The 576,716-nt window shown below is 43.6% G+C and overlaps 2 protein-coding genes across 9 annotated transcripts; both read right to left on the reverse strand.

Moving 5' to 3' along the window:
* Positions 1-701: 701 nt before the first annotated feature.
* On the reverse strand, positions 702-40,246 carry C8B (complement C8 beta chain). Its single transcript, XM_042993848.1, has 12 exons — positions 40,086-40,246; positions 38,119-38,275; positions 28,156-28,297; positions 26,365-26,506; positions 23,652-23,784; positions 21,098-21,295; positions 17,280-17,520; positions 15,283-15,411; positions 12,433-12,596; positions 5,508-5,661; positions 3,379-3,447; positions 702-1,025 (listed from the first exon to the last, which is right to left on the reverse strand). The coding sequence occupies exons 1-12, from the start codon at positions 40,244-40,246 to the stop codon at positions 874-876; spliced, it is 1,842 nt and encodes a 613-aa protein (XP_042849782.1). The 3' UTR covers positions 702-873.
* A 30,358-nt stretch (positions 40,247-70,604) lies between these two features.
* On the reverse strand, positions 70,605-476,774 carry DAB1 (DAB adaptor protein 1). Of its 8 annotated transcripts, none has more exons than XM_042997375.1 (17): positions 476,647-476,774; positions 350,615-350,817; positions 214,105-214,244; positions 205,420-205,518; positions 137,448-137,579; positions 136,722-136,841; positions 136,206-136,244; positions 134,587-134,652; positions 127,708-127,761; positions 102,592-102,642; positions 102,453-102,500; positions 97,695-97,757; positions 95,104-95,212; positions 86,957-87,505; positions 83,030-83,157; positions 82,587-82,697; positions 70,605-71,816 (listed from the first exon to the last, which is right to left on the reverse strand). In XM_042997375.1, exons 2-16 carry the CDS (start codon positions 350,679-350,681, stop codon positions 82,602-82,604), a joined length of 1,761 nt encoding a protein of 586 aa, XP_042853309.1. In that variant the 5' UTR covers positions 350,682-350,817; positions 476,647-476,774; the 3' UTR covers positions 70,605-71,816; positions 82,587-82,601. The 8 variants fall into 8 exon arrangements, with proteins under 8 accessions (XP_042853309.1, XP_042853307.1, XP_042853308.1 ...); XM_042997373.1 differs by having other exon boundaries at positions 127,702-127,761; XM_042997374.1 differs by lacking the exon at positions 476,647-476,774 and adding an exon at positions 411,394-411,467 and having other exon boundaries at positions 127,702-127,761.
* Positions 476,775-576,716: the final 99,942 nt, after the last annotated feature.

Below are 576,716 nucleotides of genomic sequence, written 5' to 3' on the forward strand. Positions count from 1 at the left end.
TCTGACATGCACAGCCTTGCCTCTCCTTTGCTCAGCATCAAAGGGAGCTGAGGAACCAGGATCCACTCTCCGCGGGATGCAGGGGGTGGAGACTCAATAACACAGGCACGCACACGTGCGCACACACACACACATCCCACTTTCTCCTACATTTAATTTCGGAAAAAAATTCATCGTCAAGAAATGCCCATGTATGGAGAGGAAGGGAGCATTACAGTTAAGAGTCTAAACCTCTGGAGCCCAAGTGCCCGGGTTTGTAGCCCAGCTTTGCCACTTCCTAACTGTGCAACCCCGGACAAGCCACTTAACTGTTCTAAGCTTCAGTTCTGCAGCTGCTGAATAGGGCTAACACGGCATCCACCTCATAGGGCTGTCATGAGGATGGAATGAATTAACACACTGAGCACCGAGGCTGGCACAGTAATCATTCGATACATATTCACTGCTATTGTCACTGAATAAGACCATGCAGTCCTCAAGGGAGGAAAAACTTAATAGCTAGTCACTGATTCATCATTGGGTACCTACTATGTGCCCCTCACACAGTGGGACTTCAGTGTGAACAACTGCTAACACAGTTTCTGGCTGATAATACACGTGACTGGGATAAAATTATACAGACGAGCAAAGGGAGGGTTACCGAGATTCTTAAGCCCTTAAGCAACGTGTAGTTGACGTTGAGCTATTTGTTCAAATCAACGTGCGTTTTGCAAATAACATCTTTATTTCAAACGCTCTGAGTGGCACGGCCCTCTACCCTTGGGATGGCCCCAGCTGGGAGCTGGTATGAGGTAACCTGGCCTGAGTTCCTAAGGGCTCAGAGCTCTCGAAGTGTGCAGCCCACAGTAGTAGGTGCTAGAAGCTTTTCCTTCCTTAACAGTTAAGTGTTTCTGAAGCAGGGCCCACGCAGGGGCTGCCTCCATTCTGAGGAGGTGGATGGTTACACTGCCTTTGTCTTGTTTTCTGTCCTCCAGAACACGGAGACCAGTCTGACCAGCAATTCCATTTCCCATCAATGGGGACATCTGTAAGGAAGAAGGTCATCAAACGTTAATCAACCCTTGTTACACCCTAGTGCCCTCTGGGGTTGGGGGTGGGGTGTATAAGCCAAAAGGCTTGGTGAGTGTGCTCAGATCTCCTCTCTCCAGTCAGCTGTCCTTTTTGCAAACCGTGGTACTCGCCATATTCCCTTCTACCACAGAGCTTTTGTAGATGCTGTTTCCCTGGCCCAGTATACTCTTCCCTCCTCTGTTTATCTGGTTAATCCTATTCGCCCACCGGATCTCAGTTGAAGGATTATCTCTGCGGGGAAACCTTCTCTGACCTCTAACTCCCCACCAATCCATCATATTTTAAGCTCTTGGAGCATTTTATAGCAGTGACAATTACAGCTTTAAATGTATTTCTGGGACAATTCAAATGACGTCGGTCTTTCTCTCTAAAGAGTAATCTCCACGATGACAGGATCTATATATGATTTGCTCGCCACTGAACCCTAGCACCTAAGCTGGCACCCAGGGGGTCTTTAGTAAACATTCTTTGGATGAATGCACGAGTGCTTCCCAGCTGGGTCACCTCCCAGGTATAGGATGCTGCTAGTTTACTTGTTGTCAAAGTACGAAGCAGGAACTCTGTTATACACCGTAAGCACTGCGTGTTATATGAAATAATAACAAATAATGCACTCTCCCCTCCCTGACATTTGCCTTTCCCATGAGGATTCTGTGGTTGTTGATGAGACTGACAAGTAACCGATTCCATCCACCCTGATACATCAGGTGTCTGGTCGAGCCTCTGATGGGCAGTATAGTTCTGCATACGTCACCTAGTATCTCTGGGCCTGCCCCACTGGTGAAACGAGAAGGCTACAGCAGGAGATGTCCAGTGTCTCCTCCAACCAGGAGAAATCCTGTGGTTGTGCGATTACACACTCACTGGGCACAGGACCGTGTGGGCTTGTGCTGGTGGTGGGAGGTGAGCATTTCACTGGGGAGGAGAATGGATAGTGCAAGATCCACTGAGCCCTAACCTGGGCTCCTACACTTAACTGTGTGACCTCTGGTCAAGTTAGTGACTCACCGAACCTTAGTGTCTTCATCAATAAAATGAGGATATTGATGGTACCTACTTTGCCATGTTGTTGTGAGGATAAAAAGATTTAGTGTTATGTAAAATGCACTTGATTTTGCTCTAAAACAAATTAACCAACACTTATTTTGCTCTTACATGTGTTAGGCATTATTCCAAGCGCTTTGAGGTTTCATGAGAAACTCAAGACAGCTCTAGGAGGTAGTTAATACCACCAGCTCCATTTTACAGATGAGGAGACTGAGGCACAAAGAGGTCAAGTAAATTGCTCAAGGTCACAGTTACTGATGAAACTCAAGCACAAGCTGAGTCCAAGCACTCATCTAGGTGCCTGATACGTACGTAGCACAGTGCCTCATTGTTTTTCTGTTTGTTTTTTATTTTTATTCTTTTGGGCGGGGGAAGGAGGGAGGGGAGGGAGAGAGAGAGAGAGAGAGAGAGAGAGAGAGAGAGAGAGAGGGAGATGCAGAAACTGAAGCAGGCTCCAGGCTCTGAGCTGTCAGCACAGAGCCCAACGCAGGGCTCAAACCCACAAACTGTGAGATCATGACCTGAGCTGAAGTCGGATGCTTAACCGACTGAGCCACCCCAGGTGCCCCATGCCATTTCCTTTTTTAATGATATCATCCAAAAGCCACAGAGAGGAAAGGAAAGGGAAGGAGGAGTCAGGGTGGGGGCATATTCAGAACTCTTAATAATAAACTGGCCAAAGAATTTGAGGGCTGGAAAGGATCCCAATGATAGTCTAGTCTTTCCTTTGTTAATTCAGGCCAGAGCACTGAGCACCAACTAGGCTGGGCCATGGGGACTCAGAAACAAATGGCACATGATCTCTGCTCACACACACTGGGGAGAAAGACACACACAACCCAAAACATAATGTGCTAAGAGCTATATTAGGTATATGTTCAAAGTGCTACAGGAACACAAAGGAAGAGTTAACTAAATTTACTCTGGGGTGGAGGCTTAGAACTTTTACAGAAGAAGGGGCATCCCTGCTGGATTTTGAGGACTGAATAAAAGTTCAGTTAAAAAAAAAAAGGAAAGAAAAAAGGTAAGCATTCCAGAAGGATTCAAAGAAATGACTTGCAAATGCCGTGCATTAACAGTCCTATAACATGAAGCATTCTCAGGTGTGAAAATAATGAAAGATAAAGTCAGGAGCCAGGATGGATCTCAAATTTCATAGCACCCGGCCCCCAACCCAGCATCCCCTGTGCTCTTGCCCTTTTCAATTATTCTCTAGAACTGCCTAGATTTCCCTTTTCCAACCGACTCAAGATTCCTTACTTTTCTCAGAGGTGACCTCGCAGGCTGGGCCCTGGAATCCAACAGGACAGATGCACTCACAGCGGGATTCTGAAAAGACAATGCAGACAGAGTGTGAAACAGAATTCCTGGAGTTCAGCCCTCCACATCACTTTGCCATTAGGTTAAAATAGGGGAAACATTTAGTTGAAGGGTTTAAGATAAGAAGGTTCCATGCTAAGAATACCTACTCCTTCCCTGAGGGTCTTTTGCTCCTGAAGGGTGGTTACTGCCTGTCACGGGGAACCATACGGAGTTGCTGAGGGGAATTACTCGTGAGCTCATGTTTGACCCAGCGGTGTGAGTTTCCAGTGTTGGAAGCTACATTGGTGGTCGTGGAAGCCAATGGTCACTGGTGCTCAATTTCACCCCGAGCCACTAATTGTCCAGCCTCTGCTCGAACACTCCAGTGATTGGGAACTCACTGTCCTCAGATGTCTCGTCCCACCTTTGGCCAATTCTGGCCCTTTGGAAGTTATTCCTTAAGTTGCTCTGTAACATGTCACCTTGGAGTGACATCTGGATCACACAGAGTCCCTTCACAGGATTATCCTTTAGAAGTCAGGCCCATGAACAACCCTGTCTCTGGCTTCGTATTCTCTCTCACACTAGTGCACATCCTTAGGTGGGTTCCAGTTTCTAGGTCCAAATTTCACATGAAGGCAAGGGGAATTCAGCAACCCTGGATCACGACGTTGAGCTGATGGGAAGATCCCATTTCTTGCTGACTTCCTCCCCACTTCGATGTCTCTGTCCTGACAGCAGAACTTTCCAGCCTTAGGCTTTCACTTATGTCTCCGTTGCTCCCATCCACCCTGTCCAAGAAGCTAGACACATACTCCCCAACCTCAGTTGGAACAGGTCTTCTCCTGTCTCTGCCCGGTTGAGCTGGCTCTGTCCACAGAGGTTCTGCCCTAACTCCAGCTGGCTCCCTCCCTGGGTGCAGATCTGCTGGACCCAACTGCACCTGACACCCTCTTTTGGCTTCATGCTGGACTGGACTCTTCCTTGGCCATCATGACAGGAACACAAGATCCCAGACCTCAGCCAACCCCAAATTTGCCCTGCTGATTGCAGTGGCCCCAGATATGGCCCTTGAAGTTAGGAATCAAGTTCAAGGGGCCCATCCTTGCTGCTGCTCCCCCATCCCCCCGTCTTCTCACCATGCGTTGGTCAGGATGTGCACAGCCTAGGCCTGCTACTTCAGTTGCGTGATGTTGCCAGCTGCCATGTCCATTGTGGCTGGAACCAAGGCATTCCGGCGGCCAGGGTAGATGACCTAGTTGTCTACACTCTGACTTCTTGGGAAACAGGCTAACACTTGTCCTACTGGTCAGTACACTTCAGCGGGAAAGTCCAGCTTTCCCACTGGTTTGTAAACTGATGGAATCATGGATCCTGTCTGCCAGCGGATTAAGCTGTGGATCAGCTTCGCAGCCCTGATGCCATAGTGCAATCATCTGGTAGGCTTTTTCAAAGGCCGATCCCCAGTGATTCACTTTAACTAGTTCGGGCTGAGACCCAGGGCTTTGTGTTTATGCAAAGCACCCTGGGTGATTCTCACATGCAGCTCGGGCTGAGATCTGCCTTAGAGGAACATCGTGCTATTTGCCCATGAGCTGCACCTGAGTAGGGGCGGGGATGGGAGGGCGGGGGGGGGGGGGGGGGGGGGGGGCCTCTGTCCAATCCCACCTCATTGTGCTCCAAGGAGGCGGAGACTTCAGCAGTTGTGAGCCACACCCTGGCTGCAGATTAGATCTACCTGGAGAGGGTTTACCCTTCCTGATGAGGAGCTTTCTCCAGATTCTTACACAAGGATCCAGGTGGGGGCCCGAGCATCAGTAGCTCTCGGTCTCTTGAATGCCTGTTCAACATGGAGAAGCTCAGTTTACGAGGCTCCAAATGGCCAGGGGGCTCTTTTTGTCCCCCTGAGAAAGCAAAGAGGACTTCATGACAGACCCTGGGGCCTCAGGAAGAGGACCAGGGATTGATCTAGAACTCTTCTTGAGATAGTCTGGAGGGCATATGGATTTGATGATGTGTTCTGGCCACAGCACCAGCCCCTCCAGATAATGTCTTTCACAGGGACACCAGCTGCCTGGAAAGGGTACCTTTCAGGACAGGAACTCCATTCCCTTGGCAAGGAGCACAGTGGCAAGAGCTGACTTCCTTCTGAAACTCCTCCAGGGCCCGCTTCATGTTTTGCCTTACTGTGCTGGAGTAGGCGAAGTCTGTGGCCGTCACCAGTTCATACAGAGGCTCTGCCTGGGGAGAGGAAAGGGATGTATTTCAACAGAAAATATTCACCAAATAGAAGGATAACGCAGGGTCCACAGGAATGAGCAAGGGGTCGGTGCACGGAGACGGGTGGATTCATCTGAAACCGGATGGATGCCCCATCCTCTGTTTGAACCATCCTATCCAATATCCACAGATAAACTCAACTGAGATCAGGTCAGCTCTTACTGAATACCTCCTAAGTGCCAGGCATGAAGCATGAGTAATGAGTAAGATAAAATCCACACTCTCAAGAAACTCGGAATCCAGAGATAGAGACACGGTAACAGATTCTTACAGCACAGCAGGTCCGGAAACAGTGGAAACGTGGAATGCGGGCAGAGGAGAAGCTGGTTAACCTGCCTGTGGTTGGGGAGAGGAGGTGACTTTCAAGCAGCTCTTTGAAACTGTTCTAGAAGTTTCGTCCCAACATGGCTCCCCCGTCCCAACTTGGCAAGAAGCATTCACGTCATGCAAGAACCACCATCACGAAGCCTTTCCCCAGCTCCCAAGTTCACAGAATGTCTTCCCACTATGAAGTGCTCAGAATACTGTCCAGTGCTCATCTGATACAAAGTCTCTTTACCCAATACAAATTCCATCTCTTTGCTCCTTTGTGGTCATTCATTATTATTATTATTATTATTATTATTATTATTTTATGTATTGAAATCTCTTTTCCTTCTTGAATTAAGAAGGTAAGTTGCTGGAGATCAGGACTATATACTGCTCAGCTCTGGGGTCTAGAGTCTAGGGTCTAGCCCCAAGCTTAGTGAGAACAGCTAATAAAAGTGGATGGTCAATGAAAGGGGGTGGGAGGCTTCATCAGGGCAAAGGCAGCTGGCTGGGAGGAGAGGGGCGGAAAACAGAAACCTAGCCACAGAGAGCGAGCCGCTGGTCACCAGCGAACCTGGCAGCGTGCGACCAGAGGAAGCCACAGATGGCTGTGGGCTAGGAAAAGCCTGGGAAGAAGTGCAAAGAGGTAGTTAAAAATGTTTGGAGCCTCTGGGTCCTACTTTCAGCTCCAGGGCCAGGTTCCTCTCCAGATTTTGTCTCTGTTCCTGCCCTAATCCAGCTCTGGAGAGTTTAGGGTCTAAATGCAGGCAATCATACCTAATAGAAGCCTCCAGTGGGAAGAAAATTGCTTCCATTTCTTAATGCGTCCGATGCTGACCTTCGCTCCAGTGGGCAAAGCAAGGCCCCTCGGTGGTCCCATTGTCTCACCGTTTTGTGGTCAATGAATTGATCCAGAGGCGGTTTGCAGAAGCGTCCAGCCTGCTGGCCGCACGTGGGGGAGGGAAGGGGGGGTTGGCTGTGTACCAGTATGAGCTCCTCCAACAATCCGTATTCCCTGTCAGAGCACCTTGTAAGGCTGCCTTTAACCCCCCAGGCCTTCTCCTACCAGCACGGAGATGAGCTCCAGGACAGAGAGCAAGTCAGTGGCAGAACCCGAATAAACCTCCTCCATGTGTTGTGTGCCAGAAGCTTTGCTGACGGTTCACAAACGTGAGCCCACTCCGTCCTCACAAGGTAGCAATTATCAGCCCCGTTTTCAGATGAGGTTAAGTGACCTGAACAAAGTCAAAGAGCTCATTAAATAGTATTTCCAGGACTCTAACCCAAAGCTTTTGTTTTTCTTACGAGCTCGTGATAATTATTGATAAAAATGGCTTCATTATTCCCATTTTCCAATTCCTATACCAGCGTTCCCCAAATTTTGCAGACTGGGGTTTGCCTTGGAACTGAGCAGCAACTCGTAGGACTCTATAGCTCCCTTTTAATTCTAAGTTAATATGGCATGATTGTCCCTTCTTTCGTTCCCTGGCCGTTCTTCTTTGGTTCGTTTCTCTCTTTTCTCCTCTTCTTCCTTTCTCCCCCATCTCTCTTCCTTATTTCTTCCCCCAAAACACAGTCCTAACTACTCATATTGACCACTGGGTCCTACACACACTTGCCCTTGTGAACATTTTATTTATCATATTGCTGCAGAGAGATGGTCCTCGCTATTTATTAAACTCCATGCCCTTCCTTGTGACGGACCCTGGTGATCACCATTCTTAATGATAACGAAAAATTACTGGAATGGTAGCAGTAATCCGGTGCTGAACTAAATACATACATTATCTAATTTAATCTTTACAACAATCCTATTGAGGCAGACAGTCTTCTGTATCCCCATTTTACAGATAGATGAAAAAGCTGTGGCACAGAAAAGTTAAAAAGATGGACCAGAGTCACACAGTCAGTAAGTGGCAGAAAAGGATTCGAACGGTTAGCATTGCGGTTTGTGTCCTTTCAGTGAATATTTTTGGATAGTTAAATGGACAGGTATTTACACCAAAGCAGTGGCATGAGAAAAGTGCAGTTTATTTTCCACTCGCCTCACTTAATAGCATATGATAGGCATTTCCCCATGCTGCTCAATATTCTTTGATACAAATATTTTCCTAGGTATAGATGGTTATATAAAGTGTTGTTTCAATTTATATTCTCATCTCATTTTATGAAAGTGCCCATCTCATTTCTCTCAACGATATCGAGTATTATATTTTTTTTTTTTGAGAGAGAGAGAGAAAGAGAGAGAGAGAGGGAGAGAACCTCAAACAGACTCCACTCCCAGCACAGAGCCCTACACATGGCTTGATCGCATGACCTGGGAATCATGACCTGAGTTGGATGCTCAACCGACTGAGCCACCCAGGCGCCCTGTTGAATATTATAGATTTTTAATCATTGTCAATTTGATAGGTAAAAAAATATCATGTTGTTACTTTTTCATTTCTTATTCCTAGGAAAGTTAAACATTTTGCATATTTATTCGTCATCTTAGTGCTAAGAGTTGTCTATTTCCTTTGAAATGTGTCTTTCTTAGAAATTGTATCATTCTTTATACATTTAGGATTTTGTTTGTGGCAAAATTATCTTGTGGGTGTGTTACCTGTCATTTAATTACATTCATGGTTTCCTTATTTGACATCCAGAATTTATTTTGGGGGGTGAGCTCCAATGGCTTGAGTCTGACATTATCTTACCAGGCAATGTTACCACAACATCTGTATTTTAACCCTTCTCTTGGTCAGAGTAATTTGCCGTTAGAGAATCTTTGAGTACAGTGATTTAGAAAGGTACGGTGGTCACACCTTCAGAAAGGTGTGATTATCACTGCTTACCAAGTGATCAGCTGCTTTTCTTTCTGGATCCATAGCAGGGCTGCAATTCCCTGACATTCTAAAGGGCAGATTTGCAACATGACTTGTTTTGAGCAGTGGAAAGAGAGCAGAGGGGGCGTCCTTTCCAGGGTGAAGCCTTCAGGACAGAGTGAAGGGACATATCCCCTTCCCTGACCAATGCAGCGGTGATCTTCGGAGCATATGACCACATCAAGCCTCTGTGGCCTGGATCCCTGAGTGGCAATGTGAAAAGCCCCCTCCCCAATATACTTTGGGCATGTTGTGTGATTGAGAAATAAACTTGTGTTGTACTCAGTCCCTAAGATTTGGGAAATTTTTTCACTGCAGCATAGCCAATGCCTTCCTGACCTCTGTGGGAACACCATTCACAACCATATCTTTTCCTTCTACTCTGGGCAATGCCTGAGCTCTATACAGTAGCTTCTCCATCAGCTTGGACCTCAGATGACAACCTAGCCACCCTGGCTACTTATAGAAATGCTCACGAGTGGTTGAGTTTGTGACTAGGTTTGCCAGTCCAACACAGAATCTCCCCAGTTACAGCTGAATTTCAGATAAACAACAAATAATTTGGTCATACCAGTATGTCCCATGCAATATTTGGGGTATGCTTATATTAGGAAATTATCCATTATTTGTCTGAAATCCAAATTTAACTAGACGTGCTATATTTTCCATTTGCCAAATCTGGCAATTTTTATGTGACTCCTTTAATAATGCAAAGTGTCTTTGGGATTTTTTTTATCCATTAACGACCCTAGCTTCTCCTTCAAGACATTGTCACTACACTGCCTTCAGGCACTTCATGTTGCAAAGAATTCTAAGACCAGAACCACCTTTATTTTTTTTAGAATAGGTTTGTTTCTAGAAGTTAAAAAAAAAATCACATCATAGGATGTGTTTCTGTATTGTTTTGCTCTCAGTACTTTTGCCCACTTTTCAATGAGTTCTGCATTTTGTGTCATCAGCTCAGGGACATTTCCCTTATTATGTCCGTGATGAATGCCGTCTTCAAATTTAATCTTGTCTCTTTCTCAGGAAGAAGTCCTTGAGTTTCAGATTTCTCCTTCTGTACTCTCTTCCATCATATTTCTTTTACGTCATTGTTTTAATCTCTTTGTCTTTCGCTGCTACATTATGAGAACGTTTTTATGGCGCCTTCCCACATCACTGACTCAATTTTCTGCAGTGTCAATTCTGTTCTTTACAGTTTCCACTGTAGGCTTTCATCTGCTATTGTGCCTTTGGTTCCGTGTAGTCAGCCACTTCCTTTTGCATCTGATGAGTGTCTAATATCTCAGCATCTCTTTTTTCTTTCCTGAATTCCTCATTTGCTTAAAGCTTACGATAAAAAGGCAAATGCATTCCAAAATTTACTTCTATTTTTCCACTTTTAGATGTAGGCTTGTCTTCTGAATCTTGAAGGTAATTTCAATCTTTTGCGTTTGGAGTTCTCTTTCTGTGTCCACGGCTATTTGTTAACTCTGGGCAGAGCTGTTTCTCTGTGTCGAAAGTCTATCAGTAAACAGTGCGAGGGGGCTCTTCGGTGTTCTTCTTCCCCGCCCACCTGGCTCCTACGCCAATCGTGTTTCAGGTCTTGATCCTCAAGAATGCTTTATGCATGCGACCCCTAGCCAACACTCTGTCTAGGAATTGCCTGTCTAGTGGCTTCTGCCATCCTGGAAAACAATCGCCGCGCTAACTACCTGGCGGGCTGACTCTGCAGAGAAGAATTATTGTGAGATAATGTGGAGGCATCTGCAGTTTTCTCTTGCTGGAAAGAGTGCATGGAAGAGTGGGATGTCCAGAACATCCATTTCCAACTCACGGCAGGGACTTACAAAAGGTAGGGCTTAAAAGTCTTCAGTAACCTCACCTCCCCAACTCCTGAAAACATCTCTGCTTCCTTCACCTTTTCCCCCTTTCAGCCCACACACCTGACAGTGTGATACTTTCTACTGCATCACACACATGCTGGGCCTCTGTGCCTTTGGTAAAGTGCTGCATGCCTAAGACCGTGTTCAGGCCTGAGATGCTTAGCATGCTGGCCTGCCCTACCTGTCTTCCTCTCTTCCTTCCTCTCTCTGTCTTTTTCACACACACACACACACACACACACACACACACACACACCAGATCACATCACATGCCTGACACTTGACATTCCCAGTGCCCGCTCTGGCACATCCAACCCATTCAGGTAGGTGACCAGGGAAAACTCCATTAATTCTCGGTTTTGGGGAAAAAAAAAATTCAGGTAAGTTGTAAGTGACAAGTAAAGACCAGGGATCTATTTTCCCCTGAGCTCTGTTCACTCCTATGCCCATCCGTGATACCAAGCAATGTCACCACACCATCAGCCAACCCCAGAGTTCTCTGGAGCTGCCTACAACCTACAGCTGACTTTATTCTCCTTGATGCTTGTCAGCAGCTGTACCCTAAGTGTCACTACTGAAAACAGCAGAGGACAGGATTTGAATGGCAGCCTTCTGTTCTGCAGAAACTATGCATTTGACATACAAATTAAGACACTGGGCAACTGCCAGGATTGGGAGCTGCAGAGCATCACGTGAAGAGCTTCGGTCCCTCGTCACCCCTCCTTGGCGGCAAGACTAAGTCCCGGGGGTGGGGTGGAGTGGGTGCCAAACAACCAGTGAGTGTACAGACAACAGCAAGGAGAGGATGGCCTGAGATGGAGCACAGACCCCGTGCAGAAGTCCCCACAGGCAAGGACCTACTACTGCTGATGTGTATGACAGTCCTGTTCTAGCAAACGTCCTCTTAGTTTAAGGTTGCAAAACTGCTCTTGTGTGGGTGACAGTTGGTTGGGATCATTAGTTTTTATTCACCAAACCCACAGGAAAGTCTGGAGGGGAGGGAAGAGGTCAAAGTCTCGGGCCCAGACCTAACAGAGACTCTTGAGCAGCCACAGATGGATGCTCCCTCTGTGACCTCGATTTTCATCAGCCACAAAACGGAGGTAAGCACACGCAATTTGAGGATTAGATGCAATAACATGCCCAAAGACCCTGGCAGAGTGTCAAGAATATAGTAGGTGCTCAAAACGTCACTGATCACCATGAAGTATTACCCTGTCTTGTACGACCGTCATGGCTGCCCGGGTCCTACCGGTTAGCACAGAGTGTATGTTTCACACTTGCATCTTTCTGCCTCTCCTCCAGCGGCTTAGTTCCTCTCACTCTGCAGGAACTTAGCAACTATTTGTTGGTTGAATGAATGTTAAAATAGGCAAATAGTGCCTGGAGAGAATCTCTGACCAAATGGAAACAGTATCAATTTAAGAAGGCTGGAACTAGAAGCTGATGGTTGATTTCCTTTAGCAACTTGGGGGCCTGAGTGGGAGGGAGTCAGGGGTCTCTAGCTGGTGCCCAACAGTTATTTTGTAATCGGTCCACTCCAGATACATTATCTACTATAATGTGTGTGCCTTGAGATTAGGGTGTGGGTCTTCTTGAGCTCTGTATCCCCCAGCCTGGCTCCTAGTAGCCCCTCATAAGCTGTTTACTAAATAGAGGAAAGGGTGGAGAGAGCAGCTCCCCAGATATACCTTAATTTTGATGATGTCTGGGTTGTACTGCACGGCGTCTCCCCACTCCTGCATCAGGTCCGCGGTCGGCAGCTCCTTATACGCCAGGGCGGTGATGTGCTCACTTGCCCCTCCTCGCACAAGGACCACCAAGTCATCCACCATGGTGTCTCTCTTGTTTCTGTCTGGAATCGACACAGAGACCTGGCATGTCAGGGGATCCACTTCGGCACCCTGGAATTTGCTGCAACCCAACCTAGTTACCATGATATTCACTAAGCTCATCCTGGAGGTGCCAGTAGACAAGAAGCAATCCCACCAGCAAAGAAGTCACGACGCAAAGGGCAAAAGGCAACTCACCCAATCAAATAGGACACAAGTTGGGGGCAGGATAAGGAGGGGACATCTATAAATGCCAGTCACTGAGTCTATGGAAGATAGATACCTGATGGATATTCATATATATGGAGAGATTGATAGGTCATAGATACGTAAATAGGTTGATAGGGAGATAGGTTATGGATCATTAATGTGTCAGCCAGTAATCAAAGTGTTGTATTAACTCACTTAATCTTCACAATGAAATAGGAACTATATAATCCTCATTTTGCAGATAAGAAATCTCAGGCACTAGGGGTGAAAAGGTTTATCCAGGTAGCCTTGCTGAAGCTCTAAGCTACATCTCTTCTTTGTATGGGATAACAGAGGTGGGAAAATTTGTAAAAGCTGGGCTTTGTGTGTGATAGATATCCACTAAAGAGCGTCTACTATAACATGATTATTATTTTGATCTATGTAGAGTTTCCCAGAAAGCCCTCCATCATATCAATGAGTCCTTCCCATTCTAATTTGTCCATTTACCCCATGCCAAAAGAACTGTGTCAAGTGACCACTTAGCTTTGACCCCGCAACCCTGTGCACCATAGAAAGGAGTCTTGTATACTGCTGGTAGGGGGACAGCGGTACAACCGTTTTAGAAAACAGCTTTGCATTCACTAGTCCAGAAAAAGTACACAGTCTACAACCCACCAATTCTACTCCTGGGTGCATTCCTTGCAAAATACTTGCATGCGTGTGCCAGACAAGCACAGAAGAATGCTCTAGCAGCAGCGACTGCACTTGCGTGAAACGGGAAATAACTCAAATTCCACAGTGGAATGGACAAAATATTATATTCATACATTAAAATACTAGGCAGCAATGGCAACTAGCTGTAGTTATACACACATGACAGTGAACGAAAACACCACCACCACCCAGAACTGAAAAGAGTATATTCCATCCATATAAAGTTCAAAAACAAGCAACACTGAGCCGTGTTGGTTAGTGATCTGCATGGTGGTAAAACTATTAAGAAAGGAAGGATGTGTTTAACACAGAAGCGAGGATGGTGTTATCTCCAAAAGGGAGGGAGGAGTTGGCAAGTGATGAGGGTCCTGCCCAATATCCCATCTAGTGACCTGTGCAAGGGATCACTTTACAAATCTCCTTTATTTCCTTTTTATTTTTTTAAGTTTATTTATTTTTGTGAGAGAGAAAGAGAGAGCGAAAGTGAGAGAATGTACACATGGGAGAGGAGCAGAGAGAGAGGGAGAGAGAGAGTCCCATGCAGGTTCTGTGCTGTCAATGCAGAGCCCAATGTGGGGCTCGATCCCACAAACCATGAGATCGTGACCTGAGTCCAAATCAAGAGTCGGACGTTAACCAACTGAGCCACCAAGGTGCTCCCTATGAGTCTTCTTTAAAGAGTACCTAGGGGCACCGGGGTGGTTCAGTCGGTTAAGCGTCCGACTTCAGCTCAGGTCATGATATCACAGTTGGTGAGTTCGAGCCCCGCGTCAGGCTCTGTGCTGACAGCTCGAAGCCTGGAGCCTGCTTCAGATTCTGTGTCTGCCCCTCTCTGTGCCTCTCCCCTGCTCATGCTCTGTCTCTCTCAATAATAAACTTAAAAAACAAAATTAAAGAGCACCTGTGTTCTGTGCATGTCTCCCTTATGGGACTTATCTTCCAACCCAGCCCCACCAAAATGAGCAAATAAACAGTATCAATCACACATCAGTCAAAAGTGCAAGGGATGGTTCTAGACCAGCAGTTCATTATGGTCATTGTTTTATTTTGTTTTCCTTCAGGTGTTGGAACTCTTTCTCCACGTACGATCCCCAGTGCAAGCTTAGTAAAGTGGAGCCGGTGGGGACTGCTCTTTGAGGTGCAGCAGAGGCCGGGGCCCGGGGCCCTGCTGATTGGTCTCTCTTTCCTACTCTACTTGCTGGGTTGATTCTCAGCTCCCTGGAATGACCTCCAGGTTCCCTGCTCCCGGACACTTGGCTTTGATACCTGCCCCCTCCAGTCTGGTCTCCCCTGCCCTGCGGACTCTGCTACATGATTTATGGCTTTGCCTGCTTCTCCAGTCTCTACCCCGCCCATTGTCTCAGAAGGACCAGCCTCTCACCTGCCTCCCCCGCCTTCTCCACCGGCCTCCAGCCAGGCCAGCTCCTGGCCCCCAGAGTAAATTTCCATCGTCATTTTTTTCCTGCCTTAAAAACAACCTTGCCGCTTTACTCCCTGAGTGACAATTCCAACGTGCCCTCCTTTAGGAAGCCGGTCCTGATTCTCCAAACTGGGTTTGGTGCCATTGCTCCTTTAATTGTTTGCCTACTTCATGTGAGTGCCACGAGGGTGGGAACACAATTTCATTCACTTTTGTATGGCCAGCACATAGTGGGAGCTAGGTAAGTTTTTATTGAGTGAATTATGATTTTAATTGAAATTCCTTAGAATATCCAGTCTTTAGCCTGAAGAAAGATTCGGTTTGGGGGGATGCTAAGAAGGGAAAGATAATGAGCACAGATTTCACATGCCCCTGCCACTTACCTTTTATTTCCCTCAGAATACCCTGGCATGTGCCCACGGACACACCCAGACTGACGTAGACCTCCTCGATGGCAGCACCGATTTTGAAATCATTCTTGGCACAGGCTTGGACGTCCTTAAGGGAGTAATCTGAAGGAAGCAAGAAAAGAGGCCCATGACCTAAAGGTAATTCACCCTGTCACCTTTTCCTGTCATCGATTCCACAAGCCTTGCTCTTCCTGGATGTCATGTCGCGTGACTCAGGTTCAAATCAACGGGTGGCCAGCCTGATGACCAACAACGCAGGCAGCCATGACATCAGGGGGGAGGCCTCATGAGAGGGCGACAGAACCTTCCCCTTTCAGGGTCCTCAAAGGCTCTGAGGGTCTTTGCTGCCCTCTCGAGAGTGGAAGTGCTCAGAGTTGTTTTCTGAGCCTCTAGGGGTCGATCCAGTAAGTACAGTTTGCTGTAGTGTGTCCTCCTTCCCCTGACCCACTCTTCTTTAATCTTTGCTGGAGTAGAGAGGGCAAGTTCATTAATTAATTGAGGTGATATATTTAAAGTGTCTGGTCTAGGACCTAGCAAAGAGAAGGGGCCGATTTCTCTTATTTCTTCTTCATTTTTGCCTCATTCCCCACTTGTTTCTCCCTAATTCTCCCCAAGGCAAGCTCTCCTCCTAGGCTTGCTCAAACTTGGATGTGACTTGGTCAGCACCTTCCGCGGTACATTGAGGCCAGGCAAGGAGAGGAGAGCAGTCCTGACTATGGAGTTCTCCAGTGGTGTTAAGTGTATATCCGTTTTCCCTCCAAGCATGTTCCTGGAAATATGAATTTCGTGATAACATCTCTTGTAATTTTTGCAATAGTAAGTATTATAAGAAAAGGTGCTTCCGTGGTCAAGTAAGTGTGACCAGCGTTGTATCAGAGGAGGTGGACAGGTCATTTTATGGCAGTAGCCTCGTGGGGTGCTAAAAGTGGGATCCATTATATGTTTCCCCAGTTTGTTTGATAACAGAATCCTTTTGCAGGAAGCAGTTTGAGGAAATAAGAAAAGTGCTCTGGAAACCAGTGGTATGGAGGAAGGTATCCTTGGCCTTAGTGAGAATGAAGCCACACCGGCATAAATTTATACACATTACAGACCACGTATCCTCTTGCAAGTGCAGTGGCCTTATAACCAAGCCCTGGGTCCTCCACTGTGAACGGTGTGGCCCAGGGCAGGTCACCTAACGTGGCAAGTGCCAGAACCCTGGACTGGGAAGCAGGAATCACACCTTAGGCCTGCAGATGGTTACAAGTGGTAAGTCCTGTAATTACATCCACAGGGAGAAGAGATTGCCAAGGGGCATCGGGAGTTGGATGTTGGTTAGGTGGCTGTGGTAACAATCTGCGATCCTGCTACTTAAAATGGGGTTTACGGATCAGCAGCAATGACGTCATGTCAAAGCTTGTGCAGAATCTTGGGTTTCGCCTCAAAGTTACTGAGGGGACTTGCTAATCAACGAGAAGGAAAAAAATATAGTCAAGGTTGACTCCTAGGTTCTTGGCTTGAGCCACTGGTTGGATGGTGAAACCATTCTGAGATGTGGATGACTGTGGAGGACACAAATTTGGGAAAGGAAAGCAAAAGCTGACTTTCGGGACATGGTAAGGTTGTGATGTTTGTTGGGCATCCAAACGGTGATGTCAAGGGGACATTCTGATGAGAGCTCTTGGGTGCTGGGAAGAGATCCAGGGGGAAACATACACTGGGAGTTCTCCACATATCGAAGACATTTAAAGCCATGAGACTGGATGCTGTTGTCTAGAGGAAATAGTTGTAGAAAAGAGGACTGCCCAGACAGAGGGCTGGGCGGAGGAGGACCCACTAACAGGTCACAAAAAGGAGAGATCTGCAAATGACACTACAGCCAGGGAGGGAGAAGGGAACTAGGAGCAAAGCCCGTAACTCTCCTCCCACCACCTCACAGAGCTCGTGTGTGCCCCGGCAGGAGAGCCAGAGTCCCCTGGGCAGCGTACCTGCTCTCTCCATGGCCTCTTTGTTCATAATGAGTGTGTATTCGTAAATGCCCCCCAGCACGGCCTCTGTGATGTAGTGGGTCCCGAAATCACGGAAGAGATCTCTGTACTCCCCGTAACTGTACTCCAGGGGCAGCAGCTTGACTCTCTGAAGGAGTTCGTAATGGAGCATGAGGCTTCTGGGCTTCAGCTTGTAACGTGCTACTTCAAGGTCAGAGCGCGCGTGCAGAAATGTGCTTTTCTAAATGAAATACCAACATGGGAAAAGCAGACCTTTAAAGTTAGGAATCTGGAACAAGAGGATGAACTTTACAAATACCATCCGATGTTCCTGGCCTGGGGTCGTCACTCTTATGATTCCTTTAGGATACTTGGGGGAAGACGGTCTCTTTGACAAGCTTTCATTTCTCATAAATATTCCGATGTCCTTTCAGCTTGGGAGAGTTTGCTCTTAACTCACCTCCTTATGGCGGCAAAGAAGGAACGAGAAGGGTAGGTGGCCAGGAGCAGAGATGGCAGGGAGCAGCAGGAGCACTCTGGGACCACTCTGGTGGGATACAGGGTCTGCCTGCCTGCAAAGGCAGCCTCTTTGTTTGGGCTTTTTAAATTCCAAAGAAAGGCCGCTCAAGAAAGAGTGAAAGTGATGCCTTAGGAAGGCTAGGCATTACAGTGCATGGCAAGAGTCAGCCAGCTACAAGCCTGCACGCCACATCAGGTGCCTGGTGTTATAAATAGAGCTTTTTTTTAGGAGGCAGCCACGCCCTGTCATTTGTGCGCTGTCCATAGCTGCTGTCACCCTACCACAGCAAAGCTGAGTAGCTGTGACAGAGACCCTATGGTCCTACAAGGCCTAAAGTACTTACTATCTTGCCATTTACAGAAAAAGTTTGGTGACCCCTGGTGTGGGGGATAGGCTGAGAGATGGCGATGGGAGGTGATGTGCAAACATCCTGATGTGCAAGAATAATCTGAGGTGAGAGTTTCCTATCCTTACTCTCACCTCATTCTAGTTCTGCCCCAAAGACTCATGACTCTCCCTTCCAAGCTAAGCAGTGCTCTGTTCACGACTTTTCTAAATACTGTAAGTTTCTTTTCCTGCTCGGGTTTGGATAAAACCTTCCCGCTCATCTCCCTCTGTTCTCTAGCCTGCCGTCAATGTTCCAATCAGAGCTGGCGTCTTAAAACCCTGATGGTATTACAGACATGCCTTGTTTTATGGCACTTCACGGATACCGTGATTTTTAGAAATTGAACGTTTGTGGCAACCCTACGTTGAGCAAGTCGACTGGCACCATTTTCCAATAGCATTGGCTCACTTTGTGTGCCTGTGCCCCATTCTGGTAATTCTGGCAATACTTCAACTTTTGCATTGCTATTATATTTGTTATGGTGATCAGTGATTATACCCTGCCGAAATCTCACATGATGGTCAGCATTTTTAGTAACAAAGTATTTTTAATTAAGGTATGTACATTGTTATTTTAGACATAATGCTACTGCACGCTTAATAGACTATAGTGTAAACATAACTTTTGTATGCACAGGGAAACCAAAAAATTCATAGGACTCACTTTATTGTGAATTCACTTTATCGTAGTGTTCTTGAGCTAAACCTGCGATATCTCTGAGGGATGCCTCTATCATAATGCCCCTCTGGGCTTAAAACAAAAGCCTGCATTGGCTCTCTATTGTCTCCTGAATAAAATCTATTCCCTTAGAGTGAATATAAGAACTCACGCCCTGTCCCCTGGTAGTGAAGCGTTCCTCCCCATACCTTACCACTTTCTGCCCCCCACACCACACTCCAGCCCTAATCCAACTTCTCACTGTTTGCCAAATCTGTTCTTTTCATAATACAATTTTGCACATGCTGTTCCTTTTGCCTTAAATGCTCTTCTCTCCCTTTTCGGCTCGACACGCGTCTACTAATATTTTAATACTCCTTAGCTGTTGCTGCCTATGTGACACCATCCCTGAATTTCCCAGACACACACACACCATTTTCCAGGACTGCATTGCACTTTGCTTATATTTCCTTTATAGCACAAACCAGGCTGCATTACAACTGATATAAAAAAATTAAGAATTAGTTGACTGCATACACGTTTGCCTCTCCTCCTAGACTGTGAGCTCGAAGGCAAGAATCAGGTTGTATTTGTCTCTGTACCCTAAGCCTACTATAGTGTCCAGAACACTGTAAGCATGCTATCACTGGATATTTGAGTCAGGGAGGCAGGGAGGGAGGGGCTAAGCAGGAGAAAGGGAAGGAGTAAACAGATGGCATTTTCTCTTTTCTTCATTTTCTCCCCAACAAAGTATGATCCTTTTCATTAATACCACCCTTCATCACTGTATTTCAGTCTTAACCACCTACTAGGTGCCATTCTAAGTCTAAAGATGGAAGAAACAGCCTCTGCCTCCAAGTTGCTCAGAGCCTAGAAGGAAAAACCAAGACAGTAACAGACCCATTAGCATTTACTACTCATTTTCTCCTGGTTGGTATTTCAGCAGCAGAGCCCTTTCTGAGCCCCTCACCACTTTCTCCTCCTATGAATCATTAGAGACGACCTGGTCTCCAGGTTCCACTCAGATTAATTTTCTAACACATTTCACCCAGGTTGAAAACGCTTAGTGGCTGGAGAATAAAATGCACCTTCCTTGCTCGGGAACTAAAGGTTCCTCAAGGCTGCCTGTCACCTGCTTCTCCAACATCATATCCCAATACTTCCCAGTCCAATTACTCCTCTTCTACCAACTCACGGGCTTTGACCTTCATCTTACGGGCCAGGGGGAACAGGCGGCATGATTAGATTAGTATCATGGAAACATCTTTCTGGCAGCACATAAATCTCAGGGGCAAGTTGGGAGACAGGAGACCCCTAAGGCGGGGGCCACGCAGGAGGTGCAAGGGTCCGGGCTACTTAAGATGTAATCAGAGTTAGATTAAGAAATATTGGAATGTGACACTGAAGGATCTGGTGGCCAAAAAATGTGGAGATGAGAAGAGAGCGAAACAGGATTCTGAAATGCTTAGGTTGGAAAACCAGAAGGAAACAAATGCTATTTAGCACAGAAAATGTAGGAGGAAGAGCCTGCTTGGAGTGTCAGCGAGGCATCCAGGTAATGATGCCCATAAGAGTGTGCTGTGCAGGACAAAGTGTAACAGAAAGGTCAGAAGCAATAATGAAGGTGTGTGGCTTGCCCTGGTGGCGGGGTGGGGTGGGGGCAGTGGGGGGGGGTGGGGAGGGAGAATGAACAGAGGTCAACTGGGGTAGCTGAAGGGTAAGAAGAGAAGATGGCCACGAATTAAATAAAGAACAGGTGGGGAGGTTAGACCCCAGAAAGGAAAGTGATGAGGAGCAGAAAGCAAGTGGGAGGAACAGGTGCATGATGGTGTGGCCGACTCCAGCAGAGGCCCCAAGCCATCCGACAAGAAGGGTCTTGGGTGACATCCTGGAGGGGGAACTTCAGCTGAATGTTTAGGACAGAAGTTAGATCGCTAGAGGCTGAAACGTCTCCAGAGTGGATATGGCCTGGAAAAGCTACCTGCTCAAGTTTAAGGAAAACCACAAGATAAAGTTCATTGGAAAATGAGAGAATGTAAACATAAAAGAAGAAAATAATGATATGCCACACTGCCCGGTCTTTCTAAAAAGTCAGTTCAAGGAAGACCACCCTGTTTTCTGGTGAACAGATTTTCAGGACCACGGAAATACAGGCTGGTTGCTAGGCCTAGCAGTAGTGGGGAATACAGACACAGCTGGGCATGAAAATCGAAATGGATGCATGGGAACTGAAGGCCAGCAAAGGGTACTTACGGTGTGAGAGAATCGTTTGATTCTGCGAATAAAATGTTTGCCTTTAGCACTCGCGCTGCTAATGCCAACTTCAAATATTCCAGGTATTTTAAAACCAAAGCCGGAACTAGACATGCTTTTTCCTCTCTCCGTGATGCTACGTTCAAAATCTGAGTACGACTCATATTCTGTCAGCACAAATTCATATTTGCCTTGGGTCTAAGGGAAGAAAAAAGAAAAGGTTTCTTACTTGCTTTGACTCACCTCAGTTCCGTACAAGTCAACAGGTACCCACTGAACTCTTAACATGTGCTGGGCTCTCAACTAGAGCCTCTGGATACAGGAACCTCAGAGCCAACTGTGTGCCCAGCCCCAGGGCTCCTAATCCAGTAGGAGAGTCAGACTGTGGGTGATACTCAGAGGTGAGTGCGTGATTTGGGTTTCAACTGGCAGAAATGCAGGAGGGCGTTCTGGACTGGGGACTCGGCTTAGGCAAAGGCACACGGGTGGAAAAGAACAGGATGTACTCTACGAAGTAAAGGGATTCTAGGGTAGCTGAGCACGAAGACGCAACAGTGAGGGGAAGGGACAGGGGTCGTGAGGGAATGTGCTGTCATCAAAACACTGAGGTTTCTGTATTACTTGGTCCGAAATTTGGACTCAATCCAAGATGAGCCAACATGGATGTAGCTGAGCCTCCAGAAGATCATTTTGGGACAGCACGGTGGTTGGACTGGAAGGGCTGAATCTGGAGTCAGAGAGACAGGCTGGTGAGAAGGTTGTAAGGGGAGAGCAGCTGACAGCTGATGAGGTGTGGTCAAAGGCGGCGCAGTGGGGACAAAGTGACAGGGGCAGGGAAGTGCCTCCCGGAGAACTTAGAACTGTTTGCTCAAAAATCAGTTCTCGTTCTGTGCCCAAGGTACTGCCTCGATGTCCTTGGAGGGATCAGTCCCAATGGTCTCTGCCCCCACATATTGGCTTCTGGTTGCCTGCAGTTCCCATAACACTAAGCTGCTGAGGAAGGGAGCTGAGGTGAGTCCGACTGTGGCCTGGGGTAAGGTTGCTTGAGGTGGAACGCACCCCTGCCATTTTCTAGTTGAGCAACCTTCGACAACAGGCTGAACCTCTGTATGCTCAATGTCTTTTTTTTAATTTTTAAAAAAAAATTTTTTTTAACGTTTATTTATTTTTGAGACAGAGAGAGACAGAGCATGAACGGGGGAGGGGCAGAGAGAGAGGGAGACACAGAATCGGAAGCAGGCTCCAGGCTCCGAGCCATCAGCCCAGAGCCCGATGCGGGGCTCAAACTCACGGACTGTGAGATGGTGACCTCAGTCGAAGTCGGACGCTTAACTGACCGAGCCACCCAGGTGCCCCTCTTTTTTTTTTTTTAAGTTTATTTTTATTTATTTTGAGAGAGAGAGAGAGAGAGAGAGAGAGAGAGAGAGAGCAGGGGAGGGGGAGGGAAAGAGGGAGACAAACAGAATCCCAAGTAGGCTCTGTGCCGTCAGCCCAGCACCCGATGCAGGGCTTCAACCCACGAACTGTGAAATTATGACCTGAGCTGAGATCAAGGGTCGACGCTTAATGGACTGAGCCTCCCAGGCCCCCCTGCCTCAGTTTCTTCATGTGTCAAATAGAGACGATGTTTGTCCCTCCCATTGGACTTGTTCTGAGGATTGAGTCTGTATGGATACAACATCACACAGGGCCTGACACAGCACTCCAAAAGCACTGGCTATGCAGAGAGACTTACCATGTATGTCCTGCCAGGTCAGGGGCTATTTTAACTGGGATGGTAACTTAGCTGCTCTGAGATCCTCCCTTGAAGGTACAGGCCCCAGGGGTGCCAGTGGGCACCGCGGGGGAGGTTGTGTTTGTCCATGGCTCATTTATTTTTATTTTTTCTTTTTTAGCCAATACGTACATGTGGAGAGAAGAAGGGGAGGAGGAGGAGGAGGAGGAGGAGGAGAAGGTGGTAACCTAACCCTTGGAACTGCATAATTAATGACAGAGAACAAACTATGGGTTGACAGAGGGAGGTGGGTGGGGGGGATGGGCTAGATGGGTGATGGGTATTGAGTGCATTTGTTGGGATGAGCACTGGGTGTCACATGTAAGTGATGAATCAATGAATTCTACAATATTGCAGTGTATATTAACTAACTAAAATTTAGATTAAAAATAATAAAAAATGTGGGGTGTCTGGGTGGCTCAGCCGGGTAAGCATCTGACTCCGGCTCAGGTCATGATCTCATGGTCCATGGGTTCGAGCCCTACATTGGGCTCTGCGCTGACAGCTCAGAGCCTGGAACCTGCTTTGGATTCTGTGTCTCCTTCTCTCTCTGCCCCTCCCCTGCCTGCTCATGCTCTGTCTCTCTCTCTCTCTTTCTTAAAAATAAATAAACATTAAAAAAATTAAAAAAAAACCAAAAAACTGAAGCTCGAAGAGAAAACAGCAATACATCCAAGCTGATGCAGCGGCTCACAGGGTTGGGCCTCAACTCTGTGCTAGCTGGCTCCTTAGTGTGCGTTCCCCCCGTTGCCCTGCAGTGGCTTCCTGCCTGCCACATACCTGTGGGGTGTAGCTTTCCACATTGTATGGCTTCCTAAATCTCGTGTTCAGTATGTAATGGGGGGAGCATCCACCGGCGTAATACCTGTGATCGAGGACGGGGCCCTCGAAGCTGTTTGTGAACAGATTGATCCTGCAGGGAAGGCATGGACAGGGGGAAGAGGTTAGGGTGATCAGTTTACGTTAGCTCAGCTGGCAGACCCTAATGAGTGGAACCGAAGCTCCTGGGTACAGTGTCCAAGAACCTGAGTATCTGGTCCAAACCAGCTTTTCAGCTTCCTGTGTGGCCCTTCTGGACCACAATCATATACCTAGTCCCAGCCACTGGGAGATGCTTGTTCCTCTTCCAATCCACTCTGCTCCTTCTCTGTTGGGTCAGTGCTGTTCCCTGTACCCAGAATGCCATTCCAGCCACTCACTGTTGTATCTCTTTTTTCCTTATCTTCTTTGTGGGAAGCCTTCACTATCATTTGCCATGCTAAGCTAGAGGCCCTCCTAAGACCCCTTGCTTGCCCCTCAAGTAGCTACTGTTCTCTATTTTCACAGTTACCTTATGAGAATGGTTTAGCAAAATAGATAAGAAAACAGACTCTGGAGTCAGATGCCTGGGGTCAAATCCCTGCTCTGCCATTTACTAGTAATGTGATCTCAGGCAAGCCAGCTTGCCTCTCTGTACCTTGGTCTCTGCATCTGTAAGATGGGGACAAGGAAAATTTATTCTTTTTTTTTTTTTTTTTTTATAAAGTGAAGTGAACCCCTTAACATGGTGTGGTTCTTTTTTTTATTTTTTTTATTTTATTATTATTTTTTTATTTTTGAGACATAGAGAGACAGAGCATGAATAGGGGAGGGGCAGAGAGAGAGGGAGACACAGAATCCGAAACAGGCTCCAGGCTCTGAGCTGTCAGCACAGAGCCCGACGCGGGGCTCGAACTCACGGAGTGTGAGATCATGACCTGAGCCGAAGTCGGACGCTTAACCGACTGAGCCACCCAGGCAACCCCAAGGAAAATTTATTCTTAATTTCTGTATGATCTCCATCACGAGACACCAAATAATTGTCATTTGCTGAGACAGACTATGTCTAGACTATGTCTAGAAACAGAGCAGGGTGTGACTCCACATACGGATCACCTTCTATAGCATCCCCCCGCCCCCCAATCCCTGGGCAGTAGAGATCACTGTGTGTAGTTAGAAGGGATGAAAATCAGTGTGTAGCCTTATTTCTCCCTGCCTCCTAAGGCAGGCTTCCGTTCCTGACCAGCTCTGACGACTACTGAAAGCTCTTTTCTTGTTGAAAGGAGCTCTGTGTTCTCTCAGCCTCTGTGCACTGGCCTCAGTTCTGTTCCTAACAGAATTGTCATAGGCTCTCTTTGCTGTGACAGAGGTCCACGCATCATAAGAACGCCTAAGTGTTTATTTTCTTTAACCAACGCAATGTGGTGCTCACTTTGCGGAGGCGACTCTTCTTATCGATTTACACGTATTGGCTCATGTAATCCTTAAGAAGATTAATCCTTGAGATAGCTATCATGGTGATGATGTCCACTTTACGGAGCAGGGAAGTAAGGCACAGAGGGTAACTGACCTGCCCGAGGTCTCACTGCCAGCCTGCGTCCTTCCCCCACACAAGCTGCCGCCTACTGGCTTGTCCTCAATAATCATATTAGCTTATTTGATCCTCACAGAACTTGAGAGAAAGTTATTATTCACTGCTTGCTACAGATGACAAAACTGAAGCCCCACATAGATACGTGCCTCACCGGAGGTCCCACGACCAGCGAGCTGTCATTCTGTCCCCTCCTACAGGGTCCAGTCTGGCCCTACTGCTGGCTTGCAATGCCTACTCGGTCACCCTCTTAGCCCTGTGACCCCTAGGAACTCTCTTAACTTTTGCAGACCTCAGTTTCCTTATTGAGGAGGCGGGGACTATAATAACCAGCTTATAAAGTGGTGCTGAGAGCAAGTCTTCCTCGCGTGAGAAGTCTCTTTCCTTAATGACAACCTTTGGGGAGCGAGATTTGATTTTTTGTGTGTGTGTTTTTTTTTTTAATTTTTTTTTAACGTTTATTTATTTTTGAGACAGAGAGAGACAGAGCATGAACAGGGGAGGGTCAGAGAGAGGGAGACACAGAATCTGAAGCAGGCTCCAGGCTCTGAGCTGTCAGCACAGAGCCCGACGCGGGGCTCGAACTCACGGACTGTGAGATCATGACCCAGGCTGAAGTTGGACGCATAACCGACCGAGCCACCCAGGCGCCCTCAGAAACCCACTTTTTCACTAACTACTTAGGAGCCTACCCTCTGGGTCAGGCCCTATGCTGGGGCCTAGAGCTAGAGAAGCAGCTAAACCTCCCCCGCAAGTTGTCAGTAGGATTCAGAGGTAATGCACGGAGCACAGTCACACGGCAGGTGCTGAGTAAACATGCACCCCCAGCCCTGGTGTGAGGCCCGTGTGGTCTCCGAGCACAGCTCCGTCTCTGGTGTTCCTGACCCAGCCCTCTGCACGGCCCGTGTCTAGCCACAGGACATGTCCCTGGAGCTCCCCGGAGCTGTGTTCAGAGAGTAGCTACAAGCATCCACTTATATGACGTCTTTTTTTTTGGAAAAGAAGAAAGGAGCCACTGTGTTAATATCAGCTCCCTTCCTCTCCTCCAGAATTTCACTGAATTCTGTGCTGTCCCATCTACACAACAGAAGGACAGTAACTCACCCACTGGCCAGACGGCCAATTGCCCAGTACTGGTCCATTTCATGCTGACATTTTTTATAAATCCTCCTACAGTTGGCTTCATCTGACTGGTCTCCACAGTCGTTGTCCCCGTTGCAGAGAAGCCTGCGGTTTACACACCTCCCTGGAAGGAGAAAGGGTGTTACCCTTAGGCACGTGGCTGCCGAGAGGGAAACGACGGGGATGAGCACCTACTACGTGCCAGATATTTGGCTGGGCCTTTATCTGGTGTAAACACTTTATTCCCCCAAAGAGGCCAGTGTTGTATTTCTGAACCCACTTTGAGGGGAGGTTATTAAGGGTGGGGAAAAGGGAAGTGTCTATGTGGCTGGGGTCGAAGTGGCCAGACCGGAGGCAAATCTATACTTCTCTCCCTGAGGCTGGTGAGGAGAGGTGGGTTTGGTGGGTCCTGTGGGTAGCACTAGCTGTGTGACCTTCCACGGGCTACCTAACCTGCCTCGATCTTCTTGTCTCTAAAACAGGGAAGTCATCTCCCCTTCCCTTCCAGGGCTGTTGGCACTTTTGCTTCCTTTGAATGCTTTCCCCTCTGACTTGACTCCCTTTCTTGTTTGCATATTCTTAGGGGTTAAGCCTATAAGACAGGTGACCCTGTTTCCTTAGAGATGTCTGATCATTTTTAACCAATATCAAAAGCAGAAGAATTCAATTTGGTCTTCAAATGTTTCTTACAAGGCACTTAAACTAAAGCCTGCCTGAATGACCATTATGGTTCTGGTCGGAATCATGGAACACTGGCCATAATGAGTCCATGGACACACTATAAAAGTCTTTCAGATTTATTAGACAGAATTCTTGCATTTGCAATAAGCCCTGGAAATCGCTCTGAAAATCTCTAACCCGTTCTTGAAAAATCCTGAAGCACGCCCGGTCCACATGGGTACAGGGAACGTAGAGAGGTTGCAATTCCCATCTAGATCATCTTGGGTCAAAATACTCTTACGTTTGCTGGGGAAGTGGCGAAATAGAGAGACATGTGCTTGCTTGAATTAACTAGATGTGAGTTGAAAAGACAAGTGTTTACTTAGTTCTGCAGTAGATGAGTATTGTACGCTCCTCCCTTCGTTCCTTTAATCAAAACTTTTTACTGACTCTCATGCATTAGGGGTTCCACTATACTTGGTTATGCAGAAATGCAAACGTCAAGAGCTACTTCTGCAAACATTTTTCAGAGGTAAGTGGTCTAAACACCCGATGGAACGGCTGTAGGCTTTCCATGTTGTCCTCAGCCCCAGGCCTCTGAGAGAGCCAGCAGGGCTCAGAGTCTGCAAAGAGCTTTCATTCCCACTGTGTCACCTGATGCTTCTAGTATGCTTGTAAGGTATTAACGTCACTTCCGATTTTCTGTTAAGAGAACCGACATGCAGAAAGGCTAAGTGACTTCTCCTAGGTCACAAAGTCAAAATAAGACCTGGCTCGAGGTTTCTGATCCCAGCACATGTACGTGTTTTTGTTGTCCTTAATGCCTGTGAATGTGATTTGCATTTCCAAATTTCTAACTGCCGCTTTTCTACTTGGCTGCTGCGTGATCTTGGGCAAGTAACTTCCCCAAGTCTTAATTTGTCAATTTGTAAAATGGGGATAATATTGATGCCTATTTTATAGGGCTGTTTTTGTGAAATAATACACGGGAAGAGAGGACAAGGAGGGCTCCCGGCCTGACCCATGACTCTGACCTTGAGCAGCAGGTAATGGCCAATGCCCCCATCACCCCGTTTGCTAGATATCCCCTCCCACTCCTGCATCCCTTTATACCTGTCTGTGCACACACAAAGCCTTCACATTGCACTTGACTTCTGCATGGTCTGCTGGTAACACAGTCTTCAACTTCCTTGTCAGAGAAGTTACATGGTTCCCCATTGAACTGAGAGGGCCGGAGCAAGTAGGCATGTCTGTACTGTGGCAGAGAGGAGGAAGGTGAACCAAGGGCGGAGCCTCAGGGACCTCGGGAACTGAGGGATATACACTGAAGGGTCCATGTTGCAAGTGCCTGTTTGCTCGACTATTTCAACTAGACTCTGAGCTCTCTGAGGGCAGAGACCTGGCCTTTGATCTCTGCAGCTGCCGCGATCAATAAAGATTTGCTGAATGTGGGAAAAGCTCGGGCTTCAGAGTCAAAAGGTATTAAGTAGACTGATGTGGCCAGTTCAGTAACACAACACCACAATCTCTCAGCTTGATTACTCCAATGGGTTGATTCAATTATTCTCATTTACTCACTATCTTATAAATCAAAAAGCAAGCACATTGGAGACACATCTGACTCTGATACTTTCTAGTTACGTGATGTTGGCAAGTTACTTAACCTCTGTGATCTCAATTTGGTAACCTATGAAATAGGGGTAATGAATTAACCTAAATGTACGGTTATGGAGTTTCAACTATATAGAGGATCTAAATATGAAATCTCATGTTGTCCGGTACCTAGTAGGCACACAATTTCTTGTACTTATTTTTCTTTATTGTTATCACTTTTAAATTCCCGTTGGTTGACATATAGTGGTATTTTTCTTTATTTTTAATCTTTACCAGGCAATATTTCTCTATCTCTAACTTCCTATTCGTTTATTCCAGAAATATTGGATTTCCAAAACACTGAGCCACTCGATGTTGAACAAGGTCGGTATTGATGCTTGCTTGGTTCTTTTGTAATCGAAGTACAGGTGACACAGTGTTACATTAGTTTAGGGTGCACAACACGGTGATTCCACAGCTCTGTACATTATGCTGTGCTCACCGCAAGTGCACCATACTACAAGATGACAATACCATTGACTATATTCCCCAGGCTGTACCTCCATCCCCATGACTTATTCACTCCATAAGGGCTTGCTTGTGTGTTTCTAATCATAATCGTGCCCTCTGGCCTGCCCTCAAGGAGGTCGCTGCAGATGGTGGGGGTGGTGATGGTGAGCGCCAGGCAGGGACAACGCAGTGTGATGGCCGCCATATTGAGGAAGGGCACAGTGCTCTGTGAATTGATAGAGGCCTCACTGATACAAACTTGGGAGCCAGTAAATGACAAGCGAGCTGAGGTTCCAAAGGTGAAACGAGGTGTCAGGCAAACAGGAAGAGGCGGCGTGAGGAGGGCAGAGAAGAGTAATCTGTGGGGAGAAAGTTACTCTACCAAACCTGAGAGACTAGCAAGAGCGTGCCTTGTTCCAGAAAACAAAAAGATGTTGATCTTGGCCAGAGAGAAGAATACAGGAGGGCGGTGGCCAGAGCTGGAGGGAGACATAGCCAGGGGCAAGTAAGGGAGGGCTCCCCAGGTCTCAGGTTAGATTTAGTATTTTACTATGAGGCAATGAGAAACAATTATAGGGGGGAAAGTGATCCCATCTGGGTGGCTTCCAAACACTAGTTGTAGGCAAGAGTTTGGTGCGACAAAATCATACAAGCCAGGGTAGCAGGCCCTTTGCAGAATGACATGTTAACCAACCATAGTTATTATTTGTATGGCATCTGGACACCCCTCCCCACCTCTTCCTGCCAAAAAAAAAAAAAATACAGACAACCATTCACCCATGCTCCTTTGCATGGGACCCCAGAGGGTCTTTTGTCCTGGAAGGCAGAGACTGGCAGGACAGGGATGAGGTCTGCAAAGAAGATTGTTAGAAGACCAGCCCCAGGCACCAAAGACAAAATGGGATTGAGGGGTGTGGAAATGATGGGAGAGAGGCATCTCAAAATTCCGGTTGAAAGGTTTTGATAACCCTGCAGCCAGTGACCCTGCAGAGAGTGATGATGTCCACTGAGGGCCAGTGCGTAACAAACTCTGAGTGAAGAGTGCTGGCTGGCTGGCTGGCTCATGCTGAGTCTTCCTGGTTTATGCTGCAGATGAAACAATTGTACAGATAATTGGATCAATGCTGATAATTTCAGCAATAAAGCTCACTTTGGGAACTGAATGATCCTGCTTGGCTCTCCACAAAGATCCAGTTAACTGTGTAAATGTCCTGGGTCCACTTTTACAGCCTCGTTAGGGTCTTAGCCCGTGGCTGCTTTGATATCCTGAGGAGCTGGGGAAATGGCAACCCTTTTCTTTTTTCTCTCACATCCCTTTTCTTCTCACAGGGTTCTCACACAACCCTTTTCTTTTCTCTTTTCTCTCAGCTCTCTGTTCTCAGAGCTGGGATCCCGTGTCAGCCCTCGTATGACAGGGGAACCTGAAGCACAAATACGGCAGGGACTATGGTGGTTTTTGTTTGTTTATTTGTTCGTTCGTTCGTTTGTTTGTGGGACAACACTAGACAAGAAGCCAGCAGCCCAAATTCAAGGCCTTTATCTGCTGCTAGGTGAACCTGACAAACCGCCTGCTCTGAGTCTCTGTTTACCTATTTGCCTAACAGAAAGTGCAACTGCTCCCTTCCCTTCCTTATGGAGGTGCCAGAAAATATCACACGATCAAACAATACCTATTTATGGCGCTCTTGTTATGTTCCAGAAATTGGCCTACATTGTAGGTACAGAATTGAATAAACCTTCAACAACTTACCACTTGATGGAAAGGTAAGTAATTAAGGAAAAATGACAGGAAGGACAGGGAGCTATTACAGGTGTTGGAAGGTTGGCTATCTAATAGCACATAGGGCTGAGAAGTCAACGAAGGGCTCCAAAGAGGTAGCCTGTAGGCAGAGTTTCAAATAATGAGTAGGTGTTCGCCAGCAATGCAAGTGGGAAAGGTCACTCCAGCCTCAGAAAGCAGCATGAATAAAGCAGAGAGAGAGTGTGAAATGGTCAGAGAGAGACAAGTGTTCTGTGGGCCAGAGTGGGGGATGCCTTATGGAGATGTCGGCCAGGTCAACGTCATGGGGGCCTTGAAGACTGTGAGTCTGGATCTGATCTCAAGAGCCATGTGTAGACTTTGAACGGGTTTCAGGCTGGGAAAAGACAGGCCACGCTTGCATTTTCAATAGCTCCCCTGGTTGTACCATGAAGATGGACTGAAAGAGCAAGTTTGGAAGCAGGAAGTCTGATTAGGAAGCTATTAACCTGAGCAAGGATAAGTATGCTAGGCAAGTAGCTGGAAGGTTGAAGAAAGGATCTACTACGTGGAAACACTGAGGAACAGACTTCATCAAGTGAGCCAATGTTCAATGAGATCCTACTATGTGCCAGGCACTGTCAGCAGTGCCTTCACCACTCTTGCTGAGAGTTAGGGCTTCTGGAAGCTTAGAGCTCCCCCAAGGCCAGAGTACTTACCCTTTTCTTCTGACAGGGATCACACGTGGTCCAGGAGGACCAGCTGGAAAGTTCACAATCAATAGGCATCAGTGAGACATCCACATTCCGTGTGTGTCTGCTCTTGGCGAGGCTCTCATTGACTGCACTTGACTCAAGAGACTGTGGCCTTTCACCTCTAAATGGCCATCATGAGAGAACAGAATCAAGTGTCAAAAAAGAATTAAGTATGCATGCAACCACCTACCCATCCGTTCAATATATATATATATATATATATATATATATATATATATATATATATATATATATATTTGCTCATTTGCGTGAGGCTATTAGTTTATCATTCAAGTATAGGTTAATTCATCCGGCAAACAGTTATCGAACACCCATAAGTGCCTTCCATTTTGGCCAGCTATCGTCGAAAGAGTACCGAACTCAAGAGCAGAAGACAGTCCATCGGCACCTGGGGGATCTGACTTGCCTTTTCGACCTGTGTGAGTTCCGCTTTTCTCATCCATGTAATGGGAGAATCATGCCTCCCTCCCAAGGCTATTCCTGGGATTCACTGAGAAAGTACACGTGAGAGTACTTTATAAACGCTAAACTGCTACAGATAAGCAGGGAATATAACCACAGCTAGATGTACGACTTGAAGCAATTCCTTCCTCACCGGGGGCCTCTGTGTTATGCCCAGGGAAAGGAGAGGTTTGGACTAGATGGTCTTTAAGGCACTCTCCCATGTTAAGAGTCCATGAAACATTTGCTGAGAACGAACAACATTCAGGGTACTGTGCTACAGGGGATACAGGGAAATATAAAACATAGGTTCTGCCTTCTGGAGCTCACGTTTATCTTAGAACAGGAGAAGAGAAACATGTCTCATATCTTAGCTCTTTGGGACTCATCCACTAGGCAAGGTTTGTAAGCACGCAGGCTCCAGGGCCAGAGTTTGCCTTAGGACGTCACTGTAGTGTGGAGGCTGGGCCAGGGTGAGGAGAGCCTGGAGGTGGGACAAGCAGGCAGGAGCCTCATGCAGTAGCATCAATGAGTGATGTGAACTTGAACCATGGCAATGTCTAGGGGAGAACACATGGCGGGGGGCGGGGGGCAGGTATACGAGATGTTGCTCCAGTGGAACGGATAGAAAATGAGAAGAAGAGGTTAGACAGGAAGGGGTTCAGGTTGATGCTTAGTTCTAGTTTGCGTGTGTGCGTGAGTGGGGGACACAGGAGAAAAAGAGCTTGTTGGAGAGGATGTGGGCGGGCATGCTGAGTCCCAGGAGCTCACAGAACACCTATGTAGAGGATTCAGCAACTAGTCCTAAGTGGGTTTGGTACTCCGAAGAGAGATTTTCGCTAGAGATACGGAGCTGATCCTGAGAAGCTATGGGAAAGCATAAGACTGTTATTGAGAGGAGAAGCAGGCCAGACAGAAGTCCTTGAGGGACAGCAACACCACCAGCAGTCCAAGAGAGAATGGTGCCCTGCCAGTCCAGAGCAGACAGAGCATATAAGGGGATGTAGGTGAGGGCAGGGCGGGTGGGTGGAAGGGGCAGACAGTGTCACATCTATAGAGCTGTCAAACAACATGAACTATGTGTAGAAAGTAAGGTGACGCTTTTTGTGGAGTTCCTGGCATTCGGTGGGATATTCAGTAAAAGAGTGGATAAACAAACGTGGTATTGAATCTGTCTAGGCCTCCAGTTAACTCCGTGTGTAACATGACAGGTGAGGGGGGTGGGAGGGAGGGGAGAGTGGGTGATGGGTATTGAAGAGGGCATCTTTTGGGATGAGCACTGGGTGTTGTATGGAAACCAATTTGACAATAAATTTCATATATTAAAAAAATAAATAATAAATAAATTTAAAAAAATCAAAAAACAAAACAAAACAAACAAACAAAAAAAACCATGACGGGTGCATTTAGATTTTACCCTTCCTCCACCGGTGAGAACATAATCTTGCAACCTGTGTTCCTTTTCAAGGCAAAAGAGATGAGAAAGAAAAACAAAGATTTTCTGAGCACCCAGGACATGTCAAGCTCCGTGTGAGGTGTTTTACCTGGGCCATCTCCTTGAATCCTCACGGCAATGCGAGAGGACAGTGCCACTTGGGCAGATGAGGGAAATGACTGAAAGTCACGTAGCTGGTATGCAGTGGTCCTGGGGGTCTGAGCTGAGGTCTGTTGGACTCTAATGCCTCTTTATCCATTTCCCCCATGCTGCCTGGAAGGGTGCCAGGAACAGCATCCACTCTACCAGTGCCCTCTGTCTCTATGCAAGGTCTCTTTCATCTCTGTGTCCAAGATTGAGTCATTAGGGAGAGCATCACACAGTTTCCACTGTCTCAAATACATAGTACATCACTCCAGACAAGGGCATTAACAATACATTCTCACTTGGCAAAAGTCCTAAAAAGAGGATAATATTAACTACAGTGAAATCCATCTCCAAAACCGCCCCAGAGACCAGCAAAAATCAATTGCCTAGTAAAGTTGGATCTTTAAGGAAAGGTCAAAGACTCTCCTGGAAACCACAGGTGGATACTTTTAAAATGGTTACTTGAGGCAGGATGCTGCACCCCAGGAGCGGGGCTCAGAATGTGTTCTTATATCTACTAATTTGCTGGGGTTTGACAAAACAATATTGTCTGTGATTCGGCTTCTCCTAAGTATATATTTGACAGCTCGGCAGGGTACCGTCTTCCTGTTTCAACTAAGAAACGGTTACATTGTGTTTTTAGCAACCATCAAGGCAATTCTGGGCACAGTTGAGACTGAGTGGATGGGTAATGTACATGCACTGTATTAAGAGTCACAATTATTTTCTTCTCTTAGATTTGAAAGCCTGTTAATAGGCGAGATGATCGTTTACAGAAGGAACTTGGTAAAAAGTAGTTATAGCCACCAGGTCTCTCATTTTTGCACCCCATTTTCATTATGGAGGTGGCAGTATAATGAAGTAATCAGCTGAATAAATAGTATGTTTGTAAATTACATCAGTTAGGATGTGTGTGGTTTATTAGTACTACAAAATGCAAATTGGAAAGAAAGGCTGGCATTAAATTGCATCTTTAAATCCTGGCCTCTGTGTAGGGATACAGCACATTCATTTCATGCCCACGGATTTTTACGGAAACAGACCAGATGGACCTTTTGACCAACTGAAATGACTCTGTCATTCAAAATCCTCTCTATGTTTTTAAACATGCCCGGAGAAGTACAGAAAGTAAAATAATAAACACTCATGTAGTCATAACCCATGATTGGCAATTATTAACATTTTGGTATATTTCCTTCAATTTTTTTTAATAGAAAATAACCCTATACATTACACATCTGCATTGGATACCAGCCCCAGATACATTTCCCTCTCCTCCTTCTCAGAGGGAACTATTGTCGGGGATTTACATGTATCCCTTGAGCCCTTTAAATATTTTTACATATTATATACGCACAACATATAACATTGTATCTGTGTGCTTTACTCATACTATACATATTATTGTGCAACTTGCTTTTGTCAATCAATGCTCTACTTCTGAGCCCTCTCCATGTTGATTCATAAAGAGATCTAGTTCATTTCTTTACCTCTGATGTCCCATCAGAGGACATAAGTTTCATTCAATGTTTTCTTTTTCTTTTTGAAAGACATTTATATTTTCCCAATGTTTTGCCATTGCAAAGAACGCTACAATAAATATGCTTCTACAAGTCCTTGTAACATATCCCTCTACATAAGGAATGGCAAGGATGTGCCTTTCCTTGAGGTGTACAGAATGCAATTGCCAACATCAGGATATATTTCACTGGGTTCCTGTCTCCTACTCTCTTTCTAACAGGAGTTTCTGATCAAAATAAAGATGGATCCATCGAGGAAGGCAGGATTAGGTCAGCAGTAAATTGCAAGCCATCAACTTATAGAGATGGGGTGTGTCAATATATTTTGGCTTTCTGTAGAAATGCCCTGACACAACAACTCTCTGTCACACACAATTTGTTAGGCAGCTACATTCCCTTTGCAAATAGCATCCTTCCTCTTTGCTGGAAGAGGCAGCTTCTGGGTGGCAGATTTTCAATTTCTCCTCTCTCTGTCATTTGCTGTTGTAGACATGAAATTTAAAGCAACATCTCAAGGCAACAAATGTGTGGCCCAGAGATAGAGAAATGACATGGGGGCCCAGCACGTCAGATACACAATGCAGCTGGAGAGGGGATAATGCATTTGAGAGGTAGGATAGTACAGGGATACAAAGGAGCTCCGGAACCAGAAACAAAACAAAACAAAACAAAACAAAACAAAACAAAACAAAACAAAACAAAACAAAAAACAATTGGATTTGAATCCATATTCTGTTACATAGTAAGTGAGTAGCTTTGTGACATTTACCTTATCTACCAATCTTAGTTTCCCTCTCTGTAACACCGTAAGCAATAAAACTTACCTCCAATAGCTGTGAGGGCTTAGAGCTAATGCATCCAAGTGGCTGGCACAGAGCAGCGATAAATAAACAATAGGTCTTAGGACGATGTGATTATTTCATCTGACATGATTATAAGAACTAAACAAAAACCTTTCTTGGGAGCTAACATGAGGGAGGTCTCAGTTTCTCCTGTGCCAGAACTGAAGGCTGTTCATCCACTTCAAGTATGGAACTCAAATACCTGCTGTGTTCAGGACCGCCCACTGGAACTCACGGGTAGAGGCCAGAACACCAAACCTGGTGGGGGTTTGAGACTGACAACATGAGTGAGTCTCTTCTCCTCTCTGAGGACCCTTTTGCTTTTCTAACATAGTGTGAATAAGAGATAATATCCATCTCATGGCATGGCTGGAGGATTAAACAAGACACTCTACTTATCTACCACGCCTACCTCCACTTCCCATGTCGGAGTGAACTTCCGAATATATAAATATGATCGTGCTGCTCCTTGGCTTAGAACCCTGCAATGGCTCCCCATTGCTAGAGGGTAAGGTTCAAGGTCCTTAGCTCCCACCCTAGTACTCCTCCACTCCACCCACTCTGATCCTGCTGACTCCCACTTGATCTCGTCTTTGCTAGTGCCTCGCCTTGGCCCGTGCTCGAGGCCTCCTGAGATAGACTTGAAGCTTCAGGAACAAGCCAGGCTTCTCGTATTTCCATGCCTTTGTCTATGATGCTTCCTTTGCCTTGAACACTCCCCACCCCCTGGGCCATTTGGCGAACATCTATTCTTATATAAAGATTCAGCTCAAATACCATCCTTTTCAAGAAGACTTTCCAGACTTACTGAATGCCCAGTAGAGCTGGTCACTCCCTCTCTTGCTTCTCACCTGTCCCTGTATCATCTCTTGCAACTGTACCTAGAGTGTGTGCCCACATGGTGGCTTTTTCCATGAGAACACAAGCTCTCTGTGTCTTACCCATCTCTGTATCCTTAGAGCCTGACAAGGGGTCTTGCAAAGGGGTCACTCCTATTTGCAGGGGGTCGGGTTGCTATGAGCCCCTTCAACCTCCATTCCAGACACATATCCCTGGGTCTTTAACCCTTCTCTGTGTATACATAGTACATGCATATAAGGCAGGCCTTGGCAGCTTGGTTCTTCGTGGGGCCAAGTTGAGATTCTTGATAATCATAATAGCTATTATTTGTTGAGTGCCCAATGGGTAGTGAACCTCTCCGTTCTGGTCTTAGGGGTGGTGCCCAGTGGCAGCTGAGTGGTGGGAAGAGGTGAGACCGGGGGTTGTGTCCAATGGGCACTGGTACTCCTCACATTAAGTGGGAGGTTGTGCTCAGACAGCATTTATGGAATCAACAAAAGGAATGGCACAAACAGCCCTTCTTCCCACAGGGAAGGCCTGCTCACAAGGAGGCCTGGGATACCTGAGCATTTCAGCATCATGGAAGGGCTTCTCACGTACCAGGAGGATCTCCTAATTGCCAAGTCACTGGCACATCTTTCACTGGAGCCCACGTTTGAGCTTTCACTAAGATATTTTCTTTAGCCTGCCTTGTATCCTATTAACAATACCAAAAATAATGAAGTAAATCAGTTAGAACTTAACTGCTGGGAACATACAGGAGTGTGTGTGTGTGTGTGTGTGTGTGTGTGTGAGAGAGAGAGAGAGAGAGAGAGACAGAGAGAGAGAGAGAGAGAACCTGAGAACCCACAGAATTTGGGTTGATGAGCAGGTAGAGTGGGTCCCACTCAGACATTAAAGTCACTGATGTGAATTGGCTCTTTTTTCCATACATGACAGGCCTTCTTTTGCGCAAAGAAGCTTTGTTCAGAACACAGAACAAGTATCCTATTCTCAGCGTGACAAAATACATTTAAACATGTCAGTTTCTCAGGGGAACTTGTGTTGAAGTCAGACGCTTGGTTCCATAATAATCTGAAGACAGTTGTTGATATTATTTTATCAAATGCATGCAAATTGCTCGAGGAGATGCTCCTTATTCAATAGATGCACGACAAAGAGGCGGTCAGCATTTTGTGGCTTTGTACTCCCTGTCACATTATTGACTGGCGAATCACTTGTCACCATCACTTACCTGGAGCCGGGCAAACTGAGGCAGCCGAGGGCAGCAGAGAGAAGAATCAGTTCTGATAGTGTCCTCCAAGCCCACGGCACCGATATCTTCATTGTCTCTACGTGATGGAGCTTCAGCTGAGGCTCCGAGGTCCATGAAAAGTCTGCACAGGGAGCTTCTGTCCCCACAGAGCAAACAGTTCAGCAAAGTAAACAGAAAGCCAGTGGTGCCTGGAAACCCCTTAGACTTTGCACGGACAGAACCGTGCCTATGACCCCAGACACCAATGAGAACAGTGGAAAACTGTGCAGCACATGACACAGACTATCTGGGGAAGCAGCCGAGAGGACAGGCTGTCAGTGGGGACTGTGGGCTCTAGGTCCAGACTGCCTGGGTTCAAATCCTTTCTCTGCTTTGTCACCTTTGGCAAGTCACTTTACCTCTAGGCCTCGGTTTCCTCGCTTGCAAGGTGGTGAGGTTTACAGAAAGTAACCTAAGTAAGGCGACGAGGACAGGCCCATGGGAAACACTCGCACGTGGGAGCTATTACTACGAAGTGGAAGGCAGCGTGGGAAGTCAAACCAAGCTTTGCGTTTTGCCTCTTTCTAGCCGTGTGACTTTGAGCAAGTCAATGAGGGGCCGCTGAGCTCTAGAACCTGTCTACCCGAGTTAGAATTCTCTTGGTATGTTTCACTAGTTGTGTGACCTGTGGCAAATCATTAACCTCTGGGAGCCTCTTTCCTCATCTATAAAACGAGAATAATAGTGCCCAACTCACAAGGCTGATGTGAAGACCAAATCAACTGAAATATTTAAAACACTTTGAAGGGTGCCTGGCACGTTCTACGTGCCCTCTCTGTAAGTGACCTGCTATCTTTTATTGACTTTCTCTGATTCTGTTCCCTCGTCCACGAAATTTGGAGAGTTAGGCTTACCCGTCACTCAGGGTTGGGAGAGTCACTGGGCTACTAACTGTGAAAGTGCTTCATAAATAGGCATCGTAAAAGCAATAACTGTAGGGGCACCTGAGTGGCTCCATTGGTTAAGCATCCCACTCTTGATTTCGGCTCAGGTCATGATCTCACAGTTTGTGGGATTGAGACGTCGGGCTCTGTGCTGACAGTGAGGAGCCTGCTTGGGATTCTCTCTCTCTCTCTCTCTCTTTGCCCCTCTCCTGCCTGTGTGCTCTCTTTCTCTCTCAAAACAAACAAATACACTTAAAAAAAATAACTGTGAAAGAGTAATTATCCAAATCTGTGTTGTTTGTTATTATGTAACTTACATGGAACTTCACCACGGTTTGGGGAAAAACAGAGAGCTTTCCTGACCTTGCCGGAAAGTGTACTAGGTGATTGGTAGTGGTAGATTGAACATGCGTCTCCCATATTTGCTAGTGACCCTACAAAACCCCACGTGGTAGCAACCTGAAAAGAGTTCAGTCAACACCATTGCCTTCCACCTACCATGTCTCCCACATTGCAGGTCAGAGGGACTCTCTCTTTCCTCTAGGGGTGAACACAGCAAAGGCAGGTGCCACTCATGTATGGTGAATAAACTTGAGTCTGGAAGAGGGATTTTCCTTCGACTTTTCATTATTCCGAGTAGCACGCCCATTGCTGTGCCATTTTGATGTGGCGTCCCCCTTAAATGGGATTAAAGGAAAATGTCACATGAGACTCTCTTGCAAGGGCGTAATCCAAGCAAATGTTCAACTCATTACGTCTAGAAATGATTCCCAGAGGACCCGTGACTGGGTGTCGGATGGACGTGTTCACATTTTCAGTTCCGGCTGACACAGTGTCAGCCCCACTTCTCAGCTGGAGACGGCACGTGCCGTCCCTGTGGTGGGGGGCACTGGCGTGGGGTTGGAGGAAGCATAGCACAGACTCAAAGGCAATGTGCAAGTGGCCAAGGATCCCAAACACACCTCTCTGCAAACCACCACTGACTCCTCAGAATCAACAAATTAAAGTCCAAACTGCACTAACCTTGCATTTATGAAACCAACCTGCAGGGCATTAAGGGCTGTATAAACATGGCGGAAGACGGTCCTGTTGCTGTTAATGCTGCAGGTGTAGACGAGGGGACCCGGGGTGGGGGGAGGCAGCAGGCAGCTTGGCGATGCGTTGGGAGGAAGACTGCATAGCATTTCCTTAAACAAGCGACCTCATTTCTCTGTTTTCTATTTTGAAAAATGGAGACAACAACTCATCAAGGTTATTCTGGGGAGTGGATATAGAACACATTAAGCCCTTAACCTAGCTCCCCTCGTAGGGTGGAGTACTCTTGAGTGTCAGCCGGCACCCCATCCTGCCACATGTGCCAGAGGGGCCGGGCTAGGGCTGGGAAGGCAGATAAGCAAGAGCGGCAAGGGGATGGATGGAAGGCCATGGAGGGCAGCCATCCCTTCGCGTTAATTGGGCCCAGAACACAGAACACAAACTCTGCTGTCAGACCATCCTGTGTGCATCCCAGTTATCATTATCCCAAGCACAAGGCACTATCTCACTGCTGTCCCAAAGGATGCAGCGACCTGAACTTTGCCACAATTGATTGTGGTAGTTAATCATTTGTAAACAAGCAGAAAATTGCATTTCAAGAAAGATCCATGTTCTCTCGCGCGCCTGCGTGCGTTTAAGAGAAGCCACATCCTTGCAAGACAAGCCTCCCCTTCCACCTCCTCAACCCGATGGACTCATGGAGGACCCTGCAATTTTTAGCGGCCAGTTACATGAATGACTCAGGTGCTCTCTCGCCAGATTTTTTGCGCATGCTGTTCTCTCTACCCAGAATATGTGCCACTTGGTTAAACAGAATTCGTTGTTTGCGTTTCATACTAACGTTACCTTCCCAAATGACTCTCCTGGGGTCCTTTGCCCCCTGGTGGCTTACAGTGCTGCTCACCTGAGGTTATGCCAGGAGGATGGCAGCCTCAGGCAGCAGTGATAAAACAGATTTTTCGTGGGGAGTTCTTAGCAATTTAACAGGCTTTCCCATATGTCATCTTGTTTGATCTTGACGATAAGCTAATAACTGTCATTCTCCATGCCTCTGACATGGGCTTCCATAACTGAGTCCACGAGGAAACCTATGATCAGGTATGGATTTTATGTTGTTATTTTTTTGTTTTTTCCCTGACTCCCAAAGTCTTCTGTTTGTAATTCCAAGGCTTTACCCTCCTTTTAGAAGGTCCAGGATGGATTCAGGTATAGCACAATTATCACACCTCACCACTCTCTGGCCATAGCTCTCTTCTCTAAGAGTAGGTTTTAGAAAATGATCATATGTCTCCAGGCCTTTAAATTGTACAAAGAAACTCATAACTGTACGCCTATGGATCCACCAAGAGTTCATTGTTTTTTTCAGCCTTTGATAACTAATTTTCTATCCTCCATTTCCATAATTAATCCCACACATTTTAGGTTTTGTTATGGCAATCAATACTCTCCCCCTGGTACCTATTTTTGTATTAGTTAGCTTTTGCTGCATAACAAAAATTCCTAAACTTAGTAGTCATTTACTAACTCAAAATTCTTTGGGTTATCAAATAGGTCTGGGCTAAGCTGGGTCATTCTGCTGGTCTTGCTGGGTTCACTCATGCAACCTCAGCCAGCTGGTGGGTTGGGAGGGGGCTGGCTGATACAGCATTGCCTTGTCTACTTGAGGATTCATTCTGTCTGTCTATCAGTGCTGACTGTTGACTGAAGCGATGGGGTCAGTGGGCCACAGTTCTCCAAACAGACTCAGTCTTCTTCAAGGTGATTTCATGGCTCCAAAGAACAGCAAGAAAGGACAGGCTCCAAGGCAGAAGTGCCTTTTAAGCCTCTGCTTGAATCATGTTTCTTAATGTCCCACTGGCCAAAGCAATGGCCAAACCCACACTCAAGAGACAGAGACACAAATCATACCTACCGATAGAAGGAACAGCAGAGTCCCTTTGCAAAGGGGTGTGCGAATAAGGTTGCAAGGAATTTGTGGGTATTTTGGGATTTACCACAGATATGCGCCACTTTCACAAAAGCAGTTAAAGCTCAGTGTGCCTCCTTCATTTCTCTCTTCTCCCGTCCTTGTGATTTCGTAGTGTGTGTTGAGATAATAGTGGCTTATGGTCGATAGAGCCTATAGCTCTGACTTGCTGGATGGAGAACAGGCCCTGCTGGGGCTCCTGGGTGGCTCAGTCTGTTAAGTGTCTGACTCTTGATTTTGGCTCACGTCATGATCTCATGGTTCATGAGATCGTGTCCCATATTGGGCTCTGTGCTGACAGCATGGGGCCTGCTTGGGATTCTCTCTCTCCCTCTCTCTCTGCCCTTCCCCTGCTCATACTCTCTCTCTCGCTCTCTCTCTCAAAATAAATTTAAAAATTCTTTAAAAAAAGAGCCCCTGTGGACTCACAGAGAACTTCATATGACTAAGAATTAAACTTTTGTTATGTCATTGAGATTTTGTGGTTTATATGTTACTGCAGCAATAGCTACTCTATTCTGACTAGTTATATTCTAATGTTTCACACAAAATTTGTTGTGTATGTACATGTTTCTGGGGAAAAAGCCCATATTTCCCCTCAGATTAAAAAATATCTGTGATTCAAAAGAAGTAAAAACAAAACGAAATAGAAAAAATTCCCTCAGGAGATGTAACTTTTTCAGCTCACAGAATTCTGGGTTTTTCACTTTGAAGGTGGTGTGGAGTAGTTGGAAGTGTCTGAGGCATCAGACAGACCTAGATTAGCATTTCATTTCTCCCATTTATTAGTTTATATCCTGGACAAATCCCTTAAGCCCTCCAAGCAGTAGTTTCCCTGGTTTAAAATGCAGGCTTGTTGAAATAATGCTTCAATAATCATTTATTGCAAGCCTACTACATGTCAGGCACAATGCTAGGTGCCGGAGTATAAAGATGAATGTGTAATAAACCTTCCACATAAGAGCGGACAATCTGGTGAGATAAACAGACACTATAATACATCATGGCAGTACAGTGTGGTGAGTGCAGTGATGGAGCCTTCAGAGCACAATCTGGGCACAGCCAAATGTGTGTGTGCATGTAAGTGTTTACATGTGTGCATGCACATGTCAGAGTGTGCACAAGTATGTGTGTGTACAGTGTGTGCACAAGTGTGTGTATGTGTGTATGCACACGTGTGTGCATGCAAGCACAAGAGGGTGCACACTGTTGTGTTGCACACACGTGTGTGCACAAGTGTATGCGTGAGTGTGCACGCACATGAGTATTGTGTGTGTGTGTAGGTGCACAGTTGTGTGCAGCTGCGAGTGTGCACACATGCGTGTGTGCATAGTGTGTGCACAAGTGTATGCGTACGTGTGCACGCACATGAGTATTGTGTGTGTGCGTGTAGGTGCACAGTTGTGTGCAGCTGCGAGTGTGCACACATGCGTGTGTGTGCATAGCACGTGCACAAGTGTATGCGTGAGTGTGCACGCATGACTATTGTGTGTGTGCGTGTATGTGCACAGTTGTGTGCAGCTGCAAGTGTGCACACATGCGTGTGTGTGTGCATAGTGTGTGCACAAGTGTATGTGTGAGTGTGCATGCACATGAGTATTGTGTGTGTGCGTGTAGGTGCACAGTTGTGTGCAGCTGCGAGTGTGCACACATGCGTGTGTGTGTGCATAGTGTGTGCACAAGTGTATGTGTGAGTGTGCATGCACATGAGTATTGTGTGTGCGTGTATGTGCACAGTTGTGTGCAGCTGCGAGTGTGCACACATGCGTGTGTGTGCATAGTGTGTGCACAAGTGTGCATGTGTGACTGCATACGCACAAGCATGTGCACACAAGCACAAGAGAGTGTGCGTGTGAGCATTCTGTGTTGCACATGCGTGAGTGTGCACAAGTGTGTATGTGTGAGTGTGCGTGCATGAGTACTGCATGTGTGTGTATGTGCACAAGTGTGTGCAAAGTGTGAGTTTGTGCACACACATGTGTCTGTGCACATGCGTGTGAGTGTGCACACAGGTGTGTGTGTGCATGTGTGTGTGTGATAATTGGGAAAGGTTTCTCAGAAGTGATGCTTGAGCTGGCCCCTCAGGGGTGAGGAGGAGTCAAGAAACCAAAGGACCAAAGGGAGAGCACGTGCTATCACTGGGAGAGGGCAGCAAATTCAAGATACAAGGGTGGGACCCCGCACAGAAGTTGGGGAATCGAAAGCCATTTGGTATTTCAGGGGCACAGAGTTCAGCATGAGTAGTGGGAAGAAATGGCACTGGAGGCAGGCAGGAGTCATATCATGAAGGGCCTGGTGGGCAGTGCTAATGATCGGGACTTGTGTCCTAAGTGCAAGGGGACCTACTGAAGGCTTTGGAGGGGAAGGGAGAGGACAGCTTTCTCTGTGGGAGAGACTACTCTTGCTGCAGTGTAGAGGATGGACCGGCGGGAGGGAAATTGGAGCAGAGAGTCTGGCCGGGGGTGTGTTCCAACAGTCCACTGAGAGATACAGACGCCCGAAGCAGGGTGGTGGTAACAGAGAGGAGGCATGGACACAATGTGTGCATTCTGTTGTGGAGAGAAGTAAATAGCACACTATTTACTTTTAAGTTTTAAGTTGATTTATTTTGAGAGAGAGAGAAAGCACAGGTGGGGGTAGGAACAGAGAGAGAGGGACAGAGAAAGAATCCCAAGCAGGCTCCGCGCTGTCATCGCAGAGCCCAGTGCAGGGCTCCAACTCACGGACTGTGAGATCATGACCTGAGCTGAAATCAAGAGTCGGACACTTAACCAAATGAGCCACCCGGGCGCCCAATAACACACTATTTGTAAAGGACTTTGTAAACCATGCTGCTGGGCACAAGGTGGGGTCATTATGATGGAGATTATGGTTCTGTGTTAAGGAAGGTATGTTAAGTCCCCTGGGCTGAGCTTGTCAGCTGCCCAGAGCGCCCTGGCTCCGCTCGGCATCCATTTCCTTCTTTATCACTCATGGTCCTGTGGATTCAAGGGCGCACGCTTGGCTACCATCAGGTGAGTTCCTTGTCTTCCAGGCTCACCTTCCCTGGACCCTGGGGATGGGCGAAGGAAGACTTTATCTTCTCCTACTGTCCCAGAGTCTTAATCAGTGTCTGATGTCCAGGGTTTTCCCTGAGGCCCTGGAGGCCTGATTTAAAAGACCCTTGGCAGACATCTGTGGGAAGTGCATCCCTGGAGGAGGTTACGCTCCCTGGAGCTCCTTCCCCACGGCAGGGTAGGAGCCCCACCAAGGTTCAAAGGTGGACCAGAAAGAAGTGCAGCTGGGCTGAGTGGGCAGTGAGGTCTCTGGAGGACTGCCTGGGGACAAACCACCCGAAGGAGAAAAGGAGATGGCTCTATTTCCAACTAGAAGAATAAGGAAAGGGAAAAAAAGCTAGCTAGCAAAATGAAGAGTCTCATCCTTTTGTGGCAAAGAGACCAGCTGTTCACGGATCCCTGTGCCCTCCACGGAGCACCCAGCTACGCTGCACTTCCCAGCACCTTTGTGACCCTGCTTGGCTCTGTGACTAAAGGCACATGGAATACAGGCGTGCCCTTACACCGTCCCACGTGCAATCTGACCCGCTCTCCTGCCCCGCATCTGCCTGCTGAATATGACCTTGGAAGCCACTGTTGAAGAGGGCTGCACAGCGGGCAGCCTGGGCTCCCGTGTGACCACATGGAGCAGAATCTTCCACACTCCCTGCTGATTACACTAAGCCTCAGTGAGAAGGAAACTTCTCTTGGGTTCCAGCTGCTGAGATTCCAGTGTCTTCCTGTTACCGTACATAGGAAGTATACCAAGAACATCTGGGCAACACTAATGATGAAGGCCAGTGCTACAAAGAGCAGGTAGGCAGATGTGGCCCGCGGCGTGCTCCAAGGTGATGGTCGGCCAGTGTGCCGAGAGGAGAAGTGACTTTGCGGGTTTTGCCTCCATTATTTGGGACGCAATCGCCAAATACAACCAGGAGACCGGGGGGAGAGCCCTTTAGGAACAACTTGATTTGGTTCTAGCGATTTAGGGCCGAGAGCGGGCATGTTGCTCGGCTCCTGGTCATTGACCAGAGTGCTGATCAGAGAGGACCCGGCAGTGTGTGTGAGGAGAAGAGGCAAAGAAGAAACGCTAGAAGACGGGTGGGCCATGGCAGTGAGGAAAATTATGCCTTTAGGGGAGTCCCCAGTTTGGGAACACTTTCAGATGGGGACCATGAAGCAACAGCGTGTTGAGGACTCACAGGTGGACAAGGAAGATGACTTCTAGGCCAGTCAGTGATTCCCAGGGTCTGTGCATAATTACCTGTTTAATAATGGAGCATAGTACATCATATTTTTTCTTTCTTTCTTTTTACTTTTTTTTTTTTGAGGGGGCGGGGCAAGGGGAGGGAGAGAGAGAGAGAGAGAGAGAGAGAGAGAGAGAGAGAGAGAATGTTAACGCCACGCTCAGCGCAGAGCCTGAGGTGGAGCTCGATCCCACGACCCTGGCATCGTGACCCGAGTTGAAATCAAGAGTCGGATGTTTAACCAACTGAGCCACCCAGGTGCCCCCATTGTATTTTCTCTTAGACTCTTTTGAGTTCCCACAGTCTTAGGATATTTTACTGACCTCACGATGCTCATTATCATCACTGGCACAGGCAAGGAAACATCTGGAGTTCAACTCAGAGCGGCTCGTTTTTATAAATGTTTTTACATTAAAGTACAGGCAATTCCTCAGAAATAAAAATGTTGAGTATTCCTTTTCTATGTCAGATATTTCTAGGAACACTAGAAATGTGTGAGGAGGGGAAATGGGATTCCACCTGGCAATGTGCCAGGAAATGAATTACCTGGGGGACTTTTAACAACTTGATGGATTATGTAGTTGCATTGATATTGTGGATTAACTGTGGCAAACAGGAAATCTAAGCCACCCTGCTCATCTGTTCATTCACTCGCACTGGATCACATGTAGACTCCTCACCCTGCTACATAAGTGATTTCTAAATCTGTCTGCTTCAGCTACCCTGAACTTCACAGCAATTCATTTATTCAAATATATATATATGTATTTTTTTTTCTTTTTTTTCAATGCCTAGTGTGCTAGCGTGGGAGACACAGCAAGCAGTAAATACAACTCTTGGCTCCCTGTCCATGTGGAGCTTCCGGTTTCCCAGAGGAAATAAACACAAGGAATCAATTACACTTCTGTCTACCATGATGATTTGAGTACCTTTAAGTAGTAAAAGCATATAATATTCTGAGGTCATTGGGGGTTGGCTGGGGGCGGGGAAATTCCCCTGCACTTGAAAGCCCCAAACCAGGGGCGCCTGGGTGGCTCAGTCAGTTAAGCATCTGACTCTTGATTTCGGCTCAGGTCATGGTTTCACGGTTTGTGAGTTTGAGCCCCACACCGGGCTCTGGGGGTGGTGGACAGGGTGGAGCCTGCTTGGGATTCTTTCTCTCCCTCTCTTTCTGCTCCTTTCCTGCTTGTGTGTGCATGCTCGCTCTCTCTCTCTCTCTCAAGGATAAATAAATAAAACTTAAAAAGAAGTAAAAAAAAAAAAAAAAAGCAAAAGAAAAGAACGTCCCAAATCAAAGGGTGAAGCGACTGAACTGTCAGACGTTTGAGTTGCTAATGCGATACCGATGCCATGCAGTATCACACAGCATTTCTGCTATCTGGTGTTGCCACAAAGAACCACCCCAACACTAGTGGCTTAAAACATCAATTATGTTACCATTACTCACAATTCTGCAGGTCAAGAATTTGAAGGGACGCAATAAGAATGGCCGAGATGACCACTCAGATGTTCGTTGACTCAGCTGAAGAGCTGGACAACTTGGGGGGTGGCTGGGACCCTGTGACTGCCACCTTGGTGCTCCGCAGGGCCTCTTCCTTTCCAGGTGGTCACTCCACAAGGCCTCTCCACAGGGTGGCTGCACTTCTTACATGGCAGCTCAGGGCTCCCAAGAGCACAAAAGCAGAAGCCTCCAGAACTTCTTCAGGCTCTAGCCTGGAGCTGGAGGGAGTGTGCTGCTTCTACCACATACTACCGGTTGAAGTGAGCCACAGGGCCAGCCCAGAATATCACTGTAGTACTACCCACAGGGAAGCACCATCTCCAGCCTCATTTGGGATCAAGCCTCAAGACTTACAATGGACTTTGAGAAGCGGCAGGTGCAAAGGCCAAGATATTCCTTCAAAGGGTTTAAAGACCCCGATACGTGGAAATGATGCAATTTTGAGAAAGGGCATGAGAGAGAAGAACAGGGACATTCAGAAGTGGATCCACAGATTGCAAACAAAACAAGGCAGGAGACCTGGTCCTACCTGGACAGAGACTATCCCCTTGGCCGAGGAAGATGTCAACTCTGACATCAGAACCCCAGCCTAGCATTCCCATAGTTTGCTCTACATATTTCTGCTTAACTGTGTGGTAGACAAAAAAATATGACACTAGGCTCAGCTTCTATACATGTTAAGAGAGCAGGCTCTACAGTCAGAATGTCTGATTATGATGTCTGCCTCTTCTACGTGCTAGAAAAGTGGCCTTACTTCGGGTCAAGTTACTTAACTTTTCTGTTCAGGATTGCCAAGGTACTTAGCACAGCACTGCATATGCACCAGGATTTTGAAAATGTTAACTATTAATAACGTTAATGCTCTTGCTCATATTGTTAATTTCATAATTTCCCATTTACACATCTTTCCAGCTTGATATTTGGCTTGGGTACGGGCTACCGTATCTGCCTACTGATGTGAGCATTTTGGCAGCCAGAGGGGCAAAAAGAGAATAATAGCCCTCTTTCCAGGAGGGACCATTAATATCTGTCAATGTGCATCCAGTATACAACCGTGTGGCCTTTGCTGGAGAGGAAAACCCTGGCCTCCTGAGCTTGGCTTGCTGCACAGGGTTGATAAACAGCAGCGTCGATGTCAAGGCTGAATCACCTGGGTATCTAAGTCATACTGACTGATCAACCCACGAAGAAACATTTTTTATGTTGTTTGATGTCCAAACTGGATATTTTAGGAGTCCCACGTGAACGCAGATAGACAGTTTTGATTTTTATTCAAGGTATTACTTTGCAAGTTTCTAGGTTTCCTGAGTGCATTAGTCTCTGAGTTCTGGAGCCATGTTTGAATAAGTTTATCTGCTGAGGTGTGCAATTGCTCCAGGATCTCTTTATCCCGGTCGATGATGTCACAATCTCTGCATGTGAGCCGGGTCTGGGGGCATTTCCTGTCTCCCGCGAGGGACGTCAGTAGGGCAGGGGGATGGGAGACTCTGCAGTACCTCTGCCTGGCGCAAAAGGAAGGGGCAGGTCTCTGCCTGGTGCAAAAGGAAGGGGCGGGCCTAGTCTATTCGGGCTGCTCTACGCTGATACTACAGCCTGAGGTCAAGTGGTAGCAGATTCAGGGGCTGATGAGGGCCCCCTTCCTGGATCCCAGACTGCCATATTCCAGCTTCACGGTCCCCGCATGGTGGAAAGACAAGGAAACCCTCTGGGATCTCTTTTACAAGGGCACTAATCTCATTCCTGAAGGCTCCACCCTCGTGACCTAACCCCCCTCCGCCCCCCAGAGGCTCCAGCTCCAAATACCATCACACTGAGGATTAGCTTTTGGCATACGACTTTTTGGGGGTGGGGGGCACAAACATTCTGCCTGTGGCAGTGGGATCCTGAGCTTACAAGCTATGCCCCTCACCTTCAGTTTTCCTGTCTGGAATATGGGGCTAATCGCATTTACCTCATAGGGCTTTTATGAGGGTTAATGAGTTAAGATTGCAGAAAATATTTGGAACAATTCATGGCACATGGGGAGTAGCTTTTATAGACATTAGTCACTATTATCAATCAGTTTCTTTACCAAGTATGGGGGTTTATTCCAGGCCTCACACCTCCCCCTTTCTGGACCCTGACTCTGACTCCAAGGACTTCCCTGGAGAAGTGTGAAAGGGACAGGGTGGTGGCCTTTTTCAGGATGTAGAGTTCCACTTGATCCCTAGAGGCTGGCTGCAGTTTTGAGACTCTTCTATGAGGCAGAATGGAGTAGGAGGGAAAGTCCTGGGATTCCCACTAGAGGATGGGGCTCAGGACTCATTCCTGCTACGTGCATGCCACTTTTGTGTGTCCTTTCTGAGTCTCAGGTCCTCACCTGCAGAATACGTACACATGTCCTATGCACAGGGCACCTGGGCTTTTCAGATCCAGGCAGACTCGCTGAGGTGGGGCAAGCCGAGGTACCTGGCATTCAAGTCAGAGTCCCCTGGATTCCCTTAGAAACCTGAAGGTAGGTGATGCCTGGAGCCCAGCTACTAGAAACAGGGCACAAACTCTTAAAGAGGCTGGCCCCAGTTGTCTTGGGTTCAGATGCTTGCAGAGTGAGTGGCTGGAGTATCTTATACCACAGCCTACGTTCTCAGAGGCTGGGAGGGCAGCCTTTGATGGGCTCTGAGGGACACTAACCCGCCCCCTGAGTCTTCCCTGTCCTTCCCACGTAGACCTTGCCGGTAGAGTTTCTTTCCAAGCCCACGAGAACCTTCCCAGGTCTCTCCAGCGTCCTCTGATCCTCTGCTCTTTTTGGTATCTGCTCCTGTTACTTCCATGTTGTCCCTTTGGTAGGAGGGTAGTTCTGCCCGATGTTTGAAGCCCCATCACAGCCCTTGCTTCTGTTTTGTTTTTTTTTTTAATTTTTTAAAACATTTATTTATTTTTGAGACAGAGACAGACAGAGCATGAATGGGGGAGGGTCAGAGAGAGGGAGACACAGAATCTGAAACAGGCTCCAGGTTCTGAGCGGTCAGCACAGAGCCCGACGCGGGGCTCAAACTCACGGACCGCGAGATCACGACCTGAGCCGAAGTCGGACGCTTAACCGACTGAGCCACCCAGGCGGCCCCCTCGCTTCTGTTTTGAGGATCTGTCCTTTTGAGAGGCAATGCCAAAGAGTGGGCAGAGGGTGGGCATCGGAGGAACAGCGGTCTGAGCTTGAACCTCACTTCTATCCCTTACTGACTGTGGGCATGCTTCTTTGTGTCTTTGACCCTCTCCATTATAAAGCAGCGAGGACAAGTACAGCGGTTGCCAGGATTAGAGGCAATACGCGTCAACTTCTGCACAGTGCTCTACACGCGGCAGACATTCGGTACCCTGGAACTATTACTGTCTCACCCTCCACAATGCCTGTAGCTTGTCCATGGCCGGGCCGTGGGAGGGCACTCACACAGATGTGGAATCATCAAACCATGTAAGTTAATCAATAGGTCATTCGATCTTAGGGTACCCCAGGGCCAGGCTTCAATCTGCCCTGAGTCAAATCTCAAACTTTTGTCAGGAAGCCTGACCAGAACACTCACCAGAACCGTGTCTTCTCCTGACATCTCGAGGCATCCCTTTCCGGCTGGGCAGGAAGAAGAAACCCTCTGAGGAGAACCCACTCACTGCTTTGAGTTTCCAGCCATGGCTCCCAATCCCACAGGTGTCCGGGAAGAGAGTCGGCATCCTATAAATGCTGAAGAAGAATGACAGTGATCATGACCAACAAAGCGTAAGGATAATCACAGCAGGTTTCAAAAACTAGGCTTCGTGTTGACTACAAAAAGGTATAATCGCACGGGGCCCCCACAGTGCTTCTGAGGCTATCATTGTTTTTCAAGCAGCTCTGACCCAATTGCAGAAACATTGGTGCTGCAGAACTCTGGCAGAAGGAAAAGCACCCCTCTCCCGAACCCCCTCTCTGCTCCCCCAAGTCCCCTCACTGCTCCACCTTCTCGAAATCCAGTCTCCGGTTGCCAGGAGGGCGCTAGAGTGAGGGAGGCAGCGGCTGAGTCCCGGCCAAGGCTGCCTTGCCAGGTTTCTTGTCAATACCTGTTGACATTTCTCTGAGTAATCGGTCCAGGCGCCTCAGGTATATTTCTTCCTATCACTGGATGGATTACGGGGGCTCTATTGATTTTGTGGTTTCATGTGTGAAAGATCTAATCTTAATCCTCCGTTGTTCATTTTCCTTAACCTTTTAATAACATGATAGGGAGGCAACCCATCAGAATGGAAATTGTTTCTTAGGCATGTTGTCATAAATACATGCCAGGGACTGTTTTATTGTATAGGAGAAGCCATATTTTTTGGAAATAATAATAATGATAAAATTTGTATGGTGTATTGCAGTTTACAAAGCACTTTCCCATATCAACTCATTTAATTCCAACAGCAACCCTGATAGGCAGGAGTTATTTTATTTACTTTGATTTATTTATTCTGTGAGTCTTTCCACAACATGAATTTTTATTATTACCCACTGTGTCACAGATGAGGAACCTGTATCGCTCAAGGTCACACAACTCTTAAAAATAAGGTGTGGAGTCGGGGTGAGCTGTACTTAAATCCTGAAGTGGTCAAGTTGCCGCTGTGTAACCTTGGCTGAGGGGTGTATGCACCCCACGGTCCTTTTCTTTACAAACAAAACAGATGATGCAACCTTCCTGAGATTTTGTAAGGATTAAAGATGAAGTGGGTAAACCCCCTGAACTGTGCCTGGCACCAAGGAAAGGTTTAACAAATGTTAGCTATTATAATTAATAATAATCTTAGTTATATGATAAAGGGAGGATTTACGCCAAGGGCTTTATGCCAAACCCTAGTTCTCCTCTGCTGGTGGGAAAATTAGGGTCTGCCTTTTCTTTCCCTTTCTCTTGTTTCTTTCTCTAAAGTTTAAAATCCCAGGGAATGACACATAAACCAAGGCTGTTCAGGTGAACACTGGGAAGTCTCTTTTAAGGCTGAGAGTAAAGAGTGAGAGCCTCATGATAGCAGCACTCTTGAGTCTTTCTAGAGCAGGATTCCAGCCAGGGGTGTGGAAACTGGCACACGGTGGTACAGTTCCAGACCCTGGAGGCATCCTGCCCATACCTGTGTCCTGCTGATGAAAGGCCAATGGGTTGGCATGCAGATGTTCTCACTGTAGCTTGGAAAAGTTACCCGGGTAATTGCCTTGAGAGCAGAAAGCCGAGGGACTGAGACTTTATTTCCAGCCATGCCACTCACTAGCTCTGAGGCCATGAGAGAGTAATCTCCTTTACCTGGGCCTCAGCTTTCTGATTTTTAAAATGAGAGCATTCAGGGAAGTCTAGGTGGCTCAGATGGTTAAGCACTGGACTCGATTTCGGCTCAGGTCATGGTCTCACAGTTTGTGAGTTCGAGCCCCACATCAGGCTCTGTGCTAACAGTGCAGAACCTGCTTGGGATTCTCTGTCTCTCCCTCTCTCTTTGCCCATCTCCCCCTTGCACTCTCTCTAAATACATACATACGTACATAAACAAACTTAAAATTTAAAAGACATAAAATGAGAATGTTCACCTATAATTTGTGTTCCCCAGCCCAAATATAGCTAGAAACTAAAAAACAAAAACAAAAACAAAAACAAAGACAAAAAAACCACTTTAAATTCCATACCCCATTTCCAGTCTCAGAAACGAGAGTGGGGAAGAAGGAAACAGCAGGAGGACGCATAGAAGAAATGCTCATGTTAGGAAATCTTAGTTTGGATGATTCTGAAGTTTCTTCTGGAACTTACATTCTATAGCTGTAGCACTCCAGAGCTGAAACGCACTGCCATGCTGTCTCACAGCTTTTTGTATTCGCTCTGAAGCTTACTCAACAACGGGGGTCAGAAACAGATGTATCCCCAGCCTCAAAGTGCATTTCCTTTCCCCTGCCCTCCTCCCATCTCCCCTTCTCTCCTCTCCTCTCCCTTCCTTTCCTTTCCTTTCTTTCTGTGAGAAAGGCATTATCTTCTGGGTCAAATCCTGGGTCTCCAGTGATAAATCCTACGTTTCCTGACTTGTAGTACTTGGTACATGTCATTCCTGGACTTTCTGCTCAGTTCTTCATTCTCTGTCTGGGGAACTTATGTTCATTTCTGCATGATCCACCTCAAATGTCACCTCCTTTGCAAAGCCTTCCCTGACTATCCCAAGAAAAGAAACCACTTCCTGTTCTGGACCCACAGCACTATCTCTACGACAGAATTTGTGACACCGAATTATAATTCCTTGGCTACCTGTTCCCTCATCTTCCTCCACCTGTGCACACTTCCTTTTTTTTTTTTTTAATGCTTATTTTTGAGACAGAGAGAGACAGAGCATGAATGGGGGAGGGCCAGAGAGAGAGGGAGACACAGAATCTGAAGCAGGCTCCAGGCTCTGAGCTGTCAGTGCAGAGCCCGATGCGGGGCTGGAACTCACAGACTGTGAGATCATGACCTGAGCCGAAGTCGGACACCTAACCGACTGAGCCACCCAGGCGCCCCAGTAGGCACCCTTTCAAGGGGAGGGCTGTGTTATTCATTTGATATCCTGAACACCTGTAGAGAAGTCCTATTTGGATACCGCCTTGTTAGTAAGAATGGTAGTAATCCTGTTAAAACAGCCTTTATTAGTCACTGATTTACTTATTCATAGACTCATATTATTTTACAGTATAGGAAAGACATTACATTTATCATCCAGCCTCTTCACTTAAGTTAGAAACTGGAGCTCAGAGAGGTAAAGTAATTTACCCAAGGCTACCCAGCAATGCAGACCCACTCAACTCCAGGACTCCTACCTTGGTCCTGTGCTTTTCTCTCAGTCCTAGTTGTTCAGTAAGGCCTTGCTCCTCGCCGACTATGTGCTGGGCACTGTGCTTTACGCAGGGAAATGGGATTAGCATGCCATGGTTCCCGCTCTACAGGGGTTTACAGTCCGAGTAGGAAAGCAAAGACATTTATCCACATCATCTAAACCACCCATGAGAACATAAGCCCCAGTGATTCACTAGGGTACCAACCATCTCCTGAGAACGGGTCACAGATGCCAACTAATGTTCCTTCAGGAACACTGCTCTGTTCTCACTTGCGTTGAGCTGCCTTATGCCCCTGATTCTGAAACCTACGCCTTGTACTCTGGCTTTGACAGCTGTTTCTGTCCACATTCTGCCCTCTGCTCACCCCTGTTTTGGAGTCTGTCTGACTCTTCCTCCTGGCATTTTGTGCCCAGGCTTTCTGTTTTTTTTTTCCTTTTTTAATGTTTATTTATTTATTTGAGAGAGAGAGAGAGAGAGAGAGAGAGAGAGAGAGAGAGAGAGGGAAAGATGGAGACACAGAATCCCAGGAAGGCTCTGCACTGACGCAAGTTCAAACTCACGAACTGGGAGATCACGATGTGAGCTGAAACCCAGAGTTGGATGCTTAACTGCCCGAACCGCCAAGGCGCCCCTGTCCTCAGGCTTTCTTGTGTGATCTTGAGGCTCTTCTCAATCTGTCTCTTGCTTTCTTGATAGAGACTCCCTACTCTAGTTTCCAGGCCCACAAATCCCCGCTGCCACACTCCTCACTATTCGTTGGGTTAGTGCTAGCATCCATAATGAAATTAACTTGAATCTGGCCCAATTACAGAGATATTTCTATTGGCCCCTTTCTTGGGGCCTCTGGCAATGCTAGCTTTCTTTTAGTGGAGAACAAATCTGCTAAAGCACATTTTTCTTGAGTTGATGGTTTCCAGTGCAGCACTTGGGTTTGCAAATTATTGCACCGTTTGCAAAATGCAATCCTTGCTCTACCGAAAATGTCATCAGTATAGAGCATGGATGGCTTTGTAGAATATTATTTTTGGGGTAAGCTTATGCGGAGCTTGATAAAAACCTGTTCCTCATGATCCATAAGCCAGATGTTTCCATTGAGATAACATGGCATTGTTAGTGGTGAGTCTCACACATTAATGTAACAGATAATTATCTTTCCATCCTCTGCTCAAGTAAACAGGGAAAGAACTAGAGACAGGTATCATAGCCAACTGTGGCCTAGGAGCCTCCTGAAAGTCAGGTGGGTCCCAAGTGGAAAGGGGAGGACAGTCACCCCACTTTCACTTTCTCCAGGAAGCAGAGAGTAGAGAAGGAGCAAGATTTGGAGTCTGTGGGTCAGTGTTCAAATTCTGGCTGCCCTATTTATCTGGAGAGTGTGTTTCCTGCCCCTGAATTTCAGTTTCTTCTTCATAAAATGCTAGTGAGAATACTTATCTCATAGGGCTGTGTGACAACAAAGCAAACATGCGGATAGGCTAACCCCCACCGCAAACACCAGCATCTATGAAAAGGACCTGGTCATAGGAGAAGTGGAGAAGGGGGGCCTGGGGAAAAGGGAGGAGCTCGAAGGGCCTGGTGGCCAAGGTCAAATAACCATGTCTAGGGGGAGTGGGCAACTGGGTGTGCCCTAGCTCAGTAATGAGTCAGAGGGAGATTTCTGGGAGACTGAGGAGAGACTTGAAGTAGGCCTCCATCCTGATAGGATGGAATCCAGAATCTCAGGGGGGAATCAGAGGCCTGGCTCAGGTAAGCATGTCAGAACCCCAAGCAGGCCTGCTGGCACTCTGGCAGGACCCCAGTCTCCTTGCAGCACTGGGATAGCCACCAAATACTGGAACTAAAACCCGAATACTGGGATTGGGTGCTCCCTGCCAGGATCTAACCAGAAAGGGGCTGAGGAGATCCATTCTGACTGGGACAGCAAAGCCAGCTTGGAACCCCGCTTGCGGGTGGGCACGTGACTGCTAAAGAACTGCCTCTGTGGTCAGACCTGGCTCAGGGCCGAACAGGGTGGTGCTGACTTTGAGGAGGCTTCCGGGACCTCTGGAGGAGACTCAGCAACCACTCAGGGTGTAGCTTCATGATGAAATTCTAGAAACCTTGCCACTCATTGTAAGTTTAAGCCTTCCTTGTCTGTTTGAAAGCCCCGGGGGGGAAATATTTGAGTCATCCAGACTTAATTCTACAGGTAACATGGAACCATGGAAGCTCTTAGAGGAATGGAGTAAGTGCAGAGTTGTGTTGGGTATTTATCAGACATTGTTTAAAAGGAAAGTCAAGGTGACCACTTAGAAGGCTTAACCTGCAGTAGCAGTGGAATGGAGAAGAAGGGACATACGTGCTCAAGGTGGAATTGTCAAAATTGTCTTGTAAAGGCTGGGGAAGGGGGGTTGGACGACGCATCATGTGGCACTTCTTCCCTTGCCCCTCGAGTCAGGTACTCGACGGCAGAAAGGCCGGGATACTACACCCACCTTACTCTTCCCTGCAATGGAGAAGCCCACTGGGGTTGGAAGAAAGGGTGAGACACTCTAGCCATGTGGGGTGGCTCAGGCAGAGCCTTGGAAGGGAGGGAAGGAGAAGTCCCACCAGCTCATTCCAGAGCTGAATTTTAAGCCACTTGTCTGTCGGGTCTCTGCTTCCCATTGGAAGGGTGGGCTGGGTGACCACTCCTGCTTCCAAAAGAGGATTTTAATGGAGCATAAAGAGCACCAGCAGCTACGTAGGCCTGCCAGAGAAAATCTGCCTCAGCTCCTCACTGGCCGTGGACCTCCAACACGTCATTAATACTTAAGAGACACGTTGGGGCGCCTGGGTGGCGCAGTTGGTTAAGCGTCCGACTTCAGCCAGGTCACGATCTTGCGGTCTGTGAGTTCGAGCCCCGCGTCAGGCTCTGGGCTGATGGCTCGGAGCCTGGAGCCTGTTTCCGATTCTGTGTCTCCCTCTCTCTCTGCCCCTCCCCCATTCATGCTCTGTCTCTCTCTGTCCCAAAAATAAATAAAAAACGTTGAAAAAAAAATTTAAAAAAAAATAAAAAAAAAGAGACACGAATGCAGAGTTTACATATGCTAGGCACTTTATGAATGCTGGCTCACTTATTCCTCATTACAAAGATATTCTCATCTGTGTTTTACAGATGAGCCTATGGTAGCTCAGAGAAGTTAACTCACCCAATGTCACAGAGCCAGGAGGTGACAGAACTGAGCAGCTGGGATTTGAACTGCACACTGAAGACTTGTGCACTTTACTGTAGGGACACTGTGCCTCCGCTTTAGAGACACGCACGTACGTACACATTTATCTATATCGATCTACGTGTACATGAAGGGTGATATTCCAAATCCATGGTTCAGTGAAGACAAACAACTTACATGCCCAGCATACTATTTATGTATTAAAAAAGCAAACACCAAGAGATAAAACTATGTATTCTTGTAGTAAACCTTTGTGAGTGTCAATACCTAGAAGACTCTAGGAGAGTAGCCTGAATGCCTCATTGGTTTTCTCTAGGAAAGGAACAAGGACGGAAGGGCATGGTCAAGAGTTAGTTTTCTCTGTAATATTAAAGTTGTCATATTAACACTGTATTTATAATTGCTGTGGTATTGCTATTTATAAGTGCTATGCTATAGCTTAGCTATACAAGCTGTGCTTATAAATAGCAAATATAAATATAGCAAATGTATTTATAATTGCTGTAGCATAGCAAGATGATCCAAAAACGAATGGCAAAACGGGGTAGCAGAGATATCAGAGTTAGAAGCAAGCTTAGGAAAGCTTTATATTTATATATTTTACCTTTTATATTTTATCCCCCCCCCCGTGTTTTTAATTTTTATATTTGCTAACATAAGAAGTATACGCTAAATAAAGAAAGTGTCGTTAGAAATTGTGAATCATGAATTATGGGTTTCATAGACTGACTTAGATGGTTTCCCTTGATCATGGCTTTTTGAGGCAAGGGGAGGCGGGTGGTGATGGTATTGCCATAGCCGTGAGAAGAAAGGCAGATTGCGGCTGCTTGGGAACAGGAACCCGTGGGCCCTCTTTCAACTCCCCAGCTGCTGCCATCTCTAAAACGTCTTTGGTGTTCCCCAGAGAAACGTCGTGCCCGCTGAGCCAGCATGCACTGGCTGTGCAAGATGCACCGCGGCCCAGGCCTCCCCACGCTGTTCCCACCTTTTCCAAGAATGCATGCGGGGCAGGGTGCCGGGTCTTTCCTAAGGCCTCTGTGAACCTGTTTGGAGGATGATAGTGACTCATTCAAAATGGGTCCAAAGACTGGCTTCCTTTGAGAAGGGGATCAAGAGATCTCTAGCGACTGCTTCACCAGGGTCGTTTGAAGCATAGAGGGAAACACTACTTACGTGTTTGAGCCCGTTGTGTTCATTCCAAACCCTCTTCTCTCTCTCCGTCATCCAACATCACCAAATCACCTCTGGAAGGTTCAGTGGGCACTGTACTGATGCTCAGTGTGGAGTCAACCTGGTGTAAGTAAGAACCCAGGTTCTGGAGTCAGACCGTGGTGTCAATCTCGGCCCTTCCAGCAGCTGCTTCTGTGACCTGGGTGCTTTCTAAACCTAGTGTCATAGTTTGCAAAATGGGAACAGTAACAGTTTGAGCCTCACAGAACTGTAGTGAGGATGATGAATTGCAATGATTTAAGTAAAGCATTTCACACAGTATCTGGCCACAAATGAAAAACTCAACAAATATTATCTATTATGATGCTATCTGCATTGGACATATGTGTCTAATAGCTCCTTGTTTCCTAAAATAAAGTTTATTTCTTTATGCCTAAAAAGGTAATAGATATTAGGGTGCTTGGGTGGCTCAGTTGGTTAAGCATCCAACTTCGGCTCGGGTCATGACTCACAGTTCGTGGGTTTGAGCCCTATGTTGGGTTCTGTGCTGACAGCTCAGAGCTTGGAGCCTGCTTTGGATTCTGTGACTCCCACTCTCTCTGCCCCTCCCCTGCTTGTGCTCTCTCTCTTTCTCTTTTTCAAAAATAAATAAATATGAAATAGTCAATAGATATTCATCATAGGGAAAATTTAAAACAAAATAACATTCAGCACAAAGAATAAAATGGAAGTCATATGTAATCCTATTCCCTGGGTTTTGGTAGGTTTTTTGTATGAATGTATGTGAATGCATATATTTATATAACCAAATTAGAATCATAATGTATAGATGACTTTACATTCTGCTATACTGAATTGTTAATAAAAACGTGGCATGGAGATAGGGCTCCCGGGCAGCTCAGTCAGTTAGGCTAGTGTCCAACACTTGATTTCCCCTCAGGTCATGATCTCACAGTTCACGAGTTTAAGCCCTGTGTAGGGCTCCATGCTGACAGTGAGGATCCTGCTTGGGATTCTCTCTCTCTCTCTCTCTCTCTCTCTCTCTCTCTCTCCCTTACCTGCTCATGCGTGCTCTCTCTCTTTCTGTAAATAAATAAATAACTTGAAAAAAAAAAGTGGCATAGGAAACCCTGGGATAAAATACAGGTTCTACAACATTATTTAAAAAATTTTTTTCTTTTTAACGTTTATTTATTTTTGAGAGACAGAGAGAGACAGAGTGTGGGCAGGGGAGGGGCAGAGAGAGAGAGAGAAAGACACAGAATCTGAAGAGGCTCCAGGCTCTGAGCCGTCAGCACAGAGCCCGACGTGGGGCTCGAACTCATAAGCCGCGAGATCATGACCTGAGCCGAAGTTGGACGCTCAACCGACTGAGCCACCCAGGCACCCCTACAACATTATTTTAATGATTGCATAGTTCACATTCATAAATCTTACTTATTGGCAAAGATAAATATGAGAAATATGGCCCCTGTCTTCAAGGAGCTTATCATTGGGCATTTGGGAACAGCATCCCATTCTATAGATATAACATTTAGACATTCTCATAGCACTGGTAATTTAGACTTCCAGTATTTCTCTATTATACGTTATATAAGTGAAGGGCCTATTAATATCTATTTGTTCACTACTATGGGAATTTTCATCTTATGAATTCCAGTTTTAGGCATGGAATTACCATGTTGAACATTATGCACCTTTTTAAAGAGATTTTGATTTAAAAATATCTTTGAATCAAATACTCCAAGTATTTGAGGGTGCCCGCATCCTCATATCCTTACCAACCTGGGGATAAATACATTTTTGTCACTGCTAATTTGAGAGACAAAAATTATCTTGTTTTCATGCGAATTTATTACACAAATGTATGTATTTAAAAAATATGTTTGGCCACTAGCAATATTGCAAATATAAAGTGTGCAGCAACATTTCAAAAAGTGCAATTAGGTTTAGATGAGAAGTTTGTTTTCTCACCCCATTCCCTCCCCACCCCCCCCCGCCCCCCCGCCCCGGGTTAGCATGTGCCTAACACCGATGGATGGGGGCAAAGACTTTGCTTCCTCAGCATATAGAACAATGCCTGGCACATAGCAGGTACTCAATACATATTTATTAAATGAATGGGAAGTTTCCTGAATTCCATAATAAACATTTTCTATGGATACATAAGCACCTAGATGCATACTTTTTATATTATTAATAGAAATGGGAACTTACCTGGGGTGCCTGGGTGGCTCAGTTGGTTGAGCATCTGACTTCAGCTCAGGTATGATCTCGCTGGTCCCAATTTCAACTCCCACGTTGGGCTCTGTGCTGACAGCTCAGAGCCTGAGGCCTGTTTCAGATTCTGTGTCTTCCTCTCTCTTTTTCACTGCCCCTCCCCTGTGCACACTCTCTCTCTGTCTCTCTCTCTCAAAAGAGAGAGGTGCCCATTAAAGGGGCACCTGGGTGGCTCAGTCGGTTAACCAGCTGACTTCAGCTCAGGTCATGATCTTACGGTTTGTGAGTTTGAGCCCCACATTGGGCTCTGTGCTGACAGCTTGGAGCCTGGAGCCTGTTTCAGATTCTGTGTCTCCCTCTCTCTCTGTTCCTTCCCCACTCGCACTCTGTCTCTCTCTCAAAATAAATAAAGATGAAAAAAAATAAAAAAAAAACATTAAAAAAAACCCCAGGAACTTACCAAAACCAGTCTTTTTATGTACCTTTGATATTTTTTAATTTAAATTATTTAGACTTGTTCCATTTTTTTTTTAAAAATGCCACATAATATCATCATTTAGTTAACAGACTCCCTATTGATGAAACATTGTTACTTTCTGTATGGAGCTATTATTTATGAAGCACTTTGTATTTCTCTTTTAGGAATTGTTCATATTGTTTACTAATGTTTCTATAAACTTTGTCTATAAGCTTTTAGGAGCTCTCTGTATATTCAGGATAGTAAAGCTCTATTTATAAGGTATGCTATACACATTTTCCTAATTTTCTAAGGCCTTATAATGTTCTTTGTAGCATTTTTTATGTAAATAGAGCTTTTCATGAAATTAAATCTATCCAAATTTTTAGAAATATGTATTTTCTGTATATTTATGGGGGGGGCTTTTTACACCTACATAAACATTCATTAATATTTTCCCCTTAAATACACTTTCATGTCTATTTGATATTTCATTTATGTGGAATTTAATTAACAATATGGTGTGAGGTAGGAATCTTTTTCTAGCAGTTTTTATTACCCCCGTTCATTTATTTGAAAAGTCTTTAGCTCCACTGATCCAAATACTTTCAATTACACATTAATTAATTATACTTTAATTTCTTGGGCTTCTGTGTCTTACATTCCGTTTCATTGATCATTCTATTTTTTTGGCCCTTTAACAATAATTTAAAATTATTTTGTCTTTATATTTTGAGATCTTTTTGATAGTATGAGTTTCTTTCCATTAAATTAACTTTTTTTGGAATATTCTCACTAGCTTTTCTCTTTCAGAGACACATTAGAATATGACTGAACATGAATATGTGATTGGAGATATAGAATCGAGATTATGTTTGGAATTGCAGTGTTGTAAATTACAGATCTTCCCTCATTTATACGTACTGATAAACCCATTTTTTAAAAAAGTATTTTTTAAAAAATGTTTATTTTTGACAGAGAGAGAGAGACAGAGCATGATCAGGGGAGGGGCAGAGAGAAAGGGAGACACAGAATCTGAAGCAGGCTCCAGGCTCTGAGCTGTCAGCACAGAGCCCGATGCGGGGCTCGAACTCACGGACCATAAGATCATGATCTGAGCTGAAGTTGGACGCTCAACCGACTGAGCCACCCAGGCGCCCCCTCCCAATAAACACATTTTAAGTTGAAAATATCATAAGTGAAAAATGCACGTAATACATATAATCTGCGGAACATCATAGCTTCGTCTAGCGTACCTTAAATGTGCTCAAACACTCACAGCAGCTGGCAACTGGAGAAATCATCTACCATAAAGCCTATTCTATAATAAAATGTTCAAAATCTCATGTAATTTATTACATATGCTGGACACGAACAACAGGATGGTTGTACGTGTATTGGTTGTCAACCCTGGTGACTGTATGGCTGAGCTGCCCAACATCACGGGAGAGCATCTTACAACCTATCGCCAGCCCAGGAAAAGATCAAACCTCCAACTACAGTTTCTAACGAATGCGTACTGCTTTCTCGCCATGGTAAGCTTGAACAATCATAGGTCGACCCGTCAGAAATCAGGCACCATCTGTAATCAGGGAGAAGTGACATTTTTATAATGTTGAACCTTCTTTCCTCAGTTTGTTTAGTTACTTTGTGCCCGCTGACATTTTGTCGTTTTTAAAAATCCAGACCTTATATCTTCAGTATTAAACTTATTCTTGGGTAATGGAATCTATTTATACCATGAAGTGTTCTAAAAGGCCATTTCTAGCAATATAGAAAATATTGATTTTTATATGCTTACTTTTAAACTAACCCTCTTAATTCTATTAGTTTCTTATCGTTTCTGATATTTCTCATTAGAAAGTATAATCTGCAAACACTGATAATTTCCTCATTTTTAATACTTGATTTCCTTTTCTTATATTAACGCATGCACTGATTGAGGTGATAGAAGCTGACAGTTTGACCTCCCTTTGATTTTAATGGGAATGACTACAGATTTCGCCGTTACATTTCATATTGGTTGTTGGTTTGATGTAGATGTTCTTTATCATGTGAAGGGAATTCTTTAATTCTAGTTCCCAATGGCAGAGGATAATGAATTTTATCAGATGCCTTTTTGGCATCCACTAAGATGAGACAGGCTCTTTTGACCTATTAATTGCATTCCAAGAATCAACTTTATTTAGTCATGGTTTACAGCTGGGTTTAACTTGCTAATCTTTAATTTAGGAATTTCTGATTATTCATTAGAAAGATTAGGCTATAATTTACCCTACTTTTTGATGTTTTGTTATTCTAGCTTTGAAATATGAATTGAGAAGCTGCTTTTTTCCCCCCTGTGTTATTCAACAGCTTAAATAGTGAGTCATTTTCTCCCTTCACTTGCAGTCACTCCAGGCACCCCATGCTCACTGGCCCTGCTAGTTCTTTTTGTTTGTTTGTTTATTCTGAGAGAGTGAGAGCAAGAGCGAGAGCAAGAGAGAGGGAGAGAGGGAGAGCGAATGTGAGCAGGGGATGGGCAGAGGGAGAAGAGATGGAGAGAATCCCAAGCAGGCTTCACCCTCTGAGCACAGAGCCCTATGGGGGGCTCAACCCCACGAACTGTGAGGTCATGACCTGAGCTGAAATCAAGAGTTGGATGCTTAACTGACCGACCCACCCAGGTGCCCGGCCCTGCCGGTTCTTCTAAAACTTTCCATCCGCTGCCAATGCCTCTTGATGGACTCCTACTCATTTCCTAGGACACAACACAGCCATCAACACTTTTATACAGACTTGCCCCACCACTCCCTTCATGTTACCAAGTGCCTTTATTCCAGCACTAATCCTACTATAATTTACTCATCTATTAACCTACTTTTCCCATCAGATTTTGAGCTTCTGGAAGCAGGGACAGCCATGGATGCATTTAAAAAAGAAATTTCTGAATCTCCAGGGCTTATCCCAGGACCTGGCACACAGCATGTGCTTAATAACTCCTTGTTACATGAATACACCCATGATACATTTTGCTTCAAATGTTGCCAGTGAAAAAATTTCAAAGAGGTATGTGTATGCTCCTTTGCTTTTCTTTGACAATAAAATAGAGATAATAATCACTCACTGCCATTCTGACACTTAGCAGAGCGCTGTGCTGGGAGAATGGATGTGAAAGAATAAAGGATAAAGTCAAAGAATTAAGTACAAAAATACACAAGAGCTTTCAGACCGTCTTTGATAATAAAAGGTAACGTGCACTGAGCATTTACTATGTTCCAGGTACGGAATTATCAAATTTATTTCTCATAACAGCCCAATGAGGTAGATATTATTGTCTCAATTTTACATGTGAGCGAACCAAATTTTAGAGAGCTTACATGATTTGTCTGAGGTCAAACAACGGGCACGCCTGCAGCCAGAACCTTAATTCAGACTTTCCGAATTCAGGGTCCACTCTGCAGAAGATGCCCTATCTGGACTCATCAGTAAAGACAACGTGCTCCACTTACATGAGAAAAGAGACAAATGATAAGCAAAGGGCGAAGATTTAGTCAAATTCTCCACTTCCTCAGTTTACCTTTGTTTAGTGCACAACAGAGAAAAACAAAAAACAGATTATTGAGAGTATCTACCCGATTGCCTTTGCTATCATTTGCCTCTCTTCTGATGAAAGGGGGCTAGCCATCGAGTAAGGTTCCCTTTACTTTTTAGTTTATGCTACAATGCTGCTTTCTCCCCAAAGGACATACGCTGGACCGTGGGATCATGGACCACCTTTCTTTTTCCCTCTATGAAGGGGACAAGACAGGCAAGAGGAGACAACTTTCCTTAATTATTTAAGTAATTAAGTTCTTGGATTCTTTTTTTTTTTTTAATTTTTTTTTTTTAACGTTTATTTATTTTGGAGACAGAGACAAAGCATGAACGGGGGAGGGTCAGAGAGAGAGGGAGACACAGAATCCGAAACAGGCTCCAGGCTCCGAGCTGTCAGCACAGAGCCCGACGTGGGGCTTGAACTCATGAACCATGAAACCATGACCTGAGCCGAAGTCAGCCGCTCAACCGACTGAGCCACCCAGGCGCCCCAAGTTCCTGGATTCTTAAGCTCATGACGTTGAGCTATAGGTGAGTGACTGTGACCTATAATCTGAAATGAGACAGATTTCAGGGTTCTCCCCACCCCCAAAGCGGAGGCACCGTAGAAGGGCTAAAAGCAGAGCACGGAGAGGACTTTAGCGCTTTACTGTGGACATCTCCAACCTCGCTTGCTTGCTCCCCACTCCAGGCTGCGACCCCAGCGTGAGTGACAGGAGTGGGGAGAGGTGTTCAGGAGATTAAAGGCCCAAGTCACCAGAGGATGCCGTCTCGCAAGAATATTTAGACATTTTCCACTTGGCAGTCATTAATATTCTCCGGCAAACAATAAGCAGAAAACCTGTTCAAAAAGGCTCCCTCTTCAGATCTTGGTACCCTGGAAGATAAAGTGAATGCTAGGGTTTTGTTTTGAAATTAAATATTCATTGGCTTGGGTTACAGCCACTTACAGTTCTTGAGAATAAAACCGAATTTTTCCTTTGTTTGAAAACAACGACAGTCATTTCACTTTTAAGAATCAATTTCCGTACTGCGTCAGTCAGGGTAACGCATGGTGTGATTCTTGTAATAGAACAGTCACTACTTAGAATTGAATACAGAATGGCTCCAAGGATTTCATCGCTGGTGCCTGGGCATTTCGACATCACAGAAATCCTGAAGCCAGAAGCAGCCATGGACTAGAGGAGAGACTTGGGAATTGGATCCTGGGCACCCTTCCAGCCTCTGGGTGAGCTCTTGGCTCTATTAGTCGATAGCCGCTCCATAACATTGCGGACTTTCAGTTTCCTAGACTGTAAAGTGGACCGCATTCTTTCTTCATGCGGGTTGCATAAAGATTTAGAGATAGGAGTTGGAAAATGGGTGACACACAGTAGGAACACAAGAATGGCAGCCATCATTCATATTTTAACATAAATACTGAGAACAAGTCACTAAATGGCTTAAAAGCCATGGAGATCTTTTTTTTTTTTTTTTTTAACCTGTCAGGCACTGTTGCTCGCATTTGCCTTGAATTGAAACACCTTTTAAAAGCTTTCAAAGCTTTGAAGGTTGATTTCAATGAAATCAGTTTTTATTCGAGGCGTTTCTCCTACTGTCATTCTGAGTAAAACAAAAAAACACTTACTGTCAAAACAACAAGGGCTTGCTCTCAAGCACAAAATGAAAGCAGATATATCTGCCTGATTTATTTTGGCATCCGCCTACCAGTTAAATAGGACACCTTTTAATTTGCCACTTCTTTAGGATTCATTTAGATTGGAAAGGTAAAGCACCAGTGCTTGGGTTCAGGTAAACTTGAACTAGTTGGACTAAAAGGTGTATTCTTTACCTCTCAGATATGTACCCTTTCAAAAGGGCCAATTAAAGAAAAAACTGTGTATTTAGCAACATAAGATGGTAACATCTAATGGGGTTTTCTTTTTACTTTAAACTGGAGGAACTTAGAAATCTACCTTATTACCAAAGATCAACTAGAGGTCTGGGAAAGAAAGTCAAAGCTGTCAATGAGTTTATGCAGAACTATTAAAAAAAGTGAATTTTTTTTTTTTTAACAATTAAAAACAACTATGAGTAAAGAGACTCAGAAGTCAAGTCTCAACTCTACCATTTGCTGGCTGGAAGTTATTCAATCTCTCTGTGTCTTTTTTAATCTATAAGTTGGGGAATATATCTACCCATTTGTTAAGGAAATTACCTGGGGCAATGGACAAAAAGCTTATAGCACCTGCTGGGCACATAATTGTGAGCCACAGCTATCATTCACAAGAGCCTGTATAATATTTTCTAGCCATTTGATCCAGGAGTGAGCATTTCTTACTGTATGAAAGTTGTGTCTTCTATATGCCCCAAATTTATTTTGCTGGAATTTCAGCCCATTCCTTCATTGTCTCAGTGTGGCAATAACATCTGTTTAATACTTTCTGTGTAACGAGGTCATACGAGGGCACGTGGGTCTGCAATTATTAACATAACCATTCCTAAACAGAGGTGTTACTTTTTGTCATGTCAATGATCTAACTGCAATCTGTGATCTGGCTGATCAACTAATTTAGATGTAAAATGAAATGAGAATCTCACACATATATACACATACATACATACACACGCATAAACATTGATATGCACACATAAACATTTTCTGTTCTTTAATACACATACAAGTCAAGGTCCAGCTCCAAACCTGAGTTTTGTCTTATGTTGTCTCATGTTTGTTGATGTGGACTGCATGGGGGAATGTGAAGAAAGATAAATGCTTCCTCTTTGGATCTCTTAAAGCAGACGACCTTACACTGAACTACGCAAACTCTTTGAAGGTGTCGATGAACCTTGGTTTTCAAACCGAGAGTTTATCAGGCTTTTTTTTTTTTAAGGGGGAGACACAACTTACAGACCTAGTCGTGGGGTCTTTCCCAATTTTTTGACTACACACTCCTCTCTCTTCGCTGCGACTGCTTCTCCAAGCATACAAGTGCCTGAAGTAAAGTGAGGATGAGCTGATCTAACTCCTCAATGAAGCTTTCCTCCTCTTTCCGCCAGGAAAACAGAGGCCTTTGCCTGGTCAGATGGATGCTTAGATAGAAGCAGTTTTGTCTTCCAATCCTTCGTCTGAGTATCCAGTAGAAACTTGCAGAATAAAACCAGGCTAAGCTGTTGTTCTCAAACATGTTTATTTGTTAACAGTTATACATGGCGTGTTACAGAAATTAATGGAAAATTTCTAAAAATTTCACTGTTGCTGAATGTATTGTACATAAAGTTAAAAATAATGTGTCCATATATGTTAACAAACTGTCATCTGAGGTAAAGTTAAAGTAGGTCTAGAAATGTACTGAAACAGTCACTTTCTCTTTCTCATCTTTATTAAAAAAATATGTGTCAGAACGCAGAAATTGAAATAAACCAAACCCACAGAGTAAACATTTTTTTTTTTTTTAAAAGAAGGTGCCCGGTACATGACAGGATGGGGTTTCAGGAGACACTGGGATGAGGACGAATTATAAAAAAAGTCTCGCGGCATGGAAAGATTGTAGAGCTACGGGGCATGGGGACAGAAGGACAGGTGGCGTTTCCCTGGTTTCAAAATTTAAAGTGACAAATTTAGTGCTAGTGAAGGATGAGGAATTAACAGTTGTACACACGGATTTTCTATCGGTCTAACCGGAACTGGGCAGACTCTCCAGGGCCTTTTGGTTTTGGCTCCTCGGCTCTTATTTGGAAATTCCACTGTATTCTTGGGATAGGATATGGTGGTTCTGAGCTCACCAACCAGTGCTTGTTAAAAAACAGAATTCTGCCAATGACAACGTGGATGGCAGTTTAAAATCTTGACCTTATTTCCCTCACTGCAATGCATCACATGGGCCTCTTTGTTAAGTTCAGAGCCAGTTACACTTTGGGTCACATTCAGTGAATGATGACAGGTCCACTGGGCTGTCACTCCCTGCTATGGAATGAACTCCAGAAGGTGTAACTGAAACAGCAACACTGGCCAGGCTGGCGTTCACTTTGAACGTGTCACAGGCAGCCCAAAGCATCAGTGTAATGGCGTCGTGCTTCAAGGCAAAGTCAAGACAGCCATATTGAGGGAGAAGATATAGCACCACTTGTTAGAATCAGAATCATGGACAACGGAGCAATTGAAGCCATTTCCCCCATGGGAACTGCCTAGTGTATCAAATCCCCAGGAAACAGGATTGAACCGGTTTTAAGACGACTCTCATGGTGATCAGACCTTTCCCATTTTCCCCTTTGTGTGAAAGGATTATTTAATTATAAAATGGACGTGCATTCCTGGAGAAACCATGTGGACCGATAGGTGACAGTTATGGGGGGAGGGGGGTAAACGGCCCTTTTCGCTTTTCTGGTTCTTTGGACCTTCCACATTAGGATGACGTTGACATATATTCTGTACGGACATTTGGTCAGTTTACCTAAGTGGGAAAAAATTACGTTCCAGCCATCTGTCAGTGTCAAATTTGGGCCTCGAGCAGTGACAATTACCTTGATTTTCGATTTTCTCTTTGTGAGCCAAGTATTACCTTCTTTCAAATCACTTTTGTTTCTGTTCATATGAAGAACCAAGATACACAGGTACTGAAGTCAATCATATCAATGCCAATTCTACTTCCCAAGGTTTAAAACCAAGTAATGATAGTTAACCCCAAATCCAGTTAACCGCATGGTCCTCTAAAGTTTTCTCCTTAGTGTTAAACCACTAAATTCAACATACTGGAACATCGGGAAAACACACTTGACCTGTAGCACAATTCTCTGTAGGGCAAAAATAGAGAGATTCTTTATGAAAATCATGTGCTAAATGTATGAACTGAACACTGTACTTTTTGTCTCATCAATGTAAAAAAAGGAAGCTTAAACTCTTCTGTTTCACATACAAACAGTTCAATGATCTCTATGGGGGTCGGTGGGCGTGAAGAGATGGGAGGGAGTTTCAGAATCTAAAGGACAGGCCTTCAAAATGTGAGCATTGTCTTGTGTTCTCCACCGAGGGCGAGTGTTCTTGTGGAAGGGCTGGAGTAGACGGTGGGGTCACGTGCTCCCTTCTTGCTCACTAGCTATGGATTGGCCAACTGCTCTGCCACCTGTCCCTGAACTCCAGCTTTCCCCCATCTGCTCCACATAACATCTGGAGAGGGAGCCCCATCCATCAAGTTTGTCACATCCTGCACTCAATCTGCTACCTTCTCTACAGTGTAATGGCATTATTAAAAAGCATTTTCATTAACATTTATATTTACAAAAAAAAAAAAACTGGCATTTTTTTTTTATTAGAACTCCTTAAAGCCATTTCCCTTAAATATTTAAAGAGTTTAATGGTAAGGTTTTTTTTTTTTTTCAAGTTATAAAATAAAAATCCCATTTGAATTTTCTGATGTACAAAAAGAGATAGCGATGAACAGTTGTGATCCTGGAATCAGTTTGTTATTCCGAATATTCGTGTCACCATTGTTCCATTAGAAAGTCGGTTTTAAGATCCAAAACCGCATAACCAGGATTGTACCAGAATTATTTGGCAAATGACTTTTCTTTGAAAATGGCACGTGGAGAAGACACTTGTCTGCATAGCATCACAGCAGCAAGATATCGGAAAAATAAAAAATATCATTTTATTGTACTTAAGAGTTTAGAGCTTCTTAGAAAACCAGATGCATTTTTTCGTCTTTCTCATCAATGGGATTCCGACGTCCTTTCCTACTCGCAGAATGAAGATTTGAACCGAAAGCCGTCTGTCTTCACCAGAGTGCAGAAGAGCTAAAGGGGTGTTTTGGCAACATTCTTGATCATAATCAACCACTTATCCGTCTTGTGATTTTCAAGTGAATTCCTTTCATATGAGGCTTTTCTTTTCCAGTTAGATTTCCTCACCCATATCTAAAAAAAGTCAGAAGCGATACAAAAATCTTTACACCCATTAATTTTTAAACATGACCAAGGAAAGGGGACAGAATGGCAGACCAGGCCCTGTGGAGTGATGAAAATACATCATCATACGTCAAAAGGCAAAGGGATGACGATACTGTTGTCACAAGGACATCTTGCTCATGTCTAAAAGAAGTCAGTGCCAACCCTGCTGTCACTCTCTGAGGCCTGTAACTCCACATTTGATGTCTTTACAGTGGCCAACAGGTTGAGAAATAAAAAGAGAATTATGATTTTGCGTACTGGGTCATCTTAAACCCATGCTGAGAGAGCTCAGAATATTTGTCAGGTAAGCATTGGCTTGATTTGAGATTTAATGTTGGGTATGATTTTTTATACTTTTGTGTGTTTTTTTTTCCTCTTGTGCTGCCATAGTTATCTGCCATTGTTGCCATGAATTCCTAGTTCCCTCTTCCAAATGAGTTCTGTTGGGCAGTCGTGAATTTCTTCATGGGATGAGGTGAGGTGAAAGAATACAAGAGAGCCTGTCACGATGCCGATTTCCATGCCAGTCTTGAAGCACCTGCCATGAGCCCACATCGATGCTATTTCTTAGGTCTGTTGATCTGTGCATAGAGATGCTCCAGCTCCTATGGACAGAAGGACAAAGTGAGACCTGCTCTTTTCCAGTTAGGATTTCCTGACACAGCTTGGGAAAGAGGGTTTGGGATGAGAACAGAAAGATGACAGTTTATGATGGATGACCTTAGGTACGTTTTGGATTATTTGATCATGACGCATGTCATTTTGGCAACTTTGTTTAATCACTAAGAATAACTACTCACCCAGGTCTGTCCTTGGTTTTCAAGCTGAGACTGGTTCCCCATTAGGGGAAAAGGAAGGTATAGCAGAGAGAGCTGGACGACCTGTGTGAGGTGGGCAAGATACTTATCCTTGCTGAGCCTCACTTTTCCCAACCATTACATAGGAATAATACTGTTTATCCTACAGGGTTCTTGAGAGAATTCGAGATAATCTATATGTAAAGCGTCCAAGCACAGCGCTTGGCAGGAAGAGGTCTTCAGAAAATAACAATCATCAAGAGTCGAGTTGAAAATTTTCCAACATAGTTTTATGAATGTCTACTTGAAACCACTGAAATTCTATTTCAAACTGTCTTTGGTTTCTGCAGGCAGTGAGGACTGAGTACGCTTTTGAGCAGGAAAAACAGCGATTATGCCTTTAGCTCTTAGTGAAGAGCTTCTGGGACTCATTTCCACTAAATCTCCTGCTTCAGGGTTGACCAGTCATCCGCCTGCACCCTGGAACTGGCTGTCCTGAGACACACACAGGGATTTTGACCTGTATGTGACAAAGCAAACCTTCAGTCCAAAGGCATATGGGAAATGGTGTTTAGCCTTGTTGACACTACCTGAGACTTCATGTTGAGACGGCCCGGGGTGCACTGGCCAAGCAGATCAGATCAAGACACTGGTCTTAGGCATATATAGGCCCTTCCTTTACACTTGACCTTTTGCTGTCCACTCTTGGATATTTGCGCCAGAGTTAAAAGGAAACAGTGACATCTTAATTCTGTCATATTTCTATATTAGCCTGCCTGTTGCCATGTGGGTATAGATCCTTTCTATTTGCTTATTTTCTTCAACCATCAGATTGAACTGATATTCTGGGAGCCCTGGCTATGCGTCTGGCACCATGCTAGGTATCTTTAAGTACAGTGTCTTTTTAGCTTATCACAACAGACTTGTAAAGCAGATGTTTTATCTGTTTTGCAAATGGGAAATCATGTACAAAGCAGTGAAGCAATTTTCCATGCTCCTACAGCTAGGGAAGTTTGGAACGTGAGACCTGAAAGTAGGGTCCAGTGCTTTTTCTAGGCTACTACAACAACTGCCGTGGAAAAAAAAAAAAAGAGAGAGAGAGAGAGAGAAAAGACCAGTCCTTCAATCTGTAGTGTTGTAGAGTGCTTCGCGGTTTACAAAGCACCCTCCTGTCTTATTTTATCTGCTTAACTGTCCTGGGAGTGGCTTTTCTTCTTTCCATCTCATTTTGCAGATAAAATCTGAAGGTCATAGAAGTGGCATGATCTCAAGGTCATCGAGCTGTACCTCATGCATTTAATAGATCACATTGCTTGCTTTTATTGTACGGTGGGAATGGACTAGGAGATAATTTTGTCCAGATCCATCATTTTATAGGTGAAGAATGTGAATCCTAGAGAAGGGAGCTTTTGTTTCCCTAGAATCACAAAGTTACTTAGAAACCACATCCTGAACAGAATCCAGGACTCCTGCTGTCAAATCTAAGATGTCTTCTTCTAGACCTCACTACGTCTGTATTCTTCCAGGAAAAAGCATCCGTCTATCCTTTGAGACCCCCTATTCTATAACAGGAGAGAATACCAATTTGTCCCTCCATGCTTCCCACCCATGGGACTTCATACTGCCCTTAGAAACATACAGAGTAAGTGTAATCTTTCTCCCAAATGTCTCATGACAGAAAACAGGGAAGCCCATTATTCCATATCCTACCTCTGGGTTACTGCTTGCTAAGTTCTTCTGCTATTTTACACGTGTGGACCCAGCACAGTAGGTGCTCAATGAATGAATTTGTTGGATTAATGAATGACTATGATACAGCTTCTACTCTCTCCTCTGTGCTGATCACTTTGTCCTAAATACAGTCCAGTTTGGCTTAATTCTCTCAAACTCTCAAACTCTAACCCAGCAAAATGTATAGCAAGAGGATTTGTTATGCACCTCATCTCTTCCCTACCAATGCCTTGAAATGTTTCAAATACCTACTGCAAGGCTAACCATGCAACCTTACCATGTTTGTGTTTTGGGGGTGGGCGGGGTGGAGCAAAGGGAGAAGTAGTGAAGTCAAGTACAAGTTCTGGGGAAAAGACATGTCCCGTCTATGCTGGGCTATAGGATGTATCTTCATCATTCCTGGGTAGAACTTCTCTGCCCACTCTTCTTTTTGGATATCCTAAGAACTCAGGCCGCCTTGATCTCACCCTACAATTTGCTCTATTCTAATTTTGGAAACTAATTTATTCAACAGAGAATGACACCTAAAAACAGAAGAAGACAGCAGGCTCAGACAGGGTAATTAATGCCACACTGCATTAACTTTCTGCAGCTGAGATAAATATTCACCCATCTCCTGCTTGCCGGAATTTAGTTTCAAATACCCATCACAACAGTGGTAAGGACTGCAGTCAACTCTCAATTATCCCCACTAATGAAGGGGAGCAGTGGTGTGGAAAACCCCAAGCAGCAGATAATCCCAAAGTCTGACACTGTGATGCATTATAGGTTTTGGCAATAGCTTTAACTTCCTTGTTACAGAATCTTAGACTGTCAGAGCTGGAGGGGAGTAAGAAATCATTTGATCCAGAAATTTCTGACCTGGCTTCTGGCAAGGTCATGATGGGGTCTTCAGGCTATTTTCAATATTCCAAAAGCCTAAGTGGAATCATACATTAACATAGCACACCATTGATATTTTTTGTTTTCTTTTGGCAGATCTGACCACATCTCTGCCCTCCTTCAAAGGCTCCCCAGTCACCCACAGGGTAGGGTCAAAGCTCCTTAGCTGGGCACACGAGACCCATTTGTCTCTTAGTCCATTAGAGCTAATAAATGCCCCTTCCAGACTGTGAATCAAAACCCAACCTTCAGGTCACGTAAATCATGGTTTTTTTGTTTTTTGTTTTTAAATGTCTTTATGCCTCTGCCAGAATGATCTTTCTGCAATGGATTTGGTCATGCCATTCTCCTGCTCAAAACAATCCTCCTGACTCCTTATTACCCCAAAGAAAATGCAAACCCCTCAGGATGGCACCTTTCCAATATGGCTCCACCTTCTTATCCAGCCTCATCTATTTCCATTCTCCCTCTTATGCCCCACCTTCTGCTCTTCTGGTCACCCTGGTCACATGACAGGATTTTCCCATCTCTGAGACTCTGCTTGGGCAGTTTCTTCTGCCGTTGGGGCCTCTCTTTGTCCTACAATGGGAGTTTCTACTTTCAGACCCAGCTCCAGTAGAAAGACTTTCTGGACTCTGCAGGTGACATGGGCCACTCTGCTCCCACTCAGAATTTGGGCACAGTGGAGCTCACTGTGTAGAACATACTAGAAGATAACATGATGCAGTGCGGACAGAGGTCTATACAGGTCACGGCAGGGGACTAGGACTGCAGGACTCTGTGCGGGTTACTTTACCCCTGATTTCCAGTTTCTTCATTAGTAAAATGAGCCTAGAAATCCTCTCTGTGAGAGGTGCGGTGAGGATCGAAGGAGGAAATATACATTGATTGCCTAGCAGAAAGCCTGACACGTAAGAGATACTCCAAAAAGGTTAGGTCCCTCTTGCCTGGGGATGTGGTTTTATCCCTCCTTTGTAGAAGGTAGTTTTAGGCCTCACAATCACCTGTAGGTGGCTTCTCCTTCAGAGCACATAGGAGCCACTGTAACGGGGCTCTGTTAGGAAATCTAATAATGGCACTGGACTAGCCCAGGGAAATTGTGCAGAAAGAATGTGGGGTTAAATCTATAGAATCTGGGTGCAGGGTCCCGTGGAGAAGACACTTCCACATGTTTGCAGACGATGCCCCGTACGAATTATGTGTTCATGTACAGTAGCCATGGAGAATCACAGAATTAGGGTGATAAGAGCTTATGTTTACAGAAACATATACAGTCTGCAAAGACTTCCTTAGCTCGCAGACACCATCTCACTTGGGCTTCATAGTGAGGCTGTCCCCTGGATATTCCTATCTCTACTCATAGCGAAGAAGCAAGTTTCTCAGACCTTGGGGACTCACCCAAGGTCATTCAGGCAGCACGGGCAGAGCTGGGATAGAACCAGGTTTATTTGTTTGCTTGTTTTTTAGCTTTTTTTTTTTTAAATTGCAATTAAATATGCATAGCAAAGCATTTGCCATTTGAATCATTTTTAAGTGTGCAACTCAGTGGCATTAATTATGCCTGCAGCGGTGTACAACTCTGTCATCACCCCAAACAGACTGCACCTACTAAGCAGTCTCCCATAGCCCCAAGCCCTGGTAACCTCTGATCTGCTCTCCATTTCTGTGAGTTCACCTATTCTCATCTTAAAATCAACTTCACTGAGGTGTAGTTTGTAGACAATGAAATGTTCCTATTTTACGTGTACAGTCGGAGGAGTCCTGAAAAACATATCCACCGGTGTGGCCCTCGTCACCCCGATCAAGCTACAGAACTTCCGCAACCTTCCCTGTGTCCTTTTCAGTCAACGCCTCTCTCCAGTGCCAGCCACCTGCACTGATCTGCTTGTGACCACTATCAACAGATTTGTCTTTTTCTAGAGTTTCATGGAAACGGACTCAAGTATCCTTATGCCCACTGTCCTCTCCAGTACCACGTGCTCCCTCTTGTAGAAGGTCAAAGTAAGAACGGCTCGTGGCCTGACACCTCTCGCCTACAGGGAGAAGCTGAGGCCTCAGGCTTGAGGGTTGTTTTTCCTGAAGTTTCGGAAACAGAGGAGAGCAGCCCAGGGTGCGGTCTCTCATTTCTGTGTCTGCTTCCTCACTTCCCCCAGTTGGCCGCCCCATTTTGGCTTGAGGTTTCCTATCCCGCCTTATGATGAGCCCCTTTCTGAAGCCACCTAAACTATGCTTAGTCCTTTGCACCCATTTAATTTTTATTAAGTTTATTTTCGGAAACCTTTTTTAGCTACGTCTACCAAAGGATACGTCCCTTGAAAAAATTATGGGTGGAGAGAAGACAGGGCATGCTGAGAAAGGTGGTCTTAGAGGAGAGGTCAATGTGCACCATGCAATCAGCTTGCTGAGCAAGCCCGTCTATGTCTGGGGTCAAGCCAGGGGTCGGACCGGAGCCAGACAGGAGCTAAAGCTTGAGCCCCTCAGCACCACCCTGCTGAGGCAATAACCAGCCCCAACACTGGGGCCCAGCTAAGTGGGGTTTTTACATTTCCTGGCTTTGCAAATGAAAAAGGTGGTGGTAGCCAGGGAGTGGAAATGAGGCTGAAATGAATCAAGTCCTATCTGAAGACATGAATAGAATCATTAAAAATGCATGGGTTTTAGAGCCAGAAAGACCCTAGCAATCCTAACTTCCTGTATGAACTTAGGCAAGCATTTTACCTGGGCCTCAGTTTCTTCATCTGTAAAATGGGGCTTGTAACATCTACCTCAAGGGATTGTAACAAGTAACAAATGAGCTCAGATAACATAAAATGTTTTAACAAATGCTGGGAGTCTTTGAACAAAAAGGAAAAAGAAAACCCCACAAAGTTTTCTGATCACTTTCAGGCTGCATGTTTGCCTTTCAGGGTAGAAAAGTCTTTAAAATACAGGATGGATTTAAGACAAATACCTCAGAGATGGACACTGCTGCTCAAATGCACTTGCTCCCTGGGATCTTGAGATGTTGCAACACACTTGGTGAATTCCAGAGATGCAAAATCTGAGTTGGGGGGGGGTTGTCCACAAACATTTTGATCAATTCTACATTTCTCCAACAATGATGGACACAAATTATCTGCTTTGCACACGTACATCATCTTTCTTGCTGTTGTCACAAAGTAGATGAAGACGCAGAGGTTGTTGATACCAATTCTCTGCCATGAGCAGAGGGTCCTGTCCAGAGTAAAGTCCTGGTCATCAGGAGAGGGTACTGGATCTCAGGCCAATAGTCTCTGGGAACCCTAATAAAGTCAGCATATTCAAGGGGCTTCAGTCCTGTCCTTTGTTAGAATAAGGCAGCCTGGGGGAGGGGTGCTGTTAAAGATCTTATGTGAGGAGTGGGTCTTCCATCCCCTGACTGGGTGAGACAGACAAGTTAGAAGGTTCTAGAATGTCAGCTGGAAGGATATGGGAATTGTTTTACAGAAGAGAAGACCAAAGGTCAGAAATGAAGCCATCTACCTCAAGTCACACAGCTGTTAAGTCAAAAAGAAGCTGCTAAAAACCCATGTGGTCCTGGTGGGGTTGAGAGCTCTCGAGCTATATAATGTGGATGTAGGTTCAAATCCTAGCCCCATTATGTGTAAATCTTGTGATTTCAGCAAGCCATTAACCTGTCTACTTGTCTTACTTGTCATATCTGTGAAATGGGAATAATAAAAATACTTAAGAGGGTGACCTTGAGGATTGAATTAGGTGATGTTTCTGGAAGGGTTATAAACACGCTAGTAATTTTGAAATATATTTTATTAGTAGTAGTAAATGAAAGGCACGGTGATTACCTTCTGCAGAGTGATTCTAGAGACAGTGAGTGGGATCTAAATCAGAGGTCGGCAAACCATAGCCCGTTGGCCAATTTTGATGGCTGCCTGTTTTTAATAATTAATTTGATAAAGTATTTTAAATAAAGTATTATTGGCACTCAGCCACATTCGTTCCTTTATGCATTATCCCTTGTTGTTTTCTTTCTCTAACAGTAGAGTGGACTTGTTGTGACAGAGACCTGGCCCACAAAGCATAAATGTTTAATTTTTTTTTAATGTTTGTTTATTTCTGAGACAGAGACAGAGCATGAGTGGAGGAGGGGCAGAGAGAGACAGAGACACAGAATCCAAAGCAGGCTCCAGGCTCTGAGCTGTCAGCACAGAACCCAAGGCGGGGCTCGAACTCACAAATCGTGAGATCATGACCTGAGCCGAAATCGGATGCCTAACCGACTGAGCCACCCAGGCGCCCCAAAGCATAAACGTTTATAGAGTTTGCTGACCTCTGGTCTAAACGATCAACATATTCTACTTGTGCCCATCCCTTCAGTGGCTTGGACCCATATCGAAATCTTGCTGTTTAGTCTGGTTTTCTCTTTTGATCTCCAGATTCTTGAATCCAGCAGCCTCCTGCATCTCTACTTGGCTGTCTCATGGGCATCTCAAGTTCAACTCAAGTTCCAAAGTAAACCCACCCTCTCTCTGCTCAAGCATGCTGTCCTGTCTAGTTCCCCAAATTAGGAATGCGGGGGTTGTCCTTGGTTATGTCCTTGTCCTCACCTCCCACTTCCCTTCAGTCTTAACGGTCTCCTGATTTTGTCTTTTAAATATTTCTGGGCACCCAGCCCACCTCTCTACCCTGGCCGACATGGTCCTCAGAGGGGCCCTTCCCATCTCCTAACTGCATGACTCCAACGCCTTGGGGTTGGACTTGCCTCTGACTGTTATGTCCAAGAGACAGACAGATTATTTTCTGTTTTATATGGTTCTTTGGTTTAAGGCTCTGTTGTTTCATTGTATTTAAAAACAGAATAATAACAATAATTCCAAATACATGTATTCTACTTCCAAAGCTGACAAAGCACTTTCATGGTCATGATTATTGATGCTGGGGCAGCCTGGGGAAGGAGCTGTTATAACTAATTACCCATATTTATCCACGTGAGGGACCAGGATACAAAGGGGTTACGTGCTTGCCTAAGGTCACCAGCTTTGAAACCATAATCCAGACCTAAGTCCCTGACTCTATGCACTTCTTTCTTTCTTCTTACAAAGCTTGTGTTTTTATTTTTTTATTTTTTTAAAAGATTCTTCCACCTAAAGCATCTGAAGTTCAGCTTTCTTTTCCCTTGAACACTAGAAATCCATGAGGTAGTATTTTACATGTCTTGGATTCCCACTATGAAGATCAGTATTAAAAACATGACAACGACTTATTATTTATGGCAATATCTATTGTTACTAAGGGAGACAGACCAAACAATTCCCCATTGTTACAGATGCAACTTCGATTTGACAGCTGGGAAAGTCTGATAGGCAGTTTATTTACTTAGCCATTTAACCAAATAAATGTTTTCATTTTCCTTTCATCTCCTCAAAAGCTAACATTTCGCCCTTAAAACTGCTCCAGAAACACATCAGTGAAGTATAAATTACCTGCCATTCCCACACCAGCCATTACAATATTATTTTGGTTCTTTTTCTTTTTCCCCCCACTGTTGACCCAGTCTTTCAAAGACACGGGATTGTCCCAGACGGGAGGGTAAGGGGAAAAATGAAATAACTGAAGATATTTCCCTTTATTGCTAAAACAGAACTGGTGTTTGAGATTGGTACTGAAGCTTCCACCTGCGAGGGCTGAGTCCGTTTGTTCTCTCTTATTATGGTGTGACGGTGTGATATGGCTTTCACTTGTTAACAGATGTTACCCCCACCTACTAAGAACCGTGTGGGTATTTCTAATCAGAAGCAGCTGGAGATAAAATGCAAGGGTGATAAGAAGGACAAGACTCCTCCTTTCCAACTGTACAAAAACAGAGGGGAAAATAGAGCCACGGATGTAACTTTCTCTTCATAGTGTCCCTTCTCCAAATGTCTGGAAAGGCACTAAGCTGGTGCAGTAAGTAGATTTCTAATTGCGCAGATGAGCGGATGTGACAGGGGCGGAAAGATCACATGCAGCTTGTAATGCTGTTGATGGAGGGGCCCAGAAAGGCTCATGTGGACTTCAACTGTGGGTGTCTTAGGGGATATGTCTGCAAGGCTGGCATCAGCCTCTTGGCTTGGGATTCTCAACAGGCAATTGTGATAATGCCAAGTGGAGTGTTCAAAGGGAGAAAACTGTTTCATTGAAGATTACAGTCCAGCCCTTTTGGGGTTGGGAGCTATTTATTATAATTTATATGTGAATGTAAGCCTGCTTACTTTTTGGAAGTGAGAGGTGGCCTGTGAGCCCCCAGCTGGCATCATTCTGATTATGGGACTAGGGAAGCCAGAGAACTAAGAAATCACATTTTCCCATGGCATGGGGTTCTGGATGGAGCATCAAACATGGAATAGACTGAAGCCCCAAGACACAGTTCAGCTTGTTGGACTGTCTCAAGCTGAGCGGGCTCATAAAGATGAGGGTTTGATACATTGATCTGCAAATGGTGTAAGTCATCTTTGTTTTCTAGAAGAACTTCAATTTTAGGATGATGTTAGCTGTTATACTGACGAATGGCTCTTGTCACCTCTGGTTCATTCATCAAATTTTTCAGAAAGGTTGAGCACGTGAAATAAAACATACACAAGGGGGTAGAAAACCTCTTGGGGAATCTTTCCAAGCCATCCACCCATAATCCTCAGCTCTCCTCTTTCCTGGAACATTGACTTTGCCTTACATTCACCAGCTTCCCAAAGAGCTTTGCAAGGCTGAATTTTTAGACGGGTATTTTGCATGGCATATGTGTTATTATATGCTACTGTACTGGTATAAAATGTAGCAAAATATACAGCATGTTGAGCTCTTTCATCATAAAATCTATTAACAAAATGCACTTCCCAAACACTGTTTTAGCTTTCAATAACTGTCAAAATAACTTACATGCGAACTGAGGATTTTGAGCCTCAGCACCGAGTTATGAATGGTGAAAACTATTTACCATTTTAATGGTGCTGACCACGCTGTTCAGGACTAAGGAAAGGAACTCTGGGTACAGCCTTGCAGTCCTACACATTTGTGGAAAACTAGGCAGGTATCTGAAAATCGAACACATTCGTCAAGGAGCGACCTGAGAAACCACGTCTGGGCAACGAGGTGTACTTCTGTCTCCTGAGAAGGTTTGCTTCGTCAGCTCCTCTTTCTTGGGACCAAATCAGATGTATTGAGATTCAAGTGCCAGAAGCCACTTCTAGTGAATGTAAGGACACTTCTCTCAAAGTAGCTGCTGATGGAATCTGAAGTGGTTCAGCACCAAACCACATGCTGTAGCACAGGTGCAAACAGCAGTGCGTCAAGCAAATGCTACGTGTCTCTGAGCTTCGCATTTTGCCTTTACGTTAGGAAGGGCGAGGGGGTCCCTTGTGGCAACACTAAATGGGCTGCTGTGAGCTTACGTCTATCAGTCTCATTCCAAGGCTTGTTCTTGCTTCTTCGCCTGGCTTCACCGGATGTTTGGTTGGTGACCTCTTTAGGTCTGTGGAGTGAAGGCAGATGCAGGGACACTTTGCTTCAAAGGTTAAAGCATTTGGATCCCACTGCAGTGAGAAATTATCAGGGTGGGCAGGATGCGTCCATCTCAGAATGCTGATGCTTTCAGAAACTGAATCCGTGTTAATATTGACCATGCCTCATTCTATCACCGCCATCCACTCAGAACATATCATTACTAAAAGAATGGGACCGATCCCCACTCCTCACCCTAACCCCTACCTAGCAGTATACGTCAAAGGTCATGCATCCATGAGGAAGAACAAGATGGCAAATAGACACGATGCAGGGAGAAAGGGTGCAAACATCAGGAATACGCTCAGGCAGGGAGAAAGGGTGCAAACATCAGGAATATGCTCAGGCAGGGAGAAAGGGTGCAAACATCAGGGACGTGACTTCAGCAATGGAGAACAAGCAAAACAGAAAGCAGATAGCTTAAGGGTGAAGGAGATAAAAAGAACAGATACCTACCCAGACCTGTGCTATCTAGCTACTGGCCTGTGGACTTATATTATCACCACTGGGCTCCCCACTGGGCTCCCCAAATGGATCACTGTTGGATGAGGCCTGTGATCCATCAGGCTAGAACACAAGAAGATAACACTTTTTTTTTTTCTTTTCAACAACGGAAAGCATTAGACAGCTGGGCACATTTTCATGCACACGTATAATCAGTTATTTTCAAGGAGGCAGCACCTGCGGTTAGTGGGTACCACACCCACAAACTCGAGGGAAGGACTTCATGAAAGGAACATGGCTTTCAGCTGCTCATTTGAACGTGAAAGAAAACCCTTCTCGCACCCCGCCTAGAACATGAGAGTCTATGCAGGGCTCCTCGCCCACTGTCCGTTTCAGATACAGAGGTCTTAATCTTAAGGAACAACAAAACCAGAAAGAACAAGGTGGTCACTTACAGCTTCTTGCTCTTCGCTTTTGCTGGGACTTTCAAAGCCCTCCTCGAAGATGTCGTCTGTGGTAGGATCGCTGGCGTGGGATGCAGATGATTTGGACGGAGAGCTCTGTCTAGGGGCTGGGGTTGGAGCTACACAGAGACCATGCACAGAGAGGGAACATCATTAAGTGTCTGGCTGCAACCATTTACATCCCACAGGGGCCTCAGGGATCGGCTTATATTCCAGTCAAATCCAGCACTCTGCTTCCTATCCTAAGTCAGGTCGGTTGAACAAGCGAACATCTCCTCTGTACGTATTTATCCTGGCCCTCTCACACACCTGATGCTCAGGTAGGAGCAGGTGCATATGGGCGGGTCAGGCAGTGGTTCTCAAGGAATGGTTCCTGGCTCAGCAGCAGGAGCATATCTGGGAACTTGCCAGAAATGCACATTCTTAGGCCCCCACCCCAGACCTACTGGTTCTGAACCTACTGGTTCAGAAACTCTGCATTTCTACACACTCCAGGTGATAAGCACCGACCAGATTTTTCTTTCTTCTCTCTTCCTTACCGTCATGCATTTATTTCAATAATAAATAGACTGGAGGATGGTGATGCCCATGTATCGAGTGCCCTCTATGTGTCAGATGTGGCCAGAAACTTCACAGACAGGATCTCTAACCCTCCCAAAGCCTCTTTGAGGTAGGAGTTATCCTGATTTTACGGATAAGGGAAGTGAGTGTGCTAAATTGCTCAAGGCCACACAGTTGGTGAATGGTAGAACCTCGCACGCGGCAGGTATTTGATAAACACGTGTTGCACGAAGATAGCCTCAGTGAGGTGGGGGGATGGATGGAGCTGCTGGCAGGTTGACAACTAGCACTTTACTTCTCACTGCGTAAGGCTCTGCGCTTTCTGTCCCGGCCTTCCCACGTTTTCCTCATCTCACTTGTTCCAGAGGTTCTAACAAATATGCCAGTTGAAGCCATTCTTCTTTCAGCGATTTCTAATTTCGCCTGGAAAACACCAGTCACTGGCTCAGCCCCAAATGAGGAAGTGGTTATGGCTTGATTTAGTAGCTAAATTCCAAATGACACGGATAAGGCCTCCCTACCATAACTGCCCAGAATTTACTAAATCTGGCTGTTTGTCAGATAGTGAGTGATTCTCAAACTTGGTGAGTGCCTTTTGCCTTGATGGATATGTATTTAGAATAATGATGCTCTTTACTTTGTGCCAGCAAGCTGGGCACCGCATTCACGGCATTCTCTAATGTGAATGCTGCAAAGAGCTGTTTAGCTATTGTTCTTTTCTGATGAAGACACTGAAGCTCAGAGAGGTGAAGTGACTTTCTCAGAGTGAAGAGCGCCACGAAACAGGAGTGCTGGGATTCAACATGGGTCGGTCTCTGCTGTGTGGCCAACTGTGTGCTCCATTTCCCTCTTTTTTTAATGTTTGTTCATTTTTGAGAGAGAGAGAGAGAGAGAGACAGAGCGTGAGTGGGGGGCAGGTCAAAGACAGTGGGACACGCAGAATCTGAAGCAGGTTCCAGGCTCTGAGCTGTCAGCACAGAGCCCGACGCGGGGCTCGAACTCACAAACGGCCAGATTATAACCTGAGCTGAAGTCAGACCGTGCGCTCTATCTCTAGTTGTGGTTTACTTTTGGTCCGACTGATCCTCCACTCAAAACATTCTGAAGGTGATGCTTCTGCATAAGAGGATATAAAGACTGGCTTCACTCTTTTCTTTGAAAGAAAACACTTTTTTTTTTTAATTTAAAAGGAAATCTGTTTTGTTTTGTGAGACGATTATGGAGCAAACTAGTTGTAGTGAGTTTAAGTGAGATGAGCGAGCTGGAAACACCCTGATGTGTGATAGCTGTTTAATACATGTTAGTGTAACTGGATTCTGAATTGTGTTTGGAAGTGGCTCATTGCTGACTAAAGGCTGAGAACCCAGGCTGAGCTGCTGTCTGAGAGGTAGACTGCTCCCACTTACCAGATGAAATTGATTGGAAGCATAATCAGGCATTTATTGACATGTCTCAGGCTGCAGAAGGTTTTCTAGAATACCTCTATAATCTACAAGAGTGGTTCTAAATTTGGGGCAATTTAAATCCTGGGGAATGTCTGGCAATATCTCGGGTCATCTTTGACTGTCATGACTAGGGGCAGAGGATGGGTGCTTCTGGAATCTAATGGGTGGAGGGCAAGGGTGTTGCTAAATGTCCTATGAGCACAGCACAGATCCCACATCAACGGATGATTTGGCCCAAAATACCAACAGAGTCAAGGTTGCAGAACCTTGCTCTAAAACACAACAGTAACTGAGCGGCCTGTTTCCTTCATTTCAATCTCTATGACCTTTCGCAAATGTCTCCCACGGGCGAGATGCTATGCTAGCATTATGAGAAGGGTACAAATGATTAGGACACATTTCCTGTCCTCAAAGAATTGAAACTTTCGTTTTATTTGTGGCTGGCACACAAGCCTGTTGAAAGAGAGCGTTTGTCGTCAAGAGAAGCTTATTTATGCATGACTCTCATTCTTTGACCATTTCATTTTTTATTCATTATTCTTCATTGAAACCCTATGAGTTAGAGTTAATAGTGAGGCCCCTGCTATGTAGATCATATGGCCTGAGTGGAAGCGTGTTGTTTATACACGCCGAAGACATTCCTTTTCAGAACAGCCTTCCAAACCTGGCTGAAATGACACTATCTAATTGTGTTAGCATTAGATTTTTTCGACAATTCACGATATTGGCCAAGCAGTGATCCATATCATCTATGACAGTAATGAAAACGCCAAACTCATTGTTCCATGAGACTTTTCTTTTCCCTTATCAATTGTCAAGGCACAGGCTGAATCGGCAGACACCTTTGCGAACGGTGTCGACCAAGCATATCCATGCTCAAGTGTGTCTGGATTCTGATTGGCTACATGGGTATGATTTTCCGGATGCTTGCAGTAGAAAAGTGAGCTGGGACAGAATCACTGAATGCCTGAACTAGGAGGCACATGGCTCATCCAAGCCAACTCGCATATTTTACCCATGATATAGCTGAGGTGAAGAAGAAGAGTCATACGTTTACCCAAAGACACAGCTTGTGGTAGGAGAGCCAAGGTTTGGAACCCTGGTCAGGATTCTGCAGAAAACCACTCACTATGCAACAATAATGGTGATAAAAAGACTTTAAACTCCGTGAGGTATACAAAGCTTCAGTAACTGTACCACTGAATCCTTTTAATATCCCTTAGCCTAAGAGAGATGAGGCAATTGAGGCTCATGGAAATAAAATCACTCGCCCATAGGCACAAAACTACAAAGTGATCAACCTGGTCCTTGGTTCCCAGTCTAGAGGTTTCTGCAAGGCTACCGATTTTTCTCTTTGCCTACCCAAAGCCTTAAGCCCAAATCTGGCTTCTACTATACTAGTTGGACGAGACTTACAGCTGCTCTTTCTCTCCAAGTTTTCTCTTGATCTTAATTTTCTGTTCTAATTTTTTGTCCTTGTCCCCCAAACATCTGCGGTTCCCATTCACCCTGCATTTCCATTTCAGGAATCTGTGTGTCATAAGCAGGGATCATGAGCGAATGGATGTGAACAAATAAAACTTGAGCAGCAGAGTGACATGGTAGAAAAGCGACAGGTTTGTATTCGATGCTCCCCTTCTGCCTACCCTCCTGTTTTTGAACTTCACTATATTGGCCAAAAAGGTCTAACAAAACCTGTAATAAGCACTGTTATGAGTATAAAAGTAATCAAAGCCATTATACGAAGTAGGTATGTATATTATTGTTGGTACCTCGTACCGGGCAGCTATTATTATTGTTAGTAGTGATGTAAACAAGGAAGCCTGCTGCATGGGAACCGAAAGGAGTTCACTGACTCCAGAAGCAAGGCGTTGCTCTCACTGGATTTATGTTTCCAAAGACAGGCACTCACGTGAGTTGGTTGATGGCGTGGTAGAAGTCACGGGGGTCAAATTCAACTGGGAGATGTCAAAGTCGTCACAGTCATCTGTATCCTGTGCCACCCCGACTTTGTTGAAGTAACTGGAGAAGGCCTCTGAGGTACAGGTGAGGGAGGGTTGGTCGGGTTTGCGGGAGGGCACGGGTGGAGGCTGGGCCATCTGGAAATCCTTAAACATCTCTTTCCCCATTTTCTGCCTGGGCTTCTCGGTCTGTGGACTTGACCTGGTGGAGTCACCCGTGGTTGGGACGGTCGCAAGCGGGGTGAGGGGACCTTGGAACATGGCGGCTGGCAAAGGCATAACAGTTTGTGCGGGCATGAAGGCGGCTGGCGGAAACTGCCCGGCCACAGCTGGCCAGGGCTGCTGAGTGGCAGGGAAGAGACCCGGCTGGCCCCATGCGATGGGCTGAGCCCCCGGCATCACCTGAGCGACTGGTGGCTGAGCACCCATGGCGATCTGCTGTTGGACGAGGGGCTGCTGGCCCCAGAAGGATGGGAGGACAGCGCCCATTGCAACATAACCTGGAAGGGGGTAGAAGAATAGTCAGGTACCCTAGGAAAGAACAATCCACGGATTCAAGGGATAAGCAGAAAGATAACTGAACAACCATTAAGTGTCAGGCTATGTGCAAGGGACTGGAGACACAAAGATGAGTGAGACAGAAGCCTCTACTCTCAGGGAGCGTTCTGTCTAGAGCAATGGTCAGGGGAAACTTCTCCGGGGAGGCGATTCATAAGTGGAAATCAGAATGCAGTGAGGGAGCAAGCCGGGCAGACATCTGGGGGATAATGACAATATTGCTAGAATTGCTAAAGATTTCTGACACCAGAGCCTGGAGAGCCGGTGTGTCCCATGGGAAAAGGCAGACAACTGGACATCAGGCACATGTGGGTTTCAATCTTGCCTCCCCTTCTTCCTAGGCCTGGGACATTCTCAATCGCGCCAGTTCTCTAAGCTAAAAGTCAGGCTCCTTGTTGGAAAGCCAGGTAGGAAGATCTTCCTTCCAGGCATCGAAGCCGTGTGCCAAGGGAAGAACCAGAGTGTCAGTTTGCGAGGCATGGGTTAAAATTCAGACAGCCACTTCTTATCTCTGAAATTTAGGGAGTGCTCACAAGCTCTCTAGGGCTCTGTCTCCTTATCTGAAAAGGGGACGTTAAATACCTTCTGTCACACAGGTCTGGTTTACAGATAAATGGAGATGATGTATGTGAGGTGGAGTCCTACACCAGACACAGAGTGAGCATTTGGTAAATGTTAGCAGTTAGTAGTATTTGAATCAGATAAAGCCTTTGAAGTACTCAATTCCTTGCCTGTATACAGCAGCCATGCAGTAAATGGTAGCTACAGGTATTATTACACACGATTTCTGTGTTATGATGATGATGTCAATTTTAGGTGACTGTCTACTCGGGGGCACCTCATACAGTGGCATATGTTGGGTACTGCGAAACTCCAGGGTGTCCACTCACGTAGGTTGCCATGAGAATTGTTGGCCGTACTAAGTCCTTTCAGGTGAGATATAACCATTTTAAAAGCAGCACAACTGATACGTTCACATGAACAAAAATAACATGAATCATTTCCGCTTAGAAATGACTGTAACATTCTAGGTACAGCATTAGATAGATGCTTTACATCTTCATAAAATCCTCGCAGGGGAGGTGTTCTTATTATCTCTATTTTAGGGATAAGGAAATTGGTGCTCAGAGAGGGAAAGTACTGTGTTTGGGGTCACACAGTCAGTGCCAAGTGGGATCAGGATCTGAACTGAGGTCGTCCATCCCCGAAGCTAATGTTCTTCCCTCTGTACCACAGTGCCCCACGCAGACGGCCAAGACCAATTTCTGATCTTCGCACGGTCAGTACACCTGGTACAGTCACCCAGGGTTTCGGCAAAGTGTGGGCAGGCCCAGAGAAACTCCCACGTGCTTCCGGTGGTCCCTGCCCTTCTCAGGGGGCCCAGGGGTCATATGCATGTGCCGCTGAGCCTTGGAGACAGATTCCCCGGCCAGGCGGAGTAGAGGATGGAGACGCCGACTTGGCCTGACTTCTCAAAACCAGCCTTTTCATGGCTGTCAGAAGGAGTTTGCAGGTGTGCAGCAGTGAGGCCAGGAAAGGAGGAGTGGATGCAGGGTATCCTAGCAACTTCCAAAGGGAAGGCAGGCAGGCGCTGTGGTGCTGGTCGGGTCATGGGTGATGTCAATGACCCTGGGGAGCCCAGAGAAATCGCGTGCAGAGGGCGTCACTCACGGTCCACCCTCAGATCCCTTCAATGATGAATAAGGAATGGGGGCGGCATTGAAAGTCTAGCCATTTCCTTGTAAGGTGACAGGAGGTGCCAGAGAGTCAGAGACAGGACACATGGGCTTCTTGCTGATTAATCCAGCAGTGTGCAATGCACTTATGGAGCATCAAGGAGCAACACAGACAATATCCTTATGAGATCCCCTGAGCCCTAGCGCACTGAACTAAGAGGGGTGAAGACACAATGACGTTGACACTCCAAACCTGACAGTCGCTTACGTTGATTTTCACCTCACCTATCACCTAATAAGGCTGTGACTTAAGCCCACCAACAGACTAAGAATTCTGCAAGTGTGTTTCTTACTTTCTGATTTATTTGGTGGGGCCCAGGGGTTCTCAGTTGGAGGGCTACCATCCCTTAGGAGGTGACCAGGATATCTGGGGCGTGTATTTGGGTGTCAGGGCAATTGGCTAGAGGGAGACACTACCCACATTTAAGAGGCGGCGAGCGTGGATATCCTACAATGTCTGAGACCAACGTGTGCAAGTTATACCACAGTGTATCTTACAACTGAGTATGGACTGGACTTTGAATTACGTGGAAAGGCAAAGTTTCATTGCACAGTTTTCTAGGAAGGTCACAACTGTGTACTCTGAGGGCAGACTGTATTTTGTTTTGTTTGAAACACTGTTAAGAGCTGCTCCCCATTTGGGAAAGCTGTGGTCCCGACAGAAACACTTCTCCTGGTGTTTGAGCCAACACCACGTTCATGCATCTGTCTGCACCTGCAGTGCCTCTCTTTATAGGTATGCACACCAGGCCACTTAGTAGGACATCTAGTGTGCTCGGACCTGGGCGTTCTCCGTATTCAGATACGTACCTTTTTATTATAAGTTAGCTTTTGAAAAGTTCCTCCTTATAATGCAGGCATCATATTGACTTTTTAAAAAGCTGTGTAGGTAAGTTATATTATCGATGAATTTCAAGAATTTGAAGGTGACATTACAAATATTTGTCATAAAAAGGGGGCACTGGGTCTGACATGGGGGAGACATGGATCTTTCAACTACCTCAAACTTGCTGCCCATTTATTTTTAAATGTTTATTTATTTTTGAGAGGGAGAGAGAGAGAGAGAGAGACAGAGAGAGAGAGAGAGAGAAGGTGGACAGAGGATCCCAAGTGGTCTCTGCACCAACAGCAGAGAGCCTAACGCGGGGCTCAAACTAACGAACCATGAGACCATGAGCTGAGCCGAAGTCGGACACTTAACGGACTGAGCCACCAGGGCGCCACTTGATGGCCATTTTGATGAAGGGATGGAAGGTTTCAGCCTCCAGCCAGGCTATTTTTTAGTTTGCTTCCGCTCCGCCCCCCTCGTTGCCCCTGGAGGACTGTTCTAAAATGCAAATACAGTGCTTCATTGTCTTGAGTATAAGGTTCAGATGCCTTAGCTTGGCTCAGGAGCCTTTAGGGGTCAGTCCCCTTTCCCACCTCTCCATCCCATTTTCACGGGTACCTTTCCCCACAGCACCTGCAAACAAAACTCCACCTGCTCTCTCTCATCTCTGCTGGTGCTTCTGCCAGGAAAGCCACCCCCTCCTTCACGTGGCTACTCCTTACATGCTCTCTGAGAACCAGTTCAGCATCACCTGTGCTGGGCACTTTCCCTGCTCTGGGGATTCGGCTGGTTCTCCTCCTCTGGGCTTCCGCAGTCCTCAGTGTTCATCTCCGTTATGGCACTTGTCACACTGTGTTGTTATCGCCCAGTTACTCTGTCCTCCCTCATTAGACAAGAAACCACCTGCTGGCAGGAACCCTTTATTTTCTCTCTCCACCTCCTCTGTGTCTACCACAGTTGTGGGCCACATCGATGGCCCCCTAAATGCTGGAGACTGGAGAAAGTCTCTTTATAAAGGTGAATGAGTTACAGTGGAATAAATGCCTCCACTGCATTTTTCCAAGTGTACAATTAAACTCCAAGATCTGTAAGTACTGTGATCTCTAAAGATTCTACTGTCGGTGGCAGGTTTTTCTTTCACTCTGTCTTTTTTTTCCCCCCCACAAGGAACCAACAGATGGGCTGTGCACACTTTTCTGGAGAGAGCTATTAGCATGTCTCCCTGGCTTCATGCCATCTGCTTCAGACCAAAGTACAATATTCAAAAGAAAAAAAAAAAAAGCAGCACGGGGTAATTGGGTATCATGTTTGGGAACTCGCAGGTCTGACTTGCTTCTCCTGGAGGGGGGTGGTCTCTGCAGCCTGGGCTGTCCCCAAATCTGTGAGCTAAGGCTCTCAGGCCACATGGCATTGTGCATGCCCGACGGCACACCTCGGTAGCAGGACTGTGGTAGCAGTGGACCTGGGGAGCCACTTGGTGTGTGCCACGGCAGCCACTTAACTGCTTAGTAACATTTAGTCATTAATGTTCGACAGTGGAGGGAGGAGGGGCCACGGAGCATCTGTTTATGCCACGGAGTGCAGATCAATCATAAATCTCCTTACTGTGAAGTGAAAGGAAACACCTGCATTACTGCCTTCCAGTTAGATTTTTAAGAAGTGTTGAAAATTGCAATTTACAACCAGATGCTTGCACCTGGGGATACCTCATTATTTGGATTAAAAAAAAAAAACAGACTAAAATATGGGAAAAATACAGGAAACGAAGGTACGCCCTGAACATTTATGCAGAACTTGTATGGTGATGCTTATTTACATCAGCACAATCGTTCGTTCATTCATTCATTCGTTCATTCATTCATTCATTCATTCATTCAAAAGTAGCCCTATTGGATGCTAAGCACTATTTCAGTCTCTGGAGATGCAATGAAGAACAAAACAGTTAAAAAAACATCCTTGCCCTCATGGAGCTTACTGATCCTAGCAACAAGCCTCTGGCATAGCTGTTTTCAGTATCTCTTTACCCCGTACACGAGAAACTGCAGCTTGCTGAGGGGAGGGCTTGTGGCAGCTGTCACAGAGCAGGGGGTGGGGGCCAGGGCCAGGGCTCCTAATGGACAGGCTAGCAAACGTGCTGACTGCTTACTCATGTCAACGCTGCCAGGCACTGTTTTCAACGTTCTAGTACATGTATTAACTTGTGCAATCGACCAGCTCTGTAAGGTGGAATTACCGTCCCCATTTTACAGACAGGTTCCCTGAGGCTCAGAAGACATTTAGCTGAGTATTGCACAGCTGGCTAGTGGCAGGGCCTGTATTCAGACACGGTACATTCTCTGAGCCCCCAGGCCAGCTCTGCCACACACAGGAGGCCAAAGACCTAAACTTTATTGCTGGGATGTTTTTCTAAATGTTCCAAAAAGGTAAATGAAAAAATATAGGTTGGACAAGACATTTTCTTCTGCTTTAGACATGAGTAATAATAATAATAATAATAATAATAATAGCAAAAACAGCTGCATTTCCATGTGAAGCATTAGGATGCTAATAAGTTTCAAGGCGCTTAACTTTATTTTCTCACTTAATTCTCAAGATACTGTTGCAAGGCAAGTGTTATTTTCAATTCAGGTATAAAGATGAAGAAACTCTGGCTCTGACACATTAAGTAATTCGCTCAGGAGTCTAACACATAAATAGACGAGCCAAGATTCAAACGCAGCCCATCTATTGTCCTGCATACCATAGTTCATGTCCCCGGCTCCCTACCACTGGCTGGACAATGAGGGACAGGCAGATGGAGACCCAATGTCTGCAGAGATTTTTTCTTTAGGGCGAGTTAAAGGAGGAAAAGGCTGACAGGTAACCACCAACTGAAGTCTATTTTTGTTCCTCAGCATATCTGAAGCAGAAGCAGGCACTTCAAGAAGCAAAAATGTGCTCACTGAAATTAATTTTGCACTTCCATTCTAAAAATTGAAAATTGGAACATAATCTATTAATTTTATATTATTTTATTTTATTTTGTTTTTATTTTAGCAGCTGTAGAAACTGAATCTGGATGTGATGTGGCTTGTCCATAGTTTGCAACACGGCTGGTCAATTAGCAAGTTGAAAACCCAGGTCTTCAAGGCCCTAATGTGACACAGGCTCAGGAGGAGGCCCAGAGCAGTCCTGTGCAAGACCTGGGCAGGTCCTTAGGTGCTTTTACTGAAGCATTAGGGTCGAAAGACGTGTGATTGCATTTTGTCCCACTCTCACTTACACAGAGGGGAATGGAGACTCCTTGACTAGAATACTCTGCACCCTGACATCTTCTTGGCTTCCTCCCTCACCCCTTCTAGTCTGCTCACATCTCACCTTTGCATGAGCCCCACCTGACCATAACCAACCTCCATTTACACCTGCTCTCCACATGCTCCAAAGCTCCCACACTTCACTCAACATTTTCTTCTGCCTGCACCACTTACCGTTTTTGAACATATTACATAAGTTACTTATTTTTATGTTGTTGCCTGTTTCCCCAGTAGAAAGGAAGCTCTCTGGAGGCAGGACCTGTGTCTGGTGCATTCACTGACATACCCCAGGCACCTAGAACAGGGCCCGGCTCATGTCGGCACTCAGTGAATGTTTGTGGAGTGAACATTTCTGCCAGTTTGTTAGTTTGGGGCCTAAAGTTCCCATCACCTGTTCCAGCACATCTTCACGGATCAAACAATGAGGATGAAGCATGGGGATTCTCGACATAGGAAGGCGATACATTTCTTACAGAAAATTGTTACTCTTATTTAAGATAACATATTCTATTACACTATTCCCAAGGAAATTTTAATATCTATTTGAGGTAAGGAACTAGTCATCACCACAGTCCCATTTTAGAGAGGAGTATAAGAGATTTGATTGGGAAGCTGGTCAATTCAATATGTTTCCGGGTTACTTGCATATTCTACATTTTAAGTTAGTACCAATCTCTGTTGCTTCTGAAAATTTCATACAACGACCTCTGGGCTCATGGGGAATAACTGTAACTATTTCATAAGAGACTGTGAATTTTTACTTCACTTTGAGTAGCAGCAAGGTTCACATTCGGTGGCAAGAATTTGCTTCTAACACTATATAATTAAAATTATTTATAGAAAAAAACGCAAGAAGATTTGTATTTGAAAATATTCAGGCTCTATTTGCCATATCTAAGAATGAACTAGAAAGCTGAAGCCACCCAGATGTCAAATATGTAGCTAAAGAAGGAAAAAAAGTCTTTAAGGCTCTCATGTATGTAAAGAGCAGAATATCATCTCTGGCCACATTCAAGTATACTGCCCTGGCTACGTGGAGTGCCTGTTGCCATGGAAACAAATTAAGGTGTCTGAGATCCCACCAGTTCATACCATACCTACAATACTGTTCCTATATATATATATATCTTACCCTGTTGTAAAAGTAGTATATATATTTTAGAGAATGTTTGGAAAACAGAACAAATACTTTCAAAATCACTAAGAGCTCCATCACCGTCCCAATTCACTGTTGGCAGTTTTCTCTGCCCCTCAGTGTCCTGTATACATGGAGAACCTCCTGGTTCTTGAGTCTCTACCAAATGAGGCAGACACCTATCAATCAGATCTCAAGAGGTCTGTGGAGAGCTAATATCCCTCACCTGCCACTTTCCTCTTTCTGGCTGAGATGGATAGGAGGAAATGAACTTGTACTGATTTGCACGGCTCTGTGTGCAGAGGGCTCCCTAGCGCTACATACGTGAATCACCTAGAAGCTTGACCTTTCCAGGTGAATTCATCTACAGCAGACTACAGATTTGTAAACACTCCCTCAGCCCCCACTGGCAGCCTCTCAATGTCACTTAGAGAGACCGGTGGTTCCACAGGTGTTCTGGCATGATCTGGCAGCTGTTCAAGTCAACCCTTTCTCTTTCTTGATGAGTGGAGGCCAAAGGAAAGGAAGCAGGTGGAAGACAGCTTACCTGAGGGTACAGCAGCAGTGCCGAAAGGTACAGAACTAAACATGTCTGCACTCGCCGGGAGTGTCTGAGATGAAGACGGGATAAAGGCATCACCTGGAGTTGCAGGAGTCTGTCAGACAGAGAGAGGCAGAAGGTGCATGAGGCTCCCAGGAACCCTGGTGCAGCGGCCATCAAGGATGGGGAGCAGCAGGTGCAGGAAATAAGGGGCAGGGGATGCTGCAGAAGCAAGCCACGGTCCAAGCCACGTATATGGTATGCAGACCACGAGGTGGTTGTACGTAGCAACCACAGAACAGGAAAAATGATACCTACCTATAGAGCAACTGTGATAATTAAGTGGGACCATGCATTTAAGTCAATGAATGCTGAAGCAATAGCAGGTGATCAGCAAAGAGTGGTCAGTACCATGACCCTTTAGTGTGAGACCCTGCCCCCTGCGGGTATTTTCAGGCCATCACATTACTCCATAGTATCTGGCTTTCATCCTTTAGGGGTGGTCAATTTAAATTGACACGCGTCCACTCAGGACCTACTATGCGTCTCGTTCGGGGCTTGTCACTTAATACACGATAAATAAACAACTTGTCTAAATGAACAATCAAGCTTAGCGACTAGAGCAGAGATCCTTGTGTGCTGGTGCCTTTTCAGAATTCTGCCTGAATCTCCACGTGTAAAGAGAAGTAAACATTTTCAAGAAGATGATAAAAAAAAAAAGAAACAAAAACAAAAGCAAAAAAACAACAAAAAAACCACCACAACAACAATGCCTAAGGAGGTGCAAATGCTCAAGTGCCCAGCCTATGCTGGCATCCGAGAGAGGTCTGGCGCATGAGCTGCTGGCTAAGGTGAGGTGTGCTGAAATAAATCAAGTAAATCAAGTAAATCAAAGGGGTACTGAGGGGTACTGAAAGAAAAGCATCAGCCCTCAGGGTTTTAAAGGTCCATGCCCATTTGCTGCAGCCTTTTGCCTACAAAGTATGCCTATTCCATGCCATGACATCCTTATTTTTCTTTTCCCCTTGGAATAGACTGGGGCAAGCAATTAATCCTGAAACCACAGCAATTAGACAAGGCCATTTTTAGAGCAGCAGCCTGGGGGAGGAATGGCATTGTTCTGAGGATTCTTAAATACCCATTTGTAACGCACTTGGGTTCGGGGCCAGAAACATAGCCATGAGCTGCTGCAGTAAGCACTTTTGAACACAATCAACGCCCTGCTGTTTCCCACACGTGACCCTGGGCGAGTCACATGTCCTTTCTGGGACTCAGTTTGCTCATCTGTAAAATGAAGGGAGGTTAGAAGATCTCTTCAGACCTTTCTGGCTCCACGGCTTGAGTCTCTAAGTGCCCAAGATGCAGCTGTTGCCCCTGGGATGGAGGAGAGGAGCTCCTGGAGACAGGAGCTGCTGTCCCCACTGTCACGGCTGCTCTGGACATCAGGTATCGGGAGCAAGGCAGCTGTGTCTAGAGTCCCAGGCGGCAGCTGTGGGCAGCAGAGTCTCGTGCCATCTGTCCTCAGTCATGAGGGTACATACAGCCTCTTCTCTGAGACACATCTTGCCAATGAACCATAGCACCATCCCTCCGGCTGTACGACTGAGCAGCACCCAGAGGAGCTGCCCCCTCCCAGCGGCTGCTGCTGGTGCAGCTGTGGCCGACTGCCTTCTGCCCACCTCCCACTTCCGGTGAGCGGGCAGGGGAGGCTCTGGAGGGGCCATCTCAGCTCTATTCTTTGCTATGGCCACAGGGTTGCCTTTGAATGCAACCGGTTCTCAAAGCACTGGGATTCCATTTTGCTTAGGTTTTCATTTTCAAATCAGGGTTCCCAGCAGTCTCTGTCCCGTTGTAAGCAGTGACAAGCAATGGGAGACACACCCTGGCTGAAACTAGAGCTGGGACTCCAAAGCTTCATGAGAAGCTCCAGGAAGCAAGAAGGCAGGTGGGAGGTGGAGGGGCGGGGGATGAAAAGAAGAGGCAGAGCCGATAAAGGAAGAGACAGGAAAAGACAGAAAGGGCCAGGGCAGAAGGTGCTTCTTTTACTGGGCTGACCACCGGGCTGTGCGGGCTCTGGGTTGGCGTTGACAAATGCCTCACTGTGTGTGCAGTCCTGTGGCCTTTCTTGCCCGTATTTCAACTAGAGCATGTGCCCCGTGCAGGCAGGGACTCATCCCGCTGACGCTGATGTCTTTCTCCACTGCCCCGCAGGGCAGCAAGTACACGCGGGGGTGGGGGTGGGGGGGTCCTGTAATCGCTGATGCATGGTTTCACTTATTTCTCCAAATAGACGCATGTATCATAATTCCTTTAAAAAGCAGCAGAGGAAATTGAGGTTTAGAAATGCTGGTTTTTCCAAACCACACAGCTAGAAAGAATCAGAGCTGGAACCCACCTGTGGCCCTCTTTTACCCAAAGCTCATATTCTCCTCACCATGCAGCTGAAGGAGGGAAGGGAAGGGAAGGGAAGGGAAGGGAAGGGAAGGGAAGGGAAGGGAAGGGAAGGGAAGGGAAGGGAAGGGAAGGGAAGGGAAGGGAAGGGAAGGGAAGGGAAGGGAAGGGAAGGGACGGAGGGCTGAGCAGCTGTGCATACTTACAGGGGGAGAGGTTATATCAGGAGGGGTGGACATGTCCCCAAAAAGTTCTAGTTGGGTCACAGCCTGAAAAGATAAAAAGAGAATGATGTCACCACAAGGGAAGCCAATGCTGCCGGGCGCTGCTTTAAAATGGTATGACATTTTCCATCGCGGCTATATCAACAGTAAATCCAGCTGGTCATTACAATACCTCATGACCCTAAAGACAATGTCTGGGACGCAGCCAGAATCAATTCCTGCTTCAGGGTATCCGGCAGTTTATCTGGGGCTAGTTAAGGAGATTCAGGCTTAGCACCTCCCATTACCAGTAAATACCACCTCACGCTGACCTCCCATCAAGTGCAATGCTCTCCCTCTTCTCCAGGAGATAAAGGCAAGAAGGCAGTACCCTCAGTGCTTGTCTTTTATGAGTGCACACACGTACAAAGTGCCTTCGATGTGCTAAGGATAGTGAGACATGATTTTGTGACCACTTCTCAGCAAATGTTCCCCCAAACGCTAACCTGAGAGGTACAAATCATCATCCCCATTTTTACTGATGACTCAGCTGAGTCTCACAGAGGTGACCCCGGGGTCACCCAGGGCCAGGACTTGAATTTTCTGCATATAGAGCATGCGGTCAAATGACGGTCCCTGAAAGAGTCAGCCTTTAGGATAAAAAATGTAGTTGGAAGAAAAGAAAACATATCATTTAATACCAGGAAGGGCATCGAAAACAGCCCAGTATATACACTATTAATCATTGCTACCAACTCCATCACTGTAGACACTGTATCATCTATATCCCCATCCATCATACAGGAGTGTCTGAGCAAGGCCAGCCACAGCGGCAGAAGAAACCCTTTAAGATATGCTTGGAAATTAATCTGCATACACTTCCAGCTTCAGAGACCGTAGGGAGTCTGTGGCCAGGAACCACACAGCCTGCCTTAAAGTATATAATCATATGCTTTGTGCAAAACCTGCCCACTGAGGAAAAAACTCTTTTGGCTTCTCTCTGGATTTTAAGTGATAGTGACTGAGGGACCTAAAAACATCACTCAACAGAAAGGACAGGAAGAGTCTGCCTGCCTGCCATGCAGGAAGCCCGCACTTGAATTCTTCTGTAACCAGGCATGGCTAGGTCTCTACACTTAGTACAAAAAAGGATAGTTCTCTCCTACTGACGAGTGAGTGGGCTCTGGGCATTGGGAAAGGCCCCACATCTGGAGGTATATTCACTTCCAACATCTGCAACTCCACAGAGCTGTAGTTCCCTCATCTGGATGGCAGAGATGATAATATCTCCTTTGCGGATTTATTGACAATACTATTGACAAGACTTTGTTTGAAGTCTGTCTAAGCCTGGTTAAAAAGGTACATCGGGGCACCTGGGTGGCTCAGTCGGTTAAGCCGTCTGACTTCAGCTCAGGTCATGATCTTGTGACTCACGGGTTTGAGCCCCACGTCGGGCTTTGTGCTGACAGTTCAGAGCCTGGAGCCTGCTTCCGATTCTGTGTCTCCCTCTCTCTTTCTGTTCCTCCCCCACTCGTGCTCTGTCTCTTCCTCTCTCTCTCAAAAATAAAGATTAAAAAAAAAGGTACAAAAGGCTCTTTTTGCTGAAAGCAGCTTAGATCGGTTAATGTACTTTCAATTCTTCCCTTTAAGCTTTCAGACAGAATAATGGTGCTGGGCACATAGTAGGGCCCTACACACACACTCATCTCCTTCCCAACGACACAGTGCTTTGTCCATACACACTAAACACCTGTTGGGCGCCGGGAGCTGTGAACAGAATGATGAGAAATGCCAAGTCCCAGACTGCAGGGAGTTTGCAGTCTGGTGGGATGTTCCAAGGAAGTAGGTAATTTCAAGGTAATGTGTCAGGGATGGTGACAGGGGTCTCTGTGGGAGAGCAGAGAAAGGGAATCAGCTAGCTTTTGGCAAAGAAGCTTAAGGAGGGCTTTCTAAAGGGAACAGACCCCATCTGAATGAGAAAGGATAATCCAGGCAGGTGAACGTATATGAGCAGAAAAGGAGAGGGGCCTGGGAGGTGAGAGCAGGTGGGCAGCAAAGCAATTTGTACGGAGTGTGAGAACGGAGACCAGCAGGGAAGAGGCCAGCGAAGTGGACAGGACAGGGGTAACGTTGTGGTGGGACCAGACCCGGCCAGACTCTAGACACTTGCTTGTCTTCGGGAAAGAGGCTTTAGCATGTTTACAATATTTTATGTTATTTGGCAAAACTATGCCAATCCTTATGTTCCCTCCCAGATTCATAAAAGAAATACTTGTGTTTAATCAATTCAAATGAAGCTTCTGGGCTTCCTCACAATTGGGGCTCAATGCTTTTAAAATGGCCTACAACTATTTTCAGTGGTAGGAAAATAATAAAATGAAGTTAATAATTAAGTCACACAATTTACATTTCAAATGCGTTTGAACTCGTGGCACACTTTTACTAACATCATAAATATAATTTATTGGCTAATTTTCTCCTTAAGCACAACTTTTAAAATAACCTTCAGTCTTGAGATATAGACTTTCCTCTTGCCAGATGATTTTCACTCAAGGATTAAACGAGAAAAACATGCAGGGGCATAAAACATAGATTGTTATTTCATTCCATTGGATTTGCTGTTTAAATAGAAACTTGAGTTAATTAAATTTTATAGAAAAGGGGGATTCTTATGGCCATAAAATTAAAAATAATTCTAATAACCATATGTGATTGAGATCTGGAATCATATCTATTTTCACCACCACCCCCCCCCCCGCCATGTTAGCCCCAGTCCTTTTTATTTGTAACCTAACAAACCATGTTCCATCTGATAATATTGTTGTAATTAATCATTTTAATGACCTCAAGAGAACTAAAACTAACCATTCACATTTGTAAAACATTTTATAGTTTATAATACATTTTCCAATACATGACCATCATGTTTGACGCTCAGTGAGCCCCATGGTGTTGCACTTTGCACGTAAGCTGAGACCAGGAGATGACACGACTCGTCTGTGATGTGGGAGTTAAAAGAAGCTAGGCTTGACCCACAGGCCACGCAATGCCTCGTTTGTCTGTCACTTGACAAGCCCTAGTTAGGTGGCATCCTAGATAATGGGAGTGTGGCCACAATGTTCTCTAACCAGAAGCTGCGGTTCCTAAAAGGTCTGCTATGATGGACATCCGCCTAAGGGCTCTCAACTGGAAGGCCAGCTCAATATGCCCATTCCCCTTTCCATTACCAGCACTTTAGACATCTTCAGGTAGAGATGTGGCTGTCGACGGTAGATTCTGCGGTCTTCAGGTCCCGGGTATTTTCCAGGGTAAGCAGATTGATACTAGAAGCTGCCAAGCCCAGTGAAGGGGACAGGGATAACTCGGTTGTTGAGGAGGAAGCCCCTCGATATCTCCCGTGGGCCAGCTACTCCACAGCCATTCTTTGATATGGACAAGCAATGGTTTCCGAATAGTATCTAGAGTGCTGTGCCACTGCTGTTTCAAGATGAGTCCCCTGGTCCCTCGTTCAACTAGACGGCTGCAAGCAGACTCCTAGGCCCCTCCTGCAGACAGATTCTGAAAGCGCCATTGATGAAGGCGGAGATGTCCTTGGCTGACCCCCAAAACACATTCTCACAGACACACTCCTTATGTTTTGGCATCAGGAGCTCCTTCATGCAGGAAAAGTTTGGAGCCCCTACTGTTCATCAGCTGCTGTACTGAGAGCAGGGGATATGGGCCTGCTCCCATCCCTACTCTCAGGGGCTGGTGGTTGTATGGAAAGACAAACCTATGGACAAAATCAGGGCGGTGTGATGGAGAGGACAGATACAGGGTCACAAAAGGAGGGGCCATCTCAGGCTCTTTGCACATGCTCTTCCTTTTACCGAGAACATTCAATTCCTTCCCCAATTGCCTTTCCCACCCATCCTTCCGGACACAAATTAGGGGATTCTTCTTTTTCTGGGCAGTGCTTCCTAACTCAGTTTGCACCCCGTCCCACCATCCAGAATGGCTTATGTGACACTCTTAGGTCAGGCAGGGATTCTCAACCTTGGATGTACTTGAGGGAAAATACTGATGCCTGGTTCCTACCTCTAGAGATTCTGAATTAGGTGAAGTACAGCCTTGTAACTGGGACTTTAAACTCTCTCCTGGTGATTCTAAGTGACAGCCATGGTTGAGGACCCCCTGTCCTACAGGCTTCCCAAACACCCTATTCTCAGGGGTGATAATATGCACTGGCCTATGTATCAACCGATCTGAACAAACATCAGCAGCAGACCAGTGCCCCTAGTCCAGGGTGTATCAACTGAACAGCAGCCTCGCCTGGTTTTTATTCAAGTGGGTGCACTTTGCACATCCTGTTTATGTGCCTGACCCCCTGCTATACTACATTGTACTACACTATACCAGGCTAACCTGCCCCGTCTTTCCTATGCTGTGCGGTGTGAGCTCCTTGAGGACAGAGTCTGTGCCCTCCTGCTCTACCGAACCTCTAGCATCTATCAGAGTTCCTGGGACATTCTGGGAGCTTGAAACATATTTGTTGGATGAAAACAAGAACGTGTCAGTTCCTCTGCAACACAAGCTCAGCACGCACACACGTATCAACATACACATGCCATCTGACCTCATCACAGAGCTCACCTGTGAACATTAGACTAGACACCCCCGGAGCACAGCCGGCACCTGCCATTCACGCAGGCTGGATGAGAATATGGAAGGCATGAGAATGGCCAGAACAACCCTCATTTAACAAGAGCCCGGAGGCCTTACCTTTGTTGCCTCTAAAATCTCATCAAAGTCGGTCGGCAGGTTTCTGTTCTGTAACCACAAGGCATGACTTATGAGCATGAAATGAACAATGGGATGATGACGTGGAATGGTTAACCGGGCAGGGCCCTCTCCTTCTTACCGGGGTGGCCGCAGCAAACCGTTCTTCAAAATCCTCGAATGGATGGCCGTTCTGAAAGGGTAAGGGATGATGAATGAGGACGAAGAGCATGACACACAAATGGCATGGATTTATGAATGAGGATGATGGCATCTGCAGTTACACCAGGCAGGAGCTGTGGCCAGTGTACTAGGAAAGCCCTGGACGTGTTCCCAGCAGAAGCGGGTGATACAACACGGGCCTGATTAGGAAACACAGCAAGGGTAAGTTTGTAGGTTTCAAGCCTATCTTCCTGCGATTACAGACATTACCCAGCCAGCCTCCATGGTGGGGGGGGGGGGCAGCAGATAAGAGCACGATGTTTAGGGGCACCTGGGTGGCTCAGTCGGTTGAGCGTCCGACTTCAGCTCAGGTCACGATCTCTCGGTTTGTGAGTTCGAGCCCCGCGTCGGGCTCTGGGCTGATGGCTCAGAGCCTGGAGCCTGCTTCCGATTCTGTGTCTCCCTCTCTCTCTGCCCCTCCCCCATTCATGCTCTGTCTCTCTCTGTCTCAAAAATAAATAAACATTAAAAAAAAATTAAAAAAAAAAAGAGCACGATGTTTACGCTCAACATTTTGGTTTTACAAATTAAAAATACTACCATGTGCTTTAGTCAAACTCTGGAGCAGTCTGTGACCAGCTGGTTTTGTAAGTGCCCTGCTGCATGTTGCCCCTATGCTTGAAATGCTCTTCTTCTCACCTCTGCAAGCTCAAAGCCCAGCTGGAAGGCCACCTCTTCCATGAAGCTTTCCTTGATCCTCTGAGCTGAAAATCATCAGAGGGATGGGACATCCATTGTGTTTCCTGGAGCAGGGACCAAGCTGTATTTATTCCTGAATCCTGGCTGCTCACAGAGGAAGTGGCACATAGCCATGCTCAAGAATACAGGAATGAATGCACGTTGTAGAAGTAGCTGGCAGGTGACCAAATCTAATCGTTTTGTTAATTTTCTCATTTTACTGTTTACGATTATTGAGAATTTGGCTAAACCACCTGATACTGCTGCAATGGCATTCATTTATGTGGCTCAGCTGCAGGGGCCTTGAAGGGACACGAGCCTCTCCCATGAGGCTATGAGGCAGGCTCTAGATAAACACCCTGCAGAGTCACAAATAATTCTAAGCTCCTGGAATGCCTCCCCCAGTAGCCTTGTGGTTGGCAGTCTCTCTGGCTTCCCAGGGCCTTAAGGTCCCTGTAGAGCTTACCAAAACCTTGCTCTTTTTGGTGCAAATGGACCACTCTGGCCTCAGTCCAGGGAACCCAAAACACTTCACTGTGGGTCCTAATAAAGGCACGTGTCTTTGGTCCTGCCCTGCTTTCTCTACCTGCCCCCTGCCTTGACCTTTCCCAAGTGATCTCCCGAGGTGCGCTATGTACCTCCTCCAGGACCTATAGTAATAAACTTCTCTAGTACAATTTCCTTTCAGTCTTTTGTTGTTCTCTCACCGTCTGATACCTTGGTGGTCTGCTAAACAAATATTAATTACCAAAGTCGCAGTGATAATATATATTATAGATAATATACATAACATCTATTATATATATGTTTTTAATCATCATGTTTTGGTCACTATGTACAAGCTAATTACGTTTTGGATGGTATCCAAGTCGTGCAGCATTAATATAAATCTGACAATATTAACACTGAAATGGAGTTATTATGCATGAACAGAAAGAACTGAATCATTTCCCACTTTGGAGGAGAGCTTCCTGTTGGCAATGAAGGAGTGGAGAAACCATCCCCCATAATCATCTCTACCCTGTCTGCAGAAAAGGTGACTGTTAGGTCAGTCAGCCCCATTTACAGAGAAGCAGGGCCAAAGACCCAATGTGGCCGTGCCTACCACAGCCACCACCACTTCTGTCCTCAACCACCTGCTTCCATCAGGCCCTGGCTTGCCAGAGGTCAACGGTAGCAAAGAGGAGAGGAAGGGCAACCACATCAGATAACCACATAAATTATTGTGATGATGATTCTATTTGGCCAGAGGTGGAGAGAGGTAGTGAGACAGTATTAGCCTAAGTGATCCTGTAATCTATGGTGTGGCCTAAAAGGTTAAGGTTATGTCGCTACATCCTTTATAAATTCACACACTTCTAGGGATTTATGGCACAGCCCCTACCATCTAGCTCTGGGTCATAACTTTTAATAAAAACATTTTTTAGTGTCCAAAATCTCATTACATCTGTCCAATATAAAAAAGCAAATGGCTTCAGAGCATGATGGATGAATTAAATAAATTTGAAAAACAGCCTGTTGTAGACTCTCATAAAACCCCCACCATATAATGAAAATGTGTGAGGATAACCAGCACTGGTGTGAGTCCGTCACTTTCCTGGTGACAGAAGAGGTGGCCTTTGGTGAGGTGTGGGACTGCGGTGTGAGGAGGCCATTTCTGTCCATTCAGACGAAGCTCGGTCTGGGCGTGTGAGGTGAGCAAAGGCATCTGTCAGGAGTCACGCAGATGTGGGCTGAACCCTGGCCGTGCCACACGTGGGCTGTGCGATCCTGGACAAACCGGTCAGCCTCAGTTTTCTCGTCTTTAAAGTGCGGATGATAATGCTAACATTGCCTCAGGTTTATCGAGAGGATTACTTGAGATGTGTGTGTGAGGTCTCGTTTGGTGCTTGGCACATGGTAGATGTTCAATAAACAGGAGCCATTCCTAGTATCGTCTCAGCCTGTGTCATTTGGCCCGCTTTTGGGATGCAGAGGCACACATTTTTTAATGTTAGGAAATGACTAGTATATGACATTTGGAAAATGAAAGAGGAAGAAGAAGAAAAATCTTAAGGGAGGTCCCTCTTTAGAAAGTACCCCTGTCTGAGAGCCCAGACCAGATCCCATGTAGAAGGATGCCCCACATGTCCTGGCCCTCGTCCTGATCCCCTCAGTCCATTCTTGACCCTGCCTTCTTCCTTGAATCTCCTTTCTGGCCACAGTCTTGCCTGATCATCCTCCTGTCCTGTCACCACAAGCACCTTCCTGTTGTGATCCTGGCTCAGTCATTCCTTGGACCCCTTTCTTCCCGTCTGGGGCAAGCCTCAGGGATAGTCAGAGCATTACATCCAGCCAGTGGGGAGATCGTGCCATCCATGCACTTCCTGCCCGTTGAGTCTCACGGCCAGGACCTGGGGTCCATTCCCAAGTCCTCCCAACTCACAGCTTGCTTTACCCACAATTACTATTAGAGTTTTCATTCACTCATCTTCAAGTCTTTTCCCCACCTTATAGATTTCTCACACTTATTATGGTGGCAGGCATGCAGCTTTGTATTCTACTTTTCAAGACACAATACCAGCTCACATTTACTCAAACCATCCACTTCCAGTGAGGATGTAACAGAAGAGGCTCTCTTGTGTTGTTTCAAGACAGTTCTAGCCTGAATCTTCATGAAGACATGGAAGTAAAGCCTCCACTGGGAGTCTATCTTCCCAGAGTCTCTGTTGGGAGCAGTGGGGACACTGTTGTCCCATAACTGAGTAGAGTAACTATTAAGACCAGACTCACGTTATTAATCTTACAGCCAACGTGACAGTTGATGAGATGGGACGTGAACACGTCAAAAAGGACGAAAATATATCTACGGCTGCCAAATCAGAACCTCGTGTGGTTCTCACCCCTGGCTGCACAAGGTAATCCTTTAGGGGAGCTTTCTCCAAACTACTGATGATGCCTGAGCCCCGCCATCAAAGATTTGGTTGTAATGGTCTGGGGTGGGACCCCGGCATCAGTCGGTTCTAAGAGATCCCCAGGTGACTCTAACGTGAAGCCAGACTTGGGAATCACTGTGCTGGGGAATGAACTCTCTGTAGGAATAATTAGTGAAAGTCCTACTGGGAAAACTGAACACATCTTGATTGATTATATAATTGATTAATTAATTTCTTTAACAAACACTCACCGGGTACTTTTCACATGCCAAACTCTGGCTAGGCACTGAACATACAGAGACGAATAATACATGGTCCTTGTTCTTCTGAAGCTCTGAGCAGAGCAAGAATATATAATCATTCTAGTTTGGGAGTGGGGTAGGAGTGGGACAGGGAGGGTGCAAGGCATCTAGATCTAAACTCAGAACTCAGGCCAAAGCTGCAAAAGAATGAATTCAATTACCCACTTAGAAAGCTCAAGAGAAATGGATTAACCTAAGTGAGTTGTAACTACACCAAAGTGGCTACTATTAAGGCACCTAGTGATTCCAGGCATTCGAATGCATGTGCCTTTTCCTGGTGAGTGAGCTAACAAGGAAGACACACGCTAATGAAGACGAATTCCTGCTGTGGTATCTAGGGATTTAGCTTTTTGTCACCTTTAGCCAAGAGTAAACAGCTGTTTTCCTACTTCCTGACAGACAGACAGACAGGCAGACAGACAGACAGACACACACACACACACACACACACACACACACACACACACACACCTCTGTTTGGCAAATGAAGAACAAAGTGGGGGTGGGGGTGGAGTTGAGATAGGGAATGGAAAATTTGATGATAATAAATGATTTCTCCCAAGAGCAGCCATGTCCCATAGAACTTTCCGTGTGATGGAAATTTCTATGTCTGCAATATCTAATATGGTAGCCTATAGCTCTATGTTGCTATTGAGCATTTTAAATATGGCTACTGGGACTGATGAACTGAGTCTTAAATTTTATTTATTTTTAATTAATTTCAATATAAATAGCCACATGTAGCTAGTGGCTACTGTATTTACAGTTCGGCTAGCTCTCTCTCTATAAATATACATTATTTATTTAAATTTATTTATTTTTGAGAGAGAAAGTATACAGTACAAACAGGAGAGGGACAGACAGAGAGGGAAAGAGAATCCCAAGCAGGCTCCTCCACATCATTGTAGAGCCCAACTTGGGGCTCGATCCAATGAACCATGAGATCATGACCTGAGCTGAAGCCAAGAGTCAGACATATAACTGACTGAGCCATCCAGGCACCCCAGAGAATATATATTTATAAAAACAACTTCCGGATGACTGAGAACTTTCTAAATCCTGGACATATTGCTTCCTTACACAGTCTCCTCTGTTCTTTTAAAGAATATCCCTACTTTTGTACTAACTGAAAAGATTCTGTTGGAGAACTGAATTCTTTACACAGTCTAGATGGTACCATGAAAACAAATGCATTTTACACAAAACAGCAGCCTTCTTCTGGTGTAAAGGACTTTTTCATTGACTGAGCTAGATATTTGTGGGGCTTTTTAAAGGAAATTAAGATTCATGTTTCAAGAGGAAATTCATGAAGCTTCATTATCATTACAACAGCATGGAGTGCCATTTAATGCCAACATTTTCCAGGCCTACTGAGATTTGGGGCCCAGTGGTCTTCTGGACCCAATGTCTTAATCTAATAGAAGAATCATGCTGCTTTGAGGATATGTTTCTGTAATGACCAAAAAATTGCCTAATTACTCAAAGTTGGAACTCATTTTGGCAGGTAATGGCCCTCCTTTCCACAGCTACCATTTTAGGAGCATCCCAGAGGTTGTCTGGAAGGTTAGAGGGGCAGAGAAATGCTTAGACCTTACGATGAAAGTTACGTCTTCCTGGAAGTGCCTCCCAGCGTAATACATCTGTAAATCCTTGGACAATGAAATATTTATATCTGGCTTCCTAGAAATTAAGTTCGTCTTTGAAACAGCCTTCCCCACCCCCACTTCTTTTTACTGTGGCAAGAACACTTAATGTAAGATCTACCTTCTTAACAAGTTCTAGAGTGTATAATACAGTACTTTTAATTACTGTCACAATGCAGGCTCTAGAACCTAGTCACCTTGCATAACTAGAACTTATACCACTGAATAAGTGGTATAAGTTTCCCCACTTTCCCCTGCCCCCAGCCCCTTGTGACCACCATTCTACCCTCTGCTTCAGTGTGTTTGGCTATTTTATAGATGTCAGATAAGTAGTATCATGCAGCATTTGTCCTTTGTGATTGGCTTATTTCACTTAGCGTAATGTCCTCAAAGTTCAGCCAACCTGCCACATATGGAAGCATGTCCTTCCTTATTAAGGCTGAAAAATATTCCATTGCGTGTTATGTACCATATTGTCTTCATCTGTCTATCCACCCCTCCCTCCCTCCCTCCATCCATCAGTGGACATTCAGTTTGAAATGGACTGACTATGCAAGGAGAAATTCAGGATGGGGACTGGAGGTGAAAGGCGTTTGCTAGTGCTTTATTCAGGTGGCATGAGAAAGGTGGACCTCTTGGAAGGTCAGTGTGCTAAGCTGACCTGACCAGTCTAATGTGCACAAACAGGGGGCAGCTGGGGCTCCAGAATCTGACTCTTGACCGTTAAGCTTCCCAACTTTACCCTAATGTCAAGAAAACCCATTTGCTTGCATTTGAAAGTAAAAGGTACTTCTAGGGTGAAAAGTTTGATGTTTTTAGGCCAGGCAGCGTGGGGGAATGGAAAGAGGGATGTCTGAAACAGCAGCTTTCAGTTCAAACTGCTGCCTCATCGTTGGCATTTCCCTGAAAACATCCTTCCTCACTCCAAGTCTCAGTTTTCTCCTTGAAACATAGGCCAATGTAGGGTTGCTGAGAGGAAACACCAAGAAGGTTGATGTATATGAATAAAATTAGCACAGTAGCTGGCAGAGTAAAATCTCAATGGATGACAAAACTACAGAAAGGGAAGGGATGATTGGAGGGAGGAAGGGAGAAAGAGGCAGAGGGACGAAGAGGAGGGAGAGATGGAAAGAGGGGGGAGGAAGGAAAGGGATGAAGAGAAGGAAGGGAGGGAGGGGGACCAAGGGAGGGAGTAGGGCGGAAGGAAGGAGGGAGGGAAGCAAGCAAGCAAGGGAGGATAGCCATGCGATATTTGCTTGGTAGGTGAGGGTAGACAGGTTCCAGGACATTGCATAGGTTTGGTAATACTGATCCTGGGAAGGGGCAAAGTCACCTCGAGGAGCTGAAGGTGCGACATGGCCTTCCTAGAACAGACAAAGCCCCAGCGGGCTCCTCCTCCGGCAACTTTCCCCCAGTGTTAACACTGGGGAGGCTGGACCATTCCGGGGGTCAGCCCCATCATTCATCCCTCCTACCGCATGCCCTTCTCCTCTCTCCTTCTCCATCTCTATTTCAGGATTCAGTTGGCAACACTACAGTTTCAAGCCCAGATATTCTAAAACAGCCATTATTTTCTTGAGAAAATGCATAAGGATGGGGCTGGTGGCATGAGTTGTAGGCTGAGGGTGGCTTTTACAATAAGATACTCAGAGCTAAGTAAGTTTGATCTCAGTAACAGTGATGATGGGTAGGAGACATGGATTGTGACTCCTACAAAATGGCGGGTGCAGTGTCTGGGGTGCAGTGGTGATGCCAGTGGTGTTTGTCATAGACTCTGATAGGCAGTCACTAAGTCACTCCACATCTATTTGTTGAGCAGCTAGGATAAGTCACAGTCCTTGACCTTATATCATCTGAGGGAGATGAAAAAGAAAACAGACAATTATCAAATGATTGGTGTTATGGTGTAACGTGCAACATGCAAAGCCTTCAGTATATAGCGCTTGGTTCACAGTAACGAACTGATTCGTGCCAGTAACAGCTACCACTGTTGTCTTTATTAGGAAACATATGGCATCCGACCCAATCTTCGGGGGTCGGGGAAACTGGAGGCAGCCGACAGTTTGAGATGGAGGCAGTGGTGGTATTGGGGATGTGACAGTATTAGTGATCATAAAGAGAGAGATGATGGTACAGGAATGTGTCTGGTGATAGCCAAAATGGGGCCAGTGATGGGCATTAGGGAGAAATGCTGAAAACACCATCCTGGCCATTAAGTTTCTGTAAGAGCACTGCGATGACTTCATGCATTTACACTTGTGGAAGCTTCCTGGGCCTGACCCAGGACCTCATCCCAAAGCTCTAATAGTTGACAAGGAGAATTTTAGAATGTGGAGTCCCCTTTCTTGTTTTAGCTCCTTTGTTAGGCTGCAAGATGGCTTTACTACTTGAGCGGCTGTCAGAGTGCAAACACAACTGCGTAGGTAGAGAGGTACAGAGAAAACCAAAAACCGAAGGGGAACAATTTCCCAAAGCTGGTAATTACTTGTTTTTAATGATCTCTTCCTTTATGGCATCTCCTTTTAAGAATCTATTATTCTAGTTCTACATTAGCAAAAACTCAAGGATTTTTCAAAACTCCTAACAAGACTTGGCATCAAAAAGGGAGTGAATTAGAATCACAGTCATGCGAAATTGGCTCCTGTCAGCAGGATGACAGGATCTCAACACGAGAGTGGGGAGGAGGGCAGGGGATCTTCTCCGAGAGTCAGTCATCTCTTTCTTTGCTGGTGTGTGTCTCTTGGAGAGGCTACTCCCAGGATCCAGATGGCACCCAAACCGTAACAAGAAATACTGGATGCAGTTGAAATCAAGCGAGAGTAGCGGAGGCTCAGGCTGAGTGCAGAGCAAATCAGAGGAAATCACAAATGGAGAGATGTCACAGCAGAGGAAAAAATAGTCAGGAGGGCTTTGCCTGCTGCTCTGACAGCCGTTCCGTGCAACATGCTTTTCCTTTTCTTCTCTGGAAGAATGCAGATTTTATGTGCTCAGGCATTCATTTCCTTATTCACGTCTTCATTCCTGGATTCGATCCTCAAGGAATTCATTTAATAATTAATAAACTTCCTGACTGCTCACTATGAGCAAGGCCCAGTGCCAACATTGCAAGGACTGAGATGCTGTCCCTTCTCTGAGCTGTAACAGCCAAGCTACGGAAACTGGAGGCTTCCGATTCAGGCTGGAGCATGAGGAGTGTCACAACAGGGGTACCCCACAATGAGCAATTTCACAGAGGGTGTACCATTTTCACTGCTGCGATGCCATTCACAGGACTGAAGACATGGCAAACGACCAAAACCCGACGTCTATTTTTGGGCGAATGGAATTGGACCTCTTTACTCATCTCTTGAGTTTTCTTCGTTGTAAGATTTGGGAAATATCCATCTCACAAGACTAGGGGAAGATTAGCTGGGGCAAGATTTCAGATAATAGCGTCATTAGCATGGCACCTGACCTCCAAATATGTGTAAGACCTCCAAATATGTGTCTGCGTCTTTGGGTCAAATAGGAAGTCAACAATTCGGTGGAGTATTCTTTAGGAATACGATGATTCGTAGCACCTTTTGGATGGCAGTTTGAATAGATTCAGGAGTTGAAGAACTGCAGAGTAGTTGAATTAGAAGAGATTGAAGGGATCTCTGAGTCAACTTAACACTGTATTTTTTTTTCAGATGAAGAAACTGAGGCTTCCAACTTTTTCAAAATCATGACGTGAATGGCAGAGCTGAGATGAAACCCCAAGTTCTGACTCCTAACCTAGTTCCTTACTACCATAGCACAATTCCACTCCTAGGTGTGCACACTAAGAGAAAACAGTAAATAAATCAGAGCAGAGAAACCTGGCGCACATTTTACAACAAGAAAACTAAGGCCTCAGGGAAAGCCCGGCTTGCTCATATGTAAAACAGCGAGGAAAATGGCTACTTCATAGATCTCCAAAGATCAGGTGAGGCAGTGTTCACCTATAGAATAGACATGGAAGGCAGCCCAAAGGTTTGGAGTCAGGAAATCTCGAAGAGCATTATCCTGCACTATCTGATTGATTGTCCAACATACAAACAGTTTGCAACTTTGTGTCATAATTTCACATGCCCTCCTAACAGGTCTCTCAGTATATTTCTCACCCTCAGGCTCTGGTACAAGCTACTCTCTGCGACTGGCTACCCTTCCCATCCTTGTTCATCAGGAGAACTGTAACACATCCCTAGAGACTTGGGTCTAGTTACCTCTTCCAAACCTTCCTCCAAAGTCCTAAGGATGGTGATTAGATGATCCTCCCCTGGGCATCGTACATGTCAAGCTTCACTGGTTCTCTCTTCGCCACTATAGACTAAGACTTTGTAGAAACTAAGTTCCTTTTATGGGAAACTGTATATTATTCATTTTTGTATTCCTAAGATCTAGATAGCCCAGTGAGTAGCACACAACAGGAAATTATACTGAATTGACAAATAAAAAAAAAAAAACAGAATGAGGGAATGGATGAACTTGTTTATATAAGAGAATAGGAAACTGAACAGAAAGAAACTTGGTTATAGCATGACTTACTAAGCAGAGGGTATGGTAGTCCATATGGTGTTTCCAAATGCTCAGCATGTATGTGTGTGCACATGTATGCACACACACATACACACACTTGCTCGCTCACAAAGACTTGGCATTTACTATTATAAACTCTAGAAAGGATCTCATATTCACTCTGTCACTTGACCCAGTGAGGCTTTGCAGTCAGGGTAAATGGCCTTTGTTCTGATTTCAAAGAAATAGTAAGGAGATGTTCCAGAAAAAGTTATAAAAAAAAGAGATAGGCTATCCTTCTAGCCCTTCTAGAATCTGGATGGCATTTTTATCTGAATTCTTCAAGTCCTCCCCATTAGTGAGATCCATTGGTTCTCACCACTAATTGACCTTGACTAATAATGTCAATCTGTGACATTCCTCACTACTTGAAGTTGAGCCAATATCTGATCTTATCACCCTCCCCCTTAGTTGCTAGAAATTGTATCCCATACTATTTGGCCTCTCAAGCTTAATACGTCCAAAGAACTTTGGATCTTTTCCAACACATTCTTTCCTTGTCTTTTGATGTCTGTAAAGGCCACCAACTCATGCTTAGATGCTTAAGCCCTAACATGTACAAGTTACACTTGACACATCCTCTCCCACACCCGGACACCCAACCATTCACTAAGAAATGCTGTCTCCAGGCTCTGACTGCCTCTCTTCATCTTTTCTGCTGCCTTGTCTTTTGCCTAGGCTTCTGTTTTTACTCTTGCTCCTTAAGTTAATCTCTAATACATCAGTCACGACGGTATTAAAAAATCAGATCAGGCTTACTTCCCTGCCTAAAACGCTCCACTGTCTTCCATTATACTTGGAATAAACCCCAAACTTTGCACCACTGCCTGCAGGACTGTCCACACCTAGTTGCGACCTGTGTTTGAGCTCACCCTCCACTCTCCCCTTTCCCACTGTGCTCTGGCCAACACTGGTCTTCCCTCTGTTCTTCATGGACCGCTGGGACATGCCTTTGCCCGTGCCTTCTCCTGTTCCTGTTTCACTGGCTTCTTCTCATAATACAGATCTCCGCTCAGCTGTCACGTCACTAGGGAGACCTCCTCTGACCATTTCTCCCCAAGTAAAAGAGCAGCCCCACCTCTCACCACGTTATCCTGTTTGGTTTTATGGCTCGCACTCATGCTCTATTAGTATTTTAACTTGTTTGTTGGCAGCCTTCCCCTGTGGGGTGTGAGCTGGGCAAGGGTTGGGACATGGTCTGACTTGTACAGCACGTGTGCCTAGCACAGCGCTCAACACGCGGTGACACGAGACAGTTATCAGTGGAATGGGTGAGGAGTGGATGCCTGAACACAGCAATGCACAAGTGACCAGAGATTGGTTCTAGCAGGTGCCGTCCAGTATTGCAGAAACGATGTGCCGAAAGCAACAGGGCCACTCTGTGCCTACTACTACAGCAAAAAAACCAAAACAACAACAAAAAAACTTCCTGTTTGTTTTCCGGTGCTGGACACCCTATCTCTGAAGACTAGGGAGCTAGGGTAAAATGTGGCATATGTGAGGAGATCCTACAATGATCAGAGACCCTCTTTACCTGCACGTTGGCTATGTTCTAGGAAAGACCTTTTTAATTTAAACTAGTCAAGATACTCTGGATTAGGTCACAACTGGTTGAGATCATTCTTTCTGGTTTGGGTAGATCCATAAAGCCCCCAAATGTACAAGTGGCTCTTGATTCGTCTCTCTCCCACACCCTGACATACAATCATTCATTAAGAAATGATAATTCTACCTCTGGAACGTATCCCAAGCAGTCCATTCTGGTCTGAAGAGGAAGGAAAGGTTTTAATATTAATATTAAGACCTCATCCCTCCTTGGCCAGGCAGGGGTCATGCAGGACAATAATAACAACAGTTAATGTTCAGATGGAGCTTCTTCTGTATGTACAGACACTATTCTAAAGTGCTTTTACTTATTAACTCATTTAATTATTGCAACGGATACAGGTGCTATTGCTATCCTCATTTTCAGAGGAGGAAACTGAGGGACAGAAGGATTAATTAACTTACCCAAGGTCATCCAGCTAGTAAATGGTAGAGCTATAATGTTCACCAAAGTGGGCTAGCTTTGGAGTGTGTGCTCTCAACTACTCCACTATGGTGAGGAGAACAAAGGGTGTCAGACGATCTGTGTTTTAAGACTAGGGAAAGAGGTAAGGGCTCTGGAAGGAGCAACCACAGTTTAGGAGCCCGCCCTGCCACAGTGCACCCCAATCTTTTCTGGAGGACCCTGGTCAGATCACACTGCAAATGTCATCCCTGTAATTCTGACTGGGGTCATAGGGGTAGAACCTTCTAGGTGACTATGGGACGAACAACAGAAAAATAGCCAGAAAGACAAGGCTAGGAGATTGAAAACTATAGGAAAGTGGGAACGAACCAAGAGTATTGGGCTGGCAGCATACAATGGTGGGAAAGAGGAGTAACAGAGACAAGGACAGCTGCCAACATCCTGGGGAGAAGCACGGTGAGGCGCTGACAGAGCCCCGTGAGAGGTGGGAACGAGGGCTGGAGCAGGGAGAACGTGTACCAAGTGAGTCAATGTCATTTTAATAGGAGCCATTCTTTGCATACAAGTCAGAAGCAAGGGATGCTTCCCTCAGAGCCAGACTTTATTTCCCTCTCCCCGTAGCGTCTCCACCTCAGTCTTCTGGTCCATAAAGTGGGGCAAATCATAGATGCTTTGTTCATTAAACCAGATAAACTTAGCGGAGCATCAGACTGCATTGGGGAGCTTTATAAATCTCCCTTTACATACATACACATGCACACGTGAACCATACAAAAGCAGATCTAGGGGGTGGGGCCGAGGAAGCTGCCTTTTTAAAAGCATCACAAATGACTGCTGGGCAATGCAATGTTGGGATTCACTGAACCACATACAGCTGGCCAAACAACGCGTGTACTCCCCAGCCCCCAGTAAGTGCTCAGCTAATGTTCATTTCTTGCCTCCTTTCTAAGTCATTGCAAAATCAGGTTTTGCCATGGCTGGGTACTGTCACCAACATATATTTTTGTATTCTCCATGATCATTCATCTCTTTCTTCTTTTTTGCAACCAGAATTTGCTCATTATTCTTGTGTAACCACTAATAATGGCAGTTAGGGAGAAAGAAAGAGCCTCTGCATGATGATTTATCCAGAAAAGCTGAATTACTGTACCAAGAGAGAATGAGTGTCAGCATCAATGGATATTTATGGGGAAACTGTATATTATAGCTGTGCTCATTAGAGATGCTGTAGTTAAGGTTCTGTGAATGTTAATGGTCTGTATTAGAGGAATAATGATAGACTCACAGCAGCGGCAGTGAACAGATACCCTGGACTACATTTTTTCACCACATAACAGATCTCCAAGTAATCTGATTTATTATGCCCACTGAAGGAGCGAGCATGTACCAGGGCACCTCTGTCTCGTGGGTAGTACTGGGCTTGTTTCCACACAGGGACAAAACTGGTACGGAGTGCCAAGAACAAGATGGACAGATGCTTCCTGCCTTCTGTTTGAAATCTCCTGTGTTGTGGTATTTGAGACAGGGTAGCCCAGTTGGGAAGGACATTCACTGGCTTTGGGTAAGGTGGCCCTACATCCTGGTCCGCTTAAGACAGCTCCTGTTCATGTCTATTGTCCTGATGTCATTGTTAATTGCACACCCCTTTTTTGCATTCCAAAGTGACCCACTTTGGATGATAAACTAGGTCACCCTCATTTTAAGTTCAGAGAGAACTAGCTTAGATTCTTAGGGATGCCTCTTCTAGCTGTGCTAAGTGATTTAACTTCTCTGATCTTTAATAACCTTTACCGTAGAGAAGAGACCTACTTCTTATGGTTGCTTGGGAAAGTCCTGAAGTAGAGCATTAAGTGCCTATCTCGTTAAGTGCCTTGCTTTCTTTGGTAGTTACAAATGTTGGTTATCCCTGCCCTATAGCCATGAAACTCTCCTGTAGGTTCAGCCCTACCCCAGGCTCTCAGGTTACACTTGATCTTGTTGACATTGCTTAGCCATGGAGAATTAAAGGCACTCTAGCCCCCCCCTCTAGATACTGAAGTCACTCCCACCCATAGACCAAAAGCACCTTCGGGGCTAGGCCACATCTTATTCCTTCTCCTATCTCTTGAAGCACTTGGTATAGTCCTATGCCCATATAACAGCTCACGATAATAATTACGGCTAACATTTATTGAGCACTTACTATGTGCCAGGTGCTACTCATATAGAGTTATACATGCATCACCTTATTTAGTCCTCAGGAGAATTCTATGAGGTAGGCACCACAGTCATTACCCACGTTTTATGAGTGAACACACTATCCGAGGTCACGCAGCTGGTAATTGAGGGAAAAAAATTTAAGGCCTACGTAGTCAGGCTGAAAGGGTCACACTTCTGTTTTTTGTTTGTTTGTTTGTTTTTAAATTTTAGGATGAGAGAGAGCAAGGACGTGTGAACAGGGGAGGGGGGAGAGGGAGAGAGAATCCCAAGCAGGCTCCACGAGAGCCCAACGTGGCGCTCAATCCCATGACTGTGAGATCATGACCCGAGCCGAAATCAAGAGTCAGATGCTCAACCAACGGAGTCCCTCAGGTGGTCCAAAAGGCTCAAACTTCTAACTGTGATTCCACGTTGGTGCCAAGTAATCTTCCCCAGATGCTAACTGGTCATTCAGAAGAATCCAAAACATAAAGCACTTTGCTGAGTCATACAGCTAAGAAGTATAAAGCTCTGATTAACTTCAACTTTTTTACAAAATGTTTTTAAAATGTGTTTCTGAGAGACAGAGAGCAAATGGGATGGGCAGAGAGAGAGGGAGACACAGAATCTGAAGCAGGCTCTAGGCTCTGAGCTGTCAGCACAGAGCCCGACGTCAGGCTCAAACTCACGAACTGTGAGATCATGACCTGAGCCAAATTTGGATGCTTAATCGAATGAGCCACCCAGGTGCCCCAAACTTCAAATTTTGTGCCGTTTTACTCCCTCCCAAAGAGCAGGCTCCCAATCTGTGTTTGCAAATTCAATTATAGAAGAACAAAGCTTCTAATGGAAATAATGTGAAGAATCTCTTCATCTCAACACCCCCCTGCTCCCACCCATGGAATTAGCCAGTGGATTCTTTTGACAGTGGTTTTCACACTATCTTCTCTGGATCTCTTCCTTTCCAGAATCTTCTGTGCTTCAGAAAAGGATTCCAGGTGGGTAGGCCTTGAGGCTTCAACCCAGCTTCAACCACAACTCCTATTCCCATCTGTTTATATAAAAGGCTACTGGGCACAGTTCATTGCAATGATGGTGCCAGGATTTCATAAAAAGTTTGGAGACCATTCCTGCAGGAGACCGGTGGCAGGAATTTGAGCACAGCGATGGACTGATCATTGTTTTATCGAGATGTGATTTTTGCCAACACACAACTGAGCAAACAGGACACCAGGCAACTGCTTATGCAAGCGCTTATCCCCTTCCACATTTGCATTTGTAGAAAACAAGTTTCGGGAATGATTTAACAGCGAGCTGTCTACAACTCTGCTTGATTCCTTCCATTCATGACAGCCTGGTTTTTCAAACGGGGAAGAAAGAGCCAGATATCATTCAAAGTGATAATGTGACACTGCCCAAATGTGAGGCATGGACTGAGAACAGAGAGGAGGATGAAAGGGATTACTACTGTCTTTGGCAAGGACCTGAAGAGAGTGGATGGAAAGGCTGATCTACAAACACCCTTAGAACCTGGACACATAAAACAGCACGTATGTAAATGGCAGAGCTATAGGACAGCAGACAGAGCACTCAGTCCCTATTGCCTGCTTACCTGACCTGCCAAAGCTTGCCACTTCAGAAGGAGCTTAGACCTTGTGTTTCTCTTACCCCCTCCCCCCACATCAGCAAGATCTTTCTAGACCTACTACTTTCTAGACCTACTTTCTAGATCTGAATGTCATTCATTCAAATTTACACATTTCCCTCCCTCCCTTCCTCTCCCTGTCTGCAGGGTGTCACCTGCAGCCCAGACCCAAAGTAATCCTACTTGCCTACCCTTTGACCACTTTGCCCTCAGACCCATTCTTGCCCTCCCTCTGCTCTGTGTAGTAGGACAGGGGGGTGACCTTGTAAATTACATTGCCTGAGCTCCCTTGTCAACCCACTTTCACTTCGGTTTGGCCAATGAAAGGGGTAGTTGGATGCTGGATGGTGGAAAGAGGGGAGAAGCACTGAATTTCTCCCTGGCTCTCTTTATGCAGTATTCTGGCAGTGAATCTGGCCGTGAGTCTCCCTCACGGTTCTACTTTCCACCAGACAGCCAGCCTCTCTTGCCAAGGTCCCTGCGCCCTCTGCAGTCACAGTGCCCACTGGCAGCCCTGGTCCCTTTCTTTGTCCTTCCAGTCCTGGGGATGGTAGCAACTTCTGAATATTACTAATTTGGGTTGCTCCACTGTCCTCTGTTTGGCTTGTCAGCTCTTCTAACACCTTTGTAACTAGTTCTCCACATTAAATTCCCTCTATGAAATTACCTCGTGTGGGCACTGTTTTCCTGACTTCATCCTGATAGATACACATGGATAATCCCATTAGCTTCTTAACGGTCTCTCCAATAGCCAAGCCACCTGTCGCAGGCCACCAAAGTGATGCTGAGAATCACAACTCTAATAGTGCCACTCAACACCCAGCAGCACCAGTGGCTTCCCAGCCAATCTGAGTTTCTGAGCATCGCATTCCAGGTCCTTCACTCCGTGGGGATGGCTTCCCTTCGTGCCCTGTCACCTGCTCACACGAAGGCATCCTGCAGTCCCACCACCCCAGACTCTTCATCAGCCCCCGGGATATGGTATGCTTTTCCATAGTTCAGTGCCTTTACACATTCAGTTCCCTCTTCCTGAATCCCGTTCCACTCTTTCTCTGTGCCAAGTTCCTATCATCTTTTAAGACCCTACTTCCTGGGTGAAGACCTCACTGAACTCCCTTGGGCAAAGTTTTCTGCTTCCCGACTATGCTCCCAGAGCATATTGTAGACAGCTCTTATGGCCTAGAGGATTACACGGGTTGCAACCATTTTTACACATCTACCTTCTTGTGATCATTAAAATTCTCAAGCAGCCATCCTTATTCATCTTTATATCCCTAGTGAGTAGGCCACTTTATGGCAGATAGGAGGTCCTTAGTAAATGTTTGTCAAATGGATGGATGGATGAATGAATGAATGAATAGAAGCTGTAAGGGAACTTGAAAACAAGGAGGGCTCTCCAGCAAATGGAGCTGTGGGATCACAGAAGTCATGAAGGTCGGTCACTGCAGGCATGTGGGCCAAAGCCAGAGTCAGACACGTTCATCTGCGCTCATCACAAATGTTCTGGAGGGATCCCTGCATTGGTGAGAAGGCTGACCCAGCAGCTTTTAATGTCCTCACAAATTCTGAGATTCCAGGGATTTAGGATTCTATCTCAGGACAGTTTTGTTAACCACTGCATACCGAAAGCCTGTCTAAGAAAAGCAAGACAGGGCAAGCTTCTATTTCCTTTGTGGAATATGCCGATGCAGATTCCTTTCCCTTAGTTCAGGAAGACCTCCTCTTGTGTGACATCTATGTTAACGGCATTCCGATAATTATAATTTCTCTACAATGTGGTGCTTAATGAGGAAGTGAAACTGACAAATGTTCAGACTAGATTTAATTCAATTATGAAACATCTTGATCCAGATTTCAGACTAAAGGAAAAACCAACTGCTGAATTGTGAATGAAAATTTATTTGCCATGAAAGATGGGGGCTGGTGGGGGTGGTTAGGAACAGTTGTCCAGAGAATTTCTGTAATTCTTCACTTTAATGGATTGACTCTTCCTACATTTGCAGCAGGGAAACTGAATTAAATCTAAGGCAAGGAAAATCAACTGAATACTGATTGTTGGGAAACAGGGGTCTTGCACAGAAACATAGATGTTTGGAGGGTGGGAGGCAGGGGAGGCCAAATGAGCAGCTCTCTGATTTCTGATTCCTTGAGATTTGTTCTTTGGGACTCACAAATATTTTTTTTCAATGTCAGGATACAGAAAGCAGTGCATAGGCAGAGTGAGGGGTCAGGAACGAGTCAGACATGGGTGTGCCTCATGGGACTCCGGCTGAAGGGGGAGAGAGGTGTTCATAGCCACCCCCAGGGGCTAGCCTCAGCGTTGTTAATAAGGACTCAGAAGCAACGAGTAATGGGAGACAGAAACTGGCCTGAGTACTGACTCCAACCAGGGTGAGGAAGAGGAGATGGGGGCTTGGCATTTTCTTGAATCCTAAAGGCAGTGTGTTTTAGTGGAAACTGTGTGAATCAGAACAGCTGAAGGTTCAATTTTGGGCTCTGTCACTTACCAGCTTTGTGACTGTATAGGACCTCTGGAAAGCCTCAGCTTCCTCATATATAAATGACATCTACCTTCCAGGTGTGACTACTGAATGAGATAGGCTAAGACCACAGTCTAGGCTGTCCATGGCACACAGTATCTACTCAGTAAAGTCTACCTGCTTTTTCCCCAGCTAAGTTAGCTCAGACTCTCAGTGTGCAGGGCTGGTGGCCTAGCACTGTAAGGCAAAGAAAGGAAGTGAAGGGAGCCTTGGACTTCACATGCAATCACTGGGGTTTTTACCCGATTCTCCCAGTGTGGCTCTTTTCTAGGATGCACCAGAGAGACGCAGAGCACTGTCATCCAGCTCTGCAGGAGGAAACTAAGGAGGGACCGATTTTCTAAGGACCTACTCTGTGCCCAGGGCTTGCTCAGTGTGGTGCCTTGATTACAGCGCATAGTAAACATGTTTCCATCTGGAGCACCGACCTCACGGGGCAATGCCATAACTTATTGCTGCACGCTTCACCGTGGGCAACTCTAAAGCCAGGGAGAGGATGGTGGAGATAGTAACGGGGCCTCTGGGGTGCCTGGCTTCGCAGCTGAGACACCGGGAACAAGATGGTGAGGTAAACGCTAGATGTTATAAACACGGGGGAAAGTGGAAGAGAGTGGGTGGACGGCTCCAAGGTCCACTAGTGTGGTTACCTTCTCCACATAAGAACCCCTGCAGAACCATTCACCTGCTGCTTGAATACTCCGGGGGCCAGAGACCTCACTACTCTTTGAGAGCTGTCCTTCCCTCTGAAAATCAGCTCAGATGGTTTCAGATTTCTTCCTGACAGTGAGCCCAGATGTGCCCTCTCTTGTCAGAAAACTTGAGCCTTTCTCGTAATCTTAAGATAGTCTATAAAATAACTGGAGGAATGAGTGCACAGCATCCCTTGGTCTTTACGTCCCCAGAGACCATGAAAGCAACCCCTCATCTTCACAGACAATGCTCTCACATTGCTTCATGAGTCTCACAAAAGCCCTGAGATGTTGGCATAGAATGGTCATCATTTCCACTCGAAGAGGAGTCTCAGAAACTTGAAGAGATTGGCAAAGATCACACCCAAAGGGAGGAAAGAATCTCAGGGGAGTCTGATTATTCCTTTCAATATCTGAATCCATGTCTTGTCCCCCAGAACTGAATGTGGAGTCCAGCTGGTCAATTCCACAACCTGTGTCCTTTCTATTTGCCGCTAAGCCAAACCTTTAAGACTCTCTTTCAAAGGCCGAAGAAAGTTCTGCTAGAATCCACCGATGGGTTAGTACTGATAATTATGTCTAGTACATCCACATAAAAGGATTTAAAACCAGGCAGTTATAGGGTGAAGGGTAAAAGATCTTTTTCAGCCATAAGAATATTTTTTTTTAATGTTTATTTATTTATTTTGAGAGAGAGCGAGTGTGACAGAGCTGTCAGCACTGAGCCTGACCCGAGGCTCGATCCCATGAACTGCGAGGTCATGACCTGAGCCAAAATCAAGAGTTGATGCTTAACCAACTGAGCCACCCAGGCGTCCCTCAGCCATAAGACTACTACATGAGGTGGGAAGGAGGGGAGGGGAGAAGACAAGTGCTGGTATTTCTCATGTGACAATGACATAAGGCATGCTGAGGTTTAGGTCTGTTGACCTATGAAGGTTAAGCCTCAACCAAGTTGAGCGTTGTGGGGCGTGACAGGGTCCAAAACAGGCACTTGAGCAAACTGTGAATGTGTGAGTCCACTGGGTCCCCCTGTAGAGCCAGAATCATGTTCAAAGGCTAACGGAGTGCAAAAAGCACTAAATAATGGATGCGGTAATGGGCTACTTAGCTGACGTTTTCCTCTCCACTCAGGGATGTGCCTTCCCGACAGCCCCAAAGAGGCCAGGATATTTGTCTAAAGAACACCAGAAGCATTATCATCTGGCAGAAAGAAAGGCTACCCGTTTCTGAGAAGGAAACTGATGATAAATTCATCAGTTCTGAGTACCACCTAGTAGAGGAAATAAAAACTCAGGAGCCAGAAGGACCTTAATGATATGCCCAGAAGGGGCTGTGCCCGTCCAAGTCCTGCTCATCCTTCAAGGCTTTGCCCAAGTTATACGCTCTTTCCTCCCTGCCTCTCTAGTCAGCTAATATTCCCTATCAGCAAGCATCAATTCTATCAGAGTTTGGAGACCCTGGCATAAAAATAAAGCCTGTGTACAAATCTTCTAGCTGCCTTGACCAGGAAGAGAGGAAATGTATATTTCTGGGAGCGAATGGGATTAATCCTTATCTTGTCTCAGAGTCCTAGGTAAGAGTGGAGGGGAGTGTAGTATGACCCTAAGAACAAATCTGTTACAGGAAGGTAACATTATAGGTCTGGATTAGGACAAGCAAAGCATCCTAACACATTATTTGTGCAAAAGGGAACAAGAAAGGGGCTGGTAGAGCTTGGCTCCCCAAGGTTATGGTACCTGGTGGTATAAACTAGGGTGTGGATGCATGATGTCAGAGAGGAGACTGAAGACAGAGAACTGGCTTTCTGTCTGGACCAACATCCCAACTGATCGAGACAAAACTGTGTCCCATCAGGTGACGCACTGGGGTGGGCAAGACCCAGAAGAAATGCAACGACTTCTCAAACTCCAATACACCAAATGTGACACCTTGATGAGGACACCTCTGGCCATGTAGGGTGACAGTGAGCCACCCTAGTCCAGGGGACTGAGACTCCAGGACAGAGGTTTTAGAGCTGCAATCAAGGATCCCACTGGCTTCAAGGCCTATAAAAATTTACTTGGGCACATGAGACTCCCGCCACCCACGGGGAAAGAGTATACCATCAAAAGCTCAAAGGGAGCAGAAATCCTCAGAGGAGTTACTTTAGAGAGAGTGATGATTAAAAGCGATTCCTGACCTCAAGGTGCTCACAGAGCAGAACAGTAACAGCTCACAGCTGTTGAATCCCTACTCTGCACCAAGCACTGTGTTGATTCATATTCTTCAGCTCACTTAGTCCTTAACACAAAAAACTCTAAGGCAGGTACCATTAACCCTGAAGCCAAGGCCTTTAAGAAACTCAAAGTCCAATGGCTCACATGGATTCATTAAGAAAAGGTAACAGTGCATTGTGATCATTGCACAGAGAAGCACAGAGCTCTCCCGGGGGAGCTGTTTACTCTGGGGTAAAAAAAAGGCTTCCTAGAGGAGGTGTGCAATTACCTAGCATACTTGCAATCCCCGCCTCAGTGTGAACTGTTGGCTGGTGGATTGCTCGTGCCGACAACCGACGGTAATGTTCTCGTTTAATCTAGTCCATATCCCTTGTTAAGGTTTTACATAAATGTCTCCTTTAGTCCTCCAAACAAAGCTACAAGGCAGGCATTCCTTTCTCTTTGCAGGTTACGACACTGGGGTTTAGAGATGGAAAAAGATGCTCAAGGACCCTTAGCGGGTGGCCAGGATGAGAGCATACCCATGTCTGATGCTGAAGATCAGGCCATTTCTTCTGGGGCTGATGTGTGATCTTCCCCAGTGACAGCCCCAAGCTGAGTCTCTTACTGGGCTCTGGGCAGACTGGGCTCTGGACCCGAAGAAGAAGAAACCGGTGGTTCCTAGAGTAACAGGCCACTGGGCAGTTTCCCTTCTTGTGGGAAACTTGTGGAAGCTGTCAAACTGGCTTGAAGCTGCTTAATAGGCACTGACTTGGCTGTCTTTGGTTTATTTGTCTTTCTGGTTAAGGAGCAGGTGGTGAGGTAGCAAACAGCGAGATCACAGCAGAGATTTTCAGGGCACAGAGGTATCCCAGGGACGATGCACTCATCAGGGAGGCAGGTCTACAGGGGCCAGCCTGGAGGACAGGAAGATCCCAGAACAGTGAGGAATGTGGGCTGTGGGATATTTAAAGTACCTCTGGGAAGTTTAGGCAAGTGGGATCAAGTTTCCAATACACATGTTGTTTTCTCCTCAAAATCATTTAGTAAGTTGGGTTTAGTAACTCCTCTGATAGATGAGAGCAGGGAGGTGTAGAGAAACAAGGGAACTTATCAGAAGTCCTACAGGTAGTAAGAACAGGAGTTGAGATACCAAACGCAAGCATCTGCCCCTCCACTAGAGTTGATACGTTTGACTTGCTACCTCTCTCTGGCTTTTAGAAATGTTGAAATCGTTCACAGAAAAGCCCAGATGCTTCTAGGACTCTATGCGAACAGAGGGTTGGAAGCTACTGCTGGCCATTCAGGCAGCCCAGATATTTCTCAAGCAAAACCTGAGCATGTTTACTTAATGCCTATTTCAGAGTCAGATAACCAGGAAATTCCCTTTAAAAGAAAGTGTAAGGATTTTCAATTCTTTCTACAGGCAGAGTCATGTGTATATTTATGAAACACCCCTTGAGCGGCTGTGTCATCCCTGCCTTTCACATGCCAGACCCCGGGCTTGCTTCTGGTAATCCAAGGACCTCAGGAAGTTCCTGGAAGTAAGGAGCCAGGAGAAGAGTTGGGATGCTGTGTGCTACGAGCTGTTAACAGAGGAATGATAGGGAGCGGGGCACAGAGGTAGGGGTGATCTGCTCACACTTAGCAGAAGACCACAAAGTCTCCCTGAGTCCCCATAGCCTGAAGCTAAGCTGGGCTATTAGGGGAGGATGTGGCTCCTTCAGAAGCTTCAGTAGAGCTGGACCAGGGGGAGATAGACCAGAGATCCGGGCTGAGGCTGGCATCTGAGTGCCATGCATGTCAGGCTAAGGAGCTTGGGATTTTTTTTGTTTGGTTGGGTTTTTTTTTTTTTTTTTTTCAGCTATTAAGCATGGAGATGGTGTGGCCAGATTGGTTAATAAATTCACGAAAACCAAGGCGGCAAATGGAGCATGTTTCCTCACGTATCTAAACCTGTTAGGGGCAAGCGAAGCAATTTAGGCACAAATTGAATTGTAGGGAGCTGTGTGATGGCAGCTGAACCAAACGGAAACACGAACGGACCAGTGTCTCCGTGACAAGAAGGCTTGACAAATGCAAAGGCCTCAAGGAGAAAAACGGCTTTTTCTCTGAGCGACACTTCACTTCACGTTCTCAACTACCTTGTAGACTCAAGTTTTTGAGGACCCCATTCAAATATGCTGTCTCATGAAACCTAACATGCGTTGGCTTTTGGGAGCAGGATTTAGGTGGGGTCTGGTGGATGCAGGATATTGGGAAGAGGAATGGATGCTGATAGGAAAAGGAAGAAATTTCACCAGGTGAAAAGAGAACAGGGGCAGAGGAGGGTAAGAATGAGCCAGAAAGACTCTCAACTCAGGACAGAAGGTCAGGTTTGAAAGGGACAACAGGAGCTCCTCTTTCCCCTCTGCCCATTCCACATTTGAATCCTCCTATAGTTTTTCTGACAGGGGGTCTTTTAGGCTCTGCTTGCACCAGCTCCAGTGATGGGGAGCTCACTCCCCTAGGTGCCAGCTGTTCTAACTCTTAACAGCTCTGACCGCTGCTCAGGAAGGTCACTGTCACTTTGGGCTGGCCAAATCAGAACAGTGTAAGCCCTCTTCCAACTGGTAGCCCTGGGGACTCCCATCTCCACATTTATGGTTCCTTTTCTCCAGGCCAAGCATTTCTAGGTCCTTCAGTTGCTGCCCTAGGAATGGGGTTTCAAACTGCCCTATCAATCTGACCTTGAAAAATGCGGGGGTGTCTTTGTGTCTCTCACAGGGTGGGGTCCAGGACCAACAACAACAGCCCAGAGAGTCATCCAGCCTCACAACAGTCCTGTTAGGGTCAGAGCTGGAGTTCCTGGGGGTCTGTTTTCAAAGCCTGTGCTCTTTGTACCCATCACTGAGCTGAATGAGATCAGTGGTGACTAAACATCCTAGTTCTGTTTACACAGGCCGCGGTGAAGTCCGATGTCCCCTTGGGCAAGAGTTCCCCAGTGCTCCTGAATCACGTACAGAGGCTGCCTTCCGCACGCCGACTGGATGGGGGGCCGAAATCTGGGCCTGGCCTAGCACTGGCTTGTGGCAGTGTCACACAGCTTGATATTTTCCATTTCCAGGAGTCCCACCGGCCGATGGGGTCCAGATGTAGTGGACCTGCCGGGTTCTTTGCAAGCCCACTACACGTGGCCTTTTTCTTGGTGGTCTGTCCACTGGCTGGACCCTTATACACTCCAAAGGCCCTGGCCGGCTCTTCTATGATTCCTCTGAGACCTGTCAACCACTTTTAAATCGGATGGGCAACTCTTCCCAGGATCGAGACACTGCCCCCTATTTGATCAGGTATAATTAAGTCTTTGGCCGGAGACTTTTGTCATGGAACAACTCAGACCTTGAGACCCCTGGACATAGTGGTTTGTGCAATTCAACTCACTGCCACGCGAGGAGCCAGACCTCGGTCCAGGTTGGCAACCCTTCCTCAGCCTCACCATTTCCGCCTTATGCCCCCTTCCCTCTGACTCACTGAGGAGTCCGTGCCATGTAGGCCCTGGTAAAGCTAAGTTATAACGCCTATCCAGAAGAGGGGTTCCCTTCCTCAAGCTGTAGACACAGCCTCGTAGGAGTGCAGGTCACAGGAGCCTGGCAGAAGAGAGAAGATTTACTTACACTTACAGGTTGACTTTTTGGCACATCATAAACACCTTCCTTCTTTTGGCTGGTGGGAACCTATGGAAAAATCAAATTCGACACAGTCAAAACACTTTGATACTCCACTTTCAGAGAACAAAGCCATCACACTTCAACTTCAAGCTGGCTTAAGTGTGTGTGAGAATGGCCCCTGAGGCCTGAGAGTCCCAAATCAAAGGGGCTTCTGCTAGTGTAGAAGCAGGAGGCCAGGCTCCTTCCCTGAGGAAAGCTGGATGAGGGAGGAGTGTGTGAGTCACTTAAATGAGTGCAGGGTGTCTCTGCCATCGAGCTTCTCACGGAATCACAGGACAGATGGCTGCAGGGACCTCAGGGGTTATGTGGTGGAAAAAATAATCCTCATTTCGCCAAAGACAGAAATGAGCCTCAGAGAGGTGCTCTGACTTGTCCCAAGTGATTAAAATTAGTTTGCAGCTGAGTTTAAGCTGCGAGTCAGGTTATTTACAATATAGCAAACATCAAGGTCTCAGTATAAAGAACGGCTTCTGCTGGGATCATGGACAAGCCATCTGATATTTACCCAAAGTGTCTTCCAAGAAAAGGGACCGTTAATGGCAGGGAAAGTGCAAGACAAGAGTCGAGAAAATTCCAATTGTTTTTTAATATGTATCTGTATTTTCTTTCCTCCCTCTCTCCTCGTACTCCTCCATCTGGTCTTATCGGGCCACTTGGTAACTGTCACACCCTGAACAGGCCACAGCCCCTCGGAGCATCACGATCCTAAAATGGGTGTTACTGGCTCTGCTTCTGATTTGGGTTACTGTGGGAATCCAACAAGAAAGTAGACAGTAAATACAGACGATTAGGAGCTGTGATAGTGTGAAGTGTTAGAATGAGAGCTTCTTTTACTGCTGACACATCATATAAATAAGGATCAGCACGTATTTTATAATATTAACAACAGTAGATAGGTTGAACGCTTTTCTAATGGGCCAGTCAGGGTGTTACACTGAAACATTCCGGATGGAGAGCAATCATGTGTGCTTCCCAGAAACTAGCACAGTGTAGCTCCTACCCCCATTGGAGGCATCAGCCTGCAGTGGTCTTCTGTCTGCTAATCTGTGTTTCTTTTCACCAGACTGGGAGCTCTTTAAGAGCAGGCACAGTGCCCAACGCTCAGTAGGCATCTGGTAGATGTCTGCTGCGTAAATGTTTCATAAGAAATGTGGGGAACAGTGAAGGAAAAGAAAAAGTGTCTTTTAGGCTTGGACCAGCTAACTATACAATTAACAAGAAGGAAGAATTTGGGCTCATTCCTCGAGACCCTGTGCTATTTCCACACTCATCAACTTAGCTTAAAATCCTTCTAATAATCCTAAGAGCTCGGTGTTAGAATCTTCACTTTAGGTGGTGAAAAACTGAGGCTCAGAGATGTCAGGGAAACTTTTCCAAAGCTTTAAAGCTAGTTAAGCGGTGAGATTCGAACCCAGCTCTTTCTGGCTACCGAACAAAACATTTATTACTAACAGCCCGAACTAACATTGACAGGGCACTTCTTATGTGCCAGCCACTGTTCTGAGTATTTACATGTATTTGCATGCAAGTCAGTCAGGCAAGGATGACAACTGTCACAATGTTGCAGAGGAGGAAAATGAAGCCCAGAGAGCATCCTGCAGGTGAGGGGGGGTGGGGCTAGAGCTGGAGTTCTGGCAGTTCGCGTTTTAACTACTACGCGGTATAGACAGTTGCACCTCACCCCTGGTCCCACCATTCCCTAGCTGTTTTTGATTGCACCCTTTTCTCTGACATCACATTCTACACTTGCAGAAGGTTGTGCACGTTCCTGCAGAAAACGGGAGGTCCATGGCAGAGCACGGACCATGCAGAAAGATGCGCTTCCTGAGCTGCTCTCGCAAACCCTAGTTTGCAGGTAGCCAGTGACGAATGTAATTTCTTTGCTCCTGATAACTCAGCTCCCTCTAAAAGGAATCCTCTAAGAATGCCTACAGAGTCCTTGTTAACAAGGGCCAATAAATTACCAGCCCGCACTTGTATTTTTACTGGCTCACCCTTTCCTGAGCAACACGAACAGCATTTCTGTTCCTCGTAATTCACTGCTCACTATGGGCACTTAGCAAGTTGAACCGCAGCTGACTCTCAATTATCCCTGCAAATGGAGGAGACGCGGCAGGATGGATAAACCCAAACTGTGCATAATTGAAAAAGCTTTGCTACTTGGTTCTCCCATGGGTGACATATCAATCTGCCTGTTTGTCCTTAAAGATTTATGTCGGGCAGGATACGTTTTTGGGAGCCTTGCCTGGCTCTCTACCTGGTCGGAGCCTTCCTCTGGACTCTTGTAAGCTCTGGTACATTCTTCTACTAAAAAATAAAAGTGGCCAAGAACCTACTATGTATCAGGCTTTGTGGTTTGCTGGGGACAGTGATGGCAAACAAGCTGGATAAGGCCCCCGAGTGAATGGAGCTCCTTGTTTTCCTGGGAGGAGTTGAGAAAGTAATTGGGTTACTCACACGAGTGTCAAAAGTGCTTAATCTTATATAGGAGCTATCAACCCACACTGCAGCTGCCTGTGAGCTTGTGCAGCGCAGGGCAGGTATTTTGCTAACCTGTTCCTCATCCCATAAATACTGGTTACACAGGAAATGTTTAAGCACTGAACATTTACCACGTATGTGTTAAGGGCAGAAGTGTTTAAGGGACAAAGACCAGAACGTGCCTCGTGTGCTGGTTCTCACCCCTGCCTGGCTGGTCCACTCTGCCCGCAGACCATTTCAGTAATAGGACGGTGTAGAGTGATGACAGTTCTCAACCAAAAGGAAGCGGGAGATCTGTTTAAAATTTTTTTTAACGTTTATTTATTTTTGAGACAGAGCATGAACAGGGGAGGAGCAGAGAGAGAGGGAGACACAGAATCTGAAACAGGCTCCAGGCTCTGAGCTGTCAGCACAGAGCCTGACGCGGGGCTCGAACTCACGGACCGTGAGATCATGACCTGAGCCGAAGTCGGACGCTTAACCGACCGAGCCACCCAGGCGCCCCAGGAAGCGGGACATGTGGTTCCTAATCCTGGCTCTGCCACAAGCTGTGAGTCCTCAGAGGGCCCCTCTGTCCTCTGAGCCTCCGTTTTCTCATGTAGCTGTGGTGGGCAGGCCAGGGGGTGCCTAGACACGCGTTGAGGGTGGGGACCACGCTGTGGTCTATCACATCCCCGTGTGCCTGGCACACACTAGGTGCTCCGTACACAATTGCTTCTCGAACAAAGGAGTTAACAGATGTCAAACTACTGTAAAAGCTATACATTAAGCACTATATGTACAGAAGACATTTTAGCTCAGTGACATACTAATAGTGTTAGAGAGGCAGTTTCAGGGTTGAGTGACATTGGAGCAGAGAGTTATCATTTTAAAATAACAATACTTGACACATCACGGGCGATTAAAAATGATTTTCAAGCCAAAGGACTCAGAGAATGTCTGTGTGCAAAGCCGCAATCTCGCCCGTGTGTTAACGTTAACGTACTAAAGAATTACCAGGTCTACAGCTGAGGCTCTGGCCTTGGGCACAGCACTCAAACTGGAGGACTTGATTTTCTTCCATTTAAAACGATAGCCATCGTAGCTGTGCTTATCTTACTGAGTTACTGCAAGGGTCAAAATCAGCTGAGGTGTAAAAAACCCTTGTGCTGCAAGGTTCTGTGTTGCTTTAAAAAGATGACTGATAACTTTTCCTGATGCGCGCAAAAAGAAAGACAATTACTGTTGTTAATCCGGTTTGGAAAATGAGACTACTGATCCTCAAAGAGAGGTTCCGTTTACTCAAGAGTCTCTCCCTCTCTCATGCCGGAGTTATAAACAGCAAAGTCAAGTGAGGCTGCAACTTTCCGCTAGGCTCTCTGACAAGACGAGGCGACCAAGTCATGTTCTGCTTTACTTAATATAACATCCTAAGACCTCGTGAACAGCATCTGATACTGACAAAGTTCTCAGGAAGTAGAGGAACTAACATTTACATAGAACCTACTACGTACCAAGAGCTTTACACCTTCACATCACTTCTAGAGGCAGATAATGCAGCATTCCTAATTTTATAGCCTGGGAGATTGGGATACAGAAGTTATGCACTTGATCCAAGGCCACAAAACGGCTAAAGGATCAGGCCCCAGGTCTGTCTGCCTCATTCCTCATTCTGGAAAGCAGGGGATGGGATTAAAATCTGAGACTACCCTGGGCTAAGCTGAAGACTTGGAGATACTGTAGTCTCCTCAGGATGAATAGCTGTGGAATAATCAGAGGCCCTCAAAACACAAAGAAGAGTGCGGCTCCCTAATCACAGCTCCTTAAAAGCTCAGCTTTATCTTTGGGCCCAAGAGCTTATCTTGTGTTGAGCAAATTGAGGCCCAGCTGACTGGCAAAGCAAGAGAGGAGAAGAGAGGGTGATAAAATATTCATTTCCTTAAACGGTACCTTCCTGCTAATGATGGACAGCCGGAAAGATCCGGAGGTCACAACTGTTAAGACAAGTGTGATTTTTAGATAGTGACTTGGAGCCTACGCAGAATCTAATCGTGAAACTCTGCATCAGGATATTCTGGCTGAGAAGAGCCCGGGGATTCATGCATTTACCGGGGTCAGAGAGACTTGGCTGGGAGTGGGAGTTCTGCCTCTTGGAGCTCTGTGACCTTGGGCAAGACATCTTATCTGTGTGAGCCTCAGGGTTCCATCTGTAAGGTGGGAATGAGGGTTCAAGCCACACAATCTTGTTGTGAGAGATAAGATATTGCATGTAAACCCCATTCATGGAGCCCTCAATAAATGTTACCCCCTCCCCTCCCCGCCCCCCCACAATTTCTAAGTCTTGTTGCCCTGTAAAGCAAGCGAACATGTTTCTCTAAAGAATCGCTGTCCTCTGATAGGCACTAGCTGCAAAAAGCAGCAAAGGACCTCGCCTAAGAGACTCTTCAGTCTTAGTCGCTCAGTTTACAGGTGAGTAAACTGAGGCTCAGAGAAGGAAAAGAACTTGAGTTGGTACTTGGACTAGGATTCCGAATCCACACACTGTGTGACTCAGGATGAAGCCTCTTCTCTACATCCTTCACACGAACTTGCTTCATTCTCATGCCAACGTGTGAGTTACAGGGAAACTAGTTCCCTATCTTACCACTGGGGAAACTGAGGCTCATAGAGGGCAAGTGTCTTGCACACTACCACTCAGCCAAAGATAGTTGGTGACACAGCCAGAACTGGAACCCAGTTCTCTGCTCACCTAAACCAGTTCTTCCCACACATAGGATGTCCCACACCCCCAGCCGTCCCCCATGGGGGCCCGCAGGTGCCACTAACTACGGCTCGGCTGGGATTCAGAAACTTTGCACTGAAAAGACTCATTTTGTCTTACAAGGTGCTTTTTCTTCAGGGGATGACTGGTTAATGGTTTCTTTTGGCCTCATATTCAGACACCGCAAGGTTGTAATAATTTAAAATCTGAGGGGGGCCAGGGTGGCTCAGTCGGTTGGGCATCCAACTTCGGCTCAGGCCATGATCTCACGGTTCGTGAGTTCGAGCCCCGCATTGGGCTCTGTGCTGACAGCTCAGAGCTTGGAGCCTGTTTCAGATTCTGTGTCTCCCTCTCTCTCTGCCCCTGCCTGCTCACACTCTGTCTCTGTCTCTCAAGAAGTGAATAAACATTAAAAATCAATCAATCAATCAAAATAAAATCTGAGAACAAAAATGTAAGTTTTCCATTTAAAGACAGAAACTGTGTGAGCGCTGACTTTAAACAAGACTTCAGAGCATAACTTTACACTTGCATCCAATCTAGACCGATCCAGGGGAGAGAAAGATGATTATCACTCCATGGGCCTGGTTTATACTGAGCTACTGGTAGAGCTGATGTTATACTTTGGTCATTTACAATTCTGTGCATTTGACAGAAACTGAAAATCTATTTTACTTTCATTACATAAGTAATGCGTGCCCAAGGCAGAATAGCAGACCACATAACTGAGTGAGTTAAGGAAATTAAAATCACTTATTAAATACATTAAATTTTTTCCCCTTCTTCCATGATGTTTATATTTCAAATTAAGGCTGAGTTTCTAATTAGTGACAAATTGGATGCTGTCATATTTATCTGATGTGTTGCTATGGTGCAGTTTCTCTAACTCTGATGGGCAAGCATGGGGGAGGTCCGGTGAGTTGTGCCTTCACTCACATGGGGTCTGATCGCTGCTCTAAATGGCTGTACAGCCCCCGGGAAGTTACTCAGCTTCTCTGGGCCTCAGTTCCCCCTCATAAAAGTGGGATTAGATACCTACTTTATAGCATGTGCGCGAGAATGGAGTGAGTCAAAATGTGTGTGTGAGGTTTTTCCCAGAAGCAGACACTGAAGAATATTAATTTACCTTCCCTTCAGGAGGGGTGAAACTTGGAGCTGTACTTTCTTTTATTCAATTAATATTTCCAGTGCTGTGTTCCAAAGGTGTTTGCTTTGGAGTTTGTCCTTCATTTTCAGTAGTGCTTTTAAAAGAAATGTGATGAACACATTCTTTTGAGAAGCGAAGGACCCTTCTGTATCATGGACAACAACCCTCCAATGGGTTACTTTACTAAAATGGAATGTCTGATTCTTGAGTCAATTGAACATAGTTAAGATCCATTAACAATTAAAACAACGCACTCAACTGGCCATTAAGCATTTCCACAGCAAGGTGTGAAAACTTCTGGTCAGTTGGTAAACGCCAACCACATGAAGTTGTCTTCCATGAGCCTGAATGACAGAAAGAGCTATGTGACCATGAGAAGGGAGCGCCCTCGGTTCTACAGGCCCTTCAGAGCATTTACTGGCATTTACTGGTGCAATGGTAAGAGAGAGAAGCGATTTTATACCTGATAAATGTTTTCTTCCGTTTCGGGATCACGGATTGGCTCGTGTCCAGCCTCAAACACAATGTACTATTACGGAGCGGCCAGAGAGGAAAGGTCAGAGGGGAAGGAGAGAGAGGAAAAAAAAGGCATTTGGAATTCAGGATACAAATCTCAGTAAGCATTAAAGAAACAGTCACAACAGAAAATACCCTCAAGAGACAAGTGGATTACAGAAACACTACGGGTGCCTTGCACACCTCTGCCTTTTCTTACAAAAACGGCAAGGGTCTGATGGTCAGTGGTACAGGAGTGATTGCATGGGCCCCTGCACATCTTTGGGGAGATGTAACTTCTTCATTCAATGGCATTTTATCTCAGTAAGGTCTGCAAGTGCTTCATTGCTGAGTGGGAATGACATCTCCTGGGAACATCTGGGATCCCAACTTCATAATCTGGGTTACATCTGCTGCCCCCCTTTGCTTCCCCAAAGCTCCTAACTCAGCTTGGAAGTGCTCAGAAACCCCAAACTTCCACATCCCATAAATAGCACCTTATTTTACATTCTTAGTTTTAAATACTGAAACTCAATTTCTTTTCCCCTGTGCACGTTTCAGACTTTAAAGGACTGAGCAATTTCAAATAGGGCGATAGTCTTCATTCCCTGTGAGCCAGTTGGCCAGGGCAGAGCTCACATTCTAGACAAATCCTCGCCCTCAGCATTCTATAGCCAGGGCATGCCGTTAGGCGTATCTTTGGCTTTTTTTTTTTTGTCACATATGCTAGAAACCTTTACTTTGTGTTACTCATATTATATTACTTATTTTATCCATATGGTTTTATTTTTGTCATAGCTGTACCAGCTTTCTGTGTGGAAACAGATATGTGTGACACACACACATATAACTCATAAGTTTCAGGTTTTCTTTTATGTCCTGCAAGTTCATTTTCTCACTCTTTTCTCTCCTTGGGAGTAAGTATGAGTGGGTTGGGGTTGGTGGTGGGAGGTATCCTCTTCCCTTTTCTCTGCATCTGTTTGTACACAGCACACACTTGGATCCAAGAGAAGCCATCTCTCTAGCCACACCTGGGCTGCAAGCTTGAGAGTCCAGGGATAGTTACTACCTGGGCCATCTCTAGGATCTCCCTTACTCTCCTCCCAACAGCCTCTATGGCACGATCCAGACAATCAGAGGGGCCAGAGAGATCTCTCCCCACAGCCTTCCCAAAGCTTACAGACTGCCCTTTGGGCTTGCACTCTAATGTCACCCAAACTCACTCCCCATCCCCAGTTCCTAACTCAGAGAAGCCTCCACACAAACTTGAAATATACAAGAGACTCCTGATAACATCCAGTTCTGAGAATCAAACTTTTACAGATAGTGGAGGGGGCTGGGGCTGGGGCAGGGGCAGGAAGGAGGAAACCTATCTCAAGATCCCATGTTATGGATGCCAGCCAAACTTCTGTTCATTTTTTATGGAAATTCACTCCTGGAGAGGCTCGCAACCCGCACCCTTGGAAATAATCTCGGTCCCTCCTCCAGGCTCTGCCGTCAGGGGATTCTTCAGGGCTCTGACAAAGTGTCTGTAGCACAGGCCTCGCCATTCCTGACCCTAAAACCCCGATGGGTTTCAGAAATTACCTGGTATACAGGATCTTCAACATCCTCTTCCAAAATTGTCTACAGCAGAGAGAGTGAAGGGAGGTTGAAAAGCAGAAGATATAAAGGAAGAGGTGTGAGATTGTGTTCAGAAATCACAGGACAGTACAGAAACCAGCTCTGGGAAGGACAGGCTGCTGGGTCATTTTAGGGAGAAAACACACAGGGAAAAAAAAAAGGAAAAGAAAACTCTTGCAGCCACCCCCACCCCCACGCCCACTATCAACAACAGCAAAAGCAATTGCATTTCTTCTGTTCTCCTGCCCAGAAATCTTCCTCGGGATTCAAGATTTCACTTTCTCTCACATGTTCAGGATTTCAGAGAATAAAAGATCATCTCTAATGGCTTGCTCTCGGTGCCTGAAATTTACACGGGAACCTTTCATCTTTGTTTATTTCTACTTGGCAGCGGGAGGACAGGACCTGACTGTCAGTTTTCACATCTGTTTATTTGAAGTCCTAGTCTTCCCTGGTACTCGGGTAAATTCACAGGTATACCTGATACACAGCTTGTTCACACTGCTTATCCTTTTGTGCCTTTTTTTCCAATTCTTCTCGTTGCTTCAATTCATAAATCAGTTGAAAGAGATCTCTCAAGTCCAGAATAACAGGTTCAGCCTGGAGTAGAAGGTGGGATGAATCACATTAGTAAGGGAATGGTATAAAGGCAGAAGCAGCCCGGCCCACTTTTGCCTTTGCCTGGTACAATCCGCAGCCCTTCCCTTTCCTATTAAACTGAGAGCATTCCGTCTTTAATTAATTCTACCTTGTTTATATTGGTTTAGCAAATTGCATCTAGGCTAAAGTTCATTTCTTCGACTAATTATATTTGCAAATTCATAATAATCATAAGCATAAAAGGCACTGCTTTTATTTATTAGTAATTCTAAATACAATAAAATTAGGGTAGGCCTTATGCAAAACAGCTATTTGTTTTCTCTTATTTTCTTTTTAAATGAGGCTATGAACACAAGGAAACTTATTTGTGTAGTGTGCCTCCATCCAGCTTAATCAGAAAGGAAAATAATTAGTCATTACGAAATACCCATTAGGGAAAAACAAGACCGGATGGGCTGGAGCAAGCTTCCTTGCTCCGAGGCTATCTGAGCATCAGCATCGCTCCGTCTTACATCAGAGGCGGCCTTGAAACACCAACAGTGTGACTGCACGCGCTGTCCCCTAAAGCTACCAGGAAAGGCGCCCTCCTTGGATGGGGATACTCACCGCCTGGGCTGTTTTTATGGCGACAAATCTGTGATTCCCTTCCTTCCCACAAACGTATCCAAAGGCCCGGTGGTCTGTGATGTCCTTTGCAATGTAGGAAATTTCATGAACAGCATGATGATGCTGAAGGGCCTATCAGAGACAAAAGGAAGAACATATTTCACGGGACTTTCCCTTCGAGCTGTTGATCAATAAGAGATGCGTTTCAGCTACGTGTGAACAGGCCCGAAGGGCTTTGGAAAAGCTGTTGGGTCCAGATGGAAGGAAAAAAGAGCTGCGCCTGCCCTTGAGGGGTGGAGGCTTTCCTCCATGGTCTTAGTGCTGTGACCAGGCAGACAAACAGGACTGCTCATATGCTGAATGAGCGTCTGTGGCCGTGGCTTCCATTAAGCTTGCCAGGGCCAGTCAGTCTAGTTCAAGGTGCAGGCTTCTGCTACAGCTCTCTTTGTGACATAGCCACGTTGAAGTTCCGGCTTGATATTTAATGCATTTCCATCCCCAGGGCCTCTGCTTGCTGTGGTGGAAAAGTACAGGGAGTACCGTTCAGTGTCACAGAACTATGCACTTATATGGTTACAACCCTTTTTTGACCGATGGTGACAGAGTGTCTCGGGGAACAAACATCTTCTTCTATCTTGTCCAGAGTCACCATCTGGGCTAGAGGTAGATGCCCTTAGTTCTCAGGCTCTTCCTGGGCTGGTCCCTCTGTTTGCCATGCCCATTCTTCTACCCATTTGCCTGAGTCCTCCTATTCCCTTTCAAAAGAACATTTGAGGGGCGCCTGGATGGCTCCGTTGGTTAAGTGTCCAACTCTTGGTTTTGGCTCAGGTCATGAGGTCACGGTTTTGTGGGTTCGAGCCCCCGGTTGGGATCTGTGCTGCCAGCTTGGGATTTCCTCTCTCTCTCTCTCTTGCTTTCGCTCGCACTCTGCCCCTCCCCCACTCGCACTGTGTCTGTCTCTCTCAAAATAAATAAATAAACGTAAAAAAAAAAAGATATTTGAATAGCACCACCTCTGTGAAATCTTCCCTGAATGAGGCTTGCTTTTCCTCCTCTGCAGAAATAATTCCATAGAACTTCGGTCTCTACTGATACGGCAATTCCTAATGGAGTCCTCACACACAGCCTCCCTGGGTTCTTGCTTTCCAGACCTTCCTACTCTGGTATATTTACCTGGCTCCTTGTCTGTCTTCACAAGATCCATCTTCCTCAACTCTGTCTTCTTAGAACCTTGTGCTATGTTTGACCCATAGTTCCTGAACTCAAGTAAATCAGGACAGTTGATCAGTAATTTGGTAATCTTTTGAAGCTGATCTTCCCACCTTTATTATCTAAGCTTCAACAAATAATGCTTGCCATCCTATTGGTGATGGCCATCTGTAGGACCATTTTCCTATATTAAACCTACTCAAAGCAACACTTAGTACTCTGTGTAAAGGCTTGCGCAGGTAGCTGGGCGTTATATGATGTGCTTAAAGTCCTTATAAGGGGCCTTTTCATTAAATTACATATTAAGAGCCTTGTATTCTGGCCACTTTGTGAGCACAATGCACTCCCTGCACCTCTCTGGACCTTTGCTTCTTCTTCTATCCAATGAGAAGTTTGTACCAGATAAATGGCTCCTAACTCAAAGCCCTGGGTCTACTTGCTTCATTAAAGGTAATAAAAAGAAGTCCTAAGCAGTTTTCAACATTTCAAAAAGCTAAGCAGAAATTTGTAACTACTCTTAATTAAGACTACACATGTGCATGCAAATGAAAATGCCAAGTTCTTTTCGAAATGTATCAGGTTTATGTTGTACTCCTTAGAATCATCTCTGAGGAGATTCTCTTTGGCATTTACTTATGGGTTTGAATAATTCAAGTAGGAAAGTGAATGATTATAAATACCCTTTTTTTTTGGTTGGACAAAATCTTCCCCGTTACCGAGTCCACGGAAGGAGGGAGACATGTAACACAAAGGGAACTTAATCATGAACATGGTAGGAATCACTGGAGTAGATGTTCTGGAAGGTCTGGTCCTATCACCCAAGATCCTTTAGCCATTAGGACCTTGAACCACACAGCCAGTCTCTTAGGTCAGTGGACATCTAGTCTCATGATGGTCATCACCTTAGTTCCGGACTACTGGCCCTGGCCTTCCAAAACACCCATTCCCACACTGCTGCGATCTTTCTAGGTTTCTGACCTCATGAATCATTTCTGCAGTAGAATTTGCTGTTGCACCTTGACCTTCTAGACTCTGTTCACTCACTAACCTCTCTGACTGCTCTTGTGACTCTCCCTTCAGGTCGTGCCTTGCCCAGGTTGTCCACTGACCGCTGCACATCATGCTTGGTGGGTGGTGTCACTGTCTAGTCACCTAACTGGCCACAAGACAACTGTGTAATTCTAGTGAGTTCTGACCCACATAAAGTTGGCGGGGAAGGAAATGTTTGTTAGTGGAAGACCAAGAATCCATTTATTCTTGTTTTATTAAGTGGACATGCTTAGCTAGTGGAGGAAAATTGCTCAAAGAGTGGTAGCTTTTTCATAGTGTTAATGATGTAAAATTGATGAGATTTATATTCACACAACATGGGTGTATTGATTTATAGGCTTTTGTGAACTAGAATGGTATGCAGCAGGGGAAAGTGGAAGACAAAGACATTCTCTTTCTCCCCCTTTCCTCAAAGTATTTCTCTCTCTGCATAACGTGGAGAATGTTATCCACGTTTCCTATTAAATCAAAGTTTGACGACAGTACCTTATTGATTGCCAAGTGGAATATTGCTCTAAAATTAAACTGTGATTAGAAGTCTTCCTGGTGGAATTAGATTTGGAGATGACTGTGCAAGGGTAAAATATCACCTACTATGCAAGACAGCAGATGGAGTTGCTTTAATTTATCTGGGAATCCTCATTAAGTGTTTTAAAATCAAAACATTTTTAACGCCTGATGATACCTAATATTGCCTCGCGAAGTATAGCTCTGTGCGTGCCTGAAGTGCCTAAAGATGTCTGTAACACAATCTTTTCCCATAGTTAATTTTATGTTATGTTAAATAGGATTGCTGTGAAAGTGGCTCATTTATTTGGAAACCAAGCATCATTGAGGGGATAGGTCTCCACTTTCTCCAACCTCAACTGTGCAGATATAGCACAGATAACTTGGAGATACAGACACAATCAGAATCCTGATAATCCCTATGGTCATATTATTGCATTCATCGTGGCAACTGCAAGAATCTTGCAAATACTTGTTCACTGAGGCTCAAAACTGCTCCGTGTCTTCTAGGAGATTTTATGAGCACAGTCAAAGCCAAAGGAACCTTGAACATCCTATTGTTTGGCTGCATTTATGAAAGGACTCAGGGTCACAGAGAGTTCTGTAGGGACCAGTCCTGAATGAAGCCCTCATTCTCCCTATGAAGGATAATGGAGCATTGATAAGAGGAAGCAAGATCCAACAACAAAGCCATGATCCCTGAAAAGCCTGGATGAGGAAGGGGAGAGTTGGCCAAGGAGGCAGAGTTGAAGCTGTTCCAGATTCTTGCAGGTATCTGAGGTCAGAGAGGGTCATAAATCAGAAGGTTTGGAAGAGAGGCTGGTTTGGGATCCTTTGCTAAGGATCTCAAAGAAAAAGGTCAAGACAGCATGTTCTGGAAGCAAGCTCTCATGAGCTTGTGACTATCTGTGATGTTCACTGAGCAGTCAGGCTGGAAAGATGTGGTGAGACCCTTGGCCATGGGAAATAAAGATCATTTCATCCCTGGAGGGTTTCTGTGGGGAGGTCCTGGGCATCGCAAGTTGTTCTGGAGGGCATAGGGAATACTGGGCCAGAGGAGGAGGGAGCGGGGAGGAAAGGGAGAGTCTGGTCTTCCTTCTTCCACATTTCCTTAGGGAAACAGTTTGTCTTAGGAAAACTTAGTCTAGATATTGAGGTACTGCCCCAAATCTAAGCAGGTATTTGCTTTTAAAAGTAGTCTTCAACGACACCCTGTTTCTCTGCTACCACTTTATTCTTCTCCCATTAGGAACCCTCCCTGTCGTATTACGGATGAAAGTTGTTAGTGAAGAATTCTAAGGATAGACCAGAGATTAGACTCCTCAGTCTGGTCTGATCTTCCTCCCATCACTGAACTTCAGGGGAGCCAGGCTACAGATAGTCTGAAGAGGCCATCCCTGCCGCCTTCGGTTCTGTACTTCTGGGCCTGTATGCCACTGTTCACATTTTCCCTGTCGATCACCCTCTTCATCCCCATCACCAATCCTTCAGTGACTCCATGTAACCAAATCATACATATGCTCCCAGGCTAATTCCAACAGCGTGCTCATCCAGGGAACCTTCCCTGACCCCTCCATTTCCCTCCATTTCCCAGTGATAATTCCTGTCCCTAGACCTCAGTGCCTTGTATTTGTTCTTCTGTCTAGGATGCTTCATTTTGTTTCACGTTTACCCATTCATCCACTTCTTCATACCATGTGTATTTACTGAGTACCTGTTATGTTCCAGGTCTCATGCTTAGTCCTACATCCATCTAGATTCTTAAAACATACTCCCTTCCCTGAGGACCGTGCAATCTCATAAAAACATGCAGGATAAGAAACCAATGACCACAATATAACAAGATGAGCTTATAGTAAAGGTGTGCATAAGGTGTTGCATTGGCTCAGGGCAGGGATGGGGAAGGGCGTCAGGAAGACTTGACAAAGCAGCTGGCCTTGAACTGAATCTCAAAGGCTAAGGGCAGTCCCCAGAAAATCATGGGAAAGGGCAGTCTAGGCAGAAAGAACCGAACATTCACAAGAAAAAATATCCACCAGGATTCAGGGGAGTCAACAAACAAAGCAAAACAAAACCAAACCTCTGTGCACCTGTTTTCTCTCTACTTTGGGGTTGTTAGCTTGTTGAGAGAAAGATCCATGTCTAATTCTTCTCAGTCTCCTCCCAGCTCCTAATACTGTTCCTTTTGAACAGTAAGTGCTAAATAACGTTTGATGAGCTACAGAAGGAAGGAAGGAAGAGCCACGCCGTCTGAAGACACGCACTGCATGAGGTAGTTGCTCAATAAATGCTTGATGAATGACTGAATCAGGTTAATTCATGACATTTCACACAAGACTCGTTCTGTGAACAGAAGGTTTCTTATCTGATCATCATTAAATCTTTTTTTTTTTTTTTTCCTTAGCATTTCTATGAGCCATTTACCAATGTTTAAATGAAGTATCAAATTGTTTGGAGGGTTACCATCTGACAGAATAAATTACAGAGGAGACTTAATTTGTAGTACGGTTCAATACAACCAATTAAATACAGTATGGATTGGAAAGTCATCTACTCAGACTTTACCACTAGCTTTTTTTTTTAAAGAATAAATTCTACCCTATTTAGCCTTCATATTATTTGTGTGTATGTGTGTGTGTGTACAGGAGTGTGTGCTTTCTCGAGGCAATATCAGTCACAGGGAAAATACACACCACGCTTCAAGTGAGTTAACAAAAACAAAACAGAAAAGCAGATACGCAGATAGACACAGAATAAAAATAGATACATGAAAAATACACTGCTTCACACCACAGACAATTACAGTAGTTAAAACTTCACAAGACAAAGGCAGGCCCAGGCTCATTATAAAGGCCTTTCTCTTTTCTAACATATTTTTGGATGCGTGTGCTGCATCACAGTGCCAACGAGGCTGGGAAGCAACCTCTGTACCACCCCCAGGTGCCCCATCATGAAATGCTCAGCGGAGCTGGTCAGAGTAAAGTCTTCCTTGAGGTCCCACCCTAAAATCTTCTAGAAGGTTTAATTCAAGGACAAAACCCAATTTCCAAACATTTAGTCTCTAGCTGCAAGGGCACTGTGATAGCAGAGGGAAGAATATGGACTCTGGAGCCAAAGAGAACACAATTCAAATCTAAGCATTATCATTTACCAGACGGGTAGCTTCAGGCACCTCTTTCTAACTTTCTGAGCCTTATTTTCTCTTTTTGTACGACATGCAGAATGATAAAGAACCTGAAAGTTTGTTGGAAATATTAAACTAACTCATATAAAACAGACCAGATATAAATGAAATGTCATTTTTTTCCCCACCAGAATGAAAAAAAAAAAAGAAAAGAAAGAAAAGGAAATACCTAGTGTTGACAGAAGTGTGGTGAAATATACTTTCTTTGGCTACTAGTTTTCTATGTGTTCACTGGGGATAATAATAATAATTCTCTCATGGTCCTGTTAGGAGGATAGATGACTTACAGATAGGTAAAGGGCTTGGAACAGTGTGAAACACGTAGCCGGGGCTGTGTAGATTTTGGCCATTATGGTTACTTTTATTGTTTGTGGGAGTTTGATTTGGTGCAACTTTTCTGGAGGGTAGACTGGCTGTATATTTCAAAGCCTTAAAGACATGTATAAACTTTGACCCATGATTCTTCTTGCAGGGATTCAATTATCTGTAAATAATGTAAGATGTGTGTGGGCAAAAACTCGGACACAAGCTATTCCCCACCGTGCTACAAGAAATAGTGACAAATTAGGAATGTTTGAAAGGTTGAGCACTAACTGGTTGTAGAAATTGCATTGTGATATACGATGAAGGAATACGCGGTAACTGGAAATCATCTGGAGAAATGTTAGGAATTTTCGGCATGGAAACATAGTCACGATATTCTGTTGAATTAGAGAAAACACCTTGCAAAATAGTATGTTCAATATGATCCCGTTTTTGGAAAAAGAGCATGCATACCCATATATATGTATAAAGTGTCTAGAAGTATGTCCAACAAAATCTTAATGAGAGCTCTCTCTTGAGTGGTGGAATTACCAGTGATTTTCAGAATCTGACTTTTCACTTATTTATACTAAGTAAAAAATTATACTTAAGTTAATTACATAAATACTAAGCGTTAAATAAGTATTAGAATATTAATAAGTATACAAGGGCACCTGGGTGGCTCAGTCGGTTGAGCATTTGACTCCCGATTTTGGGTCAGGTCATGATCTCACTGTTTGTGGGATTGAGCCCCATGTCAGGCTCTGCATTGTCAGCATGGAGCCTGCTTGGAATTTTCTCTCTCCCTCTCTCTCTGCTCCTCCCCCACTCTCTCTCAAAATGAATAAATAAGCTTACAAAAATACTGATAAGTATTAAAGAAAGAACATAAGATGCTTCTTTCTTATTTGGATTCAGTGAATAATGTGTGCACTGCCATCTATAGGTTTCTACACTCATCCTGGAGTCCACTCAGCCTCCATCACTCTCCGCCTCCACAACCGCATCTTGTCAAGTGCACCCCCCAATGTCTTTCACTCTCTCCATTTCTCTCCATCTCCACTACCAGACCCAGGTCACAGCTACTGTTTCCAGCCTGGATAAAAGCAGCAACCTCAGTCCCCACCCATCCACTTCTGAGAACCTCTGCTATGATCATCCCACCACAGATGAAGGGATTGAGAGAAAATCTCGGCAACTCTGATCAAGGCTATCTCATAGGTAAAATACATCAAAGACTGCCCAAAGGCTCTTCAGGTAAAGACCAAAATCTTTGCGAGGGCCTCTGTCCACCTCCCCAGGGTGTCTCGCCATGGCTCCCTTGCTTCCTACAACCCTGGCGGCCATTATTCAGACTCTCAGAAGCGCTGCCCTCCCACCTCAGGGTTTTGCACAGGCTACTCTGTCCACCTAGGGCACTCAACTCCTCCTTCTTCAGATCTCAGCAGAGATGCCTGTTCCCCTCTCAAGTCTTCCCTGACTTTCCAGTAGGGACCTGGTTCCCATGCCACACGTCTTCTTAGCTTGCTGGACTTTTCCACGTGGGGCAGCTGTTGAGTTTGTCACTATGGATATGGACACATACACATAATAGCTCCAGGATGGCACCAACAATACCATTTTTTCCTTATCTCATCCTGAGCATCAAATACAGTGCCTGACATAGAGCAAGCAAGCAGTACATATATATTTTTTGTTGTTAAAGTTTACCATTCTAACCATTTTTAAATGTACAGTTTTGTGGCATGAAGTACATTCACACTGGTCTTCAGCCATCACCAGCACCTATCTCTAGACTTTGCCATCTTCTCAAGTTGACAGTCTGTACCATTAAATACTAACCCACTCCTCTCTTCCCCCAGCCCCTGGCAACTACCTTCTCCTTCCCGTCTCTATGAGTTTGTCAGTACATATTCTTAATGAATAACTTGAATGAATCTGTCAGCAGGACTCTGAATCCAAGTCTCTCCTTGAACCCTCCACTCCAACCCACTGCCTCTAGGGATGTCTTCCTCACTAAGACTTTACTTCCTTAGCTGTTAAAATGAGGAGGCTGTATGCAGTGAGTAGTCGGGTCCTGTTTTGCTCCAGACGCTTTTTAAAATTTTATTATTTTTTAATGTTTATTCATCAAAAAAATTTTTTTTAACGTTTTATTTACTTTTGAGAGAGACAGAGACAGAGTGAGAGCGGGTGAGGGGCAGAGAGAGAGGGAGACAAAGAATCCGAAGCAGGATCCAGGCTCCAAGCTGCCAGGACAGAGCCTAATGTGGGGCTCGAACCCACAAACCACAAGATCATGACCTGAGCCAAAGTCAGACGCTTAACCGATGGAGCCACCCAGGTGCCCCAATGTTTATTTATTTTTGAGAGAGAGAGAAAGAGAAAGCATGAGTGAAGGAGGGGCAGAAGAGAGGAAGACACAGAATCTGAAGCAGGCTTCAGGCTCTGAGCTTTCAGCACAGAGCCCGACGTGGGGCTCAAACTCGTGAACTTCAAGATCATGACCTGAGCTGAAGTTGGACGCTTAACCAACTGAGCCACCTAGGTGTCCCTGCTCCAGACACTTCTTCGATTCCTCTTTAAATTTTATAACAACACAGCACCTATAAAAGGCAGCTTCTTCTTAGGTCTCAAAACATGTTATAGACACACAACTCTGCAGTATCTACAATAGGCAAATTATGGAAGCAGCCCAAGTGTCCACTGACTGACTGATGAGTGCATAGAGATGATGTGATATATGTATGTGTGTGTGTATATATGTGTGTATATATACATATATATGGATATGATATGTTATATATATTATTTTTATTTTATTATTTATTATATGATATTATATATCTATAATGGAATATTACTCAGCCATAAAAAAGATGAAATCTTGCCATTTGCACTGACATGAATGGAGCTAAAGAGTATTATGCTAAGCAAAATAAGTCAGAGAAAAACAAATTCTACATGATTTCACTCATATATGGAATTTAAGAAGGAAAACAAATGAGGAAAGGGGGGAAAAGAGAGGGAGAGAGACAGGCATACCAAGAAAGAGACTCTTAACTATAGAGAACAAACTGATGGTTACCAGATGGGCGATGGGTGGGGGTGGGGATGGGTGAAATAGGTGATAGAGATTAAGGAGAGCACTTGTTGTGATGAGCACCGGGTTTTGTATGGAAGTGTTGAATCACTATATTATACACCTGACAATAATACAACATTGTATGCTAACTGGGCTTTAAATAAAAATTAAAAAAAGAACACGCTACACACAAAAGAATTAACACCCAGTAAATACACAGCTCTAGAAAGATGTGAATGAAGTCCTTGCCTAAAAATAGGGAGATGAACTAGTTAACTGAGAGCATTCTAGACCTATGATTTGGACCTAAATTTGTCTAAGAGGCAATGTGGAGCCAGGTGTGCCTAATCAATTAGCAATCACAAAAGTGACAACGAAGCAGGTTTCTGTTCCAAAGACATGAAAACCACCTTAAACAGGAAACTGGCTTCCATGTGAAACACTAGTTTCCTAACACTGGGGTTCCATCAAAGTTCCACATCCCATAACTAAGGACAGTCAGGGTTGGCAGCGGATTAGACTACTGTCCTCTTTCAATTCACATCCGTCCCCCACAGCCCTTTGGTACCAGGCACTCTGGGATGACCAAGGGACACTCTGCACTCTCCAAAGTCATCAATAAGTGCATGTGTGTGGAAGGGAGGGGCTCCTTTTCTGCTAAGCACTCAGAGTAGTTTGCATATTGCGTTGTCCTAGTCTCATTTCCAAAAGGCATGTAGTGTGGTAGAAGGATCTGAATCTCAGCTTTGTGGCCATGGGCAAGTCACCTTATGTCACCAAGCCTCAGTTTTCTTCACCTGTAAAATGGGAATGATGGCTTCCTCATAGGGAGGAAATGAGGAAGATCACATCAAATGCCTAACAGTATATCTGGTAGATGATGGACTCTTAATTCTTCAGCTATTTTCCCCCTGTCAACTGAGTTTAAGATTCTCAATCTACTGGACTACACAGTGTCCAATCACCAAGCATGCTTCCCTCAGGTAAGGACTTCCTTAGAGCTGACAGGATAATAGTCTTTGAGTATACAAAGGCTGGTGAGAACCAGAGTCTACTGGGAAATCAAGTTACCAGAAGAGCAAGAGAAGCTGAGAGTTAGGGAAGAGTCAGTCTCTCCCTCCCTCCCTCCCTCCCTCCCTCCCTCCCTCCCTCTCTCTTTCTCTCTCCCTCCCTCCATTCCCTCCTCTCCTCTCCTCTCCTCTCCTCTCCTCTCCTCTCCTCTCCTCTCCTCTCCTCTCCTTTCCTTTCCTTCCTTCCTGTGAGTGGGGCGTGGGGCAGTGGAAGAGGGAGAACCTTAGGCAGGCTCCATGCACAGCGCAGAGGCTGATGCAGGCTTGATCCCACGACCCTGGGATCTTGACCTGAGCCGAAATCAAGAGTCGAACACTTAACCAAGTGAGCCACCCAGGCGCCCCAGGGAGAGTTTCAAACGTTATGTTGAAGAACCCAGATGGTGCCATCCTGGAAAATTTAACTCTGTAGTTTTCAATTATATAAATCAGTGGATTCCTTTTGTGGTTCAAGACAGTTGGAAGTGGATTTTGTATTACTTGCAAGTAAGATTTCTGAACAATATAGTGATCATCATTATCCCTGTCTCAGGAGGAAGCAAGCTCAGAAAGAAGTGATGTGCCCAAGGAACGGCAGCTGACATGAGCTTTTAGCAAGTCTCATTGACACTCAAGTCTATGCCTGGTTTATGGTTAGTAGTATTTCATCCTGGAACTGCAATTTTGAATTTGCTTTGGGTATATATTAGGATAAAACAAATACATAAGTATAGTGTTATTAGAAAGCAAGATTTTCAGTGCAAGAAAAACGAGATACAAATACGAAAGAAATAAACAGACAATTTTAAGTTTGAATTGGAAATATCACTATGAACTCATGACTTTAAAAGTAGACTCCTACCACCGCTCACGTGAAGGGCCCAGAAGCAATGAAACCCCAGCAGCAATGAACACGCCTAATGTGGCTACTTATTATCTTGCGATCTAGTTATCTATTGATCTCTAACCTAGCTAAAGAGAAAGAGTCAGAGAAAGCAAATATGGCAAAAGGGGGAATGTTCTGTTTGTTGCAACGCTTCCTAACATGCCGGAACCTCCCACTCTCCCTCCCTCTCAGAACAGGAGAAACCAAGGCCCTGGACATTTCAAGAGCTTAATTGAAAGTAGGCTGCAGACAAAAGGCCTTTATCAAGTCAACCTCAGGCAACCGTGGGTCCAAAACATAAGGGGGCCATTTAACTCTCTTAGAAGTGCTCACAGCTAGAGCTCCCAGTCCCTTTGTTCCTTGTTGCCTTCCTACTGCCCGCATAAATGAACATCAGCCGGTACCTCTCTATTTTTAACAACATTTTCAAAAGTTCAGGTTGAATACATATGGGAACAACTTATACTTCTGAAACTCTGCGGAAAAAAATCCCACACTTAGAAGATCCTCTAAATACGCATAGGAATTCAGATTTTATTTTCATTGTATTAAAAAGAGGGGCGCCTGGGTGGCTCAGTCGGTTAAGCGGCTGACTTCGGCTCAGGTCATGATCTCACGGTCCGTGAGTTCGAGCCCCGCGTCGGGCTCTCTGCTGACAGCTCAGAGCCTGAAGCCCATTTCAGATTCTGTGTCTCCCTCTCTCTCTGACCCTCCCCTGCTCATGCTCTGTCTCTCTCTCTCTCTCAAAAATAAATAAACGTTAAAAAAAAAAATTAAAAAAAAAAAAAAAAAAAAAAGAAAAGGTACTACTCTGAGGGCCTCTTCTGTGCTCTGCACCCTGCCAGGCACTCGACACATGCAATCCGCACTGACTCCACTCAACAACCTTCCCTATTGTTTCTTCTCCTTTTACTGCTGAGGCAACTGAGACACAGAGAGGTTGGATAACTCGCCCCAGGTCACACGGCTAAGGTAGACTGACGCTGGATTACGGCTTGTATGCCCCTGCAGCCTCTGTGCACTAAATACAGCTTTGGATGTACTTTAACTGCTTATGTTCTCATTCTCCTAAAATTCTTATTTTTATTTCTGTTTCTTTCTGCATGAAGAGGCCTAATAACCATGGTAGGTGTTTAGTAATATAACCAATGATTTCGACATTTTAGCTTATGGTGTAAAATTATTGTAGCAAGTAGGTAAATGAGTGTGGATGAATGGAAATGAAACAGCATGTTTTGCTACAAGTCACTGCAGAAATGAGGTCATTATATTTAATGGAAAGTTACTTTTTGTGTTGTAACCAGTCTGAAATTAACCTCTGCTTTGGTCACAATGAAATCTTGCACGCCAGACAGAAACTTACAAAAAAGGACGCTTTGACTAAATAAAATGCAGCCAATGGAAAGATCAGGAGGCAGTGAGATGGCTGTATTTCAGGTCCTGGTATCTTCATTTATAAACCGAGATGGGTAACTGGTGGTGGTGGTGGGTAATATGGTTTCTAAGATCTATTTTGCTAAGACACCTGGGTGCCAGGGCAACACATGACTTTGAAAAGCCACAGGTTGGCCTCTGAAATCTAGATCCATTATAGACTATTTGTGTCAACTTGGACAAATCACCTCACTTCTCTGAACCTGGCACTCTCATCTATAACTCCATCAGATTGGGTGAGAGAACTAAAATAGATCATTCTGTTAAAATTCCTAGTATCCTGCCTGGTACCTAGTGATGCTTAAGAAATGGTACTTCCTCTCCAGCTCCAAGATTCTGTCATGTGACTTGTTTGTCATTGTCACATGGTGATTTGTGCCCTCCCAGAGTTCATGTTGAAGTCCTAAACTTTGGGACTTCAGACTGTGAATTTATTTGGAAATAGTGTTGTTAGAAGTGTAATCACTTAAAATTAGGTCATATTAGAATAGGGTGTGCCTCCTATCAAATATGACTGGTGTTGTTATGAAAAGGGGAGATTTGAACACAGACACACATATGGGGGGGGAAGACCCTGAAAACATGAAGGCAGAGATGAGGGTGATGTGTCTAACAGCTAGGGAGCACCAAAGATTGCTAGCAAACCACCAGAAACTGGAAGACGGGCTTGGGACAGACCCTCTGTCACAGTCCTCAGGAGGAAGCCTCCTTGCCAACATCTTGATCTAAGACTTGTAGCCTCTAGAACTATGGGACAATAGATTTCTGGTGCTTAAGCCTCTCAGCTGTAGTAGTTTGTTACGGGGGGGGGGGGGGGGGGGGGAGGGGGGAGTGGCTAGGAAAGTAATACAGCCATTCCTTTAATTTCATGACCACACCCACACTCCTTTGTTTGAGGAGTTCCCCCAAGAGGATACAGTGGTCACACAAAAGAACCTTAGGCATCCAGTCCTAACTGCTCCCTCAATAAGCCTTAATTTTCCCATCTGTAAAATGAGGGGGCAGGCCTGGCTCCTGCTAGCTTTGCTCTGCTTTTCAATCCTGGAGAGCCAACCCTTCGGTTTTCCTATTGCCGCCAGACCTTGCTGCTTAAATGAGAAGCTGAGAGGAGTGCAGTGCTGTGCAATTTACAGCTGCATCTGTCCAATTATTTCCCATTTAGCACTGTGCGGCATTTCCCCAAATACACCGCCAAACCACTGAGGTGGTGGGGCTGAGCTCTATGAGTACCAGGATCAATTGGTTCTCTCACACTAATTGGCCCCATGATTTGTTAGGCTATTGCCTTGGAAAATGAACTGTCAGTAGAAGAAATTAGTATGGAATTGTCCCCTTCATTGGAAAGGCACCAAAGGCCACCCTGTAGCTATCTTCTTCAACTCACCTTAAAATTTTAGAGGGAATATTGACATGAACTAATAAATTTCTAACCCTCGGTTCTGTCATTTGCCTGTTGAGATGAGAAAAGTAAGGCTCAGAGGGATGAAAGAACTTGCCCAATCAATGTTCAATCAATGGTGAAGTTCAGAGCTGGTGCGAGAAGTCGGTGCGATGGCAACATTCATGCCCATTTTACTACATCAGGTTGTCTCCTTAAGAGCTGTGATCATCAGGTTCAGTCCAGCTCTCTGCTCACTTATCCCTCCCCCCACCCCCACCTTCCAGCATGTGTCTGTGTGCCAGACTTGGAGACAGGTGTATGCAAATGAAGACAGGTGTAGGGAGGACCAGCTCAGTCACTCAGTGCTTCCTGCATCAAAACCCACGAGCTGCTGGCCCCGCTCTGACTCATCCCCATGACTCAATTCCAGAACGGGCATTTTCTTTGACCCACAAGTTCTGTGTCAGGTGCTGTGCTGGGTGCTGGGGACACAATGATAGACCTGGCAAGATCCTTGCCCTTGAGGGGCTCACAATCTCTGGGGAGACAGTGAGTCAGGTGCTTCTGTTTAGTGTTTTCAAAGAAAACCATTCCCTTTCTTCCTAATGCATATTAGCACAGTCTGTCATAACCCTGTCACTTGCATGATCACCTGGTTAATGTGTATCTTCTCCATTAGGTTGTGAAGACAATGAAATTAGCCTCTGTATCAGTTCCTGGCTCACATGTGCATCCCCAGCACCCAGCGAAGTGTACGATCCATACTGGGGAATCAGTGATGATCTGCTGAACGAATAAGCCAACACTGTGTCCATACCATTATGAAGGCAAGAACAGGGTAGGAATTAGCCTGAGTTGACTGGTAGGAGCTGACGAGGTAAAAGCTAGTGACTGTGGGGGCAGTTGGGATTGAGATATTCCATCCTGATGGATAACAGAGAGATAGGAAGCTATAAAATATAAGCTATATAAGCTTTGAGTTGATAATCCCAACTGCAATCAGTTTGGGATTATTAGGCCATAAAGTGCTAGGGAAAGAGTGACAGCGTGAGGAGGTAGGCAGGGGTCAGGGGATTGAGGACTTTGAAGGCCACTTTAAAAAAACTGGGGTGCCTAGAATTGTCAGCTCCTTTGTCCTCGACTCTGCTGTTGACGTCAGTGACAGCTGGCTGACCCTTCCAGCTGGTTGTAGATGGAGTCCTCCTTCAGGCTGGAGAAGGATGATGAGATGAGCAGCCTCGCCTAGCTGGCTGCCGTGGGATGGGGGCCACTTCCAGGGCCCTGGCCAGCCGGCAGCTGGGACTGTACGAGCAGAGCAGCAGACTTTCTGCACCGGTCACAGTCAAGCCAAATGTTTGTGAGCCACAGATGGAACCCACCCTCCTCCACCCCCAACCCCTGCTCCCTGGCCCCCAATCCATGACCCACGGAAGTTCACTCAAAATTCCCTGGCACCAGAGGACAGGGATTCTGTCTTCTGAAAAACCAAACGGCCGTGTTGGTGGTAGCAGTGGTGATGGCGATGTGCCTTTATTTACTTAGCTGAGCTGGGAGTTCCGGGGAACAACGGGATGTTTCCTATGTGGTGGCAAATGGCTTTATGTCATCTATGGCAAAGTCTAGGAGTCAACACGGTGTGTGTGCTAGTGTCAGATGGGTCTGGATCATTCCTTGGCTCTGCTTCTGTCTCCTCCTGTATGAATTAAGGAAGTCCTAGTCCCGCATCAGACCTTGGGGGCTCTGTTTGTGAGATGTTCGAGGTGGCCTCAAGACATTTTGAGGGGCTCTGGGGTTGGGTGTTCAGAGGGTGTGGGTGTGAGGTCATCTGTATCTCCCTTCTGTGCACATTTTCTACAGCAATTTCCCAGTGCGATGCAAAGGAGAGATAGGCCAAGACCAAAATGCAGAGGCCTGTCATGGCCTTTTCAGGATTCAACTGAGATTGCAGGGATGTGCCACTGAGGACCCGGCCCCTGGGACTCCTGACAGGGTTTCCTTTCCCAGCTAGATTAGCTACCCATCCCCCTTCTGTCTCCTGAGCCTCTTGTTTGCTGTCCTGTGTGCAGAACACTTGCTATTTCAATTTGCAGTGACCCGTTATCTACACCCCTATCTCTAACTTGTCTGGGTGTCCCTTCATGGGCCTGCATCAGAATGTCAGCGGCTTGCCCACCCAGCAGAGCTGGTGCAGGCATCACAGACACCAGTGGTAGAAAGTGAAATGCCCCACTGACACAGTCCACCTCACCAAACTCCAGCCAGCTTCCCTGACAAAGCCTCTTCTCAACCAAGCTTTAACCTTAGCCTGTAAAGACTTGAACAAACACTAACATACAGGCGTATCTAGCGGACGCTGGTGGGTTCGGTTCCAGACTACTGCCACAAGGCGATTATCACAATAAAGCAAGTCAGATGAATCTCTGATTTCCCAGCACGTAGAAAAGTTATGCTGACACTATCCTGCAGTCTATTAAAGGGTGCAATACCATCATGTCTAAGAAGACAATGCACATATCTTAATTTAAAAAACGCTTTACTGCTAGAAAAATGCTAACCATCATCAGAGCTTTCAGCGATTCCTGATCTTTTGGCTGGCGGAGGGTCCTCACTCGATGTCAGTGGCTGCCGACGGTGAGTGTGGTGGCTGTGGCGGCTTCTTAAAATAAGACAACAACCAAGATTGCTGCATCGATGGACTCTTGCTCTCACGAACAACTTCTCTTTAGCACGTGCGCTGTTTGATAGCATTTTACCAGTGGTAGAGCTTTCGAAACTGGAGTCAGTCCTCTCCAACCCTGCCGCTGCTTTATCAATTAAGTTTATGTGATCATCTGAATCCTTTGTTGTTGTTTCAACAACCTGCACAGCGTCTCCACCAGGCGTAGATTCCACCTCAAGAAACCACCTTCTTTGTTCATCCATAAGAAGCAATCCCTCACGTGCTCAAATTTTATCATGGGATTGCTGCCACTGAGTCCCACCTTCAGGCTCCACCTGTAATTCTAGTTCTCTTGCTGCTTATACCACATCTGTCATTATTTCCTCCACTGAAGTCTTGAATCCCTCAAAGTCATCCATGAGGGTTGGAATCAACTTCTTCTCAACTTCTATTAATGTTGCTATCTTGACCTCTTCCCGTGAATCACAAATGTTCTCAATGGCATCTAGAATGGTGAATCCTCTCTAGAAGGTTTTCAATTTGCTTTTTCCCAGATCCATCAGAAAAATCACTATGGCAGTGATAGCCTTAGGAAATGTGTTTCTTAAATATAAGAAAGTTGAAATGACTCCTTGGTCCACAGGCTGCAGAATGGATACTGTGTTATTCAGCAGGCACGAAAACAACATTCATCTTGTACATCTCCATCAGAGCTCTTGGGTGACCAGGAGCATTGTCAATGAGCAGTGATATTTTGAAAGGAATCTTTTTTATTGAGTAGGCCTCAACAACAGGCTTAACATATTCAGTAAACCATCTTGTAAATAAATGTGCTGTCACCCAGGCTTTGTCGTTCCATTTATAGAGCACAGAAAGTGTAGATTAGGCATCATTCCCAATGGCCCTAAGATCTTCAGGGGTGAAGGAGCACTGGCTTCGACTTAGAGTCACCAGCTGCATTAGCCCCTAACAAGAGTCAGCTTGTGCTTTGGAGCTTTGAAGCCAGGCACTGACTACTCCTCTCTAGCTAGGAAAGTCCTGGATGGCGTCTTCTTCCAATAGAAGGTCTTTCATCTGTACCGAAATCTGTTGCGTAGTATAGCCACCTTCATGAATTCTGAGCCAGATCTCCTGGAGAACCTGCGGCAGCTTCCACAGCAGCACTTGTTGCTTCCCCTTGTAATCTCGTGTTATGGAGATGGCTTCCTTCCTTAAACCTCGTGAATCCACCTCTACTAGCTTCAGACTTTCCTTCTGCAGTTTCTTCACCTCTCTCAGCTTTCCCAAGAAGTGAGGAGAGTTAGAGCCTTGCTCCGGATCAGGCTCTGGCTTAAGAGGATGCTGCGACTGGTCTGACCTTCCATCCGGCCACTCACACTTTCTCCATATCAGCAATGTGGCCGTTTCCCTTTCTTATCCTTTGGGAGCTCATTGGAGTAGCACTTTCAATTTCCTTCAAGAACTTTCCCTTGTACTCAAAAGTTGGCCAAGCGTTCGGTGCAAGAGGCCTAGCTTTCGGCCTCCTCACTAAGCTTCGTCATTTCTGGCTCTTGACCGAAAGGGAGACACGTGCAGCTCTTCCTCTCACCTGAACGCCCAGGGGCCACAGCAGGGTTATTAAAATGGTGGCCTGATCCCAGTATTGCTGTTGTCTCAGGGAATAGGGAGGCCCGAGGAGGGGGGGAGAGAGAAGGGGAAGAGCTGGTTGTGGAGCAGTCGGAACGCACACAACATTTACTAAGTTTACCGTCTTCTATGGGCACAGTTCATGGTGCCCCAAGTAATTACAGTAACATCACAGGTCAGGGACCACAGGTCGCCATGATAAATGTAATAGTAAAAAGTCTGAAATGTTGTGAGAATTACCAAAACGTGACACCGAGACACAAAGTCAGCAAATGCTGTTGGAAAAAAATGGTGCCGCTAGCCTTCCTTGATGCTGGGTTGCCAAAGACCTTCAATTTCTAAAAAACCAAATCCAAAACCAAAACCAAAAAACAAACCCCAAGACAAAGTACCTGCAAAGTGCAATAAAATGATTCACGATAAAATGAGATATGCCTGTAGCTTCTGACAGCTCAGGGCTGCATCCCAAGGATGACCCCGCTTAAAGTCCCTACCTCAGAAAACTCGAGGCTGCCAAAAGCATTTCCTGTTCGTTCCAGCCAGCACCTGAAGATCGGGCCCCTGTCTCCCACTAGGTACAAGAGCGTCAGAGCCCAAACTTGGGTAAAGCACCAGCCTGCAAACCTAGATTTGCTTTACATGCACTAACTGCCCCTCTTTCCATGTTTTGCAATTTTCCCAAATTACTCTGAGCTGACTCTGGGAGACCCCAGCTAGCCCCCCTCCCTTACTCTCCCTTTAAAATGCCCAGTCACTGCTATGTCAGTTGGAATGGAGCTCCTGCTCTACTGTCCATGGTCACTGAATAAAATCTGTTTTCACTACCTGATTGTCCAGAGCTATTTATCTTTGATACCATATAGGTGATCACAATCTCCAACCATAGTATGACGCCTAGGCCCTGGGCTGATAGGATGACGCACACTATCTCATTTATTATGATGCTGGAATTGGAGGCATTCTGGGCAGAGACTGGGGAGCCCCTGTACAGCACAGTGGTTAGGAGCACAGACTCTGGAGTCAGTGGTCAAAGCCTGGCCTCTTCATGCACAACCTATGATGCCTGGGTTAGGCACTTAACATTTTGTGACGTCGCTTTCTTGCCTGTATATGGGGAATGACTGTCTCCGCCTCCCAGAGCTGTTAGAACTCCCTGAATTAACATACATGGCATGCTCAGCTTGATGCCCAGAGCACAGCAAGTGCTTCATAAATGTGACACTGTTACTTCAAAGTCATTCAAAGGGTATCCCATGAGCTGATATCTTCTCTGTTTTTTGCAGAGTGTATGCCCTTGCCTAGCACACATCCTGGTGCACAGACACCATTCATCAAGTTGTTGAGTAAACAACTGAATGCTGGGAATGTGTATCCTTGCTGTTACACACACTCCTGCACGCTCTTCAGTCTGGTCCCAGAAATGCACGGGGGCTGCTGGTCTGTGTCTGTATGACAGCATTTGTGCTGCTCTTGAGCGCATGCGCACACATAGATACCCGCACGGTCTATGCTACGGGGCAGACGTGCGTGAGAACTTGTGATACACAGCGGACATGCCGGGCAGGTCCATGAGCTGACGGGGCCGGCAGACATCCTTGCTGCTCTGGACTCAACTGAGCAGAAGCAAAACTTGGCTGGAGACTCCTACATTTCATTCTCTCTTTGTGTATCAGAATGGAACAAAGTGATAGGAGTTGTCAAGTTTTGAAATGAATAATAAGATGTCTTTGGAGTGAGGCATATGAAAGAGACGAGCTAAAAATACAGCCGCTCCAAGAGCATCTGGGAAGCAGAAGGATTAGCAAGGCGTCTTTAATTGCAGAACAAAGGCCCCTGCTGAAGGGGATGTTTCCCTCCCGGGTTGCACCTGCAAGCAGGTAAGCAACAGGATGAAAATGCAGAGTGTTTATTATGAATGCCCTCTCCCTACTTTAGGAAATTAATTCCCTAAAGCAGGCATCTCGCAATTTTATATCATGTGCATACAATGGGAAACATCAAGGGACTCAGCTAGAGCAGGGAGGGGCGCTGACGCTTTGGATCGTCTCCTGCGAGCCTGATGCTTTTCCTATAGGATCGACTTTAATTCTCATTACAAGCCAATAAGGAAGGCTTTATTCTCATTTATTTGACAAAGGAGGACACTGAGGCACGGAGAGATAAAGTTGCAGGCCTCAGCTCAAAGAGCTAGAAAGAGGAAGTTCTGAGACTGGACCCCCTACTCCCACCCCAAATGTCTAATTCCCAAATCCAGGAGGGTGATAATATACTGCTTCTTATACATTTCTTTCGTGAGCGGTCTTCTATTTGAAGCATGTCTTCTAAAATACTGATTAACTCCCCTTCTTTCCTTCGTTCCTTCCATCCATGTATTCATCTATCCATCCCTTCCTTCCTGCTACCCTGTTTTGATAAAAATCTCCCAATGCTTTCACAGGCCCAAAGCCTATAAAGCAAGCACCTCATTTTATCACTCAAGGCTCTTTGGCATCTAACAGTTAATAGCCACTTCATACTTCGATGTGCAAAGAGCTTTATAGCTTTTAAAGCTCTATCTAATTTATTATCTCATTCATTATCTTGTTTTATTATCCCCATGATAAAATGAGGATGTTACATAACCCAGAGAGGCTAAGTCATCTGCCCAAAGTCACATCCGGTAAGCAGCAGACCTGAAATCGGCACTCTCAAGGACCTTCCAAACTCTAAATGCAGGCTCTTCCTGTATCATGTTGACAGAAGCAGTTAACCTCGAGAGGTTAAGAATACGGACTCTGGAACCAGACTGCCCGGGTTCAAATCTTGGCTCTCCCACTTACTAGCTATGTGACATTGGGTGAATATGTATCCTCTCTGTGCCTCAGTTTCTTCATCTGTAAAATGAGCACCACCATAGTGCCTACATCTCATGGGAGCTGTGATGATTAAGTAGATTATAATATTCAGGACCCCTAAAATCGTGTCTGGCACCTAGTCAACATTGTATAAGTATCGGGTTTTTGTTTATTTGGGTTTTGTTTCCTTTTGAACATATACCTTCTCTTACTGTCGAATGTCCTTCTGTGATTGAGAGGACCTGGCCCAACACGGCCTAGTTAGGAGGTGGAAGGGTTAGGATTTGAAGCCAGGCCTGACTCTTTCAGCTGTGTCAAGAAGGCTTCAATTTACATCCCTTTCCCTCTGTAACATGGGATAGATGCAGAAAAGGACCCAGGCTGATTCTCTCTATCCTGGCCCAGAATAACCAAGTGTGCCTGGGAGAACCACATCGTTATGAGGACATACCCTCAGGGGGATAATGTTAGTATTGCCACTGTATATGTGTATTCGTTCACACCACAAAGTTATTCATTGAATGATTCCTATATGTCAAGCGTTGTACTGCATCGTAGGAGCACAATGCTGACATAGACATGGCCCCCACTCCTCCTGAGCTCAAGGTCTAGTGGGGAGCCCTGCGTGGCAAACATCAGTGTGGTGTTCTAGGTGCCCTGAGAGATAAAGTGCAGGGTGACAGGGGAACCCATGGGAGATGCCTCTGACAGGCACAGGGGTGGGGCTGCATCCTAGGCGCCTGCATTCTGACAATGAAGAGAAGCAATTAGAAATGACACAATTTAGTTCCCCAGCTTTAAAAAAAATAATAAAAATAAGTAACTAATCCTTGCTGGGCCTTTCTTTCCCAGACACAGAACAGAGAAGTTCATTCCTTGTTCAGGAAGGGAGTGACTGGGATGGGGGTAGAGGGACCTTTACTCATGTCATTCGCAGAAGGGAAGCACAGGTCAAAGTCCTCACGAGCTGATGCAAAGAGCCAGGCAGACATGTGCTAACAAGGCAACCCTGCCAGCTCTTAGCTGTGGGCTTGCCAGGCCGGCCCAGAGTCGGGCCTGGGCTCCAGGTCCAGCTTGTTCCTTCTCTGGCGTGTTCCTGAAGCCGCTGGTAAACAGCACAGAAGGCACAAGTGAGCTAGAGGTTCAGGCTGAGGTGGGGGCTCGCCATGGACTCCCTCTTTGTGTCAGGGGTGAACCTGAGATCAAGAGCCCGGGCACCTTGTGCAGTGGAGGGTAATGTTCTCCCGGTCAACAGCCGTGGTCCCTAACTGGCTCTGAGCCTTCTCAGCACCAGAAACAACATATATTACCCCACAAGGCAAAATTTCTATTACTCATGGGGTGCCTGGGTGGCTCAATGTGTTGAGCGTCCAACTCTTGATTTTGGCTCAGGTCATGATCCCAGGGTCGTGGGATCGAGCCCTGTGTCAGGCCCCTTGCTGAGCCTGGAGCCTGCTTCAGATTCTCTCTCTCTTCCTCTGCCCCTGCTTATGTGTGTGCTCTCTTTCTCTTTAATAATTAAGAAATTAATAAAAAAATCTAATGCCCAGAGAACCCAGTTCAGACTAATGCCTGGGATCCAAGTCCTGCCTTGAAATCATTTTGTGCCAGCACTGGAGCAATCTCTACTCACCTGACATGCAGCGTGAGACCGAGCCTCAGTTTCCTCATCTACAAGAGGGGGTTAATATAACACTTTCCTTGCCGGGTGACTTTGAGGATATTGCATATAAAATGGATCTCGCATACAAAACACAATATCAGCCTCATAATAAGCTTCCAATAAATAGTGGTGGCGAGTGAATCCCAGTCTTCAAATAATCAGTATGGTCCTGGGCAGTGACTGCACTTTCAATTTCCTCAGTGTCCTGGTCTGTGAAATGTGGATAATAAATTGCACATCACAAAGTTGTGAGTCGAATATGATGATTTCTTTAGGTACCTAGAAGAGGGCCCAGAATGTCAGGTGGGCTCAAATGCCAAGAACCTTGAAGCTGATACCTTTACAAGTTTTATTTTTCCTTTTATTTCCCCCCTTTTTGAGTGTAGCTTCTTTCCTTCACCTGTTCCTGACCTTTTCCTCCCTTCAGCCGTACTTCCAGAGGCCCTGCTGTCACACGGGCACACAGCAGGACAGCTCTGGCTGTGTCTGTTCTTCCACAGCTACTTTTAAGGGAAGGGACAGAGCCCAGCCTCGGCTTGTGAGCCTTTACAACATTTTCCCATCCACATGAGTCTGAGCAGTTCCAACAGCAGAATCCAAACGTCTTTGTTCTCGCACATGCACACTGGAGATTTGGTTCTCAGATATACCTCCCGGTTGCCTAACATAACCATCAGAGGGCCTGAGGTCAGAGTGGTTACAGGCGGAAGCGGGGGAACTTGGAATCGGCCAGCCCCACCCCCAGGTCACCACTATAAATTCACTGCCGTACGGTAAGCAGGATTTTAGTTTGAGCACTTGCTTACGTCTCCTCAAACGCTTCTGAAGCTGGTCTCAGAGAGCATCTCCTGAAGGGCCTTTCCACTGCCTGTGCTCAGTGCAGGCTTTTGTCCCCAGACCACACCACGATCACTGGATGCTAATTCCCAGGAGGCCAGGCAGGTTGCAGGTCAGGAGATGGGGCTTTACGGATTTGATTTCTGGGAGAGTAGCCTGCCCCTGCTTCTGTGCCACGGAGAAGTCCCTGCCAACCACCCTGGAAGGCGTTGTTGACAGCCTTAGACCTCAATTGCTGGCCCTGAGTGATCTGTGCTCTGTTTCCTCCCTCATCCTAGTTTTCTTCACTTGGGACCAATTGACAGCTTCCTATTAAAAGCCCTTCTTTGCGTACAGATTTCCAAGACTGAACTATGAATTCCTCCATCTACTAAAATTCACACTCTCCTCAGGCTGGGTTGACTCACTTGGCTCTGAGAAAACCCTTGTGCCCATGGATTGAGTTTACCCTGCATGTTTTAGCAAGGCAAGGACACGGGGCAGGATACTGTTCGGAGCGGAGAAAATTCAACGGTAACCTCCAATAGCTCTTCAGAGCGGGCGCGACTCACGGAGACAAGATTCTTTGTCTCTTTAGAGTGCTTTGCTGATTTGTCCCTCTGCCCTTGGTTTATCTGTCCTTGGTTCTATCTACCTACTTATGACAACATGGACCGAAGCCCACGAGGCTGTGGATGCTTTACTGTGGATCAGAAAGACGCAGGAAGTTTTTCAGTCCAGTCCTGCAGGATTGAGTGGGTTGGCATACTTACCACCCATCCTCCTCCTCTACTTTCTACTTGCCTGAATTTGGCAGGAAACTCACCTCCTCTAGTCTCAGCTGCTGTTTTAGAGGTGAGGATTAATGAGCTCGCATATGGAGGGTACCCACCCTAATGGCTGGCACAGGATAGAAGAACTACATATTTCACTACATTCAAGAAAGAGAACATTCTATGTTGTGTGGAAACCTGACTGAGTAAAAGCATGGAGGTAATATGAGGAGAGAACTCTGGGGAGTGAGAGGAGAGAGCATGGCTAATAATAGTGGGAGGTGAGGCAGAACTACCTTGGTTAAAAACAAATGAAAAAGGGCCTCAGTTGCCAGGAAGAGAATTTGGGACTTGGTTTACCAGTGACCATGGTCTCATGTAATGTGTCAAATGAAAGCAAAGCTCTCATAAAAATCATTGCAAATACAGGGAGGAATAATGCCTCCTACCAAAATAAATACAGTTATGATGATGACAATAAAAACACAGATGAACATGATAGTAATCGGACCAGTGACAGCTGATACTGTTGATTGAATGTTGACTCAGTGTTCCTTGTGCCACTCGCCCTGCTGAGAACTTTGATGTATGATGGCATTTCAGTCTCATAACCGGCCTATCAAATGGGTGCTATTATCGTCTCCAGTTAATTCGTGAGCAAACTGAAGTAGAGAGAGGTTGTCCTTTGCCCAAGATCAGGAAGCTGAGAAAGTAGTGGAGCTGGGGTTCATACCCGGAACTTTCTAACCTCAGGTCCTGTGTGTTTCCCAAGTCCACAGAGTCGAACAATATCCTGTTCCAACTTCTTTGCTTCAAAAGCTTACTGTGCATTACTCTTCTCAGAGTATTGCTTTCTGAAACGCCTAAAATCAAAATACGGACGTCCAATAATATATACCTCTACCACAAGGGATATATTTAAACTCCCCATTTTAAGCAAAGGAACTTAAAGAATTAAATCTAGCAATAGAAAAATTGAGTGTCCCAGCAATACTGACATAAAATTAAACCTGTATGTCCCTATTCCACATCCCCATCCACTCTGAGAGCTTCATTTTCCACCATGTCTCCTCAGGGCTTTAAACCCTCCAGTTTAAACCCTGGCACTTAAACACATTTAAACCCTGACAAACTCAGTTTGTGGGTCACCTCCTCACAGAAGCCTTCCCCAACAAACCCAAGCTAAAGTCCCTCCTTTCTTTTTCTTTTTAAACAATGTTTAATGTTTATTCATTTTCGAGAGAGAGAGCGAGAGAGAGAGAGAGAGAGACAGAGCGCGCGTGAGAGAGCACGAGTGGGGGAGGGGCAGAGAGAGAGGGAGACACAGGACTCGAAGCAGGCTCCAGGCTCTGAGCTCTCAGCACAGAATTTTCCTGTCTGTTTCTCCAGCTAGATCCTGGCCCCATAAGGGTAGGGGTGTCAGGGCCTTTTAGTTTTATATCCTTAAACCCAGTCTAGTATCTGGCAATTAATAGGTGTTAAAAAATGTTTGTTGAATATATGGGCCGATGCGTGTATGGATGGATAAATTAATATAAGAAGAGTAAACGGACAATGATTTATTTTTTCAGCTGTGGAAATTAAAATTTATAAACACTGCCTGATATATTGTACCCTCTAAAACCTATGGCCTAATATATTAAAATGGGTTACATTAAACCTTGAAAGCTCAGTGGCTTATTACCACACGGGCTCATCTTTGATTCAAGCTGCATGTCCTGCCTGGGCTGGCAGGGGCTCACTTCCACATCCCAACCCATAGCCTTATGGTTGTCAAGGCAGAAGAAAGAATGGAGGGCTGCATCTGGTGCTTGTGAGCTTGGCCTAGAAGTGACGTCGCTTCAGTTCACAGCCAGATACGGTCACGTGGTTCCTCACTGTCGGGGCTGGACATATGGAGGAACCATGGCTACGAGGTGGGTAGCACATGTCTCTTCCATGCCTGGGGGTCACAGAACAACTAAAGGTCATGAGAACCACCAAGGCTTCCACGTGCTCCAGGTTTTGAGAAACGTCACCAAATGACTTTAAGTTCATCACTGTCTAATTTTTATTTATTTGTCCAAGACATGGTTAACTACCAACTGGAGCTTTTCGTGAATATGTTGTCGAATATGACTTCAAGGAGTTGATGTAACTCCAACCTATAAAAAAAAATTCCATTGGGTTATTCTTTACAACTTTTCTAAAGGTAAATATAGTTTCTTTCAGGCTTTGGGAAATAATGGCTCGCATCTAATTACAGTCTACTTCGTGCCAGTGTGGTTGGTCCTTTATATAATATCTAATCCTTACAGCAACCATGCAGGGTAATGCTACAATTCCAGTTTTTAAAATGAAGAAACTGAGACTCAAGAGGATTAAAATTCTTGACCAAGGTCACATGAATCATAAGGATTCAACTGGAATTGGAACTCAGGTCTCTCGGAAAACAACTCACAGAACCCATTATCATCTAACTGGAGCCCAGTGTGTCTGGAGGACAAGGAAGTGATTTGCTGGGAAAGATTCCTTTACTGTCCCTTTGACCTCTAACATCCTATAAAAACATTTTATAAGCCATAGTGGAAAAAAAAATTCAAACGGCATCTTATAAAAAGACCTCTGATTTATCACGCATAAATTATGGCTTGTTCCTTGTTTAAAGATGTGGGAAGAAAAATGGAGGATTACAAATTAGGGACGGATGTTCTATCACACATTGAGCAATCATGGGGCCCATTCAGAAAACCAGAATAATAATCAACAACAATTGGGGCAATTCTTAGGCTTATATACTAAATATATCTAGTGTTGCCTGCCCTGAGGCTCACATTATTTGAGAAAGAAAGAAAAAAGGACACACTCTAATGCTACCTTATAGATAACTCACATCGTAAAATTAACTTTGGGCTAAACGTTCTTTAACAAGGACAGTAAAATAGATGTGGGTGTTTTCTCCCCTCTGCTATTTCTCAGATGCATGGAGTAGGACAATTATTTTATTTCTCATAGTCTAAGTATCCTCCTCTCTAAAATTAGGTTGAAATTCAGGGTAGCATAATGGTTATAACTGACGACTCTGGGGCCAGACTGCCTTTTAAAAAATGGAGTCATTGGTTCATCCATTTACTCAATTGATAAATATTCATTGAGGACCTCATAAGGGCCAGAAACTGTTGGGTGGATACAAAGATGAATAAAAACAAATGCAGTCCTTGTGCTCACGGTGTCTGTAAGACATATTATTTAATATCTCCAAGCCTTGGTTTCATCATCTGTAAATTGAAGATAAAAGGGCTGTTGTAGGGATTGAAAGAAATGATGCACAGGTCACTTCTTAGCATGATGTCTCAGTAAAACTGAGTGCTCAGTAAGTGTCAGCTGCTATTATTAGTAATAATAGCAGCATAGGGGTAATAGCAATTAGCTCAGTTCTCTAGAACACTATGAGTACTCAATAAATGTTTGCTGAATGATACGTGAATGTTAATATAATGGGTTGTGTACTACAGAGGTAGTTTTTCATAAGAAATCCATCTATCATTTATTATCTACCTATCAACATCTATTTATTCGTCTTTACTAGTTCAGGGGTCTAGAGTAGGTAGAATTTTGGTGGACCCTAAAGATATTTAAGACTTGGCCCTCAGGGTGCCTGGGTGGCTCAGTCAGTTAAGCATCCAACTTCGGCTCAGGTCATGATCTCACGGTTCATGAGTTCGAGCCCTGTGTTGGGTTCTGTGCTGACAGTTCAGAGCCTGGAGCCTGCTTCCAATTCTGTGTCTCCCTCTCTTTCTGCCCCTCCCCCACGTGTGCTCTGTTTGTCTGTCTGTCTCTCTCAAAAATCAACATCAAAAAAAAAAAAAAAAAAAAAAAGACTTGCGCCCTCTTCCAAGCAGGTGGTAGCCTATGGAAAAGGGGTTAAAACAGGCCAAGACAACATAAACTCTGACACAAGTGCATTAGACATGCATAAATTGGCCCATAAATGCTTTCAAAACCTGCTACAGACACTGAGTGAGAAGGAAAGGGTCTTTCCTATAGGGTGGAATGGGTTCCAAAGACATCATGGGGGGTTGGAATGGGATGGGCTTTCAATCCAGTTCGGTATTTCAATCGACGGTAAATCGAAGGCAGATGCAGTTCAAGGTAGAAGAATGGTATGAGCAAAATACATAGACCTGGCACCTGTCTTGGATTCCACAGATTGTTCCCGCTGATAGTGAATGACAGAGTAGGAAAGCCTTTGGGTGCTGGTGAGAGTTTTAAACCAGTCCTTCATAAGCAATAAGAGGTCACCAGTCAAGAGGCAGATTTAGGCTGTGGAGCCAGACCACCTGGGCTCAAATCCCAGCTCCGTCACCATGAGCTATAGGATCTTGGGCATGCTGCTTAACCTTTTTGAACCTAAGTTTCCTCATGAGTGAAATGAAGATGAAAACAGAAGCAACCTCATCAGAGTATCATGAAGGGGAAGTAATCTATGTACTTTGATGATGCCTGCCACAAAAAAGTGCTATATTATTGCTGGTATTGTTGTTATTTTTCAGATGTTAGCACATATCCAAAGACATCCTGCTACTCGACAAAATCAGACACCTAGCGACACTGTTCATTTCTTCTTCTGTTTGTTTAGCACCACTGACTGAGTGCTTTGTCTAGACGATGGGGAACACAAATATAATACACCATGGTCTCCATCCTTAGGTTGCTGAGACACGCAGACAATGATACCAGCCATGGAACAAAGTATAATGGAGGTGCTGTACCGCATGGAATCAAGATGCTGCAGACTACAAGCCAGTCCTCACTGCAGAGGTGTTACAATGGGACAAAAAAACCACTATCTGAAAAATCACCAAAACATGATACATTCAAGGAATACAGTGGCACAGGGGGACGGGTGTGCAATTCTGTCTGGCAGAAGCAGGTGCCTCGTGGAAGAAGATCTGGTTAGATTGGGATCTGCAAGATGGCTAAGAGCTGCCAAGCTGGGCTGGGGAATAGGGTGGGTATGGAGGGTGCCCAGGCACAATCTCTGAGGCCCAGGGAAAGCACAAGTAGGCATGGGCAGAGACATAGCATCTATGGGGCGAGTGTGAGGGTGCGAGGCTAGAGAGAAAAGCATAACAGAGATCATGAACTATAAAATAACATTCAGCCCCTATCATATGCCAGACACGGTTCAAACTTTAATCCTCCTAACGACTCCATGAGGGAGACACCATTAGCTGCACCGTTTCCAGAGGTGGGCACTGTTTACAGGTGCTCAGCGGCAGAGTCACGATTTGAAAACCCTACGCCACGTCTACCCAGGCCAGACTCCATCATCCTCACCCTGGCCAGAGCATAGCGTTTGACTTCACTCAGGGACCTGTGTGCTGCTACCTCATCAGACTCCACACAGTCTGTATCCGAGCAGGATTTGAAACCAACAGTCAATCCTTTTTTGCATCTCTTTTATACACTGACTTGCTAGCAACTGTCCCCCCTCCTTTAGTGATGTAATTACTTTGGTATTTGAAAACCAGTAACAAATTAAGGGAGCTACATAATCAACTGTTACATTAATTAGTCACCCTTTGTTGAAAGGCAAACATCCTGTTAAATGTGTGAGTTAATAATGACTTCTGCATCAATTCTCAGTTTTGCACATTCGCAAAGCCTCAACTTTAGTCCCTGATGTGCAAACCTCTTTGTCTCGCCCGATAGCTATCTGAACCAAGTCCAATCATCTCCGGGCAGCCTCAAGTTCCAACAAAGAAGAGGCCTGGATTCTGGCAGAGCCATTGAAATACACAGAATGCTACAGATTCAGATAAGCAATGCATGCTGTGGATCACAGCCACGCTGTTTATTCACCCATCCAGCCACTCATCCTTCCACCTCTTGCACGTGGATTGGTCACCTACTCTACACCACTCACCGAACAGGGTACTAGGGGTACAGACATGAGAATAAGAGGGAACATTCAATGAGCATTTTCTATGTGCCAGACATCTTTCTACGGTTCCGCTTATTTAATTCCCGTAACAACTCTCAGAGACGGGCAAAGTGAGGCACGGAGAGCTTACTAACTGCTGATGCAAAGCCACCGAGCTAGTATGAGATTTGAACCCAGGCCGTCTGGCTCCAGAGCCAGTTCTTTTCATCGCTATGCCGCACTGCCTACTATTTCAGAGATAAATAAAGAAGGGCCCCTGCTCTCAGTGAGCTCAGCATCTAGCGAGGCAACAGACATGTGATGGATCACATGCCAAAGCAGTGTGTTCTTTGCAGTGACAGAAGCATGCCTACAGAAAACCGTGGCCAGAGGATCTTCCCATCAGGGATGATTCTCTCTCTCTCTCTCTCGCTTCCCCCTACCCCTTTTCTCTTTCCCACTCTCTGCCATTACAGTTGCTACACGCATGGCTAAGAGCAGAACCCAAGCCACATTATGTCAGTAACAAAGCTCAAAGTGTGTTAAGATGGCTTGAGCTAAGCTTCAACTCTTGAGAAGGGCTACAGACACCATCCTGTGGTGATGTTTTAAGAATATTACTCTGAAATAAGCTCCAGTACTGTCTTCATTATATTAATGCACTGTAATGATTCCATTCTGTAAATAGTGTTTGGAATTGACTGACATGATACCAAATTTGCACTTGCATGCATAATGCTAGTATTTTATTATTAAACTGAGCTCACGGATTGAGTGCCAGGATTTAAAACAAACAAAAATCTATAATTACAGCATATGAATTTTTCCAATTGCCACTGCCTGTTCCGCTATTTTCATCGAGAAGGCTTTTATTCTCCTCTTTTCAGAGCCTTCTTGTTTCCAGGGGATGCTGATGACACAAAGTACAGGATATCATGAAGTTGCAAAGTTCAGGGGATTCTTTCTCCTATTTTAAGTGGGGGGAAAAAAACCGGGTTTCATCTCCTGACTAGTTCATTTATTCATGTAAATGGATTTTTAACTACATATTCACGTGTGCTTAAGAGGCCAGAGAATGCCGAGGGCCTGGTGGAAACTGGGTGTCAGCTCAGTACCTTTCTGTCTAGTGCTCCAGGAAGCTCCTAGGAAGCGGCAGAAAAGGACTACGGCCCGGATGGGTGCAAGGCAGCTTTCTCCTCAAAATGGCAGGACCCAAGCAGGGGAGGTGAGGGTCACCACGATTACGACTGGGTCTCAGAAGCCCACGGACCCAAGCCTTTGTGGAGAAAATGGACAAAATAGGGCTATTTTTAGTTCTTCAGGCTCTGCCTAATACTGAATCCCTGGGTGCTAACAGCTGGATGCTAACATTATCTAGTAAATGAGATGAGACGCTAAAAGGGAAGAAGGAGCATCAGCTGGAGGGGGTGGCGGCCATAAGAAGCAAAAAGGAGGGAGGCACAGGAGGGAAGTCCTCACTGTGGTGAGGAGGCTGTACCGAAAGACTGTGTGGTTCCCTAAATCTCCATGTGGAAAGACCTCTCGGGCCCCTGGACCGCACAGGCCGGGTGAGGATCTCACTAATTAGCTGCTCCTCCCATCCCAGGCAAGCTGTTTAACCTCTCTGAGCTCCAGCTTTCTCATTTTAAAAATAGCGTTAATCACATATTTGGGACGCGAGGATTCAAGGAGGTCACCCTTTGCAAATTTCCCAGAACAGAACCCCGGGGCAGAGTAGCTTTGTGTCCTGGAGTTGTGGAGAGAACAGCTGAATCCTGAGACAGAGCAGGGCCAAAGGCCCTGGGGGGGCTTTGTGGGGGGAGGCAGAGGGCTTATGGGCAACTGAAGGAAGGCCAGGCATGCTGGGGAGGACAGGGTGAGCAGAAGAGCAAGAGAAGCCACCAAAAGGCTTTAAGCAGAAGAGAAACTGGCTCTCTGTCTTTATATAGATATGAAAGAGGTTGCTGTGGCTTGATTTTGCAGAATGGATTGAAATGGGTCCAGAGAGGCCAGGTGGGAGGCACCTACAGTAGTCCAGGCGAGATGGAGGGCTGAGATGACAGTGATGGCGGGGGGGAGAGGGAAAGTGATGGATGGGGGGAGCGAAAGTGAGAGACCGACGGGGGCAGACCCGACCACAGGTGTCACAGGTAAATGTGGGGTCAAGTGCCTGGCGTGTGCAAATGGATGAATGGTGGTGCCAGAGGCACTGCCGTGAGGAGAAGTGAATAATGTCCTGAACACACGTTTTAGGGTCTGCAGGCTGGAAATGGTCTGGAAACTAGTACTGATCTGTGATAAGCACGAAAATGGTAGTTTAGAGGCTTCCATGGCAATGTTGATGACGCAACATCCAAAGTGTGTCCAGTGGACCTGTCTTACTGAGCAGGGCAGGGATGAGCTGAGTCCCTGCGGAGCTGACCTGGTGAGTCACGTGTGGCAAAGAGCAGGCACTGCGTCGAAGAACCACGTCTCGGTCCTCGAAGGACTGGAAAAGGAAATAGCTAGTCCTTTACTACAAATAGTTAAAGAGGAACACCACTGTCCTCTATACCTGACGGTTTAAAATTTTTCAAAGAACTTTTTGCTAATTTTAACACTAAAGGGGGTCGACATTAGAACAAGTTGTGCTGGGAACTAGGGCAGGGAAGGCCGTTCTTTGAATGCACACCCTATGGTTGAGGAAAGCTGCGTGTTTCAGGGGAAATGTATGTTTCAGGCATCAGATTTATGGGGAAAGATGGAGTAGGAACAGAGCTAATGAGTTGCCTGTAGCCAGCGCATCTGCAGGATGGGATTGGTGACGACTGCACCCAGACACCCGGACTTCATGGCATTGGGCTGAGACACAAGTTAGGAAAGGGGAGGGGAAGAAGGTTGAGATTCTGAGGTCATGAGCATGTGTTACAGAAAAAGCTGGGAGAGGGCTAGGGGTGTGGGCTGTTGGCGATGGTCCGAACTGTAGTGTGAGTCCTCCCCAGAGGGGTGAGCCAGGATTTGGGAGGCCAGGTCAAAGAGAAAGCTGGTGGTCCACACACCATTCCTAGGTCACGTCACTGCCTGCCCTCACAAACATCTTTCCTTGATACCTGAGCCCATCTCCCGGGGCTGCCTCTAGGTCAAGAACCCTTGCAATAAGCTTCCCCATGGGCACACTTGAAAATGATCACAGCCACGCAGGAACTGACGGGAAACCTCAGGGGACAGCGAGATGTCCATTCAACTCACCAGTTTGGTTCAGGCTACCAACCGATTTGGGGTCTTTGTAGGCAAATCTGGATATTTTGCAAATTCTTTTCCTTCGGCCAGTATACAACCCCCTAATTGATACAAAATACCTTTACGGCTAGAACATCCTGGGAATGGGGGTGGGGTGGTATGGATTAATTGGACCCTGGAGCGAATGTGGAAAAAAAATGCATTTTTCAAAAAGCAAACCTCAAAGAGCCTGGAAAAGAACAAAGCCCTTTCAAGTGCTTCTCGGTGTGTATTTTTTTTTTTCCATCCCCTTGTTGTGTGCTGCTCCAGGGAGAGGTGGGAGCGGCCGCCTTCCCCCTCAGTAGGTGCCTGTCACACTGTGTTATTACAATTCTATATTTCAATTAAAGCAATGTAGCCAATTTAAAACTTCTACCGAGCACCACTTACAATGCAGAGATCTGAGGATTCAACTCACACATTTTAATACCCCACTTTTTTTTCCCTTCTTCTCGTTTTCATGTAAATCAGGTTGAACACTGTCTTTTTCTTCTTCCTTTAATCTAACTCTCAAAATACAACCCCAATTAAACAGTCTGTGCAGGGACGGCCTCCCAAACCCAGCGTGATCTCACTGTGTCACTTTGATTTTCCTTAAAGTTTTTTCTTTCTTTCTTTTCTTTTCTTTTCTTTTCTTTTCTTTCTTTCCCCTTTTCTATTTTCATATCCTAATTTTTAAGAGTGATCTGATTTCCTTCCAGGGCACACGTGGGACTTGAAGCCCAGCAGGGCTCAGGTCCTACTCGTCATGCTCCTGTTTGACTGGCTTGGGGCAGAAGAGCCTGGGTGTGGAGCTGGGACCCTGAAGTGAATCCAGGCTGAGACGCTTCCTAATGTGGGTGAAACTCAGGCAGATCTCTTAACCGCTTTAGCCTCTGTGTCTCTCTCTGCCAAATCCAGGCTGGAAGCTGCGTGCTGGCCTGTCATGTCCTCTGCGGCCCCTAGTAGGCGCTCACTTCCCACTGTAACTCCCCTCCCCTTCTCTCCGGCAATAGTCATTGCATTGGGTTAACCTTTTCTAAAAGAGAAACAAGATCTTAAATGACACCGAGAGCGTCTGCTATTTTACTTGATGTTTGGAAATCTCTCTCCCCGTTCACTTATTTTCCCCCAGTATTCTCTCTTTGTAATGAACGTATGGGGGGAATTTTTAGTTCCTTTAATCTCAACAAGACACAGGCTCATTAAGTCCATCTCTACATGGGGGTTGGGAGGAGCGAGTGTTCTGTTTGCCCAATTTAAACGCTTCATCACAAATTTTAGGTCATTTCCCGAGTTCCACAGGGTGTACGGCTCTTTTATAAGCAACAAGCATAACCCACCTTTGATGTATGTGGGTCTGGATCAGTCCCAAAGCCATCCAGTTGGTGGGGTGGAGCTTCCTCTCTGTTGCTTGTCTAGGGAGGGCCACGAAGGATTAGAGATCACAAAAATTTGAATTTTCGCTTATACTGTATGAGGCCTTCAAAGATATAAAACTGCTTGAGACATACAGAGAAGCTTCCTTTCGACTGGATGGTCAAAAAAGTGGAATACATTTAAAGGTGTAACGTTAATAAAGGAATAAAGAAGTGTGTTCACACACATCCTTCATTTGCTGAGGACCTTCTCTGTGTTAAATTCAGTGGAAACCAAGATGGGTAAGATGCTGTTCTCCTTCTCAAGATGCACAGGTGACAGAGGGACAGAACCAGGCAAATGTGGGCATTCATTATAAAGCAATAAATAAAAACAGACAGAAAGCAGGAGAGAGAACAGAGTCAGAATGATCAATGCGATGAGAGTCTCAGGGGAGCAGGGTTCTACCTACATAGAGGTGGTCAGGCTGTCATGAGGCTGGAAAGGATGTTAGGCATCAACCTCTCTGCGGTCCCTGATTCATAGACAGGGTGATTTTATAGGAAGGGGAGTTGAAAAAATAAGAGAAGCAGTTTTGCAATGTGAAAATTCAATGTATACTGTAGCCACTGCTTTTCCTCACCATTGTGGTCACTGTCATACTTTAAGGAATACATATGTTTTATAAATGCTAGCTAATATTTTGAGGGATTAAAATGTGCTGGACACCCCCACCCTCCCCCAAATATGCCGGGCACTGTGTCTGCTGCTCCACATGTGCTGACTCACTCAACCCTCCTTGCAACGAGCCAAAGAGGAAGACACTTCTTTTTCACATACTCCTAACGGGGAGGGGCAAAAGGACCTGGCACACAGTAGGTGTTCCTCAGGTTTTGTTGAATATGAATACATACGAACAGGAATCCTAGCCCATTAAATGATTTCTAAATACAATCTGCTGTGCTTCTGAAATCAATAGCCCCAGGTGTCATTTAAATGCTCACAAGCTTTCAAATCATGGATGGATCAATGGATATTACCTCCCAGGGAGGTGGAAATTTACTGCTTCCCTCATCAGATGGGCCATGTGGATAGGGCAAGGCCTGGGATTATAAAAGTTACTCTGGGACACATGGAGCATAATTCCAAATGCTGTGTTTAGGCTGACCCCAAGGTTAGTTTGCACACGAACATTTTTACACTCATGAGCTCTCAGTAAGGTGGCCACAGGTGTCCATTCAGTTATCACCTGTTTATAGAGCATCTGTTCTGTCCAAGGGTCTGTGCTCTGCTAGGGATGACAAAAAAATGAGATCAGTCCCTGCCACCATTTCCAAATAAAAACTAGGCTAACCCCTTCAAGAGAAGCGAGTGTTCTAATGGGACAAACTCTTCTAAACTGGGGCTCATCTCGGAGTACTGGAGCTCTGTTACCCTCAGAGCTATCAATAACCTACTTCTCGTAGTGTATACGGCTGTTCTGAAAGGAACCAGATGCCATTCTCAGATCTATCACCAATGAGTTCTGTAACTCTGGGCTTAACTCTTTAGCCCCTGTCAGCCTCTGTTTCCTTCTGTTTTAACTAAGGGAGTCGAATGCATTCACTAACAGCTAAGGTTCCTTCCGGTTCTGAAGTTCTACACCACTGTAATGGTTACATCTCTAGAGAAAAAGATTTCATTTGTTCACTCCAAATGTGTTCCAGGAAGTGGGCAAGGCCATGAGATATGCGGCTTTATGACCTACAGTTCCTGCCCTCCCATCCGAGCCTAATAAAGCAGCATGAACAACTGGCCGTGAAGCATGCGATAACAATGGTGACAACGATCATTTGTGTCTATTGAGTGCTTACTATGAACTAAGGACTTTATGGATACTATTTCCTTGTCACCTCTGAATAACCCTATGCTACAAGCGCTGAAGCTACGCCCACTTAGGGGTGAGGAGGTCTAGGCAGATCGAGCAGTCGCCTCAAATCACACCTTAGAAAGCTGGGACCCCAGGCCTGCCCTGGTCTTGATTATGATGCCATCCACCCCCCGATCCCCAACTCCCCACGGTCTTGATGAAAGAGTGGAAATGTGGGCAACACAGAGAAGATGCGTGGAGTCAGAGAAAAGAAAGGGCCGATACAGGGCATGGGAGGAGGAAGCCTAATCGCTGGGGCTGCAACCCTGGCAGGTTTCAGAGACAAGAGCTGTCTGGCCCAAACTGGAGATGGGTGGGCTTTGGCTGGGGGAGATGGAAAGAAATGGAATTGCGACCAAGAGGGAGGAAAAGCTGACCAATCTGGACCCTGAGTCTCACTGGAGCTGATGACACAGTGTGTCACCTCTATCAGTTTCCACCCATTAGTGCAAGTAGCTGCCGACTCTCATCCACCCTCAAGGCTCTTCCCTCCCGTGTCCCGTGTTCACTCCATGCCTTTTTCTATAGTTAAGTCTTGGCTGAAGTGTCCCCTCCTCAAAGACCTGTCCTGACCCCTCCTATCTAATTCTGCGATCCCTGCCAGTCATTCCCTATCACATTGTTTTGAATTAAAAAAAAAAAAATCACAGTACTTACCACTATCTGAAATTATTTATTTACTGACTTTATTGCCTGACTTTTCCAATAAAATAGAAGGTAATAAGGGTCATGGCCTCATCTGTCTGGTTCACTCAGGGCTTGAATCCTCAGTGCTTGTTGTAGGGGATCGATAAATTGTTGTTGAATACAGATATGACAAAATCATCTCCACCCTGAATTTAGGACGCATTTGTGGTGAGGCTGGGTTAGATGATCAGGAGTCAAAAAACTTAAATTCTGCTCCAGGCTCTGGAATGCTCCACATGTACAACCTCTACCTCTGAAACTTCAGTTTCAGTGTCTGACAAGTAAGGGTAATAATACTCCCGTTAAACACTTAGGGATAAACTCAAACCTTCCAATACATAAAAGTCTGTGATGTCATTACAACATTCTTGCTGTCACGCTTTCTGTTGCCCTAGGGGCTCAAGTAGAAAGTAAGGTTGTCTGTGTAAGTTCAGCATTCCTTCCCACCTGTCTAGAAGTCTGCTTCCAGTCTAGGAGACAAAGCAGACTAGCCTCAGGGAACTGTGTCAGACAGAGGGCCAGAGACATGCTTCTGAGTGAGGGCCGTGGTCACCCCCACTGTGAATCTCCAGGCCAGACCTCCTGAGCCAGTTCACATCCACAAGGCTGCTTACCAAGGTCTCTGTCGTGCTCCATGAAGGTCTTCTGTTAACGTCCAGTGGGTGAATCATTGCCAAGATGGGGTGGTCCAATGGCGGGCTGAGCCAGGTACTAATGTCATCTGCTGCTTGAGAAATACTGTGGGGCTTTCAAAGGGCAATTATGGGGGCGCCTGGGTGGCTCAGTTGGTTGAGCGTTGGGTTTTGGCTCAGGTCATGATTGCAAGGTTCCTGAGTTCGAGCCCCATATCAGGCTCTCTAGCCCACTTCAGATCCTCAGTCTCCCTCTCTCTCTCTGTCCCTCCCCTGCTCACGCTCTCTCTCTTGCAAAAACAAATAAACATCAAAAAAAGGAAAGAGCAATTTTGAATGAAACTACCAAGTTGAGGTAGAGGAAAGGTTGAAAAGGTCTTTTTCAACAAGGTAGCTCATATTTTTTCTCCAATTTCTTATCAGCTCAAGGGCCAGTCAGGCATAGGCTCCTCCTGAATTCCTTTGCACACCGGAGCTCTCGTGCCAGCTGTATGCCAAATGTTTTACAATACACGCCACCCAAAGAAGCCACACGGGATTAGTGTATAAAAGCACACAAACGGTATCAAAAAATTCATTGTTTTGCTCACTCATTCATTCATTCAATTAGCAGACATGAACTCAGCACCAACAATGGTCCAGGTATCGTGCTAGACAACAGGGTTACAAGGATGAAGAAATATGGTTTCAAAGCTTAAGAAAACCACATTCCAGGAAGGACAACAAATACGCAGTTGGTAAATTATAATACATTTGTAAATGGATGCTTGAGACACAGGTGTGAAGCACTAGGGACGTTACAAGATAGAATGACAGCGGTGGCAGATACAGGCATGAAGACTGTGCCACTGTGGGAGCAGGGACGAGGAGGAAGGGAATGGAAAGAGACTCATGGTCCGTCAGGCACGGAATTTGGATGACAGAGTAATTTAGACTGATGGGCTGTCGAGATGACCTGTTTCACAGCCCAGCTCTGTCACTTACTGCCTGGGTGGGGAAGGCGAGTCACTTCACCATTTTTTGGTCTCAGTTTTCACATGTGTCAAGTAAGTGCTAAATAAAAATTGGCCATTATTGCTATGGAGGGCCTACCCCAATAATCCTTTCTAAAAACTCCTCTAAGGTAGGCATTATTATCACCATTTTAAGGTCAGGCAATTGAGAATCAAAGAGTTCAAGTAAGTTGACCAAAATCACCTAATGGCATTTACTGTGTGTGTCTACTACGTGGGCAAATTGTGCTCCATGGTCTCCATGATTTACACCAAATCTGTCCTACCACCTTATGATGTGGCTACAATCATTGACCCTGCTTTTCAAAAATGGGGAAACTGAAGTACCAAGAAGTAACCTTACTTTTTAGGTCAGGGGTCTCGAATCTAGAATAGGGGTCGGAAAACTTTTCCTCTAGGGGGCCAGACAGTTCATATTTTCAGTTTTGTGGGCCACACTGTCTCTGCTCCAACTACGCAGGTCTGTCCTTGCAGTGTGAACACAGCCTGAGACCACAGGTAAACCAATCGGTGGGGTTGCGTGGCAATGAACTTTTCTCTATGGAGAATGAAATGCAAATTTCATATATATTTTTACACATCATGAAATGTTATTTCTTTTATTTTTCCACCATTAAAAAAGTGTAAAAGCTTTTCTCAGCTAGTGTTATACAAAAACAGGCAACGGGTGGGATTCAGCCTACAGGCCACCGTAGTTCGTGGACTCTGGCTCTAGATCTGGGATGTCAGTCTCTTTGGTTTGATTTTAGAGCCTCACCGGTAGGGATATAACACAGACTCAAATCCCAACGTCTTGCATTCTAAAGCACATGCTCGTTCTCATAAATGCTACCACTCGTGACGAGTATTTGAGGAGGAAGGCCAAAGAATTCAGAATGCAAACACTCTTGAGAGTGGATTTCAACTAGAGGCTGGAACACTTCCCTGCTGCTTTGGGTGATGCCTTGGTGTCACGGTAAGGAGTAGTTTCTATGGAAACTGACCGGGTCTCCCTGCCTTGGTGATCCTTGCTTAAATTCCCTTCCCTGACCAAAATATGAATGCAGAGCTGAGGGCCGCTCACTCTGTTCTCAGGTAGCCCCCCAGCCCTTCAGGATTTGGGATTTCAGACACACCGACTTTATAGACAGAATTTGTTAGCAGACCACTACAGACCTACAAGAAGATTGAATACTGTTTATGAAGGTACATCTCTTTTATTAGGCTCAGATTCTCAATGAACGAAAATGGAATGCAGATAATGCTATTTTCTCCTTTGCTGCATCTTCTAGTTCAGTTACTGTAATTAAATAGATTCTTAAGAGGGGGTTGGCAAAGAAACCTCTTTGGGAATGTATTGGAATCAACTGGAAAAGCTTTTGCTCTCTCCTGAAGAAAAGCTCCATTTCTGTTAAAAAAAAAAAAAAAAAAAAAAGAAGGAGGAGGAGGAGGAGGGGGAGGGGGAGGAGGAAGAGGAGGAAAAGAAAAAAAAAAGAAGCAAACCGGGATTGCAGGTCTATAATCAGTTTTCAAATTACAGAAGATGTTGTCCTTTGTTGTGAAATGGGGCTCTGACAAGAAGTCAATCAGGTGTATTTGCTGCATCGATTAGCACTTCAGTAGTGGAGGGAGAGGGTGAGGCTTTACTCAGGGCCAACTCTCCCGGGACTAGATAAGCTCCTACACTCACAGGCATCCACTCCACTCAGATATTTTACTCTGTTTACTCTCCCAAAGCAATCAGAAGGTTCACTGAGGTCCTCCATGTTTGAGAAGAGGCTGAGAGCCCTTCTGTTGGGAGTGAGACTTAATCACAATGAGGTAAGCCAAAGCAGCAAGACTGGGTAGACACAACAGGCGTTCCTCAGTCCAGATCACCTGGGTTCCATTTCAGGCTCTGCCACTTAACTGACCACCATGTTGCTTAACTTTTTTTTTTTTTCCCCATCTATAAAGTGGATATAATAAAAGAAGTATGTGGTAGGGTGATTAACATAATTACATGCGATAAATGCATGGAAAGTACCTAACAAACGATGCACCTGAGTGGCTTGGTTGAGCGTTCAACCTCTCAACTCAGGTCATGATCTCATGGTTTGTGAGTTCAAGCCTCACATCGGGCTCTCTGCTGTTAGCGTGTCAGTGCAGCGCCTGCTTTGGATCTTCTATCCTTCTCTGTCTGCCCCTCCCCCGCTTGCACTCTCCCCCAAATCAGTAAATATTAAAATAATAATAATAATAAAAGAACGTACCTAACAAAGAAACGTGCAAAATGGACAGACAACATCGTCTTCAGCACACGCAGCGGCAGTATCAGCCTGGCCCCATTCTGTAGCTCACCCCCACCTTGCCGGTTCACAGAAGATACTAAGCAGAAACTAACACAGGAGAGAATGCAACTATTGCAACACAGCAATTATCAACAGTAAGCAGAGAAAGGTGCTTGGAGAGTAGGTTGCAGAGCAGACAGATGCAGGGTCCAGTCCTAGCTTAGCTACTTACCAGCTATGCATCCTTGGGCAGTTTAACACCCCTAAGCCTCAGGTTTCTCATGTGTTAAATCATGGGGGATTGGGGATTATAAAGTTCTTAGCATGGAGTTGGCACAGAGCAGGTACTCGGTATGAGGTGGGCATTTTCATCCCAGCTCTCTCTGGCAGAACTTTGTACGATCAAGGAAATGTTCTAGATGTTCACTATCTAATATGGTCGTATACAAGAAACCCTCCTCCTGTAGGTCTCCTTTACTCCCACACTACAAGCCTCACACGCTTCTGACACCAGATGTGTTATTGCGTTACCCACACCAAATGATTCTCTGCGACACCAGCCAGGTGTCTTGGAACTGAACTCAATTCTGACAATATTTACCCGCAGATGGCTCAGTCCCATGAGACTGCCCCCTGACTTCAGATGCCAATAGCAAGTCTAGGTTGTTACCCATGCTTTTGACAACTGGCTAGAATCAGGGTCTCCGTGACACCCTCCTCAGGCTTGATTCATTTGCTAGAGTAGCATACAGAACTCAGGAAAACAGTTTCCTTACTATTTCACTGGTTTATTATAAAAAGTATGTAACTCAGACACACCCGGATGGAAGAGATGCCCAGGGTTAGGAGTGTGGGAAGGGGTGTAGATTCTCATGCCCTCTCTGAGCAAGCCACTCTCTCTAAACCTCCACATGCTCACCAACCTGGAAGTTCTCCACACCCTGTACCTTTTATGGGGGCTTCCTCACATAGGCGTGAGTCATCATTAACTTCATCTCTAGCTCATCTCCCACTGGCAGGAGGGGAATGGGACTGAAAAGTTCCAAGCTCCTAATCATGGTGTGGCCTTTCCAGGGACCAGCCCCCATCCTGAAGCTATTCAGAAGCCCACCAAAAATTGCCTCAATAGTACAAAAGACTCCCCATCATCCAGGAAATGCCAAGGGATTTGGAGCTCTAAGTCAGGAACCAGAGTCAAAGTCAAATATTAGGACAAAAGATGCTCCTAGTGTTCTTAATGCTTAGGAAATTACAAGGGTTTGGGAAGTTTGGTGCCAGGATATGAAGATATATATATATATATATATATATATATATATATATATATAGATAGATATCAATATATATATCCATATATATATGGATATATATATATATATCCCCCTCTTATATATTCATATATATATATGGATATATATATATATCCCCCTCTTATTTCCACATATATATATGGATATATATCTATATCTATATCTATCTATCTATCTATCTATCTATCTATCTATATATATCCCCCTCTTATTTCCCAGGTAGCCACTAGCCACATGTGGTTTTTGAGCACCTGAAAGGTATCTGGTGTGACTGAAGAACTCACTTAAATTTTATTAACTTTATTAATAATTTTATTAAATTTTAACTGGTGCTAGAGGCTACGCTATTGGACAGCACAGTCCTAGAAGGAGGATCTGAAGCTTCTGGGTCTCCAGGAAGGAAAGATAGGACTTTCAGTCGGGCTGGTCATGAAAGGCCACATCGCTAGGGGTCTTCTCTGAGCTGGCCTCTTAAAAGTGAATGGAGTCTGACAGTTGAAAGCATGGCCTTGCTTTGGGTGATAAGGGTGCGGGCATTTACCAAAGGGTTAAGGTGTCTGTAAGGCAGGGATCTGAATTTGGGTTGGGTGGGAGCTTCTCCTTAAAGAGCTTGATGACCAAGTCAATGAGGGGTCCTCAATGGGCCATGGGTAGTGTTAGCAGGAAAAAGGGGACACAAAAACAGTAGTTCCTGCCTCTAGAGCTCAGCTGTTATATGGGGATTCTAGCCCTTCTCCCCCTCACTCGTCCATGATCTCAGGTATCATGAACATGTCAAGGACATGGAAACTACTGTTTCTACCACTCAGCAGGCTATGTGCAAAAACTGTTTAGGGACATGTTCTCATCTTGGAGGGCTGGGCACTTGTACACAGACAGCTCAGATGACAGACCAGGACCCTCGCAGGGTCCTTCAGTCACACTGCATACATCAATGACATTATTCCAATAACTGCCCTCATTTTACAAGTGGCCGAATGGATGCCTGCAGAAGCAAAGGAGACATCCCAGTGTCTTGCTCATTCAACAAGGATAAAGGGAGCCCAAGGATGAAAACGGTTCCTGAGGCCAATATTCTTACTCATAGACTGAAGTGATGGTTACAAAGGGGGTGGGGGGAGGGTAAAAAAAAAAAAAAAAAGGAGAGATTATGGCCCAGTGCCTTTAATACCAGACTTGCCTTGAATCTACTAAGATACCTGTAATCTTTGAAATATACAGCAAGAAGAAGTAATTAGGTAGCTTTTTACAGCTCTCTATAACTGCTATGAATTAAAAGGAACACCATGGAGAGAATTCTTTTTATGTCCTGGCATATATCTTTTGGTACAAAGCAGAACTAGCATTTATCCTGAATAGAGATCTTAGTTACCTCATCCCCAGCACTGTGCAAACATCGTCCAGCAGACAGCAAAATGAGAGGCACAGACAGCCACGGTTCTTGTAATTCGTACCTATGAGGAAAAAGCCCACTGATTCTTGGCTTGGCTTCTGTTTCCTCTCTATTCTCTCTCTCCAAATAAGGAAAGGAATAGGGGGGATCTGTTTGGTTGAGAAAGCTGGAAATTGTGCAGTGAAAAGTAAGGGTTTCTCCATGGGAAAATGGACTCCAGTGTTACAAAGATGCCCTTTGGACTTGCAGGGACAAAGATGAGACCCGACTGGTTGGCCATCCCTGTCATAACATCCTATGTCATAAACATGATGGCTAACATCTGCAGAGTGCTTTCGAGTTCAACTTTTTTTAAGTTTGTTTATTTATTTTGAGAGACAGAGACAGAGACAGAGACAGTGCACATGAGTGGGGAAGGGGCAGAGAGAGAGGGAGGGAGAAATCTCAAGCAGGCTGCGAACTGCCAGTATGGCTCCAACTCAGGAACCATGAGATCATGACCTGAGCTGAAATCACGAGTGAGAAGCTTAACCACCTGAGCCACCCAGGCTCTCAAAGAGTTCAATTTTGAAACCAACACTTTTATTGACGTCATATTGGAGCCTGAGACCACTCTGTGAAACAGGTGTAGAGTCGTAAGATTATTTTGCCAGTTTTACACATGGAAAACATGAGACTCAGAAAGGGTCAGTGCCCAGGATCAGACAGCTGGTCAGTTGTAGAGCTGCACCGTGAATTTCTACCTTTGAATCCTAAATGCCGCTTTCTTTCCACCTGTGCAGCAATTAACATTTTTCCAGGGCGTTCTGCAGTTTTCAAAGCATTCTGACATGCATGGTCTAATTAAGTCCTTTGTGCAGCACAGTATACTTTAGTCCTTACAATTTAAGAACAGTGAGTTCCGGACCCTTTGTATAATCTGCCAAGGTAATACAGCTCACGAGTGGGACCAGGATTGAACTTGTATTTCCTCCCACTGACTCTTTATTGGTCCTGAACACTAGTTTTGTTTCTAAGTTGTTTTATTTGTGTCTTCACACTGAAAATGTGTCTAAAATGTTGTAGTCTGCTCCCTTTCTGGCACAAGTGATAAAAGCCTCATGAAGATGGCAGGATTTTCAAGATGGCGTAGGGGAAGAGGGATGACAGGCCAGCCCTGCCATGTTCTCGGTGCATCTCTCCGTGACCCGCGGCTCTGCTGGCTTGGTGGACCAGAAATCTCGGCTGAGGATGCAGCCTGGCACGACAGGGCAACTGCAGTCCAGTGACTTTCAAGGATACTCAGCCAGTCAGAGAAAGAGCTGGCATTCCTCTTGATACAAGGCATATAAGTAAAGGTGTAGAGGCACAGAGGTAAAGGACTATATCCTGGATCTGACTCCTTCTCTAGCACTTTTTCCAGCTAATGAGATCACCCTGATTGCAAAACAGCTGTAGAAGAAAGACAGATGGTTGTGGTTGAGGTAGGCGGTGGTTAGTCATCAAACAGAGTCTCTGTTAAGAGTGTGGAGCTGCTGTAACAATGCCAACAGATAGGCAAGGGTGAGGAGAAGGGTAGAGATGATACTTCCAAAAAGATTGGAAGTCCGAAGAGGCCACATTAATTCACATTTGGGCAAGACACAACATGTACTCAGGTACTAACAGCTCCCAGTTGAAGGTGAAAGATTCTACCCAGGAAGGTTGCTCCATTACCTCCCTCAGCTTTGGACAGGCTATGAGACTAGTAAGGTTGTAGAAAAGACAAAGCTGCCTCCTTCCGGGCTCCAAGGGCAGAACAAGGACCGATGTGTGATGTTAACATGGAGAACATGCAGTAGACAAGCAGCAAGTGTAGAATGAATTGACTTTGGAATTAAAAAGACCCGGGTCCAAATCTTCCATCAGTCACCTCGGGCAAGTTTCTTTTCTTTTTTCCTTTTTTTTTAATGTTTATTTATTTTTGAGAGAGAGTGTGTGCGTGAGTGGGTGAGAGGCAGAGAGAGAGGGAGACACAATCGGAAGCAGGTTCCTGGCTCTGAGCTGTCAGCACAGATCACGATGCGGGGCTCGAGCCCATGAACCCCGAGATCATGACCTGAGCTGAAGTTGGACACTTAACCGAATGAGCCATCCAGGCGCCCCTTGGGCAAGTTTCTTAATCTCACTGTGCCTGGTTTCCTCGCCTGTGAGATGAAAATGCTAAGGTCAGCTCACGCTCTTGAGCACTTACTGTGTGCCAGGCATCGTTCTAGGCACCTTATGTGTATTACGTCATGTAAATCCTCTCACAGGCCCCGTGATGTCTGTGAGGGTTGTGAATGTTGTTATAATTATTTCCATTTCCAAATGAATAATCTAGAACAACTTGTAGACAAGTTAAATAGCATGGACTAGATAACGCAGCTGGACGTACCTCCCATGTAGTATTGTGTTGAAGGCAAAAGTTAGCACACGTAGGCAGCTGGCGCAAATAGAAGCCCAGTGGCAGACAGCTTCAGCTACTACTGTCACTGATACTATCCTAATGGCCAGCTACAATGCATCTAACGAGGAGGAAGTACTGAGCTTCTCACCTCTTTGAATAAATACGCTGGACGGCTGCTGGTAGAGTATCTGTCATAACCGCATCAACATCTTTCCCAGCCTCTTAGTTTTCTAAAACTATTTACACACAGGGGTGGCCAGCCTCCTCCTAGACTTCTTCCAGCGCCAACACGTGGGCCGACACGTGCTTAATCCAAACAATGCAAGATTTATGGCATTCCTTTATTTGAGTTGATTCCAATGTGTCAGCAGATATGAAATGCAACATAAAATAATTACACTTGAAAGTGAAATGCAGGCCTAAGGATTCTGGTTGGCTATTATTATTATTATTTTTTGAATGCCAGCAGTTTCTGAAAGACTGGATTTATTGAGTGCCATTCCCCGCTCCTCTTGAACACTTAAGAGACCTCGGCATCTAGGAATGCCATTCTGACTACCTTTATTATAGACTACTTTATCAATTACCCTGACAGTTATTCATACTATACATGAATGTACTTTATAGTTGTTACATGTGATCCACAGACAAGGTAATAAAACGCACAATGCATCTTTCTTATCAGTAAATCCTAATGGGTGGTATAAGCCAGGGACTCCTGAAGGGGAGCCTCTTAGAAGTGTGACAGAACCGAAGTAGCTTGAATTTATATATAAACAAATTAATGGAGTCTTTAATGCAGCAGGAGAAGGGGGTTCCCATAAGGAAGATTAGCAATTAGGGCAGGAAGAGGCCCATTAAATCATCTTGTCCATCCCCAATCGTGTGGGCTGTTCCCTCTAGCAAAACCCCCTTCCAGGTTAAATTACCTAAGAGACTGGGATCCCAGTACAGGCCTTGGGAAACGACTGATTGCTCAATCAATCTCCCCACTCCAATTCTTTTGGTTATATGGCAAGAGACTGGAAAAAGTAAAAAGCAAATGAAAAGTGACTGTATGCCAGGGAAGTCTTCTATCAGCCTCTTTTTCTCTCCTCTTCCTTTTCTACTCTTTTCAGTCCTTCTAAAATCATTTTTGATCTAAGACCTGGCATTTCAGGTTCATTTATCTGCATCTACCCTCTCTGGCTCTATCAGCTGTCTGTAGACACTGATGGCAAATAGAGGCTGGCATGAAGGAAGGAATGTTTTTGGACGGGGTTGGTGGCATCTCGGTCTCTGTCCTGACGTAGACATTGACTAGCTGTGTGGTCCTAGGAAGGTTACTGGTCCTCTCACAGTTTTCTTATCTATGAAATCAGGGTGTTAGGGGTGCTTGGGTGGCTCAGTCATTTGAGCATCTGGTTCTTGATTTTGGCTCAGGTCGTGGTCTCGCAGTTTGTCAGATCGAGCCCTACATCGGGCTCTGCGCCGGCATCAAAGAGCCTGCCTGGGATTCTCTCTCTCTGCCTCTCCTCTTCCTCTCTCTCAAAGTAAGTAAATAAACATTTTAAAACTAAATGAAATAAAATCAAATCAGGGTGTTATTAGTTAGATATGGTAAGTGTAGACAACTTCTACATTTATTTATTCGTTCAACTTTTGTGTGTGTGTATGTGAGTACCTACTATCTACTAGGCGTGTGCTTAGTCCTGAGAACACAATGATGAAAACCCATGGTCCCTGTTCTCAGGGGAGCATAAGGTATTGGAAAGTATACTGTCATGAGACACCCACTTCTAACATATTTTTTTATTGGGCTAAAATATACAAAATTAACCATTTTTACGTCTACAGTTCAGTGGCATTAAGAGCATTTATACCATTGTAAAACCATCACCACCAACCATCTCCACAACTTTTCCATCCAACCCAGCTAGAAACTCTGTACTTACTGACATGTGCTCCCCATTCTCCCCTACCCTGGCCCCTGGCAACCACCATGTTACTTTTTGTCTCTATGAATTTGACTACTGTAGGAAGCTCATGTAAGATAATCACACAGTATTTGCCACCAGCATATTTCATTTAGCTTAATATCATCAAGGTTCATCCATGTGGGAGCATGCGTCAGAATTTCCTACCCTTTTAAAGACTGAATAACATTCCATTTTATGGATATATTTTCCATTTTTTGTTTATCCATTAACTCACTGAACACACCTTAATAATGATTATAATTTTCGGGCTAATGCCTGAAAGCGCAGACAAGAAATATCTAATCTAGGTTGGCAGGTTATGGAAGAATCCTTGAGGAAAAGGCACCTGAGCATAGTGGTCTACAGGATAAACTAGAGTCAGCCAAATAAAGGAAGGGGCAAACGGTGAGTGGGCTGTGGGGAGGCAGAAGAAGAAAGTTCTAGGCAGAAAAATATAATAAACCCAAAAACGCTACATGCAAAGGCCAAGAAAGACAGGCACATTTGACTTGACGGTGGCTCCCTGTGGTTGTGGGAGTCGGTGGGACACCAGGCTGAAAGGGGTTTACTCCCCTACAATGGCCGCTTCTATAAGGCTGTTCTCTGCACAGTATCTCTGTATTGTATCTCTATTTCACCAACATCGCCAGTATGGATCGATTAAATATCATCTGCTTGTTTAAGTAGAATGACTCTGTTTGCTTTCCTTTTCAGGGCATTAATACAGAAGCACACATGTATCAACTTGAAGTGAGGCAACCACACCATGACCTTGCTTATCACGCTGTCATATAATGGGTTGTTTCCCCGGCTGCTAAATCATGAGTCCCGTGGAGGAAGGGGGTTTCTCTGATTCATCTTGGTATCCCAGTACCTGGGACACAGTGTGTGTGTGTGGTAAATACTTGATATAAGAATTTAATTTTTACAGATGAGAGTATCGGGAAAAGGAAAACAAATGACTTCTCCAAGGTGCTGATGGAAGCTCTGGTTTTTAAGAATGGAATTTTATACTCTATGGAATAGTTAACTTGAACTCTCCCAATGATATTCACATAGTTCCATAAAAAGAGATAAAATCAAAGACAGATTTGTGCAGAAAGCACTCCGAGGCTAGATAAATGGCCCCAAGAGGTATAAGGCACATTCACTTCTCTAGAAGACCTTATCTTAGTGGCAGGAATATAAGCACTGTGGGCAGAAAACCAAACTGATGAGCACCATGGGGGTACTAGAACCATCCTGAAGGAAGCCAAAAGAAAATCTCATTATTTCAGATCCCACTAATTCTGAGTTTGGACAGACCTAGGCTGCATTCCTTAGCTCCAGAAACCTGTTCTCCATAAATTATACAAAGTTATTGGAATGAAGAACATCAAAGGAGAAGTTCGTTCACTCATAAACGTTTGTTGAATGCCAACTTCATTCTTCCTTTGTAACAAAAATAAGGCATATAATCAAGGAGCACTCATCTGTAAAGAACTTTAACATGCGTTCTCTTTCCCTGAATTATTGCAACAGGCCTCTGAAGAAGGCCAAAGTCATCCCATGTCCATCTCATAACTGAGGACACTCAGGCACAGAGTGGTGAAAGAACTTGTCCAAGGCTGTAGAGCTTCATGTGTAGGGGTGAATATATACATAGATTGTATTCTGCTTGAAAGTCAAAGATGAAAAATCATAAATTCTAATTATCAAGACTGTCAAGTTTTCTCTTCTTGGTGACATTTATGCATACATAGGGAATCAATAATATTGCCCTACACATAGGCCAGAGAAAGTGGAGGACCAAGGGCATAACTGGAGTCCAGATAGTTAGCAGCTTGAGAATTGATAAGCTGAGTCCTATAGGAAATCCAGTTTGAGCCAACTCTCAAGGCCCTATGTTAGCATTCAGATCTGTAGGTACAGACAAAGGAACATTGGTCTCATTAGCATAAAATATGGTCTCTATAATTATACTGTGGCCCTATTATGACTATTCTGAGTGGATAATAAACCTAAGACAGAAGTGTGATATCTACAGCTCAATGTCAAAAAGCTCGGGGCATCTGGGTAGCTCAGTCAGTTGAGCATCCAACTCTTGATTTTGGCTCAGATCATGATCCCAGTTCATGGGATCAAGCCCTGCATCAGGCTCTGTGCTGAATGTAGAGCCTGCTTAACATTCTCTTTCTCCTTCTGCCCCTCACTTGTCTGTGGTGTGCTCTCTCTCAAATAAAAAAACCTTATTTCTAAAAAAAGCATCAAAAAGATTAATATACATTGTTAAAATGTCTATACTACCCAAAGCAATCTACACATTTAATGCAATTCCTATCAAAACACCACCAGCATTTTTCACAGAGCTAGAACAAATAACTGTAAAATTTGTATGGAACCACAAAATCACAATTCTGGATGTCAAGCTATATTATAAAGCTTTAGTCATCAAAACAATATGGTACTGACACAAAAACAGACATAGGGATCAGTGACACAGAATAGAAAATCTAGAAATGGGCCCACAACTATATGGTCAACTCATCTTCAACAAAGCAGTAAAGAATTTCCAATGCAAAAAAGACAGTCTTTCAACAAATGGTTTTGGGAAAACTGGACAGAAGAATGAAATAGGACCACTTTCTTATACCCTATACAAAAATAAATCCAAAATGGATGAAAGACCTAATTGTGAGATAGGAAACTATCAAAATCCTAGAGAAGAACATAGGCAGCAACCTCTCGGACCTTGGCTGTAGCAAGTTCTTACTAGACATGTTGCCAGAGGCAAGGGAAACAAAAGCAAACATGGACTATTGGAACCTCATCAAAATAAAAGCTTCTGCACAGCAAAGAAAAATATCAGCAAAATGAAAAGGCAGCCTATAGAATGGGAAAAGATATTTGCAAATGACATATCAGATAAAGGGTTAGTATCCAAAATCTATAAAGAACTTACCAAACTCAACATCCGAAAAACAAATAATCCAGTCAAGAAGTGGGCAGAAGACATGAATAGACACTTTTGCAAAGAAGACATCCAGATAAGTAACAGACACATGAGAAGATGCTCAACATCACTTATCAGCAGGGAAATACAAATCAAAACCACAATGAGATACTATACCATACCTGTCAGAATGGCTAAAATTAACAACTCAGGAAACAACAGATGTTGGCAACGATGCAGAGAGAGGGGAACTCTCTTGCACTGTTGGTGGGAAAGCAAACTGGCGTAGCCACTCTAGAGAACAGTATGGAGGCTCCTGAAATAATTAAAAACAGAACTACTCTATGATCCAGCAACTGCACTGCTAGGTATTTACCCAAAGAAATATAAAATACAGATTCCAAGGGGAATATGCACCCTGATTATGTTTAGAGCACCACTATCAATAATAGCCAAGTTATGGAGAGAGACCAAATGTCCATTGACTGATGAATGAATAAAGAAGATATGTATGTGTGTGTGTGTGTGTGTGTGTATGTATATATACATATATATACATATACATATATATACATATATACATATATATACATATATACACACACACACACACACACATACATACACACACACAATGCAGTATTACTCAGCCATCAAAAAGAATGAAATCTTGCCATTTGCAATGACATGGGTGGAGCTAGAGTGTATTATGCTAAGTGAAATAAGTCAGAGAAAGACAAATATCATATGATTTTACTCGTATGTGGAATTTCAGAAACAAAACAGATGAACATGGGGGTAGGGGTAGAAAAAGGGAAACAAACCATGAGAAATTCTTAAAGAAAGAGAAGAAAACTGAAGGTTGATGGAGGGAGAAGAGTGGGGGATGGGCTAGATGGGTGATGACTATTACGGAGGGCACTTGTTATCATGAGCACTTGGTGTTATATTTAAGTGATGAATCACTGAACTCTGCCCCCGAAACTAATATTACAGTGTATGTTCACCAACTAAAATATAAATAAATAAAAATTTGGAAGAAAACAAACAAACAAATAAATAAAATTTTAGGGGTGCCTTGGTGGCTCAGTCAGTTAAGTATCTGACTTCAGCTCAGGTCATGATCTCACAGCTTGTGAGTTCCAGCCCTGTGTCAGGCTCTGTGCTGACGCTCAGAGCCTGGAGCCTGCTTCTGATTCTGTGTCTTCCTCTCTCTCTGCACGCCCCCCCACCCGCCCCATTCGTACTCTGCCTCTTTCTCTCCCTCTCAAAAACAAGTAAGCATTAAAAAATAAATAAATAAATAAATAAAATTTTTAAAAAGCTTAAAAGTTTCTATTTTAAAATGAATAGCGGAATGTCTAGGTGGCTCGGTCGGTTAAGTGTTTGATTCTTGGTTTCGGCTCAGGTCATGATCTCACAGTTTCATGAGTTTGAGTCCTTCATCACGCTCTGTGCTGAGTGCACAGAGCCTGCTTGGGATTCTCTCTCTCCCTCTCTCTGCCCCTCCCCGACTCATGCTGTCTTTGTCTCCCTCAAAATAAATAAACTTTAAAAAATAAAATAAATAGTACCATGCTAACAAACAGAGTGAAACAGTATCTGTAGATCTTGTGGTACAACTTTCTAAAACATAACTTGACAAAAAAAAAATCAAACCTTTAAAAATATACGTACCTGTTGAACCAGTAATTCTGGAATTTAACTAAAGGAAATAATCACAGATGTATATAAAGGACATGCCCCAAAAATGCAGGTACTAACAACATGTTGCTTATTAAATTATGTTACACACATATGCTAGAAAGCTTTACAGAGATTGAAGATGTTAGAAAAAATATTTAATGAAAGAAAAGATATAGATAAACACAATAGGAGGTTACAAAGCAGCATGTACAAGGTGATTCTGGATGTGTAAAACGTTCTGTTTGCATCAAGAGGATTGGTAGCATAGACACCAAAATATTGAGTTTGTTTCTTTTATTTTTTAATTTTTTAAAATGTCTGTTTATTTTTGAGAGAGAGAGACACAGAATGTGAGCAGAGGAGGGGCAGAGAGAGAGAGAGGGAGGCACAGAATCCGAAGCAGGCTCCAGGTTCTAAGCTGTCAGCCGTCAGAGCCCAACGGGGCTCAAATCCACTAACTCTGAGATCATGACCTGAGCCGAAATCAGACACTTAACCAACTGAGCCACCCAGGCGCCCCCTAACTGGGTTTGTTTCTAGATGGTGGCATTTCAGATAATTTTTATTTTCTGCTTTATGGCTTTTCTATATTTTGGAAATTTTCTACAATAAATATATGCTGTTTTTGCAAATAGAAAAGGCATTGAATATAAATAAGGATCAGGCTCTGTCAATTCTCACGGTGTGATTTTGTGCACCTGTGCAGGTGGGTGAATGTATCAGAGTGCACGGTCACGGGACAGTGCATCTGCGTACCTCAGAGTCTCAGACACCCGCCTCAGACCCATTTACAGGGAAGATGAACTATCTTCCCTCCCAGAGTGGAGGTTATGACTGTCTTGAGTTTAGACAATTGCTGGTACAATCTTTAGCTTCAAAATTGGGAAATCTATAGTTTCAAAATAGTCTGTGCATCTCTTAGACATCATGAAAAATTCAGATCTCAGTCTCCGGAGGTGCAGGCATTTTGTATTTGAATATTGAGGCCATGCTTCCCTGGTAATTTCTTGCAGATTTGAAAACTCCTGATTTTCTAAATAGTTGAGGAAGTCAAATCCATTCTGGCAGGCAAATCCCTGTGCTACGTGACTGAGGCAGCTGCAGGAGGGTGAGTGCTGGTGTGAGCCCAACAGAATACTGGGCGGAAGCCGCGGTATGGCCGCATGCGTCGTCTGATGTTGGGTCAGCAGACCGTGAGGCCCCGGGCTCAAGTCAAAACTGTGAAGTCACTGGCCTCTGTCCTCAGGGCACAGAGCACCTCTATCCTTCTCTACCTCCAAGGTTCACGGCTCCATCCAGCAGAATAGCGTTAGAAACACCTACAGCTCACAGTGTGAATGTGAGGACTGAAGGAGGCCGTGTGTGTAATTCACTCAGCAAGGCACACACAGCACTCCCTCACCACCTCACAGCTCTGCTAACCTTCTCTCATCCTTTGGAGCAAAACGCACTCGTCCATGTGCCAAGACCCTGGGTGCCCTGCATCAAAATTCCCATGTCTTTGAAGGGGCTCCCTCCCTTTGGGAAATCTCTGCTCTGGCAGAGCAGAGGATGGGTAGAAGAAGGCAATGGTTTCTGTCTCCCAGGAACCTGTAATATTAGTATAGGGGTAAACACACAATAGGTGTTCGATTAATGTTTGTTCCTTTCCTTCCCCCTAATTAGATCTTACCTTCCCCTCAATTTGTATATTTTACTTCTTTTATAGCAGGTTATGCTTTATATCTTATATATAGTGGGGTATTTGATAATGTCCTTGGAAATGTCTATGGCAATAGAAAAAAAGTGACGTATTTTCACACATACGAGCACTGGAAAACAGGGATGGGCAAGATAAAGGCATATGAGGTGCAGGGAAAGATAAAGAAAAATGGGGGGAAACAAAGTACCTAGGCATTAAGGTCATTAATAACACTAGAAGGTGAGATTTAATACCTTGCATGCAACTTTTAACACATTTTATGTGACCTCTTATGCATCTAGAAGTTCAAGAAGCCACAAGAAGGACAGATGTGGCTTGAGTAAAATGGGTTATTTCACTGAAGCCCACCACCAGAGCAGATGGAGATCCCATTTTCAGTCTCGGCAGATTAAGTGCTGATAGAATTTAGATGCCACCCACAACGGCCAAAGGTCTGAGATGGACACAGATAGACAAGGAGGTGAATCAGAGGCTGCTGGACTCAACAATGAGGAATTCAGCGCAATTCTCCAACTATCTACTGGGAGCAGCCATCTACTATGTGCTACAGGCGGGAGATATAAGAACAGCTAAATCACGGGCCCTGACTTCAAATTACTCACAGTCTTACGTTTTCGTTCTTTATTTAATTACCCCCCACTTTTCATATTGGCAAGCAACCAGGGAATGCCAATGCCTAGCATGGTTGTTCCTAACATATAGAAAAGTGGGGAAAGGTACAAGAAAAGAATGACTATAAGATATAAAAATGTGAAGACATTAGATCCATATTATTAATGCTACACACACACACACACACACACACACACACACACACACACGCACACACACACTCAGTAACTATAGCACAAATGATGAAAAATATATCAGAATATCATTGAATACTGAAGGGTTTCGTTCCAGGTAACATCTGACCATCAATGGAAGGCTGTACCACTCACACACCCACTTTCTTATTTTGGGCAACAACCCCGGGGTGGTATTATATATTGTGCTGCACAGGGCACCCTTTACTGACTGAGACATCTTGGCAATTTACTGCACCTTTCCAAAACTCTGTGTCATCTTTTACAAACAAGACATAATACCTCTATTCTGCAGGCTTGTTATCCAGATTGGCTAGTTAATTACTACTTTCATACTCCAGAGGAGAACACTGAGCGGGGAAGAGATTCACTGATTTATCAAAGTATGAAAGGAGATGTATATAAAGCACTTACAATGACATCCCAAACGACAGTGTTATCATTCTTAGCATCACTATTGTAGTTGCTGTTGTTGTTATCATTACAGTTCAACCTGCACTTCTGTAGCCAGGTGACAATTCTGATTCAGGCCTTCTCACAGCAAACCCAGAGTTCTTTCCATGCTGCTGGTCATGTAGCCCACAGGATCTTCTGTGCATGTTTCCCCAGACAGAACGCTCTCCCCTGCAAGGGAGGTTGTGTGGGGCTCCCACCCTGACCTAGTCTCTCACTTCCTAGGACACACATTCCTTTACTGTTCCCAGAACTATGAATGCTGCCCTGCGTGACGCCACCACTGAGAAGTACTCCAGAGAAGCACAAAGAACCATCACATCCGTGCTGAGCCTAATTACAGTATCACCCTTTGAATACAAACGGCTCTGGTAAGGAGTGTCTTTGTAAAACCAGAAGTAACTATTAAATAACCATGGCATAGTCACGGAAATGTGTTTTAAATTAAAATTTAAAAGCAATGCATGTGAGAGAAAAACAATAAACAGGAGACCCCATAGAAAGCAATCAGCCATCTAAATAAAAGTAGAAACACTGAAAAGGACAGCTCTGATTTTTCAAATGTAACGGCCTCTGGAATTTGCATGAGAATTTTCAGAAGTGTCTTTCTCCATTACTCAGCTGACCCTTAAAACTACAGGAAGCTCCCAGAGCACGTTAATATTGGTGATTTACAATGCATGTATGTCACAGGCCCCTTTGCGAGGACAAAGAAAGTGCAGTAGGGAAATGCCCTGACCTTGCTCTACTCTTTCCTTTTCCATAGCACCGACTGCCTTCTAACAGAATATATGATTTACATGTATCTATTGCTTTCTCTCCATCTCCCCACATTAGAACATAAGTTCTACAAGGTAGGGACCTTCCTTTTATTCACCCATATATGCACATCCCTCAGAATACTGCTTGGCACACAGTAGGTACTCAATGAATATTTGCTGGATGAATAAATTGACAAAAACGTAAGAGTAGTCCTGGTTAAGTGACCTAACCTCCCTCAATTCCAGTCACTTCATCTGTAAAATGATAATAAAATAGAACAGATGGACTGTAAGAATTCAATGAGAAAAATATATGGAAGCACTTACCACACTGTCTGGCAATTAGTGCTCAACAAATGGTAGCAATAAGTAATACGATTCCGCAGAGCTGAATATTTATCTTCAAAGTTTGTAACAAACACTTCTGCATCCCATCCCAAAAGTCAGCCATGAAAGAGCAGTGAGGAAGAGCCAGAGATTATCTGCTGTGCTCAACCTGCTCTCCCATAGGGCTCATCATGGCGTCAGAGAGAGTTACAAGACTCCTTAGTAATCATCCGGAACACAGTCAGCAAAGTATGGCTCATGAACTAGAAACTTATTTTGACAAAGTTTTATTGAAACTCAGCCAACCTCATTTGTTTACATATTGTGTGAGGTGGCTTTCACAGTAGGATGGCAAAATTAAATCGTTGGGAGAGCCCATATGGCCCACTATGTTACTATCTGGACCCTTAATTAAAAGTCTGTGGAATGACCATCGGGTAAGGAAAGGGAGTCCCAGAGAGCAAGGAGATGAGCCATACCCAAGGTCACAGTGCATATTTAGGCTCTGCAACTTTGAGACCAGGGGCTCAAATATCCCTTCAGAAGCCCAAATTAGGGCTGATGACCCTTCAGTCACAGGGCCGGTCTGCATGACGACAACCTTCAACATAGTCTGACTTCCCCCACTGGAGAGCAAAGAGAGATCACTTACTTACCAGAGGCCCTAACTACACCCGTGAAGGGGAGAAATACCAACACCAGGAACTGGAAAGAACATGGGCCTTACCACTGTGCCATGCTGGGGTCAGTTCCCAGCTCTGCAATTGGTTTGATATTTGGCCTTGTGCAAGTCCCTGAACTTCTCTGTGCCTCAGTTTTCTCATCCTGGTTAATGAGAACAACGATACTCTTTTAGGTGAGTTCTTAGGGGACTGAAAGAAAGGAGACCGGTCATGCACATGCAGGTAGCACAGAAAATGTCACCTCTTTACCTCCTTAAAGACTAAAATTGATAAAAGGATCCATTAAGGGCAAGATATTACATTTCTGAGTTTACCAAATCTGCTCAAAAACATTGATGGTCTCACTTTCCAGGGTAACAGGGACATCCTTTCTTCCCTGTCGTGAATTATGCCCTGTCGGAATTATCTTACAGGGACAGCTTCCTCACAGTACCAGTTTCTAAAAATACGTTGGTTTTGAGCTATAAATTGATTCTTTATTGTGATAAATTAAAATCCAATATTATCCAACAAGACACTAAACATACAGAGAGCCAATTTTTCCCCTTAGATGTTCAGTCTCTTTGATATTAAAATGGATCTGGGGCTGCTGTCAGGCACGTGGGAGCCTGAACACTGAAGCGAAGGAGCAGAGAACATGGAGACGGTATACACGGGACAGACTGTCAGAGAAAAGAAAGGCAAAGTGAGGAGGCAGAGGGAAGAAAGAGGACATTTCCTACTTCCTGTTTTGTGAGTGTCAGAGAGTGACCCCGGTGAGCCCTGAGGGATGCTCGATCCCAGGTGCCCTGCCTACGATTTGCTGGAAGGTGCCAGGCATCACTTCTCTTTGCATTCTAGGCTTCTTCACTTGTAAATGAGTCGGTTAGTCAATGTACAAGGGACTTTCCACCCATGACATCCTAGGATTGGGTTAACTCTGAACCATGTACATTGGTCTTTCTGTACTCACTGTCTGCATGGTAAAAGGAGCATCTTCAGTATGTAGCATCTTTGTCTCCACAATCTGGCCCAGGTGATCAGCATTTCATTATAAGTTGACTCTCAATTATCACCTTGTTCCTTCCTTCCCTTTTGTCCTACTCCTCCCTGATTGCCTTCCCTCCTTCCTTCAGTGTCCCACTAGCATTTCTGTCACATGCCAGGGCTTATTGCAGACCCTGCAGTTATAACAATGGATGAGACAAGGTACCTCGTGTCGTGGGTAGTGTGACGGGAGCATGATGGTGTGCTATGACAAGGGTGAGCAGAGGATGCTGTAGGAGCATTACAAAAGGATTTCTTAATTCTGCTAAGAGGATATAAGGAGGTCCGTACCAAAGAAGGGGCAATGCGGGTTATAATATAATATTATTTAACATCTAGAGCTTTGTAGGATACCAGGCACTGTCCTAAGTCTTAAGAGATTAAATTAAATCCTCATTTAATCTTGCACCAACCCTAAGATATAGGTACTTTTATCATTCCCATCTTACAGATGAGTGAAAGAGGCACAAGGTCATTAAGAAAAATTGCTTCACAATCACACAACTGGTCAGGAGTAAATCCAAGACAGTCTGGATCTTGAATCCATGTTCTTTCCACTCTGTCCACTCTCTCTTGCCTACACCACACTCGCAAGGAGAGTGGGCTGTGGATTCAGACAGACCCGCTATGAATCCTGCTCAGAGGATGAAATGCATAAAGCACTTAGTTTAAGGAAGGATTTGGCCCAGAGAAAGGTCTTGATCATCCTAGGTGTTGTGCTGTGCTGCTGTTCGTATCACTGTTGACATTATCGGACCCTGAAAAACTTACTATGTGAAGAAGGGCAAAGGACATTATGAGTGGAGGGGTTGCTTTGAGAAAGTCACGAAAGCTGGGCAGCACGTGGTGTGTGCGGGAAACAGCAAGATGGTACCCCCAGCATTCTGCTCATCCATTGATGATACTCCCAGATCTGCCACATACAGCTGGGCAGCTTCCGGGGGAACAAGGCACAGTATAGTCATCAAAAATGAATATACTTATTATAGCAACAGTTTCCCGGCAACTGGCAATGAGTCTTAAATAAAGGCACTTTTTCCTGAATTACACAACGGCATGTTCAGAACTAAGGGTGGCCCGAGAGTCAATGTACCTACTTCTCTGTATATCTAGAGCAGCTTCAGGGACACAGAGTACAGTGAATAATAACTGAGGCTATAATGGGCATGATTCAACCAAAACCCTTTGGTCAGACCTTCCAGGCCTCCCAGTCTAGCCCTTGCTTACCTCGTCCATTTTCTCTCTCGTTGACAGCAATTACACATCCGCAGATCTAGAAAAACTGACATCTCACTCTTCCCCAGGCCTACCCTCTTTCATGACTTTCCTGACACCCAGGCTTAGGAACCACTGCCTATAATTCCCTTGGCCTGGACACTAGTCCTCTAATATCCCCAACTTCAAATCCTGTCCCATTTTTCAAGATTCAGCCCTTTCTTCCTAAATCATTCCATATATATTTTTCAGAGGGAAGAAATCATTTTTCCCTTTAAACTCTCATGGTAATTTTCATCTTTCTCTTATTATATTCATTACTCTTGCTTTGAGCTTTTAGTTATTTATACATGTCTTACCTCCAGGGCCAGAAGTTCCTCAAAGGAAAGGTTTCAGGCTGGTTCATCTCTATCCACCAAGAAGAATTCCCCTTTCACCCAGTAAGCACTTGTGGAATGAATGAATGAATGAATGAATGAATGAATGAATGAGTATATGAACCAATGAAAATGGTGGCATGGTCTAGACAGGGGTTCTTAATCTTGTCTGACAAAACACCTTCTTTTTATAATAAATATTTTGTAATTCTTCCTTTATTACCTGCAAACGATTATATAATCTGTCTACACAAAGTTTAAGCACATCAAAATGTCCTAAATTATAACAAAGAAATTAAAGATGATTTCTAAGAAAAAAAAATGTGAATGTCTACATACAAACGCTCAGTTATAACTATAGTAGAAGAATATAATAACACTGCTGTATGTTTACATTTTCTTATAACGAATAAATTTGGGCTTAAGAAGTGTTCAATTCAGTATTGTTGACATTCGTTTTTTGAAATCTGACATTTTTAAGGAAGGGCCAAATAAGTTGAGCTGTAGTGAACATGACAGGTACACCTGAAACTGGGTTATCAGTGCCATGTCGGTAATTCAGACATGAAGAGCATTAAATGGTATGGTTTTCCAAAACGATGAACAACTCTTGATGGGGTTCCAACGAAACAAAGTACATCTCTCTTGCTGTTTAGTTACATTTCTGGAAAATTCAGTATTTATGGATACGATACAAAAATGCTTTTGCTTTTTTGTAGAGTTAGGTTTTAGATTCATTTAATTATAAATAGGTTTGTTATCTACAGGAATGTATCGTAAGACATTTGCAAGTTGTATAGCACAGGAACACTTTTGTTGTGTGTGACTGGCCTGTCCTCTGTAGAATGTCTAATGTCCTTGGCTTCTAAAAAATTCCTGCATTACTACCTTCTCCCCCAAAAGTCGTAACCGCATAATGCCTACATAAACTGCCGAAACACTCAGTACAGGGAAAGAACCAGTGAAGTGGAGAATCCCTGGAGTAAAAGAAAGAAAACAAGCTCAGGCATTATAAAATGTGAACTTGAATTCAGTTCTAGCTACACATAATGGCCTTGGGCAAGCCACTATCCTACCTGTACCTTAGTAGTCTTATCTGTAAAAGGGGGCAATAAAACCTTCTGGAACTTATGGGTGTCAAATGAGACAGGACACACAAAAGCATGCTGTAAACCATACGGTCCTGCTTACAGGCTAGTTTGTAAGTAGTCTTGTGAGAATTCTGTGTACTGTTCCAGTGGCTCCCAGGGTGACAGGGATGCCCCCACAGACTCCCAGGTCACAGCATCTTATTCTACAGCCCCTTTATCTTCTTCCCGGTCTACCTCCCTAGGACGATTTTCCCCTCCTCTCCTTCAGGGGCTCCCCCCAAACCCTGGCAAAACATCCACTTCAAACTGAAGGAGGATTAGTCCTGATTTTGATGAGATACAAATAAAGTGGCATCTGGTTTTCACTGAAGAAAAAATTATTAAATCAGCCCTAAATTTTAAGCACAACCACTGCATTTAAAACGCCATTTCCCCTATATTATGAGGGACAATATTCAATCCTGGGTCAACTCCACCTCTCCCCTGCTATGCCCTAGTTATCCTTTGTAGATTTGCTGATTCTTAATCACTAAGTCACTTTATTTTTTGGGCAGTATTACTGAGCCCCTACTATGTGGGAGTCATGCTAACTAGGTAGACCACAGTGATGAACAAAAAGATATTGCTTTGTTCATCTGTGTGTTTATACAAGTGCTCAATACTTACTTTCTACAGGGAAGACTGAACACACGTGTCTTTCTCTTTAAGACCTTTGTGCATTTATAAATACTGTTTGGGGTTTTTTGGTCTTAACTTACTCCTCCGCTACCAAGTCAGTGTGTCCTTTCCTGTGAAAAATTCCTAAATATTCTAGGCAAAGCTTGTTCTTAATCTCCCGAGTACCGACTACTGCATTCCCCAATGCGTCTTCGCAATTGTCAGCTCACTTTGTGAGCCTGGCCAAACCAGACTGTGAACACCTCAGGGGCAAGGACCACGTCTCTTTCATCTTTGAATCCCCAGGAAACACAGCATCACGTGCCACAGCATCCGCTCGTGCCTAACCACAGGCCGGTCACACTGCCAACATTCCATCCATAAGACTCTTCCAGCGGTAACTGCACTCCCTGGACCTTCCCTCAGGAAAGGTCATCAGAATGAAAATGAATAATGGTGACAATAAAGCAGAGAGAATACTGGATCGGCTCTAATGTATATAAAAGAATGTCATTTATAAAATTTGATATTGCTACAGTCTGAATGTTCGTGTCCCCTCCCCCAAATTCATGTGTTGAAATTCTAACCCTCAATGTGATGGTGTTAGGACGTAGGACCTTTGGGAGGTGATTAGGCCATGGGAGTGGAGTCTTCAAGAATGATATGAGTGTCCTGGTAATAGAGGCTCTAGAAAGCATCCTGACCTCTTCCACCATGTAAGGACATGCAGCGAAAAGGCCCCATCTCTGAGGAAATGGGCTCTCCCCAGACGCTGAATTTGTTGGGGCTGTCATATTGGGCTCCCAGCCTCCAGAACCATGCAAAATAAATGTTTGCTATTTACAAGCCACCTCCTTTATGGTATTTTTGTTCTAGCAGCCCAGACAAAGGCAGGTATGCTATCATTCGTGCTATCTTACCGGCATCAAGGATTCTGGACCAGACCACCTGGGTTTGAATATCAGCTCTGCTACTTATTTACTGTGTGGCTGAATTTGGAGCTCAGTTTTCTCAACTGGAAAATGGCGATAATAAGGGCACCTACTTCACAGAATTACCGTAATGTACCTCAAATGGCACACGTAACAGCGCCGAATAAGTGTTGGCCAAATCAAATGAACAAGCAAAATTCACACGTGGTTATGGCAACATGATGTTACATCACCTTGAAAAGCTGATGCAGATGACCGCCCTCTCTTTTGAGAAACAGATGTATTGTCGGGGTCCTGCAATATTTATGATTTTTTTATGGCATAAAATTATAATAATTCTATGGAATAAAACTATGGAATCTCTATGGAATCAGGAGAGAGAGTCCATGAGTTTCTCTGGGAAGAAAGACCTGAGGTGGGAAGGTTTGTTCGGAGTCTACAGCCAAGTCAGAGACACTCCCCAAATCTGTTTCCTTATCTGTGAAATGAAGGTCACATCGCTCCTGCCTTCGTATTCACTGGTCTGATTTGAGAACCTAGTAATGCTGACATGAAACCACTTCTACTCCTGATTTGCTACCGTTTCTACTGTTACCAATAACAATGAGTTTATATATGACATTTCCTGCGTTCTCACGGATCCTCTGACACATTATCAATACCTAGAGATCTGAAAATATGAACAGCTTTTCAATATTGATTTATTCCCTGCAACGTGCTAATAATAAAACAGAACATACTCATACACGGATTGGGATCAAGAACCCTTTGGAATTCAAGACAACGTGTAAATTGCCGCAAAGGGTCTCTTTAATTGGGATCAAAACATTTTTGACAGCTTTTGGATTTTAAAATTCTAGCTATTGTCACGTTCTGCAAATGTTTCTTTTTTTGGTTTGAAAAAAAAATGCCGTCAGCTTGAGCAGGAATACTTTAGATATGATAAACAACGAAAATTTGTCATTCCAAATGACAAAAACCCAGTTTTCCATTTCGTTGATATGTAGGACAAAATACTTCACTTAAACTCTTATCCTGCACAATTCAGTTGGTCCCATGCTGGGCAGCAACAGAGGTTTAGTAAACTGTTCCTGCTCATATCTCCAATGGACTTTGAAAAACCTCCATTTATCTGAAGATAAATTACATCAACAGGGATGACTTTAAGGAAGAAACAGAATTCTTTTTTCCTTTTTTCTTTTTTTTCTGAGAGAAGAGAAAGAGCAAGTGCCAGCGGGGAGAGGAGCAGAGGGAGGGGGGAGGGGAGAGGGGGAGAGAATGAGAATGAGAATCTTAATCAGGCTCCGCACTGAACATGGGCTACGGGCCCAAGGGCTTGATCTCAGGACTCTGGGATCATGACCTGAGCTGAATGAAATCAAGAGTCAGAAGCTCAACTGACTGAGCCACCCAAGCGCCCCAAGAAACAGAATTTTGAAACTAGTCTCAGGATTCAACTTAGATGTGACTCTGTTCAATGGTTCATCCTCTGCTTGACAATTTCTCCATCTTATGGTTGTTGCTTGAATATCCCCTAAGGGATGGTGAACTCACCATCTGGACCACCAGTACAGAAGGTGGTCCATCTAACTGACTGGTAGAAAACTCTTCTTTCTCAGAAATCAAAATTGCTTCATTGAAACTTCTATAGATCTTGGTTCTATTTATTGGATCACACAAAACAAGTCAGCTCCTTCTTCTATTACACAGCTCTTTAGAGAGATGAGCACTATTAATATGGGGTGTCCTGATCCCTACTGTCTGTGCTTCAGGCTTTAACATGTTCAGTCCTTTCTACTCGTTTTCCCTAGACTTGTGTGGAGGTTTATTAACAAGTTTGCAGAAGCCAGAGGCTATAGGAGCCTAATGTGAATCAAACAGGACTGGAGTGAAGTAAGCCAGACAGAAAACATTTAGCTCTGCCTTCCCCCTGATTTTCCAATAGGGATCTGACATTTTTCCACAAAGTCAAATGGCTTTGAGCTGAAATAATGATTTCACTGAACATACTCATATAACGATTGGGATCCAGCTGAAGAATCAAAAATAGCATTACAGAGTTTGGTGATCTCTTTCTTTGGGGCCAGTTTAGCCACCCTTGACTGAGGATTTAGATCTAGGTCAAGAATATAAACTACCTCTCCTCACTAGTTAAAATTTGGTGATTGGGATTTTAATGATCTGGGCACAGCTTATGTGATGGTGGGTGATATGATGGAACAGCAATGCCCTAAAATATGGCCCCTGGATGAGATGAATTATCTGATACTCTGCCTCACTCCTGCCCTTTTGGTTATACCAGCTGTCATGGTAGCAGGCAGACGGGATATTGGGAAAAGACTAGAGATGATGACATACTATTAGGACATATAAATCTCATGGTCAGGCTTGACTCACATGACTTGTCTTCCTCCAATAAAGATGCTAAGGGATCAATGACATCTTACAAGTTTCTACAAGCCTGTAGCTCTCTGACTCTTGTGTGTCACCCGGGATCCCATGAGGCTACACCTGTGTTGAGAAGTCTTGGCTCAACATATTTTCTAGTCCTCCAATTGTCTTAGCTGCCCTCTGTCCGGCTTACTTCACTCCACACTTGCCTGCACTCCTTGATTTGCCTATGTCCTTTTTCAAGTGTGAAGTTCAAACCTGAGCACAGGTCTCCAAACTATGGCCTACCCAGGAGAAGGAAAAGCTTCCCTGGTTACAGAAGTCATACTCTTATTAAGGCAGGAGAGGCTTTCATTAGGTTCTTAATCTTGCTGCATTCAAGCTCCTTTACTACCTGTGTTTGTGCCCTCATTCTAAACTCCCTTCTCCCAAGGCATCCCCCAGGTAAGCCCACCTTTCTCTTTAATACAGAGGTCAGCTGCCCTGATATTGACTGGGGCCAACAGGAGGCTAAATCCCACTTCTGCCTCCTATAGGCTGGGTAACTTGGGAAAGTCACTTATTCTGAGAGAGATAACAGGTATAGAGGCTAAGTGAAAAGACTTGTGCGCCAGACTACGTGAGGTCTAATCTTGTCTCCACCAACACTTACTGTCAATAAATTACTCAACACTTTTCTCTCCTCTATATCTTCAAGTACAAAACAGAGAACAATGGGGACTTCGTGAGGATTAAATGAGTTGTTACTTACCAAGGGCTTACAACAATGCCTGGCACATATTATGTGCTTGGTGAAGTAGCTATTATTATTTTCCCATAACACTGCTGTGAGGGCAAACTGAATAATGTATCTCAAGTGACTCATATGAGCTTAGTATACAGTAGGCAACCCAAAGAGGGGACTTAGTATCACTAGTGATTTTTTATACTAAAGATTTGCCATGATAAGCATTTTTCGGGGTACAGTTCAGTGGCATAAAGTACATTCGCACTGTTGTGCGGCCACCCCAGCCATCCGTCACAAGCACCATTTTCTTCTTCCCAAACTGTAACTCTGTACTTGCCAAACCCTGACTCTTCATCGCGTACTGCCCTCCTTGCAGGCCCTAACAACCACCAATCTCCTTTCTGTCTCTATGAATTTCATTTCTCTAGATATGTCGATATAAGTGGTATCCTTGAGAAAATGCCTACTTTCTGCCTCGATGTTTGGCTTAGAATTCAAGACCCCAAGATAAACGCAACATGACCCTGCTATTAATAAGGCTTAATTCCCTTTGTATTATGTCTTCAAATTTCATTCATATACTGGCAGGTGTGAGAACCTGCTTGCTTCTTCCTGCAGGATAGCATTCCATTGGATGCATGCACCACGTTCTATGTCCGTTCATCTGCTCATGGACACTGGGGTGGCTTCTTCCTTTTGGCTGCTGTGAATGATGCTGCTATGAACATGGGTGTACAAATATCTGTCCTACTGCAAATTATTCAGAAGTAACTTGTCTTCAAAACCCATTTTTACTGTTGAATTATCCTCCTCCCACCCTATGGCATCCTAATAGGAGTCAGGACAAAGGGGAGGAAAGGATAACGCAAAATGACTCAGGCACAGTAACGTGGCCAGTCGAGTTTGGTCTATACAAAACTTGAAAATGAACAAGTGAAATGCAAAGGAGGTGATCTATGTAAAGGTGTTTCATAAGCCATAAAGTGCTGAATGAATAAAAGGAAAAAACCACATCACTTAGACTCTTGCCCTCTGGACAAAACAGATCCTAGAACATTTTTGTTTTTCTCTTACCGCCAATGAACAAGGACCACCAACGTCAGGGAAGCCCTGGGGGTGAATGTGGGAGCTGACTGCTGCTGGGGGCTGACGGAAACACACACTGCCTCTTTGGTAGGTTCAACAGACCTATCAGCCCTTACATTTCCTGGTCACGCAGTGACAGATTTGTCTAAGACTGAGAACTCGTTCATTCTTTTTGATTACAGCAATTGCAGGGTGGCACAGGTTATACTCGGGAGAGTCTGGATGCTTTGACCAAGTCAAAAGACACTCACGGGTCTCCCTCTAGGATGCATGTCATTAACGTTGCCAACACACACAGAAATTTAACGTAAACTGTCACATTACCCACCACTCTTCAAAGCCCATCAATCTCCCATTAGACTACCAGGACTGTGTGACACTTTTATCGCAATCACACCGTAAGAAACATTGTGCAGTCAGTCACACTGAGGCCAAGTCAGGGAAGAGCCTCCCTTTGATGGACGATCACAGTTGATCAAGTTTGTCAGTCGCTTTATGTGTTTTTATGCTTGTTTGATATTCTTGCCCACCGAGTAGAGGCTTTTAAGGGCACATCTGTCAATGGATTCAATTTTGCAACGCCACGTGATTCTTTTACTTACCCCTGTCTTCTCATCAAAGATTTTGATACCTCCAAAGGAGATGGTTAAAAAGATTTTCTGTTTGTGTTCTCCTTTGGAACGTGCGCCAGCAACAACGCCCTGGTGAAAGGAAGGACATGGTTTTTACTTGAGTGTTTTCATTTGAAGATTCCCTCTGGTCCCAAAGGCATGTCAGATACCATCAACTGATGCCACCAATCATGCACGCTCCTCTCCCTTCGCCCCTTCCATGCTTCCCTGCCCAATGTGCTTGCCCTTTCTTGATGTTTTATGGTAATACTTACCCTAACATGATATCTAACATTGGATAAACACATACCTGAACACTGCTTCACTTCACTACCCACGATTTATAGGATGCCTGCTTTATGCCTGGATATTTGGCTCAGAATTCAAAACCCCAAGATAAACACAATATGATCCTGCCATTAATAATATTTTGCTGGGCTTCATATTGGATATGGTTTTAATCTTTTAATTTATTTTTCTTAATGTTTATTTATTTTTGAGAGAGACAGAACACATGCTGGGGAGGGGCAGAGAGAGCAGAAGACACAGAATCCATAGCAGGCTTCAGGCTCTGAGCTATCAGCAGAGAGCCCAAAGCGGTGCTTGAATTCACCAACCCCGAGATCATGACCTGAGCTGAAGTTGGACGTTTAACCGACTGAGCCACCCAGGTGCCCCTGGTTTTAATCTTTTAAATAAAGATGAGTCACAGAATATATTCTTAAATATGATTTTATTTTTTTTACTTCTGGGAAAAGTTTTCATAGGAAACAATTTTAGAGATTAGAAAGAAAATACAAGAAAATAAAATCCATTGCCAGACTGCACGTCTCATTTTTGTTTAGAAAAATATGATCATCATAGTTATGTGCTTATGGTTTGCCATTTTAACAACACACATTTTCTTTTTCCTCTACCCTTTTTGGTAGGAAAGAACTGCCAAATGCATTCCATTTATCAATACACCTGTTTTCCCACTTTTCCAAACTTTTGTATGTATATGAGTCAACGAGAAGGTAAATACCACAAAAGGCAGGAGGTTACTCTGCTCACTGCTCTATCCCTGATGCCCAGGATAGTCCCTGGAGGGAAAAGGCATGCCGTAAATTACTGTGAGATGAATGTGCTATCCAGAGTTCTCCCAAAGTGGGTAAGACGCAAGTTAAGAGTGAAGACACTTGCTTTTTAAACTAGCTTCTGTGGTGGCCAGTGACAGGTAAGCAGGGGCTTCATATTAGGGTACAGCTTAGAGGGTAAGTACATTTCAAGGGATTTACACTCAGGGTGGGGGAGTTCCTAGCCCTGCATTAGGTGTTTTGAAGCTTCGAGCCCCTTCATCACTATTAGCTTGCACTGATTGTAAGTTTAAGGCCAACTATCAGCAGTTCTAGTTCTGGGCTTTTAGGAGTAGAAAAGTCTAAATAATAATGATTTCATGTTTCCAGGAGGTAAAAGTCGTTTGTGCTGCAGTCAGAACAGCACGTCCGGAACCTCAGTGAGGGAACCTGTGGCGTTAGTAACAAGGGTGACCACGAGGCACGGCGACCAGGGGTCCCCTTGAGACTGCTCAGTTATCCTCAGTGTGGGCACTGGAAATATTCTGTGCCATCTGAATATCTGGGTTATGCTTCTGGCTTTCTGCAATCTTGGACAAAGTACTTAATTCTCACTTCTACTTCCTCAAGTGTAAACGTTATCCTTGCATGGTTGAGAGAAGTGAAAATTCGTGACAAGTATGTAGCACGGTGCTTGGAATAATGCAGGGAGGTCATGAAAATTTACTTCTTTTTGTAAATGGATGACTGTCCCTCACACTCTGTGGTCCAGTTCCTGTTTGGGGACCTACTAGTAGGAAATTCACCCCCTCCTGAGTCACCTACTTGTTCTCGAGCACCACACACTTGCAGACGTACAGAATGTCATTAAGAGAAAATCTTAATGTTTCCAGCTGACAGATGAGGAAAATGATGGCTGGGAGGCAGGGATGGGCAGTGCTGGGGTGGTATAGGGGGCTGGCAGAGAGCTGGGACTACAACTCAGCTCTCCAGACTAGACTCCTGGTACAGGGAGCACTTGTTCCTCTATGTGGTGTCTTCTTTCTAGCAAGCCACAATCTCTCGCTGTAACCCACCCCAGCGTTGCTCCTTCAGCCCCTCCGGGCTACAGCACATTGACCCAAGATCCCTCCGTCAATGCCTGCCCTTGAAATAGTTAAAGGGAGGGACTCACCCCCAAAGCCAAGTCCTCTGTCTCTATAACTGCCCTGCCTAGTTAGAGGTTTCTAGAGTGCTCATTGTGCAGCTTGCTTTCCTGTGAATTCACTGAGGGATGATTTTAAGGAACATGGGGGATTAGCCAAAGTACATTTTTTAAAAGTTTATTTATTTTGAGACAGAAAGAGAGAGGGAGAGAGAATGAGCAGAGGAGGGGCAGGGAGAGAAGGAGAGAGAGAATCCCAAGCAAGCTCCATGCTGTCAGCACAGAGCCCGATGCAGGGACTGAATGCACAAACCGTGATGAGATCATGACCTGAGCTGATATCAGGACCCAGACACTTAACTGACTGATCCACCCAGGCACCCCCAAAGTATGTTTTTGTAGCCCCAGTGGTAATTCTTATTTCTAATGCCACCGTATCAGAGACACCGTCTCTGAGCTCTGCCCCCTTTGCCAAACTGCATCTAACTCTTTCTCCTTGCTTTGCTCTTCCTCATTGGCCCTTACCGCCATTGACATATTTTTTCATTTGTACCTTTGCCTGATGGAACAAAAGCTCATTTGTGCATGGAACTCTGTTTTATTCATCCTTTGTGCCTTGTATGGAGAATGGAGCCCGGCATCAAGCAGGCACTCAAAAGGAGAAGTGACCCTCACTCGGGAAGTGGGCGAGCCAAATTTGGAACCTAGGGAAACTTCACTTTGAATGCTGTGTTCTTGCCTGGCTTTGGAATAAACTAACTTACGCTGCCACCCCTCTGCAGCTGAACCTCCAACCTCAGATATCCGGACACAGACAAAAGAAAAACAATAAATCGTAAATGGAAGGACTGGAAGGACACCATCAGAGGGGAGGGGAGAGCCCTTCCTTCTTGGTTAACTCCTCTTAGGTGAGAACATCACAGCCCACGGTGGAGAGAGGATAGCACCTTTGATCAAGAGGAATAGCTTCAATGTTTCCATCTCCAAAATAGTCCTATTTAATAGTCCTTAGCTCTCAGAACTACTGTGACATCCAATAGCAATAATTCCTGGCACACAGTAGTGACTATATCATGCCCCCCGCCCTTTGCTTCCTGGTTCCTCACAGCCATCAAAGAACTCCCTAGTAGAACAGAGCTGTAGATTTAAAAAAAAAAAAAAAAAAAAAAAAGGATGGAAAGAGCAAACACACATGTTCCGGAAGCATTTATGCTTGGGGCTGCTGGTGGTAGCTTTACATGACAAATGAAGGAGGGAAGGACTATCCATGCAGTGCTGTCTATGGGGAAATAAAGCTATGATTTTATCAAGCATGTTTTTCCTGTGAGACAGGACCCTGAGTCAAGCTCTGAAAAACCGCACTAAGTCCAAGCAAGTTTGCCAGCAGAGAGCATGCCTCGGGGTCTCATCTCCCGACAAGATTATTCACTGATGGTATGCAGAACCAGCAGAGATCAGGGAGACAGCTCGGACTGGGGGGTCAGAAGATGTGGATGCAGGTGCCGTCTGGGGCACTGTGCCTCCCATTAGCCACCGGACTTAATAAGCTGCTGTTGGAAATCTGGAAAATATAGTCAAGCATTTTCTTGGGTACCTACCATATGTGCTACAAGTTCTCTTACACATCATCTCATTTAGCATACACCATAATCCTGGGAAGTAAAAATTACCTCTCTTATTTTACGTATAAGGAAACATAAGGCCAGGGGGGCTCAAGTGATTGCCTTAAACCTCAAGGAACTAGTAAGACAGAGAAAATTCAAACAGTGATCTGTCAGATTCCAGTGTTGGGGTTCCTTCTGTTAATAATCTTTTTAAAGAGCTTTTTTGGAAAACACAGACACACAAAAAAAGACTATACAACAAAGCACAGATAGGTCAAAAGTGTTCTGCAAGCAACCAGGTGCAGCCACCAGCTCCCAGACTCAATAGTGAAGGGGAACTTCACGTGAAAATAATCACATTTCTTAACTCATGAGGGTGTTAAGATATTGAAAAATAATTTTGCACATAGAGCACTTAGCACGGTGTGCTGCATGTAGGGAGGGCTCAGTAAATAATTATTACTGGCACGACTCCTGCTATTATGAAGCAATAGCATGTGCTAAGGCACCGTGTGACGTGACGACACTGGCATCCCTAAGGGAGTCACGCACAGGTAGCATCTCCATGAAGGAATTCACACACAAAGCGTCAGCCATGCCAGGCAGGATTAACTGCCCTGTCCGGCTCCAGGGTTGCTGTGGGGATAAGATAAGGTGAAGCACAGGAAGGGGCTCTGAGAAACCTCACCCAGCGTGGCGCCTGCACGTAATGGGATGGCTGTGATCTCAACGCATCCTGGAAAGCAGGGAGGAAAATGCAACGGACCTCGGGCACGAATAGCTGAAAACCTGGGATGCTATTTCAGAAAATTCCGTGACTTAAAAAAGCTGGTCTCCAATCTCGGCCTTCCCAGTTATCAGTTATACAAGCCTTGGAAACAATCACCTTAAGTCTCATTTTTCCCAGTGAAGGGGGAGGAGGGTGGCGGGTAGAATTTAAGTATCCTCCTCTGTTCTGCTCTGTGTCCAGAGCCTGGCTCCTATGGACTACATTCCCTGGTCCTCTGGGCTTCCTGAAACTCTGGCTTCCAGCTGGGTTCCACCAATGCAAGACGGGCAGGAGATCAGAGTCTGGATGGAGACAGAGGTCAGGGTATTCCATCCCGCATCCTTTCCTTCCTTGTGCTACATCTCTGGCAGTGACTATACTTTTGCTTGGTGGGGGAGGGGATTTCCCCTTCCATCCTGCTCTCCCTGGGTTTCAGCAGATATATTTCTTCCTAGTATGGAAACAGCTTTGTGCGGTGGCAGGTTTCTGGGAGCTTCACCATCCCTTGTTACCTTACTTAACCTTACCTACCCTTTGTAAGTACCTCTTGCATTAAGTGTCCTCATCTGACCTAGCCAGGGTGGGCTCTGCTTCTTATTAGGACCCCGAGTGACATGTTTAGAGCTCTGTAATTAGCCCTGTAGACAGTGCTTCTGGGAGACTGCATTCCCTTCCGGAGTTTCAACAACCACCGTTTTGCCTGACGTCTCTGAAAGTTGACTACTTTGTAAACCAATGATGTGTGGGTAGTTACTTACTGGTACGGGCTTAAAGTCTCATTGGGGAACCAAGGTAAATTAACTGCAGATACAAAACAGAGTATAATTAAGCACTAAACGACGTCTTATAAAATACGGGGCATCCAGAGATCTAGGTTGAATTCTGGCCTTAACACAGATTAAATGAAGGTTCTGGGGCAAATCCCTTCATATCTATGAACCTCAGATTTCTTATGTGTAAAACAAAGAGACTAATATCTACCTCACAAGATCAAAAGAGAGAATATACGGGGAAATGCTTTTGTTGACTCTAAATTAAAACAGGATGATGGTGGTGTTTTGCTGGAGAACCAGTGATGGCCTACTCAGAGTCGAAATTTGAATTCCCCCTAAAATCTTTATAAGAGAAAACTCCCTAAAGCAAGAAAACGGCACCAGCCTCAAAGAGTCTAGGAAAGGAAAAAAGACTCCCCCATATTGCCTAATGAGAACAAGTGGGTCCTTTTGCAAGGCTAACAGGCATTTTGTACTTCTCTGCCTCTTTTTTCCTGGGCAGTTGGCCAAATGGAGAATCGATCATTTATGTTTCTGTTTCTTAAAGAAAAACCACTGGGAGCTGAAACGTCAGCATTCTTCGTGGCAACTTGCAAACAATGAAACACAATTGTCTAGGAACCAAGAACTCCTCAATAAGTTCAGTGCATCTGACAGGAGCCTGTTATAGCAGGACAAATTCTCAGGGCTTTGGGGACCTCACAGTTATAAGGGGTGACCGATGGGGCACTTCCATGCAGGTAACACACGCACATGCACCAGGTCAGCAGCCATCTCCAGGTCTGGTCCAGCTAGCTTGGCCCAACATTAATCCACACAGAGAACCTTCAGGGAGCACAGGCAGACTCCTGCTCAAAGCCACTTAGACCTCAGTGCTTCCATGAAGGTAGCTGGCCCAGTGAGGCTCTCTGTGACCGATGCCCGGTGAACGGCTATCTACCAGGATGCTGGGAGAAGCAGCATTGGCTCCTCAGCAGACTTACTTGTGGCTCTGGGTAAGAACCAGGTCACTGGAGATTTTCGTCCTGTCCTTTAATTACCATTTGTCAGAAGCAGATCTCCATTTGTCAGTAAGGGGGGGACTTAGCAGAAATGAAGATCCTGGCCTTCATCCCTACCACTGACTAGGGTCTCCCTGGTAAGGAAGGCAGGGCTCTATCGGACATGAGTCTGGAGAGAAGCTGAGGACTCCGGGCTCAGTCGTTTCTGCGCTCTCTCTGTAATCTGCCTGCTGGTAGAGGGGTGGCACTCTAGTGTGACTGCACGTATGAGTCTCAAGGCCTGCTCTAGTGCAGCATGGGGGTTGGTGGGAACAGGAGGACTACAGTTATCCAAATGCTCCACAAACTAAGTGGAACAGTTCATCTCTTTCAAGGAAGTCCACTGTAGCCACGAATCCACACCACATCTGCCATTCGAGGCATTTATCACTCATAAGGCTGCAATTTAGAATTCCTCCTGTCAGACTGCCTGTTTTTTTTTTTTTTTTAATTATTTATTTATTTATTTAAAGGTGGGGTGGTGGTAGAGAGAGGGGTTGAGAAAGAATCCCAAGCAGGCTCCACACTGACAGCCTGGACCCGGATGTGGAGCTCCATCCCATGAACCCGGAGATCATGACCTGGGCAGCAAACAAGAGTCAGATGCTCAACCCACTGAGTCACCCAGGTGCTCCCTCCTGTCAGACTTCTTCATCTACTTATCGACCAGATTTAAGCTAAGCAAAAGAAGAGAGCTCATTATTGGATTGCCCTAACAATCTCATAATGTTGCTTAATTACGAAGAAAAAAAGAAAGAAAAAAGAAAACAGAAACATTAACCTTTCCCAAGGTGAGCATCTGTGAAATCATGATTTGAGTATCTTTTTCTAGGATACCTTATAATAGATATGTAACTATTAAAATAAAGCTTGCTTATGTAACAGCTAGAGAAGAAACTGGTACATATTTTAGAAAATAAGATTTTTAAAAAGGATGATTCCTACAGCCACACTATAGGGGCACTTAGCATCTGTTATACATCTTAAACTGCAGAGAAAAATTGTATAACATAAATAAAAATAATAGCTCTGATTTGTTAAGCAAATAGGAAAGAAAAGGCAATGGAGAGGGTGTTTTACAGATACTGCCCTAGTTTGTACTTTGAGGCACTTGGCCAATCTTGTATATTATTTTTCTTTTCTTCCTTATTTCTTACACTTAAAAAAAATGTATATATATATGTGTGTGTGTGTGTGTGTGTGTGTGTGTGTGTGTGTGTATGTATGTGTGTATATATATATAAAGTTATGTCCTGAGGAACTATTTGAAGATATTTAAAAAATTATAATATAATATTAGATGAGAAAAAAAATGTAAGACTATATAAATAGTAATTCCAATTGTATTACATATTTATAATTCATATAATACACATGAAAATACAAAGACAGATTGTAAGTTACACACTGATTTTCTTTGTGTGGTGGAATTATAGATGTTTTCAATTTTTCTCTTTATACTTGTCTGTATTTTCAAAATATTTTACAATAAACATTTGTGAATTCTACAATCAGGAAAATACTTAAGTTACGTGTACGAGATGCATCAAGTATCTTGCAGACTTCCTGCTAAATCATTTGTTTTTCAAATATTGTAAATCACTTTTTAAAAGAATGAAACATAGACTGTATGAAGACCAGAACATGGGAACAAAAAATGCTTTCTCATATGTTTTAAAGGTCATTTAGTCACATAATTTTCTTATTTTGTGTATTTTTCCCCAATTTCTTTCTTAGATTTCACAATAAAAAAGCCTTCTTTAAAGCATTTATAATCAGAAACCTCTCTATGATATCTCGAAATCTCCAAATCTTATTACATATTACTTTAAAAAATATGTTTCTTTTATGTTTGGCAACATTAATAGAAATTATAAGAATGAGTAAAATTAGCTTTTATCTTAACAGAACATCTTTTACCTATTTATCATACAGTAAAACATTTAAAATGTATTCAAAAATAACAAAGGGTTTAAGATTCATAAAATCTGAGGGACTATAAAATTTGACAATTTAACTTTTATTTTTGCAGGCATTGCACAATGAAGATAAAATTGAATAAAAGGTGATATGCTCAGAAATTACAAAACTGGGCACAGCAAAGAATTGCCAGCAGTCACTCCATAATGATTAAAATCTCTTCCCAATGAATACATGCAGTGATTCATCAGTGAAACAAGTAGTTTACTAATAAACGAATAAGTAAAAAGTTTTACCATAATGATCATAATCACCCCTTCCCTCAGTCCTATTAAACCCGTAATATTGGAAGTAAACTGTTGTTGTGGTACCTTGAGTTTCATCATGGAATCTTGACATAACTTGTCTCCCCGAGCTGCAGAAACCTCATCAATCCCGATCAGTTTGGCCTTGTACCGGACCCCTTCACCTTTAAACCTCTTTATCAAAGTGGCTTCACTGCGATCCTGACCTGAGAACAGAGAAAAGCATGATTCAGGCATGTGAGTATTCAGGTCCCACTGTCTTTAAATATCCACAGGGCCAAGATTCGGTCTCTGGTTTCACTTCTGTTCTGAGAAAGTCAAATCACTGGACCAAGTAGAAAAGAATGGTAGTTCTCCTGGATGCAAAGTCTGGCTCTATCATTTTAAATCCGGAGGCAAATTACTTCTCTCTGAGCCTCTGTTTTCTCAGGCAAGAGGAAAAAAAAAAAAAAAAAAAGAGTTACAAATAACCAACCCCAGTGGGGCATTAAGATAATTAAATCAGACAACATGTGTAAAGCACCCAGTACAGAGTTTGATACACACTAGGTATTCAACAAGTAATAATCACCCACTGAGTTCATGTCTGACATTCTTGTTACAATAGTATTAGCACTGAGCCTCTTTGGCATTTCCAGCATTTAATATGACTTTGGCCAGGGTCCAAGACCCTCTTACACCCCATTCCATGGGCTGTTTTATAGTGAGACTCCAGAGTAATTGCTTTGTATCAAGTAATGACCCAGGGACAATTATCAAAAAAATGGTTTTACAATATCTCTTCTGCTAACTCATGTGTGTGTAGAAATTGGCTACTTGGTATGGTGCGCCCATATCCCGCAACAGCCCTTCTCAATAATTACTAACATAATATTTTGCTAAGACGTGTCAACCAGAAGTTCAAATACATCCATATAAAATAAGGACAGTAAAGTTACTGCTAACTGAGTGCTTCACGGGAGATGTTTTATAAACTTTATGCCCACTCTTCATAAAAACTCAACCATATCCATTTTGTAGACAATGAAGATGAAGGTCATAAAATTCAAGGAGCTTGTGCAAGTTCACATGGTCAGAAAAAAAGATGAATACACCGTAATTAAAATTTCTAATATCATCAAACTTTCATATAACTCATCAGAATATGGGGCATTGCACATATGGTTCTTAAAACCTGGAGCACCCTAGTCTCCTGATATTCATCTCCTGGAACATCATTAACTTGAACTTCCAATACCTCCTCCATCAAGCCTTCCATCATTGGTGAGAAACTTTGAGCTGAGCACATTAGAGCTAACTCAGCCTACTTCTCTCTATGTATATGATGTGCAAACTAAGGCCTTTCCATAATGTGGGGCTGAGAATTATTTCAGCTGAAAATAGAGGGGGGAAGAAAACAACAGCAATGATTAACCACTGCATAATGCTTTTCTACTGAAAGAAATACAACTTGCATTTCATTCATCGATTCAATCATCCCTTACTGAGCATCTCCTCCGTGCCAGACGCTATAAGTCACTGCAACAAATGTATGAGACTAAGTCTGTGCCCCTATAAGCTCAAGAGTTTGGTGACCATAAATAAAAAATGCGTAAATGTGCATTGCGCTGGTTGTGTAAGAAGGTACGGCTTTATTTGGCCATCCTCATTTCAAAGTATGGCTTTCTCACTTGAAAGCCAACTAACCTGTCCGCCGAGCTTCAGTTTCCTCATCTGACGGATGTTGGATAAAATATCCACCGTCAGATTCATTGCGAATAGTAACTTAGAGGAGACAGTATGTGCAAAGCATGGATTCACATGGTGAGTGCTCAGAAAATGGCAGCTGTCACCACTATTACCAGCCCAGTGAATGAAGAAGAGAAGACAGAATGCTGAAGGAAGGAGGGCACAAAGGAATGTCTGCAGAACCAGACCCCTAATTTCCAGCTGGTGCTTTTTCCCCCTGTACTCTTGCTGACTCCTCGTATAGTAAAGCCTTTGAATTATAGTCCACAAAGCAGATATAACATATGCATAATTAGTCATGATCTGTAATTGACGTAAAAATTAAGGCCCAGGGTTCTGTGAGGGCAGATTGTCAGAGATTAAAGCTAAGAACAAAGAGGACATTTTCCATGATAAACCCTGTGCAGACACCTACCCAAACAACAGGGCCATGTACGACAAGTTACCTCTCCTTGCATTATCATGGGGTGTCGGGTAGGAGTGGCCTATGGCTTACTCTGTTTCTTGGGAAGGTTTTCTTACTCTACCACGAATACCATCTCAGCCTTTTCAACCCATGATATTATTTCAGTCACTAATCAAATCCCTTTTACTATGAGGGACTTCTCCAAGCTTTACTTATAATAACCACTCCAGGTAGTATTTATCATGTTCTGTACAAAGCACGTTGTATACACCAACTTGTTTAACCTTAGAAGTAACCCTAGAGGTATGTGCTTTTACCCAGGTTTAGTAAATGAGAATCTAAATGAAACATCTAAGAGGCCAAGTAACTTGTCCAAACTTACTCAGTGGGACCTGAATCCAGATATGTCTGATGCCAAAGCCCAGGCTCATTGTTTGCTTGTGTTCTGTGTTTTTGAAGCCTGTTCTCTTAACCACCATGATTAATCGCTTCTCACTCTACCTTACTTCCCCATCTTTAGGTTATACACAAACTCACCTGGTCCAAATCTGTTGACACCCAACACACTGGTATCATTAAAATTCCACTGGAGAGACAGCTTGAAAATGGAACAGGGGCGCCTGGGTGGCTCAGTCGGTTAAGCGTCCGATTCAGCTCAGGTCACGATCTCGCGGTCCGTGAGATCGAGCCCCGCGTCGGGCTCTGAGCTGATGGCTCGGAGCCTGGAGCCTGCTTCCGATTCTGTGTCTCCCTCTCTCTCTGCCCCTCCCCCGTTCATGCTCTGTCTCTAAAATAAATAAACGTTAAAAAAAAAATGGAACAAATAGCTTCCGGCCTCCACATCATGTCCCGCAAATTGTCCATGAGTCAGATAGAAAGACAGCCTTAAGAAACATTTATCAAAGCACAGAGCTCTACCAAGGAGGGTGCTTCATAAGGAGACAGAGCCAGATCAGGTGAACAAGGGCAGAGATTAATAAGAAAATATTAGGCCATTTAGAGGAAAGTAGGGAGCCCAATTTAGATTAGGACCCAGGGCCAAGCTAATTTGTATGAAGGGCACTTATGCAGTAGATAATCCAGTTTCTCATTAAATGCTCCACCATTAAAAGGGTAATTTTTCATGAGTACATCTTGAGCAAGGTCTCAGTTATATTAGTTAAGAAATAAATAACAGATATCAGAGCCATAAGGCTATTCCATCAGAGGCACATACGATTTGAGAGTGCTAGGGAAAGGGTCAGTCTTCACACATCACAAGTCATCGTGCATCCCCAGACTATTTCGCTGAAAGCACCACTGACCATAGACGTCAGGATGGACAAAAGAAAGGACCTATGTTTAAGCGACATCATCATCGTCACTATCAATTATTGACCATTTACCATACCAGTCGCTGTGCCAAGATTTTACATGCAAACTCTCATTTAACCCTCACACCTGCTCTTTAACTTACAGTCTGTCACCTGCCCTATTTTACAGAAGATAATGTCAATGACCAACACCAACAGCAGAGCCTGAATTTTTTAAATAACAGCTTTATTGAGATATAATTCCCATACCATTCAATTCAATCTCTACAAGAAGGCAACCTCGGCAACCACTCAACTATTTTCAGCCTATATGGACTTGCCTATTTTGGAAGCAAACTGCATTTCATATAGATGGTAGCATACAATGTGTGGTCCTTTGTAACTAGCTTCTTTCTCTTATCATCACATTTTTAAGGTTCTTCCATGTTACAGCATGTGCCTGTACTTCATGTCGTTTTTGGGGGAGGGGGGGCTGAATAATATTCCATTGCATCAAGATACCACATCAGCCAATGGACATTTGGGCTGTTTCCATTTGGAGGCTATTATGAACAACGCTGCTATGACACTGGTGTATCAGTTACTGTGTGGGCATAGTTTTCAATTCGTAGTATTATACCATTTCTCTCCTAGGTATAATACTGGGTCATATGGTAACTCTATGTTTAAAGTTTTAAGAAACTATCAAAGCGTTTTCCCAAAGTGGCTGTACCAGTTTACAATCCCACCTGCAAAGTACGAGGGCTTCCGTTTCTCTACCAGATAGTCTTGCCAATATTTGTGTCTTTTTTGCTTTAGCTGTCCTCGTGGGTGTTCAGTGATATCACAGTTTTCTTTTGCATTCTCCTCAGGACTAATGGCATCGAGCATCTTTTCTTGTGCTCAGTGTCCTTTTGCAAATCTTATCTGGAGAAATGTCTATTCAAATCGGACACGGTCAAATCCGAAAGCCTGAATTTGAACCTGGGTGTTATGAAAAATCTCATGCTTTTAACCATTAGGCTCTTTGGCCTCGGTTGACCTTGCACCATACTCTGTTATAGCCCTTTGACTTTTTACTTTGTGTCACAGCTATTTGTGTAGATTCCTTATGGAGCCTACAGTAAATTGGCAGCTGTCTTACTAAGTACATCCTAAACACACACACCATGCCTGATCTTCTCAGACCTTATCCCTCTTAATCTAGGGCTACTGGAAATACGCATAGTCATCATTCTATAAATGAAGAAACCAAGACCAGAGAGGTAACTAAAATTGCTGCAAGCTGAGCTGGGAATAGAATCTCATCCTGTCCCATTCCAAGACCTGAGATCTTCACTGGCAGGCAATAGGGTTTAATGGCCCAGAACCAGAGCTCTGTATTCAAAGGACTTGCATTCTGGTCCCCGCTCTCCCATCCACTCCCCTAATTGTGATGCGTTGGGCAAGTTCCCTTCCATGTCTGCCACAGTGTCTTTGTCTGTGTAGTGTAAATAATAACCATTGCTCCCATACTGGGTCATTGGGTAGGTCACAGAAACGACACATAGACAGCAATGTAGGACAGTGACTGACAGAGCTCAATCAAAACTGACCACTGTTACCTAGGTGATCATATTTCCAGTTTGTCTGGGGCAGTCCTGTGTACACCTTTTGTCCTGATGCTATTATTCCTATCGTGCTATTACTCTCAAAATTATCCCTGTTTGGACAACAAATTGTGTGGTCATCCTAATTGTATCATCATCATTTGTATAGGACACTGCCCCAGGGCATTCTTTGTGCTAGGCAATGTGCTACCTAGGTATGCAGAAAGAGTCTCCTCTCCCATTTGGGGGATGCCACATTTTAGAAAGGGACACATATGGCTTTACAAAATATGATTGTGAATGTCATAGGGAGCTGAGGGGAAGAGAGATCACTTGTTTGGCGGGGAGGGAATTAGGAACAGCGGCAGAGGTTCCTGTCATTCGAGGAAGGCTTGGTGAGAAAGCAGGGTTCATCAAGCAGATAAGTGAGGGAGAAACTTCCAGAAGAGCAAAAAGCATGTGATATTTGGGGGAAAGTGAGTCACTGGGTTAGTCTAGTCTGAATGTTTCTCAGCCCCGGCTACGTTTTAGAATCACCTTGGGAACTTTTTACAGATTCTGGTTAGAATGGTTTTGGGTGAGCCTGGGCCCATTAATGTGCTCGGGAAGCACTGTGTTAGAGCACAGGCCTCGTGTGATGCAGGCCAAGGCTGTGGGGGCCTATTCCTGGAAGGCCTGAAGCTTTGGACTCTGTTCTCTAGGCCACAGGAGCGCTTCATGACCCTGTCTGTTCTGAGGATTAGATGTAAATAACACTGGGGCAACATTGGGGGAAGTATAAGGCTCTCACGGATTGATGGATTGACCATGCATTCTTTAATTCACTCAGTCAATATATATTAAGTACCTACTATGTGTTCTTTTTTTTTAAAGCTTTTTTATTTATTTTGAGAGCGTGGGGGAGGGGCAAAGAGAGAGGGGGACAGAGGTTCCAAAGCAGGCTCTGTGGTGACAGCAGAGAGCCCAATGAGGGGCTCAAACCCTCGAACCGTGAGATCATGACCTGGGCCAAAGTCAGACGCTCATCCGACTAAGCCATCCAGGCGCCACCCCCCTACCCCCACTATGTGTTCTAAGGTGCTAGAGACACAGCAGTGAACAAAACATAAATACCCCTGCACTCATGGACATACCGCAGACATTTTTAATTCTAATCTAATGGAGAATCACCTGTAAAACAACAACAACGACCACCACTCCTCAAAATCCCAAATCGCAGATTCCCAAATAGCATCTACCGAGACTCTGAGTCTAGTGGGAAGGACCCAGTAGTCTTTGAGGAAGACCTGTCTCCTGTATCTGGATCAACTCTGTCTGCTGGATCCCTTCTTAGAAACAGAAATTCAGAATGGTCATACTGCCTAAACTGATACATCTAGATCAGAGCCAGAGCCAGGATTTAAGAAAAGGTCTGCCTCAGTTCACAGAACCAGGATTTCCAGGGTTACAATTTTTATTTTTAACCACATGTCTCTCTTAGTAAGATATTTTTGAGCCTATAAATAAATTTAAAAAAAGAGGTGTATTTCTGTATAATTTACCTACATGTAGTATAAACATGTACCACTTATAAACTACATATTAATATTATTAGAGCTCATCAGTCTTAAAATGTTTTAGTTTAGAACCAAATATAAATAGATGTCTCATAATTTCCCATATCCCCAGCAGATTATCTTGCATACCCCGGGGGTGTCTGCATCTCATAATGCTTTCTTCCTTGCATATTTCTCTGAGAAGTAACAATTTGAAAAGTCCTCAGGGAGTCACGGCAAGCCTACAATCATAATAAGCCATTTGGGTTTCCAAGAATGGTCCATTTCTAATTTTACAATGGACAACTGGTAACCCTAGGGGGTGATATCCTTCATGGACAGTGGGGGTAGGCAGGGTGCATATCCATTACTCTTAAGCATCTGGAGGCACCCGGGAGACGCCGGAGAGATGCCTCCAGGGTCACCCTCTAGTCCCTGCCCCATGCTGCCTCCAAAGAGATCCAGCCCCAATGCCACCTCATCACCACACTACCAACCCTTGAAATGTCATTGCCTTCAACCTGCCCACAACAGGTGGCCTCCTCTCCTCCCATCTCATTTCTGCTTAATCTCCAGTCCTATGGGCCAGGCTTCGCCATGCCCCTTGCCCATGCTATTTCGTCTTCTCTGACTTGCCTTGTCTACTTGATAAATGTTGCAAGTATACCTTCCAATCAAATACATCGTCTGCTCTGAGGGCTGGCACTTTTTTTTTTTTGAAGAACTCCTCCTTTCCTAACCCCCATACCCCACTGACTAAAATGAACATCTTTAACGTATCTTATAAGGCACCTCTTGAACCCATCAACCTCACTTTGGACCCCTTTCTGCCATTTCTCTCACATTCTGGCCTTTATCCAGATCCTCCAACAGACTTGCTCTGTGCAACCTCATGCTATGCTCTGTAGTTTTGCACCTGCTGTTCTCTGGGCCTGGAAGGCATTTCCCAGCCCTGTCTTTCTTCACCCCCTGCCCCTCCTCTTCCACACCTGAGGTCTCAGCACAGCACCATGTGCCCAGGGGTCCTCTGATCCCAGGGGTCTATCTGCGAGATCCCCTCTGAGAGGCATCCGCAGTATTCTCCTGATAATCCCCTTGCATTCTTGCAACTAATGATCTCATTTGTAATAACCTGTTTAAATCCAGCCTTCTCCTTAGTCTGTAAACTCCAGAAAGTCAGAGATGGAACACAGTGTTCGACTTGTTGACCAAGGTACCAGAGCTCAGCATTTTCCTAACACATAGACACAAACTGTACAATATTCCCTCACAGCATCTGTCACGGCATCTAGAGCACCTCATTGACTTTATCTTCATGCCTCCTTCTCTGCACTTAACTCCACCAGAGCGGCGGCTGGGGTGGATTCATCTGTGGTTTCTGAACCTAGCATGGTACCTGACACAGAGTGGACCCACAGTGCCCAGATCTCCTGAATAATTGAATAAATGAATGAATTTATTTCTTTATTCAAAAGAGGCAAGTAGACTCCTGGAGCCAGAATCACTGTGGGGAAGTGTAAGGGGTCACTAAGCACCCCTTCCATACAGACCCTATTTCAAAACTATTCTGTGAGTGTGATGCACAATCTCCAAGGAATAAAATCCCTAATGGGATAATGTAAATGTCACACCCATAGTTATTTTAACCGTTGCCTTTGCTTTGAGCCATTAAGGAAGAGCGTTTCTCAACCTCATCACAACCTGATCCCCTTATAACCCAGGAAATTCCTCTCCTCAGAATTTAAATCGAGGCAGTCCCCAGGGCACTGAGTAAATTCTGCGGTTTGAACAGCCCTCAAGGATGCCGTCAGGAAGAACACTGAGACCCTGTCTTGGAACAGAAGGCACTGCCAACGTGGAGGTCTCACACTGGGAATGACCTGGCAGAAGCTTCAACTACGAGGCACCTTTGTCAGAAGTCAGGATCCAGAGGAAGCAGGCAATTAGCATTTTTTAGGACAATGAGCCCGACAGCCCACAGAATCCACTAGAGTAATAAACGGTCTCTGTCTCCTGCTCCAGGCTGTTCACTAAAGACTGCTAATGGTCAAATAAAAGATATTTCACAGCCAAGATTATTTTCTCTTTACCTCCCTCCCACCCTCATCACAGATTATAATGAGCACAGCCACAGAAACTCACACAAGAGCCAAGATAAGTGGGTTTTTTTTTCCCTAATGTGGTCAGCCTGGTTGTGAATTCCTTTAGCTTTTGACAGTTACAGTATTTCCCTGTCTAGCAGAGGTCAACTTCAACAAATTTCTTATACTGAGCTGAGTGTTCACTTCTATGTTTAGATACTTATACATCTAAGGAAGTGTCTCAGTCAGCTCTGTAACAAAAATACCACAGATGGGGTGGCTTAAACAACAGTTCTGGGGACTGAAAGTCCAAGATCAAGGGGGTCAGAGTGAGTGTGCTATCTCTCTTCCTTTTACAAGGGCACTAATTCCATTACAGGGGTGACCCTTGTGACTTAATCTAAACCTAATTACCTTCCCAAAGCCCCACCTCCAATACCACCACATGGGGCATTAGGGCTTCAATGTATGAATTTCCTTGGGTGGATGGCTAGGGGGGAGGGTAAGACACCAACATGCAGTCTATAATGAGGGGGCCAGAATTTAGAAGGAGGAGTAAAAAGCTGGATGATACCTGAAGACAAGCCTGTCCAATTTTCATAAACTGTCTTAGTGAATAATCGTAACACCTTGGAGACAAACACTGCAACCCACTGGATGGGAGGAGGCTGGGGCACAGGAAGCGAAGTCACTGGCATAACACCACACTGCCCGTGAGGGGCATGATGTCTAACTCTTGGGAGTCCAGTGGTGTTTTAGTAGCTCTGTAACTTTGTGTATATCTAATACTGGGAAAGTTATTTAACTTTTCTGACTGTTAGCTTCTCCATCTCTAAAACACTGTAGTTATCTGCACTCCTCTCTAGGACAGTTAGAAGGGTTATATGAAATAATACACATTTTCCTCTTTGCACACTCCCTGGCACATCAGTCATTCAGTAAATATTTATTGCCGTCCTCCTCCCCAAAGAATATATTTCACATTAAGCACCGGTGGCCCAAAGCTAACCCTAGCAAAGTCTATGGCAGTAGGAGTGATGCTCCCAGCTGTTTGGAAAATTTTTTTGGTTGCCTGGGAATAAGTGTGCAGTTAGGAACAGGATGTTCCTTCCTGAAGGCAACCACAAAGATCAACTTATGAATTATTAACAAAATACCCAAACTGAGACATCCTCCCTCCTTCTGCATATCTATCTGAATCACCAGGCCATCCATCTTGATGATAAGAAAATTTCAAAGAGTTTTCCCCCCCTCCACCCCACCCCATCTAACATGATTCTATCCACTGCTGAAAGAGCTCTGTTGTCTGTTATGTTGTCCAATTTAAGAACAGATTGTGGGGGGAATTTCCGAGCCCAGCAGCAGAGATAACTTATTTTACTTAGAATTCTATCTTGCAATTATCCAGGTGTTGATTTGCAATGGACAAATAATTATGTATCCTGGCTGCGTAGGAGAGAATGCTGATTTTATGTAATTAACTAGCTGGGTAGTGAGCAGAATAAGGAGAACAACACATTTAGGGGGCTGTTAAAATGTGCTTTTATGAACATGGTTGCTGTCATTATTGCTAAAAGGTAAACTAATTAAGGAGCTAAAATAATATTCAAGCTATTATTCACGCACACATTCCCTTAAAAAGATGTTCTTCATTGGCACTTCTGAAAAGAGCTCTCTATAAAGGGCATCTAGAATCCACCGGCATCTTTCTGTGTAAAGCCAAGTACTAAGATTCCAAAGATTCTAATTCGAAAGGCTGGGAATCTGCATTTTCAAAGACTGGCCTCTGATTCTGAGGCTGTGTCAGATTAGAGACAACTGCAGTATAAAGCAGGGTCCGTCAGTGACTCCGTATAGATGACCTGATCCTTATGCTCTGATGGTGGGTTCTTCTTTCCTTTCATTTGAGGTCTACTAGTACTCATTTCTCTCTCTTTCTTCTTCCTTCCTTCCTTCCTTCCTTCCTTTTCATCCCTCCCTCCCTTCTTTCTCTTTCTTTTCTCTCTCTCCCTCCCTCTCTTTCCCTCCCTTCCTTCTTCCTTCTCTTTCTTTTTCTCTCTTCCTTTTCTTTCTTCCTTCCTTCCATCCCTCTCTCCCTGCCTTCCTTCCTTGCTTTCCTGTTGGAAAAAAGGGAGAAATTTCCTGTTTTTAAGATTGTAAAGATAATCTGTAATCTTCTGTGATTGAGTCCTTCTGAAACCCTCCATGAAGACCAAGAAACTTTGTATATCCTGCTAATTCTGCCTGTCTGGGACTAACCAGTCTGGCTTCTAATCTGCAGCTTTATTTTTACGTGCCTGCTTACTGACAGCCTGAAGATGGCCCGTACCACTGGCCTTTCAGGTGACTTACGGCTAGGCTTCTGTCTTTTTCCTGGTGGCCAAGGGGCAAACTAGTGTGTGTTGCCACTAATATCAGACCAAAGCAGAGAACAGGCTTTAGAGGATTTGTTACGTCCTTCTCTATCACACCTTTATTCCTTACAGCGACTGAGAATGGTACGAGTTATTCGTCCCTTCTTACAGGGGACAATACTGAGGCTGCAAGAGGGTAAAGACGTGCCTAAGACAACAGGGCGAGGAAAAGGGAGAGCCGGGAGTGCCAAAAATAAATCTAGTTAATCAGAAGAAGTTTTAAGGAAGAGATTCTGAAGATTTGGGCTGGCAAGAAGTAGGATCACAGAGGTCAGGGAAGGACACAAGTCTGAGTCCACAGCCACAGTTTTTATTTTTGTTTCTGTCACTTGCAACTGAAAGGGTCCTACCCTGGGTGTGGTGTGCCTTGGATGAAGGCAGAAGCTGAAGTAAAAAATACAACAGGCGTGGGGGCAGGGCAGGGAAATGAAAGAGGGGAAGAACAGTGTCCAGGAGAGACCCGGGTTCTCAGCTGGCTTTGACTTTCAGAAGCCTCTCAGCTGACAGCAAGTTACTTCACCTCTCTGCAAATGAGGATGTTAACACTCATCTTGTAGGATCATTGTAAGAACTAAATGCCATCACATATTTGAAGCATCCAACATGGGTGGGTCGGGCAGCTCCTGGCCAGCATCACGTGATGACAACATTTTCATCCCTTTCCTGTGGACTGCAGTCTACAGGTAGTACGTCTCCCAGATCCAGTTTTAGGTGGTGACATACTGGCTCAGGAAGGCTCTTTGGGTGAGTTGCTCTCAGGGAATTGCCTTCCGCCCAAGAGAGTCACCTCACCCACAGCTGTATTCCCCTCACCTCACTCCCTGGCGTGTTTTGCTTTGTAACGCTCACAAACTTCTGTGACTCTATAGAAGTACGACTTTTAAAAAGCCTGAAAGTTCTTTAGAAGCACTTAAATACAGATTTTAGTATTTCTTTGAGCACCTGAACGGCCTAAAGTTCTGATTTTTATTACTTGATGGTGTCAGAAACGATACTTTCATTTCATCAGGGTGTTGGGGGAGGAAAAAAAATAGTAATTTTCTCTACCTTTATAGGTTCTTGGCTGAGACCTTCCTGGAATAAAAGAGAGATTAGCAGTAGAAAAACAAACACAAGTTTAATAACACGTACACCTCATGTAGTCATGGGAGAGACCCAAAAAACTGAGTAACTCTCACCTCACTCCCCACTGCCCCTGTAGCTCACATCCAGTCAAGGACAGAGTGATCAGATGGGTGGGGGTAAAAGTCCAAGGCCCAAGCCTTGACTTGCCGACTTGCCTCAAGGCCAAAGGACAAAGCAGAGCTGCATGCCTTGGCTGCAGCTGTACCACAGCCTAGCCCCAGGCTCTGCTGAGTCCTGTACCTGTACTCCCCATCGGGGCTGATTCTGGGGGCATTCCCCAATAAGCTTTCTAGAGCAAATCTCAGTCTCTGCCATTGGTTTCCTCGGAACTTCATCAAAGCCCACACAAAATCAATGCATTTGAGAAAGAGCGTTCTGAAAGACGGGGGGTTGGGAGGGTCTTGGCGTGGAGAGGCAAGCCGGCAAGTGCCTGCAGTAGCCCGACAGAAAGAGTAGGAGGGCTCAGGAACCGCACCCAGGGCTCACATTACTAGAAACAGATACTGATGTTCCATGAGACTCAGCCTAATCAAGAAGGTGAATCTAGGGCTAATACCATCTCACCAGATGCATCTCAAAGGCCCTCGGCAAAAGCGTTGAGTGTTTGCCAGCCACTGTTGCACCTGAGTCTGCAGAGGTGAGTGGAGTGGCTGGCCACCCAAGGGCATCCTCACCACCACCGGCACTGGGAGGTACTGAGGGGTTTGCTCTTCTGAAATCCACAACTTGCCCTCCGCCCCTTTGGCAAATGCACCTCATGGCACATACCAGGGAGGTGTTTACAAAGCAGGCATTTACAAAACGCTGGAAGCTGATGACAAGTGAAGACGACTTTGTTATCAAGTGAAAAATAACAGATGCATTTTTAAACCTTTTCTATTTTCATTCTTTAAAACAACTGTTTTTTTCCCTTTCTAATTACAAAGTGACACTTGCTCAAACCTTAAAATCTGGAAAATGCAGGAGAGAAAATAAATGGGAAAGTCACCCATGATGCATTCCAGGGATATCTACGGTTTCATTGGAGTACATACTCTTCAAAACTTTCCTAAGTGTACACGCACACACGAACACATACATTTCTCAAAAAAAAAATGTATTCATGCTGTAAATCTGTAGCTTGCTTCTTTCATTTGGCAGTGCATTATATATTTTCTCCCATATTGATATTTTTTGTAACACGATTCTTAGTGGCTGCATATCTCATCATATGGATGCATCCGTGATTCATCGACTCAATCTCCTATCATCAGACGGTTATGTTTCCAGTTAAAAACAGTGCAAACAAATACGATATTGAGAATTCCTCATAAAGACAGTAGAAAGATGGATTTTCCCTGTGAGAATGCCTCCATGGAGTCTTTCTACACATATCAGAGTGGATGCTTCTTTATGTCCCCCTCCCCTTGTTCCATTCCAGAAAAGTGTGGGCTCGCAACAGACAAATGTGTGGAAACACCTGCAAAATTGACCTCTCCCACTGTCTTTCTTTGGGAGCAACATAGGAGGGCGAAGGAAGGTTGTCTGTATGCTTTGGATTACAAAAGAATCCTTGTAAGCTCTGGACATGGTGCCCACGGAAAGTCAAGCCACCGCGAGCAAAGAAGTGAGAAGCAGGAGAATCGGATTTATTCCGAGGTCACAGGGCGGCAGCACACAGCAGCCGGACCCCGGGGCTGGAGTTCTCACCCAATGTGCGTGAGCACTCATAATACGAAAGCCTGCTCTTGGACCTAGACAGAGGTTAATTAAACCACAGCTGGACAAGGGTTTCTATTTTCACATGCAGCCTGCAATTGGCCAGGAACTTCCTTCTGCAGCAGCTACAACTTTTGTGGGGTCATCTCCATTAGAAAAACACAAGAGGATTTAATTGGGTGCCTCTGCTGCCAACTTGTTTGCAGACTGTTTTTTAAGGGAGATTATTTTGGTCCTGGTATATTCTGGTACAAGCAAGGCTCATGCTTTATCTTCCACCTGCCTTCTGAACAAGAGGGCTGTGTATACTATCGACTGATTAAATTATTTCTTTAGAGCACAAAGAAGTATTTGTGATGAAGACAACAGAGAGGGCAAATCAATTATTTACTGAGAAGGCTGCAGTATAAATTACATTTGATTAAACTCAGAGATAGATCTCAGTGATGGAGGTTTTAAGTGGAATGTGCAGGAACAGACAGTGACTAAGTGCCCCCCGACATCACTAGTAATGAATGCAAGGGCAGGGGCCCAGCCCTGACACCCTTGTGTTTCTAACAGAGTCAGCCTAATATTTGTCCATGCCACAAACACGTGTTGAATGCCTAGGATGTAGCACTGGCCCCAGAGCCAGAGTATAGTCAGGAACAAGAGAGAGAAAACAAAGTCCCTGTTCTCCTAGAGCTTCTGATCGAAAAGGGGAAGGAAGATAATAAGCCAGTAAATAAATTATGAACAAGATGGGTGTAGATAGTGAAAAGTGTTATGAAGATGATAAAACAGTCTGATGAAATGAAGAGTGACGGGAAGGATTCGTGGGCTGGCCCAGGAAGGCATTTCTGTAAGAAATGACATTTGGAAGGAGCTGTGAACAACAAGAAAAGGGCAGTCATGCCAGGAGGGAATGTGTTTGGCCTGTTTACAAAACAGAGAGAAGCCAGTGTGATGGGAGCAGAGCAGTACTAGCGGGAGGAGGTGGGAAGTGGCTGCAAAGAAGAGGGAGTGAGGGCTCCTTCCTGTGCTGCCTTAGAAGGCAGGGCAAGCACTGGGGATCTGGTTCCAGTGCCATCAGAGGCAACTGGGGGCCATCAGGCAGGCTTGTGACTCACCTGTTGTAAAAATTTCTCTGAACGCCCTGCAGCAAAAGGGGGCAGAGTCGAAGCCCGAGTTCCTGTGTGGTCCAGGAGAGAGACGGGATGAGAATGATGGCAGCAGACAGGGAGGAGGGGTGCTGAATCAAGATACACCACGGAGGACTGGCAGATAGGGCTTACTCGTAGACTGTCCATGTAAGAAGCAGGAAAAGGGAGGAAGTAAGCACAACAGCTGAGTTGTGGCATCAGGACCTGAGCGGGAGGCAGTCACCTCCTGATACCAAGTCCTCCTAATCAGTGATGACCACAAAGCCAGTGGAACCTGGTAACTTAACGTTCAAGGCCTTTCAAATCCCAGCTGTGTGCAGGGCGTGTGGGATTTAGGAAATGCGACCTCCCAGTGCCTGCTCCACCACGAGGGCTCCGGTCCCAACTAAGTCACTGTAAATTCCTTATTTACAATACGAAATAGACAAGACCTACCCTGAAGTCTGCAAATGAAATAAGGAAGTGGGAAAGTGAGAGGTGCCCTCTCTGGTGAACAGGTGCCCTACCCAGAGAACTGGTGCTCTTGTAAGTTCCTTTCCCTCCAGTTTAAATTTGGCACCAGAGTTCAGACCGAACTGCTTGAAAAGCCATGGTTTCTTCTCAAGTATGATTTTTCTCATACAAAAGGGGCGCTTTTTTTTTTTTTTTTACTTTTTCATTGGTTCTGTGTTGTTGCTGTCTCATTGAGAGCCAAGACCTTGTCTGATTCATCAAGAGTACACCCCTTTTGAAATGTTTGCCCAGTCTCAGTGATTAAGCCCCAGCTGACTGCCCCTCCCCACATAGCATGTCCTCACAGTGGCTGCATTTACACATTATAACCCCACCCTCAAGGCCTCTTATGGTTAAACTGGATGGGACACTTGGTCCAAGCCAGGTTGGTCAGAGCCTCATTCTTGGGAACTGAAAACTGAAGCACGGGTAGGAGTCAATTTGTCCTTGTGCCCAGAATCATATCATGGGACATCAGAATTCTGGGTAGCCATCTTTCCCTGCCTGAATAAAAAAAAGGCAATCTTATTAAAAAAAAAAAAAAAAAGAAGCAAAGGGAAAAGATATTCTGGAAGAAGTGACCACAGAGAGAAAGTACTCTTGGGGTCCTTACTGATTCCAAATCCCTGGGTCATCTTTCCAGAGACCCAGCTCACACATCCTCTTCCTTAAATTCCATGAGACACCTCTGAGTCCTTACTGATATGTCCCTCTGTTATGTTTAAGTCCATTCAAGTTGACTTCTGTTACTTATAACTAGAAGACTTTCATTAATAATGGGTGTGAATTTCTGTCTATCTGGCTCTTTGCCCACTGCTGGTGGCAGGGACACAGTCACCAAATGGTTGCTGAGGAGAAAAGATGTGAATGGCTGCACCCAGTTTGCTGCCCCAGAAATTCTTGCAGCTCAGTTTTCTCTCCCCAGCTTCCTATCTGCTAATAATGCCACAAAAAAAGAAAGAATTTGGGTTTAGATGGTTTCCCTGCCACTTTTATCACTAAGATCTCAGACCTCAACAGTCTAATTTTTGTAGTTTATCTACTTGAATGGCTTAGCTTTCAATGAATTTAACATATACGAGTGAATTATTTCCTAAACAACTTCTTTTGGTCCCTATTCTGCCAAAAAAAAAAAAAAAAACATAGGCAGGTCTTTTTTGCTCAGATAACAAAAGCATGAATACCTACACAGCCTTGCTGATTTCAACAAAGCACCTCCCTTCCAAAGATCTCAATGCAGTGGCAAGTGTGACCTTAATGCTTCTTAAGGCACTGTGGTAAATTTCCAGGAAAAATATGTGACAAATTTGGACATTCAGAAACAGTAGGATACAACAGATCAATGGAAAACAGAAATAAGTATTAAATCTGTTTCAGTTTAATTCAGTTAACATTTTATGAACATCTTTTATGTAACTGACATTGTGCCAGGACTCCGGGGCCACCATTTATTAAACACCTACTATGTTCCTATTAAACACCTATTAAAAACCTACTATGTTCCAGGTACAGTGATAGACATTTTCACATATATTACTTTTCATTTGGCCCATACACCAGCCCTACATGGGATTTATGACCTCACTTTGTGCAGATGAAGTGAAGAAACCTGCCCAGAGTTCACACAGCCAATAAGAAGATGTGATTCATCCAGGACTCACTCCAGCTCTGTTTGTTTCCACCTCTCTATGTGTCTTCTGCTCTACCTAAGTTGCTCCCCTGATGAGATGAGTAAGATGGAATTTTTCAAGAGGTCCCCAGGCCAGTGGAAGAAACACAGTTTCATAAAAGGGAATTTTTCATAAACAAAGGTGTCATCAATGTCCAAAGACACCTCCAGGAAAGAATTGCACATTCTGATGGATGGGACAGGGGCTGGATGCATGGATGAGGTGGCATTTCGACGGGAGACTAAGTGATGTAAAGGATCCTAGAGCAAATTTTTTACAGGAATCCTGAAAAAATGGAAATATCCATTACTGTACACCTATTCAGTAAGGGCAGAGAAAATGGTGAAAGGCATCATAATTAAGGACCAATTATGCAATGTGTATGCCATTAATGACCCTAAGAGGGAGCTATTATTATTTTTTCAGTTTTAGAGACAAGGAAAGTAATGTTCACAGTGGAAAGGTAACCTCTTCCATGTCACACAATCTTCATTTGCCTGTTGAATATTTCAAATCCAGGACACTCAGTAATGCATTTTCCCTACTAAACCATGTCTTCTGAAGAAGTAAAAAACAAAAAGAAGAAAGAAGAAAGAGCTACAAATTATGGGTGCAATAAATTATAAGGTCATTCTCTACCTGCAAAGAATTTACAATCAAGTCAGGGAAGTAATACATAAACCTCTGAAAACTGAAACAAGAAATCAAGGTAGAAAAACAAGTCAAGAACAATAGAAGTCATGGCCCAGGTCAGCTCAGGAATAACTGGCGTATATATTATACTGAGCAGTGTCCTAGGGGTTTGGAGGAGAGAAACAGGATTTTCAAGCAAGGTCCTTGGAAGGAGTTTTCAGGGAGAGGCGGAGCGGAAGCCTATGTCCATTCCCATGTACAATTAACATGAAGTGGGGGGCACAGAGGACCATCCTCAGCCAGAATTAAAGACAAAATCAAGGTCATTAAAGTTGTTGGAAATGGGCCTTTACTGAATTTTGTATAGTAGTAACTGCTCCCCATTACTAGGCATCCCTCATGAGCAGGAGTGGTACTCAGCACGTTGTAGATGATGCCCTCATACAGAAAAGAACCTGAGATTCAGAGAAGGGCACGAGTTGTCCAAGTCAGATGGCCAGCAAGGCTGGGGGTGGGGGGTCAGCAGATAGATGTGCCTGTCTGACTCCAAAGGCCATGGTCTTTCCACTCCACTCCACTCCACTATCTGTGTGTTCTGGGCTCAGATTTTGAAGGGTGCTGAAAGCAAACCTAGGTTTTCTCTATGGGCGTTAAGGATGTCTCTGTTCAGGGACATCATTATAACATGATCAGAGCCAAGTTATAGAGAAGATGTGCAAGCCTGGTTGAAATAAGGGGATTTGGGGTGGGGAACACCATTATTTTACTCCCTGTTTTCAGGAAAGAAATCAGTGAGGAGTGAAGAATGTCAAAGGCAGCCAGTACACGGACAGTCCCCAGATTGAATAATCTGGTTCCAAATTCACTAAAAAGGAGACAGCCACAGCAAAGGTCACTGAGGAGAGTTAATGACATGATATGCGTTCACGAAGGTGAAGTCAGAAAGAACTTACTGACTCCAATGGGCCTTCTTCCAAGCCCCCTTTCCGTGGCCCCTCCATATAACCGCACATCTCAGTGCCGCCTCCTTCCCGAAGAAGCTCTCCCTCTTATGCTTCCGTGACTCTCTTGGTCTCCTTCTTTCCTGACATGGTAGGAAATCCTCAATGGGGGTATCCTCTAATGTTCTGTCTAAATCCTTTTCTAAATCCTCAATGGGGGTATCCTCTAATGTTCTGTCCATGGTATTCTTTGTTTTCCCCCTTGTCAATCTCACCCTCTCTCATATGACACTCTAATCAACATAGTTAGCTCTCACACCTCTCCCGAGCTCCATGCCCACATTCCCATCTGCCTTATATATGCTGGCACCTAAATTTCTTACAGTGATCAAGCTTTAGCAAGTACGGAAAGGAGATGACCCATTTCTCCTTTACTCAAACTGCCCTTCTCTCTTCGTGCCGGTTCCACTGCCGCCCCTGACGCCATCACGACCCCATGAAGTCTCACCAGGCCAAGCACAAGTGTAGCAGCAATAGCCTACCCGTGCATTATAGCCACATCAGCAGCACCACCCAGCACACTGCACATTTCTATGCAGGTCTGATGCACCAGGTGGGATTCTTGGCCATTGTCAAATCTCGTGTCTAGGAGAGTCCCCAGCACAATGCAGGTAACCTTTGTCAAACAGGTGCACGCCATGGGCCGTCTACCCTTCACCCAGGGGAGAAGCTTTGGAGAGAAGCTTTTGATTTCTCCTCTTTTCGTTACCATGCCTTTTGCACCGATTCTAAGAATTGTAAACAATGTTTCTAAAATGTCCTCACTGTCACCACATTTCTGATCCTCGTACCTTATCTAGATAATTCCATGGTCTACCGATCTACCTGGTGACAATTTCTCCCTATTCCAATTCATTTGTTAGAGAACGACAAGATTTCTCTTCAGACAGTACGTTCTATGGTGTCATTCCATTATTCAAAGTCTTTGGTGGTTCCACTTTTCTCCAAATCAAACCAAACAGTAATTTCTCATCTGTTTATTCAATATTTCATCAAATATATATGGTACACTGACTTGCTAGGCACTGGGGAGTTAGGGGTGAACCTGAAAGACAAATCCCCTGCCCTTGGGAAGATCACAGTCTTTTCGATTGGAAAGAACACCAATTTCTTCTTCCTCACTTCCTTTTGCCCTGACATAAGCTCTCTGCATCAGCCAAGTGAAACCCAGTGAAACCCAGGTCCCAGGATACATCCTACACGCCTGCACATGTGTGTATTTTCTCACAGTGTTTTCTCTGTCGGGAGTCAGAGCCTGTCTGACCTCATCTGCCAGGTCAACTCTGTACCTGTCACCTTTCTGTTCCCAGTTTCTGCCTGCCAGTCCAAAATTTGGGGTCTCACCTCTCAGTTCTCTCTTAAGTGATTAACTTAGATCCTTCCAAAACAATGTTTTCCCCTCCATCCCTCTCCCCTAGTCTATTAATTCCATTCCTGGACAGTACCGAATGTCTCTTTAGCTCACACTGAAACGTTTCTTAAGAAATAAAGATTTTAAAACGTGAAACAGGTACACACACCTTAAACCACGGATATCAACTCATTTACAAACCACAATTTTCTAACACAGCTGAAATCTAGTCACGGAGTCATGTGCCAACCTCACAGGTGTGTGTACCCTGTTAGAAGTTGCAGAGAAACTCTTCAACAAGTTCTTTTTATTATGTTTGCTAATATTTGTGGAGCCCTTAATTATGTGCCCGACTTTGTGTAAATATTTTGCAAGCATTGTCTCACTGATTTCTCACGAAAACCCTCTGACATAGACACGGTCATCCCCAGTTTATAGATGAGGAAACCAAAGCTTACAGAGGTAGAGGGGCTTGACCAAAGTTACACAGATAGCCGGACTTTATGTAAACTCAAGTAATGTGATTTTTAACCACTAGCAATATACTGCCCCCCTTAGGGAGATTACATGCATTAGTATGTAACTAGTGGATATAATATACTTAGCTAAGTGCTGGGCACAGAGTAATCATTCAATAAATGTGACAGATAAGAACTGGAGAGAGGGAAAACAGGCCGACAGATAAACGCACAAGTACAAGGCATATTCACATACACTACTGCACAAACTCCTGGCAAAAAAGAGCTATCACAGGTACTTATTATTACCCTATTTTACAAATAAAGAAACTGAGATTCTGGCAGGTGCAGGGGCTTTGATACATTTTCCCACCTAGTAACTCGGCAGGTGCAGGATTGGAATGTACGTGTTTGAGTCCAGCTCCAGTGCCCTCTGATATGACCCCATTGTCTCTTTCCTCTCCCAAACTTACACACACCTCATCTTCTTTGTATTCTGGCAATGTCTAGGAAAACAAAAGGGATCACTCTATTCCTCAAAAGGCTGGTATAGATGTGAGTTTTAGAGAGTTCATGGGTTGGCTACTTTTGCTCTCAGCCTCTGCATGGAAATCACCCACAGGTGTGAGGCTTTTGATACTTCAAAAATCCCCTCTCTGCTGGAATTTTGCAGCCTGTGGGCGGCTCGCTCTGCGGGGTCCTGGCTCCCTCATTGCTATCTGGAACAGCTTGAAGGAGCTGAGATCCTAGGTTCTCAGATCAAGGCAAAGGGTTCAATATGGATCGGTAGAAATGAAAGGACGATGTTTTGCAATGTGGCTGGAAAACTCTCCTCTGAGTCACTGGACGCAGTGCAGCTGGTTTCCAAAGCCTGACTTTCTTTACACTAAAACCACTAAGAGTAGCGATACTGAAGCTATTGTCCGGCCAGGCAGAGATTTCTCCACAGGACATCAAACAGCAGAGCAGAACCCAATAAGGCCTATGTGAAGGAAATGCCAGTGAAGCGCTGAGACACAACCTTGATCGCGAACCTAGAAGGAGATCCATTTTGAATTTTAAAACGGTTCAATTTCTATGAGTGACTAAGTGAGGTGGTTTGTGCTCACTTAATACAATGCAAATCACTCAGGATGTTTCCCGGGAAGGCCTCCCTCCCTACCTCCTGGTGTCTCCGTGACACCTGCGTGTGTCTTTTCCGGCTACAGGAGAAACAGCAGGCCTTCCCAACTCTCTGAGATGCCTTAAAAGATGTTCTTTCAAAACGACAAGAGTGGCAACATGTTTATATCTGCGGTTCCTTTTCAGGTCGGCCTCATGAGGCAGTTCTGATTGTCAAATCTTCCACAGTGGGATGCGTGTGCAGAAGATTACTGCAGGCACTACCCGGAGGACTGAAACCTACACACTGCGTATCACAGAGGACAAGTATTGTATGTGCTCTCTGGGACATCAGAAATGGACGTGCTGCATACCTAGGCATATGCCACCCCTCCCCCCAGAGGGCCCAGCACCACACTTATTTGATTATATTTAAAGGAGGCCACAGGAGGAGGAAGGACAAGGGAGAAGAAAAGTAAAGTAGCAAAATGGACTGACAGGTGTGCATTGGTTTCCTGGGGTTGTTGGAACAAACACCACACACTGAGTGGCTTTAAACAACAGAAAATTGATAGTTTTTTAAAAAAAATTTTTTTAATGTTTATTTATTTTTGAGGGACAGAGAGAGAGACAGAATGTGAGCAGGGGAGGCGTAGAGAGAGCCAGAATCCGAAGCAGGTTCCAGGCTCTGAGCTGTAAGCATACAGCCTGGTACGGGGCTCGAACCCATGACTCTCAAGATCATGACCCGAGCCTAAGTCGGACGCTTAACCGAATGAGCCACCCAGGCGCCCCATTTTTTAAAAAAATTTTTAATGTGTATTTATTTTTGAGAGAAAGAGACGGAGCATGAGTGGGGGTGGGGCAGAGAGAGGAGACACAGAATCCGAAGCAGGTTCCAGGCTCTGAGCTGTCTGCACAGAGCCCCACATGGGGCTTAAACTCATGAACCTCGAGATCATGAGCTGAGCCGAAGTCGGACGCTTAACTGACTGAGCCACCCAGGGGCCCCAGAAAATTGATAGTCTTAAGAGTTCTGGAAGTTCAAGATCAAGGTGACCGCAGGGTTGGCTCTTTCTGAGGGCTGTGAGAGGGAGTCTGTTCCAGGCCTTCCGCCTGGCTTTTGCTGGCAATCTGTAGTGTTCCTGGGCTTACAGATGTAACATGCAGATCTCTGCCGTCATCCTCAAGTGGCATCCTCCCTGCATGTCTATCTCCGCACTAATTTCCCCTTTTTCTGAGTATCAGTCATGTGGGATCAGGGCCCACCCCAATGATCTCAACATAACTAATTACATCTGCAAGGGTCCTATTTGCGCAGAAGGTCACATTCTGAGGTACCAGGAATTAGGACTTCAATACATCCATTTTCTTCTAGGGGAAGGAGGTGGGAACACAACTGTATCCATAACACAGGTGCTTTATCCGTGTTGCCTCGTTTAGGCTTCACAACAATTCCATGGAGAAAACCCACACATGATGCTTCTCTCTCCACTGATGGGGAAGTGGGGACTCACTAAGGTAAAATGATCTGGCCAGCTTGCACAGCGAGGAGGGAGTTAACATTTGACCGTGAACCCGATGGCCCACTCTGTGCTCTCCGCACTATGTGACCTTCAACTGTGGTAAAACACTCAGTTACCAGGGCTGCCTGTGGACGCTGATGACCCGTCCCAAGTTTCAGTCCTTCATAATGAGACCCTCGTCAGACAGCACAAGGGCATGTCACAGGTACAGTGATCAGAGGCTCACGGCCCTTGCTATCAGCCACTTACCCTTGAAACAGTGTGAACAGGAAGCATGGGGTTATTAAAGCCAGAACCGGCCCGGAAGTGGAGAGAGAGCCTAATTGCCAGAGACAGAAGCAGATGAGAGAGGAGAGCACATTCTGTGGCTCACTCTATGCAGCTTTCTCAAATTAAAAACGGTCTTCCTCTCAACATTTCATAAAGGCCATTTCATTTCTTTGTTACTTGGCCTGGGGCCCCAACAACATTTTACTTTAGATGAGGTCTGGCAAAAGAATTTGATTCTTATTAACAGAGTTGCCAACAATGGGAACAGCATTTTTGTATTCACCAGAAAGGAAAAACTGCAGTAATTTCGGTCTATGCAGGAGACTGTGAGGCTCTTTGCATTTGCAAGTCTAGAATTTCATGGAATTAGATCTAAAAATGAGCACTGCCCTTAAGAAGTTCCTAGAATTGGGGGGATGGGTAAAGTAGGCGATGGGGATTAAGAAGTGCACCTGTTGTGATGAGCACTGGGTGATGCATGCAAGTGTTGAATCACTATATGGTACACCTGAAACTAATGTAAGATGGTTTGTTAACTATACTGGAATTTAACATTAAAAAAAGAAAAGAAAAAGAAGTTCCCAGGAGGAAACTCATGTTTGGTTCCTTTTGCAAGCATCTTCTTGTTTGGTAGCAAATCTCTGCCTAAGAAGTTTGATAAATTGAAGGGGCGCCTGGGTGGCTCAGTAGGTTGGGCGGCTGACTACAGCTCAGGTCATGATCTCACGGTCTGTGAGTTCGAGCTCCGCATCGGACTCTGTGCTGACAGCTCAGAGCCTGGAGCCTGCTTCCGATTCTGTGTCTCCCTCTCTCTCTGCCTCTTCCCTGCTTGCTGTCTTTCTCTCTCTCAAAAATAATAAACATTAAAAAAATTTAAGAAAAAAGAAGTTTGATAAATTGTTTCAGATGGCAGAATGGACTGCCCACCAGTGCTCCCCACTCCCCCAAAATAAGAAGACTCCGGAGAACTGCCTGAGAAAATCCGTCTGACTTAGACTTTTGGCCCCACAATCCCCATCAGGATCCAGTCACTGGTCTATTAGACTTGGTGCCTTTCCATGCACCATCCCTTAGTATCTGTTCTTGGTATCCTGATCCAGACACAGGTGTCCTGCCCTCCCTTAAGAGGTAGCCCATCCCTGTCTGACTGCAGTGAATTAAAACACATTTCCCAAGGCCTACTGGATGCCAAGAAATATACTGGAGACAAAACAGTGTGATTAGGACATGCTCTTTATCTCCAGGGCTCATATTCTAGTAAAAAAAACTAAAGATTTAAACCACTGATAACAATCCAATAAAAATGTATTGGTTGAACTGCTGGGAGTGAGAAAAGATAAAATATTTAAGAAACTATTAAGAAAAATTTAGGCTACAAATTTCTGAGGTCCTACTATGCAGTCGTCACTTTTTTTTTTTTTTTATGCTAGTCACTTTATTTACATGTCTTACTTTATTCACATCTTCAGAACAACTCTGTGGGACCGTATAGGAGAGAATCTGTCAAGCTAGTCAATGTGCTGCCTTGACCCTTCTCACTATCTGATGCTGGCTGCATTCTGAACATTCATGCCGGGTAGGCTACTTGATTTTTTTCTGTTCTGTGCAGTTAAGTTAGAGGATCTCGCGCATTTGTTCCCAAACCTGTTTGTGAGAGTTGTACTTATGATTGAACTTCACAATTATTAAATGTTGCATATATCAGTGAAACAGGAGTACAAAAAGAAAGGGAGTCGCTATGTTTATGAAAATCAAGTTCAATATCTGGAAATAGTCAAAAAGGTCAAGTTGTTAATAGAAAGTGCTACAAAACAAATGAAGTAAAAAAAAGCACATGAACCCAGAAAGGATTCTACATTCTAGTGGCTTTACAACGGTTTTTAAATCCTCATGCCATTTTTACAGACACCAAATCTGAAAATGACAAAAGACACATTTCACAGGGATGAATTTAGTTAGAAGAGTACACAGCATTTGAATGAGCAAAAGTGTACTCCAAGGCTAAGAAGTCCCTATACTGAGATCGAAAGATCAACGGATGTGCATTTACTATATATTTTCAGCTGAAATAAAAATTAAAAGAGGGCATGAATAATTTCTTTTTTTTTTTTAATGATTCCAGGTTTGAAATGATTACTTTTGAATTACCTGACAAACTATAGGTTCCAATCTTCTCTGCTAAGTGCTGTTAGCAGAAGATGTCTCTACTGGGTTAACATACTATTAGCCAAGGAACTCTTGGGGAGTCTTCCTACAAAGTAGGTCAAGTCCTTGCTATATAATTCTGATTATGTCAAGGCACTTATTTATGAGTTTTCTAATTCAACCCACTTCAAATAGATTCATATTTATATCACCACAAAAAATTACATCCAATTTACAATGATAGCCTTTGCATTTAGCTTTTTGGTGAACACTAGAAAATTATTAACCATTTAGACAGCATATCTGCACTGAAATAACAGGTCCCCGGATACTGTAATGAGGGCCCAACCTGGAGAAATTCCAGAATTGCAGTCTTCTGTACAAATTCCAAGCAATGTGAATGCGTGCTCTCTGCTTAGAATTCTTTTAAAGTTTTTTTAAAAATATTTTTTTAATGTTTATTTTTGAGAGACAGAGAGAAACAGAGTGCTAGTGGGGGAGGGGCAGAGAGAGAGGGAGACACAGAATCGGAAGCAGGCTCCAGGCCCCAAGCTGTCAGCACAGAGCCTGATGTGAGGCTCGGACTCACAAACTGCAAAATCATGACCTGGGCCGAAGTCAGATGCTTAACCGAATGAGCCATCCAGGCGCCCCAGAATTCTTTTAAATGCTAGTGGACAAGGGAGCATGCCGAATACTGGACACAGAGTTTAGAACCCAGAAGAATGACAAGGCCAGTAAAGCTTCATTTTCTGGAAAGCCAGATTCCAGGTTGATATTATGCATTGGTTGGATTCTCCTGCTTGAATTTTTCTCTCTGACCGGAAGCATGACACCACGGCAGCTAACACCAACCCAGGCAGATCTGGATTCAGATGCAGACATTGTCACTGTCTAGCTGTATGATTTGGGGCAAGTTACTTAACCTTTCTAAAGCCAAGTTCCCCCATCTGTAATGTAGTTATGGTTGTACGTACTTCATGAGATTGTTGTGAGAGTCAAACAAGAGGGTGTGTGTTACGCTCCTGCTGGAGGTCTGACACTTTAGTATCAGCATTAACCAACGTTGCAGAGTGTCCTGTGTTAAACAAAAATCCCTCCACAATAATCTGAATCTTGTTGTAGAATGTCATACCCTTTTCTGGCAGGTGATACGTAAAATATGTATTTATTGTGACTGTTTGCTCTACTTCGCTAACATAGGGAGGGACTGAGTACAAAGAGATCTAGTCAAATCTGGATCCTTCTGGTTATGGGCAAAGATTTGCAAGAGAGCTCACCGTGCCAGGTAGAGACCTCTGACCTTGAAGATAAGAGACCTCCGGGGAAAACATGCACAAGTAACAAGGTTGTAAGCACAGGATGAAGAAAGTCGGTTTATCTTTCACACATGAACTTTGTCTATAATATTCATTTAGGACTGGGCAGTAGACATCCAGGCCCTGTAGTAATAATAAAAGCTCCCAAAACTCACAAACCAAAGTAGACTTTGCTTTTCTGTGACCACTCAAGAACTCAAGCACAAAATTACGGGAAAGTGCACTGGTAACAATTTATGGAAACTGCTCAGTATCTGTTTCAGAATGAACATTCCACAAAAGGCAGTCGAGGTATTATCATCATTATCTTTATTTTGTTGTAGTTGTGTTTTTTTACTGTTTATTTTCTTATCCTGACCAAACCAAGAATTGTTCCCCCCAAAGCTGTTCACCTCCAAAGCAATAAAATACAAGATATATCAGATGTTAGGGTGTCACCGATTATATGTAAACTCATAATGTAGTTATAAAATAATGTAGTTATCTGGCCTTCCCTGACTGTTCAGTTACAGACTCAGTCCTTTTTATATTTCCTTTGTGTTTTATGTATTTTATGCCTTTATTTTTTAAATCGAGACTATAGCTTCCTCCTTTATAAAATAGGGCTCTATTTGCCTTAGGAAAGTATTATAGGAGTAAACATGATCATGGGTGAAAATGTTGAAAGTCTGAACTACCACGTGTTGATAAAAGCATGGACCAATATGAACTCATCGTCATGGGGACTAGAAATGGAAACAATCACTTTGGGAAAATGTGGCAGTACAGAAGAAAGCTGAAAATAGACATACCCTATTTAAATCTAAACATACACACACTCCCTGACCCCACAGTCCCATTCCACCTAAATGCACACTTAACGTGTATCAGAATACGTGTTTTAAATAAAGCTGGTGATGGAAGCACTGTCCTAAGAGATCCAAACCCAGATGCCATAGAATGGATTGTAAAAACTATGGCATTCTTACTAACGAATACCATACTTCAGCAAAAATAAACCATCTAAAATTATTTTATTATATGCAACAATGTGGATCAATCATAGACTCATTCATTGTGCGCAAGGAGATAAGCACAACAGAATACACACCGCGGGCACATTCTGTATTCTGTGTACACACTGTGTTAGCTCCCAGCCCCCTGCCCACCTCCCGGAGATAAAGGATAGATGAGAACAAGGCATGAAGTAGAACATTTTAAAAGACTTTGTTTAACCAAAAGCAATTAACTCACTTAGGTTGCTTTTAATGGAGGAGAAATGATTTTTTTTTTTTTAATTTGTGGAGGAGAGAGAGGATTTCTTTCAACCTCATTTAGAAATCCTGAAATTCCATATTCAGACACCACACAGCAAACAGGCACCTGGGGTTCGGGGGGATTAGAGGCAAGCCCTAGACACCCTGTTTAACGACGTCCGGCTGCTCTCTGGGCTGTGGCACTCAAAGAGGCCCTGGCTGCTTTCGTTTAAAGGAGATTCTCGCAGAGCCAAGGTGGCTGGTGGATCAAGGCCTAAAGCAGCAATGTGCTAAACATCTCGGTGACTGTGGAAAGCCCAAAGGGCTACATCCTAGCCTTTGTACCTGCGGCTGTTAATGACTTCTAGAGGAGCAGAACTCAGGGAGGGACAACAGTAGGCGAGAAGTCAATTTCATTTCCATTCCCTGCCTGCTGCATTCTTAACACGACCCTGGGAGAATTTATGTCAGATGCAAATTGTGTATTTGTCCCTGATTCAAATGGCACATCTAGTCTCCATTTCAGATTCATTCTTGGGCCCTTAGATGCGTTTAATGAAAAGTGGCTGTATTCACTATGAACCAATTTTCCCCTTGAGTTTTTATTACTGACATCATCAAAATAAATCACCTTGAATCCTCAATCCTATCTGCTTTAAAGGCCGGGGGGAGTGGGGGCTGAAAAACAATGAAATCTCCTTTTTAAAAAAAATGCATACTTGAAACATTTTTGTGTTCTTGAGACATTGATTAGCTATTACATTGACATGGGGTGTGTGTGTGTGTGTGTGTGTGTGTGTGTGTGTGTCTGTGTTTGGTGCGGGGCTGGGTGAGCAGTAGGAGGTTTTGGTTTCTTGTAAGTTTATAGTAATTTGCAGTGGCTTGTTTTTACATGTAGTGAGGAAAAGTACTATTTAAACAAGAAAAGCGTTGGGACAGATGGTGAACACTGACCCTTAGGATATTAATCTGTCAGCCAGAGGATTACAACAGCATGCCAGTCTTCACAAACCAGTTCTGGTGTTTTGGAATTAATCTTTCTTTTTCTGTGTTCATTTCATCCTCGTTGAGAGGGGAAGAAAGGAGAGAAAAAAGGAAACCGTGGCCCTGCAAGAACCCCCTCTTGAGCACATGCTAGTCACCCCCTGCCTCAAGTGTGAATCCCTGTACCAACCTATCCGTCCTCCACTCCTGCTCTTCTACAGACTGGGAGAACAATTTTGTTTGCAAACTTGGCCTGGAAATGGTCAGGCCAGCCTCAGATGCCAGAGCACAGCCGAGGACACCAGGGGACCGGTGCCTCGTCCTCCTGCCCCTAGCTTCCACCTTTCCCTTCTCCCAAACCAGCCCTTCTCACTCCCTTTTCAGGACTAGTTTTAACCCAGACCTGACTTTGGCTAGTAACAATTCTCACACCATCCCCCTGACAGTTCTGATCTCTCCCTAGGTACATACACCCTAAGGGTTAAAACAGCTGTGCTGCTAATGTTACTGGCTCATGTTTTAGTGTGTCAGCAATCCAGGACTTTTTTGTTTTTCGGCTATAATAAGCAGAGGCTTAAAACCAAAAGGCAGGACTCCGAGATTTCAAGGTTTGTGGAAAGTGGGCAAAGAGTTTCTGAAGCAGTTTGGGGGAGGCCCTGAAATCATGCCACATATGACAAGGTATTTTATACTAATTTTGGTCCTGGGAACAATGACAAATGATGTCGCCAAGGTCCCTACATACACTTACAGTGAAATAAGAGTCAGAGGGGTCTCTCTCCGTGTCTTTGTCTCTCTCCCGGGAGTCTTTAACCTTCCAGGCATGATCAGATGTATTCCCACAGAAGAAAAACAAGCTAATGGTGGTTGATCTCTCCATCTGAGGTTCAAAGGCCAGCTCTTGCTCACACCTTCTCTCCCCCACCCCCTCTTCTGCAGCAGAACGAGCCTTTATTTCACTCCTTTGTGAATACCCGGCTGCCCATATTAGTCATGTGGAGGAGACCTTGGTTTTTAGAAGCATATCATTTTCTGGGCCATCTTTTAGGGACTCAGGCCCAGCAAACCTTGGGTCCTTGTTAAAAAGCTTCTTGGGTAATCCTGTGATGGAGACTAGTGTGGGGACCGCCCATACCACTAACCCCATGGGACCTCGTATCGTAGCCATTGTACAAAAAATGGAGGGGCAGTACAACACTGTGGTTCCACGAGCAAAGACTGAAGCTGGACAGCCTGGGTTCAGGTCCTAGCTCTCACACTTACTGGCTGTGTGATTTGGGCAAGTCATGTAATCTCGGTGTCTCTGCTTCCTCAACTATAAAATGGGCATCTGAGTACCTATAACGTGTGCGTTGTGATGAGGAGTAAATGAAACACTGAGGCTCTTCTTACCTGTGGCAAACGCTACCTATCTTAAAGGTCAGCTAATATCCTGTGTGTGGGCATCTCATTTCTCTCCTCTATTCAGAGGTCAAATGTCTAGCCCTATCTCAGGGACGGTTGTCTTTTCAGAGCAGGAAACCCAGTGTCCTGCATAGAGTAGACCCGCAATAAATGTGGCCAGAAAGGGAGGGGACATTCACAAAACACAAAGATGCTGTAGGGAAAGGGACCTAGCGGTGTCACTAAAAATGTCTGGGGCACATCTACATTTGGGCCTTCTTAAAAGCAAGGCTCACCGTACAGATGAGGAAAGTGAGGCCCGGATCAGATGGACCTATGAGCTTCCTTCAAAAACCGAACTTTGAGTTTTCCAAGGATCAGATGCCAGCAGCCTTTCTGCTTTACACAGACCTGATAATCAATGAGACTTCCGAGACTAGCTGATCAATGCACTTCACAACACTAGCATTGAACACTGCTCTTGAAAATGCCCATGACAATCTATTACACAACCTAATTGAGAGAATGGATTAAATGCTTCCTTATCTCTTTACCTAAAAACTGCAAACAGGGAATGGAAATACTGTACAAGGAACGCAAAGTGTGGCCTCCCAAATCAACTGGTTCAGGAAATTTCTGCTGGCTGCGTTACAATGATTTCTCTTAGCGATTTGCTTTAATTGAATATGTGCAATGCTACCTGGAATTAATACAAATACATGTGAGTGCAGCAGTGGGGAAGTCTAGCATGGGCTTTGCATCCAGGCAAATTGGGGTGGAAACGCGGCTAAGCCACTTCCTAGCTGTGGAGTATCAACTATCAACTGAATAGTAGTAACAGCCTTATTAGGGTTATCGTACAAAGTTAGTGCTGCCTTGCTAATCAACACCCCGGTTAATGCTCAAGTACCTGAGGGATTGTAGTGGTAAAGGCTCAAACATCTGTAGCACATCTCATAATAGCTATTGATACTTGATGTGTATTATCAGTTCTCATAACCACTTGAACCATGAAGGAATTAAGATGCCACATCTACAGGTGAAAAAAACCACGGCTCAGCTGGGTGGACTTGGCCAAAGCTGCAGAGCTAATGAGTAGCAGAGGTGGGGGCTGGAAAGCAGAACTCTCTATCCTTACCTTCTGTATCCCAATGCCTCCGTGTGTAGGGGGGTCAGAAGGTACTGTGCTATGCTCTTGGGACACCAGGAGGAGAGATTTAGCCCTGCTCTGGAGGACCCTGCTGCCTAATAGGGAGAAGGGAAGTAAAAAGGCACAGGCAAGAGATGGCAAAATATAAAGGTAAAGTGTATCATGAGTCCCAAGGTGGAGGTGAGTACCAGGCTGCAGCAGCACCAAATTCAGCCTCAAGGTCAGGAAAGGCTTTGGGGGTGGGGAGTAGCTGAGCTGATTCTACAGGACCAGGATCAGTAGAAGTTTTTGGTTGTTTTTTTTTTTTTTTTTTTTTTGTTTTTTCTGAAAAGAATGCAGGGATGAGCACTTAGGAAAGAGACAAAAACCTGAGCCAAAGTCCAGAGATACAAGCAAGCACAGCATATTAGGAGTCTAGCACTATGCTGTGCAATATGGTAGATGCCAGTATGTAGGGCCTTTTATATTTAATTAAAATTAAGTACACTTAAAAAAAAAACGTGGGTCTTCAGTCAACCACACTTCAAGGGCTCAACAAGCATATGTGGCTACTAGCTATGGTACTGAACAGCACAGATACAGAACATTTCCGTCACCCTGCAAAGTTCTGTGGGCTAGCACGGGTGGTATTTTATCTTGGATGATAAAATGCAAACCACTAGAGTAATGGGCTGTTAGAGTAACTAGCACTTACTCCCTGGAGACACAAGGGCCTGGTTCTGAGGAGTCCCAAAGTGATGGGGAGCTGCTCAGGGTTCCAGGTAGATGTGAACCGTCAAGGCTTCAGGAAGGCTGCAGGGTGGGCGTCACATGCCAAGGCAATGGAAGGTTTAGAAACTGTGACACATGCACACAGTTAAACCAGGGCACAAACTTGTACGGGTGGAGAGGTGTGAAAAGTGAACACATACGAGCTGGAGCAAGAGAACTTCTACTGTGCACGAGAGAGGCAAAATCAACTCCCAGGTTATGGGCGGAGAAAATGCTACGATCACCTGGGACTTGCAATGGAGAAAGGAGGAGGTCTAGGCCCCTCCTAGAGGTCTAGGCTACCTCTCGCCTGTGGCACATTCCAAAGGAGACGCCTGCCAGGCAACTGGATGCGGGAATCCCAAGACCATAACCAGTTTCCAATAACTGAGCTACAGACCAGCTCTCCTGGAGCCATGAAACATTCTGTGCACCAATCACTCTATTGTGTAGGGAAAAAAAAGAATAGAAAACTGAGTACCTGATCCCTCTCTTCAGAGATTCTTAATTTCCAGGGGAAAGAGGCGGTGCTCTCATAGCGATGCCAAGATTAGGAACACAGAAGTCAACAAGGGCTAAGGAATGTAGTGAGCATGAGGAAAGGAGAAATAGGGGAGGTTTCATGGAGGAGACATGGCTGGCGTGGTTCTAAAAGGACAGGGGCAGGGATCTATCTAAGGATGGAACAATTTTCCCTGCTTATCTCCACTTTTTCTCACCAGTATTTAAAAAATCAAGACAACTTTTCCAAAAGGAGCTAGGAGTCCACATAAACAGAAGTAAAGACAGTGCCAGTAACCCTGCTTCCCCACATCTAGGGCATCCCCTTTGGTTAACAGGGGTCCTCGGTGCTAGCGAAGACTGTCCCCTCTGATCCAAGACAGGAGAATGTGGGTGAGAGCCCCCTGCGAACCACAGGGAAAAATTATGCTTGTCTGATTCAGGCAGAAGCTTAAAACATGTTTTGGAGAAAAGAGATTCCTTTAATCAGATGAGAAACTAGTTTAGGGGTTACAAGGTATCCATTGACCTCCTCTCATTCATTCTCCCCTCTGCAGCTAGACACATCATCCCGAAACACCCATCTGATCGTGCCACCCCCACCCCCACCCCATCCCTGCTCTCTGCTTTAAATCCATCTATGGTTTCCTAGAGGATAAATCTGCAAATCCTTAGCCTAGCAAACCCTAGGAATTACGGGTTTCATAGTAAAAAATGCAAAGTTACCAAAAATAAGCTAGGCCAGGCTAGTTGATTCCACATGGGGAGGACAATTCCATTTTCCCTCATCGCCACCAGAGGTTCAGTCTTTTTGAAGTCCTCCTGCCCCATAGGACCGCACTTGGGTCCTGTGCTCTATTAGGCTGGTGCTCATCGATGCACATGGTTTTGTCATGTGCTCCCGGTGGCTGGCACCACACCCCAACACGCAAACGCACATGTGCACACACACACACACACACACACACACACCTGTGCACGTTAAAATCCCAGCTTCATGGGCTGTTTGAAAACTACCCACTCAAGGACAGCTCCTCCCCATTTCATCTACTTACACTCTCACCCACTAAGCCTTGAAAATGCGATAATCTACCAACATAGCTGAGCACAAGTAATGTATGAGGCACCAATGGCACAGAGATAGATAAGCAGGCATCAAAACATTTGCAAGCTTACTGGCTCTCCTTCAGAAACTGTCCCAGCATTTGGTCACTTGTGCGGATCCTGACATTGTGATCCTCTTGAGGCCACCAAGCTCTTGCCCACCCCTGGGTCTTTCTTTAATTATACTGTTTCGTTACCCCAAACACTCTTGCCTCTCTCTATGCCAGGCTAACTCCAGTGAAACCTCTAGAACCTGGTTGAGATGGCATTTATTTGAGAAAGTCTTTAGAGACTCAAGGCCCCATCCCCAGCGGAGCTAGAAACCACCTTTGTGGTTCTGGACATTCCCTCTCCTGGCATTATCATGCCATTCTGTAACTTCATCTTGGGGCTACAGCACTGGCTACAAAAGGAGAACGCGGAGAACAGAAAATCTAGAGTCCCAAAGGCCAGTTATGAATTGGCAATGTGCAAAGGACAACAGAGTGTGGAGACTGTTAACATTGACGTGCCCCTGCATGGATACCTGGGCAGAGAGAAGGGAGCTAGTGCACTGCTTCTCAGTGAAAATCTTCAAGTTATATCAGAAGAGCACAGACAGGGGCACCTGGGTGGCTCAGTCGGTTAAGTGCCCAACGTCGGCTCAGGTTATGATCTCGTGGTTCATGGGTTCAAGCCCCGCATCGGGCTCTGTGCTGACAGCTCAGAGCCTGGAGCCTGCTTAGGATTCTGTGTCTCCCTCTCTCTCTGACCCTCCCCCCCAAAAACAAACAAACATTAAAAAAAAAGGAACACAGACAAAGATAAACAAAGGAATCCTAGAGGAGGCAAAGGATGAGAATGAAACAAACCTTTATAAACAACCTCTCACATGAAGGGCCTTTTGTAACATAATCTTGTTTAAATCTTCACAACAGCCTAAGGAAGTAAAAATTATCCTCCCCTTCTTAGCAATGAGTCTCCCTACACTCACCAATATTAACACAGCTAGAAAGTGGTATTCAAGCACTGAACTTAACAATGTTGTCGCCCACATAAGCAATTCCAAAGTCACGATAAAGCAAGGCTTCTGAGTTTTCTCCAGAGTGAGGTAGATTTCTCAGGGCCTCCCAGCTAGGAAATTATCAAGACACAAGCCTGTATTTCAAGAACCCCAAGGTGAGCCCTTTTACTTGTACTGTAAATCCCTAAGCAGACTCCCCAAACAGTAGATTCCAGAAGAAGACACCATGGAGGCTAGAAGATTTTTATCCCGAAAGATCTAGTGTGGAGCTGGGAGCCACAGCTCACAGCCACTGAACAGAGTAACTGGCCCACGGAGGGCACAACTCAGTGACTCTCCATCTTGGGCGCATGGCTGCTCCACCAGGACCAGACCAGGTGAACCCAGGTCTCTGCAGGTGGCGTCCAAGCAATGGCACTTGGGTGTTCTGCCAAAGTTTAGGGAATCACTAGACTAAATCAAGCGGTAGGAATCACTCAGCTAAAACCTCCTCACTAAGCAATCACATTAGAATACAAACTCTCTCTCCTACATATAAGTGTTTCTCTAAAAAGAGCCCCAGCTCTCGAGTACAGGATTAATACGGGAGAATCAAACTCATGAAAACCCACCCAGTGTCCAGCTGGCCAGCACTCTTATGGAAGCAGCGCCCCGTCCTCCAGTGTGAAGTATGCTTATTTATTCTTATTTCTCTGGCAGGTAAGCATTATAGGGATATAAAAGAGTGTATCGTAAAAAAACATTATTCATTAGTAGGCCAATAGATTTCCATGTGAAGCAGATTTTACACATTCCATTTTCCACTGAAACAATGGAATGTTACATGGCTAATAATAAGGCACGGGCCTTGATTAAACACCCAATCCATAATTCAATAAAGAGGTTGTGCTGACATAATCAGCAAAGAGGGACCCTTATGAATATCCAAATAAGCCAAAACCTGAAATGCACGAGTCAGCACTCACCCCACAGAGGCAAATTATTTGTAAACTGTGCAAAACATTTTTCTTCCAGGATCCAACTTCAAGAATTTTATAATTAGCAAAGTTTCTTTAGTGGTGTAAAGACATACTGTAGTCCAAGCAAAGGCCAGGAGTCTTAGGATGATGTGGTGGGAAATTACTCTGTTTCAGTTACAGAAGGAATAATATATGCTCTTTAATGGAATAACAGACCGTCGACTGAAGGAGTCTCGAAAAGTTCTAGAAGCTTAGCTCAAGGCTGCTTGATTTTCATTTTGTATAGGAGTGCCAGATTTTGATAGCTACTGTTACCTCCCAAAAAGGTGTCATCTGAGAGATCCCAGGATGTAAATTTTTCATTTTTTAAGTCAGAGCAGCATAAAAAACTTCATCCTGTACATAAAATTTTAAAACATGCACATTAAATGCAGCACATACTTTTCTGGGACTCCCCAGACCAATGTGTTTGTTTTCCAGAGACATTGTGAATCTTAAAATTGGTTGCTTCTCTTTTTCCTTTGACCACCAAGAAGCTCAGAATCGACTATCACATCAAACAAATGGGACCTTGTTGCATGATTTTATCTGTCATTTATTTCCTTGTTTTCACCTTAGTTATCTAAATAACATTCCTTGTAATGTAGACATCTATATAAACCCCCTCACATCATCTTTGTAACAAGGTAGCATCTAAAAACATAGCATTTAACTTATAAAGCATCAGATTTTGTGCGGCAAGTTGCACATGATTCTGCAAAGTATGTGCACCAAAAACATAAGTGTATTCATGGGCTCCTGGCACAAAAACTGGGACCTTTTTAGGAAATCTGGGCCACATGGCCAGCGCTTAGAGAGTAAACTTCCCTAGGGGGCCACACTACCCTTGGTAATTTGCTATTGTGTCCTTGACATCCCCAAGCCAAGCCTGGGGACTATTATAGAAGCACTTATAAGGAACTTCTGGTAGAGAATAAAACCTTTAATTTCTGATTAAAGTTTCAGTGGGGGGTTGGAGGGTTGCTAGAAGTACAAAACCATTATTTGGAAAGGAAAAAAAGTCCTCTTTGATTAACTCAGGTGCATCAGTGGCTACTTCCAGAAACCAAAACCAAAACCAAAACCACTCACCACACTTACAAAATTGGCTATGTTTATCTCCAAAGAAAAGGAGTCTTCTGATCTCTAAGTCAGAGAGCACCTTGCCTCCTTAGGTTGAGCAAGCATTCCTATACCCTGTGTGCATACATCAATTTGGTCCATGCAATCAATACAGAAGTGGTAAAGAATATTGGCAGGAAAATCAATGCTGATAAGTCTAGGAGCAAACCCTGAGAGAGAAATCAGAGAAATCAGAAGAGGGAGTATGGGGTCCAAAGGCCACAGGCTATGGAGTCATGCCAGCTTATATCCAGATGCCAATTCCTTGACCTACAGCTGTGATTCTGGAGACACGATGCCTCCTTGCTGAGCCCCACTCTGCCCGTTCAGCTGTATGAGCCCTAGCCTACATACCGCCAGTGAGGTCACAGACATGACAAGGCTCTGGAAACAACAAGGTGGTCAGCAAATTTAAGGAACTGCTATGAGTAAAATTTTGTAGAGAAGGAATCCTTCCATGGGCACTTCTTGAGATTGTAGAGGACTTAATAGCCATGTGTTAGAGGCAGGGTAAAACAATTTCTCAAGGACAAGCTATTCAATTCAACTCAGCCAGATTTTACTGAGCACCTACTATATTCTGGACATTCAAAAAGAAGCCGGGGATACAGTGATATACAACATAGACATCCAACAGTGATAACAATATCAACAATTTTAAGCGAATATGCAAAACCCCATGAAAGGGAAAGTCTTGGGTGTCATGGGAACACATCTTACCCTAGCTTGGGAGGTCAGAAAAGACTTTGTAAATGTGTGTGTGTGTGTGTGTGTGTGTGTGTGTGTGTGTGTGTGTGTGAGAGAGAGAGAGAGAGAGAGAGAGAGAGAGAGAGAGAGAGAGATATCTCCAGGGAAATAATCAAAGCTCCAGGGCTTTTATATCACATCAACATTGCTTCTCCTTGCTACTTGCTGGTCTTCGGATTTTATTCAATTTTGGTTCTCTCATTACCAAAAACTGTCCCATCAACTTGAAGAAGAATCCTGGGGCATAGGCCTAGACTTTACTCTTTGCACACTCCCCCCTCATTACTGCTACTTCAATAAAAATAATCAGAGCTAACATTTGTTGAGTCTTTCCTACGTACCATGTACTTTGCTAACCTAGAGCTTACAATTTTTCTCAGTTAATCTTCATAGTGATGGCATAGATGTAGTTACTTATTTTCCTTCGGTTTAGGGATCAAGAAATGGGGAGTCTCACCAAAGTGAAGTAACTTGTTACACCTCCAAGGAGGGGGGAAGGATGGGAAAAACAGAAATTCCAATTGGGGCTGTAAGACTCCACTAGACCCCCATGTCCACTCCACCGCCCTCGCTCTCGCTCGTCTGGAAGGCCACAGTCATCTCCTACTCACCCCTCTTCCTATCTCCTTTCCTACCCTCTGCAACCTACTTTTCTCCCACAAGAAATTTGGAGCTGGTGCCACAGGAGCTTCATCCTCCAAGTGGTTCAACCACAACACATAATAGTTGACATTTGGGAAATCATATAACTGCAGTCCTCTAACAACATTTATCAGAGGAAAACAAGAACACGGTTTCCTTTCAATCAAAGTGATGAAACCTTGGGAGCACAGATCCTTCTCTTCCCCGGGGAATGTAGCAACCTAGTTATCTACTCAAATTATTCTGACCTTCCAAGGCCAAGTCCTGTTAGTCCTTCCTAATCCAAAAATAATTAGTGGATAACAGACCCTGGCTTGTTGAGACAGAGTTATTTGTAAGCAATCTTGTCTGGAGCAAATGATTTTGCAGGAATCACTAACCCTAATAGATTCTCCCAAGCTGTTGCCACCTGCTTTCCTGAGCCCCCTGTCACCTCTGACAGTGAAAGGGCAGGCAGGTCACAGTGTCAGGCCTGGGGACACAAAGTCACCGCCACATTGTCACTGGTGAGGAGAATTAGGCTCACCCACCAACCGTCTGGAGAGAAGACTGGATAGACGGGCAGAAGCATTCCAAGGAGGTAAACGGCAGAGCGATTAAAAAGACAAGGGCACTTATCCAAAACAGGGGTACTTGGCTGGCTCTCAGAAGTGTTTCAACATTCGTTGGCAGAGAATAGCAAAGGGAAAAAAACAAAACAAAACAAATCACCAAAATGGCCTTTGATAGCCTCAAGGATCCTGGAGGATCCTCAGCATTCTACAGCAGCTGATGCTAGAACTGAACTGAATTTAGTGTCCGAAGAGGGAAAAGAGCCCAAAGCATAATGTTCAAATAAATGTCCATCCCTGTTCAATATCTGGAAGCAGGAGCAGACCCCAAAAGGGAGGCCACCTTAGAGCAGTTGTTCTCAAACTTGAGTGGACACGAACAGCACCTGGAAGGCTTGTTAAGAAACGGATCCAGGGGCACCTGGGTGGCTCAGTCGGTTAGGTGTCCGACTTCGGCTCAGGTCACGATCTCACGCTTCGTGAGTTCGAGCCCCGCATCGGGCTCTGTGCTGACTGCTCAGAGCCTGGAGCCTGTTTCAGATTCTGTGTCTCCCTCTCTCTCTGACCCTCCCCCATTCATGCTCTGTTTCTCTCTGTCTCAAAAATAAATAAACGTTAAAAGAAAAAAATTTAAAAAAAAAAAAAAAAAAAAAAGAAACGGATCCAGCGAACTCCTTCCCCAGAGTTCCTGGTTCGGCAGATCTGGCGTAGCGGCCTGAGAATTTGAGTTTCTAACCAATATCCAGATGGGGCTGATCTTGTGGTCCAGGGGCTACATTCTGAGAACCATGACTTCACAGAAGAGAAGGAAAGGCAATGAGGGAAGAAGCCAGCATCGGCTATAACCAATATGTGCCAAGTGCACATATTGCATAAGCATGCCCTCACTCATTTTTTTTTTTTTTGAACAGTTAAGTAATACGTTTTATGTTTTAACTGAAGTATAGTTGACCCCCAGTGTTACATTACTTTCAGGTGTCCGACATGGTCATTCCACAACTGTATGCATTAGACTCTGCTCGTCCCAAGTGCAGCCATCAATCATCTGCCACCACGCAATGCTGTTACAATAGCAGTGACCACACCCCTTACGCTGAATCTTTCATCCCCAGGACTTACTCGTTCCATAACTGGAAGCCTATATCCCCCATTCTCCTTTACCCATTTTTCTCATCTCCCCCTTGCCCATCCCCTTTGGCAACCATCAGTTTGTTCTCTGTATCTGTAGGTCTGTTTCTGCCTTTGTTTATTTTGTTTTCTAAAGTCTGTATATAAGTGGAATCGTATGGTATCTGTCTTTCTCTGATCGACTTATTTCACTCAGACTAATATCCTCTAGGTCCATCCATGTTGTTGCAAATGGCAAGATCTCCTTCTTTTTTGTGGTTGAGTAATATTTCATCACATATATATTTTTTTCATGTTTTGGGGTATATACTCAGGAGAGGAATTACTGGATCATATGGTGTTTCCGTTGGTTTTTTTGTTGTTGTTGCTTTTTTTTTTTTTTTGAGAAACCTCCATACCGTTTTTCACAGTGGATGCATCAGTGTACATTCCTATCAACAGTACACAAAGGTCATTCAATTTTAATAAGCATGAAAGCAAGTTTTATAAACCCCATAATACAGATGAGGAAACTGATGGACACAGGGGTAAAGTGACCTGCTCAAGGTCACCCAGCTAGAAAGGAGCAAAATGCAGATCAGAATCTGGGTCTTCCAGGGCTACCCAGGTGACCCAGTACATTACGCGTCTGACTTCAGCTCAGGTCAATGATCTCACAGTCTGTGAATTCGAGCCCCGCATTGGACTCTGTGCTGACAGCTCAGAGCCTGTAGCCTGCTTTGGATTCTGTGTCTCCCTCTCCCTCTGCCCCTCCCCTACTCACACACATGCTCATGTTCTCTCTCTCAAAAATAAATAAACATTAAAAAAAAAACTAAAAAAAACCAAAAATCTGGGTCTTCCAGACCTTAAAATGGCCCTGTTTGTTCTTAACACAAAACAAAACAAAACAAAACAAAACAGTTCCAGCTCCAGGTGGATCTCAAGAAGACCCATAGTTCCTAAAACTACTGTGCCTTCTGTAAAATGCTACTCAGACCTTTCTCCCAACGGTCAACAATTCAACCCACCCCACAAGTCCTAATTGCCCCAATCCAAAAGACCTGAGATGAAATGCACCAAGAAATGGAGACCCACCACCCAGAGATCACCCCAAAAAGAGGACAGAGAAGCTGAAGCACACATTGAGGGTCTCCAGGGTGGTGTGCTATGTTGCCTACTGAGGGACTCTAATGACTTAATTGTCTATATGCGGATATGGGAATCCTTCAGAAAGGCAAGTTGTTCTGATACAAAGGACTGTGCATCTGACCTAAGGTCTGCGGGCAAGTCCCATAACTTCTCTGAATTTTGGAACTATTCATGTCACCTGAAACTGGAACTGAAAAAATGGAACTATTCGTGTCAGCTATAGGACTTCACCTGACTCACGAGAGCCTCAAGTGAAATAATGCAAGTATGTATCCGTTTGGTGAGTTGATAGCTGCCTTAATGCAAAGTGACAGGAATCACAAGTGATGGGTCACTGTAGGCTAGTGCCAAAGGGGTTGAAGGTGGGTGTTCCTCCTTGAGAACCTGACTCTGGCTTTTCCACTTTGCGATTTTACATTTTGTCAAGTGATTAGCTTCCTGGCCATAGTTTCCTCATGTGAGATATGGAGATGCCCACACCTGTGAGACTTCACAGCATGGTGCAGTGTTCTATCTTGTTGTACCTGTGGCACACTTTCAGATCTTAGAATTTGTAGGGAATGATTGAAGGTATTTAATAATTTGAAATAGAAAAATCAGCAATAATTATGGTCCAATCACCGTATAGTCTATGTTGGGGTCTCATTCGCTAGCCCTTCCTTCACTACTGTCTCATTTCCCGAGGACCGTGCCCCCTTAGCTATTCTTGAACCACAGCTCTAAGGCCCATGTCCTCCCTCCTTGTCGATGCCTTGACCTGAGGCCCCTTTCTTCCCCCTTGCTCATAGAAAGTAAAACGGTGTTTCACAATCACCATTCAATGGGCTCCACTCAAAGTTCTGTGCCACAGACACCTCCATAACAAGGGTTGAAAAATGAATTTTCCATTTTGATCAAAACATTGGCATACAACTTTGAAAGGTTTAGAGTATACCATCGTGCCTGGACCACTGGTGGAGAATAGGTGGAACATGAAACCTGGTGTCCTCACGGGGTAGAGATGCTCAGGTCACTGAGCCCTGGTTTCCTAGTTGGTAATACATGGACGGTAATGCCGAACCCTGCTGATCTCCAGGGTTGTCGTGAGAATCAAAAGATGTGGAATCGAACAGAGGACCATAGTGTGATAACGGCAAACCACTGCAAGACCTAAAACCGTAAATATAATAACTACTCTTGGAATCGCACAAGCAGCGGAGCACGGTAGCTAAGAGGGCATCGATTAAAATACAGGCACTGGACCCACACTCGTAAGTGGAAGATCTGGGATCTGAAGCCACCAGATGTGGGCTTTTGGGCAAGTGATTTAACCTCTCGGGCCTCAGGTGACTCATCTGTGAAGCAGGATATAGGTTGAGTTAAAACAGGGAAAGCATTGGCAACAGTGCCGGACACGGTGAGGGCAAGCTGCTATCGCCATTACCATCCACATCATCCTTACTTCTCTTCCTCACTATAGCACTGTCCTCCTGGGCTCCGTGTCCTCCCCCTGTGGTCTGGCAGGGCCCACACGGGGTGCCTTCCCATCCGTTCTCCTCTGAGGGACACAGCGACAGAGATGATGGGTGGGTGGGGTAGGGTAGACTTCCCTGGATAAAAACTTCACAGTCCCATGATCATCTGCATTTTCAAAAGCACTAACCAGCCAACTAGTCAACCTTTTCTATATGAACTTTAGGAAGATTTCGGAATTTCCTCTTTGAGTATTTATCAATTTTCACAAAGACAGTCATGTAAACAAAAAATACCACAGTGTAGGGTAAAATAATTGTAACTTGAGCCAGACCCAGGTTCAAATCATGCATCCAACAGTTATTACTGATATGATAGGATATGGTCAAGTGACTTAAGCTCTCAGTGCCTCTGTTTCCTCATCTGCAAATGGGTACAATAGTCATTCTTAGTTCACAGGGCTGTTTTGAGGGTCAAATTAGGGTTCATGTAAAGTGCTTAGACCAGCCCCTGGCACACACAAGGATTGCTGGATATTTTACTCTGTAATGTTTTTCCTGATGCTTCAAAGACAGTGACAAAAGGAAAGGCTTTGATGGATGATGCAAGAAGCACGAGCAATCCCACTCTATGATGGCCAGGACGTGCTGTGTCCCTTTAGAAAAAAACCCTTTCTCTCCTTAGGTCTTTGTTAAAAAAAAAAAATCCACTACCATTTTAGGTGTGCCCAATTCTTTCCTGACAGGGCCAGCCCCATGAGCACATCTCTAAGTCTCAGTGCCAGATTCAAATTTTCTTACCATCTGAAACCCAGTGGCCTGTGAGCCAGCGGTAGTTGTGAGCCTGCAGGGAACGCAATTCCACGGGCAATGTGGTGGATGCACATCTCCCAGCCAGTCATCAAGAAACCATGGGACACAGCCACCTCCATTGCTGGCTTTGTAATTAGCATTTAAGATGCGACCAACATAGCACCCTAAGCCTTTGACTGCAGACAGACGGCAGGACGAGAGGCTTGCTGTCATCCAGGTGTCCGTTGGTACATTAATTAGTAACAGTGGGAGGTGTAAATAACTTGTAGGGTCTTAGGTCTTAGTATAATGGGTATAATGGACAGAAAATGACTAATGAATAGACAATGCCTTCCCAAGTCGCACCTTCAATTGGATGTGGGGAGATAATTGACTGTCGCCTGATTTCGGCTTCCCTGTCTCTCTGAATCATGGTGGTGCTACTGTTGACAAACATGGTCATTCTTTCGTCCACTCAACACTGATTCACCAAACATTCACCGAATCTAGTAGAAGCCAGACTATAATCTGTTAGGTCAAAACAGCAACGTAAGGTTCACCATGACCGTCTATCCTCTTTTTCTTGCTCTTACCATTTAGAACACTCCTCAGCTTAGGGTGTCCACTGATACTAAGAGATTGTATGTTTACTCCCAAGGGGACTTTTTCTGCTTTTGTTCCATGCCCACTACTGAACAGCAACACATTAACAATAATAAAGACATCTAGTGTTCATTGAGAACTTCATGTGTGCAAGGCTGAGCCCTGAAATGCACCCTCTTGTTCATGTTTCCCAAGCGTGGGATGGCTTTCTACCACCACATTCCCATTTTGCAGTGAGGAAACTAAGGTGGAAAGCAGTTAAGTAGCTTGTACAAAGTCTCACTGCTGGAGGCACTGCAGTCCGGGACTGAATGCGTTGCTCCCTAAAATCAGAGTCAGACTTTTCACCAGAGCCTGAGCTGCTTCAGCCACTGGCAAAGTGGAAGGAAGTAGACTTTAAGTCAGGATATCTCCTAAATGGGCATGTAGCCTCAGCTTCAGTTTAAATGCCCATGACATGGTAATAAAGGGGTGTTGTTAGGATTTAAAGAGACATATATTTGGAATCCCCAAGAGCCACATGCACGTTTGAGGACTGGTGGTTGTTACCAGAAACAATCCAAGTACACAACTTTGTAGGCGGGCAGTGTGGCTTCAAATTTCTATTAACAGATAATTATGCCAAGTCAAACAAGCCAGACAAAAGAGAGTACGAGTTGTAAGAATTCATCGATAAGAAAAAATGAAAGGTAATCTATAGAGACAGAAAGCAGATAGGTTGTTATCTGAAGACAGGGAGGAAGGCGCAGGAGGGAGGGATGACAAAGGAACAAGGAAACTTAGGGAAGTGATGGGTACTGAATTACCTTGACTGTATTTCAAAATGGATCACACTATATGCTTCCAATATGTACAATTTATTGCAGATCAATTGTATCTCCACAATGCTGTTCTTTAAAAGCGTTTCAGGCACGTGAGTGTCAACTCTCTATTTAAAAAAGGGCCCATTTTATCTGCACTAGCTTAGTGCTCCTATTCTCACAGGGTACCAACCCTGAGCCGGAGCTGAGGGTGCAGAGCTCCCATCTCAGCAAAGCTCTCTTTTGTCTCTCAGTCTGTCATGTGGGAGGAGGAGATGACCATGCGGTGACAATGGGAACAGGTGGGTACTTGGCAAGTCGGGGAGCTTAGCAAACATTTTTTGATCATTTGATGGAGTATCACGCAACATAATGAGGAGAAGCTTTTGTTAACTAAAGGGTTTTTAAGAATTCTCAGTCTAGTCCAACACTGATCTAGACAATTTTGTTTAATTAAGGTAGTTTTTGAACTGTGGGTCAATGGGCATTTTTCAAAGGGTCAACCAAGCCAACTGGCAACGGAGACTCCAGAATACACACTTATCGCAACAAAGGCAATTGTTCAGGTAGATGGGGAATTGAAAATATTTCTGACTTGCAGACACATCATAGCAAGTGAGGAATCAAAAATATCTGATAAATTCCTTTTTGCTTGGGGAAAACACGGCCTTTATGTAGTCTGAAAACTCACTTTTATTTGGTGCTTGAAAGCAAGGAGAAAACATACATGACAATAATTGACATAAGTAATAAGTTACCATTTACTGAGGATTTATCATACACCAGGCACTTCCTAAGCACTTCATGAATACTGGCTAATTTGATCCATACAACAAACCTATTATGTAGACTGCTATCATTATCCACATTTTAGGGATGAGGATACAGAGGCACAAAAAGCTCAGTAGCTTAATTGAAGCCACATGACAAAAAGTAGCATATTTAAAAAATGCTTATTTATGAATTTTGAGAGAGGGAGAAAGATAGAGGGTGAGCAGGAGAAGGAGAGACAGAGAGGGAGAGAGAGAGAACCCCAAGCAGGCTCCACACTGTCAGTATGGAGCCTAATGCAGGGCTCAAACCCACGAACCATGAGATCATGACCTGAGCTGAACAAGAGTCAGATGCTTAACCAAGTGAACCACCCAGATACCCCCCAAAGTAGCATTTTAGCTACTACTAATAACAGCTACTATTTCTTTAGCACTTACTATGTGTTAGACCTTTACCAAGCAGTGTATGTGATTTCTTTAAAAAAAAAAAAAAAACAATGTTAAAACCACACCATGAATGAGGTACAGCTATCCCCATCTTATAAATGCAGAAACTAACGTTTTAAAATATTTATTCATCCAAGATCTTACCCAATTAGTTACTAATAGAGCCAGATTTATCTAATTTCAAATTCACAGACTACTCTTTAAAGCACATGGGTTTACATCCCCTTTGGATATCTTCCTCCTCTCAAGTTAGAAAGTTCCATTACTCAGTTATGGGAGACAGACACACAGACTCCAAAAGGCTGAAGGGAACAAAACACCTGTTTAACTATATTTGTATATCTTAGAGTCAGTTATTTCTAAAACCCAGGGAAGGAATGTACACTTACTCATGGGAAATGCTTTGGAAAGCAATAAAGTAGATTAAATTAAACTATGGTTTGAAGGTGATGATTTAGCAAACTGCAGTGGGTGTTAGTAAAAATGAAATAGAAGATCTCTTTGCATATTATCTCCCCAAAGAGTATCGCGTAAGGAACGTTCTTTGCACAGAAAATAATGAGAATATAGTACATATAATAAACATAAACTACAATAAATGAAAACTTGCTTTTCCCATAAACTCTGTCTGCCAAACCTACACCAATAGGTGGAAAGATATTAAAATATGATTTGGAAGAAATGAGAAGGGATGTAAGCAACTTCTAGCAGGCTTGGGTTCATTAACATATCCCTCCTCCCTTGTATTCCTTCTAGTAAACACTAAACATTCACTAACACCCACCATGTTCCAGCGCAAGGGATGTGGAGCTGAAGGAGAGGTCCTCGCCTCAAGGAATTCATGGTCTAGCAGGGTGAACAGATAAGAGTCCTAAGGCAAGATAACTCAAGAGAGTATAATGAAATCTCTCAAGACCTTCCTACTGTGTTAGAATAAAATCCAAAAATGCTGTGCATGGCCCCTAAGGCTGTCAGTTTAGAGCTGCATCTCCTACTAGCAACACATTAGGGATATTAGCCTTCTGTCCTTCCAGTACCCTATACCCTTTCCCCTTGGCACTCTGTGTTTCCTCTACCTGGAATGCCCTGCCCATCCATACTCGGGCTCAACACACACATACACTTTAAGCATCCCTTTTCCTGGAAGAATGAAGGAAGGGTTCCCAGAGGAAGTGATGTGCCCACTGAAATCTGAATGAGGAGATGAGGTATTTCAAAGTCAAGAGAGAGGAGAGGCAAAGGCAAGACAGAAGATCCAGCGGCAGACATGCTGACCTATGGAAAAGCAGGTGTACTGGAGGAAAACAGTGAAGCACGGGGTGCTGGCGTGTGTGGGGTGTGGGGAAAAGACAAGAGCCTCTGATGGGCCAAGGTCAGTCCCCTGATGGGTTGTGTGTGCTACAGGAGTCCCCAGAAGGGGGCTAAGTAGGGCATTGGTCTAACAGACATTTGTTTTGAAAGAAAAAGTCTCAGGCTGTGTTTGGAGGGGAGACTACAACTGCCTAGATGAGGAGACTGAGACTGGGGAAAGGGAAAGACTTTCTAGGATTACAATTAGTGAGACTGCCCCTGTCCAGAAACTACCACTGTACCGGAGTCCCCATCCACTCCTGGGGGAGGCTTTGGTTAGTGTCCTTGTTACCTTGTTAACAAGTCTCTTCCAAAGCAAAATCGAAAGAAAAGTGGGGCTCTTCCACCTTTTAATAATTTCTTCTCTTGGCAAAGGGAAAATTCTGACTTACAATGTGTTTTAAGAGGGGGATTAACAAATGGGTACCGTTTAGAAAATTCGTATATAGGGTATCCCAGCAAGGAACAGGGCAGCAGGAACTGCCTGGTGCTTGATGCAAGCCACCCGGGGGCTGCTAAGGAGGGGTGCTTTGTCACCTCTTAAAGGCTGGGAAGAAGCTGTCTCCTGATGGCCCAGCAGCCACCATTAATGGAAACAGCAGGGAAACATAACTCCAGACATGCCTGTGGTGAGTAAGGGAGAGAATGACGCGAGCTATGCATGGGCCATTTCTTCACTTCCTGGTGCAATAACAACCCTGATTATGGTGAAATCATGGGTTACTGAAAGAGCAACTATGGATGTTTGCAGAATAAACTGGTTGCTACCAAAGACTCAGAAGTGAGAAAAACAGACATAGGGATTTGGAGACAGAAGTCGAGGCCCAGCTGCAGTTCCGTGACCAGCTCCATGACCTTGAGTCAAACATCTCTCGTCTCTCAGCCCAAGTTTCCATGCCTGTCAAATGAGGAGAATGGGCAGTCTTTCGCAGGATGGCTTTAAAGAACAAGTGACATAAATGCACTTGAAAAATGTCTAGTGCAGGACCAAGCAGTGCTAAGGGGTCCAAATTTGCCCAGGCTGCTATCTAGGGCTCCCCAAGGCTGCTTATGGGGAGTGCAGGGTCTGAAGGGAGGTCTGGCCGAGTAGAGCATCAGGGCTCAAGAATGGAAAACACACAAAAGATTCAGGGGAAGTCCATAATCTGAAGTCCACAAGAGAAGGAAAAGAGAAATGAGGCAAACCCAATTGTGACTTGCCCTCTACAGATTAATTTGTTATTTATTTGTTTGAACAAACATGCATTATGTACCTAGTGTGTGCCATATACTAAAGTCAACTCTGAATTCACAGAAGATTCCAGACTGAGCCTTCTCTCAAAAGGTTCGCCACAGCTATTATCCCAAGGCAAGCACCATGTGGAACGAGAGGAAACAGAAAAGGCTATTAGCCTGAAAAGCTTGGGAGGGGAACTTTAAGATAGCTTCCTCGAGAAACTGATGTCTGTGCTGAGTTTTATAATCTACACAGGAGTCGAGGAGGGCTGGAGAGGTCAGAGGGACAGCAGTGGGCACACTGAGGTCAGTGGAAGTGCTTCCAATAGGACCTGGGAGGCAATGAGTCTGAAGCATCTTCCTGTACGTGAACGTGGACATCTTCCTGTAGACATGAGCAGCCAGTGAAAGGGTTTAAAGCAGGGGAGTAACACGACTGCTTCAACTTACCAGGGAGGTGAGTAACGAGCGGGCATCAGAATGAGAAGCCCAATGTTACATCTTGCTCTCCTCTCAATCCCCATATTAACTGCCTAACTGACCTCCAAATCAGATCAAAGTCTAAAAACTGGGAAAACATGTGAGCACAAACTAAGATTGCAATTCTTCTTAAATTTTTTAGAAGTTTACTTATTTATTTTGGGGGGGGGGCGGGTAAGAGAGCGAGTGAGCACGAGCAGGGGAGGGGGCGAAGGAGAATGTGAGAGAATCCCAAGCAGGCTCTGCACTGTCAGCGCAGAGCCCGACGTGGGGCTGGAACTCACGAACTATGAGATCATGACCTGAGCTGAAACCAACAGTCGGACCCTTAACCGAATGGGCCACCCAGGCACCCCTAAAACTGCAGTTCTAAAACTGGTGGGCATAATAAACTATCACGTCATTTCCTGAGCCAAAACCTTGGGTTCTTGTCCTGTCCCTGCCATTAGTAAGCCGTGTGACCGGGGCAGGTCACCCAAACCTGAGAGCACACCTACAGGTGATTGCCACTGTCATGGCTATTAATTCTAACAGGATCATGTAAATCAAACTGATACTTTATTTAATTGAGGCATTTTTTCATATTAGATCACCAGAATGTCTTTAGGTAAAGAACTCTACCTCTTTCTGAATGTAGTCCCCTAGGGGATCGGACATTACTGGTGACTATGCCTCCCCGCTCTCTCCTTTACTACTTTTAAGTATTTCAGAGCTGTAGTTCTGCCCCCCTCTGTCCTGAGGTCAATCTATTTGCATCAAATAGTGTTGAAGCTGCTGGAAAGTATTTACTCAGCATGTATTTAGTGACCTACTACTATGTATGTACCAGGCATGGCTGTAGGCACAGGGGGTAAAAGTCAACATGGTCTCAGCCCGCAGGTAACAGATAGTTTAGTTTGTGATGGGGAGGAGAGGAAGTAAACAATGATCAATCGCAAACAGAAATAAAAAATCTAGTCTTGGGTGCTATGTGTTATGTAGGGTCTGGAGTCAGGATGCCTGGGTTCAAATCTGAGTCTGCTGCTTTCCTGGTCTAATTTGGGGGAAATGCTTTCTGGACCTCAGTTTTCACACAGGGGTAAGGACTAAATGAGTGTATATATGCAAAGCTTAGGACAGTGCCTGGACCTTAACAAGAACTAAACCAAATGCTAGCTAATTTTTTTATAATTGCATTTGATTAGACCCACCAGTGATTTCACTTATAATTTGGTAAACTAACGCTTGAAGATGATGATCAATAAATAGGCACGATAATAGAATAAAAACAACTCATGTTTATACATCACTTTCCAATTTCCAAAACATCTTCATATATATTCTCATTTGATAATCAAAACAATCTACCTGAATGGGTGGGCAAGGAAAGAAATGTTTCTTAATGTCTTAATTGATCACTGTGTCCTTAGTACTTCGCCTAGGGCCAGGTACACAGCAGGCATGAAATAAATGTTTGCTGAACAAACATGGAGGAGAGAAATGAGGCAGGGTTTACTATGAGACAGCCATTGTGCTAGATGCATGACACACATTTAATTCAGAGAGAGCTTAGGTGGTTCCCTCAAGGCCACACAACTAAGCAAGAACAAGGGCTGGGGTCTTAACCCAGAAGCCACTGCTTCTTCTGCAAAGCCACTGAAAAACTGCAGGGAGACCCCCTTGCTGTCACATTTCTGTAGCTTTGTCAATGAAACCCCCTTCCCGCCTGGCACACCATGGGCATTTATGGTAGGCATGAATAAGCATTCATTCATTCATTGTCAGTCAAAACACACACCATATGTGCCTACCATGCTTTCCTGGAGCCTAGGGGTGTGAGTGTGTCTACTGAATAATGGTTATTTATCAACTTCCAAATCCGTCTAGGAGCCACTCCATTAAGACCCAGTGCACATCATGGCACCACTAAGCAGTTTCTTAGATTCTATAAGCAGGACTATCCCAGATCAGAACCTTTCAGCACTTGTGCATGTCAGCTGGTTGTCACCTTCAACATCCCACATGATCTGGCTCCTGTCTACACCTGCAGACTTGACTTGACTCTAGCCTTCACTCAGTGCCTCAAGGGCGCACAGCTGTCTTCCTGTGGGGTCTTCTCACAAACTCTTTCCTCTCCCAGAACACTCTCCATGCCCTATCTGTGTCCTTCCTTAACCACCTGACTTGAAATCACCCCTCAGGTCTCTACATGTCATTTTCCTGGACTTTTATACCCGCATTAGGACTCTTTCATACACGCTCTGAGAGTGCACACTATATTTCAAAATTCAAGAAAGACGCATGCCAGGACTATTGTGGGAATGGAAATTCAGCATGTACAAAACAGACCAAACTCCCTGCCCTCATGGCAACTTCCCTGGCAGAGAAACCAGCATTTTCTCCTAAAACTATGGTGACTGTAACAAATTATTTGATCATTAGGGGGCTGTCTTTCACGCTCTGTTGCAAGATGCAGGAGAACACGGGCTACCTTTGGGTTCAATGCTGAATCTGCAGAGTCTAGCACGGAGCCTGAGACCTGGCAGATACTCAGCAAGTTAGTTCTATGACAGTTCAGTTGAGAGGCGCTTGGATGGCCCAGTTGGTTAAGCATCCCACTCTTGGTTTCGGCTCCGGTCATAATCTCGTGGCTTTGCGGGTTCGAGCCCTGTTTTGGGCTCTTTGCTGGCAGCAAGGAGCCTGCTTGGGATTCTCTCTCTCTCCCTCCTTCTCTTTCTCTCTCTCTGCCCCTCCCCCACTTGTGGGCACTGTCTCTTTCTCTGAAATAAATAAAAAATGTAAAAAATAAAACTTAAAAAGTTCAGATGAAAGAGAAATGCGTGCATGGATGAATAAATGAATGCAGTTGAAATTTCCAAAGTGTCTTCAACAGACTGATTTCAAAACTAGGTTAAGGAAAAGGAAGGCATTCAAGCCACCACTGTCACAAATTCAAGGAATCCGACATCCTTAAGGAGCCCCTTCAATATCTGATGCGCAGTGAACATATATCTGCCAAGCAGAGGTATTTCAGAACAAGCCGCAAGGTAGTAATTATCTCCCCCAATATTCTTATAAATAGTTTTAGGCAGCCCTCTACCCATCCTGGTTTCATTACTGGGTTTCTGGGCTGAATGTGAAAGGCAGATTTTTTTTTTTTTTTAAGCCTTGGCAATTTGGAGGCTATAGTTGGCTTGTAGGGACTATGCCTGCAGGTGCGGAAAAAATACATTTTGCAAACACAAAAAAATACAAGGGGGTCAGGCGGAATCCTTTGAGAATGTGGCCTTACATCTTTTTATTTTATTTTCCTGAATTTTTGATGAGGACAGATTTTTGTTGGTATGCTGCCCATTTTAATAGCGCATTGGAATTTGGCAGCTCTATGTGGGAACCCATTGAAATGCAAAGAGAGGCCAGGACTGTAAGTAGGATCCCTTTACCTGCAATCACTCTGGAAGAAGAGCAAATGTAAAGTGGAATTAACTAATGAATTCCCAGTTGAATCAAGATTAGAAATTGAAGGGAGGTAGTTTCATTCAATGAAATACGAATTCTGAACAGCAGGCTTCAAAAAGAAAAGGTATAGTAGCTACACCCTTCATTTGGGTAAGCACTTTACAGTTTGGAAAATCTCTCTCTCTCTCTCTCTTTTTTTTTTTTAATATTCATCCATTATTTCATTTCATCCTCACTGAAGCCCTGTGATTAAGTTATCACACGGGTTGGCAGCAATTATCTTTTTTCTGTACAAATCAGATCATGTAATACCACCACATTACTAAGTTCAGAGACACCCTGTTGCTTTCAGGATGAAGTCCAAAGTCCAGGCTCACCATATCTGAAATAATCCACTTTCATGGCTATGTCTTCTGTCATTCATTCACTCCCTGGTACTGAGCATGAAGCACAGCCCTTGCTTACTAAGATCTCCCAAGACAACAAGGGAGGACAGATAGACCATCAATTCAATTGCATCCATATTAGGATGCACGATGGTAGGGGGCCCTGAAGGAAAGGGGGTTTAAGCTGGTATCTGTGTGTTAGGTGGGTGAAATGCAGAGGAGCAGTTTGGGGTGGTAACGCAGGGCTAGATTCAGGCACAGGAAACAGCGGCTACAAAGGAGCACAAGAAAAAGCATCATCCCCCCCAGGGACAGCCGCACAGAATAACCCCCCCACAACTGCTCACGCTTCCAAGATTTGGACAATCGATCAGAAAGATCTCCACCTTCTTTCTCCATGAGATGAGCTGTTATTAACCCTTGAAGTCCCCTCTCACTTATTTCCCTCTCTGCTTTCTCTGCTTCCCCGTGAAGCTTTGCATGTGCATCTATCTGTTCTCATTTGACCCAAGTTCCCTGAAGGCAGGAGAGGTGAAATGCGGAAGCTGAAGCACAAGTGCACGGGGGGCTAGGCTGAGCAGGGACCCACTGCCTGAGACAATGAGCAAGGAGGCCTTGGTGAGGTGGGAATCAGTCACCCATGAAACTGGCTGTCGCCATGCCGCCACGTTAGTGCTCTCAGTGGCACATGTGACAGTGATAATGGCAGCAGACCAACACCTGGGCCAGCCTTCAAGCTACGATGACCAACAACAAAATGACCAATGGGGATCTTCGTACCACCTCCATTTGACAACTAAGAAAGGCCCCCCCCCCCCCCCCCCCCCCCGGTGATTCATCAGTGGCACAGCTCACCCTATTTGGTGGACTTTGCAACTGGATACACTGTCTCTGTTCCAACCCAAACCCATATCTGTGTGTTTTTCATCTCTGACTCTCAACACCTGCTTGTTTGAAGGACATTATATAACCTGTTCTGGTCTGGTCAACTGATATAGACAAAGAGGCATGCCTTGCTAGATTTGGCTTGACTTCATCTTAGAGCAGTGCTTTTAAAAAGATACCAGCAAAATGCTTTTTTTTTTTTTTTTTTTTCCCAAATGGAACAGCACTTGGAAAGACAAAAATCTAAAGAAAAAAAAGAAAGATAAAACACAGTTCTTTTGAAAGAGACGTAGGGGGCACTGGGCACCATTTACCCAAGCTCCTTCTAGACCTCCTGACTCCTGAGGTACCTCCACAGACCTAAGGTTCCATAGAACAAGAAATGAAAACACCAGCCTAAAGAAGCATCTAGTGTTGGTATCAGCTAGTCTACAAGGTTAGCATTTGATACAGTTCTGGAACATTAAGGGGAAAGACCCAGATTTGGAGTCACCAGAGTTTTGATTCCTGACTTGGGCACTTCTTGAATGGCATGATCACAGGGAAGCCTCTCAGCTTCCTAAACCCTCAGCTTCCTTCTGTGGGTGGGAGGGATCAGTAAAGGCTTTGCCGGGATTGTCCTGTGGCTCAGGTAACAGGTAGGTAAAGTATTCCCTGCGATACGCAGGCAGCAAATAAAAGCTGAATTAGCATTTGTGATTAAGGTTGACCGTGCCACTTATTATTTCCATGTGCTTTTTTACCAAAGTAGATTTTCGTTCATTGTGATCAGATATACGCCTAGAAGGCTCTGAAAAAATGGCATTCTTCAATCCCCACCCCCATTAAAATACAAAGGGCAACACTAATTTTAAAGAGCTTTTGATGCAGTGAAAAAAAAAATGATTGAAACAATTCCTTAGATGAGCGTCTCACCTTTCCAAAACAGGGCTGCTTTGTGGGGAATTAAAGCCTACCCATTTGAGGGTGTTAATGGAGTGCCTGAGAAAAGAGGCACCTCTCTGAAGGCATCAGGACCCTTCGGGGGTTCTCTTATTAGTGCAGCGGACCTCAGTTACTGTAAAACACGGGGAGAAAATCCCTGGCACCCAACACAAAAGAGAATTTGTGACACTGTCTAATGAGAAGCAAAGTCCCTCTGAGCCCTAGGGAGCAAAATCTTCCAGAAAATTGGGTTTTCTGGCAGTCTACCTCAATAGCAATTGGCTGGTTCAGCCTGATGTCACTCACTGTACTTTCCAACAATTATTTTTCGTGCACCTTCAATGTGGTGGGCATTGAGCACACAGAAATGGACAAGAGCGGCATGGTCTTAGTCAAGGGGCAAGCAGGGGGTGGGTGGGGTAGGAAGGTTCTCTCCACTGGAGCCCCAAAGCCAGAGTCTTCTAACAGACATCAGCTGCTTTTCTTAGTTGGACACAGAGCTAAGAACAACTGATCAACCCCCCAACTCCCCCACCCCCACCCCCCCAGGAGCCAGGTGTGACCTGGCCTTACAGATGTGAACACTGAGCCTGGAAAGAGGCAATGTCCCTCAGTCAAGGTCACACAGCTACAAAGTAGGTGGCCCGAGACCGCCTGACCTCAAAGCCAATGTGTTTTCACCAGGCTTGCGTCTCCAGCACACTGGTTTAACAAACCTAATTTCGTTAATATGTACAATGTCTCCAAGCACATCCAAACAGTACTGAGCAAATGACTGTTGCAAAGAGAAATTAGTGGCTCTACATTTCGAAACCACATGTCTTTATTGGCACTTCTCTTTCTCTCTCTTAATGCTCGCTCCAATACCAATTCACTTTATCCTTTCCAATGAGCATTTATCCAATTTAAAGTCAATGAAAAATAATGTACATTTTTCAACAAGTTTACATTAAGCACTGCAGAAGTGCTTATGTGCTATTTAGTGCTGATGGCGCTGGAGCATGGAACGCATTTGAATAGGTCTTTAATTGAAGTCCAAAGGGGTTAGCAGGAAGCTGGTTTTGTTCTGTAATTTAGGTAACTAAGAGCTTGTTAGAAAGGCTTTGGGGGAGCGCAGGGAGAGGCAGGAAGAGGCAGGGAGAGGGGAGGAGGGAGAGGGAAGGGAAGAGATGCTTAGCTAAGGGAACCAGAGGTGAAGCTATAGAAGATGCAGTCTGCTGTCACCACCCTTTCTCCTGCCTGGAGGATGATTTAAATGGTGCCTCAGTGTAGCACAGAGCACCAGCAGTCAAAGGCTTTGCGGTCAAAGTCTGGGTCCTATTTCCAGCTCCACGAGCTCCTGACTCAGAGTGCCTCACCGCTAAGATCTGGGACACGGGAACAGTCTGAGATTCTGTGCAAAATGGCAGAGACCCCAACACAACCATGCTTACTTCCACCTCTCCTTTGTATTTTAATATTAAAATTTCAGCACCCAGGGCCATCTCTTCCCATTTGCTCCTCCTCTCACAAAACGAATTGCTGCCACTGTGTGCCAGGCTAAGTGGTGCCCAGTTTGTTCTTTTCCACCAAAAAACCGTGTTGAAGCTCAGGTCTGAGTTTCGCACTGTTGGTCATGCTTCTGAAGCCCAGGCCCTCATGGTTTGTCTGCAGGGCTATGTCCACACACAGCTCAGATCGGAGTCTCAAGCAAGGAGCTCTATCAAGAGGCAGGGAGGAGCAACAGGGAAGGGGTGCCTGGGTGGCTCAGATGGGCGAGCGTCCAACTTCGGCTCAGGTTATGATCTCACCGTTCGTGAGTTTGAGCCCCGCATCAGGCTCTCTGCTGTCGGCACAGAACCCGCTTCAGATCCTCTGTCCACACCGCACCCCCCACCCCCCCATCCTTCTCAACTCTCACTCTCTCTCTAAAAAGTGAATAAAACGTTTAAAAAAAAGAAAGAAGGAAATGTGCAGGTGTTTTTAAGTCAGAAAGACTCTCCTTTGACCCCTCTGAGTTTGTGTGTCAGACACAGGCATTGTAACAAGTAAGTGACATGCTGTGAGATGTCTGACACATAGTGGGAAAGCTAATGAGAGCCACACTTACTTTTATTAACAAATGCTGTTTGCCGCAGATATCTTGGAAATATAGACGATAAAAGTTTGGGCGCTTCAGTTTATGAGTTTCCCCCAAAGGAAAAGCAGGAAAAACGTTTATGTCCATTTATAAACATAATTTGATGCATTATTTTACAGCCTCTCTCTTTCCAATTGGAGCTTAACATGCATTTGTTAAGCATGTTATTTCCTTGGGCAAGGCTTCAAGTCTTGAGATGGACAACGTATTTATGTCTTAAAGGGCCTGAATCTTCAAAAGTTTAATATAACTGGGGTTCAAAACAAGTTGATGGCTGACTTGTCCCGTCAGGTGAAAAGTGTCCACAAAGGTCAAAAACCTTGAAACTGACATAAGACGTTCTTGGAAACGGAGCTAGGAAAATACTTTGTGTCTTACTTTGAGTTGCCCTAAAGGGGGCCCTGAAATAAGAATTCCAGTGCAAGTAAGTGACCAGGGAGATGCAAGAAACACTGTGAGGGGAGTGAGGAGGTGATATAAGAAAGGGGTTAAGCCAAATACCCAAAGTAGAAAAGAGGATAAACACAGAATGACCTCAGAATGATGTGACCCAAAGGGTGAAGGAGCTGGGGTATGTATACACTAACTCCCGGCATCACTGGTCAGCGGCTGCTCCCAAGAGATGTCAACAATCCTGACCAGGAGAATGGCCTTCCTCAGTTATACAAAAGTCCCCGCAGAAATGCAGCTATGGGCAGCTGGCACAGGAATGGCAGAGAACAACGGATATGGTAGGGCCCTGGCAGTCTGTGCCCCTTCCTAAGGAGGCTTCCTGTCTAGATGCCATGGGCCACGCTGTTCCCTTAGCCAGGAACAACAATCATCTTGACGTTCTCACCAGCTTACCCCTTCTTATCCTCTGGCAGCCACCTCCTTAGGCACAGGTTTTCTAACATCGCTTGTTTATGGCATCATACTAACACCATCTGCATCTCCATCACCCCCGTGGTTGAAGCATCTGGAACAGAATCTGGCCCGTGATAAAATAACAAGTCCTCTTACCTGAGTGCTCCTAGATGGCATATACCGTGACAAGTGCTCTCACTGCATTTTCTTTTTCTAGTTTTCACGATATCCCTTTTTATTAATTTTCATCCTCATTTTACAGATGAGGAAACTGAGGCCCAGCGGAATCAAGAGCAAAAGACTGAGAGCTCGAATGTGGCAAGATAGAGATTCAGATCTAGGACTGTTTGATTCTAAAGCCATGTCTTAACCTAGGTGGGACGGTGACACAGACAGCTGGAGGGTTATAGAGGGTGCGTCCAGCAAGAATACAAGGAATTCTGAGTCCACTGTAGGCTCTGGAGACAAATGCAGAGTGTCGCAGGAGCCCTACGGGAAATACAGTTCAACTGCTAGTTCCTCCTTTGCGAAAGTGAGTTCCACGTGGCAGAGCCCTGTGAGACTCCCTCTCCTATGCCCAGCGCATCACACAGCGCCTGGCACACAGTGAGGGTCTCACAGGGGCTAGAACACGCTGAGGACATGACTAGGAGGTAAATGGCAGAATGAACCAAGGGGATGCCCAGGACGGGAGCTCTGAGAGATGGTGATTCCACATGTAAGTAGCATCACTGTACTCAGTGTCTCTGGATTGGGTTTGTACTCTCTGGACCAGCATTTACTGAACATTTTTTTTTTTTAAACAATATTCAGAAAGCTCAACCCAAACCATATGCTGCAAACACACACACTTTTTTCTTTTTCCTCCTGTTTAAACACGGGCTCTCCCTCTGCTGTAAAAACCGTCTAATGAACTGGGGGAAGTTTGTACCTTGCATTAAAACTGGGTATTAGCAGGAGCAGAAGCGTCCCTGACAAGTGTCCCTCCACTGCGGGGTGCGCTTGTTGCCGTCAATAATGCCCTTTGCCTACTCACGAGGGAAGATGGATGCCTGGCGGTCAGCTTTAATTCCACTTCACACCTTTGTTTTGCGAGCTAAGAGGACCACCCTGTAATATAACTCCTATCTCCTGTCACTGAGCTGAACACATCTGACAGCTAACATTTTGCTGCTTTATTTGACCTTAATCTGCTCTTGAACTTTGACTACTGTTATTGGATAACCAGCAACTGCAAAGTAGGAAAAACCAACGTGCGTAATGCTTAGTTCACAACACTGTGGGAGGAACCAATGTGTGCAATGCCTAGATCATGACACTATTGCCCTCTTACTGTTGCTTAATTCAGTGGCTCTCAGTTGTTCCTCTCCTCTGGTTCCCTTTCTCCCCCTACACCCACATCCTCTACCTTCCCCTCACATGTACCAGGTATTCTCTCAGTTTACCTGGCCTAGTGGAATGTAAGCCTAACACAATTTCATAGGAAAAGGTATTTATAGGATTATAGAAAAGCCTCATCGCTTGGACTAAAGAGACCTAAACTGAAATCTCAGGTTAGCTTCTTACAAATGGCATGACCTTAGCCAAATGACTTAACCTCTGAAAGCCTTGGTGTCCTCATTAAGAGAACTGAGATAATAATGTCTAACTTCTAGGATTACTGTGAAGATTAAGTGGAAAGTTAGGAAAAAATATCTGAACCAGTGCTTAACAATTTGACCTATGGTAGCTGCTCTCATTAGCACTAGTATTAATATTAATAAGCATTGTGTTGTAGAATCATTATTGTGTAATTTAAAGACATAACGCTTCCATTAATATTTTAGAGAACAATGCCTATTGCTACAATGTTACAAGATAACCAAAACCGTACTTGAAAAGGACAATAGGATAGGACAGTCAGTTAACATTTTTTCTGCCATAAACCTCTTGAAAATAAACTATTCTACTGGGTAATGATAAAACTCTAAATGATAAGTAAAACATTCCAGCCTATGTACTGTAGATAAAGTGTGTGGGAGCTTGCTTATCCCACTTGTTGAGGGGGGTGGCAAGGAGAATGAGGGATAGTGCATTTGTAGTAACTGTTATAAAAGCCTCATGCCTCCTAGACAGGTCTCACCGGTGATACACCAAAGGCTTCATTTGTCAACTTGCTGTCTCAAAAAATAGTCTGCGTTTTGAGGAACACTATAAGAAAATATACCCAAACACAGGCACACACACACACACACACACACACACACACACACACACTCACATACACACGCGTATAAAAGTTCATTTCAAACCAAACACGCATCACTAAATTTGATGAAAACACCATGAGGTTGCAATCAAATTCATTGGTGTTCAAAAGCAGGGCAAAGCAGAGTGTGAAACTGAATAAAGGAAACCTCATTTTAAAGGCAGCCAGGAGGCCAGAAGGGGGGCGCTCTCGTGCACTACCACTCCCAGACCCAAACAGGAAACCAGGAACTCGAGCTCCCAAAGGGAAGAAACCTACTTTAACACCCCAGCAAGAGGAAGATTTTCTCCTTGCCCAGCAACAGTCCAGCCAATGAGATCGTCACAATTCAGCCAATGAAAAGCCACTATACTTTGGACTTCCAGTTTAGACCAATGGACTTTGTTCATAACAGGCTCTACGGACTCCCCCCTTCCCTCTATAAAAGATCCTCTCTTTTGTTCTCCAGACTTGCCTATGGTCTTACACTAGCTTCTGTGTCTCAAGTTGCAGTTCTCTGTTCTTCCCACATAAGCCCATTGAGCTGATAAAATAACTGGCTAAGTTATTTTTAAGGCTAACGACAGTGTTTACATTTCAACGAGTACCAAGTCTAATTACCAACAAAAAATATTTAAAATATAAAAAAAAATGGGGCCAAATGAAATCGTTTTCACTGTCTGTGCATGTATATGAATACATGAATATACAAACGACACATTTTACTACCAACCCATTAAAGTTAAAACATCAATCTTCATCATATCAATTTCATAATATTAGACGCTGCCATTCTAATCTGGTATTGATAAGAATGAACAAGGCCTGGAATTTTACACCTGGGTGCATTTCATTTTGTTTCTCTTCAGTGACAGAATTCAATATGACACAGCTCAGCATGACAGCATCAGGCTGGGACTGTCACCTTAGGGGCTTATACATCTTTAAAATTCTCACAAAAGTGAAATTGACTGACAGTGAAGCAAAATGATGCTTTTAACTTGAGTTGGGAGATCAGAAAAGTCAATGAAAACATTCGAGTTCGTTTAGGCTCTTCAGTAAGGGATCTTTTGGAGAAAATGCAGCTGGCTTCCAAGTGCTATACTGCTGCCAACTGGTGGGACCCTGTGGACAGTCTTGAGGGAGACCCCCGGACAGAGGCCATGGCATTAAGAGAGGTGGAAGTGACAAGGCAGCTATTGAAAAAGGAAGCTTTTTTCCCTTCTCATTGTATCAGCTAGAACATGAAGTATAGGGAAGAGGGAGAGATGGCATTCAAATCCCTGCCCCCACCTTACAGACGGGTGATCCAAAGATACCACTTAACCACTGGGTGTCTCCACTTAGTTATCTGCAAACTAGGGTTACAGAAGCACTTGCTTCAAAGGGTTCTGGAAACGTCAAATCAAGAATGTTGTATGTGGCCCCCTGACCCCTCCCCTCCCACCCTCCCCGGGCTCTGTTGGTCAGGATGCTCTCCTCCCTGCACCAGCCACTGGCCTGAGGCCCTAAGCAAGCCTGCTTCCAGGTCATGAGGGTCCATCTAGATGCAGGAGTGGACCCTGTTGTGGCGAACCTAGATGGGGTGCATCAGTGGCTCCTAGGGGATGTAATCCAGCACTTTGAAAGGTGGAGCTTCAAGTTGGTGAGAATGAAGGTGGTGCAGGCACCAGAGAGCGTCCATGGTCTGGCCCACGCCTCACGGGCCATGATACAATACAATGGATGAGGCTACTCTCAGCACCCCCTGGGGAGACCACAATGTCCATATCAGTAGGAAATGTCATCCATACCAATGACTCCAAGGAGGGGCCCAGAAAGATATGCAGCAGTGGCTCCAGAGCAATGAATTGGTACACTGGGTAGACGAGGGCCACCACAGCAGCACCTCCCCAGCCTGAGCCCCAGGGCCACCCAGACCAGGTACCTCCGTGGATAAGAGCTTGAGCCTGTGCTCTGCCCATCCATTCCAAATCACCTCCCACCCCGCCTTCTGCCCTATCCTAGCCCAGAGGGGTTTGAGCCAGCAACTTTACCAGCCTTTGAGTATCCTAAGCCAGCAAGAAATCGGACCAAATCCTTCCTGTAGCCAAGTGCCAGACAACCTTTGGGGATGTCTCCCAAAGTATGTAGTGTGGTCTCTCCCAAAGTGGGGGCAGGGACATTTAAATTCACTCTGCTGTGCATGGAGGTGGAGTGCTCACAATGTCTTCGGCCATCTCTGAAGCAGGAATGACTCTTAGGTAAAGCAGCAAGCAGTTCAACAGTAAAAATGAAGCTTACTATCTCAAAAAAAAAAAAGTTGTATGAGAAAAGTAAATTCTAAAGGCTATATAAAATTAAGATTTTTATCACGCAATTATCTATGCAGTTTTTTCTTATTGTGATCAAGACCATTAGTGCAATGAGTCCTCTACCCAGGCTGCCTCAGAGAACAGATACATGAAATAATTTGAAGAGCAAGTAAGATTTGGTGGTTTGCTCCCGAAACTGATGTTCTCTATGTGACAGCACCTTGCCTCTCACCATAAGACCACAGAGCTGGAAAGATGTCTGGTCCAACCTCCTGTTTTACAAATGATCAGATGCTCAGTGAAAGGAACTAAAGGGGTCCAAGTTGTAGACAGGGGCTGAATAATGACAAGAGATGATTATGATATAAAAACTAAGCCATAATTACTGGTAATATTAACATGGACAGACCATGTTGTTACTTACGAGGCACATTCATATGGACTCTATTAGATTTTTATCTTCTGTGAGAGAGAGTATTATTGTCACATCCATTGTAAAGAAGGGGAGGAGCACTGACCTTCCCAAGGTCAAGTAGTTGATCGGTGGCAGAGTTTAGACTCAAGGCTCGATCTGACCTGAATCTCAGATCACCTTCTGCCAGCGTGCGCTGAGCTACAAGGCACAGAAAAGGTAACACTGAGGGCCTGAGAGTCTGGCCAGTGAAGTGTGGCAGGAAGAGGGCTGGGCAGGGAGTTGCCACAACCCGGAGAATGAGAGGGCAGTAGAGGCAAGCGGGTGGGAGATGAGTCAAAGCTCTGAGCTGCCAGGGGCCTAGGACAAACGACTTAGAGCAGCACTGTCCAAAAGAAAGAGAAAGTGGGCTACAGACAGAATTTAAAATTTTCTCATAGCCACATTTAAAAAGGTTAAAAGAAACAGGTGGAGTTTTACTAGTACATTTAATTTAACCTAATGTATCCAAAATATCACCATTTCAACATGTGATCAATTACAAAAATTATCAGTGAGATATCCCCCATTTTTATTGCTGCTGTTCTAAGGTGTCGGTGTGTATTTTACATTGATAGCACATCCCCATTTTGACTAGCCACACACTGGCCGCATGTGGCTAGTGGCCACTGTAATGGTCAGTGTGGATACAGAGGCTGGAATGGGGTCAGGAAGCATAGGGTCTTGACTTCTGGGCTCTAGGTAGATCCAAAACGAGGAGGAATAAGAAAACACTTTTGCTACAATTTACTTGGGTCTATAATTGTACGAAATGCAGGCTCCACCCAGAACTCAAAAGGAAGCCTGTTGCGTTAGTACACCTTCCCCCTCCTTCCCTCCTCCGGGACAGAATAAAAGAGTAAGCAGGAAGCACTCAACCCGTAGAATAAAGCTTAGGTGGCATTACTCTCCAGGCAGGTACGCTCTTTCAGACCCTGTTGCTTCGCTTAACAAAATGAGGTGGTTTGACAAACCCAAAGACCCTTCTGGTATTTTACCATTTTTTTTTCTCTTGCTTATTGTGATGGTCATTTTATGTGTCACCTTGACTGGGCTATGCCCAGATATCTGGTTAAGCATTATTTCTAGATGTGTCTATTAGGATGTTTCTGGAAGAGATTAGCACTGCAGTCAGCAGTGTGAATAAAGCAGAGAGCCCTCCGGAATGCAGGTGAACCTCATCCAGTCTGCTGACAGCCTGAATACAACAAAAGTGTGGACAAAGGAATGCCCTCTCTTTCTCGGACTGTTTGAGCTGGGCACTGGTCTTCTCCAGCCCGTGAACTCAGACTGGTGCTACGGCACCGGCTTTCCTGGGGCCTCCAGCTTGCACACGGCAGATCATGGGACACCTCAGGCTCTATAATCAGATGAACTGGTTCCTTATAAATCACCCTCTCCCTCCCTCTCTCTCTCTCTCTTTCTCTCTCTCTCTCTCTCTCTCTCTCTCTCTCTCTCACACACACACACACACACACACACACACACACACACACACATCTTATTTATGTATATCTGTGATCCACCTTTTCCATAAACATCCACCGTTCACTGAGCGTGTACTATCTAGCAAGCCCTGTGCTAGGCACTGGGGGCTTAGAGACCAGTGACACAGTCCCTGCCCTCAGTAGCTACAATGTAGTGGGGGAAACAGATGTGCAAAAAGGTAACTGTAAAGCAGAGGGCTACAAAGGATAATGTGATCAGGGAGGAGAGAGTGAGAACATTTGACCACCCTTCATTTAGAGGAGGATCAGACAGGGCTTCACAGAGGAGAGATGTTGGTTGTCACGTTGCACTCACTAAGTCATAATTTCTTTTGCCAGTTTTCTTCACCAGTGTAAGCAAGAGCCACCCAGTGTGGCCACGGCGAGTTGATACATTCCACTCCAAAGCAAGGGAAGTGTACGAAGGAGAGAGCTTGATTTCGGTTTCAGCTTGGAAAAACCAAACGAAACAAAGCCCCGTGAAAATGTGAAAATCGCTTTGAGGATTCACGACATTTGCACATCACAGGAAATGCAGGATTTCAGACTGGGAGATGATGAACTAAATAATCACCTGAGTGTCCCTGATGTCTCAGGACCCCATAACAGCCTCCTCCACACACAGATTTGCCCTGCGAGGGTCCATTTACCCCACAGAGACTGTTACATTTGGGTTCTGATCCTGAGCTGCGATCTCACGGCTTCCCACACTGCGATGGAGGCATGATGTTAACTTGATGTGAAAAATGCAGGGAAAAAGCAATGTTTTCCAAATCAGATGGAAAGGAAAGGCAATCAGGGAAGAATCTGCAAGTAGAGGCTTAATAAAAACAAAGAACCATTTGTTCCCCACGAGGACTTGCTAGAACAAACCAACTGTTCCCATATTTGACACTGTACTCAGGGTGTGGGGGGAAAAGGAAACAAAAGCACCCCCAGGAATGGCAGCCTGGGCCTTCGTAGCTTTACTTGAGCACTCTGCACCCTGAATTATGTCCACTGTCAGCTTCCTAAAGCCAGAAACTTTCTGAGGGCACAGTCTTTGAAGTTTGGAAAAATGTCTTTGTGTCGGCCCATGAATTTTGCGTTCAAGCACTCTTTATAGAAATCTATCAAATCCCCATTAATCCAGTGTCTAGTCAGCTCTGACGGTCTCTAATGAGGGTTCTATCACCTTTCTGAGAAGGTCATCCCGCTCCTGATGGAAACACAATGATCACTGAAAGTAAAACACTGCTTCTTTCCTTCTACAGTATTCATCCCCAACCAGACCTGGCAGACACTTGGTTTCTTCTCCACTCTCTTTGTTCTGCTCAAATTCAGACTGGTACTGGGAAATGTCCATGTATTCCAGAAAGTCCCTTTTTGGACAAGGCCAAGCCCAGAATGGCAGCTGTCTGCGAAAGGACAGGTGGGTGAAAGAGTGTGATTTGCAGTCAGCACGTCCACAAGAGGCTCCCAGATCCCTCTGGGGTCTAAAGTGCAGGGCCAAAATGATTAAAAAAACCAGATTAAGTCAGACCAGAGCCGGGTGATGGAAAGGAACTAATCATAATTAATTCCACAAAGAGATGTCCTTGGCACGTTCTCAGCATTTTCCACATTCCCACTGTGGTCTGTTTGCATGGGGAGCTGGGACCCTTGGAGAGGCTAGAGAGGAACGATGACCTTTAAAGACCTAATACATGGGCTTAGGTTTTTTTTTTTTTTTTTAATTTTTTTTTAACGTTTATTTATTTTTGAGACAGAGAGAGACAGAGCATGAACGGGGGAGGGGCAGAGAGAGAGGGAGACACAGAATCGGAAGCAGGCTCCAGGCTCTGGGCCATCAGCCCAGAGCCTGACGCGGGGCTCGAACTCACGGACGGTGAGATCGTGACCTGAGCTGAAGTCGGACGCTTAACTGACTGAGCCACCCAGGCGCCCCTTAGGTTTTATTCCTCCATTTACTAGCTGTGTGACCTGGGGAAGGTTACTTACCCTCTCTGATCCTTTCACATTCTTCACCTATAAAATAGAGTGAATGTTCCTTCTCTGTGGGATTGCTGTATGGATTACATAAATGTTAAGGTCCTCAGCATGGTATCTAGAGCATACCAGGTAGTCAATAAATGTGACACCTTTATACAATTATATAATACTCTAATTCCATTTATATTTATTTACATTACAGCACCATGCCAGTCCCCATAAGGGACACAAAGAGCTATGGGAATGTCCGGATCTCCTAGGACGGCATTATTTTCAAATATTCTCTTTAAAGTAAAACATGTTCTTATTAGAGGGCACACTGCCAATTTGGGCTCTGGATGAGATAGTCACCATGGGTTCAGGCAAGCAAACAAAGTCCCTAGCCTTCAGGAATTTTCAATCTAGTTTGGGGGAAAAGGCATACTCAGAAATACCTGTAATAAAGTGCAAGATAATAAGAAACGGTATATTTATAATCACCCCTTTGATTTATATACCACTTCATAGATGACATTTCCCTGCAAGATAACCTTGTGAAACATTTTACTGTCCTCATTTTTGCATAAGAGTATCCTAGGCAAAGTGATCGTTTCCTTCCTGTTTGCTTCCATAGCCCACATGTTAGCACATTGCATAGTCTGTACTGTGTTCACAATGACTTACAAACGAAGTAAATGAGAGTTGTGAAGAGAGGTGTGAATTACTACGTGGCAAAAGAGGAAGCTTTCTTCACAACGTGGCTCTGGCAGCGATGAAGGGTGCCTGGGCCTCTGCCCCCACTCCCCTCTCAGGGTGACAGTGGCAGAGCATGAGGGCCTTATGGAACCAGTAAGAGAGTCCTGCTCTGGCCTGGAACTCAACAAGGGGGAAAGTAAAACTTTGCATGCTGCGGACAGGCATGGACAGGAAAATTCCTGGCCAGTAAATAAGCTAAGTGAATCATACTCAACTTTCTTTCTTCTATCACACAGACATACGAGGGGGGCCCCTAGGGTGGATAGTGATTGGAAGCTGATACATCAAACAATTTCAGATTTTGGACATTAAAGGATCAGTGAAATTCTGAGAGAGAAATAACTCAACTCTCAAGGACCATGACTGGGTTGCCATTTTTATACTTTACCAATCAACAATATTTTACTTATTTAATTTAATGTTTATTTATTTTTGAGAGAGAGAGAAAGAGACAGAGAGAGAGAAAGAGACAGAGAGAGACACAGAGTGAACAGGGAGGTAGGGGCAGAGAGAGAGGGAGACACAGAATCTGAAGCAGGCTCTAGGCCCTGACTGTCAGCACAGAGGCCAACATGGGGCTCGAGCTCATGAACCACGAGATCATGACCTGAGCCGAAGTCAGACACTTCACCAACTGAGCCACCCAGGCGCCCACAATCAAAAATATTTTTAAGAATGTATCTACTATGATTGTCATTTCATAAAATAAAGGTGCTTCAATACAAAAATATAGAAGGATCATCTCAAAATAAAAGATAGAGCCTTTATATTTAATCAATATGGTTTTATAAACCCCACATTGTTTTTCTGAGTTTTCTCATTTCAGGTTAGATCAGTTCAGATTAGGCAAACAGGTGCTTTCAAATTTCTTTATTTTGGGGGGCGCCTGGGTGTCTCAGTCAGTTAAGCATCTGACTCTTGATATCGGCTCAGGTCATGATCTCACAGACATTGAGTCTGAGCCCCACCTCAGGCTCTGTGCTGACAGTGCACAGCCTGCTTGGGATCCTCTCTCTCTCTCCCCCGCCCCACCCCCGCGCCCCTCTGGTGCTCTCCCTCTCTCTCTCTCTCTCTGCCTCTCCAGCACACTCTCTCAAAAATAAATAAACTTAAAAAACAATTCTTTATTTGGAGTAACACGTACGTGTCTCCAATACCATGTGTGGCTGACCCACCCTAAGGTGACCCCCAGCGAGTCATGCCCTTGTCGAATTTCTTCCTTTTGAGTGCCAGCAGGTCCTGTGATTTGCTTCTAGTCAACAGAATATGGCAGAGGTGAGGGGTTGGCCACCCATGCCCGTGATTACATAACGTCTCTGATTCCATCTTAGCATACTGAAGACATACTCTCCTGCTGGACCCGAGGAAGGAAGCTGCCACGTAGTGAGAGGGCTGCATGGCAGGGGACAGCAGGGACTCCATGTGTTGAGGGCAGCCTGGATGACAGTTGGCAAGACAAGGGGAACCTCAGTCCTCCAACCACAGGAACTACGTTCTGCCACAGTGAGCACCTAAGCTTGGAAGAGGAACTCAAGCTCCAGAAAGGAGCAGAGCTCAGCCACCACCCTGTAGCCTTGTGAGACCCCGAGAAGAGGACTCTGCTCCACTGGCCCAGACTTCTGACCCATGGAAACTGAGAGATAATCAACGTAGCGCTTCAAGGCGCTCCGTTTGTGGTGACTTGTGATGCGGCAATGGCTAAGTAACACACGACACAACGAGATCCCTGACAGAAGATCTCAGACGGCCTAGAATGGCTGTCTGCACATACACGCTAGGAAATAAACAGTCCCGATTGAGCTAGACTGGCCCTGTCCTGATTTAAAGCAGTCAAGAACAGCTCTCTGTTCTTCAGGCCCCCCAAACACTGGAAAGCATGCAGCTGGAGCTCCAACACGGTCACCTTCATAGATCCAAAGGTTCTCTGAGGGGTTACTTCAGGCTGTGGTCACACTGCAGACCCTTCGGAAAAGCCAGGAGGAGCTTTCAAGGATACTAGTGTTTAGCGTCCATAGATGGTGCACCCTGAGCTATAAACCAGACATTCAGTTGCACTGGCCTCCTCCTGAAACCGAAGACAAAAGTTCCCAGCAGAGCAGGGTGGGGTGAGGCCTGAAGTGGGGAGGGGTGATAGCTGTCCCCACCAGGACCGACAACTGCACAACATACAGATTTCACAAAACCTTCCCACCCGTCGTTGCACTGGATCCTTTTAGCGATCCCCTCATACCGGGCATCAGTAGCAGTAATGCATCCACCGGGGAAACTGAAGTTCCAGAATCTTCGAGACTCGCCTAAGGTCACCTGCTCAGTAACCGTAGAGACATTTCTTTTACCCAAAGTGAGTGATGTTATCAGAAAATCCTGATGTTCTGGAATCAGACTATCCAGCACACACAGGGCTGGATTCTACCATTTACGGAAATCCTAACCTCCGTGTCCTGCCCTCCTGAGCTAATAAGGTAAGAACTTTGAGGATGACAGCACAAGGACAGTAATCTGCGCCTTCTGTAGAATCACACCCTCCTTACTTTGGCCTTGAGAAATAGAGACATCATCTGTGGTCGATTTTCCCAGAGAAGGATAAACAAAACGTACACATCTTTCTCTTTCCGGTCTCAAAATGCCCAAGACATCATCTCCTAACCGCAACATTACCCTCGGCTTCATATTTAAAGGACAGAAGTGGTCTCCCCTAAAATGGGCAGTAAACTTCGAATTTTATTTGTTTCACAGATTATTTTTCCTAGCTCCTTCCACATGAATTCCTCTTTATTTTTCTTTGCCCGGAGTGACCGTTTGGGAGAAACAGGCCAGGAACTAGCATTTATTTATTGCCTTCCAAGGGCTAAGCACTGTTAGGCCCTTTACAAATGTTTTCTCATTAATCCTGAAAACAATTCGGTAAGAAAAGTATTATTACTGTTGTTGTTGGTTTTTTTTTCTTTTCTAGCTGAAGAAGGAAAGGGTGAAGGGGTGAGGGGTGAAGGAAGTTGCCTGAGATGACTCAGCAGAGCTGTGAATGAGACCCAAGTACACAGGACTCCTGAGCCTGTCTGTGCTTCGCCCTACTTTTTTTCTTTCCTTCCTCCTCCGTTCCTCTCCTCAAATACATGAACAAATCTCTGCTACTAGGCATAGAAAATTCTGGTCCTGTCCTAAGGAACATCAACGTGGTGAACAATATCAAACTCCCCGGAGTTGTGACAGAGAGAAAGAGGGGCAGCGGAAGCACAGAGAAGGTCACTGATACCGAGCTGTCAAGGCCCACCCGACTGAGCTTAGTCCTCCAAGCAAGTGGGGGACAGTGCGCAGTGAGCTTCAGGTGACACAGTCCAGAAGTAGGTGAGTCGAGTAGGATGGAGGTACGGCCAGCTCAGTGGTCGGCATGCTGGGGGGGCAGAATGTGAATAAAGGACTGGCAGAGGTTCATCTAGAGAGGATGCTACGGAGTCTGGACTTCATCGGCCACAGCACAGGCTCAGTCTGTTCTTCTATAGACTTCCAGAGTGAAGACGTTCCCATAGGCAACCCATTCTCATAGGTGTAAATGTAATTCAGCTCACTGCCCTGCACACTTGCAACTCTATTCCCTGTTTTCCACCCTTAAGAAGTGCAAGAATCAAATATCATGGCAGTTAAGGAGAGGAATAACCCTGTCTCCAGTCTGATTTTTCTTTCAAGGAGCAAGGAATTTACAATGGATCATATTTTATTATTAATAACAATGGCCTGTAACACACTTCACACCTGAGTCTGGGCAGAATTCCCCCAAACCAGATACTTCCTGGGGCTTTAAGGCACCTGCCTGGCTTCCCTGTGGAGCCTTGCAGACTTACTTCCTTCTGAGGCTAAGACCTCAATAATGCTCGTTCGGGAGAAGATTCCCAACAGCCGCCACATGTACAACTCTTCACCTAAGTCCCCTCTGCCACAGAAATCTCTCTCCTGCTTCTGCTGGCAAGAAACTAAAGGCAGGTGCTATTCAGAGTATGATCAGTGCAGCCACTTGTTAGGGAAGCATGAGGGAGAAAGCACCGAGAAGCCAAGGGGAATAAACACCATCCAGGACAGTGCAGGTTTCCAGAAGCACATTCAATGACCACCTCATGAATTAATTTTATGATGAAAAGAGAAAGAAAATAGCTAAGAGAAGAGGTTTCAAAACAGTAAGCGTTACAGAAGAGGGAGTTTTGTGTGGTAACTCAAGGCTTCTGCCCACAATGACAGGATCTGCCAGGACCATGTGGCCCAGGTCCTTCCCCAGAAGGTGGAAATTTGCCTTGCTGGCTTAGAAACTGACAGCAGTTCACTGTGGCTCCATGTCTGTAAGCTCCTCTTTGACCTATGAGGGACCAGACTAGAGTCCTGTCTCTGGTCTGTATGCTCCGCAGAGCTAGGCATTCATTAAGTAGATGGAGGAGATGGCCCATCACGGCATGCACCTCCTCATTAGCAGCGTGGACGGAGGCCAAGCCCATCCCTGGCTGTGCTGCCTCAGCAGGCACTGGGCAGAGGCAGGCAGATGCCGTGGGAACACTTGCGTCGTGGTGGAGCTGTACTAGCCACGTAGAAAGGTCTTCGGTGGATTCTGCAGGGGCGACCCCGCTTAGCAGTCACCATAAGGCTCTGCGGGATGCACTCGCAGCTTCACTCAGTCACTGTGCCCAGTCACACCCCACCAGCCCAGAGGGCAGGGCTGGATTAATCTAGCACCACAGCCCCTGGGGTGGGCGAGCCGTGACCCACAGCCTTCCTCCTTCCCACCACCATGCTCTTTCAGGCTAGGCAGTGCAATACTGTGGAAAGAACTGGCTTTGGAGTCAGAAAAACGTGGGTTCAATCCCTGCCTCCACCCGCTGTTAGTATGCGGCTTTGGTAAGTTACTTCTCTCCGATTCTTGTGATACTACCTTATTCTATGTACTTCCAAAGCTCCCTGCTTTCTGCTTAGAACATTTTACTGTTCTAGCCAGTTTGTAATTATCCCAACTAGACTGAAAGTGCCTTAAAAGGCAGGCACCGCCTCAGGCTTATGCACAGTCTTCTTCCCCACTACCTACTCCAGTGCCTGGTACTAACTGCAATTCAACAAAGTGTTTGGAGACCAACACTGAATCACTACCTCCAAGGATTGCTGTGGAGTGTGGAAAGAACCTGGCCACGGTCTGAGCCCTTAATAAAACTTGCTTCTCTTCCTCTGGCCCGCCCTCGACCCTGATGACCACCTGAGCCCTGCTGGAATTATGGCCATCCTTGATTGCAGCCCACCACATGCAACTGATCAACCCCTCTGTTTGAAGAACAGGGCCAGTCTATTTCCCGCCTTGGGCACTGGTGGAAGGCTTGCTTCAAAAGGGTGAACTACTCTGAGTGAAGACACTGCCAAATAAGCAGTCAGTCCTGCTCCTGTGTCCCACCGAACTCCACCCAGCAGCCAGGGCTGCCCTGGGCATCTGTGCCACCCTGAGTCACATCAGGGTCCACATTTCTCTGGATAGCATCTCCCCTCAGAACAGGTCTGGAGCTCAATGTTTTCCCTGGGGCCTGTTTAACATAATCACTGTGGTGGAAGGAAGGAAGGAAGGAAGGAAGGAAGGAAGGAAGGAAGGAAGGAAGGAAGGAAGGAAGGAAAGAGAGAGAGAGAGAGAGAGGAAGGAAAGAAGGAAAGAAAGAAAAAAGGAAAGAAAGAAAGAAGGAAGGAAGGAAGGAAGGAAGGAAAGAAAGAAAGAAAGAAAGAAAGAAAGAAAGAAAGAAAGAAAGAAAGAAAGATTTATTTGTTTGTTTGTTTGATTTTTATCCCCAGTTCCTGGCCCAGGATTCAAAATCCCTTGGAATTCCCTGAGTGACAAGATTGTTCCATTATGCTGACAAGGTGACTCTTGGGGGGCCTCAAGTTAGCTTAAGATGGGGCTCGTCACCGCAAAGGCAAATCACATGATTAGACGGTTGGAGCTGTCAGCTGCTCCCCTGCCCTCTGGGGAGATGGGGCTCAATATGTAGCCATCGATGTTTTCAATCATGCTTGTATAATGAAACATCAATGACAAACTGAGAAGAATGAGGTTCAGCGAGACTCCTGGTTGATGAACATAGGGATGTACAGGAGGGTGTCCCAACTCCACAGGGAAGGAAGCTCCTGTACCTGCCCCTCGGCCATCTTGCTGCCCAATGTCTCTTCATCTGGCTGTTCATTTGGATGCTTCATAGTAAGACGATAATCACAAGTGTACTGCTTACCTGAGTTCTGTAATGTGTTCTAGCAAAGTATGGAACCTGAGGGGTCATGGGAACCCCTCAGTCTGTATTCAGCCAGGCAGGCATCAGTGAGGACTGCTTGGGGATACCTGGGGTCTAAAGTGGCACAGTCTTGTGGGACTGAGCCCTTTCTTTGTGGTGTCTTTGCTAACTGGATAGTTTGTGTCAGAAGTGAATTGACCCAATTGGTGGTGGAGACTTGGTATTGAAGTATAAACACCAATTCCACCCTTGCCCACCCATCCGCACGCCTCACAACTGGCCCATTCAGTTCTATCCAACAAAGCCTTCTTGGACACCCAGCTGCACCAGAAGTCAGAGGCATGAGGGAATAGCTTTACCAGCCACAGTTTTTGCCCTCGAGGAGCTCATGACCTAGGTTAGAACAGACAACAGACAATTTAAATATAAACGAAGTCACAGGGTTAGGGCAGAAGAGTGTGGAACTGATGGCAAAGACAGGGCTATAGAGCTGCATTCCCAAAGAGCACAGCCACCAAAATGCGCCAAAGACCTTGGTGGACACCTCACTGAAGAAGATATACAGATGGCAAATACGCATCTGAAAAGATGTTCCATGTATGTCGTCAGGGAAATGCAAGTTGAACAACGAGATACTACGACACAACCACTAGACTGCCCCAGACCTGGAACCCTGACAACGTCAAATGCTGGCAAAGACGGGGAACAAGAGGCGCCCTCATTCACTGCTGGTGGGGATGCCAAATGGCACAGCCACTTTGGAAGACAGTTTGAAGGTTTCTCATAAAACAAAACATACTCTTACCATCTGATCATCCAGCCACCTCCCAAACTTTATGTCCACACAAAAACCTACACATGGATGTCTATATCACCTTACTAAAAATTTTCAGAACTGGGAACCAATCAAGATGTCCTTCAGTAGGTGAATAGATGAATAAACTGTGGTACATCCAAGCAATGGAATATTACTCAAAGGAAATGAACCTTAAACGCCTATTACAAAGTGGAGGGAGCCAGTCTGAAAGGTCACAGTGTCTGATTCCAATCATACAACACTCTGGAAAAGGCAAAGCTATGGAGATAATAAAAAGATCAGTGGTTGCCCAGGGCATGTGTGCTGGGGCAGGGGAGAGATGAAAAGGCAGAAGAAAAGATTTTTAGGGAAATGAAAATGCCCCGTGTGATATTATAAAAACGGATATAGAGACACCTGGGTGGCTCAGGTGGACAAGCATACAACTTGACTTCAGCTCAGGTCATGATCCCATGGTTTGTGAGACTGAGCCCTGTGTCAGGCTCTGTGTTGTTAGCACAGAGACTGCTTCGGATTCTCTCTCCCTCTCTCTGCTCCTCTCCCCCTGCTCTCAAAATAAAAATTAAAAACATGGATATATGTCATATATTTGTCCAAACCCACAGAGTGTACAATACCAAGAGTAAACCTTAAGGTAAGCTATGGACATTCGGTGATTATGATGTATAAATATAGGTTTATCTTTGGTAAAAAGGTACCATTTGGATGAGTGACAGTGATAACAGAGGAGGTTACGCATGTGTGAATAAAAGGGGGCACACAGAAAATCTCTGTACCTTTCTCTCAATTTTGTTATGAACCTAAAAGTGCTCCAAAAAAATACAGTCTTTTAAATAAACCCACAGGTAAGTGGCAGCAAATTCCAGAATGTCCAGATGCAAATCAATCTCTCTGAAAATCAAGATTCGTTAACACATTTAAAAGATCAATGTGGAGGAAATGATGGGTGTTTTTGTTTTAGTTTTTCTTTTTTACGAGAGGAATTTTCAGAAGATTCCTAGGTTAAGCTCTACCATACCTTTTCATAAATATAATGTATAAGACTATTTACATGGAATCTAATACTGATCAATTCTTAGTCCTCATCTGACCCTCATATGCCAGTAGCAAGGGGCACTTTTGGTCACTCTCACCCCCCCGGAAACACCTCTTGGCCTCTCACTCTTCTGGATTCTCCACGCTCAGTGGCCACTGCCACCCAGTCTACTTCAGATCTCCCAACCTCTAAATGTTGAGATGCTCCACAGCTCAGGCCTCAAAACTCTCCTCTTCTCCAACCAAACTCCTTACGTAGGTCCTGTCCTCTAGGCTAACAGCTTCTCATGGCATCTCTTTGACAAAGTCTCTCAAATCCCCATCTCCAGCAGATACCTCTCTCCTGGACTCCACATGCTTTTATTTACCTGCCAATCCTCAACTATGCTTGGTATCCACTCTTCATCTCAAACTTAATGTCCACACTAGCATCCCTCCCAGCTTTGCTTCCTTCAGGGAAGGCAAACTGGTACAGCCGCTCTGGAAAACAGTGTGGAGGTTCCTCAAAAAATTAAAAATAGAACTACCCTTCGACCCAACAAGAGCACTGCTAGGAATTTATCCAAAGGATACAGGAGTGCTGGTGCATAGGGGCACTTGCACCTCAATGTTTATAGCAGCACTTTCAACAATAGCCACATCATGGGAAGAGCCCACATGTCCATCAATGGAAGAATGGATAAAGAAGATGTGGTTTATACATACAATGGAACACTACTTGGCAATGAGTTTATATATACAATGGAACACTACCCAGCAATGAGAAAGAATGAAATCCTGCCATTTGCAACAACGTGGATGGAACTGGAGGGTATTCCATCATCCGTCTCTTTAAATGGCAACTCCATCCCCCCAGCTCTCAGCCCCAAACACATGCTCAATTGCTCTTTCTCTCACAGACCAAAGCCAAACTCCTAAGAAACTCTGTAGGCTCTATCTTTAAAATCCATGTAGAATTTGTTTCTCAACCTCTCCACTGCTCCAGCTCTGATCTAGGCTGTATTCATCTCCCACACTGTCTCCTTGTTTCCATGTGTGCTTCCTCATCTCGAATGATTCTCAACTCAGCCACCAGGACAAGCCTCTGAAAAGGCAAACCGATCTTGTTACTCAAGAGTGGTAAAATTATGTCAATGTTTACAAGTGAGCAAACAGGCTTCGAAAGGTTAGGTAAACAGTCGCACCACCAGTAAGTATAGGTGGTAGGACAAGAATGATTTAAACCCAACTGCTGTTAAATCCAAAGCCCATACTGCCAAGAAACCATTCTGTGCTTTAAATGCAAAATACACTGATATCCTAAGCCTTAGTGGAATTGAAATATACCACTTCACACAGACAAGATTTCAAAGTATAATATGAACGCAATCATTTATTCACTCAACAAATACTGTTAGAATGTATTATATGCCTGGCACTAGTCTAGACCCAGTGGGTGGTTCTGCAAAAAATACGAATGAGATGGGGCACCTGGGTGGTTCTGTCAGTTGAACGCCAACTTCAGCTCAGGTCATGATCCCGTGGTTCATGAGTTCCAGCCCCGTGTCGGCCTTTGTGCTGACATCTCAAAGCCTGGAGCCTGCTTCAGATTCTGTCTGTCTCTCTCTGTCTCTACTCCCTCCCCACTCATGCCCTGTCTCTCTCTGGCTCTCAAAAATAAACATTAAAAAAATTTTTTTAAAAACACAAATGAGAATCATCACAGAGCCTGTAGTCTAATGACAGTGACACACAATGAAACAAAACAGAGAAGGGCCAGTGGTAATAAGCTATAAATAGTAATAAAGTTGAGTAAAGAGATAGGGAGCAAGAGAAAACAACTACTAGCAAGAAGCAGAGATGTGGATGTTCTTAATACACTGAAGCATCTACAAGGGGCTAGCTACGCTGAATAATGGAGGGTGAGCGGCAGGAGTAAACATGACATCAAACAGGGAACGGTTAGAAGCATTACTTATTGCCTGCCATGCAACCCGAACTTGTTCCTGAAGCATTGAAGGGAATGCTTCTAACATTTCATCCTACTAACAAAGCATCTGTAATAATGCCTGGCTCATACTGTGTGCTCCTATCTCAGTATCTGGGAGTATAAGATCAGCCCTCTGTTCTTCAAAACAGTCTTCACTGTTCTGGGCCATCTGCATTCTGATACACATTTTAGAATCTGTCAAACTACACACAGATGCACCCACACATGCTAGGATTTTGATCTGGATTGCACTGAATGTATTGTATCACCTGCAAAAACAGTGGCAGTAATATTTATGAAGATACTAAGAAAAGATTTGTATATAGAATACACAAAGAACTACATATCAGTAAGAGAAAGGAAAACCGCTAGAAATAAAAATAGGACAAAGGAGAAGAGCATGTGACCTGGAAGAGAAAACCTGAATAGCCAATAGCCATATGAGAGCAGCCTAACCTGGAATGTATTCAGGCCAATGCAAATTAAAATAAAGATGAGGAACCATCCTATACCCACTAGATTGGCAAAAACTAAAAGTCTAACAGGACTAAATGACTTAATTATTGCTTTTTATATGGAACATAGAGAACGCTCATACCCTGCTGGCGGGTATATAAATTGGAAAACCCCACTTTAAAGTATAATTTGGCAGTATTTACTAAAACTGAAGATGCATATTCAGTAAGATCCAACAATCTGGTCCTGGATATTCTACCTTGCAACAGCCTCTCACATGAGGCCAAAGGGATAGATAAAGGAATGGTTATATAAGCTTTTTCGGTTATGGCCCCATATTGTAAACTACCTAAATGCTCATCATCAGAAGCCTCAGTAAATAAATATTGTTACATTCATTTAAGTACTAAGTATCCATTAAAATGAATACATTAGAGCTACTTATATCAACATGGAAAAATCTCCAAAAAGAAGTTGAGCCAAAAAAGTAGAGAGAGATGTTCATATTCAATGTGAATGCATTTTTGTAAAGTTCCAAAACACCGAGCACCTGAAGAATGTTTTGCTTCAGATGTAGAATATACAGCAAGAGTTTAAAGACCCTCTAAGAAATGTTTAGCAACAAACTCAAAATACCAATTTCCACTTAAGGAAGGATGACATGGGTTTAAGCAGGAGTACCACAGAGGGCGCTGCTGCGGTCTGTAATATTTTAATTCTTTCCTTACAATGTTTGTTTATTTACTTATTGAGAGAGGAGAGAGACAGAGTGTGAGTGGGGGAGGGACAGAGAGAGAGGGAGACACAGAATCCGAAGCTGGCTCCAGGCTCTGAGCTGTCAGCACAGAGCCCAATGCGGGGCTCAAACCCACGAACTGTGAGATCATGACATGAGCCGAAGTCGGACGCCTAACCAAGAGAGCCACCCAGGCACCCCCTGTACTATTCTAATTCTTAAAGAAATAAATATGAAGTTAATAATGCAAACATTTGAAGCTTTGCTGAAACTGAGTAGTGGGTATACTGATGTCTTCTACATTATTCTTTATATTTATCTATATGCCTAAAATACTCATAATTTAAAAAGCAACAACTAAATAAAACATCAGGATAGTTTTGCTGGACTGTAAGTGAGATGTTTTCAATATTTTGGTGGTCATCGGCAGAACTATATGAATCTTCCTGAAGTTAGGCTTCTGCTTCCTTGCATGAGTAAACCACACTGCATTAGGTGAATTTGCCTTTTTTCCACATGGGGTCACTTTAAGTTAAATAGAAATCTTTGTTTTGGCCTCTGTCTGAAATGAGAGATGACTGGGTGCCCCAAACCCATGTCCCTAATCATCAGAAGGGAAATTTAGAAGAGACTGACAACGGTTCGAGCTGTGCATAGCTCCCACCTTCCTTATTTGGTCTTTGTAGTCAAGACTTGTCTACTGAAGCACGTATGTCCCCTTCCTAACACAGGAAAAATGTAGGACTATTACGTAGACTTCTGTATTTTGGTTCTGAACTCAATGAACACCCAAGTAATCTTTCTCATGATTATGGATGATTTCTCCAGCAACCTAAAATTGGGCTCTTTGACTCTCATTCTGACACTATGCATGCTATCTTTTTTATGCAAGCTAACCACTATTCTGAAAATATGCACGCTATGACTTAGAGTCTGCTTTAACCATTTGTTTTGTTTTCAATATTGGAGACTGGAGGGGGGTGGGGATGTTTTCCTAAAGAGGAAAACTATCAACCCTTCTGAAAAAACAAAACAGCTGCTCCAGATGCTAAATGAATTGAATGGCATCAGAGATATCAAGCATACTTATCTAATCTTCAAAGAGAATGTCATCCTGATAAGGAAATGAGATCATTAAAATTAAATAATTATATAGAAGTGAACAAGTATCATTTCCAATATTCTAATTTGGATTTGCAACCAACAAACTCAATCATGCTATTTCTCTTTTCTAGATAAGGAGATTTCTGGAGGCAACATAATATCCTTATACAGGGCATGAGCTGTGAAGCCAGATAGACCAGGTTCAAGTCCAACTTTGCAAATTATTAACTGGTGACCTTGTGGAAGTTACTCAACGTCTCTAAATTCCAGTTTCCTCCTTTGTCAAATAGGGATAATAAAAGTGTTATAGGATAATAAATGTGTGTTACGGGAACCTTTGGAGAATTAACTAAGATGATGAATGGAAGTACTTAGAAAAATGCCTGTCACATAATAAACATGAATTAATAATTATCAGTATTATTCTTAGTTGCCATAAATATTAGCTAGCATTATCATCATCACTTGACACACATAACTGACACGTGTGAGACCTGGATGGTATTTTCAATAGATCCTCAAATCAAAAGTCCGTGATTCCTAGAACTCAAATACAGAATTAAAACTTCCAAAACGAAAGCCCAAATAACAACATACAAAATATTAAAGAATATTCTTCTTCCCCAAATTGGGTTAGCCTAGGCATCTTCAAAATGTTTGAGCAGAAGTAGAATGGATGCCTTCCCTGACTCTCTAAGACAGAGTTGGGCATTTCCTCCTCTGGACACCAATGGTCCATGCTTCTAATACAGATTTAGCCATACCATGTTGTCCTGCATGTTACTGTTCCCTCCATTCAGCTGTGAGCTCCACAGGAGAGGAGACCATCCTTCAGGTCTGTATCCCTACACCAAGCACAGTGCCTACCAAACTGGGTGGTCCATGAATATGTAATGATTGACTAGGAATGAGGAAGGACACAAAACAAGTACTTACTACCTGCTGTGTCCTAGACACAGAGCTAGGCACTCTACTACGTCACTTAATTCAGTCCTCATAATAACACTGTGAAGTAGGCACTATTAGTCACCATGTATTAAAGACGGAGAAACAAAGATTCAGAAAGAAGTCACTCAAGGGTACGAACTAGTAAATAAATGGTGGTGTTAGCTTTCAAATTCATTTTGTTCTAACTTTAAAACCCTTATTCTCTCTACTAATCTTCATCACTCACCTTACAGAATGAATCCTGTTTGGGGAAAATGGAAGCAAAGTGGCACTTTTAGGATGATGTATGGGACCCTAGAAGGGAAATATCTGTTTCTGACCCACCCAGCCCCCTCCCTGATAGTAGATATCAAGCCCTCTACGTCTTTGTTGCTTTTCCTGAGTTTCTCACCCATTGGCTCTGTGCATCATCTACCGAGGCCAGCAGAGGTGCTCTATTTCACTTAAAATGACCTCTCCCGATTTCAACCCTTTAGCAGCCTGAACCTGAGGCATGACAGAAGTCTCTGGACTCTGAGGTCTCAGCATCCTTAGAGGCCACTGCCAACCATGCCCCATCAGGGCATGTAATTCACAGACCGCCTATACCCCAGGTTTTTATACAACATGCAAGACTGATAATGAGATTAATTGTCTAGGGGTATGATACACCCATAAGCAACAAATCCATTATCACTCCCACACCGCCACAGCTGATACACTTTCCAAAGGCAGTGTATCAGCTGCCTTTTTTTCCCCTGTATAAACTCCACTGAAACGGGCATCAAAGACAATAATAAACATGGTGAGGATCTCTTCATTAGCTTCATCAACATTAGTTTATTCATTCAGCCAGTCATTTATTCAACAAATATTTATTATACCACTGCTACCTGCAGAGCTCTGTGCGAGGCAATGGGATACAACAATGATTAAGACAGATGGTTTCCCCACCCCATGAAGCTTATGTTCTTAATATACTGTTTGAGCTCTAAGAGATAAAATGCACCTTAGAGATTACCTAAACACACTCTCCCAGTTTTCGGGAGGAAAGTGAGACCCAGAAGTCAAACAGCCAGCAAATGGCTGTTTCTCTGCCATTCCCAATCAAAATCTCTTTCCAATACACCAGATGGCGCCCATCTGATGAGCAACATGTGAGCTGACATTTATTAGGCGCCATGAAAGCAGGGACATTTCAAATGGCTTGGCATTCAAAGAATGGAGTTTTTTTGTTTTTTTTTTTTTTTTTACTTCTCAATTCCATTGTCAGCAGCTCCACCAGAAGCAGTGGAAAGTAATTTGACAGTGTAGTACAATTGCTTTGGAAAGACAGCAGGAGCCATATAAATTTTTTAGAATGGGACTGTCATTAGCATGACCATGTCCAGTAAAATGTTCAGCAGGCAGCCGACGTTTCTGAGGAATTTCAGTTGCCTTCCTTTGTCTCCTTGAAGGTTTTCATTGCATGATACATCACTAGTGGAATTGTGTGGGCCGACTTGAGAAAGGGGAGCATTTTTAAAAATAAAGCTGAGTAGGAAAAACAGAAACACACTGGCACCCACCCCTGAGACTAAAAAGGAAAACCGTGTGCCAACGCTCAAAGTTGGGATCCTACTTGAGTTATCATGCTCCTTCTCCATGCTGCCTTTTATCCGCTTTTCTCCAGCAGCTCTGCCCACTCAGGAAGGCTCACCCAACTCGGTAACCTGGCTTTGAGTTTCTGCTCCTACTCCTAACAAACTTATTTTAAACCTGCTGCTGTCAGGTGAGTGGCAATGCCTCCTCCGCGGACTAGGAAAAGAAAGAGAAACTGTATACGTGGATGTGAGTGGGGAGGTAGGGCACTGGGGAGCTGATTCATAGCTTTGAGAGCTGTCAGAACAAATGTAGGGTTCACTGCCAGCCGCCAAAATGGGCTGATTTAGGAGAAGGGTGGGATGCATGTTCACCACCAATGACTCCGAGGTCAATGGCACTGCAACAGAAACAGTAAAGGCTCAACAATCCACTAGAAGGATGTGTGTGTGTATATATACATATGCCTTGTCGTAGGTACAAGCCTCATTAAAGAACACCCCTGACTCACCAAGCTCACAGTCTAGTACAGTAACTCTACAGGTGTGTACGTTAAAAGCACCCATTAAAAAAAACTTTTAAATATATAGTCACTCAAGGTCACCCAAAACCTTGAATCATAATCACTTTGATCAGGACACAAGAATCCCTATTTTAGCAAGTTCTGCAGACAGTTCCAGTGTGCATTCTTGCCTAAGAACCATGGTCTATAGTTGAAGAGGGGCAGCCCTTTGTGCCTACCCTCATTCTAATTCTTACCAGTTCCAGGGCCTTGGGCCTGTTTTTTAACCTTTGGAGCCTTAGCGTCCCTGCTTGTAAAATGAGCATAATGAGGCTAAGACAGAACATTTTTTGAGTGCCCCCTAAATGTCAAGAATTGACATTGTGTAAAGTGCTATAGTTATTTCTTGACTTAGTCCAGAAAATAACCTTATCCAGTGGGTGCTATTAACTAAAATAAACTAATATAAAGCATTTGTTATTAGTTTTCAATTGCTGTGCAACAAGGAAGCACAAATTTGGCAGCTTAACACAATGCCTGTTGATTATCTCACGGTTCGGTGGTTACAAGTCCAGGCAGACTTGATGGGGTTCTCTGCTCAGGGTCCCTTCAGGTCAAAATCAAGGTGCTGGCCAGCTACGCAATCATCCGGCGGCTCTGGAGAGAAGACCACTTCTCAGTGCAATTGGCTTGTTGGCATAATTCAGTTTTGTGGTTGCAGCTGCTCGCGTCCCTTCCACGGGGACTCCATCTTTAAGACACAACAGCACCAGGAACCTCCCGTGTGCTTCAAACCTGACTTCCTCTTCCGCCATCAGTCAGGCAAATCTCTCTGCTTTTAAGGGCTGATGTAATCCAATTAAGCCCACCCAGGTGATCTCCCTTCTTAATGTAAACTGGGAGCATAAAATAATGTAATCACCAAAGTGGCATCTCATCATATTCACAGATTTAAGGGATTAGGGCACAACATCTTTGGGGGGCCACTTTGGAAATTCTGCCTGACATAGAGCTATAGTGAACCAAATGAGTAAAAAGAGTGTCAGGGTCTTAGTTGTAATACTGGGTGACACTCCCACTCCGCCATTTATCACCTGTTTGTACCTAGGCAAGTTACTTAACCTCTCTGGGCCTCGCTATCTCATCATAAGTCTAATGGAGGATGTTATTATCTTGTTTACCAGGCAGGAGGATTTACAGAGGTCACACCTGTAAAACTAACCAGGACAATGTGTGACATGTAGTCAGGGCTCAGAAATGGATAGTAGGGTCTGAAAACAAGAGATGCCATTTTGTGGCATCACAAGTGATGCCATCTGCATACATATTGATCACTTCTACACACTGAGGATGTACTGGGGATTAAATATGAAAAAGAACTTAACGGGCCTTGCAGAGATCCTGGCCCAGGATGTACATTAGTTCTGCTCTTCTCCGAGTTTATGGGTTAAATGGTGGGGTGTCATCTCATGTAAACATCACCACGTCCAGGTCAGGAAGATGAGTTATTATTACCCGTGTGTATTACAGGTAAGAAAGTTTCAAGTAATTAATGCAGTGCCCCTAATTAAACGAGAGCTATACCGTCTTAGTCACTAGTTGGGTGATCTCCATCCAAAACTTTGCAGAAACAACTGCCCTGTGCATGGCTGAGTCACGTCTGCTGCATTCACCACCGTAAGCACAATTTAATAGCTTGCATTTTAATCCCCTTAACACTAACCTCACAGAATAGTGTAGACTCATCACAATGCCAGTGTCCCACCTTGCTGCAGTGTGCACAGCCCAGAATTTATAGCCCACTTCATTAGGAGTACACACAGAGCCTGTTAGCAACATCTGTCTAAGTGGAAGCCAGCATGTCTCCTCATCTCCTGACTTGCATTATTCTTAAGATGATTAACTCACACGTGGGTGCTATGCCCTAGTATCGAGGTTAACATCTTGAGTTCAAAGGTATTTGACTCTGGACGCTGAGAAATCACTCAGAATTTTACAGCAAAGAAGAAAGCAGAATTAAACTGGGGATACAAAGGCTTTAACTAAGCTCTTTAATTCTCACTTGGTCTGCAAGGCGGGGGGGTGTTGTCTAGTTTGTCATTCATTCATTCATTCATTCATTCATTCACCTGTTTGCATAGCAATTTATTCATTCATGAGGGCATCCATTCTTTCGATGTATCTTTTTCAGTTTGTTCTTTTATCAAAGCAAGGCATTCAGGGGCGCCTGGGTGGCTCAGGTGGTTGAACGTCTGACTTCAGCTCAGGTGATGATCTCACACATCATGAATTTCAGCCCCACACTGGTCTCGCTGCTGTCAGCTTGGAGATTGCCTTGGATCCTCTGTCCCCCTCTCTCTGTGTCCCTCCCCGATTTCATGCTTTCTCTCTATCTCTCTCTCTCTCTAGAAAATAAATCAAACTAAAAAAAGAGAAGCAGGGCATTCAAAGGTAACCAAGTGAAGTTCTTGTGCTCAAGGAGCTCACAGTCGAGTAGGAGGAGACATGTCAACAGATCAGAAAAGTGCTACAGGAGAGTCCCAGGAGCCTAGGGAAGGAAGGGCCAGCCAGCAGTCACTCAACCAGCACCTTGAAGGATAAGCACACAGAATGTGGACAGGCAGGACTGGCTGAGAAGCAGGCAAACGGCTAGAGGAATAAAACTACCAGGTGTGACTGAAAAATGGTGAATTCAATCCAGATCTTCCTTGTCTTACAGCGGGGTCACATTCTGACAACTCACGGTAAGACCAAAATTTCATAAGGTGAAAATGCATTTAATACACCTAACCTGCCCAACATCATAACTTACCACCTACCTTAAACATGCTCAGAACACTTACCGCAGCCTACACTTGGGTAAAATCATCTACTGCAAAGCCTACTTCATAATAAAAAGTTGAACATCTCATGTAATGTATAGAATAATATACTCAAAGTGAAAAAAAGAGCACTTGCATGGGTACAAAATGGTTGTAAGTGTATCAGTTGTTTACCTTGGTGATTATGTTGCATGGACTGGGGGCCCCCTGTCCCTGCCCAGTGTCACAAGAGAGAATCATACCACGTATCTCTAGTCTAGGAAAACAGTCACAATTCAAAACCCAAAGTAGAGTAGTTTCTACTGAATGTGTGTTACTTTTACACTATTGTACAATCAAAATATCACAAGTCAAACCTCTGTAAGTTGGGGCTGTCCGTGTACCAAGAACACACCTGGGATGCAGGACAGGGATATCCCAGGGAAGAACCAATCACCAGTGTGCTCTTTTCATGTCATGCCAGAGTTTATCTTTGCCTCTTACAGGCACCGGAAGTCAAAGACAGATTTTCGTCTAGAATGGGAAATCTTGGTATCTGAGTAAAAGATACCTCTGTGATCCCAGGGTAGAGGGAGTCAAACTGAAGGGGCAAAGGGCCGGTAGGAGAAAGAGGTCATCGGCTCTGCCAGGCCTGCAGGTCTGCCTGGCGAAAGCACAGGAGCCAGATCCCCAGGGCTGCCCCACAGGGCTCTCTATCTTGGTGAAATATCCTGTGCTAACAGGGTAGCCACTAGCCACATGCAGCTTGGGAGCACTTGGAATGTGGCTGGTACAAGTGAGGAGCTGGATTTTAAATTTAAGCAAATTTAAGTGGCCCACACGTGGCACGTGACAAGAGTTACTGGGAGCACAGAGTTAGAATTTGTTCGGATGATCCCATCTCCATGTTGCCTTTCAGGTGCTCTAGGCTCTGAAACCTTTGGGATGAGAGAGACTGTCTCTCGAGGGGCATTTGTGGGCACTTTATTTACTAACTGTCACTGGATTTGAGTTCTCTGAGGGCATAGACTGTGTCTTTCCTGTGTGAGTACAGCCAATGTGCCGAGCACGGGACTTGACCCAAAGAATGTTTGAGTTGAACCAGACACTGTCCAGATAGTGAAAGGCAACTTTTCCACACGGGGAAACAATTCATCTTCTCTTGCAGCAGCTTTACGATTAAACACAAGCCACTGAGGAGACTTTTTTAATAGCCCAGAGGCAAGCCGGATAGAAAAATAAATTATCCTTGCTACCTTTACCATTCATCCAAATTTCTTTACTTCTTCTATCAGGGGTCTATGGAAAGTAGATTTTCTCCTGCTCTAGAAATGCCTCTCTCATTTTCTACCACTAACTAGCTAAGCAAAGGCACTAAGTATAAATGTTCTAACATCAAAAAAAATTTTTTCTAATATCCCAGACTATAATAAAGACTCTAAGAAAAAAGTTAATAGCTCAAAAACTAGTGTTTGATAGCACTTCCTGGTTCATGGAACATTTGCTCATACACAATGGGCTTGATCCCAACAATAGCCTCATAAGTTTCAAATCATGATTCCCATTTTACAGAAGAGGAAGTAAAGACTCAAAGAGATTGTCCAAATTGTTCAAAGACACAAAGGTTCTAAGAGGTGGAATGAGATTTGAAAACCAGATTTATTCTAAGAAGCCACCTACCATGTGTAAGGAAAATACTTTAGGCCAATGTAAACATGAATTATATGTAGATCTTGAAGAACAGATTCGATTCTGACATAAAAAATTTTAAAAAGAACAAAGCATTTCCGGAAAAGGACATGTTCCACCTGTTCCGTTTTTGGAGGACTATACCTCTTTTTCTTCTTCTTCCTTTTTTTCTATTTATTTACCCAAAAGATTCTTTCATTCTGAAAGAGCCCAGATCAATTAATTAGGTTCCTCTTCAGACAAAAATGCAAACATGCCACTTCACTAATAAATTCTCTGCCTTCTGATTCTCAAAGACTTTTATTGTCTGTCAGGTCATTTGTCACTTAACTAATTAATTCATCCATCCATCCAACCAACAAACTTTTAAGGAGCCCCTGTTGTGAGCCAGCCCCTCCACCAGTAACTCATAGATGAGAAAGAAAACAGCCTTTATCCCTGAGAAGCTTACTCGTCTCTTGACCCTGATTATTTTGAATTGAACCGTTACTCATTTTTAGATTTCATTTGTCTTTGGCAAACTGCGCCCACCCCCCAACCCACAGAAGAAACGTCTTTATACGCAGTGATGACAAACATTTATTAATTGGTGCTAGAGAAGAAAGGAGAACAAATATATTACTATTTGCTGAGCATTTCTTAAATCCCTATATTGTGATAAGACCTGAGACAGGGAAAATGAAAAGGACAAAACAAACAAAAGGAAAAGGCACAATAAGGGGTTGAGAATCTGATCAGGGAGAGAAGACATTATAAAAATAAATTTTAATAAAACAAACAATAATACAGTTGAAAATGTGAACTGGAATCCCACACAACACAAACATTAAATCACAGTTTTATTGCACACATTTACTGATCACCTACGATGTGCCAGGTATTAAGTAAAGTCTTCAGCAGTTTCCATACGTCATCTGACTGTACACACCGATCCTAAAATGCCAGCCTATTTATCCCTACATTATACATGAGGCAAACCAAGCCTCAGAAAACGTGCAGTTGACACAAGTCACAGAATAATGAGATACACAAAAACTCACACTCACACACTTCTGACCTCATGCCCTCTGTTGATTCCACTGGACAGCATTGCCTCCATTGTTAGGGTTTAACAAATGAAAAACAAGAATGATGAACATGGGCTAGAGAGGTGAGGAGGATGGGCTTGGAAAATGAAGGATGGATATGATACTACAAAGGAAATTAAAATTTTAGTCATTAAATTGAGCTTACTATTGCAGATTCAACTTGTGTGATTAAACCACAAGGACCGCTCTTACTATTAATGCTTGGTTAATTATATCAACCTTCCCACTGGGATTTTCTCTTGTTCTAGGAAGGGTCCTATTTAAGATAAATGCAGACCTCTCCCCTTCTTGCATTCCCTGGTAGGATTTTCCCAGCTGTGCACATCTGGGTATATCAAATAATGGACAGCAGTTACATATGCGGGTATCTGCACTGTATATGCTAAGCAAGAAAACTGGGGGTGGAATGCAGAAATGTGGTAGAGATACGTTATTGATCATGGTATCCAAAGCACTTAGCAAGGTTCCTGGCACAGATTAGGTGCTCAATAATGTGTACTGCATTATTGAACGTAGCTGCTTTTATCCGTCTTGTCAACGATCAATCAACACAATCTCTGCCACACAACAGCCAAAAAGGGATACACAAATATTCAGGGTAATTGGGGGAAAGAAGAAGAACAGCAATAAAGAACTGAGAAATACTGTTATGGCCTTGGTCAGTCTGCCCCTTCCTTCTCCAGTCACTCTTTAATTGAGACATACAACCTCTGTATGAAACACCTAGGTTCCAGTGTCTTGAGTCCCAAGTCTATCAACCAGAGCAGAAAATTGATCTTCAGACTCAATAGCAAGTGGGGGTTGGAATTGGTCATGTTTCCACAGACCTAATATCTGTTGGGCTTAGAGCAGGATCTGGACAGTAACTGAGTTACTAGTCTTCCGTGGGCATGGCCAGTGCACAGGACTATACAGCCAAGTTGGTTAGCAGCTGTATAGTCTTCCTCATCTGGAATGGAAATGCCACCCATTTATACAGAGAATTCTTCTGAGTCTAGTCCTTGCCAGATCCTGTCATGGGAATTAAAACCTTACCTTCCCTTCTGTGAGCTCCTGACTGAGTTTTGCCACAGAAAAGATGCCATGGGGCTTGTTCCTCTAAACTGTGGAACATCCCACACCAATGGCTTATACCTTCTGCTGCTAGGCCCCATCTATCATATTAATCCCTTTGCATTTTGATACCTGCTGAAGGAAAGCCCAGTCTTCCAAGAATTGTATGGATACCACCTGTTAATGTCTTCAGTCACAGTCAAATCATTTCCCCTAATTCTTGTATTTCTCAATCTTAAAGTCCTGGAACATCTCATAGAAGAGCCTGCTTGAGTTCTGACAACCATATAGTCTTAGGTTTGAAGGAGCTGGTTTATCTTTTCTAGGTACTAATTATGAAGGATATCACAAGTAAATGGTTACAGATTTATGGACAAAATTGTTAAAGGCAGGAGTTTGGCATATTTTGTAAGCCGAACTCCAAGGTCTTAGAGATAGCAACCTTCAACTTGCCCAGAACTTTTTCTAAAAGTTAAAAGCATCTTTACAGGTTTTTTTCCCCCCTTTGAGGATTCAGAGCATCTTGGTGACAAAGCCATTTTCAGGTGCTTCTCTTCTGCCTTTAATCTTCTAACTCTGGGCCAAAGGGTCATAAAGGATTTTCCTTGGGCACAGACATAAAGAGACAAAGAGACTCTCCTGGAGTGGGAACTACCATGCCCCTTTCGGTGGGGGTGGAGGGGATATATCTCAGAGGGCTACTGGAGGTGTCTGCCTTTCTAAAGGAGGTGTTCATAACATGCACTATCTTGGAACCTATTGGCCCTTGTAATTTCCTTATTCTTCTCAAGGAAAACAAAAACAGGAAGAAAATAAAAAACTGAATGCATACATAATGACAATAGCAAAACACATAACTCCTTGGGTCTACACGTAACCTTTTGCTGGTTGTTTTGTAATTTTTAGATATTTCTCTATATAATTTAGTTTTTTCTCCAGCACATTTAACATTTTTTGAAGTCACTTATTATTAAAAATTATAATACTTACCAAATACTAAAGGCCATAATCTACTGACACTCTTAAAACAACTTTTAATCTGATTTTTATTTATAAAAGAGCCAAAACATCCTCTAAGCATTTCAAAACACGTTTAAACAGTACTATGTTTTTAGACAATCTCATTTGTTCTTCCCCAGAACCACGGTTCTAAGCATAATAAACCAACTGGAAAAATTCCAGGAAGGGCAATTTCAGATGGGTATCCTTGGATCATTATTATTCTGGCAGCAGGATTTGTGTACTTAGTAGACACTCAATAAACACCTGTGGAATTGACTTGAAATGGACTGTTATCAGCTGCTACAGTCCTAATGTGGGTGCTGTGAGGATCCCTTTGATGGAGTTACTGTAGTTTTAAGTGTGAGCCATCACGCCTGCTAATGGCACTAATTATCTGCCAGCTAAATGGAAAAGATAGGATTGACCAGCCATGACAGATCAATACTTACACGTTTATTATTATTTTTATTTTAATCATTCTTAAGGGCTGCCTTACTTGGTATAATTATGAGTGGTCCCTGAAATCACTGTGAATGAACAGAGCAGCTGAGATATAGTTGGAAAAAATCCACAGAGGATTAGTGGTTAATGGTGCATCTCTCCCATGAACTTTCATGCGCACAGTAGCTTTGCCCAACACATTTTGCCCCCAACTCTGTGGCTTTTTTCTTATGACTAAGCTAACCAAATTCTAAATATCCACCAGGCTCCCAAGAACTAGAATCTCAATCTCTCTGTCTTTCTCTGTGTGTGTATAGGGATGTGCATGTTTTGAGGGAAGGGAAGAAGAATGTGGGGAATGGGGAGGAGATAGTCAACCACGTTCAAACCCAAAGCCCTGGCTCCCCCCCAATCGTTGTCCTTGCTCTACTGCTCATAGTGTCTTCTGTTCCTGCATCTATCCATCTCTGATCCTCAGCACTGCCATTTTGCATGTCTGGTTTGAGGGCTGAACCAGGCAGTTTCTGATCCTCTGCAAGGTTTTTTTGTTTTTTTTTTTTTTTTTAGGTATTTATTTTTGAGAAAGAGAGAGAATATGAATGAGTGGGGGAGGGGCACAGAGAAAGGGAGAGAGAGAGTCCCAAGGAGGCTCTGCACTGAGAACAGAGAGCCTGGTTTCAGGCGCAAACTCATGAACCTTGAGATCCTGACCTGAGCCAAAGTGGGATGCTTAACCCACTGAGCCACCCAGGCCCCTCGATGCTCTGCAAGTTTACTCCTTGTTCAGTTTCTGTCATTATTTGGGCCTGTGGAGAGGTCCACTGGGAGAAGATCGATCCTGGCTCTGACTACCAAACAACATAAACTGTGTCGATGGAGGCTTCCCCCATACCATCAAGAAATCCTGAGAACTGGACAGTAGCATGATTTATCAGGGAGGCAAACAAAAAAGACATCAGCTTTGAGAGTGTGCCTTTCTTAAGACACTGAGATCCAGCCCATCCACGTTTTCTGCTATTCTTCACAGTCACCTTGCATGTGGCTTGTTTTTTTTAACCAGTCTTAAACATACTCCATCTTCAGATTCCTTCAGATTCCTCTTTTCCTTCATCTGTGCTGTTTCCTTTACCTGGAATGTTCAGCCTAAGGCTTCTCCAACCTGGGAAAACTTTCCAGTCGCCCAAATCTATTTATTTCCTTTTTGTGAGTCTTCTCTTGGACTGTTCTCCAGCAGTTGGCTCTTCCGTGTCTCAGTCCAACTGCATTTTCAGTCCCATGGCCTTTAAAAACCCTACATTTTAATTACCCATTTTCATGTCTGATTCCCTGACTAGACAACGAGCTTACCAAAGGAAAGGCACCATAATTTTTGTCTAACACCTACCACAATGCTGGGCATATTCAATAGGCACAGTAAATATTATACATCTTTGATTTAAAAAAATGGACCAATGAAAGAAAGATGGATAGATGGGCAAATAAATGACTGAACAATCAGTCTTTGTTCCATGCTTCATAGTTGAGTATTACCACCTAAACTTCTACTGGAAGTCATGCATCACCAAAACTGTGGTAGAGAGAAGGCTAGAGTGAGGATGACAATCTCCAGCTGAAAACTCTGTCTGGAGAAGTATTTGCTGCATGGTTAACTTTTGACCAGTAAAAACACTATTAGTTTCCCTGCAAATTAGGGACACAGCAACTGCGAACCTTCTGTTTACTTTCCACCTATGGCTTCAAATAAACACCATCAAACGTTACCTATAACACTCTAGGTCTCCATTTCTTCCTTTGTAAAATGAGGATGATACGTAACGCTTGAAATTTTGTCTGGAGAACAAAATGCTGTACTTCATGGGGAAGTATAAAGCCAGGGGCTGATCACTTAGTAGTCAATAAATCTGCCTGGTCCTCCTTTCTCTTGTATTACCTTGAGTCTTGAACCTGACCCATTTTCTGTAGCATACTGCTATGGCAGAGAATGCAGGGCACCCCCAAATCCCTAGGTACACAGCCAGACCACACTTCCCAGCCTCTCTTGCAGGTAGGTGTGTTCTACTCAAGCGGAAGTGATGACTGTCACTTTCAAACCTGGCCTATGAAGACCCCTGTGGGTGCTCTTCTCTTCCCTTTGTCTTTTCTAACTGTCTAGAAGGGAGACTAGCCCCAGGACGGTCCCTTAGACCAACTTGCAATAAATGGCAGAGCCTTTCTTAACCTGTGTTCCCAAATGACTGCACAGAAAAGAGATGCTCACGAAGCAGTTCATCTGCCCTGTACTATTACGGGAGTGAGATGTTAACTCCAATTTTTCTTGAGTGATTACATATTTTGCACGAGAGTGGCTGGAATTCCTCTAATACACCCTCCTTTAGGGCAGGATCCACAGCACTGAACACACCACACAGTAAGAAAAGTACCTGGCAAATAGCATATATTCATTAAATACTTCTAAAAGAAAAGAGTGTGTGTGTGTGGGGGGGGGGGGGGTAAGCATGACTATCAGCTAACAAGTGCCAGTGCTGAAGATGTGTCCTTGAATTTGAATTCACGGACTTGCTCAAAAGTGACTATAAAAACAGTGTTCAAAGTATTATAGTTCCTGGCTTTCCTGCCGTGTAACTCTCAGCACATATTGATTTTGAAGCTCAAATCTTTGCAATTCCCTGATAATGCTATTCCTCAGAATAATGAAGCAGGAAGGTCCCCTACGCCCACAGTTGTGCTGCTTGTGTAGAAGCTGTGATTTTCTTTAACTACAGGTATCTGCGCCTGCTCAGGTCCTCATTATAGTGTATGGATGTTATTTAATCTCTGATGAATCTTTCCCTAACACTCTTCCTCCTTTTTAGGAAACCCAGTTGAGTTTCTTACAGATGCTGTATTGGCTTCACTATCATATTTCCCAGGATAATTCTCAGAGTTAACCTACCTGATTTCTGCTGCCCCTCAAACAAGAGAGGTATGGTAAGTTCATGATCCCTAGATGTGGGCACTGCTAAGTCAGACCATCTACAAAGGTTTCAAGTGGGGTTTCAGGCTTAAATCAGTTATTCAATTGTCAAGTGTCTACTGAATGTCTTCGAAGAGCTTTTTGCTGGTGAGGAGTTCATGGTCTGGCTGGGAAAATAAGACAAATAATCAAGGGACCATAATAACCGAACTTTGATGTGGACTTTGGATGTATAGAGAAAAGTGTCCAATCTTCTGCATTATGCCAATTTATTTACTCCATTACTTATTTGTTTATTGAGTGCCATGTCCCAGGTCTTATTCAAGGACATGAGAATATCTCCGTGAAATAAAACAACGTTCCCCACTCTCATGAAGCTCTTAACCAAACAGTTCTACTTATAATTTGATTCAAACACACCATGCCTTTTCCTGACTTTGCACACACATTACCCTTCTACCCAGAATGCCCTAGTGCTCCTTCCACTACTCCCTTCCACCAACTCAACTTTCTGCATCTGACAACTTCTAGTTTCATTCAGAATTCTGCCCAGGCATTTCCTCTTCTATTTGTGCTGCTCTGATAGTCTATGTTTTAGATTGAAACATGCCCTGCATTAATTTTCTCTTTTGTATTTGTCATGTTATAATTAGGAATGTATAGATATTTAGCTTTATTTACCTTTGGGTCTCAGTGCCTGCAATCAGGACTGACACACAATAATTTAGGAAATTTTTGCTGTCCTGAACTCAACTGGAAAGGAAGAAGTCAAAGCTCGATAAAATAAAAGTGCTTACCCAAGACTACAGAACTAGATCCATGTCCTTGTTCAGATGAATCAAATTCATTGCCATGGACCATGTGGTTTGCAAGAGTTTTTCATGGAAGCAAATGTCAGTTCCTCCCTTCAACTGGCAGAATACAGAATACCAATCTATGTTTGGTAGGATAATCATTTATGTCAATAAACTTTCTTTTTTTAAAAAAATTTTAATGTTCATTTATTTTTGAGAAATGGAGAGAGTCAGAGCACAAGTGGGGGAGGGGCAGAGAGACAGGGAGAGACAGAATCTGAAGCAGGCTCCAGGCTCTGAGCTATCAGCACAGAGCCTGACATGGGGCTTGAACCCATGAACCATGAGATCATGACCTGAGCTAAACTCAGATATGTAACCAGTTGAGCCACCCAAGTGCCCCAATAAACTTTCAGTATCTTTTGTATTCAGGCTACAATTATTAAGGAACAAAAATATGTAAAACAAAGGAAGTATCTACGTAAGGACATAATGACCTAGGGGGAGACCAGTAAATGTAGCAAAAACTATAATATTTATCTTCTTCCTTTTACCATATAATAAAATCCTTTAAGGGAAAATTTAAGAGAGTTCTTTTTGAGACTTTCCTGTTGCACAGCACAAAAGGCTGGGTTCCAATACAGTTCATTTAAAACAGACTCATTCCAGCAAATCTTTCCAAGATTTTCCATTTCCTCATATTCTAGAAAGAATCTACAGCTTTTCACAACTTGTATTTGCTCATCATTATAGAATATTGGGCCCATAGCTGAGATACATTCACCAGCCAAGAGCTTTTCACTAATTCATTATTTGGTAAATACACTTACTTAATTTTTTTTGTCCCAGTGAATTTGCTAAGTGCTTTATACTCATAATTTCAGGTAATCCCTTTAAGGAGAATACTTCTATTCCTCATTTTACAGATGAGAAATCTGAGACCCCTGGAGGTGAAGTAACTTGACTGAAGTCATCCAGACAGCATTTTTCAGGTCCAGTATTTAAACTTGGGTCTTTGTGGTTTCAAAGCTCACATTCTTTTTACCGTATCAGAGTCTAGAAGCGGTATGTGTAGTGGTGGTGTATATTTGCGGGGAGCAGGGGTAAGGGGTAACATTAGTTGGCTGGAAAAACAAAATGTGGTATCACTGAATTTACAGAAAAGCCATATATTATTTTAAATGAAGACCATGAGATGTGTAGTTGACCATATGTCACTCTGGGCCACCAAAAATAGCACCCATATCTTAGCAATGTGAATGACTGTCCCTAGAATATGCAAGCTTAAGTAGTCAACTGTCTGTGTAAGCGTGAAATATCTTCTGGAAGTGAAAGGTCTTGCTGCAAGAAGAAAAAGAATGGCTTTGGGGTTGATAGCTTACATGGCCATTCCTGAAAAGCCAGTCACTACAGTGCCTTGATTTCACTGTTGATCAAAAGTGTCCTTAGAAGCTACTGAAATGGTAAGATTTATGGAATATTTTGTGAGGATGTACACAGCTACATCTTCTATCCAGATGGCTCCTTTACACCAAACTTTTAAAACTATCTAGCCTGCCAGAGCTGAATAATTTTGTAAATCAAGTATCTAAAGGTTTAGTGTTTTATAAAGCCACTGACTGACCTCAAGAACACTGAAATGGCCACTAAAAAGTGTAAGCACACTCCTGAGGAGACAAAACAGAGACATCATTAGACAAATGCTTATAACTGCTGCCTCCTTGGTTTTCTCATTAAGGACTTTCAGTTCAGTTTCAACGGAAAGCAAAGAAAAAAAAAATCTTCCCTTTTAACTTGCTTATTGAAATAAATAAAAAAGATCTGTTTTTCTTCTGGCCTCTGAAACCCTTTTCTTCCAAACAAAACCTGCTGAGAGAAGTTTTCTTTCTTTCTTTGGAGACAATGATTTCAGAAATGAAAAATGCTGGAAGTCTACATGATCAGAGGATTTGGGAGGGAAGGGCTGAGGTAGAGGCCTCTAAATGGGAATGGCCTTTGTCCTTGGAGCCCTGCAGCCTGCAGGCTCCATGGAAATCTCCTGGACCACAGGCCCGAGAAGGGATGAACAGTCATTGGGTGAGATGAAAGTGAGGCACACCGGAGCAGACTTGCTTTCCCTTTAAGTCCTTAGGGATAATCACAGCCATTGTTCCCCAGTATCAGAGAGTCCAAGACTTCAAAGAAGGGTTCTCTATAACTTAAAAGCATAGATTTAATAATAGGGGGAAATTCCATTTATACCCAATGTAAAGATACATTCATTTATCCTTCCCTTATACTTAAAAAAACTTTCATCCACCGCTGACTTAATTATTGGTGGCAACCTGGCCCATGGCCCACATTCCCCTACTTGATTCTGTGGCAAGGTGGATAAAATTTCGGCTGAGTAAAACCAGCCCTGCAGTCTAAGTATTGGGTTAAGAACACATGTAGCTCACCATGAAGGACCCTACATGAGGTGAGGGTTCTTATTCCACTTGATTATTATTACTGATAATAACAACAAACCTCATGACGATTTCAAAGATATCTTTAAAACAGTGAAAAAACTGCATTAAGAAACTTTTATTTCCATGAAAATAAGAAGGCAAAACAAATCTAAAAATCATGATGACGATCTTCTTTCAGATGGACTCAGTGAAAGGCTTATGGCTCTATTTTTTCCAAATGTTCATTCATTTATGTACCCGACAAAGAATTAGTGAGTACCTACTAAGTGGCAAATACTGGGTCTCACATAGTGGAAATACATTGTGATGAGCAATGCACCTGTTTTGGTCACTGAAAAGAAGGGCACCCTAACCAGAATGGGGGCTGATATCAGAGGCAAAGGATCAGGGCTGAGAGGCTCTGTGTAAGGCCCCATCAACAAATAGCTGGCTATGAGTGGGGTAGAGTTAAGAAAGAGGTGGAGCGGGTGGTAAGCACATCACTAAGGAGTTTAAAACCATGCTAACCTGAAAGACTGGAAAGCAGGAGAGTGGCAGGACCAGTTTTGGGTTTTAGGCATATGAAATCAGACAGCCAAGGGCCAGGCAGATGGATGGATGGATCAAGTGTGAAGGGAGAAAGAGGCCTGTGGCCCATATGATGGGGACCCAGGTCTCTTTCAAACAATGGGAAGGTGAGAAGCTCTTTCTTCCCTCCCTACTGCTGCTTCTCTTATGAAGAGCAGTGAGTTATTAGATCCTTGAGACTGTGAACAGCTGTGAGGACTGGAGCTCAGCCCATTTGGGGTTCTTCTGCTTCTGGTTCTGCAAGAGGGGAGTGAGCAGACTGGTGTGTCCAGGGCAAGTGCTGTCCTTGCACGTGCTGGGAGAGGCAGCACAGAGGGGACAAGGAGGGAGGGCTCTGTTCTCATCCCTGTAACTGGCTGGGTGACTTTCAGCTCTGCGGACCTCATTTGACCCAAGTAGGACTCCAGGTGTAGACTTAGAGGACAGGTAGGAGGCAGCCTGAGCCACACATTCCAGCCCAGCTGGGCCAGCAACATGAGGATATTTTATCTTTATCTGGTTCCTGTGTCTGGTTTGCAGTTGGCTCAAAATGCAAAGGGAGAGGGCCATGGATAACCAACCTTCCCAGAGATTCCCCAGTATGAGCCCAAATCAAACAAATGGCCTTGGGGATAAGAAGGGGGAGAGAGAGAGAGATACACAAAACAACTGAAACACTTTCAAGTTGAAAAGAGGAAACCCTGTAAGTCAGCACTCTTATTTCTGTATTTCTTGATATTGTTAGTATATGTATTTTTCATATAAATAATTATTCCGTTTCTCTGATGAAAAATAACCGCTTAAAGGGGGGGTACCATGTTTGGATACCCTTAATCAGTGCATTACCTGATAGGACATTTATTAAGGATAAAACATTTCTTTTATCCCAATAGCTGCCTCAGCAGTTGTTAAGATGAGAAGGGGGAGGGGAAAGAAAGCCTTTATCATTTCCTGATCTCTCTAGCAAATTGCCAATTTATGCACAGAATATTACAAATACTACTGAATTATTTGAGCCTGGAATTAATTTAGAGAATCTTCTCCTTCTTTGAGTGCCCAGGGATTTGGCTTATCTTTATTTGCTGAAGGAACCATGCCACTGAAAGCAGTCCCAGGATTATTTCAAGTGAATGGATAATGAAATCGCCCAGCTTTCTAATGGTTTCCAAATTCCATGACTAGCTCAGGATGCTCTTGTGGGTGAGTTCATCAGCCAGGTCCTTTCACTGTGGGTGATGCACACCCAGACTCAGAACAGGAGCTTCTGTGTGGAGTAATTAAAGTCAGTGAGCAAAACCCCAGTGTCACTGGGGGTTACTGAGGCTGCTTTGGAAAATGGAGAGAAGATATTTCATCCTTCAGACAGTATCATTATGGGTAACATACACAAAATAATCAATTACCAAAAGCGGCTATTTTTTAAATAATCCTTCACTAGTGTGAAATCCCTTAATCATGTCAGAAATCATTGCTCTTGCTAGGGCTAAGACTGTGCCAAACAAGGGGAAAGTCTTCTTGGCTTTAAAAGAAGGACAAATTCAGGACGATTAACAAAGAAATCAAATAAACTACTGTTTTACACACAGTTTTCTAGGTAACTAATCTAGGTTAGCTAACCTTCTAAAAACCCTCGACTCACCCAGGCTGGTCAGTTGTGGAGCCAGTAACCACATTGGTTACTTGCTTCCTTTTCCTTTCTTGCTAAGCCATGAATACTTATTGTGGAAAACTTAATGTAAATACAGAAATGAAAACAAAATGTATGCTTAATCTGCAAAGACAGAGATATACACGTTAAATATTTGGAGTATTTCGCTTCCATCATTAATTCTTCAACTCTTATCAAATATACACACACATATAAAACTGAAGACAAAAGCTTTCATTCTGCTTTTTCACTTAGATTGTAAGTATAGCGTCAAGTCCTTAACTATTTAAAAAAAAAACTTGGGGCACCTGGGTGGCTCAGTCGGTTAAGCGTCCGACTTCGGCTCAGGTCACGATCTCGCGGTCCGTGAGTTCGAGCCCCGCGTCGGGCTCTGTGCTGACTGCTCAGAGCCTGGAGCCTGTTTCAGATTCTGTGTCTCCCTCTCTCTCTGACCTCCCCCATTCATGCTCTGTCTCTCTCTGTCTCAAAAATAAATAAACGTTAAAAAAAAATTAAAAAAAAAAAAAACTTATGGCACACAATGTCTATTTCCATAAAATTGGATGCAAAAGACTATTTTGTTTTAGTTTATTTATTTATTTATTTTGAGAGAGACAGAGACATAGAGAGAGAGAGAGAGAGAGAGAGAGAGAGAGAGAGAGAGACAGGGAGAGAGGGAGGGAGGGAGGGAGGGAGGGAGGGAGGGAGGGAGGGAGGGAGAAGGAGAAGGAGGGCAGACAGAGAGGGAGACAGAGAACCCCAAGCAGACTCTGCACTGTCAGTGCAGAGCCTGAAGAAGGACTCAATCTCACCATCATGATCTGAGCTGACATCAAGAATCTGATGCTTAACTGACTTAGCCACCCACTCACGCTGAGACTACTTTACAAAAATTTTTTTAACTTTTTAAATTTATTTTTGAGGGACAGCAAGAGACAGATCATGAGTCGGGGAGGGGCAGAGAGAGAGGGAGACAGAGAATCTGAAGCAGGCCCTAGGCTCTGAGCTGTCAGCACAGAGCCCGACGTGGGGCTCGAACTCATGAACCGTGAGATCATGACCTGAAATGAAGTCAGAAACCCAAACAAGTGAGTCACCAAGACACCCCCTGAGACTACCTTTTTAAAACTATTGACTCCCAACACTCAAAACAGTGCCTGGCAGATAGTAGGTGCTCAGTAAACAAGTGATATATGGATAAATGAAATATAACGAATGAATGAGCAAATGAATAAATGAATGAATGCACGCATGACGAATGAATGAGCAAATGAACAAATGCATGAGTATATGCGTGAATGAGTGCATGAGTGCATGGTTCTTCCCTGAGAAGGTGAATGTTCACCCGGACAATCACTGCGCTTTTCTAAGAAACCAGTATGTCAGCAGCAGGCTCTATTATAATAATTCCTTGAGTTAATAAAGTTTGAGTCAAACTTGGTTATGAACGGTCTTAACTCATCTTATTATATACTTTATATACATAGTCTGTGAAACGCAAACAACACATCTCTTCTAACAAGACAAATAATACCCAGCTCTTCTGGAAAAAAAAAAAAAGTACCAAGTCTTTTTTTTTTTTTAATACATTTATTTATTTTTGATAGACAGAGAGAGAGCACAACTGGGGTAGGGGCAGAGAGAGAAGGACACACAGAATCCGAAGCAGTCTCCAGGCTCCGAACTGTCAGCACAGAGCCCGACACGGGGCCTGAACTCACAAACCGCGAGATCATGACCTGAGCTGAAGTTGGACGCTTAACCGACTGAGCCACCCAGGTGCCCCCCACCCTTTTTTTTTTTAATACATTAAAAAAAGTACCAAGTCTTAAGAGCATTCTGGTCTCTTTTTCAGTTTACCACCTAAATCAGAATATTACCCCTGCATACTCATAAGCCCCTCTCAGAATATTCGCAATAATTCTGTTGAACTGGCATTTCAAGGCATTAAAATATACAGATGTAAATATCTACTGATTAAGAATTAAACCTAAGATATCATAAAACTGCAGTGTTTCAAGGGGCTGCCATTTTCTGGCTATTCAGCTCTTTGGGTGCAATTTTAATACATTTGCCTTAATGTGCAATTTGTGAAATGTATATCTTAAATCAGCAGTGAAATGAAACCAACATCATTAATTCTACAAAAATCAGGGAACTGCCACATGTATTATCCTGCCTTATGCAATGTTACCAGCATGTTACCTCCCATGCTGGATATTACCATCACTCGATATTATCCCTTATTACTTTAAAGGCAATTTTACATTTCACATCCAAATTAATGGCTAATCTCAAGAGACTTATTATGTTTAATTACTTTTTATTCTTGAATCCTCCCTTTCTCCCTGCACATTCTTTCCTTAAATGATGGTCAAAAACTTGTGGTCTAATCAGAGAGCACAAGAGTTGTAAAAATGTGGATGCTGACTACAACAGAGGCAAGATCTCGAACAAATCTCTCTAATTTCAAGAGTAAACTAAAACCTACAAAAAAGTCATATTTGATCAGTTTAAAAACCTGGCAAGCGACAAAGTTTCTAGATCCAGTTCTGTCCTTAACCGGTCATGTCCGTAAGCAAGTTACTCAATCTCTCTGGTCCTCATTTTCCATATTTATCCATCACAGCTTCCCTGTGCCATAGCCAGCACCACACTCCTACACACAAAGGGTCCATCAGGCCCAGACTCTGTCTCTAGTCTTAGCTGGATCTACTTACTTGTACCTATCTAGCACTCAAGTTTCTAGATGTCATTGGTCTTTTCAGATTCTGAAAGACACTTTAGTAGTACCCAGATTCAACTCAGACTTCCTTGACCAGGTGGCCTAATTTCTAAAGCAGCCATTAGTAATCTCTCCCATGCCAGCAGCCACTGTTCCTAGACTGGACCTACTCTGATGGAGGCAGAGTTTATACCACTGAATTCAGAATCTTAGGGCTTGGCATTGAGATGTCCTTAGGGGGGGTGCGTTGGTGGCTCAGTCAGTTGAGTGTCCGACTTTGGCTCAGGTCATGATCTCACGGTTCATGAGTTCAAGCCCCGCATCGGGTTCTGTGCTGGCATCTCAGAGCCTGGAGCCTGCTTCAAATTCTGTGTCTCCCTCTCTCTCCGCCCCTCCCCTACTCACACTTTGTCTCTCTCAAATAAATAAATAAATAAATGTTAAAAAAAAAAAAAAAAGATGTCCTCAGAAACCTAGGATCTGGGCCCTGAAATCTTACCTGAGTTTCCTTCAGTGGCAATCAGACCTGGGATCAAGCATTCCCAGGATGACTTCCTTGCCCCCAAATCCTATTTTCCTAACCTGAGATATCCCCCTCTCTCGGTCACAGTGCTAGCTCTTAGCTTCTGCTGGATTGCCTTTCCTAGAAGCTCAACCTTCTCTAGGGCAGGAGCAAGACTCGAGCCCCTTTTTGGTGGCCACGGTCCTGCCCCCTCCAGACAAATTGCCCAGGCATCATCAACACTCCCAGCTGCCTCCATAATACTGAGTGTTACCTCCATTCTCTGAAACTGTCCCCTCTCAGGTTCTCTGGACTTCAGAGTGCTGAGTAAATACTGCTTGATTCAGAACTTAAAACTATGCCCAGCTTTTTTTTTTTTTAATGTACCTATGGTAAATAGGGTACATGCATTATCTCTTCTCAATAACCCATATAAGGGATGTACTACTATTATTCTACTTTAAAGGTGAAGAAACAGAGGTCAAGATGGATGACCCCAGGTCCCACGGAAGTGAGATTCAGAACCTGGACCTCATCCAAATCTCTTCTGTGCTGGTCAAATTCTCTTTCTAGTTTTACTAGTTTCCTGTGGTTGCTGTAAAAAAACTACATCAAACTTGGTGTCTTAATACAACAGAAATTTAGTGTCTTAGACTTGTGGAAGCTGAAGACTGACTTCAGTTTCACTGGGCCAAAATCAAAGTTATCAGCAAAGCTCTGCTCTCTCCAGAGGCTCTGGAGGGAATCCTGTTCTTGCCTCTTCCAGCTTCTGGTGGCTGCTTGGCTGGTGGCCATATCACTCCCATTTTCTTCTTCTACTATGTCAAATAGCCCTCAGCATTCTTCTTAAAAGGATACTTGTAATGGCATTTAGGCCTCACCTGGATAATCCAGGATAATCTCTGTATCTCAAGATGCTTAATTTAATCTCACCTGCCAAGTCTCATTGAAAACAACATTCACAGGCTCTAAGGATTAGGGTAAGGGATTGGGTGGGGAGGTCATCATCTAGCCTATGACATTAGTAAACAACCCTATTCCAGAAAATATTGACTTTGGGGGAGGGGCATTATGAACATAAAACTCGTACTCCTAAGAGTGAATTTCCTGGGTTTCCAAATAAGTTGCATGCATTTCTCACATCCATGATCTCATAAATTCTTCAATGCAGGAAGAAAGCAGACATCAGTCTGCTCATGTTACAGTAAGGGAAATTGAGGCTCAGGGGGAAACAGATTCTCACCAAGGGGTCACAGGTAAGATGGAAGCAGGAGATGGGGCGCCTGGGTGGCGCAGTCGGTTAAGCGTCCGACTTCAGCCAGGTCACGATCTCGCGGTCCGTGAGTTCGAGCCCCGCGTCGGGCTCTGGGCTGATGGCTCGGAGCCTGGAGCCTGCTTCCGATTCTGTGTCTCCCTCTCTCTCTGCCCCTCCCCCGTTCATGCTCTGTCTCTCTCTGTCCCAAAAATAAATAAAAAACGTTGAAAAAAAAAATTAAAAAAAAAAAAAAAAAAAAAAAGATGGAAGCAGGAGAAACGTGAACCCATAAAGTGACTATGACAGCTTTTCCGCCTGCCCAGTCACCATCCTCTCCAGATCCTCCTCTCCCCACCAACCATTTCCTTTCTCATTTCTAGGAGACAGACATGTCCTCTCTCCTGCATCCAACCACCCAAGGAGTCACGAGAGTATTCTCTGTACTCCACCTCTGTTACCCAGACCTGTGCTGTTTGTCCTTTTAACACACTGAGGTAATGATTTCGATGAGCTTTTCTCCCAAATCACTTTCCTCATCCATAAACTGCATTGCTTTCTCCCCTTGTAATTATTCTACATTTTTGTACTTTGAACTACATTTGCCATCTGCTAGCCCAATTACGCAAATGATCCAAATCCTTTTGAATCTGGTTAAATTGTTCAACTGGATTTGCTCACTCTCCACTTCTAAAATCATCTGTGAACCTGAATGTGACACAGCAAGTCATAAATAGATGGGAGTGGGAAAGTGGGAGGTGTGGTGAGGGTGGGGGAGACATGTCAGAATGGTGTCTGGGAGAGAAAGGGAGGGGCAGGCATGGTGAGGAGGGTGAATTCTGTACAGACTCCCCCAGGAGCCAGAGAGCTAACTGTATCAACCTTGAAATGTGCAGGTTCAGCACCTTTGATGTCTCATTTTCTCATGCTACAAAAAATGAATTCTACTTTCCCACTTCCTTGGAAGATGTTTGTGAGGATTAATGAGAGGGTTTTGATTAAGCACCTTGGAGAGCTACACAACACAGATAATTGACATCTGGATGATGGTACACATTTAGCTGTTGTGTAATAGAAACTGAAGTCAAAACTCTCTGTGCCACCATTCTACCCTTTGGTCTCTGCCTTCCCTGTGGAGGGTGCTCTTTGCATCTGGGCCCCCGTTTGACTTCTTTCAGTTTATGAATCATTCAGCCTACAAAATATATTAAGCACCGACTGGGGAGATAATGAACACAGACCCAGCCCTTGTTATCAGGCAATTCACAGTTTAGACAAGAGGCAGACCAGTAAAGAGGTGATTAAAACACAGTGAAATGAGGACTGCAGGGACGGAACCAGAACACTCTAGAAGAAGAAAGAAGAAAGTTACTAATTTAAACTGGGGCTTGTCCGTCAGGGCATCTGACTCCAGAATGAGTAGCTGGACTAAGTTGGCCTTGAAGGGACAGTACTCTGGGCTGAGCAAATGGCATGTGCACACACCTGAAGGGTGAGAGGGCGGCGTAAAGTTCCGAGAGGTTTGAGGTCCCGCTGGTTTGTGGTGAGCAGAGGCAGAGCAGGGCAACAGCAAGAACCCGCAAAAGGCAAGAGTAAATGGCGCACGTGCAAAGGAACTGTAATTTGTAATTTACTTGGGTCACCATGAAACTAGTGTGCAAAAAGTAATAAGCAGATTATTACTCAGTTTTAAGAGAAAGCTTTCTCTCTGCTAATTGCTGTCAACTATCTCCGAGCCCCCATGATTCTGCTGTAGGAAACAAATGGTTAAAACTACACCAGGACATCCAGCACCATCTTACAGGGCCTTACACATTTCAAGATCATCAGGTTTGGGTTTAGGTGTTTTGGTTGGGGTTGGGCTGGCTTTTTCTTTTTTAAATCTGTCCTCCGTGTCTTTTTATTTGCTAATATACTGAGGAACAAAGGCAGTGATTTAAAAAAAATGCGAGATGTTTGCAAACCTCCAAGTTTGTTGCTGAGTGTCAGGTCAAGACTGAACGCAACCTTAGAAGACTTTCAGAACTCCCCGACACAGACAACAGTGAATCCCAGGGGCACAGAGAGCCCCGCCAAGCAGCAGTCTTGCCAGCCTGCTAGGCTGGGGCAGAGACTCTGGGATGCAGACGAACACCACTCCTTCTCCCACAGACGCTCACTGAGGCCTACTCCCTTCACTGGGAGCCAGACAGTACAGTAAGCAGACCTCACACAGCACTTCATTTATTCTTCCTAATAGCCCTGTGGCAGGGGCTCTTCTGGCACACTCATCTAACAGAGGATGAAACTGAAGCCCACGTTGTTCAATTTAAGCTATTTACCTAAGCCGAGCCTTCTCCCCTCCCCTAGCAAAATGGAGAGCCACAATTCAAACTTAAGCCTTTCTGTATTCAAAGCCTCTAAGCCGGGGCGCTGAAGCATTGAGAACTAGACTGACTTAAGAATCAGTGAAATGGCATACCCCTCAAAGTCCCTGAGACGACACAACACAGAAAAGAGCCTGTAGATGATCCTCTAACCCAATCCCCTCCATGGTTCAGATAAGGCAACCAAAGACACAGGGAAGTACCATCAAAAAGTGCAACTCAAGCTGTCCGTCACTCTTGGTTTTTCTCACATTTGCAGTGATCTCACTGTACATCTGCCACGATCACTCTGTGGTCTGCTCAGTAGATCCTGGCAGTTTTCAGGCCACACCATGCCAGCTCTTTTGGTTACAGGGGGCTGGTTTCTACTCTGGAGGCTGGTAGCATAGTTAAAGGAGCCAGGTCTGGTAACCACCACTCTGGGTTCACACGCTCGCTCTGCCATCTTCTACCTTGTGACCTTAGGCAAGTTATTTACCTCTCTGAGCCACAGTTTTCCTCTCCATGAAATGGGGCCATAATAAAAGCAATCAAAAGCAATTATTATGAGGATTGAGTTACTATGTACAAAGGATCTGGGTCAGTGCCCGATATGTAGTAAGCACTTAATAACTGTAGCTACATTTATGATTACTACTCCTACCCTCCTAATCTGTTCATACACACTAGCAAACTCTGGCCCTCCGGAAGCTTGCTGCAGCCTCCATCTGCCACGCCGGCCTTTGCAAGAAACACAGTCAGCCTAGACTTAATTCTTCATCTTGAAACCCTTGGGGATCTGGCGTATATTTTCTGAAAGTGTGGATAGAGGCACACTCAATGACTAAATGATACTCGCTTTCTAATAAGAGGTGCTAGAGGCTAAAGAGTTCTTTCAAATGTCCCGGAGCCCCTTCCTTTCTTCCCCCATATGAGGTATCACCTTCTAAAATTCTCAACAATTTACTTATTTAACAAATGTGCTATTTATGTCTGCTCTCTGCTTCCGGCGACTGAGCGTAAGCTCCATGAGGGTAGTGGTCCCATCTATTATGGTGGATCCCAACCAGCTGGAACTCACTGAAATGTTAGTCACAGCCAGAATCTGGCCTCCCTGGGGAAGCCATAAAGAAGGAAGAAAATCCAGGTGATGCCTGGATCAGTGGGCACTAGAAAGCACCTGATTGAACACTTGCTGACTAGTGAGTGAGGTGTGAGACATGCCATGTGCCAGCAGGGTGACCTTAGACAAGCCCCTCCCACCTCTGTAAACTCTTTTACCTGGAAAATGGTAGTGTTATCACAGATGGTAATGCAGAACATTAAAAATACTTCTCCAAACTGAAATGTTATTTCATTTATGTATGGAATGATTGGGACACCCAACATTCATTCATTCACTCATTCGTTCGTCGTCACTCATCCATCTAGTTCCTGCACCGAGCAAATGGAAATCAAAGAGGCACAGCCATGATCATGAAGGGGTTTACTGGTTGGGGGAGGAAGAGTAAAGGATTTGGGGGAAAGGGGGTGGTTTTCAGCCAGTAAACAGAAGAAGTAACTGTTAAAACAGATGGGATCCAGGAATGAACGCCAGAGAGGCAAGAAAAGGAGGCAGCTAGAAGGGGTGAGAAGCTATTCAACGTGTCTGTCAGGCAGCTTGTATCTGTCAATACTCATAGCCACCCTTGTCACTGAACATTATTATTCCCATTGCATCAATAACGAAACTGAGGCTCAGACAGCTTAAATGACTTACCCAAGGTCACACAGCTTTATGTGGCAGAACCACATTTGAAGCAAGGCGGTTACACTGGTATCACATCAGATACAATCATCAGCAAAGCAATCCAAGATAAGTTTTGTGTCTCTTACTGAACTCTTAGCAACCTTGGTGCCGCATGATTTAGCACCTCCGGGCCCAGGGCCTGTGTTCCTGCCCCAAATGCTTCTCCCCAGGGCTGGCCACAAGGATGAAAGTTGAACACCCAGCTCAAGGGTTTGCCCACAACTGCAGGCAGGCCACCAAGTAGGGCCGCTGGCATTGCTAATTAGCTGGCAAGTCTCCAGAGGAATTTTCTCTTTTTTTCAACAGTCAGTCCTTTTAGTCACACATCCTTTCAGCTCTAACCCAGAGCTCTTTGTAGGAAAGTCATTTGCATCTCTAAGAGTTTCATTTGCATCCAGTCTGACCACAGGGGCTATGCTTTCCCCTTTGTAAGGTACTGAACCCATAATGTAAAATGTGATCAAGAGGATCCCAGAGCCTCTTCCCGGGGCTGCAGTGGCCAGGAGCACACCATCCTCACACCAGAGTGCTGCTCCCAACCAGAGTGGATGAGGGGCGGTCCCTTAGAAGTACTCTCTGATCCTAGAAATATGGGTACCACCTCCCAGGGGTCTCAGAACATGACAGACTTGAACACGGTGCCCTCACCCAGGCAGCAAGAATCTCACGAGCTCCACACCTGTGCCAGGCCTGGGCGTGTGCTGGGGCGAGGGCTTCTTTTCCTTCAAGGACATCACGGCCTAGGAGCACCTCTCACTGGCATCCATCTGTCAAGAGCACTGTGACCTGGGAAATTAGTGGACCCGTTGAGTCTAAGTTTCATCATCTGTAGAATAGGAAGATAACACTTTTTTCCCTCTCAACTGTTGCAAAGATTAAACGAAATGATTAACATAAAATGCTTTGTGCCATACCTAGTCTGGGCTCATTAACAAGAGCTGCCCAGAGCAGGGACAGCAGGTGGTAATACTAGCAGTGAGGTGGGGGAGGGGTCACAGTGGAAGGGGAGTCTCAGGAGCAAGAGTAGCAGTGGTGGCAGTGTTCTAGTACATGTGGGGACGGTCACAACAGTAGAAGGAATAAGATGCCAGACTTCATTGATGCCGTGAGGGATGGAGAGAAAAATTCTATCTCAGAGGCAAAATACACGGAAAAACGGCATTTCCTTTGGGTTTGGAGAGAAAAGCGACAGAAGGGGAGATGGACTGGGTGCCCTTCAGGGAGAGCCAGCTTTTGTTCGGATAGTTTTTATTACAGTTGTTACCTAAACAGTGGTCTTCACAATGTTTTCAAAAGAAGAAATGGGGGGGCGCCTGGGTGGCGCAGTCGGTTAAGCGTCCGACTTCAGCCAGGTCACGATCTCGCGGTCTGTGAGTTTGAGCCCGGCGTCAGGCTCTGGGCTGATGGCTCAGAGCCTGGAGCCTGTTTCCGATTCTGTGTCTCCCTCTCTCTCTGCCCCTCCCCCGTTCATGCTCTGTCTCTCTCTGTCCCCCCCAAAAAAATAAATAAATAAAATAGTTTAAAAAAAAAAAAAAACAAAAGAAGAAATGGGGACTCACAGTGATTAGGTCACTTACTCAAGATCACAGCTGCTTGATGGTGGGGGGGGGGTGCATTTAAGCTCAGTTGTGCCTCATTCTAAGGTCAAGGTCATTGCCCTACAAGGGGCAAACTGTGGCTTATCAGGAACACTGGTTCCCTGACAGCACCTAAACCCCAACTGATCCTGGCCTGGGAGAAACCCTCTTTTATACAGTACAAAAGAGCTGGGAGCATAGTTTCTGTAGGTATCATGCAGCACTTAGCATTTTGCATTAGACCCAGCCATTCAAATGTCTCCCCTCTCAACCCCCAATCAAACTATGAACTCTTTGAAGGAAACAGCCTCTCCTCTGCTATACCACAGCACCTGTTTCCATAATACCTAAAATAAAACAGGCTTACTTCACTACATATCTATTGTCCACCTACTAAGTGCTTGGAGCTCATGTAGGCGCTTGGGACATTTCAGTGAACAAAACACACAAAAATTCTGGCCTTCGTGGAACATTCCATCAATGGAAGACAAATAATAAACAGGAAACATAATACGTAAGTACATTAAACAGGTTTACTGAATAAGGTAAATGGATGAATGAGTGAATAACAGAAGAGAGGATGGGTACCCGACCTGCCTCTGACCCTTTTAAATGTGAACATGATTATATTTTCAGTCATGAACTCCATGCCGGCATCATAATTTCCATACGCTTGTCTGTGATTTTACCCGATTTCACATCAGTCCTGTGGAGAAGGTAATTATAGAATCATGTGCCCTATTTTGTGGAGAGGGAGATTGAGGGTCAGAGATGCCAAGTGCCTTGAACAAGGTTGGATCTCTAGAAAGTGAGGACCCCAAAGCATGGAACTTAGATATTGAGAATAGGTCTTGTGATTCATCTACACCCCCCCCCCAACCCTGTCCCCACCACCTCCCAGGTGCTCACCTGACTGAATTTCCTGCTATAGAAGGTAAGGCAATGTTCAGCTTTACTCTTGGGCACGTCTCTGATAACCTGATGTTGTAGTCTTAACATGCTTTCTGATCACCTACCCTGTTTCTTCCTAGCGTATGTATAAATATCTCAGTGGGCAGTATCAACAACAGAAATTCAGTAACACCAAATCAATGGCTCATGTATGGATGGTCTCATCCGTTTTCCCCCAACCTCATCTGATCCTCCTGATAACCCATGGAGGTAGGAACAGCTGAGACTGTTGTGACTGATTTCATTTTGCTGATGGGGAAACAGACCCACGCTCTGGGAGATGCGGAGACCGGTCAGAGTTCATGTGGGTGCTGCATGGAAGGGCCATGATAGGATACCATGCTCCTCTCCTACCTTGGTGGGCTCCCCTCCTCCCACAAGCCCCATGCCCAGCCCCCAGACACAGTGGATTTGCTCCAAACATCTCATTCACCTCCCAGTCGCCACTCCCTTCCCGTGAGTCAGCGGCTGCCATCCACGCTCCTCATCTTTATGCGGCTGAGATGTGCAGGATGTGCGTTCTTGTGTGGAAGCCTGTAAAATCTATTTATGGACCTAATTGTCAGTTTTCATGAGTGACAGACATACAGTGCTTTGACTACCCAGCCTAAAGCGTCTGTATCTGACATTTTAAATAGAACCCTCCTTCCCCCTCCCTGTTCTTTTAGGAAGTAATTTGAGATAGCAGGTATTTTTAAATTCATATATCTTTAATTATATCTACACAACTGTCAGAGATTAATGATTTCCTCAATCTGGCTCTCCTTAAAGGAGAATTTGGAACTTACGCAACACTGAAAAGAGCTCCGACGGATACGCCGTCAGTAACAAAGACATTCGCAGGCAAGGCTTTTGGCTTGAGTCAAGTTCGAGTTCTCACTGTAGATTAATTTTGTGCGACGTTTCTATGAATTATGAAAAAGCAGCACTCATGTGGACGGCAAATGTAAAGAGATGTAACCATGTAAACCAATAAAAAAGCATGTGGCAGACGGAGAGCGGGCTCTGTGTGGAAATACTCCCCTGCCCCCAGAGAAATAAGTAACAATAGGTTTCTGGTGGTATCCGTGTCTTTTGACTCCAAAAGAAAATCTCACCCTCCTGTGTAAGCAAACTCAATCTAGAAGCTGGAGGTCAGGGAGGACTTCAGAAAGAATTTTATCCAGCTCTCTTGTTTGATGCCAAAATGTCTACTGTGATAAAACTCAGTTAGCAAAGATCTGCTCAATGTGTTTTGGGTGCCAGGCATCAGGGAGGCCAGGGGCACGTGGTGGGCACAGGCATGTCCCCTAGAATCAAAGGGCTCCTAATGTAGAAGGAATGAAAAAACAAGCCAAGAAGCACCTGCAGACAGTGGAAGAAGAGAACTGAGGGACAAATGCCTACTGTTATCCAAAAGGGGTTGCAGAACACTGGGCACAAGTCTGCCTTCTAACTTGTGTGATGCTGGGCAGCTTAATTTCTCTTTCTTTCCCAGTATAATAGGATTAATAATATTCTCCCTTTGTGGGCAGTAAATGAAATCTGGCTCTTGTTTCCTATGGCCGTCTAATTTCCAGTGCTCCATGAACCCTGTGCTCCAGGATCCCGAATTTCTCACCATTCCTCCAAAACACTATGACTTCTTATGCTTCAGTACATGCAGCCTCTCAGGTGGCACATGCATGCCTTCCTTTTGTTTAATAAACTCCTATTCAACTTGTATGATCTAGCTTGAATGCCACCTCTCCCATGAAGCCACCTCTAATCTCCTGGGTACATTTATCACTCCTCTAACCCCTGGCAAATACATCCGTTGAGGTGCTTATCACACTGGACTAGAGTTTCACTGTTTATCCTCCTATCTAGTTTGTGTCTCAAGAAATATATATATTTTATATCCTCAGGGCCTGGCTAGTGATGGGTCCATAATAGACAGGTGCTCAATGAACTTGTTTAAATCAACAGTGAATGAAGTGATAAATGTTCAAATAAATGATGAGTAATTGAGTAATATGTGTAAATACTTGGTAAGTGTTAATAAAAGAAGCTCCTTTTTAATGAATGCTAACTATGTCCCAGACACATAGTTACGCGCATATAATTTCAATCACTCACAATATCTCCACAAGGTAGACTTGTTCTAGTAAATTTGCGGCCTGGGTTCCAACCAATGAGAACTGTCAGTGACAACACCATCAGCTCTTGAGACACTCTCATGGGCTAAATGGCAGCCCCCAAAAGACACTGTCATGTCCTGGGGCTCCTGGATGGCTCAGTCAGTGAAGCATCTGACTCTGGATTTCAGCTCATGCCATGAACTCACAGTTCATGAGATTGAGCCCTGCATTGGACTCCATGCTGTCCATTCAGGATTCTCTCTCCTCTCTCCTCCTCTCTCTGCCCCTACCCCACTTGGGTGTGCAGAAATGCACGTGCACATTTCTCTCAAAATAAATAAATAAACATTTTTTTTAAAAAAGTTTTAAGATATTGTCATGTCTTAATCTGTGGATCCTGTGAATATGACCTTATTTGGAGGCAAAAATTTGTCGATATAACTAAGTTAAGGATCTTGAGATAAGGAGATCATCCTGGATCATGTAGATGGGTAACTTAATGACAAGTGCCCTTAGAAGAGACACATAGAAGAGAAGGCTATGTGAAGACAGAGCGGAAAGAGGTGTGGTCACAAACCAAAAATCACCAACTGGAAGCCAGCAGAAGCTGAAAGAGGCAAGAAACAGATTCTCCTCTAGAGTTTCCACAGGGAGAGCCACCCTGCTGACACCTTAGTTTTGGACTTTTCTCCTCCAGAACTGTGATAGAGTGAATTTCTGGGGGGGTGGTTTCTGTGTTTTTGTTTTGTTTTGGCCACCATGTTTGTGGTAATTTTTTATAGCAGCCTCAGAAAACTAACTCAGAGAGGTACTTTAATGTCTATTATAAAAATGAGGACAGCGAAGTTGAGAGAGGGAGGGTTTTCTCCAAGGCACAGAGCTACTCATCACCAGAGATGAGATTCAGATCTGAACCTGTCTTATTCCAATGTCTTTGTCATGAATCTCCCATGGGTGGCATCAGAGACGCCTCCCATGGTTCTTTAGCTTGAGCTTCTGACACGTGCAGACGCCAGGCCCTCCTCGTGGAGATCCCCACTCACTGGATCATTGGGAGAGCAATGGCACCTGCGTTTTCTGACAAGCCCCCCCCAAAGTGGTTGTGCTACATGGTACGACTGAGAAATACCAGCACTGAAGGGTGGGGCTTTCACCCTCGTGGTCCCGTAGAAATGCCTACTTGGAAACACACATGATGCAACACAGAAGGGAAAATGGGAAGAATGAGCCAAACCCCAACATGAAAGCTGAGCTCTCGTTCTTTTGCACGGGCACCCCAAGCTCTCCCATGCTGCTGCGCCATAAGGGAGCGGATGGGACTTGGGGAAACAATTAAATAGATGGGTTGGTTCTGAACCAAAGCCATCCCAACTCCCCATAGGTTTTACTAAATCATTTATAATTCCAAGAAGCTGAAGTAAATATTTAATATTTGATTCCTAATCCATAAATATTTACATGTGGAGATTTCCCCATGTTTGACAAGCCCACCAGAGGTTTTACACTTTTAGCAAGTGTGACTAATGAAACCTTTCAATTCCCCTCCCCACAGCAAGCAGCATCTGGCCACTCCTTCAAGAGTTCTGAGGCAGGCAACTGTCTGTGTGCACCTGAGGTGCAGCTAGGAGCACTGAGAGCTATTAAGGGATTCAGCTTTCAACTCCTTTGGGGAAAGAGAAGAAATAGGCACCAAAAAAGGGAGGGGTGACCTGAGGGGGGCAGGGGGCAGACTGTTGCTGCTTCCACTAAGTACCTTGCAAAGATTCCTGTGGTGTCCTCCATTTGTTAACTTTATGGCCATTAACATGTCAAATGGACTTGCACTGGGAAAATATTGATAGAATTACTCTAGAAAATCCAAGAAACTCTCTCTGAATCTTTTCTTAGAAATTCTAGAATTATTGGAATGACAAAGGTAGTCTCTCATTCATCTAATCCATTCACTTGAAATACATGTAATATACTGAAATATATTTATATTTATATATTTATATAATATATAATGAAATATGTTTATTAAGTTTCCTCACTCTATTAAGTGTACGTGGCATGCTGCTAGGAGTTGACAAATACAAAGACCAGCTTCCTTCCTTGAGAGGTTCTTACTCTGTTCCTAAGTGATTTGTAGTAAAAAAAGGTTGCCACTCATTAAATACCTACTATGTGCCTAGCCCTCTGTTACATTCTAAACACATATAACCTCTAACTCCTAAAGTCTTTCCATTATAGGTGAATAAAGAGGCTCTGCAGGTTAAGAAGCTTGTCCAAAGTTATATTTCTCATATATTAGTGGAGCCAGTTTTCAAACAAAAGCTCAGTCAAGGACCAATCAGACAAACTGAGCACTTGCCAGCTATTCAAAGAAGGAATTGAATGTGGGGAACCCTTACAATGGTGTTGGAAGGGTTGAAGAGCCAGGCAAAAAGGAAGTGATCCAAGGATTAGTGAGCACCGGAAGCTGCCACCAGCCCTGGGAATAGACCAACAAGAGGAGAAGGTGCTGTGCCCAGAGCCCAGGAGGCAGGGGCTGTGTAGAGGTGGCTAGAACTATGGCAAGGTTGCCCTGGAGGGCTGCATACAGGAAGACAGGAGCCATCCTGCAGGACCTGGATCCACAGGATACGTGGAGATGGCCAGAGCCACAACCAGAAGCTAAGGGAGGGAGAGAAGGGTCCCAAACGTCCCCCTTTGCCGCACCTTCCCATCTCCCACCAGTACCCACCCCCACAATGGTTGGGCCAAGCCTGAAGTCCGATATGAGGGGAACTTACGTAAGATTATGACTGCAAGGAGCAGCTCCATGGGATACAGAAGCACCCTGCCATGCACATGTGGAGAATGAACCTGACAGCAACAGGCACATGACCAGCCCTGCCTTTCTTCTTAGCCCTTGATCTTGCTGACAGAAAAGCTCTCTACTACTGGAAGAGGCTAGGATCCAGTCTTAGAAGATGCCATCGCTCCCCATGTGACCACAGGCCAGCCACACATAACCGGTGTCTCCACTGCGTAAGAACATCCTAGAGTTGCTATGCCAGTCCCCACCCCCTCAGAGACCTCACTCAAGGGTCCTGCCAGATGGGACCTATAGTGGTGCTTTGTTGACTTCCAGGCCCTGGCGTGCTTCTGCTTACCCTGAACCACCGGGTTGGTTTTCTTTCACTTGACAATCTAGTATATCCACACTTACTCCCATCCTCCCTTTGGAATATTCCTTTCAACCTCTTCCCCTGAGATGCTTGGTGCCCCTGCCCCAGCTGCCTTGCTTAGCTCTTTTCTTTCCAAGGATACTTCCCAGGGGCGGGGGGGGGGGGGGGGGGGGCGCCTTGGAGGATTTCACATGAGGAAGTGCCTGCTGGTGGGGGAGGGGAAGGTTAGGGACGGATTGAGGTTGCTCAGTAATCCTCTCTAAATCACGTATGGCAAGATGTAGCAGACAATCATTTCTTGTGACTGAGACAAGATCAAAGGATTAAGGGGTTTTGGTAAAGAAGGGTTGGCATTTGGTCATCAGAATTATGAAAGTCAGTCTGCTGAAAAGAACAGCGTGCTAGGTGAAAGTCTGATAATATAGCCTAGGATCCCTTTGAAAAGCCTGAGTTCTTTCAAGGTGAAAGGCAAAAGAAGGCCAGAGCACTGTGTCTGTCCACGCAGGCACCTGTCACATGCCGGAGCTACAGACAAGCCCCTCTCTGAGCCTGCCCCCTTCTCCCTGCACACTACCCCAAGAGATGGGTGGCCACCTTCCGAGCCCTTCAAGCTTTCGCCTGATGGGAAGAGCTCACCCACCATTTATGGGGCACTGAGCCCAGGTCAGGCACGTTGCTTTGTTCACCATATCATATTATTCCTCATACAGGAATACAGCATACGAACCATACAGCAGGCAGAAACATTTTCATTTTATAAATGAAGGCACTGAGATGCAGGCATCAAGCACTTTAATTTTTTTTTTAACGTTTTATTTATTTTTGAGACAGAGAGAGACAGAGCATGAACGGGGAAGGGGCAGAGAGAGAGGGAGACACAGAATCAGAAGCAGGCTCCAGGCTCTGAGCCGTCAGCCCAGAGCCCGACGCAGGGCTCGAACTCACGGACCGCGAGATCGTGACCTGAGCTGAAGTCGGACGCTTCAAAGACTGAGCCACCCAGGCGCCCCTCAAGCACTTTATTTAAAGTTACTCCAGGGTCACCTGGGTGGCTCAGTCAGTTAAGCGTCCAGCTCTTGATTTCGGCTCACGTCATAATCTCACGGCTTTGTGGGTTTGAGCCCCGCATCGGGCTCTGCACTATCAGTGTGGAGCCTGACTGGGATTCATTCTCTCTCTCTCTCTCTCTCTCTCTCTCTCTCCCTCTCTCTCTGACCCTCCCCCACTCACACTGCCTCTCTCTCAAAAGAAACTTAAAAAATAGTTACTCCATTAATAATAAAATTATTAATAATTTATTTATTAAATTAATTAAATTATTAATAAATAATAATTAATAAAATTGAGTTTGTTGAGTACTTACTGTGTGCCAGACACTGTGCTAAGTAAGTGCTTTACATTTAAGGCCCAAACCATGGCAAGCACTGGTCTCCTCGATCAAGGATTGAACCCAAGAGTGAGAGAGATGGACACAAACTGCCTATGCTCACAATGTGCAGTAGTGGGAGAAGCGGGATTCACACCCAGGTCTCTCTCCCGCTGGAGCTCTTAATTACTATTCATCATCTGCTCAGTTGCTCACGCAACAAGTATATCCCGGGTACCTACCACATGTCAGGCACTGGTGGAGGTGCGGTCACACTGCCACAGGCACCGCGGGTCCTCGTGGAGCAGACGCCCTGAGCTGGGACACAGCAGGGTGCCGGCAGACAGTTCCTCCTCCAACACTCATTGGGTAACTTTGAGCCACGCACTGCGCTTGGCCCTGTCACACCTGGGCTGTCTTCCCAACTTGCACTGCCTTAGTCTCTGCCCCTCAGCTCTATAGGGCAGGGTCTGGGGTGGTGGGGTGCGGGTATGGCCTCAAACAATGCCTCTGAAGCCTGTCACTCCAAAATCTTTAGGTCAGTCACCCAAAGTGGAGTCAAAGTTGACAAACGAAAGCAAAAATGCCTTGTAAGCCTTTCCCCAGAAAGGTTAAAAGTGACACCATCCAGTTGGTTTAAGCAGCTTAAGAGACGTAGGCCGGAGGGCTGAGTGAACAGGTGCCAACTCAGCTCATTAAGTCCCCAAAGTTTTCATCTTTCCCAGGCTAATTGGCATTAATGCGTGGGGTGCTGGATGGCTATTAAGTGGGTAGCTGCAGCAGGCTCTTTAAGACTCAATACCTAAAGGAGTTTGGGATCAAAGACACAGAGCATGACTGTACATGAAAGGCGGCCGTCTGAGCTCTGCTTCTGTCCCCGTGGATGTTTACTGCACCTTGGGGAGCGGGGGTGAGGGTGGGGCAGGGAGGACGGCTGTTTTTTTGGCAAAGCAACTGCTTCGTGGTGTTATTGGGAAGTAATTCTCATTCTGTGGTACAATTATCTGTCAGTTTCCTGACGATCCTCAGTTCTATAAACCATGTACTGAGTACTTGCTCAGTGGCAGGTACTGAGATACTAGTGGGGTCTGCAAAGACAAACTGGATCCCATCCCTACCTTTGGGAGGCACACTCTGGTGTGATGACAGACTCGGGTTGCAGTAAGTATAGCACATCCTGAGAGCTGCTATAATAGAGGCCAGTGCCCAGAATCAGAAGAGCCCAGGGGAGGGCCTAACTATCCTTGTTCAGCTGGGTCCAGGAAACCTTCCTGCAGGAAGTGACATCTAAGCTCAGTCATTTTGACAGTTGTACCCGTTCAGTCCATGTCTCACTACTTTGCATACTGATCCCCTCCCATCACCCACAGCACTTACTGTCCATTATATGCCCCTAACTCCTGAACAGCCCAGGGGTGACCAATGTTACAGGTGAACTGAGCCTCACAGATTTCACTCTGCCCTGGATCTGGAATGAGGACCCTGTGACTCCGTTTCCCTTGAGATTTTGAGTGGAGAAGCCAGTAAAGCTGGCTATGAGCAAAGTGACCAAGGCAAGCCGTGAATGCAGAGAGAGAACCAAGAAGTAGATCTGGATCTGGGAAAAAGCAAAGTAACTCTGGAGAGATGATGGGGGATACATGACTGCCTGACTTTTCAGTGCTGGGCTCCAGACCCTCAGGATGCCCAGCCTTCCAGACAGCTTCTTTTATGAGCGGGTTCTGTTCCAAACAACAAATGATTCTGGAGGAAGGCCAACGTGAAAGCTGAGCACGAAGCCATAAAGTAGCACGGTGTGCTTGCGAACCAACAAATAACATTGAGCACTAAGTTGTAACCTCCTAGAAGGCAGGAAAGGGGCAGGTGGTGTCTCCCCCTTCCCCCCACCTGCAGCACAGAGCTAGGCAGGGATGGACGTATACATGCAGGCTTGCTCAGCCCAACACCCACAAACCTTACAATTCCAAGAACCGGCCATGACACATGGGACATTGGTTTTCCCATAGTTAGAAGAGCAGCAAGCTAGCACATATATGTGGAACGCTTTGCTGAAGCCCTTACACGGATGATTGCATGTGGTTTGAATTCTCTCCCTAAGAGACATGTTCCAGGGCACCTGGGTGGCTCAGTCGGTTAAGTGACTTTTAATTTCGACTCAGGTTCTGATCTCACACTTTGTGGGATAGAGCCCCACGCTGGGCTCATGCCCACCCCTCCCTTCCTCTCTCCCTCAAAATAAATAAATAAACATTAAAGAGAGAGAGAGAGAGAGAGAGAGAGAGAGAGAGAGAGAGAGAGAGATCCCATCACTCCCATTTTACATGTAAGAAAATGAAGGCTTACAGGACTTAGAAACTGCCCAAGATAACTGCCATTAATAAATGGCAGAGCTGTGAAGGATCAATTTGGAATTCTGAAGGCAGGGACACAATCACTAGGCTATGATGTGAGGAACACTGGCCTCACCAGTTGTTGTGAGGGTTCATGGAATCTACTTAAATAAGTCCCTACGCAGGCTGGCCATCACAAATATGTTCCAGAAATGGGACTCTGTGGCCTTCCTGGCACTGGTGGTGGAGCAGGGGCATGATAGGATGGGCATTCTGCTTTTGCCTGTGACACAAAAAGAGGTGTGGGGAGATCACTTGGTGCAAAGAGGGCCTCTTCCTTCTCAGGCTACCAATCCAACAGCTGCTCTCAATCCCCTTTTTGCAGGCCTTGCAGGCTGCAAAAGGACAAAATGTTCTGGGGACTGCTAGACTAACTGGCCAGAGAATCCAAGGTCCCAACATCAATCAGCACCTCCTTTTAACCAGCATGTGTTCACCCTTGCCTGAGGGGCATATGGTGACACAGAGGGAAGAATCTGAATTATTCCTTGCACCGCATGGCAGAAGACTGAAGAAGTTAGGAGGGTTGAATTATTTAGGTACCTTGGCTATCAGTTTGGTGCAATGGGGGGCCATGAGGATGCGTCTTGCCGACTTGCAGGAAAACAATCCCAACCGCTGCACTCAGAAATCCATTCCACGTCTCCACCAAGACCATGCTTCCCACAGGCTGCTCCAAGCTAATGACTGAGCAAGCATGGATACTCAGGGGCCCCGTCCCAGGAGGCAGGGCCTCCTCTGATGAGTGGCTTTGGCTCAAGGACTCCACAGTGACCATGACCTTGCTGAAATTTGAGATGCTTCCACCTTTCCTTCCTTCCTCCCTTCTCTCCCTCCTTCTCTCCTCCTTCCTTCATACCTTTCTTCCTTCCCTCCCTCCCTCCTTCCCCTCTCCTTCCTTCCCTCTCTCCTTCCTACCTTCAATCTCTCCCTCCTTCTTCTCTCCTTCCTTCCTCCCTTCCCTTCTTCCTTCTTCTCTCCTTCCTTCCTTCCCTCCTTCCCCTCTCCTTCCTTCCTTCAATCTCTCCCTCCTTCCTTCCTCCCTTCCTTCCTTCCCTCCTTCCCCTCTCCTTCCTTCCTTCCTTCAATCTCTCCCTCCTTCCTCCCTCCCTTCCTTCCTTCCCTCCTTCCCCTCTCCTTCCTTCCTTCAATCTCTCCCTCCTTCCTCCCTCCCTTCCATTCCTCCTTCCTTCCCTCCCCCTTCCCCTCTCCTTCCTTCCCTCTCTCCTTCCTACCTTCAATCTCTCCCTCCTTCTTCTCTCCTTCCTTCCTCCCTTCCCTTCTTCCTTCTTCTCTCCTTCCTTCCTTCCCTCCTTCCCCTCTCCTTCCTTCCTTCAATCTCTCCCTCCTTCCTTCCTCCCTTCCTTCCTTCCCTCCTTCCCCTCTCCTTCCTTCCTTCCTTCAATCTCTCCCTCCTTCCTCCCTCCCTTCCATTCCTCCTTCCTTCCCTCCCCCTTCCCCTCTCCTTCCTTCCCTCTCTCCTTCCTACCTTCAATCTCTCCCTCCTTCTTCTCTCCTTCCTTCCTCCCTTCCCTTCTTCCTTCTTCTCTCCTTCCTTCCTTCCCTCCTTCCCCTCTCCTTCCTTCCTTCAATCTCTCCCTCCTTCCTTCCTCCCTTCCTTCCTTCCCTCCTTCCCCTCTCCTTCCTTCCTTCCTTCCTTCAATCTCTCCCTCCTTCCTCCCTCCCTTCCTTCCTTCCCTCCTTCCCCTCTCCTTCCTTCCTTCAATCTCTCCCTCCTTCCTTCCTCCCTTCCTTCCTTCCCTCCTTCCCCTCTCCTTCCTTCCTTCCTTCAATCTCTCCCTCCTTCCTCCCTCCCTTCCATTCCTCCTTCCTTCCCTCCCCCCTTCCCCTCTCCTTCCTTCCCTCTCTCCTTCCTACCTTCAAGCTCTCCCTCCTTCCTCTCTCCCTCTTCCACTGAGGCTCAAACCTTCATTGTGGTCTGACGGCTCCCCTGGCCTCCTCTAGCTCCCTTTCCATGTCTTCTCACAGGCACGATGAAGTCCTTCCATCTCTCCCTGTCCCCACCTTCTACATCAGATTGGAACCCCACCAGCCCTGGCTCCCCCAGCTGCTGCTGGCAGTGGAGTCTGGTGAGTAGAGGCTGAAAGGCAGAACTCCAGGCTCTGTTGTAAAAGGAAACACAGGACACAATGTGGATACAGCGGAACCACGTACTAAACAGGGGCCCTCGAGATGCAAATTTCACACTGTTCATTTTCATCATCAAAGTTACTGGGTACAACAGGCATTTTCTGAATATACCAACCTCTATAGCCGGCTTCAGAAGGATTTTAAAGATGATTTCACCCATCGAGATGGATAATCCTTCAGCTTTGAAATGGAAGATCACAATGCTTTGCCATCTACTCTGATCCCAGAGAAAATGGACCGGTAAAAGAAGATGATTTCAAGGTTTAAAGCCCCCCTTCTAACCCAATCTGCTAAAAATTAAAACTCAGCAAGGCATAGTTAGACAACTTTTCCACCTGTCATTCTTATGAAATAGAGATACTAAGTAGGCCCCAAGTTTTCTTACTGAAAATAAAAATAGACGCTAGTGTGGTAGACAGAGTTCTAAGTCTAAGCAGGAGCTCCATCCCTCACTCAAGATTTGGGCCCTGGGCAAGTCGACTCCTATGAACTTCAGCTTCCTCTTCTAGGAATCAACATATTATTATCTTAAATGAGTTATGGCAAATAAAACACACAGAACAGTGCCTAGTGTATGGTAAGTGCTCAATAAATATTAGCTATCACACCATTCCTAATAATAGTGTCATTATCATTGGTCTATTGTGCAAATTAATTGGGGCAACAATATCTAGCATTTTTCAGGCCTTCGCAGAATGTTAATTTTATTTGAATCTAAACCAGGTGCTTCGATACTTTTTTAAAAAAGTGACTAATGCAAGTTTCCTATTTAAGAGGAGAGGGTAGGGGGAAGGGGGAGGAAGAGAACGAATATGCAAGTAAGGTCTGGGATAGGGTGTTTGTCTTCATTTCCTTTCAAGATCTTTAGTGCAGTTTTTGTTTGATTGCAAGCATTTCTGATCCTTCTGATGGATATGTGTGCTGTGCTCTCAAGAAGATAAAAAGAGAGAGAAAGAGAGTGAGCATAAAGCTATATACACACAAGCAATGATGGATGCCAAGGACAGAAAATTTCCAGCAGACCTGGTCTATAAATTGTCATTTAAATTTGCAATTTAAAAACACTGTCTGACTTTTTGATTTAGCTGACTGTATATGAGAGACAAATAATGGAATCCTAATAAGCAATGTTTAAATGACATCTCCAGTCTCCCAGACAGAGAGGGCGGCAGGAGAATTCTAAGAAGAGAAAATAAATCTACCAAGAATAGGAAAGACGACCAGAACTAAATAGTTGCACTAATCACTTGATGACAGATACCAGGAAAATGTATTTTTGGCTGCTTAAAATTCGAATCCTTACAGACGAAGGATAGGCCATCAGCTGAAAACCCCTAAAGTCATTGTAAGAGGACCAGGCTGAGCTTGGTTTTTACATTTCATCACATTAAAACAGATGAACCAAAAAATCAAGGCACTAGGACAACATATTAAAGTTGATAAAGCTGAGGTTAAAAGATCTGAGCTGCAAACATCGCTCAAGCAAAGAGGCATCCATCAGCAAATCTTAATTCCAAGGCTTTACTGGCGTGGTGTCCCCCACTGGTGACACACCCACAAACAGGGGCCCACCAGAAGGTCTACTTCTCTTTCCACGGCAGGGAAGAAGTTAGCACAATCCCCCAGCCACGAAATGCAGAGGATAAACATTTGCGTCAGTTCAGGGATGAAAACAGAAATGAATCATCAACTACCGAAAGCAGTTCTGTGTGCCACAGCTTAAGTGAGATTTGGCAAATTTAGGAAGGAGCCATTGAAAAATGCAACCATGACAGAAGGTTTTGGAAGGAGGTCTTGCGAATAAAAGCTAAGGAAAAGGAGCCTGTCCAGCTTTTTAAAACGGATAATTCCAAAATTTAGAGTGACATGGGAATGGCTTAAATTGTAAGATTTTACTGAAAAAGTAATGCAGAATCAAACACCCAGGAGGATCACACAAGAATGCACGTGTTTGCATGTTTGTATGCACACACGCATGTGCAGAAAAAAAAAAAAAAAGACTGAAAGAAAATAAGTCTGAATGTTAACTCTTCTCACTCAGAGCCGGGAGTTCAGAATCCTCTATGCAGTGCTTGAAGCAGCCATTGAAATCGACCCGCATTGGCAAATTACACAAAAATCTATTTGCAATCTATAACTTAGAGAGCAGGAGGAGAAGCCACAGTAATCATTACTTTAAAACATCAGAGGAAAACTAATGGAATATAAATTACTGATTCTAGGAAAATGTAGGCCAAAGGCCAAAGAATTACCTGTCTCATCTAGGCTACTCTATTGTTCAGCAAATGCTTAATGAACACATACTATGTGCCTGGTCCTACAAGTAATAGGAAAGAATAAAATGTGCATACAGAGCTTTTACTCTAGAAGTAAGGAGAAGCAAGATTTCCGATCTGCTGGTGTTCCTTTCACTGGAGGACAAGGTAGGATTTATTTTTGACAACTAGGGATTTAAATCTAATGGGTAGACAATGTCTGTAATAACATAAGATCTTTCACAAAGCACCCATTGAACTAAAAAAAAGTAATAAATCGGCACTCCAAGAATCTTTATTTAATTGCACCACCTCTGGGAAGTCCTTGGATAGCTGGTTATCTCTGCTCTGGGATTTCAACTTACTGCAATGAACTATAATTATTTCTCAGTTGCCTGTCTTTTGTACAGATCTTAAGTTCCCTAAGCTCAGACTTGTTTACGATCTTCTGTGGCCAACACTCTGCTTGGTTTTAGCAAACACCCAGAAAAGGAAAGAAGCAATGAAGGAAGGAAAGAGGGAAGGAGGAAAGAAAGGAAGGAACTCAACAATCATTACACAACCTCTAATAAAATTAATTTGTGTTGACAATTCTTGATTTGATTAGCATTTCTTGAACATCTACTTTGTGCTAAAGGCTGCAGTAAGGACTTTCACATATGCATTCACTCGTTTCTATTTCTACCATTTTGAACTCCAACCAGGAGGTTATTTACTAAAAGCCACTTTGGTCTACAAAGCACATAGACTTTGAAATAAAACTGTTCAGCTTTAAATCCACACTCTGCTAGTTTCTAGCTTTGGACAGGCTAGTGAATCTCTAGAACTGTAGGTTTTCACATATGCATGTGAAAATACGGTGAGATTAAATATTTAAAATGCCTGTCTTTTCCTCCTTATGGAAATGGTTTTATTTCCTACAAACGTATATTGCCAAACTCCTACTGTTTAATCATAGCGTTTAGCCTGACCAAAAGCCATTGGGTACTTGGCTAAGATAGCAAGAACAAGTCTTGCAGAGCCTCATGAAGCAAGGGCTAAAAGCGACCTCAGTGAGTTGCACATTTCCCACCTGCTATCAAGCATCAAGCCACCTTTTATAAGCCCGACCGGATTTAGCACTCATGGCTATCCATCACGGCTTCAGTCCAACGTCCAATGTCTTTAGCACATGCTTCCATATCGCTGTTAATAAGGGATACAGGGATGATCATTTTCCCAATGATAGGGGTCCTGATCCTTTTTAGGATCACATAATAAGAACATTTTTCATTGTGGGAGATAATTCCCCTTCCCGTGCACATTTGTCAAAGGCAGTTTCCAACAGTCCCGTACATCATCCTGAAATACATGATAAGATTCAGGTCTGCTATTCATCATCTGCTGGGCTTCTTCCAATGCGAGTTCCTGCATGGCTTTTCTTGCCTCTGGTTTAACAATCGGAATGCAAGTTCTCCCTAGAGCAGCACCGCCAGGCAGGGGAATTGAAAAACTCAAGCGATGACAGCCCCCAATCTGAGGGAAGAGAATCTACAATGATGATATATAAATTCTTTATAAAAGTAAATTGCAAATATTGCTGCCACTTTACAACAGGACAGAGACCCCCAGGAATTGAGCTTTCACTGAAGTTTTATTTGATGGCCACTGCTGGAAAACAGCATAGTACAGCAGAAAGATCCCATGCTTTGGATCCTTCAGAGCTAAGTTTAAAAATTCCTGTTCTTCCATGCACAAGACAGGTGACCTTGAACATATTTTGAGCTTCCATGAGTATGTTTCCTCATCTGCAAAATGGGGGTATTACCAACCTCACAGATTCTCATATGCTCATTGTGTTCTCTGCCTGCATTTAGTAATCGTGCAATTAATGTCGTTTCCCGTTTTTGGCACTGACAACTCTTCAATAAATTCTCCCTGTCCCAGCTTTGAGAGGATATAATGATCCCCAAGACACAGTCCCGGCCATCAAGTCTCTGCTTAAAATACAACCTAGTGAGGAAGGGAGGTGTGTAAGTGCAATCCTACTTGATGCAAGAAAGACATAAAAGCTTTATCTGGATTAAAATTAAAAAAAAAACAAAAAAACAACATGTTGAGAATCATGGGGAAAGGAAGGCTTAATTCCATGGGAAGAAGAAAATATTAAGAAAGAGCCTCATGGAAGCACCATCTGAGCTGGATCTTAGGATCAAGTAGGCCTTGACAGCCAGCTAAGAGATCAGGGCGATTTTTTTCCAGGTTGAGAGAAGAGAAAGAGCCGGAGAAAACCCATGCATGTTCAGGGAGAGCCAAGCAGGTCAACACGCTCAGAAGGTGCCAGGTACATAGGAGGCACACGTGATACTTGCTAAATGGATGAGTTAGGCACAACTGCAGGGCTGTTGAGAGCATACGTTCTAGAGTGGTGGCATTGACTTTGTTTTAGTTCTTTAATTTCTACTTCCTCATCAGTAAACATGGGATTTAAAAAAAAAAAAAAGAGCTTCCTCAAAGGGTTGTCCAAGAGAAAACACACGGAAAGGTTTAAATACACTACCTGACATTTTATAATTGCTGATAAACAGTAGCTACCCTCATCACCAGCATTCTCATGATGATTTCTGATATGGGAATGCCCACTGGGAGGTGAATTGGGCCAATGGTGATACTCATTGCTTCAGGGCATTTGCAAAACTGGACTGCTTGTTCCAAACTATGATCTAGAAATGCATTTTGATGTATTCACAGTTCAAAATCCTCATCTTTACCTTTTTATATCTGGAAAACATAGAATAAATGGCACCCTCTTTAGAAGGGAAATGTTTCCCCATCAATCATGTGGAACCCTTGTATATGGCAACCTCCCCCCTGCCAGAGAAGAGGTGTGAACACCCAGAGTTTCCTCTGCCTTTCCAACTCCCTTTCTATCTCTACCGTCTGCCATGATTCCCTCCTCCTGCTGTGGCCATTTCAACCTAACAGTGCTTCTGCTGGAATCTGTAGGAAGATGTCTTTCAGTGTGAGCATTACTTGGTATTTGGTAAGAAGACACACAATTCAGTAGGGAGCTTCTTAGTCCAGTGGTAAGCACGCGGGCAGGCTCTGAGATCAGAGAGATCTAGATATAAATGGATTCCTTTATTTCCAAGTTTCATGGACTTCAGGCAAGCTATTCGTCTGAGCCTTAGTCGACTCTCCTATAAAATGGGAACACTTGTCTAAAGGTGGTTTTCGAGCTTAAATGAGCCAACATTTCACCTCCACCACACCCTCTCTTTTGCCTTTTTTCTACGTGTGCTCTTTTGATGGACTATGCAGAATCACTCGGTCTTACAACACATGCACTCTGACCATCCTAGACACTTTGCCTCATAGGAAAGGGTGCTGATATCCCAACACACATAGGAACACTGTCTGCTCATTCAGCAAATCATAGTGGATAATAAAACCTCATGCTCTGGGGCATTTGATGATTATCTGCAAAGATAAAGACTTCCAACCCCACAAAGGTGTGTACCCTTACCTGACTCACAGGACTTGGAGGAATAAGAGCTTTGTTCTTCTAAACATCAAAATTCAAGCCCAGCCACTGCCACAGGCAGCACACTGAGCTTAATGAAGCAGTGGCATGAACTAATATGGCAAATCTTATAGCTTTACTACCAATATGGCCCACATCACGCTAAATTACGGCACCAGACGTGATTGGACACACATCACAAAAGAAGAAGCAGTTCACAGAATGGTAGGAATTTTCAAAGCCACATAATAAGAATCTCAAGAGCCAGCATTTAGGGGAGATGTTTGTGTTTTGTAATTTTCTTTCTCCTTGTGCAAATCATTCTCTCCCACACTTTATGATAATCAATTCAACAAACACTTATTGAGTACTTATCATGTTTTGAGTGCTGTGCTAGGAATTCATGGCTAATGGCAGAGCCAGAAAAATAAGCCAAAAATTATAAAGGAAACATGGCAAGTGTCATGTTTCGAATGAGGATAGGGTACTATGGAACCCCCTCACAAATCCAGCTAAATGAGGCTTTCTTAGTCATGAATTCATTCATTCACTCACTTATTCATTCAACCAACATTGTGGCATACCTACATCCTTCAACATTGTACTTAGTGGTAGAAATGAAGTAGGTAACAAGACAGACATGTTGCCATCACAGGACTCCCAGCCTAATGAGTGATACAGAAGACAAAGACAACTAAGCATATACTATGGTGAACAAAATGAGACATTCGAGAGCACACAAAACAGTCATGACCCACAACTGGGGGGCTGTGTGTATGGGTTACAACAGGTCACCGAGGCATTTCTGCAGACAAGAATATCTAACCTGAAACTAAAGAATATGTGGAGTTTGCTCTGAAAAGAATAAAGGAAAACACATTATTTGGAGAAGAAACAGCATTTGCCAAATTCCAAATGTAAAAAAAAAAAAAATCACATGGTATGATCAGGGAACTGAAATTAATTCAGTCACACCACTGAATGGACTACCATTATGGAAGAGCACTGAGAGATGTGACTAGAAAGATAAGGAAGTATCAGACCAGGCAAGGCCTCTTTTATGCTACAAGGAGCGGGGGAGTAGGGGCTCTACCCTGAGGGCACTCAGAGCTGCTCACTGAGGCGTCTGAAGCAGAGGTGAGACCTGATCGCATCTTCACATTAGCGAGTGCTGTCCATAACAGCAGAAGTGGAAAATACTGAAAACCTGAATACCACTTAGGAGGGTGTGAGAACAATCTAGATGGCAGAGAGAGGTAGCCTGCACTGCACTTGGGAGAGGGGCAGCAAGGAGAGACAGAATGAATGGCTTTGGGAGGCATTCAGGAGGTTACAGGGGCTGATGGCAGTGACTAATTCAAAATGTCAAGGATGATGGCGCAATGACGGTTGCTGGGTTTTGAAGGATGACTAGGAGCTGGCCAAGTGAAGAGACAGGGTGAGAAGGATGACCCAGGTAGAAGGAGCAGGAGTCACAGACGTCACAGAAAAGAGTCCTGGGATCTAAGGCTCAGTGTGGCCCAGGGTGGGAGGAGGCAGAGTGACACAGCAGGAGACAGGGAGCAAACAGCAGTGGGCTTGCGTGGTGTGCTGTCCCCTGTGGTACTGGGGTACTCTGTGCTGCTGGGGTTACACAATGCATTCAAGGAGGAAGGAGGTATGAAGAAGGGTTTGAAAAAAGCCTGACTTCTTAGAAGGGAACCAGTTAAAATGAGTCCCTGAACTAAGTCACCAATGAAACCTGAAATGAGTTTGTCTTCAGGGAATGACCACAATGAGTGATGTGTCCTGTAATAAATCCAAGGCCATGTGCTCAAAGAGACTACAGAAGTCTTTCCCCACCACACATCATACAACCTGACAGCCAGTCTTACATAAAGAACTGGACTTCTTGACCCAAAACGGTACTCCCTCCCTCCCTCCCTCCCAACACCTCAGCCCAAGAGCTTTATGGATCAGCCTCAGAGAAATTGACGTCATCTTTTAATTAAATCCTTGATTTTCAATTTCCAAAGCCCGCAAATCACAGGGTCAGTAGAGAACAATTAGCTCACCAAGATCCAAAACACTCTGCCAAGACAGAATGGTGCCGTAAAGTTACATGATGTGGCTAATCTGTTTCCATGCCTTCCCCAACCAAAAAAAGAGTGTAGCCCCTGTCATTTTTTCAGATTCCTCAGCCCTCAGAAATGCTTTGGTGACCTGTTGCAACCCATACACACAGGGCACAGGGCAAACCCAAAGCACGCTTTCAGGGAAGACCTCACAGATACTAATATCCGGCAGCCCTAGCACTTTCTAGCTTATGCAGACAAACCACCTGACTTAGGGCAAGTCTCCTGGCCTCCCTGAACATTATTTTCTTACGTGTTCCATGGGGTGATGTAAGATTTGGGTTCATTAGGGGCAATTTATCTACAATGGCTAGCACGCAGGAAGCACAAAATAAATGACATCTATTAATAAATGTTTGTGGCTTAACAACATGTTCCATTCTCCTTTGTATTTCCTGTTGACTTCTCTGTTATTATTGAAGCCAGCATTCATTTGAATATGGTCCAATTCTTTTTTCTCAGGGATTCCCCCACGAGCCTCTGGAGAAGAGGGTACCTTCTACTTTTCTTTATGTTCTAGAGCACTAGGAGAAGTGCTGCCTCTTGGGGCTGGCAGCAGAACTGGGGGGGGGGGCTGGGAGGAAAGGGAAAGTTTCCTTTTCCTCAGTCTATGCACAGAGAATTGTGGCAGGCAGGGGCTGCAAATCATTCACTTGTGTAATCCTCATTGCAACACTTCAAGATAGGCATCATTATCCCCATTTTATAGAAGAAGTTGAGGCTCAGAAAGATAAAGTAGCTAGAAGCACCTGGGTGGCTCAGTCAATTAAGCATCTGACTTCAGCTCAGGTCATGATCTCCTGGTCCATGGATTCAAGCCCAGCATCAGGCTCTGTGCTAATAGTGTGGAGCCTGGAGCCTGCTTCAGATTCTATGTCTTCCTCTCTCTCTGCCCCTCCCCTGCTAGCTCTTTCTCTCTCTCAAAAATAAGTGAACATTAAAAAAAAAGAAAGAAAGGTAAAGTAGCTAGCCTGAGATACACAAGTCGAAACTGTGTGAAATCTTAAAATCAAACTTACTATCATCTAATTCTAAAGCATGACCTCTTCCAGGAGTCTTCAGTGTAAAGAAGAGGGACCAAACATACCAAGAAGTTAGTCCTAAGAAGGTAAGTTGTCTGCAATCTGAGGAGCTAGAGGAACACCAGCCCGGGGACCCGTTCCTGGGTTCCAGCCCTGACTCTGCTCCTGAGCAACCAAGTGAAAGTCAGCAACTCCTTCCGATGAGAGCTCATCTGTGAGCAAGAGGTTCCGACTAGCCCCCAAATGCTAACTCCTAAAATCCTTTCATGTTCTTCGATTTCTAGAGAACTTTCTCATGTTTCAGTATATAGAGACTTCTAGAATATTGTGGCCTTTGTGTTTATTAAGATGAAAATTCACTTGCTTTTGGTAAGGAAAGGCATGAAAAGAGTTTAGTAAGAAAGAATTTTCTTAATTATGATGAGCACACAATATTTTACTTTTTTCTAAAATTTTTTTAACGTTTATTCATTTTTGAGAGACAGAGTATGAGCAGGGAAGGGGCTGAGAGAGAGGGAGACACAGAATCTGAAGTACGCTCCAGGCTCTGAGCTGTCAGCACAGAGCCTGACGTGGGGCTCGAACTCACAAACTGTGAGATCATGACCTGAGCCGAAGTTGGATGTTCAACCGACTGAGTCACCCAGGCGCCCCGAGCACACAATATTTTAAATAACAAATAGAAATTCAGGTTAAAAACAGAACATACATTTTATGAATAGTTGTAGGCTGAGAATGAATACAAGTAGCCAAGTAGGGAAAAATCTGTCTTTTTAAGGAAGGATGAGACCTCTAAAAACCAGAAGGACCTTCTTGAGGTAGAAGTTCTTTGACTACAGGAACCAGCTGCAGTCAGTCTACTTTCCAGATATTTCTCTCTCCTCACAGAACACAGCACAGGCAGGGTTCACAGCTGGAGCTGGATAAATACTTGTGGACAAAAAACCTAATTAATTAATTACTGCTTCATCTAGGTTTCAGACTTGGTCGAGCAAATATAATTTCACATCCGTTTGGTGCCTGAAGAAACAGAAGCTGGAAAAGTGGAAGTGCCCTGAGGCAGTGGAAGGACCTAGAGCGGCAGGCCTGAGGTACAAGCCCAGGCCCAGTGTCCTGACAGACTGCGGGCAGCTTTGCCACAGGACAAGAGCAGCAGGCAGAGGCGATGAAACAGCAGCTCTGCACTACAGGCTTGATCAAGAGAATTTTTTAAAAAATTAAGTCCTCGGGGTGCCCGGGTGGCTCAGTCGGCTGAGCGTCTGACTTCGGCTCAGGTCACAATCTCGCGGTCTGTGAGTTCAAGCCCCGCATCAGGCTCTGTGCTGACAGCTCAGAGCCTGGAACCTGCTTCAGATTCTGTGTCTCCCTCTCTCTCTGCCCCTCCCCCACTCATACCCTGTGTTTCTCTCTCTCTCAAAAATAAATAAAACATTAAAAAAAAATTAAGTCCTAAGGATCCAATCAGATGATGGATATGATAGCACTTTATAAGCTCCTAATTGGTAAGCCAGGGTTAACAAGATATTTTCTGGAGGTAACTGCGTAGTTGAGGGATTAGACCCTGAGTATGGCATCACTGAAACCATTCCTTAACCAGAATTTTCTAAGAAACCTCCTGAGAGTTCACACTTAGGCATACAGCCATGGTTCAAACTCAGCTTGATGTGGCTCCAAAGCTAAGTTATCTGCCATAGGACAACCAACTTCTCCTAGACTCCTCAGGGCTTTGATTGCTGTGGCCAAATCTTTTGAGGAGGAAATAAGGTAGCATTTTGTTGTTGTTGTTTTGTTAACTAATGGTCCTTGGATTTAATTCTCATATAAATATAAGGAAAGTGAATAAGTTTATTTCCACATGTTTCTAGAGGATCAGAAGACAGTGCTGAACTGTGATCTCAGAAGAAAGAGGGCAGAAAAGCTAACACTGACCAGGCAGCTGCTATGTTGCAGATCCCTAGCTGGACCTTAACCCATGATTATCTCCCTCCCCCTTCAGATGACATGTATTACACACACACACACACACACTCTTAAAAACAGGGTTCAGGGGCGCCTGGGTGGCTCGGTCGGTTAAGCGTCCGACTTCGCTCAGGTCATGATCTCACGGTCCGTGAGTTCGAGCCCCGCGTCCGGCTCTGTGCTGACCGCTCAGAGCCTGGAGCCTGTTTCAGATTCTGTGTCTCCCTCTCTCTCTGCCCCTCCCCTGTTCATGCTCTGTCTCTCTCTGTCTCAAAAATAAATAAATGTTAAAAAAATTAAAAAAAAAAAACAGGGTTCAAAGAGGCTAAATAACGGATCTCTGGTTACGCAGTAGAGAAGGAAAAGAGTCAGAATTTAAAACCAGGTCAGGCTCCAAAGTTAGTGCTCTTCCTACCACACTAAGCTACCAGACAGCGCCTACTGAAAAACTCTAGGCAATGCCCCCAGAAACGTCTTCATGTGCTCATCCTGGGACATATACCTTTACCACAGTCTTCTCCTGGGTGGCCTAATGCTGGGTTTACCCGTAACAAGAAGTGTGTCAACCGTTCTCCCCTTTGATGGCAGGTAACGAACCTGAAAATATACATTCTCGTCCTTCATCAAATTCCACTCCTGGAATAGGCACCGTTTGACAAGCTATATGTGTAGTGACACAATCCAATAAAAATGAAATGAAGAAAACAACTTCATTTCTTACTACTTTCAAGCTTTCCCTTATTTGAATTGTGAATACTCCAGTTACATCTCATAAATGGCCTGTGTAGAAATGCATTTTATGGTGAAATGTGCCCCTTTGTGACTTGTATTGGAAACTATCTGACTTCATTTCAACAGCCTGGGTTAAAGAACCAGGGTGGTAGGTTTGTGAGAAATTCTAAAGGGCCTCTTAACTTTCTTTATGCCACTCTCCCTCATGATAGATAACCCACATGGTCAGGTATTCTTTTTTAGGAAATAAAATATCTGCCCCAGGAACCATCTAAATCTTGCCAAAGGGGGAAAACTCTTCTAGCCTGTAATATCATGTAATAATCTGAGTAATGTCAAATAACACACAAAAAAATAATGTCAAATAACAAAGCAGGATACAAAATTGTATGAATAGTATGATCTCAAACACATATCCTGAAAAGGCAGTCCAGAAGGAATTAATTTAGAATGAGAACAGCAGTTATTTTTGATTAATGGTAATATTCATGCTTACTTTGTTTCTTTTAATTTTCAGTAATAAGCATATGCAGCTTTTCAAAAGTCAAATGAAATTACTAAAAAAAAAGAAAAACATACATTTTTCCAGAAAGAGGCTTAAATATTACTCAGTTTCCTTAGCAACAAAAATCATTGTATGAAATTATAAACTTTAAAATACCAGGCACAAAGATTGTTCAAGAAAAGAAAGTTATATGCCAATCATGCTGATGAAGAGAGATATCAAAGTCCTAAGTTAAATATCAACAAATCAAATCCATATACAGAAAATAATACATCATGAACGAATAGTATTTACCTCTAAAATGAAGATTAGAAAAATCCAATAGTAAAATCTACCACAATATAAATTATGAGGAAAAATATGTAAATCATTTAAATAAATTTAGAAAAAGCATATGATAAAATTCAACCTGCCAATTCAGGATTTATAAAAAAAAAAATACTTCCTAGACAACGATACATGAATGAAAACTAATAAAAAAATCTCTAGTAAGAATTTAAGTATCACACTTACATGAAACTTTAAAGCATTTCTATTAATTGAAGATCAAGTTAAGGATACCTACGATCACTAAATACTGTACTGACTGACCCAGCCAATGCAATAAGACAAGAAAAAGAATAATTACTTAAGGGTTAGAGAGGAAGATAGAAACCTACTTAAAAGGCTGTATGTTGCTTCCATGGAAAATCAAAGAGGAGTTGGAAGAATTAGTTAAAAAGTTTAGTAAACAGTATTATAATCAAGATTCAAGATCAATAAATAAACTGTTAATATTTCCTTTTCAAGTTCTACTTATTTTGATCCAGTCAGCAACATTTGCTTAATGGAATAGTGTTCGACAGTGGAAACTGAAGAAGACAAAATAAATTAATCCTGTTACAGACACATTCTCTCTCTTTTTTAAATGTATGTACGTGCTTTCATGGTGCCTTGACTTAAATAAGTATATCAAGAATGCATAGTGTTCATCACTGTTACATAACTACAAACAATTGTAAAATCTTACTTCAGGACAAATCAGCTATGTACTTTTTAAGGTCCCCTTGTTCTAGAATGGGATAGGAGACAACAATATAATATAGACAATGAAGACGATGAATATGAAGAAGAGGAAAATGAGGGGGAGGGAGTAGAAATGGGAGATGAGAAATAGAGAAAAGAGGGAAATGGATAAAGATGACAGGGAAGAAAGGGGGCAAGAAGAAGTAAGGAGAGAAGGATAAAGGGGAAAGGGAAGGAACAAGAGAAAAGGAAGAGGAAAAAAAAAGTAAAGGTGATTTTTTGATCCTGTAATACACCAAGTACTATACTAAGTATTTAATTCACCTTATTTCAACCATTCTTCATAGTAAGCCTGTGAAGTTTGTAATATTCTATCCTTATTATAGGAGAGAAAACGGAGGCTCAAAGAGATTAAGTAACATTGTAAGGTCATACAGTTAGGAAGTGGCACAGCTAGAATTTGAATCCAAGTCAGCCTGCCCAGACTCCATGGTATTGGCCACTCACTAGCAGATACTCCTTGCATATGTATCATGCTGATTTTAGAACCATGTAAGACATTAAGATGAGGAGGTTCTAAAAAGGTCACCTTCGTGCTCCCATTCCAAATCTTCAACTGAGCCAATGTTCTGGAAACCCAAATCCTTTCCTTAGGATGCCCCTCGTTTTGCATGTTAAGATTAAGAATGAAAAGATATGCAGTAAGATACAATTCTTAATATATTAAGCATTCAAGAGCACAAGTTTCGTGGAAAGGTTAAATCTGAAGCAAAAATATAAGTGTCAGTTTTCACTGAAAAAGCATTTGAGTTCTAGTACGTATCATGGTCTGCAATATTCCCCCCACCCCCTTCCCGTGTAGCAGTTCTCCCAAGACCTGTTTTCTCACCCACTTGCTTTCCTCCTATTATTCTCAGCCCATGATGCATAAAGGTTGACATTAAGTTTTAGAAAATAAAATAGACTACTTCCAAAATATCTGTGTTTCAAGTAAACATCCAAAGCAAAATTTGCAATCCTTCCTGAGGTTTTGGCTGTCCAGGAGCTGCACATGTATTACATTTATGTCCTGTGCTTCCTACAGAGTGTCAGACACGTGTCATCCCAAAACATGACCGGGCCGGCACAGCAGTGTCTCAAAACAAATCACTGCCTATACAAAGCAACTAAGTGCATCCCGGTTGGCAAGTCCGTATTGACAGATTTCAAGACCTGAAAGAGAACTCTATTAATCCTCTTCCATGCAGCTCAGAAAATGGGGGAGAGAAAGAGGTGAAACCACAGGGAACAGGCATGCACACGTGTACACACACACACACACACACACACACACACACACACACACAGCATGAAGTTGCTTACACCTAATTTCAACCAGGAGACAAACACACTGAAAGGCATGGTCATAAAGCCATAGGGCCAAATTCCCCAGAAAACCTGAAAAGTGATAAAATTACTTTATGATCAACCTATGCATGCCAGTCCTCATTAAAAGATACGTATGTGACTCCTCTGGGTCAAGCACTTTCTAAGTGTTGGAGTTAAAGGGTGAATGAGAGGTCCAGTTCTGAAGGAATATATAGTACAACTGAAAAAAACACAGGGCATTTTTAATAAAGTGAGATACTAACAAAGTGCTATTGCCGCAAAAACAAAATAAACCAACCCCATGTGGGGAGTAAGGTAAGTACTAACCTGAAGAATAAGAGGGAACCAGTCTAGGAAAAATTGGACAGCAACATAAGTATTTCAGGCTGGATTAATCATCCAGTGGTTCTCCAAGTCTGGTCTCTAAAGCAACAGCATCAATTGCTGTTGGGGAACTTGTTATAAATAAAGGCTTGGACCCTACCTTAAACCTATTGAACCAAAAGCTCTGGGGATGAGACCGAGCAATCTGTGTTTTAACGAGCCTCCCAGGTGATTCTGGTGCTGCTAGAATTTGAGAACTTTGCAACAGTGAACTACAGTAGACACAATGCTTGGAGGGTAAACACGGTTGGATGGGGGGCAGGGCGCTAGGCAGAGATGTTGCTGGAAGGATGGAGAGAAGGGATATCAAAAAGGTCTTTATATGTTATGAACATAATTTTGGGACTTTACCCAAGCAACAGGGGAAAGCCATTAAATATTATACTACAAGTACAGAAAACAGCAAATTAAGTTGGCAACCATTAAAAACCATATGCCATCATGAAGACAGTACTGTACATCATTCCAGAGACAAGGCACTGCACAGATCAACAGCCAGTTAGGAAGGAACAAATCAACCCTACCTTTCTTTCTGGAGTCTTTCTTGGCGCTGGTTTTCACAGCTACTTGAAGTTCTGTCTCAGTTGACATCCTACTAAATCCTTAGTCCACTTCACACAGATCCCGGGCCTCGGCCAGGCTCATGGAGGATTCCTCTCCAAGAGAATGACTCCTCCCTTCAGAAACAATGCCCCGAGCTGCACATTTCATTCACTCCTTCCACGTGCTACAAATCAAGGAAGAGGACGTTTAGAATCATCACCCTTTTGAGGTTAAACAAAAATTAGTGGGAAGAGGGGAAATGAACAGTTAGATATACAAAAAGAGGAAAATCGTGGTCTCCCTGTGGAAACTGCGCACACAATTTCATCAAGTCATTGGCGGGGTATGCAGCGAAGGGAATGAGAGGTCTATCTGAAAAACTGTCTCTCAAGCTAGATACCTAACTCAAAATAGATCTTTTAAAACTGGATTTTCAAGAAGGACAAAACCCAACTTCTTGTTTTCCATGTTTCTTGCTTTCAAGCACTAGATGCCACCCAGAAAATATAGCAAAGGCACATTTTCTGAGCAACCCCGGGGAGACATTTCCAACAATAGGGCACCCATCCATCAGCCAAGCTTGATCAGAGCCTTGGCAGCTAAAGCAGATCATAGGGAAGTGACCTGTGGTCTGTCCCTCACTGCCAGGCATCAGAGGGGACATGGAGTTGACACACAATTGGGCTCCAAGGGTAAGGTGACAAATGGGGCTGAGAAACTTTCCAGCAAGCCAATTTTTATGTCAGTTTTTTCCTGGGCTGTAAGAGCAGACAAGCATTTAATGTGAGGAGAAAAAGAAAAGAATCAGGCAGCCACACAGTCCCTTCATTCTTTCTTTAATAAATATGCATTGCACACTACTAGGTACTATTAAGTCCTGACACTGTGCTGGGAAGAGATAATAATGATAATAATGATAATACAACCACTTCAATTACAGCTAGTATTTACTATGCACTTACTATACACTATGCCCTTAGCTACTGCTTCACATACATTATCTCATTTGATTTCATTTAAATTGAATGAATGTATTTCCTGTGTCAAGTCAACAGTCTTTCCCAGTGACTATCTATTGGATAGCTATATGTGAGAGTTCAGTTGAAAATAAACATTTCACTAGTTATCCATTTTTAAACAAAATTAAGATAAAGCTACTAGAAATGGATCTTTAAACCATGCAGCCAATTCTTAGCTCATCCCACTTAGCTAGAATGCTTGAATCCAGAAAGGCTGACCCTGAATGCCAGTTTCCGTTCAAAAAGAGTAGTAAAATGAATCTCTTAATCATGACAACTAAAGATGGCTTAACTAGAAGATCTAATATAAAAGTCACATAAAATATGGTACGGTTTATGTCCTCTAGATTCATCCATGTTGTTACAAATTGCAAGAAATGATTATGCTATGTGAAGTAAGTCAGAGAAATACAAATACCATACGATTTCACTGATATCTGGAATTCAACAAAATAAACGAAGGAGAGACAAACAAATACACTTTTATAGACAGAGAATAAACTCGGGGTTGCCAGAGGGGAGGGGGATGGCGGATGGGTAAAATCGGAAAAGAGGATTAAGAACACACTTCTCGTGATGAGCACTGAGTAATGCATAGAGATTGAATCATTATATTGTGCACCTGAAACTAATAGAACACTGTGTGTTAATTATACCTGGATGAAAAAAAAAAAACAACAATGAAATAAGTAAAATTAGAGTAAGGCTCGATAATGGGGAAATTCCCACCTCATCCAAAGATACTTGGTTTGTTTATTTGTTAACAACCTATCTACTTAAAAAAACAAAACAACAACAAAAAAAAAAACACTGGCCCTGACTGAAAGGAGACTGAGGTACAGGATACAAAGCCACAACCAAGGAAAATGGAAAACTGTCTTCCTAGAATGGGGTCCATAAAATCATACACAGAAAATGAGAACTTTTCCTGCTACCTTTGTGCCATCTATGTGGACCACACCACTAGCCCTCACGCCCTTTCTTACCTCTCTCCCGACAAAAGACAATGCTCCAAGGGAGCTGACAGAGCCACAAACCTTCATCACTCATGGACATAATTTGTTTTATTAATAATACTTATCATTTCACTGCAATGAATATCTACTAAGAACGTACCATGGGCCAAGTGCAAATGCTGGCTCATTCGCGTCACAAGACATCAACTGTGCAACCACACTGGCTAAGAGTACAGATTATTTCTGTCCTCAAAGATACTCAGAGGAGAAGAGATGTTAGTCACGTAAGGGACTGTAATACACACAACCAGAACTAAAACAAATACCAGGTGTACTGGAGAACAAAGGAGCAAGCATTCACCTTTTCTTGGAAGGTCAATGAGACCTCTCAGAGGAGGAGCCCTATACTGTGCTGTCTTGAAGAATAATTCTTATATCAAGTGGATAATAAGAGGAAGGACCAAGGGGCACTCAATAAATACATGTATAAAAAATAAATGAATGGTAGTTTCAGGCAAAAGGACCAGCTGTGCGAAGTCAAGGAGACTTGAAATCAACAGCCTAACTGACAAAAGGAGACATAAGTCTAGTAGGGAGGTGGCGTACTTTCACATCTTCCCAATTTTTCCTTGTGCTGTTACTTTTCTAGGGACTCTTTCTTCTCGAGTCTGCGTTGACATTCTATTGACCCCTCAAGGTTCAGTTCAAAGAAGTATCTTAGGCAGAAAGGTTTTCCAATCTCTCGATTACAAAGAATCTCTCCCTACTTATATTATGATCTGCTTTTTGGCAAGCTGCATAGTTTCAGCCACTTACAATCAAGGTCATATTGAGGAAGTTACCAACCCTTCTTGGCCTCAGTTTCTATATGTGTACAATGGGGGTAACAGTATCAACTTCATGGAGTGGCTGCGGAAATTAAGTGTGAACACACACATCACATGTTTGGAAGAGGGTCTGCCACATCTCCTGGAAAACATGTAGTAAATGTGAGGTGCTAATAATTTCCTGTGTTAACTGCTCAAGGTCATTTGGGTGTATGTGACTACAAGTCCATCCTATTATCCTCCCTTGATAGAATAGGAAACTAAGGCAGGTTAAGTCTGCTCTGTAAAGACACTGCAGGACGAGATAGAATCTATCTCTTGTCCATCGTGCTTGTTTTGCACACAGTAGGTATCGAACACATAAATAATAAAAGGAGCTGAAATATATAGATTTTACACAATTCCAAGCATTCTTAAAAGTCCGTATATAAAACTGGTTAGGAACTGGGCCATTCTTTCCCCTTCAACTTTGTATAAAAAGCACAATATAGCACCTCTCCCTATTCTGTGGGAACTTCCAGCACCGCTTGTTCGACAAAACTGTGACTGTGTTCAAGTGTTATAAAGCATTACTTGTGGATTTCTGAAGTACATCCCGTTATCAACAATGAAAGGAAACCAACATCATTTCAAATAAAAACTTAAATACGGAAGCTGCAGCATGGAGAGACCATACCATGGCCCAGACTCTGGCATCCCCTTTAATTTTCCAAAAGCCAGAGGTTTGGAATATGCTGTGAAGTAACTCCAAATTATTTAGGAAATTCATTTCTTTGTAATTAAGGAGATTAAAGTCCCCCAGGGCCAGAAACCACGTGACAACTCAAATCATTTTCCCCCAGTAAAAGCTGAGGGACCCTATCAGTTAAATTCAGGCTCGCCTAGAATTTTGAAATGCTTCAATAATGTTTCTTTGCTCCACACAATCTGCAGTAATTTAATATTCCTGAAGTGTGTCAGGTTTTTTATAATGAGCTCTTCAAATCTAAATGTGAATTATGTAACATTCCACTACAGACGTTCTGTCTAGTGAACTGCTTCTAAATGTAAAATTCCGTGTTCAGTGATCGGTGGGGGGGGGTGGGGTGGATTGCAGTTTGGGGAGGCACGAAAACACCAAACCACAAAGCAGAGAAAACAGAAAGGCCTTTAAAAAACAAAAAACACAAAACACACACAATCAAGCACAAAGGTTTGAGCAGCTACAACAGAGCAACATAGTAAAACACCTCCTATAACACAAACTCGTGCTTTCTCTCCCCCCACCCACCCAGCTCATATGATCCTACAGTAGAATAGCTAACATTTATGAGGGCCCACTATTTGCCGGTACTATGCTATGAACTTCCTTTACTGAATCTTTCAACCACTTGAAGAGTTAGATATTATTTTTTGAAGTTTTTAATGTTTAATTTATTTTTTAGAGAGAGAGAGAGAGAGTAGGGGAAGGACAGAGAGAGAGAGAGAGAGAGAGAGAGAGAGAGAGAGAGAGAGACACAGAATCTGAAGCAGCCTCCAGGCTCTGAGCTGTCAGCACAGAGCCTGATGCAGGGCTCAAACTCACAAACCGTGAGATCGTGCCCTGAGCCAAAGTCGGACACTTACCTGAGCTACCCAGGTGCCCCAAGAGTTAGATATTATTATTAATTTTCATTTAACAAATAAAGAAAAGCAGAAGCCAGTTTAGTAGCTTGTCCATGGTCACATGGCTATTAAGGGGCACAGCACAGGGCAGGGTATAAACTACTCTTTTTCTCCCTTCATTCAGAATACTCCTAGATGCCCATCAGCTGGTGAGAGGATGTAACAAAATGTGGAATATCCATACAAAGGAGTACTAGTTCAGCCATTTAAAGGAATGAGGTACTGATACATACTACAACACAGATGAACCTTGAAAATATCATGCCAAGTAAAAGAAAACACAAAAGTTCACACTGTTTGATTCCATTTATATGAACTATGCAAAATAGATACATCCAGAGATGGAAAGCGGATCTGTGCTTGCCAAGCACTGAGGGAAGCAGGGAAAGAAAAGCACATGCTTTGTGGGCACAGGGTCTCCTTTGGGGGTGATAAGAAGGTTTTGGAACAAGATAGAGGTGGTGGCTGCACAACACCATAAATGTAATAAATACCACTGAATTGTACACATTAAAATGTTTAATTTTATTTTATGTGAATTTCCCCCAAATCAAACAAGACTAAAACAAAATAACCTCCAAGCCAGGTCCCACAACCAGATGGAAGCCTTTGTGATATGCTAAGAACACTGCAAATTTCAGTCTATAAGGATAACCCAGAGGCACCTGGGTGGCTCAGTCAGTTAGGCGTCTGACTTTTGATCTCAGCTCAGGTCACGATCTCACAGTGCGTGAGATCGAGCCCTGAGTCGGGCTCTACGCTGACACTGTGGAGACTGCTTGGGATTCTCGCTCTCTGCCCATTCCCCGCTTGCACCCTCTCTCTCTCAAAATAAATAAATAAACATTAAAAATAAAGATTAAAAAAAAAAAAAGGATATCCCGTAATTAAAACATAGATAAAGAGAGTCTTCCCAGAAGGCAGGTCTCTAGGTTCATGTGGCAGCAATCGCGGGGATTAAAAGCTGCCTGCCACTACCCGCACAGTGATTTTGTGACCTGGGCATTTTAATCAGCTTTATCCAAACTATAAAGCACCCAAAACAGGCCATTTATTAACAAGGTGCAAAAGTTTCCATTGGGACAGATGAGGAGCCTGTTTCCTCATCAGTAAAATGGAAAGACCATCACCAAGTATGTAACATGTGGAAGATCAATGAGCAGTCAGGGCAGTAGGTGGGAAGATCTGGGCAGTCAGGAAAAGAGACATAAATCTGCTTGTCTTCACATAAAGAAACACAGGACCAACAAGGCAGAGCACAGCGACATTGTTTTGTTACGTGGGGAAATCGGGGTGGTGACGAGGTGACTGGGTAGAAAGTTATGGCAGAGGGTGATACCTCTCAGAGTACAGCTTTCTGCATAATCTCCCCATTTGGAAGCTATCGTTCTACATACCTGAAAAAATAAATGAACAGACGTGAGAAGCAGGGGGAAGGCTACGACTGGACGTGGATTGAGACAAATTAATCCAACTGTATCTCACATGAACATCACAAACACAGTCGCTGAAGGGGTGAGAGAAAGAACTAATCCAAATAATTTATGAACACAGAATCTGACGGTTTACATTCAGTCTTGGGCAGGAGTGTAGCAGGAGGAGCTTCAAAAAAAAACCCCGAAGTAGCCTTTTTGTTGTTGTTGTTAGTGTTCTGGGCCAAGCAACTGCAAAACTATTTTAGATGTATTACAGGATTGGACAAAGGGAGAAAGGCTTAGATGTTCTTGGGAGCCAAGTTCTCACTATAAAAGAGAAGACATTAAATTATGGAAAGGGGGAAGCCAGGAAAGAATACTGTAGGGATAGACTGGAAATTGGTGATTTCCAGCAAACTCATGATTTATAAAATACACATGCATCTGTATATGTACGTACGCATACATGCATTTATATAAATATATTTCCCAGCTCTGTCCACTGAACGGGCCTAGAAGCAAAGAGACCCAAGTGACAATGTGGTACGTAATACCTAGATGTTGGTTTACTACCATTCTCCAGTAAAAAGACCCAGGGATTCTTAGAGAAATGGGTGATGGCAGAGCTAGAGTAGGACAGGTGTAAGATGAGCCTGAAATATCTTGTTATTCTATCAAGTAAGGAAGGGCTCAAGAAAAACACAAACAATGGGTATATGTCACGAGGATACAGAAGCCATCTTGGAGGTGCGATCATCGGCCTAATCTGGAATAATTTTAACACCAATGTAATTTAAGGATGGTAATAAATAATACACCACTGGGAAAAAAAACACTCCATGAATCCATAGTGATAACAGATAAAAGGAAGAAGAAAAGCTGTCTTGCTTACAGAAGAACAGGTACTGCCTGGGATATACAGAGGGAGTGTGGAGCATAAAATCAGCATTTTGCAACCATCAGAATAAATCTTAGTTAGGCAAGAATCATCCATAAATGCTAAATCCAGGGAAACTTTTGATGAGAAAACATTTGCAAGCCTTCAAGCATCTTCCCACCTACCGCTTATACTTGTGTGACTGATTATACAATGAGAAATTGAACAACACCTCAATTAGGTTATTAACATTAACATTAACAAACAGGGGCAGATGGAGATCATGTGATGCCCTCACTAGAATACATCACTACCATGTAGTATTCTTGCCAGGAATCCAGTCAGATCATGTATTTAAAAATGAAGGGGGGAGGAGACTGTATCCTTCAAAAATATACTGATAAAAGACAAAGAGAAGCTGGGGAAATATTTTATTTTATTTTATTTTATTTTATTACATTTATTTATTTTGAGAGACAGAGAAACAGAGCACATGTGGGGAGGGACAGAAAGAAGGGAGACAGAATCCAAAGCTTGCTCTAGGCTCTGAGCTGTCAACAGAGAGCCCGATGCGGGGCTCAAACTCACAAACCATGAGATCATGACCTGAGCCAAAAGTCGGACGCTTAACCAACTGAGCCACCCAGGCGCCCCAGGAAATATTTTAAAAGAAACTAAACAGATACAACAACTAAATGTAACACCTGTATAGGATCCTGTACTAGAGCGAAAAGAAATATTACAAAAGGGATTACTAGATCAACAGACACGTTTGAATATAAATGACATATTAAGTAAAAATAGTATATCAATGTTATATTTACTCAATTTGATAATTTTCCTATGGTTATGTAAGGGAATATATGAATTCTTAGGAAAAAGGGCTAAGATATGTGTACCTTGCCTTCAAATGATTCAGGAAAAAAATCACATACATGTATGTATGTACATATGAGCATGTGTGTGTATGTGTATATCCATACACATAGAGAATACACAAATAATAAAACCAATGGGATAAAATATTAGCAGTAAGTGAATCTAAGTAAAGGGTATAGGACAGTTTTTATGTATTTTTTATACCTTTTCCTGTCATTTTGAGATTATTCCTAATTTAAAAAAATTCTAAAAAACCAGCTCAGACCCTGGCCCATAAAGGTGTGCAACAAAGCCAGTTCTGGCCTCTCTTTTAAGTTCAAACGCACTCCAGCTCCCTAGATGGCATGCTTTCCAATTCCCAAGGCTAAGTGAGGTTAAAATTAGTTTATGGCTGTCAGTTCTTATTACAGATTCCAACTTTACCCCGTATCTGCCTGACTTGGCGGAAGCCTCTGGAATGCAGTTGTTTTGAGCGGCTCTTTTTCTTCCCGAGCTCTGGACATCCTCTCTATACTATGCCTCTATGCCATTATGTGGCCACCAAGATTTTTCATCTACCTGCCCCCCAGGTCACTGCAAACTCCTTCATTATGCAGCCGAAGCTAGCCCTTCCCCAATCCTCTCCCTCTCCATCCGTGAGGCTATAGACTTAGCCTGTCAAACCTTTTTCTATTTTTCAAACATGTCAAGGGCTACCTGATCTGATCTAGCCCATTTGGAAAATGCCTAAAGTCTGTTCATTCTGCACATTTGTTCTTTTCAGAGCCAATAAAATAGGAAAGAGTGAGGTTTTGCTGGAAGCCAAAGGCAGTATTTATTTGAAGCTGCTGGACGCATCAGAAGTACAAGTGCTCTAGGAGATTCAACAGAAACCTACTCAAGGAGACCACCTCTGTCACTACTGGAAAAGACCACCATCCCCACAGCACACACAGCTACCACCTGTTCTGACCACAGAGTTCAAGAAAAATAATACTCTGGCTTGAAACTCCGAAGGCCACAAAGTTCATGGATCGACAGCCCGACTGTTGACCCACCAGAGGCTGTTTTGCCCTAACGGTGTGTAAGAGAGGGGAGAAAAATCAGAGGTGGGGGACATCTCTTTATGTCTTCATTATGTTGTCTGGTGATTATGTTTACTCCGCATTGTGAAAAAATAGAAAAGGAAAGGAACCTCAACTTGCAGAAAGCATTCTAGGAAGTCATTCTAACAGAATACAAGTGAATAAATGAGGAAAACTGGAGTGACAGGAAACAAATAATTGGAAATAAAGGCGAGGGTGGAAACAAGGATAGGGCACCAAAAAAAAAAAAAAAAAAAAAGCCGTATAGTTGTAGGAGAGAGGCTATAATGGTGCCTACAAGATTCCTGGAGGCCAAAGCAAAGAGGGAAATGTGATCAGTTATACGTTTCACAAGGTTGATGCTCAAATAAAGCCTGCCCCCCTCCACCACTTTGAAGCAGAACTAGAGAATGAAAAAGACCCATAAGCTTTCATAAAAGCAACACTGCGTGGTGTCACGGACATTAGCATCAGCACTGTCTCTACAAAAACTCTAGCAGGGAATTTTCAATGTAAACTTTTAATTTACACTGAGAACACAATACTAAAGCATAATTTAGCAGTAACAGTTTTAAAGAGGGTGAAAACAATGTGACCCAAGACATGTTAAATTCTCTATGAATAAAGCATGCTTTCTTTTTCTTTTTTTTTTTAATCGAAGAGAAAAATAAGTGGGATTTTGCTATACAGCTATCTGGTGGTTTGACTTTCTAAGGTAAAACCTGGAATTAAAAAGGAGCCTGGGTCACTCAGTCGGTTAAGCACCCAACTTCAGCTCAGGTCATGATCTCACAGTTTGTGGGTTTGAGCCCCACATCAGGCTCTGTACTAACAGTGTAGAGCCTGGAGCCTGCTTCAGACTCTGTGTCTCCCTCTCTCTCTGCTCCTCCCCCACTCGTGCTTATTCGCTCACACTCTCTCTCAAAAATAAGCATTAAAAGAAAATCTGCAATTAAAGAAAAACAATATAAACAGTTTATCAGTTTACTCATCTGTAAAATGGGATGATGCTGGATATCACTTAAAGAATTAGGTGAATGGGAATACATGAAAGCTAAGCAAAAGCTCTTTTGGGAAAATAAAGTGCTATGTTCCAGAAGGCAAACACTGTTATCATTCAGGTATTGGTCAACCTTCAGCAGGGGATAACAGGAGGCACAAAATGTGTTTCTTTAATCAAATTCAAAGCTAACAAATGTCAGAACCAGGTTTCATCAATATTAAAGGAATTTATGTGACAGCAACAAAGCATACTTACAAACATTTCATTTAACTAATGGATCACACAGTTTCATTAAGTATTTATTGCAGCATGAAAATTCATTACAATAAACTCTTAAGAGTATCAGAAAAAAACCAAATGTATAAACCTAAAATGATTCCATTAGTGTTTTTAATACTTGGGGCCCCATGTCTACCCAACCTTCTAAAACTCCCACCTCTGATTCTACACAAAGGTTATCAGTAGGTAAAAAGAACCTAAAGCAGTCAGCTGTCCCAGGGGCTGGGCTAGAATCCCACCTGACTCTACCACTAACTGTCTATATAACCCTAGGCACTTAAGCTACTTGACTATTCTGAGCCTCAATTTCTTCATCTGTAAAATGGGTATCCAGTAGACCCCATAGTGTTCAGGGAATATGCAGCCCAGAGAGTGCTCCAGAAAATCCACGGGAGTGAGAAAAGAAAACTGTACGATGTCTACTCATAACTATTTCTATCTAAAATGGGGGAAACAGTCTATTACTTAAATATGCAGATTGTATGTACTTGCGTGTAAACCGATATGTAAGAATTTATACACTGGTACAGGGTGCAGGCTTCAAAAAGTATTCACCGATGGGTGGTAATGACTGGCAGGTGACAGGGGGCCCCCAGTGGTTTAGCTGGGGTGGCGGGGGTGACTGACACAGTTCAGGTGTTTTCAAGATGATGCTAGCCCAGGAATCATGCCAGGAGTGGAGGCCAGTGACCCTGGAGGCAGGAAAGCAAGCTGGGAAAGCCTGCATCGATGGAGCTGGTACGTTTAAAAGCTTATGCCCTTCACGTTTCCTTCCCAAATATGTTGTAGGCAAATGAATCTTCAGAAAATGAAGTAAAGAAGCAAACATCTTCAGCACACAGCCATTAAATCAGTTTCTATAAATCAAATCAACTCAACACACACTTCCTAAGCACCTACTCTGTGCACTGCAGCCCCAGGGCTAAATGGGGGGGGGGGCAGAGAAACACACCCTTCCGAGGGCAGGGCACCTTCATCATGGGCGTTTCAGCCAGGATGCTGTTCCTTACTTTAGCCCCACCAGCCAAATGGGGAGGGGGACCACACCGTTTCTTCGCTCTTCACAAACTGAATGCTCTCCACTATCATCCCCGTCCCCTCCACTGTGTGTTTGAGTAACATGGAACTATTGCTATTCCCTGGGGTCCTGCAGGAAGAAAAGACAAGTTTTTAATGAGGCCCTCCCAGCCGAGGGGATCTTAAATAAACAAATGCCGCATTCGGCAGCTTCACCTGCTGATTTACCTGAAATATACACTGCCATTGTTTACTCTCTTTTACACAAGCTGCATTTCATTACCTTCAAAGTTGACAGTGGGAAAGACAGCGACACTGGCCAACATCTGTAAGTGGCAACCCGAACGAGCATGCACCAGGTCCCCAAACTGCCTGGCCTGGAGGGTGGTCCTGGGCAGGGCTCACCCAGAAGCTGTGCGCAGTCTGCCGACAGTCAGGATCAAAATGGCTGTTGGTCGGCTCCTCCTGGGACAGCCCTGCCCGTTGGCTGCCAACAGGTGCCCCCTCCTCCCTGCCCAGAGAGCTGAGAGATGGGTGGCACGCTTTCTCCCTTCCCCAACATCCGATTTTAATTCTCCTCTCTCTCTCTCTAACACCTCATTTTTACCACCCTGCTTTTCAATAAAGGGCCCATCATCTTCCTTTGCTTCACTAATGATTTGCTAGTTCAATCTCAATTACCGTAAAATGGGATACACGGATGGCTCAAATTTTCTCCACAAAAGGATCTGCACTTGACTGGAAGCAACCCAATTTCCACAATTATCTCCCTCACAAAAAGCACACACAACAGTGATAACCGTGGGGCTCTGTTTTCCTGAAGCCATAAATAGGAATGGATGTTCTGACAAAGGAGCTCTTTTTTGTTTGTTTCTTGATTTGTGAATGTATTTATTTGAACCTTCTCACAAAAACATAAAAATTCAATCACACTTGGCAAATACTGAGCAAATCACCGACATGGAAAGCTGTTTCCTCTCTGTGCAATTTCCTCCTTACTGTTAAACCCAGTCAACTCCTTGAATCTCAGTTCAAACTCCCTTCCAACGGGTAAGGCTTCCCTGACCACGTGCACCCTTCCCCGTGCACACCAACCTGTAGTGATGACAGAGGCTATAGAGCAGAGGCTCCCAAACTTGGCCGCAAAATGGGATCACCTGAACAGCTGCAAAGACTATGGATGCTTGTCTCCCATCCTGGGATTCTCATGCAATTGGCCTGAGGTGCAACCTGCTCACTGGGAGGCTTAAAATCTCCCCAGATGGCCTGAATATGCAGCAAATTCTGGGAAGCACAAGCGTCTTCAGGGCCAAGAAGGATCCACTCCCTAGTCTCTGCATTTGGGCCCAGTACTGACCCCCCGAGTTTGAATGCATTCACTGCAAAATGAGACGACTCTGAGAAGACATGCCTGACACAGTGAGTATACTACATGACATAATCCACATAAAATGCTTATCACATGATGGTAAGTGTTCTTGGTAGGTGGGGAAAATGCCCCGCCCAAATTTGCACATGCCCTAATCATGAGAATATGAGTTAGGTGATTTAGACAGTAAGAACTTAGGCTTTTGAACAGATGAGGTTTTGATAAGATTTGAGGTTTTGAACTGAGGAGACCCTGAAAACACCCTGTGCATAGTCTGCATTTGGACTGGATGCGAACCTTTGGGGACCAGAGGGTGGACTGTGATAGACAGAATCACGGGCCCCACAGATGTTCACTCTCTAACCCAAATCCTAGCCGAATGCACCAGGAGTTGATTCCTCACCCAAGGACAATTCACTGGCTGACTAAGCAGGCACACTTGGCCTGGCACAAAGAATTAGATCCAGACCAGGCACGTGAGAAGACATACATACTCTCTCTCTCTCTCTCTCTCTCTCTCTCTCTCTCTCTCTCAACAATCTGAACTCATTAGTACAGATTCTGTCCAGCGTTAATGGGAGTAGGAAAGAAAAGACACATGGGGGCAAGCCAAGAGACAGAAAGGGACTGACTGAGCCAAATCATGAGTGAACAGAAGTACAGATTATGAGAAGCCACCGAGTAGAAAACACATATATAATTAACAGAGGGAAAGGGATCATTTTCAGTAGTAGCAGTAACTGAGGGTACCCAAAGGCAGGAGTGAACCAAGCCCTATGCAACGGAAACAAGCTAACCTGGTCCTGAGAGATATCCAGGCTCGTTCCTGTTTGAAATCATATTCCAGTCTCTGGGAGGCCAGGCTGTGTGTCGATTTTGAGGCTGCAAAGAGATTCCTCCCTGCCTCACTGCAGAGCATGGCCGCACAGCGCCACAGCTCTCCTCACTAGGAGAGGCTGAAGTATGCTCACCTACACCTCTCATCTGAACCCTGGAATACATCACTATTCAGACTGGGGAGCTGGCCAAGACACAGAAACATGGGCATCATGCTCTCACAGACTGGCCTTGGGCTTTCAATCATGGCTCCACGAAGTCCCAGATGTGTGAGCCTTGGCAAATCCCTTGAAGTTTCTGAGCCCCAAATGCTATCTCTGTAAAGCTGAGAAATTGGTACCTTACCCCTAACAGTTGCTGAGGAGAAGAAATAAGCTAATGTAAGCAAATTGACTGATACTACAGGAGGTATTCATTACATATTGTTCACCATCCCCTCCCTCATTTTCATTTGCATTTAATTCTTTGGAAGGAGAAGGGAAATTTTTCTGATATTTCCTATCGTCTACACCTATTAGTTTTCCAATACATGCCTGTCAAAATGAATCAGGAAACACTTACCTAAAACTATTTCTGCCAGGATATGAAATCCGGCATGTTAACCTGACCTGCAGTCTCCAGTCCAGCACCCCTCCCCAGACTCACAGCTTGGTTCCTCTTCCTCACGTGAACCAAGGGCTACAGCCACACCAGGTGGGTCAGCCCCAGGGCACGCCTCGGTCATCCAATGTCACACCTCACCGACTCTCAGTCCATACTTTGAGGTCCCATCAGGCTCAAAACAGGACTATTCCAGAAGAGTTAGCGAAGGGATTATTTACACAAAGGAAGCTGTGTTCAAGGGAAGCCCCCAAAGGACAGTGCAGTAGCACAGGGACAGAAGAGCAGAACTGTTCCCTCTCCTGGGCATGAAGGGGTGAAAGACGGGAGAGGTGACTGGAACCAGAAGGGAAGGTAGAAAAAGTTGTCTTGAAAGGATCAGTGACCTTCAATCTAGAATACAGCAGGCCCGAGGCAACTCAGCCAGAAGAATGCCAAAAAGTGGATCAAAACATAAAGACTTCCCACCCCTCAGCCTACTGCTGGAACTCAGCACTGGCTACCCTGAGAAGAGGCCAGGGAGCCAGGAAGCCTGTGGATGCAGTCCACACAGTTAGCCTTCCAGAGAGAGGGGGGGAAGGCACAGAACAGCAGAGAGGGCCCCTGGAAAGGGAAGCAGAAGACAGCCAGCTCAAGGTCTAAGGGGAGTCCCTCCTCCATGAAAGATGTTCTGCCATAGTCCATATTCTCCAAAATTCCTTCTTGTCTCTTTGTGACGGCATAAAATGGGAAGGGAGAAACGGGAAAGGAGAACAGAACTGCATTCGTGAGAACCGATGACAGCCGTGGTCTGTGCTAAGTGTCGTACCTTCCTCATCTCATTAATCTGTTCTAGGGTAGATTTGGATCTAGAACCCAAATGCACCAGCCTCCAAACAACACGACGTTTCCATAAAACCATACTGCCTTGCGTAAATCATCATTTTATCTAGCTGTGTCTTGTCCCTTTATGAGCATGAAGGCTACCAAAGGGCACAGATAGTCTTCTATTTCTCTTGCATATTTCCTCTTGCCCTGGGTATACTGATGAGATGCAAAAAAGTCCCACAAAAATAAATCACAGAATAAATAAAATCATAGAATCTTTAAAATCCCCACAAAATTCTCCTCAGTTTAAAAATAACCTGTTTTGCCATATATTCAGAAGCTTCTTTTCCCTCTTTAAACAGACCCTTTTTTTTTTTTTTTTAACACACATCTCATATTGGGATTCACAACTCATCACTCCCACAAGAAATACCCCCAGGCTCCTTGTCTATTCAGGCAAGCACTTGGTAAATTTGGAAAACAGTTTAGATTAATTTCTGCCTGCCAAGTATGAGGATTCTGGGTAGCCTTCTCTTATGCAAAGTTTTAAAAGCAACATTATGCTTAATGAAAACAATAAAATGATTAATAATATAACCGTGGCAGCTCTGTATATCTGACATCATATGTGTGTAATATTACCTGGTGAGTATTTCTAAAAGCCCCCAAGTGCCTTCCTGACGTTTTATCATTAACTTCTTTTGCCTTCTCTTCAGGGTAGCAAAGGTGAGCCAGTGTGAGCTCCATGCAGAGGTGGAGGCCTGAGGCCCAAACAACTGGCTTCGTCCACTCCACACTCACTTCCCATTTTCATTTAACGGGAAGACAAGATGCCTTATCAGAACACAGCAGCGGTGAAAGGAAAGGGTCTCCAGCTTTTCTCAGGAGCATGCCCTTGGGTCTCCACTTGATGCATTCATTTGACATTTCCTTTCCCATGAGTGTCACAGTTGGACAAGTACTTTCCTTTGCACACACTCGTCTCATCTTCATGACAACTCAGGAAGGTACGTCTTGCTGTCCCTATTTTACTATGGCTGGACAAGGAGAGGAGATGGACCATAGGTTCCCAGAGAGGAAGTGTTGAAAATCGGATGGAATCCATGTCTTCTGAATTCTAAGATCTTTTTTTGTATCTTGCAAATACCTGACTCCTGGGTGTATATTATGCTTCCTTATAGATGATCAGCTCTAGGGTTAAAATTAATACCATGGGGAGGGGAGTGGAGGTGAGGGTGGGGTGATAGTGAGAGGGCAGGATCTGTTGCTAGTATGTTAGCTAGTCCCAACTCTCCCCTCCAGGTCCCAGCTGGCAAGACCACACCTCTTACACTATTTGCTGATTCTAGGCCATACCTCCATCCCCAACTGCTGAATCTCGATACCTTTGCATCGCCACCTGGACCACGGACTGTTGGGCCACTGACCCCAATGTCAGGTCTTTTCCCAATAACGATGAGCTTCGGCCTTTGGTCATTCATATTTAGAGTCTAAATTAGGAGTACTGTTTAGGGATAAAAAGACCAAGACAATGATAACAGAATTAACACTCAATGGCTTCCAACAGCCAAACTGGTAAACGAAATACTCCTGATTTTTCATTGGGTTTAACTATAAAAAGTGAGCCAGTCATGATTAGGTTCTCATTAACTACTGGTTTCCAGAAGGCAGCCAGCTAGTCCTGTAGATAGTCATTCACTCAACACTTGTGATTCTCTAGGTATTACCAGCTAATATCCAACCAAAAAGGAAGGGATATATGATCAGAAGAAGCATGAAAAGATCTCTTCCCTCAGGAATTCCAGGAGGAAACACCCACAAAAAAGCACGGAGTTAAAAAAAAATGGGGATATCAAATACTCCTTTGAAAAGTATCATGAAAGCTACAAATCCCTTCCCCAAGCTCAAGTCAAGAACTTAAGATGTAAGTTAGGGATTAAAAAAAAAATTCAAAGGTGAAATGTAAAACCAATATATTTTAAAAGCACAATTTAAAAGCCGTCAGTATGATGTGCAATGACTTTTCATCTTTTAACTTTTATCCCACCATTTTGTTGGCACATTGCCATGAAATCACAATAAAGTAAGTTGCTTCTAATAGGATTTTACAGCTAAAAAGTACTTTCACATCTGTGTGTCCATGTAAAATTCTCTTAATAACCTTGGAAAGTCACAGAATAGGAATCTTGATCATCATTTTAAAGACTGAGAAACTATGACTCTACACAGGCAGGTATGTTCCGGAGAGCTCCAGTACCTGTAAGCGGCTGTGTCCAAGTTAAGTTTGAGGTCCTTAGGCATCCAGCCTCCAGTTTTAAAGCTGGACAAGATCTTGGATATCACCTTAACCCATGGCCTGGAGTCTGGATTTTGGTGATGAAGAAACAGGTCTTAGAGAGATTGAAAGGTTTGCCCAAAGTCACCCGGTTAGCAAATCACATGGAACGATTAGCCAGGTCACCAGATTCCTAGTCTATTTCTGCCACTATAAGCCAATGCATACACCATTCATAACATCATGGAAAGTGCTTCCATATGATTTCCTATTACTAGACAATTTCTAACATCATTCACTTTCGCAGGATTCCTGCTCCAAGAACAAGTTATTTTTGAAATTTCAAAAAGCACATAAGAAACCTTTAAAAGAATTAAAGAGCAGTGAGACTTCTGCACACACTGTAGAAGGAGCCCTCTGTTCAAAACATAATTTACCAAAGCTCAGCTTCACAGAGTGACATTCCAGAAAGCATTTTCCTAGAACCTGAGGCACAGGCGAGAAAGAGCTCGGAGAACCATCTCCTACCCAGGGGAAATAACCTCAGCATGCTAAAAGCAAACAAAACCTAACAACCTGAGCAAATTAATTTCTAATAAAGAGCTCTACTCAGAGATGAAAAAAAAAATTAAATTAAACGTTACATTACCCATGTGGTCATGTTACAAAGCTCAGCTCCTAGAGAAAGCTGTCCTGGCTCTTGTAGAAGCTCAGAGCCACCCCACAAAGAAGAAAGGACAAAGTACGCGGCTGGGATCACAATTACAGAGTCGGCAACTGCCAGAGAAGAGGCTGGGCAAGGCATAATCACATGGGGAGAAGCAGTTACATGTTCAGCCATCAACATCACCAGGGCAAAGGGCATTCAAACACAGGCCCCCTCTCCTCCGAATGCATTTTTTTACTCATTCAATCAACACATCGTTTAATTTCCTGACTATAGGCTGTTTGCTACGCACTGTTCCGTTCTGGGGTTGTGGTGTTTGTCTTAGTGGAGAACGGCAGCCGGTAACAAAGGAAGAAGTCAAGTACACAGTATATCAGATGTCGGGAAATGCTATGAAGAGAAATACAGAAGGGGAGGGGAATGAGAAGTGCTGGAAGGAGGTACATTTTTTTAAATGAGTAGTCAAAGGAGTCCTCACTGAGATGATATTGCATCATAACTTAAGAAGGCAAAGGTGCGTGCCATACAGATCGCTATCTGATGGAAGAACATTTCAGGCAGGAACAGTAAGCCCCAAATCGCTGAGGCAGAAAGAAGTATTTCTGAAGAGCAGTGAGGTGGCTAGTATGGAAGAGAGGGAAGACGGAAGTTAAGGGTGAGGGCAAGAGCTGGAGGCCAGAGCCACAGCCTGGAAACACAACCACGGGGTCTTTGCTCTCAAGGAGACTACAATCTAGCAGTAGTTCTGACCATAAGGTTTGGTTTGTCAGAACTGGCTTCCTCAGTTACTAGTCATGCGATCCTGGGAAAATAAAACTTTGGTGAGACTCCATTTACTCATTTACAGAACCAGAACAATAATAATCTCATCTCGTCCATCCCACTAATCCTACTTCTGAATCATCCCTTAAGATGTTTGCAAAATGCTAGAATCCCGTGTGTCGTCTCTTTTCCTCCACAGAACTACCACACGGGTTTAATATTTTCATTATTTTCACATTACAGACAAAAAAAAAACAGACACGGAGGGTGAAGGTCTTGCTCAAGAAAACACAGGCAGTGTTACAATAAGGATTTGAATGCAGGCCTTTGTGATTTTAAAAGCCACAACCCTGAGTTGCTTGTGTTGTGGGTCCAGGAAATGCATGGCTAGAAGTGAAGTGTGGTAATGGGAAGGGCCACACGGCCATGTCATGGCTGTGGCTGCCCTGGAGACAGTGTGTTCCGTGGCACAGTGGAACCAAGTGTTCTCTCCCATCATGAGAGCTGGGCAGTCCACGTGGGGAGGCTCCCCAACCCAAGGGTACCAAGATTAAACCTGTCTGACTTCTCTTGGTGAGTCTGGGTTCCAGACGCATGATCATGCTGGGAAACTGAGGCAGCCATCTAGGTCATTGAATCTCCGAGACTTAGAGAGTCAAACTTCAAGGAAAAAAAAAAGAGAAAGAGAGACAGAAAGACATCAAACTCTCTTGTAGCGATCTCAGAATGACGGCTTATTCCTTCTCAAAAGGAAGACTTCCTGCCTTCAGCCCACCTGAAGGAGAGGAAAGTACATCAGTTACGCTGTTCAGCACATGTTTATGGCACTGGACCTTGTTCCCAATAAATTAAGATTCAGTTCAACTCATCACAAGGTCACATTTTCTGGTTGCTTTTCTCCCTGGAATGTCTCACATCATTTATTTCCAACAGGATCTATTATATCCAGGTCAAGATCACCAGCGGACGCCTCAACTCAAGCCGATTTAACTTGATACTGTGTCAGTATGCTGTATTTATGCATCTTTCTCTTTCTTCTCAATTGACTTGAAACAATGGCAACAATAGCATGATGGTGATGACGAAGATAAAAATCACAGACCATGAGGTAAAGTTGGTCTCAAGCCTAATTACTGGCTCTAAACGTACTGCTTCTTAACTTGTCTGAGCCTAACTTTCTCCTCTCCAAAATGTAATATGAAAATTTGCCTTGTTGTATTATCATACAGGAAAAAAAGTATATAAAGGTACATGATAGTTTCTCAGTAACTGAGAGCTATTATTCTCCATTAACATGAAAGCCAATAAGATTTACATGGCATTTTTCCATCCATGATTTCATTTGATCCCCACAACAAACCCCCAGCCCTTAACTTGGGGTCTTCCACTTGGTAGGTTGCTCAAAAGCTAGAATCTCAAACTAGGGTAAAATTAATTAATTAATTAATTAATTTTTTAATATGAAATTTATTGTCAAATTGGTTTCCATAAAACACCCAGTGCTCATCCCAACAGGTGCCCTCCTCAATGCCCATCACCCACTTTCCCCTCCCTCCCACCCCCCATCAACCCTCAGTTTATTCTCAGGTTTTAAGAGTCTCTCACGGTTTGGCTCCTTCCTTCCCTAACTTTTTTTTCACTTTGCAGGCACCTGCTGTTTCTGTGGAAAGAACACTTAGACTAAACATCAGAGTGGGGTAGAGCCAGTTGAGGAGAAGCCTTTAGGGTGTAAGAACACAGGTTTAGGACTGGTCTGTGCCCATCTCCCCTGCACGGCTCTGAGCAAGCTGCAACTTCTTGAGCCTTCCCAGAGTCCCCACCTTGTGACGGTCAGAGGCCCCCAAGCACTTTGTCCTCCATGGCCCTTTCCACCATAAAGAAATGTTAAAAATTATATTCTGGGACTAAAAGGTCATTTCTTTTTCTGATTTGAAGAGAAATCAAAACATTTTTGTGGGCTTCTTAAAGTACTGTGAGGCCTGAGGCACGGTGCTGCCGTGCTAACAGCTAGGTCGACCACGGTTCCTTCGCCAAAAAATACAAACTGTTGGCACCTACTTCCCAACACGTTCTGAGCATTAGTGGTTTAACCTGTAATGCGCCTCGCACCACGCATGGCATCCAGCAGCCACTCAGTGGCTCTTAATATTGTACCATTGTTATTACTCAGAAAATGTAACTTAGCCATTCTTCAAAGAAAACAGGATTATGAGCCATTTGGAAGAAGAGGTGTGAGTTTGTTCACTCTGTGACTTACTCTTTATCAACGCCTCGAAATCTCCCAATAGCTGTGCAACATGGGCATCACTCAATAGATGCACATACTGAATAATGACAGTGAGCTTAAAAGGAAACATCTTCCCACCGAAGAGATACTTTACGGAAACTGTCTTTATCTGCTATGAATTTTTTGAAAATATAAAAATATCAGAACACTTTAAAGAAAAAGTCAATGCCCCTGGTTGTATGGGCTGACACTGCAGCTGGGGCACAGAGCTCTGGGAAGTCCGCTGCACTTGGGAAAGCCACGCGTGGCCCTGCAGATCTGACTCACTCCCAACAGAGACCTGGCAAGTCCTTCACACTACAAGCCCCAGCCCCCTTTTACTACAGCAGGGACCTATGAGAGGGATGATGTGAGGCTCAAAGATTCCCTAAGCAATTTCCCAAGGTTTCCCACAGAACTCTATTCCTTAAGAATGCTTTTTAAAAATAAGTAAGGGCAGGGCACCTGGGAGGCTCAGTCAGTTAAGTGCCAGACTCTTGATTACAACTCAGGTCATGATCCCGTGGTTCATGAGTTTGAGCCCTGCATCAGGCTCCACACTGACAGTGCAGAGCCTGCTTGGGATTCTCTCTCTCTCTCTTCCTCTTTCTCTGCTCCACTCCTCTCTCAAAAATAAATAAATAATAAATAAATAAATAAATAAATAAATAAATAAATAAATAACCTAAAATAAAAAATAGGTAAGGGATGGACAGATGGAATGAAGGACAGATGGAAGGAAGGTTGGGAAAATCCACAGTTAAATAGTTCTGAAAGTACTTCATAAGACAGTGGTCCTCAATCCCTTGAAAAATCATACCCAAGATTAGTATATTAAGATCTTGGAAAGATCTTTTAAAAGGAAACCTGTTTTGCTTTTATGACCAGAAGTTCCATGATGTGTTTAAACCAAAATTTTTCCCTGGCATAACTATAAATATCCCACCTGATCTAGGAAATGCCCACCTTGGCCATCTTTCTATTCTTTCTCCTTCTGGGTCTTTTCACATTGTTCCTTCTCTTGGTTCCTTCTTATCTCACAGGTCTCCTCTGAAATGGCACTTCTTTCAAGTGCCCTTCCCAGATCACCCACCCGACAGCAGCCTCCCCAGGTCCCTTCTGCCAGTCACTCCCTCTCATTTCCACCTCTATTTTACAGTAGTCATTTCATCTCAAATATATCAATAATGTGTGTTGTTCACTGACTGTTGAAGCCCTCAAGGGCAGGACATTTTCCTGACTTGTTCATCTTTATGGCCACTCTGATGAGAATAGTATAGTCAAAGAGAACACCTCAATAAACACTGGCTGGATGGCTGGCTGGGCTTGATTGGTGGGTGGGGGGGTCGGGAATGACTGGATGAATGAGTGGAACACTTAACTATGATCTCTGGCTTCCCCATCTGTGTTGGAGGACTTAGTATTTCAAGTTCTCCCATGGTGTTATTTGAAGTACAGAAGCTCTAAAGACACTCTGTATTAAGTATTTACCAAATGGCAAGGAAATTTTCCTGATGTTGGCTGCACTTAATCTTTAAGACTGCTTCATGAGAGAAGTGCTACCCTCCCAGTGTAAAGATGAGACAACTCTGGACAAAAGCTGGAATCCCCTCCTGGCAAATGGTGAGGCCTGTTGCCAGTCTCAGCCAGGGCTGTTTCTACTGCCTTATGAGCCCGTAAGCCAGAAGGAAACAATGGCTCTCACTACTGCCAAAGAAATAAGACTGCAAAAGAAGCAGGGGTGAGGCAACAGGTTGAGGTAGTCTGCACATAATTCAATTCACTGTGTATTAGCGTATGCCTGGAAAACAAGAAGCATTTCCTGAGTTGGTCACTTGCTTAAAAGAGCCTAACTTTAGATCTATACAATGGCTGCCTTCTTTTTAATCATATCTCTTGCATTTTCTTTGCAGCACTTGTTCTAAATCATCTCTATACTAGACAATCAGGTACCATCCGCTTTCCCCCTCACGTAAAGAGCTTATTTTCTCTTGGAGAGCAATTACCAAACAAATGCCAGTCTACAGAAGGTGTTTCTCCAGCAGCAGCATCTGTCTCCTTGGCAGGCTCCTCAGGCAATTTTACTGGTAGCATTAAAATGGCCAGGGGGTCAGTCAGAGCTCAGCTGCCCACAAGCTCTCAGGTGGCCTACCAGCCTCTGCCCAGATGTCTTGGAAAGCAGAAACTGGTTTGGACACACCTCAGAAGTTGCAGATCAGCCAGAGCCAACTCTAGCTTAGTCAGAACCATTTGGGCCAATCCTGGTTTCTACTGGGAGCCAAGAAACTCCCATGATCCTCTTTGCTAAACAAACTGGCAATAACCACCACCCGTATAAGAGCACAAGCCACCAGGTTCTGAGGTAATAGGCAAAGGCATGCTGTGGTAGGCAGCCTCTACAATGGCCTCCAGCAATGCCAGCCTCATGGGATCCATGCCTTTGATAATCTCCTCCCCAAGCGGGACTGAACCCAGTGGCTCATTTCTAATAATCAGAATACGGCACAAGCAAGATCACTTCATAAACTAGGTTATGGAAAGACACTGGCTGCCCTCTGGCTGGCCATCTCTTGCCCTCTTGTTTGCTTGCTCTGACGGAAGCCAGCTGCCATGTTTGTGAGCCGCCCTATGGAAAGACCTGTGTGGCCAAGAACTAAGGGAGTCTGTAAAAAACTGGGGCCTGCCAACAGCTACTGGAGTGAACTTGGAAACAGATCTGAGCCTGGAAATGGATGCGGCAGCCCTGAGCAACACCCTGCCTGCAGCCTTACGACGGAGTCTGAGCAAAAGCACCCAGCTAAGGCCACCCACTGAAACTGGAACCACAAACGTTTGCTGCTTTAAGATGCGAAGTTTGGGGGCAATCTATTATGCGGCAATAGTTAGTAGATGCTTTTAAAACAGAAAATAGCCCATTTCTTTAGATCATGTCAATATAACTACCTTTTTCAAGTTTGCTTAACAGTCACCTCCATGGGCCTACTGAAATTTACAACTCACTTCTACCTGCTTCCCATACAACTACACTGCACCAGCTTTTCTGATTTTCTCCAATCTTAAACGTTCTCTATGAACACTTTGTTACTCAAAGCGTGGTCACTGAACCAGCAGCATTAATATCATATGGGGGTTTGTTAGAATGCAAATCTTCGGGGTCACTCCAGACATACTTGGTCAAAATCTGCACGACAGGAAGATTTCCAGCAGATTTATAGGTCTATCAACATTTGAGGAACATTCCATCATTCTGGTCTTTCTTTCAGATTTTCTTATTTACTCAATTGTATTGCTTCTTTTCTTTTTCTGTCTCCTACCCTCCCTCCTACCCCAGTGAAAAGTGGGATATGGAAGTCATTGTTGATCCTGATTGCCACCATTTGGAAGTATCCAGTCTGCCTGCAAACACAGAAATGAGAGACTCGGGGCCCATGCTTATGCAAATTTTTACAACCCATGCCTCTGATCTATGCTTGTTTGAACTGGGTTTCTGTCTCTTACAGTCAGGAGTATTTTGAAATGGCAGGCTCAGAGCCATCAACAAGTCCCTTGCCTTACCTCTCAGTTTATCACTAGTGATGAGCTGACTGGAAGAAAGCTCTCACCCAGCTGCAACTTTAAAAAATCTCAGAGATGATACTCCCAGACCAGCTGACTAGAGCTGAATGCTAGATTGATTCCAACCATGCAACTGTGCGGTGTCGAACCATCTCTAGGAGAAGAAAATGGGATTTTTTTTTTTTCTGAAGAAGAAGGGGAGAGAAGTGCTAAGTAAACATAGTATCAGATGCTCATCTGCATTTTACAAATTTATGCCCTTTAGATGATTTTCCTCCATCTGAAATACCCTACATAAAAGCCCTGATTGGGGCACCTGGATTGGTTAAGCGTCTGACTTTGGTTCAGGTGATGATCTCACAGCTCATGAGTTCGAGCCCCACATCGGGCTCTGTGCTGACAGCTCAGAGCCTGAAGCCTGCTTCAGATTTTGTGTCTCTGGCTCTCTCTGCCCCTCCCATGCTTGTGCTCATTTTCTCTCTCTCTCTCCCTCTCTCTCTCTCAAAATAAACAAACAAACATTACAAAGTCCTGATATCTCCAAGACCTCTGCTTACCTCCATAAGCCTGGCAAGTTCCTACTCAGCCTTCCAGAATCAGTTCCAGTTGCCTCTGTGAGGCTCTAACTCCCAGGGGAGATCTTACCCTGATCTTACTCCCTGATCTTACCCTATTCTTCCACTCCCTATTGAGGAAAATAATTAGTAATTTAGAGCATTTTGACTCAATATGATAAACGCGTTATTAAATTTCCAACTTTTTATTTACCAATGAATATGAAAACAAATGAATGATCTTCCAGTTGTTGAGCCTCTGGATTAAAGACTGAGGAGATAGGGCACAGTTTGCATTTTGCACAGCATCTTCACATTTTGCATATTCATTCAAACAGGACTGTACGGCCGCACTTTTTTTTTTAAATTTGTATTTATTTTTTTAATTTACATCCAAGTTAGCGTATAGTGCAACAATGATTTCAGGAGTAGATTCCTTAATGCCCCTTCCCCATTTAGCCCATCCCCCCCTCCCATCCCCCCTCCAGTAACCTTCTGTTTGTTCTCCATATTTAAGAGTCTCTTACATTTTTGTCCCCCTCCTGGTTTTTATATTATTTTTGCTTCCCTTCCCTTGTGTTCATCTGTTTTGTGTCTTAAAGTCCTGTTATGAGTGAAGTCATATGATATTTGTCTTTCTCTGACTAACTTCGCTTAGCATAATACCCTCCAGTTCCATCCACGTAGTTGCAAATGGCAAGATATCATTCTCACTGCCACACTTCTGTTGGGTTCTCTGCCTACCCTTCAGGGCAGCACAATTTGCCGACAGCATGTATAAAAACAGCTCTCCCATCAAGAGCAGACACGCAGACTCAATGCCCACCTGTTTTGCTTTTGTCCCACATCTCCCAGCCAGCACTCTGAAAAGACTGCAGGGTAAAGGGCTCCATGTCATTAGCAATGGAGAGCCCCACCTGTCCCTCTGTCTGGGGAAACTCTCAGGGGGTAGTGACAGAACTTATTGAATCACCTTGTCTTTTTAGAAGTGTTGCAAGGCCCTAGGGCGGCCGCTAATTACTAGGCCTGTTACTATGGAGCGTGCTCTCCCCTGTCTCCAGGAACAGCTTGTTTGGAGAGTAGTGGGAGAGCTAGGGAAATGGGCATCTTCAGCCTGGCAGAGCTCACGCTCCAGCTCCCCAGAGCTAGGATCAGCAGCTGAGGACTGGGGGAGGGCAGATCTGGGTCAGAATCGGCAGCTGCAAACAAGAGCAATTGGATGACTCTTCTGTGGCAATTTTTCCACTCACATATTTAGAATCCAGGCACTTCCTCCACATTACTCACTGATGAATGACGCCTGCTTATAGGATAAGGCAAACTGAAGGCATTCAAAGCCCTCCCTAATTCCCCAGTTCCTTTCTCTGGGTATTGTCCATTTCTTACCAAATAACTCTCTCTCCCCCACAATCAAATTCAAATACTTTGTGTGACCTTTCTGTGGCACATGAACACTCATGTTTTCATCGGTGCACTGACGTTAGAAAACTTCTTAACCCACATTGCCTTTTCTCCGTGTCCACCTCCCTTAGAGATGCCGAAAAGGCAGATAATCTCTTAGCCTCCCTTCTGGCTGGAAATGGCAATGTGATCCAGTTCAGACAAATCAAGAGTCACGGGGGATGGCAGTATCTCGCTTTGTGGGAGTTATTTCTGGGAAGTTGTTTTTTGTTTTGTTTTTACCTCTGATAAAAGAAAGGAGACAAATAATGAAAGCTCCATTGTACCATCCTGGCTGCCCTGGTTTCTTCCTGTTTTCAGTGAAGTTATAGAAGGATGTGATACTTGCTCCTAAGGCAGCCATCCTGGGACCATGAAGCAATCAATCTAAGGATGGCACAGAGCAAAAAGAAAGAACTTGAACCCTGATAACATCTTGGAACTACTGTACCGATATTGGGACCACGCACCTCTGACTCTTTCTTATAGGAGATAACAAAATGACTTTATTCCTGAAGCCAGTGTTGACCATGTTCTCAGTTTTCTCTTACTAACAGTCTCACGTTCCATTCAGGGTACTTATGCTAACACCTCTTAAACTTTATAAGGTCACACAGTGACTAATGAAAGCGTATTGATTTTCTCCATAAAGACAGGCATAGCTCTTAGTCTTGCCTACAGTTTCAGGAGCCATCACCCATGGTCATCCCCCAAACTATAAGTCTCTGCTCACAGAGAAACCTGTCCACAGATTATGCATGCAAACTACAGGATTCTATCATTAACACTGATACATACAGTGAGAACCCCAGGGCATTTTGAGTTCCTGTGTTTTACGAGATACGTGTATCATCATCATCATTTATTGAATGCTTACTATGTGGAAGATCCCGGGGCACTGTTCCAAGCACTCGACACATGTAATCTCATTTGACTGATAAACTGTAATGAGGGAGGTATTACTACCATCTCCATTTTATAAGAAAGAAACCGAGGTTTCGAGTGACTAGCGAATTGCCCCAGGTCACAGTGCTAGTAAATGATGAAGGCAGAATTTAAACCCAGGCAGTGTGACTGCAAAGTCCTTCTTCTGACCTCTCCTTTAGGCTGCCTCAGTTTTGTACAGTAGACACACTCTGTATTCTAATGGGAAAGTAGATTCATACGGTCTAGAAGCTGCAACAAAATGGACTGAAATATCAAGCTACAATGCTTGATCAACTAAAGGTATCGGCTGTGCATTTTAATTCAAAAAAAAAAATGTAAGCTGAATTCCTAGACAGCTGAGTGTCCTAAGGAAACTATTCCATTTGTGGTACTTAGGGTTTACTTAGATTTAAAAACTAATCTGAATATAAACACCAAGCGCTTACCACGTGTCAGCCACTGTTCAAATACTTTATGTACATTATTTTACTTAAGCTTCATGATAAACCTATGGGGGGGAGACAATGTTATCCCCATTTTACAGATGATGAAATTGAGGCATAGGAAGGTAATGTGTAGAAGAACACATAGCTAGGGAGAAGTAGTGTCCAGATATCAACCCAGACAGAGGCTATACGTTGAGTCACTATATCATACTGACTCCAATTTCAGCCCTTGACTTGGATTGTTTCCATCCAGAATCTGAAAATTTATAGAAGCATTCACATTTTACTGAGCTTAAAATTCAGGCTTCCCTCTCTCTCTCAAAGCTAAACATACATTAAAAAAATCTTTTAAGATGGTGGGGGAGGTGCCTGGGTGGCTCAGTTGATCAAGCGTCTGACTTCGGCTCAGGTCATGGTCTTACGGCTCCTGGCTTCGAGCCCCATGGCGGGCCCTGTGCGAAGAGCTCAGAGCCTGGAGCCTGCTTTGGATTCTGTGTCTCCATCTCTCTCTGCCTCTCTCTCTCTTTCAAAAATAAACAAACATTAAAAATAATTTTAAAAAATCAGGCTTCCAACATGCAGTGATAATCCAGTGGTTCCTACTTGGGAAGCAGGTCTCATTCCCTTGGGTTTGACTTTCTAACAGCACATGTGAGGGAGTCAGCCCATTCTGACTCCTCCCCTCTGTAGTCATTACCTTGGGAATCTTAATCAAACAGCATTGACCCTCACCTCTCGGTAGACCATACTCAATCTCCATCTACCACCATGACCACTCCCTCAACTCCCAAGCCTTCATGTCCAGCTCTCCACAGGAACGTTTCCACATAGACATCTAAAGGTCACTTCAAATCCGATATTTAAATACACTGGGAATGACAGGATTTTAGCAATGGAGGAGCTATCAAAGGTAGGTGGTATATTGAAAAGGTTATGTGTTTTGAAGTCAGAAAGCACAGGGTTCAAACCCTAGCTCTGAACCCATTTCTTCTGTAAAGTGGAAGAGGTAATTGTCACTTTCCCTTAGGCATAGAAGGATTAAAGAGAATAATGGATACAAACTTGCCTAAAGCACAGTACCTGGCACTTAACCGGCACTCAGTAGATAGTAGTCACATTTACTACTATTATCATCATCAACACAATTTTGTGCATCCACTGAATACATGAATATCTCCACAATACCCATGACAGATGGCCATCCAGGCTCTGCTAGAACATTTCCAAAGATAGAGAGCTCGCTCACACCATCTCCCTAGGCAGCCGGTTCTATTATTGGACAGCTCTTACTGGCACAAGTCTTTCCTAGGTTGAGCCAAATTCTGCCTCCATGACTTCCGCTGGCCCCAGCTACGTCCTGTAGAGCAGCACAGCATGGTTCTGCTCTCTTCCACACAAGAGGCAGCTCTGAAAAAAGCAATCATGTCCTCCCTACTTCCTCTCCTCTCCAGGCATTCATTCCCACGCACCCCCTCCCATGATGTGATTTCCATATCATCAACAATGCTCACTACTTCCTCAAAGTGTGGTGCCTAGAGGTACAGCAGTCCAATCCCTGGTACAAGTCAACACGGCAACTTCTAGCAATGCATTTGAAAAGTCATACTGTGATTTTCTTAGTGCACGGTTAAGTGTCACGGTCACATCATTCACGGCTTAGAGTCAATTAAACTTGTAAGTCTCCTCTCTTCCTGTTAAAAAAAGATCACCCACCCCTTCCGACAACTTGACATACCTTGTACAACTTTGGCCAGAAGGGGAACACTCTGAATCTTTTTTTTTTTCTTTGCCTATTATATTAATAGCATCCTTCAATTCTTTTTTAATTTTTTATTGTTTATTTATTTTTGAGAGACAGAGACAGAGTGTAAGTGGGGCAGGGTCAGAGAGAATCCTAAGCAGGCTCCAGGCTCCGAGCTGTCAGCACACAGCCCGATGCAGGGCTCGAACGCATGAGCTGTGAGATCATGACCTGAGCTGAAGTCAGATGCTCAGCCGACTGAGCCACCCAGGCGCCCCTTCAATTCTTCATCCAAGCTATTGCTAGTCTTTTCCCTAAGTCTGCTCCAATGTTTTCCTCAAATTCAACACTAAAGGCTTCACTCAGGTTTGTTTCCATTCATTTTAAGAAATAATTATTCAGTGAGAGAGACTGTATTAGAGTCTTGGGATATATAAAAGAGTCTCTGCTCTTAAGAGGGAGGGAAAACAGGCACATAAATGAAAAAGATAATACAGCATGATAATGGCAGTGATAGCAACTGGGAAACACTAGCCCAGAAGTGGCTCACACAGGTGGCTGCAGATTAGCATCACCTGGAGAGATTTTAATTGGCCACACCCCCAGTCAATTAAATCAGAACGTCTGTGGGTGGGACCCAAGCCTCCTTACTTACAAGACCCCCATGTGATTCCAATGTGTAGCCAAGTTTGAGAAGCAGTAGCCTAAACCAGTGCAGTTCTTCTCAAGCTTTAACATGCATACGAATCAACTGGGCTCTGCTAAAATTCAGATGCTGTAGGTCTGAGGTGGAGCATGAGATTTTTGCAATTTTAATTCGCTGCCAGGAGATGCTAATGTCGCTGGTCCACATACCACTGTTGAGAAGCAGTGGCCTGGGATACATCATCTAATTCTTCCTAAATTCCCTCTTCAGTCTTGCCTTCTTACATGCTGGAAGTTGAAGTTGAACCTTTCATCCAGCTGATTGAAAGAGACAAGTAAATGGTAAGATAAATACAGCGATGGTTTGACAGGAGCTATGAGGGCCCAGAAGAGGGCACTTAATCAGACAAGGGGTGGGGGTGGCCGAGGAAGGCTTTCCCAGAACAGGCTATGATTTCATCGTGTTATACAGAGGAAAGATACCAGACCCAGCAAAGAAAGGGGCCTAGCCTCAGAATCGTGGAAGGAAAAAGAAAACACAAGGCACATTTAAGGAACAAACGTGTTTCTTAGTCCCCACAGATTCCACCACTCATTTAGCAATGTTATCTGGCCGGGGGCCTCCTTTCCCCTCAATGGTGATTTGAACTATTAATTGACTTTTCCTACATTTAAACCATACCACCAGAACCAGACCGTGACCTCCCCAAGGCCAGAACCGGGTTCAACTATGTTGTGTCCAGCAGGATATGCTGCCCACGTGAGATCTCAGAGTATGTGTGTAAAACAAAAATTATGGTTTTTTATTAAATCGGTTTTTCATTTCCAATACTTTATTTGAAGCACAGATTGATGTAAGGAGTTAAAGTTTACTTACCAAGATTTGACATACCGAGAAAATGATGTAAGCCAGTGAGATTGGAGTGGAGAAATACAAGAGTAATTAGAAAAGACGAATGCTTCACAGAGAGGTGCCCAGTAGTGTGGTCAGTGAGGATGGTCGGTATTTGTATTTGCAGGAGGTTGGTGGCTCTCTGAGAGCCACACAGCCCACCCTGTTCAGATGATTCGCGTGGAATGGGGAAACGTTACTTGTGTTTGGGGCAAATGAAACCGCAAGGAGCCAAGAAAGAGAAAAGTCAGCCTAATTCAATCAGACATTACAGTCAGCCCTGGTTAATGTGAAACAATTAATACAATCCATTTTTATGCAGATTAAAACATTCAAATTAACAGGTCAATAGCACTCATATGTTCTGAATTTGGGCTCCACCAGAGCCAGGTGAACCGTTACGTGAACCAATCTAGACTTCATTACGGAGGAGGACTCTGGTTCTCAGAAATTCACACTGAACTCAATTTGGAGTTAATCGCTCACATTTTTCTCTCATCTACCAGATATCCTAATTTAAAGACAGATCTGCTAGGCTTTCTTTTCTGACAAAAAGACAAAGAGAACATGAATTATTCATCTGTGGTAAAGGTATCATTTTATCTGTTTATTTTCCAATTAGGTAAAGTCAGATAAAGAAGCAGTCAATAAAACCAAGAGATTTTCGCCCATTGTATGGCATTAAAAGTAGACCTGTTAATGTGGGTCTTGTAGTCCATAAAAAAACATTCCATTAGCTACGTGCATTGGAGGGGAGGGCTAAGAAACAGGGATCGCTCACAGTCTAAATGGCTTCATGTGGCAGGGCTCTGAAGGTCCTGTCCTCCCTCCTGTGTCTTCCTCTGTGCTGCAGCCACCCTCCCTCTCAGCGTCTAAGCCTCTGCTCAAGACTCGCCCCGGTTTGGCTCTCTTCTCCCCCATTCCCAGCAACCCTCCAGTTATTCTTGAGGACAATGCTCCGCACTCTATATCCCATGAAAAACTTTCACAGTTGCATCCCCTGTCCACTACCTTCAACACCTGCCCAGCATGGCGCTGGTTCCCCTCCTCCATGCTCTAGTCGCTGTGTGTAGCTCTGTTCGGGTTTCAGGTGATTCCCTGAGAACCCGCTGGCACCCTGCCCTCAGACTTGTAGACTCCCAAACTGTGAGAAACGAATTCCTGTTGTCTACAAGCCGCTCAGCCCGCAGCACTTTATTTATTATTATTCTTCATACAGCAGCCTGAACTAAGACAGCCAGCCACTATAAGTAGGTAACAATAGTCGTTGAAGTGAATTACTAAAAGTAAACTGGAATAATGGGCAAACCCATCCCCATATGAGGTCCCAACCCAGAGAACACACTCCTCCCCTAGAGAAAGAATCAAGAACTAATTGGACCTCACTGTTCTTTTCCAAACCTGCAACACGAGGGCCACATCACCGGCCCATGATGTCTTCAAACGTTTTTCTGGTTCTTTATTTCCTTGTTTCTAAAATGAATTTGGGCTAAATAATTGCTTGGCTTCTTTCCAGTATTAAAGGTGTATGAATCTGTCATCACCTGCAAATGATTTCATTTACTCAACAGGCACTTATGAGAGATTTCTTCGGGCTCTATGCTTCCGCTGGGCATGGACATAATGAATAGGACACACTCCTTTCCCTCAGGGAGCTCAGTCCAGCAGTGAAATGTTTGGGGATAATTAACCCTGCACCATAAGGTGACCACTCTGGTCCTTTCCATAATTTCCCTTAATATTCAAAATGTCGGGCTATGTATACTCAGTCTACCTTACTCTGGTCAGCCCATGAACTGGCCAGTTCTTCCGTGGACAGGAACTTTAAGACATCTAGGCTCAAGATCAAACAAAAAGGATAATGCTCACATTCTGCCTGATGCAGACATAAACTCTGAAGGTAACAGGAGGCAAAGGAGGGCAAACTATGACCTCATCCAACTTTCCCCAAAGTGACTTCTCCAGAAAACCAGCCCATGGAAGTGCTTTGAAAATGTGCTCTCTGGACAGGTGAGTAGAAGAAGCGTGGGGTTAAGGTCTCTCTCCAATCCTGGACCTGTCAGAGCCTTTGATGTGGCCATGCCCGCTGTGATTGTTGGCAAAGTCAGTCTTGTGCATGTATATAGTACTTAAACCCCGGGTCAGCCATATAGGAATGTATTGGGCCTGGAATATGGGCTGACAAAGATAGAGTCCACACAGTCTGTGCCGGGCTTACCCCCTTGTATGGGAAAGATCTCCCTGCTGCAGCCTCCGTGTGCTCTCCTTTGTTCTGTTTAAGGGTGTGCACCCAGCTTTCAGTATTTCAGACTGCACAGGGGATGGGTCACGGTTCTTCTACTGAGACAGAGATGGGTGTGTGTAGGCCAAGGGCTCTGCTTTGACCACCAGGGGACCCACTGGTCTTGGGAGACTGATGCCCGGTATCGAAGCTGACCCTGCTCTGTCTCCTCTCTGTGAACGCACTACTGATCCATCTGGTGCCTGACGGTGCTGTTTTCCGTGGTGACTATGATACGAAGACACAGTGGTCAGAAGTGTTTGGACTTCTCATCCCTGGTGGCTGCCAGTGTGATGATCTCTGCTATCCTCCACAAGCAGGAGTCCTCTCCTGGTACTGGTGCCTGGTGTTCTGCTCAACACTCTCTACGAAGACAGAGCAGGCAGTGCCTTAGTCTGCTGGGGCTGCCGCAACATACCATACAGTGAGCGGCTTACCCAGCAGTAAGTCTAGGAAGTCCAAGATCAAGGTACCGGCAGATTCCGTTTCTGGTGGACGCTGCTGCTCCTGCCTTGCAGAGAGCATTTTCTTGCTGCGTCCTTACACAGTGGAGAGAAAGCAAGCTCTCTGGTGCCTCCTCTTACAAGGGCACTAATCCCATCGTGAAGGCACCAGCCTTATGGCCTCATCTACACGTAACTGCCTCCTAAAATTCCTATCTCCACATACCATCACATTAGGGGTTGACTTTAACATAGGAATATCAGAACGGGGACATTGAGTCCATGAGCGGCAGTGCTGCGCAGCCTTTTTGCACAAGAGGCCATCTTTACAAGAAAAACGAGGTGGGGCTATGTGCCCAGGATCACATTTGGGAGGCCTGCTGAGCAATCTAGAGTATGGGCCCTCAGAGAAGGCAGAAATGCGCATCAGTCTCCTCCAGGCTTACGCCACGACTGCCCTCCTGCAATCCAGCCTCCTGTCAGGGAGGCATGTGTTGCTAACTTCTGTGACTGTGGGGACGCATCTGTCCCTGACCCACAAGGAAACTATCTTCCAGTCCTCTGGAGCTATAGACAGGGTCTCTTCAGGCCTGCAGTCAAGCCTGCTCATCAAGCCCCAGAAATGATTAGCTCCGCCGTGGGAGAAGTAAGGAGCAAAAAGGCTAAGCGATCACTAAAACGACGCCATGTGTCAGAACACATCTCCTGTGCCTTGGCAAGGAAAGGGAAATGTAAACGCTAAGAGAAATGGCGATAAGCTTGCCAGAAAACAGAACCAAAACGGGAAGAAAAGGATTCCCATCCTGTGGACAGGGCAGCTTCTTAGTGGCCCCCTGAGATGTACGTGGCCAAATTACTTACTTTGCCAAAGTTCATTTTCCTCAAAGTCAAAGAGACTAAAAATTGAAAAACGTGAATGTTGGGGACCGATGGGCCTGAAATTCAGGTCTCAGTTACCTTTGGGATGTTTAAAAACAATCTTCAGTGACATATTTTAAGTAGGGTCTCTAAGGACCCCACAGGTCCTATTTGGGGGAAGGTATCTAATCATTGCAAACCACATACTATTGAGCCTCCTGGGTCTAAAAATATACATATCTTGGCCTTCCCAGGTTGTCTGCTACCCATGATGGCTGGTGCATCCTGCAGGGTGATATTTCACATAGCTGCCACCTAATCAGCCACAGGGAGCACATCTTTCTAGCTTCTGAGAGGTGGCTGCGTTCACGAATTTTCTGGGTAGATCACATGATTTCAAAAACAGAGAAATGCCTACCTCTGAAGAGAAGGAGGGAGGCTGAGGGTAGGTCTGGGTCCAAAATCTAGGCCAGGTCTAGGATAGCATATGAGTTTTCATCCGGCTTGCCAAATCTGATCAACTGGCAAGTGGCAACCTGGAGGGCTGTGCCACAAGAAATTTTGAGGCTACACATTGGCTCATGGAAAAGAATGCCATAATAGATTACAGGTGTCCACTGTGGAGGTGGGCCACGTGGTTTCCAAGAAGGCAGGTGGTTGGCATTATCCCAAGGCTAGAAGAATCCTACACACAAGCACTATATTCCCCAGTAATAAGGACTTTCATATGCCTCAATGAACTATATGCCTATATCATTTTCTTGGTCAGGTTTATTTCAATGTTTTAATATTATGGACGCAAAGGCTTTCATGGAGTTTAGATGATTCGCCTAAGGTCATCAAAGTAACAACTGGATGTGCTCGCTTGGGCAGCACATATACAGAGTAACCACTGGAAGTGCCAGGATTCAACACTCTCTCTTCTGACCTCCCAGTTCTCTCTGCCTTCCACCAGTTTCTATACCTGAAGACCAAGATAGGATTCTTGTTTTCCTTCCTTACTTAAAACTACTGGGGAGAAAACTTGGGAGGTCGGACACCTGTTTGAAATCACAAATACCCATGCAAGGTATGAGAGAGGAAAGAATCTATCTAAGTATTACTTTACAAATTAGAAATCTCTAGGTTAATTCTGGCTATTCTAACAAAATTAATAGGAGTATTAACTTATGGTGAGTGATAATAGGCTGACATGAAAGGAGGGCCTTAGGAAAAATTATTAATTTTGACAACACTTTTGGAAACAAATTCCAAATTCCATCTTCCTGCATGAGAAAATTTCTGGCCTTCCAGTATCCCACCTTTCTGTAATTCTATAATTCATATGCTTATCCATTCCATAACTTCTCCCAGCCCAGCACAAGGTCCCACAAAGCAGCCAGAGCCCATTGTAAAGAGAGCTAGATTCTAGTCAAGAAAGAGATGTGGCTTTGCAGGCCAATCAATCCCAGAGTCAGGGAACTAATTAGTGTCCCAAGAGAAATGGATCCCAGGCAGCCTGCCTTCCAGACTCCTCCTCCTTACTTCCTGTCAGCCCATGAGGAGCCCCTGAGAACACACAAACTGTGTCCCATAATACAAGCTAAAGGAACACAATTTCATATTGCTTTCTAGTTCTTGGTTACAAACTCAGGGACACATGTGCTTTTACGGGCCATTGCTTGTATTTTATACTGGTGCTAGTTTTGATGCACATTCTCTCTTTCCAGGATGGCCTTTCTGCTTTTTGCATATTTAAACAGTAACTCTAACTGTGCAGGCTTGATTATCTGCCCCTTTGAAACCCTATCTCCGGTGTCATCAGCAGTTCAACTTGTTGTTATGTTTAGATTTACATGGTTATGTATGCATCATGTTCACTAATTCCAGGATGACCTGCAATTTGTCTCTTCCAAAAAAAATATAATAAGAATGTGTACCCACCCCTCTATATTCAGAGGACACCCCTTAATAGCGAAAGAGGGTGCCTGAGTGCTCAGCATTAAATCTTCTAAATAGTGAAAAATCTACTATTAAATAATCTGGAAGAGGTCAATCAATAAAAATAACTAAATAATTGATGGTGTTATATTAGGTTAAAGGATAACATATGATATTCATTAACCCGTCAAGAAATATCGCTCGAGTTAAACCACATCTCTCAAATGAGCATTTCTGGTGTTAATTCAAAAGGCAATAGCAGTCACCCAGGAGATGTTTTTAATGTTTTATGCTTTCATTGCAGTGGTGTTTATAGAGGGGTGAGCAGGGCAATAAGGATCATATTTAGGAAGGCAGCTCAATGACAGCTAAGGCGCTGAACTACAATCAAGCCATCCTCCTTCGCGTAAGCAACCTGGATGGCTCCAGTCTGGCTAATCAGCTTGGCTGGGAAGGAATTGACAAGCTTATGGAAATTTACTGTAGTAGTAAAGAAAGTACTTTACTTTTTTCTTAAAAATACAATAAATTAAAAAAATTTAAAAAAATAAATAAATAGAATGGAATAGAATAAAATAAATAAAATAGAATAAAATAAAATAAAATAAAATAAAATAAATAAAATAAAATAAAATAAAATAAAATAAAATAAAATAAAATAAAATATCCCAGCTCTTGATGTTTATATTGCCTCTGGCTCTAAGGTGCTCTCAGATACTGCTGCATCACTAGGTGTGTGTGTGTGTGTGTGTGTGTGTGTGTGTGTGTGTGTGTGTGCGTGCGTGCGTGTGTACTACCCAGGGTTCTGGAAGCAGTACAGCAAACAGAGCACACAGGTTCCGGAGTCAGAAATCTGAACTGAATCCCTGCTGTAGTACTTATTAGCTGGGTGATCCTGGACAGCTTGTGGACTCTTCTACTCACCTGTCGGATGGAGAGAGTAATAATGACCTCGAAGTTTAATGAGACAACATCCACAAAACATCTACCCTCGAATCTGTCACAGAGCAGATGGTTAACACAATTTAGGCTTCTTTCATTTTTTTCCCGCATTTGGCAAATGAGAAAACCGAGTGTCGATGTGATGTGCTTCTGGAGAGCAGGGGCTTCACCTCACTGTTCATTGTGTCCCTGGGGCATAGGAAGGTGCTCAGCATAAAGGCGGTACTCAGGAAATCTTGCTCACGACTGCCTGGCTGCCCTTGACCCTCACACCACTTTGCAGCGTGTTAGAAATACATGCTGTTTCTTAACAGGCCGTGCAGAGTGACCCTTGTGTGACTTGGCACCTGCTAAGCATATGCTGTTCCCTCCGTCAGAAACAGCCCTCCCTCTCCTCTTCCTAGTGAATGCAGCCTCATCTCTTTAGCCATCTAAAGAGCCTTTCTGTAAACACCCACCCTTTTCATCTCCGATTCTCTCACCCCTGCCCATCATTCATAAATGCTGGCACAGAAACTGCTAACAATAACAGTAACAATGTAACAGTAAGAACAAATATATGTACTACAGTAAGTACATATATTTGGTGTGTGCTTAACTATATGCCAGACGCCATGGCAATTGCTTTCTGAGAACTATCTTAATTTTATCCGCCCCCCAAAACCCCACTATTCAAAAACTCTTATTATTCCTATTTTACAAGTGAAAATTATTGGCATAGAGAGGTTAAATAGCGGGTCCAAGATTCCTAAGTCTCTCCCCAGTAGGGAGCTTTCACCATGTACTGGCAGGGTGACTGGGGCCTGGCTCACTAACTCAATTTTTAATACCCTTCTCTGTAACCTGTGCCCATTCAACTATAAAGTGAAATTCCAGAATCCTGCTTCCTTTTCAGCTAGGTTTGGTTGTACACCCCAGTCAGAGGCAAAGAAGATGTAGATGAACACTGCCCTTTCCCGAAAGCCTCAAAAGCCAAAAAAGTTTATCCCTGCCACCACTGGTCATCTCCTTCGGCTCTCCTCCTCCCCCCTGATTTGAGATACATATGAGAAAACTGGAGCTGCAGCAGCCACTCTGCATTTATGAGGGACAAAAGCTACACATTAAGGATGATGGAGCAAACAGGCAGAGGACGTTGGGTTCTTGATGACTTTCTTGAGCGGATTTACCAGCACCAGCTTACTCTCCATGTGGGATTTTTATAATTAAAAGAAACATATTGCTTGTTCAGGCCAGGTTTTGTTGAAGTTTTAGTTATTCACAACCAAGCCCGAGGATGCAGAGACTTAACCTCACTGTGCCTCAGTCCCTCAACTGACAAATGAAGGAAGTCATAGTATGTGTGTCTTCTACGGTATCGTGAGGACTGATAATGCCTTTAAAAAAAATTTTTTTTAACGTTTATTTATTTTTGAGACAGAGAGAGACAGAGCATGAATGGGGGAGGGTCAGAGAGAGAGGGAGACACAGAATCGGAAGCAGGCTCCAGGCTCTGAGCCGTCAGCACAGAGCCCGACGCGGGGCTCGAACTCACGGACCATGAGATCATGACCTGAGCCGAAGTCGGACGCTTAACCAACCAAGCCACCCAGGTGCCCCTGATAATGCCTTTAAAGAGCTTCGCTCGAGTCTGGCACATAGTAAGAGCTTATTGGGTATATATTATTATCATCATACTATTACCACTATGACTACCAGTCCTAGCTAAGCAGAGACTCATCCCTCAGGAATCCCAACGCTCAGCTTGCCTTCTTTATACAGTCAGACTTCCAAGAACTCCCCTCTTTCACACATATAAATGTGGTCAGATAAATCACTCATTCCTCTCTGCGACTTCTGTAGAATGCCTGTAAGATTTCCTTGTGTCATCTGATGTTCAAACCATCCCTGAGATGGACACAGGGCAGGGATTATTACACACGGCGAACAGATTAAAAACTGCAGACTCAGATGGCTCAGGGTCATGGGACTAATTTTATTCTAAATTTTATGGAAGTGAGAAAAATTATCTAGACTTCTTACTCTGTTCTGTGAGGCCCTGCTTGATCTGACCTCTGCCTGCCTCACACCAGGCATGCTGCCCTTTTTCTGTTCCTCAAATATCCTGTACTTTTCTCTGCTTCAGAGCTCTGTCCTTGCTGGTGTGTCTGCCTGGGATTCTCTGCCTTGTTCTTTGCACAGCTGTCTTCTTCACCTCCACTGGACCTCAGAGATATCCTCTCTGTGGACCCTAATTAAGGGCCTGCTTCCTAGATCAGGGGCTCTCTCAGACACCCCATTGATCTCCCTCATAGCTGTAATGGTCTGCTTGTATGTTTATCTGTTTGCTTACTGACCAATTCCCTGTCTAGCAGGTAAGCCTCTTTAAGGCAGGCACCTTGTCTGTTTCGCCACCATCGTCCTAAAACTAGAGGGAGGGAGAGAGGGAAGAACTTAAACCGAAGCAACAGTCCGAACTTCACAGCTGGGAGACCTGGGTTCAAATCCCAGCTTTGCCACATAACTGCATATGGCAAAGCAAATCACTCAGCAGTTCAGGTTCCCCACACCCTCATATCTAAAACGAGGAGGATGATACTTACTTGACAGGGTTGTTGTCAATGTCACATGTTAACATGGGTAAAAGATGTAGCCCTCGACCTGGCACGTGCATGCCCCATAAACCCTGGATTCTTCCCCTTTTCATGTTCCCTCTCTCGTATCACCTGCAGGGGTGTGGTGCGGGGAGAGTTGTGCCCTGCACCCCCAGCTGACACAGACAAGAACAAGGGGCGATGGAACATATTGAGAGCAGCCAGTCCTGCCCTCGCCACGCTGCCCCGGCTCCCTACAGACTACGGTCCAGTGACTTATCTGGAGATCGCAGACAGTATTAGTACCAGCTGCCTAGTGTTGCTGTGGGAAGGAGATAAATTAATATGTATTAAGTGCTTAGAACAGATCTGGCACACAGCAAACTCTCAAAAAACGTTTGCTATGATTACAATCTTTTGTCTATGTGGACCAACGTAAACAAATTTGGTATTTTCAATTATCACCGAATGTCTACTCCGAAACAAACGAGAATCCTGATACCGCATCCTGGGCACCGCGCATCGGGCTGGGAACAATAGGACAAAGACGGGGCTCCAGGAGGTAGCGAAGGGCGACATAGCTGGGCCAGGTCTTTGCAGAGGAAAAGAAAATAGTAACAGGTCCACGGGCCTTGGGTTCCTGTTGCCGAGAAGTAGTGACAAGCAGGCCAAGGGGCAGCTGTCCTGGTGGGTGTGAGTGAGGTAGTGAGGCCCAGCCAAGGTCACTGTGGCGAATGTGCAGGGAAGTGAAACTGTGTGGCCCTGTACGAGGTAGGGCCTGGAATGCAGCTCAGAGGACACCCGTCTGGAGTGGACTCCAAGCTGAGGACTGAGGAAGCCCAGATGTGAGAGGGCAGCCGCCTTGTTCTCAGGTCCCGCCTGGGGCTCCCTCCCTCCCCAGGGAGGGGCTTAGCTGCTCCGCCTTTGTCCTCATCTGCAAAGTGAAGTGAGGATGCCCTGTCCCTCACGGGTTGCTACAAAAATCCCTGACTTAATGCCTTTCATACTGTGAGCACTTAATAAATGATAGATAACCAATAATAAAAATAACGGCAAATAGTTATAAAACCATGTGTTACAGGGTTTCTTGTACTTTACAAATATGAATTGATTTCATCCACACAATAAACCTGTGAGGAAACACTATTAATACGAAGAATGATGACGATAATATCTTAAATAGCACTTCCCACAGGCCAGGCATTATCTTAAGCTTTCTATATATTAACTCGTACAACAGCCCTGTGAAGCAGGTGCTATTACTGTCCCCACCATACTGATGAGGATGGTGACGGAGGGACCGGTAAACCTGCCTGAGGCCATCGAGCTAGGAAGAGTGGAGCCAGGCTCCTCGCCCTGCTTAGCTAAGCTACCTCTCAAAGGATAAAACCTCATGAAAATCCTGAAGAAAGTGAGGGGAGACTGTTGTCCTTCCTGTTCGTAACTGAAGCCCTGAGAGGTGAGGTACCACATAGCTGAAAACTGACCATGTCTTTCTGGTAACGATAATCAAACCACCACCTTGGGATCTGTGGTCCAGGACTGTGTCCGTTTCTCCACAGTCTTTTCAACGATCCAATAAGTTACTCAGTACAAATCTTTTCTCACTATTCTTCTAGGCTGGGCTGACATCTGTAAATGTGTAAACTTAAGAACTTAGGGCTTCCTGGCTTTCTTCTGGAGACAAGCTATGTGGGGCATGGACAATTAAGAAAAAAAACAACAACACAGTGTTCCAAAGCAACTTTATGTGCTCTGATAATTAAAAAGAACAAAATACATCTGACCCAAAGTGGGATGTAGTCTGAACAAAACTGGGTCTTCAATCATTTGGAAATGCTAACACGCCGACTGCCTGATTAAACACAATTTGTATTGTCAATAAAAAATGCAAATGACTATTTTACTGGCAAATACAGCATTAGACTTTGCTTGATATGAGGATTAAATTGCACTTCAAGAACAATTCAGGAGGGCAACTTATAAATGAACATCCCCTCCCTTTGTCCTTAGGTTCTGGAGGCCAGGATGGGAAATACAATAACAAAAATAATTGCCTGCCACTGTGTGCCATTTCATTTAAAATAAAATCCATGCCAGGTTTGTGTAGTGGAGAATAATATTTAAGCCCCCAAATGGGTACTGTAATTTAGTGCATAATTCCTTGAAATTTACATGGCACACTCCCACTCATCTGAATCAACTGATAAACTCTCTTTTATTTGTATTAAAGGAAATGGGGATTAAAAGGTCGGGAATCCACATAGTGTAGATGGTGAGAGCATGGGCACTGTTTTAAAACCTTTTAGTCAGTCTGGCCCAGAGCTAAATCAAGTATACAGGAATTATGTTTGACTGCAAATATTCCCCAGCTACAGAGAGGAGTAAGATGCACAATCTGAATTCCACAGAAAAATATGGAATCACAGATGTTGCTTTTGAGCATCTTTATTTCTGAAATTACAAATAATCATTGTTGGCATCTGCGAGTGGAAAAACTAAAAAAAGCAAAGAAATACCTCATCACTGCATTATGATGTGATAAAACCTCAGGACGGCAGGCAGCCGGCAAGGCATTAACGCAGTTGTGCATTTACATTCAGAGATGCACATGTCATTTTGGTTAAACATCATTGCCTAATTTTCGAAATTTCCCCTTGTTATTTTTCCCCCCACATTTTTCACATTAACTTCAAGTAAGACAAGTTTATGCAGCCTCTAATACCTTGTTATAGCTATTGTCGTTTTCTTTCTGAAGGCTGGGATCTATTTTTGGAGCTGTTGGTAAACATGACTAATCCAGGAAGAAATTAAAGAGGGATTGTGGCTGTACAGGATGAGTAAACAGAGAACCAAATGCATGGATTTGGTTCCACTGAAACTGGCCATTTACGCAAAATTTGGATTCTGAAAACATAGAAATAAAGAATGTCCCGGGATAATGCTGCTCAAATATGCTAATGATCTAAAGATATTCTGAACAACTTCCTTGGAACTCACCACAACACTAGGGACTCGTTTTAATTACCACATGTCAGGCATTGTTCTACATGCTTACATATTAACCCAGTTAATCCATACACCAATCTTAATAAGTAGGTTCACCTTTTCCATTTTACAAATGAGGCATGGAGGGGTTAAGCAATTTGCCCATGATTACATAGTTATAATGGTTGGGAGAGGTCGGCTTCTGAGTCTGAGCTCTTCATCATAACATCAAGTCTCTAGACGTTACCTCTCTATGTATACCCAATTCAGTAAGAGAATTTCCCCAAGCAATGCATATTTGTTATTTATACATGTAGTTAAGTACACAAGTAAATAGATATAATCCTCCCATTTTACAGATAAGGAAACAGACTCAGAGGCTAAATGACTGCTCCTCAAGGTCCCCCTCCCAGCACATGGTGGGGCAGGACTGGAGCCCTGAAGGCCTGTCTCCTTCTCCAACACAGCACTGCCTCTCCTCCAGGGTACCAGTCTCTCGAAGGAGCGTTCTCAAACGGAGTGCATGTTAATTCACTCCTAAAGGATGTGGATTCTCCAACTATTCAGTGCCCTGTGTCTCAGGGCCTGGCACACAAGCACAAACTCAAAAAGCACTTGAACCAGTCTATCTAGAATCCAAACTTCTCACCAAATGCACAGCTAACACTCTGCTGCAAACCACCATCAGCTTTCTCGCTCGTTACCACAATGACTCCTCACTGCATTCTCTGTTTCTGTTCAGGCTCCCCTACAATTTATCTTCAAAAGCATTGGATTCTATTAGGATATTATAAAGCTCTCTATGAATTTCCTGCCTGACTCCCTTAATTTCTCTGACCTCCTTGGCTACTGTTTTCTTTCTCCCTTACCCTGTTCCAGGCACTCTTGCGTCTTGCCACTCTTCAAATGCACAGGACATGCTCCTGCCCTTTGAACATACTGCTCCCTCGGTCTCAGATATCATAACAGTAGGCACCCATACCTTCCTTGGAGTATTTGCTCAAATGCCACTTTCTGAGGGAAGGAAGCCTTTTATGATTTCCCTATTTAAAATTATAAACCCCACCCCTGTGCTCCGGATCTGCCTCCCCTATTTTCCCCCCATAAAACTTTTTAATATACCATGTAACTTGCATGTTAATTTTGTTTATTGTGCAAATTTCCCAACTACACTGTAAACCCCATGCGATGACAGAGACTGTTTGATGTACTGTTGGACCTTCAGCACCTAGAACAGTGCCTGTGGCAGGAGCAGGTGCTAATGAATTTGTGAGTGAGTGGAGAAAGAAAAAAGTGCTTCTTCACATGCTTGGGCTGCCATGAGTACCCTCCACAGATCAGGAGCACCCAGATTCGCTCTGCCCCAGGAACTTCCAGGATTCCAAGGTCTTTCCGTTCATGCTTTTTCCCTCCTCTTTTCCCTCTCTATCCATCCCCTTCCCTACTTGCATTCCTTACATCCCAATTTATAAAAAAGACAGTTTTACCTGAAAAACCTAACTCCTGTAATATAATCAGGAACAAAGACCCCTTGTTCACTGTAGATGGTGGCTGTAGGTATATAAAAAAACAACGGGTATGCGTCCTTCTTTACCATTTCAATCCTGTCCTTCCAGGGGCCTTCTCAGTATCTATCTGGTAGCCTGAACCTGAGCATCTGGATATAAAGCTCAGTTACTTTTTACAATTTCTTTTCAAGAATTAGAAATAGATTGATACTTATATAACCTCATGAGGCAAATGGAGCCAGTTAAGCACATGAATGGGATCTGGCTCTGCTTAAGCACTGTATAGGAAGCTAGAATCCCATATAAGCCTGTAAGTCTTCACAGAGCTATCATTCAGGGCACGATAATGTGATATTGCTCAAAAGCAGTCTTGGGGGTCCACAGTCCTGTGTGCTTGTCATGGTCTTGCTTCTGACAGGTGCAGGGGCCTTGGACAAATCTTCTTGGCTTTATAATCTCAACTATAAAGCCACCAAGAAAGCCCACATAAGTCTACTGAATGGTACAAATGAGATATGTCTTTGTAAGTAGTTAATAAACTCTAAGTGTTTAGAAGCTATATTATTTTGGCCCAATGACTAACATGTTTTAAGCCTCAGTTTCCCCATCTGTCAAACAGGGATAATGAATAGTTTATTGCTGAGTGAAGGTCAAATGAGAGAAGCCTGACACACTGTCCCTACTCATCACATGTCCATCCCCATAATTTTCCTGCCCACTTCCTACGGACTTAGGAAAACAACAAGACTTCTTTCTTTAATAAACCATTTTCAAAGCCTTTAACAGAGTACTCTGTTGCATTCTTATTACTAGATTGCTATTTCTAAAGGTACACTTAAGAACGTAAAGTGGGAATAAGAAGTGATTACAGACCAATGATTTCAGGCTGACACGTTAATTGAGCTGGTATATTTAAGGTATTAATAGTCTCATTTTAAAAAAGTCACCTTTTAATCAAAGGCCAACCAGTATTTGCTGAACATACATGATGCTATACTAGATGCTATAGGAGTTTTCAAAAATCATGATTAGAAGTATATGTTGAATGCAAAAATTAACACATGATCCCTTATCACAGTCCTTACAATCTAGTTATGACGAAATGACACAGAGTGCCAGAAAGTCAAGTGTTAACAAAAGGTGTTAATGTTTAAGCAATAAGATATGTTATTCTGAAGCAGCACTTAATTAATTTTCAAGCAAGCACCAGGGAGGCAGAGCTCTGGAGCTTTGCGGGGATAGTGGAGACTGAACAGAGCCTAAGTTGCTTGGGATTCATTCACTGGATTTGTCCCGTGATGGAAATTTCAACGCCGGTCACTCAGGCATGTTTGGAAGAGGCCAGAGAGCAGAAGCAAAATCCTTGTATCCTTCAAGTTACCCCCAGTGGAAAGGGATTTGCATAGCAGGCACTATTGCACATTTACCCTGGTTTGATTCATTTGAAAATGGGAAAAAGAGCTAAGACACCACTTACATGACTAAGCCCTTCTCCAGAAAGAGGAGACCCCAGACAAAAACACGAATCATAAAACTCTGGAAATCCTGACATTGGACTAAGGCAAATTAATGCTGGTACACAGCTCATTCTTCTTGATTACATTTAAAAGCATGTGCCTGTTGTCAATTTGCATGCGTTCTGTGTTGGAAAATAAGCACCCTGGATCTAATGAGGAGCAAACAGTGAAAATCCATCGAGCCGCCGCGGCTCGGGAAAACCTCCGCATCTGTGTGTCACGGCCCGTAAAGTCTGTCTATCAGATACACTGTACTTGAATTGATTGGGCAGCCAGCCATCTGTATTGATTCCTGCGGCCACCAAGGAAACGCAGCCACTGTAACCGTCTGCTAGGCCACGTGGAGACACAATCTACATTTACTTCCATTCCTTCAGAGGCTGCGTGTGCAGGCTACATCTGGCCAGCCAGGCTCAGTATGTAACAATAGTTAACATTTACTGAGCGTCAGTCCGTCAATCTCTCACCCGGCCTCGAGCTGCACCAGGGAGCCCTCAAAACCACCCTAAGTGGGTACCGAGGCAGCAGAAGCACAGACAGGAGATGGGGAAGGCTTCACAGCTAGGAAACCAGCACCTGAACTCTGCACTAGGAGGTCCCTCCGGGCGGAGTCACGTCCTGAGCACCCACTCGCTTTACTTCTTTTCATCCCCTCAGCAGTTCTGGATGTCGGGCATGAAGATCACGGGAAATGGAGGCTGGGAGAGGCTGAAGGAGCTGCCCAGGAAATGCCACAGCTGCCGACATGCAGCCCTTCCCACGCCCAGGTAAAAGCATCCGAGCTTCACACGGTAACCCTCAGTAGCTCCATGAGGTGACTGCTGCCCTCCACCCACATTTTAGAAACGAGGAAATGGGGCTCCTGGAAATCAGGAACTTGCCCCAGGGTACACAGCTGGTAAGTGCAGAGCAGAGATGCTGCCGTGGGTGGTTTGATCGGCGTGCATTTGCTTATTAACTCCCGTGCTGTATCTCTGATGCATCCCTGCGTCCAAACCCCCCCCCCCACCTGCCCCTTCCATTTCAGTTCCTCTCTCTGTTCACATGGACGGAGCCAGCCTGGTTCATGTACTACTGTGCATCTCAGAGGAAGCTGGGAGATCATCTGCCACCAAACTTTGGTTTCAGTACTAAGCAGACAAGCCATAGGGCTTACTTCTGTGCACTGTGGATATTTCAACTGTCCACTCCATGCCTGCAAATACCTGTATCAAAAAAACTATTAGCTTGGCATGAATACCAGAAACCAATTAAAATAAACAAAGGGAAACCCCTTCTAATCCTTTAGGTTCTAACCCTGTGAGTCAAAAAAATGTGATTTTTAAATTCAAATGTTAAGCAAAGGCATATACAGGAGACAACAGGTCCCTAACCAGAACTCTTAATTTTCCATTCATTCATTCATTCATTCATTCATTCATTATTTATGGTGGGGAGGGGTGCTATTAGACTCTGAACTAGGTTAATTTCTTTTAGAACAAGAAAACAGATCTCATCTGATGAATCTAATCACAGCATTTCCCAAACCTTAGAGTACAAAACTCCTGAGAAAGATTATTAGCAAGAATAAAGGGGCATTTGGGTGGCTCAGTCAGTAAAGCATCTGACTTTGGCTCAGGTCATGATCTCACAGGTCATGAGTTTGAGCTGACAGCACAGAGCCTGCTTCGGATTCTGTGACTCCCTCTTCTCTCTACCCCTCTCCTGCTCGTGTTCTCTCTCTCTTTCTTTCTCTTTCTCTTCCTCTTTCTCTCTCTCTCTCTCTCTCTCAGAAATAAATATTAAAAAAAAAAACAAAAAAGAAATGTTCACCTATCCAATGGTCAAAAAGGCTTGGGGGAAATGTTGTGTGTAAGAAACCCTTTTCAATGATACAGAAAACCCACTACATTGTAAAAGCCCTTAGGAACTCTGAGGTAATGACATCTGTGGGACACTGTTCAAAACTACTTAGTGTTGAGAACATTCTCTGGGTACTTTATGCCAGGCATTATTCCAAGTGTTTTCCTTGATATGCCTCATTTTATCCTGGCAACAGCCTTATAAGGCAGGTACCATCAGTATGCCCACCAACAGGTGTGGAAACTGAGGGAGGATTAAATTAACTTGCTCATACACAATTTGTTCCAACCATTTGCAACCATCTAGAACTTCTCACAGTAAACCTTGCTTTTCTCACCTCTTTGCTTTGTGGTGGGTTATTTCCTCTACCTGGAACTCACTTCCAACCATCTTACCTGGCTGGTTCCTACATATATTTTGAAACTCTGCTTTTTTCCCCAACATTTTCTATTACCTCTCCCTCCAAGGTGGGTCAGAAGCTCCTTCTTTGTGCCATCATCACAATTACCGTGCTGTATTGTAAGGATGTTTTTATGTGTCTGCCACTGTATGAAGAGCTCCTCATGGTAGGACTGTGTTTTGTTATCTCTTTATCTCCAGCACCAGGCATGGCACATGGCACATAGCAATTGCTCAATAAACATTACCTAAAGAAATAAACTCCCTAAGGCAGTGAAAAAGTTTTGCAAGGAAAACAAAGTTCAAGGAGGACACTAATAACAATAGCTCTGATTGACTGAGATCCCTCTGATACGTCAGCCACTATGTTGAGCTGTGACACAGGGCGTATCATTTCACCCTTACCAGAAGCTTTTTAGACATTTGGAAACGTTATCCCCATTTTACAATGAGGCAAACTGAGGCTAAAGAAGGGTAATTCAGACTCCCAGTGTGCAAGAACATCATACTGCAAGATCGACAGAACTATGATGCAGACCCAAGACCATCCAATTGCAAAGCTCCCACTATCCACACCCGGGGTTCCATGCTGACAGTATGGAATTTGTATATCTGATTCGTTTTGTAACCAGAGCCCTGAGATCTCTTCTAGAACATCATTCTCCTAAGAACACTGCCTCTGCCCAGCCTCTTCTCTGTTAAAGGAAATGAGCTAAGATAGCCTTCAGCTATGCCATCGTGGTGATGGTTGGAAAAATTAATCCTGTGCCGTTCTGCATTTGCTGCTTGTGAATCAAACTGTGAAAGCTAATTTAAAAACTTTCACACTTGGTTTGAAGGAGGACTGTCAGCGCTTTGAGAATGCTAAATTGTACACAATTAGCTCAAGTGGTATGGGTTTAGGCATCCCCAGTAGCCTCTCAGATGAAAAGGCACCCATGGTCACCCCGATGAACCCAGGGGAGAGTGAGAGAAAGTTCCAACTGAAAGAAGTATAGAGACATGTAGCTGGTTCATGATAAGATCATGCACTGACCCCTCTCTGTCCCAGCTTGTAATCCCATGAAGATGGAATGCCCTCCCAGGAACACCTATGCTTCACCCAGATCAGGCTTCGGGACATGCAGACCTGGGGTGAATTTCCAGCTGTGCCACCTACAGGCTGCATGGCTTGGGGTGAATTACGTAAGATACCGAAGCCTTTGTTTTGTCATCTGTAAACCAGAATTAACACTACAGTCGTCATAAAGCTTTGCTAGGATTTTACAGTGTGTATGACACAACCCCTTGCACGAAGCCTCACGGGGAAGAAACCAGTTGGTGTTTGTTGTTGTTATCATGCACTACCCCAAGAGGACAGCAACCACAGATGGTCTTATCCACCTTGCTGTTCCTGGCATGTCTGTATTATTTTAAGGCCCCATCTTTTTCAGGAAGACTATTTTCATTATCACTAATAATAATATTAGTGATAATATAGTTTGAACTCTGGATGGGTCACATGCCCGACGCCGTGGCAGAATATAATGAAAGTAGCACTGGGCTGGACCTGGGGACCTGTGTTCCCATGGCGGATCTACCTCTCCGACTAGGCAGGAGCACCTGTGTAGACCGTGTGCTCTCCAGGCACAATACTTAGCATATAGCTCAGGATGTAGCAAATAGAACATCACTAGTAAATGGTTATGGATAAATGAAGAACATATTTGAACCTCCATTTAGTTTCATCTGAAAAACGAAAATACTAATAACTGCCTCTGAGAAAAAGAACGCCAAGGTTCAAGAGTGAGCATGAGCCAGCAGAGGTGACAGAGAAGCCACTGCCTCCTCTCCAGGCTCCAGCACTCCCAGCAAGTCCATGGTCAGCAACATCACCTCTCCAGAGCTAATCCTGCATCCCAACCCTAAGACCTTACATCTAAGTGCCATCCAGTGTCGGGTCATCTGACTCGGATATTCTACAACCTTCCATAACTACCAAATGGGAAAAAAAGATTCAGTGAAAGAATTTTCACAACAGCAGTTCAGTCTTAAGGCAAAAACAACTGTAATTAGCTGGCGCCTTCCTAACGAGGAAAATATGATTAAGACATACCATTGTTTATCAGCAGGGATGAGACGGTTATCATGTACCAGGCCCTGCAATTACTGGGGGCCCCTGTGTGGGATAAAACTCTTGCATCATTTTCCCACCTGCATTGCACCCTACTCCCCACAGAGTAAGAGCCATTCTAGGGCATAACTGATTAAAAAAAAAAAAAAGAGAGAGAGAGGGGGAGAGTAGCATTTGCTGAGCTACTGTTGTAGGTCAAGAACTGGCAGGCACTTGAGAAACATGGCTGGTGTGGGCATTATCATCATTGTTTAAAAATTAAAACCATGAGGTTGGGAGAGGTAACTGGCCCACAGTAACTGCACAGCTAGAAAACGCAAGTGGTAGATGAGGCTGGAACTTAAGGCCACTGGTGCCCAGACTGCGTTCTTTCCCCCACAAAAGAGCTTAACTGGGCTGAGTAATGCTTAAATCATGGCGTCACCATAATCAGCTCCAGTGTGGCTGCTCTTTACTGATTTCAGAGAAGGGAGGGGATGGAGGTGGAGTCTAGGTAATATTTCAGCTCCAACCTGATTTCACAGGGAGGAGTTTGAAAGCCTTCTATACATATTACTTGAAGAAGGAAAAGTAATTTAACTCACAGATACAATTAATATTTTTTATTTTTTTTATTTTATTTTAACATTTATTCATTTTTTTGAGACAGAGACACACACAGAGCATTATTGGGGGAGGGACAGAGAGGGAGGGAGACACAGAATCCAAAGCAGGCTCCAGGCTCTGAGCTGTCAGCACAGAGCCCGACGTGGGGCTCCAACTCACATGCCACAAGATCGTGACCTGAGCCGAAGTCAGACGCTCAAATGACTGAGGCACCCAGGTGCCCCCAGAAACAATTAGTATTTTAAAACATTCATCCTTCCAACAAACAATTAATGGTTAAATATCCATCCAGTCATCAAATACTGAAATGTCAGTTCTCAGAAAGACCTTCTTGGCCACCTCACGTGAAACAAAACCCCCATGCTTCTTATCTCTGCTTTACTTTTCTACTTACACTTTCATTATTGTAATACACATACAGACACCAATTTATCAAGTCATTTATAAATTTAATTTATGTATGATGACCTTAATGTCCCAGAACAGGAAACTCTCCTTGGATAAGAATTTTTTTTTCCAGTTTTTTTTTTTTTAATATTTATTTATTTTTGAGACAGAGAGAGACAGAGCATGAACAGGGGAGGGGCAGAGAGAGAGGGAGACACAGAATCCGAAACAGGCTCCAGGCTCTGAGCTGTCAGCACAGAGCCCGACACGGGGCTCAAACTCGCAGACGGTGAGATCATGACCTGAGCCGAAGTCGGCCGCTTAAACGACTGAGCCACCCAGGCGCCCCAAGAATTTTTAATCTGTTTTGTCACTGCAGTTCCCCAATAACCTGGAACAATGTGTGGAGCACTGGACACCCTCTGAAATATTTGCTCAAAGGGTGAATGAATTAAAAGCTGAAGGAAGGTACAGAAAAGTGAAGAGGTCATTTTTCTCACCCATATGTCAAGTCCTCAAAATATCGTGAGTTGTCTTTTGTTTTTTTTTTTTGTTTGTTTTTTTAGTCTCTACTTCAGACTGTCTATATATGCCATCTACCTCCTTCAATTATTCATTCAATTATTTAACAAGTATTTATTGAGTGGCTGTGCTGTGCCAGGTGCTTGGATCCTAGCTGTGAACAAAACAGAGGTCCAAGAAGCTTACGTTCTGATGAAGAAAACCCACAAGTAAAATATAGCTTCTAGAACATCAGGTAGTGGTGGAGGGACAGCATCAAACAGGGTAAGGAGAGAGAGTGACGGGGCAGGCAGGAAGGTGGGGACTAGTTCAGTTAAAGGTAGATAAGGCCTCTCTGAGCAGGTCAAGCTGTTAACAAAGACAAGATATGCAAACCAGGAGGGGACCCGGGGTCAGCAGGACAGGGACAAAATCCACTCCACTGCATCAACACGGCCCAAACATTCCTCATCTTAAAAAAAAATTTTTTTTTAACGTTTATTTATTTTTGAGACAGAGAGAGACAGAGTGTGAGCAGGGGAGGGGCAGAGAGATGGAGTCACAGGATCTGAAACAGGCTCCAGGCTCCCAGCCGTCAGCATAGAGCCCTACGACATGGGGCTCGAACTCAGGAACAGTGAGGTCATGATCTAGGCTGAAGTTGGATGCTTAACCCACTGAGCCATCCAGGCGCCCCCAAACTTTAATCCCTGACTCCCCCCCCACCCCCCCGGTACTGCAGGAATAATGGGCAAAATGGAGGAAGATAGTCACAAGTTACAAACTTACTGTTATTCTATTTTAATGTTTATTTTTGAGAGAGAGACAGAGAGAGAGAGAGAGAGAGAGAGAGAGAGGGAGGAGGAGCAGAGAGAGAGGGAGACACAATCTGAAGCAGGCTCCAGGCTCTGAGCTGTTAGCACAGAACCCGATGTGGGGCTTGAACCTGCAAACTGTGAGCATGAGCTGACCCAAAGTTGGGCCCTTAACTGACTGAGCCACCCAGGTGCTCCCAAACTTACTGTTATAACTAAGTCCTAGGGATGTAAGACACAGCATGGAAACTCTAGACAAGAACAATGTATCATACAGTCGCAAGTTGCTAAGCGAGTCCGCCTTTAAAGTTCTCACCACAAGCAAACACTTCTGAGTGGTGGTGGATGTTAGCTAAACTAGTTGTGGTGATCATTTCACAATGTTTCCGTACATCAAATCGTTAGGTTGTACACGTGAAACTAATACAATGCGGTGTGTCAATTATACAGCTCAGTTAAAACAAGATTCCCGGCTGCTTTTCATGCTTCAGTTTTCAGTACTTAGATGGAAAATATAAATGGCCAGGTTCAAATGTGTAAGAGATGTGTGTCATGAAATACAAGACCACCCTGGGAAAGCTGTTCTGAAGTAACAGTACTTGCACTTTTCCAGACGTCTGAAGTAGTTTTAAACCCACAACAACAAATCGGTTCCCTCACTCATGAGACGAATAGGTTGCATTACATGATTTCTATGATCTCTTCCTGTTCCAATTTGCTAAGATTCTATTGCTATGAAACAGCCTCATAAACCCTAATTTGCTACACAAGTGAATGAGATAATGGTCATCACCATGATTTTTATCATTATTTCAATGATCCACTTTGGCTCTGGAGTTCAGAGCCCCCAGCATCAACACATTCTTCAGACTCATTTTATTTCAGTTGATTTCAACATCTCACTGAAAATGTAAGCTGAATGGTAATTTCATTCCTAGAGATGTTTTGTTGTCTACACCATAATTTAAAGGCCCATTCTTAATTCTGCTAATTATCAGCACTAATGAAAGACAAAAATAGCATAGCTAACCAAAAAGGCCTATCCTCACTTGGTTTTAAGCTGTATTTTTTTTAAGTATCAGATCAGATCTGCTTTCCCAGTCCTACTGCCGCTAAGTTCCCATAAAAACAAGCTTCAGGGGGCGCCTGGGTGGCTTGGTCGGTTAAGCATCCGACTTCGGCTCAGGTCATGATCTCACCGTCCGGGAGTTCGAGCCCCGCGTTGGGCTCTGTGCTGACTGCTCAGAGCCTGCAGCCTGTTTCAGATTCTGTGTCTCCCTCTCTCTCTGCCCCTCCCCTGTTCATGCTCTGTCTCTCTCTGTCTCAAAAATAAATAAATGTTAAAAAAAAAAAAAAAAAAAACAAGCTTCAGGTAAACAAGGGATGCAGGGTAAAGCGAGGGGGTTACCACACTGCTGTCCACGGATGGGCTTCGGGGCTCCCTGACTCCTCAGATACCACATCAAAACTTCCTGGCTTCCAATCTAACCCCAAGGAAACGAACTAGAACTTGAAAGTTTCCCAGATTCCCTCTTAGATGGAGCATCTGGCCCTTTGATCCCCATTACCTGTAGCAAGCTGCAAGGGTATTCAGGGGGAGCACAGGAAAATAAATTCACCTCAAATGACAAATCAAAAGAGCCTAAGGGAGACAAGCGGACACTTTCAACATTTACCGAGTGTTGCCCCCGTGCTGGGCAAGTTGCTAGAGATGGGTACAGACTTTTCCCTGCCCCCCACCCCCTCGAAGGTCACTGTCTGCTGTAGGAAACAGGCCACCAATACATTAAGAAGTCTGCCCAACTGCTACAGGGCTAAAATAGCTGTGGAGGGGCTAGAGAGAGAGCTGACGATGGGGCAGTTGTGTCCAGGTTTAGAAGGTGAAAGGAGACTCTACCTGTAGGAGGAGACCCCTGATCCAAGGCTTCCAAGAGAAGCCGGCACCCGGGTGGCTCAGCGGGTTCAGCGTAGACTCCAGCTCAAGTCATGACCTCACTGTTTGGGAGTTTGAGCCCCGCATCAGGCTCTGTGATGACAGCCCGCAGGCTGGAAGCCTACTTCAGGTGTCTCTTCCAGTCTCTCTCTCCCTCTTTCTGCCCTTCGCCCACTTATATGCTTGTTCGCTCACTCACTCTCAAAAATAAATAAATAAACTTAGAAAAAAGAAAGAAAGAAAGAAAGAAAGAAAGTGGTGGCAAAATGCTTGAAGGGTAGCTGTGAAGTAGGAACTGATATTTAATGTGTCAGCCCCAGGACTGTGTATCTTGTAACTATTGCCTCATGTAAACTCTTTTTTTTTTAATGTTTTTATTTTTATTTTTGAGAGAGTACAAGCAGGGAGGGGCAGAGAGGGAGACAGAGGGTCTGAAGTGGGTTCTGCGCTCACAGCACTGAGTCTGGTGTGGGGCTCGAACTCACAAACTGCGAGATCATGACCTGAGTCGAAGTTGGATGCTCAACTGACTGAGCCACCCAGGTGTCCCTACCTCAGGTAGCTCGAAAGTACACGGAGCATAGGCTTCATCAGCTTCCTGTGTGGGTGAAGGAGTTGAGGCCCAGGGAGGTGACATACCTTTCCCCACATCACTCCCCTGGCCAGAGCCAAGAACGAAAACCAGCAAATTCCCAAGGAAACCAACTTGAATACCTTTCTCCCCCTATGCAAATATGCCTTCTCCATGGTGTCTTCTCATATCTGATTTGCAGACAACTCTCTCCTTCCTGCCCGACTTAAACCAGTTCTGCAAACCTGACCCATGTCACTTGGCTCTTTTCCTCTGCAAATGCATCTTTTAGTTACCAGTGGTTTGGGTTCTTTTCTCTCTCCAGTAACATTCTAAAGTTCTCCGGAGAAGAAACCACAGCTGCTGCCCTTGGCCAAGCCCCTGCGTTCTTCCACAACACTGTTCCCCAGCCCCCAGAGGCAGAGGTCAGTCCAGCCAGCTGTAAGAAAGTCCACGAGAGCCAACATAAAACTCAGACTCCTTCCCACCTGGAAAAGAAAACCTTCAGCCCCTCCAGTTCTGGGTAAGCGGTCCGGACCCTCCCCATCATTCGAACGACCCAAATGCCTTGCACCCTTCAAGCCTCTTTATCCATGACCCTGGGTCCTCTGAAACTTTTCTTTGTTTTCACTTCTCTTTCATGCTCTGAGATATCTATCTTCCATCCCAAACCATCACACGTCAGCAGTGATCCCTTCCTGACCTTGCTTTTGTAAAATAACCACCACATTTTGGGTGAAACCAGTTTTTGTCTCATGTGCCAGGATTCTGTGCATGAGGCTACAGCAGCACCCACACCGCCTGAGCATCCCACATTCTGCCTTTAATTTTCTGACATTAAGCTTCCTCCGCTCGACTTAAAGCCCTATTTCTAAATCATGGAAAGCTGTGGCACCTTTTCTCTAAATGGGTAAGAGGGGGAAAAAAAAAGGAAATTCCTTGAAGAGGGTCCTCAGGGCTTTGCAATGTTTGAAAATAATCTCTTTTCCATTAATGCACAGAGTAACATATTTCCCCCGCTGCTAAATGACACCTTTCAGGACTGATGATTAACATATAGTCTACCACTTAGGCCCTTCCAGGAAAAAGCAACATGCATTACTTCAGTCACTGCACAGGAGCTTTGCATCAGCTACTTTCAGAGGACAGGGAGGATTTTCCCTCCCAAGGGGAAACAAAATAAAAGGTATGAACAAAAATGAATTACATCTATCTGTACTTTGTCCAAGGGTCACCACATAGGGATACACTTTTACGACTAAAATACTGACTGAAGCCTCTTTTCCTCGACAATTATGTCTGTGGAATCTCACCATCACGTAGCTATCCTTAGACAGACGCAGTTATTCATGGGCAAGAAATGACAGGCAGAGAATACTTCGTCTCCACGCTAGTACACCAGTGGAACTAGCCTGGGTATTTACAAATGGACCTAACTCCTTAAACAGCCACATCGCCAAGAGCCCATTCTCTTTCTCTTAGCCCATGCTGGCACATCATCCTGAACCACTGTCCTGGCTGGCTATCCTCGATGGAGAATTTACCACACAGACTCTTGTGATCTGCGAAGCATCCATCAAGTCATGTAACCATGTTCATGAGTCTGACGTTCTTTTCATTGGTGGGGACAGTGAGGCACAGAGAGGTTAAGGATGGACGTTAGGTCCCACCAGCTTCCAAGGGGCACAGCTGGGATGTGAACACAGATCTGTTTGATTCCATCACTCAGTACGACTTTCCTGATTGCCATTATCATCCATCGATAGAGCTGATGTCTCCTGTAGGTTCAAGGCTGTGTAATAACCAGCCACATGCTAATGCTTGTTTGACTGTGTTAAGTGTTCGGTGAAATGTACACAGGAAAAGCACAATGCGGAGACCTGAGGGAATAAGTTTTCTTTGTACTCAGATCACCTCTGTTGGATGCTTCTCCGGGAAAGAGGCAGTAGCTCTAAGTTCCTGCCTGGCTGAGCCAATCAAAAGCATGCCTCTACCTCTGACTGGCACTAAAAAGGGACAATGACCTTGGGAATGAAAGAGAAGTAAATCCCAAATTCCAGGTGACTCCACACAAAGTCAAAACATCTGGCATCAGGTGCCTTCAAAGGAAAATATCTGCTGCAGTCACACGCACTAACACTGAGGTAGAATGAAAGGCCTCTCAGTGGATGATTCTGGTAAACTTTGCAAACCACAGCCTGTGGGTTTGTAAACTGATTCTATGGATTCAGCTCACTTAGCCTTTCCTAGAGATTTCCTGAGCACGCCAGGAGCCAGAGATACAGAAATACACAGGCCAAGGCCCCTGACCTCACAGAGCCAGAATGAGGCAGAACAGACAGCGTACTGAGGTGATCACGCCAGCACCCCACTTCCTGTACACCCACCATGGTCTGGGTGCCGTGCTGGCTGCTTCATGTTTATCTTCTTAATGTTATGAAGAGACAGATGCACTATGATCTGCAGTCTACAAATGACAAAACTGGGCTTCACAAAGATGTTATCACTTGTTCAACTTTCAAAAATTAGTAGACAGCAGATCTGAGACCCAAACTGCAATTTTTCAGACTCCAAATACTTCTCCCTTAACCATTACATTTTCCAGGCTCCATGCTCAGAAATAATTATATTGTAGCATTTGTGTAAGGACAACAACAGAGGTATTAGTAAGTCCAAGGGGAGTCACCAAAGAGAAAGGAATTCATTTGGAGGCACAAAGGAAAGGCAGGGCATCATTCACAGGGCCTGATACCTAAATCGGGTTTTGAAGCATAAGTAGGAGTTCATTAGGCAGATAAAGGAGGGATTTGAACGTTCAAGAAAAGAAGAGCTCAGGCATCCAGAGGCATAAAAGACAAGAGCCCACTAAGGTATTGCCAGGAATCCTGCATGCCAATTATATAAAGTGATAACAAGGATAAAGATAACAGTTAGCTGTTAACGTAGGCAGGAAACAGGCTAAAGGGTCATGCATATGCACATATGAACAAACATTATATAGACACACACACACACACACACACACACACACACACACACACCCCTTCTTATGTGATTTTCCCAGAGCAGGGACCAACTTGAGTTTTACTAGACCCCTGATGTGAGTAAAAACAAGCAGAACTCAGCTAAGGCCATCATTGACTTTCATGGGGCCATTCAGCTGCAAAGAGCCCAGTCTGCTGACACTGAGCTTGTATAAAAACCCACACGTGCCTATTTGTCATTTCTCCCTACTCAGAAATAACTACTTGGCCACCTAGCACATAAAACGTGGCATGTTTTGCACCTGTCATTTTCTAGGGGGTCTAGCAGCAATCAAAAAGGAAATGAAGCAAAGTAGAGAGAGAATCAAAGCGAAGTGTAAAATGTGAGTACCTGCGGTGCCTATGCATGGAATGGAAACTATCAAATTTGAACTCCTAAAAGGACGTATTGCCAAATGCAAGGAGGAAGCAACCCTAGGCCCGGTTGACTCTGTCCGATCCAACAACACAGACATGGTGAGGTGGAAATGAACTAGGAAAATTCTGATGGAGACCCATTCCACTCCTCTGTGTATGACATGGAGTAAATCATTTAACCCCTCTAAGCCTCCATGTGTCATCTAGAAAGAGGCACAATAATATACCTAATGTCATGCTCCTGATCAAGATTACATCAGGAAATGCACGTAAAGGACTTCAGCACAGTGGATGACAAACAATACTTAAATGGCAACATAAAACATGTTGATGCTAATCTAAAAATACTTCTGCCTAAAATAACGTTTTTTAAAAACATGAAGGGTCTAGGCTTGATTAGGGTTTACTAACAACAGCAGCTCTGGGATATGGAGCACTCATAATACCTTGCAATGTTGCATTTAAGTTTCACAACCACTCTGTGGAGCAGGCACGAGTATTACCTCCATTTTAGAGGCAAAGAAACCAAGGCATGGAATTACATAATTTGCCCAAAGATAACACAAATAGAAACTGAAGGAGGAAGATTTAAACTCAGACATTCTAGTAACTTAGAGCTTTTTTGATGCATCTGTTTAAAATTAATTACTTCCAGGGTATGATGGTTAATTTTATATGTCAACTTGGAGGGTGTTTTTGGATGAGATTAACATTTAAATTGGTGAACTTTGAGTAAGCAGATTGTCCTCCATAATGTGGGTGGGCCTCACCCAACAAGTCGAAGGCCTAGTTACAGCAAAAAGACCAGATTCCCCAAGCAAGAGAGGATTCTCCAGCAGATGGCCTTCCGACTTCGTCTGCACCATTGGCTCTCCTGGATATCCAGCATGCTGGCCAACACTGCAAATTTTGGACTTGCTAGACTATAACTGCATGAGCCAATTCCTTATAATAAATCTCTCCCTATATATACACACATCCTTTTGGTTCTGCTTCTCTGGAGAACCCTAAGAAAGGAACTACACAGGAAGAACTAATACACAGGGTTTTGGTTTTCTGTTGTGGTTATTTTTACCTTCCAATTCCTTGTATTTTCTACCCCATTTATTCAGTAGGTATTTTCTAAGTGCTTCACATGAACCAGGCACTCCCCTAGATTACAAGGTGAAGAAGAAAGATACTCTGTCTTCTAGCCTATTCTGCCTATGGTTTTCCATCCCTATATACCCATGTATCTCCTCTCTGAATTATAAGACCCTTGAGATTCATGACTAGCCTTTGTATAAACAACAAGTACAGAGTTTCAAATAGACTATACAGTAAATACCCATCAGTGTTGGCAAAATGAATACACTGTATGTTTGCCATTGTTTTTTGTTGTTGTTGTTTGTTGTTGTTGTTATTGTTGTTTTTTACCCTTTACTGAGTATATGCTATGCTGGATGCTCAGCATTCATTTCTATCTCATTTTGTCACAATTTAAGGAACAAAAAGGGAGACACCAGGAAGTGAGGTGACCTGCTTGAGGTCACGCCGAGTTATTCACACCCAGGTCTGAGTCCAAAGCCAGTGGACCTCTCACTACGGATGCTCCCTTTTGCAAACGATAAATAACAGATGAAGCCCGGGATGAATGAGCACCCCCGGAGCTCCAGGGCCCTTCAGCCAAACTTCACAAACACACAACTTCATAGCTTGCATGAGGCAAAGTATAAAAATGAAGGCAATCGGGTGTTATCTATAAACACCTCAAAGCTTTTCCTTTCATTTAAAAATTCTCTAGTAATTGTTTTTACCACAGTTAATCATAAAAACGAATCACCTCAAATTTTTAAAAGAAATTCTCCTTCAAGATGTGTCAACTTTGTGCCATGAATTCATTTATTATGAGACCACATGATGCCTCCAAGTACTGCATTTTATTGAAACGTGACTTTTTTTTTCCACTCTGTTTTGATTCCACATCTGAAAATCGCTTCTATCAATCTTTCACTGGAGCCAAACATAACTGTTTTGCTCACTGAAACATTAAATACAGACTCAGGGCCCAAGAATCAAATTAAAAATAAAATAAACTAGTATCTGGCTGACATTCATAGCTTCATATCCAGGGAGACCACAGATTTGAGAACAGTTGTGAACCCGCTTCCATGATAAAAATCAATCAATCCTAATCCCTTTGCATCTTATGTCATTTAAAAATCCGAAGACTTGATGTGGGCTGATTTTTCTTTTTGAGAATCAATTTTAGAAATTGTTGACTACACTGATTTTCAAAGGGGCGGGGCATCTTCAATGAAACCGCCAGACTCAGTTTGGTCATTGATTGGGATCGATGGTTTTCTGCATCAGTTGCTGCTGGGTTGGGGGTGGGGGTGGGATGTACGCCATATACTTACATTCCCCATAATGCATCATTCTCTTTCTAAACAGTGGCAGCAAACAGGCACATCCAATATTGTATTACTTTCTTCTTTCATTCATGACGATGTCTCACATGGGCCCTGAGAGTCGGAAAAAAGAAGCATTTCCCAGGTTCTAAGGATGAAGGGAACCCTAGCCAATCCATCATGCTTTGTCTGCTAATGATAGACTCATGCATAAGAGCTACCATAACTAGAGAGGGGCAGCAGGCATGAAAAGGAGTGAATCAACTGTCAACGGCTGGGGTCTGAAGGACAGCAAAGCTGTGATTAGAATTTTCAATCAGACTTCCATGATTCATCACAGTACGGGGCGGGGGGATGAGAAAAGTTTGTAGAGGCATATTCCTCCTACAACCCTGCCTTCCCTTCTTCTATTAACAGAGGTAAGTCGTAGGGGCCATGGAAAACTCCGTCTTACTGACCCAAAGAATAAAACTTTAAAAGATCTGCTAACATGGGGCAGATGAGTGCTGGGATTAAACATCTCTCTCCCCACAATGCCCAGATTAATGTCTCTAAAATACAATTCGGATCTTGTCATGCCTGATCCAAGAACTCTCATGTCTTCCTTCTCCCTCCCCCTTCCTCCTCCTCCTTTTTCCTTCCTCCCTTTCTTCGCAACTCCCTCCCTCATTTCCTAGCTTCCTTCTGGATTATATCCTATCCTTTCCTCCTCCTTTCTACTTATCTATGTACTTTCCTTCCTTCCACATCTATTAAGCACTTACAAAGTAAAATCATTTCCTGATGGAAGAAATCACAGCCTACTTAAGGGGGACACCCACACGCAGACAACCTCAGCATAGTGTGAAATAAAATAATGGTGGTGTGAAACACAGTGGGATACTGGGGAGTGAGTTCCTACAAGCTTCCCAGATGAAGCGGCCATGTGCTGCCAGCATAGGCAATAGCACACACACACGGCGGCATGAAGACGAAAGGATGTGGCGTTCTCCAGAAGTGTAGGTGGATCAATGGTGCTGAAGCATCGTTTATGGGAAAGTGATATGGAATGAGTCTGGAGAGGTAGGCAAGCCCCTGTTAGGAGAAGCTCCGTACCTACGAATTTTATGAAGGCAATGAAGATAAACAACAGGCATTAAGCAGAAGTGGTGGTGGTGACTAGATTTTTAATTAAACCTCCATAAACGTGCACGTGGATCCTGCCTGAGCACACTATTTGAAACTGCAACCCCACTCCCAGTCGCCGCCCTTGCTACTTTTTCTCCATTGTACTTGTCACCATGCAGTACTGGATTCACTAAATTTTAGTTATTGTCTATCTGCCTCCAATAAAATGTAAGGTTCATTTTGAGAGCCGGGAGCTTAGTCTCTCCACTGTTGTATCCTTTGGACACAGAAAACTATTTAGCACGTAGTAAATATCCCATGAATACTGTGGAACAATATGGTCTTTTTAAAGACAGCAAAACTCAATCATCTCAACATTTTATCTGGAGGAAAGACTTTGTCCTTAAAGAGGATACCTCACTTAAAACATGCCCAGTCTCAACTCCCTGCAGAATGCCAGTGAAATGCCTACTTTAAATGTAGTTACAATAAAAAGTTGTGGAAAGAACTTAGAACAGTAACTGACATATAAAAAGTCCTCAATAAATTTCAACTATTGCTTTCTGGCTTTGTTGATATCATATCAATCCCCCCTGCCTGGGAAGCCCATAAGAACAAGGACTTTTCCTTCCATTACACAGTAGGGGCTCAAAGAATGACTTGTGATTCATCAGAAATCTAGACCATCAACCCAAGGAATTCTCTCTTTAAGTCAGAAAGTGAGCAATTTCCCTAGCGTATTCTAAGCACCACAAGAAGCTCCTTTCAGAGAGAAAGAAGTCCTGGGAATGTCATGTGCTTTGCAATCATTGCAGTTTAGAGAACCGAAGCTTAGCATTGACCAGTGAGGCTCCTCGAGCCATGTATCCATGCTTCTTGGGAGGACTGGAGATCATCTTCCATGACACCGTCATACAGCTACCATAGCAAATTAGAATGTTGCTCTGACATTTTGACTGCCTACCACAGTAGACCATATGCATCTTAAAAGAAGGATCCCATAGCTGGGGAAGAAGTAAGGTGGAGAGTTAAGAGCCTGGCCTCCAGGGCCCAACTTCCAGGTGTGAATCCCACCTCTGACATGTTAATCTCTCTCTGCCTCAATTGCACTTTGAGAACAATAATGCCCCTACTACCTCAAAGGGTCGCTATGAAGATTCGCTGAGCCAATGCTCAGTGAACTGTGCCTGGCACACAGTACATTGTTAAAAAATGTTATATATTCTCATTGGCACATCTTAGAACATAAGAGGTACCCAAACAATGCTTGCCGAATTAACAATATACACATATCTGAATTTCCTTTTAGTTGTCCACAGAAAATGATTAAGAAAGGGGCTCAGGCACAACTCAACCCATATCCCTGCTCAGAGATGTTAACAACTATACTAGTAACTCAAAAGGCACTCTGGCTGGTTTGATTTGAGGCATAGACTTTAAGTACAAAGGCTCAATTCTTCTCCTGTGAAACTCAGTTATCTCCCGGGGTTGTCTTGTAGCATGTTCAGGTAACATTTGGTGTTTTACAAACACTAGAGCGCTATAAAATACTTCACTGATATTACAAACAGAGACGCTCCAGGCACTCAGCAAAAGAGAGGGTTAAAAAAATGGGATTCAAACTACTTTGTCTTCTTACATTTGTGCAAAATTAAAATGACTCTTTGCAGAATCCAATTTGGATAAGCCCATGTCAATACTACTGATACAAGCCATCACTAATGACAAGATTGATAGCTCAGGAGGGCCAGTCATTTCATGTTCACTGTGCATCATGCTTAATTCGCCAAAAGGAGTTTGTGTGTATAATTAATATGCTTTTCTTCCCGGCTTCATCTGGAAACATGTAAAGGGTCTCTAGGGAATTCTGTAAGTTAGAAACAATTAATAAAATAAAACCACTTAATTAAAGAGAATAATTGGAGCCTATTTTATACCTGAAAATGGAGGGATAAAAATCACTTTGGAAACACACTGTTGAAAAATTGCTGAGTTTTTAAAGAAAGAATAACGTGTAGATGGAAGACATGTGAGTCATGATAGGGGACTGATTTCCCAGGCCCTTTGTTCCGGAGTGATTTAAATCCAGCTGACCTGACGTGCACACGAAATGCAAGATTACTGACCGTACAATGGCAAGTGCCATTCTTGTGTACAAAAACTTCATTTCTTATCATTATCATTATTACTATCCCAATGCACAGTTAGAACACCTTTCCTGTACGCATTATAGGGATCCCTCAGTAAAAAGCAGCTGCTCTCCCCATCTCCCAGAAATGCCTAGTCTAGTCAGGAGAAGAGAAAAGTCCCCACACCAACTAAAATGCAGAGGGACCAGCACTACGTGGTAGCAGAGGACATCATGGAATAGTGACAGAGAGCTCCCAAAGCAGCCTCGAAGAAACAATGCTTTCCGAGGTCATGAGTTCTCAGAAAGAAATGAGCATTTACAAGCATAGGAAGAAAAAATGCAACTACACATATAACCTCATGTACTAAGTCACAGACACGTGAACGTACGCACTCTTCTGGTAAATTACATAAAGCTCAGCAGGTCCCAAGAACCAAGTATATGTTTCAGAGCAGAAAGACATGATGTTAGAAACCAGGTGGGGAAAGAGCATATACATGAAATAGAAAGACGAGTTCAAATCACATAATCATGTTATCATGCATGTACGCAGCATCTCTAGGCTTTAGTTTTCTCTTGAATAAAAATGGAGCTCTAGGAACACTTGAAGGTGGTACACAGAACTATGGTTCCCAACTACCTGTATCCTTCCCAATGAGATATGTATTCAGCCACACCTTTTGCACCTCAAGAGAGATGAAGAACATTCCCTGCCCCATTGTCGAGTTTGGCCATGTGACTAGGTCTGGCCAATGGAATAGGAGTGGACATAAGGTGCAGAAACTTTAAATGCACTTATACAACTTTAAATGCACTTATGTTGTTCTGAACTGAACAGACTTCACATTTCAGACCTCTGCCATGAGGATCACATGGCTCACAGGAGGCTGCTCACAGGAGGCTGCTCCCAGAGCCTGGGTTCCTAAAATTAAAAGACTCTTGGAAAAGAGCTAAGCAGAGCTGCAGACAGCCTGGATAACTACTGAAATGTGGGGGTGGCTTGTTACCAAAGCAAAAAATCACCAAAGAGGAAGTCATGCAGGTAATGATACAATAACCAGAGAAGAGCCATGATAAATATATGCATGGGATAGTATTGAAGAACCAATAACATATGTAAAGACGCTTGTCCCGTATTAGGCAGTTAATCAATGTTTGATTCCTTCACCTTGGACCTTGCAGAAAGCGGCAACAGTCTTGAAATTAAGCAATTATAATGAAGGTCATGCCAAAGCATGAATACATTAATTTGCTCCATATTAGACACCTGCCATCAGAATTAATTGGACATATTCTGGCCTGGCTCTACCTCTATACTCTCATCTGTAAAATGGACAGAGTAGCTCTGTATCTACTTTAAACAGCAGCTCTCATCATTATAGTAATCTATGTGGAGTCCTTAAAAGAAAGCCTAACATCATATGTGCTCAATAAAGGTGTGAGCCAGTCATCATTTATTACTGTTAACATTCAACAACTAATATAATACCTGCTGCAGTTTACCAAGGGGGGCGGGGGGTAATACCTATACTTCCTCAAAGACGTCAACTACAACACACCAAATTTTATTTATGTTGAACTGAACGGATGACCCACCCAAAATGTATGTATGCACATGCACACAAACACATAAACACACACATGCCACACACGTGCAATCCTTTATCTTTTCCTGTTATGGTGTCTATCGCCATCTCTGAATAAGTAATATGAGAAGCTGTTTCCAAGTCCTTCGAAAGGTTTCACTGAAAAGGCACAGTGGTGAAATATTTGGACTAAGCACAGTGTAACTCACCAGACAGGTTACTATTTTTTTGTTTCTTTGGTAAATATCTTTACAATGAATTTCCAATGTGGTTTCACAACTTCAAAATATTTGCTTAGGTCATTAAAAAGCAATCACCATGAGCTTTTGAAAGTTTATTCATTCATAAGCAAAGTGGATCTATTTCCTTGTCTTGAAATGGTGGGTTGTCATCGGTTTGTTGTGCTAGTGACTTTAACATCCAAGTCAGTGGTTCTTAAACTTTTGGAGGTGACACATCCACTTGAGACTGATGAAAATCTTGGACACACTCTCCAGAGAAATGCACATCCAGAATCCAGAATCCCAGTCACATTCTCCCCTGAAGCTAACAGAGGATGCGATGGCCAGGGTCGGTGATGGAAAAGGTGTGTGGAAAAGGGGGGCACCTATAATATACAGCAGTTCCCGATTCAAAGTAGGAGGGATGGAGGCCCCAAGAGGTTTCTCCCAGAACAAGTTTCCAAATGCCCTGTTTAATGGGGATCGGTGGGCCAACTGTGCCTCAATTTTTACTGTTCAGTTTCCTCATAAAATTGGGGGTATAACAGCTCCCCCACCAGGGTGGTGTTGTGCAAACCAACGAGATGATCCATGGACAGTGCTTGGCACATTATAAGCTCTTCCTAAGTATTAGCTACTGCTTCTGTGTTAGGATGCAGGACACTGAGGCCCAAAAGAGGAACAAGTTGCCCAAGGCTACACAGCTCGCCAGTGGTACAGTGGGATGAGACGCTGAGGGGCTTCGGGAAGAGAGCTTCCAAGTGAGCCAAACGCTACAGTTAACAAACCAGGGCATCTAGAAATAAGAAGTGCTCAAATCAGCTGATATTTGTTTGTGGCTCAGCTGTTCTACTGCACCAGCTGCTCCAAACTTTCAGACGTGTCTTAGCACAGCACAGAATCACCCCACCCTATATTCATCCCATCAGCCTCAAATCTAATTTCAGTCCTTGAGAGGTTGTTTTTTTTTTTTTTTAAAGGGGGGCTAAAATTGAATATCCATTCCTATTTATAGTAAAAGGACATTTCCTAAGAAAGTGCCTTGTAAGGATTCAGATCCTATTTCCTCAGCAGTTTTCCCGCTGGCCATTTTGGGTCTATTTTGATTCCTTTCCTGATTTAAATATGTCTCAGAGGCACCAATTGCTGAAGGGAGGAGAAACTTCTCAGTGGGTCCATAGCCACGGGGTGTGCCCAGGGCCAGCATTAAGGGAAAGGGCCCGAGAGAAACCAACACTGCCCCAACTTTGGAGATGGGGAGAAAATCATCTCAATGGTGAATGCCAAGTATATTTCTAGGAGAGTACTGAAGAGCTAGCCCAAATCTAGACTCCAAAATTATAATATCAGTAGCATGGGAAATTATTTAAAATCAAAAGACGAACCATCAAACATGTGGTCTAGAGCCAAATTGGGACAAGAGACCTTGGTTACTGGCCCTACACTGACATTTTCTAGCTGGGAAACCTTGGGAATCCCCTCTGCCCTCCTGGGCCTCAGCTGTCTTATATAACAGGAAAACAGCTAGACAGAGACAAGTTATCAGATTAAATGGCCTATAAAGACTTTTTCAGCTTAAGAATCAAAGCGATAGAAGAATATTTATAGTAACATATTTCATGACAGGACAAAAGTGGAAACCAGCCAATGCCTCCCATTACCAGAGGAGATAAAGGAATACTCTTAGAACAAAATACTACAAAGCAGTGAAAATAAACTATATGTATGTGTATCAATATCAAGCAATCTTAACCATTAAAAATAGGGGGTGCTTGGGTGGCTCAGTCAGTTAAGCATCCAACTCTTGATTTCCGCTCAGGCCATGACCTCATGGTTCATGGGTTCAAGGCCCACATCAGGCTCTGTGCTGACAGTGCAGAGCCTGCTTGGGATTCTCTCTCTCCTTCTTTCTCCCTCAAAATAAATAAATAAGCTTTAAAAGTACATATAGTGAGAACCAAAGGCACAAGAATATTGTACAATATGATTCTATTTATATAAAGTTCAAAAGCAAACAAAATGAAATTGTTTGGGGATACCTATACAAAGGTATTAAGAAAATGATTAACATGAAATTCAGGCTAATAGCTACCTGGGGAGGGGTGGGGAGGGGAATGCTGTCAAGGAGGAGACCTTAAGAAGATTCCAGAGACCAATGAAATTCTATTTTATGGTCTAAGGAGTAGATACCTGGGTTTTTATTTTATGTTTATTTTATTCTTATTCATTAATTGTCCCCATAAGGGTCACAAACTCTTTTGAACATATTCTACGTATCACAATAAAAAACAAGTCTTAAAAGGACCTGACATTGTAATAAAAAAGGAGTACTGCATTCCAACCAAATACATGATACACTATTAAACCCCATAATGGCTTGACAACACAGGTCATATTGTCTTCATTTTGCAGACAAGGATACTGTGGTTTTAAGCAGTTCAGGAAAGAGGAGGGGCCACAAGCCAGAGGAGGGTGTCTTTGACTGCAAAGTCCATGTACTTCCTGCCGCACCAGGCTTTGGGTACACAGGGGAAGGAAAATTACTTTCCCCAGGTTGTCCAGGAATTTATAACTAAAAGGGGAGGAGTCTAGAATCTGGCCCTGAAGTTCAGGTTCCTTCTAGCATGACTGGCTAAATTCTATAAAACGTAAGCAAGGAGAAACCGGTATTTACATGCTAGTTCCAAAAAATATATACTAAGCGTCTTCAGTTTATCTATCCCCTTTTGATCTGGTTTGCATGAGGTACGGAAATTTATCTCATATGTGTAGCAGTGGAAAGGTGTACAAAAAGATAGGACTATGCTAATATGGTTGTCTGCATATAATTTTCATATCCAAATGTGCCCTGCTCTTTGCAAGATCAATTTTCCCCCAAGGATGCTTTCTTTCTCCCAGCCCCAAATAGCAAAATGGTGGTACTCCATTTTCTGATATCCACGGATTTTCTAATTTAAACAGTGTTATTGTCTCTGCTGTTTATGAGTTTGTTTCCCATCTCAAGAAACTTCAATCCGCACATAAGCTACAAATGTGTTTCCTTCCATTTTTTTCCATTACTCTTAATTAGGTAGTAAAATACAATCCACCTACGTGAACAAGATGGGTAAAAGAAAGTAATAGCTAAATGCATTTTTCATTTCACACATAACGATTTGTAAGCAGACAGTCAGAAAGTCCCCTGAAGCTAATCACACAGTGCTTCCCCCAATGATGGAGGGTTTCGTTGTTTACATCCATCACTGAGCGTCAGAGCTGAAAGGGACACCACCCCATTATCTGGCACACTGTGTGGCACATGGCAGCAGCTCATCAAATGTTTGCAAAGTGAAGAATAATGGCTCATAATTATAGTGGCTAATACAGACAAAGAAAGCTTATCACATGTCAGATACTGCTTTAAGCATTATACCTACATAAATGAACTCCTATTTAATTCTTTATAGTAATCTCCAAAGGTTGGTATTGTTATTATCCTCACCTCAAAGACAGGAAACTGAGGCTGAAAATTATTATGGAACTTGCCCAACATTACACAGCTGGGGAGCAACACAGCCGGGACCAGGCTGTTGGCTCTGGCATCTGTGTTCTTAACCCAATGCTACTCTGAAGATCTCTGGGAAGAGATGGGAAGAATGTAGCCCAGGAATATAAAATGATGATGTACAGGTCACACAGAGCGGTACTATGGAAAATACCAAGAGCCTAAGAGTCTCAAAGACAGTTTCCAATGAGACCTAGGTGCCTTCCTCATTAGGGGACACAAGAAACACATCTGTCCAGGGACTTGCTGGGGTTGGGCACCTGTGATTTGGAGACTGTAGGACTGGTGTCAGTCTTGTGTTTGCATGTTTCCAGCCCCTGCTATGGAAAATGAAGCCAGTAACATCCACCGCAGCAGACTGCAGTGAGAATCACATCAGTGAAACAGCAAATGCTCCCCAAGTGGCACCTACCTAAAGAAACCATGGAAGTTTAGGTCTAAGTATCACGCCACGCATTTGCCTGCCCACTGAACATGGGCAAACTTACCCAAGGGGTATATCTGCTTCACACAGATCTAGCAAAAGGTTTATACTGGAAACACACAAAGAGAAAGGTTCCACGTCGGGGCAGGGGTGGGGGGTGGTGGTGGTGAGGGATAGGTAAGTAGGGAGTAAAAGGATGTCACTTAGGAATCTACAAAAGTAAATATTTACTCTGTTCCACTGTGCCAGAATATGCCCAAAAGAATTAACTAAAATTGAGGCAGTATTGCTTAATGGTTAAAGCTTGGCTGATGGAGCTCCACGGACCTGGTGTCGCACCCTGCCTCCTCCCCTTGCTAGTTGGGCAATGTCTATAAGCCTTGACTTTCCCCATCCCTGCTACAATTGCTATGAAGATTTATCACAATGGCTGGCACAGAGACAGAGCTTAATCAATGGGAGTAAAAACCCAACAAACCATGGGATGAAGGATGGACAAGAAGGAGATCCAACCCTCCCTCTGGGGTTGGTACCCAACAGTATTGAGATGATACAAATTATTTAAGAAAAACAAAAAAACCCTGAAAAGTCAGGAAGACATTTTTCCTCTACATGCCCAAGTACTTAATATTCTTAGTAAACATTTTCCTTCCTCATAGTTTACCCATTCACCATGAACACAAAACTTGTGGGTGAGAGATATGAGTGATACACATGAACGTCCCCATGAGTGGGCCTGCAAAGTGAACACAGAGGAAATCTTTGTAGAACTACCACTTATACAGCGTGTAATTCCCTGCTTTGATTGTTAACAGCCCACTGAATTCTCAGAACAGTCCTGTGCTCCCAGAGGCAGTACAGGGTCCAAGCCTGGGCTCTGGACTTAGGCTTGGGATGAAATTAAGGCTCTGCTCTGAACCTTCCAAGAAGACCATCCGGCTAAGGAATCCTGGAGCCAAGTCTTGAATCCTGGAGCCTGTTATTCCATGTTTTAGCACTATTCTCAGCCCTCTTTCCAGGCATTCTCCCTGGCTCAGCATTTGATCTCAGCCCCTGTGATGAACAACATTCCGTCTGCAGTGACCAATGACTATCATATTCCCTGATGTCACCTCACTGACAGGACAGGCTTCACTGACAGCCCCCAGTTACAGACCCATAACACCATCTTCTTGCCTCTAACACTACGCTCAGCAAACACTGTCTGCTTGTTTCTCGGTTTCCTCACCAAAACGTGAGCTCCAGAGGGCAGAGATCGTGTCCTGCCAACTGCTGCGTCCTGTTACCAAACATGCGTCAGCTGCTTAGGAAATGTCAGCTGATAAATGAAGGAATGGGTACCATCAGGAGAGGGCGTGATCGAATCACAAGAAAGCTGCATGCAAAAGGACAGCTGAACACAAAGAACACCTGCATTCAAGTTGCAGATTTGCCGGACACTGGCTTTTAAAAATTTTTCTACAGCACAATAACCCTTCTCTGGATTTCTGTTTACTCATAAAGAAAAAGAACGTAGTTGCACTTGACTATTTCTAAGTTACCATAGCCAGGTCCAGTGTTTTGTGGTTTAGGAAAACCATTGTTTATCTGTGCTTGTAAATCCAGGTCTAATTTTATTGGGAGGGGGTGGAAAATGAATATTAGAGAGAGAGAGAGAGAGAGAGAGAGAAAGAGAGAGAAAGAGAGAGAAAGAGAGAGAGAGAGAGAAAGAGAGAAAGAGAGAAAGAGAAAGAGAGAGAGAGAGAGAGAGAGAGAGAGAGAGAGAGAGATTGATTTAAAAGACAAGAAAAAAATCTCTGACCTTGGACAAGTCATTTAATCTCCCAATGATTTCCAGTTTCCTCATCTGTAAATCGAGAAGGTTGAACCAGGTCATTTCTACCATCTTTCTTGACTTTAACTGAAGTGCCTTTTAATTCCACTTTCCTCTGCAAGCTTTGAATCCTGACCTAGAAATCCACTGTACCTTGTAAATGTTTTTTATGGTCCTTTTAAAATTCACACTATTGTGGTGGTCAAAAGCCTAGAGAATGAATTTAAATCTCAAGTTTTTAAAAGTGACTTCAAATACCTTCCAATAACACTAAACTTTTGTGCTGTTTCAGCATAAATCTTGGGAAGGGCTTCTATCCTCTGACTTTTTTATAACTCTGAATGCAGGCATACAGAATAGAGCCATCCTGGTTAAGACTGGTCATAGCTCTGGCAGGGCAGCCATGGGAGTTTGGGGAATAAGAAGCAGCTACATGTACAATTATGATGATAGGGGATATATAAAATACCATCATTCATCCCCCACTGACCCGGAACATTGTCCCTCCTGCCAGTGTGGATTCAAAGAGACCAATGTGCCTCCTTAGACCTGGACACCTAGTATAACAAATGTGACCTTCAAAGGAGGCAATGTAAACAGGGCTCGGGGATGCCCATTTGTGGACTATCCCATATCCAACAGCAGACAGTTATAATCACCACAAAAAGGTACCTTTCATGGCATACGACCATGGATGTCCTGTTAATGCATCATTTTAATATACTTTTTACACCCAGGTAGCCATCCATCTACATCTACTGAAATGTCTGCTATGTGCCTATTGTTCAGACGCTGGGGTAGAAAGGAATAACAAAGACTCTCAGTCTTTCTTATGGAAATACATACTTAATATTTATGAACATACATATATAAATACCTAAAAGCATACACTTATGGAAGCTGTACATACATTTCATGACAGCTAATTGGTTTCTCTCATTCATCCAACAAATACTAACTAACTGGGACCCATGACTTGGCTCGCAGTCCCAGGCTACAGGGATGCAAAAAAACAGCCCTGCCCTCCCCTGACATCCTAGAGGGGAAGTCATTGTGTGGACAAGCATTTGCCACAGTGAGGCTGGCCTTTGCCTCTTGTTGTACACACTCACGAGATTCACTTCATTCTGTCCTTAGAGTGCTGAAGGGCCTTGACTGAACACACTTTAAGGCAGTGATTCTCAGTCGGGGTCTCTCTCACTCCCCAGGGGACAACATCTGAAGACATCTGGGGTTTGTTACAACTGGTGGAAGGAGGGGCTACTGGCATCTACCCTGTAGAGGCCAGACACACCACTAACCATCCTACGAGGCACAGAATGTCAATGGTACTGAAACTGAGACATCCTAAGGTGTGTTTGACCATTCTAAAAATAATATGGTTAAACTTTAAAAATCAGGGATATTTATAGAATTGGAAACATTTAGAAGCCTCTGGTTAAGTTTAAAAAAACCTACAGAATGGAAGAAAAACTATTCAATTGAATTTGCATGAAAATAATAAACATGTGCAGGAATCCATTAATGTTTGCTTTACCCAGGAGGAAATTCAGGGACATTTACAAATTATGACAATTTCTTTATATATGTCATAAAATGGTGTGTTTAATATCTCCCGATTCACCTGGGGGAGAATGGTGCTTGAGTCTGCCTTTGGTTTTCCACCTTGTGGGGCCCTCTGTTTAAGACCTCACATCTCCCACTTACAAGAAGAACTTATCTCCAGAAAGACACATGGGCCCTGAGGCCTAATTCAAGGTTTGAGGAAGGCTGTAACTCAGGCATCAGACAATCAATATTCCAATTTGGAATTTAGCACTTTGGAGACAGAATGTTCAGAAACACACATAAAGGATCTGCTTATGATTGAGGCCCAAGTCATATTTATAATATAATCACCTAGTAAAAACAGTAATGACCTCCGGCTGACTTTACACAGCATGCTTTGGCACACAAGCTCCATAAAAGGATTTTCACAGACCTTGCCTTCAAGAAAATACATTTAAGTTCCTGTTTTTTTTTTTTTTCTATCAAGACTAAAGAGCCCAGACAAAAATACCATTTTGCTTTCAGAGTGCCAAATACACAGTATGCATAGGAGATTATCTTGTAATAATACAATAATGTCCTCAAGAACTCTTTCTGCTTATACATGTGACCTTTAAGGTGAATATATAATACACTTTTGGGTTCATCCTCTCTACAAGCAAAAAATGATCTCTCTCACCTTCCATGGCTGCCTTAAAAACATAAATCTAAACACCCGCTGACTGATATACTCAGCTGCTAGTATGTTTGCTCACCCCTCTGTGTCCTCCGGCCAGCTTCCACAACCCCTTAATGATGCTCAACAGTGATAAAATTTTAAGAACATGTAACTGGGCTGATAAGCCAAGTGAGCAGTTAAGGGCATATACAAGTCCCTGGAAGGGAGAAAAGAAAGTATGTGTGCGTGACTACACATGTGCACATGTGCACCCATGCACACGTAACGGAAGCAGTCCTGGTACAACCCCCAACCCCTCAGTGAAAAGTATTTGTATTTCATGGGAAATGAAAGAGAATAGAGCACAGCAGCTATGAGCGCAAAGCAGGGTGAAGAGACTACAACCTTGTAAATTTCTGTACCTCCCAACTGCCTATGCTCTACCTCTTTTACCTATGATCTATTGTTTCTACATCTGAAAATTACTTCCAGAAACTACTAGCGAAAGTGGATGAAAAGAAACAAGGAACTGCAAATTCTGGTCCAAGCAGAGTAAATCGGGGAAGGGGGCTCCCCCCCGACCACTGACATAAGCATGAACGTATTTCAAGAATATAATCTCTAGGTTCTTATAAAATTCAGGTTCATTTTTTTTCCCCACTGCAAATTACGTATCTTTGGCGCCATTCTGAAATGCGGATCAGAAGATACTTAAAGGATTATTAAAGAACAATTGGATATAATTTTCTAACCTTATTTCAGACCCTTCCAGGAAGCATATCCCAAAGGGATAAAAGAAGGGTGTGCTTTTTTTAAAAGCCAGTAAAATTCTTGATGGCAAAGCCTTTCTATGGTACACCCAGGGAGATAGGTCCCTTTGTTGGAATCTGAATTTGCCGATACAGGCATGCTAAGTGTGCTCATGACAAATTAAAACATACAAGCCAACCAACCAACCAACCAACAAAAACTTTGTTTAAACAGTAAACATTTGTTGAATAAATGAACAAATGGATTATTTTATGATCGATGATAAAGCTAAATGTTTTAGCAGGAAAGTAAACAAGAAAAGAATAAACAAAAAAGTCCTGGGAAAGGATAAGCATTTTTGTCAGAAGCTATTATAATATAGATCACCTAAGAGGACACAGTTTCATAATTTCAATGCCTTCACTGACAAATCAAGAACATGTAAACCTGTATTAATTTCTAGTAGGCTTCTATATTAAGAAAGGTATTATTTCTTGCCTGGAAAGTAAGTTTTGGTAGAAGTGAATGATCTTACAATTACCATGCTACTAATATTTGACATATAAGAAATTTATCCCAGAGTAAATCAGCTTTCCAATTATGCTCAATAAATTCAGAGTTGCCTTATCTGGAAATTAAAAATTAAATGTTTAAGTTGCAAAGAGCTTAGAGACCCAGTCCCTAGGGACCCAGTTGATTCCTTCCTCATGCCCAGCCTACTGCAATACTCTGCCTCTCCTCTCAGATGGGACAGCTTGGCCCCACCCCAAGGATCTATCTGGGTAGCTCTCAAACCCTGGCTTCATAGTACAGTCATCTATGGATCTTTTATAAAATACTTGGGTGACACTCCCCCCCGACAACGATGTAATGGCTTTGGAGCTGGCCCGTGCACAGGTATTTTTTAAAGAAGATTTAATGTGTAACCAAGTGCTTGGAGGGGCTCTGCCTCATCCCAGGAACGTAGCTGGAGCCCACCCTTTAGAATTGGCAAGCTGAGGGGTGCCTGGGTGGCTCAGTTGGTTAAGCGTCTGACTCTTGATTTCCACTCAGGTCATGACCTCATGATTCGTGAGATGGAGCCCGGTGTTGGGGTCTGTGCTGAAGCCACGGAGCCTGCTTGAGAATCTCTCTCTCCCTCTCTCTCTCTGCCCCTCCCCAGCTCACTCTCACTCTCAAAATAAATAAATCAACTTAAAAAAAAAAAAGAATTGGAAAGTTGAAAGCCCCTACTTAAATTCTCAGAGGGCTCAGCACCACATCCTGTCTCAGCACACAGGCTTCTTCCTGGTTTCAGAAACACTAATCCTAATGACAGTGCCTTCATTTAGCGTTTGTTCCACCACCCTGATTTACATACAGGCCTGGACCCTTCTGGATCCCCCTGGCTGCCACAGAATGGCACACATAGCAGCTAATGAGGACAAAGGAACCCTCAGGGCATCAGTCTTGGGCTTGCCCTAAAAAGGAGCCTTCCACATAAGAAGGTGGCTCTCCCTCCACCACAGGTACACACGCTTGGTGACAAGGAGTCCTTAGTGCTGCACTGAGTGCTTCATCTACAGGATCTCACTGAATCCTCACAGCTGCCCTCTATGTCAGGTGACATTATTAGCATCACATAAGGAACTGAGGTGATATCCTTGCCTCAGGTCACAGAGCCAGGAAGTAACAGAGGTGGGGCGGGAATCCAACTCTGATGACAAAGGCCACTGTCTTAGTCTGTTTGGGCTGCTGGAACAAAATATCACAGACTGGGTAGCCTATAAACAACAGAATTTTATTTCTCATAGCGCTAGAGACCGGAAAGTCTGAGATCAAGGTCAAGGTGTTGGTAGATTCCAGTGTCCAGTGGGGCCCACTTTCTAGTTCACGGACAGCCTTCTTTTCGCTGTGCCTGGGCTGTGGAAGCGGGGAGGGGTCTAGAGCTCTATCATAAGGGCTCTAACACCATTCATAAGAACTCCACCCTCGTGACCTCAGCACCTCCCAAAAGCCCCACCTCTAAACACCATCACATGGGGGGGGGGGTCAGGTTTCAACAAACAAACTTGGGGAGGGCTACAGCAGCTGTGCTCCAACCCCGCTTTGTTTGTTAACTACACAGCAGCCAACAGTTACATGGTGCTTGCCCTGTTCCAGGCCCTGCTCTAAGCTCACGACATGGACTAACACAGTTAATCCTACCAGACCCCTAGGAGGTCCTTCAGACAAGGAGACTAAGGCAAAGACGTGCCCCAGGTCACAGAGCTAGTGAATGTTAAAGGCAGGATTCTAATCCAGGCAAGCTGGCTCTAGAACCCAAACTCCGAACTACTCAGTCCCATTCTCTTCAACCACCACACCTAGCAGCTGCAGTGACCCTCTGCCAAGACTCTCAGCGCACAGCAGCACTGTGTGGACAAGGGCTGCTTCCTCCACAGGCCAAAGCTACCTGAATGTAAGAGCAAGTTGTAACCATTCCCATATCCTCTGAGTCGTACACAGTACCTGGTATACAGTAGGTATTTAATAAAGAGTTGTTCAACCCCTACATTCATTCTTTCGTTCAGTAAACACTTTGTGTGCTACCCACCGTGAGGTTTCAAGGATAGAAAGACCAAGTGATCACAGCTCCCATCTTCAGGGTTTATGTTGTAACTGCAGAGCCACGAGCACAGCTAAATGCAGTATTCCACAATGAGCATGCTAACAGAGGCATGAACTCAGTGCTGGGGATGTGCTGTGAGCAATTCAGTAGTCACACAGGAAGCTCAAAGTCCCCTTACATTATGGCTCCACTGTCTTGTCTTCCACATACACCCAACCAGTCTGCTGCTTTTCTTAAATATTTTCCCCAAACCAACTGCTATGCCAGAATGGACTCCAAAACACTGCAGTTTTGAGATATGCAGCTCATGGTTGAGCCCTTTCCACTCCCAGCCCTGCGATTTGTTATTATGCCTTCAGATATTTACAACGACTGTCTCCACGGCCAGGGAATCGAGCACATTCAATGAAACCTAGTCTTCTTGCACACCGCTGGGAACTGTCACGTGATGTGGGTGTTGCCTGATGGAGTAGTTCCTACAATGCCCCAGCATATAAATGTCCATCAGCCTCTCACAGGTATGTATAAAAACTCTGCCCTTTGTTTCTCACCATACTGTTTAGTACGAGAGAATTAATGCAAGAATTGAAGCTCCATGAATGTAAGGATATTTGACTACTTCATTCACTACTATATCCCCAGTGCCTAGAACAATGCCTGGAAAATATTGAGTGCTCAATGAATATTTGTTGAATGAATAAACACCTATTTCTTTACATGTTTGTTTCAAGTTCCTTGTGAGCTGCTTAGGGACAGGAATGGCTTCATATTCCCAGGACCTAGCAAAGTGCCTGTTACGCAGTAGATGCCTAATAAATGTTTCATGAGTGAGTGGATGAATGGATGGGTGGATGGAGAGATAGAAAACCATTCTAAGATAAAGAGACTCATCAAAACACAAAGCCTACTGAGAAATTACCATCATTGGCCAGTTTTATCAAGGGAAAAGAGCACTGTCTTGCCTAATGGTTCGTTTCAACAAAATTTTGGTTAAACACATGCAAGAACCTCAACGAATTGGAAGATATGAATTTCATCATGCAGTCTGACACAGATGCAGTTTGTTGGCATAAGGAAGTGTTTCTCAAAGGTGGTCCAGGGTCTACCAACATCAAATTCATCTGATGATCTTATTAAAAATGAAGATACCTGAGCCCCACTCCTGGTCTATAGAATCAGAATATTTGAGCACAGGTGCCCAGAAACTGGCAAACTGGCAATTGTGACAAGCTACCCAGGTGATTTTATATACATATATAAATATATACATATGTGTTTTATATATATATATATATATATATATATATATATATATATATATATAAAATCTTCAAAAATCTTCAGTTCCAGCTCCTGACAAGGGTATATTTGAACGTCAGAAAAAGGCACGTACCTACCAGGCAATGCAGAGGCCTTTTTCCAGTAAGTCCTCACTCGAACTACCTAGAAGACTCCCAATGAAAGACAGTATAGTTGACAATATGTTACCTAAGCCACTTCTATCAGTCAGGGCCCCAGAAAGACCTAGGCAACATCTTCAAACTGCATAGCTTTAGGAGAGCTCGATAAAGGAACCATTTGCAAAGGTGCAGGTAGGGTTACAGGGTAGCCATAGGGGACAGTGCAGTACTTCATGGCTAGGAAACAGTAGGAGCTGCTACTGGAGAGGCCTGAAAGAAGGGAGAAGGAGAGGTTAGCAGAGCCCGAAGACAGAGAGGCTGGGTGGAGAGGCCCATTCTACAGGACTGTGACCACCAGTGGAGAGAAGCAGCCAGTCTGTAGTGACCCTGAAGCCAGGGAGATGGAGAATAAACCTCCCAACTTTACTTGTTCTCCCGCCAATGTTCCCACTGGCCAAAGGAATCAGGAGCTTCTAGATGCTAATAGCATTATACCAGTCAGCCTCCCAGGCACACAGCAAGGTACAGGCAGGATCTGGAGGGGCCAACAGAAGATGCCCAGCACAATGCCTCCCCCCCCCCCCCCCGGCAGTCTCTCAAGAGATTTTAATACTGGCACTCCACATATGTGACGACTCAGCCTGGCAGGAAGGTGCCTCCAAATAACTAACAAGGAGAATAGTTGCTCTATTATCACTCACAGTCCCAAGGTTAGTTTGATAATAACAGCGAAGACTGATAATATTCCACTTCTGCCTAAAAATGACAGGGAAGCAGTCAGCAAAGAAATCAGAGGAGTTATGGAGTTGAAGACCTAGTTTAAAACCTGTGGAACAGGAGCCTCAAATGTGAATTTCTTTCTCAACTATGAAATGGGTATAAATAAAGCCACCCGCTCTGACTGCGCTAGTATGTCTCCCATAATCATCGCATGAGATATCGGGTATTAAGTGCCTTCATGAAATTGCCAAGCCCTATAAAATGTAAGTTATAACTGTCCCACTAAATACCCTACAGATGTGCAGATCTGTGCATCAGGAGGAGGGAGCAACCAATTTTGTTTTCACACTTGGATGATCTGTGCCCAAATCAAAGGCAAACCACAACATATGCTTTTGTGCGAGTTTTCTTATTTTTAGAAATGCATTAGGGAGAAGAAGGAGTCACTGGAATGTATGGAATTTGGCAATGCAGCACAGAATGCCTCAGCAACTTGGAGGTGGGTTAAGAACATATGTTTAACAGCCTTTTTCATAAACCCAAAAGGAGAATAGGGAAGATGTCACTGCTTACTAAAATTGTTGCTACTTCAAGTACTCCCTACCTTTGATTAGCTTCCCTTTTAAAGTTAATTAATTGTAGTGGAATGAAAACAAAGCACCGGAAGCAATGTCAAAAGACCTGGCTTCGAGATGCTGTCCCCATAACCAGCTGGGCTCCACACTTTGGGGTTTGCAGCTGACCTGGAGCTTCCAGACTGTGGTGTGGGTGGCTCTAGGGTGACTTTATACAGTTGTTTCAGGGCCTCACAGGAGGTCCCTGCTGCTGAGGACGGAAGAGGTGATGAGGGTCTGCCAGCCAAGAACCTCCTCCCAAGTCTCTACCAATCCCATACAGTGAAGTTACCTGTGAAATCTCCTTTTTGAACAAGTTCCCACTGCTTAAAACACAAAACCAACAAAAGCAACTTTGAAGTAGATGATCTCTAAGATTCCTTAAAATGTTGCGTAAGACAGTTTTATGAACTCAATCGCATCCCACCACAGCTGGAGCTGTGAAGCCAGGAGGGAGTATTTACCCACATAGTTACCACGTATTTACCTTCCAGCTCTAAAGCATGAAGTAATGTACTTAATGAAGCTACAAAGTAAGAATCGTCTACTCAGAGTGAAATTAATCCTACAGCTCATAGGCAGGTTTGTCAAATTTTTTAGAATACAGGTAGATTGGGTCTTCTCCTCTGAGGCATGGTTTAGCTGCTATCACAATACTTCCATCATGACATGTTAGCAACTGCCTATGGTTGGAAACAGGCAAACCAGCTTCCATCATTCAACCAAGCGGCTGCCCCAGGGTAACACAGACAATGCTGTTTGCTTGTTCACCAGCTGGAACAACTTCCTCCCAAATTATGCAAATGAGGACAGATTCCGCATCACTTGTTAGATAAGGGCTGACCTCCAAGTCACATAGAGAGTATGATTTCCCACTCCCAGCATTTTGCCGACAGGGAAACTGAAGACATAGTAGAAAGAGATTAAGGCTATTGAAGAGGGCATCTTTTGGGATGGGCACTGGGTGTTGTATGGAAAGCAATTTGACAATAAATTTCACATATCAAAAAAAAATTAAAAAAGAAAAAAAAAGAAATTAAGGCTTTGCGTTACAGGTCAAGAACTCATTTTCAACCTCCACCACTCACTAATGCTGTGACTTCGGTAAAATATGTCACCCTTCAAATCCCAGTTTTTTCATTTGTCAAGTGGAAATGATGACATTAGTTCATATGTAAATCCATGCGAAGCTCTTAAAAAAGGTGCTTGCCGCATAGTAAAGAATTAATACTAGCTATGATTATTTTATTCATCAATAAGTTACTATGTGCCAACCACTTTGCAAGGCTTTATCATACCATGCAACAAATATTTACTGAGTACCTACTAAGTGCCAGACACATTCACCATTTTATTTATAGCCCCACAACAATGCTGTGAAGTGGTATGATTATTTCCATTGTCTGGATGGGAAACTGAGACTTAGGGAAATTATTAACAAAGCTTTGGCTGCCCCAAAGCTATGAGGCTCTACCTTTTCTTGAGGCCACTATAAAGCTGATATGGTTACATAAGCAAAGCATCTAGCCCAGGGTAGGTCCCAGTAAATAGTGCCTACTATCATTAATATAATCATTTATGTTAAAATACTGCTTGGTACCTATCCTGTTCCCCAAATATCAACCAAGCACTACCTTTGTATTTTTTACTGTATCTAACTAACACTTGTGTCTTTACTTACTAAATAATTTTTTTAAGGTTATCAGTATGTTTTAAATTTAAATTTTAGTTGGTTAACATATAGCGTAATATTGGTTTCAAGAGTAGAATTCAGTGATTCATCCCTTATGTACAACACCCAATGTTCATCACAAGTGCCCTTCTGAATACCCATCACCCTTCTAGCCCATCCCCCACCTCCCTCCCTCCCTCTATCAACCCTCAGTTTGTTCTCTAAGAGTCTCTCATGGTTTGTTTCCCTCTCTTCTCTTTCCTCCCCCACCTTCCCATATGTTCATCTGTTTGGTTTCTTAAATTCCACATATGAGTGAAATCATACAGTATTTGTCTTTCTCTGATCAACTCATTTTGCTTTGCATAACACATTCTCGCTCCATCACATCACTGCAAATGGCAAGATTTCACTCTTTTTCATGGCTGAGTAATATTCCATTGTATATATACCACAAATTCTTTATCCATTCATTAGTGGGTGGACATTTGGGCTCCATCCATAGTTTGGCCATTGTAAATAATGCTGCTTGAAACATCAGGGTGAACATACCCCTTCGAATCTGTATTTTTGTATCCTTTGGGTAAATACCTAATGGTGCAACTGCTGGATTGTAGGGTAGTTCCATTTTTAGTTTTTTGAGGAACCTCCATTTTGGTCCCCAAAGTGAGTGCACCAGTGTGTATTCCCACCAAGAGGGCAAGAGGGTTCCCCCTTCTCCACATCCTAATACCTGCTGTTTCTTATGTTGTTAATTTTAGCCATTCTGACAGGTGTGAGTGATCAGTATTTCAGGTAACGCACATAAACTGCTTAGAACATAGTGATGCCGGTAATGATGTTTACTATTGTTACTATCATGTGCCAACACTAGGGATACACCGGGAAAATAGCATAGGCCTCTCTGCTCATACAGGGCTAAGTCTAGTGGGCAGACATGCAGACTAGAGTCAAGCCCACTAATGAATGTGTTACAGCAGGAGTTAAGACCGGCATCTGTCTAAAAAAAAAAAAAATCAAGAAAGGCTTCACAGAAGAGACAGCCTTTGCTTTACAAGGTGCAGGATAAAGAGAAGTTTGTCCAACACAGTACTAAAGGGCATTCCCGAAAGAGAGGCGGTGTCAAAGTCCTCCTCAAACCCTCAGCCCTCGCACATGCATAATAGCTTACTGATTCCATCTGAAATGTAAAGAATGATGATTATGAATCCCTGTATTTCCTCCAAACTTATTTTTCAACCCTAAGATATCTTCATTCCAGAGATTTGGGGCAGGGGCGGGGGGGGTGGGGAGGAGAAGAGAAATTCTCTTGAGTAATCTGCTTATTGTAAAGAAATACAACCTCATGTTCCTTTGTCATTCCCGAAGGGATGCTTCTACACGACAGGCTAATCACCTGCAAAATTACCGCAAGGAGCTGGTTCTTAGTTATGTACAAGCAGAACAGCATTCAAAGCATCTTCACATGGTTGGTTTTATAACTCAAGAAAGACTGCTCTGATTTAGCTTATTTTTCCAATTCAAACTCAGAAGATAATGGAATAAATGGGTACTGGTACCTGTCAAATGAGAGGGAAACAGAAATGCAGGAAACAAGCCTTGGGTAATCAATCCAGGCTTCTTACAACTAGTCATGAAGATAGTGTAATCATTTTGGAGTCCAGAGAATAAAGCATAAGGCTCTTGAGTATCTTTATATAGAAGATGTTACTCTTAAAATACTGATGATGTGTCAATGTCTGTAGATTAAATGCTGCCTTGTATCACAGAGTTGTATACATCACTCATGCAAATTGCTTACTGTGTTCTCTCTCCTTTCATATGGATGATCTCTATTTCGTTCAAGTCTAGGAAACACCCCCGGCACATTCTAGCAAAGCTTTCACTGAACAATTTTTTGTGAGGAAACCAGTCTCCCCACTATTTTCTCCTACATGCGCCATCTGCCTTGGCTAGCCTACCATGCACAGAGGCTCCAAAACCCACTGAAATAAATCTGTGGTGTCTGTACAACCAATTCTCAAAAAAACATGACTTTGTAGCTCCTCTCTCTGCCCATACCGATCCCTTAATATTAACAACTGGACATTGGTTTCAAGATTCACCTCAGGACTGATGGTATGAAATCCAACTTTTAGCTCACTGCTTCTCCTGATCTAATGATAGCCCCTGGTCCTGGGGTGACCTAACCCAAATCAGATGCTGAAGGCGGATGTGGCTGCTTCTTGTAGGTCACAACAAAGAAGCTGCGGGGTGGCACTTTCACTCATTTATACACAGAGCAGAGCATATGCTCTGAGACTGAAGTTTGTTATTATGTCTCTAAAGTATATGGGGTATAATAACACTTTCATTCTCCTCCCTCCTCCAGTCCAGAGACACACCCACAATGCTGCACACCTAATCTGAGGATGAACCAATATGGTAGCTTGCTGTGTGTGGTTGAAAAGGTCAATACCAAACCAACATCCTCCCACACAACAGCAGAAGAGGAAACACAGGGAACTGACTGGGGGTCAGACAGAGACCCCACTCTGCTAGTCACTACTGTAAGCCACTGGTCAACTTGCTTCATCTTGCTGAGTCTGTTCCCTCTTAATGAGGATGAGTCCTTACTCCTGACACTGATACGGGGCTCCTTCATTCATTCTTTCAACAAATATTTATAGAGTGCTCTATTAGTTTTCTATTTGCTTCCCCAACAAATTACCACAAATTTAGTGCCTTAAAACAACACAACTGTATTATTTTCAATGCTATAGAGGCCCCACAAAGTTCTCAACGGGCTAAAATCAACTGTCAAGAGGGCTGTTTTCCTTTCGGGAGCCACTAGAGAATAATCTATTTTCTTGCCTTTTCCATCTTCTAGACACCATGGATTTCTTGGCTGTGGCCCCTTCTGATGTCTGCAAAGCCAGCAGCATGCAGGCTGGGTCCTTCTCATGGTGCCACCTCTCTGGCTCTCCACAGCCTAGAAAAGGTCTCAGCTTTTAAGGACTTGTAAGATTAGACTGAGCCCACCTTGATAATCTAGGATAATTCCTCATCTCAACATCCTTATCCTCAGTCCTATCTACAGAGTCTCTTTTGCCACATAAGGTAACATATTCACAGATTCTGAGAATTAAGGCACAGGGACCTCTGGGGGAGGTCATTATTCGGCCTACCACAAACACACACTGTATCCATCAGTGAACAAAAGGAAAATCCCTGCTTCAGAGAGTACATATTCGAGAGGGCAAGGGCAAACAAGAAACATAAAAAAGAAGCCAAGTATTCAATCTGTTAGAGGATATGAGTGTATGAGTGTCATGGAAAAAAAGCATAAGTAGAGGAAGTTGAAAGGGAACAGGAGTGTCAGAGTTGAGAGGCAGACTGTAGTATTAAAGACATTCTACAGTAGTAAAAACTGCAGTATTAAATAACATATATTAGAGACCGTGAGCTGCTGGCCAGAGGGAGGAATGCATGATATTAAGGTTATGACAGACTTGCAGTTATTGAAGGATTATAAAGTCTTTAATTATCAAAAATGTATTTAGAGATACTAGCACATACTAGTTCCTTTTTCCCTTCCAACAGCGAGGATTCTTCTATGAAGAAAACCTCTTCAAGTTTGTTCCCCTAATTCTTACAGTGGAGTATCCTGGCCCAGGACACAACAGGCTTTGTAGCAGAGTGAAGAGTGCAGAGGCCCAGCTCTACAAATTGGTGGCTGGGAGACCTGGAGATGGTATTTTTCCATCTTTGCACCTCAAAGTGTTCATGGGTTCACTGGCTCTTGCCCCTGGAACCTCGTGTTATTTAGACAATATAGATCAGTAAGTATAATCCAAACAGGCATAAAGATAAACCAACAGACCAAATATATACAACAGAACGTCCAAAAACAAACTCTTGCATAGATGGCCAAATCATTTTCAACGAGAGTGCCAAGACCATTCAATGGGGAAAAGACAGTTTCTTTGACAAATGGTGTTAGGAAAACTGGATATTCACACACAAAAGAATGGAGTTGGACCATTACCTTATATCACATAAAATATTACCACAAAATAGATAAAAGACACCTAACCATAAAACCAAAAACTATAAAACCCTCAAAAGAAAACACAGAGGAAAAGCTTCATGACATTGGATTTGGCAATGGTTTCTTAGACATGACACCAAAAGCTCATGAAAATTTAAAACTTCTGTGAATCAAACGACACCATCACTGAGTAAAACAGCATGGGAGAAAATAAAATTTGCAAATCATCTATCTGATAAGGGGTAATAATATCCAGAATATATAAGGAACTCCTATAACTCAACAACAATAAAAAAACGTATCCAATTAAATACGGTCAAAGCATTTGAAAACACATTTCTCCAAAGAAGACATACAAGTAGACAGCAAACCATATGAATGAAAAGATGTTCAATATTAGTAAGTGTTAAGAAAACAAAAATCAAAACCACAATGAGATACCATCTCACATCCACAAGAATGTTTACTTTCAAAAAAAACAAAAACAAAAACAAGTGTTGGAATGGATGTGGAGAAATTGGAACCCCTGTGCAATGTTGGTGGAAATGTTAAATGGTTTATTTACTATGGAAAACAATATGGTGTTCCTCAAAAAACTAAAAATAAAATTATATTAGCCAGCAATTTCAATTCTGGCTATATATCCCAAAGAATTGAAACCAGAATCTTAAAGAGATATTTGTACACCCCTGTTCAGAGCAGCAGGATTCACAATAGGCAAGAGGTAGAAGCAACCCAAATGTCCATCAACAGATGAATGGATAAGCAAAATGTGATGCATTTGGATAGAGTGGAATATCATTCAGCCTTAAAAAGGAATAAATTATGACATCCGTTACACCATGGATGAAACATCAGAACACAGACTAAGTGAAACAAGCCAGTCACAAAAAAAAATAGCATATGATTCTACTTATGTGAGGAGCATCCAGAGTAGTCAGATTTATCAAAACGAAAAGTTGAATGGTGGTTGCCAATGGCTTTGGGAGTGACAAATGTGCAAGTATTAAATGGGTATAAAGCTTCAGTTTCATAAGAGAAAAAGCTCTAGACATTGGTTGCACAACAATGTGAATATACTCAATGCTTAAAAATAGTTAAGATAGTAACTTTTACGGTATGTGTATTTTACCCTAAATTTTTTAATTAAAAAAATAATAATCAAAGATCAGTGAGGAGATATGTATGTGTCGGTTTATAAAGCATGTTAGAGATGTATTAAGTATCATGTTGTCTGCGAAAGTGAAAATTTGACCTCTTTGTCAATTTTGATAACTTCTATCTCATTTTGTTGCCTGATTGCTGATGCATAGGGGCACATGTACCCAAATGTTTAAAAAAATTTTTTTATGTTTATTTATTTTTGAGAGAGAGAGCACAAGCAGGGGAGGGAAAGAGAGAGATGGAGACACAGAATCGAAGCAGGATCCAGGCTCTGAGCTGTCAGCACAGAGCCTGATGCAGGGCTCGAACCCACGAACTGTGAGATCATGACCTGAGCTGAAGTCGGACACTTAACCGACTGAGCCACCCAGGTGCCCCTACACATACCCCAATGTTTATAGCAGTGCTCTCAACAATAGCCAAATTATGGAAAGAGTCTAATGTCCATCAACTGACAAATGGATAAGGAAGATGTGGTTTATATATACATATATATATGTATATATATAATGGAATACTACTTGGCAATGAGAAGGAATGAAATCATGCCATTTGTACCAACGTGGATGGAACTTGAAGGTATTATGCTGTGAAACCAGTCAGAAAAGGAGAGATATCATATGTTTCCACTCATATGTGGATCTTGAGAAACTTAACAGAAGACCATGGGGGAAGGGCAGGGGGAAAAATAGTAGTTACAAACAGAGAGGGAGAGAGACAAACCACAAGAGACTCTTAAACACAGAGAACAAACTGAGGGTGGATGGGGGGTGGGGGAGAGGGGAAAATGGGCGATGGGCACTGAGGAGAGCACTTGTTGGGATGAGCACTGGGTGTTGTATGTAAGCCAATTTGACAACAAATTATATTTTTAAAAAATCACCTTTTGGTTTATCTGTAACACATTCACTCAGCAAATATTTACTTGGCAACTACCATATGCTAGCCCTTGGCCAGGTCTTCATGGCATGGAGGTAAATCAGATGTCACCCTTGCCTTCAAGGAGACTCAGTCAAGTTCAAGAGTCAGAGACCAAGACCTGGAATTACATGTCTAGATGTGCAGAATCCAGAAGCAAGAGACAGAATGACACTCAGAGGAAAGAATAAATAGCTTGGTGAGGGTGGAATTCAGGCTTTCAGGCATGGGGCTAGAAAGAGAAGGGGCTAAAAAGTTACTGGGTTAGAACAAAGTGCAATTTCACTCTAGCCATATGGTAGTGTTTCCCATTCATGTTGTCCCCAAAATGGCAAGGTGCCATGGAGACTACCAAATGGCGCTTCAATTCACCGCTGATTTCACTTTGCCTACAAAGAATGGATGGTTCACTGATCACTTCCCTTGGGAAGGTTTCAGTGTGTGCTTAGCCACCTCACATTCCAGTCAGTTTGGAGCATGGGTTACAGAGTTCACAAGAGCCACGGTTTTGACCCAAAGTGTCTGTCACCCCCTAGCTATGAGACCTTGGGTGAGTGACTGACCTGGCCAATGTCTGTAAATATAGTATAATAAGGGGGCTCCTATCTCACTGGGTTGTTGTGTGGTTTCAATGAGGTAATGGACGTCAAGTGCTTCCTTAGCACACAGAAAGCATTTCATATGAATGGTATTCATCCATTTATTCATTCTTTCACCAGGTATTTAATAGGCACTGTTCGAGACATTGGAGATCTAAAGAGATTTAAAGATAAATAAGGCACAGTTCTCCCCCCTCCAAATGCTCCCAAGCTAGTGGGTCAGATAGTCATAATTACACAACAGGACAACAACGTCAACTGGTTTACTCTCCACCACTTAGGGCCTTGAAAAACGGGGCCTGTCTAGTTTATCTCCATAAGAAGGATGGGACAGAATTCCTATGGCTTTAATAGAGTCTACAAGAACCTAATGACAGTCCTGGAAAACTAGTGACAAAGAGCCAGAGACTGAATGGAACCTGACACAAGTGCCATATTCATTACCCTGCCATGGAGCCTGTGAGAAATGGAAAGAGCCCTGGAGATCAGTGAATGGACAACTCCACCCCACATGTGACCAAACGGAGGCTTTAAAAGACAAAACGAGTGGCCGGAGGTCACTGCATTAGGTTGGGTCCTTGTTCCTGCGATAACGCTCCTGCCCCACACCGTGCAGCCCCATTCCTCCTCACCTTCTCTCTTTACATATGTGTGTGTGCTTTGTTCACATGGTCTTCACATCAGTTTTCAAATGAAGAGGAGAAACCAAAAACTGTCTGTTAGTGCCATCCCTTTTTAACTCTTAGAAGCTGAAGCCTAGGCAGAAGCCAGCTGCAGAACAATCCTCTTTCTTCTTCCTTCAGGAACACGTTCAGGGGCTGCCTTCTGATGGCACTTGGCTATATGGCTCCAAGAGGCCAAGTGAAATTTCCCATCGGGCTGGCCCGGGAGTGGGGAGGACCATGAAGCCAAGTCTCAGGGATCTTGGCAGTGGAATCAGCAGGATCAGTGTAACCCTATTCCCTAAAGATATTATCTGGATCTCCACTTTTTCCCCACGTCAGGCTGAGAGGAGGGCTTTAGGTTTGCCAAAAGTTTGACTCTGGCTCTTCCCCTCAGTAGGAAAGAGACTCAGGCAAGTCACTAAACCTCTCCAAGTAATATCACCCACCTCTGTGAATCATCATGAGGGCAAGATGCCATGTGGAAAGCAGCAGCATGGGGCTGGGGAAAGGGCACCTCTTCTATGACGGCAGCTAGGCAGACAGGCAGGGGGTGGCTAGTGTTAGTGTTAACAGTGCTGTCAGAATTACATCTCATCTCAAATGTATAAGGAAATTCTCATGGGCCCATCTTTGACTTCTGAACTTCATAACTTCTGCATTTAGTGATAAAATGTACTATTGCCAAATCACATCGTCTACTGCCAACACACACACAACTCATCCCTCTTCTAATCACCATAGTAATGCAATAAACCTATGAGGAAACTATGGATCAGGGGTCAAATTCCTGGCACCAGGTCATTCCACGAGACACTCAAACAACAGATTTGAAATTGGGTGTCTTCAACTAAGCCCAGGATCTATGGGCTATACTCACCCCTGTCTTTCGCAAATCATATAGCAGATTCTAAACAAATGCTGCAGATATCTCTTTCCTCTCCACTGCCAGCATATTAACGAGCTGCTGGAACCCCTTCCCCATTCCCACCCTTCTCCCTCACACAGTTAAGGCCTCATAGCCCTGCAGACATTCTCCCTTACACATTTCCTTGTGGGGCATGTGCATTCATAAATGTGATTATTTCCTCTCCCGAATAAATAAAACTTGAGATCACAGATCTTTCAACAAAGATTTCCTTTCACACGTCCACCCGATGTTTGCTAAACAAGAATCCCATCCTTAGGATTCTGCTGCTGTTGGCCAAACCTGCAGCCCGTATTCACCCCGAACATTTCCATCATCCTAGACAGTCTGGTTTCTTGTGCTAAAATTATAACTGGTTTCCCCTCTGCCAAAGCCCCACAGGCCATTGGCATTTCATGCTATTTGTGCTTCCCGGTCCTTGTGTGGGCTGTTCTGAGCCATATTGATGTGATCTCATTGAACTCCTCAAGGCTCCTTTGTCCCCACTCTTCTCTCTCTGGCTGCCTTTGACTGTGCGCCAGCTTTATGCCCAGCTCAATGCTCCCTCCCCTCTCCTGTGTCTCTCCACCTTCTGCAACTGGTGTCCCACCTACAGTTGGCCCGTTATCTCCATTTACTTTTGTTCCTGCTTCCACCTTTTTCTCAGAAAGCCCTCTTCCCTCCCCTTCCTTCCCTTTCTGTGCACTTCAGACAAAGGCAGCCCTTTCAGAGGGGAGCTCAGCTTCCTATTCTCACAGCTCATTTCCTCTTCTGGATTTCTTCGTATGGTTTTCTTTTCCTTCTCCTTTATCCCTCATTACTTTCTTCACTTGCCTTCTCCATGACCACAAATCTCGCATTGTCACTGAATCCTGCTCCCTCTCACAAACTTCTCCTCCTCTCACCCACTCTGAAGCCTCAACAACATTATTTCAAAATGTGCCACCGGAACTGTATTGCTTCTTTTATTCAGGGCCCTTGAAGCTGTTCCAGCTGTGTGTGCCTCCTTTTAATGTCATTCTTTTAGAAAAATGTTCAAAGATGTTCGCTTTTACACCACCAGGGTAACTATCAATTCACGCGTCAACTCTTCGTCCTATTTTACGGAGAAGACAGGGCTGGCGCCTTGTTTTATGTACCCCAAAACACACATCCTCTTTTCACGTTCCTGTTGTTGTGGTCTGGGCTCCAGTCCTAATTATTTTTCTCCTATTCCCCTAACCCACATCCCTGACTTACTTCTTGTCACAACTTCCATCTGCCCGTCACACCCTCTACTCTTGACTGATCCCAAAAAGCAAATTGATCAATTAACTCCCCCGCTTACAAGGCTCCAATGGCTCCCCATGACTTTCAACATAAAGTCAAAAACTCTTCAGCATGGAACACGAGGCACTTCCTAATCTGGTCCCTGCCTACCACCACAAGGTCAAATCCCTCTCCTCACTGCCACCCACTCCCTCTCCTCACCACTACCCAAGCTCACTAGGGGACAATACTATGGGACCACTTTGCACCTGTGTGGGTGCAGCTATGGGAAACACACCATGGCAGGTCATGCTGCCAAGCCTCTAGAAGGATATCCTTCTGTGGGGAATGCCTTTCCTACCTCATTACATATGTGATAAACTCTTATTATCTTTCATCTTTTATCCTATTATCCTTCTAGCCTCAACTCAACAAAAGAAAGGAAGGACAGAGGGTGGGAGAAAGGGATACAAGGAAGGACGGAAGGAGCAACGGCAGAGGACACTCTTGACCAAAACCTGTTATCCGTGTATCAATTATAATTAAATTGTTCCCCAAATGAAATGTATGTAAGAAGCCCTACACTCCCCTGACACAGTCATCTGGAGGCCCAAATGCCCCAATATAAACCAGCATCATAACAACAATAGAAATAGTAGGGGCGCCTGGGTGGCTCAGTCGGTTAAGCATCCGACTTCGGCTCAGGTCATGATCTCACGGTTCGCGAGTTCGAGCCCCACGTCGGGCTCTGTGCTGACAGCTCAGAGCCTGGAGCCTGCTTCACATTCTGTGTCTTCCTCTCTCTCTGCCCCTTCCCTGCTCATGCTCTGTCTCTGTCTCAAAAATAAACAAACATTTAAAAAAAATTTTTTTAAAACAATAGAAATAGTACTTAATACACCATATTCCAGAAGACATATACAAGTTCTTCACGTATATTAACTCACTTATGCCTCAGTAAATGATGAGGAAACAAACATGGTAATTAATTTGCTCAAAGGTATAGAGCTTTTAGTAGAGGGCCAGGGCGGAAACCCCAAAACCAATGTGTCAGCTTCAACAGCAATACCACATCTGTGGTCTCCTATTTTCAATGGTACTATTCACACATATCAAATTTTCTTTAACAAGTCAGTATCTCACACGCTCACTGTCTTATTACAGACAATGAAGGCTTTGGCCCTGAGTGGCCCTCTTAAGTAGACCATAACATTCCTCCCGAAGCCCATCGTGGTGAAAAGGATATGGAGTTTGAATCAGAAGACCTGATGGGATTCAGCTTCTATCTATGTTGCTCATTAGCTGTGTGGCCTTAGGCAAATCATTTAACTCGGGCCTCAATTTCTGCCTATAACGGAGATATTAACACCTACCCTCATAGGGATACTCTGAAGTATAAATGAGACGATGCCTCTAAAAATATTTTGCAAAAGGTACTCATTTCAATTCTATCAGCTCTAGTCAGACACCAAAATAACCACGATTAGTCTCCCGATAGGAAGATCACCTGGAGCTCCTTAATTCACGAGACTAAAATACTGCAGGCAGGTGCCCTGAATTCATCCCAGGGCTGTGAATAATCAGAGCCCTGGCATTCAACCTTTTTCTTATCCTGTATAAAGTTACTCCTCCTTTCAAATCTTCCCTTTGGAAGGGACCTGCAGAGACAATTTTCAGCTTTCTCCAAGAATGAGACAAGGAGAAATCAAGGAGAAACAGAAAGAAATCCAGCTTTAGTCCTTTTCAGTTCATTTGGTCAGCCTATCATGAATGCATACTTTTTATCTTATTTTTTGCTCTTTCTCTCTTCTCCCAACTTTCATTTACAAACCTGAACCTTACTTATGGTCCCAGCTGATGCCATGGAGGAAATCTGCTTTCAGGACATCCAAATTCCCAGGTTTCCTCCTCCAGCAGTGGCTACGTTTCCTTCTATGTCTGCATGCTCTGTGGCTCCCACGACCATCCCCTTGGCATCCTTCCAACCTCTAAGGATCCAAATGATCATTTCTTATAAATAGATTAAGTCTTTCAGCTCTGTTCCCAGTGACCATGCTTTTTCTTCAGCTGTCCAGAAGCTCGACTGATCCCTACCATAGCCAGCCAGGGGACAGAGCTGGCATTTGAACCCAAGTCCCCCACCCACAACTAACGCTCATTCCAGAATAATATACTGGCAATATGTTTTTGGTTCCGGAAATGTTCATTCGTTCACAGCTATTTAATAGCCCAACACTATGCTTGGCACTGGGGATACTCCAAGAGGCAAGAGGGATACAAAATACACTCAGAGGTATGGACAAAAAAGAGGCTGCAACAGAGGTATCTGTTACTTCTTCACGATACAGTTTTCTGGAAGGATGTGACACTAATGAGTATGCTAACTCACAAGTGTTTATTATAGAATCTATCATATGAGCTGCCAAGTCATGTTGCTAGCTGCTGTATCTTCCAGATCTAGCTCCCTGCTTGGCACATGGAAGGAAAACTAAATATATCAATTAATTAATGCTTCCATAGACTTAGTTATGCTCAAATCTCTAAGAGCATGAGTCCTAGAAGTTTCATAGTTCATTTGTTTACCTAACAACCAACATTTACTAAACATATACTATGTGCAAAGATATGTTGTGGGAAACAAAGAGGATGTAAGATGTTCTTGACGAAACAGATGTGTCTTGACACTATCAGATAAAAATAACTTTATGTAAGATGTCTGAAGCATTCATCTATCCATGCATTCAACAGTGTTTTTAAAGGTAGATGAGCGTACACACACACACACACACACACACACACACACACACACACACTTGGTGTATGGAAAGCTGCATTTTGAAAGTGAAATACAATGTTCATAGCAAGAGTAACTCTGATCACAAGTCTTATCATTCATTTGCTTCTCCTAGATAACTTTAGTTCAGGCTCCACTTATTTCCTTAATGATTTTTAATAAAGAAGAACAAGCTCTTTTAAGTGCATTTTAAGGCCACTTTCACCCAACAGAAGTCAGCTCAAACTCCCTACATTTAAAATATGTAATGAATACTCCTACCTATTGGGCTTATTGTAAATGTATTCACTCACTTATTCCTGAATTCAATATATATTGGTTCAACATCCACTAGGTTACCCAAGCGCTGTGATAGCTGCCGGGTAAGACCATGCTCCTTGCCACCTAGCTCACAATATCCTACAGGAAAAACATCAATACATCATTACATTTTAGCAAATCCACTGGAACAAAGGGAGGAACTCACTCTACCCAGAGGAGTTTGGACAACCAGAAAGAGATAGTTTGGGAAAGTTTTGAAAAACAAGTAAAAGTGGTGAAGAAGGTAGGGAAAATGTAGTCCAATTATATGGAATAGCATTTCCAAACCGTGATTTGTGAAAGGGCCTAGCATGTTCAGGAAATAGACAAAAGATCAATGAGGCTCAAGAAAAATTGTGCATGGGACAGGGAGATTGAAAGACACAGAATATGAAGTCACAAGCCCCGTGCTAGGGAGTACTGTGCTATCCACTAAACCAGGGAGATTTGTTTTTACTGAAATTTCCTTGAGGGAGAGTTTGGTGCTTGGGAGTATACAGTCCTGGAGCCAGAATGCCTGGGATGCCCATTCAGGATCCACGACTTCCTGAGCTGTGTGACTTCGAACAGCCTAACTTCTCAGCTTTAGTTTCTTCTGCAAAATGTGGATGGATAAAAATAGCACCTACCTCAGGGGCACCTGGGTGGCTCAATCCGTTGAACATCCCACTTCTTCGGCTCAGGTCATGATCTTACGGCTCGGGAGTTCAAGTCCCACATCTGGCTCACTGCTGTCAGCACAGAGCCCACTTCATTTCCTCTGCACCCCCCTCTGCCCCTCCCTCCCTCTCTCTTTTTCTCTCTCAAAAATAAACATTAAAAAAATAGCACCTAATGCATAGCTCATAGTGTTACTGTGACAGCTAAATGAGCATTTAGAATAATGCCTGATCAGTAAATATTTGCAAGATTAATCCATCTACAGCAAAGTCATTACTGCCAGTGATTCATTAAAAGAATTTTTGGTTTTCTCAAAGTTCTACTTCAGCCTAAGGATCTGTTTCATGATCCAGGCAAGCATTTCAGAAACTGCCCACACCTGGTGCTTATACTAATTACCAAGGACATAGATCGGAGGTGAGAAAACTCTGGCCTGTGGACCAAATCTGGCCCAATGTCTGTTTTAATAAGTTTTGTACTGGAACACGTCTATTTGTGTATTGTCTATGGCTGCTTTGGAGCTACGACACCAGAGCTGAGTCACTGCAATAGCCTGCCAGGATATTTATCATCTACAGTGTTCTTTGCTGACCCTTGAGACAGATAACTGAAAGAGAGAGAGAGAGAGAGAGAGAGAGAGAGAGAGAGAGAGAGAGAGAAGACATACGTACAGATATATACATGTATCTATAATCCAGAAACTTGCTTCAGGAATTTGCTCCTTATCCTTTCCTGCTCTGCCATTAGTTTAGACTAGTTCAGTTCTCAATGTTCCACCATCTTGAGGTCTGTATGTATGAGTGGGTGTATCCATCAGGCTTTATCTTGTGGTGCAATGAGAGAACAAGGTTGAGACCATTATCTCAGACCTTGCCACATTATTAGAGCCAACAAAGGTAGAGCTTTATTCAAAGCAATCATTTCGCTAACACGGTTCATTGAATTACATCTCCCTTTTCCTACAAGACTGAGGTCAGACCCAATGGGCACTGCTCTGCAAAGACAATACTGGGGAATACAGAGGGCTTCAAAAACTTCAGGCCACCATCCAATGGAAACACGGCTATATTAGTCTCCAGTCTCAAACTACAGAAACAGCCTTTGAGCTTGGCTCAAATAGGAGAGATCTTAATTGCTGTTTACTGAACCTTAAACCTTGACGAAGTAGGTTACTTTCAGGTCCTGAACTAGCTTCAGATTTATCCTTTCCTTAAGGAACTACAAGAGAGACTGAGATGTATGTGCCACAGCTATGTTATGTTAGAATTAGGGGTTAGTGCAGAAGGAAATGCTTTTCAACGGGTCTTCCCCACAGATGCCTCTGGAAAACAGTGGTTGACCTTGCCTTTAGAGCAGTATGGTGTAAAATGGTTTCTGTAAACACTATTTTAATAAGTGTTCTATAAGAACAGGGAGGAGTGCCACATCCATAAAAGCTCAAAATGCTGAGTTAAAAATGTTAAATATATGGGGAGCCTGGGTGGCTCAGTTGGTTAAGCGTCTGACTCCGGCTCAGGTCATGATCTTGCAGTTCATGAGTTCGAGCCCCACATCGGGCTCTGTAATGACAGCTTGGACCCAAGACTCTGCTTCAGATTCTGTGTCTCCCTCTTTCTCTGCCCCTCCCCCCACTCATGTTTGGTCTCTGTCTCAAATATAAACATTAAAATAATTTTTAAATATATTTCTTTCCAGCAGGACTTCTCAGAGCCTTTAATTGGTACATTATGAATCTCCGAGAGGAAATTCAAAGGAAATAGGAAGCGTGGGGTTTCCCAAATTTAACGTGATGAAAGAAAGCCATTATTGGTCTGATTTTCCTTGGAAAGTAGCTTGGGAAAAGTGGTCTTTAGATTACAGAAAAGTTTCCTGACAGATGTGACCCACTTTACATACTCTCCTAGAGAGCATTTACTCATTAAAAATTGGTTAGTTTTGCCATTCCACTCATCCAAGGAGCAAACAATAACCAATAATGGGTGTTGAATCCTACATTATGACTCAGTACCAAGGAGGACAAATTTCTGGGGAAGCAGGCTTTGCAAACCTCAGCCTTACAAACTGCCTCCAAACTGGTATGGATGTCACATGCAATGAATAACTTCCAGAAATGGATGTCCCTTGAGCCAGTTCTACAAACCAAGAGCTGCTTTATAAGGCATTGCATTTAATCTTCAGAACAACTCTGTGAGGTAATTATTGATTATTTCCATTTTGCAGATGAGGATTTTGGAGGTCAGAAAGTCCATTTCCCAACTACAAAAGAACCAGCACTGAACCCATGTCTGTCTGGGTCAGCTTCTACTCAGGTCTCAGAACCACAAGTACCTGAATCATGAGTGCCAAGAGAACTTCCTGTGAGGACTGAAATGCTCTTTACCCATGCTATCCAATAGCTCTACTAGCCACTAGCCACATGAGACCACCGAGCACCTGAAATGTGACTAGTATGACTGAGGAACTGGATGTTTTATTTTAACTAGCTTAAATGTAAATGGCCAGGGGTGTCCTGTGGCTACCAAGTTGGGTAGATCTAGAGCATTCCTTTCTTAAGCACGAAGACTATTTAACTCAGTTTACAGAAACACCAAGCTATCAGTTTTCCACTACCCATCTCCAGTTTCACATTACATTACTAACCAAGGAGCCAACAGATCCCAAGGACAGTAGGTTAGAGGAAAAATGGGTGTGGGGGAGTAGACTGGCAAATACAGTAGAGAAAGGAAGAGAAAGCAAGAAATGTAGAAAGACGAACACAAGCTAAAGGAACATAGCAAGCAAGGGGCATTTCTTGTAGGGCCCCAGCACCGGAAGCATTTTAAGAAGCTACAGGGTGGCTAGGCAAAGGCACAGCAAGAGTACAAGCACCCAGAAGACTGGGGTTATTCGGAAAATATAGCGCACTGGCTCTGAGCCACCAGGTCACGTTTCCCTTCTTCTATTTGCTGTTGCTGGAGCACAGAAACTTTGGATGCTCAAAACATTAGATGCAGGATTTAGAAAAATCCATTTAACCTAGCGTCTCCACATTGAACCAACCACGTGAGTGATGTATAACTGTGTCATGAACCACTTTCAAGGGTGAGGAGCCAGATTTTCTTGGGCCCTTTGGGAAGGTGTGGGTATTTTTCAACTTTTCAGGCTAACCTTTGATAAATTCCAGGACACCATGTTTGGGGGTAGGGGGAAAACACTTCTAGTTGTTAATTTTGTATTCTGACCATTTGAATGGTTGATGGTAAAGTAAATGGTTGGTTGCTCTTTGACTTTACAATTTTAAAAATTCATCAGATTTAAAAATTCTAGCAGATGCCAGAAATGCATGCTAGCACAGAGGGTAAAAACATGAGCTTCAAAATCACTGTCTGGTTCAAACACTGGTTCAACTGGTTCAAACACCTACTTCAAAGGTATGTAACCTTGACTTGTGCTGTGTGCCTTGGTTTTCTCATCTATAAAATGGGACTAAGATTCGAATCTACCTCTCAGGGATGTTCTAACTACTTTCAGAGAACGAGACTGTAAGCCCTTCTTATTGAATCAAGGACCCAGCTCCTCTAATGACCATGAATAAGTCACTTGTCCATAACAAGTCTGTCGGTTTTTTAATCTACGGAATGACAATAACAATTTTTTCCCTATATGTGTGTACCTTATAAGGCTCACTTGAGACAATGTAAATAAACATGCTTTAAGCAATATAGTAAGAATTGTTCATGTTATATAAATATACTAAATCTGTTTTCTGGGGCCAAAAAGGAACTGTGTATTCAACACAAATCATAAAATGTTAGAATTAGAAGGATCCTTAAAATCATTTTATCCAATGCCCCACTCCGGTGGGGACCGGACCCTTCACCCTCAACATTTTTAGCCTACAAAATGGGAAAAGGAACACATTGTCTCATATAAGCCATTTCACATTTAGACATTCCTTGAACCGAAACCTGCTTTTTTTCTAACCTCCACTTGTTTGATGACAAACAGAAGCATTCTAATTCTCGATCCACATGGCAGTTTTTAAAATCTTTGAAGATGGTGATTACGCGCCACACTCCCCCCACACCCATCCCTGCCAGCAAACAAGTGTTTCAAAGTATAAATGTGTCTCGTTGCTTCTACTACTTTTCTAATTCTTTGAGGGACAATCTTCCTTTTTTCTGGACCACTCAGCATTCTTCCCCCAGACACACTCTCATCTGATCAATCCCCATACTGCTGACCTTTATAGACTCTACTCCACATTACAGACACGGGAGGCAGGTGTGTCCTCACATACTTGAACTTCCGACTGGTCCTCCAAAGATCAGGGACAAGAACACAAGATCCACTATTTCTTTAGCTACTAAATTCTTCAGTTAATCTGCCCCAAGACTGAGCAGACATTTTGACTGACTTACTGGTAATCTGCATTCACGTAAATCGAACCCCTCCCCCACCTCCTTCATAAGAATGGGCAAAGAGTCACTACATCCTATTTTGCTATTAATATTAATGGTTTGCGCCTAAGTGCAACACTGTGCACTTAGTCCTTTTAAGTTTTACCATGTTGACTCAATCCATCCTTTTCATGTGTGAAGATCAAGTTTTAAGCCTGCTATTTTGGCTCTCCGGTCTCTGCTTCACCTGCCAGTCAGGCAGGCATACTTTGTCCCCTTTCTCCACCCACAGAGGAAACTGTTCACAGCATAAACAATTTGCATGTGATTGCCCAAGTTCACCAGAGATATGAGATACTTAAGGCTGTTCATTCATTCGTTCAGTCCACATCATTAAGTACCCTCTTTAAGCAAGGCCCACAGGCAGGGGAGGGAATTGCAGAATGTAAGAGACACGGTCTCTGTGCTTGGGGACACTTAGAGTCTTCCACAGGTGAACCACGTGGATATAAATAACTCCAATGTGGGGACTGATGCTGGTGCTGTGGAGCATGATCAGGACAGCCATCCAGTCTCTCTGATGGAGACTATCTAGGAAGGCCTGAGAGGGGAGGGCAAGGAACCAGAGCCTTGACCTATGAGGAGGAGCTCAGCAGGAAGTGTTGGGGACCAGGGAGATAACAGAAACCTGTAGGGAATGAGTTTGTAAATGATGCAAGTGACAGAACTACTTTTTGCTTGTTTGGGGATATTCCTTTTGTTTTTGTTTGTTTTTTTAGTGTTTTATTTAATTTTGAGAGAGAGAGAGAGCAAGCGAGCGAGCATGAGTGGGGGAGATGCAGAGAGAGAGGGGGACAGAGGATCGGAACCAGGCTCTACAGCAGCAAACCCAATGTAGGGCTCGAACTCACGAACCGTGAGATCATGAGTTGAGCCAATGCCAGACTCAACCCACTGAGCCACCGAAGCGCCCCTGGGGATATTCTTCTCCCTTCTGGAAGCTGTGCTGAGCAGCAGCCAGTATGCTGCTACCTGTCCTCTACAATCCTCTCCTCCAATGTAAGAGGCTCATTACATTTCTGTCTTTTCATTTGGGAGTTTATAATAAAATTTATTTCTTTTCTATCGTAAAATGCAAAGCAAAGACACACCATATTTACAAGTCAGGGAGGCAAACTGCTAGCCTGTTTGCTACTTCAGGCCACTGGAGGTGCTGGCCCGGGCTTGGGGACAGGCCACACAGAGGCTTTTCAGCACTTCCTGGGTTTTGTCCCATTCCACGCCAGGGTGCCCACTTCTATTTCATTTTCTACGTGGCCTTTTATTTCCTTTGAACACTGATTTAGAGGATGGGTTTGGGTTTTGAATGTGTGCTCTTCCAAAATTGAAGTCCTTCAGCAGAAGAAATGCTACCCGACTCCTGGCGGGACTTTTGTTTATAAACAGGCTTGTCAGAGCTCTGCCCTCAGATCCAGTCTCTCCTGTAAGCTTGAAATGATTAAAAATGGTTGCAAAAGCCAGAGCTAAGGAACTTTTCTCCCGTTCTTTTCTACTGTAAGTCACCTGCTCACCATCAACATCATTGCCGCCACCCAGAACCAAAAGGCAATGCAATTAAGAGTGACTGGTTTGTACAGCAAGGATCCTTTTCCTTTGTGGAGGATGAGGAGAGGTTTGTGGAAAGGGACTGTGTTTCATTCCTCTTTGTTTTCTCAGTGCTGTGCATAGCACCAAGCATATAGCAGGTGCTTAATATTAATAAATATTGAATAAGAGAATAACATGATGAATGGATGGATGGCATAGTTTCCTGATCTCAAAATGAGATTGTCCTAATTAAATAAAATTTTAATATTAATTCAAACCTGAGGTTGTAGGCTTATATCATTTTGTAAAATAAATCAGGACATTGACAAGCATATATACTTGAATAATATGCATTAGCTTTAGAAGGCAGGCCAAATCTGAGAATCCCAGTAGCCTACAGAGTACCTATGACCCAAATGCTTCTGATGAGCTCACTGGCATAGTGAACACGGTGCTAAGTACCAGAACCCTATCTATAGAACCTAGAATGTCAAAGCTAAAAAGCTCTCATGTTATGGATAAGAAAAGTGCAGCTGAGAGAAGTCACAGGACTCATCCAAGGTCATATAGCTGATAAACTTCACTGCTTGGACTGAATTTATTGTTGCTTCCTCATCAAAGCTGAGCATTTATATATAAGGTAGAAAAATAATATGCATCAGCTTGAGCCATAATAGACCTAATGGACTCAATTAACTCCAAGGTTTCTGCCTTGCAATGAAGACCCAGCAAGTCTAAGCCATCGGGAGCCAGAGCTGAATTGAAAAAGATAATTGTGGGGCACTTGGGTGACTCAGTCAGGTGAGCTTCCAACTTTGGCTCAGGTCATGATCTCACGGTTCATGAGTTCGAGAGCCAATGTAGGGCTCTGTGCTGACAGCTCTGAGCCTGGAGCCTGCTTCAGATTCTGTGTCTTCCTCTCTCTCTGTACCTCCCTCGCTCACACCATCTTTCTCTCTCAAAAATAAATAAACATTAAAGACAATTTTTTAAGAAAAAAAAAAAAGGAAAAAGACAATTGCTCTACAATGGACAGTGCCAGATTACAAGGGCTGCCCTACTTCCCCAACATGTCAGGTATTCACTGACCGAATGTGGGGCTTCCTATGCCCAGCACTCACTGTACTCAAATTACTGGTAGTTTCTGGGGCACCTGGGTGGCTCAGTCAGGTAAGTGTCCAACTTCGGCCCAGGTCATAATGTCACAGTTCGTGGGTTCGAGCCCCATGTCGGGCTCAGGGCTGACAGCTCAGAGCCTGGAACCTGCCTCAGATTCTGTGTCTCCCTCTCTCTCTGCCCCTCCCCTGCTCACTCTCTGTCTCTCTCTCACCTCTCTCTCTCTCTCTCTCTCTGAAAAACAAATAAACATTTAAAAATATATATGGGTAGTTTCCAATGGATTAAGATATAAGAGGGCCTTTGGAATTATCACTAATTTCTTTCAAACTTCAAATAGCAGTAGTGTTGAACAGCTCCAAGGGCTCATCCCTGTGAGGGCTCACCTCCCAGTATGAACTGCTGAAGATGTGAACCACCATGCAAGAAACAAACAGTGCATCAGTACTTGTATGTTTAATTTTCAGGTTAATTTTTAAACCAGAGGTGGAGAGAATGAAAAACCGATGGGCTTTCAGTCCATGAAGCTGTTATGTCTAAACACTCCATCCACCCCACCCCTGCCACCCCTCAACCTCTGTACCAACAATGGTGCTGGGCACATAGGAGGCACTTAATTCAAGGGACTAAATGAATAAAAGTCATGAAAGGTCACCTGACCTGCCTATGAATTCCCCCTGGAGGTACCAAGCTAGAGGGCTTTTCTACAACAACACAGCAAACTTACACGTGACACTGTATGAAGCAAGATGATTTAGGTACTTCATGCTGATACGAGGCTTTTTTTTTTTTTTTTTTTTTTTTTTTTAACAAGTCACCAAGAGTGTTTTCCCCATTGTCTCTAGTTAACAGTAACATCTTACACTGGTCTACTTGGGAGACTTCCCAAGCGCAAGCCCTAAATTACCTCATGTAGCCTGGGCTGTTTATGTGAGACACTTCTTACATGAATCCACCACATTACCATTTAGTGATGCTGAGGAAAGAGACGCAATCACAGCTTGTGCCCATCTAGGCACATTACACAATTCATACACAGTGCAATCACGAAATGGGATTTATTCAGTCCCTGGCACTGACGTTGATGTGGCTCAAACCTAATTTTCTAGAGGACAGCACAATTCTCATTGATTTGGGGAGACGTATTCACATTGTCTTGCTTTGCAGACTAGCTCTCCCAGCGTCCATGCAAAAACAATCTTAAAACATTAAAACACCAGTGAGGACAGGACAAGCTCTCTTTTCTTTTTTAAAAGCACTTGAATGACCTTACCACCAAAAAGGCTACATTCCGACATGATAGGAAATAACACAGCATGGCCCTACCACAAGGCGCTGAATAATCAGAAATGTATAAAAGGATTCCATTATAGGCACAAAATAATTTACCTCTCCACTCAACTGCAAAATTTTGGCATTTCATATACATTAAAATGAAATCTCCCAGAGAAATTACTGAATTTACTTTACATGGTATAAGGACCTAAGGAATTTCACCATAACTATACAGGGGTCCCCTTTCAGATATATTTGTATCTCTGTTTTTGTCTTTCCCTGTACAGTCTCTAAAATGTGATGCAGTTTATCCATACAGTTGTCAAATATCTAATGAGTGTCTCATTGCAAAATAAATTTCTTATAACAAAATACATGTATGAAAAGGTACCTACCCTCAAGGAGCTGACATCCTTGGGGGAAGATAAGACACACAAAAATGCCCACTCGGGGGGCACCTGGGTGGCTCAGGTAAGCATCTGACTCTTGATATGGGTTCAGGTCATGATCTCACAGTTCATAAGATCAAGCACTGCACTGACATTGCGGAGCCTGTTTGAGATCCTCTCCCCTCCTCCCCCCCACCCCGTCCCTCCCTTACTTACATGTGGCCCACTCTTTCTCTCTCAAAATAAATAAACATTTAAAAAAATTGTTTTAACGCCCACTCTGATAAACAGTATCATTTGTGAAAAGTATAGTTAGAACAGAGAAGGACAAACCCAGGAAGACTTTTTGGAGAGAGAGGAGAGCATGTGTGTATAACTGCGAACTATATACTAGTCATTAGGTGTTCCTGTAGACGAACAAAATACCACTATGCATAAAATCAGAGGTTACAGTGAGCAGGGATCTTAGGGATCATTCATCCAAACCTTACTTTCTCAGTTGAGAATACGCAGGTCCAGAGAAGTCAAGTTAGTAGCTCAAGGACACACAGGTCTTCTGACTAATGTGGTATCAGACCCCACCCATGTGTTCTACCGTCTCCTAGGATTCCCTGCAACACAGCCCATTGGAGCTTCCTTTCTTTTAGCTCCTTGTTCAGGTAACTCAAGTCAGCACAAGTGACTCAGCAAAGGTGACCACCGGGTTTTGCTAAGACCGCGCTCCATGTTTCTGGTTCTTTTGCAGAACTTGTCTATAATTCCATGTGGAATAAAACAACACTGAAAAGTAAGCTGTGTTCATGGCATTGCCTGCATCATTGTACAATAACGACTGACTAGTTAAAAGTTGATAATATATTAAGGTGACACAATATCTGAATTGAGTTCTCCACCACCACTCCTGCCACAAAGAAAATGAAGTAAAAATACATACATAAAAAAAAAAGACCCCTAATTTCATGGTACAGTAGATGTTAGGACAAGAAACGAACTTATACCTAGGAGTTCAATCTCATCTTAAAGTCGGGGAATATTAATTTGCTGATATACTTGATGCTGGAGAGCTTAAAGGAAAATTGACATAAATGGTACTACAAGATTTCAGCCTCTCTCATGAGGCTGAGCAAGAACAGTAAAAAAGAAAGTGTTTCAGCCACCATATTTTATTATACAAAGGGCTGAATCAGAAAATTGAAACATTAATAAAATATTTTCTACGTGGATTTTGCTGATGAAATAACTAGCTTCATGCTTTTATGAAGATTTGATAGGTTACGGTCACGTTTAAGGGCAGGGAGTCCCTTTTTGTAATTACTATTAGGGATGGTTTAATTACACCCATAAGTCCCAAGATACTGCTGCAATACACCAGCTGGGGACTGAAGTGCCCACTCTCCACCACATTCCTAGATTATCTGAAGTCTGACGTGTAAATCCCATCGGCTTTGATTCAGATACTTGTACGAAGGGCTTAGGCAATATATCTTTTGCCTTATTCATAATGAAAAATAATCACAATAGATGCATCGATTTACTTACCTCATTCACTCTCTGGGGCATAGTTACCTACTTCCCAGAGAGGAGAAATTAGCTTGTGAGCATACTGCCATAAACACAGAGTGAGACCAGACACGACCCAAACACCACAATGCTTTCATAATCGGAAGACAGGGCCCTCCTCTGGGTAAGGGAACAGTCCCAGTAAACGATAGAAGCCTGCTCCGTGAACAGATAGCAATTCGCAGGACAGAACAATCTACCCCTCCCCAACAAACCGGCTTTCCTGAGAAGACCACTGAGGGAACCAAAAATGTTTCAAAGATACAGTGCAGCAGGTATCAACTGTATAGCACGCGCCTGCCTGCCAAACACGTGTTGGCCACCGTGACTCTCCTCTGGGGAATCATCCTCTTAACTCCGGGGTAGTCCACGTAGTTTGGTGGGGAACTCACCTCAGCGCCAGAAGTGGGCCTGCACCCAGCGCTGACCAGTGGGCATGAATTCTACCTCCCCAACTGTAACTGCAGTGACTGAGATTCAGGAATGACAACAAGTCCACTGAGAGCCAGCTCTAGGCCATTCTGTGGATCTTTGGGAGGAGACCCATTTCTATTTCTGCCAGCATTGCTAGGCGAGTAGGATGTAAACATAGATGGTCAGTGGCCATGTTTGCCGCTGCTCTGGGAGAACCCAGTGACAAAGCCAACAACATGGAGAACGCAAAGCAGACCTATGTAAACAGGGCTCTAACCGTGCCCGCAGCCAGACTGCACCCAGATTTGGTTATGTAGACCAAGAAATTCCCCTTTAGACCGAAGTCATCCTAAGCGAGACTCTTGCCACTGACGACATCAACAGTCCTTAAATCAGCAAAATTTGAAATTCAGCTTTTTTTTTAAGTTTATTTATTTATTTGGGGAGAGACAGAGAGAGAGAGAGTGAGTGTTGCACATGAGCAAGGGAGATGGAGAGAGAGAATCCCAAGCAGGTTCCACACTATCTGCTAAGACCCAATGCAGGCTCTATCCCATGAACCGTGAGATCATGACCTGAGCCAACATCAAGACCCAGACGTTTAATGGACTGAGCGACTCAGGCGCCCCTTCTAACTTAACATGGTAGCTGGCATGTGAGATGTCCTCTACAAATCCTCCATCAAAACAAAAAAGAATGTATGCATAGAATGTAAAAAGTCAGTATCTTGAGTCTGTACCAGATAAAAGAAAAGTCCAAAAGATAAAGCTAAGGGTTTTATAGATATGTCTGTCTAAACAACAAACCCCAGCCTAGGTCCACCCTACTCTGCAATATGGTAGCTATGAGATCATGGGGCTATTCAAACTAAAATTAAATAATGTTACAAACGGGGAAAAAAAGCAGTTTCTCAGACACAGTAGTTGCATTTCAAATGCTCAATAGCCATGCATAGGTAGTGGCTACTATATTGGACAGTATAGATATAAAACATTCCCATCCATCATCGCCAAGAGTTCCAGTGGAGAATTCTGGCAGTAACCCTTCCCATTTCAGATGGGAGACGCAGTCACTATACTAACCAGAAAATCAAGGTACCACAAAAGACTGATGAACAGAGATATTCATCAAATAATTATTTATAATAAAAAAGGATGAACAACAACTAAATATACAAGGGAAAAGTTGAATGAAGATTCAAGTCTGTAAAAAAATAAAACTGATTAAAAGATGCTTAGAGAGCATTTCTTTTTTTATACAAGCTCATTTACTTTTGAGAGACAGAGACAGTGCAAGTGGGGTAGGGGTTGCGGGGAGGAGAGAGAGAGGGAGAGAGAGAATCCCAAACAGTCTCTGCACAGAGCCCAACGTGGGGCTCAAACCCACGAACCACGAGATCATGACCTGAGCCGCAATCAAGAGTCAGTCGCTTAACCAACTGAGCCACCCAGGCGCTTCTAGAGAGTATTTCTTAAAGAGATATGGGAACAAGGTGAGTTGTCCTTTTTTATTTAACAAAAAATAGTGTATTGACAACATGAACTCCACAAAGCAAAATGTGTGTAGCAAAAAGAAGACATAATTCTATTGCTTATTTTTAAATGTTCTCTGTGTGCCAACTAATGAGCTACAGGCTTAATATGCATTCTCTGGTTTGATCATGAAAATATCAGATAAAATAGGCAATATTTTTTATTTCTATTTCACAAGTGAGAAAAATAAGACTCATCAAGATTAAATAAATGAAGAAGCCTACAAAGACACCCATTTCATCTGACCTCAACCTCTAGCCTGTTTACCTCTGCAACTCAAAACATTAACAGTGACTGCTTCTGGTTGAAATATTGTATGTGACTTTTTTGTCTTCCATATTTCTTGTGTGTTTTCCAATTCAATAAATAAGGGATTATTTCTTAAGAAAAAAAATCTCTGAAGGAAAAATTCATTAGGGGCACCTGGGTGGCTCAGCCGGTTAAGCGTCCAACTTCGGCTCAGGTCATGATCTCACAGTTGGCGGTTTCAAGCCCCGCATCAGGCTATGTGCTGACAGCTCAGAGTCTGGAGCCTGCTTTGGATTCTGTGTCTCCTTCTTTCTCTGCCCCTCCCCCACTCATGCACTGTCTCACTCTCTCAAAAATAAATAAATGTTGGGGCGCCTGGGTGGCTCAGTCGGTTAAACGTCCGACTTCAGCTCAGGTCATGATCTCACAGCCTGTGAGTTTGAGCCCCGCATTGGGCTCTGTGCTGTCAGTTCAGAGCCTGGAGCTTGCTTTGGATTTTGTGTCTCCCTTTCTCTTTGCCCCTCCCCCTTTCATGCTCTGTCTCTGTCAAAAAATGAATAAACGTTAAAAAATAAATAAATAAATAAATAGGGGCGTCTGGGTGGCTCAGTCGGTTGAGCGTCCGACTTTGGCTCAGGTCATGATCTCACAGCTTGTAAGTTTGAGCCCCGCATCAGGCTCTGTGCTGAAAGCTTGAAGCCTGGAGCCTGCTTCGGATTCTGTGCCTCCCTCTCTCTCTGCCCCAACCCACTCGCATTCTGTCTGTGTTTTCTCTCAAAAATAAATAAACATTAAAAAAAATTTTTTTACATAAATAAATGCAAAAAAATTTTTTTAATTCATTAAATGTGACTATAGCCACTATATGGTTAAAAGGAAACTGCTGTACACAATGGATCCTTGCTGAAAACGGGTTAATTATGAACACGAGAAGCTTTCATATTCTGCCGAAGCTTCTGTTCAAATCTAATTTCTCAAAGTATATTGCTAGACGCTAATGAAAACCCAAAGAGACACACGCATTCAGGAGATGGATAGCCAATGAATTTTCTGTTGTTTTTATAGCGAACAACTTTTTTATATCCTAACATTTTTATGCCAGCTATGAAAAAGATAAATAAATATTTATGACATTCACTCAATTCCACAGTAACTACTAAGTTGCTCATGTTCTCACTCTGGTTTGAAATGTGCATATTTTAGAGGCTGGGAGTCAAGTCTCAACCCTAAACGAGAAAGCCACAGAACGCTGTCATTTACAGACCTTAAAACTACTCATTTGACTCACTACAGGGATTTGCCTTGGTCTCAGGATGTAACAAACTTAACCAAGGCAGCTGTAGATTCAAACACACGCAAACCTCCCTGCTGCCCAGCAAACAGATAACACCAGGATTGCCATGGACCCTGGTTTTGCTGAAGTTTCACACGTATCAGAAGCGTTTGATCAAGAACAACAGAAAAGATGACTGAGGAGACCCACAGAAATAAATGAGGACCGATTTCCACCATTCAACTATCTTGCAGAAACTTTCCTTTACCAAAAATGGCCCAATTTACCTGTTGGTATATTGACTGAAGTTCCCACTTGAGAGAGATCTATGTAGTCATAACATAATAATTATAAAGAATAGGCCAGAATCCACGAATGACTGGCTCATGAGTGAAAATGAGCCCACAGGCCAGATATATTAGACCACAAATGTCTCATTGTTGTTGCGTAACTGATTTAGTGGCACATTTTTAAACTGATGGATTTCACATTTAAAAAACAGATGTCTAGCTTTTCTTGAAAAAGCTGAAGACCTGGTTGCTTTGGTCCAGCATTCTCTTACTGCAACCATCGGCTAGAACTGAACAGTGGCTTACCCAGTGCCCCCCGACCCCTCCCCCTGGACTGTTTCACTCAGTAATGTCAACTACACTGCCTTCATAGGCACCTGAGCTCGTTGGTCTGGTCATAGGAGGCACCTGAAAGACCATTCAAATACACCACAGCTGACACACACCCTCATTTCACCTAAATAAATACAACCACTCTTCTCCTTGGACTGCTCCTTCACCCTGGGTAACAGAAGAATGGTGAGAACAGCCGAAAAGGCTACACAAAGGAAAGGCTGTTTTACCACCACCCACCCAACCACAATCTCAAGGCTACCAGGGACTCCATGAACTGGAGCACCTGGGGACGTTCACAGCCTCAGCTGCCCTGGCTCCCGCCACCCTGCCACTTTGTGATCCATTCACACCGACTTACTTATGGCTCCCCATACACAGAGGTGCCCATCTCTACCTTTATCTACCCCTGACCTAGAACATGCCTCCTTCCTGTCTCTGTTGATTTGTGTCTTCCCTGGTAGACTGTACACACCACAAGGACAACTACAGTTTCTGTCACATTCGCCCAACACAGTACCTGAAACATATTTACTACAAGAAAGATCCACTGGCAAAGTCCAACTCAACTTCAAATTACTTAGCTTAGATGCTGACCCTTCCCTACCCTGGCAGACTTCATCCCTCAACTAATATTACTTTTTTTTGTTGTACTGAGCCACCACGTTGCCATCTGTGTATTTGTGCTTCACAGACTAATCCTGGATCTTGAGAAGAAAGCCTACGTGTTTTATGGCTATATCCACGGAGCCCGCCATTGTGCCAGCACCCTGCAGGGGCTCAATGAATACTGAGTAAAATGGATGAAGGGATGGAACACGAAGTACTTCCTCATAAACCATCAGTCCGCATAATGGACACAGAGGTAACCATCATCCTCCTCGTCACCATCCCCTTCGTGGTCGTTATCACCCTTGCCACCAGAGCAGCATCTCCATTTGATAGGACAGCCAAGACCCACGGCACACAGCTTTTCACAAGGGAGCCAAGGTCCAAATGCATGCCTCTGTGTCTCACACAGCCGAAGTGCAGCCAAGCGGGTGGAAAAGACCAGCACCCCAAGGGCTGTGAGTATTCTACGTGCTGCCACCTACTCTTTCACACCCTCCCGATTTCAAACCCAAATGAAACGACTGCTGGTTTAGATCACGTCCAAGACATAGCTGCCATCGTATCAGTAACCTGTAATGCACCTAGAAGAGAGCTAGCTGGGTAATGTATGCATAACTCAATTCTGGTAGTGACATGCTTGACGTCTTTACCCACAGCACATATCTCATATCTTCTTTCTCTGGAGTTTTCTGTAAGTTATGGATTAATAAACTTTCCCTAAGAATGCAGCCTTATTAATCTTGCAAAATACTCAGAAAAAGAAAATATTTTATTATGCCCATGTAAAGTGAATTATGATAAACAAAGTCCCATGTGTGCTGACAAGAAATAAAGTTGCTTTCTGCAGCAAATTGTATTTGTGATCCTGGTCGTTTCCTCTCCAGTCAGATGTGGAGTAAAAAAATAACCACCTGTATGTATCCTGCTCTATGAGGACAAGAGTGGCCATCAAGGTCACAGACAGATGTGACCCAATTTCTAAGGGGAGAAACAGAAAATTAGCACAGTTGGCCTTATTCAAGCCCCTCCTCTTAAAGCTGGAAAAAAAAAAAAAAGCAAAGGCAGAGAGAGAGGAGGTCTGTCATCATTCCGCTGTTCTCTTCATTACATTGAGGCAGTTCTTTCAAAGGCTAAAGCTGTGTGACCTCCTGGAATCTATCTCACTTGTCTGAAGGTAGAGGGGTGAGGGAGAGAGGAGCTACCATTTGTGGCATGTACATGCGCAGGCACCGGGCACTGCTCTAATTGTGCGGCCACATGTTCCTTAATGGACAAAACAGGCTTCTAAGAATTCAATTTTCAACTGAGGCTCCGAGAGTTAAGGGATTTGTCCATGGCCACAGACCTAGTTATTAGCCAAACCTTGGTTTGACCATCTGTAAAATGGGGATTGTAACACTCATCCTATCTATCTGATAAGATCAAAAGAGAAGAGAAGAAACCTGAATAGTTTGTGTGTGTGTTTACATGAAACGCTACAAAAATGTAAGATCACCGCAGCTGGAGTGCAGGTTCACCCGTGGACTTCTTCCTTCAGTCCACCTAAATGTTGAGTACTTAAGTGCTTGAAGTAACCAAAGATTCAGACAGGAAGCGACATTCACTGTAAAGGGAAAAGCAGTGGCACCAGCTCCACTATGAACCCCTTGGCGAACCTGCAAGATGGGTGCCAGCTCTCCAACCTAAACTAAGTCTCCACATCTGTAGAACGAGCGTTCTGTTCTGCCAGGCTACAAAGGAATCCAGCTCCGGCATTGATTCCAGAAGAGCTGTGATGTTCACTACCCTAGAACTGTGCCTTATTGGGCCACATTTCCACTCCTTCTCCCTATACAGACCTCACAATCCCTCATCCAAATCTCCTGGGTCTGGTCTGTTCAGAGTGCAGATCTTATTTTGCATTTTAGAAAGGCAGCATATACTATGTCATACACTTACACTTATTTGTATTGTCTCTGGCTAGGGCTCCCCACCCCCACAAATTCATTAATACTTCTCAAGCCATATGTATGACTATTCATACTCAGAGGGACCAATAAAGATTATAAGTAGCTCATGTCAGATCAGATCAGGTTTTGCCACTAAATGAATGATAAAACTATTCTGACTTTTCAGAGCATTCTAGATTTGGGAATTGCAGAAAAGGGACTATATGGCCCTACTGTTACTGTTCTACTCACCAGGGCAGGCACTCATCACTGACAAGGCTTCACCTGGCAAGACAGAGATTGAATGCCAGTGGCTACTCTCAACATTCTGCAAGGAAGGTGGGATGGGACGGCGGGGTAGGTAGGGAAGCTAGGGGAAGAACGAGGGTTTCACTTCGCTGTTCTTGAGCTCTGCAATATCAGTAAATACTTTTGTAAGAGACTAATTTTTCTGGCATATGAACTAGTCCTTTGCCTGCTTTTCTCTGATCCACTCCTGGCCCCTTCCCCTGCTCTGCTGGGTGTGGCAGGAAGCCTGTCCCAAGCACATTTCCCAGGCTCCCTTGACAACTGACTTTCAGTGAGGTTCACTTAATGGGAAAGCCTGGCAGGAGAGAGGAAGTTGGAGGAGAAACTAGGGTATCTGTCTCCCTCTCTCACTCACTTCCTGCTTCAAGGTGGCATACCTGGAAGTGGCCCAGTCTCCTCTATGGTTCCAGCCCATTCCCGTGTGGGACCTATTCCCACCATGCAGCCTCTGCTGTTTCCAGCAGCCACGGATCCTGGGCTCCAGCAACAATGCACCTTCCCTTTGTGCCTGCAGATCTAGAAGCAGCTTCTAGGGGCGCCTGGGTGGCTCAGTCAGTTAAGCGTCCGACTTCGGCTCAGGTCACGATCTCACGGTCCATGAGCTCGAGCCCCGCATCGGGCTCTGTGCTGACAGCTCAGAGCCTGGAGCCTGTTTCAGATTCTGTGTGTCCCTCTCTCTCTGACCCTCCCCCGTTCATGCTCTGTCTCTCTCTGTCTCAAAAATAAATAAACGTTAAAAAAAAAATTTAGAAGCAGCTTCTAGTCTTTGTGCTTTGCTTCTTTGTCACAGTTTCAGCTCTGCCAACACATTTTTCACTATATGAAATTTTTCCTATTTAGTTTCCTGTATTAAATTCTTTCTGCTAAGGTACCTGGCATGTGCCTCCTGACGAAGTGATCACTGACACAGTGCATACTGTCACCATTAATAAGTTCTGCTTATCCTGGAGATGCGGCTGCTGCAGTTTTGGGTGTGTCCAGGGACAGTCCACAGAGACGCTCTTCACCACTGACACACACTGGTTGGCAGAGTTTCAATCTTTATGCTATAATTTTACTTGGTTTTTGTTTGGCAAAAATATGTATTAGATTTTATTTATCTTTTGCGTTTTTTTAAATTCCAGTTAACATACAGTATAATATTAGTTTCAGGTGCACAATATAGTGATTCAACTGTTCTATACAACACCTGATTCTCATCATAACAAAATGCAATTCTTAATCTCCATCACCTGTTCAACCCACTCCCCTCCCCCCATCCACCTCCCCTCTGGTAACCATCAGTTTGTCCTCTATAGTTAACAGTCTGTTTCTTGGTTTGCCTCTCTCTCTTTTTTCCCTTTGCTCATTTGTTTTGTTTCTTTCTTTTTTAAATGTACATCCAAGTTAGGTAGCATATAGTGCAATAATGATTTCAGGAGGAGAATGCAATGATTCATCCCCTACATATAACACCCAGTGCTCATCCCAGCAAGTGTCTTCCTTAATGCCTCTTGCCCTTTTAGTCCATGCTCCCCTCCCACAACCCCTCCAGCAACTGTCAGTTTGTTCTCTGTATTTAAGAGTCTCTTATGTTTTGTCCCCCTCCCTATTTTTATATTACTTTCGCTTCCCTTATGTTCATCTGTTCTGTATCTTAAATTCCACATGAGTGAAGTCATACGATATTTGTCTTTAATTTCACTTAGCATAATACACTCTAGTTTCATCCACATTGTTGCAAATGACAAGATTTCATTCATTTTGATTGCTGAGTAATACTCAGCAATATATATACCACATCTTCTTTATCCATTCACCAGTCTATGGACATTTGGGCTCTTTCCATAGTTTGGCTATTATCGATAGCACTGCTATAAACATTGGGGTGCACGTGCCCCTTTGAAACAGCATACCTATATCCTTTGGATAAATAACCTAGTAGTCCAATTGCTGGGTTGTAATAGGATAGTTCTATTTTTAATTTTTTGATGAACCTCCATACTATTTTCTGGAATCTCTGCACCAGTTTGCATTCCCACCAGCAGTTAAGCTGTAATTTTAAATCAGCTGCAGATAACCCATGAAGCGAACAATCACCCACGGTAACCTATGTTATTACCATGGGATCTGATAAGGAACTACAAAGTCCACCTCATGACTGCTCCCCAAATATTTCCTCAACTGAAACAATGTGTGAGAGAGTGAGTAAAGCACATTCTAGCAACTGTGCAAAATCCCACTGCAAACTTTGAAGTTGAGAGCCCTTTTGTTGTTGTTGATTTCATGCAACTCCCTTGATCTGATGAAACCAGAAGGACAGAAAAAAAAAAAAAAAAAAGGAAAGGAAAGAAGGGAGAGAGAGAGGGCAGTACAGGAAAGGCACAGTTTGCGAGTAAAAGGAGACAACAGAAACATTTGTAATGACAGCAGAAGGCCCTTATTTTGTTCTCGAAGATTCAAAATAGTTCACTAATGGGACAGGACACTCTTCCCTCTACTGCAAAGGAACTATGGTAGACATTAAAAACTAGAAGTAGTAAAAATTTAAGGTGAACTTTCTTGAAAAGCCAAGCATATGAGGCATGAAAGACACGTCAACAGTGTCCTTGAGAAATTCTCAACCTTCAGAGGAACCCAGAGAAACAGACAAGGAGCAGAACAATTGAAGATGTAATGAAGGATGGTGTTTAGTAGAGTCTGGGGCTCAAGATGCCTGAGAAAGATACACATGCCTGGGGAAGCAGGCAGAGGGAAGCATCAAACGTAGTTGAGCCTATGTTGTAAGATCTGTATTTTTTAGAAGAGGGCAATGTCAGTCCATTCTCCCAACCCCCTTCCTCCTAGCCATGTTGATTTATGACTACTGGAATTAAGACTTCCTTTACCACTGATACGTTTGGAGCAGTCAAATGTATACAGAATGGTATCTGAACTCACTCATAATGGACCCATGGATATCAAAGAGGAAATACAGTGTTATCAGGGTAACCAAGTGGTCAGCTTCTCCTTCCCTTAATTTTGCTTTTATGACACATTCTCTTTTATATCAACCTATAATTACCACAGCACATATTAGCTTCACTCCAGAAAACACAATGCAACATGATGACAGGATGTGAGAGAAAGGAGAAAGAGGTACCACACTCAGCAAGGGAAGAAGAAGAATTTGAAATTTTATCCACATCAATGTCGTAGAGGTAACTTCTGGAGAGAAATGGGTATCTCCACTAGGTCCTAAAACATACATAATATTTGAATGGGAAAAAAATGAGTGGGAGTGGGCTGATCAAAGAATTAATAACCTAAGGAATTCCAGAAAAAGAGACATACAAACAACAACGAAGAGAGGCAGAAAAGGATAGCAATCAGCAGGTAAGCATGAGGGCCATAGGTAGACATCTCTCCTGTTGTCCCCATTTTTGCAGATATAAGTTATAATTTCTACGCAGAATAGTGATTGCTCAAATAAAAAATGCTTGAGTATTTCACTGTATTATCATCATAATATATCTGAGAATCTTAAGTCAAGATGGTGAGGAAGAAAGAACACCGACATGGGTACCAGAAGATCTGGATCTCTATCCCAGCTCACCTTGATGACTGGACACATCTTCTCATTTCCCTGTAGCTGTGGCTGCTCATCTGAAGGTTGCAGTAACATTCACTGACCTGAGATGCACCTAGAAAGTAGAACCAGACTGTAGCTATCGGCCATAATTTGGCACTCAGGCAACTAGAAGACGACGGCCGGTCTGAAATGCCAGACTAGTGTATCAGGAGCCAGACTCTGGCCCCCAGCCCCTAGATCATGTTAGTCATGCTAGACAGAGTGCTACCCCGGAAAGGACTTTGCCATCCCCTCACACTCCAGGGGGAAAACAGACATCTTTCAAAGATCTCTGCTATTTGAACAAGGGGACTGGTTGCTACTTGGCTTGATCGAGTCCTAGGAAGCCCCATTCCTCACTTTTACATCTCCACTGGGCCACAGGACATCCCCTTGCCAGTCAGTCTGTGAAGGAGGGTGGTGACCCTGTCAAGGGCGGTGCTAAGCTTCCCACAGCCCTTTCCTTGAAGCTGTTCTGGGTATCAAATGAAAGCACATAACTCACCTAGTACTTTGTGAGCATTCTACGAGCACCAGTTTTTCTCCTCCCATCCTAATGCCCCACCATCTAGAGGAAGAAATACAGGTGGACTATGATGAAAACATATAATTAGAAAATGTAATTTTTAGAGACAGCATTTACAATGGCAACTACAAAAATATAAAGCACCCAAAAATAAATCTAACAAGAGGTGAGATACCTTTATGAAGAAAATTACAATCTGTATTGAAAGACATTAACAGCTAAATAAATGGAGAGGGGTAGCATATGTATGGGTAGAAGGGCTCAATACCATAATGATATCATCTCCCTGAATTAATCTATAAATTCATTGTAACTCCAATGAAATCTCAAGAGTATTTTTGTGTAATTTTAAAAACTAAGTATAAAATGTATATGGAAGACAAAAAGCCAAAAAAAAAAAAAAAAAGCCAAGACACTGGTGAAGAAGGACATTGTAAGGATTTGTCCTGCCAAATGTCAAGGATTATTATAAAGCTTTAATAATAAGCTATAAAATAATAAAAGAAATGTAATCTAGGCAAAAGAGTAGACAAACTATATGCCTGAGGGCGCCTGGCTGGCTTAGTTGGTAGAGCATGCAACTCTTGGTATCAGGGGGGTTGTAAGTTTGAGCCCCACACTGGGTGTAGAGATTACTTAAAAATAAAATCTTAAAAAATATATATACATACACACACACACACACGCACACAAACGCATCTAGAAAATGATCTTAAGTGCCAAGATGACTTTTTTCCACATGGAGGAAAATTAAAAATAAAATAAATTCCTACCTCACCACACACACACACACACACACACACACACACACACATACTCCACATGGATTATAGAACTTAAATGTGAAAGACAAAACAATAAAACTTTTAGGAGATAATAAAGGACAGTATCTTTAGGACATCAGAGTAAAAAAAAAGAGTTTCTTAAACATGACATAAGAAGTACTAACCATAAAAGAAAAGATTGATAAATTCAACTACATTAAAATTACTAAGATAGCAGAAGGTTGGCAAGAATCCAACTTCTATGTGGTCTATAAATCTATTCATCTTCCCAAAGGAATAAATTACAGTAACCTTTTTGCATTCACTACATTCTAACAATACACACCCATAGCTTAGATTCAGCATATGGCTGGCCCATCTTTGACTTCATCCACAATTGGATTACCGGAACTTCTGGTTTAATTTTAATGTTTGAATGGTTGTGTTTTATACTGAGAACTTCTGTGAGCATGCATATGATACTGCTCAGAGTAAGTCCTCCAATCTCAGACAAGCACGATCGTGTGCCATCATCACAGTGCACGGGCACCCGTAGGCACTCACGAGGGAATGGCAGTGCATGGCATCTTTTCCTCACCCTGTGTACACTGTATGCATTGCCGATGGTCAGTCATACCCAAGGCTGACTCTCACTGTGCTATCTCCTGGACTTTACTGTTACTCCCCAAACTGCTCGTTGAAACCTGTACTGGCAAAATCAAAGAGAAAATCAAAGGGGTGGACTCTCAGCCATGATCAACATAAACCTCATGGGAAAAGCTAACTTACTATCTCCCACATAACCATGATCTCCCCCAGTGAGCCTACAAGTTTTCCACTTTCTCTTTCCATTCTTTCTACCATGCATCCCTCAGCAATGTAGTAGCGTTTACTGTACATGTTGACATGTATATAGTAATACATGAATACAGGCTAGGATAACATAAGAAGGAAAATGTCTCCCAAATATGACATGTGTTTCAGATGGAGCTTTTCCAAGAAGATGTCCCTCACATACACCAAGAGAGATGCTTGCATTGGCATGACTGTGCCTAATTGTCACACCCTGTTATTGACAGTAAATTATTTCTTGGGGCCCTAAGGATAAACCTTCAAAGTATGTAGTGTCTGGGTACCAAGTAATTAATTACATTGTAATTTACAAATATCCTTTTTGATTGAAAACACTTGTAGTTATTTTTCTTCTAATGAAGTGGACAGTTTTACTGAATCAATAGGGCAGATTTGGGTAAGTAGTTATTATTGATTCCAAACGATGTCAAGAAAACACAAAAATGACTTTTAGTCGGGGCACCTGGGTAGCTCGGTTGGTTGAGCACCCAACTCTTGATTTCCTCTCAGGTCATGATCCAGGGTCATGGAATCTAGCCCCACTTCAGGCTTCATGCTGAGCATGGAACCTGCTTAAGATTCTCTCTTTCTCTCTCCCCCTCTGTTCATCTCCCCTGCTGGCTCACTCATTCACTCACTCACACACTCACTCTCTCTCTGTCTCTCTCTAAAATAAAAATAATCAAGAAATGACTTTCAGTTGATGACAGTTACTATTCAATTACAGATCCAGTTTACAAGACAAAAAACTATATTGTCAAGATCAGTGAACAAAGGAAATTCAATACTGTCAATACAAAACCATTACTTCACCCCAATCTTTGTATGCACATGAACTTAATGTACTACGAGAATGCACACAATTCAATTCAGCAGAAATTAATTGAACATCTACTATATTCCAGACACTGTTGTTAAAAGGAGAAGCCACATTTCCTTCTTTGAGAAGCTTGTAAATGTCCTTTATTCACGGAAAATTCCTAGACAAATCAGCTCTTTCTTATTATCTCTATAGTGACCAGCTAGAAATCGGGTAAGAATTCAATGGAATTCTTTTTCTTCCCAAAAGAACATTCAAAATAATTATATGAAATGATAAACACCAAATTTAGGGCAGTTACCTCTGGCTGAAGGAAAGAGATATGACCAGGAAAAGGTTACTAGGAGGCTTCCACCTCATTTGCGTGGGTTTATTTCTTAAGCTGAGTGGTGAGTACAAGTGCTTTCGCTATCCTGTTACTTCCACTTCGTCTTAGGTCTTATATATATATACTATACTACATTTCAAATCATACATATTGCTCTCATGATAAAATTAACCCCTCTTCTTAAAACCCATTAAGTGATTACCTACAAACATGTTCCCTGGTCTATCTCATAAGACTGAAAAGGGCTCCTTGAAATCAGAGGTAGTATGGCAAGCAAACTGAGACCTTAATAAGTTAAATGACTTTTTTTTTTTTTTTTTTTTTTACTGGAGGAAACCTCTGACGCTTTACTATGTCAGTAAATACCATGTCTTAAGAAGAGTAAGATATATAATTCAGTGATTTTCAAACATCTTGGGGCATGGGACATTTTTCTCTCTGAATGTTCTTTCTTTTGAAATACTCATAACCATCTTGGGGAACACTAATGTTCCCCGGAACACGATCTTGAAAATGCTCTATAAAGTAATCCATTTCAGCCACATATTGTACATTACAGCCATAGCGAACTATGCCTATCTCCAAGCCAATGATGAACCTTCATGCCCACCTGTCTTTGCCCACACAGTTCTCCCAGTTTGGATGCCTTCAAGCCCTGAAAAACTCCTGGTCAAACTTCAGCTTCCAGATGAAATGCAATCTCTTCTTTGAAGCCTTCCCCACTCTTTCCTTTCTTCAGATATAATAAATTACTTTTCTGGACGCTTTCAGTGCCACGCAGATATTTTCTGTACCATATCTCACCCTGCGTCAATTATTTATGCATGAGGCAGGATGCCTAGATGACAGAGGCTGTACCCCTGCATCTCGATACTGTTCACAACGCTGAGCACAGAGTCAGGGCCAGACACAAAGTAGGCGCTCAGGCAATATGTGTTAAATGGACACAGAAGTGGTGCCTATGTGGGTGACCTGAGTCAATTTCCCAGATACTCTCCAGGCATATTTGTTAACTTTTCAGTCTTTACTAGCAAATGTGACACTAACAAGAGTAGATATATTGGATACAAAGACTGAAAAAGAGACAAACTGAGACAAAAGAGGGGGAAAGGATGGCTTAACTGATGGATGGTGAACCAGCAGATTACCAGGGTCTAGTCAAGAAACAGAGAACCAGCAGATTACCAGGGTCTAGTCAAGAAACAGAGAGGCACCTAGGGGTGCCTAGGTGGCTCAGCTGGTTGACTGTTCGACTTTGGCTCAGGTCATGATCTCATGGTTTGTGGGTTCGAGCCCCGCATGAGGCCCTCTGCTGACAGTTCAGAGCCTGGAGCCTGCTTTGGATTCTGTGTCTCACTCTCTCTCCATCCCTACTCTGCTCTCTCTCCCCTCAAAAAAATAAACATTAAAAAAAAGAAGAAGAAGAAACAGAGACTAACCAACATAGAGTCAGAAATTGCTATGAAGCTCAGAGCTTATACACGGGGTTGGTCATTTTGCAGATGCACTGTAGGTGGTCGACACTGACTTGAAGTCACCCTGAACTGTCACATCTATCTGTGAGGGCACTCCTCTCATTTTTATCCCCTAAGCTAAACAGCCCATCTTGGCCATCACAAAATCTGTATCATTTTAGCTATGAGTTGTTCTATTCAGAATTGTATTTCTGTTTTCCTTTCTCTTTATGAGCATCCCCCACTGGCATTGCAGATTGGTTATACATCGGGTTCAAATAAAAAAAATAATAATAATAAAAGCAAGCCAGCAATTTCTCTCCAATAGAATATGCTGCATATTTCATGAAATAGAAGCCAGAGGAGTTTTATGATTCCTGAACCAAAACCTTTCCATATCTGAAAACTAAATGGAAGAAAAATACAAAGAGCATCTCACAGAAAAAGAAACCCAATCATTTGCTCTCCAACCTAAGCAAAGTGTTGAAGTCATTAATCGACTTGTGTGTGTGTATGTGTTTCATCATGGACTCATATCCTGCTAATATGCATTTCATAGATTGAGTTCAGTGCTAGTTTCCATGAACATGAATGTACTTACAGAAAAGGGGTTTTCTTTTCTTTTCCTACGGACACTTTTTTTTTTAGAACAGAACATCTGACTGGCTCCTGCTCTTAGTCTTGCAATATCTCCCCTCCACTCAATTTTTATTTATATTTCAGGTCACTTCTCTATCCTGGTATAGAAGACATTCTGGTCTAGAAAAAAGAGCACTGGACAAGGAGTCTAAGAATTCTGGGTTCCAATGGTGTCTCTCAGCTGTAAAGTTGTGTGTTTCCTCCAACCTGATTCATTTTCCAATCTGTAAACAGGGAGACTTCACTATTCCACTACCAGAATCCAATCAAGCAAATAGTCACTTTATTTTCCTCAAATGAAAAGTATAGTGCCATGGAGGTTTTAGCATGTTATGTGTACTTCACAATTCCCTTCAATTTCTAATAAGCTAAACAAAACAACTTTTGCCTGGAATCCTAAACTGTATCTCTTCCTCCCCATCTCCTGGTTAGGAAAAGGAAAAAAACAACAAACAATGGACACTGTTAGAATACTTAAGCCTCAGGACACTGGTAACAGAGAACTTTTCATTATCAAAGGGGAGAATTTGGATCTCATTTGAAGGATAACGTTAACAGCTAAGTAACATTACATGCTAACTACTGTTCCAAGCACTTGGGTGTCAATTTCCATAATCTTCACAACAATCTTGTTGTAGCAGGTCTGTTATTTTGTAAAGAAAACTGAAGTATAGAGAGGTTAGAGAAGTCAGTCAAGGCCACCAGCTGGCAGGGCTGGAGGAACTGGGGACTGAACCCCGGTAGTCTTAGCACCCAAGTCCAGACTTCCACCCACCTGTTATACCACCTTTTAATGTTATAAATCTCTGCTTATCACAGCTGGTAACAGACAACAGCAGTAATGCTATCTCTGCGTACCTGCTTACTGAATATTTTAACAGCGCAAACGGATGTCAACATACTGACCAAAACTCTCATCAAGTCGCAAGTGTTCAAAACATCGACCATCAGCCCAATGCCCTGTTGACAACAGAGCAACACTCACTTTATGTTCTCAACATCTGACACTCGGAAAAACACGCAGCTTGCTTCTACAGAAAGTCTATTCCATTATTCCCTCTTAAGTTTTACAACCACTGTGAAAGACAGCTGGGACTGCCTCTCCACTCAGAGACAGCATAACACAGTGGTCAGGGCAGACCCTGGGACCAGGATGCTTGGATTTACTTTTTTTTTTTTAAGTTTATTTACTTATTTAGAGGGAGAAAGAGAGTGCAAGCTGGGGAGCGGCAGACAGAGAGGGAGAGAGAGAATCCCAATGCTGTTGGCGTGTGGCCCAACATGGCAGCTGAAGCCAGGAACCAGGAGACCATGACCTGAGCAGAAGTCAAGAGTCAGAGGCTTAACCAACTGAGCCACCCAGGCATCCCCAGAACTCTTGGATTTAAATCTCTAGTTCTGTACCTTATTTGTTGTGTGACCTTGGACCAGTTACCAACTCTCTGTGTGCCCCCCCCATCTCCTTATCAATCAAATGGGAATGAGAATACAGCTATTCACTGCCTAGGGTTATTTAAAGATTAAATAAAGGAATGCATGCAAAGTACTTCAAAGGGTACCTGAGTCTTAGTAAGTGCTCCAAAAGAGCAATTATTCTTATTATTTTTATTAATAAGACAGGTGACTTGCCCAACATCACAAAGTCAGAAAGTGCGTGGATTGGACCTTGGCCTTCTAATTCCAAAGATTATCCTATCTTCTTAGCAGGACTGCATGCTAGTTACCGTCCTCCTGAAATCCTGTTACATGCCAAAGCGCCCAATTGGGGCAGTTTTCTCTAAAAAATTGCTCAAAGATCACATAGGTAATCTGCAGTATTGTCCTCATTTTGCAAATGACAAAACTGAGGCTCTGAGAGGTCATGTGACCTATCCTCAATTCCTTAACTCAACCAGTGCACATTCTTTGCCACAGTAAGCCCTCAACAACGATCGGAAGTTCCTGACAACAGCCTTCCATGTAGGCAATTTTTTAAAGTGCCATCCAAAAGACATAAACTATGATTTTCTTGCTTTGTTAGCTTTATGAGTTTGAGAGAGGGATTAAATTCCTACAAAAATAAAATGTTTGACTTGAGTGAATTATCAAAATGAAATGCTGCTTCCATTAGATGCTTCATCTGCCTGCAGGGTGGCCCCAGGCACCGGAAATCCACCAAATGCAATTTTTAAGAAGGGTACTATCAGGTACCAAAGCCAGACACCCACCCACTGAAGGGAAATTACTTTGGAAGGCAAAGGGGAGTGAAGCAGCATATTCCTCTGGGGCCTGGGGAGAACCAGAACAATAAGCGATAGCATCTCTTCCCCGCAGCCTCCCACAATGGTGTATCTTACAGCCGAAACATACTGTGGAACAGCTTGTGAGAGGAGCTTCATCAACAATAAGTAATTTTTATTCAGATTTTATTGTTGAATACAATGAACATGATTAAATGTTTCAGATATGCCTATTCAGACCTTAAGCAAACCACCAAGAAAAAAAAAAAACTACTAAAAATCATCTTCTAAATCTGCTTTAGGAAGAGATTTTAATTGCCAACTTGATGCTTAGAACCGAATTCCCACTGGAGAGCTGCACTGCTCCCAAGAAGACAGTAACACACGTTTGCACTTCCCACCTCGGCCTCTGCTCTCATCCCTGCTGATGCCCTTAGCGTCGCCAAATAGTTACAATGTCAGTCTTTCAAGTCACTGCATTTTGAACTTCCGAAACCTTTACGAGGGCCTCTGTGTATGGAAAAGAACAATAGCGCTTCAAAAGCCATGTCTGTGCGTTCTTCAATACTCCATTTGAATGCTGGGGTTTCAATCAAGGACATCAGCAGACAATTTCTGATTGCTTAGAAGTTGACTTTTATACGGCTTTGATTAGGTTGCCCTTCTCAATAGGAAATCAAGAAAATCTTTGATCCCTTTCAAATTCCAGAATTGTCACCAAGCCTTGTCAGGATAGGAAGTGAAAGAGATGGGGGAGGGGGGTGTTGTGGAGTGTTCGTTCCTACTCCAGCCCAGCTCTCCATCTCTGGCCCCTGAACATCTTTCTCCTTGCCCGTGCAATTCAGGGTTCCATCCAGAATCACTCATCATTGAGATAATAAAAACAATGGGTGCTAATTCAGGGGGTGGGGATGGTTTACAATTTTATGGATTTCCTGAAGACCTATAATTGGCACATAAATGTACAAGCGTGAACCGGATAATTAGGGGGTTCTGAACGCAAGCCACCTTTAATTTATATGATTACTTGAAAACATGTTAACTGTTGTGAAGTGTCAGAGGAACCCCCACAAGGCCTTTATTCGAAACTATCAACACTGCGAAAGTGCGTACAACGGGCCAGCAGGAAGGGGAGGAGGGGAGGGGACGCGAGAGCTGATCCTCGCTCGGGTCCCGGTGACTCGCTGGAGCTTCATATTAGCACCCACCTCGGAGGACTTGCTAGCCGGACCGCCCGCCCAGCTCCCGGGCTGCAAAAGACGCACTCGATTCCGCAAGCTTTCCACTTGCCGATTTTTCGAAGGATCTAAGCCCAGGCGTGCGCAGGCCTCCAAATGCACAGGCAGGCACCGACCCACGCCAGCACGCAGCCAAGCTCGCAGACACTCGCGGGAGCGCACAGATGCCCGCGCCGGGGCGCTCTCCGCTCCGAACGCCGCCGAGCCTCCGGCGACAGCCGGAGCACGGTCGCCGAGCGCCCCCGGCCTCCCAACCCCCACCCCATTCCTTCAGACTCTCCCTGCCCAGGCGGAAGTGCCCAGGCCGACCCCCAACAATGAGGACTTGTGCGATGCAGTTGGGGGGAGGCGGGTAATTTAGAGTGAAACATACACAATCTGGCGGGTTCGGGAGAGACCAAGGCAGGAGCCAAGTGGCATCAGCCTCTGCAGGCAGCTTTCCCTCGTGCCCACCCACTCTTCCCCCACCCCCCGCCCTGGTCACCAGCACCACCATCAAGGGGGGATAAAAAGGCGCTTTAAAAAGTGCGGAGAAAAGACGCGCCCTCCCACCAGGGGTCACAATAATACTCCGCGGGACGCAACCAGCCGGGGAAGGAGAGTCCAGGCTACAGCAACCACCTCCGTTTTGAAATTTACTTTGTACGCTCATCCCAAGACGCCTTTCCGACGCGCGACACAATCTCCCCCCATCTCGGACTCCAGATCCAGGTTCTCTCCGCGGCTGAGCCCTCCTGTTAGGGCTTCTTTGTGAGCCAAACCACGGCGATTTTAAAGTTTCCCCGTAGGAAAACAAACAAACCCTGAGCTCTGCTTCCCAGGCACAGCGTGGAGTCCTGAGCAGAAACCAAGAGCGGCGGGCTGGGGAGAAGAGCTATCAGGGTGGCGGGGAGCCTGGGGAGCGGGACGCAGCGGCGGAGAACGGAGTCGACGGAGGACCCAGGAAGGGCTGGGATAGGGAAGACGCAGGGCCCAGCTCTGAAGGTGTCTGCGAACGGGGCAAGGGTTAGAGGGAGAGACCCACTTGTTCGACAGGTCGCGGCAGAGCCACAGCTCAGCCGAGCAGTAGGGGAAGAGGGTCCGGCCCTGGGACGCCGCTAGCGACGCAGAGAGAAGGGATAGGAAGCACCGGGCAGGTTTTGGAGTGGGCGAAGGAGGGCTCGTGGGTGGAAAGAGCCGGGACCGCAGCAGTGAGGAGGGAGCAGGGGGTCTCCGAGAGACACAAGTGTTGGGCTGAGGCCGTCTGGAGAAAGGCCGCGCGCGGTCACAAGTAGGGAGGCTGGGGTTGGTGAGGGAGAGCCAGAAGGAAGGAGCAGAGGTCGCCCCTTGTCCCCCAGCAAGAGGAGGGAGCCAGCGGAAAACTGCAGTCTCCATCCCCTCCGCACCCCCAGCCAAACTCCCGCGACGGGCGTCCCAGGAGCCCTCCTCCGCGCCCGGGGCGCCAGCGGAGCCGTCCGGGCGCCCTGTCCCTCCCGGCACCTGCCCGCTTTGAACTCGGGGCTGGGCTTGCCCCCCGCCTCGCCTCACCTCGGCTGGCCGAGAGCATCCTCCTCCGTTGCCGCAGCCGCCCAAGAAGCGGCTCCCCATGCCCGGCGGGCCGCGGCACTCAGGCGCGCTCTCCAGCCCGGGGAAGCCCCGGCGAGCGCCGCTCTGGGTCCATCCTCCCCGGGAGCCACGGGCCCGCGTCAGCGCAGGGGGAGGAGACCGCCCCGCGCGCCGCCCCGCCTCCTCCCGCGGCCCGCGCCCCGCCCGCCCTCGCGCCCGCCCGGCGCCCCGCGGCGCCGCTCACCTGCCGGCTTCCCGGCTGCCCGAGGCGCGCCCCTCGCCCGGGCCTCGCCGCTCCCGCGCCCGTCCCCGCTCCCGTCCGGGCGCTCTCTGCGCCGCCCGAGCGCGCTCGGAGAGCTTAGCCGAGTCGCGGCGGCGACGCGGAGGAGGCAGAGAGAGCGAGCGAGCGGGGGCGCCGCGGTTCGCGGTCGCGCCTCCGGAGCCCCTGCGCTCACCCCGCATCCCCGCGCGGACGGAGGTGAGCCGAGCCGAGGGCTTGGGGCTCCCGCCCCGGCCGCGCCGGCCGGGAGCGGATGCGGGAGAGAGGGGGGTCAGAGCTCCCACAGTCGGCTTTCACAAAGTCGCCAGCGTTTTTCGCCACCATCGCCACCAGCAGCAGCGCCCGCCCGACCTCCCTCATTCCCCTCTAAATGTCTATTCTTTTATCCAAGCCTCCAAACTTAGGCACTCCCAAATATAAACAGTGCCAGCGGGGGAGGGGAAGCGAGAGGCTGGGGCCGCGAAGGCCTGTTGCCCCCTTGCCCCTTCGCGGGAGGGGGCGCTAGTTCCCAGCGGCTACCCCTAGTTCGGCAGCCCTCCGTCTCCGCTGAGGCTTCCCACGCGAAGCTGGTTGGTGGGGGAGGGGGGGTGGACTGGCATCGGTCACGGTCATGTCGTCTTCAGTCCCAGGAAGGAACTCAACGCCCCTGAGAGCATGTGGGCCGCAGTTTAGCTCCGACTCCGAGTTCCCATCCGCCCTCCCCCCTCTTAGAGTACTCGGAAAAGACAATCTGCAGACTCGAATACGGGACTGGGACTGGCGCGGGAGAAGGCCCCAGCCAGTACACAGTCCGTTGTTCCCTGCTTAGTTGACAAAGATCTGCCAAACCGCAGAACATACTGTGGCGGTCTGGAAATTCTTCTACCCTGACACTGGGTTCAACTCCAGTCAATGCCTGATGTGGTGTAACCTATTTCCAGATACCAGAATGCCAGGCGTGGGAGAGAAAAAAGTCAAGTGCTGCCCCCACTGAAGCAGGGAGGGAAAAGGGAAGGAGCAGGCAGGCAACAGTTCCTCACAAAGTTGGTTTTTAGGGGCCACACTCCTGTCCTCCAGCGGGGTAATAATAAAGCTAATGTGGCAGATTTGGGTTTTGTTGTTTGTCAGCGCCCCCCCCCCCGGTTTCTGTCACTCACCCATGAAAATTTAATGAAGCATTTAGGGTTATTACCCCCAGAGTCAATGGGCTAAAAATATTTAGCCTAATGCACTCCTTGTGGAGCCAATACGTCCATGGCTGGTACATGCAAAGTCATTGAGAGACCCTCCCTTTCTGCACAAAATTCACGACCCATTAAACTTATTCTGTAATAACAGCTTCTGTACAAATGGAAGCCCTAGCAAAAGGAGGCTGTCACGCACCTCCTGAAAAGATAGCAATTTACACAGAGACAAGAAAAATTGGTGAGGTCATTGGCAGGATGCAATCTTGGGAGAACAGTTGATCAGAGGAAACTCCCAGCAAGGTGGGAGGGAGGGGCCACCCTTGGTTCTACTGTTTCTATCCACTTCTGGGTGTGACCAGATCTAATGGCCAGGAACCAGAGAAAGGCTCAAGTCTCTCCAACTTTTCCAAATTTCTAGAAAGTGGGAAGAGTTGCCACTGAACACTTAGAGTTCATTTAGTGGGAAGTTTAGGCTCACCGAGCAACTCTATAAAGATGAATAAAACACTTCAGTTTCCTCATCTATAAAGACAAACCTCAGGGGCACCTTGGTGGCTCAGTCCCTTGAGCATCCAACTCTGCATTCCCGCTCAGGTCATGATCCCAGGGTCATGGGATCAAGCCCTTCATGGAGCTACACGCTGAGTTTGGAGTCTGCTTGAGATTCTCTCTCTCTCTCTCTCTCTCTCTCTCTCTTCTCTTTCTTTCTCTCTCCCTTTCTCTTCCTCTGCCCCTCTCCCCTTCTCACGTGTGTGCTCTCTCTCTCTAAAATAAAAAAAAATTAATTTAAAAATTAAGATTAAAACAAGGTAGACCTCAGTCTGAACTCCATACAAAGAAAACACGAGACATGGACAAATCAGAGAAGTGATGGTTGAAATAGGGGAAGGGAGTGTATAAAAATATTATGCGCTTCAGGTGTCTGAGACAAATGTCAGACTTTAGGTAACTGAACACAGGTCTAACTTTTCACTGACTCTACCAAAAACCACTGAAGTTTCTCAAGGCTTTGAGGACAGCCACAGGACATCAAAACCATTTACCTGTATTTTAAGACCCTGCATATCACAGTTATTGCCTTCCCGTCTCCTCTACCTCCTTCTATTTTCCAATGGGGTTAGGATTACAGACTTTGAAGGGAATGCAAAACACTGAGTTGGCCACGTAATGGAAATGGAAGAGGCTCATGTAAAACTCTACCTCTATTCAATGTTGAACAAGGTCCACCACGGAAACTAGGCAAATTCCCGCTAAATCCAACAGGGGCAACAAAATGCAGCTGTTCTCAACTCCAGGCTGGAAGACAGTGTCACATATAGACTAACCACATGCAAGCTGCTCACCAAGGACTTTGTGAAGACATTAGTAGTCTTTTCAGTTAAACCAAACCAAGTCTGAAAGCACTGTTTTAAGTTATCATGCTAAACGTATGAAGAAAGAGCTCATCTAAAAGGGTGTTTTTTTTCTTTTCTTCTCTTTTAATAACAGTGTCATTTGTACTAAGTGTGGCATAAGGAGAAAAATCAATAAACATTCCTTTATCATCCAACAGCAAAGTACTAAGAACAGCAAAGATCTATGCATTGGTTATTATGTTCCAGACATGGCTCTGGGTGCTTTCCATACATTAACTCATTTCATCGTCATGACAGCTCTGTGAGAGAAATATCCCTTTTAGTTTTTTAAATGTTTGTTTATTTTTGAGAGAGAGAGAGCACAGGAGAGTGAGCGGGGGAGGGACAGAGAGAGAGGGAGAGAGAGAATCCCCAGTAGGCTCCGTGCTGCCAGCATAGAGCCCGACACAGGGCTCCAAGTAATAAACCATGAGATCATGACCTGAGTGGAAATCAAGAGTCAGACGTTCAACTGACTGAGCCCCCGGGGTGCCCTGAAAAATATCCCTTTCAATGGGTACTGAATAGACTATGGACTTTGGAATCTGATGGCCTGAGTTATTTTTTACAAGTTACTCACCTTTCTAAACTTCAAAAGTCTCCATTCTACAGTGGTGATACCTGCTTCTTGAGACACCTGTGTGATGAGATTGCTGCAAGCCTTAAGTGAGATAATGTAGTAGACAAGGCTAGCACTAAATATGTCACCCAGCAAATATCGGTCCTCTTTCTAGAATAATGCCAAAATTGTTCATTTTAAATCAATAAGCATTTATGGTGTTCCTTTTACATATCAGGCACTGTGCTAGGCAATGGGAATGATGATAAATCGGAAACAGACCCTGCCTGTGAGGAGCTGTGAGACAATGGAATGAAAAAACCAAGGGCATGGGCAGGCAGGTGGGCACAAAGGAGTTTCATTGAATTTCACATAATTCATCCTAATGCACATGATTCTCAAGCTATGCAGAGAGGTAGCCTAAGTACTGTTTGAGATTGACCCATGATTGAAAACAAAAACAAATGTCAGTAAAAATAAATTCAATTAGCAATAATTACTCCTCCAATGAAAGGAATGAAAAGTAGCTCATTTTTGTGTATTATGTATTGTTTAAAACTCAGTTTATTCCTATAATTTTTTTTCCAATATACCTCTCTTTGGGTGAAGTATAATAAAGTTGTGCGGTAAGCTCTAAGGGTTTCAAACACGAGTTATTATATAGCCACTGTTTATTAAATAGTTTCTAGTGCTCACATATGCCAGGAATATGCTAATATTTCTATACACATAAAGCTCTCAGATTAATAAAATTTTGAATAACGTTCAGTAGGAACATTGCTACCAAGCTTACTAGAGACATCATGTGTTCAAAGTACACTAATATATAGAATGCACAAAATTTCAAAGGTTAATACCTAAAGTATATAAGCCTCTTACAGTCCCTTTCATTCAAGTTCATGTTTACACTCAGGTTCCACTTCTTTATTCAAAAAGCGTTTTCTTATTGTTTACTCTATACCCAGCACAACATTAGCCTTTGGCAAGGCAAGAAAACAAAAAGCAAAGCAAAACAAAACAAAAACAAAACTTGCTCTTGAGCAATTCATAGGCACATGAAGGAAATATATCATTACACCGCATTCCAATAAATACTATGGTAGTGTTAAGTACAGCATGCTAAGGGAACATCACATACGGGCACTTAACACAGGGTAGGATGTTAAGAAATCCTCATGAAGGAAATGATGTCACCTGGGAAGGTAACTGAATAACCAAAAAAAGCAGGGACAGGTATTTCGGGCAAAGAAAAGAGAATGTACAAATTCTTCCAGGATGCTGGATGGTGGTGGCTATGGCTGACTCTGGGGAGGCAACATAAATTGTAATGGGTCTCGTTTGCCATGTTCAGGACTTTGGACTTTAGTGTGAAAGGGGTCAAATGTTTTAAAAAGCAGGAAAAAAACATTGTTCACCCCTTACATTAACCACATTTCAGGTACTTTTCTTACATGCCCTGAACTCAAGTAAGATATCCAATTGTTATTTCTTTTTTGAGGTCAGAAAAGAACATAAATTTCTGAAAGCCTTCATCAAAACAGAGGTCCCTTCTTTTATGATACTGGCCTGCCTTGATTCCAGGGAAAGGTTGTGTGGCAGTATTATTACTGAATTTGACTCTGGTTTACAGTTGCTATAAATAGCACTCCTTTTATTTTTTCCAAGGAGGGGGTGGAGGAGACTAGCCATGCTGCAATTGTATTTATGCCACCAATCTTTTCAACTAAATGCACAATAGAAACAAAGCAGAGAGCTGAAGTGATCATCAAAAGGCTCTTAAGTTCCAACACAAACCCCCAATTTTTTTTCACTCATAAAGTGGATCCTAAGGTGAGGTTAGTGCTTGAAAATAGGGGAAGACTACAAGCTATCAGAAAATGACTGGTTTCTCATGCTTGGGGAGCATGAGAGCAGGGAGGAATCAGCATACCTTAAGATACAGTGTCATGCATTTTGTGGCCACTATGTTGAAGGTATGACAGATACTTGTTTTTTGACTCTCTCAGCCATTCCTCTGTCTTTGGTAAACACCACTCCGATTTTGTTGGGGAACCATTCCCCCATTCGATGGTATGTTTTTCCCCACTCAGTTTTGGTAGAGCTGACCCTACCTACCTCCAGCTCCAGGGATAGACAGGAGCAACATGCTTCTTGGCCACAGTTCAGGGATGGTCCAATAGGTGACCTGTGTACTTACGCTAGAGCAACTGGGGAAAATGCTTTCCCTTTACCACTGGCCTGGAAATTGGACAGATGGTAAGCCTGTAGCTGTAAGAACCCATCCCATAAGAAAGGTCTTCAGAGAATAAAAGAGAGAGAGAAGAAAACAGGTAAGAAAAATAGAGATTTATGAGAACACTGTTGAATGACTTTGGTTTAGCCATGCCTGAAGTCAACTACCATCCCCCCACCCAGATTTTTCAATTATATGAGCCAAAACGTTCCCTCTATTACTGAAACCAGGTTGGATTAGTTTTCTTTTCCCACTTTTGATGAACACAATTCTATCATACCAAGTATTGCATTATGAACTTTCTTTATATTAATCCAATTTAATACTTAGAGAATCCCCCAAAAGCTATTTGTATATTGTTATACTTGGCCTTATTCAGAAAAAAACACGAATTCACATTGTATAGGTTAAATCAACTCAGAGAGGTTAAATATCTTGCCGAAAGTTACACATACTATTGGAAAAGGAAAATTTTAAATACTATTTATAATAGCACATTACAAAATACTTAGGAGTAGATTGAACAAAAGTCCTGCAAAGTTTTTGCGCCAACTCTTACAAAGTGTTGATGAAAACAATTAAAGAAGACCCAAATAAATGGAGAACCATACAATGTTCATGGTGTGGAAAACTCGATGTTGATGTCAATTCTCCCCAAATGGAACTATACGTTTAGCAAAATCCAAATAAAATTCCCAGCATACTTTCTTAAAGAAATTTCCAAGTTAATTCTAAAATGTATATGGGAATGCAAAGGGCCTTAGAATAGCCAAAACACTCCTGAGAAAGAAGGGAAAATTTAGAGAGCTTATCCTACTTGATTTCAAGACTTACTAAAAAGCGGCAGTAATTAAGACAGTATGGTCTTAACATGAAGGATAGATAAAGTAATCAGCGGAACATCAGATAAAATCCAGAAACAGACCAACACATATGTGGTCAATTGATTTTTTTTTTTTTTTACAAAGGTGTCAACGCAATTCATTGAGGAAAGGAAAGTCTTCAAAATATGGTATTGGAACAATCATGGAAAAAATTAATCTCAATCCCTTCCTTATACCATGTATAGAACAAAATACATTCACTAAAATAGTAAAGATTCTAGAAGAGAATTATAGAGTCTATCCTAATGATTTAGAGGTATGCACATATTTCTTAGAAGACAAAAAAAATCATTGAACATAAAAGAAAAAATGATAAATTAGACTTTATCAAAATGCAATATATGTGATGTTCAAAAGACAGCATTAAGAAAATCAATGGCAAACCACAAACCTAAAGAAAATATTTGAAATACATATCTGACAAAGGGCTTAAGTCTAGAAAATACAAACAACTCCTATTAATTAATAATGAAAAGATAAACAACATAATTAAAATGGACAAAACGCTTGGACATTTTACCAAAAAAAAAAAAGAGAAGATATATTGAATAGCCAATAAGCACATGAAAAGGTGGGCAACATCGTTGATCACAAAGAATATGGAAATAAACTATAATGAGATATCACTCCACAAACACTAAAAGGGCTAAAATTTGGAAGTCTGACAACATTCAATACTGGTGAGGATACAGAACTCTCACATGTTTCCAATGAAAATGTACAACAATGTCACCTTGTTGGAAAATGACCTGGCGCTTTCTTATCAAGTTAAGCATACATGTACTCTTTGGGCATTTACAGGTATTCCACTCCTACGTATTTACTCCTGAGAATAAAACACGTACACACACACTTATACACACATGTACACACAAATAAACATATATACTAGAAACTTTATCACAAGTTTACTTGTAATAGGTCAAACTGGAAACAACACAATGTCTTTCCACAGTAGAAGGGATAAATAAGTTGTAGCATAGTCATACAGTGGAATACTACTACGCAAGAAACAAAATAAACTACCGATAACTACAGCAACATGGACAAATCTTTTTCAAACGTTGAATGAGAGAAACTAGAAGAACACTGTCATGATTTTGTCTATATAAGGATCAAGAACAGGCAAGATAAATCTATGACGAGATAAATTAGAACACTGGTTGCCTCTGTGGAGGGGGATTGTCTGGAAAGAGGCACAAGGTACTTTCTGGAGTAATGGAATATACTATATCTTTAATGTAATGTTGGTTATACAGGGAAATACATTTGCCAAATGCATTTGCCAAAACTGGCAATCAGACCCCACGATCCTTATGGGAACCCCTCCATTATGGCCCAACACAGCTATTTGTGCTAATGTTGCAAGTCCTGAATGAAATGTTGTACTCTCAACCAAAGAGTACTCTCTGTTATATAAGTATGGGCAATGAATGTGTGTGTGTGTGTGTGTGTGTGTGTGTGTGTGTGTGTGTGTGTGTTTTAAGTATCCTTTAAAGTACATTAATGCAAGAATGGTTAGGCTAACATAGAGTTCCCCTCACAAAATGAAGGTACTATCTAGCAATGCTGTGGGTATCACCAGAAGGTAAAGAATTTCCTGGCACAAGAGTAAATCAAATATAGGTTGGATGATGGCTTAGCAAGAATGGGATAGAGAAATCCAAGCTTCAGATGATGGAAGTAAACAGGGGAAAGGAAATCTTGAGCAGTAAGACCTTTAAATTCTCCTTCTAAACCCCAACAGTTTATGATTCCTTGAAGGGTTCTCAAAAAGCTCTAACCATAGTGATACTTCAAATGGGTCTCTTCTCCAACATCCCAGAAAGCCAATGAGAGGCTATAACTCGACCCTGGATGGCCTAGCCTGTGTGGTTGAATCTGGATGAAAACCTCACAAGGAAAAAGTCACCACTCTTTCCTGGAAATGTACTGATGCAAATCACACTTTATAAAATATTTTTTTTAAATAAAAAGAATGTAATTGCTCACTGAATTGTAATATGAATGCAAATTAACTTACTGTAATTATACTGTGCAATTTTCTACTTTAAAAACTTAGAAAATGGAAGAGACCTGATAAGTAATTTGAACTGTAATTCTTCATTGCGTTCCTTCATTATGCAATGGTTACCATAAGCAATTTGCTCTGTTTTAATGTAAAATGTTTTTACTTCATACCTTTACCTTGGCAGGACTCAAACGAGACCATTCAGTATATACAAATACCCGTTTTCCCCCCACAAGTACATTGTAGAAATAATCGAGATTAAATTAATACAGCACAAGGGAATTTGTGAGAGATTCTTTAATATATTTTCACTTTGGAACATTTAGCACATTAAGTATCTCTCTATCCTATATCTGCAATGTGTTTTAAATAATCAGGGGATTCCTCACCAAATAGGTGTCGGATGACCAGCTTTCATGCTTTAGTGGCAAGGCTTTGGTATAGAAGTAAGGAAAATGGGTTTAGTCTCAGCCCTGCCAGTAATTAATTGTGTGACCTTCCACATGCTGGCCCTCAGTTTGCGCATATGTAAATCAAAAGGTCTGGCTACGTGATTTAAAGCCTCCATTCTAGCCCTTACAATCCAAGACTGCTCTGTTGTCACTCTTTGCTTTGCATTGTTTAAGCAACATGAGTGACAGTAAATGAATTTCTTATTTAGAGTTAATGACTGTCTGAATGAACCACAAGCCCTCTGGTTCAATCATTCATTGCTAAAGAATGTCTAACGCAAAGATCGTCTGTGATGATGCCAATGTAAAAAAATAATAATTACCTCTTTCATGCTAATAATAATTTGCACGTGTAGTTCCCTCAGTGTGGTTCCTGTTAACGGCAAGGAGAACATACAGACAGCCAGGGATCTCATTAAGCAGCAGCACAGTGTAATGGAAAGAGAGGTAGGTAAAGCTTGGAATCGTGAGACTTTGGTATTTCCTTTGGCTAATAACCATATGAGGCCTCAGTAATTTCATCTTTTAGACTGGGTGCCCTCAGCTACTTTCCTGGATGTTCTTAGGATCAAGCACATAATGAATGGAAGAGACGTTTGGTCACCTGTATTTGTAAATGTCTCATTTAATGCTCTCAGCAACCCTGTGAAGGAAATGATCCTCTATTATCTCTATTTTCCAGCACACACACACACACACACACACACACACACACACACTCACACCTACACAAAAGTAAAAGTAAGAGAAATTAAGTAATTTGTCCAGGGCCACAGCCCATGACACTTGTCTGGCCTTTCTATTCAGAAGGGATAGTAACATCTCTTCACCTTCCGAATTCCCATATCTAGGTAATTCTTTTTTTCTCTCAACATAAACGATGTTCTTAGAAAAAGGGAACTCTTTTATCTTTGCGCAACCAACAGTACCATGAACCTCTATTCCTCAGCTATAAAAATGCAATAAAAGTGCTCTAAAGGACACTCTTTAGTTTGCTCTTTGGATCTCATCTCACCCATACCCACCCCGTTTGTCTTTTCCTAAAAATCCAATTCCAATTTGGAGAAGTATGTGATTTCTCAGAGGTGCTGTCTGTACCTTAGCTCTTGACTGGAACACATGACTTAAGCTAAACCACTCAGCACCCCCTGAATCACCACTCTGGTAATGACCAGAGTGGTGGTTCAGGGGTTGGCAGAAAACCTATCCAATCAGACTTTGACTGGAAAACAGAAAGCAATTAAAAACAAAAATCTTGTAGACCAGGAAGCAACAGTGTAGGCTCCTAAAGGGAATGGACTTTATGATGAAGCTGGATCCAAAGAGGTCAAAGCAGAGAGACCAAAAGAAATCATCCTGTCATATCATGGAGTCACTGTCTAAAGGCAGCATTACATTAACAATAATATGATCCAATATATCATTTTGATCATATAAGCCAGCATTGTTCGTAGTTTCTGTTACTTCTACCAATACCGTGCCCTCAATGTAATGAAGTCATGAATGAGAAACTGTAAAGGCTACACAATCATAATATTTAATAATGGTGATTAGGACAACAATGACATGATGATGGAGTGAAGGAGATGAATGCCTTTCAACAAACATGGCTCCGGAATTTCATGTAGATCAGAAATTTCTGTCAGTTGTAAAAAAAATAAAATTAGTTCATTTTACTGTGTTTCATCTAGATTCATTTTATGATCTTCTTCTAGCAGCATACTCTTATTTATTCCTGATCAAACCATAAAGATGATATATCTTTTCTTGACCATGTCTTCTACACGCTTGCCTCCATTCTTTCACTCATGCTATTTCTTCCTCCAGGATTACTTTTCCCCATTCCCATTTACTGAAATCTTTCCCAATGTGTAGGACCCAGTTTAAATGAAGCCCCCCATCTTTCTCCCTTTTGATTCCTTTATATATTGTGCTTACTTATAACCCTGATCCCTGCCATGTGTTGGAGCCATTTTTCACATGTCTGGATCCCCCATAAAGACTATAATCTCTTAGAGTAGATGCTAAGCTCCTTATAAACAGCAGAGAGAAAGAGATGTATGTGACACCTGTCACTGCACTAATTTCAAGGGTGATTCAACTGATGTGCCTGTAATTCCACCAATGAATAGTCATCAATCAAAAGCATATAAGGAGCACCTTATGAAGAGATGGAAAGTCTTTATAATTAGGAATGCTTAGACTTTGATCTAACTGGGAGTTATGAAAAAGGGCAGGAGAGTGGATGACAGAGAAGGGAGGGAAGGAAGGGAGAAAGGGAGGGAGGAAGGGAGGGAGGAAGGGAGGAAGGCAAGAAGGGAGGGAGTAAGGAAGGGAGGAAGGGAAGGAGGGAGGGAGGAAGGAAGGAAGGAAGGAAAGGAGGAAGGAAGGAAGGAAGGAAGGAAAGAAGGAAGGAAGGAAGGAAGGAAGGAAGGAAGGAAGGAAGGAAGGAAGGGGTCATTTCAATCTGGTTCCAGGTGCTATCATTTGTTCTCTCATCTGCACAATTGAATCACATTATGAATCCCTCTCTTATGGGCATTTGTTTAATGCTTGTCCCATCAACAGACTTAAAGCCACCACTGTAGTTTCCTTGTGTCTCTTTTTCCTATAGCCAGCCCTCCCCCATCCATGTCAATTTACCTCCAACATGTAACTCAAATCTGTTCACTTTCATCATCTCTTCTGCCATCACCTTAGACCCAGCTACATGATCTCTGGCCTAGTATTGCCTTTTCCCCTGTTTTTACTCTTGCTTCCCTGTGACCCATGTTCCACATATTAGCTGCAGTACTATTTTAGAAACATCATTCAGATTTTCCCATTTAAAACACATCAATGATTCCTCATTGTATTTCAATTTCCACAAGTCTTCATAAAGGCTTTCAAGTTCCTCCATGATCTGACCTAGGCTCAACTCACTCCACTCTCCCCATGCTTATTATACTCCAGTCACAGTGGCCTTCATTCATTTCTACACAACCTCATGTCAAAGCCTTGGCAAGGAATATTCTATTTGCTTGAAATGGTATCTTCTCACCTCTCCAAAAGCTTCTCCCCAGGGCCCAGCTCCTATACATTCATTGATGCTAGCTTAACTGTTACTTGTTTAGAGGTCTGACCTTACTCCCATCCTTCATGAGGTTCCTTTGTTAAAATCATTCAAAACAATCACCCTGTAATTTTCCTTCAGAGACCTAATTACAATTTAAAACTGTGGGGGATAAACTTAGGAATCCCCTGAGCTTACACCAATGGGTTAACAAGGCATAAACAAATACAAAGCCATAGGAGGTTCACACCCGAGTTTGGGTAAACAAGAAAAGGCAACCAAGAATAGGGAGGTGCAAAGGCACCCCAGAATAGAGAGAAGGTTTAGAGCCCCCAGAATAGAAGGAGAGGGGCAAAGGCCCAAAAATAAGGGCACAAAGGTGCCCAATACATACGTATATGAAATAAACAAGATTAGATATTCAAGGTGGAAGCACTCCCAATTTAGTACTATAGGAGAAAGCTGCTCTCACAGGAAGAAAGGACCAAGTTAGCTAAACAGGGAAATTGGGCTATAGACCACTGCGCTGCAGGTGTAGCAGCCCAGAGTGGAGATGATTAACAAAAGAAAAGGTGCCTGAGTTTATTTCCCCTACCTGTCTCATCCCTGAGGCTAGCTAAGGTAAACAGAGGTGATGCCTCATGTCCACTGTAAACAACCTTCCTCCCAACTGCCTGGCCCCCGGATTTTGTTTTGTATGAACCCAACCCCCTAACCCCAAATATCTTCAAGACCCCCTTTCCCTCACGTCCACAAGTTAATGTTCACAGATTCAGTCTCTTTGTACACATCCATTGCCATGTTTATAAGCTTTCTGATCCTAATAAAAATGGGGCAAAGACCCTTATTTGGGGTTCTTGTCTTTTCCTGGTCAGTAGCCATCTCTCACTTTCAGTCTTGCATCCCACTCTTTTGCTAGACAAGAGAGAACTTTAGACCCAGAGTCTATGACATAAAACTATCTATGTATAACCATATATGAAGTATAATTATATTTTATAAGTGTATTTTGGTTTAATGTCTATTTACCCTAGTAGACTATAAGCTCCACAAGGGCAAAACAATGTTTTTGTTTGTTTGTTATTTTTGTGTTTGTTTGGTCACCATAGTGGGTTGAATGGTGGTTCCCCAAAATATATGCCCATGACTTAACCCCCAGAATTTGTGAATGTTACCTTATTTGGAAAGAATCTATGTAGCCTTTGTATCTCAAGTTAGGATGTTGATATGAGAAGATAATCCAGGATTATACAGGTGGGTCCTAAGTAGAATAAAAAGTACCCTTATAAGACACACACAAGGGAGACACAGAGAAGAGCAGGTAGTGTGACCACAGGGGCAGAGATTGGAGTGAAGTTGCCACAAGTCAAGGCACAAGAAACTGGAAAAGGAAAGGAAAGGGGTGGATTCTTCCCTAAAGCCCCTGCAGGGAACACAGCTGTATGGACGCCATGATGTTAGACTTCTGGCCTTCGGAAATATGAGAGAAGAAGTATCTTTTGTTTTAAGTCACTATCTTTATAGCAATTTGTTACAGCAGCCCTAATAAACTAATACAGTCACCTATATATTCCTGTATTACTTACATTGCTGAGTGCTGACCAGTGATTATGGGCTGAACGAATACATGAGCATTCATAGAGCAAAGATACACATGTCCATCATTGTATACTGGATCTTTCCATAGTGAACCGAACACAGTAGGCCCTCAAAATATTTATTAAATTTCATTTTATAAAGATATAGGCATATGAAAAATTTAAAGCTTAAATATGCAAAAGAAACTTACAGATGTAACTAGACCGCCTTCCTCTTTTGTAAATGGTAACTGTAGAATTGAAAAAGGTTATCTGACTTACCCAAGGTCACTAGCAAGCTCAGGCTGAGGGAAATTGCATTTATTTATGTATTTCCTATATCAACTTCTACTAGAGTATCTTCCCTAAGTACAGTTACATTACTCTAATTAAAATCATTTGATATGTTGCTGCTGTCTTTAGTCAGACTCCAGCACTCATTGTCATTAAACTAGTTAGTATGTGTAGTTCTGTACTGATAATGAAAGAAATATTGAACTAAATCCCAAGAATTGCAAGATAAAAATTTTATCCATTCAAATTCCAAGGAATCCAAGAGGGAATATCAACACTAGATAGACATTTACTATTACATTTTACTTGATTTAATTATGATTTCATTACTGGTATTCAAATATTTAAGCAGCTTATCAGGCATTATCTCTTCATTTAACAATTTACCCCAAAATATATTAAAATGCATAGAATAAACCAACTCACTTCAGTACTAAGGTCTTTCCCACTTAATTTTTGACTTAGGGTTTAACTCCACTTGAGGAGTCTCTAATGATTATGGCTTAAATTTAACGTTTTCCCATATATTACCTGTGCATGGCAGAAAAGATTCTATATGCATCTGTCAGTAGCAAAGGAGTATCTTGAATCGATCTTTCTTTCCTTCCTCTTCCTCTGTATGGGAACACAATATAGCTCTGGAAATTAGAATTTCTGTATTTATTTCACCAGATCTGATTGCATGATCTTTGGCAACTAGCATAACCTTTTGTGCACCACTCACCCATTCACATATCCAGCCACTCGGGCACTAATTCCATAAGTATTAATGTGAACCTATATCATCTGATTCCAAGACACATGTGCTTTTTTGTCACTGTGTCCCCAGTCATTCCATCCTCAGTGTAGATGCACCATTAATACCTGTCAATAAAATGAACTGTACAATGACTGCTAGAATCTGGTATGTTATTTCCTTTGGATTTATTACATGTGGCTAAATTTGGAGAATCCCATTGTAGGCAGAGGAATCCCAAAGGTCATTTAGTGAAGTTCCCAGCTGTAGACTGATTTTTAATTACACACACCTATATAACTTATCCATTATATCTTTAAATATCCTTGGGACTGGAGCCTTTAAAATCTCCCTTGGAATCTATTTCTCTGAATAACCATGCCCGGTTCCATTTATAGAGTCCATTTTTAAAAAATCATTCACATGTTCATCTATTAAAAAACAAAACAAAACCTGAGTGTTTTCCATGTGAATGAAACCCTGTGGTAGGCGTTGATGATAAAGAAATGAAAGACAGGTGCTGTTCCAAAGTAACAGAGTAATGGGAGGGAAAGATAAGAAAACAGGTAGATTTTTAAAATAGTGCCCTAAGTGCTATAACACAGGTAACTACTGAGTGCTTTAAATGCCTCCCCACCTCCCCAGATAGAGGTGTTTAGAGTGGGAAAGTGATCAGCAGCTTCCAAAGAAAGCTGTGAGTCCATTAGGACAAAGGTCATCCCATGCCTTAGCCACTCAACCCACCAGATTCTTCACCACTCAAAGGTTTTCTCCAACTAATTCCTTTCTAGTGACACAGATCACCCTGTTAAGATTCTCAAAGAAGTTCCAAAGAGAGAAATCCTTATGAAGATTTATCTCTCTCTGGGCAACCATGTGGCTACTGCCCAGATGCTATATAACTATTGTGCCTTTATTTGTGCTCACATTTGCACTGAGTTTGTTACAGCCTCAATGTATTTCATTAGTTTCTAGGGGAGGATTTGCTCCTTCTGCAGGCTTTATTTTCAGGGAGGTTACGAAAAAACCAACTTCCCAGAGAAAAATACTGTATGATGATTACATATTGTGAAACCCAGGTCTGATTATATCATGCTCCTATTTAAAATCATTTAACTGCTCTCCAGTGCCTACAGGAGAAAATCGAGTGTCTTTAATCTGGCATGGGGAACATCGATGGTGAGCACTTGTACACTCTGTAGCAGTATCTCTTATCAAGAGGACATCACACAACAGAGGCCACCAGGCAGAACCCCTTTAGGTTATGGCCAGACGACTCATTGAAGGGGTCAGTAGAGAAGTGATAAGAGCTGATCTACATTTTTGGAAGCTTATTCTACATTCCCTGAATAAAGTAATTTTGCAGCAAAATTCATGTATAACTCCACTTGCTTCCTCAATAATGAGACAGACCACAAATTAGAAAGCAGAAAACAGGGAACAAAAATAAGTAAAAAAAAAACATTTGCAAAGCACTTCCTTAAAAACACACCTACAAAGGATTCCAGGATGTTTACCATTACTTCCGTTAAAGCATCCACCTGAAGGTTTGCAGTCAGCTTCCTGAGTTACCCCAGTAACAATCCATTAAGTATTCTCTTGACAAATCCTAAATTGGCCAATAGTTTGTAAAAACAACACTCTGTGTCCCAGCCATTGTGCACGGTTGCACTGGGGTGAATATGTGAATTATTGTAAGTGTATGTATATAGTTATCATCATGCTTTTCTGCACCCATTTATGAAGTGTGGCTTGAATTCAGTATTCTCATTTTTTTTGCTTTCTGAAAAAATAAAATACAGAATGCAAAAAACTCAAGCCAGTTAAGAAAGGACACAACTACTCTTCTCCACGAGGCAATAAACTAGTTATATGAGAAACACCTTCCAGTTACTTGAAGAGTTAGATTTAAAATAACCCAGTCTGTAACTAATAACATTTCTGTATTGTATGAGTACATTAAAATACTCATTGGATTTGTCTCCTTTGATGAATTAATTAACTCAATAGATATTTATTGAGCATCTCTTAGACATGACAAAAAGTGCTGCCTAAAGAAAGTAGGTATTACCTTGCCTTCAAGGAGCAGGGTATTTACATTTATTGTGAGGTCTCAGTCGCATAAAATAAAAACCCATACAGGGCACAATTTGATCTGTCTTATTCCCTCATGCTATCAAGCCAGTACACACACACACACACACACACACACACACACACACACAGACACACACACACACACACACACACACATACTACGCTACATTGATTAAGAATTGGCCTCACTCTATTATTGACCCCCATTCTAAATCACTAAGCCTCATGTACTTTATGCTCCAAATGTTAGGTCCTTATCATCCCACTTCTGGTGTTAAGGTTCATTTTCCATAGGAACTTTTATTCACACTTTTTTTTCTTTTGCTCTACTTCTGAGTACAATTTTGATTTCTCTTGAGCCAACAGCAGCTCCACTTGTCTTGGATAAACATTTTGCCATCTGAGGTGGGGTCCAGAGGACTTGGTGGGTTCAGGAGGGGAGGGACAACTCTTCCCACACCACCAGGTTATAACAAGGCCCCATTTAACAGCCCAACGTAACAATCCTGCATTTCAAAGGAGAAATGTATAAATACAAGAAATTGGATCAACCATGAATCCTAACTCAGGATTCTACTTGTTCTATGGTAATATAAAAATACTGAAATATCACATTAAAATCATGACTAAGGACACAATCTAGGTGTGCCATCTTGTGAACATCCCTACTGCCACCGTATCAGCTAGAGACCCCACCCCCATTTTAGCTTTACCATTTTAGCTTCCTTTGGACCTGACTGCATAAATGGTTCCCAGGCAGAGGGTGGATTATTTAGGTACCTTCAGAGATTCTTTTTCAATCTGACTGATGGCTGTAAAATAGCCAACTAGATAGCTATGATCCCTTCCTTTAGGAAGCTTATTATCCTGGAGTAAAAGACATGTTGAATATTAGGTTCATGGATATATTCCAGGTAGTGTTTCACTAGGGCCTTCTAGTAGAGGTCCCTAAACAAAAATTGTGATAGCTCCTTATGCCTCTAAGATTCTTTCAATAGGAGAAACGTGCTTGCAAATCACTCAGCAGAAGGATAAGACTGAAATATAAACAAGTAAGGGAGAGAGGCCACGCTGCCTTAAATTCACACTAAAGTATAAATGACTGACATTGGATATTGTTTATGAATAAAGCTCTTGATGGAGAAGAGTTAAAGAGGAAGATACACTGGGTTTTCAATTAGAGGAATCATGGAGGAAAGAAACCTGGTGTTAGGAGGGGAGAAATTGCCTCCTGAATAATCTGGTTTATGCTGAGTCCTTTGTGCGTATATATATACACACACACATATATGTGATGAAAATAAGAGTAAGTTTGGAATCAAAAGTTCTGGGTTCTTGTTTGGGCTCAACCACCTCACTCTGGGCTCTGAGAAAGGTCTCTAATCTCTTTGGGATTTAAATTACTTGTTTTTAAAAAAGGGATAACATATTCTGCCCTAACACCTCACAAATTTATTGGGAAGGTAATATTGATCATACCCATGTAAGGTGTTAATAGGGCAAGAACACTGTTCTACTGCAATGGAGATCTCAAATTATCTCCAAAACATGAATGAAACAAGTGCAAGCTGGGGCACTGATTTAAAGTAATTGGACCAATCTTTGTCGGTCCAGTTACAAAATTCTACCCTCAGACTTTAAAACAATGATTTTTAATTTACCTGAAGCTATGCTTCCAGATTAACTGGTTAATAATAACTGATTAATCACTGATAATTCCTTTATGCCTTTCAAAGGAATTATTGTGTCACAGGGCTTATCTCACACTTTTGAAATAAATGTGTTCCAGTAGGAGTGGCTGGTTTCTGTTACCCAATTGGCGCATGGTTAACATATGTGATATATATTTCACTTAAAATTTTTTTAATGTTTATTTATTTTTGAGAGAGAAAAGAGAGAGAGAGAGAGAGAGAGAGAGAAGAAGAAGAAGAAGAAGAAGAAGAAGAAGAAGAAGAAGAAGAAGAAGAAAGAGGAGAAGGCAGAGAGACAGAGGGAGACACAGAAGCTGAAGCAGGCTCCAGGCTCTGAGCTGTCAGCACAGAGCCTGATGTGGGGCTCGGACTCAGGAACCACGAGATCATGACCTGAGCTGAAATCAGATGCTTAACTGACTGAGCCACCCAGGCACTCCTGTATATTTCATTTAAAATACCATAATGCTTTTTAAACAATTATGCTTTTTAAAGGATGTATGGTTTCATTTTATATTAGTCACTATTTAATTGTGGGTCATGAAACCCAGTGGACTCATTAGGTCCTCAGGCCAGCACTCATGACAAGTCTCTCCTCCTTGCTTTGGATGGATCAGCTAATTCTAGACCCAGACTCCACCAGGACCACGCACTTTCCAGACATGCCTCTGCATTCACCCCATTTTGGTAGCCCCCCACTTGCCCTCTTGTCAGCTCCCAGTCCTCGCTGAGAGGTTAATTTACTGAGGAACATAGAAGTGAAGCTTCTGCCCACAGACACATGGAAAAAGGTGAACCTCTAAGATTTGAACTTAGACATCGAAGGCACCAAAGCCCAAATATGTTATTTCTACCTCATCCTGCTGATATGTAGAGTATCTGTTTCTTTATAGCGAGACTCTTTTTTAGTGGGAGAGACTTGGGTTATAGTATTCTATTAAAAAAAAAAAACTATGTTAAAAGATGTTTTGTGATGTGTAGGACAAAGAGGGCTATTTAAATTGAAATCATTTTCCTAGTATCCAAGATCTCTAAATCTCATGCACATTAAGTTTGAATTAACACTAACAAGGGTCTAACAGCTTTGATGCTGTGTTCTTAGATAATTAAATTCTTAGAAAATCATTCCACATTTGAGGGAGAAGCGAAGGACACAGTGAGTTCAGTCTTAATTCAAAGTCACTTACACATTGTTACCTGCTGTTTCCAGGCCTTCACAGAATCAGCAGGGAGGATTTGATATTAAAAATGAGGGTTTCTCTCTTTCTCTTTCCACACCCCCCCTTCTTTTAGGCCAAATTCTCAGGTGGGGGGCATAGTGGAATTGTCAACTTGAATTTTTCCTAGGCGGTCACTTTACTTTGGCATTTATCATATGCTAGAATATCCAGGCTATTTTGCATCCTGAAACTGAGGTCCTAGCAATATTCCTTCCTTCAAAACTATGCTCCACGTTGTATGTATGAAGTGTTTTATAATTTATAAAGCCCTTTTTTCATCCATTATCGCATGTGACCCTCAGACCCACCTGCAGAATTTAAAAGATGACACGTTCGTCTATGTCATCATCGGAAGAGATGGCTGTTGACAGGCCTCATGAGGTGACATCTATATTGGTAGCATTTTACATCCTAAGCTAACATTTGACCTTTGGGACTCAGAGTCATAAACTAAATCTTGTTATATCTGAGCAGGCTCGGGAATACTGACTCACAATAACAAACCTCACAAGAGGCTGAGGAAGACACTGGGATTCCAGCTTAAGATGTTAAGATAAGAGATAAAAAACTGCCAGTGGGTGATAACTGTTAGGTCAGTATGAGCAGGCGTTTTGTTCCAGGACTGCTAGGTTATCAGAATGCTGCTTGGTTTCCAAGATGAGAAAGCAGAAACTCAGGGAGGTGAGATAAGTTGCCGCGAGCAATCTAGGCGGTTAAGTGGAGAAAACAACTTGAATGCTCCACCTCCACCCTAGGGACTGAGCCAGCACCAAGATGGAACTGGGGTGGGGAGGGGGTGGCTGGTGGCTCTTTGGCCAAGCCTCTGTCCCTCTCCTGGTAAAGGCTCTTATGGGCACCATGGATCTTATCCTCATATCTCTCCTTAGTGTCTTTCTGTGACCGTTCCCCACACTTGGATTAGTAAGGTGTCACTTCAGCTTTGTTCTGGTTTAGTAGGGAGATTATTTTACTTTAGGGCAACTTTGCATATTTCTACTTTGATCTCATATGTACTGGTTTAGATTTGGACCCTCAGACAGTAGCCTTACTTCCTAGACGAAGGTGGTACCCTACAACCAGCTCTGCATACCAAGTTATAACCCTTTCCAGTAGGTGGGACAGCAATTATTACCCCCATTTTTCATTTGAGGAACCAGAGACTCAGAGAATTTTTATAACTCAGTTGAGGTCATACAACTTGCAAGTAGAGTTTCCAGATTTGAAACCACACTTCAGGCTTTAGGGACTGTGCTCTTTCTACCATGTCATGATGCCTATGGGTGACAATAATCATAATACTCACTGAGCACCATTCTAAATATTTTAAATACGCTAACTCACTGGGTCATGACAGCAGCTCTATAAAGCACCTCTCACCATTATTATTATTATTTCCATTTTATTGATGATGAAATTATGGCACAAAGAAATCAACCAAGAAGCTCAAAATTACAAAGTGAGTAAGTGACAGACCCAGGATTTAAACCTCAGAGTATGTGCTTTTTACCATATTCTTACAAGTAGAAGAAAGAAGACTACCCTGGTGGGGGCTTCAGGGAACACTGGGAGGGTCTTGGCTTGGCCAGATTATTTTCTTTTCATCCATGGACCAATGCTAAAACTCCAACACGGGAGCCTCACTCTGATTTACGGAAGGTTTTCCAGCTTCTAAAAATGCAAATGGTCACTCTTGTTAATTACTCACATAACAAAGTAATGGGACATCTGAGGACATGAAGGTTTTGTGAATGGAGACTATACCACACCAGGACCATGTAGAAGGAGAAAGAACTAATTACTCTCTGGGATTCTCACATCCATCAGTCTAGTCGTTATTGTTAATTCAGAGAATGGAATGATGTCTGCAATACAATGCCACTTGTAGTGGAGAAAAAAGATTTCAAATTCTGGAAGGAAGGAGGGAGGGAGAGAAGGAAGGAAGGATGGGTGGGTGGAGGAAGAGAGGAAGGAAACAAATATTGTATAAGTAAAAGTAAACTGGTAGAATTTGGGACTTGATTGACTGAGAAGGAGTTAGAGAAACTAAGAAAGGAGAGAAACTAAGAAGACACAGGCTTGGGCCATCAAGAATCTTATTATCTAGGAGATGATAGTTATATCTATGAATATTTATCATTCGTTTACAGGATGTTTTCTTTTAATAAATGAGAACAATTTCCAATTATATTTTTAATTCTAGAGTTCATGTTCAGTTCTACCACTTGAATTATAAGCAAGGAAAAAGTTTAACCGTACACAAAGTTTCTGTATTCATATCTGAGAAAATTTGCTAAAATACTTTTGAACAGAACTCAAGAAAATGCTTCTGGCCAGTAAGCCATGAAAACAAATCCATTCTGGTTAGTCAGCGAATCATCCACGTATTTGTATTTTGCAGCTACAAGAGCCTCATGTTGTTTTACTGAAACTGGCCCTGCAGTATATTATCAGAAAGTACCATGTAGTTCTGCAGGCTTGCTGATCTGCAAGAAGAAGGTCGAAGAGTGGAATGAATACCTTAAACCACAACTCCAACTTCGTAATCTAATTTCTTTGAGTCTTCATACATGTTCTTACAAAAAAAAATAATAAAAAAAAAAGTATAGCGACAGAAATCAATTTTCTCATTTAATCAGCTTCTTTGTTAATTCAACCATAAATTATGTGCTAGAGAAGTCTAATCACATTGTATATGAATCTTGCATAATTTGCATTAATTACAACCTAAGATGTAAGTGCATTATGTGGTATTGTATGTATTTTTAGTTTATCTCATAAAAAAAGAGTTATAGCTGTCTGTGGTAGACATAACTTATTTTCCCAAACACTGAAGAAGAAAAACAAAATCTTACTGATTAGTTTAGGAAGTGGTCTCTTTTGGAACAGATTTTTTTTAAAACTCTACTAGTGCTTGAATTGTTGCTAAAGCAGCTCCTCCTAGATGTGCACAGCAACCCCCGCCCCCCAACCCTGTCTTTCTAGTCTCTCTTGCAGCCCAGAAGAGAGAACACCTACAAATCAGTTACCTTGCTTATTGCCAATCTCTGGTCAAGTTTACTCTGCTCAGTCAGGACTACTATTCTCTACACCCTTAAGTGACTGATAGTAAATGTGGCTCTTGTTCTTTCCTGTTTTATAGTCACAGGGGTAATTCCCAACTGTCTCAGAAGTACAGTTATAAGGAAAGAAGTAACTCTCCACGAACCAACAGGATAATGTGCTGATGATGATAGACAGCTATGCAGATAAGAGGAGAAAGTCACTTTTGTGGCTAGAGATTCCAGAGTATGATATTTTGTTCATTCTTTTACTCATTTAACAAATCTTTACTGTATGCCTCTCATGCACTAAAAATAAAGTTAAGCACTGGGAATTCTAAAATGAATAAATTAAAAAAATTCTAAAATGAATAAACAAATTCTATCTTCAAAAAGGTCAGTTTGTTAGAGGAGGCAGAATATAATCAAATTGTGTCAATATTGTGTTGCAGATACTTTAATAAAAATATGAGAAAGAAATATTAATTGATACAAAGGAGAGAGAGGACAACATCTTCCCATAAGGGGAGGATAATTAGGGAAAAAGGGGAAGATGGGTCTTGAAAGAAGAAAGGGGATCACAATCCAGAGGAAGAACCAAGGAGATCTCAGGTAGAAGGAAAAGCATGTTCCAAGATAAGGACCATTGTTCGTTATGTGCAAGAAACTACAAACAGTTTCTAGGGGGTAGCAGTGATAATATTGAACAGGAAAGGATGGGTGAGCTCATGGGGCACCCAAATATACCGTGTATATGTATCAGATGTTTCTGTCTACCTATCTGTCTGTCTATCTATCTATTGTGTATATATAATTTAGTTCTCATAAACCCGAGGTTGTAATATTTATTATCCCAAGTGTATAGATAAGGAAACTGAGGCACATGTTCCTATCTAAAGCCACATAACTGGGAATTAACAGCAACAAAATCTAAACATATGGCGCCTGATTGTAGAGTCTTATCTCTTCATCATTATGTGAGAGTTTGGACGTTAGGCTGTGGGAAGAGTTTCAAAGAGAGGAATGTTTTGGCAAGAGTGGGTTTTATAAAGGTCCTTCAAACCTGAGTACAGAGAATGGATTAGAGAAAGATGTCTGCAGGCACAAAACCCCATAGCTGACTGCTATTCATCACCCAGGCAATATAACCAAGACCTAAGTACAGAAAATGGATTAGAGAAGGATGTCTGTAGGCGCAAAACCACATAGCAGACCAGTATTCAGTATTCATCACCAAGGCAATATAACCAAGACCTAAACCACTGCAGGTGGCATGGTTTTTCCAGCACAGAAAGGTGATTGACCCAAGGTGATATAGCTAACTAAGTCAGGATTGAAAACCAGGGTCTGGACTCTGTTCTACCATCCGGCACCATTCACAATCCTGTTAAATACGGAATTAAGAGAAAATACCCTCTTTTTTAATGTGCAGTTGGGACCCGGAGTCACAGAACTCAGAGTTGGAAGAAACCTTAGGCTGATTCAGTACATCTGTCTTCTCCAGTTAGAATTCCTTGTAGAGCATCACTGTCAGATGATGTTCTATTCTTTGCCTGAATTTATTATCACAAAATGTCTTTAGAATGATTAACATCACTTGCTCAATAAACATTTATTGAGCCCCTATTGTGGTCGAGACTTTATGTTTGATGCTGCGGATACAATGAACAAAAGCAAACAGGGGCCTTGAGGAACTTACAACCTAATATTAAAACTTGTTTCCCTATAATATCCACCTATTGTTACTAATTCTGTTCCCTAGAATTATAAAAGGAAGCTATTCTCTTATGCACTGCAGCATTTCAAATACTGAAAGATTTGAAAGCTCTCAAGTGTTTCTTAGTTTTTCTCTTTTCTAAGATAAACATTCAGTTTCTTCAACAGTTTTCTTCAACAGTTTTTCGTATGAGACAGTCAAATCTGCTAATAACTACTCAGTTTGTAATGAATAAACTGCTAAGCATTACTGAAAAAAATACAGCATTCTCACTATGTCAGTCCAAGACTGATGTAGAAACCAAATCAGTTATAGTTTGGAAGATTATAGATATTAGTGACTTTGAGGCATCTGATCACCAGGGATGGGTGCCGTATTAGAATTCAAGTCATAAAGTTAAAATAAAATGCCATATTACACTTGCACTTATGCTTTATATGAAAACAAAGTAATTATATACATTTTAATAATCAGAGGTCTCTGGTTTGGAAACAGTATTAGGAAAGTAGTTGGAGAAATCTTCCCTCAATCTTCCAATACAGACAGGAAATCCAAAAACTCGTAAAAGCACATCAATAACCAATGTCAAGATAGTGACAAATTATTCAAGAATCGCTCATTCACAACAAGCAATGAACTGTTTGAAAATGCAATCAGTGTTCCCGGCATATCATCTGATTCTAAACAGGATGCTATTTAGCCCTTCCCAGCTATCTCTACTCTGATTCCCAAAGGTAAGATCTGTTTCACCTTGAAAACCGGGCAGTCCTCCTTCTCCTAAATGGGTTCCACTTTTGAAAGAGAAAAGTAGGACCCAGAGTGCCCTTCCTAACTCTCTATACTAGAATTCTCTTTTTATAACCAGTCAAACTGCATTGCCAGAATTTAAAAGGCAAACAAACAAAAATAAATCAGGAAGAAAGACAATGCTAATGGTAGTGCAATGAATCTGAGGAGGCTTGACTTCCACAAGTGAAATTGTGAATTTCCAGAGAAGATAGAGGATACAAGGAATCCTGCAGCAGCGAATTCTGGACACTGTTGTCCATATACACTTCATCTGATCAGAGTGACAGGGATCTTTGAGAGGAGGGCAAATGGAAAAGCCTATCTCTGTTCAGCACTAAACTTGGTAGACACAAGAACTGTGGTAAGAACTCTAAGAATCAAGCCACGATCTGCCATAGATCTGTTAGAGAAATGTCACCAGCATGTCAGCAGACAGAAATTTGGGTCAAAGGTAATCCACATACCACATTTGTTGGCAAACATTAGGTCTGAATAGATCTCTTCAGTTAAAGGATGAGTAAATGGAAAACAATAAGATCAACTTGGGGTCTGTGGAAAAAAAAAAGTGCTATAGAATAAGGAAAAGGGAATGGTATATGCAGAAGACTTCTGAAAATTATCTACTGCAGGAACTCTAGAAGAATAATTTCAGATATATGCTCAGCATCCTGAAGGTAGGCAAAAGGGTATCATTTCCATGAAACCAGAACCAAAGCCCGAAGACAGAAGGATGGAAGTAAACTAAAAATGTTAACAAAATTAAAGCCTATGTGGAAAGAACAGAAAGGCACAGAAAAAGTAGGATGTATGACGAAGAGAACAGATGTCTAAAACTCCCAGAGGAGAAAAAGGACAAAAACAGATCAAAATAACGAAAAGATAGTGAAGACAGAGGACGGTAAGGAAGACTCCCATCTCACAGGATGGTCTGAGGAGCAAGGGAGAACGACTGAAACAGAAGTAATAATCAAAGATGCAACTGGGGAAAACCTTGCTGGGGGAAGAACAAAAAGCAAAAGGACAACCAAATCGAGGCTATAAATTAGAAACCTTGCTGTATTTTTGGGAAAATCAGTTAACAACAGAATCACCCCTATCTAGAACCTGGAAAGAATGGTGGTTTGCACTGTTTCACTAATAAATTGTGGTAAATACTTTGATCTTTGTGTGTGTCTGTGTGTGTGTTCTCCTTCCAGTGACGTATCTCATACAAATCTATTTACATGCATTTATGTGAAGCACATGTGTGAACTGACTATACATATTGTTTTGTAGCTTTCTTTTTTCAATCAGCAATGTGTCACAAATACTTTGTCATCCTTGAGTGCTACAAAATATTTTTACAGGGGCCCATCACATCATGACTTCCTATTTTAATTGTTTCTAATTTTTCAAGATTATAGATATAACTGTATTAGAAACTTTACTGTAAACAACCACATTTCTGTTTATTCCAATGGGGCAAATTGACGACCTTAATTTGCTAGATCAAATGGCACAGACAATAATTTTAAGTGATACATTTAAGGCTCCTAAGCATGTCCTGACCAAACAGAAAACTCCAATTTCCTTCCAGACGACTATGTGCAGCTTAGCCTCAGACTTCTCTTCAATACTTTAAGTCAGAAGACAATCAAAGAAAGCCCATAGGGTTCTCCAAATAAAAAGTTGCAATACCAAATTTTTATGCCAAACTAAGCTATCTTAATGTGTAAAGGCAAAAGGAAGGTGTACAAGAGCTCAAATAATATGCCACTTATGTACGTCCATTAAAAAAATCCTTGAAAATGAATTATTGACTCCCATTGACTTCAAAATATGTACAAGGAATGTAACATCCAGGAATGAGAAGGTTTGGTTTAAGAGAAGAGGCACTTATTTTCCCATTCTAGGATTCTATCATAAGCAGATAATCCAAAATTTGGACAATGATTTATAATCTATAAAGACAATTTCAGGATTATTTAGGAAAATATTGGAAATAATCTAAATGTCAACCAGAGTTAGAAATAAGTGGTAGACCAAATAATGGATTATATGTTTGTAAACCTTTATGAATGACATGGGAAAATGCAACAGGAAGTCAAATAATAATAAAAGCAAAACATGATTCAGATTTAGAGAGAATGATCTACCTATGCAAAGGAAAACTAAAATCGATGTCTAGGAAACTAGGAAAAGGCCAAAATCTTAAAATAGGCTGCCTGTGACGAGTGCAGTTTGAAGGTTTTCCCATTTCTTTATACTTTTTTGAACTCTCAAAATGTATATAATGAGTATCACTTTTTAAAAAAAGTTTATTTATTTATTTTGAGAGAGAGAGAGAGCACACGCACATGCAAGCAAGGGAGGGGCAGAGAGAGAGAGAGAGAGAGAGAGAGGGAGAGAGAGAATCCCAAGCAGGATCCATGCTGTCAGCACAGAGCCTGACACGGGGCTCAATCTCATGAATTGTGAGATCACAACCTGAGCTGAAATCAAGAGTCAGACGCTTAACTGACTGAGCCCCCAGGGGCCCTGAGTATCACTTTTATAATCACAACAGAAATACAGAACTCAAACACCGCTGATGAAGTACCTTAAACTGATCAAAGTGATAGACTTAAACATTGTAATATTAATTTCAATGAAGTACTTATAAACCCATGACCAAAACAAACTATTTTACATTGTTATCGTTTTTCAGTCAATCTGTAAATGTTGTTTGTACCTGTGATGTAATTTATGTTCAATCCTAAATTTTCTATTTTCTGCCCAGTTTTATCTCATAAAGACATACGTGTATGCATGTTTCTACTTGGAGAGGTATCACTCTTGGTATGCGATCACAGTTGACCATCCCATCCCACATACACACGAACATTTATATAACCACGCTCCTGTTGTGGGACATTTACTTGTTGGCTGTTTGTCACAATGAGCAAATGCAACAACTTTGTACTCAGAGCTCTTCTTTTTTTATAGTTTCCTTGGGATATTCTCCAGAATGGTAATCATCATTGTGCATAATTATGCACATGATTATTTTTATGGCTTTGGTATGTGGTGCCAGGATCATCCTCCAGAACGTATGGAGTCTATGTATTCCTAATATTCTCTTACGGGGAAAAAAAAAAATGAACAAAAAGAAAAGGCCATTGGACTCCTTGGACACTAAACTGGAAGAGACCTTGGAGATCAGCTGTCTACTGAAATTCTAATTTTACAGGAAGAAACAGAACTTCAGAGGAGTTGCCGACACCAGGGCTCAAAGCAAGTTTCATACAGAACATCAAACTTCGATCTCTTGAATATAGAGCCCCTCTCATGCCATTGTGCCCAAGTATTCCCACTCTCTTTACACGTTCCTCTTTTTGGAGCTACAGACGAAGAAAAATTTGTATTTAGTTGAGTTTAAGGCAGCAGAGGAATGGGAATTTGCTTTGGGCCAAATCCTCGCTCTGCCACACGTGACTCTCACCGTGTTGCTCAATCGTTTCGGCACTCAGTTTTCTGATCTGTAAAATGGGGATCCTAACCCTACGGGCACCATATAGGATTGCTGTAAGGGTGATAGTAGCATTTGTGGGTCTACCACTAGATCATCTGCCACCTTTGTGAGGGCAAGAAAAAGAAAAAAAAAACAAACACTCCCTCTGAAAAGCTGCACAAAGGCTACACAGTGCCTTTGTACCAGTTAGAAAAAGGCACTCCTTCCTCCAGTGGGTGCAGCCCACGCAGGACACACAGTGTGGGGGGCACCACGCAGCGCCATGCCGGGACTCATTCACCCCTTTGTTCTGGAGCCTTTGTGTCGAGGGAAAAACCTGCACGATCGTACAGTAAGGCCCAGGACATGATGCCATCAGTTACACTTACTCTCATCATTATTTGGGAGAAGACGGTTTCCTTGGGACACTCACCCCATCTGTCCCATCCCCACAAAAGGGAAGGTAGAGAGCACTTCTTGGCAAGCAAGGGCTGAGCAGGGGGCTGAACCTGCTGCTGTGGAGGCCAGGAAAGGCCAAATCTGAGCGCCGACCTTCATCAATTCAGGCTTTGTACTTCTGCTGAGGGGCTGTAGTTTGCCTGATGCTCTGTTCGTCCTAATTTGGCCTGTTTGGGCAGCAGAGCTCCCAGTGATCGTCTAAACCTCATTTGACGCACCTGTGAACAATTCGTTATATTAATATAACAGCAGGGGAGGAGCAGAGACGCTAATAAATGGACTTTAGCTGCCAGGACTCCTCGTCTGGGCCGCGCCGGTCCGTGCTGTCTCTCCCCTACATTCGCAGCAAGGTCTTGCAGACCACAGGGAGGGTGTATCTTAACCTGTCAGTGCCCATATCCGGCCGGAGTTAAGCACATCCATTAACTGTCCTTTATCAAACTCTGTAGAAGCTTCACCTTATTTGAAAAACTTGTCCTTAGTTACGGATGGAGCACAAGTGTTGCTAGCTAAGGTCGCTTTGAACAGCATTTGGTAACTCTTCTCAGGGCTGAATCTCTATTTATCAACACGGATCTGTACCACAGCAACACACAGAGCGATTGGTCAATGTCTTTTATTTTGTTGACTCTCAGCACTTCTGTGCTGGCCTAATGTTGGAGAGAATTTCCCCTTTTCCATCACTTCAGAAGATACCAATATATGTTTGGCAATACTCTATTTTAACGCTTTTTTTCTAAAGCGCGGGTTGTTTTTCTTTTTTCCTACAAACACAATGCTCTCAACTTTGAAGTAAGTAGTTTTGGAAACCAGTATCAATCCCCAGATGTTCCAACATGGCATCTGCGACTCCTCTCTCCCACCCCTGACTTGACCCCAGTATGCCACCCCTGACTTTCTCTCCAGCCCGTCTCCCCCTCTTCCTGTCTTGGGTTCCACGCTCTAGCAGGAAAAGGGAATTGCAGTTCCTTGCAGATGTCATGCTATTCCCTGCCCCCGTGTGTCTGCCCAAGCTGTGTCCTCTCTGCCAGGAATGCTCCCCCCTCCACTGCTTAATTTGCCTCGTTATCTCTTACTCCTCCTTCACGTTCTGCTCAACGGTGGATTAATTATTTCTCATCCGTGTTCCCTGTGCATACCTCTATCATTGCATCAGTTCACTTCTATAATAATTATCTGTTATGTTTCTCTCCCCTCCCCCCAGAGTGTGAGTTTCATAAGTGCCGGGACTGATCTTAGTCATATTTACATCCTCAGTGGATGAATAAAGCCATGTAAAGCTTTCTGCTGGGGGGAGGAGGAAGGAGTACATAAAGATAGCTGACAGTAAGGCATGGTCACGTGTGGTATAAGTGAGAAGAACACTGGCCCAAGGCCAGACCTCCCTGCCAATTACTGGTCATGTGAGATTAGACAAGTCACTTCTAGGCCTTTGTTTTTTAGTCCATAAAGAATGTTGGTGATCTATGGTGCTCAAGGGATTCTGGCGGAGTGAGGGGCGCTCACAAATCAGGTGGGTAAAACAGACAGAATGCCAGTACCTTCCTTCCTCAGATTCAGCTTTATTTGGAGAATGGATTCTTTGCTTTAAATGTGGGCCTAAGAAAATAGTTAGCAGCCACTCAAAACTTGAGTGCATTACATGTGTGAACTTATTTCCTCCTAGGAGAGGCAGTATTTGTTCCCATTTGTAAATAAGGACCTGAAGCACAGAGAAGTTGAATAATATGCACATGGACATACAGCTCAGGAGTAACAGAGATAAGATCTGAACTCAGAGTAAGAGGACTTCCAGGTCTAACATTTGGTGGTTCTGAGGGCAGCCTCAGCTTAATAATAATGCATGTAGGGGTGCCTGGGTGGCTCAGTCGGTTAAATGTCTAACTTTGACTCAGGTCATGATTTCACGGTTCATGGGTTTGAGCCCCACCTTGGGCTCTGTGCTGGCAGCTCAGAGCCAGGAGCCTGCTTTAGATTCTGTGTCTTCCTCTCTCTCAGACCCTCCGCTGCTCACATTCCCTCTCTCTCTCTCTCTCTCTCAAAAATAAACATTAAAAAAAAATAATGCATGTAATGTAGTATTTGAAAAGCCCTACACCAGAGGTATAAACCTGATGGTCTAACAACAGAGTCCAGCGGAATCTATAATCAGTTGGGTTGGTATATTCAAGAAGGCTGCTTTAATAGAACCTCCAAATGAGAGTCGGATCCATATAAATGGAAGAATGAAGGAGAACCATTAAATCTAGGAGAAAGGGAACATAAAATATAAAATGGATATCTTTACCAAGCCCAAAGGTAGTCTGGGCTTCAAAATCTATCCTTAAGAGGCACTGTTTCCTCTTGTCACTATACACACAGGACCTAGTTGGGTCTGAGTACCAGTTGTACCATTTAGTGACTGTGCTACCCTGGACAGCTCCCTGGGCTGAGCTGAGCCTCAGTCTTCCCATCTTTAGCACAGGATTAATGATAGTGGATTCTACGTGATAGGACATGTGGTTTATCATGTGCAAAGGCACCCAGGTCGTTTACATGTTTGGGTATATTTTGAATATTTTCAAAAATACCCATGTTGTAAAAAGCGTGTACATATCATTCTTGAAATAATAATATAATAAGAATTTCTATTTGGGGAGGATCTTAGATTTTTATTATCATGCAATACAGTCTAGCTGCACAGTCTTCTCTCAAGGGAGGCATCGGGAAGAAATGCAATGCCCAAAATTTATTTTCTGAGACGAGAGGGAAGATCTCCAGGGTGAGCGAGCTTTTCATTCTTCTGCTGTTCCAAACTTTTGGCAGCCTGGGCAGCAGTTTATTTTTAAGTTTTTATTTAAATTCCAGCTAGTTACCATACAGTGTGATATTAGTTTCAGGTATGGAAGACTGGTATCCAACACTTCCATTCAGCACCCAGTGCTCATCACAAGTGCACTCCTCAATCCCCACCATCCATTTAACCCATCCTCCTATCCACCTCCCCTGTGGTAACCATCAGTTTGTTCTCTATAGTTAAGAGTCTGTTTCTTGGTTTGCCTCTCCCCCCCGCCCCCATTATGCTCGTTTGTTTTTTTTTTTCTTAAATTCCACATTTGAGTGAGATCAAATGGTATTTGTTTTTCTCTGACTTATTTCGTGTAGCATAATACTCTCTAGCTCCATCCATGTCATTGCAAATGGCAAGATTTCATTCTCTTTTACAGCTGAGTAATATTTTCTTGTGTATATATACCACATCTTCTTTATCCATTAATCTATCAACTGAACACTCAGCTGTTTCCATAGTTTGGCTGTCGTAAATTATGCTTCAATAAACATCAGAGTGTGCATGTACCGCTTAGAGTCTATATTTTGTATCCTTTGGGTAAATACCTAATAGTGCTATTGCTGGATCGTAGGGTAGTTCTATTTTTCATTTTTTGAGGAATCTCCAAACTGTTTTCCAGAGTGACTGCATCAGTTTGCAATTCCACCAACAGTGCAAGAGGTTCCCCTTTCTCCACATCCTCGCCAATACCTGTTGCTTCTTGTGTTGTTTCTTGTTTAACCATTCCGACAGGTATGAAGTGATATCTCATCATGGTTTTGATTTAATTTCCCTGACGATGAGTGATTTTGAGCATCCTGTCATGTGTCTGTTGGCCATCTGGATGTCTTCTTTGGAGATATGTCTGTTCATGTCTTCCTGGGACAGCCCTCAGTAAATATCTTAGAGACTAAATTCAGGAGCTATTCTCTGAATTTCCTGCAGCATTTAGCTTAGCATGAAGATCTAATAGGATTCTATTCTACTCTCCTGCTTCTATATTCTCCTATTTATTCATTCATCCATGAAACATTTATTGAGGAACTATTTTGTGCCAGGCACTACATTATGTGTGTGGATACAGAAATAAATAAGACATAGCACTTGTCTGCAAAGAATGATAATTTTGAGTCAGATACAGACATATAAACAACAAATGTTTGCTACATCTATACATTGGAGAGCTTCATATGTACAACACAGGCTACATTCTAGCTGTAAAGGAAGTCTGGCATACAAGATTGGGAGAAAACAACAGCAAACCCAGCCATCCTGATCTTGAATTTTTCTTAGTTCCTCAATAAGTGAATAAATACTAGCTTACGGTCCATGAGTGCTTACTAAGAAACACTGAATACATGTAAATGCTTTACATGGACTATCCAGTTAATCCTTACGACGCTGTTGTATGGGTTGTGTCATTTCCCCCATTTTAGAGATGAGGAAACTGGGCCTCAGAGAAGTTAAGCAGCTTGCCAAGGTTATTTGCCATGCTCTCTGAACCCACCTTTTTATGTGCTGTCCTCTCTGCCTGGAAAATGCCATCTCCCTGTTTTTCACTGCTTCTTTCTCAGTCACTCCTGCCCTCCCAACACGAAATGCCTGGATTACTTCAAACTCCCACCTATCCTCCCGGTTTCAGCTTAAAAATCACTTTCTCCAAATAGCTCTCTTTGATCTTCTACTACATAACTTCTTGTTAGCAAACGTACTCTGCAATCCTGGCTTATCAACACATACTGGGATTGCTTGCAGAATCCTCCTCTCCTCCAGCAGACATAATCTCCATGAAGGCCATTCTGCCTTGGGTTTGTTTCATTCATTAGTATTTTCTGAGGGGCCGGAGAAGGGCTGGGCACAAAGAAGGTTTCGATAAATATTTCTCAAATGAAAGAAAGGGGGAGGAAGGTATATGAAACACTTCAAACAGCCATCACATTCAAAAGATCTCCAAGCACTTAATAAGAAATTCTTCCTGGGGTCTTATCATACTGTTTCCACAGATGGAAAAAGGACAGTCGATTGGTGAACTGCACCAGCTATCTTAGGCAAGTTGACATTTGTTGTACGGCAGGGAATTGCTCTTAGCACAATATTTCCTGGGAGGAGCAGGTAAATATTGAGACAAGATACACATCAAGTTTTTTTTCTGCGAACCACTGTACAATAATCAATTCCAGAGATAACAAAGGCGTTTGTTAACAGTTCCATCTCCTTTTTCAAAGCTCAGCTCTCAGTCTGGCAACGTTACAAAGCTCAAGAAAAGAAGTGTTGTTAGCAGATGCCAACCACTTGTCAGAGGAAAAATCCAAAAGGCACGATGCAATACCTCAGCTTTTTTACATACAGATAGGCTTTCTGTCCTCCAGTTCATCAAAATTCCTGATGGAGTGGCTGCAGAAATGGAAAGTGAGGGCTTTACAAGCAGATTAAATAAGAAAAAAACTCACCCAGCAGAAAAATCTACTTGCACAGTCCTCTGGTTTTCAGGCTACACTTCCACAAACAAGAGTTTATGGCTGGGCACGTAGGTTTCCCTCCATCAGAGTACTTTGCATGCGAAATGTGTTGTTCTTATTAATATGTTTTGGTTGCCTGTGCCAGATTTTGAGGGCAAACCTTCGTTTTATTCACCTTTGTACCTTTGCCTCCCTGGGTAGCACACAGAAGCTACCCTGTGTATATTCCTTGAGCAAATGAATGAATGACATGAATAAACATTCAGTGAGTGAAGCCAGTGCAGCCCCTATTTGGAAGAGCTACATAAATTATTCTTGGATGGCTTTCTGTAGAATTCCTATTACACACGTTTGGAACTTGCCTATGCAAGCAGATTAATATAGTTAAATACTCTTTTCAAAAGATAGGATCAGAATTGGGGATAGATTTTTATTTTTACTCTTTCTGAAGAAGAGATGCTTTTTGTTTTGTGCTAAAACTGTGGTCTGATGAAGCCCAGTTGCTCCTGAATCCCACTGAATACACCAGCAGGAGCTTAATATATGTGTGTGGGCAGAACGGATGCATGAATGGATGGGTGGTTCTTCCTCTTGTCTTGGCTCTGCCCTTAGTTAGCGTCTGCGAGAGCAGAGAAGAAAGCTCAATGAAAAGACCAGGTTGAAGCAAGCACACACATCTCACTTCATCCCTCTGGTGGAAGTGACTACTCCCGACTCAACAGCCAGAGAACAGAGCTTCTCCGAGCCTCGATGTTTTATGTTCCAGTGGACATCGCTATGCGTGAAGTCCTGTTCTGGGAAGTTGATGAGACACAGTGGAGGACTTACCTAAATGTTCTCTTTATGTCTAGCGAGCCAGGAGGATGTAAGACCCTGGTTAAAGAGGCAGCCCAGACATCTGTTCCTGGCCACTGACAAACTGGTCCCATTGCCAACCTTCAGAGCCACTGTCAGGTGAATCTGACTGAACAGTCATCTCCTACCCATGAGTCATGGCCACGTTAAGCCTGGAAGAATACCCCAACCCTCCCTTATCTGTTCACACCATTCAACTATCTTATATAGAGAACAGACTGGAGTTTACAATTTCTGTGGACACATGAAGGAAATAGGACTCATTTTTTCAATGACTGAACTGAAGCCTTTCTTCTTCAGCCTTATCTAGTCTAATTCTTGTATGCTTGATCTTTTTCCTTTTTGTTTTTGAGAATTAGAGAACTTTGAAATAGAAGAAAATTATGTATGTATGTATATATATCTATATATATATATGCACACACACATATATGCATATATATATTTGAAGTAGAAAAATTACATATATATATGTATGAATGGATATATATTATATTATATATATTATTACATTATATATATATATAATGGCTCTGTCATGAGGTGGGAGATTGTGGGAAAAGAACCTCAGTCTTCTGACTCCACTTGCTCAACCATAAAGTGGAAATAATAATACTTCTGCATCAGAGCTCAAGGGAGGATTCTATTACTTAATGTAGTCACTGCCAAACCTAAACGTTTATGCATTACTTTTCCATTGCTGCATAACAAATTACCACATATTTCCCAGCTTAAGACAGCACCCATTTATTCATTCTCTCGTGTTTTTGCAGGTGAGAAATCAGCAGGCTTGGCTGGGGTTTCTACTGAGGGGCTCACAAGGCCATAGTCAGGGTGTCAAGGGCCAGATGGGTTCTTATCTGGAGGCTCTGGAAGAATCAGCTTCCAGGCTTATTCAGGTTCCATGTGGTTGTAGGGCTGAGGCCGCTGTTTTCTTGCTGGCTGTCAGAGCACTGCTCTAAGTCCCTAAGGCTACCTGCATTCCCTCTCACATGATCCTCTCCACCCTCTGCTCAGCAACGTGGTGCGTTGACCTCTTCTCACATTTGAAAGCTCTTCAATTTCTTTTGCCACAAGCCAGAGAAAACTCTGCATTTAAAGAGCTTGTGTAGTTAGATTAGACTCACCAGATAATCTACCAATTTTTAATTTTTAAAAATGTTTTATTTATTTTTGAGAGACACAGAGACAGAGTGTGAGCAGGGGAGGGGCACAGACAGAGGGAGACACAGAATTTGAAGCAGGGTCCAGGCTCTGAGCTGTCAGCACAGAGGCTAATGCGGGGCTTGAATTCATGAACTGCAAGATTGTGACCTGAGCTGAAGTTGAACACTTAACCGACTGAGCCACCCAGGTGCCCCAGATAATCTACCTTTTGCCATATAATGTGACATAATCATGAGAGTCCTAGCTTATCATATTCATGAGCTCCACCCACACTCAGAGGGGAGAAAATTACAGAAGGACAAGGGTTACTGGAAGTCATCTTAGAATTCTGAATGTGGCAGTGCATTGGAATCACCTTGGAGCTTTGCAAAAATACTGATTTCTTTGTTTCTACCACAGGCCCTCTGAGTCAGCATTGCTGGAAGTGGGTCCTGAGAATTTGTACATATATTTTTTAAATGTTTATTTATTTTTGAGGGAGAGAGAGAGAAAGAGAGAGAGAAAGAGACAGAGAATGCACAACTAGGGGAGGGGCAGAGAGAGAGGGAAACATAGAATCTGAAGCAGGCTCCAGGCTCCAAGCTGTCAGCACAGAGCCCAATGTGGGGCTCAAACCCACGAACCATGAGATCATGACCTGAACCGAAGCTGGATGCTTACAAATGAGTCACCCAGGTGCCCTGAGAATTTGTATATTTTAAAACTTCCTCATATAATCTGGATGTAACCAGCCTATGAATATAATGTGAAAACCATAGAGTTAATGTATGCAAAGAGCCTTGTACAGTGCCTGATATATAACATGAACTCAATAGGTGTTATTTTCTGTCCCTCTTCCCTCTAACATCATGCTACTCAAAGTGTGGCCAGCATGGGCCAGCATTGCTGTCACCTCTTTGGAGCATGTCAGAAATATAGAATCTCAGGTCCCACCCCATTGAATCAGAATCCATGTTATACCAAGATCTCCGGGTCATTTGTAATACAGCCTTAGGAAGCTCTCCTAGGATGAACCCATATCATCAACTCTAAATCACTGTTCAAACTTATCATTTCCATGTGGATGTACATATACACATATTTCACTTCTGCTAGAATCAATTTAACTGAATCCCAGACCATTTTTCCACACTCAGTGTATATCCAGCATAGTGTTAGATGGTATTTGAAAAAAAAAAAAGTTATGTTATAATCTGAATTTAGTAATGCGTACATTGTTATTGGATGCATGAAATACGGAGCGATTCACGGCAGCAAGTTTGAGAGAATTCTCTGAGAACTATAAGAGCATTTGATTTCATAGCAGGCAGGAAGAAGATCTTAACCTGGTTCTTGGAAGATATAGGTAGACAGTCTTAAAACCTAGTTCAAATGTTACTTCATTCATTCAACAAATATTTGTTGAGTTCCCATAATGTATTGGGCACTTGATGTAGACACTGTTCCTGAACTCCTGGGGTTGCCACTCCCTGGCTCTCTCCCTTGGCCTCATGCCTTTAGTACAGCATTCAGCACACTGCATCGTATGTTCTCGCTCAGGGTGTCAGGTTCCTGTGAAAGATGTTGCACTTCTCAGAGACCAAGTTAAATTTTCCTGGGATCTGCTTCCATATGACAGTGTTTGGCATACCAGAAGAGCTCAGCGAATGAGTAAATAAATGAATAGACAACACAAGGAGGGAAAAAAGGGACACTGCATGGGGAACATGCATGGCTAAAGGTATAGAGGAAAGAATGACCACGGCATCTTTGAGAGAAAGTTCTAGCCTGGTCTGATAGAAGGGTTCATATTGGAACAGTTAGTGGAGTAAGGTTCAATGGACTTAGAGAATGGAAAAATTGGAATTTTAGGATGGAAAATATACTTTTTAGTTAAATTCACCAGATATGTATTAAGCTAATGAGCACCGGGGAGCTACTATAGCATTCTGAAGGAAATGGAAGAGGTTTGGGATAGGATGTGGTTATCTGTGGTACATTATAAAGGTTCCATTTACAGATCTGGTGGCTGTAACCAGGAAGGATTCGTATGGCAGAGAGGGAGGCAGAGAGGCAATGTACGGGTGTGTGCATCTACACGTGTGTGTTTAATGTGTGTGTATGGGGGTTGTAAGGAGAGAGGTATCACAGCTATCCAAGAAAAAGTCACGAACAGATGCTCCACATGGAAAAATTCCCATTTTGAACCAGCCAGAACATTTAAAAATAGATTGATAGGCCAACTTGGTCCCAACAGAGCTCTGAGAAAACATCCTCAGAATGCTGATTTACGGTTCACTCGCTCATGCATTCATTCCTGCATCCACTCAACAAATATGAACTCAGTCCTGGGCACCGTGCTAGGATCTGGGATTGCAGAGATGAATAAAATCAGGTCTGTTCCTGCAGAGGGAAAAAAAAAGGGCCCTACAAATTAAACTTACTCTGTTGGAGGATTAATCGTGTTAGTGATAAGATGAAATTGCTTGAAATTGAAGATGAAAAACTCCTCTGCAAGTTCCTTAAGCTTTCATTGAAAAGTCTGATATTTTCTGGCTCAGCAATGTGGCAAAATGGAAGGCAGACAGATGAACCTGGGGCCGAATGCATTTCTTACTACCTATGTGAGTTTATGTCTGTTTCCTCATTTGCAAACGGCCATGATTCCTGGATTACAGGATTCTCGTGAAATTTAAGGAAATTATCAATATACGCAAAGTGCCTAGAAGTGCACGGATCACCTCTGGGTTTGAGAGGCTGAACATAGACACCGCAATACCCAGGCTACATTGCTGGCTGGTTTCTAGTTACATCTGACCAATAGGAGGCACAGCAGATCAGAGGGGAAAAAGACAAGGAAGTTGGGATTTTTCTTCTCCACTTCCTCCTTCCCTCATCACTTTGGCTCTGAGAGAAGCCACATCCCCGTGGGATGCTAGGTCCATTAACAACTCCAGCCCCATTCTGGAACATATACTGACTGGTTCTCCTGCCCCTGCTTCTTTTTTTTTTTTTTTTTTTTTTTTTTTTAATCTTTTTCAACGTTTTTTATTTATTTTTGGGACAGAGAGAGACAGAGCATGAACGGGGGAGGGGCAGAGAGAGAGGGAGACACAGAATCGGAAACAGGCTCCAGGCTCCGAGCCATCAGCCCAGAGCCTGACGCGGGGCTCGAACTCACGGACCGCGAGATCGTGACCTGGCTGAAGTCGGACGCTTAACCGACTGCGCCACCCAGGCGCCCCCTGCCCCTGCTTCTTTAGTGCAGTGCTAACACTTCCCACGTTCCTTCCCCCTGCCTGGGTGATTCACTATCCTTTATTGGTTTCCTTACCTCTTTCCGGATCTCTGGATGTACCCCCTTTTGCTAGCCTCACCATTTGAACCATCTTGGTTGAATTATAATTCCTACCAATACCTTGACTGGTACAAAGACATAAAATTTCACCAGCGAGGCCCAAACCTCTCCAAGTGTCTTCTCTGAGTTATTCTGTGCAAAAGAGATTTCTATGGTCAAATAAGTTTAGGAAAGCTGTATATTTGATTTCCCTCTTCAAGAGTCACGATATATATTAACATATTAAAGGTTCAGAGAAGCCTGAAATGAAGAAATGTGTTTAATTTTATTTAACAGCATTTTCTATACTCATTTGACCATGAAACTATTATTTCATGTAACACCTATTAACATCCCACACTTGAGGAAATGCTGAACTAGGCTAAACTAATAAGATAATTTGTCACATTTATAGCAGTTTGAGGGTGAGAGAACATTGGACTTGGGATCAAGATTTGCTACTCCTTGTCCCGAATCTGCCACTAACTCACAGGAGACCTTGGGCAGACACCTCACCCTAGCGGAACTCGGTCTCCATGCAGGAGCTGGAGAAATGATCCGTTTTCCCTCCCGCAAATCTGACTCCAATGCACACTCATAGTATTTTCATCAACATGAGCAATCTTGGCAGTTTGGGAAGAAGTATTCAGGAATGTTTTGCTTTGTTTCTTTTGCAACTGCAGCTTTTCACCCCCAGAATTTTACTTCTTCACAGTTTTTATTGCAACCGAGACTCCAGAATTTCAAAAGCACTTGTGTTGAACTGCACAGAAATGTTTGTAAAGCGAAATTCCGCTGTCTTCCATGTTCTTTCCATGATGCCACACTACAGTTTGCTTCTGCGGTGATACTGAAGGTATCTCCAGATCTACGGTTTATGATGCGCTGCGTGCGTTACTTTTTACCTGGATATTTGCGCCTTGTGGAGGGGACAGCCCTGAACAGAGTCCGTAAAAACCAGTCACGTAGTGCAGTGGGTAGGAACCCTCCGTTCTCAGAAGGTCTAATCCAGAAAGGTCAAGTCTATACACGTTTAAACACTGATGATTCCTCCAGTGATGTAAAAGAGTCATGACTATTAAAAAGCCATCGAATATTGTCCTAAACCAGAGAAAAATCAGCAAAAAAAGAGCTATGTCTATAGCCATCACAATAACAACACAGACATTTAATTCTGCTTGACTGGTATTATTCCATACATAAAGCACAGGCCAGATATTTCTCCCAACAAGGCAAATTGTAGCTCACAGGAAATGGAATTGAATACAGATTTCAGTTCTCAGAGTTTTAGATAAAAATGTAAATGAAGAGCAAGACAATAATTAAACAAATCATTCACAGGAATTTTTATGGCCTACTTAAAAACCATCAGCACAATTCAAGACACAGCAAGAAATTCTGAGTCCTCAAAATAATTGATCTGCAACAAGGCAAACACTCATTTAATCACCATCCTGGAGTTGAATCAAGGGAGCAGAGAGTTGGCGTCCGATTCCCCCTTTCTCATACTTTACTTTCTCCCCCCAGATATTTGAGGGGAAGGTAATGAATCAAATCTGAAGGAAAGATCACTGAGATACTCTTAATATTACCTAGTATTAGGATCTATCTATCACCCAATATCAAAGCGATCTGAGACGGTGGTGACTAGAATTACATATAAAATAAACCCACCCTTTCTAAATGGGGACGAGGAGAGGGAGGCACTCTGCATGCAGAATTACTGTTTTCTGTGTAATTTATAAATAAATGTCCAAACCAAAGATGAAGTGAAAATTGCTGCAACATAGGGGGCGCCTGGGTGGCTCGGTCGGTTAAGCGGCCTTCGGCTCAGGTCACGATCTCACGGTCCGTGAGTTCGAGCCCCGCGTCGGGCTCTGTGCTGACCGCTCAGAGCCTGGAGCCCGTTTCAGATTCTGTGTCTCCCTCTCTCTGACCCTCCCCCGTTCACGCTCTGTCTCTCTCTGTCTCAAAAATAAATAAAACATTAAAAAAAATTAAAAAAAAATTGCTGCAACATAGGAATCAAAATGTCTATGGTATTTCAGAACTGTTGGATCATGTCTGGAAGTAGAATGGTGATGTACCTGTTTGCCCCCCAAACTGTCGTGTATCTGTATTATACACCACTCTGGACAGTCAAAGCCATATTTTAGAGGAGGTTAATGTAAGTGTAGATGTTTGTCAGGGTGAATATGTGAGAAGTATAACCACGGCTGGGGAGGGCCTAGAGTATCAGCTGGGGGGAACGGAGTCTTACAGAAGAGAAAATCTGGGATTGCAGACAGGAAGAAAGAATGACAGCACTTTAAACTACAGAAAGCAGGAGATTAGGGCAGATCTGGTTTCCTTATGTAAGTGAGACACAGAAGCCCAGACACTCATGTTGTGCAAGTTCCCTAGTGAGTAAGTAGCAGTGCCAGGATGATAACTAAGAAGGGACGTCTAGGCTGGTCCTCCTCGCTGCCTGTTTTGTTGGCCCCCTAGCCAGGCTCTGGTCTGGACAGTTTTAGGACACATCAGCTACAGGGATGAAAGCATTTGCCATCTTAACTTCTAAGACACATGAAGGGTCATCCCAGGGGAAGAGACATAAAGCTGTTACCAGTTTGATTTAATTAAAGATCTATATTTTACTTAGAAACAATACTCTCCTCCTTCCATTTGCTTAGTGTGTTCATACCTTTATATTTATGGCACACAAAGGAACTGGATTCTGCAGCAAAAAATATATTAAGATCCTTCTTCCTTGCCATTGTAACTTTGGGTTTTCCTGTATAATGAACAGAGCAGGTAGGGTTTGCTTTATTTCTCCACACAGCCCTGAATTCCTTCCCCTCTTTGGAAAGTTCATCACCTTCTCCTCTGTGTTACTTCTGGACTTTGTACATGACTTAGATTAGATGCTCATCACCCTGACTACCTTTACAGTGGACAAAGAGGGGATTAAGAGCTTACAGTCAAACATATGTGGGTTGAAATCCCAATCTACTAAAAGGTAATCTGGACAAGTCAAATTCTTTTTTCCTTTAGTTTTCTCACTTAAAAAATGGGACGGTATCTACTCCAAAGAGCATGTAGTAGATGTCATTGGTGTCTGGGCTGGGCACCATCCCCCAGCTGTCCTGAGTGTTTACTGGACCCTTCTCTGGAGAAATGCTCTCCTCTTCGGGGAAGCCTTTCACCCTGGAGGACCCCCTGCAGCCACTAATGCAAAATGAGGCAAACTCTGTGTATCAGTCCCAGAGGCTATATCCTTGCTTATGCCTTCCCTCTTCCCTGTGCTACTCCTTCACTCTCCTTTCCTTGAGAGAACATCCCCAGTCAATTACTTGCATAAGAGTCCCCTTTTGTAAGACGCTGTTTCTAGAGAACTTAGGCAGAATTATAAAGACTAAATGATAAGTCAGTTGCACTTTACCAAGCATGGGTGAAGAATTTTCCCAAAGTAGCTATTATCACATTATTAGGCACATATCTGGAACCTTAGTGTAATTCCTGGCACAATGAGGTGCTCAATAAGTTACCCACGAAGTGAGGCTATGCAAAATCTTGTCTTGCCACCCATCTTGTCTCGTCTTGCATCTGATCTGAGTACTGTGAATATAATATCCACGCAGGTGTCTGCACTGATCTCATTCTCGACCATCTCCCCAAACACTCCCACCTGTATTCATTTCTATATATTTTCCTTTAAGCATAATAGCTATAAAAATGTCTATTGTATTTCTGAAGACGAGATGCCCATAGTGGAGAGGAAAAATACAGTTTCTATTCTCAAGAAGTATAAGTGTATTCTTAGATTTACTATCAACATAAAATAAAAGAACAATGCATATCATTAGATTGCAGGAAGTATTTAGGGGAAAGCCATTAAACTGTTTATAGGTTTTATAGTTTTATAAGTAACCACATTAATGGGATATTGATATATTTAAAGTAGTTACTTGCTTTTTCTCCTCTTGAAAATACGGGAGTAATGATAATACTGAGTATATGATCTGAAGAATTCAAATAGCTGAACTTGTGCTTTTTAAATTTATAATTCCCCACTGAAGCAGACAGCAGGCTATTGCAAATATGTAATGAAATTAAACCAGATCCTGACACTGGATGATTCAGATGTCATGACTTGTGGGATACTTTTGCTGGGAAAATCAATGGTGCTTCTGGGTTGCTTCCATTTACACAGCCATGAAAAGTCCATTTCCCCTCATTTTACTGTCCCTCCAATCTCTGTCTGCTGAATCCATGAAACCTTACTGGATACAAAAAATAGAAAAACACAATAAGCTAATTTGATGAATATGAGTTCCCTTTTGGCTTCCATCAGAAGGCATAAAGCTACATTCCCCATTGTTTGTTCTAGAAAGCGTTACAATCTCAGGCCAGGGGTGTTAGGGAGAAGTGGTTCAGCTTCCTGGATCTGTAGTATTTAGCCAGAAAGAAACATCCTATTATGAGACATATATGTGCTCAAATTTATGAAGAAATTCAACAGTTGGGCAAAAGAAGGGCACTTTGCATAAAAAGAAGGACACATTCCTACAAATCATTCTCCTTCAGATACTTTAGGGTTTGAGAAAACTTAGTGTTGAGAAAACACAGAAGCTCTAAGGGTGTACTTGGGAATGTCAGTGTAGAGTTGTTATGACATAAAAAAAAATCCATAAATATATATCATCATGATGCCAGATGCTCTGAAAAAATATTAAGTAGGAAGGTGGAAGTGCTGGGATATGCAGAGGGGAGGTATCGGGTCTAGGAGAAGAGAGGCTGTGGTCTGTACTCAGCAGGAAAATGAAAGAGAGGTAAGGAGGACACTGGCCTGGGCCCCCAACCGAGGAAGCAAACTGGCATCACAAGATGATGGAGCCTCCCTCTCTTTCTATGGAGAATGGCTAATAAATAGTAATTAGCATTCAGATTCATAGGCCTATACTTCGGGTTAAAAAAATCAAGGTAGAGAGAGAAATGTCAAGTAAGCTTGTCAGAGGTTACAGATATAAAAAATGTTATTTTGGTCATCAAGCTGCAATTTCCATTTAGAGGGTGCCATGGGCTTCATGCACATTATCTGACAGCAGCCCAATGAGATGAGAAAACTGAGGCTCCCAAGAATCTACTTGAAGTCCTCAAGGTGTTATACGTCCTTCGTGGTAGAGCCTAGCCTTGAGGACAGGACCACCCAGCTCTTAAGTTCTGGTCCTTAACTGCGAGGTGATACTGGCCAACACCATATTATAATCACCATTACAGATGTTAGTACTTTCAAGGGAGGAACTTAATGTCACTCTCCATATATCCCAGTACATACCACATGGCTTGACTCAGAAATATTCGTTGGATGAATGAATGAGTGAATGGACCTGATAAAATAGTACCTAGGAGAAACTTGATTCTTAGGTATGCCTATAGACAGTATGGTCATGAATGGAAAATGAAAAAAATATTCCTGTTTCGTATTATTTATAATATTTCCTATAATGCCTTCCTCTATCGATAACATTTCTCCTAGCTCTGTGAAGAGCTCTCTAACCTTCATCCAAAGCGATCACTCCTTCTAAACTTTAATAAGTTTATTATAACAGAAAGAGGCCAAAAAGAACAATAGGCCTAGCTTTCGCTTAGACAAATATCAGTTTCCTCCTCTGTGAAATGGTGGTAATTCCTTACATTGGCACTTATTCAGTTAATATTTATCGAGTGATTTCTGTGTGATACACATGCATGTGCATGGTCCTAAAGCAAAAGAAATGAACAGGACACACTTAATGATGGATTCTGTAACTTCACGTGGGAGGCAGACGTGTAAACAAATAATCACAACACAGTGTAGAAAATGCCATCCTGACGACTTTAACTACGGACCAGGGAGCACAGAAGAAAATGGCTGGGCTGAGCCCAGGGGTGTTATGGAGATGCTGTTCAGTGTATTGGCTATGAGCACAGACTCAGGATTCAAAGGCTTGGGTTCAAATCCTAGCTTGACCACTCATTGCCTGTGTGACCTTGGGCAATTTACTTAATGCACCTGTCACTTCCCATTTCCTTGTCTATAAAATAGGAATATTATTAGTTCCAACCTCATAAGTTTGTCCTGAATGTGAAAAATGGCACGCAACATCTATTTAGCTCTGTGCCTAACACATAGTAAAAGCCTGATGAAGGCTTCACTGAAGAATCTTGGATAGTAAGTTGGAATTTGTTAGAAAGACAGGTGTTGCATGGAGAGGGATTCCACGTAGAACAAACCACATGCCAAATGGTTGAGAGGTGTGAGATTTTCTGTATTTTGATTTTATGACCCACTGTAAAAAATATACTTTATGTCACAATTTGACACACACACACATGCACACATACATGACCAAAACCAAACTTTAACAATACTTACTGTGTCCAATGTACTTGGATTCATTCCATTCCATTCTAATTTTTTAAAATGGCGATTCAAGCCCATTAGATTGATTTTGTGCCCTCTTAGTGGGCCAAGACCCACAGTTTGGAAGATACTTATTTAGGATAGGGTAGGTACTCTGGTTTTACAAGACAGAAGTGCTAGGCATAAAAGGAACAAAATCTGATTATGCCACACATTGTGCTTGGTCCCGGCCTTAATATAAATGAGAGTGTTCAGAGATGAGGCTGAAAGAAAAGTCAGGGTCCTTATCCTAGAGAGAGCCACATAAACCATGTGGCAGAGGTCCAACTTGATCCGCAGGCAATGAGGAACCACTGGGGAACTGTCCCATTCTAGGTGTGGAGGGCTTGTGTGATCATTCTGGGGGGTGGTGTGTGGGATGGCGCTGCAGTGACAGGACTAGAGTGATGTCACTGAGTTATGCCTTGATGAAAAGTGTGAATAACTACTAGATTCTATGATGATAAACTTACAGTAAATTACATACCTCATCCTAAAATTCAGCGCCTGACCCAGGACATCGGACCTTCTATTGTATTTATAGTTGTACAAAGACGTGGCTGAAGGCTAGAGAAAGCGCAGGGTCTCAGGGCTGCTTTAGCAGATTTGGTTTCCAAGACTAGTGCATTCAGTAGTTACAGTATTAGAGAAGCTAGTCATGATGTAATTTTATTTTCTGCAAGTGATTTGAAAATATTTATGTACTCGGTCTGAATTCAAACCCATGGGAAATGATTTTTCACAAATAGAAATATAACGTATTTTCTGAAATAGTATGAAATTTAGGTGGCTATCAAAGGCTACATTTTAAAAATTCCTCCACTGGTACTTGGGGTCAGAGACAATTTGCAAGCAGAGATTTGGGCAAATTAGGATTTAATGCTTAGAGAAACTAACATTTAATGAGGGCTCACGGTGTGCAAGTGCTTTTATACATGTTGTCATAGAAGTTCTCATACCCACCTTCACTTAAACAAATTGTTAAATTAACAGGGATCTCATTCTTTTGATGAAGCTGTTGACTAATATCTATAACTCTAAATAACATGAGTGGCTGGTAGACTCTCCTTTAGAAAACTTGTGTACTTCTGATCATATGAACGGAACTATATGCTCACCATATATTTGTTTATTCAAATTGTACCTGTTATTTTTATCCTGTAATCTCCTAAGTAACATGTACATTGATGTGATATATTCACAAAGAAGAAAGATTTCTTTTTACAAAATCTAAGTTGAATGTTTTGGGCAGACTTGATAAACTAAATGAACTACCTAATAAAATGTTGAATTAAGTTAGCATAGGATGACTATAAAAGGACAGAGGAAAGTGGTAACAAATTTTTAGGTGCTTTTAAACACTCATTTTATTTTAAAGAAACTCACAGTGAAAATCATTTTAAAAATGCTTTAGGGGTATATTTAATGCTGGGGTCTGGTCAGTGGGCCTTATTCTTCTAGAAGAGACCTTAGCTCTACATCAGAAGGTTGCTACATAAAAGAATTGTTGCATTTAATTTGAAATAAGCTATTTAATATCTTTATACATATTGTTTTTATTACTCCTTGGTATTCTAGTTACCTAATGCAGCATAGCAAAACATTCAAAAGTTAGTGGCGTAAGGTGGCAATAATATTTATTTTGCTCATGAATCTGCATTTTGGGCAGTATTGGGCGAGACAGCTGCACTCTCTGACCCTGACAGCTGAGGCAACTCAAAGGTCAAGGCCTGGGTCAAGGGCTAGTGAAGTCACATAACTGGCAGGTGATGATGAGAAGACTCAGACAGCCCTGGGCTGGTGACACAGACACTCTGTGGGCATCTCTTTCCGTCTCTCTGTGGCTTCTCTACCTGATCTCTCCAATATGGCGGCTTTAGGGGAGCCAGACTTTTTACAAATCAGTTCTGAGCTCCCAAGATGCATATTTCGAGAGAGAGTGAGCCAGGAGGATGATCTAACCTCCTAAGTCACAGGGTGTCCTTTTCACTGTAACCTACTGATCAGGGCATTTACAAATATGCACCCAGATTCAAGAGGAAGGAACAAGGACCCTGCCTCAGATGGGAAAATGCCAGTGTTACATTACACAAAGATCATATGGGGTGGGAGATATTTTGGTCATCTTTGGAAAATACTATCTGCTATACCTGCTTTAACTTACTATTATTTGTTTCCCAAATAACTGACTAAAGATTCCAGTGTCATTAGATAAAAAGAATTTCATTGTAATTAATTCTTGCAAGAGACCTACTGATAGCCATCCTGGGTACCTGGAAGCTGAGGCTCAGAGAAGCTAAGTAACAAAAGCCTGCCCTTTTCCCATGAATACTTGCTGCCTTTCTTCTTCTGATATGGATTTGGGACTTGTGTTTTCTATCCCAAGACCTAAAACCAGCCCAATCCATTAGAACATCAAGACCCAGTGATGGACAACACGGAGTAGGAGTTATTTCAGTTTCGTTACATACAATAGTCCAGCCACCACCGAGACTACTGGCTCCCAAACTTTGCTGCACATTAGCTTTCTTAAAAAAATCCTGATGTCCAGGTTAGAACCCATACCAATTAAATCACAGTGTCTTAGGATGGAAACCAGGCAGCAGTAATTTTTAAAGATTCCCAGTTGATCCCAATGTGAAGCAGTAAGAAAGCTCTGACCACAATTCTTCCCAATATAATTCTCTTATTTCAGGTTTCTACTGGGTTTTGCCTCTGTGTCTCTGTCTCTCTCTCTCTCTCTCTCATTCTTGCTATTGCACTTGACATCTCTAATTTTTCCCCAGACTGCGTATCCCGAGTGTTTGTTCTGAGTCTCGGTTTTCTCATCCACATTATAGGGATGATGATGATGATGGTGACGATGAATGTAATCTTACACTGCCATGTTCTCATAAGGATTAAGAGAGATAATGTAGGAGGCACTCAATAAGCTTGTTAAAATATTTGTTGAATGAATGAAAGAATCTGAATCATTTCATAGGTTTCTCTTATGACCAAAGAAATTAAGTCAACATGAGTCTGGTTTCAGGTATTAAACACAGATGAAATATTCATTTTTAGGACACATTTGTTTTAAATTTAACACATGAGTTCATGAATAACACTATAAAGAACCCATTCCTTAAAATATTAATATAAATATCTATGCACAAGGGGAAAATAATTGGGGAATTTTATCTCCTCTGACAAAGGGGAAAAAAGGCCATTTAAAAATATTACTTTCTCCCCCTCAGATAGAGAGTGGAGGTGAGTCACAAGAAATTCAAGTTCACATGAAAGAGCCATGATAAAAAATGCAGGTGGTGTGAAACATTTATAAGGGCCCAGTGTTAGGCGGTATGTAGGCTTGAATTTGAAATGACATTTTGGCATAAAACAGATCTCCCACAGGCAGATTTGAAACTTCCAGAAAAGTCTTAAAATGACATCTTTCAAAATGAACAATCATCAAATATGCCCAAGTCATTACCTCAAAGTACTTTGCTAATGAGACAGGCTGAAGAAATGGCTAAAAATAATTGACCCCAGTTTTACAGCTGAAAGTTGTAAAAAAAAAAAAAAAAAAAACCCAAAAAAGCTATTGCAGGGTACGAACCTAGAATTAGACATTGGCAACTGTTTAGCATATTAAGTACAAACATTAGGACATGTCTCACTCAGCACAGAACAATTGCCAATAGCTTTTTATTCACGAATTTCAAATTGCTTCACAAATTACTTGGTGTCATATTTTCTCCTATAACTTTTATTCCACTTGTACGGTGCTAGTTTAAAAAAAGACATTTAAGCTGATATCTAATGAGATGTTTGCCCTATTATCTCGTTAGATCCTCACACAATGTTGTAAATTAGGCAAGGTAGGTTTTATTGTTCCCATTTTGTAGATAAAGACATTGAGGTCCAAAGAGGTTAATAACTTCCTCACGTTTACATAGTCTTTTAAAGGCACTGTACCGTCTTAGTTAAACACAAACCACAGTACACACTTGTGTAAGAGTTCTTCAGGAAGGAAATCAAGATAGGAAGAAAAGAATTTATGTCTGTTAATTACATGTTATGTGAAATATTGGACACAATATGGAGACTTGCTTATGGTAGGTTAAATATGAAAAGTTGAATATAAATTGAATGTACCTAATAATTTCAACCTAAAAATACGCATAAGAAAAAAATGGGAACAAAATATACCAAAATGTCTATTGATTTTTATACCATTATTTCCTAATTTTCTGTCATAGACATGTATTATTTTTATAACTGCCAAGAATAATTAATTCATTAATTCAACCTTTCTACTGAGTGTCTCCTTTATACCAGGCATTGTGGACATTGTGTTTTGGCAGTGGGGATGACGGGGGAAAGCCCTGCCTTTATGCAGCATATATTCCAGAGGTAAAATGGGAAAATCACTCAAAAATATTTCACATGGTGAGAAGTGCTGTGGTGACTAAGAATAACATAGCACAAACGCACGAAGTGGGAATAGGACAAACCTGAGCAGGAACTAAAAGGGTGTGAGGGCGCTCACTATGCAAGATCTCAGGAAGAAGCGCTTCTGGGCAGGAAACACCGAGATAAAAGCCTGAAGTGGGAACAGGCTTCAAGTGTCGGAACAGCGCAGCGGAAATCAATAATCCAGGGCTGAATCATGCTGGACCTCAGGAGCCATGTGAGTGTCCGGACTTTATTTAAATGTGATGAGTACCATCGGAGTTTTCTGAATATGTGTTCTGGGGCAGGGAATCGTCAATGATCTGATTTGCACGATGTAAATATCCCTCTGGCTGCTGTGTAGGAAACAGCTTATAGGGAGCAGGAGAGGAATCGAGGAGGCCAGAGAGCAGCTGATGGCAACCATCCAAATTGTCCAGGCCAAACAAGAAAAGACAATGGCTTGCTTAGTGTAGCAGGCCTAGAGATGGGGACAAATAATGTGATTCAAGATTCTTTTGTTTGGCCTGAGTTCAAATGCGACTGCCATCTGCTGGACGGGAAGACTAGGGAAGAAGTATGCTTAGGAGAATGCTGAAGAGCTCCAGTTAGGACACTTTAAACCACCACTTGGAGACAAGGAGTAAGCAGTCTGGAGCTCTGGGAAGAGGTCAAGGTGGGAGACATATTTAGGAGTCACGCTCATATAAATGGCATGTCAAGCCGAGGGGCTGGCAAAGAGCAGCGGGAGAAGAGGGCTCAGAACTGAGCCCTGAACTTCGCTAGCATTTAAAGGTCTGGAAAGGAAGAGCCAGCAGCCGGCAGAGGACATGGCACATGAACAAGCATGAGACAGCAGGTAGCAGGAAATTGGAAGTTTATTCTCAGTTATCTTTGAGGATGAGAGAGAAAGAGAGAATTGGCTCCAGGGGTCGGTGTCACATATGCAAATACTGGTAAATAAGTGGTCTCAACTGTTTTGTTTTTTTTTTTTTTTAGCATTTCCTGGAAAATCACAAGAAGAGTATAAGAAAGGGGGCATTGGTGGCTGAGGCAGAGAGACTGAACTTGGTATACAGTCCTGACACTGCCTCTTACAACTTCTGTCAAATTGAACACATCAAACACCTTGGGAAACGTGGCCTCTTCTCATCTGTAAAACAGTGGTTAACAGCAGCCAACCTCAAAACCGGCCTAGTACCTCTCCTCTGGGATACTATCTCTTCTCCCCACCTGCCCTGGACTGAAACAGGCTGCTTCGAGGTCTGACTCTCCTGCTAGGTGGTGAGCTCTCCAAAGGCAGGAACACCACCTGATAGATGTCGGCTCCCAGATGTGCAGGGCAAGCCTGCTGCACAGAAGAGAGAAGGGGTAAAGATCTTGCTCTTTGTAGTCAGACCGAGGGTGGGACGTCTACATTTTCAGTAGCAGTATAACTCTGGATACATGACTTGCTCTCTCTGATCCTCAGTTTCCTGATGGTTTGGTGGGAATTGACACCTATGTCAAGATATTATTGGGATGAATGAAGGAGATACTCTCTGTACAGTGCTTTGCAAAGTGCTTGAAACGGGCCAGTAGGGAAGGCAGTATTATTATTCGTGTTGCATGTTTGCCCGCAATGCACTGCCTGCCTTTCTCCGTCCTGCTCTGAGCCCCAGGAGGATGCTATGATTAGAACCACAGAGACAGGTAAACCTGAATTCAGACCGTCGCATCTCTGTTTATCAGCTGACTTCCACACCACACATATGACTTTAAGCAGCAGCCTAAGCCTAAGTTTCCTCCTCTGGAGTAAGGGGATAACAACCCCAAACCCAGTGGGATGTGGGTAGGATAACTGTAAAAGTGTGTATAAGCACTTAGCACTGGTGTACTGTGTATGCATTCAGTAAATCAACATCGCTGTGATGTGCAAGAAAGCCCTTTGTAAGCTGTAAATGACCATATATCCGTAAGAGAAGTTTCCATTGTTGGTCACCGGAGGGTTTGTTGCTGCTGGGATACTAGGCTGCCCTTCACTGAAGCTGGCTGCATTTCTTCTTTCATTTCTTTACAGGAGCTGTGATCATTGTCCCTCTAAGATTTGGCCCCAAGCACCCCCTCCAGGAAGCCTTCCCTAATTAATTGCACTTTGTCTACTCTTTTATTCTCCAAACACTTGATCTTCAGGAGTAAATTCAGATTTCCAAAACAGATGAGTTAGGGTTAATTAGTTGTAGCACCAGAGGATTCCTCTGGATAGCTTTAAATCATGCAATCCCAAAGCACAGTCGAACCACATGCAATTTACAAACATTTGATTAACAATTAGGAGCACCGGGATGTTGCTATTGACCAAACTGAGGTCCAGATTTGGTCTGGGTGATTTAGCGCATGTATGTTAAACATTGCTTTGCTAGTCTCCAGAGTTGGCTTTGCCTGTTCTAGGATTTACTGTTAAGTTCCCAATGGAGGGATGTTGACTTTAATTTACATTACCTTCCTGGAGGAAATAACCCCAAAGGGCTGTCATCAGGACTCAGGGGCAAGTGGACTGCCTCTCTCTTTTTTTTTTTAAGTTTATTTATTTATTGAGAGGAGGGGTGGAAGGGCAGAGACAGAGGGAAACAGAGAATCCCGGCACTGATAGTGTAGAGCCTGACTCTGAGCTTGAACCCATGAAACATGAGATCACAACCTGAGCAGAAACCAAGAGTCATGCTCAACCGACTGAGCCACCCATGCACCCCTGCCAATCTGATTTTTGACAAGCAAAATCATTCATACCTGTTTTAATTGACCTAAGTGCCTCATTGTGATGGAAAGCGTGAACTTTCTGGAATGGTAATAAACTGTATACCAAAAGTGGGGGCCTGAGGGGGAATTTGACTGATCGAAGCAAGGGATTGTGGAACGAAAACCAAGATAATAGTTTTAGATTTTTCTTCTTAATTTACTTCTTTGTTACTCCTCTGATCAATTATGATAAAACCATTGATGGTGAGCCAGTGGGCTTGCTTCAGGTACGATAATGAAAGAGAATGCAGAGAAGTTCCCGCTCCTCAGGAGGCTTGAGAGAGGAAGAGCTCAGGGGACAGAGAAGGCACACCTTCCTGTAATAGTATGGGAGAAACAAATGGAGGCTAGGCTGGGAAAGGAAAGAGAAAGGAGAAGGAAAAGAGAAGGAAAGAGAAAGGTGAAGTCCTCTGCACTCCGGAGCTCTGTAAATGTCAGGGACAGGTCCCTTGCGTGGTGCAGCGGGCTGAACAGCCAGAAGGCTTTGAGAAATCACACTCAGATCCCCTCAGGAGGGGCACAGAGGAGCAAGCGGGACAGCAGCCCAGCAACCCACACAGACCCATGTCTGGATGCTCAGCTTTTAGGGGTGATGAGGAGGATCCAGACTGGAGGTGGAGAGGTCCAAGGTAGAGTGCAGATACTGGTTCCTCTTCACTCCTTCCTGGCCGGGCGGGTACCCCTAGGGGTTCCACGTGAACCCTCATTAACAGTCTCCATCTTTGGCTGTGGACTGCCAGCGGGGCCATGGCGACCGCTCCAGACCTCCTCACTGCTTCTGGTCCTGCTCCAGCTCTGCACGGACTGCCATCTCCCTCCAGAAATTGCCTCTGCCCGGGAGGAAGATCTGCTCTAGTCCTGGTGCCTGACTTTTATATTTAGTGTCTCTGGCTCTCAACCCCTGGCTATCCACTGAAGCACTCAGGCTTGGCCGTGTTCTCTCCCATCCATCCATGTAAACAATGGTAACGGTCGGCTGTTAATAGTCCCCTCCATTCCATCTATCCTCATTTAAATATATATATAAATTTTTATTTTTATTATAAATATAAAATTTACATAAAAACATATATTTCATTAAGTAAGAGATGATGGCATATTCCTTGCTCTGCAACTTTTTTATTTTTTTGCTATTTTAACAGTACATCATGAACATTTCTCTAGATTAATATATATAAGATCCAGACATCCTTTTAACAGCTGAACAATATTCTATAATATAAATTGCCATAGTATATCTAACCACTGCTGTATTGAAGAACATTGAGGCTGTGTCCTTTTTTCACCACTATAAATAATATTGTAATAAGCATCCTTATATACATGGACTCACAAGCTACATCTTTTACTTCTGTTGGAGATATGTAGCTATTCTTTATTTTTTTTAGAGAGAGAGAGAGCAATTGGGGGAGAGCGGCAGAGGTGGAAAGAGAGAGAATCCCAAGCAGGCTCTATACTCAGCATGAAGCCTAACGTGGGGCTAGCTCCCATGACCTTTGGGTCCTGACCTGAGCTCAAATCAAGAGCTGGACACCCAATCAACAGAGCCACCCAGGCGCCCCATAGATATGTAGCAATTCTAATGGGTCTATGCAGCAGGGTATAAGTAGGCTGACTTGGAATGGAACTGCTGAGTCAATCAGTACGCACTTTTACAAATTTGGTAAGTGCTGCATGGCCGGATGCTATAAGAAAGTAAAATTTATAGCTAGACTCCCTTGCCCCTCACTGGCTGTTGATTTGGGGCAAATTATTTAGGTTTCTGATGTTCAATTTCCTCATTTGCAAAATGAAAATCATATACTTTTTGAAGTATAAAGGTAATAAAGACATGCTGCCTGGCACAAACTAGAAACTTAATTGGCTACAACTCTTTTATTATTTTTTTTGCTTTTTAAAAAATGTTTATTTATTTTTGAGAGTGAGAGACAAAGAGTGAGTGGGGGAGGAGAGGAGAGAGAGAGAGAGGGAGACACAGAATCACAAAACAGGCTCCAGGTTCCGAGCTGTCAACACACAGCCCGATGCAGGGCTTGAACTTAGGAACGACGAGATCATGACTTGAGCCAAAGTTGGACACTCAACCAACTGAGACATCCAGGCGCCCGGTTTTGCTATTGTTAAAAGGTACATCCTAAACTTATGGTTAGTAGAAAAATAAAATCAAGGTCCCATGCCTGGGAGACTCACATGATAGTCCCAGTTCTCCCTCTATCTGGTGTCAGCCTGGCAAATTGTTTGTATTTTCTAGGTCCCAAATTATCAATTTTTAAAAGTGGGTGCCATCATAAGCTGCCCCTAGGCTGTTCTGTAGTTGCATGACTGTCGCAATTGGTTATTTTATTTCTAAGGCATTACTAGGCAAAAGCTATTGGCCTTTCAGATCTACACAGATTATTTGTGCTGAGGCAGAGGTAAAATAGTAAAATAAAAACAAACAAACATTCTAAGCCAGGCCCTTAAGTACATGGCAAAGAAACACAGTTGGCTTCTGAAGAAAGCACATCCCCTTCTCAGATCTCAGGTGTGGGCAGATCTCAGATGTTGCACAGTATCTACTAGGTTGTCACCCTTTCTTATTACAAAGAGGGACAATAAACCATCTCTGGAGGGATTGTGCCTTAGGAAATAGGTTGGTCTCTAAAGCAGTTTGCAAAAGATCCAGTCATAATTCCCCCAATCCTCTGGGCAGGCACCATTTTACCCCAGCAGGCTCCCCAAATCTCCATTGACCATGACCCCACAGTGTGTTCTGTGGGCCAATTAGACATGTGTCTACAATTGGCAATCAGCCGTCATGTCTGATTGCTGTAGTCCCAGACTGTCAGCCCAGGGTCTTTCTTTTGCCTAGCAGAGGACCAAGAAACCTTTCCTGAGTGGAACAGAATTGTGCAATTGTTTTCTTTATACAGTTAAACTTATTAAATACTATATTTTAAGATATAAGCTGCCTCCCTTACTCCAAATGTTTTTTTTTTTTTTGTAAATGCAGCTGAATTGAAACTATGACTCATACACCGTTAGCATAGGAGACGTTTTAGAGTATCTCTCCCAAAACCTTTATTTATTCATTGCCCCATTTACTCAAATAATGCCGCTGTGTTCCAGAAGAGGAAACTGAGGTCCAAGTAAGTGACAATTTCAAGAGCACAGAGTCACTGGTGGAAGAGCTGAGGCCGGGACTTGGGCTTTTTGACTCCTGATTTGGTGCTCACTTTGTCTATCATGTTGCATCAAAAATTATCAGCTTAGGGACCATAATTCTATGCACCAAAGTTTTCCTTGATAATATCTGCAATATGTAGAAATGCTTGGTGTCTTGAACATTTTAGTTATCTAGGATTTTTGTGAAATAAAAAAAAAATCACAACCCATAAGTTTTCCCTGTGATTGCTTTCTCCTAAACTGTCATGTTAGATAGTAGAATATTTGTTTTGGCTTCATTTTATAAACTAGAGAGTCCACTAACAATAACTGGAGAAGCCACCAGGTGTCTAATAGGAAATACAATTCATTGAACAAAAAGTCAAAATCCAGGGGTGCCTGGGTGGCTCAGTAATTAAGTGTCTGACTCTTGTTTTTGACTCAGGTCATGATCTCATGGTTCGTGGGCTTGAGCCCCACATCAGGCTCTGGGCCAATAGTGTGGAGTGTGCCTGGGATTCTCTCTCTCTTTCTCTCTCTGCCCCTCCCCAGCTCATGCATTCTCTATTTCTCTCTTTCTCCAAATAAATAATAAACATTTTTTTGGACGGTATTTAAACAAGTTATGGAGTTTCAAACCAAGGTAAGGGCTCTAAATGGTGCACCCCTCTCAACCCTCCTCCCCCATATTATCTGAAATCTGATGCCATATCCAAGGTGCAGAATTTGGGAGAAATGATTGTAACACATTCTTATTTAGTGTATGTTGAGTAGGAGATATTCAGAACTAAGAAGGCCACAGCTTCCACATACTATAATAACTTGAAGTGTCTAAGCACATACAAGGAAGGTTTTACTGCAACAAAAAGAGTCATAGGCTTTGAAGCCAGATGGACCTGGGTTCAAATTCTGACTGTCACTTCACATCTCTGTGAATTAGGAACTCATCTATCCTCTTGGGTAAAACAGAGATAACAATATCTTCCCCGTAGGATTGTTGCAAGATAACATATGAAAGAAATGTAAATGTGCCTGGTACAATGGTTAGCGCGTAGCAGGTGAAACCAAAGACAAGCAAATGTGTATAAAACGAATTCAACAAGTAATAACAGCAGAGCTGAGAACAGCTACCAAGAAGGATCCATATGGGAACCAATTGTTCACCAAGATGAGAAGTGTGGTCTCTGTAAGGTCCTACATGAGCAATGCTAAGCTTGTTCACAGTAGAAAGACAAGAAAGAGTGGTGTCTTGCAGAACCAGAGAAATAGTTTCCCATGAAGTAACACATGAGATGGTTCCTGGTAAGAAAGAAACAGGACCTCTTTGCAGCCCAAATTGTTATGGGTCAAAGAAGATTTGCCAGAATAGAAGGGACAAGGCTGGAGCTTGAAGGTGAAATGAGATTCCAACAGCCAGAAAGGAGGGCATCAGGGACCCCGAAAGCTCAGAGGCTAGAACATAATTAGAAGGTGCTGCTCTTGAAGCCGAGAAAGAGTGCTGAAAAAGAGGAAGGGGAAGAGAAAGAAACCGCAAAGTGTATTTATTCCAATTTGTGCAAAACCTTGGTTGTCAAACTATGGGATCTGTGTTCTCTCCAGCTGACAAAGAAAAGCTACGTGCATGATCTGTTGGAAAGTGGTCCTTTAGGAAGAGTAATCTCATGATTGGGCAGGAGCAAAGAAGAGGCTGAAGGCAGTGGGAGGCTGTGGATTAATGCAGAGCATACTGAAGCTGGGCTCAAAAGCCTTGGAATTTATGGTCCAGCATCACTGTCTGATTGCTCTGAAACCATAGACGACGTGCACAAGCTTCTCTAAGCTGTAGTATCCTTTTCTACAAAATGAGAAGAATAATACCACAATTTGATGTGATGTTCAAATACGCAAATATATTAGTAGGTAGAGAATTACTTTGTAAACTCTCCAGCAGGGCCGTTCCATACAACTTGTTGTGATGATGGAAATGCTTTGCGTTTGTGCTGTCCATATTTGTAGTCACTAAAAACACTTAAATGTCACTAGCCATACTTGAAATGTGGCGAGTGTGACTGAGAAACTGAATGATTACTTCTAACAAATTAGACTGAAATTTAAATAGCCATCATATCTGACAGTACAGCTCTGAAGTCCAGGGTAGTGGAAAGGAGAACGGACTTTGGAAACAGAGACTCAGGTTCAAACGTGTCTCTGACTCAATGGACAAGTCACTTCAACTCTCCTGGAAGAAGAGCAGGTGTATTGTCACAGTAGCTAGATGTCCTTGAACTGTGGACTCAAGGACTTCCTGCAGCTCCGTGACCACACCATGCTTTCTCGAGCCTTTACGCCTCTGCCCTCACAGCTTTCTCTGCATGGAAACAGCACCCCACTTTGCCCCTCAACTTTGCTTGGAGAAATGAGAATTTCTTTCAGACTTGATTCAGGCACCTGCCACCCACCATTCACAAAGTCCTTCATAGCCTCCATGTGGATTCTTCGGCTGGGTGAGACTGTTCTCTACGTCTCAGGCTGCCCTATGATTCCGACCATCACACTTCATGTCACACTGCAGCCTGTCTCCCACAGGGGGCTGTTAACGCACAGGGGCACTCCCTGGGGGGGCAGGGATCAAATTTTTTTACGGTGAAAATTTTCACAGCATAAAATACACTGTTTTACCCATCTTTAAGTGTACAGTTCAGTGCTATTGAGTATATTCACATTGCTATCCATTCATCCCTACCATCCACCCGCAGAACTTCCTCATTTTCCCCAAATGCAAACTCTGTGCTTATTGAACAATGAATCCCCATTCCCCACTCCTAGCCGCTGGTAACCACCGTTCTACTTTCTGTCTCTGCGAATGTGACTAGGCTAGGTATTTGCTCTTCTGTGACTGGCCTACCTCACCTAGCATAGCATCCTCAAGGTTCATCCATGTTGTAGCATGTGTCAGAATTTCCCATCTTTTTAAGGCTGAATAATACTTCTTTATATATATATATACCACATTTGTTTACCCATTCATCCATTGATGTACACTTGGGTTGCTTTTTTCACCTTTTGCTGGAATTATTATTGTAAATAATGTGGCTATGGACATGGGCGTATAAGGTCAAATTTTGTATCATAGTTTTCTGTGTCTCCAACTCAAACTGGCAGACCTATGAAGGGCACAAAGTGATAAAAGATATTTTATTCGTCACAGGATACGAGTGGAATTCCAGCACCAAGTGCTGTCCCTGGAAATACACGAGATATCCAGTAAAAGTACAGAGTAGAACGAGGGGAGAGAGGGAAGATGAAAGAAAGAAAGAATAGAGGGAGATAATGAGGCAGGATGATTTGTTCAAAGCTCAGACATACCTACCATTTGACTTTGCTTTCCCTTTGTGGATGTACATTGCACTAAATGAACCCATCACAAACTTCACCTTAAAGGTTTTCCTTTCCTTCCTTCCATCTTTCCCTCCCTTCTTCCTTCTTTCCTTTTTCTTTCCTTTTCTTTCTTTCTTTCTTTCTTTCTTTCTTTCTCTTTCTTTCTTTCTTTCTTTCTTTCTTTCTTTCTTTCTTTCTTTCTTTCTTTCTGTTTCCCTGTCTCTCTCTCCCATCCACCCTCCCTCCCTCTCTCTCTTTCCTTCCTTCCCCTCTTCCATTCTTTTTTCTTTCTTTTTCTTTCTTTTTCTTTCTTTTCTTTTCCTTTCTTTTTCTCCTTCCCTCCCTCCCTCTTTCTTCCTTCCTTCTTTTCTTCCTTCTTTTCTTTCTTTCATTCATTCTTTCTTTCTTTCATTCATTCATTTTTAAAAACTTTTTCTTGGAATCAGAAGTCTTTGTGTATTTGTGACATTTGTCTTAGATAGCCACCAACCCTGAACATCAGCTTCATCTTTTTTAAAAAAATTTTCTAGTATGGAAACCAATTTGACAATAAATTTCATATATTGAAAAAATAAAAAAATAAAAAATAAATTTTTCTAATGTTTATTTATTTTTGAGAGAGAGACAGAGAGTGAGTGGGGGAGGAGCAGAGAGAGAGGGAGACACAGAATTGGAAGCAGTCTCCAGGCTCTGAGCTGTCAGCACAGAGCCCGACACGGGGCTCGATTTCACAAACTGTGAGATCATGACCTGAGCCGAAGTTGGACGCTTAACCGACTGAGCTACCCAGGTGCCGCCCCCTCCCCCCCTCCCAATCAGCTTCATCTTTAAAACAAGTCAAGCTTATTCTTCGCAGGTTTGTGTGTGCATGTGCGTGTGCGTGTGTGTGTGTGTGAGTGAGTGTGGTGTGAGAATGAAACATCAGTATATTCTGTGAACGCTAAAGAACTATATAAACTATGGAAATTTCAGTTCTTCCCCACAACTTTTCTTTCATCTGTATTTTAATTATAATAAGTCAATTAAAATCCATAATGGAAAAAGAGACTAGAGACTTAAGGAGAGTTTCCTTCTAAATTCCATTTCTAAACCTAGAGGCAAGGAGTGTCAGATTGTTAAAATTTTTACATTCTAATCACTTTCCGATGCTATTGAAGTTTCGGGTGTTCAATTTGGGCTTGACACAGTCAGTGAAAATATTAAGCCTTAAAAACACCAAAAAGTGCTAACACAAAACTACGGTAATACTTCAGCCACAGGCAACATTTAAAGAATCCCCAGCTACATAATCACATTAACATTTAATGTGCCCAAGTTCAGCTGAAATATGTCTCCTCTCTTCTGCATCTTCCTCCTGAAGCAAAAAAATGCCAGTGGAACTCAAGAATTCCATGTGGGTCCTGTGATGAGTCCCCCCACAGAAAAATGTCCTCCAGACCCCTTCCCCACACAGACTGCTCCTCGAGGTAAACACAGCTTGTACATGTGGGCAAACATCTTTTATCATTTTCCGCACTTTATAGGTCAGCCGGTTTGAGTTGGAGACACAGGAGAGTTCCCAGAGAAATTCATTACTGCCACTCATTCTAGTTTTCTGTCTCAATATAATTAAGCTTGGCTAATTGTCTATCATGATTAAAATCATGCCAATAACAACCTTGTTCTCGAGTTTGGCTCGGCTCCAAACTTGTTAATCGCTCTTATTTTCCAGGAGGTCATTCTGTATCTCTCTTCAGCTGTGAAATTCCTTATAAATAATGTGCTTAGATAATAAGATCATCCTTGGGTGACCAGGACCCGCCAACATGGATGACACAAGCTGTGGCTAATATATGGGATGGCTGAATCACAACCGGAGTCGTTCTCAACAGCCTGGAACACTGGGATGACTTTACCACAGTGCCATTTCACTAGGGAAAAAAATGTGAAGTCCTGAATATAGGTTCAAAGAATTAACTGCATAGGGATAGAATGGCAGGATTTCATGAAACAGATTGGATTATATAAAGTCGGCCCAAAGCTCAATGTGAGTCAATATGGCTTCTAAAAATACAGGATTTGCCTGGATTAATTGAAATTCAGCTTTTCACCTAACCTAAGAAGTATCGGTTATAAGGCATAGTATTATTTTATGTACCACTAGGAGAAAAAAAAAAAAAAGATGCTGCCAATTAAAAGTTACGACAATACTTCCCTGTCATTTAGAACTTGTATTTTACACTTAGTGAGAAATCTCTTGGATGCATTTGTATCCTAAAGCATGCTGCTCTGGTTCCATGCTTTCCTGAGTACAAATAACTTCTCATTTCAAAGCTGAATCATACTATAATCTTTTTTAAGATCCTTTAACTGTCAATCCAACTGAGCACATGTAGTAACAGCACTGTGCATAACTCAGTGGAAGCAGTGACAGTGTGAGCTCTGACCAAGTGCGTGAGCAGAGGTAATGAAGACTGCCTTCTGGCCAGCAGCGATTATAAAACGCGGCAATCTAGGATGCTGTCTCATTTCCCAGATACTAAAATGTGGAATAAATATGTATGTTAGGGTTTATGCAATATGGTATAGGGCCCAAAGCAAGGGAGATGATAATACTGCTCTCCTTAGTGCTGGTGAGTTTCAGATCTTTGGTAAGAATCTGAGAAATGCTTCTTGCAAGGCCCTTCCTGATTTATGCACAGCTTCCCCTCAGTTCTCACTGAATGGTGCATATGGTGCCCCTTTATACCAACGGTCGTAGGGCAATAACATTTCCACCCGACCTTTACTTTTGAAACTGTATGGTCCTTGACTCAGGGAGCCTGCCTTCTTCATTTCTGTCCCATTGCCAACTACAGTGGGACCTAACACGTCCTAGGTGCTCTACACCCAAGAAAAAATGAAAGAAGAATGACTATTGTACCATGACAGACTCTGGGTCACAGAACAGTTTTCTCTAATTTAATAAGAATTTGGAAAATATTGTTAAGACGTAGGTGATGCTCAAGCACTCTTATTTAATGAAATGCAAATATGGTGTCATTTAAATTGCTTTTACACCAACAGTGCCCCTGGGACTGGATTTTCAACAGCTCCTCCTCTCCCCACTCCACCCCTGCATGCACATATACACACAGCCTGGATTCTAGTGAGGAGCCCTGGACCCTTGATGCCAACTGGATCTGGGTGCAAAACAAGCTCCACCATTTCACTGACTGAGGGAATTTGAGATGTTTACTCTCTCTTGGTCTCACTTAAATAGAGCTGCCTCCTGAGATGGCCGTGAGGATAAAACAACACATATGCAGTACCTATAACAGTACCTGCTATACCACAAATTCTCAAGAAGTTTCAGCTACAGGTTTATATAGTATGTTACAACTTACACGAGCTCTCACATCCATCATGTCTTTTGATTGGCATGCCAATCCCAATAGAAGAGGAAGCTCTTCAATTCCTAGTTTTCAAACACTAAAATACACTCAAAAAGGAAAAGCAGCTTGCATGAAATCACAGTGGCAGACTTGACCTTTGACCCAGCTTTTCCTTTCAAATGATGTTCATTAAAAGAAGAAGAAGACAAAGACGAAGACGAAGACGAAGACGAAGACGAAGACGAAGAAGAAGAAGAAGAAGAAGAAGAAGAAGAAAAATTATTTTTGATTTGGAGAGAATACTACAGATAATCTAGTCCCAAACCCACATTTATCACATAAGGGAACTGAGGAACAGAGAGAGAACGTGATTTGCTTTTAGCACCCCTGGATGCCGGTGACAGAACTCAAACTGGAGCCCAGAGACCTGGCCTCCGAAAACATGCAGGTTTCAGGATTTTTCACCCAGCATTGTGTCCAACTCTGAGGAAGGAATCCTCAAATGGGGGCACTTTATGGTACCATGTGATCTATCCCCACTGTCCTCCCCAACCTCACTTTCTGCTGATATGACTCTCTTCTCTCTTTCCACACAGAAGTCATCCCTCAAACATACTCATTCCCTGACAGACTTGCTTTCTCTCTGTTCATAAAGCTGTTCTGATCCTTTCTGTTTTCTCAATTCAGGCTTCTGTTCAAATGTCCTCCTAAAAGAGGACTTCTCTATCCAAATTACCCTTTTTAGGCTCTAAATAAAAGAGTCTAATCTACCACCATTTAACTTTCTCTTCCCTTACTCTATTTTCTACTTCTCTTTCCCTTACTCTATTTTCTTTATAGCACTTAGATTTCTTTATAGCACTCGTATTATGTATTTATTTACTTATTTAATATTATGTCTCTTCCACTATGATGCATGTCTCATCAGGGACAGTGACGGCATTTGTTGTGTTCACCACTGTGTTTCCAGTGGAATGGTGCCTGGCACATAGTGTGTGCTCATTGAAAACATCTGTTGAACATCTGCTATGTTCCAAGCATTAAGGATAGGTTCTGGAAAACAACTGTGAGTCAATAAGACATTCCCCTCTGCCAAAGTATAGTTTCTAGTCTAGTGATGGATATAGACATTGAGTAAATAATCATAGAAGTTTATGGTGAAAGCCTGTAATCAGCAGAGGTGAACTAGTCTTGAGATTCTGGGAAGATTTCCTCGAGGAGGTAACGATCTGTGTACACACTGGATGGATAAGAGGTATAAGTAAGTGAAGAGGGTGAAGGATGAGGGTTCCAACAGGGGGTTCCAACAAAGCATAGATTCATGTGGCAAGAGGGGTAATGGTGAAGGGCAGGTATCAGGGGGATGGGGAAGAGAAGTGGGTAGAAGGCCGACTGTACGAGATTCTTCAGGACATGTTAAGGATTTTGGCTTGTATTCTGTGAGTCATGGGTAAGTCATTGGAGGATTTTAATCACAGAGGTGATACATTCTGTTCTATGTTTTTAAATGATCAGTTTGGTGGTTGTTTGGAGAATGAAGTGGAAGAGAGTAAGGGAGGCATCAGAATGACTGGCAGGAGGCCACAGCAATAGACCTAGAGGGAAGGGGCTCACACCGGGGTGGAGAAGTGGAAGTCGAGAGAATGGATGGAACAAGACCTTAGAGTTGGACTTCACAGGACTGGCCAGAGAGCAGGATTGAGGAAGAGGATGTATCAAGGATAACTCTCAGTACTTTGTTTTTTCCCTTGTAAAATGGATGAAAGTTGGTGACAGAGAGATGGAGAATCCTGGAAAAGGACAAGGTCATGACTGCTATTTTGGACACACCAAATTTGAGACACTCTTGAGGCATCTAAGTTCAGACATAAATTCATAAGAAACACAGATCTGGAGCTTAGGAAAGCTCTGCACTGGAGATTTATCTGGGCAGTTTTAGATGATCTGCAAGTCTACAGGAGTGTAAGGGGTAGAGGACGGTCTCAGAGAGCCTACTGTGGTGCTTTAAGAAAATCCATTATTTAATGGCCAGGTAGGAAAGGGTAGACTTGAAAGAGCAGGGAGGAGTGGCCAGAAAGGAGTGATAAAACCAGGTAAACTGTGTCCCACTACAGTCAAGGGTGGAGGGTGTTCCATGAAGAAAGGATTGATCAACAAAACCAAATATGGCAGAGAGGTGAAGGAAGACAGGCACTGAGGGGGGCCTTTGCAGCTGATGACCATGAGGCCATGTGTTGATGTTAGTGAAGGCCATTCAGGGCGAATGATGCAAAACATGACAAGACTGGAAGAGGCTAATGGGAGAATAATGAGATTTGTAATGGAGATACTAACAAAAGACAGATCTTTTGAGAATACTGTGAGATTAGGGGAGAGAAAGAAAATGTTATAGTAGGTCTCTGGATGGTTATTTATTGATTGATTAAAGACTGAAGGGACTCACTTGTGTTTAAATAATGATGGGAAGAAATGTCACTTGAGGACACATTTCAAAGCTAATGCAAAGGAACTGGCCTTGGCAAAGAAACTGAGACCACTTTCCTCTGTTGTAACAGGAGTGAAAGAGGGCAGGAGGGTCAGACACAGGTGGGTTTGTATGTTTAATGAGAAGAAGACAAGGGGCTTCTTATTTTCCAGATTTACTTTGTATGTAAAGTACGGGGTGGTCATTTGCTAAGAGTCATAGGTGATGGAGGTAGGTTGCAAAAGAATTGGAGGTTTGAAGAGAGTGGACAAAATTGGAAACATTTGTTGTACCATGTGATATTGTGACTTATATGAGATCTATATTCGGCCATTTAGGTGACCAAAATATATTTCTCATATATATTAGGCCATTGTCCACAGCGCCTAGCTCCCACAACACTTGGAATTTCCTAAGGGTCTTTTGTTATATTAATGAAGTGACTTTTGGAAGGCACCTAAGGATGGGAGCTGGTTGCCAATGGAGCCAAGTGATTAGAGGGTTGGAACTTTCATTCCCCCACCTCCCACCTCTGGGAGGTTGAAACAATGGTCACTGATTTAATCAACCGTGCCTACACAATGAAGCCTCCACAAAACCCCAGAAGGACCAGGTTCATTCAAAGAGCTTCCGGGTTGGTGAACATGTGATATGGGGAGATTGGTGAACCTAGAGAGGGCAGGGAAGCTCCGCCTCCTTCCCACATAACATGTCCTTTGTATCTCTTCTATCTGGCTGTTCCTGAGCTATATATCCTTTTATAATAAACCAGTAATTTAGTAAGTAAAATGTTTCTCTGAGTTCTGTGAGCTGCTCTAGCAAATTAACCAATCCTAAGGAGGAAGTCATGGGAAACTGATTTATAGCAGTTGGTCATAAGCACCAGTAACAACTTGGGCTTGCTTGATTAATTAATTAATTAATTTTAAATGTTTATTATTTGAGAGAGAGAGAGAGAGAGAGACAGAAAACACAGGTGGAGGAGGGACAGAGAGTGAGGGTGACAGAGGATCCAAAGCAGGCTCCGTGCTGATAGCAGACAGCCCTATGTGGAGTTCAAATTCACAAGCTGCTCACAAGGCACAAGACCGTGACCTGAGCTGAATTCTGACGTTCAAATGAATGAGCAACCCAGGCGCCCGGACTTGTTTATTTTTTAAGATTATTTATTTATTTTGAGGAGGGGAAGGGACAGAGAGAGAGGTTGAGAGAGAATCCCAAGCAGTCTCCACACTGTCAGTGCAGAGCCCTACAAACTGTGAGATCATGACCTGAGCCAAAATCAGGAGTTGAACGCTTAACCAGCTGAGCCACCCAGGCACCCCACTACCTGGGCTTCTAAGTGGCATCTGAAGTGGGGGATGGAGGGAAGCTTGTAGGACCATGCCCTTAACCTGTGATATCTGATGTTATCTCTGCATAGATAGTGTCAGAATTGAGTTGAATTCTCAGATACCCCGATCGAACCTAACAGATAGTGTTATAATAAGTTAAACAAACTATTTGGGATGTGGGTCCTTTTGAGGTTAGCAATCATGCCAGTCTGTCCACTAAAGTGACCTTACAGTCTCCGGTACAGGCATATATGCCAAGTAAAACGTTGTCTGTCTTTCCCCCACATTAGGATTTTTCTAGATGGGTGGGATGAAAAACTAGAGAGGCAAGGGAGTGAACGATTGTGGCAAATATGCTAGGATATGTTGAATAAAGAAGGCATTCCTCATTATACTTATTGGTTGAATGGAAGACATTCTCTTTCATTCATTCTTATTTGAGTGCTTTTTCACATGAGATTTTAGACTTATCCAGGTCATTCTGGTTCATGTCCAGCCTTTATACTTGACTATAAGCCGCTTTGAAGGAAGGGGCCATAACTAATTCATATCTACCTTGCCAATGTCTCGCTTGGTATTTTTTACACTGCTGATGCCTAATGAATGGCAAATAAATACTTTGTATAAGTTGAAGTGCCTGGTGGACATTTACACAGGGCAATTACCAGCAAGACATTTATCCATTCTCTAATAATTAAAACAAAATCACCACCACCCTTGATACAGATTTACAGTTTGCTCCTGAAAATAGCACAGACCAAGTTCTGAAAGACAGATGTGGTCATTATTTATTTTTTTTAGTTCTCTTTGCTAAGGAGATGTTATTTCTCCCCCTTCCAGAGAAATAAGAAAAAGAGGAACGAACCAAACAGATCGCTTTAAAATTCTTCATTAGCATCCACACTGAATACATTTCAACGGCAGGAGCCTTAACACAGCTTTCACTGTATCTGATGCACAGAAAACGAAGCCTGCCAATCTTGCAACATGTCTCAAGATGAAGAAGGTCAACATATCAGAAAATAAAATCAGTAGCACAGATTTCAAAGAAATTCATCCCAAGAGTTCTTCTCAATGAATGCAGTGCAAGATTGAAGAATTCAATTACATGAAAAAGAGGCCTTTTTTTAATACCATGCCCAGCTATTAGTTTTTTTGTCATTGCTAACATGAAGGCATATTGTTAGCCATCGGGAAATCTCAACAAATTCATACATTCAGATCACAAGGGATTTGTTTGGTAGATGGATCTGAAATCTGGTCTGCCTCCAACTCCTCGCCCAAGATTTCATTTATGCCAAGGAGCACGTTATTCTTAATCAGACATAGAAAAATCCAGCTCATTGCCACTGAGCTGCTTTATTCCTTTAGAAAAGAATCCCGCTTTTAATTCTGATGGAACATTATAATCAACTTTTTTTATATGGGGCTGACCAATTAAATTTCCTCTGTCTTAGAAAGCAGAGATGGTGAGTGTCATCTAAGTACATTCTGGAAAGCAAGACAGTTTGTATCAAAAGCCTTAAAAATGCATCTTCTCCTTTCTCCTGGTACATCAAATTCTAAGGGTTTGTTCCAAGGAAATAATGTTTTAGACTCTAAAAACTAAAGCTTAATGAACATAAAAATGTTTATTGTAGCATATTGCTCAGTAATCCCTTGTGTTAGACTAACAGCACAAGTCCCTTATATCCTAGTGTGCATGTGCCCTCCTAAGGGGACTTCAATACTCCTCTCATTCAGAGGTGAAGTTTAGTTTTCCACCTCTTGATTTTGGACCAGTCTTGTGGTTTGTCTTGACCAAAAGAATATGGCAGAAGTTAAGTTTTACTTGTTTCAGAGCCTAGATCTCAAGAGATCTTGAATTGTTCTTAGCCGCTGGGCATGCCTCTCTCAGACCTCCAGGTAGGATAGAGCTTCTGGAGGATAGAGGCACCTCAGTGTTTAGCTGACACCATCTGCCAGACATGTGAATGTGGCTTCTTAGACCCTCAGACTCAGCTGACTCTCCACGTAAGCTGAAAGCTACTGCTTACATGAGCCCAGAGTAAGCCAGTGGAACCCACCCAGCAAGCAACCCAGTAGAAGCATGAGAAGTAATAACTAAAGTTTTTAAGCTATTTAAGTTTTAGGATGAAACACTCCACGGGTTAGGTAGCTACACAGCAGTAGATGCCTGATACACGAACAAAATGGGAGCAATCTGAATTTTAAGCAAGAGCAGAATGGTAAAATATGTTATGTCCACACCCTGGAATATAATGCAGACATTACAAGTTCTATTTGCAGAGTTTTTGGTACCGCACGAGTGTGCTTGTGTTACAATACTTAGTGAAGAGCAGGATGAAACATTTTATATTTAATGAGCTTTCATTAAGTGACAGAGACAACAAATGGAGAAAAGACACCAAAACACTTCCAAGGCTATTCACGGGGAAATCAACTACGTCTTCTAACTTGTGTTTTCCCCCTACTTTGTTCCTTAGAATTGTACTTCGGCCTCCTCCCTTTATGTAAGCCAACAACCATACATGCTTTTTAAAACATTGCATCCCATTAGAACCTCTGCTAGTGTTTTTACGAATGATTATTGCCTACGCTGATTTGCGCGACTCCCTTCTCTTAATAGCGTTTCTCTCTCTGCACAACAAGGGGATAACACAGGTCTTAAAATGAAAAAAGCCCTCAGGGTTGGGCAGTTATTTCTCGAAAATTTCATCTGGGCAAAGGGTTGAAGCAGGGTCCATAAAGAATATGTTGCAGGTTAGACATATGCCCTTTTAATGATTTTTTCATAGCACTTCCTCATCTTTGATGGTTTAGAGCTCATGTGTTATCTTTCTTGGTTTATTTGTTTGCATATCTCTCCAAGTCCATGAGGGGAGAGTTTTATCTATCTGGTTCTTTCTATATCCTGATCACATAACAGAGCTGGCCAGAGAAGAGCAGTTGAAGCAAATATTTGTTAAATGAATAAACAAGGTAACTGAATGAAGACTAAGCTTCCTATTTCACAAGTTTCTGTCAGATGAAAACAGAGTACAGAGAATCCTAGTCTTGAGGTCCAAAAATCTGTTCTAGAAGCTCTTTAATTTTAAAGAAACCCCTTGACTTCTCTGTGTCTAAGTTCCTTGCTGCAAAGAATGAGTGGTAAACTTTAACTTTCAGAAGGTGACTGAAAGGGGTGCCTGGGTGGCTGGGTCAGTTGGGCAGCTGACTTTGGCCCAGGTCATGATCCCATGCTTCGTGGGTCCGAGTCCTGGGTCGGGCTCTGTGCTGACAGATCAGAGCCTGGAGCTTGCTTCAGATTCTGTGTCTCCCTCTCTCTCTGCCCCTCCTCCACCTGCACTCTCTCTCTCAAAAATAAATAAACATTAAAAAAGTCTTTTTAAAACAAAAGGTAACTGAAAGATTAAGCAAACTTCATGAGACAGCAAGAAATAAATCCTACACAGTTTTACACTAACTATAATAGGTGACCCAAGAGCAGGGAATGCATTAACCCTTGCCCTTATTACAACCTCAAGACGTAGGTATGACTATGTTTCCCACTTTACCAATGAGAAAACTAACGCTTATGGATACTTAGGCAAGATAGACCAGTTAAGTAGAGGAGGTAGAACTCAATTTTGGTAGAATTTCTTGGTTAGCTCCAAATCACATGTTCATTCTAATATACTAATTGCTATTGATAGCTATTCTAATAATTGCTATTGATAGCTACTGACTGTGAATGGTGCCACAGTGGTACATGAATGTTAAGATTCTTCTATCTTTGCCCTTTTTTGGCAAACTTGGGTTGTCAAGATTGATAACATAGGAAGCTCTAGTCATATTCATGAACTTCTTAGAGCATTCTCCTTGAATCCCTTTCCTTTTATCACCCGGGGTACATTCTGGAAAGAAAAGAAGTGTAGGAACCCACATGGTTTCTCAATCTCTAGGTCCTGCTAATTTAATATGTACTAATTTCTCTAGCTTACACTGTCACTGCCCTGGTCTAAGCCCCTAAAATCTCCCCCTTGGATTTCTTCTGTTTTCTCCTAACTACTCTGTTAGCTTCTTGTCTTATACCTCCCACCTGTCATCTGCGCTGTGTCAATATGTCTATAAATCACATTTATCATGTCACTTACAAGGAAGTTCAAGCTACCTAGAAGAACATACACAACACTCTGAGACCAAGTCCCTTGTCTTCCTTGTCAACCCCACACTGCTTATTCCCTGCCTGGTAGTAACTGACTGCTTCCCATTCCTGCGTGGGACTATTCCACTTCCTGGTGTGTTTACCCAGGATCTTTCTTCTTCCTGGATGTCTATCCATAATTCCTCTGCATCCACCAGGACTCAGCTCAGGTGTCACTAAGCCAGAATGCTCTCCTTAATCCCACTGCTGAATTGGGTGTCTCTTTCCTGTTCTTAGTTCCCTCTACTTGTCTATTTTGTCTACCAGAAGTTGAGCCCTGTGATGGCAAAGGAGTCTTGTCATAGCTATCCAAAGAATGAGAAGGATGACAGGACCTGACACCTTGCAGGATGGGTAGAAATGTTAAATGACTTACCACAAATGAAGTGCTTAAAATAGTGTATATAGTGGCAGTACTCATGGGAAGCACTCAGTACGTATTTCGTATAGTCTTAGTATCTTTAGAAACCTGTACCTTATCAGGCACCTAGGAGGCACTAAAGTAAATCTTTGCTTGCTTTGAGGCACCAACTTGTCTATACTGTCAATGCTGCTTAATAATTTCATAATTAATTCTTAGCATCTTCACTGTGTGACTTTAATGTAAGAAAAAAAAAGTGACATTAAAAAATTATCCCTTTCAATAAAAGGGATCAGGACACTTTGGAGGAATAACTAATTCTACATCTTGGGGAGGTAATATATGAGTCTGAGGCATCTCATAGTGCCAGGAAGTAAGAAAGTGCTAAGACAAAAAAAGGAAAAACACACAAAATAATGGGGTATGTCAAAGGCACATAAAAGCCAATGGAAAGATCTTCCATCAGTATCAGTCAAAACCACAACAATTTGAGCAAGAAAATGAATAAAAGAGTATTAGATTTTAACACAAAGTATAAAATAAATACCCATGAGCCCATACAGATATAAATAAGTGATTGAATATATAAATAAATGAGGGAGAATAGATAAATCTCTAGTGCAGAAGAATTTAAAATAACTTCTGTAAATATTTTACCCGCAAAGAGGTGGAGTAAAACTCCACATTCCTTAAGTATGGGCTGGGACTGGTGATTTCCTTTCAAACAGGACAATATGGAAATGGAGTGAACAAGAATGGCTTTGGAGTAGAGAAGCCTGACAAACACCATGTTGGCCAGGTGGCCAAAGTCAACATCAACAGTGATATGTCTTGGTACTAAGTACCTTTGATATGATGTGATGAAAATGGCACTTTCACTTTGTGGTTTTTCTCCCCAGAACTTATAACCTGGGCCTAATCATGAGAAAAACTTCAGACAAAACTTCGTTGAAATACTGAGGGACACTGTAAAATACCTGACCAGTACCGCACAAAACTACCAAGACCATCAAAACCACAGAAAGCTTGAGAAACTCACAGCCAAGAGGAGTCTAAGGATGCCTGAGGATGAAATATATAGTATCCTGGACAGGATCCTGGAACAGAAAAAGGACATGAGGTAGAAACTAAGGAAATCTGAGTGAAGTATGAACTTTGGTTAAAATAATGTATTAAGATTAGTCACTGATTGTGACAAATATACCACACTAATATAAGATGTTAATAATAGGAGAAACTGGGGGTGGGTTACATGGGAACTCTCTATAAAATTTTTGCAATTCTTCTATAAGCATAGAAGTAATCTAAAATAAAAAATTTATTTTTAAAAAAGTGTCCATTACATGCAAGGCTCTCTGGAGGGTGCTTTTCACCCATCAGCTAATTTAACTCTCACAACAGATGAGAATATTGAGTCTCAAAGAAACTAAGAGATTTGCCTAAAGTCACACAGTTAAAAAACCTCATAACCAGGATTCAAACCTGGGACCAATGACCTCCAAACTTTGTGATCATTTGATGACACTTTATTGTGACTCTAGGGCAAGAAGTGTTCTCCCTGAGGAATTTAAGTGGCAGGAGAAGGCAGGGGATGTCATTATGTAAGACGGGGATGGGTGGTGTAAGCCTTAGCCTATCACAGGTATTCAAGTACTTGGTATTTCTTTCCATAATGCTTGTACTTCTAGGTTTCTTGACTAACAAATGTTCTGATTTCAATGCTATTATTGAGAAATGACTATTTAATTTCTTAAACAACTTCTTCGTGCACTCTAAGAAATAATTTTTGCAATAATATTTCATTTTTCATTTTCCACCCTGCTTTTACTTAAGAGAAAGCTTTTGCTGTGTTTTTGGCTTGGTAACTTTTGCTTAGGGGAAGCACTTTTTGATGTGCCAGAGTCCTCCTGAGACCCAGCAGGGCTGTTAAAATTGTTTGATTTTGCATTGCATTGTTAAGAAATAAAAGAAGGAAAAACGGAAGAAAGGGGTGGGGGGAGATTTACATCAATATCCAACTTCATTTATACTCTTTCCATTGAAGCATCAATCAATTTTTTAAAGTATTTAAAAATGAAACTTTGGAAAAGAAACCAGTTTTTAATCAGTTTTGATTATTCTTCCCTGGTGGATTCATACTGTTTTATCATCATTTCCCCCCGCCCCTCTTACATTTTCTGGGATTCTGGCATGAGTTGTACCACATGGGGTGAAATGAATAAAAGTACCATCTATACATACATGCAACCCAAGATTTTCTCCCGGTGTATATTTATTGAATCAATATATGATTGTGTGTGTGTGTGTGTGTGTGTGTGTGTGTGTGTCTGTGTGTGTAGAAAGAAAGAATAGCAACATCCAATTTACCACCTTGAGTCCAATCAATGGCCTAATGTTCAAGCACAAGGGAAGGGAACTCCTGCAGATGCCCATCTCACCATCACTGGCCTTGCCCCAGAGTCCCTGCCATTCTAAATACCTACCCACTGGCCCTCTTGCATTTCAAATCATCAGTCTTCACACTCTCCCCACTCATCCATCCCTGTCCTCTCTGTTCTTGTAATTGCACCAATGTCTCCATGGTTATCCAGGTGGGAATCTTTAGGGTGGTCTTGGATCCTTCCTCTTGGCACATTCCATTTCTCTATTCTATTGCCAACTCCAGCTGATTTTATCTGTGCATTTTCTCAAAGTCCTCTCTCCTCTCCCCCCCATTCTCACTGCTCCCACCATATCCACGTGCTCATTACTTCTCACCTGGGCCTTTCCAACGATCTCCTAATTGGTTTCCTCACTTCCAGCCTCTCGCGTCCATAATCTGTCTTCCATTCGTTCACTGGTTTAATTTCCCTAAAGTGCAGCTCTAATCCTGTAACCCCACTGCTAAAAAAGTTAAATGGCTCCCCACTGCCTCCAGGATAAATGCCAAAATCCTTAGCTTGGCATTCAAGGCCCTTCCCCATCTGGCCCTAGACAACCTTTCCAGACTTATCTCCTATTACTGCTCTATGTGAATTTCCTGTTCCAGCCAAATTGATCTGCTCATTACTGCATGCATGTGTTGTCTCTGATTATGGGCTTCTCTCAAGCTTAAGCTATTTCTGTTGTTTGGAGAGACTTGTTCACTCCTCTTTGCTTACTGGTAAAGGTTATGTCCCACCTAACGCACAGGTTATGCCTGGCCACCAAACCCCACCTAATTGTCTATACCATTAACATAGCCTTTTATCTTTACCATTTCAGTATGTAATCTATGTTTCCACCTCAAGTATGAACCTCTCAACAACAGTAATGGTGATTAGAGCATACAATTTTAATGAATTGGTTATAAGTCAGCCTTTATGGGGGGAAAAAAAGGTATGAGGGCATGAACTATGAAGAAAATCTGGCAGCTGTTCTCACAATGCATTCAGCATCATTCTTTCTTTCTGATGAGCGAGGGTCTGCATCAACCAGGTCCTTCTCTTTCGTTACACCCTTAAGGTTGAGCTTCCTTCAAGGAAGCTCTACAGTTTCTTTAGTAAATGACTTCACCTATCCAAATCTCCCAGATGTGCTAAGAGAAGCCTGAGTTCCAGTGATGGATACTAAGTTGTCTCAAAGTTGGAGGGCCTTCACTTTCTTTCTTACCTCCTTCCCTCTGCTGACATCCCACTACCCTCCCCCCCCCACACACACACTCCTGAATCTGATTCCAGTGAACTTCTAACATAGTAATTCAAAAATATAGTGAGCCTAAGAATAAATGAAGAATTTTTAAGTATGTAGGTATCTGTCTTCTACCCCCATAGGTTTGGATTCTGTAGGTCTGAACTCTGTCCCAAGAACACATATGTTTAGCAAACTCCCTGGGTAATTCCAATGATAGTCTGAGGACCACACTTTGAAAATCACTACTTTGAAGAATTTTTTAACGTTTATTTATTTTTGAGAGACAGAGAGAGAGAGACAGAGTGTAAACCAGGAAGGGGCAGAGAGAAGGGGAGACACAGAATCTGAAGCAGGCTCCAGGCCCTGAGCTGTCCGCACAGAGCCTGATGCAGGACTCGAACCCACAAACTGTGAGATCATGACCTGAGCCGAAGTCAGATGCTTAACTGACTGAGCTACCCAGGCACCCCTGAAAATCACTACTTTGAATAAAAATTAAAAAAAAAATAAATTAAATTAAAACTTGAAACATGAAAAAAAAAAAAAAGAAAATCACTACTTTGCAGTATGGCTCTACATTCCTGCTCATCTTATATCCTTTGGGTCACTTGGGACTACTTTCCATTTCTGAAACTTTTCCTGATTATTCCATTCATGCACCTTGGCTCCACTTCTGCTTCAGCAGCAATGACTTTCCTTTTATTACATCTCCCCAAATCCTACCAATTCATAAGAACGCATGCCTCATGAGGGTGGGACTTTTATTTATGTTGGTCATTGTTGTAACTTCAGCACCTAGAACAGTGCCTGTCACATAGGAGATGCTAAAACAATCTTTGTTGAACAAAGGCATGAATCTGTCAAGAGGGAACTCAAATGTCATTGCTTCACTGGCACAGTCTCTAATCACAACCAAAAGAAATAGCTGCATCTTCTTAACCTTAGCACCTTCTCCCTTGTACTTTGGCTCATGGGTTGGCTAAAATTTTTCTATAAAATTTTATAAAATTTCAGGTAAATATTTTAGTCTTTACACTGTTGCAGCCACTCAGTTCTGTTGTGACATTGCAAAAGCAGCCAAAACCAAGTTGTAATTAAATGGGTATGGTTGTATTTCTATAAAACATTTTTTCTTCAAAAGATAGGCAGGTGGTGGGCTGGACTTGGCCCATAGACTGTGCTTTGCTGACCCTAGCTCTATTCATTCATGTACCAAATTTCTCCCTTAGGCTAGATTCCTAAATTATAAATTATTTGAGACAGGGACAGAATGTTATCAGGAAATAAATGTGTGTGTGCATGTGCATGTCTGTGTGCATGAATGTTTATTTATATATGTATATGTGCATTATGTAGATATATATGCAACACACACACACACACACACACACACACACACACATCAGTTTTCTCATCACTGAAACCTGATAAGATATTGTAGTTGAAGTGCCCAACATAGTGCCTACCCTGTAACACGTGCTCCATAAGTCTTACTTTCCCACCTTTTTTCCCTTAAAACAGCACTGCCATCCTCATATAAGGCATTCAGCAGCATGTTTATCATGGGCCTCCAAGAGCAAAGGGCCATGTCTCAGACTCAGTGAAGCTTGGAGGTGAACAAGAAACCACTCTGGGTAAGGACTCAGAAATACGTGATGTAGTCCCACCTCCACTCACTCTTTCCCCTGGCACATTAACTTCTTCTTTCGTGGAGACAAAAATTTCATGCCCTTTTCATCCTCCTCATGCCTCCCAGGTTCCTTGCTCATACCCTCACTCTCTTGGCTGATGACCTCACTGCCGGTAGAAGCCACCTTGCATTCTATCACCTTCCCACATCCATGCTCTAAAACTGCCCTCAACTCCCGGTACCCATGCTTCTCGCCTTTCCTCCTGCTCCCCCAGAAGGTGTCCCCACACCTATCAGAGGCACACCCCACCAGTCACAAAGGACTTTAGTCTTTTACACATCACCTCTTCCTTTGGCATCATCAGTCACCCACCAAATGTGCTCTCACATCTCACACTTAAAAGCAAAACCAAATATAAGCTCTCCTGACTCCCTTATCTACCTTCCATATATCACTTCATGTCTCTTCAACTTTTACTGCCAAATTTCTCAACAAACTGTCTAGTACTTTCATAGTCTCATTCCATTGCTCTTTTGGTTTTTCAGAAAATAAAATTAAAAAGAACAGAAATGTAAATAGACATATTCATCTACAAAAGCTTCATAATTCACAAATGATATCTTGCTGTTTTTTTAATGTTTATTTATTTCTGAGAAAGAGAGAGAGTGCAAGTGGGCGAGAAGCAGAGAGAGAGGAAGACACAGAATTAGAAGCAGGCTCCAGGCCCTGAGCTGTCAGCACAGAGCCCGATGCAGGGCTCGAACTCGTGAACTGTGAGATCATGACCTGAGCTGAAGTCGGACACTTGACTGAGTCACTCAGGCCCCCCTGGTGTTTTTTTTTTTTTTTTTCAGATTTAGAGTTGCAAAAAAGCCCTACAGACACAAAATAGAACATTTCCTGTTCACATTTTCAGTTGATTCCCAGTTGGTTTCCATCCTCCCCACTGCCACTGATGCCCTCTATGTTGCCAAATTCAAGGGAGACTTCTCTGTCCTCATTTTACCTGGCAGTGGGATTCCAGACCTCACCACTGCCTCCTTGAATTGCTCTCCTCCCTTGGCTTACAGTTTCATTCCTCCTGGCTTTCCTTCTTGCTCACTGGTCTCTCCTTCTCGGTCTTCTTGACTGGCTCCTCCTCTTCCTCTTCTGAATCTTGGGCTCTTTTAATCTTCTATAGCTACCTGTTCTCCCCTAGTGAGCTCACTGTGGCTTTAAACACCATCTGAATGCTAGTAATTCCCAAATTTATATTTCTAGCATAGACCAGTATCTTGAGCTCTAGACATCACTACGTTTTCTACTAGGGATCTAAAATTTAATACCTCTCTGGTGAATCTCTTCATAACTGCCCAAGCCAGTTTCTCTCTCACTCTGCCTCAAGTCAGCAAATGACACCTTCTTGCTTACGCAAAACCCCTTGGAGTCATCCTTGATTTCTCCCTTTTTCCATAGTCTCTGTGACCCAATCTAATCCATTAGCAAACTCTATTGGTCGAAATTCCCAATTCCATCTCTACTTCAACTCCAATAAGCAGCCTAGTCCCATTGATTGTAACAACCTTCGGACATAGCCTCTTTCTCTTGCACCATTAGTCTCCTGCTCTACTAGGTTACGACCATGGCCCAACAAACATGCTCTTGTCTCCTCTCTTAAAAGCAAAACAAAAACCATCTCTCACTGGGATGATTGCAACAGTTCCTAACTGGTTTCCTGCTTCTACTTTACCTTCTTACAACCTATGTTTCACACAAGGGCCACATGCCTATGAAATAAATATAAATCTGATTGTCTCCTTCCAAACTGGAAATCTGTCCCCTTGCTCACCATTGCTAAATAAAAACAAAAGCCAAAACAAAATGAAAATATGCTTCTGCCTACCCCCCGGGCCCCCAAGAAATGCCACTCTTCTGACTCATGATGTTGCATCCACAAGGATATTTCTTGCTGCAGATTAAACCTGACAAGCCCTTTCCCACCTCTGGGTCTTTGTGTTTACTGTTTCCTCCACCTGAAATGCTCTTCATCAGCTCTTTCCATGGTTTCCTCATTCTGTCCTATAGGTCTCAGCTTAATTATCCCTTCTTCAGAGAGATCTCCTATGACCACTTCAGCTAAAATAATATTATCAGTGCTCAACTGTCCTATTTGTTATCACTCTGTTTATATCCCTCATAGACATTATCACAACAAGATACACCTTGTTCATTAATTACCTTTCTTTTTCTGGTTTACAGCCTATCATCCACTGAGGAATAGAAGTTCCATGAAGTCAGGACCTTGTCATGTTCACTGCATACTCCTGAAACTTCTTTTTTTAAGTGTTTATTTATTTTGAGGGGTGGGGGCAGAGAGAGAGGCAGAGAGAGAGGCATAGAGAGAATGCCCAGTTGGCTCCGAGCTGTCAGTGCAGAGCCTGACATGGGGCTTGATCCCAAGAACTGTAAGATCATCACCTGAGCCAAAATCAAGGTCAGACGCTGAACTGACTGAGCCACCCAGGCACCCCATCCTGAAACTTAACCAATGCCTAACACATAGTAGCAGCTCAATAAATATTTTTTAAATGAACACATTTACATGAACAAGACATTTTTACCTGCACATCTCCACCCAACTGTTAGGACTGTCTCCCCTCTCTTTCTCCACTTGACAAAGCTATCTTTATCACCCAAAATCTAGTTTAAACAGTATCTCTGTTGCTACTCCCCTGGGATTGGTCACTCCTTCCTCTGTGCCATTATGCTGTTTGTTCCTACCTCTACCACAGCACTAGCAATAATTACAGTCGCTGCTGTTTATTGAGCATCTACTCTATACCAGGTGTAGTGCTAAGTGTTTTAAAAATATTGTCTAACTTGGGGCACCTGGGTGGCTCAGTCGGTTGAGCACCCAACTTTGGCTCAGATCATGATCTCCCAGCTTGTGGGTTTGAGCCCCGCATCGGGCTCTGTGCTGAGAGCTCGGAGCTTGGAGCCTGCTTTGGATTCTGTGTCTCCCTCTCTCTCTGCCCCTAACCCACTCTCATCCTGTCTCTGTCTCTCTCAAAAATAAATAAACATTAAAACAATTAAAAAACAATATTGTCTAACTCAGCCCACCCAATCACACTAGGGATGGGAATCATGTCCTCCATTGCAGAGATGAGAAAACAGAGTCTCAGGGAATTTATGCTACTTGCCCAAGATCACAAAATAAGGAGGAACCAGAGATTCAAACCCATTTGTTCAATTCTAGAGGTCGTACTCTTCAGCACTGAACCCTATCTTGCAACTTATTGCACTGTAATGTCTTACATATCTGTCTCTCCCAACCTCCCTAAGGGACGGGAATTTCATACGGCTCTGAACATCCCCAGGACACAGCAGTCCACTAGGCACAGAATTGGTGCTTAAGAAATATTTGTGGGGAAAACAAGTCTGTCATTCATAAGTATATCTGAACACTTTGTGAACCTATGAATAAGTATTAGCAGCCAGAAAGAAAAAGAGCAAGAAAAAGAAAGTGAGTTGGATGGCTCCAAGAAGTAGGTACACACAATAGCTAACTAGGCTAAGTGTGCGGTGTCCCAGACTCGATGTTTTTCACACCAAACACAATACCAAGGTCACTGCCAAAGAAGACAGACATTATGTAATTAGGGAATGCAGTGCCAGCAATTACTCCAGAAGCTATTTGAAACTGAAACATGCCGGTGTTTGCTCATGTCCCTGTTCACACAAACAAAAGGCCTACATCTTGGAAACTGTTTTGCTTTGTTTGCTTGTAACAGCTCAAGTCACCCTTCACTTGGCAGCCAGTGGCACAATCTTGCTGGAGGCATTGCCTGGACCCCAGTTTTTCCTGTGGACTGTTGCAAGCAAATAAGAAGATAAATGAGATGCCTGGTTTATGCCTGGGGCATGGTGCTAGGCCGAGTTGTGAGACAACGGAGCCTACAGGGTCCTGCCTCCTGGGGCATCACCCGTTTCCATGGATTGTGGAAATGGAGGCTTATTGGGGAGACTGTCTGGGAACACCTGCAAAGACAGGACAAACTGGGGAAGGCATCTCCCATTTCTGTCCAAGCTTCTTATACTTTCTCATTTGTTCCTGACAGCAAATAGGTATTTCCGTTTTTCAGAAGAGAAAATGAAAACTCAAAGGCATACACAACTTGTTAAGATGATGCCACCAGTGGCTGAGCTCAAATGTCAGCACTGGTTTGTCTATCAACCCTATGCTCGTCTCTCCATCATGTTATTAATTAATCACCCAATTTTCTCCTCCCGTATTGGTGCCCTTGCTATTCTACAACCCTTCCACAGCCCCTGCCCTAAATTTTCATACTTGCTTTTATTCTTTCCTGACTGGCTCTTCCCTCGGATTCTGCATGTTCCACCCACTGCTACCTTCAAGTTCTAGCAGAAATGTCACTTTGTCAGTGAGGGCTTTCCCAGCCCCCACTGTCACCCCCTCTCTTCTTTCTACCTTTCTACCTTTTCTATCAAACTTATGACATCCACCTAATAGAGATGGGAACTTGATTTTGTTGCTGTTGTTGCTTGCTGTCTTTTTCCCCAAACCAGAATGTAAACTCCATGGAATCAGTGAATTTATCTATTGTTCACTGATGTATATCTTAGCACTAAGAACAGCATCTGGAACATACCTAGTGTTCAGTAAGTAGCCACTGAATAAAGGAATAATTTTAAATCACAAACACTTTAAATATAAGCTGACCAAGTACATTCAGTATGAAGTTAATGCTTCTGGGGAGGGGAAGTTACTAAAACAACAACAACAACAACAACAACAACAACAACAACAACAAAGTCAGATTGGTTAAGACGGCAGAGCAGCATGGAGACCCTGAGCTCATCTCATCCCCGAAATGCAGCCAGATCAGCACCAAACCATTTTGAACACTAGGAAATTGATCTGAGGATTCACACAACGTTTTGCTTAACTTGAGCCACAGAATTCGGCAGGTACACGGTGTGGAGAGGTGAACTGGGGGAGAGAAAAGCGGCAGAGGGCAGGGAGCTGTTTTTGAAGTAAGAGGACAGAGAAAAGGAAAGGAGGAGAGTATGGCACATCGAGGTCTTGCAAGAAAAGCACTCCCCTGAAAGTACCTGGAGAGAAAGAGAAAGAATGAAAACACATGCAGGGGACTGAAAAAGAAATCTGTTCCCCAAAATCATTCATAGGAAGCAAGGGTAGAGTTTCATTACCACGAGGATTCTATAAACAGTGAAAAGCAGAGTCTAAAGTTTTGGAGCTCAGTGCCTGGCAGTGCTCTGGTGAGGAAGGAAGCAGGGTAAATCCTCAGAAGAGGCAGTGCGTTCTGAGGGGTCTGTGGGCCATATGGGGAGAATCAGTTCCCTGCTTGGAGTGCATTTGGTAGAGTCTCTATGGCCTCCTGACAGGTAAAGTTCCCAGTGGACCCCGGAGAGCAGCCACATTTGCTGGTATTGGGACGAAGACACCAGAGTGCGGTGAAACCTGGTGCTGGATATGTGTTGTAATTTGCCATAATCTCTGGACCTCTGCTGATGCACTATCACTCAAACGTTTTCTGGGGCAAGCCGGCACCCAGACATTGCTCAGGGAGACCTTCCCCCAAAGAGTCTGCATAGGTCCAAGCCGCAGGGGTCTATGAAGGGTGGGGTTTTGAAACACAACCCCATTTGAGATAAAAATCTGGAGGGAGGTGACACCTGGCAGGCTGACATCTTGGACACAGACAGGGTAAAGGGGCGGGGGAATGGATGGAGGCCTGAGACACAGGAGGAGTACTTGACTGTGGGTCCGTGAGAGCACAAAGCTCCTGTGCCACAGACTAGGGAGCTGGGTGAAGCTATTTCCCTCATATGCATGCACTCGCATGTGCACCAGACTGATCCATTCCAGTAAACTAAGCAGTGCCACCAAGTGGAGAACAGAGCCATTACACCAAGTCCCACCCAACTGCACCCTCTAAGCACATCCCCTAGAAGACCATCACAAGTCACTGCTCCTGCTTACTGTATGGACTATAGAAGGCTTGATAGTTTCAGTTCTAGGGGAAACTGGATGTAACTTCATTCAGGTTTCATTCTGTTTGCTGGTTCATTTATTTGTTTGTTTTCTTTGCTTCTGTTTTTGCTTAAATTTTCTTCCTTCCTTTCTTTCTTTTCTTTCTTTCTCTTTCTTTTCTTCCTCATTCTTGGATACAGAAAAACTTTATTTTTATTTTTATGTATTGTTTTACTTTTTTATTTAAAAATTTTTATTCTATTTCATTTTCTTTATTTCATTTTATTCTATTTTATTATACTTTTTTTAATTTTTAAATTTTTTCTTACCTTTAAAAAAATTTCTTTCCTTTTTTTTCTTTATTCTATCAAGCTTCTTTAAACAAGCAGGCCAAAAACACACCTAGGACCTAGCTTCCTTTATTTGATTTATTGTTTTGTTTTTAATTTTTTAATTTTTAGTTTTTACTTTATTATTTTGTTTCTTCCTTCAAAATAAGAAAACAAAAGCATTAATCCCCTAAAAAAGAAGAGGAAGAAATGACAGTTGGGGGTTTAATCAACACAGATATAAGCAAGATGTCTGAACTAGAATATAGAACCACAATGATAAGAATACTAGCTGGGGTTGAAAAAAGCATAGAAACCCTTTCTGCAGAGATAAAAGAAATAAAATCTAGTCAGGACAAAATTAAAAATGCTATAACTGAGATACAATCTTGAAAGGATGCCATGACAGCAAGGATGGATGAAGCAGAGCAGAGACTCAGTGATTTAGAAGATAAAGTTATGGAGAATAATGAAGCAGAAGAAAAGAGGGAAACAAAGCAAAAGATCATGATACAAGACTTAGAGAACTCAGTGACTTATTAAAAATGAATAACATCTGAATCACTGAAGTCCCAGAAGATGCAGAGAAAGAAAAGGGAGCAGAAGACTTATGTGAGCAAATTAGAGCAGAAAACTTTCCTAATCTGGGGAAGGATGCAGACATCAAAATCCAAGAAGCACAGAGCACTCTCATTAGATTCAACAAAAACAAACCATTACCAAGGCATATCATAGTCAAATGGACAAAATACACAGACAAGGAAAGAATTATGAAAGCAGCAAGGGAAAAAAGTCCTTCATCTATAACAGAAGACAGATCAGGTTTGCAGCAGACCTATCCACAGAAATCTGGCAGGCCAGAAAAGAGTGGCAGGATATAGTCACTGTGCTGTATCAGAAAAATATGTAGCCAAGGATTATTTACCCATCAAGGCTGTCATTCAAAATAGGATAAAGAGTTTCCCAGAAAAACAAAAACTAAAGGAGTTCCTGACCACTAAACCAGCCCTGCAAGAAATTTTAAGGGGGACGCTTTGAGTGGAAGAAAGAAAAAACGAAACAAAAAAGACCAAAAGCAACAAAGACTAGAAGGATCAAAGAACATCACCAGAAACACCAACTCAAGAGGCAACACAATGGCACTACATTCATATCTTTCAGTACTTACTCTAAATGTCAACAGACTAAACATTCCAATCAAAAGACACAGGGTATCAGAATGGATAAGAAAACAAGCCCATCTATATGCTGCTTACAAGAGACTCATTTTAGACCTAAAGACACCTGCATATTGAAAGTAAGGGGATGGAGAACCATCTACCTTGCTAATGGTCATCAAAAGAAAGCTGGAGTATCCATAATTATATCAGACAAACCAGATTTTAAAATAAAGTCTGTAACAAGAGATGAAGAAGGGTATTATATTATAATTAAAGGGTCTATCCACTAAGTAGATCCAATAATTGTAAATATTTATGCCCCCACAGTGAAAGCACCCCAATATATAAATCAATTAATCACAAACATAAAGAAACTCATTGATAATAATAACATAATAATAGGGGACTTCAACACCCCCACTTACAACAATGGACAGATCATCTAATCAGAAAATCAACAAGGAAACAATGGCTCTGAATGACACACTGAGCCAGATGGACTGAACAGATATATTCAGAACATTTCATCCTACAGCAGCAGAATGCACATTCTTCTCGAGTGCATGTGGACCATTTTCCAGAATAGATCACGTACTGGGTCACAAATCAGCCCTCAACAAGTACAAAAAGATCAACTTCATACCTTGCTTATTTTCAGACCACAACACTATGAAACTCAAAATCAACCATAAGAAAAAATTTGGAAAAACCATGAATACTTGTAGATTAAAGAACATCCTACTAAATAATGAATGGATTAACCAAAACAAAGAGGTAATTAAAAAGCACACAGCAGCCAATGAAAATGAAAACATGACAACCCAAAACTTCTGGGATGCAGGAAAGGCAGTCATAGGAGGGAAGTACACAGCAATCCAGGCCTTCCAAAAGAAGGAAGAAGGGTCTCAAATACACAGTCTAACCTTACACCTAAAAGATCTGGAAAAAGAACAGCAAATAAAGCCCAAAACCATCAGAAGAAGGGAAATAATAAAGATTAGAGCAGAAATCGATGATATCAAAACAAAAACAACAATAACAACAACAACAAAACAGATCAATGAAGCCAGGAGCTGGTTCTTTGAGAGAATTAACAAAATTGATAAACCCCTAGCCAGACTGATCAAAAAGAAAAAGGAAAGGACCCAAATAAATAAAACCACGAATGAAAGAGGAGAGATCACAACCAACACCACAGAGATACAAACAGTAACATGAGAACATTATGAGCAACTGTATGCCAACAAACTGGGTAATCTGGAAGAAATGGAGAAATTCCTAGAAACATATAAACTACCAAAACTGAAACAGGAGGAAACAGAAAATTTGAACAGGCCCATAACTAGTAAAGAAATTGAATCAGTAATGAAAAATCTCCCAACAAACAAGAGTCCAGAGTTGGATGGCTTTCCAGGGGAATACTACCAAACATTTAAAGAAGAGTTAACACCTATTCTTTTGAAGCTGTTCCAAAAAATAACATGGAAGTAAAACTTCCAAACTCATTCTGTGAGGCCACCATTACCTTGATTAAAAACCAAACAAAGACCCCACTAAAAAGGAGAAATACAGACAAATTTCCCTGATGAACATGGATGCAAAAATTCTCAACAAGATACTAGCAAAATGGATCCAACAATACATTAAAAGAATTATTCACTATGATCAAGTGGGATTTATTCCTAAGGATGCAGGTCTGGTTCAATATCTACAAATCAATCACTGTGATACATCACATTAATAAAAGAAAGGATAAGAACCACAGGATCCTCTCAGTAGATGCTGAAAAAGCATTTGACAAAATACAGCATCCTTTCTTGATAAAAACCCTCAAGAAAGTAGGGATAGAAGGAATATACCTCAAGATCATAAAGGCCATATATGAAAGACACACCGCTAAGATCATCCTCAATGGGGAAAATCTGACAGCACTCCCCCTAAGGTCAGGAACACGACAAGGATGTCCACTCTCACTACTGTTATTCAATATAGTGTTGGAAGTCCTACTTCAGCAATTAGACAACACAAATAAATAAAAGGTATCCATATTGGCAAGGAGGAAGTCAAACTTACACTCTTCACAGATGTCATGATACTCTCCCAAACACTCCACCCAAACCCAAAACACTCCACCAAAAGCTGCTAGAATCCATGAATTCAGCAAAGTCACAGGATAGAAAATCAATGCACAGAAATCAGTTGCATTTCTATACACCAATAATGAAGCAGCAGAAAGAGAATCAAGGAAGCGATCACATTTACAATTACACTAAAACCCATAAAATACCTAGGGATGAAACTTACCAAAGAGGTGAAAAATCTATACTCTGAAAACTATAGAATGCTTATGAAGGAAAGTGAAGAAGATACACAAAAAAATGGAAAAACATTCCATACTCATGGATTGTAAGTACAAATATTGTTAAAATGTCGATACTATACAAATCAATGTACATATTCAATGTAATCCCTGTCAAAAGAACACCAGCATTCTTCACAGAGCTAGAACAAACAATCCTAAAATTTGTATGGAACCAGAAAAGACCCTGAATAGCCAAAAGCAATCTTGTAAAAGAAAACCAAAGCTGGAGGCATCACAATCCCGGTGCAGTGCAGGCACTGCACCTCAATTTTTATAGCAGCACTATCAACAATAGTCAAAGTATGGAAAGAGCCCAAATGTCCATCTACAGATGAATGGATAAAGATGTAGTGTGTGTGTGTGTGTGTGTGTGTGTGTGTGTGATGGAATATTACTCAGCAATCAAAAAGAATGGAATCTTGTCATTTGCAACAACATGGATGGAGCTAGAGTGTATTATGCTAAGTGAAATAAGTCAGAGAAAGACAGGTGTCATATATACTTCACTCACACATGTAATTTAAGATACAAAACAGATGAACATAAGGGAAGGTAAGCAAAAATAACATAAAAACAGAAAGGAAGACAAACCATAAGAGACCCTTAAATACAGAGAACAAACTGAGGGTTGCTATTGGGGTGTTGGGTTGGGGGAAGGGCTAAATGGGTGAGGGGCATTAAGGAGGACACTTGTTGGGATGAGCACTGGATATTATATTTAAGTGATGAATTACTAAATTCTATTCCTGAAATGATTATTACAATATATGTTAACTAACTTGGATTTAAATTTTTAAAAATCCAAAAATAAAAAAAAATAAAACACATACACAGGTAACAACAATAACAAAAATGTCAGCTCAAAGATCTGGCAATAAGGAATAGTATAGAGAAGGGGTATGGTAGATCTAGACTGTCTGTGCTTGAATGCCAGCCTATCCCCATTGATTCTGTCACCCTAGACGAAGAACCTTATCTACTTGTGTTTTAGGTTGTTCCTTTGTAAAGCAGGTATGATAACAGTATCTTTCACATAGGGCTGTTTTAAGGATTAATGAGTTATTATGCATAAGGTATTTGAAACAGGGCCTGGCACACCATAAGTGACATGTGATTACTTGCTTTTATTGTCATTATCTAGTTAACTATCATTTCCCTTGAAGCATCATGCTGTAAAATTTTCCCCTGAAAGGACGTAAACCAAGGTATATCTCTTCAGGCACCTAGAAAACCACTCAACCATGCTGAGATTATTCTGAGAAGAAAAACACGAAACACAAATGAAAAAAACAACCAACACCAAACCCAAAACTTGGCTTTCTTATCAGTCCTGTGTTAAAAATCAAGCCCTGTAGCAGTAAGCTCAGACACTTAGGCATTGATTGTAAGAGGCAATTTAGACATGCCATGAGATATTAAAAGTAAGAAACAATAGGGCAATGATGCTGGAATAATTTGACTTATTTAGCGAGGGAGACGAGCTTTATTAGCTTATTCCCATCATGGCTACCCGCTTCATTTCCTCAGAACCAAGGATACAGCTCCTCAGAACCAAGGACAGCAGTCCAAACCTCAGCGCAACACGTATTTGAAGCGAAGTGCTGATTATCAGCTGGATCGTGAAGATCAATAATCTTTCTCTCGATGGCAAGAAGATCTGGATAATTAGCCAAATTGCTGCTGGCAAGTGGCTGGCCTTTGGGCTACAGTGCCCAATATATATACCTGAATAGAGTTACCTTTTACCTTTCATTAATTCCTTTGCTCCACAACAAATATTCATGAATCACCTTCATTGTGCCAGGCCCTGAGCTAAGCATTGGGGATGCAGAGCTGATAAGAAAGAGGAGGTCCCTGCCCTCATGAGTCTAACAGGTTCTCATGCTGACTAAAATGATGGGCTGGGGTTTTTTGTGGTAGGTTTTCTATCAGGAAGTGTAATTCTCTCCCTCTCTTGCCTTCCATCTCTACCTTTTATCTATTCATCCATCCACCCGCTGAAGATTTGCTGAGCTGAGGTGCTGGGGATGAGTTAAAACACAAGTTATTTCACTGATATGGAGTCTGTCTTGCTCCACAAGAATGTGAGAGGGGAAGAATCCACACAGACAAATAAATGCATTCAAGTGCTGCAGTCTTCACAGGCGGGGGGCTTTGGAGTGGGGCATACAGAAGAGAACTGTTGGAAGTGAATGGGAAGCTTTAGGAAAACACCGGAGACAGATTATCAGGGTCAATGAGGAAAACTTCTATGGCATGAGGTGAGATGTCCCCAGAAGACAATTGAGGATGTACATATTAACACCTAAGAGTTCAAAAGAAAAAAAAAAAAAGTAGTACATAGGGCATGATGTTCAGTAAAGGAGAGGAAAAACAAGATTATGTCAATGAGACATAGCACAAGAGACTTTTCCTGAATCTCCGGACTCACAAATACAGAAATGCATATTCACACCCCGCAAGTTAAACGCCTTTTCAACTTCCTCTAAAACTTGATCTCTCACTACTTGGTCCTTTAATCACTAATGACAGCTACTGCTTATACATTGACAAGTAGAGAACAATAAAGCCATATTACTCTGATCTTGTCATCTACTAGCTCAAAAACTTCTAACGGCTGCCAATCTTCTACAGAAGGAAGTTCAAACTCCTCACTGTAATTCTCCAAGTCCCCCAAGAAGGCTCCAGCCTTCTCTTCACTTTCTCTCCTGCTGCTCCTTTCATGTAGCTCAGAAAGCACCACATCAGACTACTGGGGCGGCTGTAAACGCTAACTGCTATTTCCACGCATCGGATCCTTGCTCACCAAGTAGTTTTTACCAGAATACTTTTCTCATCACCTTAACCTGTTGAGATGCTACCCCCAGTGGAAGTCCATCTCAAATGCTACTCATTGATTCTTCCATCCACTCAATTATTTACTGAGAACCCCCCAAAGTGTCAGTCCTGGTGAATAGCAAGATGAATGAGAAATGTTTTCTCATTCAAGCAATTTGCAGCCCTAGTCAAAGGTGGAGGAGGGAGAGACACAAGTACAATTTGATGAATTATTTCTCTGCTTTCTCCAGGTGATCAAAATGAATCTCCTTTGTTTGCAAAGTGCCTAGTAGCATGTGGGTTAGGGGGCGAACATACAGTAGGTACTAGATACTTACTTGCTTATTTACTTAGTTATTTTGTTGTTTATTTGTATACTATCACGCTTAACAGTTTTGCATTCATAATAGCCAGTGTTATTGTTTTCCCCCCTTCACACCCATTTCCGCTACCAGAGGGCAAAGGTCTTGGTTTAACTGTTTCTGTGTGCTTGTATCCACAGTGCTTTCCACACAGGACATATACTAAATGTTTGCTGAATGTAAGTGAAATGAAACAAGGAAAAGAAAGGGCAAAAGGTGGAGGAAAGAAGAGCTTTGAGGCCAAAGTTGTCCATTAATTTCAGTTTGAGTGTTTTAGACCCTACTGTTTCCTCCAGGTTACTAAAGCAAATTTATCTGAGCAAATAAGCTTCCATATTTGCATTTCTTTGAACCTTAATTTGACATGCAAATAAGCCACTAACTAGAGCTGGGCTTCAATCAGCCTTGTTTAAACAGAAATCCCCATAGCTATTCTTAGAAAGAAGCTAGCATTAGCCAGCACAGGCAACAATGACAGGCATCAAGGCGAAGGAAGGGCATGTGCTTTTCTGAATCTCCCTATGTACCTGTTCCAGAGCCTTTTTCCCTGAGGTTAGACTCTGAGGGTTAGCAACCTAGGGGTGCCTGGGTGGCTCAGTTGGTTAAGCATCTGACTTTGGCTCAGGTCATGATCTCGCGGTTTGCGAGTTCGAGCCCCGCATCGGGCTCTGTGCTGACCGCTCAGAGCCTAGAGCTTGCTTCAGATTCTGGGTCTCCCCCTCCCTCTGACCCTCCCATGCTCATGCTCTCTCTCTGTCTCTCAATAATAAATAAACATTAAAAAAATAAAAGCAACCTAAAGTCTTTACAGGCCACTTGGTCCAGCTCTCCCAGCCCCTCAGCTGGCATCCCCTCTGCTAGTGGTGTCCAGCCTCTCTTGGCACATCACCACTGACGGGGAGCTCATTACCTATCAAACATGCTCTCGCTATCCACAGAGCCTTTCTCATATTGAGCGCAAGAAATTCGACTCCTTGTAACTTCATGGTTGCTGGGACCAAACAGAATGAGAATGCCCTCTTCCATAAAATAGCACTTTAGACATCTGAATACAGCAATCTAAATCTTCTCTTTGCTCGGCTTCATAGTAGCCATTATTGCCCTCATTGTCATCTCTACCCTGCAATGATTCGCAACTATTTTACACCAATCTCTCTCAGGCTGCCTGAATCCACCCAGCTCACGTTTCCCTTGATGGTTTTTGCAAGCCACTCCCTTCTCAACGACTAGCTTTTGACCTTATCGTTCAGATCTCAACTCGAATGCCCCCACTTTGGAGATGCCTCATCTGACAATCCCAGCTGAAAAAGAACCACTCTCGGGCTACCCTCTACACACGCCAGACATTCTTCACCACATTAACCTATATTACCAAAAACAGAACTCACAGCTATCTGAAATTGGCTAGTGCAATAAAGAGCCTGATTCCAGTTCTTCATGTTTGATCACTGGCAGCTTGTAAGCCTCACCTCTCTCTCGTCTGCTCCACATCTGGGCATGCTGATAAGAAAGCCGTTAGCGTCCGTGAGAGGTTCAAACCGCATAAACCTCCAAGGGGAGGTTGCGTGTGGGGACCCTCATGCCATTCCTACCTCATCATCACCATAAAGGCTCCAAACTCATTTCATTTCCTAACTTTCTCAAGCCATTTCAGACCAGTTTGGGAAGTCTGCCCTAGTCGGCCCGAAGAGCCTATTATGTAACAAACCTTTTCACATCTTGTTGGTGTATGTACATCACCAACCTCAGTATCTGAAGCAGCTTTTGGGTGGGAGTCCGTTCTGTTTCTAAAGAGTTGCTAAGACATCTGGTTTCTTTACTTGTTAGTTGTTCATTTATTTAGTATCTTTCTCTCTAACTGGATGGAAGCTCTGTTTTCCCACTATCTCTGGGGGACACAGAAAGTTGCCTGTCTGGAGGCAGGACTCAGTCAAAGGAAAAAAATGGTTCCGAAGGTTTCATAATAGTTTTTGTTACAACAGCCCCAAAGAGTGACTCCCGTTGCTATTACTTGTAGCAGACTAGGTGCCAGACTCCATTCTTAGTGCTTTATTTGCATTGGCTCCTTTACTCTTCACATCAACTCAATAAAATACTTAATCTCCATTTTGCAGATGAAGCTGAGGCACAGGGCAGTCGAGTAAATTACTCAACATGACATGCCAAGCAGCAGAGTCAGGATCAGCAGGAGGGAATGGGACCCCAGAGGTGCTTCAGAGTACCTCCCTGAACTCTGGACACGCAATCGCCTCCCACCACGTACCTGGACTCGCAATCGCCTCCCAAAATCCTCCCACAGTCTTTGAGGTGAGTATCTTGACCTCCATTTGCAGACGAGGAAACTGTAGCTCAGAGGTTTGGATGACTCGCCTGGACATGGCAGGTTGGCCCTAGGTTCCCTGGTTACCCCGCGTCAAAGAACCCAGAGAGCTTTGAGGGTATGGAATTGGAAGTGCACAACAGACACCTGCTGAGAAAGAAGTTATCTAGAGGCTTGTTTGATAACAAATAGCAAGGATTTGGGGAAATTGCCCCAGTTCTATCTTCTACTGCACATTAAATCAAAATGAAGGATCCTTATCATTAACACTTAACTGTTCAAAGGAATATAATTTCCTGGCACTTCTATTGATCCGAGGGAATTGTTTCTTCGTATGAAAAAATGTAATTTTTTATTGTAAAAAATAGACGCTTACTGTAGAAAACTGAGAAGATAGAGAAAACTACAGGAAGATTATGAATGATTCATATTCCTGTCATCAAATTATAACTACTTATTACAGAGAAGTTTGTTTTTTTCTTTTTTTTTTTTGAAAGACGTAACAGTTGGAAAAGGTCAATTTTTGAAGACAGGACATGGCTTTCAGTTAAATTCTGACTTTGCTTCTAACTAGCTGTGTGACTGTAAGAAGTTATGTTATCTCTTTGAATGTTGGTTTCTTTTTAGGAAAAATCTAGATTAATCCACCTGTCAAGATGATTTGTGAGAGTTCAAAAAGCAAGCATATATGGAAACACTTAGCATGGCAGCTGGAACACAGTAGGTCCCCAGGGAGTGTTACATTTCTTTTTTATTTGCTGCCTTTGTAATTCTGAGTCCCACGCTGCTTTCAATGAATAAACACAATGGATACTTTCTACCCCCTGTTCTATACATGTCACCACCAATCTACTAGTTTTCTATACTGATACAGTTCCTCAACTGGTAGAGAATAAATTAATTTCCTTGACCTGAGGATTAAGATGTTTATTCTGTAAGTTTATATCAGTACTTTATTCCAGAAAAATCTAAGGGTATTTTTTAAATCTGTTGTTCTTAAGTTTTACTATAATGTTAGAAAAAATTAGTTAGTTACATCAAAATAGTTTTTAGAAATAGGGAAGAATAATCAGAATAAGAATAGTATATGGAAAGTATACTAGATGTTGTTATACTGTATCAGCTGAAAGCAGGCAGCATAGTCCCTTGATGAGCTTGATTTTTTTCTTTTCTTTTTTTTTTTTGTTTGCATATACTGAGGAAATAAGTAACTACAGCACCTCTTATTAGTAGCTTACAATCAAGAAAGTGGAGTAAATTAATAATTATGACAAATTTGGGTAATAAATGCTATGATAGAAAGGTACTCAGAAAAAGGTGTCTACACAGACTGGATATTCAAGAAAAGCTTCTTAAACAGGCCCTTGAACTATATGCATTAAGAGTTACCCACTGAGAAAAAGGGGGAGAAGCATACTCAGGCAGAAAAGATGTGAGGAAGACACGTGGTCATGAAATATAATGCTGTTTTCCAGAATCCAGAAGAAATCACAATCATTGGTGAGAGGGGAAGGAATAAGGGTAGCTAACACATATTGGGTATGAACTATGAGTTCTACATTGTTCTAAATGGGAAATTTATTATAGTGACACTCAGAGATCCAAGAAACACAGGGCAGGAGCAGAGATAAGGCTCAGAAATGAACTAGATCTGGAGAATTAAGACTCCCATTAGGAATACCTTTCCTTCCATCTCTCCAGACAAGCTTCCTCTGCTTCCCAGATCCACAAAATGTATAGCATAGCTACTATGGTGCCTGAGTTTAGCAGGTTCTTAAAATGTCTAGGGAATGAATTAACTGACCCAGCTTGAATCAGTCAGCAGGGAAACAAGGTCAGACCAGGGGAACAAGGTCAATTTTAGGAAAACACAGATCTGCCTACAACCAAGGTGATGAGAGTTCTGTACAGAGGAGCAGTTCCATAAAAGTGGGTGGTGGACAGACAATCCCACTGGCCTCATCTAGGCAGGCAATTGGTGATAAATCTTGAGAGGCAGGCAGGCAGGCAGGCATCTAATCATGAGGGGTTTTTTTTTTTTGTCTGCTAAGCTAAACCATATTCATTTCATGCTGAAAGTTACGAGCAGACTTTGAAGGATTTGGAGTATGGGAATGACATGAGGGTCAAATCTTCATTTTAGAAAATCACTCTGGTAGAGGTTTTCAGGTAAACCTAATGAACCAAATTTGGTTGCATTTATCTCCATTCTCTCCCAAACACTAGCCCCAAATGACAACCATGATATGTATAAAGAAACAAACACCTACAAAGGGAACAAGAGAGGAGGAAGTGGCTGATACAGGGCATATCATCAAATTCAGGGAGATGGACAAGAAATGAACAAACAGTACAGAAGTGAACACTGAGTGCCTACAGCAGGGGTATCACAGTGAAGACAGGCCATTAGCCCCACAGTATCCTAGAAAGTCTGGGATTTGGCCCCAGGTCCCCAGAAAGACAGGATGGGGCTCCAGCCTGAAAAAGGGGACAGCTAAGACTGTATACAGAATAGTAAGACAACCAGAGTCCCTTCCCTATCCTGTGTAGGTAAGTGACTACTTCTCTCTAACCTTTACAGGACATAAAGGTCTAAGGGGCAAAGCAGTTTAGAGAAAATGATTTTCAACCCAAAGTCGACATATAGCCAAATCAGCAATGAAATATAAAGGTAGAATAAAGAAATTTCCAAACATCCAAAGACTCAGAAACTTTACACTCTGTATACACAGTTTTAGAAAGACACAGGAGTATGTGGTTCTCCAAAATGAGGACAGCAAAGCAAAACATAGGAATATATAGAGTCAAAAAATGAGGAAATTCAGGAGACAAACAGTAATGGGGAATTTCAGAACAGCACCCATGCATCATTCATGGTAATTAATGGGTCCACAGTGGAGAATGGAGTTTGCAGAAGTAAGATCAAAGGAACTGAAGGGAGGTTTGGAACTGTATGTAATTACTTGGAAGAATTGTTGATAAGTACTTGAGAGATCTGTCAAGGCCTTTGAAAAAAAAAAAGAAGAAACAGACACAGACACAGAAATAAGAAAATAATAGCAAATGGGAAAAAAGGAGGTCGATGTTAACTGCAGGAAAAACAAAAATTTTTAAGAGAAAGGAAATATAACCGTGATACACAAATTGGCTCAATATTTGCAATACAGTCATAATAATGTAAAATTATTTATAGAACTCGAAATTGGGAAATAAATTTATTTAGAGGATAGGAGAGAGAAAGTGAGATGGTAACGGGAAAAAACTAAATCTTCAACACCAAAACAAAATGTAAATGGATTATTTCAAAAATGTCAAACTGAGAAAAAAATAGTATAAGTAGGATATTTTGGCACATGAAAATATATACCAGAAATAAAAAAGCTTAAAGTAAAACTTTGTTGCATTGGAGGAATAAATCTTGGTGTGTGTTGGGGGCCGGGAGTATAGAAGGGGAAGGGACTACTATGTTTCATTAAAAGCTACTTTGTATACCTGATATTTTTATTTTTTTTTTCAACGTTTTTTTTTTTTTATTTATTTTTGAGACAGAGAGAGACAGAGCATGAACGGGGGAGGGGCAGAGAGAGAGGGAGACACAGAATCGGAAACAGGCTCCAGGCTCCGAGCCATCAGCCCAGAGCCTGACGCGGGGCTCGAACTCACGGACCGTGAGATCGTGACCTGGCTGAAGTCGGACGCTTAACCGACTGCGCCACCCAGGAGCCCCATGTATACCTGATATTTTTAAACCACGAACATGTAAATATATTGATTTAAAATGTTAAAACAACATTTTTTGTGAAAAGAGACAAATTAGCCTTACGTAGTGTGGTAGAGACTGTTTATATCTAAAAAACTTGGAAAGGCCACCAAAGAAATGTATTTATTTTCTAAGATTTTGCGAAATGTACAAAATCAAAGACTGGAATATTTGAGAGGGCCATGCTAAAGGATGCTGCGAGATTGAACTTTCCAGCAGAAAATCAGGTTTTGAGCTCTCCAGAATCTATCCAATAGTCTATGGTTCTTCAAAATTATTTTTATTTAAATTTGTACCAAATAAAGCATCAAGCTTATACCAGCAGAACCTAGGAAAACTTCCAAAGCACTATAATTCCGAGGGAACACCAATCAGGCAGAAACTCTGTAACTGAAGTGATTAATTTATTGATTGGAAAATATTTGCTGACCATCTACTATTGTAGAAATAGTGGTAAATAAGAAAGATGAACTTCCTGCCCTCACTAAGCTTGACTTCTAATTTATGTGCAAGAGAGAATGAGATAGAAAAAAATCATTAGGTGAAACATTTTCCGTATTTGATTAAAAAATTGTTTTTAACGTTTATTTATTTTTGAGAGACAAAGACAGAGCACAAGCGGGAGAGGGACAGAGAGAGAGGGAGACACAGAATCTGACCAGACTCTGAACTGTCAGCATAGAGCCCAAGGTGGGCTTTGAACCACGAACTGTAAGATCATGACCTGAGCTGAAGTTGACTCTTAACCAAATGAGCCACATAGGTGCTCCATATTTGATTTTTTAAAAGGCAAACCATTGCTCCAAGAAGCTCGGTGAATCTCGAGTAGAATAAATACAAAGAAAACTATACCTAGTCACATCTTCGCTAAATTATTGGAAACCAGAAAAAGAGAAAATCTTAAAAACAGCAGGGAAAAAAAAAAGAATAAAACATATTACATACAAGGGAAATATAATAAAATTAACAGCAGATCGCCCAGGGACCCATGAAATCAGAAGGCAATGGAACACTTAAAAGTGTTTAATGACAAACGCTGTCAACCTAAAATTCTATATTCAGCAAAACTATTTTTTCAAAAAAGGAAGCAAAATAAATAAATTTTAAGATAAATATAAGCAGAGACAATTTACTTTTTGCCAGCAGAAACACACTATAACAAATGCTAAAGGTGGGGGGCGGTGCCTGGGTGGCTCAGAGATTTAAGCGTCTGACTTTGGCTCAGGTCATGTTGGCTCAGGTCATGATCTCGTGGTTCGTGGGTTTGAGCCCTGCATCAGGCTCTGCGCTGACGACTTGGAGCCTGCTTTGGATTCTGTGTCTCCTTCTCTTTCTACCCTTCCCCTGCTCACATTCTGTCTCTCTCTCAAACATACATTAAAAAAAATTTAAAAATAAAAAAAAGAAACGCTAAAGGAAATACTACAGACTGAAAGGAATGGATAGATAACATTTAAAACTTTGCACACACCTACTGTTTTAAAGAACTACTGACATCTTAAACAAAAAATAATGATAGCATATTGTAGGGTCTGTAACATATGTAGAAGTAAAACGTATAATAACAGAGCAAAAAGGACAAGTGGGGGAGGGGCAAAAAGAATCACAGTTGACTCTTGAACAACACAGGGGTTAGGGGCACCAATGCCTGACATTGTTGGAAATCTGCATATAAATTTTGACTCCCCAAAAACCTTACTAAAAGCCTACTCTTTACCAGAAGCCTTACTGATAATGTAAGTAATTAACCCATATTTTGTATATGTATTATATTCTCTATTCTTAGAATAAAGTAAGCTAGAGAAAAGAATGTTATTAAGAAAATTGCAAGGAAAAGAAAATGTATTTATAGTATTGTACTATATTTATCAAAAAAGTCTGCAGATATATGAATGCATGCAGTTCAAACCTATGTTGTTCAAAAGTCAGTTGTACAGAGTTGTAAGTTCTTATTCACAAACTAATATCATAGATATAAGATAATATTATTTGAAAGTAGAATGTGGTAAATCACAGTGTGTAGGTAATTTCCACAGAAAGCTGTAAAAATTAACACAAGAAAGTATTCCCAAAGCCAATAGAAGAGATAAAATAAAATACTAAAAGAGTACTTGGCTAACCAAAAGGAAGTAAGTCTAGGAGAAATAGAGAGGAACAGATAGAATAATTGAAAACAAATACCAAAATGATGGACTCAAATCCAACTCTACATTAATTATGTTAAGTATAATTAGACTAAACACCATAGGGGGGAAAAAACACAAAGATTGTCTGACTGGATAATGAGGCAAGATCTAACTATGTGTCATTTACCAAAAACATTCACTTTACATATCACAACACAGACAAGTAGAAAGTGAAAGAATGGAAAAAAGATATACAATGCAAACACTAAACCTAAAAGACTCAATGTGACTATATTAATATCTGATACAGTAGACTTCAAGACAAAGAGTATTACCAGAGATAGTGAGACATCTCATAATAATAATAGAAAATGTTCAATTCATCAGAAGATATAGCAATCTTATATATGCATTTGCTTAATAGCAAACCCAGACAGACTGACTCTAGAGTTTATCCTGCTCTCCTGTAAGATCCAACCACCAAATAATCATGAGTTGCATTTGTGATTGTAAGTCTCATGCTTCCTTGTTCATTCACTCAGAGACAAAAATATTTCCACAGATCAATGTTTGGTGATTTCTAGCTCCACTTCTCCATGTGTCTTTTTGAGAAACAGATACACAACTATCCACACGTTCGATATACACTTTCTAAGTGTCTGTTAGACATATGAGTGTATAGAGCATCTATTTTATGCCATGCCCTGTGTCAAATTCTAGAAAAGCCATAATTAACACAGCATCTTATCATTAAAGCATTCATAGACTAGTAGAGAATTTGGAATAAATCCAAGATAGTATACCCTTCTGAGATGTACACAATAATGGGATATGTCCAAACATTTGGGTTCAAATCTCTAGGACAGCAACAGTATATTGAGTCTTATAAAGCTAACGGTATGACTATTAAAATTTACTTTCAAAGAAATTCACTGTGCAACATGCCAAAGCATGCCAAAGCGTTATCAGCCTCTCTCGGTCTCAGCTTTCTTGTATATTAAAGGAAGAGACTGGGACTCTGGGTTCCTTTTTTCCTACCCACCCTATGTTATGATATGTAAATTATGACATATAGAAGACCGTTTTTCTCTAGGCTCCATGTTGCATATCATCATGTTGGGCATGTGAACCAATATGGATTTTATGGACAGAACGTATGCCATCTGCACATTTAGGGGAAAGGATTTGTGGAAATTTAGCTTATAATGGAACCCAGTAGGATCTTGCAGTCTTTAATACATGCCATAATGTAATGGCTAGAAATTAGATATAATATTTGGGGGCAGCCCTTCAGTTAATCTCTTCTGACGCTTGGGAAAATAGTCCACACATGACTAGAGGGAGAGACAGAAATATTACTTGTGGAAACAGCAGTTGTATTGTGAAGAGCATAAGAAAAATATGTATTTTGATTTCTTCATTCAACCTCCCTATTTCTAGCCAATGAATGACTTTCTTGGCAAACAATGACATACAGAATGTTCATTAAGAGAGAGCCTGGCAGCTTGTGCTTGAATTCCTTTCAAATGTTTAGTGTGTTGCAATCCAATTAAATAATTCAAGGAAGGCATTAAAAAGCACCAGCAAGCGCCATGGAGAGTGCCTTGGTGTCAGAGAACAGCACAGTAAAGGGTCTGGGGCCAGGTTCAAGTCTAGAATCCTATTGTTTCTGGGTGACCAGGGGAGGACCTCTTCTTGATCTGTATCATGGATGACTGTACATCTACACCATTAAAGCAGTCAGCCAATATGGTCAAATCAATCCCTCAAAACCTAGTAAGTTAGGTGATGGGAGACTTTTTTTCTTTTTTATTCAAAGCAAGTTCATAAACTGGCAAACCAAGTACCAGGGCCAGGCAGAATATGCTCTACACCAAAACGTTCTATGTGAGGAAGGGGGATGGAGGTAGCCTCCGATTAAGGAAACAAAAACGTTGAAATGTAAAAGTATAGGCCAATCAGGGAACTGAAGAGGCT

This window comes from Panthera tigris, chromosome C1 (genome assembly GCF_018350195.1).
Source record: "Panthera tigris isolate Pti1 chromosome C1, P.tigris_Pti1_mat1.1, whole genome shotgun sequence".
Lineage (NCBI taxonomy): Eukaryota > Metazoa > Chordata > Mammalia > Carnivora > Felidae > Panthera > Panthera tigris.

Coding starts and splice junctions, on each gene's coding strand:
- C8B (XM_042993848.1), bottom strand. CDS start 40,246: ATGCTATGCAGTCTTCCTCCCAACGCATCGCCAAGCTGCCTGCTGCCT. Junction 23,785..26,364: donor ATTGGCCGTCTGGCCAGTGG/GTGAGTTACTGT, acceptor CCTTCCCTGCAG/GATCAATCTGTTCACAAACA. Junction 17,521..21,097: donor TCAAACGATTCTCTCACACC/GTAAGTACCCTT, acceptor TATTTCATTTAG/AAAAGCACATTTCTGCACGC.
- DAB1 (XM_042997373.1), bottom strand. CDS start 350,681: ATGTCAACTGAGACAGAACTTCAAGTAGCTGTGAAAACCAGCGCCAAG. Junction 102,501..102,591: donor GGTTTGCTGCGGCCACCCCG/GTAAGAAGGAGA, acceptor TTGTGGTTACAG/AACAGAAACCTGCCGACCGA. Junction 97,758..102,452: donor AGATTTTAGAGGCAACAAAG/GTAAGGCCTCCG, acceptor TTATCTTTTCAG/GCTGTGACCCAACTAGAACT.